The 576,716-nt window shown below is 33.6% G+C and overlaps 35 protein-coding genes, 6 long non-coding RNA genes and 1 other non-coding gene across 84 annotated transcripts; 20 read left to right on the top strand and 22 right to left on the bottom strand.

The window, feature by feature from the left end:
- The first annotated feature begins 4,751 nt into the window (after positions 1–4,751).
- On the top strand, positions 4,752–10,841 carry LOC117689200 (ceramide kinase). The gene is made up of 10 exons (XM_066089059.1): positions 4,752–4,902; positions 5,051–5,230; positions 5,366–5,491; positions 5,603–5,666; positions 5,827–5,972; positions 6,926–7,147; positions 7,247–7,465; positions 7,877–8,064; positions 8,174–8,307; positions 8,449–10,841. The coding sequence occupies exons 1-10, from the start codon at positions 4,827–4,829 to the stop codon at positions 8,489–8,491; spliced, it is 1,398 nt and encodes a 465-aa protein (XP_065945131.1). The 5' UTR covers positions 4,752–4,826; the 3' UTR covers positions 8,492–10,841.
- Positions 10,842–13,150: 2,309 nt separating this feature from the next.
- LOC105317544 (serine-rich adhesin for platelets) lies at positions 13,151–16,586 on the bottom strand. Its single transcript, XM_011414208.4, has 8 exons — positions 16,488–16,586; positions 16,234–16,288; positions 15,010–16,129; positions 14,725–14,870; positions 14,368–14,558; positions 14,123–14,280; positions 13,819–13,924; positions 13,151–13,428 (listed from the first exon to the last, which is right to left on the bottom strand). Exons 2-8 carry the CDS (start codon positions 16,279–16,281, stop codon positions 13,290–13,292), a joined length of 1,908 nt encoding a protein of 635 aa, XP_011412510.3. The 5' UTR covers positions 16,282–16,288; positions 16,488–16,586; the 3' UTR covers positions 13,151–13,289.
- Positions 16,587–17,072: 486 nt separating this feature from the next.
- Positions 17,073–38,375, bottom strand: LOC105317548 (fibropellin-1). 5 transcript variants are annotated; one of them, XM_034469328.2, is made up of 20 exons: positions 38,321–38,375; positions 25,282–25,526; positions 24,599–24,739; positions 23,975–24,110; positions 23,550–23,699; positions 23,249–23,391; positions 22,951–23,112; positions 22,826–22,866; positions 21,479–21,592; positions 21,129–21,242; positions 20,902–21,015; positions 20,537–20,650; positions 20,340–20,453; positions 20,002–20,112; positions 19,811–19,924; positions 19,408–19,521; positions 19,056–19,175; positions 17,903–18,095; positions 17,756–17,806; positions 17,073–17,662 (listed from the first exon to the last, which is right to left on the bottom strand). In XM_034469328.2, exons 2-20 carry the CDS (start codon positions 25,389–25,391, stop codon positions 17,626–17,628), a joined length of 2,193 nt encoding a protein of 730 aa, XP_034325219.2. In that variant the 5' UTR covers positions 25,392–25,526; positions 38,321–38,375; the 3' UTR covers positions 17,073–17,625. The 5 variants fall into 5 exon arrangements, with proteins under 5 accessions (XP_034325219.2, XP_065943584.1, XP_034325218.2 ...); XM_066087512.1 differs by lacking the exon at positions 38,321–38,375 and adding an exon at positions 33,885–34,309; XM_034469327.2 differs by lacking the exon at positions 38,321–38,375 and adding an exon at positions 31,617–31,750.
- LOC105317547 (arrestin domain-containing protein 17) lies at positions 28,139–35,022 on the top strand. Of its 2 annotated transcripts, XM_011414211.4 has the most exons (9): positions 28,142–28,538; positions 29,723–29,886; positions 30,315–30,434; positions 30,954–31,121; positions 31,650–31,873; positions 32,418–32,597; positions 32,991–33,293; positions 33,383–33,557; positions 34,669–35,022. In XM_011414211.4, the coding sequence occupies exons 3-9, from the start codon at positions 30,317–30,319 to the stop codon at positions 34,821–34,823; spliced, it is 1,323 nt and encodes a 440-aa protein (XP_011412513.3). In that variant the 5' UTR covers positions 28,142–28,538; positions 29,723–29,886; positions 30,315–30,316; the 3' UTR covers positions 34,824–35,022. The 2 variants fall into 2 exon arrangements, with proteins under 2 accessions (XP_065943587.1, XP_011412513.3); XM_066087515.1 differs by lacking the exon at positions 29,723–29,886 and having other exon boundaries at positions 28,139–28,538.
- Positions 38,376–38,569: 194 nt separating the features above from the next.
- LOC105317546 (cholecystokinin receptor) lies at positions 38,570–40,168 on the top strand. The gene has a single exon (XM_011414209.4). The coding sequence runs from the start codon at positions 38,851–38,853 to the stop codon at positions 40,048–40,050; it is 1,200 nt and encodes a 399-aa protein (XP_011412511.3). The 5' UTR covers positions 38,570–38,850; the 3' UTR covers positions 40,051–40,168.
- An 866-nt stretch (positions 40,169–41,034) lies between these two features.
- On the bottom strand, positions 41,035–50,246 carry LOC105317549 (cotranscriptional regulator ARB2A). 4 transcript variants are annotated; one of them, XM_066087326.1, is made up of 12 exons: positions 50,110–50,246; positions 48,166–48,257; positions 46,546–46,588; positions 46,338–46,391; positions 45,849–45,949; positions 45,678–45,740; positions 45,351–45,475; positions 44,991–45,129; positions 43,942–44,061; positions 43,481–43,597; positions 43,040–43,124; positions 41,035–42,147 (listed from the first exon to the last, which is right to left on the bottom strand). In XM_066087326.1, exons 2-12 carry the CDS (start codon positions 48,193–48,195, stop codon positions 41,909–41,911), a joined length of 1,116 nt encoding a protein of 371 aa, XP_065943398.1. In that variant the 5' UTR covers positions 48,196–48,257; positions 50,110–50,246; the 3' UTR covers positions 41,035–41,908. The 4 variants fall into 4 exon arrangements, with proteins under 4 accessions (XP_065943398.1, XP_065943399.1, XP_065943400.1 ...); XM_066087327.1 differs by having other exon boundaries at positions 50,153–50,200; XM_066087328.1 differs by lacking the exon at positions 48,166–48,257 and having other exon boundaries at positions 50,110–50,233.
- A 4,375-nt stretch (positions 50,247–54,621) lies between these two features.
- LOC105317550 (mitogen-activated protein kinase kinase kinase 11) lies at positions 54,622–79,030 on the bottom strand. Its single transcript, XM_066086747.1, has 8 exons — positions 77,989–79,030; positions 64,878–65,058; positions 62,567–62,715; positions 61,969–62,144; positions 58,844–59,090; positions 58,337–58,459; positions 56,717–56,890; positions 54,622–56,541 (listed from the first exon to the last, which is right to left on the bottom strand). The coding sequence occupies exons 1-8, from the start codon at positions 78,704–78,706 to the stop codon at positions 55,295–55,297; spliced, it is 3,015 nt and encodes a 1,004-aa protein (XP_065942819.1). The 5' UTR covers positions 78,707–79,030; the 3' UTR covers positions 54,622–55,294.
- A 123-nt stretch (positions 79,031–79,153) lies between these two features.
- On the top strand, positions 79,154–84,368 carry LOC105317551 (large ribosomal subunit protein mL49). The gene is made up of 4 exons (XM_034469334.2): positions 79,154–79,300; positions 82,300–82,468; positions 83,759–83,880; positions 84,150–84,368. Exons 1-4 carry the CDS (start codon positions 79,205–79,207, stop codon positions 84,297–84,299), a joined length of 537 nt encoding a protein of 178 aa, XP_034325225.1. The 5' UTR covers positions 79,154–79,204; the 3' UTR covers positions 84,300–84,368.
- Positions 84,369–86,099: 1,731 nt separating this feature from the next.
- Positions 86,100–100,161, bottom strand: LOC105318163 (L-asparaginase). 3 transcript variants are annotated; one of them, XM_066088459.1, is made up of 15 exons: positions 99,969–100,161; positions 98,946–99,063; positions 98,032–98,070; positions 93,471–93,579; positions 93,118–93,243; positions 92,374–92,457; positions 92,107–92,233; positions 91,707–91,819; positions 91,301–91,486; positions 90,791–90,904; positions 90,573–90,689; positions 89,953–90,048; positions 89,620–89,867; positions 89,170–89,269; positions 86,100–88,876 (listed from the first exon to the last, which is right to left on the bottom strand). In XM_066088459.1, the coding sequence occupies exons 1-15, from the start codon at positions 100,120–100,122 to the stop codon at positions 88,691–88,693; spliced, it is 1,917 nt and encodes a 638-aa protein (XP_065944531.1). In that variant the 5' UTR covers positions 100,123–100,161; the 3' UTR covers positions 86,100–88,690. The 3 variants fall into 3 exon arrangements, with proteins under 3 accessions (XP_065944531.1, XP_011413403.4, XP_065944532.1); XM_011415101.4 differs by lacking the exon at positions 98,032–98,070 and adding an exon at positions 95,261–95,290; XM_066088460.1 differs by lacking the exon at positions 98,032–98,070 and having other exon boundaries at positions 99,969–100,160.
- A 6,893-nt stretch (positions 100,162–107,054) lies between these two features.
- LOC105318161 (L-asparaginase) lies at positions 107,055–129,086 on the bottom strand. Its single transcript, XM_066088461.1, has 14 exons — positions 128,887–129,086; positions 122,094–122,211; positions 118,374–118,482; positions 117,644–117,769; positions 117,282–117,365; positions 116,611–116,737; positions 114,631–114,743; positions 114,231–114,416; positions 112,810–112,923; positions 111,896–112,012; positions 109,517–109,612; positions 109,181–109,428; positions 108,884–108,983; positions 107,055–107,558 (listed from the first exon to the last, which is right to left on the bottom strand). The coding sequence occupies exons 1-14, from the start codon at positions 129,023–129,025 to the stop codon at positions 107,385–107,387; spliced, it is 1,851 nt and encodes a 616-aa protein (XP_065944533.1). The 5' UTR covers positions 129,026–129,086; the 3' UTR covers positions 107,055–107,384.
- Positions 129,087–131,893: 2,807 nt separating this feature from the next.
- Positions 131,894–139,581, bottom strand: LOC105318160 (L-asparaginase). Its single transcript, XM_034469337.2, has 10 exons — positions 138,718–139,581; positions 137,454–137,571; positions 136,455–136,563; positions 136,077–136,202; positions 135,568–135,651; positions 134,866–134,992; positions 134,401–134,513; positions 134,113–134,298; positions 133,688–133,801; positions 131,894–133,316 (listed from the first exon to the last, which is right to left on the bottom strand). The coding sequence occupies exons 1-10, from the start codon at positions 138,878–138,880 to the stop codon at positions 133,233–133,235; spliced, it is 1,224 nt and encodes a 407-aa protein (XP_034325228.2). The 5' UTR covers positions 138,881–139,581; the 3' UTR covers positions 131,894–133,232.
- A 295-nt stretch (positions 139,582–139,876) lies between these two features.
- On the bottom strand, positions 139,877–153,965 carry LOC105318203 (L-asparaginase). The gene is made up of 14 exons (XM_034469335.2): positions 153,806–153,965; positions 150,076–150,193; positions 146,876–146,984; positions 146,075–146,200; positions 145,388–145,471; positions 144,728–144,854; positions 144,064–144,176; positions 143,239–143,424; positions 143,023–143,136; positions 142,525–142,641; positions 141,956–142,051; positions 141,625–141,872; positions 141,268–141,367; positions 139,877–140,563 (listed from the first exon to the last, which is right to left on the bottom strand). The coding sequence occupies exons 1-14, from the start codon at positions 153,963–153,965 to the stop codon at positions 140,390–140,392; spliced, it is 1,872 nt and encodes a 623-aa protein (XP_034325226.2). The 3' UTR covers positions 139,877–140,389.
- Positions 153,966–159,542: 5,577 nt separating this feature from the next.
- LOC105318164 (reticulon-1-A) lies at positions 159,543–170,621 on the bottom strand. Of its 9 annotated transcripts, none has more exons than XM_066088447.1 (10): positions 170,080–170,620; positions 168,831–168,857; positions 167,707–167,736; positions 166,558–166,632; positions 164,063–164,270; positions 163,371–163,509; positions 163,180–163,249; positions 162,988–163,034; positions 162,322–162,380; positions 159,543–161,860 (listed from the first exon to the last, which is right to left on the bottom strand). In XM_066088447.1, exons 1-10 carry the CDS (start codon positions 170,507–170,509, stop codon positions 161,812–161,814), a joined length of 1,134 nt encoding a protein of 377 aa, XP_065944519.1. In that variant the 5' UTR covers positions 170,510–170,620; the 3' UTR covers positions 159,543–161,811. The 9 variants fall into 9 exon arrangements, with proteins under 9 accessions (XP_065944519.1, XP_065944520.1, XP_065944525.1 ...); XM_066088448.1 differs by having other exon boundaries at positions 166,558–166,629; XM_066088453.1 differs by lacking the exon at positions 168,831–168,857 and having other exon boundaries at positions 170,401–170,621.
- A 93-nt stretch (positions 170,622–170,714) lies between these two features.
- Positions 170,715–186,727, top strand: LOC105318166 (serine palmitoyltransferase 2). The gene is made up of 13 exons (XM_011415112.4): positions 170,715–170,898; positions 174,494–174,670; positions 175,115–175,269; positions 177,173–177,318; positions 179,026–179,150; positions 179,454–179,547; positions 180,481–180,586; positions 181,071–181,290; positions 181,813–181,939; positions 183,159–183,294; positions 183,457–183,586; positions 183,782–183,903; positions 184,066–186,727. The coding sequence occupies exons 1-13, from the start codon at positions 170,773–170,775 to the stop codon at positions 184,070–184,072; spliced, it is 1,671 nt and encodes a 556-aa protein (XP_011413414.3). The 5' UTR covers positions 170,715–170,772; the 3' UTR covers positions 184,073–186,727.
- Positions 186,728–186,939: 212 nt separating this feature from the next.
- LOC105318204 (serine palmitoyltransferase 2) lies at positions 186,940–200,517 on the top strand. Its single transcript, XM_034469350.2, has 13 exons — positions 186,940–187,094; positions 188,388–188,735; positions 189,102–189,256; positions 189,899–190,044; positions 193,717–193,841; positions 194,580–194,673; positions 195,068–195,173; positions 195,463–195,682; positions 198,677–198,803; positions 199,105–199,240; positions 199,395–199,524; positions 199,809–199,907; positions 200,290–200,517. Exons 2-13 carry the CDS (start codon positions 188,427–188,429, stop codon positions 200,296–200,298), a joined length of 1,656 nt encoding a protein of 551 aa, XP_034325241.2. The 5' UTR covers positions 186,940–187,094; positions 188,388–188,426; the 3' UTR covers positions 200,299–200,517.
- Positions 200,518–204,721: 4,204 nt separating this feature from the next.
- On the bottom strand, positions 204,722–216,533 carry LOC105336850 (endoribonuclease Dicer). Its single transcript, XM_011441327.4, has 17 exons — positions 216,387–216,533; positions 216,043–216,138; positions 215,513–215,675; positions 213,962–215,403; positions 213,681–213,782; positions 213,391–213,539; positions 213,052–213,193; positions 212,720–212,795; positions 212,437–212,594; positions 212,031–212,207; positions 211,632–211,845; positions 209,395–211,442; positions 208,838–209,040; positions 208,317–208,575; positions 207,820–207,973; positions 207,450–207,525; positions 204,722–207,197 (listed from the first exon to the last, which is right to left on the bottom strand). The coding sequence occupies exons 2-17, from the start codon at positions 216,136–216,138 to the stop codon at positions 207,035–207,037; spliced, it is 5,622 nt and encodes a 1,873-aa protein (XP_011439629.3). The 5' UTR covers positions 216,387–216,533; the 3' UTR covers positions 204,722–207,034.
- A 27-nt stretch (positions 216,534–216,560) lies between these two features.
- Positions 216,561–220,280, top strand: LOC105336848 (alpha-ketoglutarate-dependent dioxygenase alkB homolog 6). Its single transcript, XM_011441326.4, has 6 exons — positions 216,561–216,701; positions 217,826–217,955; positions 219,145–219,191; positions 219,307–219,411; positions 219,526–219,642; positions 219,977–220,280. Exons 1-6 carry the CDS (start codon positions 216,678–216,680, stop codon positions 220,244–220,246), a joined length of 693 nt encoding a protein of 230 aa, XP_011439628.3. The 5' UTR covers positions 216,561–216,677; the 3' UTR covers positions 220,247–220,280.
- Positions 220,281–221,845: 1,565 nt separating this feature from the next.
- On the bottom strand, positions 221,846–226,017 carry LOC105336847 (uncharacterized). 2 transcript variants are annotated; one of them, XM_011441322.4, is made up of 11 exons: positions 225,923–226,017; positions 225,283–225,630; positions 224,774–224,958; positions 224,571–224,601; positions 224,313–224,399; positions 223,839–223,941; positions 223,711–223,741; positions 223,355–223,463; positions 222,915–223,034; positions 222,757–222,816; positions 221,846–222,543 (listed from the first exon to the last, which is right to left on the bottom strand). In XM_011441322.4, exons 2-11 carry the CDS (start codon positions 225,611–225,613, stop codon positions 222,341–222,343), a joined length of 1,260 nt encoding a protein of 419 aa, XP_011439624.3. In that variant the 5' UTR covers positions 225,614–225,630; positions 225,923–226,017; the 3' UTR covers positions 221,846–222,340. The 2 variants fall into 2 exon arrangements, with proteins under 2 accessions (XP_011439624.3, XP_011439625.3); XM_011441323.4 differs by having other exon boundaries at positions 225,886–226,015.
- A 167-nt stretch (positions 226,018–226,184) lies between these two features.
- LOC105336845 (5'-3' exonuclease PLD3) lies at positions 226,185–232,067 on the top strand. Of its 2 annotated transcripts, none has more exons than XM_034469351.2 (10): positions 226,185–226,249; positions 226,775–227,027; positions 227,467–227,650; positions 227,788–227,905; positions 228,009–228,142; positions 228,450–228,650; positions 228,753–228,901; positions 229,222–229,390; positions 230,037–230,139; positions 230,265–232,067. In XM_034469351.2, the coding sequence occupies exons 2-10, from the start codon at positions 226,801–226,803 to the stop codon at positions 230,462–230,464; spliced, it is 1,485 nt and encodes a 494-aa protein (XP_034325242.2). In that variant the 5' UTR covers positions 226,185–226,249; positions 226,775–226,800; the 3' UTR covers positions 230,465–232,067. The 2 variants fall into 2 exon arrangements, with proteins under 2 accessions (XP_034325242.2, XP_019926421.3); XM_020070862.3 differs by having other exon boundaries at positions 226,196–226,249; positions 226,786–227,027.
- Positions 232,068–234,650: 2,583 nt separating this feature from the next.
- On the top strand, positions 234,651–237,598 carry LOC105336844 (hypothetical protein). The gene is made up of 2 exons (XM_034469353.2): positions 234,651–235,728; positions 236,727–237,598. The coding sequence occupies exons 1-2, from the start codon at positions 235,148–235,150 to the stop codon at positions 237,199–237,201; spliced, it is 1,056 nt and encodes a 351-aa protein (XP_034325244.2). The 5' UTR covers positions 234,651–235,147; the 3' UTR covers positions 237,202–237,598.
- A 2,262-nt stretch (positions 237,599–239,860) lies between these two features.
- LOC105336843 (uncharacterized) lies at positions 239,861–242,023 on the top strand. Its single transcript, XM_011441318.4, has 2 exons — positions 239,861–240,500; positions 241,241–242,023. The coding sequence occupies exons 1-2, from the start codon at positions 239,920–239,922 to the stop codon at positions 241,713–241,715; spliced, it is 1,056 nt and encodes a 351-aa protein (XP_011439620.3). The 5' UTR covers positions 239,861–239,919; the 3' UTR covers positions 241,716–242,023.
- A 5,847-nt stretch (positions 242,024–247,870) lies between these two features.
- Positions 247,871–250,074, top strand: LOC136276453 (uncharacterized). The gene is made up of 2 exons (XM_066088458.1): positions 247,871–248,436; positions 249,418–250,074. The coding sequence occupies exons 1-2, from the start codon at positions 247,910–247,912 to the stop codon at positions 249,887–249,889; spliced, it is 999 nt and encodes a 332-aa protein (XP_065944530.1). The 5' UTR covers positions 247,871–247,909; the 3' UTR covers positions 249,890–250,074.
- A 3,688-nt stretch (positions 250,075–253,762) lies between these two features.
- LOC109619808 (uncharacterized) lies at positions 253,763–298,991 on the top strand. Its single transcript, XM_066088456.1, has 3 exons — positions 253,763–254,126; positions 256,265–256,906; positions 298,319–298,991. Exons 2-3 carry the CDS (start codon positions 256,311–256,313, stop codon positions 298,782–298,784), a joined length of 1,062 nt encoding a protein of 353 aa, XP_065944528.1. The 5' UTR covers positions 253,763–254,126; positions 256,265–256,310; the 3' UTR covers positions 298,785–298,991.
- Positions 298,992–300,918: 1,927 nt separating this feature from the next.
- LOC105336840 (hypothetical protein) lies at positions 300,919–303,499 on the bottom strand. The gene is made up of 2 exons (XM_011441314.4): positions 302,851–303,499; positions 300,919–302,327 (listed from the first exon to the last, which is right to left on the bottom strand). Exons 1-2 carry the CDS (start codon positions 303,417–303,419, stop codon positions 301,868–301,870), a joined length of 1,029 nt encoding a protein of 342 aa, XP_011439616.3. The 5' UTR covers positions 303,420–303,499; the 3' UTR covers positions 300,919–301,867.
- Positions 303,500–307,143: 3,644 nt separating this feature from the next.
- Positions 307,144–316,939, bottom strand: LOC105336841 (zinc finger protein Xfin). Of its 2 annotated transcripts, none has more exons than XM_034469354.2 (5): positions 316,817–316,939; positions 315,046–315,235; positions 314,630–314,768; positions 313,988–314,123; positions 307,144–313,701 (listed from the first exon to the last, which is right to left on the bottom strand). In XM_034469354.2, exons 2-5 carry the CDS (start codon positions 315,204–315,206, stop codon positions 308,522–308,524), a joined length of 5,616 nt encoding a protein of 1,871 aa, XP_034325245.2. In that variant the 5' UTR covers positions 315,207–315,235; positions 316,817–316,939; the 3' UTR covers positions 307,144–308,521. The 2 variants fall into 2 exon arrangements, with proteins under 2 accessions (XP_034325245.2, XP_011439618.3); XM_011441316.4 differs by having other exon boundaries at positions 316,813–316,935.
- On the top strand, positions 316,923–374,879 carry LOC105336842 (uncharacterized). Of its 2 annotated transcripts, XR_010715224.1 has the most exons (6): positions 316,923–317,034; positions 326,143–326,385; positions 342,641–342,720; positions 357,901–357,997; positions 364,733–368,961; positions 374,569–374,879. It is a non-coding gene; the product is annotated as an uncharacterized lncRNA (long non-coding RNA). The 2 variants fall into 2 exon arrangements; XR_901527.4 differs by lacking the exon at positions 364,733–368,961 and having other exon boundaries at positions 374,569–374,859.
- A 32,880-nt stretch (positions 374,880–407,759) lies between these two features.
- On the bottom strand, positions 407,760–409,845 carry LOC105336839 (mRNA decay activator protein ZFP36L1). Its single transcript, XM_011441313.4, has 2 exons — positions 409,687–409,845; positions 407,760–409,506 (listed from the first exon to the last, which is right to left on the bottom strand). Exons 1-2 carry the CDS (start codon positions 409,744–409,746, stop codon positions 408,376–408,378), a joined length of 1,191 nt encoding a protein of 396 aa, XP_011439615.3. The 5' UTR covers positions 409,747–409,845; the 3' UTR covers positions 407,760–408,375.
- A 23,767-nt stretch (positions 409,846–433,612) lies between these two features.
- LOC105336838 (tRNA (32-2'-O)-methyltransferase regulator THADA) lies at positions 433,613–454,522 on the bottom strand. Of its 3 annotated transcripts, none has more exons than XM_066087643.1 (40): positions 454,319–454,522; positions 453,593–453,690; positions 451,112–451,242; positions 448,763–448,917; positions 448,636–448,668; positions 448,376–448,424; positions 448,089–448,273; positions 447,740–447,828; positions 446,991–447,226; positions 446,665–446,730; positions 446,393–446,510; positions 445,927–445,999; positions 445,624–445,814; positions 445,352–445,501; positions 443,827–443,908; positions 443,332–443,486; positions 443,078–443,233; positions 442,845–442,943; positions 442,324–442,453; positions 441,726–441,862; positions 441,147–441,568; positions 440,868–441,010; positions 440,357–440,586; positions 440,090–440,199; positions 439,784–439,916; positions 439,436–439,555; positions 439,163–439,285; positions 438,709–438,806; positions 438,492–438,578; positions 438,226–438,357; positions 437,809–437,974; positions 437,600–437,700; positions 436,819–437,338; positions 436,489–436,569; positions 436,222–436,262; positions 435,964–436,030; positions 435,496–435,646; positions 435,229–435,342; positions 434,910–435,034; positions 433,613–434,264 (listed from the first exon to the last, which is right to left on the bottom strand). In XM_066087643.1, the coding sequence occupies exons 1-40, from the start codon at positions 454,392–454,394 to the stop codon at positions 433,704–433,706; spliced, it is 5,934 nt and encodes a 1,977-aa protein (XP_065943715.1). In that variant the 5' UTR covers positions 454,395–454,522; the 3' UTR covers positions 433,613–433,703. The 3 variants fall into 3 exon arrangements, with proteins under 3 accessions (XP_065943715.1, XP_065943717.1, XP_065943718.1); XM_066087645.1 differs by having other exon boundaries at positions 443,332–443,480; XM_066087646.1 differs by lacking the exon at positions 453,593–453,690 and having other exon boundaries at positions 454,319–454,485.
- A 190-nt stretch (positions 454,523–454,712) lies between these two features.
- LOC105336836 (pleckstrin homology domain-containing family H member 1) lies at positions 454,713–484,103 on the top strand. Of its 8 annotated transcripts, none has more exons than XM_011441304.4 (31): positions 454,713–454,863; positions 458,600–458,655; positions 460,496–460,715; positions 464,613–464,675; positions 468,912–469,070; positions 471,698–471,781; positions 472,456–472,584; positions 472,791–473,855; positions 473,977–474,028; positions 474,150–474,223; positions 474,814–474,991; positions 475,255–475,394; positions 475,542–475,652; positions 475,784–475,870; positions 475,974–476,043; positions 476,153–476,241; positions 476,326–476,406; positions 476,511–476,678; positions 477,007–477,115; positions 477,233–477,345; positions 477,641–477,811; positions 478,212–478,432; positions 478,746–478,923; positions 479,217–479,372; positions 479,572–479,669; positions 479,936–480,077; positions 481,161–481,315; positions 481,466–481,595; positions 481,842–481,922; positions 482,046–482,198; positions 482,316–484,103. In XM_011441304.4, exons 3-31 carry the CDS (start codon positions 460,572–460,574, stop codon positions 482,397–482,399), a joined length of 4,485 nt encoding a protein of 1,494 aa, XP_011439606.3. In that variant the 5' UTR covers positions 454,713–454,863; positions 458,600–458,655; positions 460,496–460,571; the 3' UTR covers positions 482,400–484,103. The 8 variants fall into 8 exon arrangements, with proteins under 8 accessions (XP_011439606.3, XP_011439603.3, XP_065944666.1 ...); XM_011441301.4 differs by having other exon boundaries at positions 477,641–477,817; XM_066088593.1 differs by lacking the exon at positions 454,713–454,863 and adding an exon at positions 457,271–457,482 and having other exon boundaries at positions 477,641–477,817.
- Positions 484,104–484,440: 337 nt separating this feature from the next.
- LOC105336852 (guanine nucleotide-binding protein subunit beta-like protein 1) lies at positions 484,441–485,502 on the bottom strand. Its single transcript, XM_011441329.4, has 2 exons — positions 485,208–485,502; positions 484,441–485,072 (listed from the first exon to the last, which is right to left on the bottom strand). Exons 1-2 carry the CDS (start codon positions 485,500–485,502, stop codon positions 484,441–484,443), a joined length of 927 nt encoding a protein of 308 aa, XP_011439631.3.
- Positions 485,503–486,468: 966 nt separating this feature from the next.
- Positions 486,469–490,774, bottom strand: LOC105336835 (probable methyltransferase-like protein 25). 2 transcript variants are annotated; one of them, XM_034469360.2, is made up of 7 exons: positions 490,650–490,774; positions 489,513–490,162; positions 488,215–489,157; positions 487,671–487,792; positions 487,205–487,372; positions 486,811–486,957; positions 486,469–486,681 (listed from the first exon to the last, which is right to left on the bottom strand). In XM_034469360.2, the coding sequence occupies exons 2-7, from the start codon at positions 490,095–490,097 to the stop codon at positions 486,595–486,597; spliced, it is 2,052 nt and encodes a 683-aa protein (XP_034325251.2). In that variant the 5' UTR covers positions 490,098–490,162; positions 490,650–490,774; the 3' UTR covers positions 486,469–486,594. The 2 variants fall into 2 exon arrangements, with proteins under 2 accessions (XP_034325251.2, XP_034325250.2); XM_034469359.2 differs by having other exon boundaries at positions 486,470–486,681; positions 487,671–487,795.
- Positions 490,775–491,443: 669 nt separating this feature from the next.
- Positions 491,444–493,475, top strand: LOC105336834 (hypothetical protein). The gene is made up of 2 exons (XM_011441297.4): positions 491,444–491,662; positions 492,923–493,475. The coding sequence occupies exons 1-2, from the start codon at positions 491,588–491,590 to the stop codon at positions 493,235–493,237; spliced, it is 390 nt and encodes a 129-aa protein (XP_011439599.1). The 5' UTR covers positions 491,444–491,587; the 3' UTR covers positions 493,238–493,475.
- Positions 493,476–495,590: 2,115 nt separating this feature from the next.
- LOC109619809 (uncharacterized) lies at positions 495,591–496,754 on the bottom strand. The gene is made up of 2 exons (XR_004601508.2): positions 496,472–496,754; positions 495,591–496,066 (listed from the first exon to the last, which is right to left on the bottom strand). It is a non-coding gene; the product is annotated as an uncharacterized lncRNA (long non-coding RNA).
- A 555-nt stretch (positions 496,755–497,309) lies between these two features.
- Positions 497,310–497,381, bottom strand: Trnad-guc (transfer RNA aspartic acid (anticodon GUC)). Its single transcript has one exon. It is a non-coding gene; the product is annotated as a tRNA-Asp (tRNA).
- A 1,276-nt stretch (positions 497,382–498,657) lies between these two features.
- Positions 498,658–499,601, top strand: LOC117689204 (uncharacterized). The gene is made up of 2 exons (XR_004601509.2): positions 498,658–498,700; positions 498,837–499,601. It is a non-coding gene; the product is annotated as an uncharacterized lncRNA (long non-coding RNA).
- Positions 499,602–505,783: 6,182 nt separating this feature from the next.
- Positions 505,784–510,595, bottom strand: LOC105336832 (transmembrane emp24 domain-containing protein 10). The gene is made up of 5 exons (XM_011441296.4): positions 510,320–510,595; positions 508,931–509,051; positions 507,313–507,383; positions 506,976–507,102; positions 505,784–506,617 (listed from the first exon to the last, which is right to left on the bottom strand). The coding sequence occupies exons 1-5, from the start codon at positions 510,497–510,499 to the stop codon at positions 506,496–506,498; spliced, it is 621 nt and encodes a 206-aa protein (XP_011439598.1). The 5' UTR covers positions 510,500–510,595; the 3' UTR covers positions 505,784–506,495.
- A 1,246-nt stretch (positions 510,596–511,841) lies between these two features.
- Positions 511,842–514,145, top strand: LOC105336831 (uncharacterized). Its single transcript, XR_901526.4, has 3 exons — positions 511,842–511,983; positions 513,537–513,643; positions 513,945–514,145. It is a non-coding gene; the product is annotated as an uncharacterized lncRNA (long non-coding RNA).
- Positions 514,146–516,286: 2,141 nt separating this feature from the next.
- Positions 516,287–516,962, top strand: LOC105336830 (uncharacterized). The gene is made up of 2 exons (XR_901525.4): positions 516,287–516,426; positions 516,516–516,962. It is a non-coding gene; the product is annotated as an uncharacterized lncRNA (long non-coding RNA).
- A 2,363-nt stretch (positions 516,963–519,325) lies between these two features.
- On the bottom strand, positions 519,326–525,094 carry LOC105336829 (nucleolar and spindle-associated protein 1). The gene is made up of 9 exons (XM_011441295.4): positions 524,935–525,094; positions 524,655–524,723; positions 523,469–523,711; positions 523,110–523,263; positions 522,731–522,841; positions 522,386–522,588; positions 521,727–521,952; positions 520,617–520,818; positions 519,326–520,177 (listed from the first exon to the last, which is right to left on the bottom strand). Exons 1-9 carry the CDS (start codon positions 525,016–525,018, stop codon positions 520,093–520,095), a joined length of 1,377 nt encoding a protein of 458 aa, XP_011439597.2. The 5' UTR covers positions 525,019–525,094; the 3' UTR covers positions 519,326–520,092.
- A 201-nt stretch (positions 525,095–525,295) lies between these two features.
- LOC105336828 (extended synaptotagmin-1) lies at positions 525,296–549,276 on the top strand. Of its 9 annotated transcripts, none has more exons than XM_011441292.4 (31): positions 525,296–525,727; positions 526,561–526,646; positions 528,598–528,838; positions 530,639–530,767; positions 531,043–531,149; positions 531,246–531,341; positions 531,440–531,490; positions 531,755–531,769; positions 532,242–532,369; positions 532,678–532,775; positions 532,909–533,030; positions 533,431–533,537; positions 533,801–533,884; positions 533,969–534,058; positions 536,500–536,635; positions 537,003–537,082; positions 537,381–537,395; positions 539,074–539,121; positions 540,100–540,166; positions 540,389–540,451; positions 540,572–540,711; positions 541,305–541,391; positions 542,227–542,310; positions 542,447–542,527; positions 542,799–543,112; positions 543,406–543,452; positions 545,033–545,144; positions 545,774–545,791; positions 547,063–547,159; positions 547,498–547,609; positions 547,761–549,276. In XM_011441292.4, the coding sequence occupies exons 1-31, from the start codon at positions 525,411–525,413 to the stop codon at positions 547,904–547,906; spliced, it is 3,318 nt and encodes a 1,105-aa protein (XP_011439594.2). In that variant the 5' UTR covers positions 525,296–525,410; the 3' UTR covers positions 547,907–549,276. The 9 variants fall into 9 exon arrangements, 7 of the variants coding, with proteins under 7 accessions (XP_011439594.2, XP_011439590.2, XP_011439593.2 ...); XM_011441288.4 differs by having other exon boundaries at positions 542,447–542,542; XR_002200492.3 differs by lacking the exons at positions 547,498–547,609; positions 547,761–549,276 and adding an exon at positions 544,173–544,192 and having other exon boundaries at positions 542,447–542,542.
- Positions 549,277–549,932: 656 nt separating this feature from the next.
- LOC117689205 (uncharacterized) lies at positions 549,933–554,723 on the bottom strand. Its single transcript, XR_004601511.2, has 2 exons — positions 554,339–554,723; positions 549,933–550,186 (listed from the first exon to the last, which is right to left on the bottom strand). It is a non-coding gene; the product is annotated as an uncharacterized lncRNA (long non-coding RNA).
- A 202-nt stretch (positions 554,724–554,925) lies between these two features.
- Positions 554,926–569,432, top strand: LOC105336827 (BTB/POZ domain-containing protein 7). Of its 3 annotated transcripts, none has more exons than XM_034469363.2 (8): positions 554,926–555,006; positions 561,118–562,307; positions 562,952–563,160; positions 564,524–564,599; positions 565,176–565,483; positions 565,935–566,112; positions 566,586–566,962; positions 567,284–569,432. In XM_034469363.2, exons 2-8 carry the CDS (start codon positions 561,194–561,196, stop codon positions 567,431–567,433), a joined length of 2,412 nt encoding a protein of 803 aa, XP_034325254.1. In that variant the 5' UTR covers positions 554,926–555,006; positions 561,118–561,193; the 3' UTR covers positions 567,434–569,432. The 3 variants fall into 3 exon arrangements, with proteins under 3 accessions (XP_034325254.1, XP_011439589.1, XP_011439588.1); XM_011441287.4 differs by lacking the exon at positions 554,926–555,006 and adding an exon at positions 558,826–558,981; XM_011441286.4 differs by lacking the exon at positions 554,926–555,006 and adding an exon at positions 559,372–559,456.
- Positions 569,433–576,716: the final 7,284 nt, after the last annotated feature.

The following is a 576,716-nucleotide window of genomic DNA, read 5'->3' as shown; positions in this document are numbered from 1 at the left end:
TAATTATTAAACTTCCATTGAAAAGATCATGTATGAATTGGGTGTTTTAAATATTCTGGAATACGTGGTATACAATCTGGGAAATTTCTGGTAATTTGAGAAAATTGAGTAGGATGGGTCTAAACAGCTTACAATGTAAGTTGTCGCCTAAAATTAAACGAGTTACTGTGATCCCTAATTAAAAAAAAATATCAAGAATTTCTCTATTTCGTATATCGTTTGTTTTTTAATTGAAAAGAAATCTACTGCTCTTTATAAACATTAATTCAGTAATATACTTGTAATAAACTATGAGAAACGAAATGAATGGAGAGTGCTTGTTTCCTATTAATAAGTTTATAAAGTGTAACATCCATGTGAAAAGTATGTGGAATCAGAACCGATCACACATACCTAAAAATAGTTGTTGCGTGAATTAGGAAGTTGGCTTATTCAACAAGGATTGTATTAAAATAAAAATCACAACTTTTTGCCACGAAAAAGCACGTAAAACACCAACTCCTCATCATTTTTATATAATGAAAAATTAAAAATTCAATGGGTGGAAAATATTGAATTAATTTACTCGGAGTACGAAGTTTGACCAGTTATCTGAAGTATTCAAAGTATGGTGACCGCTTAAAAAATGTGAAGAATGATTTTAAAAATCTAATCTTTATTAAGTTTTTGAAACATATATACAATGTAATAACCTACGTTTAAAATCCTGCAAATGTCAAAAACCAAATATAAAGGGATTTCAACATTGTTTTATGAGCAAGTCATTAGTATACAGTTTAAATTGTCTTTCGTAATGAAACATCAGCTGAAGTCAACTCTTTGGTTATTGCTAATCTTATTTGAAAAACTATTTACAAAACCCCGGGTTTGTGTGTTTTATAATTCAAAGAGAATATATTTGGATTGGAAAGTTTAACAATGATCTAAAAAGATCTAAACCACTATCTGCCTTTTTGACTTACAAATTTTTGTGTATAACAGTAAATTCGAGGTTTCCAGAATTTCAAAAATCAAATTTAAACAAAAGGTAAAAATCTGAATGAAAAAAGTGCTAGTAAAAATATGATCTTTTAGTTTCATAGAGCTAATCCATACTACAAAAATATGGTGATAAAGCAAAATAAATAAACACAGTCACTTAGTTTTCTTATATAAATTAGAAAAAAATGTTTCAAAAATAGTCTATATAATCTTTTTCAATTTACCTAAACAGGTTGTACGCTTAAGAATAACTCAAGATTAAATATGAATGTAAAATACGTTTGAATAACTTTAGAAATTATTAATCAAAGTGCAATCAAATTGATAAACGTCACACTTTCAGCCTGTGAGTCGTATTTGTTCAAACCGATAAAATAAAATGTCAGTTAAAAACTAGAGTTGAAAAACGTTTTGGTTATTTTTCACCGGTTAAATTGGCTTTATTTATATATGCATTATATTTGACGTATAATATCAGTTGGCTATTTAAGGTCTGATCTTTTTTTAATGATAAAATCATTACAATTTAAATTATGAATATAATGATACATTGCAGCTTTACTTCACTCCGGCTTCAGAATTTACAATGGCAATCTGAAACATATTGGTTGTTATAAGTATGGTTTAAATATTTTATTTCAATGAATTTATTTTCATTTTTATATAGTCATAACTGACTCTTAGGTTTTTTAAAATTCCGTTTTGTTGGTTTCATTTCGTTTCTCGGTTCAAGTTTGATTTGCACTTTAGAGATACCCAAGTAATTTAGATTAAGGTAGCTATCTATGCGTCACCAAACGTCTGACGTAGTTCACGCGTTATTACGTCTTGTCCGTGCCCGATATAATTGAAACCTAAATGATGTACATGTATTAAACATAGAAAAGAAGCTGACCTAAAATCATGACAACAGCAATCAATTATTAATCAGCGAAATGGAAACATGACTGAATTGTGCCGATTGCGTACTCTTTTTGAAGGTATAGAACGCTTACTTTTTTCCTGTTTAAACAGCATTGCCATGTAAGGTTGAAATAATCCGAATCTTTGAACATTAATACTTGAAGGTCCATAAACATCCAAACTAAAATCCTGACCAAGGTTGTTGTTTCCAGTACAATAAGGGAGATAAACACACAAAGTAGACTAATTTGACCTACCTGTTAAAGCTATATCATTTTTATTCTATACGCTTAGCAATGAATATAAAAATATTTTCCCCCATAATTGTTTTTTAGAATTAAAATTATATGTTGAAGAAAAGTTACATCATTTTTTGGACAGTCTTTAAAACCAGTAAAAATAGTTGAATAGAGGTTTTGTCTTGATGGCATATCAGGTAATTAGCTTCTTCCGTGTATGTGACTGCAATTTCTAAATACGGATCTCGATCCATAATACATAACGATATCCGAAAAATCATCTTATGCAATTTATATAAAACAGATTGATCGAGGGTTTGTTCAAATCACGTTTTCCATTTTTAACTAATTGCTAAACATACTTTTTAGAGAAATGAAAAAATAAAATAGGCAAAATAATTTTTTATGGAACTTTTTTCAAAATATATATTTTAATGAATTTTACCAAACATACGCTCATTGTGATCCTTAAAAGGACATTCCTTTGGTTAATTTTATTTTCTATTGATTAAGGACCTTATGAAGTGAAGTTTATTAATATTTTAGAGAATTCTGTTGGTAAATAAAATTATAACAGTTTAAATACTCTTCATTTGTTTCATTTTATCTCATTTGTAAGCCAATTTATCTATTTTTTAATAAATAGGCAAGTGTAACACGAAATTATTGTTTTGAAAAATGAAAACGTTCATTTTACCTAAAATATTAATGAAAAAATGATTTTTGAAAGTCACATTTCAGCCTTCGGCTAATATTCTTAATGTAAGAAAAAGGTACCATTTCCCGCAATTACGGCCCTAGCTTTTGGGTAGCAAGAGACAGTTTCGGATAAAGTACCCGGTCAATATTTTTGTAAAACTGAGAGTTACTGTACTTGAAGGCTTATGAGTGTTGCTTAAATTCATGAAATGATTTTTAATGATTATCATTAGTTTGAGGGGTGTCTCTTGTTGAAATTGATATGCAATATGTAGGCCCTATATGTTAGGTACATGAGAATCAGAAGAAAAAATGCGAAACCTGCGGCTATGACTGATTGTGTTGACTTTACACAGTGAAATTGCAAGTTACAGACGGGAGGCAAAATAACACGAAAAGTAGGTGGATGGGAAATTGTAAACTATACACCGGTAAGTATCTGACATGTGATGGTGCAACATGCACGTGGCACGGAAGGTCAACCCTCTACAAGGAATTAGCTGGGGGAGGTCTAAAAAGCTGAAAAATCATGAAAAATTAGCAAAATATGAGAGGGACAAAATCTCATAAAAACCAGTATGTAGAGAACTTTACAGGTTTTGACTAGTAATTTTCTTCAGAAATTGGTGATTGTCCTTATAAAGTGTGAATTAAAGGTATTTGTGCTGAATGGAAACTGAGGAATTCTAGTTACAGGGTTCCAAAGACATGGATCCCTTGGCCACAATGAATTGTATAAAAAAAACTGCCCCGTGCCACCTTAAGTACCGATGGACCAGCCAGCTGGGTAAATTTTATTAAGGATATATCCCAAATAACATTTCTAAAAAAAATTATGAATGTATTTTATTTATGCAGTGGGGTATGGCCCATTACCTTAAAGGGTAAAACACATTAAAAAAAAGTTTCTGGCAAGAACTCTAACAGCAAAAATCATTTCTGCATATGTAAAATAAATCATTGTGCTTATCAAGTACTTAACTTTAATTAATATACTGAGTGTTCCGATTTTGAAACTTTCAATCCATTTTGCTTTTTATTTCTGCTTCTTTCGTATTTAAACATTTAGAAATTGGATCATAAATGAAGCCAAAATGAGAGAACGTTTGTCAACTAATTTAGGGATGTTAAAACAAAATACAACACATGCATATATAAAGTTACTTTTTATTACAATTAAAAAATCTTGTTTAGAAAAAAAAAGAAATAGTTATGATATATATTTGTGACATATTTTAGTCTAACTTCAATTTTTTACTTTTAACTTCCTGGTGAATTTCATTCATAGAACATTGAAACTAACAAAGACGGAAGTGTAACACCAAATACTCCACTAATTTATCCAATGAGAGAGGTTTACGAATAACAAGCATTCATGTGTAGTTTTATGAATGAAATTTCTTTTATTGTATCCAATGTCATTACGCAGTCACTCAACTTCTCAGCTATGTTACAAGTATTTGTAACGTAGATGCTCATTCACTACTCTTTCTGTTAGACTAGATCATGGGGAATTATTTTCATGTGAATAATTGCAAATTCTCATTTTCAAAAAAATCCAAACTTTCCACAGATTTTGAAGATATTTGTTATTCAAATAGTTTGCAAATTGTTGGGCTTCGTAAGATATATATTTCACCATGTGTCAGCAAGAGAAAGCATTTGTATTCCTGGTAGTAAACGTAGAATATCTTTTTATCAAGCAGTAGGTGTTTCCGTCAATTTTATATTCTTATCATCAATAATAAACACAATTCTAAAGATGTGTATTTTTTTCTATTTGGTCCTGTCAACGTCGATTTTGCACAATGACTGTTGAAATTGTTTAGACTGCAAATCCAGAATTGTTGCTGGGTAATGAACAACCACAAAGTGCATTCGGCAAAGTACATTAATAATTGAGCAAATTGAAAAAGAACCAGTGAAGTGGTGTTCTAAATATGTGATAGGAAAATCCCGCTACATTCATAAAGAGTCGATGCATAAAATATTCTGATACATAACATGAAGCCTAATTCTGATGAAACAAAAACTGATATGGACTTTATAAACTCGCATTTAATATGCAAATCTTCTTCATGTGAGTGTAAGAAAATACAAAACTTTATCATATATACTCTTAGAATCATATAATATGAAAATAAATTTTAAAATTTATAAAAACAATTTTTAAATTCATATTATTTACAAATAATACATTTGTAAATTGTTCCGATTTTTTTTTACAGTTTCAGTTAACAAAAGTCAGATTCTGAAGAGTTGTGTACATGAAAGTAATGGTGGCGCATTTCTAGAAGTACATTATGTAGTGGAGAGAAATACAAAGTTGACAAGAAGACGTCATCAATACCCTGAAACGTTAGACAAGTGTTTGGAAATTCATAAGAAAATTCAAAATACTTTAGCAGGTTAGGAAATGAATTGCCATTAAAAAAAAGAAGGAATTATTTGTTAATAGTGTTTTCAAGAATAATTGTTTTTTAAACAAATGAAGGTATTTGTATGTAATATTTATTCAACCATTATTTTTATTCTGTTTACAGACAAAAGACCAAAACGTTTGTTGGTATTGATAAATCCAAGAAGCGGAAGTAGGAAGGCCGAACAAATTTATGCTAAACGAGTCCTGCCAGTGTTTGAACTCTGTGAAATTCAAACAAATGTGATTGGTATGTAGTTCATGAGGAAGATTTTGTTTATCTTCGATCTTTATTATAGATGGTAAAGTAACTAAACGTATCGGGTATTTAGACTACACTTTATTCTCCTTACATTTTTAGTTACCCACAGAGCAAACGAAGTTAAAGACTTGTTGATGAATATCGATTTGGAGGAATTCGATGGGTATGAATTAAAAACTGATTAAAACGAACAAATTTAAATGAATAATAAATTTCCAGTTTTATGAAATCCCTCACACTTTTATTGAACATGATATTGGAAACTAAAAATATTTTACCGGCATGTGACAGTGATTAAGCGACAAAAACTCTCTTTGTTTTAGAGTGGTTGCTGTGGGCGGAGACGGGATTTACAATGAAGTGGTATCTGGACTGACAGTAAGAGAGCTACGAGATCATGGCCAGGACCCGGATAATCCAGAATGTAAGCTCACACAGCTGAAGCTTCCAATAGGAATAATCCCAGCAGGTGGGGATATATTTATTCAAGATATACTTAGTGTTATTTGAGAGTCAAGCAATAAAATCAAACGTCCCTGGTAACATTACCTTATTTGTTAACACTGCCAATTATATCCAAGCACAGTCATATGAGGAAATATTAACAGAAATACTCGTATAACTAGACAGGAAATTAACCCGTTGAGTAAATATACTGACCTTTGTATCTAGGTCAATTGTTTCACAGTCATTCATGTCATTCACCCCAAGACTTTTGGAGCTAAAATTGAGCTTAAAAGGTTCTGTAACAATATGTATTATGACTTTATGATAAATAAGCTACCTGTGCATCAAAAAAACTTCATATGCTTATTAATAGTGTAAGATGATCTTTGTGACTCAGAAAATACTCTAAAAGGGTATGTTTTATAACATAAGTACGTCGATGAACAATGTATAGCTTCGAAACTGATGAACAAATTTGTGATAAGAAGTGAAAATCTATTGTAAGTCCTATAACACATCTCTCCTTTTTAATCAAACTACTTTTGACAACATTGGATCAGAATCGTAATAAGCCTTGAGCCTTATCCAGTAAAGCTGTCAGCTAATACGTGATTGACAGTTTTGTGTATGAACACCATCTTTGCTTTAAGATTGTTTGTTTTTTTACTTTCCATAAAATAGGAATCCTTTCATTACAACACATCATAGGGAAGTATTATATTCAAACATCATTTCAATAGGCCAAATCATTGAAATGTTATATGGTAGCGATAGTTAGAAAAGGATATCCACTCAAAGATATGCTGAGTGAGACATCAGAGATCATTAAGAGTAAACTAGATTAAAACTTTTCAAGGAAATAATACTCAATGCAATAACGCTTACGCACATCATGATAAACAAAACATGCCAATACGAGTGTTCCCTCCATATATGACTGAGTTGTTTTTAAAACATTCTTTGTATTTTGTTAAGGGTCCGGAAACTATACAGCATGGTATCTAAATGGCACCAAGTGTCCAGTGACGGCTGCGATAAGGATCGTGATGGGACATTGTGTTTCGACCAATATTGTCAGCCTACATCAAGGAAATAAATGCAGTGGATATTCGGGTCTCATTCTCGGGTTTGGGTTGTTTGGAGATGTGATGAGAGACTGTGAAAAGTACCGATGGATGGGGACCAGTAGATTTAAAGGTAAACCATTTAGGCTAATAGTGATTAAATTACCTTTTACCTTTTTGGGGTGTATTTCTCATTAAAGAAAGCTTACGAGTGAGACCTCTCTGTTTGTAGTTATACCTGTGGGCTCAGTGCTGAACAGAAGACCTGTCAACGTTTCGATTTCTTATATTCCAACCGAAAATAAAAGGATACAATATCAGGAGGATTTTACGATTCAAAAACCAGATTTTCTTCGTCTAACATCTGTTCCAGTAACCAACAGAAAGAGTGCTCGAGATGGCTATAAGAAGAGAACATTTTCTTTCTCGGACACTCTTGACACACCATCAGGTAAACATTGTATTAGTGTGGCTCGTTGCACCAAGAATTGCTTTTTTAAATTAGCAGAACATCAAGTACCATATATGGCATCTTGCATAAGAAGTATGTAAATCAAATTGCCCAAAAAATTGGATAATTTTGAAGCAAAAAGATAACTTTCAAAATTTAGTAAATAAGATCAAAGGCTCTGGCGAAAACAAAAGTGATATATGTCTATTGCTCTAACCCCTGTGCTATGATGATATTCAACCAAATCGATTGATACAAATACTTTATTAAAACGTGTAATAAATCTTCTGATCTAGTCTTATAGATTTTAAAGTCTTGACATGGTAAGATACCTTAAATCATCTCTATCTTTTTTCTCATTTTGCTTCGCTCTATGCGAAAATTATCAAGATTTTATTTTACAATTCGCAGAATGGAAGACCGCAGAAGACAGAGTGGTATACGCTGTGGATACTTATCCAATCACAATGAAGCCTGATGGAACAAGAATGACCCCAAACTTTGGCGGCAACACTTTAGAACTACTTATAACAACAAAATGTAAACTTGCTGACCATTTTAGGCAACTGAAAGAAGTGGACGATGGAAAGTCATCATGTGTGAGTATTATTACCGAAAAAAAATATTTCTTTGTCCTTTAACTTTCAGTCTTTAGCTAAAACTATATTTTCCTTAATAATGAATGCCTGTTTACATGTCTTTTTTTAGTACGACTTCGAATTTGTGAAAAAGATTGAAGTTCAGCGATATCGAGTTCGAGTGTTGAGAAACAAAACGGAGGATTTCTACTTAAATTGTGACGGGGAAGTTATCCGTCTTGAACATCCAGAGTTCGATGTCAGGTAATCAAAAAAATATGTTTCATGCGTATTGAATACTCAAAAATCTTAATATACTTTCAAAAGAATTAAAATATTCGTGTTTTTAAGCTTTTGTTCTTTAGATTGAACGATAAAAAAATTGGATGTTTTTACTTGTTACAGATTGCATAAACAGGTTGTGCAGCTTTATGGAAAAGCAAAATAAATGACACTGGATGCATAAATCAAATCATCCTTCGAGTATATATATTTAAATTATTATTAAAAACATATACCTCTGCTTTATCAACGTATTCATGGACAATGATGTATTCTTTTTTATACTTTAATGAACAAAACATCAACCTGATGATATTTCATCATTTGAACCTCGAATAGAAATGTATACCTCTGTTATAAAATTTGTACATCTATATGTTTTATGTCTTATTTTTTTTTTAATTTATACATTATTTTTTGTGAATTTTGATGTACAAAATATGTTTTACCTCTGTTTGAAACAAAACTTCTGCTATTATCAACGTATTATTTTTACATTTAAAAAAGATATACCTCAAATACTATGAAGTATTTATGCAGATTGTATTTTACTTTTCTAGAATATTATACGTTTTATGTGATGAAAATATAATCCCTATGATATTTTAAAACATTGTCGGTTTACGAATTTGTGAAAAGTATATTATAATTGCTATCAATATTGTATTTATTTTTTGTCTTTATTTATTTTTTAAACTTATACTTTGTTGTGTGAAAATAAAAGGGGATTTTTTAAAACTTAATATTGGTGAAATTTCATTTAAGGTTTGAAAACATGATAAAGCTACATTTTAGGGGGGGGGGGGGGGCTATATTGATTTTGGTTTTAATTCTAACGCAAATGAAAGACAAATTACATAGTTATATCATAAAAAAAATCAAAACATAAAGTTTAGGCGTGAAAAAGTAAGAAGGCTACAAACAACATATTAACACATGACTTCGTATGAGAAAAAAAAGACTAAATAAAATAAAAAATGTATTTCTGTAAAACCGTTAAATAAACTGCAATTACTCCATTCAGTAACTTTATATAAAATATTTTTAAAATAATTCCATTTGTGAAATGTTGTTTTAGAATCATGATATCAGAGTTTCATTAATTTTCTTTTACTGTGAATTCTTGATTTGTGATTGAAAATTGACAAAGTTTGATCCTATTTGAGTCTTACTAATCGAATTAAGGTCAAGATCTATTATATGATTTCAAAGTGTCTTTTCGGTGCTAGAACCATTAGGACGTCATAATTGATTGAGAGAATCTTTTTCCCGTACTTTACGGCTTTAAAGAAATCATAAAGAACATTAAACAATTTTTTGACATTCTACGTTAAATCATGGGAAAAGTAACCCCGATACCTTTAATTAATTTGACATCATTTTAAAGAGAAGGCCAAGAGCTTGTTTAATTCTGTTTTTGGAGAGACTGTAGGCAATTTAGATATATTTCATTGGTCAAAAATGGAGAAATCTCTTAAATTTGTTCATTATTTCCTTCATATTTCATTGAAAATTACAGTTTAAAACATGATTTTCAATTGTGTTCTCATAAAATTTAGCCCCAAACAAACCTATTGTTAAGAAGCATTATTGAAAGAATTTATATCTTAAATTTTATAAACCTGTAGGCACCTTTCATTTACTAGATCTTGACCTTAAGCTGTGTGTGTAGCTATATGAATCTTGAATATGATATTTGTATATGGTCAAAGCGCGCTTTTTGATCACCATTAACAACATTTGTGTAACGGTAAAATAATCTTACAAATAGAATAAAGCTGTGTGTGGTGATATAGATATTGTATATGATATTTTTATATTTTTGGTTAAAGCGCGCTTTTTGATCACCATGAATGTATAACAGTGCTTGGGCTGCGTAATAAAAACAAAATTTTCTTTAATCAATCAATAAAAATCAGGAAGAAAATATTGATTCATGTTTCAATAAACGTATTAATAAACATGAACAAAAAGTTTCCGGGAACAAAGCATCTCACGTAAAGATAAATTTTGCATTTTTGAATATCACGAGCATTGTGACGTGTACAAGTCATAAACTTACTAAAATAGAGAATATTTTATTAAGGATGATGTTTACTCTCTGTTTGACTCGTGAAAGTTTGACATATCAAGTTCAATGTCATTGAATTATTATTTACATAACAATCGATATTTTCACTATAATTTGGAATTAAGCTCAAACATAAAAGCACTTGTAGCATAATAGAGGAAATTCGGACTTAATTTTCCATTTGTTTTTTTTTCAAGAACATTTTTGGCAGTATTTCATTTGTTAGTCAATATAATTATGCATTATTTTTGTTGGTTATATCTTACTTATTCATTAAGAAAATATTTGGGCATGTACTAGTATTGCAAAAATATTGAAATATACTTAAAAGCTATTATATACACCATATCCCCAAATTTTGATCATTAACTTCATATAAGTGTGATGCCAACAGCATAAGGTCAATATAAGTAGTTAATACTAAAAAAGATATCATTATCATCACTCAGTTGGTTTTTTTTTTGGGGGGGGGGGGAGGTTGTATTTTGTTTGTTGGGTTCTTTTTTTGGTTGTTTTTTGTTTTTTTGTTTGTTTGTTTTTTTTGTTTTGGTTTTATTTTTTTTTTGGTTTTTTGTTTTGTTAAATTGCATAAAAATGGGTATGTATTTGAAAACTAATAAAGGCAATTCGGACTGGAAATTTGTTTAATAAATTTAAAATATGATGTTAAATTTTTCAGAAATATTCAATTCCTCTTGTTTTAAAACGATATGAGTTTGTAGAAGAAATATTTATACCTTAATCAATTTTTAAGAAAAAAAACATGAATTAATGAAGAAAAAATGTTCAAGATGGGCAAGGAGAATTCTGCTTTAAACTATGCAGATGTTGAGTTATTTGCTATTCGTGAAATTGTCCTACGGAAAATAAACGTTGATATGAGTTTCCAACTTTGAAATTTAGAATAATAAAGAGAATATTTTGTATTCTGAGTTTTTTAAAAAGATTCTTGGTACATTTAATTGAGTAATTATTTTCAAATTCCTTCTAACAGTCTAGACGGACTCCCAAAACGGAGTCAACGGAAGTGAATTTCTGCAAGTATTTTGGACTCCGTTTTGGGAGTCTACGCATGCGCACTTGTACAAAAAATGGCGATTTTTCGATGAAAACATGGGGTCCACGAGAAATCATCTTGCAAAGTGCTGCGTGTGTTGGCAGACTTCTAACATGTTTTAAAAGACCCAGGATATAATTTACTATCGATCGTATTTGCACGAAATAGGTGTTTATTTGCACTTAAGAAAGTTATTTATCTCCGAAGTTGGATGTTTGGACGATGCTTAAAAAGTGATATTTTTGTGTTTTTCATGGAATTTTATCGTTACTAAAAGGTAAATTGCATTAAATTGTACTTTCTTCGTATTGTGTTATAATTTAAAGTCACCAAACACACAAATTGATAAGTGCATAAACGAAAAGGGTCCCGACTACTAACAAAAACTGGCTGCTCTAGCGATGATTAAAAACGTCTTATTTGTTTTTAAAAAATAGAATTGGTAGTTTAAAAACCTAGAAAATTAAACCAATTGTCATTTGAGATACAATAACTCTTTAAATTAAACAGATAATTATCATCAAAACAATTATAATCGCTCGCGGCGTTTCCGATGTTAGTTAACCATATTAAATGCATAAATATTCGAGATAATTAAGTAATTAAGCCTGAAAATGATGTAAATGAGACTATATATCAACCAACAACGATTAATAATCATATTCAAGCATTTAATTTATTTCTAAAAAGTTATAGTTATACGCGATCGAAGATATGGGTGAATTTTTCATTTTAAAAATTAATCTTACGTAATACAAGTAAACAGTTATGAAAATTTGATATAAATATGACAAATAAACTTTTAGAAATGTTTTTGAAAGTTTAAAATTAATTTTTGTCGTGTTTTTGGCCAATTTTAGAGATTTTTTAGAACTAAGGGGCATAACTCATACGTTGTTTACATTAGAAACGCCATTTTACCGCAATGCATGATGGAGCCAAAGACTCCGTTTTGGGAGTTAACTCCGTTTTGGGAGTCCCGTCTAGACTGTCTAAGGGATTTATCAATGGAGTTACAAAAGTGTGAAGTAAGACTAGAGCGCTGTTTTTAAGCCATTAAAATATCGATGCACTTGATACTTAACTGAGAATAAGAATATATCCTCATTGGTAAATATCATAGCAGAAGTGCTGTATCAATTAATTTTAATGCCGTGAAAGAAACAATTTTATGTATACATACACGTACATGTACACAAGATGCAATATACATACATTTCATCTTCGCTGCATTGACGACTAAAGTAGATTTAAAGTATTGGAAGGTAAGGATGCATTAATATCAGGACAGTTTAATTTAATGGTAATTTTTCCAACCTCTTAACTTAAATTTTACAATCGAAACTATATATATATATATATATATATATATATATATATATATATATATATATATATATATATATATATATATCTTACACTTGCTTTTGTTATTCATACATTTTGTTAATAATGAATGAAATTATACTATATTTATATACTTAATTTACTATAGTCTAGAATGTGTTTCTCAATTTTTTTAGTAGTTATGGTCATTTTTTTTAACTAGTTTTGATCACGTAATTGTTTTGTTGAATATCCGTTAGAATGGTTTCCAATGCTACTATCCAGTTGTTTCCTATGATCTTTGATCCACAGAACAAAGCTATTCCCAAATCGTCACGCAAATTGTATCTATAAAATGCATTAATAAGGGATCCAGTGCAAAACATAATTTATTTTTTATCTTGATAGATTAAATAATTGCCACGTAAAGTTATTCTACTCTAAATACAAAACATTTAACTATAATATAAGAGCGTGAGGTACTTAGTATGCTTGAAAACGTATAAACAGTCAAGAGTTTATCGCCAAATAAACATTATTATCAAAAGTTGGAGGTTCTTCGATGTTGCTATCAAACTTCACTGAGGCCATCTTTAGAACAACTTCTTCATCCTCATCTTCTTTCATATTTATGGAGTTCTGCATAATCCTGATAAAAATGATAAATATGTAAATAAAAATATTCTTCGCCATTTCATTTTCGGCCCTTTTCCCCTCGTTGTCAGCGGGCAAATTTAAGAATGTGCGAATTCAAAACTATTTTTAAACTACTGAATTGATAAGAAAGAGGATTTATTATTATATATACTGTGTCTGGGTGAATTCAATATACTTTACAGGTGTAGACGGCGAAAAAACTGAGCGAAAATAACTCTGTATACAGTATATATTTACACTTCCTATTTACTCCTATTAATTCCTATTTACTGTAATAATAAAAATTAGCAACGATTTTGCACATTAAAAATTACTATATCTGACACTGTTCATTTTTACTTTTGAATTGTGAAAGATGATATCAATTGAATTGAAAAATTACTTGATTTGTCGCTGTTTTTGCTTCATGATCATTACAACAAAGAGAACGATCACAAAGAACAGGCCAAGGCACGACATCACCACTATTAAAGTCAGCTGTATATTATCTGTTGGTAAAAATTGAATAGCAATTGATATTAATTCAGAAAAGATCCATTAAGACTTGAAGTTCGAATAGACTCTTGTTAAAATCACCATAAAACAAAACCATAAACTTGTTCTTAGAAATTTTGTTTGAACTAACAAACGCATCACAAATAACACATGTACTTATTAGGGGCGGGTAATCAAAGGTTTTTTATTACCTATTGAGTTATCCGAGACAGTTGGAAGTCTGTTACTTGGACATTTGACATTCCTAAATCCTCTAGTTGCCTTTGGCTCTGACATTTCCATAAAATCTTGCGTGTCACGCACGTGGTTTTCGGCGCAACGACTGATGGTCCCTCCATTTGTCAATGCACTTTTAATAATAAAACGACTGCTAGTATCGACAAAAACCTTGTGTTTTCATAGAGTTGTTAAAACTAAATTGGATACTTTTCCCTACCTCGATGACACATGGAATGGAGAGGCGTTATCTTTCATCAGATTCTGCATCAGTTGATCTGACGGTCGTCCATCATACGCGGTGAGAACAATAGCATCCATCACCCCTTTGCTATGAAGCGTTATTACGTCGGAGGTACTCTCAGAGCGATGGTAAACTGCTACCGCTATGCTTTTCTTTTTCTGTAACTCCTACATTAAAAAAAAGTTTAGTTTAATACCCCCTTAACTTACATATAAAGAGTTGGTATTTCTATTTCTTTCGTCATATAATTGATGAGAAATCTTAGAGAAATCAATATAACAATATTACTGGCTTATTAACTATGGGTTTTTTGTTACATAAACAGAAGAATACCTTTCGAATATTGACATGGATATCTTCATTGGCCAAAATAGCATAGGGCTTGCCTGTGTCTCCATGTATACTCATAGTGGAAAGTACCTCGCCAATTCCACTGAATACCACTACCTCATACGATTGAAGATCATGTGTGTAATCACCTACAAGGTCAAGGGTTTTGATGATTTATAATCTATTTCAATGTCCAAGTATATGATGGTCCCAACCAAATGATTGGTAACAAAGTCATTAAAAATATCAGAATATATAATACAAGTATTTGCAATACATGTAACTTACTGGACACTTTAAGTTCAATAAATTGTTCTTCTGGTGTGTTCTGGGATATTGCAATTTCGTTGATGAGAATCTTTGTTTTTCCCTTTGGTTTTGATTTTTTATGTGTTGTTGATAAGTGAGGAATCGTCATCGTTTGAATGCTTGTTGTGTGCGATTTCGGTTTCTGGCTTTTTGAATGAAAGATATGCGAAGACATTTGCAATCTAGATGTCGTGTGCGCGGGGTGTGGCACCGTATTTGATTGACTGCTAATACTGTCTGTTGTTTGTTTTGAATAAACTGGAGAAGAAACATTTTTCTCTAGAGAAGTCATAGTTGTCGAACGTATTACATTATTCTTCGAATGATGCTTTGATTTCGTGAACAACGTAGTAAAGAAACTGGTCGGGTCCTTTTTGTTTGCTTTTGTGGTCCGCAGTTTATGTTTATTAGATATGGTTGATTTCTTCGGAAGAGACTTTGAAGCAGATGGACTAGTTTTATTTCTAGGGGTAGGAAAAGACGCAGCAGTAGAATCATTCGTTAGTAAATGGCGAGTTGCTGTTGTAGTCCTAGCTGTAAAAGTTCTATCTGACAAAGAGGTTGTTGACTGCCGAAAAGAAACTTGTTTCGTCGCTCCACGAGCTGTATAATCGGAGTGTTCATCTGTTTTTGAATCGTTTTGTCCATGAGTTGAATAATCTGCTGTCGTTCCATTGTAATCCTTTGTTCTTTGTGTTGGACGGTTGGCTATGTTCTCCTTGCTTCTTTTCAATGTTGTGCCTTTAGATGACACATGCTCTTTGCTGAATAATGCACTTTGAGGTTTATGTGTCCGAATTGAGTGTGTTGTTCTTGAAAACTGTTCTGAAGTAACTGAATGACTGTCAATTTTTGTCGAAAATTTCAATGAAGCTTGAGTGGTAGTACTGGTATTTACGTCTGACATTCCTTGTTTATTTTCATACGAAGTTTGGGATTGCGTTTGTTTCCCATTTTTCTGTGTAAATGTGGTGTCACTCTTTATACGGCGTAAAGTTGAATCGCGCACTGATGATGTGACAAGGTCAATTGTTTTTGCACCAGGTACTTGTGTTGTCTGATTGCCATCTATTCCGCCATCATTCGAGTATGAATGAACCTTTTAAAGAGTTCACCTCATTAAATAATTTTTTCAGACGTAAAAAAGATAAATCATTTAAATGATCATAAATGCATGCTTTTAATAAATATACTTGTTATTACCTCCAAAAGTGTTAAGAACAGAATAGTGAATATTGCTTTGTAAATCATCTTTAATCTGGAAATATAACACAAGGACTCATAAACGTAAGGATCATTCAACATATGCAATGTCATATTAGGCTAAAAATCTAACATTGAAATATTATCATACTTAGAAAAATTTATCAATTGAAAGATCGACGTTTATAAAAGTCAATAATATATTTTAGACAGAAATGACAAAAAAATATTATTATAATATTTTTAACTCTTACCTTCCATCACGATAAATCCGTTGAATGATATGTTGCAATGAAACTCATGATGATAACAAAAGTGTTATCAATTTGTAAACAATGAAACAGATACCATGAGAGGACGGTCATCTATTGATAGGTAACATGTGATCTCGAGTATTTATAAACAAGGTTAAACGGATATTTATTTTATTTATGTGCATTGATATCATCAACAAAACGTGTCTATCTGGCACTCTACGTTAAGGAGACTGGAGGTCAACAAAACAATCAGATCTGTCTTAAACTTTTAAATGTGATATTGTTGGCCATAAACAATTATTAAGGATTAAAATAAACTAATATTTTAGCTTTAAAATTTGAATGTTCTTCATACAGAGCTCTTTATTTGAAGGAGAAAAATTTAGCTTTAAACAGGCCACGACCATAGAGCCGTCTTAATTAAGCATGGATTGTATTGCCAGGTGTTATGGTCATCTATTTGTTTTGATAACCGTGTAAACTTTTGCTGTACGAAAATGACACAACACAATAATCATACTATCAACACAATGCCCTCATTCCTATTGTTGACGGGCAAAAAGAAATAAAACCCACAAAAACAAAAATATAGAGCTTTATTTCAAATGAATCAGATATAAGGGTCTATGGCTCCTATACAAAGTCCAACAAAAAGAACTACTGCAATTTTTAATTGGTTATTGTATGTATCGTTATTTCAACAGTTTATCATATCATAATACTCTGAATTAAATTTCCTTTTTTCATCTTAATTTCTAATGTACCTGCCACTTAAGGTCTCGGAAAACTTTATATCTGTCATATTTTATTTTTAATGTACGTGAGTTTTATGTGCATTTCTGTCCTCTGCATGTATGTGGTCATGCAACTGATGGGATTCTTAATCATTCAATGATATACTAGTACATGTAAACAATTTGGACGGAATAACGTTTTATTGGAGATTTTTTAACCACATTAATTGCGTAAACCTTCGGTTAACTTGTTGGTGTATGGTCTGGTTGTATACTGGTTGAATGATTTAAGATAATAAAGGAAATAGTTTTCATTACAGATTTATACAATCAATTCATAAAGCCTATAATTATACGCTAGAGCACAATAGAAAGTTTGAACATCACAGCAGTGTTGGTTTTCATGCAAATGAAGGTTTGTTGTTCTGTAACGTGAATCTGGAAAGAAAATTAAGGGTGATTTTACAATATGATACATATTTTAAAAATAGAAATAATGTTTTGTTGCCTTTACTAGGAACTGGAACATACACTTGTTTTGGTTGGCTATCCGGTTTACGTACATCTGTGTAACTTGATAACCTGTAAGCAGAACAGTGTTTCAAAATTCATTTTGAATTTTCATAATATTAAAAACATTGAAGGTTGAATACATGTATTTATAATCATATGACTGACCAAGAGTGGTCCACAACTTTATAGGACGGTCGCAGCAGTCTGAATACCACAAATGCCGCAATTCCTGCTGATGACGCTACTGCTGACGCGATCAAGGCGTACATGGCGGCACTTGGTTCACAAGAGTAAGAGAGTTGATCGGGTTTACAACTATACATCGCTGAACATGGATCAGTGGAACATACGTCCTGATCTGCAAAGTACAAACATTACTGGCATGCATAGAAAACATAAGTTATTTAGGGATGGATGGTTCTGGTCATTTTAAAATGTATATTTGCCACTAAATATCGTATATATAAGGTAAAGGCCAATCTGATGGATAATTTGTTGACAACCCGGCCTCCTTATTGGTCGCATAATTTAGAATGCAATAACATATACTCCGTTATCATTGATTTACGTTTCCATAAAATCCATTTTTGTCAACTCTTAACTCTGAATGTTTCTGCTTTGTTTGATTTTAAATTGATGAACTAAAACACATAGTTGAATCGAAATTGGTCATTTAATAACAAAATGACGATAAACTTTATCACATATATACAAATTATATCCATATATTTCACATGACGGACCATTACCGACTATATATACCCCATTCATACCCCTGACAGGTGAGATATCAACATTTTGAAAAAAATATCTAATGGAAATAATAATTACCAAAGGGGTTATAATTTTCGAAAAACCATACAGAAATCTTATTTCCTGTAGGATAAACATACTTCCTACAGGAATGTAGAATACAGAGCCAGTTTCCCTGAAGGAAATTTAGTTTCTAAACCGGACTTTAAAATCTTATTGCATATTTGTTCAAATCCTACCGGAATTTACATTCTTATAGGAAGTACCTAAAATCCGGTAGCAAATTCTTTACATCTTATATGAAAATTGCGGGGGGGGGGGGGGTCTATATGAATAATAAGTTTCCCATAGGATTTTTTTTAAAGATAAATATCGCACTTCACAAATGAGAAACATCTATGATAGTTATATTATGAACCTTTTTTTAGCAATGGTCCTCAAAATATATCTGATTTCTACGAAGACTGCACCCAAGTCGGTGCAAAAATGTCACCCTGGAACTGACATAATTATAATGCAGAGTTTTACTAATATATGTTTCTATGATAACTAAATTAGTTCTTACCTATCGTTACGTCACAGATTATTCCTCCAAATCCAATTGGACACCAGCACTGAAATCCATTGATGAGATCCAAACATGTACCGTTGTTTTGACAAGGTTTGCTTGCGCATTCATCGTAATCTATAATAGAAATGAATGATTTGTACGAAAAGGATGCTTTACATGGTCTGTGTCTTTTTAAGGAAATACACAAACCAATGAAAACAGAAATTAAAACATTATTAACCCCACAAAAATAGGTAGAATATGTTTATGAATCTTAAATTTACTTTGGTCGTCCAGTTAAGTGATGTGTCACGTGCGCTAAACAAATGCATCTAATATCATTGAAATTCATTATTGATCAACTTACTTATTTCGCACAACTGTCCTGATGTTCCCATCGGGCAAGTACACGTGAATCCATTCAATAAATTCGTGCACGTGCCACCATTTTGACATGGATAACTAGAGCACCAATTGTTGCCTAAAAGAAATCTTAATGCAATGCAAATATAAACCTTTCAACTAATATAATGTGTTAATGTAATATTTTTTTAACTATATTATAATAGATAATACCAATTATAACGTATTTGCAAATATTATAATTTAAACCATTAAAGTTGAATTTTCAAAAGTCCCATTTTACGGCATGATAATTAAAAAATAATTTTTAAATAGATAAAAAAAATTATCTTTGTTTTGATGTGACCTGATATTAATTTTATAAGATTGAACTATTTTTAAAGAAATCTGAGAAAAATTTAACTCACTGATTTCACACAACGGCCCCGATGTTCCCGGGGGACAAGAGCACGCAAATCCATTTACAAAGTCTCTGCACGTGCCTCCATTTTGACAGGGGAAACTTGCACATTCGTTGATGTCTTTAAGAAAAATGAACAACTTACAAAAACAATTTAAGCAAATATATACAAATAAGTAATATTAGTTTGAAACTTACTTGTTTCACACAATGTTCCAGACATTCCCGCGGGGCAAATGCACGTGAATCCATTTGATATATCAACGCATGTGCCACCATTTTGACATGGATAACTAGAACACCAAATACCTCGAAAAAGAGATATAATTATTTCATGTTGTGCAAGAGAAAAACTCTTTAACTGATATACATTAAATTTAACTCAAGATGCAGTAAATAAGTAAATCAAATTATAACGTATTGACTTATAGTGTAAATTCAAATGTTCCATTTTATGGTCCAAGTACCTGATTTTGGAAGTAGTATTTTTGTTTTTATTTTTATATCAAAAATCTATTTCCTTTCAAAAAACTCACCAATTTCACACAACGGGCCCGATAATCCATGGGGACAAGTGCACGTGAATCCATTTACAAGGTCTCTGCACGTGCCTCCATTTTTACATGGGAAACTTGCACATTCGTTGATTTCTGAGGAAAATTATAATATACATGTTTTGAAAGGTGTCCATCTAAATTAAAAAAAAAAAATATTGATACCGTCACGTACATACCTGTCTCGCATAGTGTCCCCGTAAATCCATTTACACAAGTACACGTAAACGAATTAATCCCATCACGACAATGTCCGCCATTTTCACAAGGAGAGCTTGCACATTCATTGATATCTTGCAGAAGTTTACAAAAGTTTATAAGCCACAAGTGATCATCAGACAATAATACTATTATATTATGACTTGTATTTTATTAATAGCATTCATGATTGCAATCTTTAATTAACGTAAAGAGTTAAAATTTGTAAAATTTACAACTTGTCATTTCAAAAAGAAGCAATATGGTAATATTACCTGTGACCACATTTTTACGATTTTTAATTCGAACAAATATACCACAAAAAAGGATCGGGATGGAATCTTACTAATTTCACAAAAAGGCCCGGATGTCCCTGTTGAACATGTGCAGTTATAGCCATTCAACTCATCGGTACAGAATCCTCCATTAAGGCAGGGAGAACTTGCACATTCGTCAATATCTAAAATAAAAAAAAAGATGTAACACGTTAAAACAATTCGCTGGTATCTACATTTTGAATAATTATTAAGATAATTAAGCATCGTTTTAGATGGAAGCAAATTACAACTATACCCGTTTCACAGCTTAGGCCAGTAAAGCCATTCACACAGGTACAATAATATCCATTGATGATGTCATTGCAGGTCCCGTCATTTTCACACGGATCACCGGCACATTCATTGATGTCTACAAAATCCATATATATTTATTCATTAACCTTTTTATTTATTTGATATTTATCTATTTACTTATTTATTTATCTATTTATTTATTTATTCATTTATTTATATCAATATTTATTCATTTACAACAATGCAATCATTAGGTCATAATGCTTGCAGGATTTAAGGGCATCATGCTTGAGAGCTTTGTAGTTTGTACATGCAGTGTAGTGTATTGACGTGTTCAATTTAGAACCTTACCATTTTCGCAGTTTAGTCCAGTGAATCCAACCATACATTGGCACGTGTAGTTAGCGCCATCTCGTACACAGGTCATGTTGTTAGGGCACGGGCTACTGTCACATGGACTCACCTCTTGGGATAACATGTTATAAATGTTTCAGATACTTAGATAGGTCAAAGGTTTTATAATAATTCATTTAAAACGTTATAAACAGTGTCAAACCCCATTAATGATATCTCGAAAGTAGTTACGTAAAAAGATGTCAGTCATAGTTGGTATCAATGCAGCATGACTTTAATTCACCTGATACAAGCTAAACATACATCGTACCGGGATCTGTGGTGATATATATCTGAAACATTCTCCTTTTTGATATTAAAAAAAATATATAACCTATGTCCCAGGGGTCAAGAATTTCACAATTTAGGTAGAGAACGTCATGAATATCATACCCACACATTTAGTTTATCTCCCACTTATGTTGAAGAAGAAAAGAAGATTTTCTAAGATTTAATTCTTAATAATTGGCCCGCCCTAGGGCGTTAACCCCTGTCCCAGGGGTCATGAGTTTCACAAATTAAGTAGAGGGCTTCATGAACATAATAACTATGCATTTAGTTTTTCTAAATTTAGATGGGAGTATGGAAGAAGATTTTCTAAAATTTAATCCATTTTCACTATATGGCCAAAATGGCCAAGCCTTAAGGCCGAAACTCCTTAGCTAGGGGACACGAATTTCACAATATTAGTTAAAATCCTCAATGACATTATAACTATGCTTTTAGTTTTTTCCCCACAAGTGTGAGAATAGAGAAGCAGATTTTTTTAAAATATGACTTAGTTTTTGCATATTTTGCACCGCCCAAGAGGCCCCGGGGACGGAAAAGGTCATATACTTCACAATTTAAATTCCTCTTATCCTAGAGATGTTTCACACCAAAAATGGTAACAATGGTAATGTAGTTTTCAAAAAGTTAAAAATGTGAAATTGTTCACGCAAGACGACGAAATAAGATCAAATGCAATAGGTCACCTGACAGACTGATGACCTAAATCTGAAAAAGTGAGACTAGTTATTATTGAATTGAATTTAATGGCACCGGGACCTGATATCCTTTTTATTGCGAGTCATGATTTTTGAAAAGCCACTGATAAATATATATGGCATTAATTTTTTAAAAGCTTCCGTTACTTAAAGAAAATTTCATTCTTTTTGAACGGCAAAAAAACAAAAATAAAATTGCAGTTTAGAGATCGGCGAACAAACAAATTAAGATTCAATAATGTGAAGAAATAAGTATCCCAATGATAAAATATTGATCTTTAGTAATGTCAGATGTTATAATTTTTTAGTGTCATCTTACCAGAAACACGTATCGACAGACAGTGGTAGTTGCTAGTTGACCTGTAATTCAAAAATAAATAGAAAACTTCTCAGACAGATTTCGAGTAAATCATACATCGATCTAATGATTTCAGTTTATCTTACCCCATTGAGTCCACTGCGGTAGCACACAGGATATGAGAACCAATCTGCTCCTCTGTCGGTGTCCATGAGGTCGTGATGAAGGATACATCCTGGCGGGAAAAGTCCTGCTGAAGGTCAGAGTAGGTCATTCCTGCTGGCGATGTAAGGTCAATTCGGGAAATTCTGTCAAATTGGTCAAAACGATTCACTTATTTTAAGTTAAAGCTTGACAGTTGTTCATAGAACACGTTTTGTTTTGGGGTTTTTTTCTTCAGAGAATTGGACTGTGTCGTTACAGAAATATACATGGCGTTCTTACGTCTGATTGCTGTAAGCATAGAATGGAATTGAAATAGTTTGTGGCAGTTTGACCTCCAGGGCGCTTCCTGCCGGGGGAGTGTCGTTCACAAACACTGGCGGGGCACCGGAGGACGCGTCCAAGTTAACGGTGTTTATTAAAAACTGTAAGGAAACTTTATAGGTCAAAAATCAATTTTTAAAACCTTTTTCAATGAAAAATACACAGTCTTAATTATTCGATTATTTTGTTTGTAAGATTCCAGCAGAAAAATGAAATGATTATAAAAATCATATTCTCGAAGGATTTCCATTCTGCTTGCCTGCAGTGGGACTATTGAGATCGGGTCGTTTGGAGTATATAGCTTGCTTCCTATGAGGATGTTCGTTTTGGGAAAGTCTTCGATGGATAAAGCCACGGCGTACATTCCATTCAGTGCGTGGGTGGCGTTGAACGTAATTGTACATGTATCCTAAAGTATTATAAATTGTGTTTCGGTCACGCTATCCGATAAAGCAATAACTTCTGTGCATTCAAGTGAAAAAAATAAAAGTTTTGTTGACAGAACTAACACCATACTTTGTGTCAGAAAATTGGTAAAAGAATATAATACATTCTTGAGATGCTTGGGTATAAGTTCTCAGCATGATGCATGTATTATAACAAATTTTCTTCTGAAATACATGTAAAACAGTTTCCGGAATAATCTAATGTCCTAATGGACAATAGTGTAACATGTATACATACAGAGTCAAGCGTTGCCAGTGGAAGACTGTTACACACAGACACACACTCATTGCCTGTCGCCCACCGGCATCGAATCGTATCCCCGTCACTGTCCACCATAGGTATCGTTAGCACCACCCGCGTTCCGTACCGCACGCTAGGAATGACAATAAGCTAGTTTTTTTTAGTCTTGCAGTCTTCACATGAATAACAATTACTTTTATTATACTTTCAAGTTTAATACTGAAATATGATTGGTTAAGACGCAATATAAAATCCGTTCTATTACCCTCAGCATTAGCAACACATTTGGCAACGGGTAACACAACGAATTGTTACATGCGCGTAAATTATGCGCGTGCGGTTCGCTATAGAATACACGTCATTCCTGTATAAAAAGCACTAAAGTTTTCTTTAAAATTAAGACATTCAGTATAATAGAATAAATAGTGCCTGTTTGGGAGGGAAAAAGTTGAAATTGACACCCATCGAAACCCATTGTCAACCAACACGAAGCGGAGGTTGACAATGATTTTCTCGGATTGTTAATTTCAACAGTTACCCTCCTAAACAGGCACTATTTATATAGTAACACATTTCGAAGAACCAAGAGTCAATGTTTGTGTATTTTACTTAGTTCCTTACATATACATTGGTTGTCCTGCAGTGATGGGGCTCGAGTTTGGTCGGTTTATGTCGCTCCTAGACGCCAAGTAAACAGTTGTTTCAATGTTCCAAGAGCTGGAGGAACCATAATTCAAGGAAATCCAACAGCAGCCACTGTATCTATTGATTGGTTGATTGAAAAGTCAAGTCAGATTATGATGCAAGACATGCAACCAGATACTTATCATAATACATTTGTCATTTGAGAAGACGGGGGGGGGGGTTCCATTAAATTTAGTACAATAAAATTAAGATGTTCGGGGGGGGGGGGGGTAGGTCCTTATCAAATATAGTTCCTTTCAAATATGATTTTTTTAAATAATTTTTTTTTGTTTAGAAACTAAGTAGGTAAACTAGTTACTAGTAAGGTAAAACAAATCCACAACTGTTACTTTTATAAACATTTTCAATGTATTTATACTTTTTCAAATTCATTAAAGATAAAACATTAATTATTTGAAATGTCTGTCGCTGCAATTGCTAAGCACTTAGTAATAAAGGCAGGTGATCTTGTCCCTCTACTTTTCTTAATTTAATGTGATTTTTTCTCATAACTACAACCATGGACAAACAAAGAGATAAAGTAAAAATCCATATCCATAGAATTGAATCCATCATCTCATTACAACAGAAATATTAAATTAATAAAAGACTAAACTTACGATACGGTGAAAGGTCCAACTCCGGTAAAATTGTAAATGAAGTCCCTCTCTCCCTGCTCCCATAGATCTTCAATGCTAGCTCCCGTACACACATAGTTGATGTCGTTCATATTGGGCGTACCTCCACACCCGCTGGTACACCTCCAGTAGTCGTAAGTCCCTCCCGTGGTCAAGTTACCGATGTTATTAGGGGTGCATCCTGGTCCTGTCCCATAGTACCACCCAAGTTTAAACGAAAATTTCACCTTGAATAGAATAAGCTGATCTTTTATAATAAAAAATTCATATTATTTTTGTCACTTGAGTATTGCTTCTAAGCACAATGGTTTTTAAAATTTAACAAGTTCAACAACTAGAAAAAGTTTAATAAAAATCTAAAGTATCAATTGGAGATTTTAACTGCGTTTTCTATGAAAGTTCTTTAACGAAAGTATTATCAAAGTAAATAGTAAAATCTGTCTTGAGGAAGAACCCGGCAAAAAAACTTTATTTGTTTAAAAATTAATAAGTTTACTTTTGAAAACAAAAGATTTACTACTTAATTAATTAAAATTAATCTATACATATGAACCTGGTTTTCAAAACCTGTTGGTTGCCAACTTATAGTACCACCTCGGAAATGACTGGCCAAGGATCCCGAAATCACCGAAAGAAATAGAATAAGTTTACCATCCATACTTCGTAAGAAAAAATTAATGTTACAACTATAATCAAGAAATTTCTAGTTTAATTTATACTGAAACCCTCATCCAATCATTTTTGAGAGATCAGGAAGTTTAGTTTCAAATCTGAAAGATGAATTTACGGTACCCTATTAGGTAATTTACTTAAAAATAAGTTGAAGAGGTAATAAAAAGATATTGACTTTGAATTTTGGTATATTGAATTATATTTCATGTGCACAAACGGCTTAATATTTCTTCATAAGTAACCTACATCAAAGTCTCAAGAACTTTTGTAATCAGCAAATGTCAAGCCCTTGTTTTCCAGTTTGCAGAGAGTAATTTTCTTCTATTTTCAGATATTTCATTCAAAATAAAAATCAATACATACAAGTCTTAAAGTGCTTATAAACAATATAGATTAATCAATTACTTTATCAAGCTACCATGCCTACTTTAGGGGACAAGTTTTTCGGTTCGAGTTTTCTATCAATTTTATTAAATATATTTTTTTTAATAAAGTATGAAGTTTATTTTTAAATTATTACAAAACTTTTATAAAAAATAAATATTGAACAATAGAAAACTAACTCATTAATCTCTCTCTCTCTCTCTCTCTCTCTCTCTCTCTCTCTCTCTCTCTCTCTCTCTCTCTCTCTCTCTCTCTTTTAGCTGTTAAAAAACCACGGGAAATTTTGAAAGCACTTCATCGATGTCTCGAATCTGGGTCAATGTGGTTGTTTATTAATTTAGCGTTTATTTATGAATATTGAAAGGGTGTAAACTGATATATAAAGTGTTTGTCTTGCACGTTAAGTGGTTATAAACCATATGTAAAATACTGTAGTAAAAGGAACGCGTCTATGGATAGAGAGTGATTTATTGTGCGACACTTTCAAATAGAGAGAACCTTTTTTGTGAAAGAGAGGGTTTATGTAGTAATGACTGACCGAAATATCGTATGATGATAGTGAATTGGAAATCGAAAATCTCTGAGCATAATTTTGTTTTCAAAATTTGTCTAAAACACCAATAATCTACTAGTGTGCTTTTTATTATCTTACCTAGTAAATATGTCAAAAAGGATAACGGAGTTGTTTCTATTCACATTTAGATCGCCCATCGTGAATTGATTTTAATACAACTGTATCACCTTTTGTAGTTTCGCATGGGCTTGTATGTACTATTCCTGTCGCTGAATTCAGAGAGTTTACTAGGTTCGAACTTGTTTTAAACTGTCGCCATTACTTGGAATAGTGAACTCATGAAAACAGAAGAAAATCAATGTGTCGCCCATCATTAAATCACGTGAACCTGTTTCAAATCTGATACCACTTAATAAATTGTCTGCAGCCTTTACTGTATTTACTTTATGTCTAAAGACAGAAAATAATAAACGTCGTAAACAAATCGTTAGAAACAACCTTCAGTCCTATATAAGAGTAATTCTCTAATGCAGTGTATTTATGTTTATGTCTGCATAGTAAAATGTTATTTTAAATCTTAAAAAAGTACCAAAAATAACATGAGTTTTTAATATCTACTAAGGAAATACCGGTATTCACAAAACATTACTTGCAACCGGATAGAACTATACTCGGGTATTGTGGCTGGCAAACACATTTTTTAAAGACTGGAACAACTGAATTCAAATCACATACTACGCAAATTCCACGTAATATGTGTTAACACCAGATATTGTTATCTAAATAAATCATTTTAAAGTTACACGTCGGTACATGTATCAAATAAGATTTCCATAAAACAGGAAACTTTTGATTTTCTATGTAGAATATTCGGATCCGCTTGTAACATATTTAGTTTTACATGTCCATCATCTGAATGAAAATGTGCTCTGTATATAAGAATTTTGGCAGACTTTCAGCAAGATTTTTAATTATACTCTCATGTTTCCAACTTGTAAGTCTCATATTGCAGATACCAATCCATGGTAACCCGCAGATGAGCTCACTTAGATTCAAAGTGATTAATTTTCAAGTCCTCTAAGCCCGATTGTGCAAAACATGAAATCAATGTAAACACACTCCAATCAAATTGTTCCCAGACGTCCTTAGTGCTCCAAGACTCTTTTGGGTTTATAGAAGATAACATTAGTTGATATGCACCCTATAGCCCTGAATCCTAATGAATCATTTCATCAGAATTCAACCTTAAAAGAACGGAATATTCGCCAAGAAAGCATAATCAATGGAGACACTCTGGAGAAATCTCATCAGCACTGTCTTAGTGAATGTGGGAGATTTCATTAAGACTCCCATTTGAAGAAGCAGATGACAAAAACCCTCTCTCGATATTCTCCTCTTTTCTCGTTACATCTTACATACGATAATACAGAAAATCTTTCAAGTCCGCCGCTATTTTACTCCGATTTTGATCACGGATCAATAGGTTGGGAAGACAGGGATGCTTTGGTAGAACTCGCCTGATGATTGTGTAGAAAGAAATTGATGGCTATATTAAGTATTCGGTATTGTTGCATATTACAATACTAACGACTTTTGTTGTGAAAGGAGTTTGTAAATTAAAAAAAAGCTTGGTGGACTGCCGTAAACATGATTTCTCAAAGAGCAAACAGTATGTATTCATTTGATAAATTGTATTTAAAGTAAACTTTCTTTTTCCATTTAACTGATTGATAAAATCAAGTTTTTCAGTATCAAATTATTCACTCATTCAAATGGTTGGATCTGTGTTAATCCAATTGACCTTGTGCTTAATTGAATTGAATGAACGTTTGTGATTCATCACTTACCAATTCAGGCTGATTAAAACTGGTGATTATTGCCTTTTTTTGTCCGTACGTACATTTACCCAATTTTCCGTCGGAATCTCTACTATTGCAAACGTTGAATATTATTTTTATGACAAAGTTGTGTCTTTCATCCTTGAATCCAATATAAGCAGATATAGTTAAGATGAATGTACGAAGAACTTACATATATGTATGAATAGCCAAAATTACCAATGTATGAAACCTAAATCTAACAGTATGTTTATGACAAAGCTGTGTTTTTCACCCTTAAATACAATATATGCAGATAAAATCAATATGACTGAACGAAAAATCTACATAATATTATGTATGAATAGTAAAAATGACCAGTGTATGAAATCTGTATTTGAAATGTTAATGCTATATAAACTAAGTACATGCTATTAGAAAACCAATAAGTAGTTCATGGACAAGATTTGCTGTTGAAGGTAATTTTGAAACTTTAGAAAATTTTCATGTTCTACATCTGATGAAAATTAAGTTGTGATACAAGATCTGTTAAATTGTGAAATTTTGAGTATATTCTACATGAAATATCGATCCAATTGCAAGATGTAAATTAATTATAAAATCACCCGCAATTTTATTTATTCATCGATTTATTTATCTTTATTCATATTTATATAACGTATACCTGACATCCCCATCCCTTTTTTCAATATAATGGTAGATTTTGCCAGAGGTAAAAATTAAATGGTATTAAAGTAAAAGTCTGTTTGTATCTTCATTAAATTCAATTAATAGTAGATTTATTCGCAAAGGTAAAAATCAGATAGTATTAATGTAAATGTCTATGTGTATCTTCCTTAAATCCTACATTGACGTTCATTGGGATGAATAAACAGATTTTTGCATCAATTTCAACGTGAGCAATGATTGCGTAGACGCGAGACGTCAAAAGCTTTGCATGCTATTCCTAAATACCATACCCGACTATAGTTGTTCGATGATTTAAAAGATATCTTCATTTGGTAAAATTCCGCAGGTTTCTGTCGGCCTTTGGTGGGATCTGAATATTGATTCGTTGTAATTGTTCCATTGACGACACTGAACATACCAGAAACTTGCATGGTCTGGGATTTCATTGTAAACTGGCTTGCCAATAAGCAGACGATCTCAGAAGTAAACATGTAAACACAATTCCTTGAGGTAAGATTGCTGTAACAAGTTTCTTGTCAAAATTGTGACTGGTTTTTTTCCTCTTGGGAATGCTTGTTCATCTTTAAGCATCGTCATTATTTAAATATTTCAATGTTCTAAATTAAAGAAATCGATTGCGTTTACTAGGCGACTGTCGTCTGCAGGTAAATCAAGGTGCAGCAAGAGAGGTTGTTGCGTAGATTGGTTTTTTCATGATGCAGAGATTCCGTTTAATACCACTCACTTTCATGATCCCCGACTCGTTAGGGGGAATAAATAAAAGATTGTTAACACAATACCATAAATAACTAATTGGCTATTTCCGGAGAAGCTAATTTTGGTAATTTGTGTATCGTGCCATGATGAGCATAAAAAGACATCCAAGACTTTTCATATTGGTATAATGATTCTGAGAAACTGTTGCTAATTCTGTGTAGGAATGGAGAAGATCAAGACGTTTATCATTGATCTGGAGAATCCCCTGGGAGTGTATTACCTGGGACAGGTAGTGAGAGGCGAAATAATACTAGAACTGGACACCCCTGTGAAGATTAGAGGTATGGATCGACTTCTATACTGCATTTCAACTTTTACAAGTGCCTTTCAAAATCCTTAAATAATTTCTCGTCGTTTGTTTCACTGTAAATTTTAATGCGAGATTTTTCTCCAATTTTGGTATTTCTCGCACTGTCGCTAAGAATTCTATATATGCGTACACTGTTCTGTTTTGTATCATTCATTGAATAGTGATGAATTCTTATCGCGCTACGACAAAAAACTCGTTTGTACAGAAGGGGTCGGTCTCCGTACCGCCCATCCACTATCACGGTCGTTTAATTTGTAGAAGTAAGGAATCTAATTTAATGCATTTCTTAACTACCATCTTCCTAGGATTGCATACTAATAATCTTTTATCACTTCGTTCTGTTTACTATATTTGGTACTTAACATCATAAATTTACACCCTTTCCAAAGTTCGGTACAATTGTATCATGGTCAGTAAAATAGGTTATCTTTTAAGTTTCAGCCAAAACCTTCAAGCTTCAAGTTTAAAAAAAATTCATTTATTATTTTAGAAATAAGAATTTCATTTCGCGGAGAGGCATATGTTGATTGGCCGAGTTCGTCAAATCCTAATGACAAAACTTCCGGTCCAAAGAAAGGTGGCTTCCGGTTGCCAACAGATGACCATTATTCAGCATCCGAAGAGTACTTTAACCGGACAATTCCACTGTTCGGAAAAGGTATTGAATATTAGCCTCTTAAAAGCCATTGTAACTTCACGTGGCAGAAAAAATAATTTAAAATATACTGTATAGCTTTGCAGTCGAGAATGCTTGACTACACATGACTACACATGAAACGTACCTTTTGTTACTATATGTATTTTTTATTCAAGAACAATCAGTGATTATTTATTTAAAAAAGAATATGCTGCATTGCTTTTATATATCATGTATAATTACTAGTAAAAGAGAAGGAACAATTAAGCTGTCGTGAACTCCGTTTTTATCAGTGTTGGTTCTATTTGCATCCTTAGAAGTAAACTCTTCATTGCAAGCGAATAGTCTTTATTCTTTTCCCAGTCTTTGATATTATATTATTTGCGTGTATATTTATACCATTATAAAAAAGTGGTATTTTGAAATGAAATGTCTCAAATTACTGGACAATACAAAGGTGTTCCTTCCTCGAGTGATTATTGCTTCCGACCTTATGTCATTATTTGATAATCCTACCGTACTAGATCTTTTCATTCTCTATTCCTGTAGGCAGAGGGGAAGGGGAACACAATATCCTCCCTGTGGGTCGTTACACCTTTCCATTTGATTTCGGCCTCCCGGATGCTCTACCCTCATCGTTTGAAGGCCCTTGGGGCTACGTCCGGTACTTCATTAATTCCACTCTGGACCGACCGAATAGTTTCAACATAAACTACAAGAGACCGTTCACCCTGATAGCTCCATTGGATCTGAATTCTCAAAGGAACGTGTTGGTATGCGAGACTTCTTTATTTGCAAGATAATTCTTGTTTATTGGTCGTCATTCACGCCTTGCACGGAGAAGGACCTGTTAACTCGAGTAAAACGGAAATTAGTTTTGCCAAAACATTCTATGGGAATTGCAAGGAAGCGCGAATTTACTAAATAAAACTTAAGAATGTGACAAAGTTAAGGATAAAAAAAGGACTTAAAACGCAGAATATTGGAAAGAAAAATACGTCATTTATGATTTTTTTTCTTTACTTTAATCATGCAGTTTTCCTCAGAGAGCACTGTTTATTGTTGCACAGCCTTATCATTCAGCCTTTATGACGTAGAAGAGTTCGTTTAGGCAAAATTCTTATACTTATTTCTGACAGCGAAATCGATAAAAGCAATAAAGCCTTCTTTATGATTTTCCAGTATTCATGGCGTTAAGATGTAATTTTCTTTGCCAGAATTACAGCTCTTTTCTCACATTATGCAGAGAGTAAATGAAATTAACTTCCACTCAAATAGTTCCGGATTTTTCTCTCTCCATGTTTTATCCTTTTACAGCATTCCACCACTAACAGAGGATCCAAACGAATGTGCTGTCTGTGTTGTAAATCGGGTCCCGTCTCGGGGACCATTCATCTGGACAGAATAGGATTTGTTCCTGGAGAAGAGATCAATATAAACGCCGAAATTCAAAATCTGTCTTCGTTTGATTGCGACGTTTGGGCTATTTTGGAGATGGTAAAGTTCCCTATCGTAAACGTAATCACTCTTTTATTGGTTTTCTGCAGACAGAGATTTGCGGAGGCAGCCGTCGAATGATTTTGGTTTATATTATGGAATAATACTTGACCGTTTCTTTTATGGTGCAATGTCATTCCGTATGTGTATGCTTTTAGAAAAGCTTTTCTGTAGTATCTGTTTTCTCTCTTTGGACAAATTATAGACTTGATAATAAAACTTAACGGACTTATTTATCCACAAAAATGAAAACTACCATAATCATGGGACAATAAAGTCATTTTTCAGTATTTTTGACGCTGACGTTTAATTGTTAGGGCATGATAGATGAATATTCCACGACTGAAGCCTGTATAATGTTTGTTTGGGTTTTTTGATGATTGTGTTTTCCAGAAAACAATATACTTTTCCACATCACGCAAAGTCCCGACCATTGCTAACGGAATCAAAAATCAACTCAAACGGAAGCCCTCTGAGGACAAGATATCGGAAGTATTGGTTTTCCCGCCGAAAAATGGCGCCAGAATGAAGACCGTAAAGACGCGTAAACTGAGAAAAGAAGTTGCCAAAATCACGCACCCAGGGGTTGATGGGGGTAAATCTGTCGTCTGGAAAGAGAGCGGCCTTGTCATCCCGCCGGTACCGCCCTCTTTTCTGGAGGGGTGCAACATCATAGACATTCGTTATTTTTTAAAGGTAATCCTGATTGTTTTATGGGAATTTGGTTAATGGAAATGTTGTAAAAAAAAATTCGTTTTTTGATAATTTTTATCATTTATTGACAGTTGGTTGTCAAAACCATTGGCCTCTCGTCCAACCTCGAAATCCCCATTGAGATTATTATTGGAACGGTGCCATTGCGACCGCAGAGTGTGGTACACGCTTGTCTCCCCGTCACTCCTTCCACCCCGCCCATTAGCGCCACCCTCTCCGTGCCTTCATTAGATAGTTACGATCAGCGTGAGTAATCCATCATTTCAATTATAACTTAGTCTTGCTAATGCGTTATTAAAGTAAATTATTTTTATTTGAATTACAAAAGTATGACTATACTATAAGTATGTATGTAAGTGTAAAATCGGAACTGTACAAAAAATGTAAATTTTGCCAAAACAAATTACTTTTACAAGTATAATGTATAGTGGAATATTTTGATGAAATCAATGCATGTACTAGTATTTGCAAAAATGAAATTGGTGATACGATTAACATCAAATCTACTGAGTAACTGATGCTATCGTGTATTCAATAGTATGAAAATAATTTATTTATCGATTCTATCCTTACTTGTAATATTACTTCTGCCTTCCATTTGAAAATGCATGTATCAATGACGTCAGGTTGGTCAAAGGACAAGACAATTATTTCCATAGGGTTTGTCCTTCTTTGTTGCTGGCAAGCCTAGAACATTGCTTTCTTGATAATATTTTCCTATCTGAGCTACATGCGTCGCGGGAATTCGTGATTTAACAATAAGAACACCCGCACAAGTTCGTTCCCAGAAAGCTAGAGTAAATTAATCATCATTTCAAATCGTGTATATCGTCAATTATTTGAGTAAAGTAATGTTGATTTGTTTTGCCTCGTTATTCTCAACAATAATAATCGCTTGATGTGGGACGTAAATCAATCAACTAATAAAGTAACACGAGGGTTAACTGTTATTTTCAAGAAACAATATAACGGATCATGCGCAGATCAAGACAAATTTTCCAGGGTGTGTGTGTGGGGGGGGGGGGGTCTGAGGGATATTTAAGTTTGCTGGGGGAGGGGGGAATCAAGACATATTTTTGGTTATTTTACTTTGTAAATTTATTAATAAGATTTTTAAATTTTCAAGGGGATGGGGTGTTCAGATTCCCCTCCCCTTCTAGCTCCGCGCATGTGGATGAACGTAGTGTCATGTTGTAAATTTTGAATGTACTGGTTGGGTGTAAATACAAAATTTACAACATGAAATTTACAACATGAAAACTTTGTCATGTTGTAAATTTTGTATTTACACCCACCCAGTACATTCAAAATCTACAACATGCGATAGTTTTACTGTAATTTTTACGCCTTTCTTTAGCTCCCAGTTACTCGGAAAGTGTGCTGGGGAAGAATGATATCACAGACGAAAGCGACGACGAGCACACAGATGGCCAGCTGAAATTCGCCCCTTTCTACACCTACTTCAGCAAAACGCAACCCACAGATACGGAAAACGCGCCCAAGGATTCCTAATAAAGGGTCCATGTTCCACAGTGGATGAGCTTAAACGTTGTATATAGATCAGCAATACACACCTAATTGGATTATAAAGTTTCAAAGGATATCTATATGAACGGCTAAATAATATGATATATATTAAGAATATAAAATATTTTTGTAAGAAGTATAGGCATGTATATTTATTATTGAATAAATGGTATTCATTTAAGAACGTTTTGGATACTTCTTGAATAAGTAGTGGACCAATTCCGCTTACTGATGCCTCTATGAAGTGGTTTTATTTTCTTTTGATTTTTTTTGTAGTAGTCTAAAAAACGCAATTTTCGTTTGTTGGGGAATTTATCAAGGGAATCGACTATTTACAAAGTAATGTACTAGATCTAGCGTTCTAAACCCTCGTTAAGGGTTGTTGGGATTAAAAATTTCTGTGACTACCCATCGTTTTCTTCATACAATATATGCCAGATCAATACAACAGAACTTACTTAAAGCTATCGTGCAAAGTTATAAATCTACCATGCTATAAAAGTAGAAAACGTTGCCATAGTTTTTGCCGAAAAAGAGGGATAGTGCACTTACATGTTGCACAAAATGTATACGATTTCGCCTAAAATAAACATTTTCAATATCATACAATAATTTTGTTAAAATATTTGGAAAGAAACGCAAATTTCCAATTGCCTAGTTAAACGGGTCTTCGTTATCTTACACGATATGATCATTATAATCCTTAGGTTTTGTGAGGGAAGTGAAAAAAAAAATCAGTATGCAATAAAAATTGGGTTATAAAAGTGTTTGAACCAAAATAAACCAAAGAAATTCGATTAAAACTATGTTATACAGGTATTGTTATACGCGTTTATTTAAGAAATAAACAGCAAGTTAAAAAGTCCATCGGGATATGAACTTGGTTGGTCACGTGATCAAATCCTGTGATTTGGGCTTTTAGAAGATTTGATCATGTAGCAACTAACTTCATATCCCGCTTAATATTTTAACATTGCTGTTTATTATTTATATTTACATCTGAAAAGGAAAATCTTTCAGAATTGTTAAAATTACTGATTTTTTTGTTTCTAATTATCCAACTGGCAAGCGACAAGTGCGTGTTATGATCATGGTGACGTCGTGAAAAAATTCATACAGAATTGAACGTTTTCGCTATTCTAAAGGTTTATATAAAGAACATACATGTATTGGCAAATGTAAATATATCAAACTAATTTTGGTTAAACGTGGGTTTTCGTACTGAAAATTAGACAAAGAGTCACTTTTCCAAAACATTAATGTATTTAGCCACATATTTAAAAAGAGATTCAAATATTATTGTGTTGTATACGTGGCCTGGTGGTTACGATTTTGCGATCGCTGGATCGATTCCATCAAGCAGTAACTATATTTTCCCCTTTTTACTTAAAGCATGATTAGAACTGAACGTTTAAAATACGTGTATCTGCTGGATGTTTTTTTTTCCCTTCAAATTCTCTTGTATAGTTTTGCGAATGAGCACATGCAGTATAAACATACATTTATCTCTTCATTAACACAGCATTCATTGCACTCTGGTGTAAGTATTAACGGCTCAGAATATATCAAGTGAAGAAGATGGGTGGATAATGCGTGTAAAATGCCCATAAACGGTTGGACAAGCTACTGAAAAATTAAGATATCAATAAATCTGATTTTTAAAAAAAACATTTAAAACAAAATATATTTAACATATCATTGATTTGTAACCTATAAATATGTTCAATACTTGGAATATGTTGACTCAAACAGGAGTATACGTATCATAACCTGCAAATAGTGTCATTTTTAGAAGTTCAAGGCATTTTCTTTAATGGGGTGGGTTTGTGCTCCATATTTTTCTCATAATTTAAATAAGGTCTAATGAAAAACAAACCGATTTCAGTCAACAAAAATGTGGAGAGATGACCAACTATACATTAAAAATATCATTTTGTGTCCCAACGATTGAACGTTTTGAAAAAATGATACAAGTGCGTAAATCCGTAACCAAAGTCACACATAGTATTTAAACAGAGTAATTTACTGTGTCTGAAATGGCTCAGTGGTTAGAGCACCTGACATAAATTAACCTTATATATCTAGGGTTTTTCTGTTATGGCTTCGATACCACCAAAATTTAAGGTAATTTTTTTCTTATCGTTTGTTAAATATTTTAAAAACTGAATATAGTTAGAAATTCAGCTTTTGCAAACTTGCATTATACATGTAATATATTTGAATGGATTTAATTGGGAAAAATAAATTCAAAATGTATTTCACGACTGATACGAATGAGCATTTGCGCTCTATCTTATCCCCCATCTTCTTTATACACCAAGTTCTAAGTATTGATTTTTCGATGCAGGCTTCCTGAACTTGTGACAAATCGGTAGTTACAGACACCATTATAAAATCATTACCTATGTTTCGAAAATGATATTGCGACAGGTACCTGTATCTATTTTTAATACTTTCCTTTCAAACACGGATGTACAAGTGAAATAATTTTTTTTCGAAATCGAAGGCAGATCACTCTTATATTTCCCGCAAAGTGACCTGAAATCAAAGTACAAAGTGGAGAGGGTCCTTAATACGTAAGGTCTCTCGAGGTCGAACTGGCTGATCATTTATAGAAACCGCCACTGTCAGGTGGGTGCAGTATAAACTCCACCAGCTTCGTATATTGCACAACAGGGGCCAAGCCCGTTTTAACATTAATTTCAATGTAACCATAAATAAATAAAGGGGTCGAACTCTGACCCAGTTAAAAAAACTACCAACTCGCTTCAAAAGCCTAATAAATCAATTAATTTTTTAAACACTCGCAATATGCGTGTATTTTTCGGAAGAGTAATGTCTGAGATACACCCATGGCGAATTTCAAGTTGATGGGTATTAAAATAGCGGAGATATACGTCATTATTCTCTTTCTTTATTTATGGTTACATTGAAATTAATGTTGAAATGGTTACATTGAAATTAATGTTAAAACGGGCTTGGCCCCTGTGTATTGCACTAGGTTTGAGTCTTCAATACAGAGGGGCTCTTTATATATGTTCTTGCAGTTCTAAAGTTGAAGTGATTTTACATTCTTTAAAGTATATAAGGTTTATTTGTTTACATGGATCGGCTTAGCCTAATGATTAATGTTAAGTGTATTATAGGAGTGTTTTGCCTCTTGTTTTAAACAGGAATGTTAAACATTAACTCACCCTATAATAACACATCCTTCCCGTAATGCATTACATTGAGTTTAGTAAATACATTTTTAGAAAGAAAATCTGCTTCGGACATAAAGGCCTTATGCATCGAATAACAGATTAAGTTCATGTAACAATCTCCTGAATACCAATGTCCATAAATGTCTTTCTTGTGTTTTTAACGCTTTTTATTAGTAATATAATTAAAATTGCTATTACATGTTTAAAAATTTTGATAATTTACTTATCAATTAAAAATAAACTGTTAGAGAAATAAAAAATATAGCACGCAATAAATACCTCGATCTGAAGTGATGTCAATAAACCATTCAGGATATAGATAAACTAGTGTTTGTGTGTATATATAAATATAAGTACCCCCCAGAGCTTTAGAAAAACAAAATTAACAATGCGAGGGATGCACATGCACATTTTAATGCATGGTCACCCTGAAATAATCTATAATTTTCAAAAATGAATGCAAGTCACGAGTTACAAGGTTTTTCCAAGTTGTGTCTTCTGAAGTTTTTGTCTCCCTATCTAAATGCAATCTAAAGAGGCAAAAAGACAATTGCACACTTCCTGAATCAATTGTTGGACCCCATTCAACAATCCCATTTTAAAATTATGACTACTTTCCTGATGCTTACTTAAAAGTGCGCAGATATATACGCCTCTTGAATATATTTCGGAAATTGCACTCGAGACTTCTTGCCCAGCCGGGACAAATCTGTGTCAAACCAGATATTCATATAAGCTGTTTTAGAGTTTAGAGGTTTGATTTTTGTGCGTCTTTCATTGAACAAAGAGAAAATAATTTCATAACCATCATGTCTACCGGTACCGTAATGTATGAGACTATTACAAGCTTCCAAGGAAATCTCACGACGGAACCAACTGAGATCCACCCGTCGGTACGGAATGAAACGATGATGCTCACGCTGGAGGAACTCAACCAAATCGAGGTACACAGGCGGCTTGCTCCCATGATCTATCTGGGAATCCTCATAGTCATTGGAGTTCCAGGAAACTTAACAGTCCTGTTCGTCTATCTCCTCAAATTCGACAGCAGTACCTACCGGACCTTCATTGTGGCTCTGGCACTCATCGATTTAGTTGGGTCCGCAGTCTGTATGCCGTTTGAGATTATTGAAATGAACTTTCAGTACACCTTCTATGCAGTTGGAGCTTGTAAGTTTTTCCGCTTTAACAATACTTTCGTTGCGCTAATGTCTATCTTTGTTCTATTGGCCCTGTCTGCTGACCGATACAGAAGAGTCTGTAGGCCGTTGAAGCCACAAATGAGCGTGTTCATGGCAAGAGTCCTTTGTGGAGTGGCAGCGCTTCTCGCCATTTTGTTCTCATGGCCGATATTGTTCTTGCTTGGAACTAGACATGTGAGTCTTCCCAATAATGTCACTGGGTACGACTGTTCAACAAGCGACAAGTACAGAAAGACGATCTATCCGCTTGTTCACGCGGCGATCCTTTTCATCACCTTTGTTGTTTCAATTGTTTCGTTGATTGTCATATACAGTCTCATTGGTCGGAAAATATTCAAGCACGTACAATTCCGGAACACATTCAGAACCACAAAGTCATCGTCCATCTCCTCGGGAAAAACGTCTTCAACGAAACTGTCCAGCGAGGGAAAGGAGACGGTTGTTCTTGTAAACGTCAACAAAGTGACGTCATCAACAGACGCAAGAAAACAGTCTAATGGTACCGAATCAAAGAAACCCATCGCAAAGCAAAACGAAAATAACGACGGGAAATCAAAGAACAAAATCACCAAAATTGCGTTCGCCATTTGTCTGGCCTTTATTCTGAGCTACCTTCCTCATTTGATCATCACGGTTTGGACTGCGGTAAAAGGTGGGTTCATTGCTCCACCGGGGCCCATTGTGTCTGCTGTGTTGCCAATAGTTACCAGGTCCATTTTCCTTAACAATATTGTGAATCCTTTCATTTACGGATTCCTTGACAGAAGATTCAAAAAGATTGTTTTAATCTGTGTTTGCAAGAAATAGACACATGATTTTAAGGCAAAACACCAGCTCAATGTTATATGTTTTTGTTATAAATTTTATATAAATTATAAAATGTACATTTGTTAACCTTCTTTGATATTATAAATAATCAACAATCTCTTCCTATTTATTCACTAACGTTTCACTTTGGTTTGAACTTTAAAGTAATAAACAGAATGTTCTATCATATAATCACGTGCTAATTTTAATTTTCACGCAGATAACCATTTGAATTTCCAAGCTTTATCCATGTGAATAACTTCTGTTAAGCACGTGAGTTGTGAAATGTGGCGATATCTACCGGATTTGTAATTCAAGGTGCAAATTTGAAATTACCGTAAAACTCGATTAGTGCAAGAACGGACATAGCGGAATCGTGTAAATATCCGAAGTTTGGCTTTGTCTGAGTAATCCCGAATTAATGAAGATTGCTAATTGATTTACATTTCCGATGAAATGTTTGATATATTTGATACTTCAATTTTAAATTAAAATGACATACTTAGTAATAAATAGAGGTTTTTTGAATATGTAACATCAAAAAACTCGTATCGGTCTCCAGGGCTGATACAGGTTCCGAATCACACCACTTGTGGAACTTCTCTACCTTTTTTCGTTTTGGCATTCGTGCATGTTTACAGACAAAAAATAAAACATTTGTTACAGTCAAAATTTTTAAGTGCAGTTGAAAAGTTCAAATGCTAGCAAATGTTTTGGAGCAGTTAATTTTACAACCTGCGGAAATTCCTTTCTGTAGCTACATGTACATTGTACATGTTTGGTAAAACAGTAAGATCTCATATTTTTATTTCATACGTATATACTAGACTACTTTCAAATAAATAGGAATGCTGCCTTGCATAAATAATTAAAATTGTTTAATTAATAAATTCTAATGAACAATTTCCCATATTTAACACAATGTTTTTAACATATTGTTTCATATGACCTTTAAATTCCATTGGAACCAAATAAAAACCTAAATTTCATTTTATTGTTTTATTTATTTGAAGAAAAAAATATCAACATACAGTAGAATGTTAATACATGTGTATATCAATAAAAACAATTTACATTCAAACCTATGACTTCGTAATACATGTACAAATGAATATTGTATAAACAACCTTTACATGATATTCTGACAATGCAAGCAACTTCAGGACAATGGTTTTCTTTAAGTTTAAAACATTTTTCTAATTCAATATATGAAGTTGTTTCAAAAATGTTCCAAAAATGATCTCATTATAATAACAAAAACCTAAATGAAAAATATGCTAAAGGTAGGAAAACTCACAAATTAAAAATTATAGATCTACAAAAAATAGATCAAATAATAAAAAATAACAACTCATTTAAGAACTATTGTTTAGAATCAGTCAATCATTGTTGATATTTTTAAAGTGTTTTAAATTAAATGCAAAATTATTTTCATTTTTTTTTGTTTTTAGAATTTAAAGTATTTCACCTTGAAAAATACTTTTCAGCATATACCTGTGGTTACCAGTAATACATTTATTAAAGTTATGAAATAAATCATGGTTATCTTCAAAAAAGATTCCATAGCTTAAATATCTGTTGATTTAAAAAAAATCAGTTGCTTTTAATAAAGGAAAGTTCACAATGAGAACTAAATTGACTAAGATGAATATAAAATTGATTTTAAGCCAATGTCGAAATCTGTAGACAGTTTTTATATCCATTACAGTGATAAAAAAAAGGAGGAAGGCTGGTAACAAAATTAGGCATCATCCTGTTTCCACAAAGCATATTCAACACTGCAGCAGTCAAAATAGGAAAACGATTTCCCTAAAAATATATAATTCTCTTAAATGTATACATAACATTTATTGACCAATTACAACTCCTCTTTCTGGCTTTCGTCGGGATTCTGTGAGTTCATTTCAACATCAATTTGACTGGCTGAAATGTCCTGTGACATTGCGGTCTCTTCTGCTTCTTTCTTCACCGAGCTCTCTTTTTCGGAACTTTCCGCTTTTTCTCCACCAGGTTCTGTCATTTCTCTGTATTTTTCGGACAAGAATTTGAATATGGAAAATCTGCTGCTGTAACTTGTGTATTCATGTTTGTCAGTACCTGGAAGAAGTGTTCATCATTAGTCTTTGTCCATCATTTAACACAATATAAGTCAACACACCATATTGCAAGTTTATCAAAGATATAACATACTGTGGAAGCAGGAATTTTCGATGAGGATTTAGTTTTGTAATTTTCGTTGGCAGTATTAATCAACAAAATTAAAATCATGATGAAGTTTAACCCAAGTATTCATAAATAGAGTTGATACTTGATACATTTTATAGGTTTTGATATCACAAAATTAAATCCCAACTAAGTTTAATTTTGTTTAAAAACAACGAAATTTGAAACCCAATGAATATATCTGCTTCTACAGATATTATTTTAATCAAATGCAGGCAATGTACCAGGTCCTGATGCTATTTATATCTATTCTTAAAAATTAAACACAGAGTACCAGTAATGGGACAAGGGAGATTACTTCAATAAGTAATCTGGATTTATCAATGGACTAGCATAAGACATCTGAAGCCCGTTCAGCAGAGCGAGTGCTCACAAGCACTCGCCAAAATTTGTGTTGCAGGTATAGAGGATTTTGGTGAGCACAAGCGGGCACTGCTCTACTGAACACACCTCTGATCATTATCATTACATGTTATTAATAATGAATTCAACTATAGCAAATTCAGTCTATCAGGAACTTTAGCATGAACCGACTTGTATTTTCAATTTGTACCAAGCAAAGTCTGATTGCAGTAATTGTATCCAAAAAGAAATACTAGTACCTTTTAACAATTTTTTATCAATTCAAAGAGAAAGACTGTTCTTCAGATTAGTGAAGTTATTCAATGACATATACATTCTCTAGCTGCTGAGTAAAATTTGTGGAAAATCTAATAAAATAACAACCCCTGATATACAGAGGTAAAACCATGACCTGAATCCTTACCCGCTGCTACTGTTGGACAGTAGTCGGAGTATGTCTCAATGGGGGTATCAAGTTCATCCAGACTCGACGCCCAGTTCTTTGCTCTCTGAAACAAGATTTAACACAGATATCAATATAACAATCTCCATGGACCAGAATTAGAGGATGCAGGAACCAGCGTAATCTTTCAAAATCTTATCAGCTGCATTAATATTACAAGAAACTGGCATTATTGGGTGCCAGTGTCAATGTGCACAGATATTTTTGGTAACAAATAGGATGCAAAAATTGGGACTCCAAGAATTAATTTGTCTTGAGGTCAATGATATTTGACAAACATTTCGAAAAATTCGTAACAACTTCAATGTTTATACATTTAGATATACAAGTACTAGTATGTACTCATAAATGTGTTTTGAGTCCATTGAGATAATTATTAATTATAAAATTAATTTTTTTAACCTCTGTATAGAAATGGATGACACTTTCGTCTCCATTCTGATGATGAAAGCTGTGGACCGAGTCTGTCAGAGCCACGGCAAACACTCGCCTCCAAAACTCATCAATGTGGTTTTTAGCCTACGTAAAAGAAAGTAATCAATCTAAGGCTCATCCACTTTCTTTGTTTACAGTACTTAAAGGCGGCTGGGGGGCAAGAAAAAATGTCTATTACACAAACTAACAAAAAGTTTTCAACAGAAGTGCAAAAAAAAGTCAAAATGCACATTAGCAAACATCAGAAATATAATTACACAATGTACTAAAAAATTTTGGTGACATTTCTGGGAAAAATCAAAGGAAAGGGGGGATGGCACTTTTGTCTATCTTGGTAATATTGCCAAAAAATAACATTTTTCATTTTAGAAATTCTGATTTAATATGAATAACAGAAGTTAATTACATAGCTATTTAACACTTATTACCAGTTCTAAGGTGACCACCCCTCCATAGCTGTGTGCCACTATTCCAATGGCACTAGCCTTGGATTTGTGTATAAAGTTTTTCCACACACACTCCATGTGGTCCTCTGGAGTCTCACTGTACTGTAATAGATGTGAAAAAGTCTAAGATTTTTTTTTATTCTTTCAACAAACTGATAAAAGCTATCTTTTGAAGTAGAGCCGTTTTAACAGGAGCTTGGACTTTGGGCAGTAAGTTACAAACTCCGATTTGATGAAGACTGGGTCTACTCATGGTTAATTGTCCAGTCATTGGCTAAGCAAGATTTAAATATATTGAACGCAAATGACACTTTTTTTAAGGAAAAAAAATCAAATTTAGACAGTCTATGAATATTAATGAAATTCTCTTCACGAATTAGAAAAAAGGAGGTCAATATTTGACAGCTTGATTTGATGAGCAAACTAGATCTGACATCCAACCGAAAGTCTAAGCTTTTGTTAATATGGCTCTATTTGCTTCCTCTTATTAATAATCTGCATACAAATCATAATTAAGTGTCAAAGCCCCCCCCCCTTTTTTTTTGCAAAGATAGAAAAAGTCATAATGAATGAATGAATCATTTAAATTTCACCACTAAATGTTTTAAACTGGAAAAAATCAACAAAAGCAGTAGCATTCTCAAACTACTTTTGAATCGTACAAACAATGCATTGCGAATACCCCCTTTTTGAAACTTATAAATATTGTTCAACATTTAACATTAGACAAATTTTAAAGAGCTTTCTGATAAGAACAAGAAAAAAGGAAAACATCTTATTGAAAAAAACAAAGATGATATATACTGTGGAATCATTTAATTTCATGGGGGCCAATTTTCGTGGATTGTGAGATTTTTGCTTATTTATGGGGATGTAATTTCGTGGATGCGTCGGTTTTCAGTTTCAGAAGTTAAACTAAATCTTTAATAATTAGTTTTCGTAGAGGATGTAAATTTGTGGGTGAGGGCTACCCACGAATACCACGAAAATTGAGCCACCTCGAATTCTAATGATTCCACAGTAATACATACCCTAATTTCTTGACCGTCCTTTTTGTCGTTGGCTTTGTTGTAGTTTGTGTTGGCCACAATCACCCCATACCCCTCCTTGATCGCCCACTCAATGAAAGGTAACTGTGTACCAGAGTCCAGACAATCATTGATAATTAATCTGAAATATGAAAAAAAATAAGATCTTCCTCAAAGTTTCCTTTACAGGTGACTTATTAAATGTGTAACATTGAAATTGTATAAATTCTTGACCTCTATAGATAAAATTATGAAAGTATGAACACATGTATGTCTCAAGCGGCATATTGAAAGGAGGGGGGATGGACTGATAGTAATGTGCATAAAAACAACAACATCTACATATTGGTTGACATTACAAACCTTCTGGCCCACTGCCCGGCCCTCACAACTCCATTTCCGTGGATCAGTATCAAGAGTTTGTCTTTCTCTAGCGCATCTTCGGACATATAGAAGAATGAAGTTGGTTCCTCAGGCTTAGGGTCAACCTAATTAAAACATACAGCATTCCAGTATGGATACAGATCTTTTTCAACCAAAGTTCTTAAAAAATTTGTTTTAGAACCTTCTCATCCTAATCTTTAAATCATAATCATTTTATATTTCATTTAGCATTAATTTAAATGTCAAAAGTGACTCTATTTCCTTTAAAGAGTTGATGGTTTCTCTTTCCTATATCTGCATACTCACAGGAATTTTAACTCTTCTGAGTTTATGGTCTTCTAATAATTTATATACATGATCTGTTATTATCTGTAAAACAAAAAAGAATCAAATTTAGGAATCAGTTCTACACATATTGTTCACAACAATAAAAATTACAAGTGATTTCATTCATACAACTTCTAGAAATTGTCTCACGTTTCCCAGAGCTTCGTATCTCTTCTGGTTGTACTTGTGGTTGTCGGGATCCACCACAAAGTTAAAGGGTTCATCGGTTTCTACATTTCGAAGCTGGCCTTCTGTTGAGAAATCACAATAATTAAAAGAAAAAACAGTTTGCCAGTAAAGTCACTGTTAATTGAAAATTAAAATATTCAATATTTGTGTCAGCTAGTGTATAGTACTGTAATATATTATATATATTAATATATTTGGCGTGTACGATATTTGGCGGCCGGAATATCTTTTTATAACAGGTTAGCATGGATTTGATTTAGCATAAGAGTTTTGTGGTTTTTTGGTCAAAGAATACCAGTATACTGAACTGGTCTTTTGTAAATAATCACATACAGTGAAAAGTATTGAATCAGAATTTGTTGGGATCAATGCTAAACTCAGTGAATAGTATCCTTTAGGCTTATATCTATTAAACATTTCTGAAAATATAAATACTGACTTAAACATTACCTTTATTAAAGTAAAATTTGAATTCCTCTAGAGTTTTGGGAAAGTCAAATACCTCTGTAAAAAATATAAAAAAATTAACCCATAAATACAAATATCATCATGCAGCTACTGGAAATGATTTATGCATCCAGCTCAGAAGAGAAAATATAGTTTAAATACCCGGTAGTCTATTTGACGGATAAATTATTGGAATTAGATTTTAACATACCTTCTTCCTCTCCCGTAGCCATTCGACATATGAAACTCCAAAGCTGAAGAAATAGCAATCAATAAATATTTTCAAGAATTACATTGGTTTTATAATATCTTTTTCACCTACATGAAAAAAAAAAACCCAGGAAAATTCAAAATCTAATCAAAAATCTAATATTAAAGTACAACAATGTCACAAACGACGATTTCCCATGTTAATTTATTTAAACATGCATTTTTGGCAAATACTTATAATTATATTACATGTATTGTTAGTTTGACACATCTGCACAATATGTTAATCAGGCATTCTTAATTAATATGACAGATAGTGCTGCAGGAGCAGTCTTTCACTGCAGAAGAAAAAGGAACTGGTGATTTATTGTACTGGTGCAATTTTGTTTAAATGATTTTGCATGAACGTGTAAGCACAGCATATAGATGAAACTTAATTAAGTAACTTAGTTTATAAATTAAATATTGCTTGATCAAAAGTTCAGATACCAGCTATCATATATATATATATATAAAACATAATCCAAACATTCCTCACCAACAAATTCTATCACATGAATCTAAAACTCCAGTTACACTGTATTAAATTGGTAAGATCGAGTGAATTAACTTTGAAAACAAAACACAACATAATAAATTAATTCACCAAAAAAATAAAACATACTGTATCCAGGATTATTTTCACCCAGTGTTTTTTTTTTTTTTTTGCTCCTCTACACATCTAAACCGTTTCACCTCATCTTGAATTCACCCTGACGTGTTAAAAATAAATACTCTCCCGCTTTCTAATCTACAGATCAGTTTTTCAAAAATTATTATGAATTCACCCAGTCTCAGATTTGCTCACTGACGAGGGCAAAAATAAACAAGGGTGAATACTTCTCTGTATACAATAGCTAGCATCCACACCTAAGCTTGTAATTTAAAGAGACCCCTCAGGGTTGTCTCTAAGACCCGGGAGGCGGGAAATTTCCCCACCTATAATGCCTTTATTACCCGGCTATTATTGCATTTCAACACAATGTAGCTATAAGCAAGACCCCCAGACCCCCCTTCTACTTTTTTGTTTCTTCCTTCATCTTCAATTTTTAGAGACAACCCTGGACCCCTCCATGTAAGATAAATTAGTTTCCCAATCTGTACATGCAACATTAATGACAACAAGGGCACAATATATTCCATGCTTCCTTTGTGTGCATGGTTAGATCATAGCCTTACTTAATTAGTTTATTAACCATTTTCACAACATATAATACATACAACTTTATATAGTTTCATATAGCTAAAAAAAAATCAATCTTGAGAAACTGACTTTACTCTTTATTTTTTTTTCCTTTATGAAAATAAGTTACAAAGGGAAAGATTGTTAAGTTATATTAATGTACCCTGTGCATGCATTTGCCAGTTTAACTCTATACATCATGATTGAAAAAAATTGTATATGCATATTTCTTGTCTGTCAATTAATGGATTGAAATATTAATTACTTATTGATAACACATACTCTCTCTTCTTGGTTTAAAAAAGAGAGTACAGCCTTAGATTTTTAAAAGATAGAATTGAATAAAACTTTGTACAGGAAAAATTATTGTACGTACGATATTTAGATTGAATTATGTACCTTTGATATCTTGCTGAAGATAAATCCCATTGCACCTAGTAAGTCTTAGGTACTCAGAGTATTCTCCTTTTATAGGTATATAAATCCAAAATCTAAAAGTTAAAACCTTTAATTTACCATTTTTAGCATGCAAGTTACAATTTATGTGCAATACATTCAATGAAAAATATGTAATTCTTCCACTTTTTTTCTCTTCAAGAATTGATCTTCCTCATTCATTCAATCACTTACATGTACAATTACATAACAACTGTGACCAATATCCTAGCTATCCAAAAATACATACTTTTAATCTAAAAGCTGCAATTACCATTATATTTAACTTTTTGCTCCACCTAGTGGTCAACAATTTTTTATAAATCTTCTGGGTATTGGGTTATATACTGCTCTAACATGAACAATTCGTAGCCCATTATGTAATTCTGATCCTTTAATCATTAATGAGTACGAAAACCATTTGTCACAATAGTCAATGATATAGCAATTAAATTTCAGCTTGATATCTTGACCATGGTATATTTTAATTTTTTTTTAAAGTTACTCCTAATAGAAGTGCATGGGGACTAAGGAAATGATCCAAACTGTAGCTGTGTGGAAAGTGAGGGACCATTGGCATACATTATAATTTATATCAGGATGACAAAAAATAGCTCTGACTCAGGGGAGATAACGATGGCAACATGACAAAGTCCTGTGGGAGTTGGCTGACATGCTGGAGGTGGAGAGGAGAAGGAAACGACCATTAGACATAAAGCAAAGATCGACAGCTGTACAGTTTGTGAGACAGGGTGAATCAACTGCTGACATAAAAATGCTGAAAGATGGACTTCAATATGCTGGATAGAGACCATGACTGAGGATATAAGAGTGGACCTGAAAGGGAACTTCAAGATATAGTTTTCCATTACATCGTGGAAACTAATCTACAACCAGACTGGAAGTTTTACTGCCCCAGCAGTCAAAGACGCTGATCACAATAGAGCTGAACGTGGGAAGAAAATTGTGCTGAGTCAATGAAAGTAAAAGCCCTGAACTACACAGACTTGATGGAAGACTGCAAGGATAGAGGATGGTGTGCTTGGCTGTTTCCTGTAGAGGTCTGTTCCTTAAAGTTTTAAGCAGAATCACTGTGGAAGCTGCTCATAAGATTAGGAATCTTGGGAAGAGCATGCAAAACAGCAATAAGAAGATGAAAAAGCGACAGCGCTAGAGGAGATGATCTGTGATGAAAGTCTGGATCCATAGAGTAGTGGATATGCCACCACTGCTGTCGAGCCACCAACTGGAGGGTGTCATGGTCCAAGGTTGAAACCTTGGAGGCTGGACGCCATCTGATGGATTGGAACTGACAGGCGAGCACAAGTGGTGGAACACACGGGCCCTGGAAGTTATTGTAAATATATTGCATGTGCATGTACTTTTTTATACATGCACATGCAATATATTTACAATAACTTCCAGGGCCCGTGGTGGAACATATACAGTGTCGGACATGATACGTAAGAGTGCCAAGCTGACAGTAGAAATCAATCTTCTTCAAGCGCATGCTAATACACCTAACAACAGTAGACAAACATTCAAATGTGATGCTTGTTTATTTCTCTTGGGAAAACACTCAAACAAAGTTCAAATGTCATTACAACTTTGCAAAGCCATATATGACTGCATGTAGGCCTACATAATTTTATCTTGCCCCAAGAGATTAAATTACGTTATACAAATTTCTATATAAAAATTCTCACTCAATCTTCCTATGAATTACGTTGTAAATATACATGTATAGCTACAGGTTTGTAGCTTTATACGGAATAATATCTAAATCACGGTAACCATTTAAATTCTATAAGAATCTAACAATATGATTTTTCCTTTTATATTAAAAAATAACGTTTGACAGCTTTGCATAACCGAAGATGGAGATTATATATCTAAGATTTAACTTACTATAAGTAAAGGTAGAACTGTAATGCCGTGAAAGAAAACTTACATTTAAAAATCTTCAACAATATAGGAAAAACACATTAACTTCTACTTTCGTTTTGGAAAAAAAAAACATAACAAAGGGTAGATAACTCTAATACTGGAAAATGTACATAGTAAATCGTACCAAGTATTATTCTACAGAGAAAGTGTCAATATATATTAAAATATTCACTGCATGTTCAGGATTGTGTTTATGAAATAAACGAAAATAATCCTTCAATAGTTCGTGATGATTTGCAAGAGGCATAGGATAAAAAGCCTGCCTGTACCAGCCAATGATTCTGTAAAACAAGAGACCCAAGGCAACATTGCTCGCATGAACAACATTTTTTTGTTTAAAAAATATAAAAGAGTATGAAGCTCTTCCAAAAATTGTAAAATCACATTCTCATATATTGCCAATGAGAAGAATTTTAAGCGTACTATTTGGGACATTATATATTCTATAAGATCAAAGATGCATTAATCAACTGCATGGCCAATTTTATTATCCTACATGTATGCATAAACGTATCAAAGATTTAAGAAATTGGAAAATGAACTATTATTACTAAAAACATTATAAAAAGTTAAAGATGGTATATGTGACCTTGATATGAGGATATGAAGATGTTTTAACGATATTATTGTAATAGATCGAGACACCTGATCTTGCCTCTGCTGAGGTTTGAGCCCAGATCCTCTGACATGTCAGTCCAGCACTCTACTGATCGAGCTAAAGGGTTAACCCACTAGCCAGAGGTAGTAGGAATGCCATATACCCGACTCTACCACATTGTCCCCCTCCAAGGAAAGATGTGTCCTCGACTCTTCCATAGTGCCAGTGCCTGTGGGGCGAAATACTAGAGACAATCTCTCTCACCCGCCAGAGAATACCCAAATCTCAACGTGGGCACCAAATGTAATAGAGACACTTTTAGCCTCTGCTGGGGTTTGAACCCAGGTCCTCTAACATGCCAGTCCACCACTTTACTGATCGAGCTAAAGGGTTAACCCACTAACCAGAGCTAGTAGGAATGCCATATACTCAACTCTACTACACTATAAAATCACTAAATGTAGCACTGTGTTATTTTAAACAATTTAATTCCCATATATTTCTATGCTGAATTTTTAACCCCTCTTGGGGACCTACATGTAGTATTGGCCTGGGGTCACAGTTTGTACAATTTACAATCTTAAGAATGCTTGTACAGTAATCTTACAAACTGTAGCATTGTATAGTTTTTGAGAAGAAGATTTTTAAACATTTTTCCTGTAAATATGATTCTATGTTGACAGATGGACAGTTAGATGACGAATAGGTGATCAGAAAAGCTCTGTTGGACCCTCTATTCAGGTGAGCTAAAAAGTTGAACATAATGTAGTATTAAAATAACCCTTGTAATTATCGTATATTTATTGAATATTATTGAAGAATCTAGCTAGTACCTGTAATCCTGCTTTATCATATGATTCTTAAACTTTTATAGTTGCACAATGGAGAAATTGATAATTAAATTATAATCATATATAGTAATTGATTATTGAACACTGTCTTTTCATTTGTTTTTCTAATTTTACATAATTGCATCAAAGTTAGAGTTCTACTACTGTAGATTCCTAAATAAACGCGAGGAATTAATATCCACTCAAAATTGCGAAAAGCACAATCTCGCAAATTTTAATAAATCTCGCTTAAATTTTTTTTATAAATGATAATTACAAGAGCTAAAAATATGATAAAAATTGGGCATTAGCGATTTTTTGTTTTCGTGATTTGATAGAAATCGGTTGAATCGCGGAATTAAGTACTTGAGTAAAATTATGGCACTAAGGAAATGGCTTTGACAACTCTCCTCAATTATTGTAGCTCAAAAGGTGAGCTAAGTTTTGTTTATATTTAATTGTAGAATGGTGATTAAGGTGAGTCAATCTCACAATGTCTAACTCAAAATTTACTCTCATGCTGTTCATAGATTTACTATCTTAAAATGATATTGTAAAAGAAATTCTGAATCAGTCAGTGTTCATTCATCCTCTCATTGCTACACTCATGGAATAAACTGGTGTGTTCAAGTTTTTGAGTGTAACCTCATGTTTTTGGAAACCCCAAACTGTCCAATATCTGACTTATAATGCCCTCTTTGATGCAGGACCTCACATCACAAGTTTTTTCTCTGATCATGATTCATCCTTAGTTTACTGCAATGTCCTGCAGACCAAGCCCCGGTATTGTTCCACAATAACTGGTAATCTGGTACCCTTCCCCCAACTCTGTTTGCCTCACTCTGTTTCTCAATATACAGAGTGGGTGAAAGAATTGTGGGGAAGATATCATACCAAAATCATAGGTACCTTACTCAGAGGTAAATAATGATCCATGCTACCTGCACTGTTAAGGCAGTGATAGTAAAAGCATAAATCGGATTCAATATTTGAAACTATTTTGCCTGCATCAGAAAAAGTCCTGCATTTTTTTTTTCAATTATACGCAATATTCATCTCCAAGGTACAGATATATGTAGATATACATGTATATCTGATTAACTAATCTATTCAAGATTCATACAATTAGCTAGCAAAAACAACAACAGCATGTTAAATTGTATCAATTTTTTTTACTTGTCAAATATATATATATATAGTGTATTTTATATATCATACAATACATTGTTCATGTTTTGAGACAAACTCTAGTCACAAATGCATACTGAATGGATTTGGTCTGATGTGAGGCTATTAATATAAGCTACCAGTCTGTTGATTGCAAGATACAGTTCCATTGAAATTCAATGTTTCTAGATTGATACATGTAACCCCTTTACTTAAAAAATTTCGTGCTAACAAATCTCAAATTAAAGCAGCCTAAATTTATTGACGAGGTAGTAATGAAAATGCCCTGTACATTCTCTGCAAACTAGTTCTATATATATATAGATATATATAGCTCTATCAATTCAGTAATCTTCAATTAATTTCATTGCGTAACAATTATTTGAAAATAAAAATTTCATCAAGAGGATGAATAAATGAAATGTTTCCAATGCTTTCATTTAAATGAGTGATTACTACATTCTGACTGATTTGAAAGAAATCAAAATGGAAATTGTGGAAAATGATGCATGTACAGAAAACATTGGAGCAGTAATACATGTATATATTAATAATCCGAAACTGGAACTTTCTTTGCATGCGTAAACAATTTAGGTAGAGAAGTTTGCTGTCAGTTACAAGTACATTTGTACACAGGACAGAAGGGTTTGGTACATGCAGAGGACAGTCTATTTTGAACATTCTTCTACACAAATATTGCAAACTGTAACAAGATTGCATTAATGTAACTAAAAAAAATGGGTTTAATGGGCTTTACATTTCATGATTCAGTTATAGCCCACATGATACCAGAGAAATCCATTAACAATGCATATTGTATATGTACTCTATCCTATCATTTAAAAAAAAATCCATCAGAATAAATTCAAAATTTTTTTCAACAATACCTCAACATATATGTCAAATATCATATCATCTACAAGTATCTTATTTTAAATCATTTTTTTTTTAAACAAAAATTACTGAAAATATTTGTGTTGCTTATGTTAGTCTCATGTTATTCTGTCTCTATATCTTAAAGCTTTACACAATTACATGTAAATCAAAGACATAGATTGTTAAATTTTTTTAAAAACTTGGGAATCATTTACTAGTTCATTATTTTATCCAATGCCAACTTAAATTGCCTAAATCCTATTATGTTAAAATGAAAAGTATCGACCCTAAATATATCCACAGCAGTACTTTCATGCAAAATCTTTAAAAAAGAATGCCTGAAAAACATGCAAACATATAAACATGTACATCTTCAAGTTTAGAACTAGGTTTTTATCTATCAAAAAAAGAAGTGAATGAAAGAGATTCTACTTCATGAAGGAAATTGAGTTATTATAAATTGGTATGTCACATAACCTACTCATCAATTATTTGCTAGGATATCTGGGACTTTTCAGTAAATCAAGCACCTTACTAATCAAAGATATCATAATGTTTAAAGGATAAGGATTTTTAAAATACCACCGGTAAATGTTACAACTAGATCCCACAAAGGAATCGCTAGATGTGTTTGCCTATTATTTATCTGTGATCATTTTTCCTACTTGAACAATACATGATGTTCTGAATTTTTAAATTTTTGTTTCCACAGTTTTTTCCTTCAGAATTTCCACTGATCAAATTGAAAAAAAATTAGCAAGTCCATATTCAAACTTAACTTTACCACAGTTAATTGTCACTCTCTTAAAGCGTTTTTCCTTTAAACTGAAAGTACTCATTTCTTTTAATATAATTTGCACTATGTAATAATAAAATCATGTTATATTGACACTTTAACAAAACCCCAATTCCAGGTTCTAATACAAAAATTTAAACGATGAACATATTTCAAATTTTTGGCATATCTGCGTATTTGTCACTTTGAAACTAAAAATGTTCGTTTTTAAAAAAATCTACTTATGTATAAAATGCCTGTATTCTATAAGTTACTGCATATAAAAAAATAAAATCATCATTTTCTGTTGAATTGTTGCTCATCAATTTACAACAAATTTAAAATTTATTAATTTTTTTTTCTTGTACTTGACGTTCTGGATTTACATTGTATTAAATATATATATATCACATTTTGAATTTCTAGAATTCTACATATAACATCTACATAACTTAATGGATAATGGGTATAAAAACTTTCAATAAACAAAACACAACGAAATGGAAGAGACACACTCAGGATGTGATAAATAAAAAGGTAAAAATATCATATTTTAAACTTTTCATATTTACAAATATTATAATACATGTATAACAGAGACAATTTTCTATAAAAAACTCATATACACAAGGCATCCTTCTGTACACTCTTTTGAGTGATAAATTTTAGAAATGCACTGTGATTTGTAAAGCACATTTTGTCAAAACCCATTTGCTCAACAAGAACTACATGATTAAAAATACTGAGTGAGGGGGTGAATAAAAAATCCTTACAAAACACACTTTGTTCCTCATCATAAGAACGCTTTAAACAGAATATTTTTTTTTGCTTTAACAAAATCAAAATCATATATAACCATCATAAATTTTTTGTGTCCTGATATAAGTTATGTACAAATTTTTAATACAGCATTTCCTGACCAAATTCAAAGATATGTTTTGCGTTCTGTCGTAGGAGGGGCCTGGTGCTGTCGTTACTCTGTCCGTCCACGTCGATGTCCAGCAGAGTCGTGTGGTGAGTGATATGCGGGGGAGTGTGCCCTGGGGATAAACTGGACCGGGTCGAATAATACGGCGTGTCTAGTTCACTCTTCTCAATCCATTGAGTCGGGTATTCATTCGTATTCGTGTCATTTCTTTGAGGGGTGGGGAGTGGGGGAGGGGGTGGAAGGCGAGGTCTGTTCCGGGGGCCCATATCCAGAGTTTTTGGTCTCTCAGCATGGGCGTCCCCATTTAGATTGTTGAACTTCCTCCTTGGGGGTATAGGTGGGGGTGGTTCTGAGTCCTCCTGCTGTCTCGAGTGGTAGTCTCTAGGCACAACTGGGGGTGGTACATCACTGACATAAGGGGGAGGCCTGGGTGGGGCTCCATTGCCCCAAGGGTTACTGGCCTCTTGCTGGGTATACTGACTCGTGGGGTTGTGATCGTAGTACAAATTTGAGGTATTTGGGGGAGACTGCTTGTTCTGCGAGTTGTATGATTTGTAGTTGCTGGTATATTCGTCTTCAAATGTGACAGAGTGTCTTTGCAGGTTTCTAGAGGTACGTGGGGTATCATAGTTACTGGTACTGCTATCCGAAGACTGTCTTTTCAGTGTGGTGTGACTTGGGGAGCTAGACACCAGCGTACTGGCATTACTATCGTACAGAGATCTTCGCTGAACTGTCACATCTGAATCTATTGTACTTGTAGATTGAAAAGTAGGAGTCTGAGAATAAAACTGTGGAATACTCTGCTCCTCAGTAAATCGAATTGGCACATCTAAATTTAAAGCAGGTCTTTGACGTGCTTGATAGCCGTGGTATGTATGGTGGGGATATCCTGACGGCGAAGTGAATCGACTCGAAATACTGTCCTCACTGTCAAGAAACGAATCACGCACAGCTGCATTGTAAGCATCTCTGCGATTCAGGATATACGAGTCCCGCTTCTTACGATTCTTGGTCTCATCCCTTGATGTGAGTGGACTAAGAGATGTAATATCACAACCGGTCACAATACCAACCACCATAGCTGTCATATTGAATAAAGCACTCTCAGTTTTACTTTCTGATTTTTTCACGAGTCTTGAAAAATCGGCACTGCAGTATGGAATGTTTTTATTCTTAATATCTGACAGATCTGTTGGCCAGTCGTTTTCATCTCCATCTGCAGAACAAGGAATCAAATGAATGAAATAATGTATACTGATAGCAGTAGACAGACTGATCACAAATATGTACCACAAATTGTCATGAAAACTTAGTTCTTTGCTTATGAAAAAGCCTACAAATCTTTTTACAAAAATAGCTGACTCTTTCTTAAGTATCTGAAAGTGACTTACACAGAGAATTAAGTGCCCCTGTATTGGAATGTCCTAAATTCTTTAGAGATCTTTCTAAGTTAGGAGCACTCTTTGACCAACGTCCATCTGCAAAAATGACTGATGTTCTTTGGTGCCGTTCATTTTTGACAGAGCTTGGTCCCCAGGTACGACCTTTGACCCCATCAGCTGGATCTACAAGAATATGTAAAATGTTCAGTATCTGTAGCAATTAAAAGTAGGTAGAGTTTTCAAACATAAGACTGAATTTTCCATGGTAATCTATGAGCAATAATATGATGAACTATTTTTTGATAATAAATGTTAAATTTTTTTCATTTATATTTTAATCTACCTTTTTAAAAAAGGTAAAAGCAATTTTTTCAAATAATTGTAACCCTGCAGAGAGGCTTGTGATAAAAAAAATCTTGCTTGAGTGAGGCATTTAATTACTAAGATGGATTAATTCTTATTTACCTTTAGTTTATATTTCAGTACATGTATACATGCATGTTCATACAATCTGATACTGTACATGTACATACAAACTGTACATAAACTTATCCACTGCACTTACTTTTTGATTTTTTTTTTACCACAAATAACACTCTGGAAAACCTTTAAAATCAATTTTAAACATCTTCTTGATCTATCGAGTAAGTTCAGCACTTTTTAACTTTCAGGAAGAGATTTAAAATTTTTGTACATATGCCAAAATTATGCAACTTGAAAATTTCTCCAAAAATCTCTTTTTATCATGTAATTATCATATCAAAACCATTTCAACAGTTGAGCACCTTTCATCAAATGGGATGATATATGATTCACTTTTATGAATCACCCAGCAGGAAAAAAAAACAAGCATTTAATTAAATTTCAAGGTGGCTTTGTTCTGCATCATTAATAGTGCCATATAATGCATTGATGGTGTGGTATATATATTGATAATGTCATGAGCTCATGAATATTCATTTCAATATCTACACTCATTCATGCTGTTATTGAACCAGACCATCCGACTTTCTCATTTGTGCGTTTTGATCTAGGATAGATAATGCTTCTTTACAAGCCTGCAGTAAACGTTCATCTGTTGATTCACTTTTTAATCATTCTTATAACAGGTATATCAGGAAAACTGAATGAATCTTTTCAGTGACTCCCTTTATCAAGAATCCAGGGGAAATTGTACAAGGTGATATAGATCTGATTTAAGAGTAAATAAATCTAGTTAACATTTGACCATGAAATAAACACACCCTCACTTTTTTTAAATGAGATGATAATGTCTTATAAAGCCAGATATTGCTGTGCAAAAAGGCCAAAAAATACAGAAACTGAGCTTTGATTGCATTGATGGTAGAATGGAATGCTTCTATATATATTTGATATGGGCTGCAATCATTAAATTATTGTCACTGTAGGATTTTCATAACATTCATGATACATGTAACTTCTTCACCATCAGCTAATCTTTTAATAGGAAACAATTGACCATTTTTTCATCTACTTATCAGGATGAGTACAAATTTTTAATTCAGATTATCTGGAATTTGCCCATGTGTTGAATATACCTTTACAAATCACTACTCCCTGCATCTGAAGATATGGCTTTCTATTTTCAGTCTATTGCCTAATACTTACAGGCTATGGCCCTCAGTCGTGAGGGTGTATACGATGTCGGTGACTGAGGCGGACTGTCAGGACTCGAGGGATTGTGATTCTGAATGGGAACTTCATGTTTTACTGTGATGTTGTGTCGAAAGTCTGTAATTAATTTCAACAAACACTCACATTACACTAAATCAAGAGAAACAAAGAGAATGCCTGACAGCTTCAAAACTAATATCATGTACTGTGGTTTCATTAATATTCGTTGGCATCAATTTTTGTGGTTTTACTGAAAATCACAATTTCAAGAATATGTAAATTTGTGGCCAATGATCCAATCAATACCATATGTTAATAGAAATTTCATTTTTATGAGCATTTCATTTTGAGGATAAACTCAACAAACAAATCCAAAAATTTGTATTCACAAATATTGATCAAATCAAAGTACATGTATCATTACAAATTAACAGAAGAATTTTAACTAGAAAAATTAATGCCATATCATTTAAATTTTGTTTTATTGTCCATGTAAATTACCAGAAGGTTCACTAATGGAAGAGCCACCAGACTTGAGCAACTTAAGGCGGCTCTTTTTAAATTTGCCCTTCCTGGTCCTGGGTTTGGGGTTGCCCATGATTTGCTGAAGGATCATGATGTTGAGCTCTCTCTCCACTAATTCAATCTCTCTCTCCTTCAGCTCCTGCTCTCGCTTGTACAGAAACTCCTCTACCTTCTTCTGTTTCAGTGCCTCCTTTGTTAGCTCCTCCTCACGACTCCTCAGCTCCTACAAAACAATTACAGAATTACAGATCACAATCTACTCCTCAGCTCCTACAAAACAATTACAGAATTACAGATCACAGTCTACTCCTCAGCTCCTACAAAACAATTACAGAATTACAGATCACAGTCTACTCCTCAGCTCCTACAAAACAATTACAGAATTACAGATCACAGTCTACTCCTCAGCTCCTACAAAACAATTACAGAATTACAGATCACAGTCTACTCCTCAGCTCCTACAAAACAATTACAGAATTACAGATCACAGTCTACTCCTCAGCTCCTACAAAACAATTACAGAATTACAGATCACAGTCTACTCCTCAGCTCCTACAAAACAATTACAGAATTACAGATCACAGTCTACTCCTCAACTTCTTCATAACAATCACATAATTACAGATCACAAAGTGTTCCTCAGATTCAAAACGGCATCATGAACATTTTACTTTATTGCCCTTCATCTACAGAGAAATAAATCAAAAGTGTTTTCTGTGTCCACATATTGAACAGCATAAAGTGTTTTTTAAGCTTCCATACAGCCTAATGAATTTATATATTGTCCATTTTTAACCCCCACCTAAAAAAGAAAATAAAAATCAATGTTTCTTTTGTCTCTATGTACATGTATGATGAAGCCTAAGGAAAAATAAAAAAAGATGACTCTTTTAATTTTGATATATTTTACTCTGCACGTGCAAAAGAAACACAAGCAATAAGTCACATGAAGCCCAAAGTGTGTTTCATGCAAACATCATAATTAAATTAAATATAAAAACATAAATATTGATAGTATCTGTAATGTCTGTTAAAATATTGTCAGCAATCCAAAGATATCGCATTAAAAAGATAGATGAGAAGGACAGGTGGATACATCTTAATCTAAGGAGTTCAAAAACTATCAAACAATCTTATATGGAACATCTTTGTAGAGTTTTACTTCCCTTTTAAATTAACATGTTTTACCCTTGTATACATAAATTTTATATGTAAACTATTGAGGTACAATGTAGCAGGTGCTATCTAATGCTCATCATTGTTCTCTCTAAAGGTCAAGGTAAAATAGAGGTATTATATTGCTGAATTTTAAGATCCCTAAAGAAAACAAATGTAGTCCAAAAATACATTGTGAAAAATAGTTTGGGGGTAAAAAAAAGAAAAAGAGCAAATATATTTCAACTCATGTGATAATGAAATGACTAAAGGACACAGGATTGATTGCATTACAATTTCAATTCTAAAAGATGGGTAATAATTTTCAAACGAATGAAAAAGTTCATTATGAAATGCATAAAATATATAGCTTTTAGAGCTAGTTTCAAGCAAAAATTGTCAAATTATCAAAAATCTGTCAAATGAATTATCAGAAAATCTCCTACAACATTGTGTTCATTCCAAGTAAACATCTGCAGGTACCTCATATTATACATATTTGATAAATCTGTCATTGCTCTTGATCTTTTTTCATGGAAAAAATTGAATATTTCAGAACTGTTTACTAGATAACCATTGATTCATGGTCAAAAACATGTCTTCCACAACACATTCAGAGGGCAATGAATTGCTCTCACTATCACTTGGTATTGGCAAGAGAAAGAAATAAAATATCAATTTACTATATTTGTTGCCTACCAGCATAAAGAGACCTCACAAATTCTGTCTTTTATCAAATGTTATATAAATATGTTGTGTATCAGAATTTTTTTTCAAGCCATTGGCCTATAATGTACTGACCCTTTTAAAAAACAAAGGTGGGTGAAAATACTTTAAATTGGAATATTTTCATAGCTCTTTAAAACCAACAAGACAGACATCACTTTGTGAAGGCTCTGCCAGATTCTCAGTGGTTTATCAATTAATGATCAACATTTTTATATCTAATCTCTCTTTGTGGAAAGCTGTGTATGTAATGCGTACATTATTTATACCCATCATTCTTGGCCGTGTTCTATTGACTGATGTGGTAAAGAAGTAGTTTATGTACTGTAGGCAACCGATGATCATCAATCACTCATATTTTTACCTACATTTCAATTATGTCTTCTATCAAATTTGGATTAGAGAATGTAGTACATACAGGTGTTTAACCCCCCCCCCCCCCAAACCTCCTATTCATTTATTAAAAAAAAAATAAAGAGAAGTAAAAAGATCATTGACCATATAAGTAATAGTTAAGTTTTAGTATATATACACCAGGATTTCCTAAGGTCAATAATGTATAAATGGAGAAAATGGGGAAATGCGGTTGATATCAGTGAACTATTTTTACAAAACTGTGGTAATGAGATACAGACTGATTTGATCTTCAACAGAGGGAAGCTCAGTGTATTGAGCAACACAATCACTTTGTGCATGTTTTATCTTTTGAAACAATCTCCCTCAGTACAAGTGTATTCAAATACACCCACTGAACTCTTCCTCCTTGAGCATGTTTACAAATCCACAGTCAAGTTTGGCTCTCGTGTAATTCGATAACGATAACTTGATTCAATTAAAGCAAGCTCTTGAATTAATTTTTATTACTAAAGTGCAAAACTACTGCATAGCATCTGAAAATAGTTATCTTATTTCCTTACATCCCTATCAAGGTGAAAAATTAGTGTTTACTTAGTTTCACATACCAGTCTTAACCAAAAAGAGTATGTGAAGATAAGACCACATTCTTTTCATAATTCTTTTTTTTTGTAACTTCCACACTCAATAAATATGCATGTTTGAATAATAGTTTCAACATACCTATACATACTAGGCAATGCACTAGATACACAAATACTTCATGCTGTGTGATTCAAATGGTCATTTTCTAGTTTAACATAGTTTAGAATCCTGTGGGATTCAATCCAATAATATTTATCTCCCCTGAACAGTGGAAGAGTTACCTTTTCCTTGCTCCTAAGTTCGTTGAACATTTCCTCAATTTCCTGCCTCCAGTCCTCTTGCATGGTGTGGAAGCTTTCCTGAGGGGTCGTCATAAAGGGCGAGGTGGATATTTCATCCAGCCGACGAAGGATTTCCGCAAAAGTAGGCCTCTGATGAGACTCTTGATGCCAGCAATCTGAAAAAGTCACCATTCAGAGAAAATGTTGTCTTGTATCTTGATTGTATTTCCAAAAATTGCTTGTTCAAATCGATACTGATGTCAAATCTACATAGCTAGCTGTCAATAAACATATTCTTTTAACAATATTTTTTACTGTGATTAAATACAAATCAACAATGCTTAGCTTTATAAATCCAATCTAATTAAGTTATATCAATGAACAACATTGATTAGTACTTGGTAATCACTGGGTAAATTCTGGAAACATTGACACCAACATTTAGAGTGTAAATATTACAATAGTAACTTAATTCAGTGAGTTAATAATAGTTTGGTTCCACACCATTGCATTATGATAATTTTTCAGGGCCTGGGTAAGTGTATGTACATGGTGTAAGAAGAATTGAATGCATATGGAAACAAATTTAAACTCTTACCAGACATGAGTTGTGCGAAGAGGTTTGGACAGGTGGAGGGTATGGGGAGGGTCAGTTTGTTGACGGCCACTCCGTACGCCACCCCCAGGGCATCGATCCCCTTGTACGGCGTTTCTCCTGTCAACAGCTCCCACAGGACAACACCATAGCTGAAAGTAGCGATGCAGAGTTAATATATCTATTGAATCATAATTTTTTTTAGATACATTGTAATAGTTACATGTATATCTTATCCATCTAAAATAGCAAGATAATCTTTATATCAAAGATGGCATCCTTAATTGTCTTTCTTTTCATTTTTTGTGTGTTGTCAAATGTTTGATTTAAAACTGCAAGAATATATTTACTGGTTTTTAATTGATCCATCATTGCAAATACAATATTTGGTCTACCAGTGGCACACATTGTAATTGATATACAGGTACTATTTGAGGGTTTGTCAATGTAATACTTAGTATTATTACCCAGGAAGCTTACATGCAAAATTTTTCAAGTTATTGCCTTGTGGAGAATTTATATCTCTGTTTGTTATTGAATCCCTATTCCATCGAAAAGGATTACCTAACAACTTTTACTTGGGTTTTATTTGAAATAAAGTACTATGTTATTTTTACTTTTATTGCAGTTCAATTCTCCTTTTAAAATTAAAGAAACAAACAAACCAATTTTATATTATAACTTAGTACACTCTCTTTTTAAGGGACAAAACAAGATCATTAAAACCACACAGGTAGGTAAATTACCCTTGGAAATCATTAATACAAAAGTCATAAAACATGGAGATAATGCACCGACTCAACACCTGTTGTGGGCTTTCCGTTCAAGGTTTTGAGATGCACAATGGAGACTTACACCACTACTCATGATTGGTGTCTTTTAGTGAAGTGTTTGTTACACAAGAGTGTCTCAGACCTCTGGCCTTCTGTACCTTCCTTTTAAAAGAGTCTTTGCTCCACCCCGACTCCAACAGGTGATATCGTGTGACGCGCAGGGTTTCTGTTGACGAGAGGTCCCTCCGGGATTAAAGCCCACGTACACAATCTCAAACACTGGTCTATTATACTGAGAGGGTTTCCAAACAGACAGAAGTATGATGTGACAAAAAGGATAAACCTATATGGCTTGTTATTGGGGTGTGACCTTAGTATAATGTTGTGTGATGAAAAAAAAGAATTCCTTTTTTTCTTCTTCCCTTAAATGCATAATATATTCAATTTTCTCTCAAACTGATGGAACTTGCAAGTTATTAAAAAGTTTTCACATAAATTTTAAGAGCATTATATATGTTTTTGGTGACAATCATGCATTATGAATCAGATGATGACGTCAAAAGCAAGATGAAAACTCACATGTAGCATGAAATGCTTTGTGGTTTTTTGACATGATAAGTTTAACTGACGAAAACACAACAGGGGCTCAATTGTCTTTCAAATAAGGTTATATTGCTAACCTGAATAGAGACAATTTATATTGGTCTGGTTTAGTTTCTAAAAATTTTACATTAGTTTCTAATTAATACAACTGGGTGTTCTAGGTTTTAAATTAAGATTAAAACTATGATAAAGATTAGCGAAGATGACAATAGTGGAATATAATTTTATTTTTAATACTACCTTTTTTTTTAGCAAGAACAAATGGTGGTTGAAAATGTTGAGTAAAGCATGAATCTTTACTTTGTTTACTAAATCCCAAGATACCTGGTACCCTTTATAAACTATGCTAAGGTACTTGTACATGTATACCAAGGACAAGGAATCATGAGTATAGAAAATCTTTCATTACTGGATACCTTATTTTAGGTTCAGGGCTACGTTTTACAAAAGAACTTACGACTTACAACCAAATCAATGAATGCTAATTAATCCCTAACTAATCAACATTTTATTCTAATGGCTGTAGAATATAATTATGGAAAATAAAATAGTTGTAAATAAATGATTTTATGTATTTATTTTTTTTTTATTAAAGACCATTCTATGAGACTGAAAATATTTACGACTTTGTCGTAAGTTCTTTTGTAAAACGCAGGCCGTGAGAGTTTTGGTACCTATAATCTACTGATCTACAGACCATATAGTACTACATGTGAGTACTATGCCAAACAATAGTAATAAACAACACTAATTATCAAAAACTGCACAAAGAATACTTTGCATCTAGACCATGAAAGCTCTAGACAGAGTAGAAATAGTCGCTAAGGATTGAACCTTTATGTACTATGGGAGAATTTAGCGTATGTTTGAGCAATTGAAATTGATGAATTGTCAGTTCTTTTCTAGATACTGAAAAAGCTGAGTGGACAGTCCCTTACCTCCAGACATCACTATTCTTGGAGTAGGTGGAGGTTTTGATTACTTCGGGGGCCATCCACGCGTACGTCCCAGCCGCACTCATCCTGGTTGTCTTGGAAACCTCCCTTGCCAAACCAAAATCAGTGATCTTAAGGGTTTTGTTTTGGAGGTTATCATTTTCTATCTTTTCCTTTAATAGAACTGAAAAAAGAAAAGACAATTATTTAAAAAAATATGTATAGGATAATTATTATAAATAAAATGATTATAATTACATGTAGGTAATTATAAATGTCTTTGCTGATAAAAACTACAGACATTGCCTCAATAAATCATGGTTACCAATCATATTGATGAACTTGAATTATATCCTCTGACCTTGACTTTAAAGGTCACCAAGTACCAAGTCTTTGTCTACTTTGGATTTAAAACTTAAACATGTACTAATTTCTGCAAAAAATCTTGAGAAATGAGTCTGAAAATATGATATGTATTTGATGGATCTGCAGTGTGTTCAGATTTTAACACAAGAATCATTGTTTATTCCTATGAACATATCAAACTGAAAGGTATATCAAATGTATATTCAATATTTGCTGAGCACAGAAAAATGTCAGAAATTCCAACATAGTGAAAATGGTAACAAACAAAATGATCGATTTCAAATTCTTGTCAAAGCCACAGAAACAATACCTATCATTCATAAGCAAAGAATAATTTCTATTTAGGTTTCTGAATGAAGTGCTTTTAACCACATTTCTGTCAAGCCTTAGAACATTATGTAAACTTACTATGTGCATTATGCTGGGAAATATCTATCATGTAGGTAAAATATTTGGATGACGTGTGACAAAGAATAATTATCAATAAGTTAAACATGTGTCTATTTCCGTTTATCTACCGGTAAGTTTGTAAAAAACAATCTGTGTTTGAACATCTGATTTATCTGTTCAAAATAGGGTGCTGATCTCCAGATAGAGATAGCGGATATTTCACGGCCAATTAGACAGCCACTTGAACCCATAGTTCAAATGCTTGAGATATCTTTGGGAATTCTTTCAAGGAACAATTATGCAATGTTAAAAATGTTCCTATGCACCTGCAGTAAAACCTGCCTTTTTTACTACGTACTATAAAATATTTAGGTTGACAAACATTTTCCCTAAAATTTTGGATGTGGGGATTACGTCAGTCGATTTTGGATTCTGACCTACATATGTGTCAAGTTGTGGCTAAATATATGCACAACTGTCTAATGACTCAGAATTGTCTCCAATAAATGAGACTTCATCTGCATTAGAATGCGAGAAGCGAGTATACTACTCTACCATATATGTGCAGTTACACACGGTGCCCAATCTGCAGCAGTTCATTTGTCATGTTCATTTGACAATCACGCTAAAGAGCCTGCTCTTTCTCCGCATTCCATGACACTTAACAACAAGGTATTGAAGGACCATAGGACTCATGACACCAGATAATTTATCACTGTCTTCAATTTTCTTTTAACATTCCTCGTTTTTTTCAACAAAATATTTTGAGGAAGAGGTACTTGACCCAAGCACTGCAGTATAAGGTATAAAGATATTGCAGGTTGTCATATCTAGAGAAAAGTATTCCAAATTACATAAGTATCCAATGACTGATTGCCTACAGTACTTGTACAAGAATATGTGATGGCCATGAATACACATAGAACTTTTTTTTATTCACATTAGCCTAATACACTGTAATATTTATGAGTAAAATAACATATATGGTAAAAAGTGATAAAATTCCTCCCAAAAATAATGGAATCAGAATATCCTTGTAATATGGGCATCTACCGGTATTCATTCTCCCCTAAAACAAATTATACCACTAAGTTTCTTAAAATTCTGTTCCTCCTTTTTGACAAGTTGCAGTGACAAAAAATCTGATGAACTCAGGCTGACAGACTTACTGACAGGTCAAAAACATTTTTCAATTATAATGTTTTTTTCTTTTTCTTTATTTTTTTTTTGGGGGGGGGGGGGGTGGGGTGGGGGGTGTTACAGACACATCTACGGTCTGTAACTAAGGGTTGAATATCAAAGTTTTATTATATTATTTAATAAAGGTTTATCTGCAGGCCAAGACTCAATGAAGGTTTATCTGCAGGCCAATTTAAGACTCAATGCAATTTGATATTCAAAAGCTATTCCTTCCACTGTTCCACATTTAATAACACGGGGAAAACCCCAAACCTTTGTAAAAAATATAATATATTTATTTATGAGCTTTTATCATTATTTACCCCTAAGCAGTGCACAGTCTGTGCCAAGCTCATTTGCATCATTTACATATGCAAGTCTTCTATACAATAAAGAAGCTCATTGTTTGACCTGTCAGAATGAGAGGAAAAGCTGAATGCCTGTTATCTATGGGAGATCTGGTCTTCTCTCTTTCTCTCAATGCAGAAATCCTGTGAATCTATTGGTATGTAAAATTGTGATGACCCTCTTATATCTTTTCCACTGACAAGGATCTTAATACATAGATATATAAAAACTGCACTATCAGCAAATTTCATCAGGGGTTTGCTGTTAATGGTATTAGTCTGATGTCAACGTACATGTATTTTACATAATTTGCCACCTACAACTCAAATACCCAAACCTTTCAACATTTCTTTTACTTTACATTGCATACTTCATAAATTTCTTACACCCCCCCCCCCCCCTTAATTTCTCTTCATTCAAAAACCTCATCAGCATTAACCATGGTTTCCTATCCCATCTTCGTTGACCTTGTGTTTTACACACATCTTTGAACTTACAGCCAGTCTAGACTAGTAGACTTAGCACTAGTACCAGGGCACAACTTGGGATTTGGACCATAATCACCAAATCAGATGATCAGACAATTAAGCATCAATAATTAATCTCTTCTCTTTACACTGAGACCATGCATCTGCAAACCTTACAGTAGTCTACTTATTGAAAAATATGGACATCCAAAAAATCAGTTCATCTATTATCCAACAAAACAAAACAGGTCACAAAGACACCAATTCTTTCATTTAATGTCAATACAGCCTTCGCTGTCATGTCCATTGTCGCTGTATACCTGGTAAGGCCTTGTAGAAGACATCAGGGGAAGTAATCAAGTACAAACCCCTTTAGCCTTATCAGTGGACATCAGAGAGACTATACCAGCAGAAAAAGGTTCCGTCCCTATCTTTACTTTTTAAACCCCAATCCTGACATGGTATTGACCCAGATTTGTCAAGGGGGATACAGATTTAAGCCTAATACACACAGACCGGAGCAGTTTGCTTGGGATTTTCTTACAAACACCACTTTGTCCCAGAGAAATATATTTTGCCAAAACTGTTGGCGTACAGGTATAATGAAAAGGCGTAGTCAAACAGGGCCATAGATATCAACATACATCCAGTGACCTTAAACTAGGGGATGAAACCTAAACAGATTTTCTCTCATATGTATGTAGATAGGTGGTCCTCTTGGGTTGCAAATATGTCACCACCAAGGTACAAAGAAAACAATGATCCAATTTCTCTGATTCAAACAAAGAACAAAAGATGCGCAGATGGACGAAAGGGAACCCAAAGTGCCTGCTGCAACACAGGTGACACACAAAAAAACACTTACCGTATCTTGCATGTCTTGAATTGTATATGCTTGTGTTAAATTCTGAGCAATAAAAATGTATACCCAGTTCTTCATGAGAGTCTAAATAGGGCACCATTAGCAGTGCTTGTAAACATTTAGAGGGGTGAAGGAAGTACAAAGTGGCAAAAATGGTCTCACAATTCAATTTATTGTTCATCATGTTACAGTTGTTTTGTAGGCAACTGTAAGACGCAATATGGGGCTCAACACCTACGCAAAATATCATAAAACCACAGGTATCAGGTGGAGCCTTTAACTATAGATAGAAGTCCTTGGACAATTAAAGATTTTGGATGTATGTTAATGCTGAATGAATCCGGCAGACTAGTCTAACATTCCTAAGAAGATCTGTACACATTTCATGGGACATCTTGTACAATATTATGCAGCTTGAGAGGTTTTAGGATTAAGAGCTAATGGGTTTAAACTAACAATTTTGACACCATCATTCAATTCTGTGTTTGCAGAGCACAAAGCTCCTAAAATCTGCTTATCCCAAAACATTGAATTGAGGATTTAGAATGAACCATTTGTCTTTATTTTTACAACTAATATCTATTCAGTTGGATAGTAAATTATGCATTCATGAATTAAATTGATCCAGTTGAAACCACACAAAATATAACTTCAAAATTCAATAACAAATCTGTAATTAAAAAGTATAATCTAATTCCGATTACCTTGAACATGTCAGATATAATAATCACGATTCTATCGCAATATCCAACAAATTTTTATTTCATCATGTACCGGTATAAAAAAAAAAAACGATAAGCAATGCAATGTAGTGTTAAGTCATACAAACAAAATATATAAAACTATAAACGCATGCACTTAAGCTTCCTAAAAAAGATCTTCTCGGTTTATGAAAGAAATGTTAGAAATTTCTTTATTCTCTCTCCTGTAAATTTTATTGGCATACCGTAAACAACACTAGGCTAAAAACCCCTCAGATATATGCCATCAAGTTACATCTCCTGATAGTTTTACATCAATATCTGGCAATAGAACCCAGATTTGCAGCCCTCTTTTCTCCCTTTTTTATTGTGTCTGGAACAAGATAAGTTGGGTGCCAATCTTTTAATTGTGTCAGAGTTGACATGTGAATCTAAAGCCCCCACATCACTTTCTTGTTTCTCTGGTGATTCTCTATCGCCTTTCTGTGTTCTAGCTATTTCATTATCTATTTTTTTTTTCCATAGATCTTTTTGACTTAATTTTGTGAAAGTTTAATCTTTTTTTAACTGCATATTCTTTCAGATCACTGAACTTTTGAGAATTAAAAGGCCTGTCTGTAAAAAACCATGCCGTAAATACCTTAAAACCACATTTTTCTAACAAGTGTTTAATATGACATGCAATTCATAATGCAAACATAGCTATCAGAACTTTGGTGTTTGAACACATGCATTTACAACTCTGCATGAACATAAACTCAGAAAAAAAATAAAGGTTCTCTTACAGTATGAATTTAACACTGTAATTACCTAACCTGAACATCAAGTGACGTAACTGTCTCTGGACACGCAATTCCATAAATCTTGTCTAATTAAGGTTTTAAATACATTTAGAAGTATATACTGGTATTTACTCCAAAAATTACATGTACATCTACTCATATCTGCAGGAAAAATTATTGAATTTTGACTAACTTTTAATATGAATACCAATTAAGATTTATGAATTATTCTAACAAAGAATACCTTGCACACCTCAGTACAGATTTACTGAATACAGGGTTGTTTTTGCCCCGCTTTATTTTCACCCCTCTACATTTACATATTTTCCCCTTCTGACATTGGCCCAGACACAATTGTGATGAAAGAGAGATGAATTTGAGACATTGGAGTTCGCCCAGTCCATAATTTGCCTGCTGAGGAGGGCAAAGGGGTCGAAAATAAAACAGGGGTAAATATTTCCCTACTTTCTTTGATACAGTATTCAATAAACCTGTTTAACCGAATGTAATGTATGGCAAACAATACTTTAATACTCAGCTGCATTTACCTTGGTTGATAATTTATAGTACATCTTAATGCACAAGTACTTGAAGAGACGTGGTCGAGCAAGTCGCAACTGCTACAGAAGTCAAATTGACTTGCTTTGCAGAGACGTAATTAGTACCAGTTTATACTTAGAGTGTGACAGAAATACATTTTCTCCTTTTCATCTAAGTTCAATGGAGTCGATAAAATGAGATTTTTGTAATGTGTGAAATGTTATGGGTATTAGAAATCAAGATAAAAATGCACAAACAATTCTACAAGTAGATTTACTATAACTCCTTACTTGAAAAAAAAATTATCAAAATCCCAGCCACTTTATAGCTATTTTGCTCTTGCTTTGACATTTATGATCACAATTTAAAATGCAAAATTCATAAAAAAAATCTCATCTCGGAAACACAAAAAAGATACAAATTTATCAAAATTTATTCATAATATATTAAATCCCAAATTTATTTGACAGCACACACATTACACATGTAATAGTAAAATGACAAACTATAGAGCCTTAAAACACATCACTGTCTTTGTTCAGTGCTCAAGGTTCAAATAAAACCGATTCAGACACACCCCTCTACTCCCAGAATGGGTCAGGTTTTTGGAAATAGCTTCATTGAAATTTGAATACATGTATTTTTTGGTCTATTTATATTGGGATCAAAAGGTTTTTATGTTCTATAAGCACATGAATATGTTTGCACAAATTAAGAGTAAAACAGCTGCCATGACCAACATTATAGTTAAAGTGCATACAAAATTTCCACTGCACTTTTAATATTTTCAGCCTATTTTATTGGCTATGAAAAAATCGGACAAATCGAGAATGAAACCTAGATTAGTGCTGAGGTGTTGGAGTGCACACATGGACTGTCCCTCAGGTTTTCCAAGTGAGATAAAAATACTAGCTGACTTGATTCACTAGTCCGTCTTTAAACTTGACCCACTTCATAAACACCCAGATTAGAATCAATGCGTGTCTCTTTAAAATTGATATACATTGTAGACCAACAATAGACCCGGAACTGCGACCAAACTTAATCTCTATAGAAATCCAGGGTCCAGTGCACTCGACACTGGAGACTAGATAATCACCGTAAAAAGCCCACACAATTTTAATCATTTTCTGCTTGTATACATTTATCATCGATGAAAAGCAGGACACCTGCAATTTTACCTCTCTGCTTCACAATTATGATATCAGACGAAAAATCGTATCTTTATTTTCAGGGGTCCCAGTGTGACGCCCCGTAATAATAATGCTTTAATTGTTTACAGATTTTGTATAGATGTGTAATGCAGAAATGATCTTAAAATACTAAGGCTGCGAGAGTCTTTTTGAGTCATGGATGCTGTCTGTAACAGCAAGAGCAAGCTTTGCGAAGTTGATGAGATAGAGATGGCCTGACATGTGATACTCCCCCTGAGTACAGCCGAGATCTACGCTGATAACCGATCTAATGTGATGTCTTACTATCTGAATTAAAGATATGGGAAAACAAACAACGCTGTAAAATAAGATGTTAAACTCGCTACATTTTTATGTTTACTGCATTCCATTAAACGCTTTAAAAAAATCAGTTGTGGGAGCTAAAGCATTTTTATTTCACAGCACTAAAGGAAAAATTTAAAGTCTTTTAAAATTAACTTTTGAAAAGGTCTGCACAGGCAATGTCCTTGACAGCATGTTTAGATTTTTCCATAGATTCACATCTTGATCGAATTTATTTACATAAACCAGTTTTATATGTGATACTCTGTTTATTGGACACACGATAAGAGGTCAGGCACAGTGAGAGTGGCTAGACCACTTCAGCTTATGACCACAAAATACTGGGTGCGGAACATGATTCGGAAGTGGTCTCACTTAAAGAAGGCCCACAATGAAAACCCTGGACACTAATGGACACGTCTGTAAGGATCTCAGCAGCAAAACTTATAATGCTATCATTTTCCAGTCATTTAATACAATGATTGTCCAGTGTGTATGTTTGTGCTTTAAAACATTCTTTTACAAATAGTCATTATCGTAATTACTTAGCATTGAAGAAAGAAAAAAAACTGCAATGCCTTCAAGGTGCAGGCCATTATGGTAATTTTATCTGAAGCTGTCTTCATAAAGATTGCTTGGTATTGCCACAGAACCTAAAATTACATCTGGCTAGCAAAATATCATTTGGATAATCAACTAGTTACAGTTAACTGAATGAATTGCTTGACAACCAAATGCATAGAAAGTTAACCAGAATTAAACCAATATATCAGGAAAATCTGAATAACTCAATGTAACATTAACAGTATTAAAAATAAAATTTTTCTCCCAGCCATGTAGGCACATAAGGTTTCCATGGTAATTGACTCCCCAGAACAGGACACCAGTCCATCGCAGGTTAACCCCCATGTATGCAGGGAACCAATATCAGTTGGATGGACTGAGACAATGTAGATAAAAAGTGCCTTGTCTAAGTGCACAAACACTACATCAAGTGACCAGAGCAGAGTTTGAACCAGCGACCGTTGGGTTACTGGCCGAATGCCTATGACCACTGAGCCATATTCTCCACTGAATATTACAGTATAGCTAAAACATATATTATATACTCACACACCCTCCATAATTTAATAATTCAAACAATAATTAATACAGACCACCTAAGCCTTAATAACAAACAGATTCTGGGTGGGTCATCACTAAATCATACATACAGAACAAAAAATACCTCCTTAGTGAAGAGAGGAAAAACCTGCAGTGTAATTATATCTGACAGAAAGAGGTCTCGTTTTCAGCAGAATTGACTAAGGGGAGTGAGAACAACACCAGTATCTGTTCTTTCACAATTTGTGCACTCTGTGTGGATGATACCTCCCCGCCTCTGGGCATCTCTTGGTTGTTGCCTCTTCTAGTTGCTATTTTTACTTCTTATCCTTCCTGCAATTGTTTAGCAACAAATTTCCTTGTTGTGAAGGGGATAAAACACAACTACTACTCTCATACTACCAAGGCCACAACAGATCAGTCAAAAAGCTAGGATTTTAAGTGTCTCAATTATATACCAAGTCAAAAATAATGAAAAACGAGCTCTCAAGTACGTGTTTCTGCCTTGATTTCCATAATGTATTATTTGTGTGTCCTTATTATTTCGAACAGCTCCCCTCCTCTCCAAAAACCCATCCAGTTACAGACTGCATAGAACTGTTTTAAAGAATCGCACATGTATACACATACACAAAACTTTCCGATCTAAATTTTAAATAAGCCATATCTTAATATTCCTCAGTTATTAATTATATCATAATTACAGCATTCTCAGGACTTACTTCATACCTGTAATGATTTAATGCAATGACCTGTATACCATAAATCAATGATGACAAGTTTCTATGCTAGTATGCTACTTTTAAATTTTTCCAAATTCGGTACATTTATTTACAAACTCATACTGTATGAGAAAAAAAAATCTCTCTCTCTCTCTCTCTTTCTTTCTCTCAAATAATTATTGATGTGCACTGATTTAGCCTCTTCAACTGTAATTAACCACCCCATGATCTGTTTCAGTGAAGAGTCAGACACCTGGACAATTCAAGTCATCTATCCATTGAGAATGTGCTTTGATTTCATTAAGAGAATTAAACATGAATAACTTCTTTAGATTCAGTAAATAAACACATCAACAGATGTTCTATGTGAGAAAAAGCTGAACGCCACATTAAGGATATACATTGCATTCAAGGATGAAAGAAAGAGAGTGGAAAAAACACTCTTATACATGTACTGTATATCACAATGTATTGAACATAGGTATATTTATCATATATATACCTGTATGGGTTTACAGTATAATCAGTAACCATTGAACTTCATGATAATAAATGACCTTTTGATTTATCACCATAACAATTTTTTGACAAGCTAATTGATTGAAGATTTCATTTTCAGCTAAACACTTGCCTAACTGAGTAACAAGTCGTTTACATTTTACTCATGCAGTACATATATATTAACTAGTCTGTACTTTAAGAGTACGCTTTTTCTGTTCTCGACAAGAGGGTAAATTATCCCTGCTCTAAGAAGCAGGTGCATTGTGGGTCAGTGAATATGACAGGGGGATCTGCAGAAACTGACAGTGGCCTAGATTTTTCTTTTTTGCTATTTAATTGAATGGAAAAGTGCTGCAAGTTCTGCAGTCAGTTACAATACATGCAGGTTTACAGCAAATGATTTTGGAAATGTAAAATCTTCACTGAGCAGCTGAATTAAAACCAGTTCTAAGATTAAACAATGCCAGGTTTGCAAATTACAGAGACATACATTTTCTGTATTAAGTTCCCTTTCTTCCTTATATTTATGCCAATTTTTCATTTGGATTTCAATTTGGGGAAGGGTGGTTAAAATCATATTTTTAAATTTTCTAACATTTTAATCATGACCATAACAAATTCATCTCATTTTAGAATTCTTATGTAAAGTTAATAGCCATGTACTGTACAGTTTTCAAGATTCAGTGTGAGTCTCAGATATCAAACTGAGGGATTAGATGAGGGTAAATTTCATGTATGTGAATAAAAATTATATTATTATGAGTATTATGCATAAACATGATAAATGAGAATGATTATTTAAAAAGTAAATTCTCAACTTTTTTGTTTGTAAATATATGTGACAAGTGCTACACTGGAGACAAGTACAAATGATTGAGTATTGGACTCTGTATGTTAGACCCAATAGTGAATCAATTCTGTTGTCACAGAAATCTATATATGGATTCATTCTGATGCAGAAACAGTCACAAAACACTAACTATGAAAACTACTGATCTGAAATACATAACACTTAAAAAAAATGAAATTAAGATTTTGTTCAGGGAGACAAGGTTTAGATTAAGTCTCAAGATTTTTCTGCGAGTGAAAATAATTTCATGAAGTACTGCATAAAAGTCTACATATTGCAAGCTGAACATGCATGGTTTTTTTTTCATTACTTAGCAACATGCATGTAAAGCATAATTGAGGAGATAAAGATGCACTTCAAAATACTCAATGTAAACTGAATACCAGTACAAAAAAAATTTTTTTATTACATCTTAATTCTGCCAGATTGGCATTTTTGTGGAGATCTGAAGGGGGAACTTTTAAAATCATTAAGCCCTGACTGTAAAAACAATGGAAAGTGATTTCTTGAACTCTTGGCAATCTCCTTAATATGCAATTGACTGAGTGATAAAAGAGAGATAGAGATCTGGTAACTCACATCCTATCTTCCTTCCGCAGTTTGATTTTTACTTGGCACTTTATCAACTTTCTAGTTTACATTAAAAAAAAGGAGGTTATAAAATCATTCTTGCTAGAGTAAGAGAGTATGCCTAAATATATGTACAGGCATGTATGTACCTGCATGTACAGTTCATCTGACATTATGGCCAAATTAACTACATGTATGCATAGTGCAGCAGTACCATTGAGCATGTAAAAAAAAAGTAGCTTACACAAATTTTCCTTTTTCATAACAATTTTTGCAACTGATTGATGCATATATATATGAATGTATTCTAGATGAAACTTTACAATCATCAATATTTGGTCCTTGGAAACAACTCTTTCGGAGTTTCCAAACCATAGTGTTTAGCATTTATATGGCAATTGGCAAAAAATTTAAAAGAAAAATTAAACCAACACACTTTTTTAAAATGTGTTACTTAGTAGCAGATGTTCAACATTATCAGGAGTATGCAATAATTGGAGTATCTTTAACAAAATGTTACTCTCTGGAAACATGTTGACAAGGTACATGGCTAAGCCCAATATATAGAGTTCCAGGTGCCAAAATAACACCCCATGAATGGTTCCACCTCTCTATGAGATGGTGAGGGGAAGAGAAGGTGTTTTATTGTCATTGTACCTGATAGTGTTATATACCAGGTACCTGCTGAATTGTGAGAAAGTGTACTATTGTCTGAAGAAAGAGGGTGGCTAAAATGGAACACAATTCAAAACTTAGTTTTAAATCCAAGTAATTGATTAACTACAAAAGCCTAGATTGTTCTTGTTCTTGTCATAAATTTATTTATTTCTGATTCTCAGTTTTATTTTCCAAATGGTCAAGAGGCATAGTAACTTATTTATCAATTACTTTATCAATGAACGCTGATTCTTCTAGAAGTTTTCTAGAGGAATAAATGGAAAGTTATGGGGTGGTAAAGTACCCATGATATTTTGGTGGGGAATACCCGGAATAGCTTGGTAATTAAATACAACCTCCTTTAAATTATAAATAAATACTTGTAGCTATCTATATACATGTACCTGCAGATTTCATGTACCAATGAACACAACTGCATCTCATTGCATGTGTTTTCCTTCTTTACATGATGGGTGATAACATTCTTAAACCTAGCTTGTTAAATGGTTGTTTGCCACTCTGAAATGCTCAGGGTTCAGTTAAAATGCACACCTGCTTTGTACAAAGCTAAAGAAAAATTGGAAAAATTCCCAAGAAATCCAGTTTTTAATTTCTAATTGCAACATTATGAGGATTCTGTGGCAAATGTGTGCAACTTTTTTTTCAACAGAATAAAACATTGCAGTTGAAGTGGGAAGAATAAAGGAAGTTTACTCTCACGTTGAATACTGCTACTCATAAAAAGGCTGCCATTCATAGGCATTTACCAACCAACAAGTTGATTTCTATAATTAACTAATGTTTTCTAGCTTCTGCAACATCGGCACCAATTTCAGAGTAAACATTCCACATTTCTCTTCAAATTTAAGACCTTTCTGAACTACTGTTTTAACTTCTTTGTCCATCACAATTTTATTTGATGCCAAAACAGTAATAAATTTTTAAGTGATATGCCAATATTTTACAATATTATAGATCTAATAAAATTTTAACATTCAATCTAAATTTCTAAAAACAATCTTCATTGATAAAAAAAAGAAATCTACACACTAAGAAATAATGGAGTATGTCACTCAAAGTAATACGGGTTCTATAATTTAATTCATGACAAAGTTCAATGTCATTAATCACATTATATATAAAATTATAGGTTGCCGACTTGCTGACCTCAAAGTACAGGTAAGCAACATTTCTGCACATGTTACATCTACTGTAATCTAGCTCGTAGCCACAGTCATTGTTTATCCAGTAATTATTGCAAAAGTTACCAAAAATAAATGTTACAAAATACGAGTACAGCATCTGCAATGCAAATTATTGAATTTCTGGGGAAATTCACTACAATCCTCATGATGTATACAAACAATACACAGTGACACCTTGTTTTCTTTTTCTAGTACAATACTAAAGTAATGCACATACAGTATTAAAATATAGTGCAACAGGTACAAACCAGTTTTCACATTTTGGCCCAGAGAGACCATATTAAATACCATATTTCAGTTTGTTTGGGTTTCAATTCTAGTGTTTCATCCATGAATTGAATACACTACAGGTTTGTATTAAACCAGATACTTACTATTGCTTGACTTCAGATCACGATGCACCAAAGGTATTGGAGATTCTTCATGAAGGTAGTGCATACCCCTTGCAATTTGAATGGCCCATTGCACCAAAATTTCTGGAGGAATTCTCCGACCACATAAAACACGATTTAACGATCCACCAGCAGCATATTCTATCACAAGACATAAATTAGGTTCTTTTAAACACACTCCTTTCAAAGAAGCAATATTTGAATGATTTAAGAGCCAAAACACCTTTGCCTCTTGTCTAACACTTTCAATTGTTGCACTAACAGGTTCATCGGGGTCATGTCTGGCTGCCTTCACAGCCACCTCTTCTCCTTTCCACAAACCCCGATACACTTTTCCGAAACCTCCGATTCCAATGACTTCCTCAAGCTGTAACTCATTGAAATCAATTTCAAATGGTCTGTCAGGGATAACTTTCTCCTCCGGAAAGCTGAAGTTTAGGTTATTGGTGACAAAGTTACTGGGGAATATCCCAACACTGTTGCCAACCCGCCCTGTCCACCACCCCTCATCTCCAGAGATGTGGGAGTCATAGGACAGGACCTCAACTTGGCAACCTTTCCGTAATGTCAACTCATCCTCCCTTTTTGCTTCATAATCAAAAATAGCTGTCCAATACTTCTCATTGCTACCTTTCGTATTGTAAACATTGGTTTTTCGCGATGCCATCGAAGATGAAAGTGACAAAAATGCACTAGGCATCAGCAGATGCTCTTATCTTAACGTGGTGTCCATTCAATACAAACACCAACACGGGAGGTGTTTTGGAAACTTTGGGGTACATTAATCCATCAAGTGTTAAGAAAGTCAAAAATACCCCAAATAAAGCCATTAACTTGCGCTAAGAATAAAATTCCAAATGAAATTAACACATTTTAAATAAGAATTCCTCACATATTGCTTCGATCACGGCGCCAATCGCCTGTTTTGTAGCAGCTTTAGCATTATCACACCATTGTCTTTCCGAGACCCAGAAAAGCCGCCATCTTATGATACTTTGACCTTGGGGGCCAAAAAAGGGTGCGGTGTTATTTATTTATATTTTAAATTCTTTTATTATAAATCCATCAAAATGAATTCAAGACCTTAACATTAATATTTTTCAGCATCACCATTTGCCTAAAATTTTATTAGGAATTTTGAATAAAAAAAAATATTTAGCCGACCTAACGAGAGTTGAGCGAGATTTTAAAATTAAAAATGGCTGCGCCCATGAAGAAGTTTGTCCCTGGTTTGTCATTTATCAAACAGAGTGTTATCTTACAAAATCTTAGGAAATTTGCAGTCTCATTGCCGGTAATTTTCTTAAAGAAAGATTTGTCGATTAAGTTAGACTACTGTTATTGTTCATTGTTCAAAGTGTGATTTAGATTATGATGAATATTTTCCTGTAAAACTTGTATAGGTTGCACACCACTATTAATTTTTACTATATATTCTTACCAAAATTACACAACTTTAGATACAGGTAGCGAGTTTAAAACAAACTTGTGGGAAAATTCCTCTTTACAACTTTTATAACAATTTAGTAGCAAAAAACACACAGCCATCCACAAAGGCACAAGAGTTTGTTTACATCAAAGTTACACATGTGCTTGAAAATCATGTCCGAGCCCTTTCACCCCCCCTGCCAAAACAATTGGCATCAAAAATTCAAGTGACCTCATATTTTTACAAAGGTGGGAAAATCAGGCATTTTACACGTTGTTTTTCATCTCATAAATCCCTGTCGCTGGCGGAAAACTCGTAAAAACAAAGGGGAATTCAGGAATTATTTCTCAGCCATGTGACGTGAACCTTCGGAAAAATAGTGTTGTGAGACCTGCATAACTCTTGCCGTATACCTTCTACAAAGACATCAAAATTACCAAAGTGTTTTCATTTTGCACAATTTTTCAATATGTCAGGGACATAGGTACCTTCTGTGGAATGGGCCTAAAGATCATGAACTAAATTCTGTTTAGTAAGGTTTGATGCCCTACCTTGCATGATTGTGTGCAAAAACACTTGCTTATTTTTATGTTCAAGTAAATGCTTTCTTTAGTGATTCATATGAGATATGTAGGTGGCGACATTGCAGAAAAAATACATAACCCGCATTAGCAAGTTATGTAAATTTTTTTGTGTGCAATGATTGCTACCTTCATAACCTGCATGAATCATCATTTGTTTTTATTTACATCTTTCTTTTAATAAATTGATTGTAAAAAGGACGTCAAATTTACAAAATTACTAATAATGCATAACAGTACATTAGCTAAAAGAAAAAACCAAATCGTCTCCAAATTGGAATTTGAGTCTGACATCATCATGATTATTTCATGCAGTCCACGATTTTTCTTAGGTAGCTGTAGGTTTCGATCAATCGATAAATAAGGCTTGTAGATTTCAGTACTGTTAGTATCTATAGAGCTATGAATAAACAACAAATTTCCGCAACAAATAGAGGGAATCTTACATGGTAGATGTTATTATTTAGTTTTATATGTTGGAATATACATACATATTTACAAAATATTGAAATTATTCATTGATACATTATTATACCTTTAAAATTTATAAGACATTAAACCTCTGAATTTTTAGCCGGGCTCTGCTGAAAGCAGAGTTTTGGCTGTAGGCAGGCAAATCGCCAATGTTAACTATAAATACCACAACTTCAAAAGTAAACAAAAAACCAAATAGAGTCAAAGTTAAAGCTTCCGCTATACCAAATAGTTAAACAAAGAGCCATGTTTGTCAAAAGTGTTGGCATTTTGCTTCTTTTTTTTTAATTTCGAGAGAATTGTCTATCTTTTTTAGTTATTAATAACATGTTTTAAAAACAAGACTATGCATTTTGGACACATACAATACGCATGAATTACCATGAACTACTTTGATGTGCGTTGAAGAAATGGTAGACGGACATCTCGGCCCAACGACACCTCGGCCAAGGGCGTTTGACACCTCGGCCCAGACGGGTCGGCCCAAATTTATTGACACGTCGGCCCATGTAAAAGACACCTCGGCCCAATGAAACTTTAGGTTCTACTAAAAATAAATATTAAAAAAATAGGGGCAGATAAGGAATTTATGACACACTTGAAATATATATTAGTGTTAAATCTAGGATTTAAAGATTGCAATATTTAGATATTTTAATAAATTTATTAAATCTACAAAGATTGACCAGAAAGTGGACACAAAAAAATATTTTGCGTAATAATGAAATGTCATGATGTGTTGTTTCTCTGACGATTTTGTAAATCTGATATGGGGTGGTAATCATTGAAAGGATATATATGGATGTCGGTGATTATCGTCTTATAATTAACTGCTCGTAATTAAATCGTCATTGTCACCCGTGACACGCGTTTGCGACTCCAAAGGAAAGTGCTGCATCCTCTTGTTTGTTTAACTATTAGTGTCACTGTCGTTGTCGAAATTGTCGTCATTTTCTTAATTTTACTTTCTTGTTTTTACTTAACAATTGGAACTTAATGGTCTCATTTTTTTATTAATTCAATTTCTTTTGTAAACACGTCTTTGATATGTAAAATTTTGATAAAATATATATGTTAATAAAATAAAAACATTTAAATCAAGTATTTTTGTTTTAATTTTGCTTGAACCGAGATGTCTTTTACGTGAGCCGAGGTGTCTCAAACTTTGGGCCGACCCGTCTGGGCCGAGGTGTCCTGGGGCCGAAGTGTCGTTGGGCCGAGGTGTCGTTGGGCCGACATGTCTGACATTCGAAGAAATTGGGGTTGAACAGATACAGATATAACGCTTGTTGCAAAATTCAAGGCAGCTACTGTTGAACTTTTTTCTACTAGACAGACATATTTTTGTTTATAGCCGCTTACAAAATTTGGTCGCTCTCTGACGCTTTGCCAACTTTAAAAGCATAAGAGAGAGAGAGATTTTCAGTCTTAATACTACACAATATGCAGAAAGACACACCAAAAGAGGCCGGCTTTCAGTACTTCAGTACTCTGATTTGTTTTACTTGCCTCAAGAAATTCTTTAAGAAATGTACTGAACTCATCAAACTGGAAAGTGTAGTGTGTGTCAAATTTACACTACGATTTGACAATCTATGAGTTTAGAATAAAAATAATTCATATAAAACCCACACACTTTTTTGTTGACCATTAACTGGCTTCCTGCATGAATGAAATTAACTCTAAATCTTCTGATCTCAACCTAAATTTTTGTTTACCAGTAAAGTGATGTAGCTTATAATCATACCATATATGTAATCCTGAGTTATATTATTCATAATTATGGAGCTTATCGGTGGAATTTTACAGGCAAGGTATTGCAGCTCCCAAAATGAAAACCCAACAGAGCAGCAACATGAATATGAAGAATCCACAGAGGAGTTTAAGTATGTGGAGAAACTCCTTAATAATAAGATGATTCCGACCCCTCCTCAGCATGCAGAGTACCCGACGCCATCAGGCTGGTATCCTCAGACTGGTTAGTATCAAAGAAAAGGACAATATATATTTGAAATGGTTAATTATCTGCTCCAATTTTTAACTAATTTTTAAATAGTATCATATCGAAATCAAATCTTCTTTATCTTAAAACATACAGAGAATGTCTATCACTTTAATCTTGATTTTATTCATCATTGTCCAATAGCAGTTGATCTATGATGTCGCTAAAAGTGGCTAATTCCATGCAATTTTGCAAATTATGCAAATTAATGTAAATATTGTCATTTTCCCTTCATATTAGAGCAAAGGTCTGCTCAAGTATGACTTTTACATATGTTTTTGTTCATATGGTTATACACATCATAGTTAAAAATGGTACTGTACTTGAGCAAGTACTGTAGAATCATTAAATTTCGTGGGGGCCAATTTTCGTGGATTTATTAAATTTTACAGGTTCGTGGGGACGTAATTTCGTGTATTCTCTAAAACCTACAAAGGAAATATGATTTATTACCCTAATTTATTAATTCGTGAAGGATGTTAATTCGTGGATGAGAGGTACCCACGAATTCCACGAAAATTGAGCCACCACGAAATCTAATGATTCCACAGTATGCGGTTGATGTTTCCCAGTCGAAAATCCATCGTAAAAATCCTTGTTTTGCTCCAGAACATTAATTTATCAAAATTAGACAATCTTCATGATTCCAATTCTATATTATGACGTCACTGTGGTGATGGCCTTTTACACTTGTACTTTTCAATATGATTTCAACTATCTTCAACCTTATTATTATACCTCTTCATAGACATTTAATTTTGGGGGCAAGAAATGCGTAGTGTAATACCACATGTTGTCCTTTACAGTAATATTTTTTTATCCAATATGGGGCTCTCCAGGGCATACAAGTATAGTTTTACAATAGAAGAAAGTAAAAAATATACGAAAGTATATAATAAAAGAAATTCAAAAGAAAATATAAACTTACTGCTGACTATGCCCATGCAGCAGTATTAGACTGATTTCCCCAGACTTAAAATTTCTCTCTTGTATAAGGAAGTTTCATTAGTACCAGGTACATGTGTATTTCACTGAATTAACAAAGTTAATAACACCATCAATCTGGTATCCAGGTTATAATGACTTTTAAAGTAACACAAAATGCTGTTATTTTAATCAAGATACCTAATTAAAAATACAAATACTTTTATGCCATAAATAGTTATCCAAATGACTTTGTATTTATCTTTTGCAGTAAAGTACCAAGGGAAACAAATTGAAACACTCTTATGAGGTTGAATTTTTAAAATATCCATTTCTTTACAGAGGAAGCCAGTAAACTGCCATATTTTGTTCATAGGAATAAGTTCCATAATATGCCAGTTTATCTTCTTAAGAAAGGACCACTGGAGCGCACAAAAATTCTTAAAGTAGATGGAGATATTCAGGTAACTTTAAAACCTATGCTAAGTTTTGAAAAAATAGCTTTATCTCCCTTTACTTGAAACAAAAAAGGGGGGCTGCTTGCACATGCTCTCTATTTATTAATTAAATTTAATTCACACATGACAAGATGTTAGACAATTATGAAGGTAAAAAAAATCCCCACAAAGTAATCGATTATTGGGTCAAAATACATACATAATTATGCATGTACCATAAATGTTATTCCATAAGAGTGTGTCTGATTTTGCCAATTTTTTTTTTTCAATTCCAGCTTTTTTGTGAGGATCTAAAGAATTACTTATCTATGAAATACCCTTCCAAGATACACTACACTCATATCAATGAAATCAACAACAAAGTACTTGTCCGGGGAGATCATGTTGGTGAAGTGGTGGAGTTCCTTAAGGAGAAGGGATTTTAATGCATAAAAATCTGTATATTTGTATGCGAGTGTGATATATGGACAGTAATAAAGGAATAGTTTACACAGTTTTGAGCCTTTATATTTGACTTAAAGTAAAACAGTTTATAGATGGGTTAATATTGACTTCATTAAAGCTGAACGCCACTCATAAATAGGCATTGATATATAGTCACACAGGTATATGAACCCTTTGATTTCTTTACACCTGATTGCACACCTGTAATTCGTGGTAGAAGTGTAGTACATGTATTCCTTCTGTGGTCTTGGATTTTGTGCATTTATTTCTTGTTTTATGCACGTTTTCTGTTTGTAAATAGTGCATTTACCTGTATATTTGATGTTAATATTGTCCTCGCTTGGGAAAAGTTTGTAAAAATTTGATAATTTCATTGCAACCATGTAAACATGGTGATGTTAGATGTATGGTCTACAGGTTAGAACTCTACAGTGAAATAACTTTGAACTGTTAAGAGGTCTGCAGCTTATAAAGGATTTGTAAGAATAGCAGCATTGAAAGAGAAATATGGCGGTCAATGCCTTTTATGAGATGTGTTTAGCTTTAAAAAGTCTTTTACACACCTTTAAATTTATACCAAGAGGTTAAGGACCAGAGGAAATCTCCAGACCTTGAGTCAAATTCTGATGGTGCAAAGAGTATAGGCATAGTCAAGATGCCTCACTATATTGAAGGTGTCATTCCAAAAGTTTAGAATCTAAGTGTACAAATCTTTGGCATTTCCAGTGCAGTAGTTCTGGAAAAGTTTTTTAATCCACCTACTCTTTTTAGCTCACCTGAACAGAAGGTAATGTAGATTCTAAATTGTTTAAACCGTGACCTCCAGACCAAAAGTGGGTCCCTAAGATGGGCATAAAGTTCTACATAGAAGTATATAGGGAAAATGTTTAAAAACCTCAAGAAATACAATGCTACCTTAATTTAGTTCTGGTATTTTACTATATATATATATGTATATTAGCACCCTCACATCTTCATATCCTAATATCAAGGTCACAATGACATTCTTTCACTTTTTATGATTAAGTAAAATTCATTTTACAATTTTGTAATCTTTAATACATTGAGGCCCAGAATCATAAGATTGGCCAATTGATGAATCTTAGATCTTAGGATATGATGTCCAAAAAATTAGGCTTCTTTTTATTTATGTTGTTTAATGTATTGTCAAATCTTGGAATGAGAGGTTTTAATAATTTTAAAACATTTCATATTTAAACATTTTATAAGAGAATTATACAAGAACTAATGTGCAGGTGAGCAACATGGCCTATGGGCCCCTTGTTGATTAATTTTTAAAAACTCTCTCCCTTTTAAAAAAGATGTAGATCACTACATGTATTAGATTCCCCATCACCTTAGGATAAATTGTTCTGGATAAATTGTTCTAAGTTTATTTAAAAGTAGACCAGTGGTTCTAACAAAAAATTTAAAACGTGAAAAGTTTATCAACAGATTGAAAGGCTATAAACTTTCAGCTCAGGTGAGCTTAAAAGTTAGAAAATGAACAATTTCATTGTTATATGACAGATGTGATGTTTTGTCAGTATCGAAAGTTGTGATTGGATTTCATGTTAGTATTTATAGACTTGCATGTACTATTTTTTCATCGATAATCATGAAACACCAATTTTAATTAGATTTATGATAAAATATTCTTTTGTCAAAACTATTGCCAACAAGTTTGTATCCTCAAAACTGACAATTTTACTAAATTCACAAATACTGATGTCCAAAAACATTAATGATACCACAGTACACATTTTAAAAAGCAAGGCACGTAAAATTTAACTTGATTTTATTTGGAACAGCACTCATAGTGATATAATCATTGCAAAAATAGATAACTGAAACAAACAGAAAATAAAATCACGGGTGTGAATGGATTTATAACAATAAATTATCACTGAATGGCTTAAAAAAACAAAAGCATGCTTACATCAACAATTTGATAAAGTCTGGTTCAACCATTAACAGGTATATAATGTATTGTTTGTTCCACATCAATAAAACAATACATACTGTAAATAAAAAAAAATACACACACACAAACAATTCCAAGAAATTATCACCTTAATTTTATAAGGGATAACCTCTGAATGGTGCAGATTTTGGAAGTTCACAAAATTTTCTTCCACAGATTTACCAGGTTAATATCTTAATTCACATTAATTATCACCTTAAAACTCTCATACATGACATGAACTGGGTTTATGATCCCTTTAATTGAACAAAATATCCACTGTTAAATACACATAAAATAGCATGGTGTAAACAAGTGTGCAAATATTGCAAGTACATTAAGGAGGATGTTTCACATTACTACAATACACATTTCATTCCATTATCAATTAAAAAAAAATTGTTTGTGTATTAATAAACACCGTGACAAGTGTTAGGCCTACCAATTCATGAATTGATGATTGCATGAGTTTCAACTTTGAATCATTTTGTTTCTAATTCTATACATGTATTGGAAAAAAAAATTCTTTTGAAGCCAAAATTGTATTGTACAATGATTGTAAATACAATTTCAACATATGTGCACTAGTATATACAAGTGTGCATTTAATCAAGTAAATTTTGATCAAAGTACACTCCACATGCGGAGCAAAATCTGTGCTGTAAAGCAAAAACTGGCAATTTCTTGGCTGAGAAGCAAGCATAAATAGAAATAAATGAAACCATACTCTCTCTTGGAATGATTATACTGACTGAGGAACTGTTTGGAATACATTAGTAGAAATTGTATCATTGTACATATTACTATCCCAATTACATGCATTAACAATTTGTTTCAAATGCACTACAGTATGGTATACTGTATCAAAAATATAATAAATGTTGTTTCAAATAAATCAAGCATTCAAAATTTTAAAAATCATTAAACATGTATAATTGGTACACAGTCTATAGATAAGTTTAAACCCTGAGAAATCTATTTTTATCAACTTTGAAGGTCTTATACACAGTACCCCTTTTTTGTAGCTGTGGTACATACTGCTCTATTGCAGGGCATATTGATTAAGTTTGGCAAAGTTCTAGTTGGTAGACCGTGTAAATAAACATTTGCCATTAAGCTATAGTTCACAAACTACATGTATCGGTACGTCAGTTTATCCTGCCGATAAGCAGTACTGTGACTACCATAAAAGGGTCTATTGCAAATGTGAGGAATTAATATCCGCTTAAAATCGCAAAAAATACTTCTCGCAAATTTTTAATCTTTACAGACACATGTAAACTGAATGGAACTATGATAAACAATTGGCGTTCACAATTTAAAATTTTTCGCGATTTGATGCAAAACGGTTGAATCAAGCATAAAACATTTTGATCAGAGCAGTCTAAAAGATACAAGATACGTGTATATACCCCGGTATATTTTTTAAATTCATAGTTAACTTCAAACAGATTTCTTATACACAGTTGGATAACTATCACAAAATATTCTAGACTTTTGGACCCATATGAGAAACAAAAAGTTACAAATGTGATGCATTCGTACTGGAAAATATTGTCATTCTCACATCATAAATGCACGTATTCTCAACTAAAAAAATTATTACAACATTTTTCACTGAAATTTTCCATCACTTTCAAACTTATGATATTAAGAACCCTTTAAAATCTTCACAAATTTAACAAACAATATTTCAAAATTGGTTTGGCACAAAAAATAGTGAGATTATGCCTCCATGATAAAAAATGTGATTATATTAAGTAAATAACAAAAAAAATTGTTACATTGTAAGTTAAATGAGGTATTGCGTTCCTTGTGACCATCTCTGACTTACCCCAAGAGGAGTTTGTATTTTACATAAACTCTAAATATAACAAGTACTTGTCTTGATAGGGATATGTTTGTGAAATAACTAATATTACTTATATTTCTTTTAAAATGAAAACCAAATGAATGTTTTATGTATTACAAAAATAAGTATACAATTTAAAATATACTAATCACTGCAACCAACATTGTCTGGTTCTAAGAATGAAGTAAAGCTATTGGGTAAACATTGTTATGAGGAAACTTTTAGACATAAGCAATGTTAGCACTTTATAATGAGCATCAATATAATTTAACTGATCTACAAAATGTTTATAGAAAGGCATGGACACAACAGTTAATATATAGTGTCCCATTTTCAAATTAAGAGACATTATTCCTTTTCTCTTTCCATCTCAGTCTACTGCAAATAATTTAATTAATACAGTGTATATTTAACTTCACACACATTCTATACTAGTATGTAACAACAATTTATATTGGTATATGTATCTACCTATTAAATAACAATGGTAAAAAAATCTTGTATAAAAACTAAAAGAAAATTCAGTCTAAACATAAAAAAACATTGAGTCTCCTCTTCTATGTTCCATTCTCACCATTAGCTGCCAGTTGTCTTTCCTTTTGTTCGATCATCTCAATTATCTCGGTCGCGTTTCTCTTCCTGGCACAGTCCAGTGCCGTGTTTCCGAACATGTCCTCAAACATCCAGCTGACACCACTGTCGAGCAGGAAGTGAACGGAGCGTTTGGATCCAGTATCAACTGCCTAGGGAGAAAATTCAATTCATTACAATCATTTACAAATGAAAAAAAAAAGTGGCCAATCTCAAATACCCACTACTCTCACATTACTTCACAATGTTACACAGAACAGCAAATAATTCAATAAAGGGGCAAAAACTTAAAGGAAAAATTCAGTCAAAATATATACTGCAAATATGTTCACCTAAATAGCACGTCCTAAACAGCGTAAGAAAAAAAATAAAAATCTCATGAACGGCAAAATAATTCAATGAAGATACAAAAAACTTTACTAGTGCTATTTAAACTATTACTCACAACATGCAGTGGTGTACGTTTGTCGTAGTCACATTCATTCATGTTGGCCCCGGCAGCCCTATAGGCCTGTAGAGTCTCTATCTCTTCAGTGGCTGCAGCACTGAAAGGAAAATATCACATTGCCACTGGATTCACCCAATTTTAACGCTACTTAATTATCCTTACACTCATATCTTTCATCATATACTTCCTAGCAATAGTCTAATGCTCAAAATTTCCAGTTTGAGTGGCCTCATGATGAACAGAAAAGCTAATTTCTTTCTTATAAAGGCTAATTTTATATGCTATTTAAAATTTGGCAAGAGTAGCAATTCAATGCTGGATTTCGACATAATCCGAAATGAAGAATATCTTTAACTTAAGAATATTTATTTTGCTCTTTCAAAAATGTAAAGTTATTAATTTCATGCATGACACATAATGAATTAAAGCTTATGTCAGTGTTCATACCAGCAGAGCTCCATGGCTAATACAATAGGTTTTATAGTTAGTAGTGCCCCAGTTTTCACGAGAAGTCTTATGATGCTGTGGTGTTTTCCCATCACGGCATCTTGTAGAGGTGTGATGCCGTTACTGTCCTTTAGATGTACTGAGGCTCCCTGGTGGAGCAAGTACTGTACTGTAGTCACATGACCCTCTCTACATGCCACGTGTAATGCCGTACGCCCATCATGATTGTGTGAGGACAAGTTACCTCCCTTCATTAAAAGAATTCGTTAACACATATAACTTTTTTTTTTCAAAATGACTTGAACAATGAAATCGCATAGCTTTTTAACTTACTAGGGTTCTAAGTTTCTCCAGGGCTTGGTTATCACCAGTCTGGGCTGCTGCACACATTAAACTGGGATACAGCGCATCTCTTAACTTCTTTATCTCCTACAACATAAGATTTTCACCCTGTTACAGTACATAGTTGTAGCTCTAGCGTTCATAATAATCATAGAATAGAGCATGCAGCAGTAGGTTGAAGACAAAATTTAATGGGTAAGTCTTTAGTTATGCTATATAGAGATAAGCTTTTTAGAATTTTGTCAATTTCACAAACACAAGTAAATTCTAAGCACATATATCTCTCCCCATAATACTGTGGAATAATCATTGTTCATGTTCATGGCTTTCTTGGGTAACCCTTGTCAACGAATTTACATGACAATGAATGTATATACAATCACTTGTTTAATATTCACTAAAATTATCCTGATTACACTGCCAACAAAAATACATCCCCAGGAACCAGGAAAATTTTGGCTACCGACAAACATTGACCCCCATGAATAAAAATGTTTCCCCAGTATGTAGTGAACTGGTGTGTATCGTTTCAACAGTACAGCTATACTTTAGTTTACATCTTATAGTGCTACTTGCTATATTTAACTAGATGTACCGGTAGTCTTCTTTACCTCAGTACTGCTAACACTCAATGCTCGAGCCACACTCTCAATCAACTCAAAGTCCAGAATAGTGATGTTCTCTTTAGCTACCACAGTCATTTCTCCTCGCAAGTTCCTCTTCATAAACTGCAATGTCAGAATAATTAGGAGATATTATTTGGGTAATGAAGTAATGTCTCTTCCTCTGAAACGTGTAAAGAAAAAATACAGTTATATCTAATGCTTACCTTGCGCTTTTTGTCCAGTGTCCACGTCTCCTTGCTAAGGACATAGCTCAGTTTGGTGAGGGCAGCCTCTGGGGTCATATCTCCTCCACAGATGACCCCGGCATCCTCCAAAGCCTAACAAATTCAGCAGAATAGTAATTTGAATACATGTATATTGTTCATCAAGTTAGCAGAGTTAATATTAGCAATGCAGAGAAATAACAATGTTTAACTGTCAACTTATTGCATGAATACATAATTGTGCTTGTAGATGTATTTTTGCACAAAGAAACAAGAAAAAAAATTTCATATACAAACATTGTGCTGGAAATATATCACTGTTGTTATAAACTAACACAACTCTTCAATTTGTGTATGACAATGAGTTTGACATGCATTTGATATTTATGGGTAGCTTCCAGAACATTCCCTGTGATATATAGGGCATATCATACCTTTCCTTTGGCATAAGGCCTATCACACCTTTTTCATGGCATTAGGCTTATCACACCTATTTAAGACCTATCATACCTTTCCTGTGGCATAAGATGTCATAACACAGCCTTTTGTACACTGAGTGATGTTGATGATAACCACTCCAATGTTGGAAGCCTCCTTCAGGACGTTAAGTAGGTCGGGTCGATTATCTGGGGCGTTCCCGGCTCCATAGGTCTGTAGAACAACTCCCTGCATTGGAGGCTGAAGGAATGCTCGTACCTAGAGAAGGTCAATGCAAGTTAAGGAGACTGTAATTTCTGTCCAATTTTATCACGCAATGTATGATGATTAAAAGTTAAAAGAGAAAACATTTGCCTGAATTTGTGACGGTAGGAAATATACAATTTTATCCTAAATGGTATGAAAATGCATTTTAAAAATCTTTATAATTTCACTTGTTTTCTTAGCCTGATGAATTCTAAATACATGAGCTACATACAGTTTGAGTTGTAATGCCGGGAAACATACGCAGCAGTCCCACGTTCTGACACATGTTGGTGTGGACCTGGAACTTCTCCGTACCTGTCGCCCTGAACACGGCAGACCAGTCCACTGGAAGATAAACAGTATTTTCTTTGTTTGATAAGTACTTGCCATAGTTTATCCTGTAGTCAATGACAGACAAATACTTTACTTAGATTATAGTTAAGTACCTTAGGTCAAATTTGGGTAGATGTATGAATTTTAGTTGCTCAACAAGAGGTGAAAATGGACATAATTCAACTATGGATAAATGAAGGCAATAGTTGGTATCCACAATTTAACATAAATTTACAGCAAATATGTAAAACTTGATTCTGAAAGGATCAACTCAGTCTGTTCCTAAAGATGCGCATTACCATGGATACGAATCTCTAAAGTAGCAATGGGTGGAAGATTTGGAGAAATAAAAGCAGAGAAGCTTCCAGCATCATTCTTTATTGTTCTGTTTCCCCGCAAAATTTTGTTGTCAAAACACACCAACACCTAGAGAAAATCAAAAGCCCCGAAAAAACTGAAAGATGGTACAAAATTGTAAAAAGCATTATTTTAAAATATGCAAGGGATGCTTCCTGCAATTCTAAAAGAATATCAATTTCTTGCTTTTATTTAAGAATTTACAATACCTCTGGTATATTGTACAATCCTGCCATGATGAGAGAGGATAGAAAGTTGTCTCTTCCATCACTCCGGACTTCAAATATTGGAATCTACAAAACAAACACATTCAACCTGCCAGTAATTGTTATAGTATCATAAAAGTCAAAAAATTCTTCCGCAATGATCAATGATTTTAGATTTATGCAAGAATCTCATTGGAATATGTTTTTTTCTTGAAAGCTGTTGGAGACATTTTGGGGAACAAAGAAATATAGATAAATATACAGTAATTTGAATCTTGTACACAAATCTCATTTTTGTACAATAAAGCAAAAATTTAGAAGCCAATAATATTTAGCTAGTACTCAGAGCACCACAACATAAGGTCAAATTGAGCTGCATAGATTACATTTTTTTTTTGCCATAAACCTTTTCTTATGACAAGTTAAAATTCAAATACAGTCAAACTTCATTATCTCAAACAAGATGGGACTGTTTAAAAACTTCGAGATATCGAGAGTAGAATACTTAAAAAATAAGTGGTTGGGACTTACAAATCACTTCGACATATCCATTGTATTCGAGATATATCAGTGTTCGAGATATCGAAGTTCAACTGTATTGAGTTATCCCCCCTTTTCATATCTTGCCATAAATATAAAAATAAAATACCTGCCTACATAATTTTTATTTTGCCTGATAAATGAAATATTATTTTGGCTTTGGTCTTATTAAAACTGTTTGTGTAGCTTCTCTCATCCTTTAATTACTTGTGATCCTGTCAGTATGATAGTCTTTCCGAGATTCTCGCACATGAAGGACAATGCGGACGCTGTGTAGGCCATGGTGTCTGTCCCATGGAGTACCACAAACCCGTCAAATTGGTCGTAACGCTCCTGAAATTATTGGGTGTATACTCCATCAACATGTGAATATTCTAATCCAGACAAGGTTTCATTATCCAATTGAAGTGAGTATGCAGACTATGTAAACTAATGTACAAATAAATTGCTTGTACACAAATTTTGCAGTGAAGAAACAATAGATTTGGGAGTGAACTTTATGATGTCAGATAAGGATGTCAGATGACAGTAATGATGATGATGATGAATTTCTGACTTACAAATAAGTCTGTGGCGATGTGTCCCCAGTCCGTCATCATCATGTTACTGGAGTCCAAAAGAGGTTTATATTCCATAATTTTGTACATCACTCTTCTGCCTTTTTGATGACTGCAATGAAATATTTGCAATAAATGTGTGTTCATCTTTTCTGTTTTTCTGAAGTAAAAAATGTATCAAGACAAAATTACATTTACTGTAATAACAATTTGGAATAACGGACAGATAAAAATTAATGAGGACATTACAGGTACCAGGCATATTACTGTTAATTTAAGTGGTTATTTACGCTGGTGGTTAAGTACGCGTTTTCTATAGTAAAAAAATATGCGTGGATATTAATTACGCAGATGCATGATTAACCACTCTAAAATTTTGATTTTTGTACCATACCATGGGGTATTTTACGTTGATTCAATTTACCGCGTAACTAGTGTAAATTTCCCCCATGCATAAATAAACACATTTACAGTAGATAAAACTGATAGAGAAAAAGTTGTTGAGGGGTTAAAATTGATAGCTTCAAATGATAATATTAAGGCAAATAGTATACAAACTCTCTCTCTCTCTCCACATACACTAGAGGTCCATGGACCTAAATGATAATATTATGGCAAATAGTATACAAACTCTCTCTCTCTGTCTCTCTCTGTCTCTGTCTCTGTCTCTCTCTCTCTCTCTCTCACCACATACACTTGAGGTCCATGGACCTAAATGATACCTGATGTTGATACCAATCTTACTTTATAGCTGCAATATGAAAACATTGGCAACTTTCATAAGATATTTAGAGAACACACTCTGTCTGGAGAGGCCAACAGATAAAAGGCAACCTTACTGTATCCAAAGTGGTAATCTATTTCCTGTGGCAAAACAAAGTATGTTTCGCACATTGTATGTTGTCAAACACAACTGTATGTCTATGACACATGTACAAGTATGTCTAGTTCACCTGTACCTGTATGTCTAACACACCTGAATGTCTACGACACTTGTATATAGATATAGCACACAGCATGTCCATCATACCTGTAAGTATGTCTATATAAATGTATGGCTGACTATCTGTTAGATTATAACATCTGTATGTCATCATACCTGAGTGTATGTCTAATACACATGTATGTCTAACATATGTATGCACCTATATCACATATAACATGCCTGTCATATTTGTACTACCAGTATTATACCTGTATAATTTAATTTTGGTTGTAACGCGCTTTCTGATTGGCTAAATAACTATTCTATATCGTATCAAGAATGTTGCCTACGTCATAATAAGACTAACGTCAAAAACGTATCAATACGCCTGACGTTACGTTTGAATTTTGTACAATTTTACATCATTTTAAAGGTCAAATGACTGTTTTTATCTACAATGAAGAGTAAAAAAAATTAAATTATAAGCAATGAATTCAATATTCATTTGTTTTATATGATATAAAATAGTTTGAAACAGTTTACGCTTTTTTATAAACTGCGACGCGGTTTATAAAGCTTAAACTGCCCCAAACCATTTTATATCGTATAAAACAAATAATAATGAAGTTGGAGGCTTACAGAAAAATTGAACTCAATTATAGTCAAATGAACACAAAATATTTTAGACTTTTCATAAAAAAGGACCAATACATGTACTTTAATGTCCAAATGTTAAATAAAAAAAATAAACTTTAAACATGCAGCTTAAATACTATTAGTGAAACAGTTTCAACAGTAATTATCATGTCATATAAACTGACAATTGTATAAGATATATATACAAGAGATAAAGCAACCATAAACTTACCTCGATCTCACTCCCATAAATTCTCTGGGTCTGTCATCGAACAAATTATTCTCAAATTAAGTTTTAGTATACCAGTATTTAATATATCAAACATAAACCATACATTGTTTAAGCCAAATATTCATGTATCACAAATACACATGATTAGAAACCAAAATTTAACACATTTTATGAGCATACAGCTAGTTTGATCATATTAAATTGAAAATGTAAGTTGAATTTGACAAACATGTTTGGTTTTTTTTTTATTTATTAAACTCCAACTGTTTGAAAATTGTTTTTAAAACTCTTTATTATCAAGTAAGGCATATGAATGATATTTCTCAGGTTTACTGGGTGTTTTGTAATGAGGGATCATCAGTGATTCTGTGTTTTATAAACATGTACTTTACATGAGATATAGAAAAATCAGGCTTACAGTAGTACCTTAAACACCTCTTATGCTAAATTTATAATTTTATAATTTCTAGTTTTAATTTTTCGAATGCGATCATGAAAAATGTTCTACTAAATGGAAATTGATTATTAACAAATGTTAACATTCAGGGAACATAAATCTCAGGGAGAAATTTGGGTTGATAAAGTTCTTGAAATAGACCTCACTAAAAACCAATTTACATCTTTTTTTAGATTTCCCCAAGAACTATATGTAGGCCTAGTGCAGCTAGGTCTGTAGCTCCCAGTATGAAAAAATTTAGATGGACGACCTGGTTATCCATCCGAATTTTTTCAGACCAGGAGATACAGACCTGCTGCTACCCAAGAACACAGCAGTATGGTACACAAGTACAATTTGTTTTAAGGTGTGGTACAATTGGAACAACATTAGGAAGGTTAGCTGGGCCACATTGCTCACCTTAGCAAACATGTCCTTATTTGTGCAAAAAGCTACTTAGCTTTATGGCATTAATTCAAATACAATCATACAATATAAAACCATGCCTAAATTCACATTTATTTCATGCATGCAAGCATTGATTTACATTTCCTATCTCTAATTGTGAACAATGAAAAAAATCATACTTTTTTATACTAGCTTGCTACCTATTGTACATGTAGTTAATTAATTTCACAATAAATAGCTTCACATTCTAAAATATGTTATATATAATTGCATGTTCTGGGATCACCTCTGTCAATACTGATTGAAAATACATGTATTACATGTATATATACCCATCTGTGTGTAAACCATTGCATCATACCTATATTTAGCACTTTGTACACGATACTTAAAATTTGCACCAGAAAAAGAGTTTTTGGTATCTGACATTTATGCAGTACAAGTGAGCAAAATAATTTATACCCCATCTTGATCATCTTAACTTTAATACTATGAAGCTTTTATTCATTTTTTAAATAGAAATTTGTAGAAACTATAAAACTGTACTTTAATTCTGACATATCCTTTGTTTTGACTATATATATCATTTATGGGACCCAATACTTTTTAAACAAATGATGACACAGCCATGAGGGTATAAATGCTTTAAAGGAAAATGCAGTGACTTCACAGCTTTGAATATTTTCCATACCCATTCTATCATACATTTGTTTTTTCTTTACTTGTGAATCATATGACAATCTGCAATCAAAGCAGACAAATTTTGCTTTTAGAAAAAAAAGGATTGCTTCACATCTTACTAATTAACATTTCCATATCATAACCTTATCACAATATCAATGCAGCTTATTCATCATATGATGAAATGTGTGCAATAATGTTCCTTGCATCATGGGAACAATATGTTTTAAATGAAATAGTTTGGGAAACAAATATGTTTCTGACCAAGCTTCCAGACATCATGCACTAAACATGTGCAGACTTCCTGAAGTTTACGGTAAAGGTACAACAGTTTCCTGTTCGATTAAACAAGATTTTTATACACAAGTTAATAATGAGGAAAAATAGAAAAGAGACAAAGGAAATAGATTAATGAATGATTAACATTTCGAACAGATCCCAGAATAAATAATAAAATTCTACAGATATTGGTAAATGTACCAGGTATATTCAGGATATCTTTATTGACCTATATAACTAAGAGCTGTGCCTTTTTTTTGGGGGGGGGGGGGGTGTGGGGATGTGGAGGAAGACAATTAGTTTTAGATCGTATTTGGATTCCCAGTATCTTAATAATGTACCTTAATATTCAGTCTGAACTAATAGTTTACAATAATTGATATGTTCAGGATAATTTTAAATGATGAAAATTACTTAAAAGAAATAAATGCTAGTATCTGACAGTGACACAAGTTAAATATAAATATATAATAATATAACAAAGGAAATTAATTCAGCTGTGAGGACTACATTACTTGATCCGCATCTGCATTAGCAGAACAGGGCTAGAAATAACAACCTTTTCAAAACTGTTGAATTTTTTAATTAAAATATATATATGTATTACTGGTCAATTCAGAATTTTTAGATGCACTAGATGGAAAATGTTCTTTTTAAAAAAATAATAAACAACACCAAGGACAAGCTAGTACACGCTTATCACAAAGCAAAGATCAAAATGATTCAGTCATGGTGCCATTAAATATTTCGAGCCCTGCAGAAACTGTTGTGCAAATAGAACCCAGATAGAAGCTGCCCAATATATTGTAATTATTCATTGTGAGCTGCTCACTTTATTTATAATACCAAGTACAACGTGAGTAAAGAAAACAGGATACAGCTAATGGATTTTGGAACCATAAAAGAAATATTAGCCATACCACAGAAACATGTGAGTGACAAACATGGCCTACAGATTGATACAAACCTGATCAGATCTTCTAGCTCCCCATATATCAGACCCTGACTGGTAGAAAGTTAATTCACTTACATACACTGCATGCATTGATCGTTTCCCAGAAATTGACGAACTATATAGCATTTTGATTGTGATTTCAGGTGTTATGTATCTAAAATTGTATCATATTTTGTTCTGGTACAAACCTAAGAAAATTTTGTTACAGTGAATTACATATGTTAATTTGTAATTAACTCAATGACCTGATACACTCATTGCAATTTTTTATAATACACTTGTAATTAACAAAAATTATACCTATTTAAGAATACTGGATAATTTTGTATTTAATTTGCAAAGAAAAGTCAAATGAAAATTTATTGTAATTCCTAAAAAATGTTGAAGCAATTATCGATTAATGTAAACTGCAAAGATTTACCAGAATTAAGTCTTCTATTTTTCTACGCTTTATCCCAGAAGACACTAAATGTATACTTTGACATATTTTGGAGGGAAATTTATCATAATCTATTTGCTTCTATGAATATAATCAAGGCAAGATCCGAGAATGTTTGGAATAACACATTAACTTTCAAGTTCCAAATATTTCAATCAAGTAAAATATTGCTGAGATTATCAGCATTGATTAGTAATGTTACATACCTGTGGATTTTCATTTAACTAACACACTAATATGTTACATTTACTCATGCACTGTAATTATTATACATGTATTTATAATCTACTGATATTCCTTCCAACTAGCTTATACTAATTGCTGAAAATATATACTTCAAAGTTTATGAATACTAAATGCACTGTCTTCAAATTACTGATTTTGTTTCTTCATAATACACTAAGGCTTGTACAATAGTTGAAATTCATTTATTGAAGTTCATCATTTCTTTTCTGATTTTTCTTCAGTTATTGGAATTGATACCTACGGCATGACAAGGAAATCTTCCTCATCCCCTGCAAAATGGGTGTTCGCATATTCTCTGTCATGGAACATGGGAAGGGTCCTTAGCTTATTCACAAGGAAGTCTTCCTTTGGCTCATAAACTGGAAAAAAGTAGTAATGCTCTTCAGTGACCTACTGTTATAAGTATACTGTTATGATGATCACCCACTGAAGGTGTGGAAATGGAAAAAAACAATCATTGTATGCTCTCTAATATAAAACACACAAAATTAAACAGTAACAAGAATAGCTCTAAGTAGTTGATAAGAAATGATCTTAGACCTGCTGCAGCATATCACCAGTAGATATAGATCCATAATGATATAATATTATGTTTTTTGTACACAAACATTTAAAATAAAATATTTATAATGTATGTGTGTTTGTGGGGTGGGGGGTCATTCAAACAATAAAATGCTTTTGTTGGTGATCGATTCATGCGGGATATGAAGGTGGCGACATTGCAAAAAATACTGGTATATAACCCGCATAAGCAGGTTCTGTAATTTTTTTCTGCAATGATGGACATACTTTCATAACCCGCATAAATCATCATATTAGAAAGCTTTTTATTGTTTATACTAGTATTTACATCTCTCTTTTAAAAAATAATGAATTTTTCTTAAAAGTAATTAACATTAACTGTACACAGGTACGTTAAAAAAAGAAATAACCAGTAGTCTTATATTGAAATTTGAGTCTGCAGACACCAGCATGATTATTTTGTGCAGTCCATTGCTTGGTAATTTCAATTAATATAATTGAAAACTCAACATAAACTTCACCACTGCTCCAGCTCTCTCCACCCCCCCCCCCCCCCCCACACACACACACACATACACACAATCAAATGGGGGTGATTGGGTTAAAGCCCCTACCGGTATTACTTATCAAGAAAAAACAAAAACATGTCCAAAGTTTACAATGTTGTGTATTGAAAAAAGCCCGAGGTTATGAAAAGATGAAGGAAACATTGAACGAACAAGGAGGAATTAATTTTGCAAACCTCCGTTGTCATTTGTTTTCATTCCAATCGTCCCGCCTGTATAGATAACTAAGACCCTTGAACTTGGTTCTGGTTCTGACGAATCCATCAAAGACTTCGCCAATACCGGGCGCTTTTGCGAAACATGATTCTTAATTTCAGTCGTGTCTGCCATCACGAACTTGAAGCCAATGTTTTGATCTGAAAACTTTACTGACTTCTTTTGCAGAAGAGTTTCATCTACTCCCGCAAAAATTTAAAATGCGAGATAATACAATAAAATAAAATATTGTGATAGCTAACGACATTGGATCATACACTTTAACAGTTCTTTTAGTTTTTTAGTGTTTGTATATCTACTTACACAGCTTAACTCAAAAATTTAAGCAGAAAGTTAGGGGGTGCCATAAAATGACCTTTCTGCACTAGGCTAAAATTGAAACTTTCAGATAAATTACAATCTGATTTTAATCGGATTGAGATAAAATGCATTTTCCTCAGTTATTTTTTATCCTTACGATTTACACCAAATACAAACCTTACCTGTTTGAAATAAATCCATTTTAGATGCACAGCTACATGTAAGAACGAAATCTATTTTTTTTATAACGTTAGATATCTAGGCCTATACGTACCTGCTATAAGGGAGTCTGAAGCTGCATGAGTACATGCATAGGCGTCGGAACCGGGGGGGCTAGGGGGGGCTTAGCCCCCCCACTTTTTTTGCAAAGTTATACCTAACCATTAGAAACATAGCATGATAGAGGGTTCAGCCCCCCCCCCTCCCCACTTTATGTCGCAGGAAAGATTATTGTTCCTAAATTTACCTTGAAAGATTGAAAAGTTAGATTCAGAGGCATACTATCCCCCCCCCCCCCCCCCCCCCCCCACGGATTAGGAATTTCATGATTTTGGGGAAATAAAATTTGGGTAATTAATTTTTTTTTTTTGAAGTATAGGTTAACCCCCCCCCCCCCCCCCACGGATTAGGATTTCCATGATTTTGGGAAATACTTTTTTCTCAATATTTCTGAGGATTAGTCTAGCCCCCCCACTTTCAATTTGCTTCCGACGCCTATGACATGTACATTCTTCAATTACGGTACGTAGCAGTAAATTTGCTATCTTGTGTATATCAGCCAAAACATTGTTATTGTAGTTATAGAAAAATCAAATACTTTGGTACAAAAAACCTGACTGCCTTTATTTTGTTTAATTTGAATAATTCGCGTTGCTCGTCGACCGAAAACCGAACACATGTAAGATGAGCATGATGTGGGGCTCGTCATTTTATGGAACGCCATAGCTGCCTTATGTGGCTATTTTATATGTAGATGGTGCCTTATTATATTATGCTGTGGTTATTTCATGTGAAGATGGTGCTTTATTATATGAAGGTGGTGCTTTATTATATGAAGATGGTGCTTCATTATATGAAGGTGTTGCTTTATTATATGAGGATGGTGCTTTTTTATGTGAAGATGGTGCTTTATTATATGAAGATGGTGCTTTATTATATGAAGGTGATGCCTTATTATATGAAGATGGTGCTTTTTTATGTGATGATGGTTCTTTGTTATATGAAGATGGTGCTTTATTAAATGAAGATGGTGCTTTTTTATGTGATGGTGCTTTTTAATGTGAAGATGGTCACTCGGAAATTTATGTTTGAAGACTTAGTTAAACATTTATTATCTCGACCTTTTGAAACTAGAACAAAATTGATACAATTAAAATCCATTTAATACACAATTGCTAGTTTCTCTCTTTTAGCATAATAAGTATTTATGTTACGAGATGAACTGTACGACTTAATCTCAACTGAATTGACAAATATGATTAATTGAATAATACAATATTTTGTCAGTATTTCTTGACATTTTACTTTTGCCTTTACCACTTATAAAAGGGCTTTCTTTGAGCTATATTATAGTATAGTTGACCTTTCCCTGGACTTTTTCGACAAGAATGTCGAGAAACCCCCATATGAATCATCTTAAATAATATTTAAAGATAAAATTAATTCAATCAAACTATGTATCAGTAATAGAAACATATCTCGAAAATTGTATGGATCCAAGCAATATTGAACTCTATAGTCTCGTTCAACCAAACGCTCGGCTGACACCGTAAATCTCCGACAAGCAAGGGAGACTCTCTGCTTGTCGGAGATTTACGGAGACAGACGAGCGTCGAGTTGAACGAGACTATATTGAACTCTGGCGTAGGAATACCGGGTACATACGACTACAAAAAATATCTAAATTGTTCGTACCATTTAAAATCTGACTATTTTCAAGGTATTTATAAATAAGTTTCCTTGAAAAACAATGCTGTAGCATACATTCGAATTTATCAATTATGTTAAAGAACTAAGTGTTGTCAGCAGCGATGATTTGTGATGAGGTCCAAACACTGTTTCACTTTCGGTTTGTCTGAGTAACTGCATAGGAGAGTTGATTAAAATCAACTCCCAATTAAGAGCGGATCTACGATCTTATTTTAATCAGATTGCTAGGGCATATCCTTCGCTTAAACGCAAATAATTAGTAAATTCAATTTTCTGCTTTTCAGGATAACGTTACTAGGCTTTAATTCTTGTAATATTCCGTCATTATATAGTTGTCACTTTAAAATAGATGTAAGTTCGGTTGGGGTAAAGTCGTACACAGCTAGATCTCCTCGATAGCTTATATACTAATTGTGCTAGAAAAAAGAGGAACTAGCAATAGTGTATCAAATGGATTTTGATCGCATCAATTTTTTGTTTTACTTTCAATATTTCGAGATAATACATAAATGGTTAACTCAGTATTCAAAAATAAGAGGAGTTCTGAGTGACCACATTCACATTAAAAAGCACCATCATATAAAAAACCATCTTCACATAAAAAAGCACTTTCACATAAAAAAGCATCATCACATAAAAAAGCACCATCTTCATATAATAAAGCTCCACCTTCATATAATAAAGCACCATCTTCATATAAAAAAGCACCACCTTTATATAATAAAGCACCACCTTCATATAATAAAGCACCATCTTCATATAAAAAAGCACCACCTTCATATAATAAAGCACCACCCTTATATAATAAAGCACCATCTTCATATAATAAAGCACCATCTTCATATAATAAAGCACCACCTTCATATAATAAAGCACCATCTTTATATAATAAAGCACCACCTTCATATAATAAAGCACCATCTTCACATGATATAACCACAGCATAATATAATAAAGCACCATCTTCACATGAAATAGGCACATAAAGCAGCTATGGCGTTCCATATCATTTGATGAGATTTCATATGTATGGGGTTTCAGGACAGCTAAAATATATATATATAATGTTACGATTTGTGAAACAAAGCTTCTAGCTTCTATCAGTTAAATAAGATGTAGCTTTCTGATTTCTTTAATAGCTGATGACCAATATGCTCAATTGCTGCAATGTTTTAAATCTGACTATATAATTTTTTTAGAACCGTTTGAAAAGAATGGAAGTAAGAATTTTACCACTGCATCTAAACTTAAGCAAAAATAATAGCTATTCACGGAAGGTGGTGAGAGGGGTTCTCAACTGAATTCAAAATGCAAAGTCAGATAATTACACTGTAGTGAACTGTAATTAACTATAAAACAGAAACAAGTATAAAACAGAAACAAGCGGCTGTGAAACAAGTTCGTTATGCTTCATGAAAAGTAACGACACAAACGCAGTTTGGGATTTGCAATTAAAAAAATATATTTTGTTAAAAATCAAGATTCAGAAGAAGAAAAATCGAAAGCACATTTTAAAGTGCTTCAATAAAAAAATTACATGAATCATGCAATCATGGGACATTTTTGCAGTATAAAAAAACTAAATAACGTTTGTAAACGGTTTATCTTTAACTTTTACTAAATATATGCCGAAATTTGTCAATGGATTTTATTAAAAAATTAATACAAAATATGTTTTCCTAATCGAGTCAAAATGAAGAAATTCTTTGAGATGTAAAATGCTTTCTTCAGTGATTCATGCGGGTGGTTTATAATTTACATCCAGTATGATTCCCTCTATTTCTTATACGAAATTGATTGTAATTCATCTCTATGCATGACTAGAAAGAATTCGACCCAATCTAAAGCCGTCGACGTAAGAGTATAGGCATAAATCTCTATAATTATTGATGCATTGTTTAATAGCTTTTAAAATATCACATTTCATTCAAGTTGCTAAAATAATAATTTTTTACTCGTTTACTGATGTCTTCTGTTTACTTTCGGGGCTTTAAATTTGCGTGGATTATTTGATTATTTATTGAAACTAAAGCTATACATTGTGAGCACGAACTCCATGGACTTGCACGAACTGACCTCAAACTCAAAGATTTCTCATTTGAAATGTCTCTTTAGCTTGTCAGATTTAAATACACAGTTATAAGAATAATAAGTCTATGAGGATTTTCCATTGTACCACACATATAAGTACCTAGATGGAAACGTTGGAAAAAAGTCTGTGATCAAGCTCACAAATTATTTCCATCGCAAAGATAATATAATAAATCAAGTATTTCTCCATTTGAAAGTAATGGTTGCAAATGACCTTGAACTTGCACAAATGGCCAAAGCTCAAGGTCCGGATATATTTAGATGTCACAAGCAATCTTTGTGTCAAATTTAATGGTTGTAAAATAACCTTGAACTTGCACAAATGGCCAAAGCTCAAGGTCCGGATATATTTAGATGTCACAAGCAATCTTTGTGTCAAATTTAATGGTTGTAAAATAACCTTGAACTTGCACAAATGGCCAAAGCTCAAGGGCCGGATGTATTTAAAGGTCACAAGCAATCTTTGTGTCAAATGTTAGCTTCTAATCATTTTCGATAACATGATATGACCTAGACAAAAGTTATACATTTTTTAAACAATGATCTTGAACTTGCACAACTGACGGGTCAAATTCATGAGACATCCTCAGGTCAAAAGCAATTTTTAAGTGAAGTAGGAACTTCTACTGTTTCTTTGTAAGAAAGGTATAAATCAGACACAAATTATCAACTTTTTTCTTTCAATGACCTTAACCTTGCCCAAATGACTGAGTCAAAATCGTGACATACTCTGAGGTCATAAGCAATCTTTGTGTGATGGAAGAACTTCATATGTTTCTCAAAAAGAAAAATATTGAACAGACATGAGTTATGCATTTTTCCTTTCAGTGATCTTGAACTTGTCTAAAGACCTTGGGTCATGACACACCCTCAGGTCATGGACTATCTTTGCGTAAAGTGAAAACTTCCAATATTCCTCCATGAGAAAGATAAAGAATGGGCACGATTACAAAGGCAGACGGACTGACGGACGGACGGGCCGGACAAACGGGTCACGTGCGGGACAAAATATGCATAATCAGAAAAGCTCATTTCAGGGATAAGTGAGTATACAGCAAATAACCCATCAGGTCCATCTTTAACTCTTTTTATTTTGATTTTGTTAGCCATAAAATGTAAAGAAAGAAAACCAACAACAACAAAATGATTTTGTTTACAAAGATTGCATTACTCTGGCCAATCAGCCCTTAGTATATCACATTTCACCATTTCACTCTGTTATTATTTTATCCCCTTTGAAAATAAACTGGCCCTTTATTTGAACCAGTTTAAAAGCCATATCCCCAAGGATGATGGTTTCCAAGTTAGATTAAAATTTGCCTGGTGATTTTAGAGAAGAAAATGTTAAAACACCTAATTTCTATTTCACTCTTTCCTTACAATCACCCCTTTGAAAATAAACTTGCCTTTAATTTGAACCAAACTTAAAGTTCTTTCCACAAAGATGTTTTTTCCAAGTTCGGTTGAAATTGGTTCTGGAGAAGAAAAATGTTAAAACACCAACATGTATTTCACTTCTTACTTATTCTCTCCAATTTGAAGATGATAAGCACTTTATTTGAACCTACTTAAAAGCATTTTTTCCCGAAAATACTTCTTTTCAAGTTTAGTTGAAGTTGGCTTAGTGGTTCAGGAGTATAAGATGAAAATATGGAAAGTTTACGACGATGAGTACAGACAAACGGACAAAGAATGATGTGAAATACGCCCGCAGTAAATTAACAAAAATGAAATTTCGAAATTTTTGTTTCATTTTGCATTTTGCATAAGCTTAATCTTCTATACATGTACCCTTCTATGTTCTTATCTTAGATAAAACAATCACATTCAAGATATACATCATTGTTTATGATAGGGGTTCACTGTTTTATTTAAATATGATTTTATTCGAATTAGTACAAGTAGTTGATAAATATATAAATCATACAAAATATATAATGCATGTATCTCACAACAATCTTATAACAACTGTGTTACATTTTCAATCACGTCAATTTTTAAATCACATACATTTACTAAATTTTAAAACGTTTATCCAGAAAATAGTACACTTTTTAACATTAGTTCTTAGATTATACTCTGTTTCATCGATACTTTCTAGCCTGCAAAACAATTTTAAAAGTAACAAAAAAAATTTGTTGAATAAGTGTGTATTTTTGTTACACAAACATAACATTTCCATTGAATTTTCACTATGATAACTAAATATAATATAACACAAATACAACTTGTTACATTACATTTTCATTTTAACTTGATTTTCTTACACAAAAAATAATAATATACCAGGTTGTAATTGAATTCAGCAATATTTTTATGTAAAACAAATTTAATGTTTTCAAGATTTTTAAAACTCCAATCTTTAGGAAATATTTTATACCGTTCCTTTTAAATAATACGATGATAATTTGATGGTTCAAATTTTCTATGCTATTATGGTGGTTCAAACTTTCGACATAAAAGTATATCAGGGGATAAAAATCACATTTCTTTTTTTTTCAACTGTACAGTACTTATTTGAAAAAAAACTAAAAAGTTCTCTTGGTTTTTTTTTATAATAATAAATTTTGCTTGAATGTCAAATATATATATATATATATATATATATAAATATATATATATATATATATATATATATATATATATATATATATATATATATATATATATATATATATATATATATATATATACATTTTTGTATATATTTAAACTTTTGGATAAAGAATGGATATTTTAACTGTTCTTGAAAATAAAATATACGTACACAATTATAACGACTCTGTCTTTACATATTCTAAAGTAAGGAACTAGCAGTTAGTAAAACACCAAGATTGAAAACTTAAAACATCTAAAACACAGAGTGATCAAAACGTTGCTGAATAGTCACGATTCAACACCTTATTCACTTTTTATCACAGTTTTCTTTAAATTTGTATTGTTCGTATGATAAAAATAAATATCAGTATACATTGTATTTCGATATAATTGAATTGATTTTAGGTAGATGTTACTCTTGCTAAGAAGCTTAAAAGATGAAAAATTCAAATCTCATTTTAGATAGAAGTTTTAAGTTGTCTTTCCTTTTGTTCGATCATCTCAATGATCTCAGTCACGTTTCTTTTCTTGGCACAGTCCAGTGCCGTATTACCAGAAATGTCCTCCATCTTCCAGCTGACACCGTTGTCCAAAAGAAAGTGAACGGAACGTTTACAACCAGAATCTACAGCCTATGGAGGAAATAACATGTAATGGTACATTCCATCAAACATTCAACAAATGATTTCAACAAACAACCCCCTCCAAAAAAACGAAAACAAAACTAGGGTATGATATGTAGTGACATATATCTACCTATACATGCAAGATATATTATGTGCATTCAAGACAATTATATCTACATTCATCTAAATTATTTCATTACGTAAGTTGCCAACATTTTTAGAGAGTATTACTTTAATCTGTATATCTGCACACCATCACCAATATCTGATATCATACATGCAATTTGCAACATAATTATTTCGATGTGCAACTTATTTATGTCAATATCCAACATTACTATGTTAACAATGACATGCGACTTATTAATCTCGACATGCGAGTTACTTATTTTAATATGTCAGATATCTAACTCAACATGCGAGATACTGATGTTAACATGCACCTTTTTTCAAAATAGAAGTAAATTGTGCTGGGACGCGACTTATTTTTTTTGCCATGCTGCAATAAAACATAGATACCTACCATGAAAATAAACATAATTCACAAGTAAACATAATCATTTTGCCTGCTGTTATTAATCACGCGTGTTATAGTAATTATCTCACGTGTTGATGAAAACATATATGACACCATATTGATGAATATTTTGTACTCTAAAATCAACTTTAATCAAAATTCAACAGCTTCTCTTGAAAATTAACAGTCTGATGTATCAGAGACATAAATAACAGAGATTGGCAACTCCGCCATTAGCGTGTTTTGTTGTTGAAAAATGGTACGGGACCAACCTTACTTTGAGAACTACATTTTAATAAACTGAGATAATGATCTAAAACCAAAAGTATATTGTTTTAATGAAAAGTGTGCATATGTTTTAGACATTTTTGATACATAAAATAGAAAAAAGGATTAATATATAGAAAATATATTGGCCAGCTATAAAACATTCTGCCTCCTAAAGCTCCTCTTTTAATATTGTTTATATGACATAAACTCATAAAAATATAATATTTTGAATGTTTTGGTAATAGGTTTTAGCTGTTTATATTTCGATATAATTGTTTATTAGAAAGATAAACTGATTTAAACTGGGAACACTTTACAATAGGGACCGCGAGATTTCGATCAGTTGCCAATCTCTGTTATTTATGTCTCTGGATATATACGACAAACCAATACGTACAGTCTCGGTCTTGTTTATGTGGATATCAAATCAAGAGATCAAGGTGACTGGAGACACATATAATATTTTATTCCTAGTACTTATCAATGCTCTTCAATGAAAAATCTATGCAGTTATTATTTTAAAGAACATTTAAAAGGAACTCACAACATGCAGTGCTGTGCGTTTGTCATAGTCACATACACTCAGATTGGCCCCAGCATCTCTGTAGGCTTGTAGAGTCTCTATATCCTCAGAGGCTGCAGCACTGATATAAAAAATCTTTCAGCAGATTTAAATTCATCAATCATCTTTTTTTCAAAGAATTCTTTAAGAATCAAACATTTCAACCAAACTTATATTTTTATATCATCTCTGTATATATACCAACACTCGTTACTATCATTTTTCAAAATAAATCATGTTTTGCATAAGAAAAGCGTAATCCAATTCTAGAGGGCATACCAGCAGAGTTCCACGGATAATACTATAGGCTTTATAGTGAGTTTTGCCCCTGTTTGAACCAACAGGGTTATGATATCTTGATGTTTTCCCATCACTGCATCATGTAGGGGTGTGATGCCGTTACAGTCTTTCAGATGCACCGAGACTCCCTGTTGGAGTAAGTACTTTGCTGTAGGCACGTGACCTTCTTTACTTGCCACGTGTAATGCTGTACGTCCATCGTAATTGTGTGAGGACAAGTTACCCCCCTTTGCAAAATGAATCCATAAATTTGTTAGTATACTTTTTTATTACTGATGTATTTATTTATTCAAACCATATAATTTTCACACTAACTGAGCGTCTAAGTATCTCCAGGGCATCATTATCACCAGTTTTGGCTGCTGCACACATTAAACTTGGATACAGCGCATCTTGCAGTTTCTTTTTCTCCTACAATATAATTTTTGAATCTTCTGAAAAATTCTGTTAAATAGATAGCAATATTTCAATTTTTGTGTGACATTATGGATTAAACATCGTCATTTTCAAAAATTTCAATACAAATCCAAGCAGGCAAGACAATTTAGCTAAGCCTCTGTCACAACTTGCCGTTAAAAATTCACGAAGACAAACGGACGTTTGACGTGCCAGTCGCAGTTTACTAGGGGACGGGTTGCCACTCGCAACGTGCGATGCACATAAGAACCGCTCTTCCGTTTTACGATTATCGTTAAACAGACATACGTTTGCTTTACGAGCAGCAGTAATAACATTTGCATCGTAGGTCACTTGCAAGTCAATTGTACCGACGTCTCTGTTGCCTCAAGAGTCATGACAGCTGCATGGACAATTATTATTTCTCATTTTTACTGAAATAAAGCTGCCGTAATAAGCAAATGAATATTGAAACGTCAAAAGAACTGAATAGAAAAAGAAAACTATTATTCATTAATTACTGCTTTGGCGAATAGACTAGCTAAACTGGAAAAGGTCAATAAAGAATATTCTGAAAACAAAATTTGTTTCGTATCTGTTGCCATATAAAAAAAAATTTAAAACATTCTCAAGAATCTAGAAGAAAGTTAGCTAATCAATTATCAAATAATATTTATTCTTGGCTAATGTTATATCATTGAATGTTGTTACATTTTTTATAATAATATATAATGTGATAAAGTGATACTTACTGTATGATACAATACAATATTGTATTATATGATATGGTATTGTATCAAATGATCTGATATTGTAAAAATATTATATAAAACAATATGATATGTTATCATATTTTTGTATCATAGCATATGATATTGTATGATAAGATCTAAGTGATATTGTATTATATTGAATTGCTGTGTATCATGTAATATTGAATTTTTATGATATTTAATCATATGATATTGTATTGTATGTATGTTATGATATGACACAGTGTTGTTTCATTCTAAATAGTATCATATGATATATTATTTTAAAATACAACATATAAAATACAATATCATATGATACAATATTTTATCAAATTACAACAATGTTGTACCTTGTCATATATAATACATTATCATATCAAACAATACAATATCATATAACATAATACAATATCATATAATATTGTACCATATTATATCATAATAGTATTCAGTATTATATTGTTTCATATAATACACCATATGACACAATTTTGTTTAGGAAAGTATTATACAATATTGTATTTTATTAAGTAATATAACTATTGAATCATAAAATACGATTTGAAATAAAGGTTCTAGCACCAAAAATACATTATGGAATCATATTTACTAGATCTTGACCATATAAGGGGGATGTGCGGCCATCTTGTACTTTTAAGAAAAAGAATGTAAACATTTCTTGGCCCGAACCGGCTTGTTTCTGGCCGAAACTGCCCAAAAATGTTACCAAAAGCAATAAATATGAAGTCCTATATGTCATTTTAATTTGAAAAGTATGCATACAAGAACAGGACAATGCCTTTTTAATCACTCAGAACAGCTGTCGAACTGCGCAGCTACAGACTTATTCTGAAGATTTAAAAATTTGAAAATATGAAGGGGGTTTATTGGTGTCCTCTCTGCCACCATTTGTTGAGAAAATATTTGAATTTTGCGCAAATAAGTGTAACTTTGCCTCAAAATAGGGTACCCTATTTTTATCAGTCGACATGGGATCTATCTTAGAAATATTTTAAAAATAAAAACAATATGTTACTTCATGCTAAATTTGAATCACAGGTAAACCATTTTTCGAAACGTATTCAAGGTGTTAACCATGACGTTGCAACTAATTATAAACTATTAAGAGCGCCGTAACACGTTTGGTGGCCTTAAAGGACCGGACTGGGATAGAATCATACGGTCACAATATTAATGCAGTAAGCAGTAACTACCAATTGCATTCAGATCCAAATGTACATGTACTTTTAAAAAGGAAGTGATCTCTTTTAAAATCCCCTGAAGAAAGTTCTATTTCACAATATTATTATTGTGGTAACAAAGAATGGGGTAATTAAAAATCAATTAATATAGGTAATTGTACTTTGCGCTGGTAAGTAAAAAGCTTTTAGACTTTAAAGTGAATTTTCGAATGTGTCAATACATTTTATACACTAGGAGCTGCGCTGTCTACTCATTGTTTCTACAATACGCGTGCGCTTTGGTTTAGATTTGTTAATAAGTATCACTTTGTCACGCTTTTATTGCATGCATTTACATGTACCTCTGTACTGCTAAGTCTCAGTTCTTGAGCTACGCTTTCAATCAATTCAAAGTCAAGAATGGAGATGTCTTCTTTCGCCACCACTGTCATTTCTCCTCTCAAGTTCCTTTTCATAAACTGCGATGTTAAAACAGGATAATTTGTAAATCATATAGCAATTATTTTTTTCTGTTCGAAAAATAAAAGTTTCAAATATGTTTCATACAACCAATCTGATCTGAGCAACAATATCCGACTTAAAACTAAGTGGCTTTGTACAGGATAGTTTCACATATAAAATACACTGCAACAAAAATACTTTCTAAATGCTCTCTTGCATGAAAATACTATGAAATTTACAAAAATATACAATTATTTTTTAAAATTAGAGTTTCTATATTTCAAAATGTTTGGTAAATTAGTCACCTCTACGCAGAAGGGTTATGACTTAACTGAAATTCAAACATTTTCATACTTACATGAAAAATCTGTTTTTATTTTCAATTTGTTTAAGCACTTCTCTATTTTCACAATTTGTAATTATCACCTTTTAGAATGTACACTTATTCTTCTTATTTTAACAGAGGTGAAATAGAAAGGTTAATAAATCAAAATTGCAAATGGATAGACAAACAATGGAAATCACGCATGTAAAAAAAACTTCTAGCTTTAAATCTGGATAAGCTTAAAAAAAATACAATTCTGAGTATAATTACATAATTATATACAAGTTATTTCAATTTTGCAAAAGTAGTTTTCATTTTTTTAAGATTATGTATCTCCAAGTCATGAAAGGAACCAAAAGAAATCACAAGAAATATCCTCTGACAGGAGAAAAAGGAGTTAATATGTCGCAATTCTTGTAAACCCTATGTCTTTGTTTAATGGATTCAAACTGTCAAAAATGTTTCATAATGCCGAAATAGAACGCTTACCTTGCGCTTTTCCTCCATTGACCAAGTTTCCTTGCTTAATACATAGCTCAGTTTGGTGAGGGCAGCCTCCGGAGTCATATCTCCACCACAGATGACCCCTGCATCCTTCAAAGCCTAGCATATCCAAAAAATGTATCTACGTAGATGAATGTGGCATATATTTTAATACATGAGACCCACGAGCCTCATCGGTCGCCTGAGTAACTGTAGTGTGTTGCTTTTGCAATGTATATTCAAGTGCATTATAATTACAGGACTAAGGAAAAAAATGTAGTTAAACATGCGGTGACATAATTTAACAAATTTTAAGTTAAAAAAAAATAATCGGTCAAATTACACCACCCTGTCCTATATAATTATTTAAGCCCTACCAGAACCTCTTACCCATGGGCCATGAACTTCATAATTTTGGAAAAGGCACTCTTCCTTATTATAACTATGAAGCCGTTTCATCGGGTTAAAACCCAGGAGACGAGATTTTCAAAGAATTACTGCATTCATATAGAGCCCTACCCTAACATTAGAACCCCTTACCCAGCGGCAATGAAATTCACAATTTTCAAAGAGACATTCTTCCTCATTTTAACTGTGTACTTAGTTCATAGGCTTAATATCCGGGAACAAAAGAAGAGTTTTTTGAAGAAGTATCGTTAGAGCCCCGTCCTAACTCTAGAACCCTTGACCCAGGGGCCATGAACTTCACACTTTTGAAAGAGGCTCTCTTCTTCATCTTAACTATATACTGAAAGTTTAACTGCCTTATATTCAGGTGCAAAGGAGAAAATTTTTGAAGCATTACTGCATTTTTAATCTTTAATCATTAGAGCCTTGCCTTAACATCACAACCCCTCTAAAGATGAGGAAGAATACCTTCTTTAAAATTGTGAATTTCATGGCCCCTGGATCAGGGGTTCTTGTGTTAGGGTTGGGCTCTAATGATTATATAGTGAAAACGTATTAATTCTTTAAAAATCGTCTCATTAGCCCATGAATATTAAGCAGATAGTTACATATTTATTATGAAAAAGAGTACCTCTTTCAAAATTATGAAGTTCATTGTCCCTGGGTAAAGGGTTCTGATGCTAGGGTGGGCTCTAAATGAATGCAGTAATTCTTTAAAAATCTTCTCCTCTGCGCCCGGGCATTAAACACATGAATTAGGTACATATTTATGATGAGAAAGAGGGCATCTTGCCCCTGGGTCAGGAGTTCTGGTGTTAGGACAGGGTTTGAAATATTATATATTACGCACTGAATTATTACACCATCATCTTTAAAGCATTATTTTCAAATGATAACATAAATCACTACTTAAAATTGTTGATGTTAGTTACTATTTCCGTTGTAGGCTACATGCAATCTTTTAACTACTTGGGATATGAGTCTGACATACACATGGTAATAAAGGAAGCCATGAGTACCTTCCCTGTGGCATAAGATGTCATGACACAACCTTTGGTACACTGTGTAATATTTATGATAACAAGTCCAATGTCGGAAGCCTCCTTGAGGACCTTAAGAAAGTCTGGCCGATCATCTGGTGCATTTCCTGCTCCATAGGTTTGTAGAACAACACCCTGCATAGGGGGTTGAAGGAAAGCTTTAACCTGGATTGCAAAACAAGAATTATCAATTACGGATACTGTTTGAAGTGATTAAACAGAACTTTTTGCTCTAAAAACTTTTTCAAAAGTTGTCTATCCTTCGTGAAAAAGGCATACTTAAAAAGCAAAGAGATAATTCAAAGTATATTTGTTACTGATAACATTTGTTGTAATCTCTTCAGAACAAACAAATTGATATTTAAGTCAAAGTACATACAGTCTGAAGAGTAATGCCTGGAAAAATACGCAGGAGACCCACATTCAGACACATATTTTTATGGACTCGAAATTTTTCCGTCTTTGTTGTCCTGAAGACTGCTGCCCAATCCACTGAAAGAATCAGTTTATTATCTATTTTCGGTGATTATTCAGACAAGCTAACGTGCCAATGCTGACAACGTACATGCTTATTTGGGTGTTCAATAAAAATGATATTGTCGTTTTAACTTATACCCAGGCAACAAAATTCTTTATCATGAATATGTCTAGAAAAGTTGTGAAGAAGTAACTAGACATCATTGAGATGGTGGCAATTTGAAATAATAGAATATAGGATGATAAACATTTCATAAAATTTTGCTTTGATCTTGATCTATAACTGAGAAATTTTCCAGTTGGCATTGACTTTTATTTCAATGTCATCATCTTTACTTACAAGTATTTTTTATTCAATCTAAGCAAGATAAAGGAAACAATTTTGGTCTAAGACCGGACTATGAAAAACAAATCTGCCATGACCTTTATATTTGACCTTCAACCAATTTAAGGTCATTGCAGACTCTTCGCCCAAAAGTGTTCGATATAACCTTGACCCTTAACATACATAATTTTTCAAAGTCAATGTACACTTTTTGACCAATGGCATGCTGTGAATGAAAATTGAGCCAAATTGGACCAAGGGGATAGAGGATCTGCTCCAAAAAGGATATTTCATTTAATTCTGATATGACTTTCACACTTGACCTTGAAACAACTCTGTTAATGTGAGGTATGAAAGGCACTTAATAGGGCTAAGTAGAGAGTTCGTTTGCTTATAAAGGAATTTATGCATGTCCAAGTATGACCTTGATACTTAACCTATAAACAGTGTTCATGGTCTCTGCACACCCTTTGACCAAAGGCACTCATTGGGTTAAGTATGAAATAGATTGGACAAAGGGGAGAGAAGTTATGCTTCAGACAAGAATTAATCATATGATTCTGCCATGACCTTAATCTTAGACATAGAAACATGGTTTAAGGTCACTGCACACATTTTATTCTTCTTTTTATTTTATTTTGTGTTCACTTTGTTGGTGAAGCATCGGGCTTATCGGGCCAGGAGGACAGAAAATATACAAGATATCTCGGACAGACGGAGTAATCACTATAGGTAGTCCACAAAAAGGGGTCCTAATAAAATTAATGTGTGATAAAAGTTCTAAGGAGCAGCATGTCATCTATATTCGTACCTGTTGAATGTCATCTATATTCGTACCTGTTGATTTTCAATCATTCAAATACTTTCAGGAATATTAACATTCACTTTCTTTCCTTTATTAAATTGCATTGATTGATTTGAGTGATATTTACGCATAATACAAAAGGCCATATCACCAAATATACATTTAGTCTTCCTTCAGTATTTCTCGAAAAACATGACTGACTCTCCTCATTATACTTACGCTAATTATTATTTTGTTGATGTTGAATTTTTTTAACAATAAAACGATTTCAATTGATTATTTTCTTGGTATACCAAAAGTAAATTCATCAAATTACAGAATGGAAAACGAAATTGAGCCATTATAGAATTTAAAACGCTGTACACTATTTTTTCAGCATAATTCGGCTGTTCCATTTACTCTTCTTGTAATTGTGCATTACTCGTTAAATAAGGCACATATTTTTAAAAGTAAATCATATTTGCGGAAAGGGAGAAGATATTAAAAAAAAAGTAGATATAAGCATTAAATCATTATTTTTTGAAAGATGTGGTCTTATAATTGCAACAATGTGTGCAAATAATTTTTCAATTTGAATGCAGACACCGTTGTAGTTATGAGACTACATCTTAAAAAAAAATAATGATTCAATGCTTATATGTATTTTTAGGTTTTTAAGTATTATTAATCAAAAGGTGGACAAAAAAACGAAAATGATGTGCATAGCTTGGTACATATAAAATATCAATTGCGATCTCTGACATGGGCATTACCATTGATACGAATCTCGAGAGTAGCAATTGGTGGAAGATTAGGAGAAATAAAAGCAGAGAAGCTCCCAGCATCATTCTTTATTGATCTGTTTCCTCGCAAAATTTTGTTGTCAAAACACACCAAAACCTAAAACAAAAGACTTGAGATTTAAAAAGCTGGTAGATCATAATAAAATGTTTTGCTCATAAATTTTAGTTGATCAAGCGTTGTACATTCACATTTAATCGAGTCGTTTCACAATTCATTTATTACGTTTGCCATTTCCAATCGTCCATTACTTAATTATTTGATTAGCCACCCCCTCTATTCTTCAATGTCCTTATTTCCTACTCTATCTATTTGTAATCCATTGCAGGCAAATAAAAAAAATGATGGATATTACAAAAAAGTACATCAGTCCATTTACCAAGAATTTTAACGTTAGAACTATGTTTGCTCTACCATACTAAACGTTTTGAAAAAAAGAATTATGTCCAAAAATGCAACATTAAAATTCTGTTATCATTTTATGGTACTTAGTATTCAGTAACATATGCGACTTTACATATAATTTATTCCATGGAATATAATGCTTATTGTGTTTCAATGATACAAAGAGACACATTGAATATTTGACTATTACATCTATTGGTGGATTTTTATAAACAATACATTTTAATCGACAAATTACCTCCGGTATGTTGTACAGCCCCGCCATGATAAGAGAAGATAAAAAGTTGTCTCTTCCATCACTTCGGACTTCAAAAATCGGAATCTAGGTGATCAAACAAAGTAATGTATTTTATTTATTTTGTAACTTTGTTTTTTCTGAACCCTTGTTGACCATTTTACTCAATATATATTTACTTTAAATACGGTTTTGTATGTTTTTAATTATTAAACCCAGGATCCTGCCCTTAGTGATGCTTTTGTGTCAAATTAAGGTATATTTTAGAAAAAAAATACTCTAAAAGTGGTGCTAACATGATAATTAACTTTTTGAAATCCTCTATGTTAACTTACAAGTATTTTAAAGAGAATACAATATATTACTTGTGATCCTGTCAGTATTATAGTCTTTCCAAGATTCTCACACATAAAAGACAAAGCGGAAGCTGTGTAGGCCATGGTGTCTGTCCCATGGAGTACCACAAACCCGTCATAGTGGTCGTAATGCTCCTGAAATTTAACTTTTAAACATAAGATAAATTTAAAAATAAGCAATAAAATACAATTGAATTATAGAAAGCCATTGGATACTTCATTATTATTCTTTTCAACTGTATATTATGTTGGCAGTTTGATAAAATGTTACTCTTTTATTGATTGGTATATCTTATATTGATTGAAATAAAGGGACTCACGGCTCACAGTAAGGTCAACACACCGAGGAACAGGTGTAGACCCCCCAAAAATTATTTTTTTTATTCTATCCACTTGAAGGTTGTTATTTATAAACCGGACTGGTCTACTGCTCTAAGTGGTCAGCATCTTTTAGATTTTGGTGGTCAGAAAGTGTTAGATGTGTTATATTTTGTCGATAATGTAGAAAGATTGCTCACTCCTCCATGACAGCTTATCCTACCTCTAATTGTTTTAGAGGTCCGTTTTTGCTAGGCTCCAATTTTGTATTTTTCATTTGGAGTTTTGATTTTGAACACTATCTATTATCGACTCTTTCATCCTTCTTGACGGGTGATTTCAATTTTAAAATAACTGTGTTAAGTAGAAAATATACATACATCGTTATCTATGTTTTTGATGACCATCTTCTATTACTCACGAATAAGTCAGAGGCAATTTTCCCCCAGTCGTTCTCCATCATGTTGCTTGAATCCAGCAGTGGTTTGTATTCCATTATTTTGTACATCACCCTTCGGCCATTTTGATGGCTGGAATTAAACATATAAAATAAAGATATGTATATATGATATCGTTTCTGTTCTATTTATGTCATTTTTAAAACCCGTACTGTACGAGCAAGACCATTTCTTACAACTTGATTTATGGAATATATTAATTAACAAAGGTTTTTAATAACTGGAGGAGATTGATGACAATAATGATTAGTAAATTATTACACAACATACTAGCATTAGTATTTTAGATCATAGTTTAAGCCCTACTAGTATTAACAAATGAGTCTTCAGATTTATGAAATACCAGAAATGATGCTTTATGACAATAGTTTTAGGTACACACAATGTAGAATCTTGTTTTACACATTCATTTTTTAATTAATTATAGAGAAAATAATGCAGTGATTGCAAGTCTCAATTTTAATTACCAGCAGAATGCCTATAGTCTCTCTGTACTATTTTTATAGTATATTGCATGACACTGTGGTTACACCTGCTAGAGTAGTGGTTAAGATATGCATGTTAGTATTCTAATTGCACAAATTGAACATAAATGACCTCAAGGTCTTTATTTGAACTTTGATCGAAACGATGAAACGTTGAGAGGTTACTAAATGTGGTATTAGTTTTGTTACAAGCAACGTGCATGACGATACTATGCATGAACTGCTTACATATCTGTGCAGGCATTAATTACAAAGGCTTTAAAATTAAGAATTTACAATTTGTGCACCAATTTGATCGTCTATAGATAGAATACATAAGTAACCGTTATATCATTTCAAGAAAAATAAGCTATTAAAGACGGTGCAAAGGTAGCAAAGCAACCATACACCGACTTAAGCGCTAAAATTTACTTATAATGACCTTAATTAGTTAGAAAATAACCCCCTTTTCACTGGCTGATCTAAACATTGGCACCAACATTTTTTTTTCAATTTTCTTTTATTTTTCAAAGCTGGCAATAGAAAATTTGACGTCAATGCAAAAGGGGAACATCTTCAATGATTCAAATGATTCAAAGTTTCACTTTTGTTTATTTTTGTTATGTTTCAAATAAATTTTGCAAGAGATAAGCCAGCTTCTGCAATTATAATAAACATTTTGAGATATTCGTTTCATAAATCTTGCAACATTTTAATTATTAGATAAATCATGTACAGATCTTTAAAAACTAGTTGGGGTTTTTTCTCCAAAGAAAAATGACTGGACTGTCTTGCCAAATTCTTATAAACAACTTCCTTAAATTAATGTAACTTGATTAACAAATTATCAAACAGACAACCAAAACACCGAGCAAATAGAAGAAGGCAAATATTCAGCAGCCTGTTCTGAGAGGATTGATTTCAGAGCTTGTCGTATAATCTAAAGTGTGTAGGTTATTGTTGTAAGTTCATGCTGCAGGATCATGAAAGATCTTGGGCTTAAGTCAAAAATTAGAATCATTCACAAACAACTTATTAACCATAGACTTTTACTTTTAAGTGTGTAGGTAGCAACAAGATAGGGACACAATCCTAAAACATGTTTCGAATTTTGTATATTATTATAAAACTTATAAAATGCATACAAATTCTGACTTGAATCCAAGATAGCTTCATAATCCTGGGGCTAGTTGTAGTATTTTCTGGACTGTTATTCCTTATTTGCCATTAAAATTTCATCTAATCAGATCTCAATTATTACAAAAGTGAGATCGAAAAGTTGGGAGAATCATAAAAGAAGATGCAACTCTAAAAAAAAAAGACGTTAAGTAATGACTTGTCTACTTTTTTGAGCTTTTGTTAAAGCATGAAATTATGTGCAACTAATCTGTATATTATAACTTCAAGTGCATATTAATGGGTTATTGGAAATAGTTGTTTTATACACATACAATATGTATCAGTGAAGAAAACAGGGTATAGGTGATTGATAATCAAATCTAAATAGAAAAGAATTAATATTCTACAGAATCGTGTAAGTTATAACATAGACTACTCTATGATACATTCAATTTTTCAAAATAAGACACCGACTAGGTAAACGTTTAGACAAAAAGAAGTGAATTCTCTAATGAATGCATGAATTTCCTTTAGTTGTCTGTATGCATATTTCAGCTACTAAAATTTTTTTATCAATTTACAATTTACTGATAAAATATTTCAAAATAAATAGATTTACGGAAATTTGTTATACATTGAAATCTACGATTTATACAAAATTTAACATAAATACTACACACAATTTGGTATACTTTTAGAATTATCATATAACAAATTCTCGAATCCGTGAATACGAATTCTATTTGTTCTTAAAAATTTCTTTATTCTGTATAATAGATAAAATCTCTTTTTGAATATTATTATAATCGATTTGAAAATTTGTTACATCAAATCAACTTTGATAAAGCAATTCATAGAAGTTAATTTATCGTAATATTCACTCCGTTTGTAGATGTTTGCAAACTTTGTTAATTAAAGTTGTCGTCCAATTTATAAGGAAACGTTTAAGCTACTTAACATATAATGATATCAAATCAGAAAGGTTTGCCCTTAGAAAAAAATATTTACCGCCCCCCCCCCCCACAACTACCACCACCACCAAAAAAAACTAACTGTCGTGATTTATTATAAACTATATTTTACTTGATAAACTATAATATACGTCATATTCTTTATTCATAATCATCAATGACCTTGGCACAGTGATAAAAACCTTTCCTTGTATAATCCCAGTTTTTCGTTTTAAATTACTAGTCAAATCTCCATTTTTATTTCATTACAATTATCAGTCACCTAAGGAATAGTGCAATAACATATAAACATAGGCGATAATTTCATTTCGTTTATATCTACTTGTGTGTGGTGTTGACTTAAAATCAATAATCTGATACAACAGTAAAAATAATCTCTTAATTTCGTCAAATACGTTGATCAAAGTTCGATTCTAAAATGATGACGAATGAAATAAGTATAGCTAACTATAATTTATCAAAATTACATTTAAATTTAAATATAACTACGTGTAGTCTAACTAAGTTAAAAAAAAAGCTAAGTTAATTGAATTGTTTTATTTTATAAGGCCAAGACCATACATAGTATTCATTGCTACAAGTTCGACACATTTGTTATAACAAATTATAAATTCACAAATGTTTTGATTTTCTATACTAATTCTAAAATTATTTGATTGATTCTATATATACCCTCGTTTACATAATTAACCAGTGTTGCTTAAACTTTCTTCTAAAATCAAAACCATCTAGTCAATGCCAAATAAAACCACCTGTTATATTGCACAAAAGCTATTATCATAATATACATTTTCAGTCATAAATGAAATCATATAGAATGTGTTTATGAAATATTCATCAAATTCCTTTTTATTTAAATAAAGTGGAATTGGATGAATAAACATCTAGTTTAGAGTGAAAATTCTTTTTCAGTTTTGTTAAAAAACATAACATGTCTTGTATTTTGTAATTTTGAATTGTAAAATGAACTAAAAATGTTGAACGGTGTATAATATCAATAATTTATTTTTTAAAATTTACTATCTTTAATCAGTTCGTATTTTCAGTTAACATGTATATAAGTTGTACTTTTTTCATATTCATATATTTCTGTTATTCCTTATTTGCTTCATTTTGAATTAATACTTACGGCAAAACAAGGAAATCCTTTTCATCCGCTGCAAAATGAGCGACAGCATATTCCTCGTCATGAAACAATGGAAGGGTTTTTAGCTTGCTCACAAGAAAGTTTTCCTTTGTTTCATATACTTAAACAAAAATATGAATACAAGAAATAAGATTAACTACTTATACATGTATTACGATACAACACCTAGGGTATGATATAAAAAACATTGCGGTAATGAATAAAAGTGATGTACAAAAATACAAAAATTGAAAAGACAATCAAATATATATTCTATCTAGACATATTTGCCATAAACGGTCAAATTAGATGAAATACGGGACAATATTTTCAGTTAAAGTTCGTCTGCTTACATTTAGCGGCATTTGTAAAAATAAAATGGACTTAAACAATATATAAAATTTCAAAATTGTAAAATATTTTAAAATCTGTTAATGAGGTGAATATGCCACCAAAGAAAAAAGCAAGAGGAATCGAGTGGGCTGGACATGGCCAACAGGAACCACGCGGTCCAAGAGAAACAGGACGTAGGCAGAGCCCGGATAATCCCAGGTTGCTCAGATTTGTGCGCAACAGCCAAGTTCCTCTCCCCAGATAGCAGATATCAAAATGTTTGGCCAGGCCCTCCAAGAACCTGGGCCATCCCAACGTCACTGTTTTCCGGGGACACTGGCAGGACAAGAAACAGGTACATGTATGAGTTCCTTTACAAAATTGTCCCTTGTCAATAGAGAGTTTTCATCGTATTCTATTAAGCAATGTTTAGCAAAGTCTGAAAACTGAGATAATCAGTTCTGCCTACACTGACTTGGCCTTGCTTCTCGACAATACACCCCTCCATGAGGATGCAGAAAAGAATAAAGGCGTTTCAATGAAAAGGGGGAATTGATTACAGGATATTCAAATGCTAATGCTCATAAAAATGATAAATTCAATTAGCAAGTATGCATGTACTTTTATAGTATATAACTGTATATACTTTACTGCCCACCCAAATTCATTTCAAGGGCTACTGATTAAATACAAGGTGGCCGTGTCAAAAATAGTTCGGATCAGAAGTATTTGATAAACCATCACCCGTTCAATGAAGCAAACGTTCATCACATGGGTTGTATACACTACATGTATGAGATAAAACAGGAATTTTGATGTATTAATCACATCTGCAGACACGGCAAGAAGTTTTAAAAAATGTAAATATAAGCTACTGCAGTTATAATACCGTAACACACACAGGGTACTAAAAGGTTAAATTACGAACTTTGATACCTGAAACAATTATCAAGATTCAAGTTTCATGCGAAATCAATATTTATTTTGAAACTGAATACCTCAAAATTACTGCTTGCAATTTAAATGAAATTACCAATGAATTATCAATGATTGTGTAATATTGCGAATTCTTTTTGCATAGTGTTGCCTAGGTTTTTTTAACTGCTCTCACTGGGTTTCACAATCTCAAGAGGCATCTTTTAGTAGCTTAGTGATAATATAACGCCGTATAAGCATATTAGGTTTGCAATTTATACGTGACTATATTTTCAGATACTATTTTTCAAAAATGCATGCAAGATAAACATCACTTTTAATCAAATAATCATTGACCATTAATTGATCACTAAAAATGAGAGTCAATGACCATTATTTTATTTTATCAAGCACTAATTTCCCAAAATTCTTAACTTGTTTTAAATATTAACAACACAAATAAAAGTAAATTGAGACATCGATTGTGCGTATTCTTCTGTAATGCAATTTATGTGCAAAACAGTTGAACCTTTACTTTATGTTCCCTGTCCTCATGATCTTTTAACCAATCTCACACATCTTATCACAGAGCCATCACCCTTGTCTTTCAATTACTTATTGTTTTCTTTAATTTACTTACAAAATTTTTATTTGTAGTTTCTCAGCTATATATTTTTGTATCCTAAATTGTTTTTTGCCATTCTGTTAATGGAAATAACAGCTTACAAAGATAATGTTTGTTCGTCTTTTAGATACGAACCCTAATTTTCAGTAAGATTGAACAGAGACATTATATTTTTTAATGAGCCTTGTTTTCCATTTTACAATGTATCCATGCATTTGGCTGTACATTTTTAGCATTAGTACCTGAAACATGTACAAAATCAAACCATTTCCTTGTTAGAGTTTTTGAATTTGGTGTACCTTAGTATCAAATCTTTCAACTGTGGAGAGGAACCTTTGGATTTTAGGGAATATCCTCAGACCATTTAGAAGACATTGAGATGAAAATATTTTTTTTGCAAACCTCCTTTGTCATTAGTTTTCATTCCAATAGTTCCGCCTGTATAGATAGCTAAACCTTTGATTTGTGTTTGAGTCCAGGCGAATCCATCAGATACTGTTTAGAGCGTTTTTTCGAATCATTGGTCTCAGTAACACTAGTATTGGATATGTTTGCCAGCACAAATCTTGTGAGATCTTTGCTTTGTGATTTAAAGCTTTTATTACCTCACATGACTACTCAATGTTATCACAATGGAAATCGTGTATACACATGTTTAAAACGCATTACGATTTAAATCAATTGATTTGTATCAAATGTTTCTCTTGTTTGAAGCAGAATTTATCCCAGATGTATTACGATAAGGAGAAATATGTTTATTGAATACCATTTCAATGTCGAATAAATAGAAATAATAGAGGATTAAATAATTAATTATTCGATCTCACAGAATGTTTAATATTTAAAGATTTGGGTTTTTTTATTTCTTGGTAATAAAGTTGCCTTCTCTCACAGACCCATTAGAATTTAGATCAATTTGACATGCATTATTAGATCCCGGAAATGTATGCCGGCTTTTTATTATTTTGGTTGTTAATGAAAACGAAAGTGGATTGAATGTTGTCATACACTAAAATGTTATACTCATTCTGTCTTACATAGTTTAAATGGAGTTTACTTTTTTATTTAGTGTTTTAATAAAAGGCGTTGCAGGATTACCTAAACATGTATTTATATAGGTACTATGTAAAACCCAAAATTTTATATTTAGGAATCGGCACCCATGGTCAACAATTTTATATATAATGCGTACATGTGTGTACATTGGTTTGAAAAAAAGGCAACAAAGCAAATATATTTTTATCCCATTCAACATCTTTAAATCAAACTTATCATGTCTGAAAATTATTTTCTCTTTTAGTTTTAGTTAATTTCGAAAGATTATCATTCTTTCCATGATGTTTCATAGAAATAGGTTAATATGATAGGGTGTATCAAGGCTTAAATACTTTTTTTGCACAATTAAAAATCATCTTTTAAACTGTCATTTATTATGAAATATGAAGGAAATAATAACATATCAAAGGGGTTTGTTTATTTTTGACGAATAAATTATATCTAGACTGCCTCTATGCTTTCCAAAAATGACATTTAACAAGCTCTTGGCCTCCTCTTAAAAATTATGTCTTACTTTTTCCATAATTTAATATAAAATTTCAAGATATTGTTTCATTGTTTCTACATATTTTTTAAGCCCTAAAATACGCAAAAAAGATTCAAAAAAAAAATCAATCATGACGTCATTATGGTTTTAGCACCAGATAAGTCAGGTAAAAATGACACATATCACACTTTAGATTTCTAGGACAAACAAATTATTCCCAAGACAATGAGACATTACACGAAAGAAAAATTAAAATGTAGAGAGGGGTGCTAAGATGCACTGCCTTAAGTTTAATCACTGCTAAAAATTTAATAAAAAAAAAAAAAAGATGCACTGCCTTTCCTTTTAATCTTACAATAAGAAAGTGTTGGTTATCAATTATTGAAAGAAACGCAGGTCTGAGGAGGGATATTGAGATCGGATTTAACAAAGTTGGAATGTACAAGGGATAAGAATAAAGTATTTTGCTTATCATACCTATAGACGAAACAATGTGCCGAACTATAAAACAGAACGGTTTCTAATACACTTTGTGAATTTTATGTAACTCAATTATGACTTGGAATCCTACAACTAATCATTAAAATTGTAGTATAAAAATTACTCATGCATTTAAAATTAAGCACTAAGAATATTTGAAAAAAGTAAAGTAAAAATGCTTCCTTTAATTACTACAGCAAAATCAAACACAAGCAAACTGATTATATTTGCTTTGCACTAGACTACATACACTTTAAATGGGATGGGTATAAAAACAACCTGGTTAAGCCAAAAATGCAACGTCGAATTTTCAATTCATTGATGGTTTACATTTTTTGCATCATCAAGAGCGTTATAATAGATGTGTCTCAAGGGAGTTTCCTCGAAACTTCCTCAAAGCGATGTTTCGTTAAATAAGGCAATAAAATGATTTTAAAAAATGATCTTTGTGTATAATCTATTGGCGAAAATCCGTGCACTACTGTAATAATGTCTTTCCTTGTCTGAAAAGGACAATTAGGGCTCTATTGCGCACCGGATTGTGTAAACACTTGCACACTGTATTGGTCCGTGAACCCCGTTTAATCACCTTTGTAGCTATTAAAAACTTTTGTTGCAAAATGCGTGCATAACTGGTTTTGATTTCGTTGCTTAAAAGGTTTGTTCAACTAAATCACCTTTAACATTTAACAAGTTCAAAATAACGCTTTTATTTTCTTATCAAAGAGACATACAATTAGGTTCAATCTGATTTTTGATATATTTATTACCTCAGTAATGCAGTACAAAATATCATTTAAGTATAATGTATTGTTTAGAGTAAAGCTTTTTCCATACACATGCATAGGATAGAATTGGCATTCAGGCAATAAATAGTTATTTTTTTTTTTTTAATTGGGAAATTCATAGCCCTTTTCAGTTTACAGAATCTACAGTTCAGTTTGTATTGCTTTTGTCACCAAATGATATATTGTATCCAAAGAGAGTTTCAATAGTTGTAAGTGATCTTAATGCATGTATCATATCAATGTAGATTAAACTAAAATAAGAGTTTACTTTGATGAAATTAACATATTATTTGGAGAGGCTTTTCATTTTTATTCTAATTTAGTTATCAATAGTTTAATCCTTTATACAAAACAGCGCACTTTGCAATGTCAGCGCACTTTGCAATGTCTGTAGAACAAAAATATAATCAATATTTGCATGGCTGTTATGTCATTTAAACCTCAAATATGAAATTGAAATTGCGTTGCTTTCAGAAACTTCTCTTATGATCAATACAGCAATACATGGTTTGAACGAATTTTTTTATCGACTAGAATAGTCTTTTGTTTCTGTTAGATCATTGCCTGTGTGGGTGGGTGGGTGGGTGTGTGTGTGTGTGTGTGTGTGTGTGTGTGTGAACGTGTTAAACATGTATTGTTAATTTAAAAAAAATAGTAAATAGAAAAATTTATGTTTTACAAGTGTTTGCCGTAAAAATGTTGTTCTTTTTATAAATGAATTTGTTGAAAGCAACATTAGTTTTCCCCTATGTATATACCAGCCTAAATGACGTGCTGAATGAAACTGATTCATTTATTAAATGTAGAGGCAAAATTCATGGGAACAGAAAATTTAAACTCAATGTTGATTCGTATGTTTTGCTGGATATATCGAAGCCAGTTGACTGTCATTATCAATATCATACGAGCAAATTTTACCAATATCTTAAACTTTGCTTTAAAGCGAATTAACTTTTTCTGCGTAAAAAACAAGTGAGGAGCCCCTTTAACAAAAATATTTCACTGTAAGAAATTCTGCATATTGCTATGATATTTTTTTTTTTTCAAAAGCCTATGCTATTTAACAAATCTAGTGAAAATTTAATTATAATGTTGGTTTTGGTTTTAAATTGCAGTCCGTTTTCAAAGGATACGGTTCTATTTGCACGTTTGTTGAAAGAGTCAAATAAAGAATATAGGTGAACAAATCTGTTCTTGACAATGGAAATGAAATGACAAATCAAATAGGCTGTATGTTAAAACTGACTCTAAATGGCTCCATCCCCTTAACCCACTGATTCATTTTGCATCGACATAATTTATCTTATTTACCATTTTTCAATACGTTAATATATACGGACACTTTCATCATATGAAGTTTTATCAAAAGAATTGTAAATATCAACCTCATTGTGTTCTGTACTTCGTTAAGTAAACAGACACCAATTGTCGATATAGCTTTTGGACAACAGTTTTAAACGTATTCAGTATATTTCAGTAAAATCATGCATAAAGTATGAGGATACTTTCCAATCTGTAGATTTCAAATTGAAAGTAATTCTTATACTTTAACAACTTGTTTTCTTAATCTCTAAAATGTTTTTTAAGCCACATTGATTATTCCAAAAAACAAAATCAATTTTAGTTACGAACCTGTATTTATTGATTCTACCTTTCATATTCGTTGTACCCTAACCTTATGTAAGCTTTGTTATGGAATCTTCAATTCGAGAGCATGTTTATTCATCATTCATGGTCCGTGTGTGTAAATATGTGTGCGAGTGATTCTTTTATTAACATATTTTTTTTGTTCGCTATTCGCCGATTTCTATTGTAACATTTAGATTATTGAAAATCAAAATTTATACATCCAAGTTTTGTAAAAGACACTACTTTCTTTTTACAAAAACTTACACAGCACGACAATCTTACTTGTAATGTTTTAATAATTGCTATCAAGGGAGCACAATTGTCAACTTTGGTTGTATATTCGGTTAAAATGAAAAAAAAATTGACACTCTTTTTAAAACCATTATTATAAGTCCATTAAATTTTTGTCAATTCAATTGTCTTAAAGTGAGCTTGTATGGAGTCAACTAGAGTACAGTAATTAAAAGAAGACATTTTGCAAACCTCCTTCGTCATTTGTTTCCATTCCAATTGTTCCTCCTGTATAGATAACTAAGACCGTTGACCTGGGTTCTGGTTCATATGTCATCAATTTCCGACGTTTTGGAGGAATTTGGTTCTCGCATATCCTAGTTTCTGTCATGTCTGCTGTTACGAGTCCTGTCAGATAAGCGTTTTAATTTAAAGTGTTAATTACCGGGTAGTTCGTTTTGCTTGATTTGAGATTCGACTCGTCTTACGGAATGTCAATATATATGGGCATTCCTTCTTATTTTATGTCTAGTAGATCGACCCTAGCTTTAGTTGCTCATCTTCATACTTTTCAACCCCTGCCCCCCATTTCTTTACCTGAACAAAATTCCCATATAGTAAAAATCAGTGATTTGTATTAATTTCGAATTTTGGTTTCGTAGAAATTCAGAATGAAATTGATTAATAACTCCCTATATCATTATAGAGAGTGTTCCTTTCGAAGACAGACCGCTTTATCAATTACAAAAAAGAAAACTGTGCATCAGATTAATCAAATATTGCTCAATTAAGGATACATTATTAATTTGAAATATGATTTTTCATTATTAGATCAGGAGAAAAATCTATAAAATACTACTACGGAGTATTCATCAATTGGATATTCTGTTTAAATAAAGGAATAACACTCTATTTTAAATTATTAATTTTTATACATGTAAAACTGTATGTCGCTATCTTACTTTAACAAAGTCTTAAATATAACCAGTGTGTGTTTAAACTAAACGCAAGAGGTCCATGGTCCACATCGCCACAATATCAATATCGAAAACTATTATACCAGCTTGCATTTTTTAGAATAAAGTATCAATATATTCCTCTCATTTGAGCCTGTCATATCATACCCTTACCCTCAACCCCCATTGCGGGTATGGTATAGTTCTACATGGAAATTCTTTTAAATGTGTTTTTTTTTAACACCAAACCTCTATTTTATATACATTGTACCAAATGCCTTATGCCAAATTTGGATAAAACTGACCTAGCAGTTTATAGAAGAGAAAGACACAAATGCTGGGTTCAAAGTCATATGATTTTTTTTGCTCACTTGAGTTAAATTTATCTAAAGAATGTTGAGTTGTCAGCAAGTGCTATGATCCATATTAAACTTTCAAATATAATTTTGCTAAACATAAACAATTAAGGAAGAAAAACGAAACAAAATCAGAATGGTTTAACTTCAGCCTTTAAATTTTATGGACAGCTCTTCTCTACTATGAGGTTGTAATAGTCTACAAATACACGGACATGGCCATTCAGCTGTTAAATTGTCACATTTCACAATTGTCAGTTGTCTTTCCTTACGTTCGATCATCGCAATGTTGTCGTTTACTTTTCTCTTCATGGCACAGTCTAGTGCTGTGTTTCCAAACAGGTCCTCAAACATCCAGCTGACACCACTGTGGAGCAGGAAGTGAACGGAGCGTTCAGATTCTGTATCAACCGCCTAGGGAGATCCCAAAAAGCAACTTTGACGATATTAAAATGAATAAAATATCCAGACCCACATCCTTAAAGATATCCTTTTTAGAGCAATTTTTTAAGAAAAAAAAGGGGGATAAGATAGCACAAATGGCCATTAGTCGTAAAAACACAATTTCAAAATTATAATTTTTCCACTTAAATCTACTTGATAATGTTATCAAACAAGTTTGCATAAGCACATTTTTAACTATATTTAGTTTTAAATATTTTAACAGAGGATGAGAAAAAATGGCTTTAAATTTTGGTTGTTTCAAACTTACGACCTAAAAAGCCTGATCATACAAGGTTTGCGATTGAATGGTGCGCTAACCAGTCACAATTAAATTTGTTGTTTAAATGTTACTTTGACATGAATTTATGGACGTTTTATTTTTCTCAACGTTCAAATGCTGGGATAAAAAAAAATTAGATATCTAATTTATATTGGATCATCTTTTTAAGTGTTTGTTAATTAATCGGGTTGTTCACAATTAGGCCTTATTTAGACAAAACAAAAATATTGAGCACAAACCCATATGCATTCTATAAAGAATGGGTATTTAAGTCCAAAACATTACATTATTTTGAGGTTTTGATCCGCATATTCCAAGTATTGAACGTATTTCATAGTTGCAAATCGAGTGTATGTTCAATAATATACATTGTTTTGAATGATTTTTTAAAAACATATTTCACATTTGTTGACATTTAGTTTTCAATATCTTATATGTTCTTTTATAGGCATTTTACAAACCTTTTTACCCATTGTCTTCCCCGTCTTTTCTAGATGTTTTAGATAATGAATAGAGAACTTGTTAATACATCAAGTATTGCATTTCTTTAAAGCATTCTTAAAACAGAACCCATAACATGCAGTGCTGTGCGTTTGTGGTAGTCGCATTCATCAAGTTGGCTCCTGCGGTCGTATAGGCCTGAAGAGTTTCTAGGTCTCCATACGCTGCAGCACTGAAAGAAAAAACCTACAAATCAACCGAAATTGCCTAAGTTAAAATAATCCTACATATTATCGTCTCTTCTTCCTGTTAAATATAACGCTCAAATTTAACATAATATATGTTTAGATAATGTGTAAACTAATTTTGTATGAGAAATGCTAAAGTATCCAAAAAAAACATTCAGGCGTTTAAAAAAAAATGTTATTTTACAAAAACTAATTTACAATATGGAAAAGATTTTCCGCAATATTAGAAGCAGAGCTCTATGCATGGTATATCTATAACTTTAATTTCACTATTCATTTATTTTCATTCCAATTTTTTACATAATCCCAAGAAAGTGGGGTGGGGGCAACTCAATGATAATTCAATTTTTAATATGTAAATTTTAAATAATTAGTTGCTGCCAGAAAAAGTGGGGCGGGGGGAAGGGGGCAGCCCCCCAGCCCCCCCCCCCCCCCCCGATGCTACTTGCCTGAGGTTTTATAATTAGGTTTGACTCTGTCTTCATCAACAATTTTATGATATCTTGGTGTCTACCTGTAACTGCATCCTGTAGAGCTGTGATGCCATTATACTCCCTCAGATGTACTAAGGCTCCCTGGTGGAGGAAGTACTGTACTGCAGTCACATGACCCTCTCTACATGCCACGTGTAATGCCGTACGCCCATTATGACTGTATGAGGACAGGTTACCTCCCTCAAAAACATTGAGGATCGCCTGAGCTCAACTATGAAAAAGCCTAATTGCAACAATAAACAACTAAACAAAATTGAATAAATCAACCATAGGCGTTCAAGCATATAACTGGTGGTTGCAACTAGTCGTTTAATCAAGAAAAGCTAGATCTCTGACACATTTTATTATGTTAGTTTATTTGAAAACTTTTAAGAAAAAATGTATTTAAAGAAGAAGATCGGTGTTAATTAAAGAGGTATAGGTCATTGCAACATTCAGTAAAGGATCCTCGACACCCCGTGACTTCTACTTTCTACGAGAGTACGTCACAATATGACAATTTAAACCCAATATGAAGCAGTTTATATCGCCAACATTTGGTGTATACATCTCTGTAAGGCAGTGGGTGAAGCTTCGATCTGCGGACCCTTAGGTAATTTTGAATACTATGTAATTTAAAACATTTTTTACTTTATATTACAATTTTGCACTATTTTGTAAACTCATTTTATAAAATAAATTTAACTTTAACTATAAGTTCAATGTGTTGGCAAATGCAAGAACTACTTTAGAAAATTTGTGAAGAGTTTAAACCTTTTTTAAAGTAAAAGGCGGATAAAAATAGATTGATCAACAATATTTTACGATCTCTACGGGCTACATACGAAGTTTGTTTTCTTAATACGAAAAGGGTTCGATGGTCGTGGCCCTTTTAGACTGTTTTGATCCCCTTTAGAAGAAGAGATCTATTTAAGAATATACGAAAATACCTTAATTTAAAAGGCAAAATGTAAGGATTATTCTACTAAATAATTTGATAGTTATTTTAAAGAATGGCAAGACTCATCTTTTCACAAAAAATAGCTGTATGTATTAAATTCGCATATTTCCCACTCAGTAAGCTTTTAAGTGTCTCCAAGGTTTGATTATCACCAGTCTTGGCTGGGGAGCACATCACACTAGGGCGCACATTACTCTAGGAAATAGAGCATCTCTTTATTTTTTTATCTCCTACAACATACACAGAACCATTCAGAGACCTTTACCTCCATCTTTGTTGGAAATCAGAGTAATTGGTCATCCTAACGTTATCTATAACTGATACTGTTATCATTTACGTTATCCAGTTGTTTTCAAATTATTGCTGGTCGTCAGGGAGGAGGTGGTAATAGTCTGTTTATAGTTCACATAGTTTCGTATGTACCCCAGTACTGCTAACACTAAGTGCTTGAGCCAAAGTCTAGATTAGTAATGTCCTCTTCTGCTACCACGGTCATTTCTCCGCGCAAGTTTCTTTTCAGAATCTGAAATAAAAAAAAACAATAACTGCAGATTAAAAAAGAAAATTATAAGATTTTCCCTTTAGCAACTTTTTGTATCAAACACGACACGCATCGGACACATTACATTTTTGCTCTCTGATACTTTGGCACACACTCTGCAAAAGTAAGCATGTAAAACAAAACCTAAGCTTAGTTATCTCATGTAGTTTACAACTTTACACATAAAATATCCAACAGAAATTGGTTAGTTTTCTTTTTTCAGATACACAAATATAGAAAGAGATAAAATCAAAGACACTGCAACATCCTTGTTTCCTTAAACTTGGTTCACTGGATATAAAATGACAATGTTCAAATATATGCTAAATATTTTCACAGTATTTAATGTTTACCATGCGTTTTTTGTCCAGTGCCCATGTCTCCTTGCTAAGGACATAACTCAGTTTGGTGAGGGCAGCCTCTGTGGTCATATCTCCTCCACAGATGACCCCAGCATCCTCCAAAGCCTTTAAAATCCAAAAGGGCAAGTTTTTAATCAAGAAAATATTATTTGACATAATAAAATACAGTTATATCTGATGCTTAATATTAGAAAGGACAGTAATTAAAATCTAAAAATGTAAAGAGAATTAATGCATGGAGCAGAGAAATTATGACAAATCTCTATATCTTAGGGTGATTTTTGTTAGCAGCTTGCTGAATTTATATATTAAAGGCTAATATTAAATATTAAAGGCTGCCAAAAACACTAAATTAGTGAGCGCCTGAGATTGTATGGTACGGAAATTTTAATAAAGACAAATAGCGACCCAGATACCTTTCCTGTCGCATTTGATGCCACGACACAGCCTTTTGCGCACTGTGTAATGTTAATTATAACCACTCCAAGTTCAAAAGCCTCCTTCAGGACACTAAATAGGTCAGGTCGATTTTCTGGGGCATTTCCTTGTCCAAAGATCTCTAAGACAACTCCCTGCATTGGGGGTTGAAGGAATGTTTTGACCTGGATATGAAATATGTGTGTAAATGATTATGCATAATCACTTTACCATCTATTTCGTCAATGTTTGACCTGACATAGGAGTTATAGACATAAGCTACATACAGTCTGAGTTGTAATGCCGGGGAACATCCGCAGCAGTCCCACGTTCTGACACATGTTGGTGTGGACCCGGAACTTCTCCGTACCTGTCGCCCTGAACACGGCAGACCAGTCCACTGGAAGATTAATGGTTTGTTATTTACTGACCAAGTCGGACTGCTATACCGATATACAGATACATACAATATATAAGTAAATACGACATTCAAATTAATTTTAACAATACAAAAAGATACATGGAAGGCAAGATTAGCATCTTCCTTTTGACTCACACATGTATTGTCAGTATTTCAGTACATTTTCCTTTTTTAAAAATTAAACATCACCTTGTTTGAATTGTGCAGTTTAAATAAATCAATCAGCTTAGATTCAACGCACGCATACACAACTGCATTCATACAGAACAGAAAGGAAATCATTTAGGGATCGAATTAGGAAATCATTATAAGTTCCTGAACGGAAAATTACCACCAATACGTGATTCTAACAAGGCAATAGGTGGTATATTTGGAGATATTAAAGCAGAAAAGCTTATAGCATCATTCTTTATTGTTCTGTTTCCTCGTAGAATCTTGTTGTTAAAACACACCAACACCTACAATAAATCATTGCTAAAACTAAAAAACTAAAAGAGAGAGGTATGTTTGTGTTCTTTTGCTATTCATTTTGTTTAATTTTTTTTCGCTTTATTCAAAGTTATTTGACTATCAAATTTTCGTTTTTATAGATATAGCAACCCTCCATGACATAACCAATTTGCTAATCTATTTATTCTTCAGACTCAAACGGAAGTTTTAGCAAGAGGGCAGATAACCATGTCTCATGTTAACCCACTTTTTAATCTTATTGAAACGGGGTTTTTTTTCTGTATAATGGGAACCGATCTCAAATTGTTAAACTTAGATTTGTTGGGTACAGTGATTCAAAAAGAAATATTGCAATCATGTCTTAGCTCAACAGTGAATATTAAAATCAAATAACTTTAAAATCATGTTCAATCGAAGATATAACTCTTACTTTGATGCATTTTAAATTCTTTTTTATACACTGTGTTTATCTATTTTCTCTGCATCGTGCTTAAAATTACAATGTTATCAATAATATTAATATATTAAAAGAAATTATTGCTTTAAATCGGCAGTATATTGCACATAATGCTTATACATTTACCTCTGGTATGGTGTACAATCCTGCAATGATAAGAGAGGATAAAAAGTTGTTTATCCCATCACTTCTGACTTCAAAGAATGGAATCTATAGATATCAAATGAAACGTACATGTTTATTAATACGTTATGCTGAATTTCATGGATGTCATAGTAAAAAAAAAAAAGCCGAAGGTTAGAATAATCCAAATCGTCTAGAAAACCAAATGTTCAATTAAGACAATGCAGATCGTCAAAACCGAGCACTAGATAGAAGATAGCTTATTTATTCTTTAAAAATGATATAAACCAGGTGAGCTTAACTATTTAGTTGCTCTTTCTGTGATAATGGAACTATATAAGCTTATAAGAATTCTAAGCATTTTCAGTTACCAATAAATTACATGCATAGTAAAATAATTTCTACAAAGCTTCTGCATGATTGTGTTTTTTACTCAGTTTCTTTGTATCAATATAACAAAAAAAGAAACAAAATACCAAAATCAAAATTATTTTGTTACTACATAAATTTACTTGCGATCCTGTCAGTATGATTGTCTTTCCAAGATTCTCGCACATGAAGGACAAAGCGGAAGCTGTGTAGGCCATGGTGTCTGTCCCATGGAGTACCACAAACCCATCATAGTGGTCGTAATGCTCCTGAAATTAAGTCTCAAAAATCATAATAATCTCTTTTCAGGGTATTTAACAGTCGGAACATTACTCAACTTTCCATGCAAACTCAGTCTTGAGACAATGACTATATCAGTGTAATGTTTTCGTAACACTTAAAAGAATTTAAGAAAAAAATATTTTAAAGTACGGAACGTTGACCCCATCTTTGATTTGGAAAAAAAACTGAAATGATTTTGTTCAGTTTGGATGTTGAATAATCATTTTTTTTAAACTTACAAAAAGTTCGGAGGCAATTTTTCCCCAGTCTGTCATCATTATATCACTCGAGTTAAGAAGAGGTTTGTATTCCAGAATTCTGTACATCACCCTTCTACCTTTTTGGTGACTGCAATGAGATACAATCTCAACGTTACAATACCTCTCTAGTATTTAATGTTTTGTGTTTTCTTTAGCAAAATTAAAGCAGGTTTTGTTATATATGAGAAAAATAGATAATATTGACAGAGTTGTACACAACAATGCAAAATCTTTGCGAGCTTAGTTAAGCTCTAACTCTTTATTTGTTTGAAGATTATTGTTTCAATTTGTTTAAATAAACCATATGTTTAAATTAGGCACGAAAAACCATATACATGCATGAAAAAATTACAATAACAAACTGTCAACCATCTTATAAATTCATAAAACGAAATAAAAATTCAAAACAGAGCAACATGGACCACTAAAAAGATAGAGGTAGGATCAGGTACCTAGGAGGAGTTTATCAAATCATAGTAAGCATAATGAAACAAAATCTGAGGTAAATATTTTTTAAGAAGACAGTTACAGCTTAAGTATTTAAAAAAACAAACTCAAACATGAACTTTCAGAAAAAAGTACGTATATTAATCATTTTATTTCTCTTGATAATGTAAGCAAAAATTAAATTGGTGTATTTAATTAAATCTGTATTTTTTAAGGTATAAAGACCGATTATAACCAAACCAAAATTTTATATGAAGATAGGTCTCTTTAATCTTAAATGTAAGTTACTAATTCCCTATTTCAGTATTTATTATTTACTATTTAACTTATTCTAAACGGAAAACAAAATTATGTTGTTTAAAAAAATATAATTAGATGAAGTAAAGTAAAGCATATATCTATATTCGTCGTACACTATTTCGATTCTTCTTGAATTGTTTAGTTTGCATATATATTTGTACAATATTAGTAAATCAAATAATTTTAAAAAAGTGTTTAGCTATATTTTTTTTTAGTTAAAAAGTTACATACGGCATTACAAGGAAATCGTCCTCATCCCCTGCAAAATGGGTTTCGGCATATTCTTTGTCGTGAAACATTGGAAGCGTCCTCAGCTTGTTCACCAAGACACCCTCCTTGTGCTCATATACTATTGAGTTAAAAGAGAGCTATTGTATAACTTTTTTTTAATATGCCCCGTGACTTAATTTAGAGAAATCGCAATTTATAGAAATCGGAATAGGAATATCAAAGAAGTCATTTTGTGGGTGTATTCTTTTTGGACAATGTTGTTTTCTATCTTTGTTAATCAGAATTACTCAATAATTTTGAAAAATTCCAGATCTCTGACAATTATGATATTTTTTCAGTTATAAACACGTGTGATGCAGTTGATAAAATTTTGCATAGTCGGGGGTATCGGAGGGGCCTGTGTCTTTGCCTATGATAACACAACGTATCGATTTTGTACTATAAACCCATAACTTCAAATGACGCCAAATTAAGGCGCCAGCGGGGTTTCCTTATTTATATTTAGATATTTAATCGTACTATGGTTTAAAATTATATAAATATCAGTCATAAGGAATCCTTCTTTGATTATTATGAGGTGATAATTTCGGTCGGGGCGTGATCAAATCAATCATAAAGCTTTTCGGGCTTTATTGGATTTGATCACGCCCCGACCGAAATTATCGCCTAATAATAGTCAAAGTTTGATTTCTTTTTCCTTAAATATTACTAGCCACGTTTTCCTAAAAAAAAAACCTCATTTACTACTTTTAAAACAAATTGCATTTACAAGTAAAGCATAAAGCACGATGTACCGAATAAAATATTGTTCACCCACCCAAAATGGCAGTATTTTTTAAGAGATAAGTTTGATACTGAAGTTTAATAAAGTGTATGATAGACGGACTGGCGAGAACGGATCACGACAAAATACGTGAAATTTATTCAATCATACTTAAGTCTCTCAATATGTATTAAATTACGCCAAAAATATGAAAAATTTACATATGCATTTATAGATTGATGCAGTTTATCAATGAAAAAAAAATCATGACTCATCCTGTGATACCAAATCAACCTTCCATTCAATATTATTTAAATAAAACAGGCAGATTTATTTTTAGACTTTGTAATTTCTAATTTTAGCCTACACCTTGTTACTGGTTACATAAGGTGTATAAAACCACCGAAACAAAAGTATAAAACTAAGCAATCGACATTATCCATATGACCATAACTTCTTTTATAATACGATAGAAACAGAGGACAATTTATTTTTGCAAACCTCCGCTGTCATTCATTTGCATTCCAATCGTTCCGCCCGTATTAATAACCAAGACCCTTGATCTGGGTTTTGGATTAGATGTATTCAGCAATGATGTTGGCAATGTCGGATACTTTTGCGAACCATGGTCCTGAGATGCCTTAGCTTCTTTCGTGTGTGCCATCCCTTAGATTTATTTGGTGAACTGGATAAACGAAAAAACTGACCACCTAGAGTTAAACAAACTTCTATTATCAATAGTCAGTAGACATTCTTATCTCTAGAGCTAGGTCTAGGACAAATGTTATTGGGGATACGTAATGATATTTATGATAAATATGTTTTACCTGCCCTTTTCATCTCCAAGTTCACATTGTTTTAAATAAAGTAACGAGCAGAAATATTGAATTTATATATTGTATCAAAGTAATCAATAAAAGAAATTGTGCTGTACTCTTTATTTGAATATCAAGCGTCCTAAATCAATAAATCATATACGTGTTTCAACTTTACAAAATAAACGCAATAAAAATTACAGCAATTTATACAACTTAAATTAACCATTTAAACATCAGATACACCCCTTATCTCAAAATTGTCCCAGTTTTCTAAATATACAGGGATAAATATTAAAATATTATTATTTCATATTATTTAATATTATTACAGATAAATGTAACCGTATGCTTATGAATTTTGAATGTTAAAAATAAATCATCCATTTTTTTTTTAATTATACAAAGATGTAAAAAATAAAAACTTTACTGAAAAAGGAAAAGGCGATAGTATAAACAGAGAAAACAGATAGATTAAACCAAAAAAAATCGTAAGATTCACAAACGATTAGGAAAAGTAACGCACAACAGAGTTATATACACGCACAAAACGAAATCAAAAATCAAAAACATGTAATTATTATCGTTTTAATAGATTCAAATTTATCCTAAACCATCGTTTATTCTTTCCTATTGATAATCAGTCATTATGCGTGCATCCAGTAATTCCGTTGTGTTAATCCTATAATATTGTGTGCGAATCATATCCCATCGTTTATCTTTAAAAAAATGTATATATATATATATATATATATATATATATATATATATATATATATATATATATATATATATATATATATATATATATAACACAAATATGTTCAAACTAATAAATAACCATATTCTGGAGGAATGTTTTTATTTTGGTAAAAATGAATAAATCAGTTGTCCCAATTTATACTGTTGGCACAGTAAAAAAATAGTTATTGTAGAACATTAAAGATAGCGCTATTGCACGTTGGTTGCGTGACCATTTGACTCAAAAGATAACAGTCCTCATGAGTTTGCCAGAAGATCTTCATTTGTACATTGCAAAGTTTAAGATGTATCACGTACGAATTAACACGTACAATCAATTTCTTTTATTTTCAACTTAAAGTACACATGTACGATGAACAAGTAAAAATTTGAAGTCCATTTTAAAGCAATGGTCAATATGAACTAATTATAATTAGCATCAATAATATTTTAACGAAATGATTAAATGTCTCATTTTCAACTTAATTTTTTCTTCATCTAATGATTCTGCAAATGATATACTAAAACATCTCATAAATTTTAATTGAAAGGTTCTTCTGTATTTACTTAAACAATAAAAATAATGTAAGTATGTCACATTAACTTTCAAATCTAAATTAACTAGTAGTTTCATGTTGTCTTTCCTTTTGTTCGATCATCTCAATGATCTCAGTCACGTTTCCTTTCTTGGCACAGTCCAGTGCCGTGTTACCAGAAATGTCCTCGATCTTCCAGCTGACACCGTTGTCCAAAAGAAAGTGAACGGAACGTTTACAACCAGAATCTACAGCCTAGGTGGGAAATCAAAAGAACAAGTCTATTATAAATGGCGTTACAAGTTGGGCGAATAATTGGTGCTCTCGAAATTAATTCGAGTACTATTAATGATCTTAAAGGGGCATGGTCACGATTTTCGTCAAAAATCAAAATTGAGTGTCATTTGATGAGTCATAAGTAAGTTACAGAGCTTACAATTCTTTACCATGTAAACAAAGCTTCTGTTAACATGGTGAAATACCGGTTTTGGACCTAAAATGAATGTGATGAACATTACGTTTAAGGTTAGGAACTGTATCTATTCATGCTTAAATAGAAAAAGAAGATAGACAAATCAGCTTGAAAAAGACTGGTATATTGAACCTATGTAAACAAAAGTCTTGTTTACGTGACGAAGAATTGTAAGACCCGTATCTTGCTAATAGCTCTACGATTGAATCTCAAATTTCATTTGATCTAAAGAAATCCATTCCTAAAGCAATAAATATAAAAAATAATAAAATCATAAAAATAGAATTTTTCCAAAATCGTGACCATGACCCTTTAAATAGTAATCTTTGAACGACAAGCCACGACAAACCATCATTTGAAGATTACGTCTTAAATTTTGTGGATATCAAATATAGAACAGATTTGAGACACATGAAGCATTCACATATATTTCCAATGCTTCATAAAGAAATCCACCCATGTTATGAAGCACTTAAATGAGACTTACAACATGCAGTGCCGTTCGTTTGTCATAATCACATTCACTCAAATTGGCCCCAGCATCTCTGTAGGCCTGAAGAGTCTCTATGTCCTCAGAGGCTGCAGCACTGAAAAATAAATTTCAGCAATTATAGAATTTGTCAAACACGACTTTTTAAAAAAAAAAAAAGAAAAGCCATATACCCTTGGGTACCTTATTTTTCTATCAAATCGATTTTTATGAAAGAAATCTTAGATATATTCAATACTTGCAATAAGCGGTACTTTTTATTAACAGTTGCTTTGCTTACATCAAAAGTGTGCTTTAACATAAGGAAAGAGTATGAGATAAGTAATGAATCAAATCTAATTATAGTGGACATACCAGCAGAGCTCCATGGCCAAAACTATGGGCTTTATAGTTAGTTTTGCACCTGTTTTCACCAAAAGTGTTATGATATCTTGGTGTTTTCCCATCACTGCATCTTGTAGAGGTGTGATGCCGTTACTGTCCTTTAGATGTACTGAAGCTCCCTGGTGGAGCAAGTACTGTACTGTAGTCACGTGACCCTCTCTACATGCCACGTGTAATGCTGTACGCCCATCATGGTTTTGTGAGGACAAGTTCCCTTCCTGAACAGATAACACGAATAAACGACAGGGGTTTGATATTTTTTAGGACTTTTTTCAAAAAATCAAAATGTTTTCCCACTCACTAGGTTTCTTAGTGTCTCCAATGCTTGATTATCACCAGCCTTAGCTGCTGCACACATTAAACTGGGATACAGGGCATCTCTTAATTTCTTAATCTCCTGTAAATATTATTTCTAGATTTATCCATATTCTGCTATATTTTCCGTTTACAATAATACATTGATAAATGAATCTAAGCATCATACAAATTCTTTGACTAAATTTTGAAAGCAGTGGAATTTTTTACAATGCATTCCATATGAAATTGAAGAAAAGATGGCCAATTTTCAAACCAATGTAAACACAGGCTCATCAAAGTTTATTATGATTTTAAAATTCTTGTAGATTATATAATTGTTTTTTTTTATTTGATGAACTTCAACTTCAAGAATATCTTGCTGTCTGATATATCATCATAATGCTCGTATAGACTTTAGTAAAAATCTGTATGTTTAAAATACTAAAAAAATGCTAGAAATTATTACAAACCGTAACAACATAAAATATGTTAAAAGTATATCAGTATTTTGTTAACAGTCATTATTGTTACTATTGCTATATTGATTTTTTGATTAGTCATGTGTACATGTACCTCAGTACTGCTAACACTCAATGCTCGAGCCACACTCTCAATCAACTCAAAGTCCAGAATAGTGATGTTCTCTTTAGCTACCACAGTCATTTCTCCTCGCAAGTTCCTCTTCATTGACTGTAATTGAAACATAACAAAAATGGTTTCTTCAATGATAAAAAGCTATTCCTTGCATAAAAACGTTAATCAATTACATTACATTTTATATATCATTTTGTGAATATAAGTTTGAAATTTCTCAAATTTAATTTTCTCTGTCATGAAATGAAACATGAGAAAGCTAGCCATCAGTTTTATCATTTTTATCAACTAGTGCAATGTCATGATTGTGGTGACGTTTTGGAATAAAAGATAAATTATTTAACAACATTTGGATTTCAAAGAAATCAATGCATGAAAAGAATTTCAAATTCTAAGTTTCTCTATAATATGTTTATGGATTGCACTTATTCTGAAAACTGATTCCATAAAATAAATGCAGCTATTTCTAACTTTCACCTTTCGTTTTTTGTCCAGTGTCCATGTCTCCTTGCTAAGGACATAGCTCAGTTTGGTGAGGGCAGCCTCGGGGGTCATATCTCCTCCACAGATGACCCCAGCATCCTCCAAAGCCTTTAAAATCCAAAAGGGCAAGTTTTTTTATCAAGAAAATATTTGACATAATAAGTTTTAATATACAAATGATGAGGAATGAGGATAAGTTGATCATTTTACCTTTCCTGTGGCATAAGAAGCATTAACACAGCCTTTGATACACTGTGTAATGTTAATAATAATCACTCCAATGTCGGAAGCTTCCTTTAGAATATTAATTAGGTCAGGTCGATTATCTGGGGCATTTCCTGATCCGTATGTCTGTAAGACAACTCCCTGCATCGGGGGTTGAAGAAATGCTTTGACCTTGAAAAATATATACCGGTACCTATCTTAGGCTGTAAAGAATCCAGTTAGTCAGTTTTATTCCAAATTTTTTTTCAAATTGTAAAAATTTGTGCGAGGAAATTTTTAAAGAAAAACCCCTTATAAAATAACACTTTTACGATACAGTATTGTAAAGTAAAAACAAACCTCTGAACGATTTTAAGCGACAAGGTCACGATTTGATCTGAATTGAATTTTTCAAGTTTAAATGATTAACAAAAATTTGAATTGTAGATGTCAATTTTGAAGCGAGATAGAGAGCTTTCAGTTTTTTGTTAAATGAATAAGACTCGGTCATGTTTTAAATTCATTTAGGTCGCTGGATAGAAAATAATCAATTTAAAACAAAATGAGATGTGAAAATGAATTTTAGCTCAAATAGCGACTTTGCCCCTTTAATCTAAAAAGATATGAAGATAATCTCTGCATAACATTTTTTGAGAAATGTACAAATTTATACGATTATTCAAACATGTGGTATTTTCAGAACGTAAAATATTAAGATCAGATCTAAAATTAATATATCTTCACATTAATTTGCCCCTTTTAACTTTCATAGATAGTTATGCATAAAATAAAGTATTTCAGATTGTGCAGTTCTAGAAGTAAAGAACATACGGTTTGCGTGGTAATGCCAGGAAATATACGCAACAGTCCCACATTTTGACACATGTTTGTGTGGACTCTGAACTTTTCTGTCCCCAGTGGCCTAAAAACTGCAGACCAGTCCACTAAAAAAATCATTAAACTAAAAAAACCATATGCCTTTATCGTTTAACTATAATTAGGTTCCATCACAAAAATATACTTTAATTCATGTTTTCAATCAAATTTCTAATTGTAAAGCAATTTCAGCTGCAATTTTCATTCTAAATCTTTTATTGTGAAAATGTAATTTACTTTAAAAATGACAACAACGATTATGAGTCATAAACTTATGTTACTAATTTTGCTGTTGTTTGGAAGGCTATTTAGGCGCTCTATGTGAAGCAAAATTACATTATCAACGTATTGACAAAAGTCGGTCTCTTATATATTCTTTTGCAGATAAATCTTTCATCTGATATGATTTAATGATGAATTTTAAGCTTAATTATCATTAAGGTTTAAGTAACATGAAGAATTACCAAAAAGTAGGGTTATGCGGCAATTTGTTTTAGCTCATATTGTTTAAATATTAACCTTACATTTGACTGATCGCAAACGTTTTTAGAGAAAAGGTTAAGGTCAAGGACGGAAAAAATAAGGACGACCAAACCAGATCCAAAAAGAGATATATTACCGTCAATACGAATCTCTAAAGTAGCAATGGGTGGAAGGTTTGGAGAAGTAAAAGCAAAGAAACTCCCAGCGTCATGCTTAATTGTTCTGTTTCCTCGCAAAATTTTGTTGTCAAAACACACCAACACCTTATAGAAACGAAAAATTTAGGTTTTTTGTGAAATTTTGAACTTAATGTAAATTGACATTAAACTAAACGTTTAAGATCTTAAGCAATGTATCTTTATATTGATAATGAACTTGGTGTAGATGTGCAATTCATACATCGACATTGTATCCTCTAGTTTATTACTTTCAAGCTATAAAACATGCTTTCAAAGAAAGACTAAAAGTAGATAATGTATGTGTATTCCCAATTATGTATAGTATCTGAGGCTTGGACGTGTTTCATACTGTATGTTCACGCCGATAGCTTATTAAATAAATATGAAATCTTAATACAGTTGCGGAGGTCATCTGTAATTGTATGGTAATGAATGTGCATCATAACAAGATTGTACCAAGAATAAAAACAATTGAAAAAAAACCCCAAAGAAAATGGTAATGACAAAATGTTGCTATATCTTGTGCAGCATGTGTAATTCCTAATGCCTACTCGATACTTGTATACGTTGGTTTAACAATAGTATCACAATATGATTAAAAATATATCTTAAGTGACCTCTGGCATGTTGTACAGCCCTGCCATGATAAGGGAGGATGAAAAGTTGTCTCTTCCATCTGTCCGGACCTCAAAAATTGGAATCTAAATAACAAAACAAAATGCAACATAAGTGCAAAATCATTGTATTAATAGATATCTCAAACTTAAAAATATAACTTAACTTGAAGCTGATCTTTGAACAAGAACATTATATATATATATATATAGAGAGAGAGAGAGAGAGAGAGAGAGAGAGAGAGAGAGAGAGAGAGAGAGAGAGAGAGAGAGAGAGAGAGAGAGATAAAAATTAAATAAGAAAACACGAAAAACGTTCAATATAGCTTAATTTAATTTTTATCTATAACTCGCCGACCACTGTGGATTTTATTGTGTTTCAATATATATATATATATATATATATATATATATATATATATATATATATATATATATATATATATATATAATCTTTTGTATAAGACTTCGTATTACTGGCTATTCACTAAAAATAGATTTTTAAATATTTGAATTTTAAAACACCACCACTTTATCTTTACAATTTCTTAACCCTTACCTCTTAAAACCTTAAAATGTCTTAATATTTGGGTGATTTTTGCCAAGTTTTATCTTTCATACAAAGCATTGTCTTTTTTGTTGTTGTTTTTTTATAAACAATCGTTTTAAAAAAAACACCGGGCCCTTTACCTGTGATCCTGTTAGTATGATGGTTTTGCCAAGATGCTCACACATGAAGGACAAAGCGGACGCTGTGTAGGCCATGGTGTCTGTCCCATGGAGTACCACAAACCCGTCATATTGGTCGTAATGTTTCTGAAATTAAACTTCAATTCTGATTTAACGTGCATTGAAATAATTACTTAAATTTGACATATAAATTGCATTAAATGGCTTTAATATACGTAAAATGGTGTAATGCTGACAAACACGTCTTAATTTTATCCAGGTATAAAAATATACATTCTTTGAACTTTCCAATATTGCTTTCTATGTAGAGCATATCATGACTTTGAAACTGTTTACACTGTAAAATGGTGCATTCTGTTAACTAGTAAGTACAACACTGATGTCGACCAAAACTTTAGTTACATTAAGAGCTCTGACTAACGTCAGACTACCAAATTTTTTTTATACATACTATCCATTTATGAAGAATTAACCTTCTTTAAAACGTTCAGTACGGTATTTTACGAAAGAATTTACGACCAAATTCTATTTGTTCATTTAGTACCTAACAAATAAGCTAAATTCTATCAAAAACATTTGGAGTGATGTAGTCGAGAAGAATTCGTTTTTGTTTTTACAAAATCCGCATTGATGACATCACTGAAGATTTAAAGGTTTTCGATTTCATCGAAAGTTCTTTTGTAGAAAGCGCTACTGTTTGACAGTAATTCCTTCATCAGCATGCTGGTTATGTTTTTTTCCTGCAATGCTCGCTACCTAAACATTCGCATAAAACACCAAAGAAAGTAGTATTATCCTTACGAATAAGTCAGACGCAATTTTCCCCCAATCTGTTTCCATCATGTTACTTGAGTCTAGTAGTGGTTTGTACTCCATTATTCGGTACATTACCCGTTTGCCTTTTTGATGACTGCAATAAGATATGATATATTTCCAAAAAAAATTGTGCGCACGTAATAGTTTCTGGGGGGAGGGGGGGGGGTCAGAAAAATTTATATAGAAAAAAAACTATGGTCAATTATACGTCAATTATCTTTTCATACTTACAAATGCCTCTTGATTTTACAGGGGGTTGAAATTAACCAGACTCTTATCTTTGCGAGCCATAGCAAGCAGTAAGAAATCAGAACAAACTGAATTAAACACTCTTTTTTTAACTTTAAAATCATTTTAGACATTGATGATAATCGGGATTAGGCAACTATTTACAAGTTTAGAAAGACAGATCATTCAATGGTATCTTTTTGAAGCCTGTATCCTAAATAAGAATTCGTTTCAGAGAAACTTTGGACCATCAAAGAGGAAAATTTTTCGATTCTTTTTTGAAATTATCTCATTATCTTTTTAAAGTGCAAGCGCAGAATATTTTAACAATGGTACAGAAACACCAAGAGCTTAACACCTCCACCAAATAATATACATAAACTTCTGGTTTATTTTTGCATGCTTTACTCTCAAATACTTTTACATTGCAACTAAATTGCTAGAAGGCTTGATTAATGTGGAGATCTAAGGAATAGTTAAATAATATCATAATGACAATGTGTGAAAGAGAAGGAAGATGGAGAATGTATTAGTTGTTTTAGACTAGTACTTTGTATAAAGATTTCATGTACAACAACCAAGTATTCTTTACAACGAAAACATTAAAACTGAACTGGGGGCGGACAGAATTCTTGTTAAAGCTGTCCCTTTCTCCAATCAAATTTTTGTGTAATAAAAACTGTACGAGTATTGGAGTCATACAATGCATTTTTCAATAGATATTCTCACATTCTCATACATTTACATCCACCAAGTATGATTAGAGAGCATTTAGCATTGTAGTAACCACTATTGATATAGTAATTACTGATGATATGAGTTGCATTTGTGGTCAGAACCCTGACAATTAATAATATAATTTTATTAAATTTTAGTAAAGGAACTACTTTGCCGTCCATTAATGACAGAGTTTCAAAATTATATCATGTATGATCAAAATTCACACCCATAAATGATAAAGAAGAAAAACGCATAACAGCTGCATTCAATTATATACATGTATTTTATTGTAATGATGGATGAACTTCATCCATTAATGATGCAATTAGGAATAAAATAATACTGTTTTGAATTTTGCTTTTTTGCATGTACAATGTACCTCTAATTGTATCTTAGATTTTTGAAATCCATCTATTAGGCAAGATCCACTGAGCCAAAACCAATATAAAGATACTTTCAATATTGATCAACGATGGACTTTTGTAATTTTTGATTTAATATTTTTGATATCATACATTCTTCTTAGCTAATAGACGCCAAAATGCATGACTTGTCCATCCACAAAGCAAGGCCATCCACTAGACCTTATGTAATAGAAAGATTATGCATTATTGGTCAAAGATGTGGGTTATTTAAATTGTCCTCTTTGTTAATAATCTACCAGTATATACATGTAATAAACTCTTCTTGGCCAAAATAGGAATAGACATGAACATGTAAAAAAGCATAATTTATTCAAGACTTGTTCAAAATAGTGCTCTTTTATCATAATAATTCTAGCATTAATGGTTTAAGTTCATCTATAATAAAACTTATACCAATAATAGTCAACGATGTACTTATTTTGCGTTTTTATATTATAAGTGGTTGAAAAGTTTGACCACTATTGATACACTTTTGAAATTACATTAATGAGGACGGCTAGGTAGTACGTTAATGATAAAAGTGTATGATTAATTATCAGGATTCTGTTTACTAATGTAACTTTGCATTATTATTTGATATTTTATCATTAAAGGTTACTAACACCAATAACGATTCAATTCTATAAGAAATAATACTGTTTTAAATTTGCATTTGCATCATTCCTAAACATGGAGTTTCTCAAAGTTGATTGCATATCTATCTATCATCCAATTATAATATGTCGAGAAAACAAAATAGATAGAATAGTAATAATAGAATACATTGGTACAAACAACATTAGTAGCCCAACCACAAACACTTGTAAGTGACATACAAGACGGACACCTTGACACATATATTCACTGTCGTACATACCTGATCGTAGTATGAAATTTCTTAAAAAATGTCTTTAACTGGTGACAAAATATCAAATAAAGAGTTATTCCATATTTATTATTGTATGCATTTTGAAAACAAGAATTGATAAAATTTTAGGAGAAATTATCAGCAAACATTTTTAATTTTAAGAAATACTGCTTTAAAAAAAATGGTAATAGAAAACGATAAACCCACATTAAAGAAAACATGTTTTTTCAATGCATGTCTAATGCTAGGACAAACATATTTATTTTATTTAAAGAACACAAATTTATGTAAAGTTAACATTTTGCATCATTGTTCAATTTACAACATTAAATGTTTAAAAAATCAGGCGATTCTCTCCAGTTAGAATTTCTTTAAAAAAAAAAAAGAATTTAACTTCTAAAATCATGTTGCATTAATTCGAAGCATTTCGAATTATTCAATGAATTTAGATCAATACCGAAATTATTCAATTGTCTGATGCCAATACCGAAATTTTTCAATTTTCAATTACTAGTAACGTAGACCAATTGGTTCATTATATATCTTATTTTAAGATAAAATTACATTAGAAGGTAATACTTAAAATTAATAATTCCTTTTTGTGAAATTATGAAACGGACATATTGTGGTATACATAGTTTCATAAAAAGCTTTTGCAACAATGATCTTTACAAAACTTTACATTTTAATGTTGCAGGTATAATAATTTTTAAACATCTAAGCAAAAAAGTGTTGAGACGCTAGTCGTTGGTATATTGCATAATATAGTAAATTTCGATTTTTAAAAAAAATATTAAGCAGATAGTGTTACATATAGATTTAAGTTATTCTTGAAAAATGCACTGTCTTTATATTACTGATATAGTTTACGCGTATGACACTTTTACAGTAATTGTAATTTTAATATATTATTTGATATTTTATCATTTCTTTATTTTTCTTCATTTATTGGGATTAATACATACGGCATGACAAGGAAGTCTTCTTCATCCCCTGCAAAATGATGGTCAGCATATTCCTTGTCATGGAACATTGGAAGAGTTCTTAGTTTGTTCACAAGAAAGTCTTCCTTCGGCTCATAAACTAAAGGTATAACAGAAAAAATGATTTATCATTATGAACCATTGCAAAATCGTTCGTCTTACTATTCTAAAAATGATTATAAAAAGAGCATTACATGCATAGCTATTAACTCTCTAAAAGAAAAAATATTGCTATATGAACTAATTAAAAAAACTATGAAGAAATTCAAAAGATTGAAATAAACAAAACATATACATGTATTGCAAAGAGCAACAACAAAATTACTATTTACATGAGGAACTTATCGGGTTTCTTTTCAATTAAGAAGAATTCTTCCTTTGAACAGGCACATTTATTTGCACTAACATTTATGCGGAGAATGATAATATTACATGTATTAGCTAGTTACATGCATATTTCTATTGTTGTAACGCCATGCCCTGTTGTGGACCTTTGCTTTAAAATTTTGTTTTACTTAGCGTAAAAAAATCAATATCAAAAACAATTTGTCAGTTTTGCTTTTTTTTTGGCTTTATTATGTTTTACTTCCTTAATTATAAATTTTGCATCTTTTTCCCTTCATTCATTCTAACTGTGGGGCTTCTTGTTAATCTTTCCTCAATAAATTTACATTTGGAGCTCTTTTTTTTATTAAATTCAAAATATTTCCTTCTCGATTATTCATGATATATGTATCTTTTTGCAAAACAGTCAAGAGAAGGTACGTGTATTTCAAATGTGTTGTAATTAAGACTTCAATATATATATATATTTAAAAAAAAAAAAAAAAAAAAAGTTTTTAAAAGTTTGCATGGTAGAATACGTGTTATTTATTTAAGATTGATCATAAGCTAAAGGTAGATAAGAAGAAAAAAATAGATTTATCGATATGAACCATTACAGAATTGTTAAATGATATCAATTAAAAGCCTATGAAAAAAATAAAAGATTAAAATAAACAATACATATATTGCAAACAGCAACAAAAAATTACTATTTACACCAATGAGGAACTTATTGTTACTCGATAAAAAGGAACATTTTTTGGCACAAACATTAATGCTAAGAAAAAAAAATTACATATATTAGCTAGTTACATTTTTGCATTGTAACTCAATCAGCTAGCTTTGGGGTATATTGTACAACTTTGTTAGGGGCTTTTGAATTGTATTTTTGTTTTGTATCATTTTTTGGGGGGGTAAACTATTCTATTTTCTGAAATATAAAAGTTTGCCTTTTCTCCCTTCGTTCAGAGTAGCTGTGAGATTTTTGGGCAATTTTTCTTCAATATCTACTGGTAACTGTTTTCCCAGAAAAAAAACAAACATAACAAGCTAACGCGGGTTATGTTTTATTTTCTGCAATGCTAGCTATCGTCATATCTCGCAGGAATCATATAAAAAACAATTTAATGTTTAAATGTTCACTCGACTACTGCCCTTTTCCAAACCTCAAAAATAAATAAATGTTTGTTCTGCTACTGAGAAACACAAAATTTGAATCTTCTTTGAAGCGTGAACATATTAGATCCACAAAACACATCTCCTAAGTAAAAAATTAAGCTATGTTTTGTGCACGTATTGACAACGTTTTGTGTTTTATTGCAGATATCTTTGGTCTGAGCTTATATAATCTGTGTTTGCTGTCCCTGATAAAGCACTCATAAATTTCTATCAATGTACAAAGCACACGTTTGAATGAGTATGTGACGTAATAAATGACTCATCGTTTACCAGAAACAATCTTCCATTTCTAGGCAATCAAACTCCATCATGAGACGGTAAAATCTTTAAAAAAGTAAAGCTGCATGCATTAAGGAAGGAGTCTTCTCGTTATCAAACATACTAAATTCATGAAATTTTGACACAGTCAAACGGATAATATTACCAAATGATTCTATCAGTTTAATTAAATTTGACCTTTTTGTTTTCTTATAAAGGTCAGGTCAAGGTCACTACCTTTTTCCTCAACGTAAAGGATGATAAAAATAAGTGTAGCTCTTTGTACTTCAGTAGACATTTGTTCAAGAGTTGAAGATTCTAATCTTCAATGAAATGATAGAATATCAGAATGTCTATCAGCTTATACTACTTAATTGGAATAAATATTTATGCTAAAATTGATATTGCTTAGCCCGCATTTCCTCTAATTTTCTTAAATTTTGAAGAAATTTTGATTATTTTTTTATGCTTCTAATAATATAATATTTCTGATTTTTATGTATTATGAAGACTTCATATAAAGATATAAATTGACAGAAAAGCTAATATATTGACCATTTATTCAGAGAGAAAAACTGACTTTAGTGATTTTTTTTCACAAATATCAATGTATAGAATGGGCGCCTTAAAAAGCTTATAAAAACGTAATTCGAAAGGCATATCATATTTTAAAAACATATTCTGAAACTCAAGTATCATATCATTAGTTCACATTAGTAAAAAAACACCAACATTATAATGTTATTGTTTTTAAAATGCTACAACAGACTCAATATTCTGCAGCAATTCTGAATTGCGAAACGTGATATTTTCCTACGCCAATATTACGCCAAAAATATAGTCCTTGTTAGATTCTAAAAATTGTTTACTTTTTCTATGCCAAGTTGTATGATAGTAAAAAAGAAAGAAAAACCTACTATTTTAATTTCTTTTCATCTTGATTTAATGAACATTTAATCAAATTTACGTTTGACAAGTCGAAAATTAGAAAAGACTCCTTCTTTAAGTATAAAGGTGTTCTAAAACTAACTCTATTACATCAAAGATTTAGATTTAGCTTTTAGGCAGCCCCAAATGTATGAAATTATGCTTGGCAAAAGCAGGTCAAATGCCAATTAAACATTAATTTATTATTTTTACAAAGTATTATTTTTACTGCAATTGTGTATGCTAACAAATTGATTAATGCAGGTTTGCATTATAAATTTATAATAAAGAAATAACGAATATTATTAACTGTACATCTATTTGTTGAACTGTGATCCTGATTGAATTGATAATTCACAAACATTCTGGTAGCTCATTTCTATCACTGGTACACACACATTATAATTTCTTCAATAGACAGATGAATTTGAATTGCCTTCAGAAAAATTTGTTCAAATAACTTCATGTTCATATCCGAAGAACTTGGTTTTTTTTAGTTTTGTTTAATTTTCAGGCATACTGTTTGTCAGAAGAAGTATTGTCAAACAAAAACATTAAGTAACTTATTGTGTTTACTGTACTTAGTTTTCTCCTGTTAAAATTACCCAACATTCTACCTTCATTAAAATCTACCTAGAACAATTAATCCATAGCAGCACTTATATTCTGACTCGCAGCCTTTTCATCAAGTCAGTGTACATTTAATTTTTTTGTTTAATTCTACAAGATTTATTTGTGTCCTTCATGTAGCAACAGGAAACACTACATATCCTTGATACGGCATAGAAAGCCTTTTTTCTATATTTCTGTTTGATAATTAATTTTTTTTTTCCTGTTTCGTTTTAGTAGAATTTAAGCAGTACTCTTTTGCAATTTTTCTCAAGTTTAAGCTTTGATGTTTTTAGCCGAGACAAAAAAAACTATTAACTTAATTAGCACGCAAATTCAATTTCTTGATAAATAATTTAACAATGTCATTAACATTACTTTGAGGAAAAAAATTAACAATTTTTTTTTTCCAAACCTCCTTTTTCATTTGTTTTCATTCCAATTGTTCCACCCGTATAAATAACTAAAACTTTTTTTGGTTCTATTTCAGATGAATCCATCAAAGACTTTGCCAATTTAGAGCGACTTTGTGAAACAAGGTTTGTTGATGCACTAGCTTCTGGTGTGTCTGCCATACCGAATCCTATGAGATTTGTGTGCAATATTCAGAAGGAAGACTTATTCGCCTGAATAACGAGGCAATAGTTTAACCACGTAGGAAAAAAAATCAAACAATCGGGAGTTCAAATTTAAAAAGATAGCGTTACATAATATGTATTGATCATTCATGTTTATCTAAGTCCATTTGAGAAAATGTTGTAAAGCTGATTGCTGAAATGGCAGTTAACGTGATATAAAGGGAAAATATTGGAAGCAGAAACTTAGGACAGAGTATAATTAAATTCATTTATGAAACCCTGGTCTGTGGTACTGGTTATTCTTTTTCTCTTCATTTTTTTAGGGGTAGCTATATCGGCATAAATTCTCTTCAAGTTCTCTTCAATTGTTTGCATCTTGTGGGCAAAGATCAACATGGATGCTTATTTTAAAAAAAAAAAAATTAATGATCCCTGTGTCATTCCGCTTATGATAAGGAAGACGAGTCATGTGATCCAATGGTTAAACAATTATATTCTATAGAATTAATTTCTTTTCTGGTAACGAGTATTTACCGGACAAACTAAGTGCATCATAGGGATGAGCAAAGACGCTTACACTGGAATGATTAAAACCAAGACTCCTGGCGGTGGTCTCGTAGGGTCATACAGTGAATTTGCCTCTGCAAACTAAAAATATGTTAAGGGGTGCTCTATTAAAAAGTGATGTTAATGACTTTTGGGTGAGATGTTCTGATTTTCAGTTGTGGCTTTATTGGTATGCAAAGAATTATAAATTACTTCTGTAAACTGGTAAATATTCGTCCTGTTTTATATTCGCCACTTTCGTAACCGTTGTCAATGGGAGAATTTAATTCTTCTTAACTATCTCTCTAAAAAAAATTCAAGATGAAGCAAACCCGTTTACGAGTGTAGAAGGGAGAGAAAAAAACCAGATGGCGAGTATATCCTTGTATATATTATCATTATTTTTTTTTCGACATTGGTCATTCAAGAAGGAGTTATATAAAGGATTTTAGTGTATGATATAAAAAGTTTTATAGCGATTGTTTAGACTTTTAATTAATAGGGAGATTAAGGACATACACAAACAAATACATGTATATAAAATACTTTCCAGGAAAGATTACCTTGGATATATTCTTGTTTCATATCATAGCTGATGTCACAGGTATTATATATTTTTAAAAAGTTTCTCTTCTCTACCTATTGCAAAAGGAAGTGAAATAACTTTAACCTACCGTTGGCTAGGTTATTTCATCATTTACAGACAAGTACGAGTCGTGTATTATTCTTCATCCTCTGGTCATTGAATGGAATAAGTTATTTTTGAGAGATTTAGAAAACCAGCTCCATTTATATTCTGTATCTTTCATTCCCCTTTGAATTAATTTTTGAGCAACATACTTTTTCTCTATCAATTTATCTTGCATTACCATTGAATTGTTAGATTTCAAGTCTGTGAATCCCAAACAGGATTGAGCCATACTAAGGTAATCGTTGGGGCTCTTTCGCATCTTGTATAAGCTGTCCCGGATAACGCACTGATAGAATCATTTTAAACAAGAGCTTGGACTTTGGGTAGTTGTGTCAAACAGCACTAGCTGTGACAAATGCCTGTCTATTTCATTGCTGGCCACTCGGATATGGGTCTTAGAAATCAACAAGATTTCTCTGGCATTTGAGCTAAAACTAAGCAATCCATGCATATTTCGCTTGAAACCAGCGACTTGTTTAACTTGTTTTGACGCAAGAAATATAGATAGTTACGTCCTACCAGAAGTCCAAGGTCTGGTTAAGATGCTTCTAATCTATATCGATCTAAAAAAAACCATATCATCGTATGACATTAGTGACGTAACATCACAAGGTTACGATTTACACAATCGATTATATTCCTTTAAAAATTTAAGGTATCCCCGCCTCAAAAGCACAGTGCAAAAAGCGTACCATTGACAAATTATGCATCCGTTAAGTAGACATTGAAGGATTTTTTTCAATCAACCGTTGTCATTTCTTTCTCTGATAGTTATTATTATGTCGTTGTCGTCCGTCCGATGCCGTCTGTCTGTATCATTTTTTTTTTTTACTTTTACATTTACTTTCTCTCGAGAACCACTAATTAAGCCAATTTCAACCAAACTCGTGTAAGAATGGGTATCCTAATTAAGATGAAGGACTTAATGCTTTTATAAAAGAATTCAATAATTTTTTAAAACGTGAAAATACGATAAGTGTCCCAAGAACCATTGCAGAATGAAAAATTTTACAACAAAGCGTCTGTCTATAGTGTAGATTCTGAATTGTTCAAACCATGATCCACCACCATCTCACACACCTAGAAAAAGATGCATTTTTGGGAGTTGATTTTAATCAACTCTCATATGCAGTTACTCAGACAAACCGAAAGTGAAACAGTGTTTGGACCTCAGCACAAATCATTGCTGCTGACAAGACTTAGTTCTTGAAAATAATTGATGAATTCGATGTAATGTATGCTAAAGCATTGTTTTTTAAGGAAACTTATTTATAAATACCTTCAAAATAGTCAGATTTTAAATGGTACGAACAATTTAGATATTTTTTGAAGTTGTATGTATTCCTACGCCAGAGTTCAAGATAGTCTCGTTCAACTCGACGCTCGGCTGTCTCCGTAAATCCTTGTCGGAGATTTACGGTGTCAGCCGAGCGTTTGGTTGAACGAGACTAGAGTTCAATATTGCTTGGACCCAAACAAATTTCGAGAAATATTTCTAATACTGATACATAGTTTGATTGAATTAATTTTATCTTTAAATATTATTTAACATGATTCATATGGGGGTCCAAAATTTCATATTATAAAGATGTGCGTAATTCAAATTAGAAACTACATGTATTTGTCATGCAAAATAACATATCAAATAAACATCGACAAAATCAACTCCCGTCAGTTCTTCAGTACTTTGATTTAGATTGGTATAAGATAGAGGCATGTTTCAGACAGTTGTGCGAATGACAATCATTATGAAGGTTAAAGAATTTTCATACTTAAGCAAGGTTATTTGATATTAAAAATGCTGGACAATTCTTGAAGTGGATAACTATCTGGTTGGCTGGGGAACTGATGGTCCATTATGTAATCTAACGCCTACTCTTAAATAGCCATTGCAATGGAGCTGATCATAGGCGACAACTCGCTGCATATTAGAACCATTTTAACAAGAGCTTGGACTTTGGGTAGTTGTGTAAAACAGCAATATGATGTACGCCTGTCTATTTCATTGTTGGCCATTCAGCATGACTCTCTGAAATCAACAAGATTTGTCTGGCTTGTAGTTTAAGACTATGCAATCTATGTATATCTCACTTGAAACCAGCGTCATATTCAAATTTTTTTGATACAAGAAATAGATAGTTACGTCCTACCGAAAGTCGTTATATAATGGTTCTACCTCGGTGACATGTCGATGATCAAATGTAGATTACCTAACATCCATCTACAGATGTGGATGTTATCTGGAGTGGCGGCGAGGGCGTGTTCTCACTGCATGGCAGTTTGTGACTTTCATTCTACAACAGCAGACTGTTACAAATTGCTATTGAATCTCTTTAATGATGTACATGAAGTCAGCTGTATATCTTTTACAATTAATCATAATTAACTTTCGACGAAATGACATGCCCGTTTTGTATGGGAAAAAAGAGTCTGGAGATTGCCCTTCTGGATGAATGGTTTTAAAAAGATTTTTAAAGATTTTTCTCTAAATATTTCTATGTGCATATGTAAATCCCCCATTGTGGCCCAACCCTATCCTTGGGGATCATGATTTAAACATTTAAATCTCTCTTACTCGAGGATGCTTCTACACAAGTTATGCATAGCATTTCTAGCCAATTGGTTTTTGCGACGATTTTAAAAGATTTTTCCTAAACATTATTATGTAAATATTCGACCCTGCTCCATTATATCTTCACCCTACCCCCGGAGGTCGGTATTTGAACAATATTGGATCTATACTGCCCAAGGATGCTTCTACTAAAATAAAGCTTTTCTGGCCAACTGGTTTTTCTCTAAATTGTTCTCTAAATATTCCTATGTAAAACTTTGACTTCCTTTGTGGGCCCAACCATTTCACCGAACGGCGTGATTTAAGGTAGTACAAAACAGATATTTAAGCTAAATTTTTCCTATAACTCAATTTTTCTGAAATTTTTATATTTTTTTCTTTGGAATGAAATCTTTAAATACGTAAAATTTGAAAAAAATCCTACCTCACAATTTTGGCCCACATCGCCCCAAACCTACCATTGGAATCTCCTTTCAGTGGAGTGTAAAATGAAATAGTCATTGTTATAATTTTTCTATGCCATTGAGTTTTTTTTCAAGATATTAATAATATTTGTGCTGCTATTTAAACAGGAGACCTTCTTGTTACTTAAAAATACTGAAATAATTAAATTCTAACTGGTAACTTAAGATAATTCCTCATGCAAGATAATGTAAAACTAGTGCTTGTGAATACTCTTTTAAGACGAAAATTTGGAGCACTTAACGGTATCTAAAAAAAATGTATCATTCAAATTTGAATAAAATTAAACAGTATGATTGGCATAACCCTGTAATTAAAATGTATCAAAATAGAGAAAATTTAACCATTGGTTTTAAATTAATTACGGTTTAAGTATGTTTGACGGAGGTATAAATTAATAAAAATCCTAGATGACGTCATCAGATTTGACTTTTGACCATCTGATATGACCTTTAATTTGCTTGACATAAAGCTTAAATACTGGCGGTGGTTGTGTCCAAATTTCAGGTCTTTACTTTGAAAAGAACACAAGTTACGCATTTTTAAATGATATAAGGCTAAATTGCACAAAAATCATATGAACACCATCCAAATGTATGTTTCAAAATTATCGAAATACGTTGTATCCTAATTTTATTTGGCCTTGAGAAATTGATGGGTATGATTTATATTTTTTTCTTAACATAATGGACTGAAATTAATTTTTACATCATATTTGTGTATTTCAGAAAATATTTCAAATAAATAATATCAGGGGTGTTTCGTACTACCTTAAACAATCTTCCGTTGAATATACACTACATGTAGATGCTTCCACCCGAGTTATGCTTTAAAGATTTGAAAGATGCCAACAAATTGTCAATAATTATCTCCCTTTGAAATAGGGCATGGACCTTCATTTTCCCTTTCACCTTAGAATTCTTTGTGCAAAGTATGGTTGAAATCGGTCCAGTGGGTTATGAAGGAGAAGTCGATTATGTCAAAAGTTTACAGACAGGCAGATGGAACGGCGGACAAAATGAGATAAAAAAAAGTCATGGACTGCAGAAAATCCATCATGTTGGTGCCAGACTCCATCAAAGAATTTGCCTTTTTTTTTTATCTAACGTACTGATGTAGACTAACAGTAATTTTATTACTTTAAATTACTCTGACTAATTTATCAATTTTTAAAAGAAAAAATTAAATATTCATATAACAAATAAAATGCTTTCCTTGATGATTCATGCAGGCTTTGAAGGTAGCGATCATTACAGAAAATATTAACATAACCTGCTGAGCATAGAATACAGAAATTCAGATGCGATATTGAACATTCAGTTTATTTTTGTAAGAACATCTAAAGTCACAAATTTCAAGCCAGACAGAAGACAAATTTATACAAGTTAAGCTTCAACTTAACAGGGCAAGAGAAAAAGGAATTTGTTGAACAAGGTGTATGACTGGACAAAAATAACATCAACACATCTGAGTATTCAGGAAAGGCTGGGTCAAAAATAATGTGCTCGTAGTGTCCATTACAAATGTTTATAATACTTGTTACACTTTAAAAAAAAAAATTCAATCATTTCGATTCCATGGATAAATCAAAGAAAGCTTTTTATTTCATATTTGTCTCGAATTTCAGAAAGAATTTGAATATGTAGAGGTGTCAGTTAATTAAAGACTTTTCACACAATCATGAATCTATAATACATAGTTCAGTTTTCTGCATTATAATGGTATGTACATTGAGATCAATTAACTTCTTTATCTACTACATGTTACTATCCCCTTGTTCAATGTTATATTAAGTACATGACAAACAACTCTGTACAGACACCTTACTCCTTACAATGTATTGCTGCTGAAGTTTAATATTTACACACAAAATTTTGAATTTTGCAAATTAATGACTTGGTCAAGGGAGACAATTGTAGTTTGTCTATAAGAAATTATTTGTCCATCACCAGCAAGCAATGACAAATCCTTGAAAGGTGTTACAAAAATGGGGGAAATGCTGTCAAATTTCCATCATCTAACTAACCGAAGTGTAGGACTAGAATGTACACTGAAATCATACTCATCCTATGAAATGCACATACATGTATTAGTTTTTCAGCACTGCTAAAAGAATACATTTTTTATCACCAACAAAAAAGCTTTAATAATGATGGAAAGTAGTTTCATAAACGTTAAGATAAATAAGCAAGGTATAGCATTGTTTACATAATCCAGCATCAGTAATAAATGTACAACAACCATTGTATTCACATAATAACCAAATATATGTGCCAGACATCATCTGTTGGTGAAAATACACCATCAATCCCTCATAACATCTTTGTTTAAACTGCACAGCCACAACAGTTGATGTACAGTTAAAAAAAAAAAGACTACACCACACCACAGGAGTATTGCTCCATTATATATGTTATACATTGAAAAATTTCATAGAAGCTATATGTAATACATCATTAAGTTACATGTACTATGGATACAAATACCGTAAGCCTCACAAGCATGGGCTGTGGAAAAAATAACTTGTCTTCAAGACAAACAAGGTAATACAAAGTTGCTGATGTTATTATAAAGAATAGTATTATGCAACTAATGTCATGTAAACATTCAGAGACTCTTCAGAGACACTAGGTGCACGAAGTTTCTTCCATTGTTTTCATCTCTTTCCTACTAATTATTACAATGTGCATCGAGATCAAAAGTCCTATCATACAAATTCTGGATTCATTTGGGACTTTTGGACATGTCCAATTTTGTTCTTCAAAAATCGACTATTCTGATACATAAAATAGCATAGGGTGTAAAATTACTGAAACTATCTTCCAAGTTGGGACATGCTAGGATTTGATTTGAGACATTCGGTTTTAGTCCACTCTAGGTAGTAAAAATCAATACTAGACATAGATACAAACAAGGCTGGCATAATGGCACAGGTGAGGAGCCATAATAACTGGCTAACTTTGGTTTTATAAATCTAAGTGATGTTGGAAGCGAAAATTTACAAAATAATAGCACTTCAAGAAGAAGGGGTAACTGGTGGACATAATTATAACATAAAAATAGCACGCTAAGGAGACATGTTGGCAAAATAAAGAAATAAAATTATCAAGAACAAACAAGACATTCAACATACTATAAACAAATCATACCCCGTCAACCATTCAACAAAGGAATAACAAAAATATTATGATTTCTGAATAACTACGGTAATGAATTAAATGTGTTGGACAAAGGACTTTAAACATTTGTACATATCAATAGCAAAATTTAGGTGGGGCATTACATGTATGTGGGGTTAAAGGACTTCAAGGCCAATCTCACTCACACATATACCGAATGGAAACTTTCCCTGTACACACTGTTCTCAAATCTCTACTCAATAACTATAAATACAAATGTTTTTTTCCAAAAAAATCAACAAATATAAATAGCTAGCCTGCTTAATACAGTCAATATTTTACACAAATATATTCACAAGTCTCTGGTGACAACACACAACTGATTAGACTACAGTCCACAAAAAGCTACATGTTTTGTTGATAATTCATTACTATTCATTTCTATCAGCCAGCTTATTGCTTCTTCTCCTTTTTCTTCAAAAAGGGAACCTTTTCCTGGACTCTGATAAAATAAAACAATACACTGAGAATGAATCAAAAACTCTGAGACTTCTACTCTATTCAGAGGAATTTCATTTCATAACTCTTCTTTGTGTCAGTTTTATTTCGTATATTTGTAAGGTATTTACAAGACATTATTAAGATTTTTTTCTGCAAAGCTTGGAATTTCCCAAATTTGTGCTTTTAAATTAACATCATATGAACATGTGTAAATGCTTTACAATCAATAGGACACCTGATACATTTTGCTTACTACAGTAATTGGCACATATATTCAGAAGAAGTTTTTTAAATGTAAAACAATGAATGAAAATTTAATTTTTGATCTTTGTTTCTTTTTAAACTTTATTCCTAGATAGCAAACTTACATTTTAAATTCATGTTTAATGAACATTTCCAAATGACTTCTTGCTGATAAACATTCAAGTATACATTGACAAAGTTAGATAATCCTTGACTTACTGTTTCCAAACATTGTCTTTTTGTGTGCGTGCCAGATCAACGTAGTTATCAATCTGAACCTAAAAATAAACAGACAGGAAAAATTATAATAAGAAAAACTATAGAGAAGTGTTATCATAGTGTATATATATATGGATTGTATAATGCAATCTTCTCTTATTTTTCTCTCCTCTCTCTCTCTCTCTGCCCATTTGAACAATAATTAGTTCAATATCCTGTCCAGAAGCTATCACCAAATGAAAGTTTGCAAAATTTATACTTTAGGTTTCAGGTGGCTCACTACACCTTTAAATATTTTCTCAAATTAGCAGAAAATTACTTGATTATGATAGATATCATATGGATAAGAAGTATTCAAGTCATAAAGGCAAAAAAAATGTGCAACTTTGGATGAAAAATTACATTTTCCAAAATTTTATTCAGTAAACATAAACAAAAGCTCCAGGTGGATTCGAACTCATGATCTGCGGTTCAGATGCCCAATACTTTAACCACTGAGCTAGGATGATATTCAACCCAAACAAACGATATAAACAGTTCAACAAAACATTTAAATCGCCATCTTGTGACGTAGTCTTAAAAAGTGTAAGTCTAGGTGTAGTGAGGTACCTTAAAAGCCTATGTGTAATCAGTCATTATGATAATTTGTATTTTTATTATATTTACCTTGTATGTTTCATACACTTTGGGCAAAGTGAAGATAGCAACTACAGCTGAAATGAAAAACAATAAAATAAAGACATAGTTTTAAACTTATGAAATAAATTTATATATATATATATATATACATGTCAAGTTTTTATCAACTGTCCTTAATTTTTTAGACAATTTCTTGCCCCCAGAGTATGGTTTACCTACCCAAGATGATTAAAGTCATGCCATTGAACCAGGATCCAACATAGGTCAACACCCACAGAAGAAGTCCAAACTGTAAAATTTCAAGGGACATGATGAATAGCACAATGATGTGGTTATAAAAGCAGCCTTGTTTGTATGCACTGACCATCAAGCTTTCATTCAAAACAATTCTATTCTTGTAAGTTTGTTACCTTGATAGAGTCTACTAAATCCTCCACCAAAAACAGGCGCCTAAGCTCCCGGAAGGTGCAGTTAAGGTGCTTCAGAATATCAACAACAGCATCTCGGGCTTTGTCTTCTGGTAAGTCAATGTTCATTTCCAGGAAGTGTCTAAAATAGAATAGACATATATTACCCTAATATTAAACCAAACCCAAGAATCAGGATTCTTTGTCCATCGTTTACTGTGCCAATGTAGAAATGTTTATGAATTAAAAAGGAGAATCTTGATTGTTTCAATAAAACTGTTAGATCATGTCTTTGTGGCATGTGTAATGTGTATAAACATATCATTGTTCTTTATTAAAATTTAAAATTTACACATGTAGATTCAAAAGTTTCTTAGAACCAACTGTTAAACAAGGCTTTCAAAAGATTTAAAAAAAATAGATCAATAAATTTCATAAGTCAGTATGATTTCTAATATTAGCAGTATAACTTCATTCTGGCCAACAACAAAACCTAATGCAGAAATAAGGTTTTTTCTTTGCAGTTCGTTGACCGAAATATTTCAAGACTAAAAATAACACTATCATGTTTCCTAATGTTCCTTTTCCAAGGCCAAACATCTAAACAAGATATTTAAAACTGCTCTCGTTCTTAGCGACCCTCTCTTACACTCTCATAACTAGGTCCACTTGAATGGGAGGGGTGGCCCACTTACTTGAAGGGGTGGCCCTCTCCGGACTTCTGTACAGCCTGCAGGACATTCTTGTAGATCCTGAAGCTGAGGGTGACAGTTAGGACGGCCAGGGAGAGATAGGCCAGCACGCTCAGGACAGAGAAACAGGAGAGTGACAGAAGGACAAACAACATGGAGCCAAAGACCACTCCTGTCTTCTTCACATCCCGCCAGTAGATCAGATCCAGCACTGTATCAAAATAGGAACCATTCATATAGAAAGAGCTTGTAACCAAAATCAAATAGAGGATCTTAAAAATATTTCACTGCTCTTCACTTGTGAATATCTGTATACAAGTACAATGGACTAACATTAAACGACAGATTCATAAATATTGCTGGTATATCAAAGTTTAATAACTAAAAAATCCTATATACCGGTAACTATCATATACATTTCCAATTTTAAAATCAATACTTCTGTTAGAAAAAAACACTCATCTTTAAATTGTTTACAGTTCTTATCAAACCAATAAAAAATACACTTTTGAATGTATTCTAGTTTTAGTACTGCCTTAGTATTCTACAAAGTTAATGTACATATTCAAATGCACTGTACAGATTTCCAATATTGTACGGTTTAGTATATAAATGTATATGTATTGACAGTCCTACATTGTACACTTTCCTGATCCCCTATCAGCATGCTGCAATCAAATATGTCATGTTCTGACTTAAGGCTTCAGGATAATATCTTTTGTGAAAGATATTTCTTGATAAGCAGTGGATTCACTTTTGGGTCACAGCATGCATGAATTACATATGCACAATTTATATGCATGTCCTTCAGATGAAACTAACAACACCTGAACTATAGAGCACCCATTCAGCCCCCTCTCACTATGTCAACATATTATGAAGCTAATAAAAGCATACAGTATCAAGAAATATTTGCATACATGTAGAAATTATACACTTTGACAAGCACACAGGGATGTGTTGACTCTTTGTCATGACAGACCAGACCGAGACAATGTCTAAAAATCAATCATATTTAGCTGGCCAGAGTTGAACTAACCCAATATTTGATAGAGACAGAATTCACAATCAAACTGACAAACCTCCATCAGATGCCTATATCTACAGATAAACAGAGATCAGTGGCAGAAGGTTGCCCTCAACTCTGTGTTTTATTTACCTGACAGCCTCATCATGGAATATTCCCTCCCTGAGTCATCCCCTTTTTTTCATGTTGCTCATTAATATTGGATTTGCAAGATGATGAGGTAACACAGAGTGAACTAATTAAAAGTATAGATCTTCCTATCTGTAGCCAATCGTAAGAGGGTGTCCCATTTAAAAATAAATCTGCACTGAATGATTCATTTTAGATCAAAGTTCTGGCTAAGAAATATGAAAATGGTATCATTTATTTCTTTAAAATGTCAGTATGATAAATTTCTTGAAATATTTTAGAATCAGTAATACATGTACTTTCTCTTATTCCACTAGCTTATAAATTCTTTAAAAAAAAAAACCAAAACAGCTGTAACAACTCAACTTCAATGTTTAACACACTTCAATGTTCTTAATCAAACATTTCCTTTTTTTTAACTTACAAAGGAAACCAGGAATGTGAAACAAGCTTTTGTCAAAGGCATAAACACAAGTGACTACAATTGTAATTCAATTTCTGCTCATCACATGCCTCTTACAATGCACTTGGCTCAGTGTGTTTTCCTGTATGGGTGGTTCACTCAAAGAAATGGCTGCTTTATTAATATACACAACGTCTCATTTTTCTCTGAATAAACACACACCTTACAACAGATAAAGTAAACACTACAATGATTATAAAACCTGAAGAATGTTTAGGAGAAATTGACCTATCGTTTTATATATTTATGCAGATGTTTGATACTGGTATACTTAGAACATGTTGAACACAGGAAGCGCCTGGGATCACATCCTTAAATACAATATATTATGGCTTGTAGTGTAGAAAAACATGCTCAACCGTAAACAATATAATTTTAGTGCTCAGGATACTGCAATTTATGTTGACATGCAATGCATATTCCCTGTTTTTAGAACTATTAAGGGCCCCCATCTTTGTTCATTTAATAAGCTGTAAAGTCAAGGACAAAATACTATCATGAAAGTTGCATGGTCATTCAGCATGCAAATTTATCCCTCCTCCATCTGAACCAAAATTGCTTTCTGCAATATTTCAAATAATTTTTTCATAAGGCCCCCCAAAAATAATTATAAATATGTACACCTCATTCATGATAAGTAAATTTTCCATGAAGCAAGACAAATTCAACATCAAGAAGCAGCCTACAATTTGCTGGATCTGTATTCTGGTCACATCTCACCAATCAAGGATGCATATCCATCAGAACATATATGTATCTATGTTCCCTAAATAGGTAATCTTTAGTATTTAGCACTACTAATAAGCAAATAGTGCATATAAACATATGGGGAAACAAACGAATCTTTCTATGGTACATTTCACCTCATGCCTGACTTACATGTATACACCCCAGCGCTACTTTCATTTTCCACTTTTGCTTCATCTTTCTTCTCGATTTTACTCTTTTGTCCTACTAGTAATATGTAATATATCTCAATGACAAAATCTTCTGTGAAAATATGACATATTTTTACTGATTTAGTTGTGAAATCTCCTGAAGCCTGTTGCCAGAGTGGCAAATAACTTGTGCCAACAGAGAGTACTGCTGTGACATTTTGAAATCATTCTGCTTGAGAGTGGTTTGTCAATCGGATCAATACTGCAGAAATCGGATGCTGTTCTAATAAAGGAGCTCTAGTTGCATAGCATTACACGCTCTGAATTGCTCTTCAAGAGCCACAATCAGCTATAGTCCTTCATTTACAAAAATAATCCAACAAGTAATTTTAAACTAAAACACCTATCAAAATGTGTTTAAATTGGCATACTCCTTTATTTGGAAAGAGAAACTGGGCAGACAGTATTTTCTACACTTTGAAATTCATGTACAGTTCAATTGGAGTGGATACCCATTAGTAGAAATCATTTCTTTCCCTCAAACAGATCAATACTTCCACTGTATGACTCAATACCTGAATCAGGATACCAGCCTACTACTAGAGTTATAATACTGCACCAAAAATTCTGTCAGTTTGTTATGTCTAACTCTAGTTTTAGGACGATAATAACTATGGAGGAATGGTTTCTCCATTTGTTAAGAATCCAATAGTCCTACCCTACCACTTACTTCTGTATCCCCTGGGTCATCCTTATTACTCTGTACTGTTGCTCAGATAACTTAATTATTCTGGTAGAGCATCAAACTCTGTGGTATTTACATGGGCTCAATTTAAAATATACATAACATATACTGATATACATGGTGTGCATCATGATTGATTTAGGTTTTTTTAAACTGCCAACCCATACGTCAATACAGTTTATTGTTATAGTCATTTTTGAAAAATACAGTTAATGTTGCAATGTTTTTGTCCATAATGTAGAGATACTGTGCATCTGTTCATAGATTTCCTCTACGATTTTAAATATTAATATGTGCAGTTAATCTGACATCCTCAACTCCCCAAAAATATGTTTCAAAAGATGAAAAATAGAGCTATTCATAACGACGACGTATGTAATACAAGAAAAGAACAAAATGCCTTACCTCTTGGGTCCACATTTTTCAACCAATCATCTGTAAGAACAAATGAATCAATGATAAAAAAAGATATATGGAAGTTTTTCAAATTAAAATTTATCAATTTAAGTATTTTTACATTATGTCATACTATTGCAATATTCTTTATTCAATTAATCATGATTAAACACTTAATACAAAAGAAATCAATAGACACAAAGAACTTTTTCTCAAGAAATTACAATACATATTAAAGCAATAGAAAATTTGTGAAAATTAATGCTTATTAAGCTTTAAAGCATGCTGTGGAAAAATCTTTTAAAATAAGAAGAACATTGTGTAGAAAGCCTACATCTTAGACTTTACAACACTGAAAAGGGAGGACTAATCTGGGTGGTGTGGAATGTACGTAGGTTGATTTGCTTTCTTTTCTCATCAAATATATCTTTTGTTTTTCCTGTAATTCTTGTTAAATTCAGCTGGAGATATATATATAAGAGGAAAATCTGAATACAAATGGTTTTTTTTATTTACAAAGATGTAAATCAACTGACTTATAATATTGGGTAATTGGGGAAAGGAATTCAATGCAGCGCTTTTGAAAAAATTTCTGGAGAGAGTCATATGCATTATAAATTATCTGATGTCCCTCTGCACACCATACCATTGATGTTAAGAATAATTATGAATCAATATGATTGGTAAATGGTGGTCAATTTGATGAGATAAACAGAATGATCAGTGAATATGAATAATGATTATTATAACTTCAGCAAAACATAACAATATATGAACTTGCCTCCCTTCCCTACTACCCTTCTAATTAACGACAGACTTATATGAATTTTTAAGTAATATACAGTTCAACACATTTTAAATTTAAATTATTGTCCATAACTAACAAAATTGTAAATCAATTAGTCTTTGTTACTGAACAAAATCATCACTCATCAGACGTACTCATCATCAAAGATCATGAATAACCGTGTTCATAACTTCAATTATTGACCATGCATTAATACTGAACTCAGTATTACATTAAATAACTGATGGAAGTGCCAGAAGCATCAGAAAAGAAACAAAGTAACAGAGTCAGGAACCAGACGAAGAATCATGCATGGTGGCTATACATAAATGAACCGAGTACATACCAATTTCTAAGGGCTTAGTCCTCTCAGCTAAAAGCATCCATGATACAAAAAGCAGAAATATTAGCTAAAGGCATATGTTGGCATCTAATTATTATCATTTCAGTCTACCAATTTAGTTTCTGAAAGTACTACAGCCTTTTCACAGTCATTATGTATAGTATAAATGGAGCCAGCGTTAGTTTTAACTTTAATATTCAGTGTAAAGGAAGTCACCGTTAATCATTCCATGCCTCTGTTTTTTCCAGTATATGTAAAGTGATTACTAGCTAGCACCTTATGTGCATGGGTATTTTAAACTGAATTAAATAATTCTACCTTGTTTTTCTAATTAATTCAAATTTAAATAAGATTAATTGTACATGTGTGACATCACAATGAATATCATTAAAATTAAGATAAAATGAAAATGTAGCATTTATCATGATGGCTTCTATTTTTGCTTTATACGGCCACTGCCTGTGCAGTCATAATTCTTTGAATTTCTATATTCACCTAGAATTTCATTTTTTACAAGTTCCCGGTATTGCTTGCATTATTATCACTTTGTGCATTGTACAGAAAAGTGACCATGCCTGTAGGTAAAATATGGAATAGTGTGCCAGTAATTTATTTTATGTAGGTTTTAAATTTCATATTTGTAGATAAATAAATTGATTTGCATGGTACTGTTGGTACATTTAATTACCAGAATACATTTAATACACTTCTGGCATTTACCAAAGTAGAAGTAGGTAGCAAGTTTTTTGTTTGCAATATGATAATCAGATATATTGTGGGTAATTTTAATACAATTCAAATTATTTGATAATCAGATCATCGTATTAATAAACATGTGTTATTAATACACCCATCATTAAAATAATCTCAATTGTTTAAGTAATTTAGCTTTTCTGATATGTTTATAGAGATCACAATAATATACATGTATATCTGCAAGTAAATCTAATATTCTAAGAGATTGTCTTTAACAATATAATCCTATATTGTTTAGACCTGTTATTTTCTCATCTGTTTTACCCTGATCAGCAAGGCTACTCTGGCTGCTGTGTTAATTTGTTAGTTGTTCTATAACAGTCTAAACTGATGCAACAAGGAAAAGGCTGCAGTAATTTCTTTCCAACCATTATATAAATATTCTTTTTTATAATTATTAACAAATATAAATTAAGTAAGCCATTAATATCAAAACTACAACTATACAATAATAAACCACGATGCAATATGGTGATGGATGCCGTTGGCCCATTACCTGCTGGTGCTGCAACTGCATCTTTTCTTTCGGGCAGTTTAACTGGTGTTTCTTTTTCTGAGGATGAAGTGATGGGACTGTTTTCGTAGGTATCGGATTCAGTTTCACCTAGTAAGTCAAAACCAGAAGCAGGGGGTGCAGAGGGTTTCAAGGGTTCAGTATCGGTATTGCTACTACTAAATTGATCGAAATTTGATGGGGCATTCTGACCATATTGTTCCCCATAGTCAAGATCTAAAAGATTTTCAGTGTTAACAGAACCAGACGTTTTCGCTTGTGATGTATAGTCTGGCTCATAACGGTCTGCCTCCACCGTCTCACCCGAAAATGACGTGGTGGTCACCTCCTCGTCCTGCTCCGGGATCTTATCCACCTTCTCAAACGCTTCAGCGCCTATATCCCTGTTCATGGAGTCGATTTCTGTATCCATTGTATAAGGTAAACTAAACTTGTTTGGCTGGATACTCCTTTTTCGTCGATTTCTCTGTCCACTCAGTCGGTTAGCAAGATGAACTTGACGTAATTTTCAGACATGCGCAATGGCGTTTCCGGTTTCGGGAGTTTTCGTTGATTTAACGTAAAGTTTTAAAGCACATTTGATTGGTCAATTAACTGAGGTATTTACAAATCAGAAATCGCGTTATTCAACAGTTCGTCAATGAGCAACTGGAATGATAGTGTAAACACGCGAAAATGGCAAGGGATGGATTTGAAGTGGCGGTGAACGGAATTAATAACAATTATAAACATTCAAACGGAAAATCCAATGGCATATCCGCATATTCGAACGGACACAAAGTAAATGGAGCCCAAAGTAAAGTAAGAATTTAATTGAAACGTTGATTTTCGTTTTATTTGTCAATTTCAAAATATTTTAAATACTAATAGCCTACCTGTAAAAAAGAAATCTGTTTTAATTTGGAAAATATATGTCAAAAGATAAAAATGAACCATGGTTTCAGGTTAAAGTGATTTAATAAAAAAGGTATTAACTTAGACGTTAGAACAAGTGTTAGACACACCCATGCATAGGTCTACAGCATCTTTGTTATTGCTGGAGTTGTTTCCCTTTTGGAAGACGCATGTCTTGTTGCCAAAACAAACTCATGTGTTTTCATAACCACTCTGACTCTGGTCAATATTTCTTCATTCTAGACATTGATATTGATTTATATTTACACCACATTACTGTTTAATACTTTCTCCTGTTTCTGTTATTTTTGCTATATAACGTTAAGTATGTAGCCTGTTACAGATCTACATGTAATATTGCACAATACTCTGTGCAGTGTACGGTATGCTATCAGCTTTTGTCAAATTTTAGATTTCATTTATTTTCAGAAACACTGTAAGTTTATGATTCCTTTAATATATGTAAAATCATTATATATCCATAGATCCTGCTTAATTTACAATGTAAACTTATTCTGGACTTTATTTTGTTTGATTGCAACACCCCCCACCCCCCACCCCCCCCCCCCTCCAAAAAAAAAATATATAAACTATGAGATAAGAACAGATATTAAATATATGATGGATTGGTAATACATGTAGTACAAATTTAAATGAGTAATAAAAAAAAAGATAAATGCAATTATAAAGAATATTGAAGGCAGAAGGGACGCTTTGAAATAAGATCATGATTCTACACGTACACTGTATCGCAATTTTTAATAAAGATTTCTTTAACGATGAAAGAATTCTAAATGATATTTGACAAAATACAATGCCTTTTTGAATTGATTTTATCGATAAAAGTTAAAATTATAAAACATACAGCAACTAAAGAGTCCAATGTACTAGATCAGCAACTTTTTTTTTTTAACCAACTAGGCTATAAAAGGGAATTTTAACACCATAAAGTATTTTAATTTTCTTTTAATTAGAACAAAGGGTACAACACTACATTTTGCCCCCCCCCCCTCTCCCTCCGGGTCCCCCACCCCTTTCAGTACTGAGTAAATTATGTTGAAATGTATTCAGACTTAATTGAATTAATAATGAATACAGAAAAAATCTGTATGCGCTAAAAAATGGTTAAACTTTAAATTAACAGACTTGTTAAAAAAGTCTCTTTTGTGATTGTCCCAATTGTTTCATGATAATACTGGATATTGTTTTTAAAAACATGCCAATCATTAGAATGCTGATTTTGCCAAACAAAACTTGACAGTGTATGCATTTATTTAAACACATCCATAGGAACAAAGATCTAGATCATTAAAGTAGATCAATGCATATTTTTATTGAACCCAGTCAGTTTAATATCTGGGACACATTTAAAATTATATTCCAGTAGATTGGAAAACATGCCATGGCCTTGTGATTGGAAGAATTTTATTTTAAGAATGGAGTTAGCTTTAAGGTTTTAAATGGAACTAAACAACCAAACAGTATTTAAAGGAAAACAACAAAGTCCCAATTTTGAATACAGGGTTCAACTATATAGTTTGCCAATCAAGAAGCCTGGCAAGGTCACTTTTAAGTATAACATGTACGTACTAGCACAGTAATTATTAATTTTTTTTTGCTCATGTCTACTTTACATTATTACTTATTTGGTTTTTGAAATATAAATGTCCTATAAATTAGACATGATATTTGTAATTAAGCACTTTTATTTTTATCTGGTCACCAAGATATTATATTTTTTAATAGCTAGCTGAGCTTCCTGCAGAAAAGGAAATTCACTTTGCAATTTCAACCCATTTAGGCCTTAGCTTTTATAAACACTCATTAAAATATCTTACACTTCAAAATTTACTGATTTGATTTTTCATTGTACAAATTTACAACTGCGATTGGGCAGAAGTTCAGAAACTTGGAACGCCCTCTCCAATTACTAGTATATTTCAATACACTTGACTTTACGAAGTGTAAATGTACATTGTACAAGGTATTACCCACTGAAGTGATCTGTTAGAATTATTGGTTTTTTAGAGTGTTCAGCAGAAATCTCTGTTACTCTTGACAGCAATGAAAAGGTTTTCAAGCTCTCTAAATTCGTGGATTTTTCTCTTGGATTACACGTCTTCTGAAAAATAGTTTATGAACAAAGTTTAATCAAGTCTCTTGGTGCATAGCTCAAAGAGTTTCCTAAATACAAATGTCAATGTTGTCTTTTTTACTAACAAATTTTAAAAAGCTAGAGTTGACTTGCAGGATAATTTTTTCTATATACCCCGGAAAGTAATATTTCAGAATGTACCATAATTTGTTTTCTTTACAAACTAGTTTAATAGCCACCAAAATGTTTTTAAAAAGTCAGTTGATTTGATTCTGACTTTGAACTATTAAATCTTTATGTGGATTTGATATTGACAAATTCAATGCTTGGTTAAAATGGCTGGTAATACAGCATGCATTCATGCATTTGTGATTTGGTTATTTAGCTGACAGCAGGAGAAAGTAATGGTACTCCAAACCACTAACATGTGGGTACATGTTTAGATGTACAATTATTTTTTAGTAATGGTGTTGTTTGGTTTGTTATTTATAAATATATGGCAAGATGAAAATATGTTTATCACTCAGGGTTGTCTCTAAAAATTGTAGTTGAAGGAGGAAATTAACAAAGTCGAAGGGGGGGTCTGGGGTCTTGCTTATAGCTACATTGTGTTTGAAATGCAATAATAGCCGGGTAATTACCTGGTAATGGCATTATAGGTGGGGGAATTCCCCGCCCTCTGGGTCTTAGAGACAACCCTGATCACTCATACATACAAATGCACTATAGAAACAAGACAAATCCAGACTGATGTTTTCGTTTAAAGCGCATTAGATTTTAAACAAAGTTGTTTATGAATTCCTCAATATGATTTGAACTGGGAAATATTTGGAATGAAGGTGTGAAGTATGTGGACAAGTGATGTAGTGGTCATGCCTGGGGCTGGGGAAAGCAGTCTGATGGCTTCATTGTTACTCCGTGATTTATGTCTGTTAGATTGTCATTAGATGTTCAATCAGTTCAGATTTAATGTGGTTGTGACACAATGAAAATGAAGTGTGTCTTAAAAAATGAAGTGGGAAATGATGTTATTTATTTGGATTAATAATTGTTAGTGTGTGAATTTGATTGATGAATATCATTCTTTGGCTGCACTGTACATACATGTATGTAAATGAGTATTCATTTTAAGATGAATTGAGGAACAAATAAACAACCTTTTGTCTAACAGAAAAACACAAATTTTAAACTGGTTCCTAGCACCTCATCTGGCTTTTACTATACTATGTCCCTGGTTTTTGGCAATAAAATATAAAATACATTTTCCTGGCTTTTCACTTTCCTCTTAGTTGTGCTCCTAATTTGTGCAATGGTCAAAAGCCTAGCTAACACAGACATGTATTATTTATTTAGCTAGGCTAACAGCTGAAGTATGAGAACTAAAAAAAAAATGATATCTTTTTACAGGTGCAGTCTACAAAAAGTACACCTACATTCAAAGAACATTTTGAACAGACCCCACTTGGTGTTGCAATATGGACATACTTAGGATATGCTATTTTAGTTGTGATCGGACAAATTAGAGATTTCCTTCGAAGTATTGGAATAGAAAAAATCAAGTCATGCACAGAACCCAAGTTACCAGTAAGAATGAATATTTGAATCACAATAACATCTCCATATCATGTTACAGTGTAAATATTTCAGCGTAAATAAGGCCACCGATCATATTAATAAAGTAGAACTTATCACAACAAATCCTTCTGTGATTAGAAATGAAGAGCAAACACTATCTGTTTGATTGTTTTTGGCAATATTTGACAGTTAAATCATTCAAGCACTAAATCTACTTTATTTATAGTTTGACTCATATTTCAGCCGATTTTGCTTAAAATATCCTAAATTATGACAAAGTCTGGAAATACTCCTGATGCATTTTATATAAATCTTTTCTTCCAGCCTATCTGGTCGCCTGATAAGCTTTGAGTTCACTGTTCAGCTGAATATATTTTTCTGAAAAAATATTTTGCTCTCTTATGTATGTATGTATTTAGACAAAAAGCATTTTGATTTTATGTCTTATTTTAGGGTTTTGTGCCTCTTTTCCAAAGTTGGGAAAGTTTCTACACCAGGAACTTATACAGAAGGGTCCGAGACTGTTGGAACCGTCCAATAGGAAGTGTGGCGGGGGCAGAGATGGACATTCTGGAGAGAGTTAGCTATGACCATGGTTGGAACTTTGAGTACGTGATTCACTGCATTCAACACATTGGCTCAGATATTGAATTTTAGGCAGCAGATTTGCAGAAAGTTTTAAATTCTCGTCCAGATTTTTAATCTTATCTTTCCGGTTTACCTTGAAACATGTCACATGGAGAATTTATATATACACATACGGGAATTAAGAAATTGCTTTTTGAGATTTATTTGGTTTAGCTCACAGATATGTTGCTGTTAAGAGGGAGGGTATCAAGTTTAAGTAGGTGACTATCTGGGTTACACTGAAAAGGTGAAATACCAATGCTGACCTGTTTACATATATTAGAACAGTTTACGTCAGAATCCTCTGGAAGTTTTAAGGTGTCATTGTATTACACCAGCTTAAAGAATACACTCCTGAGAGATTTAAAGCAGATAAGGTTTGTTTACAATTCATAAAACTAAATACCCACTAGTGTGAAGACATTTTAGGAAGTTCCTAGTGTTAAGGCATTTTAGGAAGTTCAAAAAAAAATATCAGAATGGAAGTTAGCCCCCCCCCCCCACCCCGGGGGGATACATGTAACTTTAGAAAAAGGGGGGTTGTTAAGGGGTGTTGTGTGTTTGCTGCTAGGAATGCAATACATAACTTTTAGATTTAAAAAAATTGAGATAAAAATAAAAGAATTTTGAACTTATTAGGGATGAATGGAACAAAATTTTGAGGGCTACAATTGATACAATACATGTACCAAGCTTTGTGTGTGCATCTGAGCTCCAGGCTACTTAGTGACAAACAAAGAAACAATGAACTTTGGTGGCGGTCATGCCTGACAATTAGATATGGGAAAAGTGATTAATTTGATTGGGATGAGCTAAAGGCCAATGGATCTGGTGTCATTGAATGATACAAATATGATCCTGCTGCTGCCTGTCGTTTCATTGACGTTTGCTAAGTACCAGGCTAGTTGTAGCATGAAAGGTTAACACATGGCAAAAGACATTTCCTGAAACGTCGTACACAAGTCATGTCTTGTATGTATCCTGAGTGTCATAAGGATGAGGTGATCAGGTCTCTGTGTGCCCACACCTCTCTGTACTTGCGTTACGTTATGCTGTAATGAAATCCAGGAATTAGCAGCATAACTTGTGTTTACTGATTACCCCCACACATACACAGGTTTTGGCCTATTCTTCTGTCTTCTCTTGGGTTTTTTTGTAAGAATATATATACTGTAGTATATGAAAGAGAATTGGCTTTATTTTGTATTTATTCTATCACATACAGGTTGTAAGATACAAAAACTTTCTTTAAATTTAAATATAAATATTCATGAACTACTTGACTTTTTAAAGAATGTTAAGTAAAAAGAAAAAAATTATATTCAGGATACATTAAAATATATAGTGTCAAACATTATAGATGAAAGTTTGCTGAATTTAACGTGATTTGTTTATGTCCCATTTCATTTGAGATTCAGGAGAGAACTCGAGAAATCAATGGCTTTTATTGTGATGAGCACGTACATGAAAGAACAATCAATATGTACCTAACCATTCTTGCTGGTGCTATGGGTAATGCATGAATTAGAATTAATGTGGAATAGGGAAATTTTTACTTGAATATTGTTATATAATGTACATGGTTCAGTGTTGTATTCTGGTAGTCATTTCAGTAAATGAACACGATGATAATAAAATTGCAAATTTAAATGCATACTTCTATTCTAAGTTGCTTGAATAATATTGAAAATCTCTCATTAAAAAATGCCACATTAAGGAAAAAAATGTTTTGACAGTTAAATTGTCCATTAATTATTTTGTTCCTGCTACCCTATTGCATCTTTTCAAAAGGGGACATGTTCATTGCAATAAGAACATTTCCTGCATTATTGATGGAGGAATGGATTGTAACAATACTCCTGACAGCTTTTGTTGTTTGTTTAGATTGACTGGCAAAAAACAGAGGGTGTTGAACCTTGGGTCATACAACTACCTGGGGTTTTCGCAGAATGAGGGTCCGTGTGCAGATGCGGTGGAGGACATCGTCAATAAATACGGGGTCGGAACGTGTGCCAGTCGGCAGGAAATGGGTACAGCTTGATTTTTTTTATTTAAAGATTCTCTTTGATCACCAATCAAAATCCAGGGTTAAATGTTCTTCTTTAATCCAAAGCAACAAAGTAAAAAATAAGATCAATAAGCATCAAATATTGAACTTTAGATCACTAACGAACTGTTAAGATAAGTCGGAAGCAAGTTTTTTATGGTGTGGTGAACATGGGTAATACTGTACATTTGGGGTTTTTTTTTGCGTGGTACAAAATTTGCTAAAATGGGGATAATGTGTAGCATTTTTAATTTGTGTCAGTTATTTTTTGCGATTTTAAAAGTTTCTTATAGAAAATAATACAGAATATAATTTCTGCATATTCAATAATTTGCGATGTGAAAGAGATCATGAAAAAAGCGAAAATTAGATCATCGCGAAATTTACAGGATATACGGTAATGTCACAATATAATTATGAAAAGTTTATCTTGATTTATACATATATGAATTCACATGTAGGGAAGAAAAGACAAAAAGTAATTTTTTATCACTTCTATCAAATTTGGCCATATATGTATAGTGTTTACAGTAGTTGGAAAGTATTTAATGGTGTCAATCTTTGTGATATGTATTCTGAAAAAAAGATTTTATAGAGGTTGAATACCTGCAGGTAAATTGAATTGTTTTTATAGCATTCCTAAGAGTGAAACTTATCATTATTTTTTATGTCACCTGGCTCCTTTAAATTGACCTCTATTCCATTAGTTTAAACTGCGATCCTGCCTGTGGGGGGGGGGGGGGGTCCAATCAAATGAAATTTCAAATATGCATTAACTATATAGATAAAAAAAAATTCTGAAATTTTATAATCATTGTCTGGTTAAAAAAATTGGCAACACTAAATAAATAAATATAGTCATATTATCTATTTTGTTTGATTGACATGTTTTTAGTAAATATACCACTAGTACATGAATATAATCATAGATTACATTTCTTGTGGATATTTTTACCCAATAAAAAGATAGAACCTTAATGAATACTTGATAAAAGTTCAAAAATTGTTTGAAACATGAATCAAATCAGCGTTGTATCTTGAGATAAACTATTTGTACCTATCCCATGCTGGCAAGTCTAATCTTTCAAAGAGATAGGGAAGTCAGAGTCCATTTATAATTAAGTGTCTCATAAGGGGTTTGAATCATATGCAGGGGGAAAGGGTGTGAAATTTTGACATATGACTTTGATTTTTTTCATCGCACATTTACATTGTAAATTCAGAGAGGTCGATACTACACACTTTAAGCTAAAACTGTATGATACAATAAGTCCTTATAAATCCAATTTACCCATAAGTACTAGGTTTTTCTCAAAATTCAAACAACTTGTATGCTTAGCTTTTAAATGGGAAAAACTCTTATCTTTAACTCTGACCTTTTATTTAACCCACAATGCAGTAATCTGCTTAGCTATTCTAAGGCCCAAATGAAACACACTTTTAAAAGGTAAATCCAGGTGTTTTTAAAGGAGCTCAAATTAAATCACAGAAAATTAGGGATTTCCTACGATATTATATGTCCAGTGCTGAAACAGTTCACTTCATCCTATTCTTATGAAATATGGATGTATCACAGTAATAAAATCAATATGGTATAATGATTACACATACTGCTGTTTGGTATGTGTTGTGTGTTTCACATATTGTCTTCTCCTTAAGATAAAGCATTGATGTGACTTTATTGTTACAGGTTACCTTGACCTTCACAGAAATCTAGACATCTTAGTTGCCGAGTACCTAGGAGTGGAGGACGCCATCACCGTTCCTATGGGATTTGCGACCAATTCAATGAACATGCCACTCCTTGTTGGCAAAGTATGCATATTTTGGGTCCAGATTTTGAACAAGAATGATTTATTTTTTGAAAGAGAAATCTTATAAACTGAAATGAAATCCATAGGAATTAGGAAGTCAGATAAAGAAATTGTGTCACCTGTAGCTTTTCATATTAAGATAAGTTAGAAATTAAGTCTAAATAACACGACTCCCTGATAAGTGTGACACAATTTGTACTAACTGATATCGGAGAGCTAGAATAAGCAACAGAAATTTCTCTATTTTTTTTTGTAATCTATAGTTTTTGATTGAAGACTTATTTTTGTGTGTGTGTTTTTTCAGGGTTGTTTAATTTTGAGTGATGAATTGAATCACGCTTCACTGATCTTGGGTTCGCGATTGTCAGGAGCCAGCATTAGAACATTCAAACATAATGGTTTGTTGATTCAGACTCTATTCCTCTCACATTCTCTGCAGTGATAGAATTCTCCATACTTCTACTTTAATACTGAAGAATCATGGCTAACACTACACTCCCTACATCAAGATAAGATCTTGAATAAATTTAGGAAGTTCTTTTATATTTTAATGATTATTTAGAATAAGAAAATGAATCGAAAGTAATTTTCGAGGCAGTTCCTAATTTCTTGATCTACATGTAGTAGATTGATTCACAGGCTTTCTATAAGAAATGTGGGCACTATCAGTTAACATATTTCAACACTCTTTTTTGAAATAACTGCACTGTATAGGTATCTACTTTAGTTCAAATCTTGTTTCATCTGAGGCTTAGAACAAATTATGGATTTCAAAACAACTGAGTGAATGTTAATCGGAATTCAAACAATTTAAAATTTTCTAAAAAAAAAAAAGAGTAACATATACAATTGAACTTTGATATCTCGAACACGGATATCTCAAATAATGGATATGTCGAAGTGATTTCTAAGTCCCAACCTCTTACTTTTTAAAGTTTTTTACCCTCAGAATATCAAATATTTGGATATTTTGAAGTTTTTAAAGTCCCATCTAGTTCGAGATAACGAAGTTTGACTGTACCTATGTTTACCTCTATAAGAGGTGGATGTATATATGCATGGTAATTAGTTTCCTTTGACTGTATCTTGTAAAACAAATTTTAAAGTTAGACCACACAGTAGTCGAGAAAAATCCTCTGATGAACTTAAATGCTAAGAACAAAACCGTAATTTGATTTACACCATATATTTTATTCATGATAATCAATTACAGTAAATACAGTGTACAAGATATATTCATTGGGTTGGTTTCAAATAGAAACGAAAAAAAAATTGCATAGAATTGAAATTATGTTCTTGTAGTTTTGAAAATAAAGCTTTTTTGATTGAAGATATGAAAGATTTAGAGGAAAAGCTACGTTTTGCTGTTGCTGAGGGAATGCCAAGGACACATAGGCCCTGGAAGAAGATCCTTATTGTAGTAGAGGGCATTTATAGGTAAGAATATTGTCTTGAAAGATTTCAGGGCTGTGTTTTACAAAGAACTTACTACTTAAAAACCAAATTAATGAATGCTAATTATTCACAAACTAAATAATTTTTTATTATATTGGCTGTAGAATATAATTATGATAATCAAAATAGTTGTAAATAAATGGTTTTATATTAATGTCGTTCATTAAAGACCATTCATTGAGACTAAAAATATTTACGACTTTGTTGTAAGTTCTTTTGTTAAACGTAGTCCAGGTGACTTGGTGGTCAACCACTTTCCATACAATTACCTGCTTACTTGAAGAATGAATATGATAGCCTCCAAATATCTTGGTTGGGACAGTTTACATATATAATATGTAAAGCTGTTTATATAAAGGGTAAACCATTCCAACCATGTTTCTGATGACATAAATTTTGTAGCTATCAATTGCAAATCAATTCAATTGATTTAGTAAATACAATTACCTTAATTTTTTAATTGTAGTATGGAGGGTTCCATTGTACGACTTCCAGACATCATTCAGCTCAAAAAGAAATACAAAGCATACATCTATCTGGATGAGGCACATAGCATAGGTGCTCTGGGACCTCATGGGAAGGGCGTGGTTGATTATTTTGGACTGAATCCAAAGGATATTGATGTCATGATGGGGACCTTCACTAAAAGTTTTGGTGCTGTTGGCGGATATTTGGGAGGCTCTAAGGTAAATGATTAGTTAACTACATGTATTGTAATACGCTGTTGTTAATCACAAGGATGCATGCAACAGTGAAAATAAGAAACCAAGCTATTTAAAACATGATCTTGGAGATACTATACTTGGACTCTTTATGTAAAAACAATATGACACTTCACATAATCAGGAAGAACCATTGAAATCTGCTAATCATTTCCTTAATCTGAAAGTGAAGTAGATCCAAAGCCATTTCAACCATAGCTGCAATTTATATCAAAACTTTATTTTGAATCAAACTTAAGTGATCATAAGGTTGTATATAAGATTCCTTTTCTAAACTATTTGATATCATACCTATTCGTGAAGCGTAAAATTCAACCACTATTTGCAGGAAATGTCTGGGCCTTATGAATTATAAAAAAACAATAATGGTTTTATGATTGCTGAGGGAAATAACTTGATTGTCTGAAAGAGAAAATACTGGTAATTCCATCACCATACACCAAAAGCAAAAAAAATCAATATATTTTCTTTTTTTTTTTTAAACAGAATTTGGTAAACCACCTACGAGTGTCCTCCCATTCAGCCATTTACTCCGGTTCCATGCCACCCTGTGTAATTCAGCAGGTGATCTCCTCCATGAAAATCATGCTGGGAAAAGATGGAACCAACGAAGGTACATACTGTTTATTTGGATAACAAAAATAGATCTACTGATTATTGTAAATATTTCATTGATCTCTGTTCAGGTGTCAGTTTGAAATGTGGAGAGAGAGAGAGAGAGAGAGAGAGAGAGAGAGAGAGAGAGAGAGAGAGAGAGAGAGAGAGAGAGAGAGAGAGAGAGAGAGAGAGAGAGAGGGGGTTTTGTTTTAAGTATTTCTTTTCCATTAATACATAAATTTAAAGCACCACAGGATTTTATTTTGGGGGGTACAATGTATTATTAAATATTACTAAAATTGAAGTTATTAACTTCCCTGTCCTTGAAGGAAAGACACTTGCAGATATGAGAAATTTTAGATTGAAGGAAATTCTGTTATCCTTTTATAATTTCAGGTTCTATCAGTGTTTCCTTTTAGATATAAAGATTATAACCTTTTTTTCAATCTTTTTTATGCAATATTTATAATTTTACAGTGTCTTTGATAATGCTATGAATCCAATTCGTAACACATAATTAAAGGCATTACATCAATGACACAAATGATATAATGTAGGGAGCAAGCAATGTTTGCATAATTGTACGGAAACCCCCCCCCCCCCCCCCCCCCCCCATAAAATGTCAATAATTTGATATTTAATTGTACAACTGCTGAAAATTATATTTATAAGGAATTATTCTTTTAATACTTATCATGAGGTGATCTTTACAGTCATGAAGTGATCAAATCTATCATAAAGCCCTTACATCCTGACCAATATGATTACCTCATAATACTCAAGAATGATTCCTTATTTCTTAATTCAATACTTTCTGATGTCACTGGATTGACAGATATGTGACTGAGGGTAACATATTGGGTGTCAGTTATTCTATGGTTAGAGTCAACCAGGACTCCAACCCAGGTCCTCAGCACACTAACTTAGAGTGCTGAAGTCTAACTTAGAGTGCTGAGGTCTAACTTAGAGTGCTGAGGTCTAACTTAGAGTGCTGAGGTCTAACTTGAGTGCTGAGGTCTAACTTCGAGTGCTGAGGACCTGGGTTGGAGTCCTGGTTGAGACTTGACTTTTCACTGCCTTTTACAACAAAATTGTTTGTGTGCAAGAGCATGGTTGATTTTTAATTACTGAAGCATTAAAATGATCACCAAAAAAATCAAACCTTAGATCAAGGACATCATTGAATCTCTATGTACAAAATTGTCATTGAATAATGATGTGATTGTTTTACACAGGAAAGCAGAGGATAGATACTCTGGCCTGGAATACAACCTACTTCAGACAGAGACTAGTGGAGATGGGCTTCATTGTGTATGGAAACGAACACTCCCCTGTTGTTCCAATATTGCTTTTTATGCCAGGGAAAATCAGGTAATAATTTCAACATTATTATTATTATAAATATGTGAGAAGTTATGAAAAGGCAGAGTATTGTTGTTAGTCATTGATTTGTGAAATTAGGTTTACATATTTGTTTTTATTAGATATTATAGCATTGGTTCTAAAGAGTACATGGAATTTGTTGTGTTTTAGTTGCCTTAGCAGAGAGTGTTTGAAGAGGGGACTGGGAATTGTTGTTGTGGGTTTTCCTGCTACCCCTATCATAGAGTCCCGTGCCAGGTTCTGTCTCTCAGCCGCTCACACAAAGGAAATGCTGGACAAAGTAAGAAAGTTCAATTTCATTTTTTCCTCTGATGCATTTATCAAATTTCAGAAAAGAATATTTGTTTTTATTTTTTAGAAAAAGTGAAAATTGAAATGAATATAAGAGTTATTAAAAATTTAATTGTTATTTGTGATGTGACAAGCAGGATAACTCTTGCTTTCCTCTTTAACTTTTTTTTATTGGGACTTTTAGGCTTTAGATATTCTGGATGAAGTTGGAGATTTGTTGAAATTAAAGTATTCGAGATTAAAAAGACAGCCAGCTTTAGCTGAAAGTGACAACAAAGAACTCAAAAATGGCACAAGAAACACAAGGTATAGCTTTCAACAAGAATTTTTTCTTGTATATGAAACAATCTTATTTTTATGATGCACATATCAAATTTCTGTTGTTAATTTTGAAATGAAATTTATTTTAATAACCAAGTAGTTGATATTTCATGCATAGTGTCTGAAAAATGTTAATTTTTTTTCCAGTGAGTAAATTTAAGGATGACCAATGGCTTCAGAAAAGAATTAAGGGTTGTTCCACTTGGACTTTAGTCACTTCGATCTCCCTTACCAATGTGTTGTCTTCACACTTCACAGTATTATGACATCTTTTCCTGCCAGCTAGTGCAAAAAATATATCAAGAGTGGCACAGGAAGAGAGAGAGATTACAACATTACCAAATTAAAAAAGGGTATCATTTAATGAGTTCACCAGATAATTCTTCATTTGGTGCAACTGTATTTAGACATTAGTGGAATTGATTATTTACAGGTCACTTTCCTCACAGAAACTACTGGACTGTCAATTCCTTACTGTAAAAATTCATAGTATATGGAGCTATCTTCGGCACTATACGACTGCTAGTATTTTTCCTAGATGCAAATATCAATTTTTGACATACATGTATTAGTCATAGTTTAGCACTGATGTTAATAATTTTAAGACATCCTATATTTACAAGAGGGTTTTGTTTCCACTAGGCATTTTACACTTGTTAGATTGTGTATCACAACAATTACATGCAGATTAACCATGTATATTGACTGTTATTTTATCCACGGTTGTGCTGTGTTAACTATATGCATGAAAACTATTACATACATGTATCATCAAATGCAGATCATTCCTTCATTATATGACATATTTTTTTATTTTTTGGATGTACGCTCACATATCAATGTATATTATCCTCATGGAACTGTGTTATTCATATACATATGAACTGCAGTTGCTTTGAGTGCTCTACTTATACCACACTGATGCCACAAGATTATTGCTGGGTTTATTGTCATTTTTTTTCATAAATCTTTCAAGTGATATTTTTGATAGGTAGAATTAAGTACAGTAGATATTATCAATGTCAAACTGTATACTGCATTTTTGCAGGCACATAATATATAAAAAAAATTTCGATGTAAACATAGTCAGGTATTGTCACATGATGGTGGTCATGTTTTTGTATTTTTTTATAGGTGTCAATGAATATCATATCTTTCATTTTATTTATTATCATTAACCATAGAAATTGCATTTGAATAGAGATAAAGATCAAGGATCTCTCTTTCCATTTGTTTTCATCCGACCATACATTAATACAACATTGCAGTTGTGTAACTGGTACTTTATTAATTTACTTCCAACTTTGATTAAGCTTTTAAAACATGACTTCTTTTGCTCAACTAAAAACATTGCCCCATTTATATGTTGTTTCAGTCGTATTTACTGCTACATGTGTGCTGAACAAATTTTTTTATGTTCTTTTTCTAGGTTTTTTTTTTTTGTGAAATGCATTTATTAATATGCTTAGTCTATATAAAAGCACTGAATTGTACAAGGTTTGAGGACTTTATGTAATAGACAAGCCTGTACTTTCTTTTGCCACTAGGAATACATATAAGACTTTGGTGTGCTCATCAGTTTCAAGGAATGTTCAAAATAGAACTTATTTCATATAGAATTAGGCTAATGCATTTATTACTTAGGTTTAGGGAATTTCTGACATTGGTTGAAATACAGAATTTTATTTCATAATATTCTAAGACTTTCTTATTGATATTCTATGTACAATTCTTTTGCTACCGTATTCCTATCTGCATTGCTATTTATCTACTATTCTCTCTTTAAGTAATTTTCAGTTTGGGTCATTTCTTCTGTTTGTGTTTTAATTTTATCTTTATTTTAATTTTATATGCAAGATTGTTAAGGTTATGCAAAAATTAACCCATTTGCAACAGTTTAAATTTCAGCTATGTTCTACAACTATATTCCTTATTGCTTTAAATATAATTAAACTGTTCAAGGCAATTTAATTTAAATTTGATACGTCGGAGAAACCTTATTTTTCGGTATTGTTCAAATTATCAATTGTTTTCCAAACAATTTGCATTCAAATTCACACATTCTTCTTACTCAGTTCTAAAGCAATACTGAATGATGCTCAGAATATTTCTTCTCTATCCCAGTTATGTGTTTTCCAATGTGAACCCTTGAAGACATCATCCCCCTAAGGCCCTAACACCATCATGTCATCTAAGAGACACCATTGGACCTGTATGAATTCCATATCCCTTCGTTTCAATAATATTTATTTTTTTGTTTAAGCATAGAATTATGTAAGGTTCCAAATAGGAAATTTTTTGTTTTGTTTATACCAATATATGTGCCATTTTGATACACATATTTTACTTACTGCTACATTTATTGGATGACATTAAGCAAATGTATTTATTTTTTACATTTATAAATTTGTGTGCATATGTGTGAGTGAATTTGCTTTCTTTTGTATATATATATTCTCTTTTGAGTATAATTTATTAAATTTCTTGTTAAAATGTAATGTACATGTATATCTTTCCCATATTCCATTTATAGTTTGTCACGAGTTTATTCAAAATTGCCTGAATGAAACTTTTATGGATTATGCAACTTGTCAATGAGTCTCACGCGTGTCAACAATAGATGTATGTCACAAGAGAAGAGACAGGTCAAGAGGGAAACTGTTTTTTGTTTATTTGACAATGCACAAACATGCAAATTATTCTTATAAAACTATGTGATCTACAATTTATTATGAGAGCCAAAAACGGCTGAAACATGTTGAAATCCTATTTTTGTTTTTTGACAGATGAATAAAAATTTATTAAATCAGCTGCGTGTTTTTGATATTTTTCATTACTTACACTCGTGTGGGGTTTGTAAAATTTTCAAGGTCGATAAATAGCTTGGTAATGTAATTGATCAGAGAGAGATAGGGAGGAGGGTTTGAATGAATTAAAATTGTAGCGATATGAAGGTCAGCTGTTACTACAGCGTAATTAAACCCAGCGCACAGTGAGGGCACAGTCGCGCGATAGCTCCCTCGCTCGTTGTCCTGATTGGTTGAATTTGAGTGGTAAGAGGGAGTTATCTCAAGTCAGTCACGGCTGAAACATGTGTGATATAGACGTGTGTGTGATTATACTATGATTTACTAGGATATAGTGTTTCTACATTTGCCGATTATTGCACACTGTCGGTAAGATTTTGGGGGGTTTATTTTGTATACTTTTTGTTTCTTTTACAGAAAATTTTCATTTCTTTTTGATAAATCGCAACGTACGCATCGTAAAATATAGCATCGATTTGAAATGTCTTTGACTGGTTTGATAATTTCGAGAACACTCTTTCTCGTTTAACTTCATTATTTTTAAGGAAGTTAATTGCATTGTCTTTAAATATTTTGTACCATATGTGATAATATAAAATCTAATCCAATTGGGTCGTATTTCATTGCCCGTTTGTTACCTTGAGGGCAGGTAAAACAATACGTGCGACTCTGCTGTCTGTGTTGTGACATTTTACATTTGTTTTGACGCGTGGACATACGTGCACAGCAGGTAGAAAAACGAGTTATACAGGGGAAAAAGAACATGCCATGCCGAGAATGCACACAGTGCAACACCCGTCAAATGCTGTGCCACCACAGTGGTGCCACTGAAATTTACTACGAAATTCCTCATCTGACAACGCCCCATTTTCAGTTGTGTGCCCATATCTTATTTATAACACGGGCAAATCTTGTCAGCTATAGCAACTTTGTTGCCAGCGATGAATAATCTTGTTCTCCTGTTAGGTAACCTTTATCTTCCGAACAGACCTTTTAAATGAAAACGGCAGACAGCTGACAGGCATGACACATATTACGAAGATCTGTTCTTTTTTTTGGGGGGGGGGGGGGTGTTAACAAATTCTAGCAGCTGTCTAGCGTGTGTTTGTGTGTGTGCTATAGATTAATACATTTGATAATTATGCCCGCTATAGATTAATACATTTGATAATTATGCCCCTCTCCAAAGAAGGGAGGGACATTTTGCTTTGCTGCTGTCTGTTTATTATCTGTCGATCCACGACAAGTTTCAGTTCACGTTCATTTTCTTCGCAGATATGTTGCACATTTGAAATTTTGTATACAGATTTATAATAATAATATCTAGGTTACTTTTGATTTTGGGCAAGATTACGCCATTTTCGGCAGAGTTATGCCCCTTGAACATAGACAATTTCCAATGATTTGCACCGTTAGTTTCCATTAATTTTCTTCGCAGAGGTTGCACATATTGAAATGGAATTTGGTAAACAGATTTATCATAACAATATCTAGGTCAAATACGATTTTGGTTAGGATGAAGCCATTTCCGACAAGGTATGCACCTTTGACGTAATTCATTTTCGTTGCAGAGGTTTCCAAGAGAGGGGGACAGAAGTGTTTCACGAACATCTCTTAATTGTTTCTATAGCATTCAATAGTTCATGTTTTATTTACTTTCAGATGAAAATTATTAAAACACCTTAAATCAACAAAACGATAATGAGTATGGTGGAAACCATATACATGCCAAGTGAAAATGATTTTCGTGGCAAAACCAAGAAATTGAACGGAGTTCAGAATGGAGGTAAAATTTCCAATGGATGCCACAAGCAAACCAAGCAGGTGGATGAAGAAACAGAAAAGGCGTGGGAGAAAGACTTCTGTGAAACATTTGAAGAGACTCCTATGTTAGCAGCAATATCTACGTACATTGGCTATCTCATTCTTGTGGCTGTAGGACATGTGAGAGAGTTTTTAAAGGGCATCGGCATTGGAGTTGTTAAATGTGTTGCGGAACCAAAAATTCCTGTAAGTATATAAATATGTAGATCCCCCTTCTCAACCCCACCCACCCTTGTCAAATTTCAAACCTATATCCCTCTGACCTATTAAGGTAATTAACACTCCTTTTAAAATACACCCTCCTTCCAAATAACAAAATCAAGCACTTAGAAGCATGCACGGACAGTAAACCTAAGCAATGAAACTTGTGGTAAGTACATACTTAATTTGAAGAAGTGGTACAATCATCATGTTCATATTAATACCGGACCCTATTAATACATGTACTAACAATGCAATGATACATAACTTGATAACAGTTGTGAAAGGATTACCGTAAGGTTTATTGGAAACAGTGCGCATGTTATATTTATTTTTTCCTGATCTTTTTAGGGATTTGTTCCATTGTATCAGACTTGGGAGAGTTTTTACTCCTGGTATGTGTACCGACGTATCCAAGATTGTTTTTGTCGGCCGGTAAGCGGTGTACCTGGAGCCAAAATGGTGGTGATAGACCGTGAGAGTAATGACCATAGATGGAGTTTTCAGTAAGCAAGAGCAATATTGATATTTACATGTTAATTCATACACATGCAGTTGTAAGCAGTATTTATCTACCAGATATTATAGTAAAGGTCGCCCTTTGGAAGAATTCATTTTTGTACATCTTTGGTGGCAAAATCATCATATAAACCTAAAAAGACACAGCAAAAGTCTTTGTATATCAGTATAAATAATAATTCGAGCTTTAGATAAAATATCTTGGGAGTAAGATAAGCGAGAGACAATAGGTAGCAGACTCTAACTCTCACTCCATACCCACCCCCTAGACACACATTACTGGCAAGTCCATATTCAAGTATACACCAAAGATATGTTGGCCCTATAAAGAGAATTGCATTATGTACTGTAACTCATTTGGCAGGAAGACAATTAATCTGGTATGTGGAAAAATCCTGTTCATTAACATCTCCAAAAAAATAAAGTAGGCTAATTAATGCATTTATACATATTACTTTTTGAAGAATGTGATAAACAGGTTTTTTCCTTCCAATGATATACATGTATTATGGATTATATCATTAGAAATGTATTTACCTATACAAATTAATTAAATACCAAATGATAATATCCATTAAAAATAAGAAATTTAAAGTTTGTGTTTTATTTGTTGGTTTTTTTTTTCTCAGATATACTGGTGGCCATTCAACAGTGTTAAACTTTGGTTCGTACAATTACCTAGGATTTTCTCAGAATTCTGGTCCGTGTGCAGAGGAAGTGGAGCAGACGATAAAAAACTACGGTGTGAGTGTTTGTGGGAGTCGCCAGGAGTTAGGTACGAGACTTCAGAGACCAACATTGTTGACTAATAGCTCGAAGAAACTTGTTACAATCACTTTGTAAACCGAGTGTTTGCCACCTTATCTTGAAAGGGCATGAATTTGTTTGCATGTTCTTAGATAAAAAAAAGAGATAAAGGCTACCCTTTCTGACAATTTAATTTGCACACATTAAAAGAAAATGTCTACTAAGTACTAACTCAAAATATGAAATGCTGACGGGTGAATTTATGATTAACTCGGTTTTCCAAAGGAAAAGTCCAGTAACTTAAATGGTGGCTGCCAAAATGGTACCCCTATTTTACGGATAACTCCTCTACAGTTTTAAAGATAGAGAGTTTTTGGTTTGCAGATCAATTGTACATACTGGTACCATATCAGAAATGTGCAATACATTGTTCTTGGATTTTGATTTTTGGTAGTTTTTGCACAAAAAACGAGCTGTTTAACTTTAAAAGTCATTATTTTTTTTTCATATTATTGCAAATCGGGTACCCCTATTGTACAAACAAACTCTCCTACAGTTTTCAAGATAGACAGTTGTTGGTTTGCGGATTAATTACTGGGTATATATATATCAAAGATCTACATACTACTTGAATTTTGATTTTTGCTAATTTTTGCCAAAAATACCAGCTGTTGAACTTGCATGGTCATTAAAAAACAAATATACCATTAGAATAACAGAGAACCGCATTTCTCAGGATAGGTAGTATGTTTCCATTCAGGGTTGACAAATTACCGTATATCTGGGTTTTTTTTGCATGTCACAAAATTTGCGAAAATGGGGAAAATGTGTGGCATTTTTAATTTGTGCCAGTCAGTTTTTGCCATTTAAGGTAAAGGTCCATACCCCACTTGATAAATAAAATGCGTACAGATTTTTTTCATATTTTTCAAACATGTATATGAGCATATGTTCTTATCAAATTTTACTCAGTTGGCTGGTCCATCGGTATCATTAAAGCTATGGCCGTGGCTAAAAATAGAACCGATTGCGGAAAACGGCGCTTTTTTCATACATAATGAATCTAAGCCTAAGCCTGAAATTTTACTTTCACAAAATCATTTTTTGACTTGTATCCTATGTAAAATGAAGGAATTATCATTTCAAAACAAATAATTTTTTGTTCACTTGCTTATTTATTAAAATATAGATAAATCTGCTAACAAATGAGATAAAATGATTTAAATTTTCAAAGCGAATTTAAGCTCTTGTAATTTTATTTACGTACAGAATTCTCTGAAATATTGATATTATTTACCCCCTAACGTCCTTAGGCAATTGGAAATAAAATTACCCAAAGGACCGGCCTTTTCAGGATCACAATGGGCGTATTTTTGGTAAAAAACATGAAAATATATATTTTGAAAAAAGATCCGTAAAAATAAAATTGTGCATAGGTTTATTATTTCATCACTCTAAAAAAATATGTTTAGTTTATTGTTAAATAGAAAACATGATTTAAACAAACTGTTGATTAATCTGTATTATTTAAATCGCAAAAGATGGTTTCTTTTGGAATCTTTAAGTATAATGGATCGAGATCGGTATTTAGAAATTGCAGTCACACGCGTGGATAATGCTAACTACCTGATATGCTTTTAAGACAAACCTCTATTCAACCTTTTTTTAACTGGTTTAAAGACTGTTCTTAAAATGAAATAACTTTTCTTCAGCGTATGGTTTTAATTCTAAAAACATTTTTTGTGTGGAAAATATATATATGCTCGTTGCTAAGCGAAAAGGATAAAGATGATATCTGTCAAATTATTTCCCCTTGTGTATTTATCTCCCTTATGCACTGGAATAGATCTCGGTCAGGATTTCATTTTGGGTGTTTATGGACTTTCGGGGATTAATGTTCAAATATTTGGATTAAATTCACCCTTATAATGCATTGATGTTTATGCAGGAAAACAGTAAGAGGTCTATATTTTCAAAACTAGTACGCAATCGACACAACCCAGTCAAGTTTTCATTTCGCTGATTAATAGGCCTAATTGATTGCAGTTGTCAGTATTTTGAATAGCTTTGTTTTGAATCAATTTCTAGGTCAGCTTGATATCAGAACAAATTAGACCCGGCCTCGTTAAATTACAGCTTTTAACGCTAGCTCTCAATTAGATCGGGCACGGACAAGACGTAATAACGCGTGAATTACGTCAGACGTTGTTTTGTGACGTATGGATAATTACCTTAAAAAGTTTCTTGTAGAAAATAATACAGAATGAAATTTCTGCTTATTCAATAATTTGCGATTTAAAAGACATCGCGAATAAAGCGAAAATTAGATCATCGCAATAAATTACCAGATATACGGTAAATATAGATGCTGTTCATACAAAAGAAAACCCGGTTTTCATTCACACTGACAGCTTATCTCTTGTTAAGAATTCATTTTGAATGATACTTTTGTATTCTATGTTGTGCAATACAGTGGAGTAATTCATCATCACAGGATGGGTGATCTAGCTTCATAGGCACGGACAAAATCTAAATCCAGTATCTAATTACTGATACCTGAAAAAACCTCACACAGCTCCATCTATATAAGAAATAATTCAATACAACTGCACAAATATACTTCCTTCACTATTGATTTATTCAGGTAACATATATATAGCTATTCATTGATTTAATCTTTTGTATAAAGGGGGAAATTGAATATAAGCTAGGTTTTACTCCATGGAAATATTGCAAGTTAATTTGAGAAAAATTTGAACAGATGAACAAACCAACAGTTAAAGCAGTTATTTCCAGATACTGTATAAATTTTTAATATTGTTTACAATCCTATGATTGAAGATCTACAGATGATTAATTCAATTTTAAAACAAATATAGGCGTAGTCCCATTAATAATTCCATATGGGAGTTTCTAGTTGGTAACAAATTAACACATACAAAAATCCATCAGTTGATAACTAAGCATTGGGCCTATAAAGGTTGATCAGAGGTATAGATGAAATTGTGTCACAGATTGATCAGATCTCTCTTGTGGTGAAGCTGCCTTAACATCATAACCCTGTAATGTTTGCTCTCCCTAGCATTAATTATCCTTGTCATGTAATTCACATTGCAGCATATCCTAGTCATGTAAACACTTTTCTGCATGAACAGTCACCACTATTAATACATGTATTTCCAATTTATAAGGTACTGTCAGAAATCATTGAAAAGTTTAAAACCTTTGCAGTGTTATTTTGTTTTTATACATTTGCACTTCCATTAAAGAAATGGTTTTTTTTTTCGAAGGGGGGGGGGGGGTACCTTCCCATGAATACCTCTTGGTTTTCATTCTTGTATACTAGTTCATTTTAGTTAGAAGAGCTAGGTATTTTGCAAATTCTGTAATGCTAGCCACTGCAATATTTTTAACAGTATTGCAATATATGAAATGTAATATTTTCAGTTGAGTCTAAGATGATCCTCTCTGGATTAATTAACTTTAAATTTCATGCAGAATTGGATTATAATAATTAAATTTTCAAAAAAGGTCTTTTTGATTTAATGATATTTGTGCAACAGTTATTAAAACTTCCTACTTTATGTTTTTTGAAGTTATAATTAAAAGTTTACTAAAAAAGGGGTGGATGGGGTTGAAATCTTAGCATATTTTTCTTCTTATTATGAAGTAAAATATACATTTAAATTTTTCATTGAAGGGTACCTGGACCTCCACAAACAAATGGACAGGCTAGTGGCAGATTATCTAGGAGTGGAGGACGCTTACACTGTTCCCATGGGTTTTGCCACAAATTCCATGAATATTCCCTCTCTTGTTGGAAAGGTAAATATATCACTTTTTAAAGAAAAGTACATAAAAATAATTACTTTAGTTTGAGATAAAAGTCAGAAGTCAACAAGTCTTACTAGGTAAGTGGAGACTGGAATTTTCCATTATTACACGTAGCAAGTGTTAGGGTAACTTAAATTAAATATTGGCAGTAAATACATGTATAATGCTTACAATTCAGTATGCTAAAAAGGTTTTTGAAATTGCCATACCATATTACATGTACATCCAGAGGGTAAATTTTTGTTGCAATAAAATTCCACATGATTGTAGAGTATTTGCTGAGAATTATATTGTTTGTACATTATCTTCTCCAATGAAAAATGAAAAAAAAAAAAACTGCAAGTAGTGTGAATTTCACCATCTCATCATCTAGACTGAAGTATAGGCATCCCAGCTGTCTATGAGTACAGAAAATGTAGTTTAAATGCTTAATAAGGGGAAGCTTGAAAGATCTTTTTATATTATAAAGCACATAATGTATCCAGAAAAGTAAGATTTTGTTTCTATGCATTAAATTTACACATCCAAGAATGTATTTGCATTCTAAATAAATGTATTTGCATTCTAAAAAAATGATCTAAACAATGACAGGGACAAATATCTTGATGGTTGTTTATGACATATTGATTTCTAATGGCTTTCCATCAATCCATAATTTAGTGATGTAAGATTAGCTATAACCTTCTCCTTTAGAACTCTTTCTGATCAGATGATTTTCTCTTGCTGCAGGGCTGTTTAATTCTGAGTGATGAACTGAACCATGCATCACTAATTCTGGGCTGTCGGCTCTCTGGAGCCAAAATCAAAACCTTCAAACACAATTGTGAGTCTGTTGTGCACATTATGATTTTATACTGTTAACCAACTTTTATTGGCATGCAAAACATTTTTTCAGCACATTTTAAGAAATATTTATTGCCATGAACTAGTTTTAATATGTGTGTGACATTTTAATCTAAAGATAATTTACATCTTGATACATTAATAGTCATTGCAAACCAGTTTATATCTGGTAATCTGAGAAATAAAATAATTGCGAATAAAAAGTTGGTATACAATAGTAACAATACAGTATTAATTTTGCATAATGAAAGCAATTTTTACATCCTGTATGGCTAAACTAATAAATAACAGTTGTATTATCTTGGAAATTTTGTTTTTATAAAACGGGTAGGAAAGATGTTTCTTGGAAAATGAATTTTTCAATTTTATTACAGGTATGAAAGATCTTGAAAAGAATTTACGAGAAGCCATTGTAGATAAACAGCCTAGGACTCACAGACCATGGAAGAAAATTCTGATTGTGGTGGAGGGTGTTTACAGGTAATGGACCGAAAATCTGGGGGAAGTCATGCTGATTTGGAGATTAATTGATTGAATGCAAATTATTTAGAGACGTAACCTCTTAAAACATTTGAATAATCTCATTTCATATGGGTAATGCAAATGAAATTTTATCACATAAATGTATTTTAGACCTGTGGAAAGAGTTAAAATTGGAATATGAAATAAAAAATTTGAAGTACTGTTCTGTTTTTTTTCTTACCCTTGCGTAATTAACAAATATTTCATATATATACCGGTATGTTTAAGATTGTGTGTCTTTTTGCAGCATGGAAGGTTCCATAGTGAAACTACCAGAGGTGCTCCGATTAAAAAAGAAATACAAGGCTTATTTATATTTAGATGAGGCCCATAGTATAGGTGCAATAGGGCCCCATGGGAAGGGTGTAGTGGACTACTTTGGTCTGAACCCCCGGGATGTGGACATCATGATGGGAACATTTACCAAGAGTTTTGGTGCTGTTGGAGGTTACATAGGTGGATCAAAGGTAATTTATATTGTTATACTTTCATGTTAAATACTGAAATCTGATTGGTTAAGACGCAGTTAATAATATTTACTATTACCCTCAGCGTTAGCAACGCACTTGGCAACGGGTAACATTAAAAAATGTTACATGCGCGAAAATTATGCGCGTACGGTTCGCTGTAGAATTCACGTTATTCCTATATAAAACCAGTAAAATTTTCTTAAAAATTTGAAAAAAGATATTCAGTATAACAAAATAAATAGTGCCTGTTTGGGAGGATAACAGTTGAAATTGACACCCCTCGAAAACCATTGTCAACCTACGCTTCGCGTCGGTTGACAATGGTTTTCTCGGGGTGTCAATTTCAACTGTTACCCTCCCAAACAAGCACTATTTATATATTGGTGCATCTTAAGTTGCTAGTGCAAGTCTTCCTCTGCATGCAACTTTAAGTAATTACAACTGACATCATCTGAACATCTTATAAGTTCCTAGATTCCCCCGTCTTCACGCAATGTCTAACATCACTTGTCCGGACCATATATCATTTCCCATTGGCCCAATTTGTCTCAGGTTTTACAACAGAGTTCCTTCAAGGAAAGGTTGTGCAGTGATCTTGATTCAAGTTTCCAAGTCAAAAGTGAAGGTCATAGGAGCTCTTTTAAAAATCCTTTTTGGGACTATATTCCCCCCCCCCTCTCCAAATCTGTCCTAGAATCAATCAACAGACTATCTGTTTCATCTATATAAAGATGATATATGTAGGGCATTTTGGATAAGGGATTTGCAATAACCTGAACTTGAATCAAAGCTAGCAATGAAGTCCTCTATATCAGTAATAGTTTTCATCCTTCTGTTTTATACTCTGTCCCAAGATATTTTGGATTCACATTTGGCTTAATTGCTTGATATTTATAAATACCTTAGGATTCAAATGATGTTCTTTCAAAAGTATGAAAAATTTCCAAGATTTCTCAGTCAAAACGCCCCTGTTAGCTTATCAGGTTTCAATACAATGCTAAAAAATGTGATGTCTACGGAGATTTTGTATTGCAGCAAGCCCGGATGATAACGTTGAAATATTGCGCGATGTATTCCGAGTGTATTCCGAAGGAGAAAAAATGTAAACATTCCCCATTATAAATCTCCGTAAGGAATCTGTTTTCGTTCCTGTGAATTTTTCCGAGTGAAAGATGATAATTTGTCAATAAAATTATCTTGGAAAATATCCCTTTCAACTATTTCAATTGCACTTCTTTCACAGGTAAGTGTATTTTTATAAAAAATCGTCCAAATGTGCTGCATAAATATCTTGGGACAGACTATAGTTAATGTGGTGCCCTTTAAGATGGTCTCATTCTCTGAATGATGTGTTGTTTATAGTTGTGAATAGCTTTCACATGTTACTGTAAGTAGGATTTTATTCACCATCCAGCAATTTTTACAGGGTAAAATTTTATTTTAAATAAAATAACATTAATTTTATGCAATTTGAATACAGATTTTAATCCCTTATTATGAATAATGGTAATCTTTCATAAACATGGTGGTGCTGGGATATTTATGCCACAGATCAGATTTGTTTACAGCACTGTACCTGTGTACACCTAATTAATATCATATACCTAGTAGTGTATCAGCCCTGATACACGTGTTTTGGACTAGGTGAGACAGCAACCGGAAGCTAGGGCTGTATCGCCCTCGGGGCTGATATTTCTCTGTCTCAGCCCGTCGTCAAGGGGGTGTATTGCCCTCAAATTTGAAATTGATAATTTCCAATATCTCTGCTTTAAATTAAGACTAGTTTGTGATAAAACGATAGAATAACGAATATATAATACAAATTATCACCTTACACGTCTGAATATTTTGATGTATTACCGAAAATTGAAAAATAATAATTCAAAAATAGTGCCAAAGAGTGATGTGTATCTAAGTAAGGGGAGGTAACCTACACAACGGTTGTGTATTTAGAACAATAGCACGATTTATTTAATATCAATCAACGTTTAAATTATGGAGGATATAGAGAAGGATGGAACGAGACTTAATCTTAGAAAATCAGAGATTAGACTGTAAAAATTAAGGGGTTAAAGTAATGGACGCGCTTATGAACGTTCTCCAATAACTTTCTATATAACAGTATGGATCTTTATGAATGGAATCTGACGGGAAACTTACGAAATCCCAGTGAAAGAATTTGACTCATAACGAAGCCGTGTAGGAGGGAAGTTTATCTCGCGATAATTTTGAATTCTAGAAGATAGTCCTTCTTTTCAGACGACAGACTCTCTTCTACTGTATTTTAAATGACGATGGTTTGTCAACAAAGTCCGACAACTCTTTACAGTTTTAACACGTATAAAAAGAAATAAAAACGAACAAGTTTTGTAAATCCGAAAAAAATCTATAGCTTCTTCATGATAAATTATATTCCTTATTTGGAATTTAAATTTGAATTAAAGTCTTTGATTTTAGATATATGATATAAACAACATCATACTTTTGTTTTGATCTCGTCCCTGGTATCACCTGATATACATTATTTTTGATTAGTTTGATATTTTTGCAAGGTGTATCAATACTGCATTTTTATTAACATATTCAAATATGGTTAACATTGATTTTAGACTTACACTTAGCATATTGATGTATTTGCAGCAATTTGTCCACATGACTACCGGTAGTTCATTTCAACTTATTGACTGTGAACTCAGTAGAATAACTGAATTTGATCTATATGTATTGATATATCAACATGTGCATCTTATTTTCAACATACATGGACATATACTATATTTGAAATAGTACGTCAATTAAATTAATCTTGTAAAAATAACTAATTTAAAAACAAAAGAGATTAATATGGTAAGATATCAGTTTTAGACATTCTCTGTTTCCTGGGTTTTTTTTTTGGGGGGGGGGGGGGTAAGGGGTTTTGTCAAACATAACATACTGTTGATTATTCTGGTTAAATGTCGGTATTATGCATTGCTGTGTTTTTCTTTTCAGGCCCTTGTCAACCATTTACGTCTGTACTCCCACTCAGCTATCTACTCCAGTAGTATGGCCCCGGGTGTTGCTCAACAAATCGTGTCCTCAATGAATATCATGCTGGGCAGGGATGGAACCAGAGAAGGTGAGGCCATTTCTTCTTTCTCAGTCTTTTGGAATAAGTAAGGAAGTATAGATTGGTATCATATTCTAGATTTGAGGTTAGGTTACCTACGGTATTTTATTTTGGTGTTTTGGAATGAGTATAACTAAAATCAGGTCTTGATTAATCTTGTATGAGCTCTGGGACCAAAATTGGAAATAAAACTATTGTTAGTATTATTATTATATACATAGCATAGTGTATGCAAGGGAAAATCAAAATATGTATTTGGTAATCAAGAAACACATTAATTTGAGGAAAAAAACGTTCTCTGCTTTTACAGGCGAAAAAAGAATCCAGCAGCTGAAATGGAACACTCGATACTTCAGGAGGCGACTTCAAGAGATGGGCTTTATTTTATATGGAAACAAAGATTCTCCTGTTGTGCCTTTGTTAATGTTTATGCCGTCCAAAATAGCGTAAGCATCTCGGGTTTTAAGTTTTCCAACTACTTAGTTTTTCGCTAGTATTTTGCCCATATTTTTGAGAATGCTTTTATTTATGATATAGATGCATTAAGTGATGGTTATCATCGTGAGTGAAAGTTTTTGATTTTATGATTTGAAATTTCAGAAAGTTCTCCAGAGAGAGTCTAAATAGAGGAATGGGTGTGGTTGTGGTTGGTTTTCCTGCAACCCCCATGACCAAGTGTAGAGCTCGCTTCTGTCTGTCAGCCTCGCACACGAAAGAAATGTTAGATGAGGTAGGTTGAATCATACTGTCTTTAGACAAATTTTTATTGGACCAAATAGGAGAGATTTTAATACTTAATATCTCAAGTGTGTTGCTTTATCTGGAAATGAGATTTAACTTTTATGTAAGATATACTTTTAACATTTCTTAAAACTATTAGCTTATTTATCTGAAATTTTACTTGCATATATTTTTATATCTGGAACATCAATACATTGTGTTGCATCTTATTTCATTGTCATGTAAAAATGACAGATATTTATGAGTTCATCATCAATAATTGTTCTTTTACAGGCACTGCAAATAACTAGTGATATTGGAGATCTGCTGGCAATCAAATACTCCAAAGCAGAACCACCCTCCTATTCTGAAAATGATGTGCCATTAGTGGAGGTAAGACGACCTTGACACTGGCGTGTCAAGGCTACTGCAACTAATGCATATCAGGGACATTTAATCAATATGCAAAATAATTGTAAGAGACAAGTCTGTAATTATTTTAGTGATACAGTATTACAAAATACTTTTAAACTGCTAGAATTTTTATCTTGTACAAACTTTTCTAAATGATATGCAAGACAGTAACCCATGTTAATTTTAATAAGGTCAAGGCCACATAAAATTACTCAATTTTAAGAAACATGGGAAACTCATCAAAGTATTAGTCATTAGGCTAGTTATGGCCTGAGTATTTCATAACCCATGCATTAGATAAATATTAGGGCCACTGTGTGGTTTGCATTGCTCAAATTTCTGAATTTTTTGTTATTCACAGGATTCATGAACAAGGAGACGGGGATCGAGGGAAGCTTCGCAGGGAAAGAGATTGTTGCATTTTAAAGTTTATCAATTCATTGAGAAAAGGAATACATTTAGTCCTCACAGCTATAAGCTTGTTTTGTGATCATGTATATGCACATATATTTTATAAAAATATTTTAAGGATATGCACCATACTACGGAACTAAATGAGTATTAATATTGTAAATATTGTTATTTTTTTCTGTTTTGGGCATTTTTTAAAAAAACATTTATTTTATCTCAAGATTTTGTATCAAATATTATGATGATGGACAGAAGAACTAGTCCTTTTAAAATATATGTACTTGCCAGATTAATAGTTTAGTCTCATTTCTAATCACCTACTGGTATTGCACATGTCAATGGAAATTGGTTGTGTTTAAACCTTGCTTTCTCAAAATGGAAATATTTCCAGCATATGATTTTTCAAATGGAAATTTTTGCAGCACATGAAGTTTTCAAACAACCAGTTGTAAAACTAGCAGTGCAAAATGGAAATTTCCTTACCTACATAGCTTATGTAAATATGACAACATTGTAACCGTAGATTTCATACCCCCCCCCCCCATTTTTTCATACACAATTGACCTCAGTTATCATTATGTTTTATGATGAATAATGTTATTTATTTTTGTACTTAACCGTCTAGCTTTATATAATATTTAGCTTTATGCAAGTCCAAAAGCGTAATAGTGATGCTTGATAATATGTTTATTAGTTATCAGTACTCATTTCTATTTTTAATTTTCCATATTTTTTTTACTGATATATTCTAACAGTGTACATTTTGCTGTCACTGACTAAAGGCGGGTGTTTGTTAGTGTTATTGTTGACTATTAGTTAATTGTGCCACTCTTTACGTCTGCCAAATAGCATAGAAAGCAATTCAACTTCTTTCTGAATAACGTGCCTATTAAATGTTTGAACAATACAATAGAACAAAATACTGTAAACCAACTCTTATTTGCGACAACTTTTTTTTTTTTGTGAAAGACCGGAGATAAACCGGTTCGCAGCAACTAATATTCACGTTCAAACCTTATCAACACCATGTTGTTATTTCACCCATAACGCAATTACGGACCGATTGCGGAAAGAAATATTCACAACAGGGAGGCTATCGCAAACATTGCGAAATTTTTTCACACACCAATAAAAGTTGGTTTACAGTTTAAGGTGGAGGTAAATTGAGGGCACAGTAACATAGTCTAAAGTGATATCATGCAGCACTGTTTTTGTTTTACTAATGGTAACTGTTATGCATTGGTTTTGCTTTGTTTTGGGTGGAATACATGTGTATGAATCTCCTTTGTTTAATTATGTTTTATCATGATCATAATGGAGAAGGGTGCTTCAGACACAGTACACAGTGTATTTTGGACATGTATATTCCAATGGAGAGAAATATAAAAACTGCCTTAAAACAAGTTTGACTTTTCTTTCTTTTTTGTGGATGGTTGCATTCATTCAAATTTCAATTTGAAGACTTTCAAGCTTGGTTATAATTTGTCTTTAATATTATGATTGATGAAAACATAACATATGACAAATTCCCTTTTATTTTTTTTTTACTTTACTATATTCTCTTGACTAGAGTGAAAATTAAAGTGCTGTATATGTGTATTCTTCTTTAATAATGACATTTTTTTCCTCCAGGGGAGAAATCAAGTTTGCAGGAATTCTCATTAATTCATTTCTCAATCTTTTTCCTAATAAAGAAAATGAACAACATTCAAACTGGTTTTAAATCTATTTATTTTAGACACAAAGTAAAAATGTTCAAAAATTTAATTTAGAGGAGCTACCATGACGATGTTTAGTATATTATTACCAAACATAATAAATTCTCAGCTGTTCAACACAGATTGAAGATGCAAATGTGGTATTGAGTAAATCTTTAAATGTACCGTAAGCACTTTTTAAAAAACATAGGTAATCACAGATAACAAAGCTCACCGAGACGAGACATCACCCTTATGAGACTTCACCTTTAAGAGACCACCTTTATCACATTAAATGAAAATCATACTTTATGATCTTGGATATTCATGGATTCTGTTTTGATACAATATCGTATATCATCTGTTAAAAAATTGTATGAAAATCATATGTTCATTTGTTAATCCATACAATAATATAACATTAAATATTGCATCCTATCATATTTACAACATATATCATATAATACAATAAAATACCATAATAACCAATAATGAGATATGATATTGTAACGTATGATATGACATTGTATTGTGTTATACGTTATTGTATTTGATCAAATATTACAATATCATTATATAATATATATAACAATATAGTATTATATTACAATATCATATTACATAATACATCATAACATTGAAACATATGATATTATATTGTAAAATATAGTATGATACTGTATCATTTTTAATACATAATATGATATTGTATCATATGATACAATATAATTTGATACAACATTGTATCATCAAATAATACAATATTATGTGATAAAGTAAAATATTATATAATACAATATTATATTATACATATTGTATCATATGATACAATAATATGTTAAACAATATCATACAATACAATTTCATGTGATGTGATGTAATAATCATATTATAAACCAATATCATATTATACAATATCGTATGATACAATATTATATAATATTACAGTATCATATTATACAATTTCATGTGATATAATTCTATATTACAGATACTAATATCATATTATACAATATCGTATGATACAATATTATAGAATATACAATATTGTATCATAGGATACAATATTATATTTTGCAATATCTTATGTAATAGTATCATGTGATAAAATAATAAATTAATAATACAATATAATATTATACAATATTGTACCATAATATACAATACTATACATAACGATATCATGATACAATATCATAACATAAAATATTTTAAAAAATTGATACAATATCATATCGTATCATACAACTTTTTATAATATTACATATGATATTATATTGTGTCATATTAAACAATATTGTTTCATACCAAACAATACTATATCATAGGAATCATGTTATATCATTTATCAACAAACACATCTATCTATCGAGCAGGTTTGAGTGAGGTAGGAGATTTCTTTAGCATCCTTGATAATGGAGATCAGGCTCTGCATCTGAAGCAACCTCTGCGTTTCATTTATAATATAGTTAAATCAACTACGCAAGCTATCATCTATAAAACATGTGACATGTTCCAAAAAAACTAAACCTCATCCAGCATCCGAAACCTATGGCTCAGATTCAGCATTCAAGCCTGTCAGGTGCATCAGTATACATAAGACGCATCTCCATGCAAGTTTGGTGAAATTCAGACCAGTAATAACTAAGATATCATCATCAGAGGGCACTAGCAATTAAAACCTTAACCTGCTCCAGCATCCACAACCTATGGCTCAGATTCAACATCCATGCCTGTCAGGTGCATCTGTATCATAAGACACACCATCCATTCAAGTTTGGTGAAGTTAGGACCTGTAATAACTAAGATATATTTTTTAGCATCCTTGATAATGGAGATCAAGCTCTGCATCTGAAGCTTCCTCTGTGATTCATTCATACTACAGTTTAATCAACTATGCAAGTTTGAAATAGTACTATTATCTATTAAACATGTGACCTGTTCCAAAAAACTTAACCATATCCAGGATCTGAAACCTATGGCTCAGACTCAGCATTCAAACCTGTCAGGTGCATCAGTATCATAAGACGCACCATCCATGGAAGTCTGGTGAAGTTAGGAAAAGTAGTAACTAAGATATAATCATTAGAGGGCACCTGCAACAAAAACTTTAACCAGCTCTAAAAACCTTAACCTCCTTCAGCATCTGAAACCTATAGCTCAGATTCAGAACCTAAGCCTGCCTGGTGCATCAGTATCGTAAGACACACCATCAATGCAAGTTTGGTGAAGTACGGACCAGCAGTAACTTAGATATTGCTATCAAAGGGCACCTGCAACAAAAACTTTAACCTGCTCCAAAAACATTAACCTCATCCAGCATCCGAAACCTATAGCTCAGATTCAGCACTCAAGCCTGTCTGGTGCATCAGTATCATAAGACACACCATCCATGCAAGTTTGGTGAAGTATGGACCTGCAGTAACTTAGATATTGCTATCAAAGGGCACCTGCAACAAAAACTTTAACCTGCTCCAAATACCTTATCCTCCTCCAGCATCCGAAACCTATAGCTCAGATTCAGCACTCAAGCCTGTCTGATGCATCAGTATCATAAGACACACCATCCATGCAAGTTTGGTGAAATACAGACCTGCAGTAACTTAGATATTGCTATCAAACGGCATCTGCAACAAAAACTTTAACCTGGTCCAACAACCTTAACCTCCTCCAGCATCTGAAATTTAGGACTCAGATTCAGCATTCAAGTCTTTCAAGTCCATAAGTAGGTCGAGATGCGTCATCCATGCAAGTTTGGTGAAGATAGGACAAGTAATAGCTTAGATACAGGACCTGCAACAAAAACTTTAACCAGGTCCGGACGCCGACGCCGAGGGTATAGCATAAGCTCCCCCTGACTTCGTCTCGGTGAGCTAAAAATGTTGTCCATGATACAACATTAATGTAATAATGTACAGTCACACCTAAAATAGCTAATGAAACATAATTCTGTTAGCCTACCTATCATCATACTGATGTTAACACACTGAGAACAAATTCATTGCACTTCTTAAGAACTGAGTACTTTCTATTTCAAGATTATCTGATCCTCAGCCCAGTAAATATCAATAAATCCAGGTACTGAGCATGCTGAGGATCAATCTGACTAACGCACAGACCTCCATTACACCATCACATAGAGGATAAAACACTTCTTCAAGGGAAATAACTGTTAGAACTTAACTTTAATTTTTCTTATTACATTACTAAGTACATGAATACCACAGCAGATTTATTTACAAATGATTTTAAACATTGTTTTCTCATGCAAAGTTATTATTTCTTGTTTGCTATAAGATTTTTATTTTTAAATTGGCATTTATTCAGTTTGTAAAATTGGCATTCAGTTTGTAAATTGTAATGTTGACAAACTATAACTTTGGTTCAAACTAAATGTACAGTACATGTAAACATTACTAAACAGGAATGTTGTGGTTATTTTGTTTATGAATACTAATTAAAAGTAGTAAACAACAGAAAATCTCTATGATTACAAACTGACTCCCACAAAAAATAAATAATTTACTCTATACTTATCATTTAATTTATTGAACATATGGTACTGTGGTTTCATTTATTTTCATGGGTATCAATTTTCGTGGATTTTCTGAAAACCAGTTTCAAGGATACCTAAATTCGTGGCCAATGATTCTATCAATACAAAATGTTTGTTGAAATTGAACTTCAATGAATATTTAATTTCGTGGATCAACTTAACAACAAAATCCACGAAAATTGGTATTCAACGAATATTGATGAAACCACAGTATGTCGTTTACTTAAAAATGATTGAGATGAATGTTTTATTTCCCTTGAGCTGTAAGATAAAAACACCTGAATTTAATTAGATTTTTATCAAAGATTTTTCTAGTAACAAACTTCACTATATTTCTAAAAAAAACCCATGTTTTAAGGTATTATAAAGTATAAATGCATGATGTCACATCACATAAGATTTACAATACAGTGTAATAAAAAATAATACATTAATTTATTCAAAGTGATACAATGCAAAATTACCTTTACACTGGGTAACAAATGAGCATCAGGACAAACAATAATGGTGTCATATTTGGAAGGACAATGAAAATATTGAATCTACTGGTAATTAGAAATTACAATCCAATGAACTTTTGAACCCAGGATGGTCGACAATAATTGCTCTTTCCCCATTCATAAAATGAAACAACATTTCTTGAATGCCATTAACTGATTCAACATTTTCTGGAGAAGCCTAATTAACATGCATATTCAATACTTGGTACATATGTATTCATTGACTTGATTATAAGTTTGTAAAGCTGTATATAATGCTACCTGATGAACACTGTTTTTATCAGATCAGATACATATTTATTAACCTTCACATCAGCAACTATGTGTCAAAATTCATATAAAACAAAACAGACTCCATTGATACAAGTTAATAAAACATCAAATGTACACATATAATACAGTTTGGCTTATTTGTTCAGCAAAAAAAGAAAAATACTTGTACATCAACAACAGCACAGCTTTTGAGCACTTATTTGTATATGTAATGCACCTTTTTTACTGCTCTTGTCAATTGCAGAGTAAATATTGCACATAACCAATCAGCTGACAATGCAGACCACATCCCTCCAACTTTTCAAACCCCCAACCCCTCCCCCCCCCCAAAAAAAAAAAACCCCACAAAACTTAACAATTCCTATAAGAAATCCTTAGCAACATGACTCCTATTCTGAACTAGCAATTTAAGCCTATAGTGAATGGCAGACCTGCTTTAGACTAAGCCAACTCCTAAGGTTTTTAAGCCTTTGATGAATAGCAGAGTTTTTAACCCACCAAATCAAGTCCTTTCGCTGCTTGTAAGGGTTGAATGAAGGCAGAGCTCTTATTTCACTTGGACATGTCCTTAAGTCCGTAAATCTTTGATGAAGGGCTGAGCTTTTATTCCACTTATTATAAACAAATCCTTCAGTCTGTTACCCTTTGATGAGAAAACTGATCTTTCAGTTATACAAGTCCGCCAGCTTGCAAGGCTTTGATGGAGCGGAGAGCTTTTTTGGCAGCGGCACTTTTGGCGATCCTATAGTTCCTTCCGACCCCGGTGAACACGCCTTTGGTCACCACATTTACAGTCACCCTGATCTTGCCTTCCAGGGTTCTCTCTGGTTTTCTACAAACAAAAGTCAAGAAAATTAGTACATTTACTTCAAGTTAAGCCAAAAAACATAATCAAATTAGGCAGCAGGTAATTCCTATATCAGCCTTCGAATCTCTATAAATATGAATATTCTTCATTTGCATGTTAAACAACAAATTTTTATTCTGGGCAATCATGGAATATTTTTGTTTGCATACATTTCATGAGGAAAATATTGTACTAAGCTATTACTACATTACCTGTATGCATACTTGTGGTACTTACTCAAACTTGGCTGTTTCTGGTTCCATTTCTAAAAGTTCACGTACTGGAGACTTTGGAATGCTCAGCAGGTATTTGTCTGAGAAACAGAGAGTATATGATTATGAAAAAATATCAAACACAATGTGTTGCAATCTCTTAACAACTGTGGGTCAATTAAAATTGGAAAAGCTTTATATTGATATCTCACTTTTCCATTAAACTTTGTGTCAGAGAGAACAAGATTAAAGACATTCAGCTTGCCTTTAACCTTGAAACTTGAGGCTTGTCTTTCTTTTATCATCCTCATTCAGAAACTAATTGATCTATTTATAAGAAGAAACTCCATTTTCCAAGTATTTGTTAAACACTACATCTTCCACAGGACACTCACCTATTTGCGGCTTCATAATACGATAGTACACTCTCCACACAGTATCCAGGGACATTTTACTATCCAGGTAAATGGCTCCTGCTAATGACTCAAATATATCTCCCAGAGCTTTGGGTACCTCCAGCTCAACATGTTCTTCTTCCTCCCCCTCTCCCTTGTACAGAACAAAAGCATACATGTACGTGTGTAAATCTCAGCTACAACAACTTGTGAGCGAAGTGTGATTACATGATCATGACTTGTAACACAACATACTTTTCAAATAGTTTGATAAGATTAATCCTTATAAAGTTACATAACAATATAGCCATAGTTTGTGTGCACATATGAAAAATAGTACCATATATACATGTAATAATTTTTGATGTGACTAAAAATTTGCAAAAATGGAATATAGAACTTTTTTTATTAGCAACAGTCATTTTTCACAAAAGGCAAAAATTATATAATCACAATAATTACCTGATATACATTATTAATCAAAGCTTAATACACACCTCATCATCACTCAGGTCAATTTCATCCTCCCGTTCTTTCTGTCTGGCTACAAACTTCTCTATAACTCCAAACAACGGTGGGGAGATAGCCTTGAAGTACTTGTGGAAGTCCCACTTAACAGCCAGGGCGGCAAAAATGTTGTTGTTGACCAGTGCTGACCTAAGGTCGGTGAGCACGCCCGGTGAGTACTTACATGAGTCTTCATACAGGTGGCGGGTGATGACATAATCCAAGATGGCATCTCCCAGAAACTCCAGCCTGATGAATATTAAGTTTATTAAACTCAAATACCTGGTATTATCCATTACCAGTCCATATATTTTTACTAAGGTTGTCAAATTGATCTATTTCTGAGGGTCAGGTTTTCAGGTATTCAAAATACATTGTAAAGTTCAAAATTAAATCATACATCTATTATCATATATAAGGTATGTGCATTTCTACAAGTAATGATTTCGGAAAAACAATTAGGTACTTCATACCCCAGCATTCAACATTTTATATGATGTTTTTTGCTTACCTTTGGTAACAGTCTGTGACAGTGTTGTAGTGGTATGAGGCGTGTGTGAAGGCTTGAAGGAGATAAGATTTGTCTCTGAATTCATACCCTATCTTCTGCTCCAAGGTATCGTATCCCTCCAGGAGACGATGGAGAATGGAGTTGTGGTCGGGAACATGGACCAATAATGGAGAGTCAGGGCACTGCAAGCTCAGCAGCTCAGTCTGAAATAATAGATAATACAACATGTAAAATACTGTGGAATCATTTTTCTTGGGGGCCATTATTTGTGAATTGTCAATATTTTAAAGGTTCATTTTGATGTGATTTCATGGATTTTGCTTCACTCAATAATAAAAAAAAATGTGTTTCATATATTTTTGAGTGATAATGTTAATTTATGGGTAAGGGATACCCACAGAATAAAATCTACAAATAAAAAGAGCCCAAACTAATGATTCATCAATAGTGGTGATAAGGTACTCGATGAACTTGTACATAAAATTTTCACAAATCACTGGTACATTGTAATATCATCATGCTAAATTTCTCATATTTCATTTTAAAATTAAACTCACATCTTGCACCATTCCTTTTTTCTTCTGAGGCAGAACCTTCAGCCCCAACCAATGCATGAATTTCAGAGCAGCCTTCTTCCCACAGGAAGTCAGATAGCAGCCAATCAGAGACTCCACACAGTCCGCGATGCTCTTGTCGGGGATGCTATGGAGGGTCTGTAGGTTGTACGGGATCACCACCTGGTCCTTTTCCTCTTGTCTCACCCTCTCAGGAAGAGTCTCTAACTCCTCTAATTCTTCCTCGAAGTTCTCATGGTTTTCATTGTTTGAGCACAACTCTTCACATTTTCTATTATTTTGAAGAGGAATTCCTCGGTTGTCATTTTCATTTTCAGAATCCTCTGTCAATTCCGAAATTTTTGGCACCCAATTTAAGGTGGCATTTTCAGGACAGAAGGAATCAATAATGCTGCCATCCCTTACTTTTTCAAGCTGGCCTAAATTGTTCCTTATAAGTAGGACTTTTGGTACCGGCCCTTTTCTTTTGTCATCATTGATAACATACCCTGGAGGCAACCAGTTTTCATATGGTTCAAATTTGGTGGAAATCATGCAATCTGCAAATCCTTTTCTTTTCCCTAACCGGTAAAGGTTACAATTGCTAACTTGTTTACTTCTCAAGTAACTAAGCTTCCCCTCGTGAATACCTGGATATGTACAGTATAAGTATACAGTAATGGCATATTTCAAGAAGGAATCACCTATTGTTTCCAACCTCTCTAAACTGAAGAAATCATTGGCATTGGACATGGTTAAAGCTTGCAATATGGTACATGGACTTGGGCCTACAAAAGTACTCAAGTCCACTTCTTGGTCTAATGATATGGTGAGCTCTGGAAAATCCACCTCCTCTTTGAGGATCTCAGCCTTTGGAATTGGTATGCTTGGTTTATCCTGAAGTTTGAAGACACCCACTTCAGGGAAATCAGACAAGATTGTATCACATGGAGTCTTCTTCAATGGAGAATTGGTGACATGAATATTCATCTCATTCAGTTCTGATGTTAAATCATTCATAGACTTTTCTGAAATGGGATGAGCTTTGTCCCAACACTTCTCAGTTTTTTCATTACTTTGATCCTGCAAAGTATTCCCCCATTCTTCATCATGATTCAGATATCCATTTTTGCCATGGTTACAGTTACTGGACACATTGCCCTGAATATCACAGATGTCACTAGCTGCCTTTTCATTTTGGAATGCTGCTTTGAGATTTTGCTTTGTATCACAGCTTTCTGCTTTCTTTGTATCACATTCATCTTCTTCAGAGATGACATTGTCACTATCACAACCGTTTTGACTAGCACTTGGTGAATCACAACCATTCACAAGTTTATCGTCCACACTTTCATCATTTACTGTACTATTGCACACATTGCTGCCATCATCATCTTCCTCTTTCAGATCAAATCCGAAATCCAATGGCTGAAAACGAAAACCTTCTTCCAATTTTATCAAACCTATTCCAGTGCCCTCAGCAATTCTCATGCGAATTTCGTCAGCTACAAGCAAGTAATTCAATCTGTACAATATTGTGGGCAAGCAGACGGCTTTACGCCATAGCGAAGCAGGAAAGACATGGATTTCACACAGTTCTGGGACAAGAATTTGTTTCTGCTGGAGATTTTCCCTCCTGGCTTTCTTAGTTTCTGCACTGCTTGTGGGCAATGCCACCCCCTTTTGGTTCATGTAACGAGGAGTGAGCAGATTTAACCTAGCAGACGTGTGGTCTACGTCTAATAATGGCTGCTCCAAATTGGTGATGGTCAAACCGTATTTGGTTGTGTAATAGGCACTGAAGGTCTTGTACAACTCTGGCGATGGGAAAGGTGAGGATGGATTCAGGTCGGATCGGATTTCTGCCACATAGAAATGCTGTGGTTGGTCTACATTTCGATAGGATGGCATCACAACCGCATCTTCATACTCTTCCTTGGAAAACACAAACTGTTCTCTTTTAGAGTCATGAATGTTTCTTCGGACATGTGATTTGGAATCTTCAACTTCTTTGATGAAGGTCCAATCAAGGACTACATTGCCATCATCATCTGGAATTAAAAGATTTACACAGTAAACTATCAAAAAGAATTAAAAAACATTTTTTCATACACTTTTTAGAGATTTTACTTCATCATATTCTCAGAAAATCTGCATCACTTAAAAATTGTACGTAAATAAAGGGAAAATAAATTGTTCATTCAAACCAATCTATTGATACACCAAAACACAACACTAACCTTTATTAAGTGGAACTATAAGATACCCCAGATCACTTTCATCTGGACAAAACTCCATGGGGTCCTTTTCTAAACGTAGGACATTAGTAAATGTAAATCTGTGGAAATCTCTCAGTCTCCTCAGCTCCTCAGAGGATACCGAAAAATTACTGCTAAGGACATCAATGGAGGCAGTTACCTCCCCTGACCTTGTGTATACTGGGAATGTTGGTACCTTGTAAAAAATATTTTGTCACACTTACTTTTACATTCAAATATCTAAAGCAAATATATATCATCTAAGGCAAAAATGTTTCATCGAAGCAAAAAAGAATTTATCTAATCTAATTCTAATAATCAATTTTAAATTTCGTAAATGTTTAATGACACAATTACATAAAAAAATGGCTACTACTATACCTGAGGAATATGTTTGGATGTGAGAACTCCGAACCCCCTCGGTGTGTCCTCCGGGGCACAGATCTTCCGACCTCTGGTGTTCTGCTCATCTGATATGGCTTTGCTCAGTTGAAGAGATATATTGTACAGCAGACATTCCTCTGTAGAGGGGTGACTTTGTACCAATGAGGCAGCCAACTGGAACATACAGAAATGACATGGGTCAAAATTTCATTGCATTTTATACTGGTTTGATTTTGCTGGTATGTGTATACATGTATTTGAATTTGCCAGTCAGCTTAATTTAAGATTTCAAATAGAAAATAATTGTCTGATTTTACATTTTAGTAAACATAAAGAGCTTAGGGTAAACACCTTCAACATACATGAAATATATCTGTACTGTGAACCACATGGACCCACTTACCCTCTTGAAATAGTACTGCTTCCTCTTGGTGGTACCCGGTCTCCCTTCTCCACTGTAATCCTCGCCCTCTTCGCCATCTGCTGCGTCTTCCTCCTCCTGCTCCTCTTCCATGGTGAAGACTTCCTTTCCAACAGGATTCAGTTGATCATCCAGTTCACCTGCAGAAGATTTGAAGATCATCAAAAACATTGATCAGAATACATGTAGTTTAATTCATTCTGATTTAAGCTCTAATTTTCACATTGAATATTTTCACTTTGATGATATATGTACAATATATTACCTGCTTCATGCAGACATTGGCAGAGTTTTAGAGCCACAGCTCTTTTGGCAAGGTTCTTTGTTGGCATCACTTCTCCCTGCACAATGAACAATTAAAACAGTGGTTCTGAAACTATGATAAATTTCTCAAATTATTTACACTAGCAAATCAACAACTGAGGAATTTTCCTGGTGTGTATACAGTATGTTATGATACAAAATATATCATATTCATCCTTTTTCACTAGTAAATAATTACGATCTTTTTTTCACCACCATTTAGGTACAGAAAATTTGTTTAAGGACATTTAATGCCCTTTAAAATGAATTTCCTTCTGTTCATTGATTAAGTACCTGTACAGAGCGTTTGTAAGGGGAGTTAATCGGTAGATTCAGTGTTGCTCTATACATAGTTCCCCCCTCACCAGATATCTCCTGCAGCGTACATTTTGGGGTCAGGTGAGTAAAGGCATCACTTGGTAACTTGGCACAGTACCTGAAATAGGAATATCATATACATAGTTTTAATTTTAAGTAATAGAGACACGTAAGAGTTTTTAAATATTGGCATAGGCCTTGAAGAGTAAAATAAAATCTACCCTTTTTGGAAAAAAATATGGATATAACATTTCATCATATTTGCCTCAATTTTGAGTGACATTTTTGTCATAATGATTCACTGTCAAATCAAACCTGTTGACGAAAGCAATAGCTGTCTCCACGGTGACACAAATATGGGGATTATCTGAGCTTGGCATGTATGGCAGTAGAACTTTAGATGTGTCCTCACAATGATTGTCCTCCTCCTCATCTTCCTCCTCATTCCTCCTGTCTACTAACACCTAGAAAGATATGTGCCTCTTTACATTACTGATTCACAGGGATAAAAAACAACATCTCAATTAAAACACTTGTGGCTTCAGTTGACTTATCAATTTAGTTGCCATTTTATTCATTACACTGCATTTCTTTAGGTCACTTACATCCTCTATTCCTTTGAACACATTGTAATCCTGCATGAACATCTCCTTCTTGTTTTCTTCTACCAGAATCACATACTCAGAGTCTCTGGCTCTAGCACGACCCTGGAAAGAAGCAAGCTTTGCACTGACTACACTTATAAATACAAATTCAGTCATCCCAGTAGCATCATTGAAAATGCATGTAATAGGATCAAATAAGAACTGTATGGTATGTATGTTAATTATTTAAGTGCATCAGGAGTTTTCATTGTACAAAAGCTAATTTGGGAGGGTTTCTTTACCTTTGATTGGCTGTAAGACTTGTAACTTCTGGGAGGATCAAACTTGACTATGAGGTTACATTTAGGGACATCTATACCATCCTCCAACACAGTTGTGGAGACTAACAAGTTAAGGTCCTGTAGTCTGAATTTCCTCAACACATCCTCTTGCTTCTTCCAATTCCCTTTCTTGGATTTCCCATCCTTCAGTCCTTGTCCAGTTAAATGCTGGCTCTTAACAAAGCACAGATTTTCATCCCATGAACACACTTCTTCGAGGAATTTATTAATGGCTAGAGCTACATATCTATGTTCCACAAACACTATCCCACACAGGTATTTTTCACTGTCTGAATTCAATGGGTCCAAGGTCTTTTGCAGGGTCCCATTGTCTGGCTCCCTTTTCACAGCTATGTGAAGAACATTGCCTTTGTATGCTCTGTCTGATGTCTCCTCATCTGACATGACCACAGAGTCATCCGACATTTCGGATTCGTCCCCATCACTATCCCCGTTCTGACTATCTCTATCCTCCTCCCCCATAAACCCGTCCATGTCTCCCCCACTACTCACAATCATAAAATCATACTCTGGCTTGTATTTACGCAGATGATTGATCAGTTCGTAAACTCTTGGTGTGGAATACTGCAGCAGTTCTTCTACATCATAATTAGGTGTAAAGTTTAGCTCAAACAGAGTGGTAACAATCCGTAACTGAGTTAAACAATATTTCAGGAACTTCTTATGCACTGGTATTGTTTCATGCTTATCCACTTTTTCTATTTGATTGATGAACATGTTTGCAATACAAGAGGCACACCATGGGCCTAAAATGTACAGAATATTAAGACATTCGGAGAAGACAAAGATTGGAATTTCCTTTGGATCTCGGTCATCATCCTCTTCATCTTCCATGTTGCATTCATTCAGAAATTCCAGAGCACTGCTCAATACATCATCCAGCAGTGTGAGAGTACCTGTTACATCTTCATAATTATCACAAAATTTAAGATATTCCTTTGGACGTATTCCATATCTCTCTGCAATGACAAGGGTAGCTGTCTCTGCTCTGGCACTAAGGTGATTCTCCAGTGACCTAATGATGTTTTCTAGTTCTCCTGGATCATGACATTTCTGACTTATAAAGGAGGATGTCAAGCCTAGAATCCTAGCAGCTGCTTCCCTAGGAACACTGTTGTGGATGATATTTATGATGCTTTGGTAAGGATGTTCTTCCTGAAGAATCAGGTGACAGTTTTCTAAGATGACTAGATTAATTTGGACTGGGAGTAAGAACTTTTTCAGCAGTATGTCATTGAACACTGATGGTTTGGTCACCAGTATTTGATGGTCATTGAGCATTGAATTTAATTTTGATTCATCCTCAGATAGTTCGTATATGGGCATAACATTAAGATCACTGTGATGTATAATGACTTGGGAAATCTCTTGAATGCTTTCATCTATTTAAAAAAAAATCTTTACATTAACACTCATATCCAAAAATTAAACATGAAGATATACAATACATTGGAAAGTTGAATAATTTTTCCTTCTAAAATTGAATCGTACCTGAATTTAAGCATACAACACTTCTCTTTCCCCCACATTGCAGCTGTTTTCTGAGCTCAGTGGAAAACTCCTTCAGAAGCATCACCGAAATGAAGGTATTTCCCCCACTGGTTCCCAGGCAGACTATGGTGTTCCTCTGCAGAGCAGCATCAAGAAGTTCCACCTGCAACACCAAAAGGAGTTATGCATTATCATGATAATTTTCTAGTAAAAAGTTAAGATGTCTTGTAAATATATTTTCCAATTTATTTTTCTAATTTGAAGTGGTTCTATTAACCAATCCCAAAAACTGAAGACAGGAAATCCCACCTACAACTTCAGCAGTCAATTTGATTACCTGCAGGTCTGTAGCTCCCAATCTGAAAAAAAAACTTGATGGATGTCCTGGGAGCTACAGTGCCTCTCATAGTTCAAAAACTGCAAATAACAGCACACAAAAATTGTGCTAGTTTTGGACTAACTTATCTAACAGTCATGTAACTTTTTGCTTTTAATTCCCCCCAATTAGTAAAAGTCTCTGGTATAGTCACCTGATAAGTCCTGGGAGTAAATGTGTGTGAAGGAATATCCTCATTTCTCAGATGCCTTGGCAACCTTTTAACAGGTCCAGTTTCTGTTCTAACCATCTAAAATGGAAGAATGTCATGAGAGCTACATGATAAACAACATGGTAAAATAATTGAAAAATGAGGAAATTATGCCTGAAAGCATAATCATAAGAAAAATTTACTTATTTATTTATCTTTTCTTATTAACCATGCATACAACTATATAATGATCCCATTCATAAATTCATTCATAAAACTGATAAAGGAAATTCGAGTTGAATATTTGAAAACTCGTCAGTCAGAGCCTCGGATGCATGCAAACTTACTTTGGTGTTTTGATTTATTTTTGGACCTCTGATCTTTTACCCTGAAGATAAAAAAAGATCTTTTTTGCTCTAAGAATGGAGATTTGCGAACAAGTTTCACATCACGATCGTCAAATGTGTTGTACGCTGCATTGTTCTCGACCAAAGCAAAAATAAGACCAACATGTTCATTGGCTAGAAGTGCAAAATTATCCAATGAAATATTCCGATATAAAATTGCTGAATTGGTTCTTGCAAACTTATAAACTGGTTCCTTGCTAAACACCTCACGGACAGATAAATCAGAAGTTGATGGAGAAATTCAAAGTAGAACAGGTAAATTACACAGGGGCTTGGTTGTTGGATAGTGAAGTTCTTAATTATTTGTTCCCGAAGAAAAAATTGATTAAAATTGGTAATCTTATGTGTATTTCTGTGTATTGCAATAAATAAATTCACTGAACCCCCCCCCCCCCCCCGTTTCAGTCATGTTAAAAAAGTGTATTCAATTTACATTGAAAAAAGTACATTGAATACACTTTTTTAACATGACTGAAACGGGGGGTTTCAGTGAATTTATTTATTGCAATACACAGAAATACACATAAGATTACCAATTTTAATCAATTTTTTCTTCGGGAACAAATAATTAGGAGATTCACTATCCAACAACCAAGCCCCTGTGGTAAATTACATGGAATATTTTATCCCTATACATGACCCCTGAATACTATGTCAGTATGTGCATGTCTACTTTATCAATTGACCTGTGAATAGATAAAATTACACATCAAAACGAGTTCATTTCCTAAAATTTCGTCTGCTCCATTCACCAGTTGATCAATGATCATCAGTTCACATGGACAAAGAAAACAGCAGAAATATTTTAATAGCCAGTGGAATCTTTATTTTGAAAAATTCTGAATCAGGTGGATGCTGATATAATAAAAGCCTTTCCACGAACTTGTGTGAAACATATTGTACTGTGGTAGTGAATCGAATTGTTCTTTTGCATGGAAAAAGATAATGAAATGACAATTATTTATAGCAATTGTTGTTGTGTCTCATTTCAGCAAACTATGATAGAAGTAAACATTACATTTTTTTTTAAATGATTAATATTATGAATTAATCACAGGTAGTGCAAATATCTTACCGCGGAATTGTTTTGTCTTTTACATATTGAATGAATGCCAAGGTCTATATTTACAAACACTTACCTGCAGGTATGACTTCATAGAGGCATGGTTGATATATAAATGAACTCCCCAAAAAGTCAACCTAAATGCTCCAAACTAATGCTATGATGTTGGGATCTTATGCAAACTACATCTTCCCATATGTTGCTACAGTTTAGCATATAGACTACAAGTTCACATATTTTGAAAAACAACATAAAGTGTACATGTACACATAATTAAAATTACCAAGTAAGTTACTTCTACTCATGTTTTTTTTAGGCTCCTCCAAGTATATATTACATTCCCAATTTCATAACCAAGGATGAAGAGCAATACCTTTTGCATCATGTGAACTCAGCACCAAAGCCAAAGTGGACTCAGTTGTCAAATCGAAGACTGCAAAACTGGGGTTAGTTGACAAAGATAAATGAATCAGGATCTACCTATGGATATTCATGTGATGGATAATATGCATAATGAAATGTACCATAATCAGGGTTGATAAATTTTGACAATGTGGGTGATTTTTGGCCTACCAAATTATGGACTGGTACTGGGTACTGATTTGTTCTGGAAATCAATTTATAGAATTTATAAATATGATGATGAAGCTATGATACGAAGTAATTTGCTTAATTTTAGCTTCCTTAAAGGGACATGCATGGTCACGATTTTGGTCTATTTTTCCGATTTTAATATTTACAATGCATCAGAAAGGCATTTTTAATAGGCAACCGAAATTTGAGTGTCATTTCATGATTTGTTGAGTTATAAGCGAGTTACAGAGCTTGTCGAAATTCTTCGCTATGTAAACAAAGAGTTGTTTACATTTTGAACGTTGAAGTAAACATTTCAGTTTTAAACCTAAAACGAATGTTTTAGAAGTTAGAAACTGTTTATCTATGCTTGAAATAAATAAAAAGATAGACAAATAAGCTAGTAAAAGATTTTTTACTAGTATATTGAACCTACGTAAACAAAAACAGGGCACGAGCATTGTTTACATAACACAGAACTGTGAGCCCTGTATCTTGCTAATAACTCAACGAATGACTCTGAAAATTTATTTGATCATTAGAAATGCATTTCTAAAGCATTGTAAATAATAATAAAAAAAAAAAATAAATAAACTGACCAAAATCGTGACCATGCCCCTTTAAAGTCTCAGTATTTGTGTCTCACAGGCCAGGTCAAGGAGATTAAAATCATGTCACTGGTGTACGTTTGCAAATCAACCACTAGCCACATAGCTAAGGATAAGTTAAAATTCAGGCCTGCATGCTACAAATGCTGGTACACGTACATGCAAATCATTCTACAGAGAAATATGATAATCATTATTTACCACATTTAAGCAACTTATCATATGGACAATAAAATGTAAACTGTTCTTATAGATGGATACAAATAGCATTAACCTATGATCATGATGATAGGTTTATGATGGTTGTGTTTTCCACTATGTCATCGAAAACCAACAATCTGTAAAGATGAAGGTGAAAATGACCAGGATAATTCATAGTGATATTCAAAAATGTATTTGCATTTTCATTCTATGTCATTACAATGTATTAATAGATAATATGTAAATTTTAAAGGTGGGTTACCTCATACAAAGGGAATGGTGGCTGAGGAAATCCCACAGGTTTGTAGATGTTATGCACACACTCAAATAATATCCTTTGCAATGTGTAGTTTTGTAAATATATACATATCCTGTATACCTTTGAAATGTTCTTGTACATTTACATATTTCACAGTGGCTAAAGGTGTACATGGAGAAAGTGGCAGCCCTGGGATTTTTTGGCGACAAATTGCCAAACCATGTTCTGGTTAATGAGTACCTAGCAGGACAAGGAATTATGGTAAATATCGAAATTGATATCATTTAAATCTTATGATAATAGATGAATGAAAATTAAATCTTGGCATCAGTCTGTAAGATGTTGAAATATGTATAGCTACATGTATATTCATAGCCCCATGAAGATGGCCCCCTTTATTACCCAGTTGTGTCTACAATTAGTTTGGGATCACACACTTTGCTAGAATTTTATCGACCCTTGGACTCAAGTGATCAATCCTATGATGACCAGGTCAGTGGCTGTCAATGAATATTGAAATATCATGTATATGTACATGTAAATATGCTCATATTATGACGATGTGTAAAGAATTCATGTTAATATGTGCTCAATAAAGTAAGGGTATGTACATTGTATACCAGTACCATAAATATTGTTTCTTTAAACTCATTATATTTTGTGAAATAGGTATACATGTATGTTAAATAGTTTGTTCTTCAAGCTCTTAACATCTTCTTTTCTATACAGCAAAAATGGATGTATGACAAATTTTGAAATTTATTTATGTAAAATTGTGCAGATTGATTCTGGGCAAAATATATATAGAACATTTTTTCTTTTACAGCAACAGCAAACTTCCTTTGAGGACCGATTCCTAACATCTATTCTTTTGGAACCTAGAAGCCTTGTGTTTGTTTGTGACGATATGTATAAAACTTACCTACATGGAATAAGTGAGCGTACAGTGGACAAAATCAGCAACTCTATAGCTAACATTGAGATGTGCGAGATGGCTCAGTCAGTAGAAGCTTTAACACGGACCACTAGAGTGTCTCTCACAATCAGACATGTACCAAAAGTCTTAAAAGCTAAATTCTTATTTGGAAAAAAGTGATTTTGTTGAATTTTTATTAAAACTGTTAAAATAATTTATTTGTACAAATTTATTTTTTTGCACCAAGAAAGAAATGCAGGTGGTCTATCCCTTTTATGAGCATGGTGAAGAGTTGAGGTTATATTTTTTTTTAGTTTTATCATAGATTTCAGTTTAATTTGTCTATTTCTTGTGTTAAAAAAGCTTACAGTTACTTTTTATGGTCAACCAAAATTTAAATGTCTTTAAGGCAAGATACAGCGCTCATGAATCTTTGTTATGCACACATAGACATTTTTGTTTTCATACAAATTGTTGAATAGAAAATTGAATTTAAAACAAAATAAAATGTAAAAAAAACAAACAAACAAAACACTAGAAACTTTTAAACCATGTTCATAATTGACATGCAAATAGAATAATTATATGATCTCATCTATACTTTAAAGATTGAGATTCTTCTGTGTTTACATTCCAACTATTCTCAATCGGTGTCTCCCACATTGTTTTAAGTTTTATGTACCTAACATGCAATATTCTGTGTATGCTGGAACCTTAAATTCATATGTTACCCTCATTACATCTAAAAACCCAGGATACTTTATATTACAAATCTAATAATGTCTAGATATTATCACTCATAAAATATAATTTGATATATTTATTAAAAAATCTAAATACAGGTCAATAATTAAATTTCTATAAAATATTAATCAAGATTTATCAATAATATACATACATGTACATACAAATTTAATTAAATTGAATGAAATTATGAGTACAAAATATCAAGTCATTTATTTTTCTACAGGTACAATTTTGAAAATTTTATCAAAAGAACAAGAAATATTTGGAGTTTTCTAATAATTCACATATTTATTGGTACATGTAAATTCACATCAGGTATTGTAGAAAGAAGAGGAAAACGTCTAGTATATAGATTTAAATATATGTACTAGTATACAACTTGGTCAAAATAGCAATTAACAGTATAATTAAGCTACTGTAACTTTGTAAATTTGAATTAAATCTACAGAACTTTATACAACATACCGGTATTTGAAAACTGTAATGTTAAAAGTTACATGCAAATAACATATCAATACATGTAAACCTATGACCACATAAACATACAATATGGAGAGACAATGAGATCGACTAGAAAAGAGCAAGAACATTGATTAAATAAATAATGGACATGTTAACAGTTATATTGCATAAAGTTCTTGTTCCCTGCCCTGGGAATGTGTAAATCACAGTTCCAATATCACAAAATGTCAGATTTACTACAAGCAATATCAGAGAGTATAATCGTATAAATTAAGCTCTACACACACAAAGTTGGGCAATACTCAAAAAGTCATACAATAACATATGCCTGCAAAGTTTCATAAAATAATGCGTATATATACCAAATGTTGTTGAAATTGATATTGTGGTACATCTTAAAGATGAAACAGGCAATATAAATATAATAATGATGTTGTAAATATCGAAGCATTGAGCAAAGATTGATTTTTAAATAACATCAATTATTGCTGACGAAATGATTTTTTTATTGATATGCATGTAAAACAATGCAAAATAATAGTTTAAGACTAGGTTGTTTCTTTTGATAAAGACAGAAAACTTTGAATAATATGGTCCCTACATTTAAATAGCTGATTTACAATGTGTCAACTTAAAACAGGAAAAGTTGACTACATCTGAAAGAATGGAAAATATCTTTAATTCCAAAAGCTTACTAATTTGAACTCAAAAAACATTATTTACAAAGTATACATGTACTGGCATTTTATTTTGCCAAAAACTTTAAGAAAAAGGAAACTTATTAGCAGTAACATGTAACACATCATGGTTTAGTTTAACAAAAATAAAGTGGTAAAGTTCATCAAGATTTCACTGTAAAATGAGGGACTTTGTTCCACCAGTTTGCCAATATTCACTTTCTCTTTACAAGGGGACGTGAATCAGTTTAGAAAAAGTCGGATGAATTGAGACAAAAAATCTGTATCAGCTTTGGAAATAGTCCCCATCGCATACGTTCAAATTCTCCTGTACATTTTCCAGAATTCAATGAATTTTGTTCTTTTTTTCGTTAAAGAGGATCTGGATTCAGACAAACTTCCTAAGTTTGGACTGTGTGTAGTGGTAGTAGTAGTACTTGATGCGGTCCCAGACATGCTTGATCTGATGTTTGTAGGACTGACAGGAGCTGCCGGACGAGATGTGACAGTACAGGTACACCCCCAGGATCAATAGAATCACCCCACAGATCGCGAACAGGATCCACAGAAATATCTTGGCACACTGCTCCTCTGAAAGCAACATAATTAATGTACAAACTTGCACAGTTTTTCTGCTACTTTTTACATGTTAAAGATATGACACAATAATTTAACTTTGTTTACAGATATACAGTAAGATTTCAAACATGTACTACCGTACTTTGCAATTACTGGAACATTTTCATTATAATGGTATATAAAATTTCTAAAACTCATTTGTATAATTTTGTGTAAAATTCATACCATCTTCACTCTTTTTCACAGAGTCATCAAATCGCACTCTCTTTTCTGCATCTCTTTCTCCTGAAAAAATCAAAATCAGTTACAATAATTCTTACCCAGACTCAGCAAATTTCCTTTCTGCAAACATCAAAAGAATGATTTGATTTACAGTACAATACCTGGTTTTCTCCGCCTGAGGATGGACTGTGGCTCCCTCTCTGAGGACTGAGGAATCATCGTCTCCACATCCTGATCACTGGGGTCCCCCGCTCCTTGATTCTCAAATCTCTTCATACTATCTAATGTAAAATAATAGACACTGATCAAGTTCTAATTTTAATAAAAGACCAATACAATACACTGTGGTTCTAAATGCATATAAAAGACCTTGCTTTTTATTCATTTGTTCAATCTCATTATCAAAAATTCTTTTCTTTCTATTCTTTGGTTTTATACATCTCATTATTATCATAACTTTCAAGCCTTTTATTGGCACTGGTGATATTTTAATTCACTAGTAAGTAGTAAGTCTAATATTATAAAAGGGACACAAAATAACATGAAGAAGTGAATGTAAATAAGCTGACATTTCATCATTTTGTCTGTCTGTCTGTGATACCTTGATACTGATCAGCCCCAGCCTCAGCATACACCTTGGTAAAGAAATCCAGACTGCTGATGGTCACTGGATGGTTGTCCCCCAGAATGCTCTGTCGGATCTTGGTGGCCTGATTGGTATCAAAAACAAACAGATGTACAAGTAACATCATACAATACCACCAGAGTTCAAAGCATCAGCTGAAGGACACATCTACAGAATCTTGAAGACAAGGTTATAAACCTAATTGACAATAATTCCAGAATACCATCTTCCAATGCTTTTAAATAAATGAATTATAATTCATTCACAGATATAGCTTTTCTTTGTTGTTACAGAGGACTCACAAAAAGAGTGTTATACATTAAAATCATTACCTTTCCTGCATATTCCAAGGCCAGCTGTGGTCTACAATATGAAAATAGATAGCATTGTAATTTCCAATAAATTCATAAATATCTCATACATATTTATTGTTGTACCAGTCAACTTGACCACCACTCACTGTTTTTTGTCAAGACATATTTTAGCCAGCTCCTCAAATTCGTCTGCTCTGATTGTGTCCTCGGTGACGTCTGAGGGCAGGGTTTGGTCCTTCTGGGCCTCCTCTGTAAAATAAGGACTATTGTGAACCAGAATATCTGATTATCTATTACTCTGACCATTTCTTAAGGATATCCTCATTGATGCAATAAAATGTGTATGATGTACTAGGATGAAATTCTCTTATTAAAAAAAATGTAAATATGTGTATTCAAAACATTATAACACTGACTAGTTTTTGTATTCTGTTGTATCCATGGAATATAAATATAAAAAAAATTCTTTACAATAACATTGGTTATGTAAAGGGATTTCTAAGTAAACATTCTAAATGTAAAGTTAACAATGGACAGTTTACACTGTAATTCAAAGGTTGAAAAAATATATACTCATCATAGATGCATCTACCCTTCTTCCAAATCTGAGGTGAACATACCTAACTTCATCTGTATGTCTGTTGTGTCTATCAAAGCTGACTCATAGTAAATCTTCTCTGCTTGAATAAAATGTATAGCCTTTTCATCTAAGACAAAGTTAAGGATATAATGGTGCTCTTCACAGGAGAAAAACACAAAATGTATACTAACTAATGACATATATAATATAAAAATACAGTCTTGTACCGGTATTAATTTTTAGAAACAGTCTGAGTCATGGGTTATCATAAATATGTCATCTGTTATTTTAAGGATACATTGTTCTTGTCTGTAAAATATATCTGCAACCTAGTTCAAAAGAAATAAAGCATAGTCATCAATCTAAATAAGACATTAGAAGAATATAATCATATTTAACTTGATATACCAATATATAGATTTATAAGAGAAAACTTTCATGCTCCTATATTTTTAAAATAGGAAAACAAATATCGATTCCATTATACTGTATTTAACTTACATTTCTGAGACACTGGGGCAGCAAAGGAAAGTTAGTGTGAGGTTTTAATCCTCGTAGACAAGCCATGTAACACTTCAATGCAGATTTTAATTTCCCTTTTTTCTCATTTTCAAGGCCTCTTTCAAAAAGTTTAATCCTCCCATCTCCATCTAGGTCTATGCCATCAGATACATCAATTCCTTCATCTAAAAAAATAGTCCATTACTTCAAGGCATTGCATTAATACTATAAAGTAGATATCTACTTGATCATAATTAAAGAAACTAAGCAAGTGTATGCTGCGCTCCAAGAAAATAGTCTGCAGTAATTTTACTGGTATATGTTAATACATGTACAAGTACACAAACTACATGTATCTATGATATCCAAATCAAACAAAATGCGTTCTGTGTGTACTTTTAAAACATGTATAGCACTGAGTTTTGATTTTACCGAGAGTCAAGTTATTACCAATAACAATATAAAAAATCCTCTCAATATAGAAGAATACAAAAAGCTCCTGCACCTACCATCATCTTCTTCTATAACTTCCTCTTCCTCTTGTGCAGTCTTCTGCGGCCCTTCTCCCAGCTGGTGTTCTCCATCACCTGGCAGTCTTTGAGGATTCAACAACTTTTTATTGTCTTCATTAGAGGAGTCTGACACTTCTGCACAGGGTTCTGACATAGGTGGCGTACCATCAATATTTACTTCTTGAGTTTTCGTGTCCAGGTTTGGGGCTGATTTGTTATCATTCTTTTTTGTGGGGTCTTCTGTGGTTTCATCTTTGTCTTCTTTATTTTGTGTCATCTCAGTGGCTTCAGATTTACTTTCACTACCTGTGGCTTTTCCCTTCTCCATGATTAATCACTAAATAGCTGAAAAAGCATTTAAGTATATCAATATTTACAACTGCATTTGAGGACTTATTTTACAGGAAAGAAACAAGAAATACGAAAATTTGGGTAAAACTTATAGAAAACTGTCTTAAATAGTTAATAGGAATATACCAACTCAATAAAACCATTTCATTGATTTATCAGTCATTCTGAACTCTTAACTGCACTTCAGCTATTATTGTGTAAATTGAATGAATCAAGGATGGTGTGATAGGAAATATTAACAAGTATTACCTAATGTATCAAAAATTTATCAATAAAAGCTTTTTACTTATATGTATCCTGGAATCTTGATAACAAAGTACATTCATTAGAAATGTTGAAATGTCAAACAACTTTCACAGGCATGGCAGGTATTTGTTAAATCAATGAAAAGTATTTCGGTTAAGTTTCAACTCATATATTGTCATATATACGTGTTACAGAGACCAAATCTAATAAAAGTTGTATTTTTATCATGTAATTTTCATTAACTTTGAATCTTCCTAAGACCGACTAAATTACAAAAATATATACATCTTCTTCAGTTGAACCACGTACGACTTAATATCTTAAGTGGTCACAAGGCTCGAAGTTTTGAACTGTCAAACTACTCAAAGTAAGAATTTTAGAAAATTGTATTGTATCTTCAATGTCACACGACTCTTTTTTCATGTTATATGACAGTCTTAAACATTAATGTCGATTTTTTAAATCTAATTGTAAGGCATCGCATATTTCCAAACTATTCAAGAAGATTATGATATGACTTCCGAATGGTGAAAACCCTATCATAAATCTCCGTAAGGAATATGTTTTCTTCCCTGTGAATTTTTACGAGTAAAAAATATAAATATGTCATTAATGAAGATATCTTGGAAATATCCCCTTTCGTGGATTTCAATTGCACTTCTTTCATATGTATGTGTATTTTGATTAAAAATCGGCATAGATACAATGTGCTGCATAAATATCTTGAGACAGACTATAACTAGTGGCAAGGGCGTCTGAACGGGTGGTAGGGGCTGCGGTCTTAATAATAAATTAATCTATATTTCAATATGAAATACCTTCCAAAGCGTTTACCATTGTACAAGTACAACTGTCTGTCTATAAAATATGCCATGTGAATTTTTTTATTTAGTGTTACTGTAGGAACAAGAAATCACCATGGATTCTAATATACAGTACGATATGCCACTGGATCCAGATTTAGTGTTCGGGAAGAAAAAAAAATCAGTGGGATTACGAAATGTGTTCTTTGGAATATTATTTGCCTCTACCATTGGAGTAGCAGTGGGACTGGTTGTATATTATTTCGTGGGTTATCAACACAGCAAAAGTGATGACACCCCAAAACCTGTACATGCGGCTCCAGTGTGTCAGGATCAGTGTGTGTAAGTTTATCTCGATATAAGTGACAATTATTGGTATCATGGTTACACGCATGAAAGAATTTGATGATACTTAACATAAATTAGGCAGCTTTAGGAGTGACACACGAGATAATAATGTGATCAGGTCTTAGATCAAACAAACATCATACCATTTTTTGTCAGGTTTACAACAATTAAAATAAAAGTATGCAGGGTTATTTTCACACTATGTTGATTTTACCCTTCTTCACTTGCAAACAGTCTCGCCTTTTCTTAAATTCGTCCAGACACAGCTGTGTTTAAAGAGAGATAATTTAAAACATTTGAATTTGCCCAGTCTTAAATTCGCCTGCTGAAAATGAGGGCAAAAGGGGCGAAAATAAAACAGGGACAAATAATTCCCTGTATACAGTACTTTTTATCATTATAATATTTTTAATAATAATTCACTATTTTACAGACTGTCATTGGTGGAGAGCATACCTGTTGGTTTAACATATAAAGCCGGCTCCCCATCACATCCATCAACTTTCTCAGGGTTAATGAACTTGATGGAAGCTGCAACAAAAAGCATAGAGATTGCTTCGTTTTACTGGACTCTGAATGGCTCAGACATAGCTTTCCATGACAATTCCTCTTGGGAGGTTTGACATCTTTGAACTTGACACTAAATCAGATAATTAACATTTTGTGTCATTTTGATTAAGGATACTAAGTATAAGTGTGCTATCAATTTAAGGAAAAAATGCTGAATTTTATTTACCTTACTTCTTTTTCAAAGGGAGAAACAGTGTTAAAGACTCTGGCTAAAGCAGGCCATGACAGAAAGATTCCAATTAAAATTGCTCAAAATGAACCTAATGGAGTTAATGCCAACACCGATTATCTTGCAAAATATGGTAAAAAAAATCATATCTTAATATTCCTGCTGCTCATGCATTATAAATGAATGTTAACAATACACAACACATTTAAGTATATATCTGCTATTTATTTCATTAGCTGGTGCACAAGTAAGAACTTTGAACTTCAAGAAGTGGTTTGGCTCTGGAATTTTGCACACCAAAATGTGGCTGATTGATAGACAGCATTTCTACGTAGGCAGTGCCAACCTCGATTGGAGATCACTTACCCAGGTAGGAAGCTTATTCAGTCCCTAGGTACTTATAAATCAAGATTACCCCAGTACCTTACAAGTTTGTCTACTGGTACAAGTATAGATTACTTGTGTCCGAACAGTATTTTTTCTATGTAAAGGTTATGAACAATCAGCATATAGACTGGTAGTTTATTGAACAACTGGATTGCAGTTCCTCCTTATAAGGGCTGACCATGTTCAAGATTGTAGGAACTAAGATAGTTGGTTAATACATGTAGATGTATAATTGTTGAATTGAACATTTGCTGTATAATGTTTAGGAGATTGTGAATTTATATTTTTAGGTCAAAGAGCTGGGAGCTGTTGTATACAACTGCAGCTGTCTGGCCAAAGACATGGGGAAGATTTTTGATGTGTACTTGATGTTAGGGGCTCCCAATGCTACCATTCCCCAAAACTGGCCACCCAATTTATCCACTGGAATCAATGACAATACCAGTATGGTGATAAAATTCAATGATTCCCAGGCAACCACTTATCTATCAGTAAGTCAACTTTACAAGGGCATGTACATCTATCTTTCTTCTCCATCTTCTTATTTTTGTTTGTTTATTTTTTGGACTGAGAGAGTTGTCAATCATTTGTAGAGCTCTCCTCCCGAGTTATGCCCAGAAGGGAGAACCATTGATGTAGATGCCATTGTCAATGTTATCGACAGTGCAGAGAAGTTTGTCTATGTGGCAGTCATGGATTATTTTCCAACAACTCAGTTTCCAAAGAGTGGGGAACATAGAAGGTAACATTTGATGGTACATTCATTAAAATTAAACAGAGACTAAGCTTTATCTGAATGGATGATGTATACTGCCTCTCAATCATCAAAAAACCAGTTAAACCATTGCCACCCCCGTGTTATTCGCTACATTTAAAAATTATTAAATTCTTGTTAGATTTTTTATTATTCAGCATATAAAATAGGGTTACATGTTATAAGATCTCATAAGTTGTTTTAAAAAAAATCCTTTGAGATTATAAGATACATGTACTTCCATAAATATATTGGTAAAAAAATAAAGACACCCAGAAGACAGAATAATTTTTTTTTTCTTTAAAAAGATATTGGCCAGTAATTGACGATGCATTGAGAAGAGCGGCCTTTGATAGAAGAGTCAACGTGTCATTGCTGATCAGTTACTGGAATCATACCTGGGAGGATATGCCAAAGTACCTCAAGTCCCTGGCTGAGATGAGGTTTAACGGTTACCCTAAGATAAATATAAATGTGGTAAGCTTTGACTGTTGATGATACTCAGTCAGGTTTTTCAATTGTTACACTGTTTTAGCTGTTGCTTACTTTTAACAAATTCTGATGATATATGCCAGATACTGAAGACATTGGTATTTTTATCCAATGGAATTTTATGAATTAAGAGGAGTTATACAAATAATGAAAGCTGTTTCTTGCAGGAAATAAAACTGCATATAATGATTTTTTTATAAAAAATATAGAATGAAGCAATTTATGATATTTTCCTTGAGCAAACAATATCTATTTGATGTTTCACATCAGCCACTCCATTGTTTGCTAAACTTGGCCTATTTTGCCAGCATTACTGCCTGTTTAAAATTAATGTGTTTAACAATTAATACCTTCCATTAGTTATCAAGTATTTTATTTACTCAAGGATTGGTTGAAACCTTGAAAATGATTGCTAAAACCTGGGGCAGTTAATGCTAAATTGTTTTATATTTACATGTTAAAAGTGCATTTATTTTTTGCATAGGTAAAGTACATGCCATATAATTCATGAAACACTATTGCCACAACTACTTAAAAACCCAATTAAAAAATGATTTTTTAACTTGTAAATAGTTCATGAACACACCATCAAGATAAACCCATGTAAAGGAGATTTCTTTGAAAATTTCAGAAAATATTTGAGGTTCCAGCCTTCACTGAAGATCAGAAGAAGATCCCTTTTGCTCGCGTCAATCATAATAAGTACATGGTGACTGATAAAACTGCTTTTATAGGTACGTTTTCTTGCAAAGTTAGTGCCTTCTATCTGTATTTTGTAGATAAGACCCTTCTATCTGTATTTCATAGTTTTTATCTTTCACATTATGTTGAAAATACTGATTGCCTGAATTAATTGCAGGTACGTCGAACTGGTCGGCAGATTACTTCATCGACACGGGTGGAATAGGGTTGATCGTCAATCAGAATAAAACTCAAGCAGATGTCAGGCAGCAGGTGGAGGACATTTTCCTGAGAGACTGGAACTCAAACTATTCCACCAATATCTGGGACTTCCCCTTTAAACGTCACTATAAGAATGATTATCATAGTGAACTGTAGACGATTTATTTTTGGGCAATTAAGGATGACAGATGGCTTTGTGCATACTTTTGCTCAGGTAGTTTAACCTGAAATTCAGGGTCATTATCATTTTAAGTTGAACTTCGATATTTTGAACACCAATATCTTAGATACCATCAATAGAAAATGATGTAAAAAATAATTATTTATGTAATGGCCTATGCAAAATATTTAATCCAAGTTATAATTTTCCTAATATTAATTCTGAATTATCATTAATAACACTTAAGATCAGATGTGACCTACCTGTATCTTCCATTTTTTTCTAATTTTTTTTTATAATCACTAGGTAAATCCATAATTATATTTTCATGTTATATGACATTTACTAGTAGATATAATGGGTTCGATAAAGAATATATACTATGACTTAATTTATAAGCATTCAACTGCATTTTGCATGCTGTTTAAGGGAAAATTCTAAATATTCTATCTCCAAAAATAGCTGGTAATGTACCCTGAATTTTAGGGAATTAACAGGTTTAAATGTTGATAGATAATTAATAATATATCAAGGAAAATTATATAAAATTTAGGAAAGTTTTGTGTGTCCTTAATACAAGTTTTGTACGATTTTTATAAAAATCCAATGTTGAAATAGATCCAGTCTTTCGTCCTAGGTTTGATTACTGTTGATTTTCCAGTTTGAGAAAGCTGCTATCTGAAAGAAAATAAACTGATGTCTGTCAAACTTTTCCTGTATAAAAATTGAAAATATTCATTATGCAAAATGACCCCCCCCCCCCCCCCCAAAATGACCTTAAAAAATTGGGATATAGTGCAATACAGCTTTGAGGCATTTTGAAGGATTAAGATGAAAGTGCCTTTTTTTCCATTCAGTAATACACCAATTCTTGGAAAACTTAGATTCTCTTATTCTTCCCTTGTTTACATTCCTTTATTAATGTCTCATTAATGTATATATACATATATAAATGTAAAGGTTCATTAATATGTATTAAGCAAAATTAAATGGGCATTGTCACAATTTGGTAAAATTTTATTTTCTATTCATATTGTTTACAATGCTTTAGTAATGCATTTCTAAAGATCAACCAAAATTGAGTGTCAATTGTAGATATATAAGCAAGATACAGAGTTCAATTCTTTGTTATGAAAATATTTAAAACAGAGAAATAAATTGTGATTGACCAAAATCGTGACCATGCCTCTTAATTTGAAAGATGATCCACAAAATGTAAACTAGTCACTTATTAATTTCATTAAGTATTACTTATACATGTATATTTCACTTACACTGTTAAAGACATGTAAAGCTGTATGTATTAACCTTATCATTATTGGACTTAGAAACCATGTGTGCCAACTATGTCAAACAAACAATCTGTATGCTTTCTGACCTGTATACATTTTTTTTATCACATTAGAAAAAAGCATATTTTTTTATCATATTTATAGCGACTGCATACTGTAAATGCTTGAACGTGTTTGTAAAGATGTGGAAATCGATTTGTATAAAGATTGATAGAGTCTATGTTATTCACTCCAGAACAATTACTTTTACTGAGTGATCCATCAAAGAACTATACCACTATTCCCAATACACACAATCAATCAAATATTTATTTTCTCTCCTCTGTTTCTTGTCTGTGATTGATTTGGATGTGATTGTAAATGTTACATGTTTCAAAACAGAAAAGTACAGTTTCATTAAGGTGGAATAACACATCATCACTAAATGGCTGGCCTCTGATCAAAGCGACATTTCGTTTTATTAAAAGGATTTTATCGACAAGAACATTTGATTTACTCCATAGCGGAGTTGATAAAGTGCCGGGCTTGTGATCTGTACATCCCGAGTTCAAATACTGCAGGGGCTTTTGTTTTTAGTTACTGAAGTGAATTTTTTAGATATTCATTTTTTATCCCCAAAATGTAATTTTTCGCTAAATTGACGTGTACAGTTTATTTATCATTATATATTTCATAATCAAATAATTTACTGTTGATTTAAGTAATTTCCAGATGTGTCATTCCACACCAAAGATTCACGCTATAACCTGTTTCAGTCGGGGTTTTTTCCAGTATCATTTCACTGTTTGATCCCACAGGTACCGTTAAGCAGTGCTCATCTCATTGGATGACAACGTTTTGTAATTAACACAAACCAAAACAAACTAATAAAAACAAGAATTTTCAAGTACACAGTATTTCCCAAGCATTCATTTGGATAAAAAATGTGTGAAAAATCCAATCTTATTTTAATTTCTATGACGGAACATGATGTCTTTGATTTTGCAACGTACATGCTGCAGCGTACACTGTCAGTCTATTCGCTCTGTTGACTGCAGAACTAAGGCTTCGAGTGATATTCTTTGCGCTGTGATGATTTTCAAAGTTCACAAGGAGCTTCATTTACACTTTAAACAATGTGTACAGTCTAGTACGTCAATACAATGCTTTTAAACTTCATAATAGCAAACTGAAACAGAAATGGATACTTAGTTTAAAAAGTTCGGCTAAATTAGATAACTTGCACAAGCTGTATAATTTTTTTTAATGAAAGTACAAAAATTTTAAAAAAAATGCATTTATTGATTCAAAATTATCACTTTAATTTGGTTTTTCTATGGTTAAAGAAAAGACGTGACATTTTATGATTCATGAGTGCATGGCGACAGATGATTTTGTTTTCGCACGAGTTGTAGCACAGAAGGTGTCAACCATGCATATTGGGTGAGTATTTTGTTCACATGATTTTGATTACAACCAGTATACCTAAGAACTCCTTAGTATGCCGTGAAAACGTTTTGCGACACAACCCTCATTTTGTGATACATCCTTCTCTGCATGATTTCAATAATTGTTTTTAATGGCTATTCTAAGGGCTTTAACCCTTTAAATTGTTGTCTCCACCTACCAGTATCTCTTATTAATCTGCTTGCACCACTTATTGAGGTTTTTGAATTTATTTGCTTCTACATGTAATTTTTTAGCGTTAATAAGAAAATCTTTCTCTTACTAAAATCCTTTGAATAAAACGTAATAAGAATTTAATCTTCAAATACGCGTCTCCCTTGTTTCATTGATTGGGATATTTTGTTGTAAGGTACATCGAGCGTTTTACATGATGAATACACATGGTTCTTCAATAATAGCATAGCTAGCAGGCACACAACGTCTTGTTGATATTTGTGGTGACGTCAGTTATCGATAAGTGGCGTAAAAGCCGATCAACGTTTGTATTTGTATATTTATTTATTTCACATACGTCAAGGGTCCTCCACACCCCGTGACATTTTTTTCTTACAGTACGTCATTACGTTAGGGATTTATTCTATGATAATTGCATTTGGAAATGTCTGTATCACACAAGAAATCTAACTCTTACCGAAGTGGATATGGCACCAGAAATCTGACCCGTAGATCCCACATTCGCATAAGTCAGGAATATTTAACTTACTCAGTAGTATATGTTATGAATATATTGAAAATTATGGGGTGTTTTATATAGAAAATTGCTATTTTTATGTAAGAAATAATCAGCAATTTTAAAAGTTAACCGGGATCTGAACTAATTGGTTGGTCACGTGATCAAATCCTGTGAAGCCCGAAGGGCTTCTCAGAAGATTTGATCACGTACCAACCAAGTTGATATCCCACTGAACTTTTTAACATTGCTTTTTTAAACTTATATTTACGTTTGAAAAAGACAAATCGTTCAGAATCATTAATGTAACGGTGTTTTTACGTTTACAATATTGTAACCCTCAAGCGATAAGCGCATGCGGTTATGATCATTATGATCGTCTCGGAAACGTTTACACAGAATCGAACATTTTCACTCTTCTATTGTTTCATATAAGGAAGCATATTTGCAAATGTAAATCTATTTTAAACTGTGCAGATGCTAGAATAGCATACCTTTAAATATATTGCAGGGTTGTTTTTTTTGTTTGACAAGCTTTTGCCACTGAAAAGTGTTGAGGACCGTAACGAAATTTAAAAAAAACCCTCAATATACAGTACTAGCCAACAAACGACACCAAACTATGCTACCATGTGTTATGTAGAGCAGGGGAATGAGATTACCCGATTAGATGGTCCGTAGACAATTTCCACCGTGGGACGGATATATCTCGGTCAGGAGACCACCAATAAGCATAGATAATATATATAGATAATAAGAGCCTTTCACTTCTCTGAAATCAAATTAAATAAAAAGCGATAGCAAATAGCTTCTCTTCCCTGCTGTGTTGTAATGTTTAAAACTAAATTATAACTTTATTTTAGGTTCAAGAATCAAAACTTTTATTCAAAGAGTGAAGTTTTAATTTTTTCATTAAAGGTTTTGTAAAAGTTAAACGAAGCTACATTCAGACAAATGTCTGTGATTATTACATCGATACACGATACCAATGCAAGGATGAACCTTGTGGCGATGTTAGAGTGAGTAATAATTTCCAAATTGTGCATGGTTCATAGTCCAAAGTCCCAGGGGTTGAGATCTAAATAGCCTTGGTTTATAAGAACCCTCTCAGGATTCTTATCAAAGACACAATTAGGTGCTAATAATCCGGCAGCAATTAGCTAATGGCGAAAGATAGTGAAGTGAAAGTATTTATTCTTCTTTGATAATCATTCATTTTCAGACTAATTGAAAGGACGGAGAAATAGACATCGTGCTTGCCCTGACGCAGCATGGAGGCGGTGAATTCGACACGCATGTCGATGGACAACTCTACACAAAAGTTGATGGGCAACGCCACAGAAAGGACCCAGTCCGTTTTACAGGACGGGTACGACCTGCCTGTGTACGGCCTGGACACGGGCTGGTTCCTTTATATCCACGTCCCTGCCCTTTGCTGTATCTTTTTGAGCCTGTTCTGCGCCTCTGCTGTTATCATAGCGTCCTTTCGGAGCCAAACAAGACCTTTTTTCAGCTGGATGAGAAGCGAACGTTTTGTAGTTTATTTGTCGATGTGTGACGCACTGTTTAATGTGACACATAGCATGGACCATCTTCAGATGGTCATCACCAAAGATCACGTGTATCCGGAAGAGTTGTGCGAATTCTACTCCTTCTTTATCGGGGAATTTGTCTCTGCTCAACTCCTGATGACGAATGTAGCGGCCATAAACGCATTTGGACTTATCTACCTACAAAAGCAGTTTAAACTTGGCAAATATGACTGGAAGCTTCTTTTGTATACCTTTGGCGTACCTTTCGTGTTGTCAGTATGTGCCGTGAATTTCGGATATTACGGACCATCTGGATCTTAGTAAGGCATTGGTTAGCCAAATGTTGTAAGCTATTGCATGTCTGATACACAAGGATAAACATAAACGGATTTTCATTCCACAGCGTACGCAATGTCCACATCGCTATCACTTCTGTAAAAAAAAAAATAAACACGGTATAGAAAACCAAGTAAAAACAACATGTCTTTTAATTCTAATAGATAGGCGAAATCACCACTGTATTCACAAACCGATGGAATTCTTGCACTGCTCAAATGCATGCCTAAAACAGTACGAGTTTCATTTAATGTTTTCGTGTAAATGAAAAACAGTGTTAGGTTCGTTGAAGACTTACCCTTTGTAGGCGTTACAAATTATGACCAGTGCAAAACCCCACAATTTGTAGTTTCAAATAAAGTTCATCAAAATATAATAACTTGTACAAAACCTTTTCAATTCAGGAATTTGATGAAAAATGTCCAGTCACAGGAGAAAACAAAAAAAAGGCTATTGCATGCGTTTAAAAAAACGAAACCAAAAAAATATATAAATCTATAACAATTGCTTACTAGCATGTGTATATAGACATTGGATTAACAATTTGTGTTCACAAACCAAACACATATCCAGAATTCAACTTTAATTATAAATGAACGATTATTGTGTTTGAAACAAGGCAGTGCATCAAAAAAATAGGAGTGGCATTAAATTATTAGTAAATTATCAAATGCAATACACTGTTTTTTGGCTGAAATATCAGCACTCTACAGTTGAATGAAAAAGATTACAAAATAATCTTAGCGTTGGTTGCGATACCTTTAAAGGCTAAATATATCTTAAAACAAATATAATAACGTAACAACAGGTGCTCTTGATTCATTTGTATACCGTAAAACTCATTGTGTATTACCAAAAAATTTCCGGTGATATCCACTTTATTCAGTTGTCATGTTGTAAATTTTGTATTTACTGCCACCCGGTAAATTCAAAATTTACAACATGACACAATACTAAGTCTCATATATAATTTATTTAACAGTTGCTATTTCGACGGAGTCAAAGGAGCCTTTGCCAACATTTTCTTCACGACTGTTCCAATGACAGTGGTTCTGGTTATAAACGTGGTACTATACGTGATGACATGGTGGAAAATCCACACAGAGTCGAAGCGAATCAAAACCATGCTTGGAAACGAGGCTCAAACTATCCGCGCGTCCCACAAAGCGGCAAAACTGATGAGTCTGTTTGTGACAGCTTTTTTCGTTCAGTGGTGGGCCCTGGGCATCATCAGTGTTTGGCAAAACTTTGCAGTGGTCCCTCAGCAGTTCTTTACCGTTGTGGTCATGTTCACCAACCTTGGTGGTGTATTGAATGGGATTGTGTATATCATCATCAAAAGAAGGAGAGACCGCAATTATAGCTCTAAGCCCCTCAAAAGTTCCAGTCAGATGTCTGCGGATTCTGGAATCAGTAACAGTACCACCAATGTGTCCGTCATAGACACACAGGTCTAAGGTCTGCCTTTATCAATGAATGACAATGATATGTATCTAAATTTAATTCTTGCATCAACTTTAACATAGGTTGAATAGATATTTCTTTAACTAGATTTTTGTCAAATTAACACACATAAAAAAAAATAGAATTGGACAGCACACAATGTCCACGTTCTGTCCCCTCACTGACCACAGGGTCACAATACACTTACAATGATATGGCAATCTGGGATTGTGAGGTACAAAGTCTTCTCTTTTTAAATAAACCATAATGTTTAAGTATAAATTGTATATCTTGTATATTAGCTTTTACAATATTGATGTCTTATAGCAATAGAATAGGCATTTTACAACTATCATTGTATATGTGCAGTAAAAACAATAGAAATGTTTTTTAATAAACGTTTTTGACGTAAAATCTGAAGGAATAATATTGTTCATATTTTAATGATTTAATCAAATGTGTTATGAATTGACATGTAGATAGGAATTGTGATATACAATTTGATGACTGTGTAATTTAAATGTTGATAATTAAAGTTAATAAAGAGTGCGTCAGGGGTTGGAAACCCACTGTGCTTTTTTCCAGCTTTCTTGTATTTTATGGCCAAACATTGAACAATTCAAAACTTTTTTAACATTGAAAATATTTTCTAAAATGATGCTCTTTCTTTTTAAAGTTGTTTCATGCCACCGAAACAATAAGATTCTTTAGTAAAATTCATATAGATGTTCTGATAGGTTAAGGTTAATATTATTTGGTGAATAGTAAATTCCAAAAACATAACATGATACATTATTTTTGCTGCATGTTATGGTCATTAAGGTATACAATTCATCAATGTTGTTATATCAAGAATTTCTTGAGATGTATATCATTGAAATCTGTAGACAAAACATACGAAGATAATGGGTGGTCAGTATTCATTCCTCTATGTTATAGCCCATTTAATTTGACCTTTTTGCCCCTAAAATGCAGTTTCAACCTGGTTAGATAGGATTTGTTGTCAGTATTTTTGAATAAGCAAACTTATTTCTTCAAATATTGTTTTCAATTATGCACAATGGTCACACTGAATAGAGGGATTACGAAAAATTGTACGAAGCTGCATAATTGTTTTGTGACCTTTTTGCACTTAAAATAGACAATTCCTATAATAGTTACAATTTGATAAGAAATGAACGCTTTTTGAATATCGAGAATTTTATAAGATTAATCCAGTTTGCCTAGATATGTATTCCCTATCATTTTGACAAAATGAAACACGGGGTCGGTGATGTCAAATTTTAGATATAGGGCTTCAAAGGTAAAATTCTCGCAAAATTTAGCTTTAGGAAATTCAGACATTTTCTGTATATTTGCATGATTTAATGCTAAAGTTTTATCACTCTCTCAAGATTTAATTTTGTACTTGTCATACAGAACTTATAGAATATGTTACGAACCTATCAAGCGTTAAAAATGTGAATAATGAATAAAGTATAATAAAAAGAAATGTATACTGAAAATTTTTAAAATTGCGCGTTTCTGTCTTTTTCGTCTTAAAAGCTTTCCACTCAAAAAATAGTTCCCCACAAAACTTGTTTGTTTCTTGTACTCAAATGAATTTTCTTTATGAATGTTGTGTAATTATGAAATAATAATCTTTCTGTGATGATTAATAAATAAAACCATGTTTATTTAAAATATTATGATCATCTGCGCATTGAAATCAAAACGTGAGTAGTGAGGTACCTTGTTTTAATGATACCATGACGTTGGTAACGATTCTCTTGTGGGAAACATAACCATGTTTGTAAAAATAAACCATTACATATGAATGAAGGATATATATTTACAAAAAATTTCGAAGAAATCAGAATTTTTAAAGTTCTCAATTATCTGATGAATTGCATATTTTTTTTAAAATGATATTCAGCTAAAAAATGAGTGTGTTGATGTGCAAAATCCAAACATATTAGCCTGCTTTTAGAATATCTTAAATCATTTGGATGCATTTTCTCAGGAACTTGTAAAATTAATTAACATGGAAAGAGATATCTTGGTCCATAATTATATACAAATTAAAAAAGTGTATGCTATGATTAAGAGAGTCGAATGGTTGTGGTTATTTTACGCTGTAGCTATATTAATCTTCTAGAACAGAAGAACTTTGTATAAATATAAAGCTATATGTTCGAACCTCAATGTTAAAATATATGGATTTTTCCTTTATTAAATGATAGTTTTTTTAGTTAATGACATGACGTCGTATCTAAAATTCCAGGGAAGATCTGACGGTTTATTTGTTGACAACGCTGCCTCCTTAAACTTTTTATTTTACATTTCACTGGAATAGAAATTAAATACTTATTAAATCATACTTAAAATTCTAGTTCATACAAACATAAAAAAATGACAGATTTCAAAATGCAACTCAAATTGCTAAAGATATAACTTTTAATCTTAAATTTTTGAGTTTTTTAAATGTCAAATCAAATCTTTTATTTCATTTTGAATAAGATGTAGTTGTGATTGGCTAAATTTAATTTCTTTTATCGAAAAAGAAGAACAAATTGCAACGTATACCATGTCATATTGTGCATATAAATTCGTGAAAATTTCATTAATATTTTATTACAACAAATTGAATTTTCTTGAATTATTCATTCTCAGTTTACCATAAATTCATCTTTCAGAGAATACCGGGTATCTATATAACATACAACTACAAATCGTGTTCACTCCGACTAGAGATGGAGGCAATGAATTCGACAGATAGGTTGATGGACAATGCTACACAAAAGTCGATGGACAACGCCACACAAAGGACCCAGTCCGTTCTACAGGACGGGTACGACCTGCCTGTATACGGCCTGGACACGGGCTGGTTCCTTTATATCCACGTTCCTGCCCTATGCTGTATCTTTGTGAGCCTGCTCTGCGCCTCTGCTGTTCTCGTAGTTTCTTTTCGGAGCCAAACAAGACCTTTTTTCAGCTGGATGAGAAGCGAACGTTTCGTTGTTTATTTGTCGATGTGCGACGTACTATTCAATATAACCCAGAGCCTAGGCCATCTCCAGATGGTCATCACCAAAGATCACGTGTATCCGGTACAGTTGTGCGAGTTCTACTCCTTCTTCCTCGAGTTTATTGCACCCGCCCAATTTTTGATGACTCATGTAGCAGCTTTCAATGCATTTGGACTCGTTTTCCTACAGAAGAAGTTGGAATTTGGAAAATATGACTGGAAACTTCTCGTGATAAACTTTGGCGTGCCTTTTGTGTTGTCAGCCAGTGCTGCATTATCAGGATATTATGGACCAATGGGATATGGGTAAGATATCATTAATCCAAAATGATGCGAGCTCTTGGAAGATCCACAGAGATTGATGTATATATGTATGACAGTTATTTATTCAACGTTTAGGTTTAACAAAAAATCGCCTTCACAGAAGAACAACACTAGCAGTATATATAATGTTATATTTTTTTTAATTACTTAATCACATGTTAACTTCTGAATATATTACTAGTAAATATCTATTTTGTTTGTAGTAAAATGGCAAGCTTGCATCTATATAGCAGAGAAAGTCAATTATTGTTTTATGATGTCACAATAGTTCATATCAACCCTACAAAAAAATTATATGTGGCATGATGTATGTGCTTGCCGACTGTACAAATCATTTACAAACTTCTTTCTACTAAAAAAAATAGCGATCACCTTAAAGTGCTCGTTGATCAACAAACTAACCGCCAGATCTTCCTTAAAGTTTTCCGATATGTTTTGATTAACTGTATACTATCATTAGTATACTACTATAAAGAATCCTTTCATTTTTGCCTTTAAATCTTGATCATTTAGTAAAAATAAAACCATTTAAATTTGAATACTAGTATTTTACCGTATCTTTATGGCGGGCTCTTCTTTTTTAATGATTAATATTGACTTAAAATAGTAACGACCAATAATTCCTCTTAAAAAACGAGTTTTGACAGAAACAATGTGGTTAATTATAATATAATTGTAAAACAAAATTGTCTATAAATGTATAACAATATATATATTAACAGCTGTCAATTCGACCCCATCAAGGGAGACGTTGCCCAGATTTTCTTTTCAACTGTTCCAATGACTATGGTTCTAGTCATAAACGTGGTACTATACGTGCTGACATGGTGGAAAATCCACACGGAGTCGAAGCGAATTAAAACCATACACGAGAACGAGGCACAAACTCTCCTAGCATCACACAAGGCATCAAAACTGATGAGTCTGTTTGTGACCGCTTTTTTCGTTCAGTGGTGGGCCCTGGGCATCGTCAGCGTGTGGCACAACTTTGCAGTGGTCCCTCAGCAGTTCATCACCGTTTTGGTAATGTTCACCAACCTTGGAGGAGTGCTGAGAGGGGTTGTTTATATCATCATCAAAAGAAGGACGGATCGCAATTATATCAATAAGCCCCTCAAAAGTTCCAGTCAAATGTCCGCGGATTCTGGAATCAGTAACAGTACCACCAATGTGTCCGTCATAGACACCCATATCTAGTGTCCTCTGCGGTCACCGATATACATATTTTATCTGCAAGAAAGCTGACTAATTTTGAAGATTTTTTAATCTCCTTGAGAAGACGAGCTATGTATAAGGTTATTGGAAATTAATCAAATTCAAATCTCAACAATTCATTAAAATGTTAAGGTAGATCTGATGGATAATTTGTTAATCATCCTGCCTCTTTATTTATTGCAAGTTTTTGCCGAAAGTTTTAACATACATGTATAGTTTAAATAAATATTCCTAATTTATCTTTCGTCAAATAAACTGAATTCATGTCAAACCGAAAGTGATTAGTTAAAACTTAAAGGACATATCGCATGTTTCTAAAGTATACGACATTTTACATTTTTTGGCTTCCTTGTGTATCTAATATTTACTCCTAACAGTTTGTTAACGGTATAAAAGCGGTAATTAGCCATAATATCAATTTAAATTATAGCCCCGATCGTTTAAAAACTCGTTAATTAGATAGCGTGTCACGTGGTACAGTGACGTCACATGCGACCTTCTTCGAACAGCTGATTGTAAACAAATTGTAGGATTAGCATTATCTTCTTTAAATTTTGACATTCATTCACCATGTAAGTTGTTTTTTTACATGCTGACTAAATTAAAAGAATCTTATTATTCAGTCGTACATGTTTGAGCCACTAGTACGGATAAAAAACGATGATATTGCCGAAAAAGCGACGATGAAATCGGCAATGACGATCAAATTGATCGACGTGTAAACATTGTAAACAAAACTTAGTGGAGATTGTAGCTCAAATAAATCTGTTTTAGGTGTTTATTTATTAAAATCTACAACAGTCTTGGTTTTTGGCGTTCCTAACGACTCAGAATGTTCATTATTGTAAAACTGTGGTGCACAAGAAGTTTGTTTCTTCGGCAGTAACTGATCACAACTTTCTAAGGTTGTTTACTCTATATTACACTGGATTATAAAAGCAGGCAAGAACGTTTTCCTTAATTATTGTTTATTTCTGTAAGATCCCATCTCCGTATTTTTTTTATCCATTTACGTATAAATGTATATCAACAAACTTTGTCTATTTCTCGCGTAAACAATCAATATCGACAACTCGATCCATGACTTCTCCCACAAAAAATAAAACTCACAGAAATCTCACCAACCGTACTAAAATTATGATTTCTGCAGAGGTGAGCTACATGTATGAATGAAAAAATCATGTATACAATACCGATGCATACATGAACGTATAGTTTAACAATAAGAAAAAGAAAACAGCTAATGAAGCGAGGCGGTATCCAAAATGGCGTCCCCTGTCATTATTTTTCTCCGATGAGCTTGCGTTTTGTACACAGGCCCCTGTGCATAAATTTCTATTTTTTTCTTTTTGAGAAATGAATACGATTTATTTATGGAACTATAATTACAAAAATGTACCATATAATTAATAATATATGATTTGAATGTTTATTTATAAATCCTCTCGTCGACATATAGACCCCTATTTGTCACAAGATTTCCGCATACTTTCGTAAGGGAAACTTAAAAAAAAAACAACAGTCCAAATCCCCATTTTCGGTGGCTAAATCACCCGCAGGAGGCACAGAACACCATCATGTCCCGTTATCGGCAATTTAATAGGTGATAATTAGTTTAATTGTCGTTTAAATCTAATCCAATTACAAAGATGGCTAACAGCACCTTCTCGCTCGAGGTCGCATATGACGTCACACATCATGGCGGGTAGATCGAGAGAGAAAATATGCATATCGCGACATTTGAATTTCATCGCTTTCAAACTCACGAATTAGGCAGAATATTTTATGAAAACGTTAATAAACTTCATTTTTAATGAGTATAGAATGATTTTATTTAAAAAATTCCGAAAATTGAAAAACATGCCATATTTATTTAAATATTGAAATGTGAAAATTAAAATATAAAAGTTTTAACGATAGTTTATTACTGTTATGTAATTATTATTGTATAGAAATAGAATTTGACAGCACACAATGTCATATGTTCTGTCCCCTCACTGACCAGAGGGTCACAACCTACAATGATACGACAGTATGAGATATATTCATGTTGTAACCTACTTTCTTTTTGAAATTAAAAAAATATTTTACTTCGATCTTTTACATTGTTAATTATCTTTCATTTTATCTTTGATGTCTAACAACGAATTGCAATAGAATGTGAAGTGGTGGGATGTCTTTTACTATTTTACTTTCAAAAAGAAATAATGCGACAACGTTAAAAAAAAGTATGATGTGTTTAAAAGATACATAAATTCTTACGCTCAGCAACACATACAGGTCTACTCAGTCACTAAATATGTTCTAATCTTTCTTTAGTTCACAATAATGAATGTATAGGTAAATCCATTGTCAAGTTCATCTTTGGTGGAATAACGTCACATGCGGTCAAGCAGAAGTACCTCTAATTAAAAATCAAATTTAGTGGCTTAGTCTCACTGAAACAAAAACGCTGAAACGCAGGGAATGTGCGATTCTTTTAAGCAGTTATGTTTTACCATGTTAAGATGATTTTTCTACTTTTCAAAGTTCCGTAATGTGTAATGAATTAAACTTTTGAAATTTGTTTTTAGAACTCACATTTTATATCTATATTAGGAAGAATCTTTAAACGAATCTTAAAACCGATCACGTCACCTAATGACTTTAATTTTCAATATTGAAAATCAATGATCTCTTAAACTTTATTAATGAATGCATAATTATTATAGCATTGAATGATTTACTTTTGACGTCGTCGTGTCGATAACTGCCGTCAGGTGAGCAGACAAATTGAATAACAAGCGTATTTACATTCCCTTACTGATGAAATTAATTATTTACTTAAATAATTCGATATAAATTGCAGATAACGGAGGAAGTAAATTAGTAACAGCAAGAACCGCTGTGTTATAAAACCGGTTTAAACTGGTTATATAATAGACTGTTGAGATGAGATCGACGAGCAGGAAAATATAATCCATGAAAAATAACTCTTAAAATTTTGCTTTTAATAATAAAGTCATATACATGTAATATGTTCAGTAACTGTAAAACATGGTATTTTGACATTTATAAAATATATTGTTCACCGATAACATAGAAATCACTGTTTGAGAACTACTTATGTAAATTACTTGTAAATTCATACGCAGTGAATAGGTGTTGCATTTAGAGGCATTTAAACATCACTGAATTTAATGGAAAAACATAGTAGAGAATGTAAATATTTTGATTTAAACTACAAACAAGACAAGATTGATTTTATGTGTCTTGTTTCTACATGTATGTGTGTTATATAGGTCTGATACCTACATGCATGTGCATTAAAAGTTCCAAATCTTTTATCGAGTGAACTGGCAATTTGTCACATTAAAGATGACGTTTACTCAGAATTAAAGAAAAACACTGATTATAATGAAAAACCAGTCATTGTATGTTATAGACTTTTGATTGTAGTGATATATTTCACTTTCGAGAAAGAAGGTCAATGGCTTACTTTTTAAGTTGATATCCATTGATTATTTTTTGAAAAATTTAGAAAAATCCCTTAAAATTTTACACAATGATTGAGCTTTTCTTTATTCTAAAAATATTACATATTATTTAATTTAAAAAAAAATGAAATACAGTTTATGAATGGCAGTGGCACTAAGTAGATACAAATCATTAAGTTTTCATTAACAATTTTTAAAAACAAAATTTCCAGTCTGATTTTCCTCTATCAATTTATAAGATTTACAGTCAAGTCGTACACAGACCAACTCGTATACAGGTCAACTCGTATACAAACAACCAAAAGTCAGCTCGTAAACAAGGTATTTTTGAGTCATTAACGTTAGCCTATACTAATCACCGTTCTAGACAATGAAAGTCATCTTTTGCTGTAACATATTATATAGTATTTTCTTAAATACATCATCTGTTGTAAGAATATTTGACTCATGACTGGTGTGCAGCATTTGTTTAGTTATATTTATTATCATATTTAATATCTGACATAAATTATATAGATATATAAAATTTTTGTATACGAGTTGACTTTCGGTTAAACACACCGGGAATTTTTGTATACGAGCTGATTTTTGTTTGTTTATACGAAAATTTTTGTATACGAGTTGACCTGTATTCGAGTTGGTCTGTGTACGACTTGACCGGACTCCATTTAGAAATCCCCAGCCATTTTTCATTCAATTTAACAAAAAATTGAATGATGATAATATGAACAAATTCAAAGTTCTAAACTATTTAAATTGACCTTAATCTGCTGGCATAACATTTATGTTATGTCAATGATCGAAATTTTGAGATATGGTGTGTTTTATTGTTTTTAAGCATTTTTCAATATGTTTGTTTTGCGTGTCATACGATTATCTTAAAGTGGCACGGTGACTCAAAATATATGTTTTACTTTTTGATTATGACAACAGAAATAAAAAGAGCTACTCCAAATTTCACCATACGGAAGGTTTCATGCATCACAAGTCATCACATCACCTATCAATCTACTGGTCATTAAAACTCATCCGGAAATTGCGCATGTAAACATACCGAGTGGTATTGGACATTGGTTTAGTGTCACGTGATTGCGATTTCTGTCTAAAAATAGTTACAATGGGATTGACACACTGATAAAAGAATTTAAAATTGAAGCGATTCGATGTGTATGGTAAGAAATATGCATCGAATGCATCTTAATAAATATATATTTCTTAAAGACACCATGTTTCAATGGGGTTTTTGGCTCATGACGTATGCCACGTGGCAATATTTACATTCCACTGCGCTTGCTTGGCTATGAAGCGGAAGGGAAACTCAATATTTTTGTGTTGGCCCAACGCGTAATTCTTTTTTTCTCTTTCCAATTTGATTTATTTACTTTGGAACACCGCATTTTTTCAAAATCTTTTCAAATGATATATAAACCATGTGGACATCGTGTAAAAATTTGATACTTGCTAAATCATGGATTTGTGCGTCACCAAGTCCCTTTAATGAATAAATGGAGAATAAACCAACAATACGCTAAATTAAATTGACTAGCAAATAGAATCTTTTAACTTTTAATATTATAGTTTTGCCAACTATGGTTTAGGCGTAAACAAAATATAAAAGTCCGAATTTGTTATGCCCTAAGTCCATTATTTTGTTTGAGCCTTATTCCATCATATAGTAAAAATGTCGAATGTAATTTCAATAATAATTCATTTTATAAATACTTTTTCACTTTTTTAAGCATTGCTTTTTTATCGCAATTTTACAGGTCCGATAATTAGATGTACAGGGTAACATGAAAAGAGGTAAGATTCATGATTGCAAAAAAAAAAATCGGATTCTATACTTTAACCTTTTTAGTTTAGTTTGAACATATTTTATTGTATATTTACGCAATGGGATTGGGCAAAAGTTCCATTAATTATTCAGCCCCCTCCCTACAAAATTATTAACAAACATAATTTAAAGCATAGTAAAAGGTCACATATTTAAAACAGATGCAATATATATCACATACATTACTAAAGTTGCTAATGGCACTAGAAAATAGACATAAATATATAAAGTGTAAAAATAAAGCTTCATTGTTTAATCATAATTTTTAAATTTTACAATATTTAACCACTAAATACTTTAAATAATGTTTAGAAAGGTAACAATTTTTAAAATCCCCAGTGGGATTCGAACTCACGACTTACAGATTCGTAGTGGCTCCTTTAACCCACTTTCATTATTTAGATTATTGAGAACAAATTTTGTACAAGACAACTAGTTGTCATGTACAAATTTTGTTCTCAATGATCTGAATTTTTGTAAAGGACAGCACTGAACTACATTGTTAGGTGACAACTTTGGGGGAAAACTATTTATAAAATTACACATAATTTTATTGTTCACAACATGGAAGTGTCCCATACCACCTTAAAGAGCATTGGTTTACATTGTATAAAGTGAACCTGGCAGGATAATTATCTCAGATGCGACAGGATATCAATAATTTCGCAGCAATTAGCAAATGGTAGTGAAATAGTGCATCTCTTGTATTAATTCTCTATTTAATGAAATCACTGAATTTTAGGAGTATTTATATATCGAGTATGTCGTTATGACAGAGCAATACACATCGTAATCAGTCGGACACGAGATGGCCATGTACGGTGAATTCGACAGGTAGGTCGAAGGACAATTTTACAAAAAAGTCGATGGACAACGCCACACAAAGGACCCAGTCCGTTCTACAGGACGGGTACGACCTGCCTGTGTACGGCCTGGACACGGGCTGGTTCCTTTATATCCACGTTCCTGCTCTTTGCTGTATCTTTGTGAGCCTGTTCTGCGCCTCTGCTGTTCTCATAGCATCTTTCCGGAGCCAATCACGTTCTTTTTTCAGCTGGATGAGAAGCGAACGTTTCGTAGTTTATTTGTCGATGTGTGACGCACTTTTCAATTTGACTCATAGCATGGACCATCTTCAAATGGTTATAACCAAAGACCACGTGTATCCGGTAGAGCTGTGCGAGTTCTACTCTTTCTTTCTCGAGGTATTCTCATCCGCACAATTTTTAATGACTAACGTAGCAGCTTTTAACGCGTTCGGGCTTATTTTTTTAAAGAAGCAGTTCGAACTTGGCAAATATGACTGGAAGCTTCTCTTGTTTACTTTTGGGGTACCTTTCGTGTTGTCAATATGTGCTTTGAATTTAGGATATTACGGACCTACAGGATCTTAGTAAGAATTTCATTCAACATTTAGATACATGTGCAATTGTATTTTGGGGTTGGAAGTATGCTATTTAACGACATTACCACTAACCAGTAGAAATAATACACATTGCAAACTTCTTCTTATGTAGGGTGATTACAATACATGTATTTGATTTAAGCAGAGGCAGCCAATAGTTTGTTATGTCGTAGGCGTTTTATAACGGCACCCAGGCTATCAAAAAACCAAGACGTATGATTTAGCATTGAATGCTTATTTTTGAATATCTGCGGTCTTTTAACACACCAGACCGTGCAGACAAATTAAATGCACAGCCTGGTGTGTTGTGGGACAGACGACATCCAATAATAAGCATTCAATGCTTTTATTGATATTTATATTGATGTTATTTGTATGAAATATCTATGTATCATCGCTTTAAGGACATTATATACGCTCATAGTCAGAGATATGAAACATACATAGAACAGCCATTAATAAGATATTATTCAGTTTGCTTTCGCGACTAAAATATAGTGCCAAAAACTGTCGATGAATTTAAAAAAAAAAATTCACGAATAATATGATTTACCGATTATTTTTCATTACAACTTATATTATGTAAGTTTGAATGTTTCATTGATTTGTATCTTATAATAAAGATATTCAAAACGCGTGATGACGTTTATACTTGTGCTTATGCACAGAGACAAGGCTTTGTGTGTTTGAAATTGAACGTTGCAGATTTTCAATGCAAACGTAAGAGAAATGTACACTGAATGAAAATATAAAGTTATAACTATAATTTAATATTTGCTAAAACTATCAAATGTTACTCATAATGAATATTAATCATACTTTTCAAAAGTCAATTTTATGTTCGAAGACAAAGCGGAATATATGTTTCATGTTTCATAAAATTTTGCTTACAAATCATTTAAAAAGCTGGTCCTTTCAATACCAAATAGTTAAATGGTTTATCATAATATATTATATATATTTTTACAGCTGCTATTTCGATGCCGTAAAGGGAGCTGTTGCCAACATTTTCTTTACAACTGTTCCAATGACAACGGTTCTAGTCGCAAATGTGGTTCTTTATGTACTAACTTGGTGGAAAATCCACACGGAATCGAAGCGAATCAAAACCATGCTCGGAAACGAGGCACAGACAGTTCGCGCGTCTCACAAGGCGGCAAAACTGATGAGTCTGTTTGTGGCCGCTTTTTTCGTACAGTGGTGGGCCCTTGGCATTGCTATCGTCTGGTATAAGTTTGCAGTGGTTCCAAAGGAATTTCACACCATCACAGTCATATTTGCTAACATTGGGGGAGTGGTGAACGGGTTCGTGTATATCATCATCCAGAGAAGAAAGGCTCACCATGGAAATAAGTCCTCCAAAAATTCAGGATATTCCTTGAAGGACTCTGAAAACAGTCAGAGGAACGTCAATGTGTCGGTTATAGACACAAAGGTTTAGTTGTCTGATATGATTATCAATACAGACGATAAATCAATTGATTGATTGCTCGAGAATCTATTAAAGAAGAGTTGTAGAGCACTCGTTTTTTAAAAAAAAATTGTTAATAAGACAAAGCATATTCCAAGCAGTGTTTATCAATTAAAAAGATTACTGTAAAACAAGAATATTTTGATAAATCTTAGATGTCTAACCTAAATAAACGTCATATTTTTGCTGCTTTTTTCATTTGAAATCCCTTTGATCAAATATAAAACTCAATAAAGTTTGGAAAGCGTTTTGTATTGTTTAATCAAATTAACAAACAACATTTTGACATAATTGATAGTTTTGAGTCCATTTTTTACGTTATTATATTTAACAAGAGATACGACCACTGCTAATGATGAGTCTTTCTGAATAGTATCATGAAATATTCATTACTATTGTGTAAGTAAAAGGAAGGAGTCGTGGATCGTTTTCACTTTTTACACACTTTCTTTAATGTTAAGTTACAGTATATTGTGATTTGTTTCTATCTACCCTGTAGTGATACATGGTTTTGAAATTGTAAACAATTCATACTCCAAGGATCCTTATAAAACTAAATACTATTCGACAGAAATAACTGCCCGTTTTACAGGACGGGTGCGAACTACCTGTGTACGGCTTGGACACGGGCTGGTTCCTTTCTATCCACCTCCCTGTCCTTTGCTGTATCCTTGTGAGTCTGTTCTGCGCTCTGCTGTTATCATAACGTCTTTTTGGAGTCAATCACAACCTTCAGCTGGATGAAAATCGGACGCTTGGTAGATTTTTAGTCGATGTGTGACGTACTGTTCAATGGACCATCTTAAAATTGCTATCTTCCTTCCTCTCGTTTTCTGCTTCCGTCCAATTTCTTTTGACTAACGTAGCAGCTTTCAACGCATTTGGACTAATTTACATACAAAAGAAGTTTGAATTTGGCAAATATGGCTGGAAGCTTCTCTTCATAAACTTTGGTGTGCCTTTCGTGTTGTCAGCCACTGCGAAGTTATTGGGATAATACGGGCCAAGGAAGTATAGGTAAGAAAATTGTCATCCAAAATGATGCGGGATCCACGAAGATTGATGTACAAGATTGTATATACTACCAATATATAGATATATATATATATATATATATATATATATATATATATATATATATATATATATATATATATATATATATATATATATATATATATAGTTAAATCCAAAAAATATCGCAGTGTCCGGTTTTATATATAATTGAATGAAAGCGCTAACGTTTTACTCTGTGTTGTCTTTCGTTTTTCAAATTTTATATATATATATATATATATATATATATATATATATATATATATATATATATATATATATATATATATATAATTGATATGTAGACTTTAAATTTATCACTAGTAAATATTTATATATTTATTTCATCTGTAGGAATTTAGCAACATTTGAATCTAGCGGAGATTATTAGTCGATATGTTTGACCTGTTGTACACGTTTTATAATGTCAAATAGGTGGTCGAGTTCAAATCAACCGAAGAAAAAGTTTCAAATGTTGTATGTTGTGTGTGCAAGCCTACTGTACCAATCATTCACAGGCTTTACAAAAATGTGTTCTACTATAAAATAGCGATCACCTTAAGGTGATTAGTGGTCAGCAGATCTTTCTAACATTTTCAGATGTGTATTGTTTAGCTATATATTATCATTTAGTAAAGAAGACGTTGATTTTTTTGGCTTTAAATTTACATAGTTTGATACATGTTTATACAGGACTCATCATAATAGATTAATATAATCTAAAATGGTAACGCCCATCCAGTCCTATTAAAACGATTTGTCAGGGTAAAATATGGTTAATTATCAATGTTTCCCACGACAAAAACCCAAGAAATTAAGTTACAAATTATTCTTATGGTATTATATATTTTAACAACTGCCATGTCGACCCCAACAAGGGAGACGTTACAATAATTTTCTTTTCAACTGTTCCATAATGATCCCGGTTTTAGTAACAAATGTGTACTTTGCGCGCTAACCTGCTAAAAAATCCACACCGAGTCGAAGCGAATCAAAACCATGCACGAAGCCGAAACTTCCCACTCATCCCACTAGGCAGCAAAACTAGTGAGTGTGTTTCGTTCAGTGTTGGGTCTTGGGCATCATCAGCATGGGGCACAATTTTGCAGTGATTCCTCAGTAGTGCTTACCCTTGTGGTCATGTTTACCAACCTTGGGGGAGTGCTGAAAGGGGTTTATACATGTATTATCATCAAGAGAAGGACAGATCGAAATTATATCAATATGCCCCTCAAAAGTTCCATCAGGTGTCCCAGGATTCTGGAATTAGTAATAGTACCACCAATGTGTCCGTCATAGACAGACATGTCCAGGGTATTCTGCAGTCACCGATATAAATTAGTATTCTTAATTTGTCTTTCGTCAAATTAACTAACTTCAGGTCAAATAAGAAATTATTAGTTAAAACTAAATAATAGTTTTTATATAGATATCGAGATGTGAAAATAAAATATAAAAGTTTTTACGATAATTTTTACAGTAAAGAAATAGAATTGGACAGTATCCAGTGTCTTTGTTCTGTCCTTCTGTGTCCTCACTGACCACAGGGTCACAATACACTAACAATAATATGACGGTCCGGGAGACCTACATGTTATGACGTACTTTTTTTCGAAAAAAATTAATGATATTTACTTTAGTCTATCACATTCTTTCATATTATTTTTGATGTCCAACAACATATTGCAATAAGATATAAGGTGATGGAGTGTCTTTAGATATAAAAGAAATAAATTACACTTCTCTAAAAGAAATAAGACATAATAAAAAGAGGTTTAATCAATGTGCTTGATTATTTTGTTTTTTGTTCCCAATGAAACCGGGGGTTTATCAATAACCCGTAACATAGCTGTTTTTCTGAAAGTACTTCTGACCAAAATGTATCTCAATTCAAGATAAAAGAAAGTCTTACGCTCAACATCAAACTTTGATGACATATGCAGATCTACCCAGCTACTAAATATGTTCTTCTCTCTCTTAAGTGCACAATATCGCATTGATAGGTTAATCCATGCTCAAGTTCATCTCCGGTCGAATAACACCGGATGCAATCAAGCAAAAGGTTCCTTTAAAAAGTTAAAATGAACTTGCAAAGAAGACGTTTCCTATTAAAATTGTTAATGTTACATTGATATGTATTGAAGTTTATGAAAGAATGCCATTCATATAGCGTTTTTTAAAGTCTGTAACTTGTGCAATTCAGATATTCATAAACGGTCTATAGTAAGCAAATTTGATATGATAAAGAAGACCTTTTCTTTGTTCATATTCCTTTAAAATTGTTGCTTTTGCTAAATATTTTTATTAAAATAATAATAATCTTATTCCAAATATCATGTAAACCCAGATGAAGTCGCTTATATTATGTCCGAGCCGGTGTAATGAAGAATAATGATCTCCGTAGAATAATGACCGGGGGTCATTTTTCGATGTAGAATAAATGTGAATCTTACATCGTCACGTTTTAGTTCCTCGGACGTGACGGATCACCTACTTGTTGCTTTATAACGAGCTTTGCTCTAGTTGTACCTTTGACCCTCCCACTACGTAAAACTATATAAAATATCATTAAATGAACGATCAGTGTGTTTCATAAAAGAAATAGTTTAATGTTCGTATGTATGGGAGTAACTCAGACTATCTTATATATGACGTCATTCCGTGAAACTAGTCCACGAAAAGAATCTTCCCAAGTCAAGGGTTTCTGATCCGCTCTGCTCTACATAAACCCTTGACCGAAAAGCAGAGCGGATCAGAAACCCTTGACTTGGGAAGATGACGAAAAGTGAAAACATCGACAGTATCAGACAAACCATCCTTTAAATATCCGACGTAGAATTTATTTCATCTAAAACGGTTTTTTAAAATAAAAGATGACCGTCATAAAGAAAGGTTTGATCGCATTTGTATATAATTGCATAAAACTATACATGTAGTAACTGCTTCAATTTTCTCGATCAAACCGGTTAGTCTTAAGAATCATCAATCCTAAGACAAAAAACGGAAAATTTATGGATATTGTCTCTTTTGGATAAGGTTATCACCCGAGAATCAACTTCAAGATTACCAAGTGAACTTTTAAAGCAGATGCATGGCTGCATCCCAGTCAGGAGAGCAATCGAAAGAAAAACTACCAGAACCAGTGAATAAGGTGAGAATATTTTACGTAGACTGTTTTAATAAGTTTACGAAAAATATTATATTAAAGGTAATAAAAAATTCTGTTTTTATGGGACCTACACAATATTTGAAAAACTTCAAGGCAGATTTCATTTTCTGATTGTAAACTGTATTTGGAAAAAATAAACTGGATATAAGCAAATTAAAAGACTGTCAAGTACTCCAATATTTTTTAAAAAAATATTCCTAATGTTTCCAAAGCAAAATAAAACTTCATTCTCTATATTAAATTTAACCGAATTAATAGAGTATTACTATATCATTCAAGCTATTACACTGTCATCATTTTTTTAAAATTTACTTCAGCGGTATTTTATCTACATTATTGTGTTTCGATATGACATAACAACATCGTAGATCATGTTTTCGCATCATGTCGTTGCCTTTCAAAAGAACCGATACTAAAGGCACAGTTAAAGTCGAACAAATGTGGGTCAAATGGCCTTCGACTCGTATACGTCAAAAAACTGATTTAGCACAAACTACCCAAACCATATGGTCTTGTCAAAAAGATATCAAAAGAATTGAACATTTGGATGATGTACATTTGGCATCGAAAGAGAATATATAGGAAGTAGCTTCAATGTCCTTCCATATGCACTTGAGTTAAAACTTCGCCATCAACATGATTAAAATGTTAAAATTGTTACTTTGGCGATGATTCTCTTGTGGGTAACACAGCCATGGTGAGTGTAAACATACTAAAAAAATATGGATGAAGTCGATAAAGCAATCATAAATTCGAAGAAATCGGCTTTTTTATTACCTTTAAATCATTCAAAGCAATCAAATAGTTTTTTAATGAATAAGATCACAAAGCAAATGTAAGTGTTCAAATTACAGGTAATTAAAAATTAATTACTAATGCAGTTATGATTTTTTTTAAAGAAGGGGTAGAAGTGGGGGGTCATACCTTTCAACGCAATTCCTAAGGGGGGGGGGGGGGGGGGGGGGAGATGATAATAAGTAACAAGTAACATGGGGGAAAAGGTAAGGTTCATCATTGGGGAACAAATCGGATACTGTAATATAAACTTTTTATATGACATGTCACTGGAGTAGAAAATGGTTATGAATAATGCTAAATGGCAACCCCATTTCATTCGATCTGAATCAGGAAATTTACATCGATAATTTTATGACTTATGTAAGCTGCAAACTTTCTAGCATTTTTCATTAATAATTTCATCTCATTTACACCTAGGACATTGAAATTTCAATAGGCATCCCATCCAGTACCTTACTCAAAAATCAAGCTGTGTGTTAATTAATTCAAGATACAAATTACCATAACGGTTCTCAGTATGTGTCATATTGATTTGTATACGTATATAACCCGTGCTTATACTATTACCAAATGCAGATTCAGCGTCTGAAATGTGACCTAATTTGAATACAAAAACGTATTACTGCATTGAAAATATATACTTATGTTCTGGCGAATTTAATATCTACCAATGGTTAGTATATGTAATATAACTATTAGTGACCATTATTAACAGTATTTAATTCAGAATACTTAAAAACCATACATAGTTTTTAATAATATAGCCCACGCCTCACGCACACATTCAAGGGGATGATTGGTTGAAAGTGAAATAAAAATTAGATTTTCAGACACTATTTCTTAGCTTGAAAATAAAAAGTTTTCGTTTAAAAAAACCATCAACGTGATTAGTTTGGGACTAAAATCATTAATGAAAATGGATACATATGGATATGGAAGGATGGAAAATGGATACTTCTATTTATTTGATCACAAAAGATGTTACAATTGCACCGTATTCTAAGAATGAATGACACGTGGATAGTTGGTGAAGTTTATATTTTTGCTAAAAGATAAAACACTTTGAGGTGATAAACGGTTTTTTTAATAATGAACGGTACGTACGCATTCAAGCGTTAAAAATCTCTGGAGTAAACGTTTTTAAGCATCGGTCTATAGATTAAACCTCGCAGGATTTTTATCGAAGACACGATAAGATACCAATCTAATCCGACAGCAATATGCAAATGACAATAAAATAGTGTATTTCTTAAATTAGTTTTTCCGTTTCATGACTATATATTCATTTAATTTATAGAAAACCGGGTATTTCGTCATTACAGAGCAACACACAACCCTATCACTCTGACACGGGCCGGGGTGAGGGAAATGGAGTTGGTAGATAAGTCGATGAGCAATGCTACACAAAGGTTGATGGACAACGCCACACAAAGGGGTATGGACAACGCCACAGAAAGGACCCAGTCCGTTCTACAGGACGGGTACGACCTGCCTGTGTACGGCCTGGACACGGGCTGGTTCCTTTATATCCACGTCCCTGCCCTTTGCTGTATCTTTGTGAGTCTGTTCTGCGCCTCTGCTGTCATCATAGCGTCCTTTCGGAGCCAAACACGACCATTTTTTAGCTGGATGAGAAGCGAACGTTTTGTAGTTTATTTGTCAATGTGTGACGCACTTTTCAATTTGACTCATAGCATGGACCATCTTCAAATGGTTATAACCAAGGACCACGTGTATCCGGTAGAGCTGTGCGAGTTTTACTCTTACTTCCTAGCGTTATTCTCCTCCGCACAATTTCTAGTGACTAACGTAGCAGCTTTCAAGGCATTTGGACTTATTTACTTGCAGAAAGAGTTTGGACTTGGCAAATATGACTGGAAGCTTCTCTTGTATACGTTTGGCATACCTTTCATGTTGTCAGCATGTGCTGCATTGTTAGGATATTACGGACCAACGGGATCTTAGTAAGAAAATACTAGTAGTCATCTTAAACTTGTAAAACCTGTTAAGAAAAATATGATTTGAGTTTTTATTTAACATTTCTTTTACTAAGAAGATGAGTAATAATAGGAGAGATATGATGCTGAAAAATAAGAACATCAACATATTTGATATTTCTTTCATCAAATCGGCCCAAACAATGTATATTTAACATAACACCGGTCGGTAACTCTTAAGATTTGAAGATTTTGATACGCATAGACTAATCAATGCTTGGAATATATTGATTAGTCTATGCGTATCAAAATCTTCAAATCAAATACTTTAAATAACTTTTCATGACTTAAAATTATCTATTTTTAATAGAGTAGCTCTATATCTTTGTCATTTTCTAGTTAAGGTCGTGAGGAAAACGAACCAATCAACAAACACTTGGAGAGATGACCCATTATACATTACTCGTAGAAATATAATGTTGTATCCCAACAGTTGAAAGTTTGAATTTCAGAAGTCCTTAATCTCGAGGCCAAATTTATATAAAGCATTTAAATTATTCGCTTTTTGTGACTGAAATGGTTCAGTGGTCTGAGCACTAGACATCAGTCAAGCTGAAAGGTATTTTTTTAGGTTGAGGGTTCGATACTATCTAGACTTGAGGCAATTATTTTCCCCCGTCGTATTTGTTATAATATTCAAACTTATTTTAGTTGGAAATGTGATTTTCAAAATATACCGTGATTTAAAAATATATATTATTAGAAAAAATTTAAATTTGAAATTGTATTTTACGATTGGTCATATGTACACACGCGCCATCTTATTCCCCCGTCCTCTTTGGGGTGCAAAACACAGTTTTATATGTAACGTTATAAGGACGTTTTCAGATGAGGGGCAAGCAAAACTGACCCCTATAAAAATAAATTGTTAAAATATGTTACATATATATTTATATATCAATAGAAAGATAAAATCGTGAATTTTGTAAATATTTAAAAATAATGCACATGTAACCTAATGCTAGAATTTATTTGGCACTCAAAACATGCCGAAAATAGACAAAAGGATGCCTCTAAATGCAGTACACCCATGCATTTTAGGCTCCCCCTAAAAGCAGAATGCAACCAAATCAGCCATTTTTATTTCTGTACATTTTCAAGAACAAGTCCTTAGGCATCATTTCATAGTATTTTCAGGGTACATTCGCCAGCTTTTTAAAGAGCTATGTTACCCGCTAAAAAATTCATGAAATTCTGCATGTGTAAAATCGGGATGTTTTTGGAGTTACCGCCCTTTATTTTAGAGTCTCACAAAATTAATTTTTAAAATTTTTCTACATACCTTTTTCATGTATTCGAAAGATAATTCACTTTATTATGCAACTGAGAGTTTAAAAATTCGATTTTCATGTATACCGCATAAAAATAGCAGGAAAATCCCTACCCATCATGCTTTTCCCCAGAGAAAAACCCCCTGGATTTTATACGAAACTGTGTTTAGCTACCTTAAAGGAAATAAAATATTTATGTATGCCACTTTTTAATGCTTTGATGCAAAGAGGAGAATATTACAAACATTTTGGTGTACACAAAGTTGAATTTAGTGAAATAATGGCCGAGATATTGTCATTTAGGTAGGATGTGTCAAATACAAAGATAGACCTTTCGAACACGACTGTGCAGTTCAAAATTCAAAACTGACTTTCCACTTACTAATTCTACTTTATTTAATGAATTGAACATAACCAATGGTACTGCGCATTTGATACTGATGACAAACAAGTTTTAAAAAAATAATTACACCCCCCCCCCCCCCCCCCGTCTAATACAATTTCTGATACTCTACACAATTGTCTATTTGAATTATGCACACATGTGTAATCATTTCATATGAAATTTTGTTGAATTAATAGAGCGGCTCAAAAGTCCATAACCGGATACTCATTTTAACACATAATTAAATACACATACACATAAAATAAGTGTATCATATTCTCTCTATTCTATTATTGGAACTAAAAGTTGTGAACTCATGATCGGAGCGGCTTTGTTGACATGACGTCACACTTAAAAATGTCACAATGCTAATGCATCACAATGTAAAACAACACGTCACAATACACAATCATATACACAACGTCATAAAGTGAGAAATGAAACATGCACAAAGCATGTTATACCTTTATTTAATACTTGAGGGTCAAACTAAAACTCTACTGACTGAACAAAAATGCTAACGCAGCAATTTTGTAAGATAAAGACAGATCAACGTTATATTATGTGTTCCCTTAAAGGAAATAAAATATTTATGTATGCCACTTTTTAATGCTTTGATGCAAAGAGGAGAATATTACAAACATTTTGGTGTACACAAAGTTGAATTTAGTGAAATAATGGCCGAGATATTGTCATTTAGGTAGGATGTGTCAAATACAAAGATAGACCTTTCGAACACGACTGTGCAGTTCAAAATTCAAAACTGACTTTCCACTTACTAATTCTACTTTATTTAATGAATTGAACATAACCAATGGTACTGCGCATTTGATACTGATGACAAACAAGTTTTAAAAAAATAATTACACCCCCCCCCCCCCCGTCTAATACAATTTCTGATACTCTACACAATTGTCTATTTGAATTATGCACACATGTGTAATCATTTCATATGAAATTTTGTTGAATTAATAGAGCGGCTCAAAAGTCCATAACCGGATACTCATTTTAACACATAATTAAATACACATACACATAAAATAAGTGTATCATATTCTCTCTATTCTATTATTGGAACTAAAAGTTGTGAACTCATGATCGGAGCGGCTTTGTTGACATGACGTCACACTTAAAAATGTCACAATGCTAATGCATCACAATGTAAAACAACACGTCACAATACACAATCATATACACAACGTCATAAAGTGAGAAATGAAACATGCACAAAGCATGTTATACCTTTATTTAATACTTGAGGGTCAAACTAAAACTCTACTGACTGAACAAAAATGCTAACGCAGCAATTTTGTAAGATAAAGACAGATCAACGTTATATTATGTGTTCCCTTAAGGGTGCAAAACACAGTTTTATATGTAACGTTATAAGGACGTTTTCAGATGAGGGGCAAGCAAAACTGACCCCTATAAAAATAAATTGTTAAAATATGTTACATATATATTTATATATCAATAGAAAGATAAAATCGTGAATTTTGTAAATATTTAAAAATAATGCACATGTAACCTAATGCTAGAATTTATTTGGCACTCAAAACATGCCGAAAATAGACAAAAGGATGCCTCTAAATGCAGTACACCCATGCATTTTAGGCTCCCCCTAAAAGCAGAATGCAACCAAATCAGCCATTTTTATTTCTGTACATTTTCAAGAACAAGTCCTTAGGCATCATTTCATAGTATTTTCAGGGTACATTCGCCAGCTTTTTAAAGAGCTATGTTACCCGCTAAAAAATTCATGAAATTCTGCATGTGTAAAATCGGGATGTTTTTGGAGTTACCGCCCTTTATTTTAGAGTCTCACAAAATTAATTTTTAAAATTTTTCTACATACCTTTTTCATGTATTCGAAAGATAATTCACTTTATTATGCAACTGAGAGTTTAAAAATTCGATTTTCATGTATACCGCATAAAAATAGCAGGAAAATCCCTACCCATCATGCTTTTCCCCAGAGAAAAACCCCCTGGATTTTATACGAAACTGTGTTTAGCTACCTTAAAGGAAATAAAATATTTATGTATGCCACTTTTTAATGCTTTGATGCAAAGAGGAGAATATTACAAACATTTTGGTGTACACAAAGTTGAATTTAGTGAAATAATGGCCGAGATATTGTCATTTAGGTAGGATGTGTCAAATACAAAGATAGACCTTTCGAACACGACTGTGCAGTTCAAAATTCAAAACTGACTTTCCACTTACTAATTCTACTTTATTTAATGAATTGAACATAACCAATGGTACTGCGCATTTGATACTGATGACAAACAAGTTTTAAAAAAATAATTACACCCCCCCCCCCCCCCCCCCCGTCTAATACAATTTCTGATACTCTACACAATTGTCTATTTGAATTATGCACACATGTGTAATCATTTCATATGAAATTTTGTTGAATTAATAGAGCGGCTCAAAAGTCCATAACCGGATACTCATTTTAACACATAATTAAATACACATACACATAAAATAAGTGTATCATATTCTCTCTATTCTATTATTGGAACTAAAAGTTGTGAACTCATGATCGGAGCGGCTTTGTTGACATGACGTCACACTTAAAAATGTCACAATGCTAATGCATCACAATGTAAAACAACACGTCACAATACACAATCATATACACAACGTCATAAAGTGAGAAATGAAACATGCACAAAGCATGTTATACCTTTATTTAATACTTGAGGGTCAAACTAAAACTCTACTGACTGAACAAAAATGCTAACGCAGCAATTTTGTAAGATAAAGACAGATCAACGTTATATTATGTGTTCCCTTAAGGGTGCAAAACACAGTTTTATATGTAACGTTATAAGGACGTTTTCAGATGAGGGGCAAGCAAAACTGACCCCTATAAAAATAAATTGTTAAAATATGTTACATATATATTTATATATCAATAGAAAGATAAAATCGTGAATTTTGTAAATATTTAAAAATAATGCACATGTAACCTAATGCTAGAATTTATTTGGCACTCAAAACATGCCGAAAATAGACAAAAGGATGCCTCTAAATGCAGTACACCCATGCATTTTAGGCTCCCCCTAAAAGCAGAATGCAACCAAATCAGCCATTTTTATTTCTGTACATTTTCAAGAACAAGTCCTTAGGCATCATTTCATAGTATTTTCAGGGTACATTCGCCAGCTTTTTAAAGAGCTATGTTACCCGCTAAAAAATTCATGAAATTCTGCATGTGTAAAATCGGGATGTTTTTGGAGTTACCGCCCTTTATTTTAGAGTCTCACAAAATTAATTTTTAAAATTTTTCTACATACCTTTTTCATGTATTCGAAAGATAATTCACTTTATTATGCAACTGAGAGTTTAAAAATTCGATTTTCATGTATACCGCATAAAAATAGCAGGAAAATCCCTACCCATCATGCTTTTCCCCAGAGAAAAACCCCCTGGATTTTATACGAAACTGTGTTTAGCTACCTTAAAGGAAATAAAATATTTATGTATGCCACTTTTTAATGCTTTGATGCAAAGAGGAGAATATTACAAACATTTTGGTGTACACAAAGTTGAATTTAGTGAAATAATGGCCGAGATATTGTCATTTAGGTAGGATGTGTCAAATACAAAGATAGACCTTTCGAACACGACTGTGCAGTTCAAAATTCAAAACTGACTTTCCACTTACTAATTCTACTTTATTTAATGAATTGAACATAACCAATGGTACTGCGCATTTGATACTGATGACAAACAAGTTTTAAAAAAATAATTACACCCCCCCCCCCCCCCCCGTCTAATACAATTTCTGATACTCTACACAATTGTCTATTTGAATTATGCACACATGTGTAATCATTTCATATGAAATTTTGTTGAATTAATAGAGCGGCTCAAAAGTCCATAACCGGATACTCATTTTAACACATAATTAAATACACATACACATAAAATAAGTGTATCATATTCTCTCTATTCTATTATTGGAACTAAAAGTTGTGAACTCATGATCGGAGCGGCTTTGTTGACATGACGTCACACTTAAAAATGTCACAATGCTAATGCATCACAATGTAAAACAACACGTCACAATACACAATCATATACACAACGTCATAAAGTGAGAAATGAAACATGCACAAAGCATGTTATACCTTTATTTAATACTTGAGGGTCAAACTAAAACTCTACTGACTGAACAAAAATGCTAACGCAGCAATTTTGTAAGAAAAGACAGATCAACGTTATATTATGTGTTCCCTTAAGGGTGCAAAACACAGTTTTATATGTAACGTTATAAGGACGTTTTCAGATGAGGGGCAAGCAAAACTGACCCCTATAAAAATAAATTGTTAAAATATGTTACATATATATTTATATATCAATAGAAAGATAAAATCGTGAATTTTGTAAATATTTAAAAATAATGCACATGTAACCTAATGCTAGAATTTATTTGGCACTCAAAACATGCCGAAAATAGACAAAAGGATGCCTCTAAATGCAGTACACCCATGCATTTTAGGCTCCCCCTAAAAGCAGAATGCAACCAAATCAGCCATTTTTATTTCTGTACATTTTCAAGAACAAGTCCTTAGGCATCATTTCATAGTATTTTCAGGGTACATTCGCCAGCTTTTTAAAGAGCTATGTTACCCGCTAAAAAATTCATGAAATTCTGCATGTGTAAAATCGGGATGTTTTTGGAGTTACCGCCCTTTATTTTAGAGTCTCACAAAATTAATTTTTAAAATTTTTCTACATACCTTTTTCATGTATTCGAAAGATAATTCACTTTATTATGCAACTGAGAGTTTAAAAATTCGATTTTCATGTATACCGCATAAAAATAGCAGGAAAATCCCTACCCATCATGCTTTTCCCCAGAGAAAAACCCCCTGGATTTTATACGAAACTGTGTTTAGCTACCTTAAAGGAAATAAAATATTTATGTATGCCACTTTTTAATGCTTTGATGCAAAGAGGAGAATATTACAAACATTTTGGTGTACACAAAGTTGAATTTAGTGAAATAATGGCCGAGATATTGTCATTTAGGTAGGATGTGTCAAATACAAAGATAGACCTTTCGAACACGACTGTGCAGTTCAAAATTCAAAACTGACTTTCCACTTACTAATTCTACTTTATTTAATGAATTGAACATAACCAATGGTACTGCGCATTTGATACTGATGACAAACAAGTTTTAAAAAAATAATTACACCCCCCCCCCCCCCGTCTAATACAATTTCTGATACTCTACACAATTGTCTATTTGAATTATGCACACATGTGTAATCATTTCATATGAAATTTTGTTGAATTAATAGAGCGGCTCAAAAGTCCATAACCGGATACTCATTTTAACACATAATTAAATACACATACACATAAAATAAGTGTATCATATTCTCTCTATTCTATTATTGGAACTAAAAGTTGTGAACTCATGATCGGAGCGGCTTTGTTGACATGACGTCACACTTAAAAATGTCACAATGCTAATGCATCACAATGTAAAACAACACGTCACAATACACAATCATATACACAACGTCATAAAGTGAGAAATGAAACATGCACAAAGCATGTTATACCTTTATTTAATACTTGAGGGTCAAACTAAAACTCTACTGACTGAACAAAAATGCTAACGCAGCAATTTTGTAAGATAAAGACAGATCAACGTTATATTATGTGTTCCCTTAAAGGAAATAAAATATTTATGTATGCCACTTTTTAATGCTTTGATGCAAAGAGGAGAATATTACAAACATTTTGGTGTACACAAAGTTGAATTTAGTGAAATAATGGCCGAGATATTGTCATTTAGGTAGGATGTGTCAAATACAAAGATAGACCTTTCGAACACGACTGTGCAGTTCAAAATTCAAAACTGACTTTCCACTTACTAATTCTACTTTATTTAATGAATTGAACATAACCAATGGTACTGCGCATTTGATACTGATGACAAACAAGTTTTAAAAAAATAATTACACCCCCCCCCCCCCCCCGTCTAATACAATTTCTGATACTCTACACAATTGTCTATTTGAATTATGCACACATGTGTAATCATTTCATATGAAATTTTGTTGAATTAATAGAGCGGCTCAAAAGTCCATAACCGGATACTCATTTTAACACATAATTAAATACACATACACATAAAATAAGTGTATCATATTCTCTCTATTCTATTATTGGAACTAAAAGTTGTGAACTCATGATCGGAGCGGCTTTGTTGACATGACGTCACACTTAAAAATGTCACAATGCTAATGCATCACAATGTAAAACAACACGTCACAATACACAATCATATACACAACGTCATAAAGTGAGAAATGAAACATGCACAAAGCATGTTATACCTTTATTTAATACTTGAGGGTCAAACTAAAACTCTACTGACTGAACAAAAATGCTAACGCAGCAATTTTGTAAGATAAAGACAGATCAACGTTATATTATGTGTTCCCTTAAGGGTGCAAAACACAGTTTTATATGTAACGTTATAAGGACGTTTTCAGATGAGGGGCAAGCAAAACTGACCCCTATAAAAATAAATTGTTAAAATATGTTACATATATATTTATATATCAATAGAAAGATAAAATCGTGAATTTTGTAAATATTTAAAAATAATGCACATGTAACCTAATGCTAGAATTTATTTGGCACTCAAAACATGCCGAAAATAGACAAAAGGATGCCTCTAAATGCAGTACACCCATGCATTTTAGGCTCCCCCTAAAAGCAGAATGCAACCAAATCAGCCATTTTTATTTCTGTACATTTTCAAGAACAAGTCCTTAGGCATCATTTCATAGTATTTTCAGGGTACATTCGCCAGCTTTTTAAAGAGCTATGTTACCCGCTAAAAAATTCATGAAATTCTGCATGTGTAAAATCGGGATGTTTTTGGAGTTACCGCCCTTTATTTTAGAGTCTCACAAAATTAATTTTTAAAATTTTTCTACATACCTTTTTCATGTATTCGAAAGATAATTCACTTTATTATGCAACTGAGAGTTTAAAAATTCGATTTTCATGTATACCGCATAAAAATAGCAGGAAAATCCCTACCCATCATGCTTTTCCCCAGAGAAAAACCCCCTGGATTTTATACGAAACTGTGTTTAGCTACCTTAAAGGAAATAAAATATTTATGTATGCCACTTTTTAATGCTTTGATGCAAAGAGGAGAATATTACAAACATTTTGGTGTACACAAAGTTGAATTTAGTGAAATAATGGCCGAGATATTGTCATTTAGGTAGGATGTGTCAAATACAAAGATAGACCTTTCGAACACGACTGTGCAGTTCAAAATTCAAAACTGACTTTCCACTTACTAATTCTACTTTATTTAATGAATTGAACATAACCAATGGTACTGCGCATTTGATACTGATGACAAACAAGTTTTAAAAAAATAATTACACCCCCCCCCCCCCCCCCCCCCGTCTAATACAATTTCTGATACTCTACACAATTGTCTATTTGAATTATGCACACATGTGTAATCATTTCATATGAAATTTTGTTGAATTAATAGAGCGGCTCAAAAGTCCATAACCGGATACTCATTTTAACACATAATTAAATACACATACACATAAAATAAGTGTATCATATTCTCTCTATTCTATTATTGGAACTAAAAGTTGTGAACTCATGATCGGAGCGGCTTTGTTGACATGACGTCACACTTAAAAATGTCACAATGCTAATGCATCACAATGTAAAACAACACGTCACAATACACAATCATATACACAACGTCATAAAGTGAGAAATGAAACATGCACAAAGCATGTTATACCTTTATTTAATACTTGAGGGTCAAACTAAAACTCTACTGACTGAACAAAAATGCTAACGCAGCAATTTTGTAAGATAAAGACAGATCAACGTTATATTATGTGTTCCCTTAAAGGAAATAAAATATTTATGTATGCCACTTTTTAATGCTTTGATGCAAAGAGGAGAATATTACAAACATTTTGGTGTACACAAAGTTGAATTTAGTGAAATAATGGCCGAGATATTGTCATTTAGGTAGGATGTGTCAAATACAAAGATAGACCTTTCGAACACGACTGTGCAGTTCAAAATTCAAAACTGACTTTCCACTTACTAATTCTACTTTATTTAATGAATTGAACATAACCAATGGTACTGCGCATTTGATACTGATGACAAACAAGTTTTAAAAAAATAATTACACCCCCCCCCCCCCCCGTCTAATACAATTTCTGATACTCTACACAATTGTCTATTTGAATTATGCACACATGTGTAATCATTTCATATGAAATTTTGTTGAATTAATAGAGCGGCTCAAAAGTCCATAACCGGATACTCATTTTAACACATAATTAAATACACATACACATAAAATAAGTGTATCATATTCTCTCTATTCTATTATTGGAACTAAAAGTTGTGAACTCATGATCGGAGCGGCTTTGTTGACATGACGTCACACTTAAAAATGTCACAATGCTAATGCATCACAATGTAAAACAACACGTCACAATACACAATCATATACACAACGTCATAAAGTGAGAAATGAAACATGCACAAAGCATGTTATACCTTTATTTAATACTTGAGGGTCAAACTAAAACTCTACTGACTGAACAAAAATGCTAACGCAGCAATTTTGTAAGATAAAGACAGATCAACGTTATATTATGTGTTCCCTTAAGGGTGCAAAACACAGTTTTATATGTAACGTTATAAGGACGTTTTCAGATGAGGGGCAAGCAAAACTGACCCCTATAAAAATAAATTGTTAAAATATGTTACATATATATTTATATATCAATAGAAAGATAAAATCGTGAATTTTGTAAATATTTAAAAATAATGCACATGTAACCTAATGCTAGAATTTATTTGGCACTCAAAACATGCCGAAAATAGACAAAAGGATGCCTCTAAATGCAGTACACCCATGCATTTTAGGCTCCCCCTAAAAGCAGAATGCAACCAAATCAGCCATTTTTATTTCTGTACATTTTCAAGAACAAGTCCTTAGGCATCATTTCATAGTATTTTCAGGGTACATTCGCCAGCTTTTTAAAGAGCTATGTTACCCGCTAAAAAATTCATGAAATTCTGCATGTGTAAAATCGGGATGTTTTTGGAGTTACCGCCCTTTATTTTAGAGTCTCACAAAATTAATTTTTAAAATTTTTCTACATACCTTTTTCATGTATTCGAAAGATAATTCACTTTATTATGCAACTGAGAGTTTAAAAATTCGATTTTCATGTATACCGCATAAAAATAGCAGGAAAATCCCTACCCATCATGCTTTTCCCCAGAGAAAAACCCCCTGGATTTTATACGAAACTGTGTTTAGCTACCTTAAAGGAAATAAAATATTTATGTATGCCACTTTTTAATGCTTTGATGCAAAGAGGAGAATATTACAAACATTTTGGTGTACACAAAGTTGAATTTAGTGAAATAATGGCCGAGATATTGTCATTTAGGTAGGATGTGTCAAATACAAAGATAGACCTTTCGAACACGACTGTGCAGTTCAAAATTCAAAACTGACTTTCCACTTACTAATTCTACTTTATTTAATGAATTGAACATAACCAATGGTACTGCGCATTTGATACTGATGACAAACAAGTTTTAAAAAAATAATTACACCCCCCCCCCCCCCCCGTCTAATACAATTTCTGATACTCTACACAATTGTCTATTTGAATTATGCACACATGTGTAATCATTTCATATGAAATTTTGTTGAATTAATAGAGCGGCTCAAAAGTCCATAACCGGATACTCATTTTAACACATAATTAAATACACATACACATAAAATAAGTGTATCATATTCTCTCTATTCTATTATTGGAACTAAAAGTTGTGAACTCATGATCGGAGCGGCTTTGTTGACATGACGACACACTTAAAAATGTCACAATGCTAATGCATCACAATGTAAAACAACACGTCACAATACACAATCATATACACAACGTCATAAAGTGAGAAATGAAACATGCACAAAGCATGTTATACCTTTATTTAATACTTGAGGGTCAAACTAAAACTCTACTGACTGAACAAAAATGCTAACGCAGCAATTTTGTAAGATAAAGACAGATCAACGTTATATTATGTGTTCCCTTAAGGGTGCAAAACACAGTTTTATATGTAACGTTATAAGGACGTTTTCAGATGAGGGGCAAGCAAAACTGACCCCTATAAAAATAAATTGTTAAAATATGTTACATATATATTTATATATCAATAGAAAGATAAAATCGTGAATTTTGTAAATATTTAAAAATAATGCACATGTAACCTAATGCTAGAATTTATTTGGCACTCAAAACATGCCGAAAATAGACAAAAGGATGCCTCTAAATGCAGTACACCCATGCATTTTAGGCTCCCCCTAAAAGCAGAATGCAACCAAATCAGCCATTTTTATTTCTGTACATTTTCAAGAACAAGTCCTTAGGCATCATTTCATAGTATTTTCAGGGTACATTCGCCAGCTTTTTAAAGAGCTATGTTACCCGCTAAAAAATTCATGAAATTCTGCATGTGTAAAATCGGGATGTTTTTGGAGTTACCGCCCTTTATTTTAGAGTCTCACAAAATTAATTTTTAAAATTTTTCTACATACCTTTTTCATGTATTCGAAAGATAATTCACTTTATTATGCAACTGAGAGTTTAAAAATTCGATTTTCATGTATACCGCATAAAAATAGCAGGAAAATCCCTACCCATCATGCTTTTCCCCAGAGAAAAACCCCCTGGATTTTATACGAAACTGTGTTTAGCTACCTTAAAGGAAATAAAATATTTATGTATGCCACTTTTTAATGCTTTGATGCAAAGAGGAGAATATTACAAACATTTTGGTGTACACAAAGTTGAATTTAGTGAAATAATGGCCGAGATATTGTCATTTAGGTAGGATGTGTCAAATACAAAGATAGACCTTTCGAACACGACTGTGCAGTTCAAAATTCAAAACTGACTTTCCACTTACTAATTCTACTTTATTTAATGAATTGAACATAACCAATGGTACTGCGCATTTGATACTGATGACAAACAAGTTTTAAAAAAATAATTACACCCCCCCCCCCCCGTCTAATACAATTTCTGATACTCTACACAATTGTCTATTTGAATTATGCACACATGTGTAATCATTTCATATGAAATTTTGTTGAATTAATAGAGCGGCTCAAAAGTCCATAACCGGATACTCATTTTAACACATAATTAAATACACATACACATAAAATAAGTGTATCATATTCTCTCTATTCTATTATTGGAACTAAAAGTTGTGAACTCATGATCGGAGCGGCTTTGTTGACATGACGTCACACTTAAAAATGTCACAATGCTAATGCATCACAATGTAAAACAACACGTCACAATACACAATCATATACACAACGTCATAAAGTGAGAAATGAAACATGCACAAAGCATGTTATACCTTTATTTAATACTTGAGGGTCAAACTAAAACTCTACTGACTGAACAAAAATGCTAACGCAGCAATTTTGTAAGATAAAGACAGATCAACGTTATATTATGTGTTCCCTTAAGGGTGCAAAACACAGTTTTATATGTAACGTTATAAGGACGTTTTCAGATGAGGGGCAAGCAAAACTGACCCCTATAAAAATAAATTGTTAAAATATGTTACATATATATTTATATATCAATAGAAAGATAAAATCGTGAATTTTGTAAATATTTAAAAATAATGCACATGTAACCTAATGCTAGAATTTATTTGGCACTCAAAACATGCCGAAAATAGACAAAAGGATGCCTCTAAATGCAGTACACCCATGCATTTTAGGCTCCCCCTAAAAGCAGAATGCAACCAAATCAGCCATTTTTATTTCTGTACATTTTCAAGAACAAGTCCTTAGGCATCATTTCATAGTATTTTCAGGGTACATTCGCCAGCTTTTTAAAGAGCTATGTTACCCGCTAAAAAATTCATGAAATTCTGCATGTGTAAAATCGGGATGTTTTTGGAGTTACCGCCCTTTATTTTAGAGTCTCACAAAATTAATTTTTAAAATTTTTCTACATACCTTTTTCATGTATTCGAAAGATAATTCACTTTATTATGCAACTGAGAGTTTAAAAATTCGATTTTCATGTATACCGCATAAAAATAGCAGGAAAATCCCTACCCATCATGCTTTTCCCCAGAGAAAAACCCCCTGGATTTTATACGAAACTGTGTTTAGCTACCTTAAAGGAAATAAAATATTTATGTATGCCACTTTTTAATGCTTTGATGCAAAGAGGAGAATATTACAAACATTTTGGTGTACACAAAGTTGAATTTAGTGAAATAATGGCCGAGATATTGTCATTTAGGTAGGATGTGTCAAATACAAAGATAGACCTTTCGAACACGACTGTGCAGTTCAAAATTCAAAACTGACTTTCCACTTACTAATTCTACTTTATTTAATGAATTGAACATAACCAATGGTACTGCGCATTTGATACTGATGACAAACAAGTTTTAAAAAAATAATTACACCCCCCCCCCCCCCCCGTCTAATACAATTTCTGATACTCTACACAATTGTCTATTTGAATTATGCACACATGTGTAATCATTTCATATGAAATTTTGTTGAATTAATAGAGCGGCTCAAAAGTCCATAACCGGATACTCATTTTAACACATAATTAAATACACATACACATAAAATAAGTGTATCATATTCTCTCTATTCTATTATTGGAACTAAAAGTTGTGAACTCATGATCGGAGCGGCTTTGTTGACATGACGTCACACTTAAAAATGTCACAATGCTAATGCATCACAATGTAAAACAACACGTCACAATACACAATCATATACACAACGTCATAAAGTGAGAAATGAAACATGCACAAAGCATGTTATACCTTTATTTAATACTTGAGGGTCAAACTAAAACTCTACTGACTGAACAAAAATGCTAACGCAGCAATTTTGTAAGATAAAGACAGATCAACGTTATATTATGTGTTCCCTTAAGGGTGCAAAACACAGTTTTATATGTAACGTTATAAGGACGTTTTCAGATGAGGGGCAAGCAAAACTGACCCCTATAAAAATAAATTGTTAAAATATGTTACATATATATTTATATATCAATAGAAAGATAAAATCGTGAATTTTGTAAATATTTAAAAATAATGCACATGTAACCTAATGCTAGAATTTATTTGGCACTCAAAACATGCCGAAAATAGACAAAAGGATGCCTCTAAATGCAGTACACCCATGCATTTTAGGCTCCCCCTAAAAGCAGAATGCAACCAAATCAGCCATTTTTATTTCTGTACATTTTCAAGAACAAGTCCTTAGGCATCATTTCATAGTATTTTCAGGGTACATTCGCCAGCTTTTTAAAGAGCTATGTTACCCGCTAAAAAATTCATGAAATTCTGCATGTGTAAAATCGGGATGTTTTTGGAGTTACCGCCCTTTATTTTAGAGTCTCACAAAATTAATTTTTAAAATTTTTCTACATACCTTTTTCATGTATTCGAAAGATAATTCACTTTATTATGCAACTGAGAGTTTAAAAATTCGATTTTCATGTATACCGCATAAAAATAGCAGGAAAATCCCTACCCATCATGCTTTTCCCCAGAGAAAAACCCCCTGGATTTTATACGAAACTGTGTTTAGCTACCTTAAAGGAAATAAAATATTTATGTATGCCACTTTTTAATGCTTTGATGCAAAGAGGAGAATATTACAAACATTTTGGTGTACACAAAGTTGAATTTAGTGAAATAATGGCCGAGATATTGTCATTTAGGTAGGATGTGTCAAATACAAAGATAGACCTTTCGAACACGACTGTGCAGTTCAAAATTCAAAACTGACTTTCCACTTACTAATTCTACTTTATTTAATGAATTGAACATAACCAATGGTACTGCGCATTTGATACTGATGACAAACAAGTTTTAAAAAAATAATTACACCCCCCCCCCCCCCCCCCCCGTCTAATACAATTTCTGATACTCTACACAATTGTCTATTTGAATTATGCACACATGTGTAATCATTTCATATGAAATTTTGTTGAATTAATAGAGCGGCTCAAAAGTCCATAACCGGATACTCATTTTAACACATAATTAAATACACATACACATAAAATAAGTGTATCATATTCTCTCTATTCTATTATTGGAACTAAAAGTTGTGAACTCATGATCGGAGCGGCTTTGTTGACATGACGTCACACTTAAAAATGTCACAATGCTAATGCATCACAATGTAAAACAACACGTCACAATACACAATCATATACACAACGTCATAAAGTGAGAAATGAAACATGCACAAAGCATGTTATACCTTTATTTAATACTTGAGGGTCAAACTAAAACTCTACTGACTGAACAAAAATGCTAACGCAGCAATTTTGTAAGATAAAGACAGATCAACGTTATATTATGTGTTCCCTTAAAGGAAATAAAATATTTATGTATGCCACTTTTTAATGCTTTGATGCAAAGAGGAGAATATTACAAACATTTTGGTGTACACAAAGTTGAATTTAGTGAAATAATGGCCGAGATATTGTCATTTAGGTAGGATGTGTCAAATACAAAGATAGACCTTTCGAACACGACTGTGCAGTTCAAAATTCAAAACTGACTTTCCACTTACTAATTCTACTTTATTTAATGAATTGAACATAACCAATGGTACTGCGCATTTGATACTGATGACAAACAAGTTTTAAAAAAATAATTACACCCCCCCCCCCCGTCTAATACAATTTCTGATACTCTACACAATTGTCTATTTGAATTATGCACACATGTGTAATCATTTCATATGAAATTTTGTTGAATTAATAGAGCGGCTCAAAAGTCCATAACCGGATACTCATTTTAACACATAATTAAATACACATACACATAAAATAAGTGTATCATATTCTCTCTATTCTATTATTGGAACTAAAAGTTGTGAACTCATGATCGGAGCGGCTTTGTTGACATGACGTCACACTTAAAAATGTCACAATGCTAATGCATCACAATGTAAAACAACACGTCACAATACACAATCATATACACAACGTCATAAAGTGAGAAATGAAACATGCACAAAGCATGTTATACCTTTATTTAATACTTGAGGGTCAAACTAAAACTCTACTGACTGAACAAAAATGCTAACGCAGCAATTTTGTAAGATAAAGACAGATCAACGTTATATTATGTGTTCCCTTAAGGGTGCAAAACACAGTTTTATATGTAACGTTATAAGGACGTTTTCAGATGAGGGGCAAGCAAAACTGACCCCTATAAAAATAAATTGTTAAAATATGTTACATATATATTTATATATCAATAGAAAGATAAAATCGTGAATTTTGTAAATATTTAAAAATAATGCACATGTAACCTAATGCTAGAATTTATTTGGCACTCAAAACATGCCGAAAATAGACAAAAGGATGCCTCTAAATGCAGTACACCCATGCATTTTAGGCTCCCCCTAAAAGCAGAATGCAACCAAATCAGCCATTTTTATTTCTGTACATTTTCAAGAACAAGTCCTTAGGCATCATTTCATAGTATTTTCAGGGTACATTCGCCAGCTTTTTAAAGAGCTATGTTACCCGCTAAAAAATTCATGAAATTCTGCATGTGTAAAATCGGGATGTTTTTGGAGTTACCGCCCTTTATTTTAGAGTCTCACAAAATTAATTTTTAAAATTTTTCTACATACCTTTTTCATGTATTCGAAAGATAATTCACTTTATTATGCAACTGAGAGTTTAAAAATTCGATTTTCATGTATACCGCATAAAAATAGCAGGAAAATCCCTACCCATCATGCTTTTCCCCAGAGAAAAACCCCCTGGATTTTATACGAAACTGTGTTTAGCTACCTTAAAGGAAATAAAATATTTATGTATGCCACTTTTTAATGCTTTGATGCAAAGAGGAGAATATTACAAACATTTTGGTGTACACAAAGTTGAATTTAGTGAAATAATGGCCGAGATATTGTCATTTAGGTAGGATGTGTCAAATACAAAGATAGACCTTTCGAACACGACTGTGCAGTTCAAAATTCAAAACTGACTTTCCACTTACTAATTCTACTTTATTTAATGAATTGAACATAACCAATGGTACTGCGCATTTGATACTGATGACAAACAAGTTTTAAAAAAATAATTACACCCCCCCCCCCCCCCCCCCCGTCTAATACAATTTCTGATACTCTACACAATTGTCTATTTGAATTATGCACACATGTGTAATCATTTCATATGAAATTTTGTTGAATTAATAGAGCGGCTCAAAAGTCCATAACCGGATACTCATTTTAACACATAATTAAATACACATACACATAAAATAAGTGTATCATATTCTCTCTATTCTATTATTGGAACTAAAAGTTGTGAACTCATGATCGGAGCGGCTTTGTTGACATGACGTCACACTTAAAAATGTCACAATGCTAATGCATCACAATGTAAAACAACACGTCACAATACACAATCATATACACAACGTCATAAAGTGAGAAATGAAACATGCACAAAGCATGTTATACCTTTATTTAATACTTGAGGGTCAAACTAAAACTCTACTGACTGAACAAAAATGCTAACGCAGCAATTTTGTAAGATAAAGACAGATCAACGTTATATTATGTGTTCCCTTAAGGGTGCAAAACACAGTTTTATATGTAACGTTATAAGGACGTTTTCAGATGAGGGGCAAGCAAAACTGACCCCTATAAAAATAAATTGTTAAAATATGTTACATATATATTTATATATCAATAGAAAGATAAAATCGTGAATTTTGTAAATATTTAAAAATAATGCACATGTAACCTAATGCTAGAATTTATTTGGCACTCAAAACATGCCGAAAATAGACAAAAGGATGCCTCTAAATGCAGTACACCCATGCATTTTAGGCTCCCCCTAAAAGCAGAATGCAACCAAATCAGCCATTTTTATTTCTGTACATTTTCAAGAACAAGTCCTTAGGCATCATTTCATAGTATTTTCAGGGTACATTCGCCAGCTTTTTAAAGAGCTATGTTACCCGCTAAAAAATTCATGAAATTCTGCATGTGTAAAATCGGGATGTTTTTGGAGTTACCGCCCTTTATTTTAGAGTCTCACAAAATTAATTTTTAAAATTTTTCTACATACCTTTTTCATGTATTCGAAAGATAATTCACTTTATTATGCAACTGAGAGTTTAAAAATTCGATTTTCATGTATACCGCATAAAAATAGCAGGAAAATCCCTACCCATCATGCTTTTCCCCAGAGAAAAACCCCCTGGATTTTATACGAAACTGTGTTTAGCTACCTTAAAGGAAATAAAATATTTATGTATGCCACTTTTTAATGCTTTGATGCAAAGAGGAGAATATTACAAACATTTTGGTGTACACAAAGTTGAATTTAGTGAAATAATGGCCGAGATATTGTCATTTAGGTAGGATGTGTCAAATACAAAGATAGACCTTTCGAACACGACTGTGCAGTTCAAAATTCAAAACTGACTTTCCACTTACTAATTCTACTTTATTTAATGAATTGAACATAACCAATGGTACTGCGCATTTGATACTGATGACAAACAAGTTTTAAAAAAATAATTACACCCCCCCCCCCCCCCCCCCCGTCTAATACAATTTCTGATACTCTACACAATTGTCTATTTGAATTATGCACACATGTGTAATCATTTCATATGAAATTTTGTTGAATTAATAGAGCGGCTCAAAAGTCCATAACCGGATACTCATTTTAACACATAATTAAATACACATACACATAAAATAAGTGTATCATATTCTCTCTATTCTATTATTGGAACTAAAAGTTGTGAACTCATGATCGGAGCGGCTTTGTTGACATGACGTCACACTTAAAAATGTCACAATGCTAATGCATCACAATGTAAAACAACACGTCACAATACACAATCATATACACAACGTCATAAAGTGAGAAATGAAACATGCACAAAGCATGTTATACCTTTATTTAATACTTGAGGGTCAAACTAAAACTCTACTGACTGAACAAAAATGCTAACGCAGCAATTTTGTAAGATAAAGACAGATCAACGTTATATTATGTGTTCCCTTAAGGGTGCAAAACACAGTTTTATATGTAACGTTATAAGGACGTTTTCAGATGAGGGGCAAGCAAAACTGACCCCTATAAAAATAAATTGTTAAAATATGTTACATATATATTTATATATCAATAGAAAGATAAAATCGTGAATTTTGTAAATATTTAAAAATAATGCACATGTAACCTAATGCTAGAATTTATTTGGCACTCAAAACATGCCGAAAATAGACAAAAGGATGCCTCTAAATGCAGTACACCCATGCATTTTAGGCTCCCCCTAAAAGCAGAATGCAACCAAATCAGCCATTTTTATTTCTGTACATTTTCAAGAACAAGTCCTTAGGCATCATTTCATAGTATTTTCAGGGTACATTCGCCAGCTTTTTAAAGAGCTATGTTACCCGCTAAAAAATTCATGAAATTCTGCATGTGTAAAATCGGGATGTTTTTGGAGTTACCGCCCTTTATTTTAGAGTCTCACAAAATTAATTTTTAAAATTTTTCTACATACCTTTTTCATGTATTCGAAAGATAATTCACTTTATTATGCAACTGAGAGTTTAAAAATTCGATTTTCATGTATACCGCATAAAAATAGCAGGAAAATCCCTACCCATCATGCTTTTCCCCAGAGAAAAACCCCCTGGATTTTATACGAAACTGTGTTTAGCTACCTTAAAGGAAATAAAATATTTATGTATGCCACTTTTTAATGCTTTGATGCAAAGAGGAGAATATTACAAACATTTTGGTGTACACAAAGTTGAATTTAGTGAAATAATGGCCGAGATATTGTCATTTAGGTAGGATGTGTCAAATACAAAGATAGACCTTTCGAACACGACTGTGCAGTTCAAAATTCAAAACTGACTTTCCACTTACTAATTCTACTTTATTTAATGAATTGAACATAACCAATGGTACTGCGCATTTGATACTGATGACAAACAAGTTTTAAAAAAATAATTACACCCCCCCCCCCCCCCCCCCGTCTAATACAATTTCTGATACTCTACACAATTGTCTATTTGAATTATGCACACATGTGTAATCATTTCATATGAAATTTTGTTGAATTAATAGAGCGGCTCAAAAGTCCATAACCGGATACTCATTTTAACACATAATTAAATACACATACACATAAAATAAGTGTATCATATTCTCTCTATTCTATTATTGGAACTAAAAGTTGTGAACTCATGATCGGAGCGGCTTTGTTGACATGACGTCACACTTAAAAATGTCACAATGCTAATGCATCACAATGTAAAACAACACGTCACAATACACAATCATATACACAACGTCATAAAGTGAGAAATGAAACATGCACAAAGCATGTTATACCTTTATTTAATACTTGAGGGTCAAACTAAAACTCTACTGACTGAACAAAAATGCTAACGCAGCAATTTTGTAAGATAAAGACAGATCAACGTTATATTATGTGTTCCCTTAAGGGTGCAAAACACAGTTTTATATGTAACGTTATAAGGACGTTTTCAGATGAGGGGCAAGCAAAACTGACCCCTATAAAAATAAATTGTTAAAATATGTTACATATATATTTATATATCAATAGAAAGATAAAATCGTGAATTTTGTAAATATTTAAAAATAATGCACATGTAACCTAATGCTAGAATTTATTTGGCACTCAAAACATGCCGAAAATAGACAAAAGGATGCCTCTAAATGCAGTACACCCATGCATTTTAGGCTCCCCCTAAAAGCAGAATGCAACCAAATCAGCCATTTTTATTTCTGTACATTTTCAAGAACAAGTCCTTAGGCATCATTTCATAGTATTTTCAGGGTACATTCGCCAGCTTTTTAAAGAGCTATGTTACCCGCTAAAAAATTCATGAAATTCTGCATGTGTAAAATCGGGATGTTTTTGGAGTTACCGCCCTTTATTTTAGAGTCTCACAAAATTAATTTTTAAAATTTTTCTACATACCTTTTTCATGTATTCGAAAGATAATTCACTTTATTATGCAACTGAGAGTTTAAAAATTCGATTTTCATGTATACCGCATAAAAATAGCAGGAAAATCCCTACCCATCATGCTTTTCCCCAGAGAAAAACCCCCTGGATTTTATACGAAACTGTGTTTAGCTACCTTAAAGGAAATAAAATATTTATGTATGCCACTTTTTAATGCTTTGATGCAAAGAGGAGAATATTACAAACATTTTGGTGTACACAAAGTTGAATTTAGTGAAATAATGGCCGAGATATTGTCATTTAGATGTGTCAAATACAAAGATAGACCTTTCGAACACGACTGTGCAGTTCAAAATTCAAAACTGACTTTCCACTTACTAATTCTACTTTATTTAATGAATTGAACATAACCAATGGTACTGCGCATTTGATACTGATGACAAACAAGTTTTAAAAAAATAATTACACCCCCCCCCCCCCCCCCCCGTCTAATACAATTTCTGATACTCTACACAATTGTCTATTTGAATTATGCACACATGTGTAATCATTTCATATGAAATTTTGTTGAATTAATAGAGCGGCTCAAAAGTCCATAACCGGATACTCATTTTAACACATAATTAAATACACATACACATAAAATAAGTGTATCATATTCTCTCTATTCTATTATTGGAACTAAAAGTTGTGAACTCATGATCGGAGCGGCTTTGTTGACATGACGTCACACTTAAAAATGTCACAATGCTAATGCATCACAATGTAAAACAACACGTCACAATACACAATCATATACACAACGTCATAAAGTGAGAAATGAAACATGCACAAAGCATGTTATACCTTTATTTAATACTTGAGGGTCAAACTAAAACTCTACTGACTGAACAAAAATGCTAACGCAGCAATTTTGTAAGATAAAGACAGATCAACGTTATATTATGTGTTCCCTTAAAGGAAATAAAATATTTATGTATGCCACTTTTTAATGCTTTGATGCAAAGAGGAGAATATTACAAACATTTTGGTGTACACAAAGTTGAATTTAGTGAAATAATGGCCGAGATATTGTCATTTAGGTAGGATGTGTCAAATACAAAGATAGACCTTTCGAACACGACTGTGCAGTTCAAAATTCAAAACTGACTTTCCACTTACTAATTCTACTTTATTTAATGAATTGAACATAACCAATGGTACTGCGCATTTGATACTGATGACAAACAAGTTTTAAAAAAATAATTACACCCCCCCCCCCCCCCCCCCCGTCTAATACAATTTCTGATACTCTACACAATTGTCTATTTGAATTATGCACACATGTGTAATCATTTCATATGAAATTTTGTTGAATTAATAGAGCGGCTCAAAAGTCCATAACCGGATACTCATTTTAACACATAATTAAATACACATACACATAAAATAAGTGTATCATATTCTCTCTATTCTATTATTGGAACTAAAAGTTGTGAACTCATGATCGGAGCGGCTTTGTTGACATGACGTCACACTTAAAAATGTCACAATGCTAATGCATCACAATGTAAAACAACACGTCACAATACACAATCATATACACAACGTCATAAAGTGAGAAATGAAACATGCACAAAGCATGTTATACCTTTATTTAATACTTGAGGGTCAAACTAAAACTCTACTGACTGAACAAAAATGCTAACGCAGCAATTTTGTAAGATAAAGACAGATCAACGTTATATTATGTGTTCCCTTAAGGGTGCAAAACACAGTTTTATATGTAACGTTATAAGGACGTTTTCAGATGAGGGGCAAGCAAAACTGACCCCTATAAAAATAAATTGTTAAAATATGTTACATATATATTTATATATCAATAGAAAGATAAAATCGTGAATTTTGTAAATATTTAAAAATAATGCACATGTAACCTAATGCTAGAATTTATTTGGCACTCAAAACATGCCGAAAATAGACAAAAGGATGCCTCTAAATGCAGTACACCCATGCATTTTAGGCTCCCCCTAAAAGCAGAATGCAACCAAATCAGCCATTTTTATTTCTGTACATTTTCAAGAACAAGTCCTTAGGCATCATTTCATAGTATTTTCAGGGTACATTCGCCAGCTTTTTAAAGAGCTATGTTACCCGCTAAAAAATTCATGAAATTCTGCATGTGTAAAATCGGGATGTTTTTGGAGTTACCGCCCTTTATTTTAGAGTCTCACAAAATTAATTTTTAAAATTTTTCTACATACCTTTTTCATGTATTCGAAAGATAATTCACTTTATTATGCAACTGAGAGTTTAAAAATTCGATTTTCATGTATACCGCATAAAAATAGCAGGAAAATCCCTACCCATCATGCTTTTCCCCAGAGAAAAACCCCCTGGATTTTATACGAAACTGTGTTTAGCTACCTTAAAGGAAATAAAATATTTATGTATGCCACTTTTTAATGCTTTGATGCAAAGAGGAGAATATTACAAACATTTTGGTGTACACAAAGTTGAATTTAGTGAAATAATGGCCGAGATATTGTCATTTAGGTAGGATGTGTCAAATACAAAGATAGACCTTTCGAACACGACTGTGCAGTTCAAAATTCAAAACTGACTTTCCACTTACTAATTCTACTTTATTTAATGAATTGAACATAACCAATGGTACTGCGCATTTGATACTGATGACAAACAAGTTTTAAAAAAATAATTACACCCCCCCCCCCCCCCCCCCCGTCTAATACAATTTCTGATACTCTACACAATTGTCTATTTGAATTATGCACACATGTGTAATCATTTCATATGAAATTTTGTTGAATTAATAGAGCGGCTCAAAAGTCCATAACCGGATACTCATTTTAACACATAATTAAATACACATACACATAAAATAAGTGTATCATATTCTCTCTATTCTATTATTGGAACTAAAAGTTGTGAACTCATGATCGGAGCGGCTTTGTTGACATGACGTCACACTTAAAAATGTCACAATGCTAATGCATCACAATGTAAAACAACACGTCACAATACACAATCATATACACAACGTCATAAAGTGAGAAATGAAACATGCACAAAGCATGTTATACCTTTATTTAATACTTGAGGGTCAAACTAAAACTCTACTGACTGAACAAAAATGCTAACGCAGCAATTTTGTAAGATAAAGACAGATCAACGTTATATTATGTGTTCCCTTAAGGGTGCAAAACACAGTTTTATATGTAACGTTATAAGGACGTTTTCAGATGAGGGGCAAGCAAAACTGACCCCTATAAAAATAAATTGTTAAAATATGTTACATATATATTTATATATCAATAGAAAGATAAAATCGTGAATTTTGTAAATATTTAAAAATAATGCACATGTAACCTAATGCTAGAATTTATTTGGCACTCAAAACATGCCGAAAATAGACAAAAGGATGCCTCTAAATGCAGTACACCCATGCATTTTAGGCTCCCCCTAAAAGCAGAATGCAACCAAATCAGCCATTTTTATTTCTGTACATTTTCAAGAACAAGTCCTTAGGCATCATTTCATAGTATTTTCAGGGTACATTCGCCAGCTTTTTAAAGAGCTATGTTACCCGCTAAAAAATTCATGAAATTCTGCATGTGTAAAATCGGGATGTTTTTGGAGTTACCGCCCTTTATTTTAGAGTCTCACAAAATTAATTTTTAAAATTTTTCTACATACCTTTTTCATGTATTCGAAAGATAATTCACTTTATTATGCAACTGAGAGTTTAAAAATTCGATTTTCATGTATACCGCATAAAAATAGCAGGAAAATCCCTACCCATCATGCTTTTCCCCAGAGAAAAACCCCCTGGATTTTATACGAAACTGTGTTTAGCTACCTTAAAGGAAATAAAATATTTATGTATGCCACTTTTTAATGCTTTGATGCAAAGAGGAGAATATTACAAACATTTTGGTGTACACAAAGTTGAATTTAGTGAAATAATGGCCGAGATATTGTCATTTAGGTAGGATGTGTCAAATACAAAGATAGACCTTTCGAACACGACTGTGCAGTTCAAAATTCAAAACTGACTTTCCACTTACTAATTCTACTTTATTTAATGAATTGAACATAACCAATGGTACTGCGCATTTGATACTGATGACAAACAAGTTTTAAAAAAATAATTACACCCCCCCCCCCCCCCCCCCCGTCTAATACAATTTCTGATACTCTACACAATTGTCTATTTGAATTATGCACACATGTGTAATCATTTCATATGAAATTTTGTTGAATTAATAGAGCGGCTCAAAAGTCCATAACCGGATACTCATTTTAACACATAATTAAATACACATACACATAAAATAAGTGTATCATATTCTCTCTATTCTATTATTGGAACTAAAAGTTGTGAACTCATGATCGGAGCGGCTTTGTTGACATGACGTCACACTTAAAAATGTCACAATGCTAATGCATCACAATGTAAAACAACACGTCACAATACACAATCATATACACAACGTCATAAAGTGAGAAATGAAACATGCACAAAGCATGTTATACCTTTATTTAATACTTGAGGGTCAAACTAAAACTCTACTGACTGAACAAAAATGCTAACGCAGCAATTTTGTAAGATAAAGACAGATCAACGTTATATTATGTGTTCCCTTAAGGGTGCAAAACACAGTTTTATATGTAACGTTATAAGGACGTTTTCAGATGAGGGGCAAGCAAAACTGACCCCTATAAAAATAAATTGTTAAAATATGTTACATATATATTTATATATCAATAGAAAGATAAAATCGTGAATTTTGTAAATATTTAAAAATAATGCACATGTAACCTAATGCTAGAATTTATTTGGCACTCAAAACATGCCGAAAATAGACAAAAGGATGCCTCTAAATGCAGTACACCCATGCATTTTAGGCTCCCCCTAAAAGCAGAATGCAACCAAATCAGCCATTTTTATTTCTGTACATTTTCAAGAACAAGTCCTTAGGCATCATTTCATAGTATTTTCAGGGTACATTCGCCAGCTTTTTAAAGAGCTATGTTACCCGCTAAAAAATTCATGAAATTCTGCATGTGTAAAATCGGGATGTTTTTGGAGTTACCGCCCTTTATTTTAGAGTCTCACAAAATTAATTTTTAAAATTTTTCTACATACCTTTTTCATGTATTCGAAAGATAATTCACTTTATTATGCAACTGAGAGTTTAAAAATTCGATTTTCATGTATACCGCATAAAAATAGCAGGAAAATCCCTACCCATCATGCTTTTCCCCAGAGAAAAACCCCCTGGATTTTATACGAAACTGTGTTTAGCTACCTTAAAGGAAATAAAATATTTATGTATGCCACTTTTTAATGCTTTGATGCAAAGAGGAGAATATTACAAACATTTTGGTGTACACAAAGTTGAATTTAGTGAAATAATGGCCGAGATATTGTCATTTAGGTAGGATGTGTCAAATACAAAGATAGACCTTTCGAACACGACTGTGCAGTTCAAAATTCAAAACTGACTTTCCACTTACTAATTCTACTTTATTTAATGAATTGAACATAACCAATGGTACTGCGCATTTGATACTGATGACAAACAAGTTTTAAAAAAATAATTACACCCCCCCCCCCCCCCGTCTAATACAATTTCTGATACTCTACACAATTGTCTATTTGAATTATGCACACATGTGTAATCATTTCATATGAAATTTTGTTGAATTAATAGAGCGGCTCAAAAGTCCATAACCGGATACTCATTTTAACACATAATTAAATACACATACACATAAAATAAGTGTATCATATTCTCTCTATTCTATTATTGGAACTAAAAGTTGTGAACTCATGATCGGAGCGGCTTTGTTGACATGACGTCACACTTAAAAATGTCACAATGCTAATGCATCACAATGTAAAACAACACGTCACAATACACAATCATATACACAACGTCATAAAGTGAGAAATGAAACATGCACAAAGCATGTTATACCTTTATTTAATACTTGAGGGTCAAACTAAAACTCTACTGACTGAACAAAAATGCTAACGCAGCAATTTTGTAAGATAAAGACAGATCAACGTTATATTATGTGTTCCCTTAAGGGTGCAAAACACAGTTTTATATGTAACGTTATAAGGACGTTTTCAGATGAGGGGCAAGCAAAACTGACCCCTATAAAAATAAATTGTTAAAATATGTTACATATATATTTATATATCAATAGAAAGATAAAATCGTGAATTTTGTAAATATTTAAAAATAATGCACATGTAACCTAATGCTAGAATTTATTTGGCACTCAAAACATGCCGAAAATAGACAAAAGGATGCCTCTAAATGCAGTACACCCATGCATTTTAGGCTCCCCCTAAAAGCAGAATGCAACCAAATCAGCCATTTTTATTTCTGTACATTTTCAAGAACAAGTCCTTAGGCATCATTTCATAGTATTTTCAGGGTACATTCGCCAGCTTTTTAAAGAGCTATGTTACCCGCTAAAAAATTCATGAAATTCTGCATGTGTAAAATCGGGATGTTTTTGGAGTTACCGCCCTTTATTTTAGAGTCTCACAAAATTAATTTTTAAAATTTTTCTACATACCTTTTTCATGTATTCGAAAGATAATTCACTTTATTATGCAACTGAGAGTTTAAAAATTCGATTTTCATGTATACCGCATAAAAATAGCAGGAAAATCCCTACCCATCATGCTTTTCCCCAGAGAAAAACCCCCTGGATTTTATACGAAACTGTGTTTAGCTACCTTAAAGGAAATAAAATATTTATGTATGCCACTTTTTAATGCTTTGATGCAAAGAGGAGAATATTACAAACATTTTGGTGTACACAAAGTTGAATTTAGTGAAATAATGGCCGAGATATTGTCATTTAGGTAGGATGTGTCAAATACAAAGATAGACCTTTCGAACACGACTGTGCAGTTCAAAATTCAAAACTGACTTTCCACTTACTAATTCTACTTTATTTAATGAATTGAACATAACCAATGGTACTGCGCATTTGATACTGATGACAAACAAGTTTTAAAAAAATAATTACACCCCCCCCCCCCCCCCCCCGTCTAATACAATTTCTGATACTCTACACAATTGTCTATTTGAATTATGCACACATGTGTAATCATTTCATATGAAATTTTGTTGAATTAATAGAGCGGCTCAAAAGTCCATAACCGGATACTCATTTTAACACATAATTAAATACACATACACATAAAATAAGTGTATCATATTCTCTCTATTCTATTATTGGAACTAAAAGTTGTGAACTCATGATCGGAGCGGCTTTGTTGACATGACGTCACACTTAAAAATGTCACAATGCTAATGCATCACAATGTAAAACAACACGTCACAATACACAATCATATACACAACGTCATAAAGTGAGAAATGAAACATGCACAAAGCATGTTATACCTTTATTTAATACTTGAGGGTCAAACTAAAACTCTACTGACTGAACAAAAATGCTAACGCAGCAATTTTGTAAGATAAAGACAGATCAACGTTATATTATGTGTTCCCTTAAAGGAAATAAAATATTTATGTATGCCACTTTTTAATGCTTTGATGCAAAGAGGAGAATATTACAAACATTTTGGTGTACACAAAGTTGAATTTAGTGAAATAATGGCCGAGATATTGTCATTTAGGTAGGATGTGTCAAATACAAAGATAGACCTTTCGAACACGACTGTGCAGTTCAAAATTCAAAACTGACTTTCCACTTACTAATTCTACTTTATTTAATGAATTGAACATAACCAATGGTACTGCGCATTTGATACTGATGACAAACAAGTTTTAAAAAAATAATTACACCCCCCCCCCCCCCCGTCTAATACAATTTCTGATACTCTACACAATTGTCTATTTGAATTATGCACACATGTGTAATCATTTCATATGAAATTTTGTTGAATTAATAGAGCGGCTCAAAAGTCCATAACCGGATACTCATTTTAACACATAATTAAATACACATACACATAAAATAAGTGTATCATATTCTCTCTATTCTATTATTGGAACTAAAAGTTGTGAACTCATGATCGGAGCGGCTTTGTTGACATGACGTCACACTTAAAAATGTCACAATGCTAATGCATCACAATGTAAAACAACACGTCACAATACACAATCATATACACAACGTCATAAAGTGAGAAATGAAACATGCACAAAGCATGTTATACCTTTATTTAATACTTGAGGGTCAAACTAAAACTCTACTGACTGAACAAAAATGCTAACGCAGCAATTTTGTAAGATAAAGACAGATCAACGTTATATTATGTGTTCCCTTAAGGGTGCAAAACACAGTTTTATATGTAACGTTATAAGGACGTTTTCAGATGAGGGGCAAGCAAAACTGACCCCTATAAAAATAAATTGTTAAAATATGTTACATATATATTTATATATCAATAGAAAGATAAAATCGTGAATTTTGTAAATATTTAAAAATAATGCACATGTAACCTAATGCTAGAATTTATTTGGCACTCAAATCAAAACATGCCGAAAATAGACAAAAGGATGCCTCTAAATGCAGTACACCCATGCATTTTAGGCTCCCCCTAAAAGCAGAATGCAACCAAATCAGCCATTTTTATTTCTGTACATTTTCAAGAACAAGTCCTTAGGCATCATTTCATAGTATTTTCAGGGTACATTCGCCAGCTTTTTAAAGAGCTATGTTACCCGCTAAAAAATTCATGAAATTCTGCATGTGTAAAATCGGGATGTTTTTGGAGTTACCGCCCTTTATTTTAGAGTCTCACAAAATTAATTTTTAAAATTTTTCTACATACCTTTTTCATGTATTCGAAAGATAATTCACTTTATTATGCAACTGAGAGTTTAAAAATTCGATTTTCATGTATACCGCATAAAAATAGCAGGAAAATCCCTACCCATCATGCTTTTCCCCAGAGAAAAACCCCCTGGATTTTATACGAAACTGTGTTTAGCTACCTTAAAGGAAATAAAATATTTATGTATGCCACTTTTTAATGCTTTGATGCAAAGAGGAGAATATTACAAACATTTTGGTGTACACAAAGTTGAATTTAGTGAAATAATGGCCGAGATATTGTCATTTAGGTAGGATGTGTCAAATACAAAGATAGACCTTTCGAACACGACTGTGCAGTTCAAAATTCAAAACTGACTTTCCACTTACTAATTCTACTTTATTTAATGAATTGAACATAACCAATGGTACTGCGCATTTGATACTGATGACAAACAAGTTTTAAAAAAATAATTACACCCCCCCCCCCCCCCCCCCCCCGTCTAATACAATTTCTGATACTCTACACAATTGTCTATTTGAATTATGCACACATGTGTAATCATTTCATATGAAATTTTGTTGAATTAATAGAGCGGCTCAAAAGTCCATAACCGGATACTCATTTTAACACATAATTAAATACACATACACATAAAATAAGTGTATCATATTCTCTCTATTCTATTATTGGAACTAAAAGTTGTGAACTCATGATCGGAGCGGCTTTGTTGACATGACGTCACACTTAAAAATGTCACAATGCTAATGCATCACAATGTAAAACAACACGTCACAATACACAATCATATACACAACGTCATAAAGTGAGAAATGAAACATGCACAAAGCATGTTATACCTTTATTTAATACTTGAGGGTCAAACTAAAACTCTACTGACTGAACAAAAATGCTAACGCAGCAATTTTGTAAGATAAAGACAGATCAACGTTATATTATGTGTTCCCTTAAGGGTGCAAAACACAGTTTTATATGTAACGTTATAAGGACGTTTTCAGATGAGGGGCAAGCAAAACTGACCCCTATAAAAATAAATTGTTAAAATATGTTACATATATATTTATATATCAATAGAAAGATAAAATCGTGAATTTTGTAAATATTTAAAAATAATGCACATGTAACCTAATGCTAGAATTTATTTGGCACTCAAAACATGCCGAAAATAGACAAAAGGATGCCTCTAAATGCAGTACACCCATGCATTTTAGGCTCCCCCTAAAAGCAGAATGCAACCAAATCAGCCATTTTTATTTCTGTACATTTTCAAGAACAAGTCCTTAGGCATCATTTCATAGTATTTTCAGGGTACATTCGCCAGCTTTTTAAAGAGCTATGTTACCCGCTAAAAAATTCATGAAATTCTGCATGTGTAAAATCGGGATGTTTTTGGAGTTACCGCCCTTTATTTTAGAGTCTCACAAAATTAATTTTTAAAATTTTTCTACATACCTTTTTCATGTATTCGAAAGATAATTCACTTTATTATGCAACTGAGAGTTTAAAAATTCGATTTTCATGTATACCGCATAAAAATAGCAGGAAAATCCCTACCCATCATGCTTTTCCCCAGAGAAAAACCCCCTGGATTTTATACGAAACTGTGTTTAGCTACCTTAAAGGAAATAAAATATTTATGTATGCCACTTTTTAATGCTTTGATGCAAAGAGGAGAATATTACAAACATTTTGGTGTACACAAAGTTGAATTTAGTGAAATAATGGCCGAGATATTGTCATTTAGGTAGGATGTGTCAAATACAAAGATAGACCTTTCGAACACGACTGTGCAGTTCAAAATTCAAAACTGACTTTCCACTTACTAATTCTACTTTATTTAATGAATTGAACATAACCAATGGTACTGCGCATTTGATACTGATGACAAACAAGTTTTAAAAAAATAATTACACCCCCCCCCCCCCCCCCCCCGTCTAATACAATTTCTGATACTCTACACAATTGTCTATTTGAATTATGCACACATGTGTAATCATTTCATATGAAATTTTGTTGAATTAATAGAGCGGCTCAAAAGTCCATAACCGGATACTCATTTTAACACATAATTAAATACACATACACATAAAATAAGTGTATCATATTCTCTCTATTCTATTATTGGAACTAAAAGTTGTGAACTCATGATCGGAGCGGCTTTGTTGACATGACGTCACACTTAAAAATGTCACAATGCTAATGCATCACAATGTAAAACAACACGTCACAATACACAATCATATACACAACGTCATAAAGTGAGAAATGAAACATGCACAAAGCATGTTATACCTTTATTTAATACTTGAGGGTCAAACTAAAACTCTACTGACTGAACAAAAATGCTAACGCAGCAATTTTGTAAGATAAAGACAGATCAACGTTATATTATGTGTTCCCTTAAGGGTGCAAAACACAGTTTTATATGTAACGTTATAAGGACGTTTTCAGATGAGGGGCAAGCAAAACTGACCCCTATAAAAATAAATTGTTAAAATATGTTACATATATATTTATATATCAATAGAAAGATAAAATCGTGAATTTTGTAAATATTTAAAAATAATGCACATGTAACCTAATGCTAGAATTTATTTGGCACTCAAAACATGCCGAAAATAGACAAAAGGATGCCTCTAAATGCAGTACACCCATGCATTTTAGGCTCCCCCTAAAAGCAGAATGCAACCAAATCAGCCATTTTTATTTCTGTACATTTTCAAGAACAAGTCCTTAGGCATCATTTCATAGTATTTTCAGGGTACATTCGCCAGCTTTTTAAAGAGCTATGTTACCCGCTAAAAAATTCATGAAATTCTGCATGTGTAAAATCGGGATGTTTTTGGAGTTACCGCCCTTTATTTTAGAGTCTCACAAAATTAATTTTTAAAATTTTTCTACATACCTTTTTCATGTATTCGAAAGATAATTCACTTTATTATGCAACTGAGAGTTTAAAAATTCGATTTTCATGTATACCGCATAAAAATAGCAGGAAAATCCCTACCCATCATGCTTTTCCCCAGAGAAAAACCCCCTGGATTTTATACGAAACTGTGTTTAGCTACCTTAAAGGAAATAAAATATTTATGTATGCCACTTTTTAATGCTTTGATGCAAAGAGGAGAATATTACAAACATTTTGGTGTACACAAAGTTGAATTTAGTGAAATAATGGCCGAGATATTGTCATTTAGGTAGGATGTGTCAAATACAAAGATAGACCTTTCGAACACGACTGTGCAGTTCAAAATTCAAAACTGACTTTCCACTTACTAATTCTACTTTATTTAATGAATTGAACATAACCAATGGTACTGCGCATTTGATACTGATGACAAACAAGTTTTAAAAAAATAATTACACCCCCCCCCCCCCCGTCTAATACAATTTCTGATACTCTACACAATTGTCTATTTGAATTATGCACACATGTGTAATCATTTCATATGAAATTTTGTTGAATTAATAGAGCGGCTCAAAAGTCCATAACCGGATACTCATTTTAACACATAATTAAATACACATACACATAAAATAAGTGTATCATATTCTCTCTATTCTATTATTGGAACTAAAAGTTGTGAACTCATGATCGGAGCGGCTTTGTTGACATGACGTCACACTTAAAAATGTCACAATGCTAATGCATCACAATGTAAAACAACACGTCACAATACACAATCATATACACAACGTCATAAAGTGAGAAATGAAACATGCACAAAGCATGTTATACCTTTATTTAATACTTGAGGGTCAAACTAAAACTCTACTGACTGAACAAAAATGCTAACGCAGCAATTTTGTAAGTAAAGACAGATCAACGTTATATTATGTGTTCCCTTAAGGGTGCAAAACACAGTTTTATATGTAACGTTATAAGGACGTTTTCAGATGAGGGGCAAGCAAAACTGACCCCTATAAAAATAAATTGTTAAAATATGTTACATATATATTTATATATCAATAGAAAGATAAAATCGTGAATTTTGTAAATATTTAAAAATAATGCACATGTAACCTAATGCTAGAATTTATTTGGCACTCAAAACATGCCGAAAATAGACAAAAGGATGCCTCTAAATGCAGTACACCCATGCATTTTAGGCTCCCCCTAAAAGCAGAATGCAACCAAATCAGCCATTTTTATTTCTGTACATTTTCAAGAACAAGTCCTTAGGCATCATTTCATAGTATTTTCAGGGTACATTCGCCAGCTTTTTAAAGAGCTATGTTACCCGCTAAAAAATTCATGAAATTCTGCATGTGTAAAATCGGGATGTTTTTGGAGTTACCGCCCTTTATTTTAGAGTCTCACAAAATTAATTTTTAAAATTTTTCTACATACCTTTTTCATGTATTCGAAAGATAATTCACTTTATTATGCAACTGAGAGTTTAAAAATTCGATTTTCATGTATACCGCATAAAAATAGCAGGAAAATCCCTACCCATCATGCTTTTCCCCAGAGAAAAACCCCCTGGATTTTATACGAAACTGTGTTTAGCTACCTTAAAGGAAATAAAATATTTATGTATGCCACTTTTTAATGCTTTGATGCAAAGAGGAGAATATTACAAACATTTTGGTGTACACAAAGTTGAATTTAGTGAAATAATGGCCGAGATATTGTCATTTAGGTAGGATGTGTCAAATACAAAGATAGACCTTTCGAACACGACTGTGCAGTTCAAAATTCAAAACTGACTTTCCACTTACTAATTCTACTTTATTTAATGAATTGAACATAACCAATGGTACTGCGCATTTGATACTGATGACAAACAAGTTTTAAAAAAATAATTACACCCCCCCCCCCCCCCCCCCCGTCTAATACAATTTCTGATACTCTACACAATTGTCTATTTGAATTATGCACACATGTGTAATCATTTCATATGAAATTTTGTTGAATTAATAGAGCGGCTCAAAAGTCCATAACCGGATACTCATTTTAACACATAATTAAATACACATACACATAAAATAAGTGTATCATATTCTCTCTATTCTATTATTGGAACTAAAAGTTGTGAACTCATGATCGGAGCGGCTTTGTTGACATGACGTCACACTTAAAAATGTCACAATGCTAATGCATCACAATGTAAAACAACACGTCACAATACACAATCATATACACAACGTCATAAAGTGAGAAATGAAACATGCACAAAGCATGTTATACCTTTATTTAATACTTGAGGGTCAAACTAAAACTCTACTGACTGAACAAAAATGCTAACGCAGCAATTTTGTAAGATAAAGACAGATCAACGTTATATTATGTGTTCCCTTAAGGGTGCAAAACACAGTTTTATATGTAACGTTATAAGGACGTTTTCAGATGAGGGGCAAGCAAAACTGACCCCTATAAAAATAAATTGTTAAAATATGTTACATATATATTTATATATCAATAGAAAGATAAAATCGTGAATTTTGTAAATATTTAAAAATAATGCACATGTAACCTAATGCTAGAATTTATTTGGCACTCAAAACATGCCGAAAATAGACAAAAGGATGCCTCTAAATGCAGTACACCCATGCATTTTAGGCTCCCCCTAAAAGCAGAATGCAACCAAATCAGCCATTTTTATTTCTGTACATTTTCAAGAACAAGTCCTTAGGCATCATTTCATAGTATTTTCAGGGTACATTCGCCAGCTTTTTAAAGAGCTATGTTACCCGCTAAAAAATTCATGAAATTCTGCATGTGTAAAATCGGGATGTTTTTGGAGTTACCGCCCTTTATTTTAGAGTCTCACAAAATTAATTTTTAAAATTTTTCTACATACCTTTTTCATGTATTCGAAAGATAATTCACTTTATTATGCAACTGAGAGTTTAAAAATTCGATTTTCATGTATACCGCATAAAAATAGCAGGAAAATCCCTACCCATCATGCTTTTCCCCAGAGAAAAACCCCCTGGATTTTATACGAAACTGTGTTTAGCTACCTTAAAGGAAATAAAATATTTATGTATGCCACTTTTTAATGCTTTGATGCAAAGAGGAGAATATTACAAACATTTTGGTGTACACAAAGTTGAATTTAGTGAAATAATGGCCGAGATATTGTCATTTAGGTAGGATGTGTCAAATACAAAGATAGACCTTTCGAACACGACTGTGCAGTTCAAAATTCAAAACTGACTTTCCACTTACTAATTCTACTTTATTTAATGAATTGAACATAACCAATGGTACTGCGCATTTGATACTGATGACAAACAAGTTTTAAAAAAATAATTACACCCCCCCCCCCCCGTCTAATACAATTTCTGATACTCTACACAATTGTCTATTTGAATTATGCACACATGTGTAATCATTTCATATGAAATTTTGTTGAATTAATAGAGCGGCTCAAAAGTCCATAACCGGATACTCATTTTAACACATAATTAAATACACATACACATAAAATAAGTGTATCATATTCTCTCTATTCTATTATTGGAACTAAAAGTTGTGAACTCATGATCGGAGCGGCTTTGTTGACATGACGTCACACTTAAAAATGTCACAATGCTAATGCATCACAATGTAAAACAACACGTCACAATACACAATCATATACACAACGTCATAAAGTGAGAAATGAAACATGCACAAAGCATGTTATACCTTTATTTAATACTTGAGGGTCAAACTAAAACTCTACTGACTGAACAAAAATGCTAACGCAGCAATTTTGTAAGATAAAGACAGATCAACGTTATATTATGTGTTCCCTTAAGGGTGCAAAACACAGTTTTATATGTAACGTTATAAGGACGTTTTCAGATGAGGGGCAAGCAAAACTGACCCCTATAAAAATAAATTGTTAAAATATGTTACATATATATTTATATATCAATAGAAAGATAAAATCGTGAATTTTGTAAATATTTAAAAATAATGCACATGTAACCTAATGCTAGAATTTATTTGGCACTCAAAACATGCCGAAAATAGACAAAAGGATGCCTCTAAATGCAGTACACCCATGCATTTTAGGCTCCCCCTAAAAGCAGAATGCAACCAAATCAGCCATTTTTATTTCTGTACATTTTCAAGAACAAGTCCTTAGGCATCATTTCATAGTATTTTCAGGGTACATTCGCCAGCTTTTTAAAGAGCTATGTTACCCGCTAAAAAATTCATGAAATTCTGCATGTGTAAAATCGGGATGTTTTTGGAGTTACCGCCCTTTATTTTAGAGTCTCACAAAATTAATTTTTAAAATTTTTCTACATACCTTTTTCATGTATTCGAAAGATAATTCACTTTATTATGCAACTGAGAGTTTAAAAATTCGATTTTCATGTATACCGCATAAAAATAGCAGGAAAATCCCTACCCATCATGCTTTTCCCCAGAGAAAAACCCCCTGGATTTTATACGAAACTGTGTTTAGCTACCTTAAAGGAAATAAAATATTTATGTATGCCACTTTTTAATGCTTTGATGCAAAGAGGAGAATATTACAAACATTTTGGTGTACACAAAGTTGAATTTAGTGAAATAATGGCCGAGATATTGTCATTTAGGTAGGATGTGTCAAATACAAAGATAGACCTTTCGAACACGACTGTGCAGTTCAAAATTCAAAACTGACTTTCCACTTACTAATTCTACTTTATTTAATGAATTGAACATAACCAATGGTACTGCGCATTTGATACTGATGACAAACAAGTTTTAAAAAAATAATTACACCCCCCCCCCCCCCGTCTAATACAATTTCTGATACTCTACACAATTGTCTATTTGAATTATGCACACATGTGTAATCATTTCATATGAAATTTTGTTGAATTAATAGAGCGGCTCAAAAGTCCATAACCGGATACTCATTTTAACACATAATTAAATACACATACACATAAAATAAGTGTATCATATTCTCTCTATTCTATTATTGGAACTAAAAGTTGTGAACTCATGATCGGAGCGGCTTTGTTGACATGACGTCACACTTAAAAATGTCACAATGCTAATGCATCACAATGTAAAACAACACGTCACAATACACAATCATATACACAACGTCATAAAGTGAGAAATGAAACATGCACAAAGCATGTTATACCTTTATTTAATACTTGAGGGTCAAACTAAAACTCTACTGACTGAACAAAAATGCTAACGCAGCAATTTTGTAAGATAAAGACAGATCAACGTTATATTATGTGTTCCCTTAAAGGAAATAAAATATTTATGTATGCCACTTTTTAATGCTTTGATGCAAAGAGGAGAATATTACAAACATTTTGGTGTACACAAAGTTGAATTTAGTGAAATAATGGCCGAGATATTGTCATTTAGGTAGGATGTGTCAAATACAAAGATAGACCTTTCGAACACGACTGTGCAGTTCAAAATTCAAAACTGACTTTCCACTTACTAATTCTACTTTATTTAATGAATTGAACATAACCAATGGTACTGCGCATTTGATACTGATGACAAACAAGTTTTAAAAAAATAATTACACCCCCCCCCCCCCCGTCTAATACAATTTCTGATACTCTACACAATTGTCTATTTGAATTATGCACACATGTGTAATCATTTCATATGAAATTTTGTTGAATTAATAGAGCGGCTCAAAAGTCCATAACCGGATACTCATTTTAACACATAATTAAATACACATACACATAAAATAAGTGTATCATATTCTCTCTATTCTATTATTGGAACTAAAAGTTGTGAACTCATGATCGGAGCGGCTTTGTTGACATGACGTCACACTTAAAAATGTCACAATGCTAATGCATCACAATGTAAAACAACACGTCACAATACACAATCATATACACAACGTCATAAAGTGAGAAATGAAACATGCACAAAGCATGTTATACCTTTATTTAATACTTGAGGGTCAAACTAAAACTCTACTGACTGAACAAAAATGCTAACGCAGCAATTTTGTAAGATAAAGACAGATCAACGTTATATTATGTGTTCCCTTAAAGGAAATAAAATATTTATGTATGCCACTTTTTAATGCTTTGATGCAAAGAGGAGAATATTACAAACATTTTGGTGTACACAAAGTTGAATTTAGTGAAATAATGGCCGAGATATTGTCATTTAGGTAGGATGTGTCAAATACAAAGATAGACCTTTCGAACACGACTGTGCAGTTCAAAATTCAAAACTGACTTTCCACTTACTAATTCTACTTTATTTAATGAATTGAACATAACCAATGGTACTGCGCATTTGATACTGATGACAAACAAGTTTTAAAAAAATAATTACACCCCCCCCCCCCCCGTCTAATACAATTTCTGATACTCTACACAATTGTCTATTTGAATTATGCACACATGTGTAATCATTTCATATGAAATTTTGTTGAATTAATAGAGCGGCTCAAAAGTCCATAACCGGATACTCATTTTAACACATAATTAAATACACATACACATAAAATAAGTGTATCATATTCTCTCTATTCTATTATTGGAACTAAAAGTTGTGAACTCATGATCGGAGCGGCTTTGTTGACATGACGTCACACTTAAAAATGTCACAATGCTAATGCATCACAATGTAAAACAACACGTCACAATACACAATCATATACACAACGTCATAAAGTGAGAAATGAAACATGCACAAAGCATGTTATACCTTTATTTAATACTTGAGGGTCAAACTAAAACTCTACTGACTGAACAAAAATGCTAACGCAGCAATTTTGTAAGATAAAGACAGATCAACGTTATATTATGTGTTCCCTTAAGGGTGCAAAACACAGTTTTATATGTAACGTTATAAGGACGTTTTCAGATGAGGGGCAAGCAAAACTGACCCCTATAAAAATAAATTGTTAAAATATGTTACATATATATTTATATATCAATAGAAAGATAAAATCGTGAATTTTGTAAATATTTAAAAATAATGCACATGTAACCTAATGCTAGAATTTATTTGGCACTCAAAACATGCCGAAAATAGACAAAAGGATGCCTCTAAATGCAGTACACCCATGCATTTTAGGCTCCCCCTAAAAGCAGAATGCAACCAAATCAGCCATTTTTATTTCTGTACATTTTCAAGAACAAGTCCTTAGGCATCATTTCATAGTATTTTCAGGGTACATTCGCCAGCTTTTTAAAGAGCTATGTTACCCGCTAAAAAATTCATGAAATTCTGCATGTGTAAAATCGGGATGTTTTTGGAGTTACCGCCCTTTATTTTAGAGTCTCACAAAATTAATTTTTAAAATTTTTCTACATACCTTTTTCATGTATTCGAAAGATAATTCACTTTATTATGCAACTGAGAGTTTAAAAATTCGATTTTCATGTATACCGCATAAAAATAGCAGGAAAATCCCTACCCATCATGCTTTTCCCCAGAGAAAAACCCCCTGGATTTTATACGAAACTGTGTTTAGTAGTTGTATGAGACATAATCTCCCCTTAGCAGTAGAAAAGCTAGAATATTATGGATACACACTAGAATATTATATATACACACTTTGTAAAATATATATATCTTATACAGAAACATGACAACATATGAATTCATCGAAGATAGTCAACGGGATTGACCTAACGCAGGCGTTTCATAATGTTAACTAGGTTGTTGAGTTCAAACCACCGCGCGAAAAGTCTCAAATGCGGCATGCTGTAGAAGTTTGCCAATAAATCATTAAAAAGCTGGAGCAAAGTTCTTTCAATTCCAAATAGTTATATGGTTTATCATAAAATATCATAATTATATATTTTGACAGCTGCCATTTCGACGCCGTCAAAGGAGCTGTTGCCAACATTTTCTTTACAACTGTTCCAATGACAACGGTTCTAGTCGCAAACATTGTTCTCTATGTGCTTACATGGTGGAAAATCCACACAGAGTCAAAGCGGATCAAAACCATGCTCGGAAACGAGGTTCAAACAGTCCGCGCGTCCCACAGGGCGGCAAAAATGATGAGTCTGTTTGTGACCGCTTTTTTCGTTCAGTGGTGGGCCCTTGGTATTGCTATCGTCTGGTACAAGTTTGCAGTGATTCCAAAGGAGTATTTAACAATAACGGTCATAATCACCAACCTTGGGGGAGTTGTGAATGGTGTCGTGTACATTATCATCAAGAGAAGGAGGGATCGCCATGGTAACAAGTCCTTCAAATGTCCCAGACAGAAGGATTTTGGAAACAATCATAGGAAGGTCGATGTATCGGTTATAGACACGAAGATGTAGTTACCTGCTGTGACCATCTCTACAGATGAAGGATCCAGGATTAAGAGGGATGCATGGAAACGGCCATTTTAGACTGTTTTAATCTTCTTTAAGCGAGAGCTATATGAAAATGTTCAAATTTTAAAGCTGAAATATTAGGATTTTTCTTTACTAGATAATATACAGTGTATGATAAACAATATCCTCTTTATGATTTTAAGATAAATATGATTAATAATTTGTTGACCATCCAGCCTTCTCAATAACATGATATATAGCATTAAAAGTGTTACGACTCTGTTGTAACCGTAAACTTATCACAACTTATAGGGGGGTGTGCGGCCATCTTGTACTTTTGAAAATGAAAATGTAAACATTTCTTGAACTGGCTTGTTTCTGTCCAAAACTGCTGTTAAAAGCTAAAAATGCAATAAATATGAGGTTCTACACGTTATGTATGCAAGTTACATACATGTTCGCATACAAAATTTTAATCGCTTAGAACAGCTGTAGAACTGCACAGCTGCAGACTTATTTTGAAGGTTTAAAAATATGAAAAAATTAGAAAGTGATTCATTGACGTCCCCTCTACGACCATTTGTTGAGATTTGCACATTAATGTTGTAACTTTGCCCTGAAATAGGGTACCCTTTGGTTATCAGTCAGCATGGGTTTCATTTTTAGATCAAGAAAATCCAGTCTACACTTTGTCAGTTTGTGGCAGAAACAAGGCAGTTCAATTTAAGAAAGGTTTACATTTTATCCCCAAATACTAGTATACAAGATGGCTGTACACCCCCTTACATTTTGGTTAAAGATATATTTCTTTTCGTTAATGAAGAGCCCAATTTTAGCTTATGTCTTCATTATAACAAAGCCTTTCATGGATTTATTTAATAGCATTGTATATGCGTGGAAATGTCATGACAGATTAAATAACGGAAACAATTTACATTTAAGTTTCAATCTATTTGTTTGGAGTTTACTGTAGGTGGACAATTGGACCTGTGGTTTAAGCAGCATCAAAATCAAAGGACAACGAGGATCGACTGCCGACATTCTGCGATTCACAAAAGAACTCACGACCACCAAATCGATAGTTAATCTTTTCTGTCTAGTGGAATGATCCTTAAAGTGCACATTGTAATCCAACCCATTTTTAATACCAATTAAATCCATTGCTATGAATATATTTTACTTGTACTAAATTTAAACATTCGGTGGCTAATGAAAAATCAGATTTTATAATCATAGCAAAATCAAATTAATCTAACAAGAAACGAAGCAGACAATCATCTAATTGATGTAATATCGGGGCACAAAGACACCACCCCCTCCCCTTGCACACACAAACACGTACACCCATCAGAAAAGATTTCTTGGGAGTGAGCAAGTGCAAGTGCCTCGCTGCTCCTCAAAATGCAATGAGCAAAGACGAATGAAATTGGATCTTAACACTACATACAAGTGTCCATTATTAGTGTTTGTGGGGGCAGGAAACCGGTAACGGCTAGCAATGACTTTCCCGGGAAATTATTTTTCTCTTTGTCCCAACGGTATGCCATAGATGCACGCGTTGCAGTATGTAGCAGAAAAAAACGAAAATTTAAGTTGTTGTTTAATCAGAGCATGAACAATTAACGAGTTATAGAAATTGAATGTAAACGAAGAAAAGGAATACGGTTCTTGAATATAAAATAACCAAAAGATCTATCTTAAATTATTACATATGATTTTCAAAGCTTATTGCTATATGCTATTATTAAGTGAAACAAAATTCATACATGTTAGCTTGAACATTCAAACTTTTCTTATATTTTCATAAATAGCTTTTTTAAGATAAATTTTTCTACAAATGGCCACAGCCATCCAGCCATTTATCTTATTTACCTCATTCGTTGATTTCCTATTTTTACGTGAAATACTACTACATACATGTATTCCTAGTTTTACCAAATACTGTGGTTTCATCAATATTCGTTGAATAACAATTTTCGTGGATTTCGTTTTTAAGTCGATCCATGAAATTTAATGTTCATTGAAATGAAATTTCTATTAACATTTTGTATTGATGGGGTCATTGGCCACGAATTTACATATCCTTAAAACTGTGATTTTCACTTTATCCATGAAAATTAATATTGATACCCTTGAATATTAATGAAACCACAGTACACTATAAATGTACTTATGCCTTTGAAATAAATGTTGACATTTATACATTAGAACATGTATATACATGTTCTTCTCTTTGTGTTCGTATATGATGATATTGTTTATATGCTTCCTCTGCCCTAACCTTTGAACCGTCTTCAAAGAGAATTTTTTTGTGACAAAGAATCGTTTCCTGACACAATCTTTCAGCTGATACCAAACAACTAATTATAAACATGCGTTTTACATATTAAGCAGCCAAGTTGTAAAAAGTGAATACCTCAAATGATTGTGGCCGCCCCCTACCCAACACCGAAAGGCAGATAACCACATTTTTCACCTGCATTACCAAGATCTTACTTTATTACACAAGTCGGAAGCCTAAACATTCTTATCATTGAACACTTTCTAAATGAATATTATATATAAGAGGTAAACCGTTACCATGATGCTGATTTCGAGAGATCGAGAATGGAACATTGAGTGTTTTAAAATTGACAGACATACAGACAATGATCGAATCTTGTTTCAATCAGATATTAAGCAAATAACTCGGTACCTTTGAGTTGTATTTGTACAGCTTGTTTCTCCTTCATTGTAAAATCAATTTCAAAACCGATTATTTGCAGTGCATTTGAGCTGACAAAAATCATGAAAAATAAATAATGCAAAACATATCAAAGTCTTAATACACTTGATGTTACAGTAAATGATCAAGCTACAAAACCATAGCTTCAGATTGCTCAAGTATTACGTGTTTAAGGATGCTAAATTATTGAGAAAAACCTCTCGGATTTGTTCAACGTGGACACGACTGTCTTCGATGTGTTTATTCAGGAGCTGCATACTGTTGATCATATCCTGGAACGGTCGAAAAACGTCACATAAATATAGTTTGCCTTTAATTAAAGCTTGTCTAAATTACACAACACACAACACGAACGCAATTTCTAAACACTCGAATTCTCTACTTTTTCAGAGACTGATTTAATATCTTGAAACTGTTTTTCCTTTGTCGCCATCTTTTTGGCTTTGGCGGTCGCCCGCCGCCGCCTGATAATGATGTAAACTACGCCGTTTAGTATACCACCGATGTTGGAAAAAGTGGTCACAAACTGAAACAAACTCTGGGGGACGGGGGCGATCATTTGCCAGATTCCATAGAGCGCCATTGCCCACCACTGCGCGAAGAAAGCCGTGACGAACAAGGACATAGTTTTGGCGGCCTGTAAAGATGCCCGGATGGTCGCCGCCTCTTGGCCCAGGGTGTGCTGTAGTCGCCTGGACTCGGTACTTATCTTCCTCCACGTCATTGCATAAAAGACGATGTTCATCAGAAGGACAGCTAGTAACGGGACGGTCGTGAAGAAAACATTGACCAGTTCCCCCTTTACCCCGTCAAAATAACAGCTGAAAGTAAAAAACGCAGCAGGAATTGGTTTTATTTCATTCGCCCGACGAATCATTCTGTAAGAATGTATCATTAATGTCAGATTTATTCAAATGAATTACATTTATTCTCTGAACACATTATAAACAAATTAATCAACCTTGTGGGCCGTTTGGTTACATTCAGATTTAATGGATGGGGGGGGGGGGGGGGGCATGATAATTTCTAATAATTTCTAATTATGAAGTTACTTAGTATGCCGTAGACTCATAGAATATCTAAATTGGCGTGGGAGCCAGCTTTTTTATGGTCTTATTAAAGAGACCATTGTTCTAGTATTGTATACCAGAATAGTATTTTAGCCTGTTAATATAAGAATGAATGGACCATTGATCTAATAATCTAAGCAGCTGATGAATTCATGAATTGAAACAAAAAAAAGTATATTAGCATGAATTTAAAACATGAATTTGTGAATAATACATAGCTGTATAATAAACATAGCCTGTTTTAGAAACTGTCATTGCTCAGAACTATACTTACAAAGTTCCATTAGGACCGAGGGTTCCGAAGTAAGCGGCCACAGACCCTCCAACGCAGGGCAGTCCAAACGTATAGAGAAGCAGACGATAATCGTAGGCGCCAAAGTTCAAGTCCTTCTTGAAGTAGATCAAAACGAATACATTCAGCGCAACGACGTTGACCATCAGGTTTTGTGCTGTAATGAATTCCGCCAACATGAATCCATAGAACTCGCACAGTTCCTTGGGGTACACATGGTTCCTTGTGAGTACGATGTGAGTATGGTCCATACTGTGAGCGACGTTGAAGAGACCATCACAGAGAGCGAGGTAAACCACAAACCGTTCACTCTTTGTCCAGGAGAAGAACGTCTTGATACTCTGCAGTCTGAACGATGCAACCAAGATAGCAACAACTGATATAAAACTTAAAATGATACAGGTGATTGCAGGTATGTGAATGGAATAAAATTGTCCATTCTCTAAACCGTACACAGGTAAATCGTATCCACTTTTAGCTCCATCGGATGGTGGTAAAGATTTTGCAGACGACACTTCGAGTCCCGTTACATTTTTGGTGATATTTTCCATATCAATATAAATGGCCAGACGCAGAAATGCTAGGTTATCTGAACAAGTTTATATAAGGGGAGCAAAACAATTTTGACATTTTTCTCGACATTAAAGCAAACAAAGTGATAAATGTCTTGCTACAGCATCGATGATTTAGATTCATTTAAAAGGGTTTAAAAACCAGTATATGCAGGATTAATTGAGTGTTGCATGAGTGACACCGCCGCCGGAATTTTATCGTCCCCAAAGATATTAATCCACGGACCCGCTGATATCCAGGACGTGGAATTGCCTCAGCACAGCAGAATCAGACCTCTCCTTCGATGTCACCCTTTGGTCTGTGCTGGAAATTAACATTATATAGAGGCTTTAACACTGTTTAATGGATTCAGCCTTTTGCGAGTTGCTTGTATTTTGATTTCAAAGCTGTCGTTATCATTAAGATTAAGTCGACACCTTGTGAAGTAAAACAGATATCTCTATAATCTTCGATTAATAGGATATGGACACGAAAGAGGACAGCAAAAAAAAAGTCTAAAATAAAAAACGAATATGTATGCGTCTTTTGTTTTAGTTCATACGCGGATCCAGAAAATTTCTCCATGGATAGTTGACAAGTCTCCAAAAAGGAGCAACATAATAATCAACTTATTCATTTGTACCGACCCTGTTGCCATAGTGACACCGTGTCGTTGATTCAACGAAAACACAGGCCTCTGACGTTAAAATATTTCTTTTTATCTTAGCAAGATAATTTCTTCAACCATACAAATAATAAGAGTTTTGGGAGGTGCTATATTTTTCTATCACCATTTAGACGAAGATTATATTCATGTCTTAAAATTTGCATTCTCTTGTACGAGGTCGGAGGTCAGAGGTTAACCTGGAATGAATGAGGGACCGTGTTAAGGTTTTGTGTTTTTTTTGGGGCTGCTTTCATCATGTGTGTTCTCTACCGCTTTCATCATGTGTGTTATCTACCATGTTGCCGGGTGGGGTTTTACACTTTGTCATTGTGGGTGCAAGTAAAAGATTTTGTTGTTGACGGAAAACGATTGCTGACGACAGAGACTGTTCAATGCCAACAATACCAATAAGTCAGACCGTGTAATAATAATGATTTAAATCTGATCATGATAATCTGTTTTAAGATTGCATAAAACTGAAGATATGTTTTTATATTAAAAAAATTAACTGAAGCCATAACATAACTGGGATGACACCCACTAATTTTCTCAGTTATTAATTTAAATAAATTGTTAAAATCCTCCTATTTTTAAAACTACATTTCTAGTGAGACAGATGTGATAAAACACACGTTTCAATAATTTGCCATGCCTATTCTAAAACTGGGAAAAAAAGAAGAGAAAGAATTAGTGTAAATTATGGAATCCGGATAGGGCCATGCAGTTCACTATCGCATCATCGCACCATCGCCGTTTGAGTAGATAGTGCGATCGTGCGATAGTGCGATGACGATGATGCGATAGTGCGATGACGATGATGCGATGGTGCGATGGCGCGATGACGATGATGCGATGGCACGACAATGCGATGACGATGGTGCGATGGCACGATAAAGCGATAGCGCAATGACGCGATGATACGATAGCGATAACGCGATGGTGCGATAGCGATGACACGATGGTGCGATAGCGATGATGCGATGCTCTATCGCGTCATCGTTAGTTCTTTATCGCGTCATCGTCATCGTGTCATCGCAACATCGCGCCATCGACTTTTTGCGCATGGAAGGAGAAAAAGCGACAGGCAGTGAATATGTGAACGGATTTTATATGAGAGGTTGATAAACTTGACTCTCTAATAATAATTAGGTATTACAAATTAGCTTTACCCTTTTGCTAACGATATAAATATTTAAATCATAGGTAAATAAATAAAGAAAACAATGCAATTAATGAAAACCACATGATTAAGGCATGGATTCAAATGGGGGGATGATAATTCTCATTCAAATTAATTAACAAACACATAATTATGCTTTATATCTTGAGCGAAATAAGATTTAATGTCAGTATGTGAGCTGTTAGATTGATAAAGAGTGTGTCTTTAATATTTTTAACCAGTACTTTTTTGTATGACTAACAAGGGAAAAATGCGTACTCTATATTCGTTGTAATTGTAAGAGTTACCTCCCTTTAAATATTTAATGACTTGTGAACATAATATGAATTATGATGTTGCAAAAGTATTATACTTTCATTTAGATTTAGATGGGAATTATGTACAAGTTAATTACTTAATAGTTTTTTTTCTGATGATATATTTGCAGGATTTATATTTATACATCAACAAATACAAACATCTGCATGTTACTTCGTCTGTAATAAATTTATTTCATCTCAAGTCCTACCCATTGATAATATTTACTAGCATCTCTTCCTCATCAAACGCCATGTTGTGCAATGGCTGCTGGGAATATAATCCTTCTTATGGAAAGTCGATAGAGCGATGCTACGATAATACGATGACGATGACGCGATAAAGAACTAATAATAACGCGATAGAGCATCGCACCATCGCTATCGCAACATCGTGTCATCGCTATCGCACCATCGCGTTATCGCTATCGTATCATCGCATCATTGCGCTATCGCTTTATCGTGCCATCGCACCATCGTCATCGCATTGTCGCACCATCGCATCATCGTCATCGCACTATCGCACCATCGCATTATCGTCATCGCACTATCGCATCATCGTCATCGCACTATCGCACCATCTCACTATCGACTCAAACGTCGATGGTGCGATGATGCGATAGTGAACTACATGGCCCTATCCGGATTCCATAGTAAATTGACTTTAAAATCAGAACTTTTTGTAACTTTGAGTCGAAAAGAGGTCAACCCAGTCTTAGAAAATCCCGATTTCTTTTTCATTCTGTCGAACCTTAAAAACGATTCAAAATTGAAATCACGCATATTTTAGCTTTACTTTGGCATAGACTGGGACTGTGACTTGAAAGGACCATGCGTTACATCGCTAGCATACGAATATGACGAAAGTAAACTTTTGCTGGAAGCAATTTTCTTTTTTTTTAATTCTTTATATTTATTTCGTGTTAATTTCATATTTTATCTCCAAATTTTTCAAAGTTCATCACTTATTATATTTTTTCTTATTTGGGACTCGTAATTAATGCTAATTCTTTGCACAAAGGTTGTCTTAACTAAGTGTATGTCATTATCCTGATCTGAAGTTGGTGATCAGTGTCAAGGTCGAATCTTTAAATCTTGCATTTTTCAAAAAAAAAAAAAGACCTTGTAAGGGTTAACAGTTTTAGATTTAACTCTCTCTCTGACAACTGAAGGTAATGGTATCATTTTTAATAATCTTCATTCTAGCTTAGTACCACATTAATTTTACAAAACATAACCTCCATTACCATCAGCTTACAAAATTATACTATTGAAAAATGTGTGGGCGTTGTTGGGAAGGGAATGGGTTAAAGTTATAGGGATTTCAACGGATATGAAAAAATACATGCTCAAAAATGTAACATGTATAAAAAGTTTTATTTTCAAATATATATTTTTTTCATTTTATGAATAAATTTTCATGAAAAATTTAACTTGAAAAATAAATATTTTTTTGTGAAAATTAGATAATAAAAAAATTTAAGAACATCACTTGTTCATGAATTTAAACTCGTTCAGATTAAAATTACCTTATCAATGATTAAATCATATCTCAAAAAGACAAAACAAAAGAAAAAAAACATTCAATCATTTATTAGAAAGGATTTCTTCTTCATAAATGTGTAGTATATACCCTGCATAAATTTGTACGTGTAAGGTAATCAGGAAAAAAAAAACCTAAGAAAAAAATACATCAAGGTAAAATTTGAAATGTCCTCAAGGACATTATCTCAACCCGCTATTGATTCCAACTTACAAAACTTAAGTACAGACATGATTATTTCATTTAATATCTACATCTGTAGTCCGAGCTCTAGCTAATTGACTTAATTGATGAGACAATGTCACAGTAAAACCATGTTCAGTGACTGAGTTTGATGTCCATAAATCAACAATACTTGTAGATTTTCAGATTAACAAACTCATAAAGAGGTGAAGAGCCTGTAGATGTTATCTGTTTACATTATCAGCCAGGCCATTTTCACCAATGACTTCTCTACATGCAAAATGCTATTATTCTTACTACATGTACCCGTTTATCTGTTCTTCTTCACAGGAAAGTTTTGATTCCAAAATGATTTTTCTCTAATTTTATTTTTAGCGATTTTTGAAATGAGGAATTTTATATTAATACTCTATAAATCTGTTGGTTAATTTTTGTTTTGTATTTGAGACGATAACACAAAATCTAACATAATATAGCCTCCCTTAGAAAATTCAAGAAGAAAGGTACTGGTAGATGATAAAAAGATAAAGACCACTTTTTACAATGATTGAAATTCCAATTTACAAAAGAATAATGCCAAAAATATGTACAAAATATAGTGTACAACATACATGTAAAAAAATGATGAGTATTAAAGCATTGACAAGTAAAAGAACATGTAATAACACACATTTAGTGTAAACATGTTGCTTTCCGTTAATCATTGGGTTCAGTCCTTATATATACACTATCTAGTGGAAATGACTAATTTGTGTAGCAGGTATACAGAATAAAATGCCAATTTGCCACTTTCATTCAAAACAAAAACAAAACATAATCATTAAGATTTTGTTTTAGAATCTGAAGATTAAGAAAAATCTGAAGTGCTTTTTACAATGTATTCATGAAAAAATTGCACCAAAAGTTTTAAAAATTTTCCCCTTATTTACAACTTCAATACACTTTATAATTGTAATTAAAAAAATAGGAAAATATGATGATTCACACATTTTAAATATTCACGAAAGGATATGACATCTTATAACACGAAAAGAGGTTTTCATTAGAATTTATATAAAAAGGGACAAAATTTCTCTCCTCTCACAATGACAATTAATTGTTCATTTTTTGTATAAAGAGCAACTTGTAAAAATCTTCACATTGTGAGTGTCTACAGCTGTTGTTTGTTCAATGATAACCATAAACAAAATCAGCTAATGAAAGAATGATTATTTTGATTGTTCCACAGACATTCAACTTCCTTCCGACACAATGATCTGGTACCCATTATCTGTCTCCACCAACATCCCTTCGGGTACCTCAAGGATCAGTTCCTCCTGGTCACTGCAGGAGAAGGACAGGACCTCGGAGCCAATGTTGATGGTGTGGACCTGTACAGACTGAGGTCCCCCTGGGTCTTCTGACCTCCTTCCAGAGGTCTCCAGGGCCACCGTCTCCTCAGCCACAACCTCTAAACCTGTGCTCTCATTCTCCACCATCACACTGCTTCCCACTCCGCCTGAATGTTCAGTGAGGACTGGCTCACAAAACATGGCATGTCTCAGTAATTGTTGTCCATTGGTGAACTCTTTGTTGCATTTCTCACATCTAAAGCCAATCAGGGACTCATTAAAATGTTTGAGTCTTTCGTGGCGTTGCAGGCTCATTTTGTGCTTGAATCGGCCAGGACAGAAGGAGCATTTGAATGGTCGAATCGGATCCCTGTAGTCTTTGTGCTCTCGCATGTGAAGAAACCTCTGATGATACGTGGAAAATGTCTTTCCACAAACCACGCATTTATAGGGCTTGTGTTCTGGATGGTTTGTGCGGAAGTGAAGTTTCAGGGAGCCAAGGTAGGAGTACTTCTTCCCACAGTATTGACAACAATGGAGTCTGTCTCCTTTATGAATAGCTTGATGCTTCTGATACATCTCATAGCTGCTGAAGTTTCTGTTGCAGATTTGACAATATTTTTCTGACTTCTGAATTGATGTCAAGGCCTTTTTCTCCTTGTGAGCTTTTAAGTGGCCACTCAAGGCGTTCTGATTAGGGAGATTTCTCCCACAAATATGGCAAATCCAGTACTTTACATGGATTCTCTTATGAATGGCAAGTTCAATCTTATTATCAAATTGCTTGTTACACAAGGTACATTTCACTTTGCTCCTATGCACAGCCTCATGTTGCTTTAGAGTGTACATACAGTTAAAGGTTTTGCCACACTTCTCACATATGGAGATCTGATGTTCTCCTTTAAGGTGTTCTTTTAAATTTCTTCTAAGGTTAAAGTCTTTTTCACACACAAGGCATTTCCATGGTCCATATTTCCTATCATAGTGAACAATAAGATGTCCGAGATAAGACTCTCCAGGCACAGATAAGTTACAAATGATACAGTTCATTGGTTTTCTTGGAAATTTCTCTGAATGGATTTTTAAATGTGTTGCCATTTTTGAATAGCTTTCAAACCTCTTGGTACAGTGTTTGCAAGTGAACCTATTTCCATGTGTCCTGACATGCTTAGCCAGCTGCACATTGTCACTGAACTTTTCCTCACAAAGGACGCACACATGGCTTTTCTCATACAGCTTTGGACACTTAATGCCATGGACACTATGAAGATGATCCATGATGTCCATGCGTGACTTGAAATAAGTCATGCACTTTATGCATTCTGTGAACCTGTTGTTATGACCTGTAATGGAGTGGGCCTCTTCACAATGTTTAAACAAAGCTTTTCGGTCACTACATTTATATCCACAAACAAAGCACTGTTTTCTTGTATCTCCCTCATCTGTAGACTGATTGGATTCTTCATTTTCATCATCATTTTCCACATTCTCCTCTGATTTTTTGATGTTGAACAAAGACTTTATATCTTGTTCACTTCTGCCATCAACAAGTATCTCAACTCCATTCTCTGGTGCAATGACAATTTCTCTTGAACGCATAAAATTCAACACATCTGTACCTTGAAGGTTGTACTGCTTCTGAATATGATTTACCAAAGATCCAACAGATTTGAAACTTTTCCTGCAATTCAGGCATTCCCAGGTATTTTGTTTTGGGACACAACAGGAGAGCAGGTGTTTATGAAGAGCTTTTTGATCAATGAACTGTCTTGGGCAGTTTGGACAAGAAATGTGGCTAACAATACTAAATGGTACATTTTTCTGTGATTTTGCAGGTATAGAGAAGATGTAGTAAAATTCATTGTAAGAAAACTTCTGAAAACTCTCAGGATTACTCATGTTCATCAAAAGGATCGCCAATGAATCTTCTACATTCTCATAATCCATGACAACATCTTTACCATCTTCTTTTTCCATCTTCATTGCTTTCTTTTTCTCCTCCTCGTCCTCTGATCCTTCTTCTTCTCTGATGGTGCTGATCTCGGAAAATTTAACATCATTTAAGATGTCCTCAGTCATAACACTGAAGACCCTAACCACTCCATTGGACTTGTTGAACTTTACCACACAGGTTTTCATCTTGTCTTCCTTGGTGAATAAGAACTCAGAGATCTCATCTTGAGGAACTTGAGTGTGCTCCTTTGCTATGTGCTTGAAACCATCAATTCTGCTTCTAAATGTCACACAGCAGAGCACACAAACAAAGTTCATTTTGTCCTCATTTCCTAACTTGAATACATCCACATTCTGAGACCTACAGATCTTCTTGCAGACATTTTCTTTCTTCTCCTTGTGGTAATTGGTTATGTGTTGTTGACTGGACTGAAAATGAATGGCTGCTTTCATACAAAGTGTACAATAAAATAGATGTCCCCCTTCTTCTCTGATTTTTCTTCGTTTTGGAGTCCTCTCACTGGGCCCTTCAGCATCTTGATTGAACACCACAGCTTTGTTCTCATTTATGTAATTAACAGCTTCGATGTAGGAAATCTTGTGCTTCAAAAACATATGCCTCTGAGCCTCTTTCATCTTGTAGTACCTAAGATTACAGAGCATGCAGATAAACCTTTTGTTTTCTATGTCTTTCTTTGGTCGGTATGAGGTAGACTTGTTGCTGGCACTCTCATAGCTAGTTCCTATTATCTTTGCCCAGGTTTCTTCAGTGTATGATCCATCTCCTTTCAATATTTTCACTTCTACATCATCTAAATTAAATGAATCCTCTATTCTGGCCTCTGTATCTTCTTCCACCATATACGAACTAAGAAGTGACAATGGTACATGATTTTTATTGTCAGCAGCCTCTGGGGATATGCAATCCCAGTTTCTGGAATGGACTTTACGAAAACTTAAAACATGCTTTGCAATATTATCAGCATCAATCTTGGCTTTGTGAAATTTCTGCAAATGGATCATCAATTGCTTCTTTGCACAGAAGAGTTTTCTACAAATTAAACACACATATGGTTTGGATTCATCTTTGTCTTGAGCTTCCAGGAAGCTTGAATCACAGTCATCAATGAACTGAACAAAATCCTTTGCTTTTTCCCACACAATGTCATGTGTTAAATTAATGTGCCTAGAGGTGTCAAAACGATGATAAAATCTTTGCCCACATTTACTACACATCCATTTTCTGATAAAGTCTTTATTCCTTTCAATGAAAAACTCATGATCTTGGTCAGCAATAAAGTGTATATCTGTCAAATGACGTTGAATATCAGGTTTGCTATGAAACTGCTGGCTGCACTTCAAACATTTCCAAGGTTGTTGTTTTTCATTCTCTTCATTCCCTTCACTCTGGTTGGTGGCTTTTTCCTCAGCTTTGCTTGACCTGCTTTCAGGTAGTTCAGATATATGTACAACCAAAAGTTTGCCCTCATCATAAGAAACATCATGGGTAGTTCTACAATGTCTCGCACCATCGGACCGACGAAAGTAACTCTTATTACAAAGCTTGCAGAACCATTCTTTCTGGGGTTTATTCTCAGCAGTTTCAACATCAACAAACACTTCTTCCTCCACATCAGTCCTCCATTGAATATCCTTACCATTTTGACTTTGAATCAAAATGTCTTTCCCAGCTTCTCCTGCCTCTATGAGGGATAAGTTATGATACATCCTCATGTGATCAGTGACCTTGGACTTCTTGATGAAGGTCTTCTTACACCTCTGACAACCCCATATTGCTCCCTCCTTAGCATACACTGTAACATTATTCTCTGCTATGTTAGTCTCTTCTTCATCATTTGACTCTATTGTTATGACCTCATCTTGACTGTTTCCCTGAGTGAATGATGACTTTGCAGATTTGACCTGTTCTCCTCTGTTAAATGCTGTTTTATGACAAGTTTCAATGTGCCTATTCATCTCTGACTTGTTGCTATAGTTTTCCCCACTTAAAGAGCTTTGCCAATTTTTGCTACTTTTAGGTAAGTCTGATGTTTCTCTCTCTAACTCAGGCATATTTTTATCAAGCTTTTTCAAAAACTCATATCGATCATTCTCAGACAATTCATGACGAACTCGAAGATGTCTAAGAGCATCTTTCTTGTGACAAAATTGAGTACCACATTTTCTGCATCCCCACTGTCGGATTTTTGTAAAATTAGATCCAGTCTCACCTTGATATTCTTCATCATTATTTTGGGTAATGTTAGGAGGTTCAGAGGCATCGCTTTCATCTGTATAGTCCTGAATTTCATCTTCATTGTCTGATACTGGGACCTCCATATAAGCTCTTGACTTGCTGATCCTCATTGCATGAACACTAGACATGTGGTCCTCAATGGACTTTTGATCTTTAAATGAAACTTGACATACCTTACATTTCCAAGTTTTCTCTGCAGGTTTTCTCTTGATCATGGATCTCTTGTCAAGAGCGGGTGCATCATTATTTAATTTGCCTGCTTGAGGAGATGGGTAATCTATGAAATTGTGAACGTTTAACCGTGAGACATGATGGTCTGCTTTTAAGTGTCTGACAACAGATGACTTCAGTAAGTAGTCTTTCCAACATTTCTTACACTTGTAAAGACCTCCATTTTCCTCTGTATTGACAACATGACCCAGTTCCTCCCTAGTTACCTCAATAAGGTGACCTAAAGACTCTGCCAAGCTTATATTGTGGTCTTTCTTTAAATGTATTTTAGCACTGTTTTTGTGCACATAAATGTTCCCACAGTCTAAACATTTCCAATGCATCTGATCATCTTTTCTCACATTCCCCACAGTATCTTTCTCCTCATCAATTCTCTTTTTCTTTGTGCTGGGTAAATCATCAACATCAGGGATGAATTTCCTCTTCGCCACAATCTCTGCATCTTCTCCCTTCAGCCTGTGTGTTGTTCGAATATGATGTAGCAACACTCTTTTGCTTGCAAATGAAGCATTACAAACACAGCAATTCCATAATAAACCATCACTTTCCTCTATATCATTAGACTCACATGAGTCATCCATATTTGATCTATTGTCCTGGTCAATGTTTCTTTTACCGGGAGTGCCAACTTTATTGGTTTCTATAAAAGAAAAGATTTGTATAGAATACAAGCTGTATTTGAGATAAAAGTTTTAACAAGTATTTATATTTATGAACAATTTAATGATTAAACTAAAGTCATTTTACCTGCATTTGTGTTATATTTTAAAACTGCCATTCAAATATATCAATCACAAAAATATAATAATTCTTTCCTTAATTATTTTTCCTCACACTAAAGTACAAAAAGTACAAAATCTAGCAAAAAGTTCTTTTCAGCCAGGATATGTAATAAAGTAGAAAATTTCCTTTAGTAACAAGACTACCTGAGCAGTATTGGAAGAAGGAGCGTGCAATGGAGTCGTGACTATTGATGAAGGTCTTCCCTGTCCGAGAGCCTTGCCAAAGAAGAGAGCCCTCTTTCTGGTTAAAGCTCACCAAAAACCATTCCTGTTCAGCATCCTGTATATAATATCATGCAAAGTAGAATGCTGCATCAAACTAAGCCAAAATTACATTGTATCTAAACTTGTAATTAATTCATTCAATCAACAATGTAACCTACAAAATTCCTCAGAATTTCTTTTTTGTTTTTATGAGATCTATTTCACTAAGCTAACAGGTGCCTACTTTCATAAGAATGTGGTAACTGAGAGTTAGAATGCTTGCATTTTTATTTTAATGCAAATCCCATTTATCCAAGAAATAAAAAAGACTCGGTAATTAAGTATTAAAATGTGCAGGTCATTAAAATAAAAAATGTAAGCATGAAATCTAACTTTCCAATACGATATAGCTTTAATGTTTAAAGTCTTTGTTAATGGCATTTGAATATAGGTATTTAAACATGTTTTGAAGGTGCACTTGAGCAGAATATAACTTCGTACCAATCAAGTTTGTGCAGACCATGTTAATTCTAAAAAATTGTGAATATTATTGTAGGAGAAAAATTGAACGTAGATTTATACCTTCAGTGTTGATGAAAGGACATTTTGAGACAGAAGATTGGATGCCACGTCATGCGTTTTAGCTAATGCTGCTAAATCACTGATAGACTTCACAGATGCCTCCTGTCGTTTAAAGGCTTCAAGAATGGCTGTCCTGCACCTGCATTTCAATAATATCTTAAATAAAAATGCTAAATTTTATCTGCAATGCAAAATTCAAATGTTAAATTTGTTACCCATAAATAAAACACTCCTTCTGTTCATGACATTATATGCATGATTTATGGTAGATTAATGTATAGCACTAAAGAGCACATGACAGTTACAACACAAAACTGCTAAATTAATGCACAAAGCCCCATTTAGTGCCGAGTATATATAGGACTATAATAGTACCGGTAATCTTTGATATACAAGATTGTCAGAAATGGGTATACCTATTACAGAAGAATTCTTTATCAGCATTGTGGTAGGCACTGTCCCTGGAAAACAGAGCGGAGAGTGCATTGTTCCACACTATGTCTGTAGGCTGGGATCTAGAATGGCCAGCTGTCAGGGTGGCGCTGCAGTGAAGACATGTGGTCCTCACAATGGACATGGTCTCCAACTACTGTGATACACACATTCCTGGAGTAGTAAATAGAATATTCAATAAGGTATATATTGTTGACTTAAAGATATATTACTCAGTATATATATTTTCAAAAACAATTGTTTATCATATAAATGTGTGAAATCGAATTTTTGATTGCAATGGTATTCAAAATGAGTAGCAACCTAAGAAGAAGGTACAGTTTCTTTAAATATTTGCCCTAAAATTCAAAAGTGTTTAAATACCATGAAAGTATGCATGTACCATCTTCTTGAACACGTTTGTATATAAAATACCAAGTTATAAACTTTATTCCTGTTTTCAAAAAATAATAATTATGACTCTAACATTTTGTCATATATTTCTAAGATGTAGTCAAATAAGATGGAAAATTGCACATTTTCTCATAGTTTTTTGAAGAGGAAAATGTGTCCGCAGCAATGCCCACAACAAAATCAATATATTTTAAGTAATATCACTTAAAGTCACAATGTGAATTTCATCGCGAGCAACGGAAAAACTACTGAAAAGTAAGCATCCTCTGCTCAGTTTTTAGAAAATTACGGGAAAAGTCACTGTTCATAACGTCACAATTACCCTTGTGAAAGTTTAGTCAGGCTACTATTTATAGATTCTTAACTTTTAGGTATTCTTTTGTAAATAAATGTAACATTAAATTTTCTTGTGAGGATTTTAAAAAATCACTTCATAACAGGCCAAAATATGACTGAAAGTGTACCTATAGTTCTTTACAGGAAAGTTTATCTGATTTTATTTTAAAGATAACTGCAATTAAGTAATAGATATGGTCAACTATGTTTGATATTGCTGTTCAATATGTTATATTTGTTAGATTCAGGGAACCTATGCTTTCGAATCCTGTCTGCTCCATCATATGCTCCCACATGCAAGAAATACGTAAACTTTAATCAGTTAAATTTGTACTTAATATTTCAAGCCTGACAAGGTATATGAAGGACAAAAACAATTGCCATGAAGTTGATTCATCGCATTATATATGCGATTATCATGATCATGCTGATGATAAAGAACTGGACATGTTTTGTAAACATAGGGCCTAAAGAAAAAATATGTGTGTTTAGGGTAACACTGATGAAAAAATTAGGTTAGGTAGGTACAGATTTTTTTTATTTTATCATATTTTTTTTGCATGAATCCTAAGAGTGTTTGTTTGTTTCATATTTAAAAACGTATTTTTTATTGGAAATAAGATAAAATTCACAATCAGATAAAATCAGACATCTAAAAATGGTAGGGTCGGGCCATTTTTGTAGGTTAGGTTGGGTTACCCGAAACACAAATTTTTTTTTTTTAGGCCTAGCATGGTCCAGACACCATTATACTAAATACAGCGATAATAAAATTGAAATATCTATGCATACAGATATTTTGATCAAGCAGTTTAAGCGTTACACATGCAGTTGCAGTTCGTACCTTGCCTGGGTAATCAGGTCTGCAGTAATGGGGTTATCATCATGCAAACACCCGACCCAGAATATATTTCATTCTTACTATAAACAAACAATAAACGGCTATGCCTATGTCACCTTTTAATTTAAAGCTTACTGCTTTTCATAAGACACATACATACCTACTTTTGCTTTTCTTTCGATGAAAGAAATCCACATGTATTTTTTACAAATGCGTTCGCATCTTGCACAGGCAGTGTCCTTGCGCAAGCGTGTGACGCGTCTGACTCTTCAATTTGGAAGGAAGAAAATGTCGTTTGGAGGAAGAGGGAAAGAAGAAATCTGTCAAGTGTCGAAGTGAAGAAAATCAAGAACAAGAATCAATTGCTATACTCACGATAAATGTAGGAATGTAGTTATGCTTTAATCATTGCATTATTTTTTTTCATTTTTTCCAAACCTTGTCTGATTTTCGTTAGAACCCTTCAGGACCATGACTATTGCACTTTTTGCCAAAACTGGCAAAAGTTCTTGCTAAAGGAACATTTCTAGGAGAGGGTTTATCTACAGCTTGGACCAGGAGTTGAATGGGTCATAATATTCTGTTAGGGATCAACTACTCCTCATGGGTTGAATTAGCAGTGCCAAAAGAAATATGAAAAACTGTCATTGCAATACCATAAACAGGTTGGGACCAATCGCCCAAAAGAGATATAAATGTAATAGCCCGTTTGGATAAAATAGCCCAAATGAGATAAAAATTTGAAGTGCAAAAAATAGAAATTTTTAATTTTTTGCTAAAAATATAGCAAATCTGCATAAGAATAGATGAAATGTAACAAATTTTGGTAAGCAACTTTTTCTGTAACCATACCAGTACGAAGATTTATCCCTCAGAATGTCCAAAACTTTTTCGGGGATCAATCGTACAAACTTTAGGCTTATAGGAAAACTTGCCAACAAAAAGTTGTTGCATTTGAAATACATTACTGCGGATTTATAAAAAATTGCTAAATAAATTTTTAAAAATTTTCTTGCACTTAGATTTATATTCTATTTGGGCTATATTATAACCCAAACTGGCTATTACATGTATATCCCTTTTGGGCGATCGGTCACAACCTAATGAACATGTACATTACATGCAACAATTTGGTAATTTCTTTAAGCTAACAATTTTTGAAATCTTTAATGTGATGGCCAGACAAGTTTGATTGCCAGCACCGGGTAGTTTAACTGGTAGAGCACCTGGCTACAAAGAACTATATATGATATTAGTCAAATTTGGCCCCTAAAATTCGCTATTTTTAAAATGATTCAGGTACATTAATTTGTTGTGTTGTTTTATAAAAGAGATGACATGAAATATGTGTTTCACCTATTTATTTGATTTATATGCACTCACTGGCTGTATATGACGTCAGAAGTGACGCTATTTTTATAATTCAATCAAAATCAATCAAAAATTTACATTTTTCTTATCTTTTTTCGAATTGGAAATATAGAGCGACTCTTTGAACAAAAACGAACTTTTTGTCACTTATAAGTATTGGGGAGATACATCTTTGGTGAAAATATTTTGTTTGTTCAAGCAGTCGCTCAATGTTTCCTTAAAGCCGTTTTATGCTAAAAATGAGAAAATGGCGGGAAAAGGTAAACTTTATAATGTCATATTTTTAAATTGTGGGCTTTAAAATCAAAATAAAAATTATGAAAAAACTCCAAATGTATATTTGTACAAATAAAACAAAGAATTACAGTAAAATGACAATGTTCATTTTAGGGGGCCATTTTAGGCTCAAACCATATATAGTCCTTAGGGGGCCAGGTTGGAATCCAGGTGTGTTGTGTCATAATTTTTTCCATCCCGTTATATCTTTGGTGCCTTGACCAACCCCTGGAACTGAAAAATTAACTTCTACCAAGGGAAAGAACCTGGGATATCAATCTTTGAGGGTCATATTAACTAAGGAGGGAAAATGTGATGGTCACAGTGGTTTGATCACTGGTGCCACTACAGGGCCAGGGAGCTCATTTCAGTGGTAGCTAGAGCACTTGCAAATTTTACTAGAGATTAAGTAGAGGCCAGTATTTCAATCCAGGTTTGGTCCTGCACTGCAAGTCCATTACAACAACATGTAATATTTTCATGTGGAGTTAATTTTTTCCCCCCAAATATATGTATAAATCTTGTATACTAGTATCTGAAAATACTGTAAAATAATATCCCATTTTGGAGATTATATTTTAAATGAACTATTAATTTGTTGGCAATTAATAGCTTCAAACTGTTCAATTTTGACATTGTAATTTGCAAGGTAACTTAAAGTTGTATAAATTGTAGAGAAGGGGGGGGGGGAACAATGGTGGAACCCAAAAGTACAATTCTGTTTATGCACATGTTAGTTGTCCCTTAAAAGATTGGGGGTGGGGGAGGGGGATCTGTGGTGCTGCAAAGATGTACAGTATTAATACTAAGGATGTAAATACAGCTTCTGTCACAAAAACAGGATTTAAGTACCGTAATTGCTTATTAATAAATCAAGAGGTGTCCAATTTTATACATTTATACATGAAAAGTAATATTGACATGGATAATTGATATTGGTTTAATGAATGCACCAACACCTGTTTAGAAAATAATGGTTTAAAATAAAATAATTTTTCTTTAAAAATAGTTATTTTATAAGAGTTATTCCTCTTTAAGCAGATATTCTTATAAAATGCAGACCCATTGAAAAAATGAGATTGTTATCATTTGGAATTGAATTTTAGTTCTTCATCATTTTTTTTTGTATCTGTCTATCTGTTGTGTCTACCATTTGTCACTCTTTTCATTCTCTTTTTCATTCGCTATTAAAATGTTCATTTTCAAAGTTTGTTTAAGGTTGTTTTCATCAAACTTCTAAAATATGTATGAATAAGCTTATCATAGTTTTCTGACCTTAATTAACTGTACCAATGATCCTGACCTCACTCTTCCTTATTTATACAATTAATTTATTTTCAAAGAAGGTGTCATTGTATTGGATTTCTTCATCAAACTCCTAACTAAGGGATGTGCCATATTGGGTTAAAGCAATATGAGCTATATTTTTCAGAATTTTATTTTGCTGTAAAAACCTGCTAGTATAATGAGTGTACATGTACCTTCAACTTTTATAATAAATAAGATTTGAAAAAAATCATTAATTTTCGTCAGAGGAAAGATTTTTCATCTAAGGGATATAGCAGATCAATTTTTAAAAAGAGGACAAAAATTCAATTTTGCTCCAACTAAGGCTTCTTAAAGGCCTTTTTCACAAATATATGGCTAACAGAAACTTAAAAACCATGATATTTTTTGTTATTTTAGTATAGACAAACATTTGCGTAAAAAAATTTTCAACTTGAAAATTGCAGCTCATATTACTTTAAAGCCATTTCATTGTGCGTTAATTTCTTTTCTGACCGTTGCTTTTTCTCATGTTGCATGTCCTTAGTCTCAAATAGAGAGTTCAAAATATTTTATCAAACTTCTTTCTTGATATTGTTTATAAACTTTCATCTGCCATTGCATATTACTATTAACACAGACATGGTTGTAATGTTTTAATGTAGCAAAACAAATGTTCCATTTATAATATTAAGACTGCTATGGTTTTTCGTGTCCTGTGGATTTTTCTAAACTTTGAAAATATGTAAATTTACAAATTCTACTTATATTTTAGTTAGTATAATTCTTCGCGATGCATCTATAGTTTTTATTTAAAATGCATAGTTATTTGTCCATTGTATCTTTCACAGCAGAGGCATGTATCAAAATTTTATGAGCCATGATTAAATCTGCTCACATGATTTGATCATATAGTTTATCAGTATACATATACCAAAACGCAGTTTATGAAGGTATAAGTTGAAGTAGTACTGATGACTACTTCTGCTGCTTGGTACTTCTGTTGTAAGAGAGTTGGTTTGTTAGTACACAATCCAATTGTTTAAGTATAAACCACAGTAGGTCATTCAGATCAGGATCAAAGTTCACATACACTTAGACTCGAAATCCAATGATGTGAATGCTCATGCAAATTAAGATAATAACAGTATGAAATTTGTTTTTGTTTTTCCCAAGTTTTATCTAGTACTGATCTACTCAACAGAGCAATTTTTGCTTGCAGGTCAATTATGTGAAAATTATTAACAAATTAAGACATGTGACAGAAATTGAATCTATACTTTTAGGGGTAATTTGATAGATATAATGAGAGTATTTTTATAAAATTTGAATTCCCATGTATTTGGTGAAAATTTTGGTTTATTAAAAACAAAAACAAAACCGACATTGTTGCAGTTTAAGCATCACGATCACAGGACTGTGAGTTGTAGCATGCATGCATGGCAATTACAGTCATAAACATGGACGGGTAGTCACCAAGTACAGGGGAAGAACTTAACGGGATCCAAACTGACATCTCTGTGATTTGACCGACCATAATAGGTCAATTACTCATTAAAATCCCTAGAAATACTCCCATGAACTCTGGGAGGAAAGTTAAAATATACAATTACTGTCATGAAGTTCTTCTTCCAGAACCAGGGATCCACTAAATGTGGATTGGGAGGGAGTAGGGCCTAGTGCAGGAATGACAGGGACAGATTGTCCATTGTGTAACAGGTTTTCTATATGAGCAGTGTATAGGGCTGTGTATGTAGTGCATTTAAATATCACAACAATGAAATGGAATAAGTTGAAAGTAAATTAAAAGCAATGCCAGCACTGTGGGGGTCCAAAGAGACCTGAACTGTGTGCTTAAAAGCCACATTTCTGTTTATCTTATCACATGCCGAATGTTGACAATTGAATTCCAATAATAATGCAGCACAAGCTCTACTTGCTTCCTACATTTATAACCATATTAAAACTGATATCATCTAATGCCCTTCGATTGATTTGCTTTGTGAAGGTGATTGTTGACCGATTATCTGCGAGTTTAGAGTCTTTTGTTAAATTTATTCCCAGTTAATTGAATCAAGTTGTGAGTATATTGGTCCCCTCCCTCCCCTGATGGTTGACCGAGTGCAGTTTACTGCTCGAAGGTTTTTCAAAGTCGTGCAGCCTTTGTCACTTTCAGGCACCCCCACATAGAAATAACTCCCATTTGGGTGTGGCCAGTACTGTTTCATGTAATCCCGGAATTGGTTATTGAGTCCTAAATCACACACTGGGGGAGAGTTAGAATTTTACGAGGAAAGGTAATAGTACCCATGCAACTCAGGAAGAGTAATATTACCACGGACATTCTTGAATAGATACGAGAGCTTTGAAACTCTTGTCGTAAAAAAAACTTGATGCCACCTTGAATGTCTTTGATGTTGTTAATGTGTTAACAAGCTCAACACAACCTCTAATCGTTTATTGAGGGTATTCCACCATCTCAATGTATTCAATTAGGTACCATCCAATGCACTGCAATTTTTAAAATGGGGTTTAAAAGATTTTTTATTGTTTGAGTTAAAGACTTCAGAGAGTATTGGAATTTGATACGGTAATTTTTTTAATTATTATTAATTAAATCAAGAGTAACTTGTACTTTTGTGTCTTAGAATCAAATCTATAAATGACAGAAAGATATACATTTGTTTTAGCCAGATTTGTTGTTTTTTTGTTCTGTCAGGTTCATGTATTAATTAAAGTCTCAGTTGGCATAAAAACCAGTCACTTGTGTGACAGTTCTACATGGAAATGAAGTACAACATATGGGCCTTAATTCGCACACGTCTTCTGTTGTTTCAATCTACGTGACAAGGTTTAAGAAAGAAGTGTGGGGATGAATAATTCTCGACACTCAAGAGTCTGGAAACTTCATGTGGCCAAGTGCTCTAGCTAGCTCAAGGTTGTTAGTACGTGTAGTACATTCAAGTACATGTACATTGCTAGTACTTGGCAGGTTTTTTTCATGTGTAGGCCTACTTTAGAAACAATGCATTGAATTTAAACAGAGATTTCACACATCTCCACAAAATGTGCATAATTGTTGTTGTACCATGGAGTTCCAACCCCCACCATTTTGTGGCCAGTTAAAAATAATTCATTATTAATTCATGGGATCAAATTGAATTGAATAACCTCATTAACTTGACACAGCAATCTAATTTGGTATTAACTTTTTTTACAAAATTTTCATGGCTTTAAAAGAGGTCATAAAAAAGTCAAAGGTAAAAATTTGTCTCATGAAATAATTTCTTATGCTAGATCAATTAATAAAAATTAAGCTTATGTTATCACAATTTCAACCATAGATTTATGAGTACTGTAATTGATATGACATTGCAGGTATAAAAAGCCAAAATTATAAAGAAGTTTTGAAAATTAAGCGTTGTTTAATACCTCTTAAACCTCTCAAGATGTCATAAAAATTGAGAGTTAGTTTCAAAGGAACGCCCACCTTTATTAAGTAAACTTGATAAAAACTACATGTGTTAAACATGTTGAATGAATGTAGATATGCTAACATTATCCTCAAGTTCTCCTTGGACGTAATAGACAACACTTAAGAATTTCGGAGCAATTAAGCAAATGTCTAAACACAACTGTTATTGTACTTCTCCATACAGTTTGTCATTAGGATCATAAATATGTGAAGTACATGCAACACTTTACAAACCAAGCAATTAAATGACTTATTAAGAATTCAAATTCATTATAATATTTGATTGGAGTCTTTCACCAGCACTGACCCTTCGAGGGAATGGATGAAAGGATTTCATTTCCGCATGGCAAATCTGCTCTATTTTCGGCAAGGATATTTACATATTTTGTATATTTGATTAGCTGTTCACTTAAGAAGTACCACTGAAATGAACATAAATTATTTAAAACTGAACAAGGGTCACCATTTTCTTGAGCCTCTTTCACAACCTAGATTTGTGAATTCATTATTAACCAACGTCTTCAGGACAATTTATGTAGAAAGTCTACTATCATAAACACCTTTATGGGCACATTTCCATTTTATGGCTTACCGTTTGTAGTTCTCAAGGTTAATGGTTTTATCTAAATGACATGCACAATGCCTTTTTAAAAAGCAAGCAAATGGTTTAAGAAAGAAAAAGGAGACTTTCATTTTAATTTGGATCATTAATGTCTGAATAAGTCATAGGAAGGCTTTGCCGAATTTTTAAAGGAGCTCGAGAATCTTCATTGTCTTTTCTGTTAGTTTAGTGCATGTCTCCCACACAGATAATTTGTTGACAAAATGGCTTGATGACATATTGCATAATATTGTGTTGAATTTTGTTCCAATCTGCATTTCAGAAATGTTTTGAACTCATTTCCCTCGTCATATTTTAAGCTAAATTTTAGTATTAGTGCATGCAGCACTCAAACCCATGCAGTGCACTTAATATTGAATAGTGTTCAAACAGATTACAATGATTGGCACAAATTATTAACTAGGTTTATGTTGTAATTTTATTATTTTATGAAGAGCTGCAAGTTCTTATATGTACACATTTTCTTTTTGATGGCTGGATTATGACTGATATTTGTGAAAAGATGCCTAAGTCGCGATTTATAGGTTTTATTAATTCAGCATATGGGGATTTAGACAAATTTGATGTGGCTTCTTGTTACGCAAGAGTAAAACGAAATTCTGGTGTTTTACATGTGTTTCTTTTGAACAGTAGAATACATCTACTATCAAACCACATTTCTCATAAAAAATTTCCTGTATTTAAAGGTATAAAATTACTTCATTCCCCCTCCCTCCTGGTTAATATTGTTAATCGTCTCTTCAAGAATATTTGAATAGAGGTGTCACCTTTCCCCCAGGTTTAGTATTACATGTACATATATTGTACCCACAGTTCTTAATGACGTATTGAAGCCTTTTGTTTTATAGACTGATTGTCTGTAGAACATGTCGCCATGTTCCGCAACCCACGTTGCAATGACGAGCACTTTGGATCTCCGCGGACTCTTAAGATGGATTTCTGTTCAATCACAGTTCTATTTCTGTCGCATCCTATATTGTTGAAAACATTTTTTGAGATTTTTTACGACGCTGTAACATGTGGCAGTGAAAGGATTCTTGAAAAACAACTGTAATTTATGAATCGGGAATTGAAGTTCCTATAAATGGTACATAAAAAATTGGTTCCGTGAAATTAATGCTCATCAAATATACCTTTTACATATTTAGAAGAATCATTAACAAAAGTGATAAAAGTCCAAAAATAAAACAAGTCTCAAATTTTTACATATAAAAGAACAAGGCAGTTCACTGTCTAGTCAAGTTGCACTATAGATATATTTTATGATATTGTTTATAAGGACATGGAAACACTAATTACAATAAGAGTTGACCTTTATACAATGTTATGCCTCTCAATTACATTGCTAATTGCAGAGGAGGTGCAGTGTTTGGTAGTAGGTGTATCAGTCTCTCATTAAGAGGTGAATCGAGGTAACAAGAGGTGAATTGAGGTGCCTTGTGTTCAGGAACATCCCCTTAATGGTGTCAGAGGTGACTTCAGATAATGATGCTTCCTTTTCTGTTACCAGTCGCACTGCCAAAAATACATCTTTGGTGTAGATTTATTAGGTGCAGGGTAATGGATCAATTCACAATGAAAGATGTTTTTTGGAAGAGAGATGAAGCAAAGGCTGTCATTATAATGTATTGACAAAGGTTTTAACCCTTGATATTACATTAGCAAGGCATCATCACAATGCGAGTTTTCTGAATACTTGTGGAACGCTGACATTCATGGCAAGAATATTAAAATTTCAATTTGTATAATGAATTTGCATCGGTATGTTGTAAGTTAATTCAGGTATTTTGTCTGCCTCATCTCATTGACCTGCGTGTATGGATGAATTGTTTTCAAGCTTCAATCCACTCTCTGCAAAATAAAAAAAAAGAAGAGTAATTTTTGAGCAAGTAGGCGATAGACCTGCTCTCTGCAAATGAAAAAAGAAGAGAATTCTTTGAAATAAAGAAGGAGAAATATAACTTCTGTAACTGCCTGCTGGGTACTTTGAGAATGATTTATTGAAAAATGATTGATAAAGATTTCTGGTCCATGTTTACTAATGAATCCTTGAAGTGTTGGGAGGATGCTTGCAGAGATTGTTTCTGATGTGTATTGGCTGTCTTGACTGGTGGTCAATGTTAGTCGTGACAGAGAGCAGTATTTGAGGTATCCCAGGCACTAAGCATCACACTCCACTCAGTTTGTTTAAAAATATTTGACAGCAAGATTTAAGATTAATCTTTCTCCTGTTCCCTGTCTATTTTCAAGCATAACAAGAAAACATCTTATAGGTATGGCTGTGTAATGACAGACGCATAACAGGTGTTTTAAGTGAACTTGGACATTTACTTATTCTCACACACCAAACCTCTCTACCTCTCTCTCTCTCTCTCTCTCTCTCTCTCTCATCATAAGCCATAAGCAGGAAATGGCATACAAAAAAAAAAGACAAACATTCAATGTCAATTTATTTGCTGATATTTTATTGTGTATTGTAGGTGAACTCATTAGCGATGAAAGAAATAAATGGCTTGCTGACAAGGGAAATCATGGACAGCTGTTTTATAAGTACTCTGTGTGACTCTGCCTACAAATTCATCACCATTCATCATTTGACCCCAATTTCATCACCTTTTTAATGGAAATGACCTCAGCATTATTGTTCTGAAGGGAAAAGAATGACTGCCTTAATGTTGGTGGAGATCATGGAGACTGGGTCATGTTGTACTCCGCGACCATAGGTATGTAGATATATCCCTCATAGCACACACAACAGAAAGAAGTTCTCCCTTTCTAGACATAAATCATTGGCCACTGAATTAAAGTCATGCTTCTTATCAGTATGAATTTCTTGTGAGATGATCCAGTAATGAAAAATTCAAATTGGTGTGTTTAAAATTCACACCAGCAAATATGGATGTGACATGATATATTGCTGTGGTTTCTTTTTAATTAGACAAGTGGGAAGTGAAAAGTTTAAGATGAAGATGCATGATTAATTATGATACTGCAATCAGGCGAGTACTTTATCAGTATTCATATAACACAATTTAATGGCCAAGGGAAAGAAAATATATTCTCATCTTAATGATGCAGGAATTTCATTCCACGAACACACAGAGAGATAAAAATCTCTCGGGGTATAACAATACGTCAGGTGTCTTAAATTTCATCAATTTACATTCAGTTAATAATTTTTTGTGCAGCTATTGAGTCTTGATAGATTACTTGGGGAGAAAGGTATAGAAAAGCCCCACAATAGGGATGACTCTTAAATCGACCTGGCATAGGGGAACAATAGCATTGCCATGTTTTTTCGTTTCGTTGCGGGTATCATCTTTACTGAAAGAGATAGAATCAAAATCCAACCATTATGCAGAATAGACCAATTCGCTTTCTTATTGAGCTCCCATAATGAAAGCCAAATTTGGTCAATTATTTCCTTTCCTCCTGTTTAATTGTTAAATTTTGGCGTTTGAGTAAATGGGCCCTTGTGTTAGATTGAGAAGTGAACATTTTTGGTTTGACATGTGTTGTCAAATCTTTTTATCAGGTACTCATTATAATACAGTTTTATTTCATTTCTCTTGTTAAGATGAAGGGAAACTCAAGTATTTAAATACACTAACCAAATTAGTCATCCCCCATCTACAAGAGCTTTGACTCCCGCATTGAACAATACTTTCAAGTAGGGGCCTTAATTTCAGTTTACCATATTTTCAAATACAATTATAGATAATGACATGGTTCCCTGGTTAAAAATCTTAATTTAATTACTCTGAAACTGTGAAATTTAGAATAACATGAGACCACACATGTCAAACACCTTACGCAGTTACACTTCAATCTCCTCTGCCGCTAATTTAGGTCATTTTCGTGAAACAGAGAGACAAACGTGATGACAGAGCTAGTGCAGCAATTAATGTACTATATAACCCCTATTGCTTCTCTCCCACCCAGGATATGTTTATATATAAACTTGACACATAGATACTAACCTTAACATTTATAATAAACAGTTATCAACAAAGGTTGCTAAAGTTTGGTTTTTTGTTTTCTTTTTTAAGGGAGGGGGTGTCAAATACTGACTAACGTGTCTTAAAAATACCAGTAATATATTAGACCAGTACATTATGAATATTATTTATGGCGTTAAAAAGTTTTCATCAAGTGAATTAGATAAAAGTGTTCTTCCATCTAGCTCTGGCAGTCACTAAATGCCTTAATGTCCTAGCAGTTAGTAATTAAGTCTCGGTTGTGGCAGATTCCTTGTGATCATTTCTTGGATGATGTGGCCATCTCTGAGTGTCATTTGTACAACACATCTCATGATTACTGTAGATACTATCTTTTAACTTAAATTGCTTTAATGTCAGTAAAAAAGAACTTCTGAGGTTGTGCTTTCAATTGTCAATGTCACTAAGTTGTCATTTACTTTACACATTTTTTTTTCTTTTCATTTTCAGTAGTAATCTGTAGTTTTTGATGTTTTTAAGTAGTTTGGTGAAACTATCATATACAATTACTCATGAGGGTTTAACGTTCAGTAGCAAGAAAAAAAATTTTGTGCAACTTCAATTTCAGTAAGAGTTGCCTCCCTTAGACCACACACAGCCGACCCCAGCTTCTTTAGATTTAAAGCAGACAGTGCTCAAGTGGATAAAAGTTGTTGGAGAGTGTAAGGCTACTTTTATCAGTAAATCTTAATTCCACTTGACTTATTTAGAACCACTCGGTCATAAGTTACTTTCTAACAATGTGTTGCATCTTAATTGTGACATACTCTTGCTGCCTCTAGAAGGCCTCCTTAATTGGAAGACTTCTAATCTACTTGTCACATGTTAGTAGCTCACAAGAGATAGAAAGATTGTGAAAAGAGAGAGAGAGTGTATAATTTTACACACCCAGAAGAAAAAATCCTTACTTTGTGAAATGTTATATTGTGATTACATCAATTTTTGGTTTTCTTGATATAGTTTTTGTATAATAAAAAGAATCCTCGGATGTACTGGCAGATCTCAAGGTTATCTAAAACAATGTTAACCCACTTCCTAGCCTATCAACATAAAAGTATTTTCCTTCTTCTGCTCAAATTGTTATTGTGTGCAAAAAGCGCTGTTACGTAACATGCACTTTCACGCAATGAAAACAAACATCAGTGTAGGAAAGATACAGTGTAATAAATTGCAAGCTTCTTGATCCATGAGGAATCTTGCTATTGTGTGCGAGATCCAATTCTCCTTCCTGTGAGCAGGGTTGAGACAGCCTGCTGTGAAGGTGTACGAAATATGGAATCTGAGAAACTGAATATAATGTCAACAAATTAATTGTCAAGTAAAACAAGATAACAGGGTGTCCCCCATTGTGTAAGCTGATTGATGGGCCGCTAGCAATTCTTTTCATTCGGCACCCATTGTGGGAAATGCAAATGATGACCCTATAAGCATTCCAAATAGCTGTACACAAGAGGGAGGGGTGGGGGTTGACTGATGGTAGAATTTATAGACATGAAATGTGAATGTCAGCTGAAGAATTTAAGATTTAATCCGAGGGGTAACATTTTAATTGAAGTGATTTTTCTCTCACTGAACGAATTTTTCAAGTACATGTAGGGCAAATGAATCTAAAAATTGAAGGCGACAGAAAACACCGGTTTCTGCGGTCGAGGGAGATTTTTCTTGTGAATGAACTTTGTTTTTTTCTCAAGGCTGATTTATACATCATCAAACTCGGGCTGATGTATAAGTGTAGAAATTATCACCAAAGGTCTCGCAGTGTTTTACTGCCGACATTTAAATTTCCCGTAGACTTGGCAGGGTGTGGGATACAACACTGTAATAGGGTGAGATAAGTTATGTGGAGGATACATTTTTTCTCTCCACACATTGCGGTTTTAAACCTCATAAAAGGACCATTTGAAAATGATAAAATCTTCCAAGTAAAAGTGTCTATAGCCTTAATAGTGTGTCATAAAATATCTATCTTTAAGTTTAAATTAAACAAAATTAAAGACTTTTTCCCCTCCTGTATTTAAAGAACTATGAGATTTGTACTTAATTATTACATTTTTTTTACCAAATGCGATTCTCTGGTTTCCTTCATGCATTACTCACCATCCGATGTACATTATCATTAGAAAGCTATTTGTATATCATTCGTATTTCAAGTAGACACATTTATCCTATCAGAAATTGAGTGAATATACTGGTGAATTCCGTGTTGCAGAGTGATTTGAGCCAATTTTGAGGTTCCTGGGAATAATCCCCAATTATCTGCACATAAAGGACCATAATCTCCTCTAAGCCTCTCTGTCATTTAGAGGAAATCTTTTATTTGTAATGTATACTGTTTATAAATTATTTCAGGCTATGGAATTGTGTATTATCAGTCTCCTTTTGGCATTGTTGTACACTAAAGAGGATATGTATCCGTTGTATTGAATTATTTTATACGTGGGCTTGTTAATCTGTCAGATGTGCATCAGGTTACAAAAAATAGAAAGAAAGCTTTTCCACTAAAAGGAAAGATTATTCTTGTTATATAGCTTTTTAGCTGTGAATACCGCAGAGATTTTTGAATTGAGGAATGGTTGTTACACAGGGATGCAGCAACTTAGTTATGTTGTTGTCTCTCCACGTCCTCAATGTTTACTGAGCTACAACAAAACCCAAACATCTTCACTTCAAGGCCTGTGATGTATGCCGTGTATCAGGGTCACACTGGAAGATATCATCACACAAATTTATCTGTTTCCTCGATATCTATCCTCCAAAAATACCGGGTTAATTTTTTATTTTTATTTTATATACCGGTACACAGGTTCTATAAAGATCGGATTATCTCCAAGTGTATTTGTTCTTCGTCCCCACATCTCTAGTTTTTTATATTCAGTAACATAAAGAGGTATTTCGTAATCTGCCTCGTATCAAATGCTGTATTTAGTATCAGCCATGATTACGAAATGGACATCTGACTAATTTTCATCCCATGTAAAAGAATATTTATGGCCATTTTCTCCTTCTAGAATTTCACCATTTTAGACACCAATTGTAATCTATTCAGTCCAACTATGTTTATAGTCATTTTTTGAGAGCGTTATACTTTGTACCAAATTGACCAGGTAGGATATTTGAGAAATGCTATTAAGGAAATTCATTTTGTTTAAATTATAGTTTTTAAAAATCAATTAGCATTCTCTCACAGAAAGTAAAATCTCTAAAGATACGAGGAAGCATTCTGTAAGGTTCGTTCGAGAGCTGCCATGTATTTGATGATTTTTTTTAATTAAATGTCCTTCCTAAAAAATTACAGGCATATATGGCTTCATGTGTACTTTTATTAGTATTCTTTCACAACACTAATATCAATTTTGGACAAATTATGGAAGTTAAATACCGTCTGTATTGAAAATTTAGTGTCTTTAAACTCTCCTGAACTTTTTATGAGCATTGCTAATGTCATTTTCCTTCTATTTTCTTGCTCACTTCTCAATGGCAGCGAAGGAAATTGTTAATTTGACTGCAGTTAATTCTGACAGGCAGTAATCGGAAAATGGGTTGACATCATTTTTGTTGTCATCAAATATAGCACAGTTTGGATGGAAAAAAAGAATTTCATTACAGAGATTATATGACATTAGATAATAGTAAGAACGATTAACTTTTCATCAACAGGTCATGCAATCAAAATATGGATCTTGTTAAGAGGGAGGGAGTCTATCTTCCTAGCCTAATGGAAGCAATTGCTATTTTATTGAACCCAAATATTGATAGATGGGGAAAATTAAGAAAGCCTGTTGATTTGCTTAGCTGGTGCTTGAAGTTCATTGAGAACTGCATCTCCCCTGCTGAGAATGTCAGAAAGATATTTTAATTTCTGTCAATTTTCTGAATGACTTCCCTCCTACTGCTACATTAGTGTACAATTAATACAAAAGAAAGTTTTTCTTAATCTTCACATTTCTCACAATGCATTATACCTATGTAAATTGTGGAAATCAAGGTTAAATTTGGTTCTCAGTGTGAACGATTTAAATAATTTTTTTTTTTTTAGATTTTTTTTGTAAGAGAAAACTTTTTCCCCAGAGGTGTAAAAGCTGTCATAAAGTGAGTTGATTTATGATAACAGTATTTGTTTTGCTAGTTGTTTTTTCTGGTTTCGGTGGAATTTTTTCATTTACTACGGGAGGGAGCTAGAACCCAAATTATGTGCACACTTCCAACTGGTCTATGTAGTCCAACTTGCTGACTATGTCAACAGTCTGGCCAACCAAAATGGTCTTAACAAACATGAAGAGTCAACAAAAATAAAAATCACACAGAGTTTCTTCATCTAGAAAACTGATAAATAAGGCTTTAATCAGGCCATTATCACCAATGGCACATGTCTCTCTATAGGGATAGTTCTGACAAAACACAAGTACAAGCAATAAGGTGGGGGATTTAGATCCCCCCTGTATTAAAAGTTCTTTGAGGTTAGAGGCGATTTTTGCAATCTTGTCAATCGAAGACAGAAATTGGACTGAATTGTTAACACACCTGTGAGGCAATTGGATTTATCAATTGGATATCTTTGGGGGAGATTTTTATCATTTCCCCCCTTTTTAAATGACCAATTTAAATGAAATCCTTGTCGAGTAAAACTGAAAAGAAATTAGTTGTACAAGTACACTGTAATTGTAAATGCTCAGTAAACTAATTATTCCACAAACAATTAAACTACTTTATCCGAAAGGTAGATTACTTCCTTCAGAATTAAAGTTCAGAGATTTTGTGATTTGAAAAGAACCTGTTTTGAAAGGTTTTGACCAATTTTTTTGAAAAGAAGCTTAAGTGTTAAAACAAATTGATTGTTTTATGAATGCATCATTGATTCTGTACATGATGTAGATAAACAGTCCTTTATTTTTAATGGATAATAATACTGTAACAGAGAGATTTGAAAAAACAACAGATCCTAATATGGCAACTTGACAACCTTGTTTTGAAGGTCTTCAAAGTTCATACGTACACAGTATCTCCTTTATGCCAAACAAGCCAGCTGCCAGGGTATCCAAAACAGAAGTTAATTAATTTTTCAATATTATCGTGTTGAATTAGATACATGGGAAAAGATGTGATATTTATTTACATGTTGGTTAACCATTCTCTAATCCAATATTTACCGTTGGGATCAACATGACTAAATAAAGCACACTATATCTAACATTACAAAGCCCCGACTTCTTCCTTGTGGTTGGGAGAGGCCACTTGATGATATCTGTGATAGAGCAAACATTGACCACCAGTGCAAGATTTCCATTTCCTTTTATGTTCTCCTGTATGGGGCCTCCATATGACTAATGCTTTAAGGTCAAAGGTCAGACAGGATGTGATTTTTTACCTGCTGATCCCCAGAGCTAGCTTCTTTATTCATAGAGCCACTTGTGCATTATTCTTAATCTCATTTCACTGCAAACCAAATGATAAAGGTCAAGGTCATTAGTTAGCATAAAATACATCCTGTGACCTTGGTAATGCATTCAGGTTTGAGATGTTGGTTAATGGAAATTCATGCCTTTTACGTAGTTACCGAGATAAAAAATATAAAAAATCTGGAGATAAACATTTTTTGTGAATTCTGAACAGAATGAAAAGTAGTTCAGCCAAATAATACTTTAACAGCTAGTAAATTAGAAGGAGGTATTCATATTTTGGACAGAAGATATGATTTTTAAGCTGCAGAGAGAAACTTATACAAAAATGGTTATGTAATCTATTGCATTTTAAATAGGGTGCATTACTTGGTCTCAGTTTGTATCGTACACCTGTGGTTTTACCCTGTTTGGCGACCACTTGTACATGGTCGAGTAGAAACTGTATTATCTGCTAATGTCTTCCAATTTGAAAATTTTAAGCAAACAAGAGTGTAGATGTTAAATCTTTGAGTTCCTCACTTCACATTATTATCTGGGTGGTTTTGGCGTTGGATAAATGATGGCATTGATGACAATGTTTCATAATCTCTTAGGTTCAGAGAGCATGCAGCTAAAAATAGTGAACCTTCTAAGTGACAGAGAATTGCTGTCAGGTAGTCATCTTCTCATTTCAATATCTTGAGCTAAACAGGATATCGGGGGTGCAATTTCTATGCACTTCACCTTTGAAGAGGAAATTTAAGAGGGATTTGTTCAGGCGCTTGTGAATATCTCGATGAATCATTCATTCTTCATTTTAAGCATTTCACCTAATGTTTTTTGGGGTGCTTTTGGCATTTTTTTAATTAATTGCATGCACTTATGTATGTGCAAAGTATGCTCATCTTTAAGTAAAGGGGATATGGGTGTCGGTTATCTCTTTTTATTCAAGACCCCTTGAGGACTGTCTTTCTAAAGGATATACCTTGATTAAAAGTGACATAGAATGAAATTAAAAAATCTCTAACTAAATCCTTGCCTTTGACAATGACCATTGTGTGTACCCCCTCAGGGCTGTCTCTCGGTTCTTCCACGCCGGATGTTTGCTTAACGTTAGTAAATTAATTACAAAGATTTAAGTCACAGACAGTGAAATCTTTTTCCCAAATTTGAAAAGCAAACGAGATCCCGAGTAAGCCTATTGACTGAGCCGATATTGATTACGATATTGATTTTTGGCACTGTATTTATGAATGATGTGTCAATATTGTTCTAGGCTGGCTGACAGTTCTACTAGCAGGGATCATATCCTTATTTGTGCTTGATCCGCAAAAACCACAATGTTTGATTTAGTTAGAACAGTTACCTTGCTTTTAAGAAGATCATTGTCTTCTTCTATTGTAAACTTAAGATCTTTCCACCAAAGTAAACGGACTTATTATTGGTGCTTCCTCACTTTAACATGGGCTCACTTCTCAAAAGTACAATATTCTTATTCTGCTTATCAAAAAGAAGAGCTTGTTTTCAGTAATGCAGAAATCCCGTCGTGTAACTTTTGAATATAAACTTTAAATTACTGAAAATTGAACTGTGTCTTTTTTCTACTTTCATAAAAGCCAGTAAATCGGGTATCTTGAAAATTGTCATCTTTGTAAACATATCATGAATGCACTTTTTGCAAAGTATGTCTGCCTTTGGATTCTATAGGCTTTTGTGATTTTCATACAGGGTCCAATTTTGCGTTTGAAATACGATCTGAATTTAAGTGTTTTGAAACCTGATTTATTTCTGATACTGAAATGAAGATTGGGTCTGATTGTTGATATTAGGCCTTCAATTTAGTGCTCAGTAAATCAGAAAGATGATTTTAAGTGCATTTTATGTAAATATATGTAATGTTATTGAAAATGTCGTCAAATTTCATCAAAGTATTTTTGAATATGAATTTTAATCACAAATTTAAATATTCAGAAAATGGTCGCACAATTGTGTGCAGTAAAAGGGATGAGAAAATAAAATCCTAAATGTAAAGAAGGCTTTTAAGTTCCTAAAACTTCTAAATCCAAAGAATTCATTCTTTGGACAATAAAATTTAGACTGTTAGACGGGTTATTGTAATGTATTTTATTGAAATAATTGCCCAGAAATTCTACATGCAATTATTGTCATTAAAAAACTTTTCTTTTTTAAGGTGTGTTGTTATATTTGGGAGCGCTTACAGAAATGAAATGCTCAAGAACTGCAAGATTGAAAAGTCATTCTTTAGATGTACATGATTTGAAATGTTGTTTGTCAAAGGAGTTTAATAGCTGTAAATTTGTTTTTTTATGATTTAGCTGTATAGGTATTAGTTAACATGATATAGCTCTGATAGGCTATGTTAGATTAAGATCATGTTGTAAATAAAAGCTGTTGCATTTTCCATGATTGAATCTTACTATAGCTGCAGTTGTCATAATTAATTTAATTGTTTTTAAAATTTATGTCATATATCGGTATACTGGTAAAAATATTTTTATCCATTCTGTTAGCAAGATTAAGCTCATAAAAACTATTATTTTTGTATTTTAGTGTGCAATACATATAAAAAATGTTGCACTAGTTGTTGTCATAATGTTATTTTTGTAGTTGTCGTCATTTAGCAGTTTTCATAATAGTCATACATATAAGCTATTGTCATGATTATCTTATTTGTTGTGGTAATTTGAATTTCAAATTACATAATCAAGAAGTTGTACATACCTTGGTATAATTTTGCCAATGTTGTTTACCGATATCGGTAGTTGGTTTAGGCTTTAATTAAGGGTTATAAGGCTTTCAGAGTATCTTTTGTCATGGTTTTAAAGTTTTCAGCTGTCACTGTGTGTCAATATGCATCTGTTTCACTTGATGTATTTTGTAATAGAAGGCACTAATTAATGCTTTATTATCTGTGTTTTTCTATGTTTTTATACAACGAAGCCGATTTACATCCCAGCTAATTATCACCATTTACACCAACAACAAAAAAAAGACCTTAGTTCTATACATTTGTTTTTAAGAGCCCATGGGAAGGAAAGTGGACCAATTCGATGATTTTAAATCAATGCCTCCCATACTAGTCTTAGTCCATACAGTATGGTACAAAAAAAAATCAAAGAGAATTGATCACTCATATACATTGTTACACAAGGCTTCACATTTTAGCTTTGATTTTCAGAACATTGTTTGATATATAACAATTAGGGCCACAGTTTGAGAGGACATCACCAATTTCTGTTCCTATTCTTTAATTTGCAAGTTGTACATTATTGTTACACTCAGCTTTGGTTCGACTTCAAAGAATATGTGAAAGATGGGTGAAGTGGAAAGTAAATTTGTCAAACTTTTACTAATGCTTGCTAATTCAGTTTTAAAAGTCTTAATCTGATAGAACCTGTCCCTTTTACATTTCCGCAAGTAGCCGATAACTGGAGAAAGGCTGATACTCAATGGTCACTTTAAATTGGCCAGAGGACCCCCCTAATTATATGTGATCTCAGGGATTAAGGGTTCTTTGAGGGTATGTGTATCGCCTATGTACAACATGGGTCGGTCATTGAGTTAGAGTGCTACATCCTGTTTCCAGCCTGACCAACACTTGACTTGTATAAGGTTACCAGTGAGGCAATTACCCAATTACATTCAAGCATTTTGATGGCCATCAGAACACCTAGGTTACTGTGGTTTTCCAACAGCTTCTCATCGAATAGAAAAAGTATGCGCTTTGTCATAAAATAGAAAAGTTTGTATGTCACTTATAAGATAGCAAAGCGTACTCAGATGCCATAAAATAGTAAAGTATACTGAGTGGAAGCAATGCCTTGTTTCTTCTAAACATTTGCATTTTTAATATGGTGCTGGAGGAGAGAGTAAGAATGTCTTTAATGAGAGCACTAATGTTTTAGCAAATAGATAATTTCCTGTTATCACTGAATTAAACGATTAAATTGTCAATGCCATCATCCAGTATTGACAGAGAATAATCACCTTTAGGTCACCGCGAAGAATCGATACAAAACTCCAGCTTTGGTTTTAGTTTACTCTTCCCTAAATTCCTTTAATCTTCCAAACTTCACACCATTTCAAGATTTATGAAGTCAACAAAGTTCTCGAATTCCCCCCACAAGCCACTCTTGGCAAAAAGCTGTAGAAACAAAAGGAGAACTGGAATATAAATGACAAACTGAATTTTTTGTAGAAGAATGTTGGGAGTACCTGATCATACAGGTGTTTGTGTTAATCCTTCAGTTTATTAACGCAAAACTTGATATTTGTCAGGCATTGTTTGTGAGCGGAGATCTCGGGCCCGCTGTAGGTTTCCAAGGTACGCTAATGGCCATGCCAAGGGTCCCCATCGAGTTATAAGAATAGAAAGTGGATTACATTCGAGATGACTATTTGTGCAATAGTTTCAATTTATCACAATTTTCCCTCTCCAGAAATTCTAATCACTGGCTCCTATAAGAGGTGACTAATTCAGAAATTCCTTTGATTTCATTCTTTCTCTCCGGAATGAATGCATTACTGAGAAACACGAATCGCTTTTTTCTCTGAAAGAAACGCAAGGACCATGGAGTCAATGGGAGACAAAAATAAGACTGGGAGGGGAAGTCAGGGAAGATATAATACAACATTGCCATTCAGATATCAAAGCCATCATTATCAAAACATAAAAATAAATACCCATTTTTAGCCATGCGGCCAATTGAGTTTTTTTAAATTTTGAAATCTTCAATGGAAAAAGTACATCTTTCGGGGGGTCTGAGTAAAAAGCACCATTAAAGACACAGAGAGTTAGTGTATTATTCTTGTCAGAGTTTATTGTTTATTCTTTTGATTTTTGTCATCTTGTAGTTCTAGAGTGTGTGTGCTAAGTGATACCCAGTGTATCTTGCCTGAAATAAACGCTGTTTAACTGTGCGACTGATCATTAACGCGGTTATGAAATCATTTTAAAGACATCCGTAAACTTTGCTATAACAGGTTAATCAAATAATGAAATCAGAGGGAAAAACTGAACCAATGTGATGGAAATCACACAAACTAAGGTTTTATTATGCTGGTATACATCTTTTATCTACCAGACATTTATCATTGCCTTGTTAATGTATAATGTTATGGTAAAAAAAAACTTACTTATATTGATCTTCGTGTTCTTAATATCAACGAGGGATCTTAACAAATTTATGTCTGAATTTGATGTGTTAAAATTCATTGTTGATGTTATGGAGCACATGCAGTTTATTAATACATTTAATATGACCAAGGATGTTAATGTCTTTGTCTACATTCTTTGTTCAATAGTTCATAGCTTTGTAGCATTTATCAAAATACAGACGTTGCTTTAAAAAGGAGGCTGGGTGCATGAAGGTCAACAAATTAAACATCAGATCCTCATAAAATTTAAAGATATGATTTGTTTAATAGCTATAAACTATTATTTAGTAAAGAAATAATCCAAATATTTTATCTTTTAAATTTGGTTATTCAATTTCTATGTCTTAAAATAGAGCTCTTCTTATAAAGGAGATCTATAAAGTCTAAAAATGGCTACGGCCAATCGAGCCCTCTTAAATGGCGCAATTCTGATTTGGCCAATAGCTGCAGGGAGTCTTTCTGAATAAATCTAAGTTTTAAAACAACTACTTAAACAACTTATTAGCGAGAAGGTAGTAAATAGAGTAAAAATGACTGAACTCGAAACTTTAAAAAAAATGATTCATGTAGATCAAATTGTTTCAGCCTTTAATAAAGTCACATTAACGATTAACAACACAACTTTTTTTTGGACCAATGAGTATCTCTTAAAACAACAAAAAACCCTAACTAATAAAATATAGTGAGTTACAATTAAACTTTGACAATGTTTGACCTAAGTTTATTAAGGCTTAACAGCTAATTGCCATAAACAAGAGAACAGGGCTAAGCACTTCATCAGTACTTAAATCTATTTTTGAAGATGGGAGGAAGAAAAAATATATCATTCAATCCGGCTTGTGTCAGCCAGGACTTGAAGAGACAATTAACTTGCATTAGTCAAACTAGTATATGTATATTATCAGCACACAAAAACAAGTTTCAACAACATATTTGTGATGATTATTATCGGAGTTTTAGGAATGCAGTTAAGAAATGATGAACTCAGATAGATGTACTGTTCCGGATGTCCTCTGCAGATATGAATTACAAATACTGAAAAACACCATGTTTTCAGATTTGAAATCTGGATATAGTACATGTATTTTATAAGTTTAGTAAAAATTGCAAAAATATGTTGACTTAATTGATATTGATTTTGATGTTATTTTAGAATAATGAAAGAAATATTTTATTTTTGTATTTTTAAATAGTTTTTGTTGACTGGGTGATATTTTTTTAAGCTTTCTACTTTAAAGTAGCCATGCAGAGAGAGAATGTTTTATTTGAATACTAATTAAGATACAATTTATATTATTTTTACTTTAACAGTTATATACAAGTTGTATTATAAAGAGTGCTATTTGATATTTTTCAAACTGGTTAAAAATAAAGTAAGTTAGAACTGTTAGATTGAAATTCTAACCCAATTAAGGTAGAGGAAGCACAGATAGACCAACCAAACTTGTTATGAGTACCAGTTAATTAACATTTACCAGCATATATAGGAATTGAAAGAGAATAATGAAAAGTGGATCAGGTACATGCATGTAAATAAAGGCTATGCCATCCATTATTCAAAAAAGAATATAAAGAATTTTAGTTAAATGTAAATTTAGTTAAATCATAAAAATCGTTAAAATGGATTTCAAAGTTTGTGTCTTCATTTATAATCATAATTATAATTGTGTTACTGAAAACCATTATTGGTATTTTATTTTGAATTCCACAAATTATTCAATGTTATATGAACACCCTGCAAAAGAAACCTAACATATATAACTATTATATTTGTAATCCCATGTTGATATCTCAAAGCCTATTCATTAGGTCCTGGGAGTCTCATAGTTGTAAAATTTCCTGATGGTTTGGGAGATGTGATGCCTTCTCTCCACACCCTAAGTTCTGACACCTGCTGTTTATTGGCTGTCAGGCAGATTCATTGTCCAATCAAATTCCACAACTCATATTCACTCAATCAAAGATCTCTGTGAGAATTCTCCAAAGTAGTAACACTTCTTTGTAGATGAATGACATTTCTCATTAATTCTGATGCAGGTTACAGCTATGGCCCAGATAACGGTTTAGGGGATTCCCCAGGTGGTGCTGACAGTGATGAGGGTACAGACCTAAATGACCATTAGGAAACAACTTAGCGCCCGTAAATATGCATTGATTGCCCTTTCAGGGTTCCCTGACCTTCTTACAGATAAAAAGATGATTTAGTATTGACCTTGCCTTATGTAAGGGGAGGGTGAGTGGTTTTTCTGGCATCTGGAGGGTTCTGTTGTTTGTTTCCAGGCTCACAATTAATTGTCTTATAATTGATTAGCACTGCCACCTTGCCATTGAACTGTAAACATAATTCTTTTACATTGATTTTATTGCAAGGAATTTCTCAGTTTCCTCCACTATGTAAAGTACACAGAGAACTTGATATTGAACAGTGCCAGCTTGTAATTTGTTTGTTATTAAACAGTCTTGTAAATAGCTACATCGATAGGGGAATAACTGGGGAAGCAAATGGGTTTTTCTAATAACGTTTCCATTATATAGTATCATGATCACAGAATGTGAACATCTTTTAAATGATCGGGGATTCAGTGAGCTGTGGAACCTTTCAGCTGTGGGTAGTTCTATTTTACACTCTGATAAATCTTAATTGATATTATTGTACATGTATCCATCCTTAGGTTTCAACAAAGTGTATGAACTTGAAAAGAAAATTCCAGGGTGTTTTGGTGAAGACTTTAAACATGATGACCTGTTTCGACTATCTCATCACAAGCTTTGGGTGCTGCGTAATTGTCAGAGTGACACAGCCCCTTGCTGACACACCTGTATTTAAATTTTTAAATTGTTATGAAAAATTGCAGGTATCAGGTAGATTCTATTTTTAGCACCGGTTGTTAATGCGTCGATAAAAGAACAGAATGGGGTTGTAAGCAATAAGATGTAAACAACTGCAGGTGTCAAGTCGCAATTGATTTTCGTCACATGAATGTAGTATCAAATTCAGTTTTAAAATCATTATCATTTAAATTTTTCTGTCCGAAAATACTTTCTGATTATGGTGATTATTCAGAGCTGTATGTCTTTGATTAAAAAGAATTAAATATGAAAAGAAACTTTATTGAATAATAAATCAGTTACATAAAAAAGTTAACTTTTAAATAATCTTAACCGAATTCAGGTCATATGAGGAAGGTAAAAAGGTTACATAATTGCAAACCAATCAAAATGGTAAATCAGCTCTCTGACATTTTGCAGTTGATAAAGAACAGTTTTGTTTGGGTGTTACATAATATTTCCTCTCTTTGCATGTCAACAAAAGTTTTGTTTATTGTAAATGTAAAGAAATGAGAAATCTTGTCTATTTTGGATATGGTAATTGAATGAACGATTCTGTTTGTGACATTGAAAGCTTGGCACCAGAATGAACGAAATGGTTTTTGTGTCTTTTTGTGTCCCATGTCTACAGGCCATATATTGAATGACTGTTATTCCAGGGGGGTTGTCTGATTGACAATACATTGAATGGACCCTAGAACAACTCGGTTGTGTATCCTAACTACTGTGGCCATGGTCCTTTTCAGTTTACAAATGCTGACTGGAAGTCAGAGTCGTTAAAATACCATTTACCAGATTGGATGGCCTTACTACATGGTCATTTAACAGTATGTGGTACACACACCCCTGGTCAATAGTTTATGTCATTCAGGGTCTAGTAATGTGAACAGATATTATGTGGCTCTGGTCTTCATTTACACCTACAGTATGCTTGGGAGTTATTTAGAAGAACTAATGGAACGAAAATGAATGTTACCAGAGCATTTTGTTCATTAAATCTTATTTGCTGCCGATTTGGTGTAATGGGCACAATTTCCTAGCATGGGAATTTTTTTTTTCTTAATTTATTTTTAGGTTGATAGCTAAATGGGTTGAAGTGGTCATTTATGGTCTGGAGTAACATAGTGTAAATATAATTATATAAATATAAAACATGAATGAAAAATAGTTTTTTAATGCCAGTAATAAAGTTTTAGTGTTGATCAAGTAAACTGGATTTTGGACAGTCATGAAAATACCGGTACATATGGTGAAGATACCAGATCAATTTTTTTATTAAACAACACAATATTCTATAATTATACATATTATATATTATGCAGAGCGCAAAGGAGTCAGAAGCTAGCTAGTACATGGCTTGGTTTGACTCTAATTACAGTCACTCTTTAAAGGGATGGGTTTCAAATACATTGTATGCAGTGCCTATTTAGCTGTATATAATCGTACTGACAAATACTTCGAGCTCCTCTTGTTATTCTCTATAGCAATGATGAAGATTTTAAAGACCAGCCATATTTCTGACCCTGACAAAAGGACCATAAAAAGTTTTACATAGATCTTTTGTAATTTACGGTGCCCTTTGTTTCTCTTTTCAGTGAACCTGCCCTGAGAAAGTTTGTCCACTGATCATCCTTGCCTCTCTGAAGAGAAGAGGGGGGCTGGAGAGTCCTTGAGGGTGAGTTATTGCATCATTGTGGGGGTATAGGGCCCCTCCTCATGCTGACATGTGGCTGTATTTATTGTCCTTCCACTGCTCTCTGGTGTCAAGTGCCAGACAGGGATTAGATGTATTTAAAGCTTAATTCTGCCACAACCCAAACAACACTGACTTACACTTAAAGGCAGATATCTGCTCTGCTCTCCAATATATCTGAATTGTTTTTAATGTGTCATTTGATTCTTAATTGCAAACAGATATTCGAGTGTAAAGTTTGTAATTTGAAGTAATACGGCGTGATTCCTATTGACACTCTAGTGTTTACAAATGACATTGCTAGGGTCAATAATGAGCCCTTTGTTTTCTTCTTCCTTGCTGAGAAAAAAGAAGTCATCAATTTCTGCCTGTTCTTTTTTTCAATTCTTGAAAATCTTATTTTCAAAAAAACAAATCTCTATGCATTTCACATATGGGTCACATGTATAGTGCAAAGTTTCCTTGTCCCTGAATCATAATGTCCACCAGTCTCTATCACTGTTAATATCTTATTCATTGTGTTTTTGAGGAGACAGAGCAAGGTTGTTATCTGGGAAGGATGATAATAGATGTTAGTGTTGGTTCCTTCCAATTATTGTGGTCATTTTCTCCTACTGGGACCACTGATTAAATCAGATAGGAATCAAATCAAAAGCACTGAAAGTTACTGTCTTTAATTTGGTGTAATATAAAGGGACCGAATGCCATTGTTTTGTGAGAGTTGATATTAAGATAGCAGGTGCTCTTATCCTGGCAGTCCTCTTGCTCTGGTCACTTTGTTTGTTGGGAGTATATTTTCCTGACTCACATCCAGGATCCAGATGCCCAAGACTGATAAAGAAGTACAGTACTACTAATCAGCTACAACTGCAATTAAACATGTCATTTCAAATTAACAATTACGAATGTTCCTAATAAGAGGCTCCAAGCAGAAAAGCTTTGGAGTTGAAGTGGACAAACCTTATCTCTTTCCGCAGGCTGATGTCTCACTTTTCCTGTGCACTCACATTGTATTGGGGCTTCTTTGTTTGGTTTCTCCATTGCAAGTTCATATCCTGCCATTTTGACTAATGGAAAAAGTATTCTTTTTGTTCTGTCCGAGGGACAATTTTGTATTCTTGTGACTATGGTTAGAACCTTGACATTGGCCTCTATTGGCCATTAACGAACACAAAAAAACCCCACTTGTCTCCCCTTTATTTGTTGCCTGGTGAACCAAGGAGCCATAGGTGAAATTTATGTAAAGACATGTAAAATGTGCAAATGTGCTGCAGGTGGCCAAAACTCATTAGCCTTTGAAGCCCAGTCATGCAGCTCCACCCCGAAAAGATCTCCTTCCAATCTGGCTTTTGTGCCTTAGACCCTCCATTGTCTTGTTTTCTGAAGGTAACAACACGTTTCTCTGCGTGCTGGTTGGAAAGCGGAGCACTCTCCCACACCAGGAAGAGCCTGGGAAAGTCAGAGATTGACTTATAGAGGGATCAGATAATGAGGGGTCACCCTGAAGATTCATTGATGGAGAGAAAGAGAAAAAAAACACCATTGTATGGAGTCTTATTGATTTCTGACAGTTTGCTTGCCATATGTTGTTTCTGGTAGAGACCAGTAGATACTTCATTGTGCAAAGGGGAAAGGGTTAGCGAATAGCTCTACTTCTTTCCATGGGTTTAGTAATAGCTTTGTATCAAATTTTTTTCATCGGCATTAGGTTTTAAGGGACACTGCATTAAAGAATGCATAATCTGCACTTTTTGACAACGAAGTGACATTTGTGCATCATACAATAATGAATTATAGGAACACTGTTCAATGTTATTTTGACCTGTGTTGTGCCCTTCGAATTCAGTGACACATGTATTTTAAAACACTGAGTGTAACTTTCATTGCCAACATTTGAAGGCAACATTGCATCAAGATATCACGAAACGTGCCACATTGTTTTGGAGGATGAATGATATCGCTAGGTAATTTGGACATGAAGGAATTGTTTCTGTCAGGGAGAGAGTATGTATGGGTGCAGATTGCATCGAAGATTTACATGTGCAAGGTGGATGGGAGCGTGGGATTTGGAGCCGAGACAAATCTTAGATATCTACCAACTGTCATGATATGATGCGATCACATAAAAACGAGATAATCTTTTCCCCGTTTTTCATTGCTTGTTTCATCATAGTTTCTGTCCTTTTCTTGCCTTAATAAATGAAAACAATTTTTTTTTTCAAAGTTGTTATCTTCTAAAAAAAGCAAATGTATTGTGAAAGAAAACTTGAAATGAAAGAAGTGAATGCAGAAAGATCAAATCTTGTATACCTATAATTGCTGCTTGCGTACAGTTTTAACTCGCATGATAGGCAGTGATAGGTGGTTGTGCAGGCAAGCATGGAACGATTTTTCAAATATCTACATACGATTGCAATCTTAAAAAAATAAAAACAGCTTGTTTCTTTGTGAACATACAGTAAGGTAATCCTTGTATCAGGATGTAATTACGTGAAGTCGTTTTTCTTTTTATTTAAGAGTGAGGGCTGATGCAGGTGGCATATCGCCGATCAGCGATTGCTGTAAACACGCGAACGGTGATGGGGATTGTGCAGGGTACACTAGTATCGGTATGGTGTGACGTCGTTCTATAATTGTAATTATTTGATCAAAATCAGGCATTACAAAGAACCAAAACAATAGCGCAAGCGGAACTAGAAATTTACTGATTTGAAAAACATATTAACCTCTTTTCTCTGTTAACCAGTGAAGATACAAATCTAAACTGAGGGAGCTTTCGATTATCCAGTTTAATCCCCATGGAGTGATCGTAACCTTAATTAGTGATCACTTTGTTCTGGGTTAAAGTGATGTAAAAATTGACTTGTTATGGTTAAGTTTTTGCGTACGCACGCGTCTGATTTGTGGTTTGTGGTATGAGGGTGTGATCAGCCAAAAAAAAAAGGGAGGGGGAGGAGGAGGTTTGGGGGGACAAATTCCAGTGAGTTGTCAACCATTATGACAGAATCAACCAGTGGACTGGTTCACCCAGCCAGACTGACGACTAGCCATTTCAAAGCGTCAATCTCCCCCCCGTCATATACTATCAATATTTAGAAAATGACGCGCACTGAGAGAGCCCCGTGTCGTGTGGTTGTGTTTTAAGCCTAACCTCCGCCCATCAGTGCTGACCCCGTCATTGTTTTGTGTTTGTTTTCTGATGATAGGGGGGTCGTATTGATTACCAATGTCCACTTTTTAAAAGCGGTTATTTTCTCAAAAGACTGATGAAAGATGAGGAGTTTTCTATCGGATGGAGATCTATGGTGTTGACTGGTGACCTTTGTGATTTAAAAGGCTACAGTACAGTAACATTTGCATGTGTCAATTAACAGCAAAAGACTTCAAAAACACAGTACTACAATGTCCTGATCTCATTGTTAGGTGCAACTCTTTATCTCGGTCGGTTGTTGATGTATTTTGGGGTGTATAATCTTTCAGGACTGTTTTTATTGAAACCCGGGTTCATTGAAATGTATAGGATTGGGATGAGTCTCTGATCTGTGAGGTATGACAAAGTATAGACTAATGAGCTCCTACAACAAGTGCAATGTCCAAACGCTTCACCTAACACACATTAAACATTCTGAAAAATATTTCAAATTGACACAAAATGTGTATTTTTTATGTCAAAAATTTTTGGTATTCGTCATGCATTTACACTTTTGACTACATTGACTTCTTTTAAATCTAACAGAATAATTTTTTTTTTAAAACTGGAGTGTCATATTGGTCAGTATAGGAGTTATGCCCCTTTCCCTGCTTGACCCAACTAGACGTCAAGAAAATTCTCATTGATAAATGGACTCAAGTGTGTTTTCCTGTGTATGAGAAATCACGCCAGTACATCTGAAGCCACTATATTTAGAAATCCTGTATTGGTGACATGAATTCATATATTGTATCCAACTCTTGTTGGTTTCCTGTAACAATTTTACTTTAAATTAAATGATTTAACCATGTATTTCTATAGATTGTTCACATCAGTAAATGTTGAAGTGTAATTTAATGCAATTTAAATCGTTATAATAAATATTTCTATAGATGCTTGCTCTTCAATAATGAAGTGATATAAATTTTTTCAAATTAGTGATAAAACATTTCTGTGGTTACATAGATCACATTTCGTTGACATTTTGTTCAATACCAAAAAAAAATCTTAAATTGCTTTTATAGGCCTATCATGTAAATTATATCAAAATTTCATTAAGTGCATGTGTTATTTGACACATTTAACTGCTATGAAATTAGATATTAAAAAAATGATGCAATAAACGGCAAATACAGGATAGTAGATTGCCTATAATGGCCTTTTTGGTATCAAACTGACACCCCGCTACCTTCCCAAGATACACTCTATTTATTACATTGTGATGTAAAAATTTTAATGTGAAGCAATATCAAGTAAATCTAGCACTAGTGCCTTTATTAAGTAAAAGTCACAAAGTACAGGCGAAGGTTTGCATTACGTAACAAATAGAGCAGAACTATATAAAAAAAAATGTATAAATTACAAAAGACAATGCAAAGAAGATCAAAAGTAATTAAGGTTCTATTAAGCAGGATTTTGTGTCTTAATTAAGAAAGTTTAGGTGAATTAAGTGCCGGTCAATACGCAGCGTGAGTGTATTGTGGTGACAATGGACGGTTTATTTAGTACTTAGTCTATAGCTCCAGCCAGTCTGCAGTTGCAGGAAACCGTCTTACAACACAAGTATTGTGGCAGTCAACAGGCTTCTCAAGATGCTGACGATGATTCAAGAAAACCCAACTCCATTCAACGTAATTGGTCATTTTCAATGACATTTTTGGTCTTTAAGTATATAGATAACTGCTGTATGAGTTGCGCTACTTGGTTGAATTAGGCTGTTTGGCGTCCTCATGTGAGAGAGGGAAACATAATTGTTTTAATGAATGACGTCGGTTAGGTATTTTCTCATGAGTTTTATGTACATGGAATGATTGCCTTGGTTCTTAGGGCTGTCTAATTGGAGGACTTTGTTTTCAATGTGTCCGACCGAAACAATTAAGATTGCAATATTGAAACCATAAATTTTAATTGTTCTTTGTCATTGTTATTGTTCAACTTTTAATACATAAAAAGTTCAGAACGTATAAATGAATGAAGCTTCTATTTCCATTGATATTTTGGAATTTATGATGAATGGCATGTTAAAAAAAAATGCAAGCATTAGTTTTTCATTTAAAAAAATCTTGAATCTTAGAGTTTCATTGTTAAACAATCACAAATTATGAAAATATTTCAATTAAAGAAAAAACATTTCAAGCATTTAATGAGCTACCAGAAGATTTATATACATGTATTTGAATTAGTGTCAAATCATTGCATGGTATTAATAACCATGAAGTAAAATACCTGATCTTTTATATTAAATTCAACCTTTTACAAATAATATTTACACTGATACAATATATGTAAGGAAAATAATTTTCTTTTTTTATTTATTTTGTAAATGGTTTTCTGTGTAACTATAAATAAATCTTTGGAGCATATGCTCTCAATATGATATCTCTTATTTTATTACAGGTATTCATGAAAGATTTATTCAACAATGATACATGTATGCTGGTAATTCTTCTATATCAGTTTTATATATTACGCAGTTGATAAACTACAAGAGTTGATCCGAAAGTGATGTCACACAATGCACCCTGCTTCTTATTCATATGATATATCAACCTAAAAATGAGTGCAAATGAACAGGGTATACTTAATGTGGTTCCAACATTTTGTAAAAGCACATGTCATGTAAATAAATTAGATAGTCAGAACTCTGAAGGAAAGATCTAGGTTCATAAGTCATCAGCAATATAATATAACGCTACGTCCATGACTTTTTGAAGAGGCATTGATAAAATTGTTAGCACATTAAATAATCCAATATAGTACTCCATCGATCACAAAAAGGGTAGTTATGTACCAAATGAAAACAAAAATGTTACAAAATGTAAATAGAGCATCATGGCCAATTTTTTTATTGAGGACAATATTAGAAAGTTCTACCAGAATGCCAAGGATCCAGAAATGACGTCACTAGCGTGCAGCGACTATCTTTGCCTCACATATAGTCTAATTGAAATATATTATCTTCAGAAATAATTATCATAATGCATTAACATTATCAGATCTGAATTGAAGTAGGTAGATAACTCAAAGGACAAATTTTTGTTACTTAACGCCAATTTTTCACAATTTTATGGCATCTGTGACTTTACTTTCGCATCAACCCTTGTATATTTATTTTATAATAGCTGCATGTGTTATTAAGTGACTATCCCTTTCTTCCTAATTAAAATTTTTGATTAATAGAAGACGGGGATAGTCAGACCCTCTACATGTAAGTGTTATTGGATGAAAAACTTGATGAATAGTTCATTTAAGTCAGCATATATAAGTTATGTAAGTAATGTACGTCATTAGCTGTGTGAAAAATATATGTTACATTGATGAACTAGACGTCAGCCTTGCCTGAGTCATAGTCCATTCCTGGAGTACAGTATGCCTGAATTGCACATTTCAAGAATTATTTTTATACAGATGTTAACTGTATACATATGAAAGCTATGCTTGTCCATTCCAAAATCATAATTAAACTGTATTATTTTGCATTCATAAATTTAATCATTTTTATTATAAAAGCATACGGTATGTTTTGGCATTACACCTTATTGGTATTTGTTTGGACTCTAAACATTGTCATTACACATACATGAATTTGTTTATAAACATCAAAATGTTGAAATCAGAATTGTCATGATGTTGCAGAAATAGAATTTTACCTGTTCAGCATATTTGGAGAGCGACCCAATAGAATCATAAAATTAATATACTATTCCATAAAATATCTTTTCACCTTGACCCGCTTAAAAGAACTGGTTCAATGGGTCACAAAATTTTATGCTGGTCCTTGCTTCCTTACAAATGGGTTACATTTCTGTTATTGGCAATATTTCAAATCACAAGCAAGATTTTAAAATTTTCAGAAGGAGACGTGTCTATTTGGTAAGGTTTCATACATTAACCTACTAAATTTCCCATCCATGATAATAAAATAAAAGCTTCTCTAGACTTATAGCCCTACAGTGCAATAAGGCAATGACTTTTTCTATTTTTGCATGAATTAAAAAAGATAGATAGTACATAATTAATAAGGAAGTATGGATCATTTTATACAAATGAAACTGATGTAATTGAGGAAATAAAGTCTGTCATATACGTTATTGAATAAAGATTTTATATTTGATATATGTGTATTGAAATGGACAATTGAGTTCAATTGAAAAAAAAAAATGGGCGTAGGCAGATTTTTTACATACTCTGAAAAGCCTTCCTTACTTTCAAGTGACAATTTGTATTTGTCTAAAAGAACTAAGGTGGGTTATAAATATTTTCCAGCATAAAAGTATCAGGTTTTGGTCGTATCAATCAATCATTCTCCTAATTTGCTTCTCAAAATAATAAACTAAAAATCATTTTTCATGTAGTTAATAATGATCGGGATGATAGGTAATTACGAGGGATTTTTCTGTGAACAGTGCGTGTCTATATGTATAGACATAACGTGAAACGCGGAGTTTTGTCGGAGTAATTAATAGCGATTAGGATATTTTATTGTCAAGTCATAATTTGACACTAAGTGAAGCCAACATCTAGTACACAGTGTTTCTTTGTGTTAATTGATAATTGAGATGATCATATATACTTTTAAATGAATGCATTTCAATTCACACACTACGTCAAGTCACCATTATGAATTGTATGAATTTGTAGACATTTTTAATGCAAATTTACAATCCTTGGTGAATTGTCATTCTTGTAACAAATTTAGATGAAATTTGATACTGAAGTGAGCAAATCTTGCTTAAAGGTTTGTCCTTTTAAAATAGCCATGCCATTCAGAACTATTTACTATATGTTTAAATTTGGACACAACGAAGCACTACTAAATGTCACTTAGTATCCTTCATCTAGCTAAGGGGTATTGGCAGAGCTTCAGAAAATGTATATTGTTGTGAGGAAAGAAAACGTCCATATATAGATAAAATATTAAAATAGGAAAATTTGTGATTGTTTGGTTTAAATATCATCTTGATTTTCATGGATTGCTGTTAAGTGTCTCTGTAAGACTATTTCGCAGCCATCTAAAACAAAGATGGATTAAGTGTTCATGTAAACTTTGTTATGAATTATGATATGCAGCGTGTTAAGATTTTATAGCTTGTGTTTAGGGGGTAATATGTATTTTATTATCAAATTTCCTTTGAAATTTGAGTTTACAAAGTTTTGATGGTATAAATACACACCACACAAAAGATAGATGGATTACCCTTCATTGTGAGATTTATAAAGAGGCTCTTAATTATTGATAAGTTTTTAAATGTGTTTGATAATCTCAAGAAAGATCAACACTAGAGAGTGCAAAAAATTTGTCATGGAAGAAAAATCTGGCTTGTTGAGCTAGTCCTTCTGTTTACCTGCCAATACTCTCGAGTCTGCATTAGAGCGAGTTCTGCTGGGGCCTCTGTGTGTATCTGCTGAGTACAAGTTTTGTTCAAGAAGTTTAAACTTTGTCAAACAACTTGGTTCTTTTGAAGATAAAGGGGACAAGTGAAATGCTTTTCTACTCATTTATTGTCATTTGCAGATAACTGAAGGATTAAGAACTAAATGGTGTGTTAGGTGTAAACCACTGCCTATAAACTGCAATGTCTTACCAAACCAAAGGAGTGGTCAGCTCCAATATCAATGATTTCGTGTGCAATTTCTTCCTGTTGTGTAATGGTTGCAGTTCTGTTGATTTATTTGATGAACAGTTCTGAGTTGTTTGTACCCAAGCAGATATCAAACCATATTATCGTTTTTGCTTCAAATGGTTTTGAGAAGTCAATGCAATATTGACAAAGGATATTAATTAAGGGATATATCGAGTCCCATCAATGTTATATGAAATATTCAAAATCTGGCTTTTTTTAGAAGACTGATGTAGTAGTTGTAAATAATTAGATATTGTATTATGATACTAATTGATTTACACGGAATGATCAGCTGTTCCCCCAGTATCAGCTGCTGTGTTTAGTGCAGTCTCTCCAGCCTCATTTAGTTTTTGTGCCTTTGGTTGACATGGTGCATTCTCCCCACTGTACCTTGCAACAGTATATTAACATTATTTTTAACTTTCGCCAACATCTAACAAAGGCATCAGGTGCAACGGATACTGTTCTCATTCTGCGTTTTTGTAATTAAACTTAAGCAGAGCCAATTACTGCTATTTGTTCATAGTTGCCCATTCTAGAGCTCTTGGTGACTTGAAGGCTGGTCACAGCTGGCTTTTGCATGTTTGACAACAATAATGGTTGACCAACCCCATACAGAGGTGTGTAAGTTGACCTGGTGCAATGGCAGGTCATTTGGCAGGTTGTCATGATCGCAGGTAGAAAAACTTCAAGTTTTTGTTTTTTAGGGGGGTAATTTTTTAAGCCTGTGCTTTGTGTAATTGGAATATAAGACATTCATACTTGACCATTAATGTCCTGTAGTGGTCAAAGTGAACAAAAGAATCGGCAAGGCGATCGACAATCATTCCTTTTGTGAAAATCAATTCTTTTGTTGTTTTTAGTGCAGCGCCTATGATATTCTCCCCAAAAACACAATAGAATCGTTGTTTGAGTAAAGCAATGAATATGTCATGGAGAGCAAGGTTGTTCATGTTTATGATTTTGGACATTCTCCAATCCTTCCCCTCTATCTTTTTTTTAAACAATCTTTTGGATCTGATGGTGAAAAATGAAGTTAATGTCTTTGATAAAGCCCAGCTAATTAGTGGTCATCTGCCTCCTGCTCTAGTCATTGCCATTGAATCTAATGTTTGGTTCACTGCCTCTGGTCAAGGAGACTGCATTCATATCAGAGCTGTTCGAATTTGAATTCGTAATCGGAAGGAAAGCTGCCTGGACGCAGTGACCTGTTGAATGGGAGACCTGTTGCAGAGGTTTAGCAGATGGAATGCAGGGGATTAGGAGATACAGACTATCAATGAAAAGCCAGCCGCTGCAGTTATTTCTGACTCTTCGTTTTTGCTCTTCCTTAGCGTTGCTATCCTGTAATCAGGATTTGTTTCTTATTGTTGGATAAAGAGTAGTATCCTGCTTTGTGTCAGGAAAAAGATTACTTATATAAAGCAAGAAATGAAGCTTTTTAACTTACTCATGTAACCTAATGGAAAATAAAAGCAGAACAATTATATGATAACTTTAAAGATAAGTGAAATTCTTAAAGATAATTAAGTGAAATTCACATCTTGCTCAATTTCATTAATGAAGCCATTTCAAATTTTTGATGTAACATTTAAAAAACAAATCGTTATATAAAAATGCATATATATGAAGCAAATCTTTTTTAAATTTTTTTATTTGCTTTTTATGAAATATGTATGAAAACATGAAAACTAATACCGATTCAACTCCCAGCAGTTTACTGTTATATTGATACATTTTCAAATTACACTATATTTAACTTTATCAGAGGCACAATCTGTCTCCCCATGTTGATTATCCAGTTTCCTTAAAACCCACATTTGCTATTAAGTGCATCTGCTTGGCGACATGTTTTACCCATTTAGTATAAGGTTGATTTTTTTTTATATGAAGTGATTTCTGGAGGTCGTGACCCCTCTGAGTATTGACAATCTCATCAAGGTCCTGGGTCAGGCATAGGTCACGGGGAGCCTTGCTGCTGTGAAAGAGGTCAGGCATACACTCCCCCCAAAAAAACATTATAGGCCATGCTTCAGTGACTCCATTAGAAAACACAAGGTATGAAGCTGAGAAATTGATTTGATGTGAGCTTCAGTGTATCTGCATGTATGGTTAATGCTGAGACTTCCATGTTTGATTAATGTGATTTTGATCCTTAGACTGGCTTTTCAAAAATTACTCATTCAAATCCAGAAATTTTTCTTCCAGATGACAAGCATCTTAGAATTCCCGATTGCATTCCAAGTTCATATTGACTTATATTTGAGATGTTGAAAAAAGTATCCTGCCCAATATCGCAGCTAAACATAAAGTTCCCATATTGAACATTGTGGGGAGATTAAATACTTCATTGTGCTGTAAAGTACAAGCTATCATGTCATTATGGATAATATGGTATCCCAATTTGTTCTAATAATAGTTGTAACGTTATTAGAGGTGGTATTGATTCTCCTTGTGAGCCGTGTTCCTTTTTTGTGTGTTTTCTCTGTTTCCTGTCATAGTACAGTCCATTCCCATACCTAACTATTCTACTCACTACCTTAGTCTGCCCTTGATTCATTCAATTTGTTTGGAAGAACATGTTCTTTAATTGCAGACTGTAATTATGCATAAATTACTGTCATCATATGAATTACAATTCAGACAAATTTGGCTTTGTAAAGTGCATTTTCGTTAATAAGTCTGGGACAATTTTTCCTTTTTCCTGAGGATGTCTGATTATAGTAACAACACAATCACGCATGTTCTTTTGTAATGAACTACAAGATTGATTGTGCATTAGCAGTAATTTCAATTTTCAAATTTTTAGTCTTGTCTTGTAGTCAATTGATTGGGGTTAAAAGACTTAACCCATAGAAGATGATTTGATATATCAGGAGATATTAAACTGCTATGTCTCACCAGATTGTTTATTATGCTCAACTTAAACTGTTCAATAATCATTTAATTTGGAATTTGAAATTTTAGATAAACCAATAGTTCAAGTTTGGAGAAGGTTGGAGGTCATTTGCTTATTAGTACAGTCAAAATAGAAGCATTACCAATGCCAAATTTCTATCAGTAGAACTAAGCCTCCAAATTTCAATTTTCAACATTTATTTGCTTAAATTGAGCTATGATCAGCTTAAAGTGATTATTTAATAGCAGCTTTGAATTAGTATATGTTCTCATAAATCATTTTATAAGCAGGATTTAAGTAAAAAGATGACCCTAAATGATTACATTTTTTTTATCATGAACCTAAAGAGAAATTTGGTTTCTATTCTAAAATATACCGGTAATGGTTTAGCATCAAGTACATGGAAGGTCTTAAAAGATATTGATTTCCAGAAACCTTGTGAAGGAATACTTGTACTTTTAGATTCACGTAGTAAACTTTGGTAAAAGTAAAAAAAAAAATAGATAGTGCGTTTCATTGTCTTGTCAGAGTCACTGAAGGAAAATAGTTTGATGTCATAAACTAGAGACAAATCTTAATGAGAATAGATATGTATTCAAATCTTGTAGCAGGCTTTGACACATAAGAACTGTCATTGGATCAGAAAATCAGTTGATAAAACTTGGACTTAATTCTCAGAAAATTAAAAAATATATGGGCGTTAATGTTGAAAATGTTAATTACATTTGTAATTACGGAAAATGTTCACTGTATGAGTTTGGTTGTAAATTACTACCGGGTTATGCAAATGAACTGTATTGACAGCCATTTCATCAAAAAATTGTAATATCAAATTAGAAAAATAAATGTAAGTGAAATGATGGATCTTGCTTTGTGAATGCATGGTTCAGGCCCTTCATGGCAAGCCTACGTACAGAACGATTGATGATGGAGACAAAGAGATTGAGAAATCGCACGTCAAATTATAAACATCGTAAATGCAAAATAAGGGTGGGGGGATTTTTAAAAAAATGTTAAAAATAGTTTTCAAGAATTCTTTAAATATTCTTGTGACATGTTAATGCTTTTGAATGTCAAGGTTATGCATGCGATTCTTTGCCTCTTTAAAATATTGTTGTGACTATCTATTGAAGTACTCATAGTCTGTTTCAATTACCAATTCAACTGTGATTGGTTCAAAGCAGCGCGCAGATGACATGGCATGAAATCTGAGTTAAATAGTCTTATTTTATTCACGTCTGTTTGATATATGTACAGTATCGTATGCACTTGTATAAATTAAAAGATCTCACATTTTTATGCATCTTCGTCATATTACAACGATCCCATGATTTGTTTGGATATATACATTGCATTGTAAAAAAGCCATGTCGCAATGGTTGTACTATATTCAAATAGGTGTTGATCTGTTATGGGTTTTCTCAAAATAGATAGTAAACACTTGGAATTCATCATATTCCATAGTGAATTCATTAGTGATTAGTTGAATTAACATGTGGTTAATTAGATTAAAATGTGTATTTAAAGTCTTTACATTGGTCTGTTGTTTTTCAATTCCACAAATTAATAATGAATATGTTTAGCATTTATAAATTCGAAACTGACTCCACAAGCAAGCAAGGTTATTGGTTGTATGGACAGTTACGTGTTTTATATTTTGATAACATTCCAGTCGTCCAATAGATATTGGACAGACACTTTCTGGTCTTTTTTACTTTGTCATGGCCACACATAACCTGCCTCTATTCCACCGCAATAAATCTTTCAGTTGTTCGAGATGTGACTCCTTTTATCAGATTCCACTAATTGCCCAAGTACCTGGTGAAGAATAGATTGTTGCCATCCTCTTGAAATTTATGATAGGTGTAATGGACAGGTTTTCTAAAGATCCTCTGCTGTAAATTAATTAGCGAATTACCAAGAGAACACTTGCAGCATCCAGATTCCAAGTTTATGATACTATTATCTGACTATAACAACACAGGGCTTAGGATTGATAAGAAATTAAGAATGGGAGTCTGGTGCCAATGTAGAAGATGTTAAAACTGCCTCACTGTTTAATCTATCAACTAAGATTTTATTGGTGCTCAACACATAACTTTATAATACTGTAAGTCTTACAATAAGCCTTTAACGCCATAGAGAGGGGAGAAATAGTTTCAAATAAAAAAGAAGATTTAATTATGAAGCAATGAGCAGATGTTATTTGTACGATTTCCTTGTCCATGCATATTTTGTCAATTAATTATGATGCATCTTGGAGTTTGCTTGACGAGTTCTGGACAAAAGAAATACTTTGAATTTCAAATTTTATTTTTCTATTTAAATATATAATCTTATGTTAAAAGATCACTAAAGATAGATCCTGAAATGACAAATTTGTGTTTTTAAATTGATAGATGTTTATGCATGGCTACTGATAACAGACTTTTTTATGGAAATGAGGATGGCAAAAAATTAGAGACTGCCAAATTCTGAAAGGAACAGGCCAAAGAGTCAAGAACGGTGTTCTTAGCATCGCAGAATTAGATGAATAAACATACATTGCTTGAGAAAGAGAGTTTGTACTCTTTCTGAAATTTTTGCATCATATGACTGATTTTCATTGTCAAACCACTTTTCAAGGAAACTTATCATCATATGTAAAACTCAGCTTCTTGACTGTTTTTTGCAATTTTTCTGGTTAAAAAATTTGCATTATTGCAAGGGTAAATTTATTAAAAAAAAAACAAAAAAAAACCACTTTTAAATTGAATTTCTTAATTAAGAATATTATTAGTGTTAAATCGGCTTTAAGAGCACCTGCCTATGATGGATCCTTATTTTACTACAATTTACGCAGTTTGTTAAAGTTTTTATTTTTAAAAAGTGGTTATTGATGTATTAGAACAATGACAATGCTCTCTAAATTTTGTAGTTGTGAAATTCATTTATATCATAATTTTTTTAAGTAGTATTGTGTAAGTTATACAGCAAGGAGTGAGTGATATTGAGTAATACAATACATTGTGTATGTGGTTATCAAATGACAAATCTCCCATTATCAGTCCTATCACTATATAACATCTAAGAACTGTCAGCTGTTGGCATAATGAAGGGCAACACTTAACATAGGGAGTGAAAATATAGTATTAAAGTTAATAAATGCAATGAAATTCAAATGATCTGATCAGCATATTGAATTAGAACCAGCCAATCCTTCAAGTGGAATTCTTAGAACCAATAGAGAGTACAACAGCAGAGGTGTGTGAAGTGAGACAATGTTGATTAATGAAGCCTGTTTGTCAACACTCTATCACACATTGACATTTATTAGATGCAATATCAAAAAATAAGTCACCAAAATATAGCCACAGCCACTCTTGTTTACAAGGGAAGCCATGATCGCTGTGACGTCAGCCAATGTGGCTCAGTATTATGTAATCTTAGACCATATTGGTATTTTGCAGATATTCAATATCCATCAAAGAAATGTCAAAAGTATAGAACTCCTTCTGTAGTTTGGTGGAAGTAAGATGGGCAGACAGTGGTGCCATGGAAGTGAAGGTAAGTTATAGGAAGGGATCGATCTCGCATTTACTTGCGTTAATGTATGTACAAACCTTGACGTCAAGCTGCAATTAATTTGCTAATAAAGAGCCTGTTTTGTCATCAAGGTTTTGTCATTCATAAACAAAGATGCAAACGTTTTTAAGCTGAAGAGTTTCATGTACTGAATATTAATGAATTTGGTATTTGGCTTTTTGGGGGAAGGGCCGACAAGTTTCATAAGTGTATTTCTATATAAACAAATTATGATTCAAAACTTTAGATTTTATGATTTATATGTTAATATGAATTTCCAATTACCCATAAATTTTGAGTTTGAATTGTTTTGATAAATGTATATACCAGGTAATTGTTTTTAGTCCCTTTATATGTTCGTTGATTGACCAATTGTACAATACACATTCCTGGAAAGTTTTTTTAAGGAAGACTCCTCACGGAAGAATTTTATGAACACTGCCCTTTCTTGTAAATCAAAAGTGCTTGTGACACTAATAGAATGTCCAGAATAAAGGCATCAGAGGGGTCCGATAAAGTCAAGGAGTCAATTCATTAGGGAAGAAATGTGGAAGTTTCCAAAATGATAAAGTGTAAAATAAAAAATCCTTACTTATCAGCGTTAATCTGTCACAGGGGACCCTACCACAACAGAGGGTCAGATCAGCCCCCTGTGTTTATTGGCTAGATTTCTACAGATCCTCATGTTTGGGCCTAATTGCTGATAATTCCACAAAAACACTCGATAAGGGAGACACAGCTCCCTCTATCTAATCTGTGCAAGGGAGAAATAATATTAAACAATGTCGAAACATATTGGAGCTGACTCACACATCCTCTGGATTTCAGCAACAGAACGCTGGTGGACACGACCATAGTACGGGCTGATTACCTGTACAATGAATCTCGGAAAATTAAAATTCCTCATTGATTAATTTATGTGAAGTTTCTTGTAATGGGAGAAATAGAATTACAAATATTGAAGGGGAGGGGTTTTTGGTGGGGTTATGAGTAATTGGTTTGTCAGCTTTGAAGAATTCTGTGAGGAGTTTGTTTTTGGGGGGGGTTGTCAACAAGTGGACAAAACATAGGCACAGATTTGCTCTGAAGGAATTCTGCTGCAAACCTGAATATTAACTTGAGTACCTATTGGGTACATGCATTCATTCAGTGGTAGGCTTGCGTTTGAACAGGTGAATAAGGTCAACAGATGATTTTTGTTTTATGTGCGTGCTCAACTCGTATATCCCAGGTTGGCATGAAAAGCAGTTTTCAGTATGAAGTGGGAATATTGTGTAAAATGTTTAAATCATCTAAATTACTTCTCTCTCTCCATATAAGTAGGGATTCATTTCATACATTGAGGCATTGGCAAGAATTAATCCAATGTAATTAGCTTTCTGTTTATAAATCACTTGTGTATGATATTGATGCTTCTCAAGTCAAGGCCTCTTAGAAAAGAACCTGTCTTTTCATTGCGAAGGCATTCTAGCATGATGTCAGGACGTTTTTAAATAAACACCATCAAATAATATCTTGTTGCTTATAAATGTTCAAATTATAAAACATTTAAGTCTCGTATATCATAACACGACATAATTCATTTATTGTGCGGAAAAAGAGTTTATTTCCTTATCTCCGTAATTTAAGTTTGACAAGGTACCGCGCTGTCTGCGACTGGAATTTAGTTATAAACTGTAGCAGTGTAGGAGCAACATATCAGAGAAGGTGATACTTTTGCACTTGTCAAAAGCATTGAAGCTGAAGTGACATATACATAGTTATGATATTATATTCTTTATATTTGTGTGCTTTTTTTGTTCCTTTGCTCACGTAAGACAATTCCATTCTATTATTTTTTTAAGTTGTGAAAAACGATTCCAGTGACCTTGAGAAAGTTGAAGGTCAGATGTAACATCCAATCAAATACAGAGTTATACACACTAATTTAATCTGAAAGCAATCTACTACTTTGCAGTACATTAGTACTGTTAAAAAATGTAGGGACTAAAAAGATTAATTTCTCCATCATGCATCTCAAATACGTATGTGTGACTCAGAGATCAATGGGTGATAAAATGTTTTCGCAGTGGCAAAGATATTTTTTATTCCTTTCATTAAGATATTTTTTGGAATGAAATGTTGATAGTATCTTTCCTTTTAATTTGATCACTACAAAAAAATTTCTGGCTCTGTCAGCTATTGTGATGAATTGTTAGCTAGGGGAAAAAATAAGTGGCCAATTAGCATGTACAGTCATTTGAGTGATAATATCAGAGAACAGCAGAAATTAGACAAAACTATTAAAATTGTCTCTGATGTATATCTGCCATGGCTGCTTAGACCAATGAGAGTCAATAGATTTTTTTCTCATACTTGCAATAGTTTGTGGCAAACTGAAATGAAGAAAATGTGCAAGTTTTTTTTTAATAATTCCACAATCCACAGTTTAGAGTTAATTAATCTAATTTGATATTAAATGGAGTGAATACAAAATTAGTGTCTGCATATTTAGTATCACTGAATAAACATTCATCACCAGTTTGGATTTGTATTTTGGTACATTTAAATATACATGTTCCGTTATATATCTCAATTAAAGGAAAGAAAAAATATATATTTAGGCCAAGTGTTAGCAGGAAACAGCTCTGAAATAATAAATGCACAAAAATGTAACTGATAATCTATCCTTTTATGCATTTATCATAAAATCTGCTTTATAGTAGGTTTAACTTATCATTGAAATTACACTGAAACAATATGTCAGTGACATTACCAAAAATAAGATAAAATACATTATTGCTACAAAACTACACAGCAATTTGTTTTCTGTCCTTGCATGTGTTTCATTGAAATCTTGCTGCTATGAACTTTTTGAATTTACCACTTTAGTTTTTTGGTTAGTAATTTTGGATTTATTTACCAGCCAGGTTAGATAAATTAAATTAGATTTTGTAATAAAAACTACATTAAGAGCAAAAATCCTGAAGCGTTTTATAGGGTGTTTTTCTTTTCCCTAGTCCTAGCCCCTTCTATGGAAACGTTACAAGACAAAGTGTTGCGCACATGCAGGGTCAATCTTACAGACGAGGACTGTGAGAAATTTACACAAACTTAATTGTGGAATCCTAAACCATTTTCCTGGTCTATTTAGACCGGTTGATAAATTTCTGATATTAGTAAAAAGATGATCAGCAGTGATCCCCTGGTTTTTTGAACCTAAGACAGAGAATCGCTTGTGTTGAATGCTTATCAATTTCCTTGGTTGACAGATCAGCTTTTGCAGGCAGAAATTGAGGTAAAATTTACAACTAGAGATAAAGCAATTATTTGCCTTCATACATGCCATAATTTGTGACTGAAAATAAAGGCAATAAATAGCCAATTTCAGGGGCTAGTCAGAGTGATTGATTATAGATTTGGCTTTCTATATCTTATACCGAGTCTATGAATAAATACTTCGTGGGGGTAAAGAGTTTGTGCCATTTTGTGAAGTAGAAGACCCTGTTGAACAAGGGGAAGTTGTCCAACTGATACAACTCTAGTATCAGTGCTCATTGTTTGCAATGCAATTGGAGCTTGGAGTGCGGCCCCTTTGTAGTTCTATAGTTGTTTACTGTCTTGCACTGTTTCTTTATATATCTGCCAACTCCTCAATTGCATCACTGGCTATTAAAATATGGTGTAGGTGGAGGAGTCGATATATACATTTAAAGTAATAAAGCTGATTTAATTTAATGTTGAATATTCTGGTTTTTTTATTTAACGACATAATACCCACGCAATGACTAATCGGCCATAAACATTTGAACAGTTTTGGGCAATTATACATATGATATTAAATTTCACTAAAAAAAGACAATAAAATTCTACTTCGTAATCTTGGGATATCTGAAATTGAATAATTTTTTAGGGTTGTTCTTGAACAGAGCATGAGAGTTACCTGCACGTTTTTCTGTTTAGCAATGTCCACCCACTCTCGGTGCACATTGCTACCCCGGAGATAGGATTATCTGAGTCTGTAAGTGCCAATAGGTGTGTATTTCTATATTATCAATCTGTGCTCAGGTGTGGAAATCTTCCTACCTCACTCAGTGTTTTTAACAGAATTACAAATATCAATCTAAATGGTTTTATCCCACCATTAGAAAGATTAATTTTTTTAATATGAAATTTGACTTTTACTTTTAAATTTTTAATATACTTTTGAAAAGTATGAATATGATGAAGTTCTAACTTATTAAGATGATCAACGCGATGTTTGTTTCGACTCAAATATCTTAGATAATAAACCTCATCTGTTTCGAATATCAAATTTGGTTCTTGGCTTCTAGAATAAATCTATGATAGCTTGTTGTTTTTTATATGTTAAGGTGTTTTTTAAATGTACTTTTGTGAAGTACCCTAAATTGTCCGATTGTTGTGCTAACCAAAAATGCCAGAGCCGACCAGGTCTCAATATTGATTTGTCGTCAGGTGAGGGATAGCCGTGTGTCCGCGCTGAGTATATTCCCTGACAAGGCGGTCTTTGTTCTAGCGTTGTGTGCAAACTTCTGTTTTATTTTGGACTGAAGTTTGACTAGTGTCCAAAATCCACAAGAAACCATCTTCCAAGTTAATAGTTCAAATTTCGAGCAGTGCAAATATCGCTCCCCTACAGAACAATTGGCAGGTTCTAAATAAAGCTTTTTATTGGATTTTTATAGAGATACATATGCATTGTCCCTATATATATCAATTTGTAAATACAACCACCCCCACCTGTGTATGGACAATTATTGTCTTTTACGGTTGTAAAATGAATACTATTCTGAATGTGTAGAAACGTCAGCTGTTAAATTTACTTTGGAAGCTAAAAACAATTTCTTTTTTTATAAACTTCGCACTTCAAGGATCCACTGAAGGGTTGTTTGTTTGCTCAGAAACGTACGGTAGATGTTCTATGGAATATAATCACCCCCTACTACAGCTTTGATCACCAATAATCAAATCCGCCATTGTTATGTGTTTTAATATATATTCCCTATGTCAAACAAAAAGATAGCACTTGCAAAGTTCAAAAGGAATAAACTGATTATTTGTAAAGCATATCTTATCATTATGACTGCAAATTTGTAAAAAAGTGTGGAAGTTGCTATGTTATGTCAATTGGTGTTGGCACTTGCTCTGAACAGGAGGGTTATGTGTCAATACGGGGATAGAATACAGTGAAATACCAAGAAGAGCCCTCTTTGATCTTCTGCCATAAGAGAGCAGAAAAGGTCAGCTTGGGATTAATTTGTCTTGGAAGTGTTTTCTCTGATGATGACATCATGGAATCAGCGAGATGACCCCCTTAATCCCCACTTTTGAGGCCCAGTCACCTGTTTGCTGCACTAATGACGAGGAATTACAGAGTTAGGTGGCATGAAATTCAGACCTTGCAACTGAATCTGACAATGATGGTAATTTGAGGGCTATTATCGGCGCGATGATTATATGATGGGATGATTTATTTATCATAAAACAGGTCAAAATATAGCAGAATCAAAGTTTGAACAGATACATTGTACAAAACAACCGGCTTTAATTCTGGTTAAATGTGCATTTCTGTTTTCCATGTAAAATTCCTAGCATAGATTGTCATGAAATTTTAATTTGCTAATGGTAGAGTGTAGAAACGTCAAACATGAGACAGTGTAATAATACTGTACCAACAGGAATGAAATTTCAGTGCAATGTTGTTTTTTATTTAGTGTGATGAAAGACTCCCAGACGACAGACTCTTCTGTCTAGATAGTGTGGAACCTTTCATTCGGTCAAATTCTAATCCCTCCATATTATTATTTTTGTTGTGAACAATAAACTGTCATTAACCGAGCTGTTTCTCAACCCTGCAATTTCACCTGAGGAAAATTTGGTAATTTCATTAAATACACTCCCACCCTTACTTTGTGTCAACATCAGGTACACTTCCTTTTCATAATGGAGCAAAATATTTTGCTTTCCATGTATGAAAGTCCCCCCTCAAAGGAAGAAATACTGGTGTTTACGCGAGACTGTGTTTACCGAACTCTGTGTCAAAATCTCCGCTTAACAAGACAATCTCTGAATGGCTAGGTAAATATTGTTTCATATTGGTGCAACCAATATACGCATTACTGCCTACATAGCAGATAAAGGAAGTGGCCCTGAACTAGAGTTGTCCCCCTTGACATTTCCAATCTTTACACAGATCCAAATATCAAAGAAATTAAAATCGGTCTTTGCCATGAAGAGCAGCAGCTCATGAAACGATTTTATTAAAGAAAATAAATTACTGCCTGTGGTCTCTATAATGAGTTTCAAAGTGGTTTCAAAGTTGTATCTTACATAGCTTTGGGTATGTACTTTGGTAATGTAATTGCAGCTAAGCTATTTATTGTGATTAAATGAAGGTAATTTCAGATTTTTATGTGGTGATGAAAAGCAGATCTGTTCCGTTGGAAATAAATGCAGTTCATGACAATAGCATGAAAACCTCTGGACAATAGAAGAGAATAAACTTAAACCCCAACCAATGAACGGGGAATTGTGTGAAATTTCACAGCTCTATAGAAATAGTAGGAGACCCAAAGTCAATAGAAATTGATTCATTGGATTGAATGCTATGTAGCCAAATTTACCAGTTAAATAAGTCTTTAACTTCTGAATGATTACTTGGTAAATAAGATTTACAATAGCTGGGCAAATTAGCATGTCTATTCTGTCTTTTTGCAGTTCCAGAAATTGGAGTCAACAGAAACCAGATTTGTTCAGACTTTGTGACTATAGTCGCTGGTCTTGTATGCACGGACTACAAGTTAATTTGGTGTCAGGGATGGCACAAGCCAACGACACAAAAGGGGGACAAATGAATCCTTTGTTGGAGGGGAGACAGTCGTTTTACTTGGTACATTTTCTAATCTGCCAGAAAAGACCAATTTAGAATGAAACCCAAGGACTGTGTATTGCTGGGTGTTTGCTGCTTGGAATGAATTCATTGTATGTCGACAAACAGGAGATGGTTTTCTCCTTGTAAGGGGTTTCTGTCTCAAATTGCATCATGGCTGTTGTGTACAATTTGTCTTTTCCATTATCACAGTGGTATACCCTCCTGGAAGAAAACAAAATGACCCTGATTTAAAAAATGTCATGGTTTTCATGGTTTTATGTTTCCTGTGATAAAAATCTGGAGATGTTTTTAGTCTTCGTTTGTGTTAAAGTTTTTGTTACATTATTTGTAATATGACTAGTTGAATTGGTTAAAAAACATTGTGGTATAAATGAAGAAATTTCAGATTATTTATGTTAAAAAAGGGCCTTGGCTAGCTTTTATTAAAAAAAAATCTTGCATTAGGTTTTACAACTCGCTCTCAAAGATGATCCCCATGACATAAGCAATACTAACATTTCAGGGGATATGAATGTTTTTTATTACACACAATTGACTGATTTAATGAAAATAAAATTTGAAAAGAAGTCAAATGTCATTTATACTATGGCTTTATATTGTTCTTTTTTATGGGACCAGTAAAACATTTGTTGATACTTTCAGTGACGAGCATTTTAGTTAAAGCTTCCTAGTTTGATAGAACCTAGGTGACACTAGCAGCTAGAATAGATTACTATTCAAATGATTGTAATTGTTTTTACTTCTACAAGTGATTTGAAAATAGTTTTTGTGTTGGTGGGTCCTCACTTTTAATAAATGATCAAAAACACAACAAAATGTAGCTGATGCCATAGATTTCAATTCCTTTTGTATATTTGTATTATCTACAAACTATATTGGCCAAAGAATGAATTATTGCTTGTATGCTGTTGATGAGAGCTTTAAGTAATGCTTTGTCTGTTAATAAGACTGTGTTTATGGGGATTCCGGGTGGCATGACATTCACCATAATGACTATGTTATGTATTATTGTTCAATATCATTACTTCTGCTGGTCTAAGTCCCTGGAATCCAGTGTCATCAAGTTCTTCCAACTCTGAATTAGTCTTTCAGGGGGCAATCTGAATGTCTTTTACGAAAGGCCAGGGAATTAGAAATCACAATACAGAGGAGTTTATTAACTGAAAAATGAGATCAGAGCTTGGATCAATGCTTTGTTCATTCAGCTTTTTATTCCATTGTATTGGTCTGACAGTAAGTCTATATGGTGGGGTGTTTGGTATCTTATTTTTAATTTGTTTTTTGATGTTTTTATGTTGTTATCCATAATTGTTTGATGTATGAGAACTAATAAAATTTTAATATATTTTTGATAGAGTGTATATAGAATTATTATTTCATAGATGCAGTGATAGTCTCTCTCTCTCTCTCTCTCTCTCTCTCCTATATCTCTCATTCTCAACTTTATATAATGTTTACCTTTTGGATGGCAACTCTTTGTACTTAAGAGTATGTCCTTTTGCAATCTCTTTGAGTAAATGAAAATGGGTTCTTTATTTGGAAGGAAATGGACAAAAATAGAAGAGGTGTGTTTGTCTTGATGCACTCAATTTGATTTTTTTTCTCAGTGTTGTAAATCAGAGGTGCGCCCCTACTAAAGCAATTGCACCTTAAAAGGTAGATTGAATGCAATGAGAAGTTAGACTTCTCCAAATCACACATCAAGGTATCCTGCTTTGATAAGCCATCAGATTTGTGCTCATCAGGCCATGTTTTATCACCAAATACACACAAGCCTTATCCACAAACATATTTATGGCATCACCAAATTTTACCAAACGTTTATGCTATCTCTTATTGTATTTGTTCTACCCACCAGTTTTATTTGGGCAAGAATGGAACTGTACCAACAAGCCCTGTAATTAGTTTAAATTATGTAAATAAAAATGGGACATTATCTATCCAGAAGTCATCATTGCTACAGAGAGCCAGTTAGAAGTGTTTGGTTAGCAGATAAATTAAGTAACACCCTCAGATTTCAGCTACTCTGTGTCTTCCGTCATATGTTCATAACATTGTCAAATGTGCTGGTGAATTTAACAAGTGGAGTAAGTTTGTTACATCTGAGAGATACTTATGTGTCAATATCAAAGTGAATTTTCACACTTTTATGTCCCTTCTTCACAACATAAAAGTCTTGTCTTATCAGGACGGTGATAAAACAGGTCCTCTCCAGCTCCTGTCTCCTCAGATAGAAACTTCCATCTTGCAATGGATATCTTAGATATCCCGAATGTCCAGCGGTGCTGGAGGAATGCCTTTGTAATTATGTCACTCAGATTATAACAGACTCCCGGCATTCTCAGCACAGACTTGGAATCTGAACCATGGAATTTCATTGTTCCGAATCACCAATACAAATGAGCCGAATGCAAAGTGTAGATGGCTGCACACTATTTTATCAAAGCTTTAGCGTACAATTTATTACCCATCATTCAGCAGCAGTATCATGAGAAACAGCTGTGTCACATAATGCAATTTTGAATCTGCTTGATAGTAAAAAATTGATAGCTGTTGGCCATTTACATTGCCATTTTGATGAATACCTACTAGTGACATTGCTGTTTTGTTTAAGCTAAATTTCTCATTTAAATTAACAGGTGCTCTTTATAATGCAGTGTTTCGGTAGAGAATGCTCATAAATAGCAATCACATTTTAATACCAGATGAGAGCATTATATATTGTTATTAGAAGCATATATGTGCATTTTAAATGAATACATTATATTCAGAACTAGCAAATAATTGAAAATTTTAAAGCTTTCAAAAAGTTTCTTCTGCTTTGATTGAATAAATATTGCCCCCTACCATGACTTCAACAAAATTGCCAAATTATAAGTTCCTAAGTGTTATGAAAACTACATATAGAGGTATTAATCTTAGAATTAAAATCTAATGGTCTGTGTAAGTGCAAATAATAAATGAATAAATACTTGAATGCAAACCAATTTAAAGAAACATTTTTAGAGCTATCTTTCAAATTAGTGATAATTTACTAGGGGTCTAAACAGTTATTCAAAATATTTTTCCAAAGAAACCCTTTGGTGTGCATGTTGATATCAAAAGACCTTTTGTGAATGGTTTGGCCAATCGCTTTGTGCCTACCTCCTAAGAGTTTTTCTCTTTATATTTGAAAACGGGGGAAATACCTGGTACATGTATATGCAGAGAGAAAAATCTATTGAAAAAGTGATGCATTTGCATTTACTGGTATATTGATTAATTGCTCAGTGAATTTTAGTCATATATATTATATATCTAGTACAATGAAAAAGATGAACAAAACATTTGGAAGCAATATCATGTGTGGATCGATCAAGCATCAGCTTTTTGACCTGATTCTGATTCAGATCTCAGTCCTATTTTAAGCCAAACTTTATTAGTATTTTTTGGCACCATTCTCTCGGGTCCTAAAGCTGTTTATGTCATTGTTTTGCCTGAGAGGGATGATGCCGTTTGCTGTTCGGTCAGGTCACCTAGTTTGAATGTAATCAGCCAAGTTATTGTCATATCGACCATCCAAAAATTGCAGAGGTTGTTTCACTGCTTGAGTAAAGGGGATTAATAATATTGTAATAGAGAATTGAGTCATAAGATTAAAAAACTTTCAGGTGAATGACTTTAAGAGCAGATTTTCCAGAAAAGGGGGAAAACTGGGTGAATGTACTACCAAACAACCCATGGACCATTAGCAACTTTTGTTGGCGATTGACGGATTGGGAAACCAGGAATTAGATTAAAATGAAACAATATTCGGTGACGATAACTGAGTAATGAAAGTAAATTGTTTTCTTCTGGGCAGAATTAGCTGAGTGTTTAAATCTTGACTTCAATATTTGGTCAGATATCAATTAATGCTACTGGGTAGTTTTCACTGTGAAACCCAGCAGATTATTTGCTCTCCTGTTTTAACGAAGGTTCGACAAATAAGGAACCACCAGCAACCTGTGCTGGATATGGAATTATGATGCTATAGTCATTTAAGCTTTTCAGTGCCTTAGGAAATTGAACACTGGTTTGTAATTATTTGAGGTCTTTAATCAACAAATAAACAGGTATTTACTAACTTTCCTCTTCAGGTTGAACTGTCTATGGATCTGCGTAACCACAGGATCCATTATGGGCTTTGCAGAAAACCTGTAATATCATGAACAAATAATTATTTTTCTTTCATAAAGTTTCCTGTGTTGATTCTCCATATTACGGAGCCTTCTTTTCAGGAGAGCGGAACTTTGCATTAACTTTCCTGCTCACGGAAAACAAATATGAATCAATGGTCAATGTATTTAACTATAAAGTTGACATTTTCACTTATTTTTTTTCAATATCCTGTCTATGCCACATTAAGCAAATCAAATAAAGCTGACCAGCCAATGCCAAATCTATAGTATTTGTAATGAGCAGTAACTACATAATTAACACTTCTCTATTATTTAAGAAAAGCACAATTGGGAAGTTACCGAGCCTCCTTTCTTACCGGGTGATTATAATTAATGAACTCCAGTGTGATTGAGTGCAGGCCCTCAAAATGTAAGCAGAAGGGACAATAGCCTTACCTAAACATTTACCTATCAGTTTTGTGAGGTTTGACAAATAATGTTACCAATGGGCCGGGGAGTACAATGAAAAATACTACGACCTTTGATTCTACTTCAGATGATTATCTCATTATTACCAGTCCTTTTAAAAAAGAAAAATGGATAAATTTCCTTTCCTGGGTATTGACGATACTTGTTATTGTTATCTTTGGCGTATTTCAAGCATAATTAGGGCAAAGGACGCGCCCACTTGCTGCACCTATACTAGGCAGGTATAGAGGGATTCAACCTTGAAATCTGCACCAAGGGGGGTAGTGTTGATTCAGGCCTACGTCAGCTATTCATTTGACCATGTTTATTTATATTCCTGATTTTGGACAAATTATTCATACAAAGCAGACACATACAAGCAATTATTTGTAGTCAAAGAAAGGATGTTTTGATTACAGCTGCCTTGTCATGAGACCAATTCCTGATTACTCTGAACTTGGTTAAGTTGTTTTAAGTGCAAAAGTTTTATTCTAGTCTTAGACTATTACGACTTGGTCTTCTTCTCTAACCTTAGTATGAATATAATTCATTGGTCATTCCTGATTATTCATTTTATTGTTTCACATTTCTTCCTTGGTAGTGACTCAGTTAAAATGGTGTCATAAAAAATAAACATTTTAAACATAATCAGATTTGTATCACTATTGTCATGTGCTCTCGAGACTTAATTTGAAGTAGAATTACGTAATGTTTTCTTTGAAAATAGGAAAATGTGGTACTTATGTGTAAGTGTTCTTTTTCAATGGGTTAAGGATCTTTTTTGTCAGTAAAAAAAAAAAATAAACAAGTGTTTGTTATCTTCAGGACATAATCAGATTTTGTGCATGATGTTTCAAATGGAAAAAGTGTTCAAATTTTAATACATGTATCTGTATTACTCAATTCAGTCTTACGACAAAGTGTAACAATCATTACATAGGAATTCCGATAAATGTGTTTTTAATGCTAACAATCTCCATTTAGTGTCATATTTATTGTACATCTAGTTCAAAAATTGTGTCAAAAATATCAACAAGATCAAATAGCTTACAGGTAAATTAGAAAGCTTTACATGCTAAGCATAGAACGTCCTTGACACAGAGATGACGTCTGACTAAGATGTTTTTCGTGTTTGAGAGCACCTGTCCTATACCTGCGTCAGACCATTTATAACTCATCTTGATCACTGAGGTGTTTGGAGAACCTCTCTGTATTTATGCATCAGATTTGGGTCTCTATCATGACGGATCTCCCCAGTGATTTCACCTAAGAGGACCATCCTGTATTGGCGGCGATTTTTGATCTATCGTCACTTTACTACCTGAAGGGGACTGGCTCACCGATTGTATCAGTCTTTTTTATCATTTCCAAATTTGGCCTCTTTTACTAATATTTGTTCCTACTCAATACACTAGGAGTTGGTGATGAATTAAGGGGGACACTTAGTACAGTTCATGTACCATCCGAATCATATTGAGAGCTTACAGTATTATAATGACCACTGTGTATTAAAAAGATGAAATCCAGGAAGAAGACTTACTTGTTACAGATACTTTTAGACTGTGGACAAAAAACGTGAGCCAGACATGTGTTTCCAAGTTATATTACATGAAGAAGTGGAATTAAACACGCCACAGGAAATCTTCTTCTGTGATTAATATCTCTTGCATACACTCTCTCAGTAAATCTCAATGACATTACCCAACCCAAAACTAAAAAAAAATATAATCTTATTATTATTGACATGATATAATATTAGTATAGACCTGAGCCTATTGTATTAATTAGTTACACAGATTATTTAGTCATTCGGCCAAAAGATCTTATTAATAGCATATTATTACTGTGACACTATATAGTATATGATACCTTTAAGCCTATTCTGTGTTAATGAGTACTCCTATAGTACCTATTGTATTATCCTGTTTTAGTCCACACTGAGTGAACCATCATAATTTATTTATATACCCATGTAATATAAAAATACACTAAAAATACACTACATCCCTTCAGTGGTATGACTTCTGAACCACAATTGGCATCAATAGAAGATTGTAGTCTACACCCATGGAAAGAAATGTGTGTTTTAACCGGGTTGACGTCTCTTCTAGAATTGGCAAGGGTAGGAGATTTTTGAAGACAGCCATGGGAAGAGATATGTAAAGGAAAACTCACAACTTTAAAAAAAAAATGTTTAAAGTTTAATAAATGGGTCTTAATTCTGTCTTCTTTGTTTGTACTTTCATAAACACTCCAGTATTAGGTCAAAATGATTCATTGATTCCTCCTAATCACCATAAGCTCCTCAAAAGCGATCCTCGCTCTGCCCTCTATCTCAATCACCCCGTTTTTTGTTGACATAAATTTCTACAATGATTTTGAAGTGCTTTTTTGGTGGCTTTTGATGTATTTACCAATATTTCTAAAGTACACTTGCTTAGACAATGGGTTTACAGATATTGGGTTATTTTCTGTACATGTATGGTTGGGAGTTTTTTAGTCGGTAGGCAAAGCTCCATGATCATTTGACCACCAGCTAATGTGAAGATTTGGTATGGGATAGTGACATTAAGCTGCAAGTTTTTCAATATTCCCTCACACACCTCATTACTGACAAGTCTGATTTGGACCAAAACCTCTGCTAATACCCCTTAAATCTGTTTTGAAGTATATTTTTCAGTCCTGTATTAAGTAAGAGAAGCTCAGTGGGTCTTCACTGCAAGACAATGGGCTTACTGTCAAGATGGGTCCATCTTATCTCCAAGATTTGAACGTTTAAGCCGGTGGGATTAGCCAGTTTGATATGCACCCCACCTTTTGTTTTAAGTTGGCTTTGCCTTGATTGGGTATTGGTCACCTGAGAAGGATACATTATCTACTTTTCTGTTATAATGTCTAAGAGATATAAAAATTCATAAATCCTCTGCCGAGGGCGCATCAAAACGTGATAATTATTGCCCATGTAAATATGTTATAACTAATGGTTTTCCGATGATTTACTAAGTGACAAAACTAGGGAATGACTGGGAAAGGTGTAACCAGGTAGCATGAGCTGCAATTCTCAACTTACTTCAAAGGCTCGGAGTAATTAGCTCCTCAAGATTTGAACAGGAAATGAAAAACAGCATGTTTACCTATTTACGTAATTGTCTCCTACCAAAGATAATACAGGGGTAGGGATTTAGGGATAAGTTCTTTGTTATATAAGTATCGATATAAATCATATACTTAGTGAGATTTAACAGGTTCATCAAGAGACGAGAGAGTTCATCTCCTGGACATCACTTTGCCATACTTGGCCTTCCTTCCTCTCAGTATTCTGGGGGGTTTGGCATGATGCCACTTTAAAAAAAAAAAAATTGCATTTTTAATTTTTCAACATCCTAATCTGTCATGTTCCACAACTAAATTTCGTTTGGCAAAAAGCCATACTGTCAAGAGCTAACAACTAAGGGATGTAAAATCCGTGACATGCATTAGTATGTTGTGCGACTGGAAAGGACATCCATGCTTGTACAATAGTGTTGTGTTTAAATTGAATAAAACTTCAATAGGAATCAAGCTGTCTCATTTCATGAATAAATAAATAATGTATCTTTTGGAGTGAGTATGTGAGTAGGTAATACTTAAAGGATAAACAAATCCACAGAATCAAATGACTATATATAAAGAGCTTAGTTTTTTTTTACAATGTGTAATAATGAAACGACAAAAATTTATCAGGTCATGGACAAGAGTATGAGGAGAATCAAATTTTTATTTTCCCAAGTCGTATTTTTAATCTGTTTTGAAGGAAACAAGAGCCGCTAAGGCAATAAAGTGCCATCTAGAAAAGGCTTTGGTGTCTCATGACATTCCGAAATTTCAGAAGCAATTTGTGCTTTTCAAAGTACAGATACCTACTTTTGATTTAATGTAAATGTATGGGAAAAATTTTCAATAAATTTCTAGTTCTTTTCTTGATATTTTCACCGGTAATCACATTATATATTAAACCAGAAAAAACCTTTTGTGGCCTCCGACTCCATTATTAACGTTAAGGTAATTGCCTGTCTCGAGAAAAGACTTAACATTTGTATATTTTGCTATACAGTCACTTTAAAATATACAGATGGATTACAGTGTCTGAAAATAAATGTATTTTCTTGTCAAATGGATTCAAGCATGAATTTTTCCACCGCACTGCACCACCGAATTCTTGATTCTTCATTTGTCTTGTATAGAGAGTGTCTAGGTGCCCTACCTGTATAGGACTTGGGGAGTTATAACTTGGTGTTAGGTGTTCGGGCTGCACAGGTGTGGATGCCAATTCATTCCACAACACTCAGTATCTCTAATTGTGTGCAGATTTAGGCAATAGATACCGAATATCTGCAAGCAAACCAACAATGCCCGTTAACTGCAGATAACATCGTATCTTTGAAAGAAAAGAAATGTTGGAGTTTCCTAGTGTTAGTTCTCAGAACAGTTATTGTTCAGCCGTAATTTTTTTTTTCTTTTCTTCTAAATTTAATTTCTTAATTTGTTTTCAGCATTGATATCAGGCGGTACTTCCTGTTGCTCTTTGATAGATACAAGCACTCTCCTTTTTATTGAGTAAATACTTTCAAGAAGTGCTATATTGACTTAGTTTTTTCAGAGATGAAATCACTAGTTTGGGGGCAGAATTTCACAGGAAATGAGCTATTGAAATGGATTTGTCAAATTTACCTGCATATCAGGTGTATAGTGGAAAATCGATAGAGGTTTTTAGATCTTTATACCATTGTCAAGTAGGTTGGCAGCCAGTATGGTCAACAAGTGTCACATTCAAAGTACGTAATTGTATTTGTGGCTATTATTTAAACAATCTCATTCTGTATGCTTTGGCAACTTCATTCATTTACATATGCAAATCCCGCCACTTTTGGGAATGAACATAAATCAACCATATTTTCAGTGGAAAGTGACAAGATTTGGGCATAATTTATGAAATATCCCAAACCTTAATTAACACAGTTACTTAAGATATACCTGCACAAACATAAAACTTTCTGTTCATTTCCATTTTTCAGAAAACAGGAAAAACCATGTGACAGTGAAGGAATGTTGGAGATCAACCGTTTGATTTAGTCCTCCCAAACAAAGAGCTACAATTATTATTCTTGTCATCAAATGCACATAGCTTAATGCAAAGAGGTCAGAGAGAGAGAGAGAGAGAGAGAGAGAGAGAGAGAGAGAGAGAGAGAGATTAATAATTTGTTTTACCATACAGGAAGTGATTTACCAGCAGGTGTGACAATGTATTACTTCTCTAGAGCTAAGGCTTTGATTGATATGAACCTTTTTATTAAATTGAATATTAACATATTGGAAACAATAAATGCATCCAACAAATAGAACTCGGTGTGGTTTTTTTAAAACATTTTTATTCAATTGAGCAGAAATGGAAGTGATATATATATTTTAAAAAGTTTATTTGCAGCTCTTGGATATTTCCAAATAATGAGATGGGCTTCATTGTGAAATATGAATGCATATTAATATGTGGCATCTGATAATAAATGTTTTGTGGTGTTCCCAAACCCATTATCCGCCCCAACTTCTTTCTTTTTCTGTATGATAATGTCCTTGTAAACAATTTAATAAAATAAGTGTAATATGACTCATTTTCTCCCCACTGCATAATGCCAAGCCTTCAACAGATTTTTATTGTTTGCACAGAGTAATTTATTTTCTCAGTCTCATATATTTTTACTCAATTATGTTTACAAATACCGTTTTCATTTTGATGCGAATAACAAGTGACGTTTTCAATTTCATTAATAAGGCTTGTTTTTTAATTCCCATATAGGAGGAATAATAGAAAAGAAATAGAAAGTTTCACATGTGTTGGAATTTCCCAGGTAAAAATTTCATCCTTCAAAATGGTCGCATTGTATTTATAATGTAATGCGTTTCTCATGCATGAATATGGAACGTCGCGGGGCATGAAATAGTAGACTCATCATTATTCAGGATGTTACACCAAAATCACTGCCCTCTAGTTATTTTCCTTTTCCATGGACCATGGAGAAAATGTGAGCTTAATGTTTTGTCAAGATCTACTGAGAATGAATTAGCTCGCCTAGCGTCATTAAATTGGATACCTTTAGAGGACGAAAAAAAATTATATTAGTAAAGGAAGAAGATTAGATGTGGTCGCCAAATAAACCTCCTCAGGTGCTCTCTCCTCAAGAGTTTGGACCGTAATGGGTGATAAAATATGACAGGATTCTACAATAAAATCAGTTTTAGTAACCAACCATCTTCAGCCATCTAACTGCTCTATATACGACGTCTATAGCCGTTTGCCGAGTTTCTTCATTGGCGTTGTGGCTTAATTTGGACCATGAAAATGATAGAGTCCTCGTGACATTTTTGTCCTAACTTTACTTCTCTAGATCTTTGACATTGTAGACATAATTTCATAACACTAACAAAAAAATGGAATATTGGTGACGCAACAACTATTCTTGCATAAAATTTTTACCTCTATCAACACAAACATTGATAATTACGACTCATTGCGAGTTCACTACAAACATGAGAAAAGCACCTATTTCACCTTGTTTATTTTAAATTATAGTTTCATTTATGATATAAAAGCGAAGAGCATTAATTGAATTACGACCAGTCCTTTGATTTTTACCCATTAGATCTACTTTAGCCTTGAGGACAGATTTCGGTGTAATAGCAAGAAAGGATTAGGTTGACAATACGAACAAATCACCCAGATAGTCTATCGCTGCCCACCTATGTTCCAAGTTTTATTAGAATTTTAATGAAAGTTGGACTTGTAAAATGTTACCCTCTTCCATTCCAACAAATCTTGAATAAACAGTCTCATATAAAAGGATGTAATACTAGAGCACAATGGTCTCAAGATAGGGGTAAAAGTAGACCCCGTAAGAGCCGGGTCATGTAATCAGGCCGGACATTACCATTCAATATCAGACAACTTGTTTGTTTGATCCAGTTTTTAAATTTTAAAGTAAGATTGACAAGGTTGGGTATCAGTAGAACTGCGTATTAAGTTGCCGTTTCCGGTCTTCAATAGGACAATCGTCGAGGACCATTGATAAAATTGAAGAACTTTTTTGGTCCTTACACGTGGGTATCAATGAAAGAATGGGTTTCATAATGGTCATAAAAGAATATTACATTTTCAAGGCTTTAAAACAGAAATGTATACGTTACTAAAACTCGATATGACTTCTAAAAATTCTCTCCAGTTTATCAGATTCTGAACCTTTATTGGTTTTATAGTCTTTTTTATTTCAATAGGATGTAAAGGGACTGAAATTTTCTTCCTTGTACTTCTTTGCAACAAAAAAGTTTCTGGCTGTGGCCTGTAGAACTATAATGTAGGAGTCAAGGTCTCGCCCTTGTGAAATGCAATATTCAAGGTACGCTGTAAGAGAAAATCGGCCAAAAAGGGATTTAAACTTTTTTTTCCGTTGAAGATGTCGAAGATCGTCTCTGTTTGCTTTTTAAAAAATCGGTGATTGTGAGTTGTATGGAACAAATAAAAACCTCCAAAGTTATTGATTTTTACAACGACACGACTTTAATTCACAGATAACATCGCTCAAAGATACTTCATTCACCTGGGGGATAAATTTTCTTTCAAAATCTGGTTGGGATCCAATATTTGTCAAATGGGACCTCGAAGAAGCTAATAGAAAACTTTGCAATGGACTACTTTATTACACTGGCAATATTGTGAGATTGAAACGATTTCCCTTCTGTAATAAAACCACAAATCAAAAAGGTCAACCTTTTGTACCGATATATTCGATTTTTATTTCTGTAAAATTAGGTTGATATGTATAGAGGCAATATACACCGGATAAAATCAGTGAATTTTGTCGAATGTAATGGTTATTGCGGAATTAAATTTTCTGGCTGCTTACTTCAACAATCGAAGTTTGGTTTTGTTAGGTTAGTTTACAAAGCGGATCTGTTGACTAATTTTGAGTAAGGCAATTCAAAGAATGATAAAGATTTTGTATTTTTTTTTTATGGTTTTGTCATTTGATTTGATTATCTTTATACCGGTAATACATGTTTGCGCAAAACGTTGGTGTTTTGATGAATTGGTTTTTAAAGACAAGTATTTAAGTGCATAGAATTGAAATTTCTTAAATTATTGTTGAAACTACCTCTTCTCTCCTTTTCGTTTTTTTTTCTCTATTTCTAACACACATTGAATAAAAACATGGCATGAAAGCAAGGATTGTTAAAATTGGGGAATGATATCTATTCTATATTCAAATTTATTCAAAACGGCACATAGCATCCTAACCTAGCTCAACCGGAAATATTAAGCCTTTCGATGTCACACGCTCTCTCTATCTGTGAAATTAAAGTACTTCTAGAATGCTCCTTGGAATAGCAGCCCCTTTAAGTGAGCAGTAAAAGTCGGGTATCTGACTTGAACCAGTGCCGTATTTGGACAGAGAAGGTGCTGCAATGTGGTCTCTTTATCGACGATAACACTTTTTCTCACGTAGATGTTTATTAGTCTATTCAAATACAGACGAGCATAATCTAAATATACACAATCAAAGTGATAAAATACAACTCAAAAAGGAGATATATTTTAGTCATTTCTCTGGTCTTGCTCAATTGTTGCGGAGAGAACTTTTCTATATGTTCTATCATCTCATTTTGAAGATCATACCATTCTCACTGCCGAGATCATTGCGAGTAGAGCGTGCTCAGTCTCCTTTAATAAACATCCTGGAGAAAATGGCCATTATTACATAACGATACTGTATCGTCTCAAAATTTAATGGCCTTATTGAAGACTCTTGCTTTTGTGGTGAGAGAGAGAGAGAGAAGGAGAAAAAAAAATGAGAAATTGAAAATCACGATGGGTTACTGTTTCAATTTAATGTGACAGGGCATTTCCTGTTTTGGTGTTATCTCCGTTTTTTATCGGGTGACCTATTACGTCGATGGTGCTCAGGCAATTTCTGATCCTGACCGAAGTCATTATAATTCCATTATCTGGGTCACTGCTAAACTGCAAAAAGAGTAATTACATTCATATGAATTGATTACAGTTCATTCATGAGAAATACCACGACCTTGTCCAAATCTATATTTAGATGTCGGGTATGGGAACAATATTACGCAATTGGCACTAAGAGTGCTATGGGACGAAAGGTGCGCCGGTGATAAATTAACTTAAGTTTTTCATAACCAGTCACTTTTAAAAGAAATAATGCGTGCATGTGCATCCACTCAGTTACGACCCAATTTATAGGATAGAAATAATGGTTTCTAAACATTCTTTGGAGTATTTGAAAGGTTTTTGGGGGGCTACACAATGCCGTGAAAGGCTAGGGGGTCATAGTGTATCTGTCCGTTCAATAGATAAAGATTTCTTTTTAAATGAAAGAGATTTGAAAAATACGGTTGCAATTGAATTTTTAGCCGATTTAGAATAAATGGATGCCTAATCCGCTCTGAGGGGCTCGTTGGTAGACCGGTGTATGGTTTAAAGATTTATTTCTTTACTGATGAATCGGATTAGCATCTTCTTGCTTTTCGTCAGTATATTACCTCGCAGAATTGTATACAAAGATGATGCATTCACTTTGACAAAGAGACAAGCATTATCCATATCTACACCTCCTCTAATAGTGACACTCGTTATTACATGCGGAATGTGGTGTCCCCTGTGTTGGGATTTGCCATCAGTTTAGCTTTATTGTCAGTCAGTCCATGGCCACCTCGGCTCTTGTGATGGAAATATAATGCAAATAATAATCAGTTTCTTCAATTTGTTATTCAGTTTCTCAACGTTATCGAAACCTTGTTCAGCGTAAAATGCAAGGTTTCTTTACACCCTTTCCTCACAACTCCTTACCATACAAAAGTATGGAAACAACAAGGGTGATAATTGACTGGCTTATTAAGAAGTCAATATTTGCCATCTATTTCCAGACTTTGGTTAGCGTTGAAGACGCTCGGGCCCTCGATGGCGTCATTGCTATTTGTTTGAGACAACTCTACACAAACGTCTGAGAGCCATTGAGGTGTCGGCTTTGTGGTCAGTTGCTGACCTCGTTAAGGTGTCTTTCAGGACAATATGCATTGATCTTATACAAATAATGGGTAAATGTCAAAAAGATCTAAAAACACACAACACCAGCCACGTATGAATGCCCTTCGTTGATGTGTACATGCTAAACGTAAATATTGAAGCCCCTATTTTCAGTACTTATTTTTTTTAGTAGAATTGAACCCTGGAGCCTAAAACACGCCACCTTGTCATTATATACCCATCAAGAGGCCGTGATAAAACTGTTCTGCCGATACTATCAGTATTTACTGCTCATTATTGCCGCTATCCAAAAGTCATACCCATCGATGTATATATAAAGCGGCTACCCGGCGCTCCCTTTCATTAACGATTTTTATTGTGTTGAAATTGGCTGTCTGTTCGGATTCTTTCGGCATTTTCGCTTGATTTCCAAAAAATGTGTAATATGTGTTAATGTTGTCACTGTAATTTGGTCTTGGTATGTAATGATAACGTTCTTGAGATATTAACACCGAGCCCTTTGTCCCGGGCCCTGTGACTGTCGTGCTGTTGAGAAGCTCAACCCCACGGGATACCTGCCTCTCCACCCCCAGGTGTACCATTCAGGTGTATCACTAAGCTCTCTCAAACCTACAGAATGTCTGCAGCTATTGGTGCCACTGTCAGTAGAAATGATAGCCCGTATTTCAAAGTTTGCTGCTTTAACCAATCTGCACTCACATTCGTCAAAGAAGTAACATATATATGTATCCGATTTGTTTTTTTAACCAATTTGGAGTTGTGTCTGGTACGGTCTAATGGTCTGGAATTTGGCCGTATATTGCCATCTGTATGCCACTACGTTGCGCTTTTAACATCTCCCTGACTTACCTTTTGTCAGAATTTCTACTGAGAAGAATTTAAAGTAGAATGTTATATAATTGTTTAATCAGTGCGGTTTAAAAGTCTGATTATACCTTTTTTTTATTTTGACTTCTTGTGTCAGTCTTATTTCTTGACATAATCAAGATCCATTCTTTAAGAATTGACACCACGGGATCAGGTGTATGATTAACTGAAGTGTCGTAACAGTTATCTTAGTCCAAATCAAAAATAAAAGCCGTAGCCTTGTAATTTATTTCAAGACAAAAGTATTTTTGAATTACATCACTATGAGATATTTCACTAGTCAGTACCTGACTTTTAGTTGTTTTAGACAGTCGGTCAAATTATACAAGAAGCACGTGTATAATTATTTTTCAAATAAATATAAGTTGGCTGATAGCATTTAATGTGCAAACAACACTGACGTTTTTGTTTTTCGCAGTCAATGTAGAAAAACATCATACCCCACGGGCACGTGTACATGTGTGTTTGTACCCTTGTGTCAGTGGTACCATTGCGGCCAATCGCTGCCCAGTAGTTCGTTACTTCTCGGTTTCTTACATAAGGACAAGGACTTACGAAGCACTGTCAGCGCTGATATGTACACTCATACGTCACGAGGCCCAAGTGTTTGCCTAATCCGTTGAGCAACCGTGTCTTTCGTATGATTTTCCGGGTACTTCTCTGTTTTTGGTGTATACCCCCTTTTTCTTTCTTTGAATGTTCGAGTGTTTATGAGTAGTTTGTCCATGTTGGATATTATCCTCGCGCACGTCATGAAATTAATTTATAATTCCCGAATCGTCCGCGGTGCCTATTTACTTGTACTCTCAATTCAAAGAGCACGGTTCATGAAGAAGGGACCTGGCTTATTAATCATGTACTTTGGGTGCCTTCAATAAGTGCCCCGTACAACGTGTGGACACAGTGTTTACTTTCCATTTCTTGTTCTAATGACGTCCAAATTCATTTTAATTCCTTTCATTTGATGAGATCCGGCATATCACATAGATCTTGGTCGTTATAAAGTATCGGGTATCTTGCCGACACTAACTTGTTAAATTAGCGAAATCTGTCGCTCGGCAAACATTCTAATTCTCATCAGCCCTGTACACCAAGAATGCTCGTGTTCTAAAACGTGTACTCTTGTCTTGTTTTTCTAGACTTATATCGGTGTAAACTGATACAGTATTATATTTTCGTGCATTTTAACCATATTTCTATTTGATTAAAACAAGACCAGCGCTTTCTATTTGCGATTACGAAAATTGCTGTATAAAAGGCAAAACCACCATCGGCAACCACATGTAAAAACAAGGCCGGTTGTGGTATGTAATAAAGATCGATAAGTAATTTTATATTTTGTTGTTGTTCAGGGTAGAGTGATAAGAAATCGAATGGCTTGTTTTCCCCACATCTCTGACGCAATCCCTGTTAATTTGACATAAAGGCTGTCAACGCAAGGTTCGTCAGAGAGAGGACCCAGACACCATCAACGTTAGAGAACAAGCAACCCGTAAACATTGGTCATCTAAGCGCAAATCTAACCCATATTCTCTCTATAGTTCGAGACTAGATTGAATTTCTGTTTAGAAAACCCACACGAACTTAGGATATTTATTTAGACGACAACTTTTATCTTTATTTCAAAGATTGTACAGATCGGCTGATTTCACTGTACGATTTGATTGTCCAGCATGTAGACGATTCAATGCAATAACATTCCAGCAACTGCACGCATTGTAGTTCGAGAAAGCCAATATCAACGGATGACAGGGTAACCGAATATGATGGTTTCTTTTTGGGGACTCAAACGTTAATGCAAACGACGACGAACCCTCTTTCACTTTTGTGAGGAGTTAGAGAGATGTTGTTTCGATATAACGTCTAGCACGCGGCTTTCGTTTTGTATCCATTGTTTCTGGGTTGTTTGCTTTTATTTTTTTACAATCAGGGAATGTCAATCTCATACCTATAAGAAAGCTCAAACAAATCCAGCGGAAATTCGAGAGCAAGAAACTCGATCTGGATTTCAGGCAGCGTATTTCTAGTTTAATAGTAGTTTCCTTTGGAGTGCCATCTCAGACTTTGTTGTTGTCGGAGATGCTATCTCCTACCCCCCGTACAACGCCGTTTGTCATGTTTAGTACAAACTTTGCTCATACCGTCTGAATGATGGTACTTATTAAAATCTGTGTCTTAGAAACGCCAATTCTCTCGACCGATCGTTACGTATCGTATAAGCTGTTTTCACTGTCACATGAAAGACAATTTCATCAATAATTCATACTGGTGTATTCAAAAGATAATGTTAATTTATTCAGTACCTTCGTAAGGGGGGTATATATAAAACACGTTGTCCGGCTTGTGAAACTCTGGATACATATGACATCGCAGTTATATATACTTGAAATCTCCAGGAATCTTGGAAAAGTCTTAAATATTCAGCGAATTAATCATACATCATTACCAAATTATGTTTAGCTCGGTGTGATGTTAATTTTCAGGTGGTTTCCCGATATTTATTCTAAGGTACATTAATCTTATTCGACATGCACTATATTTCCCTTTGTTCTTTGACAGTAATGAAATCAATTGGAATATATATCATAAAAGTACACCTACAGAGCCGTTTAGTGAATGACATTAACCATACTTACTTGGCGCGCTACAATTTTTTGAAGTTTAATTCGGATCAAGATGATATTTGCTCTCCAAACTTCGTTTTTGAACCCGTCGCCCCAGTTAAAATTGACTATTAACGACACTGATACTCCGTAAATAGACAAACTGTCCGTCGGTCTCAATGTTCAATTGATGAACGATGCGACCTCTATCTAATCCCCGTGCCTAATCCGCTGATGAAATCAACATTAATTCCAGCGCATTTAAACTGCATTTGGAATCTTGTTTTCCCTAAATTCAAATTTAATTTAAGCAAATTTGAAGGTTATTTAGATAAGCTGATGGAAAACGCTATAGCCGTTTTCTCCGCTTTTATCGGCAGATGATCTCTCTTTTGAAAAACTGAAATTTTAATTCTTTCCGGTTCAGGAGAATTCGCGGCGATGCCTTCACAAATAAGGAATGATGGTCTTCTATCTGATCACTTGTCATCAGTTTGTTTTATTTTTTTCTCACTAAGATTTGACTCACGCTCGTTCGATTTAGCAAGAATTATAAGAGATAATGAAACACTATTTCGCAAGACACGAGATATCCTATGTTTACTAATATTAGAAATATGTGAATCAAAAAATATCATACGATGACTCGATGACGAAATGCTTACGTCATTGGTAATCATCAGGTGACTCTTTATCACTTTGTTTCGTTAAGGTTTACTTTTACAGAATTTAAAACCTTTTATATCCTTCGCTTCAGATCATGCTTTCTGCGTGCTACGTGAAGCGTGTCCTGCACCTTGTTACAAATGATGAAGAATTACAATAATCTTTTCCAGCAGACAACCATTACACACACAAAAAAAACTTCCATTGCTAGAATTTACATAAAAAATGTCTCACGATTCTAGTTAACCCGGGAGAAAAACTTATTGCGCAAGAAAGATTTATTAGAATAAGAAAGCCCTTCTTTATCCTATTTTGCAAAAAAAGATGTAAACCCAGATACCCTAGGGTCTGAAATATTAGCTTGCATTCAACATCGTGCAAGTTTTTCTTCTCTTTATCTTTATACACACTTCTTGCGTGACACAAAGCATGTATTTGTGGGTTATTGGTTTCTACATATATACTTACATATACTTATCCATACACCGCGCGTTCACAAAAAAACTCGGACGAAATCTCGGGTTGCTGTTTATATAATACTCCGATAAAACGTCCACACAGTACATAGGTATGTTAAGGCTGCAAGAAGGATGAAATATGAAACATTTCTTATCTTAACTGCATAACCGAGTGATTAATTTGCATGAAAATGATATTTCTGAGAACTTTTTTTTCAGATGGTGAATATAACCGCCTGTAAATATTTGAATATTTAAAGTCTGTTATCTTCTGGCTGAAACCACTGAAACCAAAAGTAATTATATATAATTATGTTTTATATATACCTAACACACTATTCATTTTTACTACATGTAGTTTCAGAATTTGACTCAAGGGATCGCAGACTGCTTAAAGTCAAAAGATTGATTACTTTCCTCTTAATTCTAAGGCTGAAACTATTTTTTTTTACATTTGTACAAGTAGTATATGATAGGTTTGGTGTCAAATTTGCTTTTGTCTGCAATGTTTTTTCATCATCCAGCGGACCCTATTGTTAATAACATGTTGATAAACATGTTTTTTGACTTCTTTCAATTAATTATTCATTGTAATTTTTTAAAGGATCTCGGTTAAGAGTGGCCCTCAAATGCCATAATGGAAAATGTCAATGACACGACATGGAGGCTAAAAAATGAATGCCATCTTAACTCTATTCCGAGAATGCATGTGTGTAGGAGATTTGTAGAATAGATAGATCTCGAGATTGAACGTTTTGTACCGAGATAGGCCGATAAAAAGAGTTAATTTTAGGATCTAGTCCTATGACAGAGAGCCAAGGCACGCAAAGCGTCATACAGTGGACTCCAAGAAGAAACAAAGACCATAGGCAAGCTACTGGTTACTCCGTACAGGCGGACAAACGACGAATGGAAATCGTGCGCGAAGTATCTGCTCGCCGATCTGCGCGATACACATAAGGCAGAGCATAGTCCCCTTCGTTTGATTCCCGTACAAAAAGAAACAATTACGACTTCTTTTATGTTCTGTTTTGGAGGCATTGGTTATTGCAGATCTACCCGATTACCATCAGGCCCGCCCCCAGCGTGACGTAGCAGCAATTCTCAAGATGAACTACGATTTAGCATGTATATATCGAATCTGAAAATCTTTCAAATGGAGTAGTTTCAAAGACTATTGCCAAATGCGAAAACAATTGGACGATGTCATATTAATCGAGGTCCTTGATTGCACTTGATAACACCGGGTATTACCTGGACGACGTAGCTCGCCGTGAATCCTCTATCGGCAGGTATCACAAGGTTCGCACCTGATGCGCTCTTACGGAATCGATGCGATGATCGTTTGATCAGCTCGCCGTGGAACCAGATTTTATTTCTGAAACAGGTGGTTTATTTTTAAATCGATCTCGTTGAATATAATGACGAGATTTAATTGTGTCGTATTCTTAGCACAACAACGTTCGCGTCAGAGGAAGTGACGTCATATTTAGGTCTGTCCAAAGGATGTCGGCTTTGAGACATGCTCTTTGTTAATAAAGGAGTTTACTGTCATATATTTGCAATAATATCATTTATGTTTTGACCCTGACGTTGCACCCACAGGTTTAGTAAACTACACGTAGTACCCAACGTTAAGTGTAGTTTGTAACTAAGTCGATATCTAATATGCCTGAGCCTTGCGCTTAACCTTATTCTGAATTTGGCCCGGCTTATTCTGTGCTATTTGTAAATAGCTCCAACGCGTTTTCCTCAACTGCACCGTATCAACGCCATTGTTTCATATTTTCCGCGAATGTGCACTATTTCTATTCCCACCCGGATGACAGACTGAAGTTATCATTTTTACCCACACTGTATCTGGGTCACTGATTTTGGTTCTTCCAGATGTTGATGGAGTACAGCATGCAAGGTTTTTTTTACAAGAATATACATTATAGATATAAGCACATCGTAGTAACACCTGTGTCAAAGTTGATGGAGTGCTTTCTGTCTATTACAACATATTTACCCATTTTATCACCAGCTTTTTACATAATTAACATCCACTGCTTTCAGAAACAGCGATCTGACACTTCTTTGTTTGCTTTTGCAATAGACAACCTATTGGAAATGATCTGGTCTAGCTTAAACCGGGAATGGTGCCCGGTTATCCACCGAAGATAGTCCAAACATAGTCAAGTTCATAGTCAATAAGTTGGATAGAAATGGACTAGTGCATGGGAAAATGTCAATATTCAATGGGTTTAATAGTTTACACGAGTCTGACGATTATGAAATGTGACGGAGACACTAGTATACCCGGTTCTATAGTGGAGATCCCTGGGCCTGTATTTTATATCATTCGATCGCTCTGCAGCTTCTCCAGCGTCAGGAAGAGTGCTCCTGTTTCAAGACAACCCTATGACGTCAGATAAACCTAATGCTTGGTTTCGTTTTTTTTCGTATTCGTATGACATGTATTGCGCAATGAAGGGTGTTTTCGAGATGATTCCTTTTCCCAACCTACTCAAATAAAATTATCTAATTAATATAAAGAAAAGGTTTCCTGTAAACATGGAAAAAGATTCCATATATTCTCGTATATATAGTGTGCGAGTACAGTATGCATTAGTTCAGGGGATAGGAGACTATATGACCCATACCTAGTAACGATTGAGGGGTGCTGTGAATGATGTATCGGGGCCACTCTTTGATAGACTGGTTCTCTGTCCATATCAGACAGGCAAGGCCAGTCTAAGTCTTTGATAGATAGATTGTTAAGCGGTGTCATGGCTACTTCACTCCTCCCTTTGTTGTATTCTTTATCGTATTTCGCTGTCAGAAAGTTGTACAGGGATGTAAGATTTATAAAGTCAAAATATTATGATGGCTGAGCTCGTGTAGTCAGGCAGACCACTTGACCATGCGACTCCTTGGCATGTTTATTGTTCTTTATGGCGGGCTTTCTGGCTTTCTACGAAACAAAACACAAAAAAATCCACCAAAACAAATATATGTTTTTTCCCGCTTGTTGTTTTCAACTTTAATACGACGATGATAAAAATGGAACGACCTATCTTTAAGTTTATTTGATGATTCTTAACCAAAAGTATAAAATATGGCGTTTGTTAGATCGTAAGATAATTTATGATCAAAAAGTCTTATTTATGCTATTTGTATATATACGTGTGTATGCAAGTAGTATAGTTATAATGGCAATCACCGAATTTGAACTTTAATTGATACGTCGTTCAATACCATTTAAAGCTAGCCTAACTTTAACCATTTTTATATTTTGGTTCACGTTTTATTACTTTCAATTAAAAATTAAACTTGAAAAGGAACTGATATGAATCAAATCTTTGTAATTTAACGCTGGATTTTATTCTTTTTGCCATGATAAAAGATAATCACTTCGGCTGCCCAGCCCAGCGGAATAACTTTGATTGAATACAAATTTTAAGAAAAGTTGGTTTTATTGGAACAGGTTCAGTAACTGCAAACATTAACCCCTCAGTACGCTATATCTCGAGCTTCTCCTCTCATTGTTTGTATGCTCTGTAGAATTGATTAGATAATGATTGGCAAACAGGGAACCACAAAACAGTGCTTAAACACACTTTTATGCTTCTTTAAACCCCTCAGCAGAAATTCAACACTTATTTGGGAGTCAAGGCACGGTCAAAAGCTCGTCTGCATTGTTATAAAACCGCGATTTCTAGGCGGATTTAAACTTGGATTGACCAAATATACATTCTGAAGGTCTTTGCTGAAACGCAATACCTATCTGATCTGAAACACATTACGGGAGAAAAACCCACTGTGGAAGAAGCTAATGTTTCTGTGGGCCATTAAATTTGTCGTCCACATTTCATTAACGGACCATTTACCTGACCGCGTGAAAATGATAGCGGCTTTTCCCAACTGTCCACCCAGGGGCATCAAAAGGAATCTAGTATTTAAAACTCCGTTATAAAGCGAGACGGAGACCCCCGGACGGCTTTTAGTGAGATCCTGAAGACAACAATGCCGATTTTTAAGGTGACTAAATACATGCAATTGGGGGTGCGTTTGATGTCCTGTAATGGTGAAGTAGGCGTGTACATTGCCCGCTGACCATCCTAATTGACCAAGCTTCTTTTACCAATACGCCGTAGATCTTATGTAACGGCAAGATTTTTTATCGAGAAATTATGTCTACAATTACTTTTGATAAATTTCCACCTAGCATGAAGAATCATTAGACACGTTTTAAGCCATCTATTCATCTTTGAAACCAATTAGCGTCTTGGGATGCGTGAACTTTTCGCCTTATTCCACTTCCATTGTGGGGATCTGGACAATGCCGACCTTTAATGGTGACAAGAGTTTTTACTAATTTCAACTTTTGTATCAGATGATATAAAGAACAATCAGTTAAGTCCGCCCTGCTCCCCAATTAATTGGTTTCCAACCTCTAACCTGTTGCTTTTATCGCTCTAGGGGGACTTTTTAAATGAAGAAGAGAAATGTGTAAACATTTAGAAACGCGCGAAAACTATGGGCAAAATCGGGTATCCGTTATTATCACTTCGCGTATATATCCTCCATCACAATTAATTAAATCTCTCTCTCACTCTTTCTTTCTCCCACTCCCACACATACAATAACGCTTTAATGTGTTAAATATAAAAACAAAGATGACTGTTAGGAAGAAGCTATTTCTATTAATTTACTTCCTGAATCTGATCTGACACACACTCAAGAATAGAATCGGTGACTGTTTCAGCACCTAGAGGTGAAGATCCTGGGACCTTAACTGGACCTGCACCGGAAGTGACGATAGTGGTAGTCTGTAGAATTGCCATTTACGCGACTTCCTAACGCATTCAGGGTGATTTCTTAGTACTTATCAGTAACGTTAGTGTAAATTCTTATCAAAACGATAAAAATAAGATATGAATGTGTTCAGCTCGTCATTTCAATGCAATTAATCAACGAGTGATAGACAAGTCTCTGTAGGGTGTTTCTGTGATAGCGATGATCGGGTGGACCCTAAAGACACATAATTGTGACACTGTGCCACTAATACTGGTCTACTACAATGTACTTACTCCAACTTATTAGGGGGAATAAGGTGTTATATTCTTAATTTATAGACAAACAAACAAAAAATGAAATGGACTGATTCGTGAAAAGGTTGTATTGAGCTAATTTTTTTATTAAATGGCCATAAAATACGGATATATTTTAAACAGGTGCTTGTTTGATGGAAGGTGGCGTACCATTTAACTCTCTCACTTTTTTATATTATTACTTTATTAATTATTTCACTTACCTACACAGTTAGTTAAGGGCTCGTGTAATATACTGGATTTCAAGGACCATTTAACAGGCAGATGAGATCCAGGTGCGGGGGGGGGGGGGGGGGGGGATACGATACCCCGTACACGATTCTTTATATGCTAATCTGTCTATTATTTTTCTGTGCATAATGAAGGTATATTCTTTCACACATGCAGATACCTACAATTATCCTTGATGCTAAAAAAAGTACATGTATATTCTGTAAATATTCAAAATTCAATTCATCTGTTGACATTAATATATTTAATTACTAAAATTACAAAGTTATAACATTGTAGGGTTTTTTTACTGGCACGCGGTACATTCAAAATATTTCAGTATATTTGCACTAGATTAAAAACATTTTTTTTTGTTCTTTTTGTTTTGGAAGAAAACATGGTGTTGCATATCGGATCCTCTCTTCATTTTTGAACATTTTAAAGCATTTTGTGATTGTGTACACAGAACTCATTTCAAATAAAAGTGATAAATCATAGATATGTTTAAAAGTCATAAATTTGATGATGTGAACTTAACTGAACTAAACGACTCTTTCCGAATTTATTCAGCAATTTGTTCCGACATCATTTTTTTTCTCTTGTAACGAATGCATTACGTCTGTTTTTACAATTATATTCTAGCACTGGTTTCTAAGTTATGTATATTCGTGTTAATTTTTTGGACTCGTCATTTCAGATTCCAAGTAGGTACTGGACAATAATAAAGTGGTACGCAAACAGCAACGCTCTAATTTATCTCTGACGTAACTTCGACAAATCTGTTTTCCAAACAATTTCACGTCAGAGCGTAGAAAACAAATGACTTCGTGAGTTATTATTCGTTCATGGAATGCGTCTTTCGGTTTTTAGCTCATATTCTTAATATTCCGTAGACAAAGTAATAAATATAGAAAGTGATGTATAAGGTGCCTTGAGCAAGTCATTTGCATAAAACATGCCTCAAAGTTCTCCGCTAGATTTTGAATATAAGTTAATTATTAATTCATCCATAAAAACGATAGTTCGCCTTGTTTTTACGATATTTGAATGTGTTCAACAGAATGTTTTAAACATGAGCAGTTTCTGATTTGTTGAACGTTGAACGAGCCGTTGTTGGCATATATTCACCACGAACCAATCAAATTCCGCAGCATCCCATGTTCCAAGACTGTTTGGAATTATAAGGCTGTTTTTGAGTGATTTATGGTCTTTAGGTCACAGATATTGCTTTAAATACAATTATGACAGTCAAAAGAAAGGACCTCGCAGTACCGGACGTGAATACTGAATGGATTCTTGCTATCTCGTTACTATGTTGTACTATGGTTGTTACATAACGTGAATTATATGGTCGTGGATGAATATTGGCGGAAGGTTTTATTTATAGAGCTGTAATCGGACGTTACACACACTTTGGTGGCCGACATTGTTAAACAGTTTCCGATTTATAACATGCTCTCTGCGTCATTAACTTAGAAACAGACCACAGTTATGAGTGACCGGAACTTGGCGTCTTGACCGTGTTTGTTTACTCATTAGTCCGTCTGTCGTTCTTTGTTTAAGATTTTAAATTAAGTAAAATCTAATGCACTTGTATACATGTACAATGCATATTGATCAGTCATTGTCAATTCAATGTCTTTAAGGTGAATGAATCACTTCCCAACGGAATAAAAAATAAAACTAAATACAAACGTGTTTTGTGGGCAAAAACGTCATAACAACGTAAAATATGTTCCAACAGGCCTTCTTTTGCCAAATTAGACTCATTGTTCTGACAACCCCGAAATAAACAGGTTGTTGACAGAAGAGACAGAGATAAAGTCAGGGTGCATCGAGCCACAAGTAAAAAGTGTGCGATATAATGCCCGAGTTTTTAGAATGCCCGGGTTGACCTCACAGAGCAAATCAAGACACAGAGAACAGCCTTGAATTACGGTTAAAAAGACAAATATTACGCATGTACGAGTTTACAAAATGAGTGCCATGAAAAAAATTATCCCCTTCAATGAGACTCAAAGGAGGCATTTTATTTCCGGATGCGCGGTTTCTTTCTGTTTTTTGATTGGGGTATACGTATATACCCACGGCTAGCTACGTGTTTACGAGAGAGGGTTGCATTAAGATAGGGCGGGGTGACGGGCTTGGTCCGGAACAATAAGATGTACTAACTGACTCACAGAACCGTCACTGCGAGGACCGAATTCCGGGGTCAACACACCGTAATGACAGTACACTGGATGGGAGCCCCTTCTCTGCATATTTAACTCGTGACCATGAGCAGTATTGATGAGTTTTGTTGATTATGTTTTATTTTAGATTTCAAACGTGATCGAAGGTCGATATGTGATAGGCATATTTTTAAACTACATTGAATGTATTTCCGGCAGGTTTGATGAACTGAGAGGTTTTGTCCTTATTGGATTTCTATATTGGAGATCCTTTCGTCCAGAATGCCAGCTGTCAGCGTCAGATTTTCAGGAATGCCCCCAGACTTTCCCGGGAGCTTATTCCCGAACCTTTCTTTTATTGACTAATTAATTTTGCTGATATAAAAGTTTGTCTGATTTAAACCTAATTTGCTTCAAATCATTTAATGATATTCGAACTCGATTTTCAAATATCCCCCTTTCGTATTCGAAAATACTATACTCTAAACGTATAGTTGAACTTCCTTTTTTAAACAAATAGTGAAGTGTTTCGAATTAGAGCGGCTTAAATATATCTTTTGTTTTAGATATTTATTGTGGGCAATTTGTCATGTGCTTTTTATAGCCTTATTATGATTTAAGAGGGTGTTATATTTTCAATTTACTTGAAAGAATGTTAGGGCCTTTTTTTGACTACCCATATCTTATACTGTGGGGGAGGGGAAATTTGCCCTACATCAAATCAATACAACTTATCGAACCTTGTACTTTCTCATGTATATTCTATGCAGGTGTGATATGTATGTAAAAATCTCTGAAAAGGGGGTCACTGACTTTCAAGTTTACATAATAAGGTGAGAAGCGGCTTGAAGTAGAAGAGCACTGAAGAAAAACCTGGAAGGTGGGCTGTGGATCTCGAGTCTGTGAGAGATCGTGGGGGACCGATTGCACAGGTTATTTACTTGGTACCATAACTAAACAATAAAATGCCCTGGATTTCCACAACCTGATGCATTTGGCATAGACAATTGGAGATGAGTGTTGACACACTAATAAATACCGTGCTGGGGTAAAGCAAACTTTTTAAATATCCTCCCTATGTATACATGTATGTACTAAATGTATAAGGGATATTAGCGCTACAAAAAACGACAAGACATTATGCATGTACTCTCGCCTATTACACCAAGCAGCAAGAATCTCTCTGTGTCCATTGTGAAGAGCTTACAAGTGTGTACAATTGTACCACCACAAGGACAGCCACATCAGATTTGGCTTCCCTCCAGTTTTAATCATATTTGTAGGACCGTGATAAGATGTCGCTTTCCCTTTCTAATTAAGTTCTCATTAAAACTTGCTCTATGTGTCGGGTCGGAGAAAACAAGCATTGTTTGATGAAGAGTCGTTCCGCACAAATTCAAAGTTCTTGAGTGCCTTTAGTCACAGGAAATTCCCGCTCTGTGCTGCGGAACAAGCTGAAGTGCTTTCCTCATGTGTACATTCATAAACAGTGATATCATTTACATGTAGAAAAGTGAGTCGAAATCACCGGAGGGCAGAGTGCATTCTTGCGTGTTCATTCACGTGATAGCTAAAAATTTGCGTTGCCTTGCAACTACTTATCTCCATTCGATTTTTTTTCTTTTAAAAGATTATTTTTTTTGAAATGCGTAAACAACGACCATGAACATATGATTGTTTCACACAATTCACACTTTGTTTTTAGATCAATTACAACGCCTTAAATATATCGATCGAACAATGTTTATTTTTAAAAATCTATTCTGTTTTATCGACGAAAAATATATTTTTTTGTGTGTGTTTTTTTTTTTACAATTTAAAATAAGTTAATGAGTTTTTCTACCGATTTTGTAAAATCGCTTTGATATACGTAAAACAATAACCCAGTTTTCTAGCACTTAAATGCAAAAACACGTGTTCTTTGCCTTGTCGCCTGCGTCCAAGTTCCGTGTTGTCCGGAAAGAAACAAGAATGTCACCTGAAATTACATGACGGAATGGTGTAGGTAGAACTCTTATCGTCACACATTATTTTTTTTTCAGGGAGACTTTTACAAGGAGATTTAGCGGAGATGGATTGCAACTACTGTTTTGCTTAAATATTAGAAGAGAAAAAATATCCTTATTTTTCATATTTCTTTGTATTTTGGGGCTAAATAAAAAAGCACTGCGATTTTATCTGATTGTTTTTTAATAATACGATACATAACGTCGTGGCGCTTCATATGAAATAAAGTTCAAAAGTCTATCTTGAGGAAGTTTTTAAAAGATTTACAATAGTTGGTAAATAAGACTAAGACCGAGCAGTTCAAAATTCTTAGTTGACCGTTCCATGTTCCGGATATTTTTTTTTTACTTCGCGAAATATGAAAGTAGGTGAAAAGTTTAATAACTTTTGATGACGTTAAGATTAACTCGACTCTGTAAGGTCCCAAAGTCTCGGTGTGTTTGGGGGCGATTTCTCGACAATCAAATCCCGATTATTAGTTGTTTACCATTTTTTTCTCCCTCAAAATAACAAACGAGGTCTCTGCTCTAATCCCAAAAAATCTTAAAATACCACAAGAGGAACAAAAAAGCTGCATAACACAAACCGCAGGACCTACAGTGTATCGGGAGAACAGATAATCCCTTTGTAAGGAGGCAGTTGTTAGTCTTTCAGTAGTAAATTGGACTTGGTTCAGAGTAGGCTAACTACCCGTGGGGAAGCATTTGGATGACGATGCATTATCATTGAATACTTATATACCAATTATCCGTGGAACCTGTACAATAGAGTGACCAGACCGATTTTTAAATGTGATACAATTGCTACAATAAGAGATTTTGTAGTTACCCACTTAAAAACCTACTCCTTTCAGAAGCTGATTCTGTGGGGGTTTTTAATACCCATCTTTGTAAGGTTGTATATAGATATGCAATGGCGTGTTCAGAGCGCTATTGTAATACACATTGATACAGTGTTCGAGACCAACACGTGAATTCATTCGTACGGCAACCAAACACCTGGCCTCTACATTATTGCATGATTTTGACTAATTAAAATTCTTAATGGCTGCCTTCAGTGTTTGATATCATATTCTGTGATGAGTTTTTAAAAGAGAATGCTAAGATCGGGTTCACAAAGTTAAGTTTACATGGCAAACCGACAGTGATGATCTGGTTTCACGGATCGCCGTACTTGCCAAGTTCAATTTTGCTTGAATCCGGAACGAACCTCGTTTGACAATTTATACCATCTATTTCATTCTAATTACAACGATTGTGTAATTTAAGGTAAAGAGAATTATCATCAGACCACCGCTCCATTTACCAATTAGGCATTAAAAAAATGATATATTACTGTCGAGGACCGAAACGTTACACGAAAAAAAAAAGTAAATTTTCGGCAGATGTGTAAAAATGCACTTGAAAATAATTTTTAACTGACGTGACAAGGGCTTTATACTAACGTCTGTACTAGCATACACTTCGTACTTGTAGACTTGTGATGCACAAATACATTATTGTGCGAGTGTTCAGTCACAAAACGAAGGAAATGACGCTCTCTCCTATGACGGAAACCAAATCTCCGAATAGCGCATTGGAATGTTTCCCAAAATTTTCACAAAAGTGTAGAGCATGCGTAAAAATCTTCCTGGTGGGATGAGAATTTATTTCTCCTAAATATATGATACTTTATGTCAATATCGTTGTTTTGTTTACAGGGTGCGATTTTATCGATGAACTTCCACTGAAAAAAGGGAACATGTTATGTAAAATACAGCCGGGGAGTGGGTTGTTTACCAACCTGAGCATTTTACACTGTATTGACTTTCTTCCTCAATGGAAAAAAAACAAACAAACAAAACATTATGAAAGAAAAAAATTCGTATGACAAGGTCGCATGAACTCTTCGACCTGTTCCCGCCATTTCTCGCCTCAAAGTCGTCTGTTTCTTGTTCCAGCCAAAATGTACCCTTATGTAGATCCTTTAATTGATTTGTAATCCAGTTTCTTGTCTATGTTTCCTTTCTTATATTTGAGAAGCACAGAAAGGTTTATTGACATGATAATAATGAAGTGGGGTGAAGGTCTCTTGTAGTAGTGGAGCAGGTTAATATCTCCCTTTGGATAAATCGGAGAGTCAATATTGAACCAAAGACAATCTCCATGCTCTTGGAAAATGTGTATGCTATTAGTGTGTATTAATATATATATACGTAATCCTAGAGTCCATTTGAACTGTACAAGTGTTTTCCTAGTCAATCTGAAATCCAGCAGTACTTCTAATTGTCCGGAGCTTAGAATTTGACAGAGGTGTGGTTAAGTTAAACGTGGCTACCAACTGAGGGGACAATGATAAAGCCCGAGATACATTAACTCAGACATATTCTTATTTAAACTTCTGTGAGTTTTGATTAAACTGTACGGGGGGAAGCTGGTGTTTGATTTCAATTAGTTTGTTCTGGAGTGTTTGCTATTTAATGTGTCCACACTACCCGCTTCAGTTTCACAAAAGTTTCTACTAGAATCCGATGAAGAGAATAAATATTACCATTTGAAGAAAGTCAAAAGAACCCAGTATGCGCTCCCTACGGCCTTTGTTAGTATCTAGACACGCGTAATTATAACTAACAGAAGAAAAAGTGTAAAAGAAAGAAACAAAATACAGACAATTTCTGTAAAGTGCTGAAATCCCCCGTAAATAATATCCTTGTGCTGCTTGTTGTTTACACTGTTAAAACCACAGCCAAACACCGGATTGCGAAGAAGAAAGAAACAAAATAAGCCTATGTTTTTTCAGGCAAATGTGATTAACAAGATATCAATACAAAATCAAATATTCCTTGAAAGAGTACCTATAATAAACACCTTTAATTGACTTCGAAATGAGCATGGTTATAGATGGGCATTAACACTAATTCTTTATTAGTTAATCCTCACCAATCCGCATTAACTTATAACACTTCAACTTTTTCAAGTGCTAGCGGTCCCTATGAAGATTATAACCATATGTTGATGCAATAATATTTATGTTGTATTAATAAATTAATCAGAAAATTCGATGTATGGTTTTAATTGTATTCGCAGTTCTTTTTGTGCAAGGTGTAAAAGGGACACCATCCTTGTATTTAGCTACAAAAACAAAGAGCATTAAACAATACAGACGTGTATAGCCCCCAAGTGTAAATGGTGACATACGCAACTTAACATAAGTACTAAAATAATCTGTAGATAAGGCTTCTATGATGTTGGTCCTATGAAACCCTTGAACTTTGAAGTGACTCAAAGGTTTGAGGACTATCAGGGCCTGGACTTGAGTTTTACCTGATTCTCCGTACCGATGGAAAGATAACATCAGGAACTCCGAGAGTCTCCAAAACTTATAATCAAAATCAGTTAAAACCGACACCAAATTGCCAAATTCGAAATCCGTTTGATGTATGTGTAATTGGCGTCTAAACAAAAAAAAATGTACACGCTTTGTTTCAAAACCTCTCATATATTCGTCCTTTGAAGTGGATTAAAAGGCCTATACAGTCATAAAACAAACCTTAAACCGTGGTTCTATGCTAAAGTTAGATAATTGCATAAAGTCTGTTTGGTAGCTGTCGTTTATTGGCCCCCCGATAATGTCGATCAACTTGGGTAGTAATCACATAAAGATGTCAAAATACATGTTCAGTCGCTGAAAACGCAGTCTTTTTATCTCCCCGTTTCCAAGTTAAATCTTAACAAGAGATTATAAAAATTGAGGAGATCATAAAACTCTTTAAAATACATATGGAGAGCATGTCTAACTCTGAGGGGAAAATAGGTAATTGTAGAGAAAGAAATGGATTTACAGTGTTTGACTTTTTCGGAGAACTGTTAACCCAAACACTAGTTGTCTATCAAAAATAGAAAGGTCCGCAAAAAAGGCAAGTGCCCGCTGCAGGGGGTGCTGAAGACTGGGTCCCATATAGTACTGTGTGACTGGAATGAGTGAGACTAGGGAACAGTTTGTGTCGCCAAAGAACTGTTAATTGCAGTTGTCAACGACTAAACTTGACAACGTTTGGGGGGTTTTGGGGATGGCTAATTTCACCAAATGTCACCGTATGTACGCCAGACTTCTGATCTACATTGATAAAAGATCTTTCACAAAACGTTTGTACGTTGTACACCAAATGCAAACATCACGTATGCTGTCGTCACCCCCGTGTCACTGAGACCCCGAACTGTTCTGGGGGAAGCTGACCCCCGTACTACAGCGAGTCGATATGGCGTGTTGTGATTGAAGAAGTCGCCAGACATAACGTGACTGCCCCACTCCGATTCAGATTATAAATATTCCATTAAAATAGAATCCAAACAACGACACATAAAAATTTCTCCATGGGTCGGTGAACCGCAAAATTATCCTAGTTACTTTTATGGGGTGACAGCTAGGCTCTCTGCAACAAGTGCGAAAATCTTCTCATGCACGGGAAAAAAGGTAGCGAATGGAAAATTTAATATCTGAGTCTCAGGTGCATGTAAAAGAAAACATAAAAGATGAAATCACGCATCGTGTTATTATTATCAAAGAAAATAGGAAATACGATAGAACTGTCACGTGATTCGGGTCGTCGCAGCGCTCTGCAATGAATGAAAGATGAGGTCGTGGCACCCGGATTCAGTCTATTGTAATACGGGCGTTATTTGCGCGAGAGATGGTGAAACTGAATACAGGGTATTGCTATTTTGTATTCCAGACACGACGATGAATAGAAAGGAAAAGAATTCAAGCGAAAATACATCTAGCTGAGTGAGGGTCGATTTTATCTGTACTGCAAGTCACGATAAAATCAAGTAATGCCACCATTTATCGTCCATTTTGTTTAGGTAATTGTCTCTTTGAATGGCGATGAAACTAGAAGGAAATTCTGGATGCGCTTCGATAATGAAATGGATCTTGCTCATTTACATATTTCTATACATTCTTTTGAAAAGGTTTTTTGGTTGTTGTTTTTTATATTGAGATAGATGGCTAAGTTTGAAAAATTCCCCTTCAGAGTACAAGAAGGACTGGTGTTTGCCAGACTGAATATTCTTTGTTAATGCATAGGAAATGCATGTTTGTGTAAAAAGAAGACCTTTACTGTTGATACACCCGGGCAGAGTTTAGGGTTTCTCTAATTCTTCACTTTCTTATCTTGAGATTTAAAAACCTCTGAGGAGATTACACACAGTATCCGTTTAGGACAATGCCTCCGCGCTCAGTTTGATAGTTGTGACGAGATGACTGTCACCAGACTTTATCGGTTGGATCAGCGCCTGGGGCACCTCACTTATCCTTTAACTCGTCAGTTTCTTCCACGTCTTGGCCAAGAGCCCGTGAAGAGGTTTTATCATAAGCGACATCTCTAACTGCATGTATAGTAACTATTTCAACATCTCTTGAAATGCACACTTCTGAAAGTCTCCGATTCTATCGGAACGTATCGGATGAAACTGAAATCTCTGAAGAACACCCGGTTAGCGATCTTAATCCTTAGAACGCTTTGATTGCGCTACCTGTGTGCAATAATGCTTGTGTTTTTGTTATGTCTTTTTGACATGACAATGTGGTTATAATCTTCTTCAATTAAAGTGGGGGTTTATAAGAGTGACAGTGGCACTTTTTTTATCGTTGTGGTGACTTATATTTGTCTAAATCTTTACATTTTGAAAAGATTTCTCTTTCCCCCTCTTGACACTTTGGACAATGGAAAAAAGTAAACGACAAAAACGTTTTGTGAAAGATGTTTTATCTGTTTAAGATGTATATTAAATTGAAGACATATACTAACGGTGTTTGAATGGCAGTGGGTGTACCATGAATATTGATTACAAATCCCTTTACAGTGGATATTAATTATCACTTATGTGCAGTGCCTGCATATGAATCTTGCTTTTGTTAGCTTGCTGTGAGGGTACCAAAGCCAGGTTGTATCGGACTTACACCAAATATCTTGTAACATTCTAAGTAAATACTCGTGGGTCCTAGCTATAGAAATCTTCATAAATAATCTTAAAGGACTTCTTTGTCGATCTTTGGTTAACTCGGTCCCAAATCGCCTCTGTTCTAACCACCAATCTCATTGCAGTTGGCAAGACTTCAATGGCACCCAGACCTAACCCGTCATAAATTATATTTTTGAGAAAATTAATTTAAGTCCTTTATTTTGAGACCCTTGATGAAAATACTTCTGTAACTGCGTGCACGACCATGGTCCCATTTCCCCCCAAACGCCATTATCAAACTTATTAATACAAACATATCCGTTTTCAAAGTATTGAAATTCGATAAGTTTAAGAGAACATCAATATTTCTTAAAATAATATTAAATGTACTTTCTAGACTATCTTATCTAAGTCTTCGCTCGGGATCAATATCCTAGCGAGGTGGAATTGTATAGGGGACTGGCTCAAAGAGGGCTAGGCAATACCCGTGTAGCTAGAAAGAACTAGCGCCAATCGAAAACGCAAGATCGATGTCGGAGACTCCATAAGCGGTGATAATACACCCTCGTCCCTAGCTACCAATCCATGTATTTCCTCCCTGAAAAAAAACTATAATAAAAAAAATTAGAAAAGGCCTTTTCCCAGTCTGCAGTTCTCCGACCGCGGCCATTTGGAGACCACTTTGCCTCAATTGGCTTTGATGCGGGCTTATCGGGGTTTATCGTCCAAATGTATCAAGCAATTTGCATTATCGCAATCACAATGAACAAAATGATGACTATAGAATGAAGAGATTTAGGAATCAGGGCTTAAAAACGTTTGTAGTGATATAGGAATAATATTGTGTTTGACGATGACCAAATTGGCAGACTGTAGGGTGTAAAAAGAATTTTACTTGTTATTCATTGTAGAAATACTTTGACATAATTAACATAATTTTTGTGTTGTAGACTGAAACGAATTAAATATAGGTCATTTCTTGTGTCGCTTCTCCCTGGCAAACGACAAATGTGTACAAGGTCCTACTGCTAGCTCGTGGCGCTGAGATATATTCATTTATATAAAGTTGGAAACCTCATTTCTGTCCGAAAAATTAATCCAGGTGACCAAAGTTTTATGCATTTTTAATTCTGAGGTCAAGGGCCTGGAGGGGGTAACATTCCTTTTAATCTAGCGCCAGTTTCCGTCACCAGGGGCGGTAATCGGTTTCCGTCGGACCCACTAATCGAAGTATCGACTATTTTGTTGGAGATAAGATTAAAGAAGCTGATACAGACCAAATGATGTTCATGTTTATTTTTTTAAGTAACCTTTGTTGGTGGTAATAAGACCGTTATGTGTAAGCCCTCCGGATATAGAGTAAACTATCACATTTTAATTACAAAGCCCAGGGGTCTCAATTTTTCACAAAACATGCATTTAACAAATTCATTCATTTGTCATATTACTTGATGAAAAAAATTCCCCGTTATGAAGATATTTGGCGAGATAGTCGGTTCGTTCAAAGGCATATTTCTGGATCATTAAACTGTGTTTGATTACGCATCTAATTCTCATTCCACTTCTCTAATAAAGTTAACTCTTTAATTTACTTCCTTAATCAAATTCATGACTTTCGTTTCCAGAAAAAGACATTGATTTGAAAACTTGTGAACACGGTGACCTTCTACATTCCGCGTTGTTCTAATCAACGGATAACTTAATGATTAATTAATTAATTAAGATTTTATTGACGAACTGCACTAAATAATGTCATATATAGATATATATACTTCTGTGCTTGTCAGCTGAATGATAAATCCATTAATAGAAACTTTCAATTTTGCCAAAGTTGATATATATATAGAAATGGACTAATATACATTTGCATTGAATTTGTCCGCCAGATTTACAATAAATGACTATTAATAAGGTTCCAATTCACTTTTGGAAATCTTATTAAATTTGTCTTTATGTGTTTGATAATGATTTCTAAAAGAAAGAGTGAAAATTATAAATTTGTGTTTATGTGTCTGATAATGATTTCTAAAAGAACTAGTAGACTAATTGTTCTCGAACAATTAGAGGTCTTTCCACCTCATTGTTTTTTATGTTTGAAATAAGATTGCTTCAATAGAATAAACTATTTTTTCTGCGTTACTTCATTAAAAAAAGTGTCAAACGATTAAGTTTGCAATTTTTTTATTGCTTGACGACCTTGACCTTTGACCTTTATGTCATTTTCATCTGACAAGGTAGACGCTTCAATACCAAGTGGTCCGTTGTATCTATGATTATTGATTCAAAAGTTATTTGTGTTTTTATTGAATGTTCGAAACTTTCAGGGGCAATAACTGCTAGAAAGGACTTTGGACCCTATTGGTATGAATATATTGAAGAAGCGCCAAAGTATACTGAATACATTAGTAAAAGTTTCAAATCTCTATCTCTAACGGTTAATGAGGAGTAGCGATAACAAGCATTTTGTACAATAGGGGCAATAACTCTATAATTGTTACAAGGTAAGGGTTAAAGGGTTATATTTTTAAATGTCTTAAGATGTCCTACTACATCCATGAAAAACTTTTTCTCTACCATCCTAAACAAGAGATACAAAATTTCATTAATTAAGAGATTTCAAAATGACCTTGACCTTTGACCTTTATGTTATTTTGTTCGGCCAAGGTAGACACTTTTATCCCAAGTGGTCCGAAGTCTCTATGACAAATAATAAAAAAGTTGGAAGTGATTTTATAGAAATGTAAATACTTTCAGGGGCAATAACTACTAGAAGGGGGCCTCAGATCCTTTCGGTATGAATAAATTGGAGAATCCTCTAAGTGTACAGAAGACATTGGTAAAAGTTCCAAGTTTCTATCTCTTATGGTTTCAGAGGAGTAGCGATAACAAGCTATTCGTAAATAGGGGTAATAACTCTGTAACTATTTAAAGGAAGGAGCCAAGGGGCTATATTTTAAAAAGTCTTAAGATGTCCTATTACATCATTGAAAAAGTTTTTCTTTACCACTCTAAACAAAAGAGATCTAATAACTCATTAATTAATGGATTTCCAGACGACCTTGACCTTTGACCTGTAAGTTATTTTGTTCGGCCAAGGTAGACGCTTCCATCCCAAGTGCTCCGAAGTCTCTATGACAAATAATAAAAGAGTTGGAAGTGATTTTATAGAAATGTTAATACTTTCAGGGGCAATAACTACTAGAAAGGGGCCTCAAATCCTTTCGGTATGTATAGATTGGAGAACCCTCTAAGTGTACTGAAGACATTGGTAAAAGTTCCAAGTTTCTATCTCTTATGGTTTCAGAGGAGTTGCGATAACAAGCTTTTCGTACACAAGGGCAATAACTTTGTAAGTTTTGGGAGTTATCAAGCAAAGGGTCGTTTGGTACCATAACTTTTAATGGCCAATAACATAAAGAAAAAATTGTTTCAATATCTCTTGAAATAAAAAAGCTGTCCCTGGAAAAAAAGAGAAGAAAAAAAATAATAATAAAAAACATAAGAAATACAAAAGGTCTTTCACCTGAAAGGTGGAAAGACCTAAAAAGTGAGAAATTCCACAGAGAGAGAGAGAGAGAGAGAGAGAGAGAGAGAGAGAGAGAGAGAGAGAGAGAGATTACGACATTCTATGTGTACTTGGTACATCAAACAATGTCTATGTGTACAGTCCGTCTCGAGCAAAGATAAACAGCGTGGCGCGGTTGATGATCTCTACAGCCCATATATAAGTCTTAGTTGACTTTAGCTGACCAGTGAGCCAGTACAGTGCTGGCCATGGGTCGAGGTCCCTGTCAGCTTAATGAATATTCGGACGCCAGTGCCTGTTGACGTTCATACACCGATGTACTACAAATGCATTATGCGTCTTCATGCATATAGAAACCATCTCATGGCCTGACTTTCCTTGTCTTGACTTTTCCTATTTCACGAGGGAGAGCGGCCAGGTTAAATGTTCATAATTGTCACAACCGGGCAGTAATTTTTACGAGTAAAAGAATGTTATGTCAGTCTCGCCGAGAAAAAATTTGCATATCTTAGGTTTAATATTTCTTTCAGGATGTGGATTAATTCGCTACCATGTGACACTGTTCACCTGAATATTTTGAAGTCTGGAGAGAAAACGTGTATTTGTGGACAGAAATGAGAGACTGTGACGGGAATAAATGAATTGGAAAGTTACATCCGCCTCGGTCGGTGATGATAAATGTGAGGGTCGTCTGATATGGCCGCAAAATTTCGAGATATTAAAAAACTGATTTATTAGACATGACTTTTAGAGTTATTTAAATATTGAATCATCCCTCCAAAGATTTGACATACATAATTCAGAAACGTGTATACATATATAGGAATTATATGTTTGTTAGTATATAAAGTAGTCCGCTGCACTTTAATAATTAACACCGTTAATTGATGAGGAGACAGGTAGACAGGTGTTGATGATAAAGTCATAGGAATGTGATTCACTACAACAGGTGTGAAAAACGGGGTATTAGATGAGTAAGCCACGGGTTAAAGTTTTGTCTGGCAGTTCATGTCTAACAGTATCAACAAATTGAAGTAGATAAATGAATATTTAAAACAAATACACATTGATAGGTTGCCTCTTTATGGATATTTGTGATATTTCGTTTTATTGCGCATGTAACAACCTTTGTCAATTAACACCTGTTAACTATAGGTCTATAGGTGTGTTTGTGCAATTTTCATTCCTTTACTCCTACATGCAGATTATTCCTATACACTAGAATAAATGTTTCCAAACACGCACTTTTATTCAAAACAACAAAGTAATTCAATTTTTTTTAAATAAAATCTTATTAAGTCACAGGCGTTTATTTAAATTATTACGAGAAACAGGGAGTTTAGTGGCGGGGGTAGTGGAAAGAAAGAGGTGGGGTGGGGATGACTTGGTTCGGGGTCCGCATACTGCCTCCGTTCGTTAGTTTACGACGCTCAGAATGAGCGACTATCAATATCTTGTTTGCTGTGCCAATCGGTCATCAGGTGCATCACATCACATAACGCACGGACGACACCTAGGTATACACACACATACATATATATCTACATAAGTAATACATAAGTATACGCGTGGTCACCGCTGGCTGTGGCAGAATTTACGAGCGCCGGTGACGGTCCCAATCTCTGACTAAACCGTGCTCCCCTGAACAGAGCAGGCGCTTTAGTGGGTATTTTATTGAAATCTCTGACATGCATAGGTTTGCATAAGTATCAATAAACAACTGATATAAAATTCTGTATATATAGATATAAATGATACATATAAATTCCGTGTCATTTACAGATTTGTACTTATCCAAGATAATAAGCTTTAATCGCCGAAAAAATATAAAACACGAAGGCTGTTTTTATATACACGAAAGCCTGTACGCTTTATCAGTGCAGATTCTATGCTGAATTTGAATTTTTTTAAAGGTTTTCTGTTGTTGGTAAATTTCATACTTTATCTGCCGTTTGAAATGCCTACAATTTGACTTATTTCTGTTTATAACAGCGCGCTTCAGGATGTAGATAATGTACTTATTTAATGATTATATACATATTATTTCAGAACAGGGTTATAAATATATTATATATATACAGACAGCCAAACTAATGTTTGTTTGTTAGATAAATTGTTGGTGTTCTCTAAAATGGCGCATGGTGTACAGTCGCTCCGAAAGTGATATGATTTATAGAAAGTTGGGTCATTTATTGGAATTTCATGGATCATAACAAAGGTTATACTAGGGGGATATAGGCGAATGTGGACGACGTGCGAGAAAACGTACACAAAACGACTTGTCAATCACAAGGCTCACCAAAAGAGACAAGTTTAGCTGCTGCTTTGTCATGGTGTATTCCATTCACCCACGAGACATCGGTGGGGGGCGGGCAAGAGAACACTTTTTATTGCTATAAGGAAGTAGTGGGAAAACGATATATCCCTTGACAAGGGACTTGTGTGTGTGTGTGTGGGGGGGGGGGGTTAAGGGGGGGGGGGGTGAGAATATACGATGGCTAAACCACCACATATTGTTAAATGCGGAGTCTTGTAGATTTGCTGTTGGGAGGGGGAGGGTTGGTGGTTTATAATACTATTGGGGAGGCGGGGATGTCATACTTTACGACGAAAAGCGGTGAAGGCCGCGCAGTTGAAGCTAAAAACTCCGGGCTCACAAATGTCATAACTGGCCCGCAGATCGCAATCTGCATAACATACAGATATACTTTTACACATCGCACGGCAGTGCTCGTAGGAAAACAGTAATTTATTGTTATACCAATCAAGTGAAGCATGCTATATCAAACTTGTATGTGTATATATATATATATATATATATACACTGTTACATACGCATAATATAAGTTTATGTAACGACAATTTCGGGCGGTGCTCTTCTGCTCTTTGTAAGCAGTATTTCTAATATCCATCGAGTGGGGCACAATATTTTTGTTCTTTGTTCAGATACTCGGTAGCGAATGCAACCCAAAGTCTCAAGAGGCTAGATCACTAGAAAATCCCAAACTATACCTTATTAACACGTGTGTATGTGTGTGGGCTTCGAGAACTAAACTGCAGAGTATCTGTCCTGCTTATCGTAGGACATTTAAACTTTGTTTTAATCTTGCCGTCAGATAATCATGGGAAACAAATAGATATTTGTGTTTCAGTTTGTATGTATATGTTTATATCTATAAAGCACTAAACTTCACCGTCAAAAAGTCCGCACTGTTATTTTAAAGTCAGCTGGATTGTTCGGTTTGAGGGGGGGGGGGGGTATATTTCACGTTTACACGGTACGGGTGTATTGTGTCTTTTGTATCCGAGTCGTTATTCATTTTTTTCATGTCACAGCGACTAATCGTTTGAAGTTTTTTCCCCCCATTATATTCAGGTTGGTTAACTCCGCAGTGATCGTGCGTCTATTTTAAGTCCGTGTAGCAGTTGGCCGAGCAGTCATTTAAATATGACAATATTTAATAATTTGATAGGTAACTTATATCTATAGTATGCCGTTTCTTTGTTCTAGCTTTGTTCATCAGAACATGCACACTGCATACATGGGAATCTTTCTTGAGTTGTCAACTTGAGGAAGATCATCGAGGTCATGTGCTCCCTAAAATACACAGACGAATTGTGAAATTTACACGTGCTCTTTACTTTACAGCACATTCGACCATACGGCTACAATTCACCTTTTTCTCAAATACCCAATCAGTTAAACAGAAATGAGAACGTACATTTTGCAATTTTATTGCTGAATTTTAACCATGTGTTACAGATAACAACGCATTTATCGAGTTGTCCGGAGTTCCACAGATAAGCAAATATTTCATCTTCAGTCTAAAACACTGTTGGCTATAATATCGAGATGCAATCTGCCCAGCAGTTTTTACCATCTCTACAAGGTTAAAATCGTTATCGTTTTCCCCTCAATATGTATCTCAAGGCCATTTCATTCATGACGTCAAAACGTCAACAAGACACAAACACTTGAATGAAATTTGACGTCACAAACTTCAGCAGGAGTAGCTTTTTTCTAAACTTTCCCACGATCGTAATTTTTATCAAAAATACAAGCTGTATCATTAATTAGTATAATTTTCAAAAGTAAGCCATTTAGGTTTCTTCTCAGTCATTCTTTGTTTTTAACACCCATTCATTACATAACGTTTTTCTTCGGTCTAACAATGAGACACGAAATTCCCATGCAGTGTCAGGACCGGATAGAATTCAATCGATTCCGAGTCACTAGACCGTGAAAGTGAGGATCTAGCTGCGACCCCATTTGATTACTTCAATTTACTCAATAAACGACTCCACAGGTGGTTGTACACCCGTTATAAAGTAAAACTAAAAGATAATTAAAGCTTTCATTAATTTAATTGGCATTCAAATGAAAAATAGACCTGCTTGGGCCATAAATACACAATGAAATATACACAATATGGATTTTATGAACATTTGAATGAAAAGTTACATATAACCATATCTTTGGCGACTTTCTTTTCATAATTTAACGAAATAAAAAACAATATATATATAATGTAGATATAAAACTTTCCTCTCTCAGTCCACATACCTCCTCACACACACGACGTGAACTTAAATAACTTGTGAAAATGTTTCAATAAATAATTTAATGTCTGAAATACAGGGTTGAATTAAATAAATTGATAAGTTAAACGGAGAGTGATGATTCGATAAATGCAAAATGCCGTAGTATGTAGCACAATTGAAGAAGTGTGCAGAAAATAAATTAGACATGCAAACGTCACAATGGATTCCTGTGTAAAATCACAAAATAAAGTTTGTAATGAATTTTGTCTAAAATATGTCGAGTACATGAAAAATGTTTGGATCCCATTTACATAAATCAATAGATCAGAGATTGATCGAGTTTATCAATATTACATTCGGACAAACAAGAATTTGCATAGTTTACAACGATTTTAACTACTTTGTCAAAAAGTTAAACCAACATACACAAACTTTCCGTACAAATCTTGGTAAAATACAAGATTCGTCTATCGTAGGTCAAACAAAAACCATTCAACAGAAAAATGTTTAACAAGGTTTCTTCCCTTGATTCTCTCAACAGAAAAAAAGACGATAAATAAAAATTCTGCAATTACTTAAGTCAAGCATTCGAGTCGGCAAACGTCTATTTGGCAATTTGATTTCTGAAGTTAAACTTGTGCGCAAATTTTAGTTGTTGTAAGCGTCTCCAACAGTTTTTAATCATCAAGAGAAAGTTTGTTAAAAATGGGAAGACGCAGGGATTTGCTCACGTCCAATGGAGACTCACAAGTGTTAATACTTCCACAACTTCCACTAGAGGCACTGCCAAGACTGTCCCCCGAAATGCTGTCGGGAGGGGAGTGAGGCGCTGGGGCCGCGAGATCCCACGTGGGTGCTGCTGAATCGAACACATTAGGGTTAGGGTTATTATTGCATTGATTTGAAAGATTCATTATAACGTTGATCTGCTGCTGAAGAATGTTAATTTCCGAAGCGAGATTTTGATTGGCGGTGGCAGCGGTTTGAACATTTAAAGGAGTAAGGAAACTAGCCGCCAACGACGAAGCAGGATCCGCCGAATAATCGAACACCGGGCTGCTAGATCCACTACTGGAATACTGCGAGGAGGAGGAAAAATCCCTGAAAATGTCATCGTTGCCCCAGAAAATGGGACTAAGGCTCGGAGAGTCACTTGCACTGGATGAAAGCGATTCGGAACTTGAACCAAGAGATCCATTGAAACTAGAACTGAAATTCGTTGGGCGTTTAACCTGAGATAATTGGTCCATGTGAGACGGGAAAGTTTGCTGAACTGTGGTGGATGTGGTCATCATTGCGGGGTGATTCTTGTTGACACTCTGGTTCCTCTCTTCGTCGTTGTGAATGAAATGACATCTGGGTCCATACGGACAGAATCCGATGGTGTGGAATGTACGACAGAGTTCTGTTTTGTACTTGGGATGGCGATTCAAGTTTCGGAGTTCGTGAGCACCATGGGCAAACTGACATTTGTCACCGTACTTGCAGTGGCCACTTTCCTCAAATGGACGGCATAGTTCCGTTTTGTAACGACTCGAGTTCACATTTTGATTTTGTCTTGCAGCGGTAGAACTTAAAGTAGCACCCGGTTCACTCATACTTCTGTCCAACTTGCGATGAAGGGACTCCTGGTTGTTCACGAGACACGACTCACTGCCTTGGGAGGAGACAGACAGAGGAGGCTGACCCCCGATCGGAATGAAGGAGTTTGTCGACATGGTCCTAGCTTTGACGACAGTGGCTGGCAGAGTGGCTGCAGTAACTGTCGCACGTCGCTCGTTCATCTGATTCTTCATCAAATTCTTTCTCTATAAATTTAAATAAACAAAACTTTACAAATTGTTGAAATCACTAAGATACAAAGATTAACGAAATATTCGCGTATTGAATATCAGGTCTATATATACTCAATATCATCTATATAATTATTTAAAAAAAAATATAAATACTGACAATATTAGATTTAGAATGAAAAATAACAATCTTACCTGTTTGTAAATAAAATCCCCAACATCATAGAATGCTGAAGGGTACAGCTCTGTAGACATGCTGTAATCGTTTAAACTTTCAAGCTATAACAATCCAAAGTGTGTACGTTTCTTCTTGTGTCTTTATTGCTGTTTGTTACCCACAACGCGCAAACCGCTGTTATATATATTCTCCGCTTAGTGGGCGGAGCTTGATTACACGAGGCGACGTCACTCAACAGGTTAAGTCAGTCAGTGACGCGTTAATCGTCGCTGATTGGCTGATCAACAACAATTAATGATTGAGGATTCTTCCTCCCATTCCCGTGCTATTCTGTAGTAAATAAACTACTTTAAAAAATATTGGTTTTTGGATGGTTATTCTAAAATTAGAACATGACGATTAAAGTAATTTTTAATTTATCAGTTATGATATGGTGTGTTGTTTGTGAGATTTGTAAAATTGTTTTTGATATATTTCAAAGGGTTGAGTGTACATCAATGTAATGTGTAATGTTAATTTTTGGGGGGACTATATACTTCCCGCCAAATTGTCATGCTTATAACGTTTGCTGTGCGTTTAACAATGGACAACCCCGTACGATATTTCCTTCCAGACGTTCAAAGGTTCATATAGACTGATTACTGTTATTATCAATATGAGGTGATAAAATGCAGTACAAATAAACACCAGTTTATTCATAAACATATAGACTATTGACTATGTAATATATTATAAATATATAATTCATATTTTACATTCAATATCCATTTTGTTTGAACAAGTAAATTGTAATATGTATTGTTTTATTTTCCAACATGTATTGTGTAATGTTACTCAGCATAACTTATTTACTCAATGGTCTCTATTACTCAAACACACCTGTCGATAGCTTGGGTATACCGTAAGTTTCAGATATATCGTACAAAGAAGACTCAAAAATATCCCTGTCTGTGTTAAGAGCAATTATCTACTTAAGTCCGACTATAATTAAAGAAAATACACCTTAATTGAGAAAACAGATACCCAGAGAAATAGCGAAATCCCTCAAGCCCCATTATGCAATTACAATAACCTTCGAAAATTACTCACTTATAATTGAATTAAATTATTAAATAATTACACACTTGCAGTTATGTATATCTCCATAGGGTTGACCTTGTGTCTTTTTGACGCTTCCATTTTCACGTTCAGAAGCATCAGAACTATATTAATAACTCTACCCCCCCCCCCCCCCTTCAAGGCATGTTCCCTACGATATTGTGAGGGTGCGAGAATTGATGTTGTGACATTCAACTTAGTCCGTTAGTCTTCGGGTAGGATGACACCTAGGTATATTTTTCAGGTACAAAATCTGTCAATTCATTATCAATATCCAGGTAAGTGTCACGGCTTTGGGTGATTATGAATTATCACTGAATCCCATTGTCGTTTGATCCACCACTGGGATTCACCGGTGTATGATAATAAACAGGTAAACCCCTTTTCACGTGTCAACATCAAGATTCCCCCTCCCCACTGTCCGCTATTATCCAGAGCGAAGCCCCGAGTATTTATGAAGTGATTCCATTTATTTATCTCTACGTGAAAACAGGGACATTGTGCGAATCCGCTGAAGGCTTCTTGTGAAAAGTGTAACTAACTGTTTAAAAGCTGAAATTAGCGGTCGTAGAGACACAATTAAAGCTCGAATGATTAATACAACATTGTGTCATGGTTTGAAACTAAAAATGTAATAGATTTCAGTTGTCAAAAAGTGGTGTTTTCACTAAAGAAAATGAATGCATAGAACTCAGTGGGTTGTAAATTATTTCCCAAGTTTCTCGCGCTAACTTGATTAATTATAAATATTCATGAAATTATCCTTTTTTGAATGCCATGCACATGACACGCATAAAATCTCATTAAAAGTGTTCCCAATCTGTAGTCGGGATTTATTAGCAGTTATGCAGCGTTTATGAGTAACCTGAAATCTTTTTTAAAACTTGTCAATAGTAATGAAGATTAATAGCCTTCATTTAGTCACCTCTACATGTATATAATTAATTTCTTCGACCCTACGGGTGTGGTGGCCCCACAGTGCTGGAAAGTATGCACTGACCATGTTAACTACTCATTTCATTTGATTCATCGTGTAAGTGACATTTTGAGTTGGAATGCTGCGTTTTAAACGGCGACACAAAATTTCATATGTTGGACAAAGGGTGATAACTCCAAACAAACGCCGTCACCCAACAATGTATAGAGATTTCTACGATCGATATACTTTTATTAGTTTACGACACCTGCAAACAAAAGACGAAGGAAAACTGTTACGAATGCATTTTACAGAATGGCTTCAAAGATTTAGTTGAAAGTTCCCGCCGCATCTTTCCATTAACACTTTTTCTATGGCTTCCGCGGCTATGCTTTATGTTCATGCTCTTAGAACAAAAATGGAAATACAAAAAGAAATATTTTCATCTTTGTGAGAATAGGCTTTTATGATAATTAACAAAAAGGACCGAATTACATGTTAATTTATCAGACTATTATCTAATTCCTACTGGACTGTTTCCAACAATTATTTTCATTTTCCATGATTGTAGTTAAATGTGATTTGAGCTAATCAAATCTAATTTTGTTCATTATACAACTTGTGTTAATTACTCGTAATTTGGAGTATTATTTGGGAAGAAAAAAATGAAGCAAACAAAATCTGGAAGTCGAATATTGAACATTTATTCCCACGTCGGGTTGCAACTGACGACCAGGAACTTGTTCATTTCTTTGCATTTAACAAGCACATGTTAAAGGATTTACACGAAGGAAACGCGATAAATCGGGATAACCTAATCCCGGCCAAATGAGCCCCGTGAGTTTCCCGCAGTTGTCGGCAACTGTAGTAATTGACACAATCTTCAGTTAATTGATAGATAATTGGACATGCTTGGCAGTGGCGTAATTACATAGGTGTAATGAAATTGACACCGGTATATGTATACACGCTACAAGTACTTGTTGTCAAAAATTGAATAAAGTAAACAGGAAAAGTAAATTTAATTTCCTTAGGTTTATACCCGTCAAATTTCAAACCTTTATCGCGTACAATTTTAATTCATTAAAAAGGAAATTGGATATATAACACTGGTATTAATTTAAAAACTTGTAGGCGAAAAATTTCACATCGCTAAAAGCGATATTTCTTAGCAAATGTTCCTTGAAGTGTACAAATGCATAGATGAGCTGTCAAGTTATAAAATATTTGTTTTTCTGTGAAAGCAAATGCGAGAATGATGACACCTATGTCTTAATATCTACATATCTGGAAGCCATTTTTTGGTTGTTGTTTTTACAATAAAAAGCCTTCCAATATTATGCTAAAAGCTAGATAAGAACGGACGATTAGTGCCATCCTCGCCACTGTAAAACATAACAATTACAAGAAGATGTTAGGGGGTAGATTGAAAATTTGATCCGCAGGTGTGAAAACATGAAGAAAAGTATTTATTGGCCATCAGTCATCTCTAAGTACACTAATATTACCATCCCCCTTAAGTTGACAGGTGTTGCACAATCGGTAATTTTCCAGTGAATTATGACTTAGCAACCACCGTAAAATAATTTAGATAAAAATTCTCATAAAATGATGGTTATCTATCCCATTAATTAATTTATAAAGAATATACGATAATGAACATTGTCATAATAGAAAAATAAAATCTCCCGCTTTCTGTGTGAATTTGAACATATTTTATTGAAACTAATAAAAAAAAAACTGGACAAAAAAAGAAGAATTTTTAAAATTTACAAGAACTATATAATCACATTAATCTCTCTCTCTCTCTCTCTCTCTCTCTCTCTCTCTCTCTCTCTCTCTGTTCAGTTCTTATAGGCACCGTCCCTTGGTACTCTCTGTTTTCAGGCCACTTTGTTTCTGTATAGCTGTTGTATTCACTGATGTGTAAATCCCATACATATATTTCATTGTATTAATGAAACATTTTGCATATTGTTGCCTGGACATTGTGAGCAGTATTTCATTCATTATTTGTTATAATCATGATATTATTATTATTATTTTTTTTTTAAATGAATATGCCCCCTGAGGGCCCTTGATTGGTGAATAAATAAATAAGTAAATAACTATAGATAAATTTAATAATATAATGAAAATGGTAGTGGTTTGATTTCACGCTTTCACTTATAAAATATCTTATCGCTATATCTTACACAAAACGACACCGCACACATAATTCGGTATAATAACCCGGCCCCCGAACAATGCCAATAGACATGCAGATCGGACACCATGTCAGTCATGGCATGCGGCCATGTGGTCCCCGTGACATGCGCGCTGAGCATTGTCCCTCTGATGGAAAGGGGAGATAATGTTGTCGAGATAATCGCGTCATAATCACAAGATAATCATTGATTTTAGCATACCACAAGTATCGGTATTTAAACATAGAAATAAATAAAAAATATTTGAAGATCTATTTGTGGTTTAGAATGTCTAAAATTAGTATTTTAGAAAGTCCTTATTTCTCTACAGCCGTAAAACTTCATGTTACCAATTAATGAAAAATATTTTTTCAATTCAAAAGTTCATGTAATTAACCTTTTTTTCTCTCAGAAGAAAAAAAATGCAGAAGAACATTTGAATGCCATTAAGAAAATATATCGAAATGCGAATCATATAAACATAATAGTTTGTTAGCTGTCTGCGCACAAGCTGCATGGAGTTTGTTTTTACGAAGAAAAGTCTGCAGAATTGCGTCTCGGCAGTCTGATTGGTTAGCAAGCGTGGGAAAACGAGCGCGGACTCTCGTACACACAAAACACGATATGAGGATAGGGTCGCGATTCCTGATTGTTTCCAGATTGTCTTGTTTAACGCGATCCTCCCTGCAGCATGGTCGATGTGGCGTAATTTGTTTGTACTCCCATTATTGCCGATCTTCTTGGAAGAAAGTCTTTGGGGTTATCGCGACAAAAGAGGGGGGCAATGTCGCATCGTTGGAAATCAAAAGATTTTCGCACTTAAAAAGCGTGATCTAAACTATATATATAAATTTTAGATCTCTCTAAAAGTACACCACACCAATACACAACGACCTGTAACTTAACTTACTATCAGGCGCTGCAACTATTGATTGAATAATTCAGTTTTTCCCATAAACCCCATTTTGACAGGAAAAATAGGTAAATTAAATAATGAATTTTGAATAAGTGTTTTCTTCGTCGCTTAGAAACATACAGAGGAGTATAGAGAAGTACAGGGAATCTAGAAATGGTCAACAGGTCGCTCCAATCCCAAATCATGGAAACTCTTTAAGATATGTTGACATTCTGTTGCGGTAACAACCAAAAAACTTAACAAACATCGTAGTGTGGTTTTTCCGTGAAAAAGAAGACAACAAACTTTAAAATTATCTTGTATACAACTTATATTCCGTCGTTAATGTCTTTAATCGGATGACGACTTATGAGTGACATGTGCGAAAACGATGGAGCTTTAGAAGGAATAAAAGACCTTTGGCATTCACTATAATACAGTTGTTATTTGAAAAATTCACAATTATCATACACTAACACGTGTACAGAAAACCCCCAGCTTTTCATGATCTATATTGTGCGCGTTATAGAATAACATATACAATATAATATAACAGACTTATGCATGTAAAGATTACAATCATTATTTCAAAGGAACCCAGATATAAGAGTCACGACACAGATTACAGTGCTATTACAGCACCCCGATTCTACCCTCTTAGCATTAAGGGATTTTTTCCCCCAATCATGTTTTGGAGCAAATTGGGATACTTGCTACTACTGCGGATTCTACTATTGTAAACAACAGAGAAGGAATGGGGTCATTCCAAGTAATGGACTATTACTGACAAAGCCTGGGCAGAGTGACGACCGAAACAAGCGAGAGCGGCACATGGCGCACAATCTGTAGTAATGGCCAGATTCGTCATCTTCCGTCACAAGCAAACGCTGCCATGGGAATTTAGTGTAATGGAAAAATATTTATTTAACAGCAAACATATGAACATTTAAAGCAGCCATATGGACAGCTTATCACGTATGACATAATTTGAAGTGAGCAGTGTGTTTTTACGTAGTTGCGTGCGACTCGTTCCCGCCAACATTTCGACAAATAGTAGGAGTCGTAGTAAAAACGTATTGGAGTGACTCGTGAGAAAGTCTTGGTAGAGCATACGTTTTTCATTTTCGACATGCTCCTGATGCTAATCTCGCCGCTGCTAGCTGTTTCTGGCGCTCACAAAAACACATATATTTCATTGTTTTGGTGTGCTTTTCCAACTAACGACATTTCTCTGACAATTATTCTCCACAAGAGGGCGTGTTGGTCTCACCGAGACCTCGCGGGCTTTGAAGTAACGTATGAGAAATAGGAAGCAAGTTAACCCAGCATCGGAATCTGAGGCACTTGACACATAATACTACAGAAAGACAATAGTATAGGAAGGCCCTTTGATGTGAAATATTTCGTCGAGTGGTTGCTTATTGTCTTAGCTCCATACAGGATTGTGGGTCCTCTTAAAATTACATCACATCCGTCTTTAGATAGATAATTATGGAAGACAGTGTGTTTACACCTCTCTACGTACATTCCTTCTGAACAATACTTTCTTGTCATTCTAAACTTAAATTATCGCTATTTTTAGCGCAAGATGAGGTACTTAATCATAATAACACTTCTTGTTTAAAATATTTCACTCAAATGTCGCATATTTGATATATACTCTCTATACGGGTAATAATTAATTTCTTTGATAAAAACAATTTCGTCTCTGGCAGCGTTACAGTTTTTTGAGCAGCTGCCTTGCTGGTGTTACAACACAATGGTCATTTCGTGACTAAAAGAAGTATTTAATCATCGTTTTCTACAGATACAAGCTAAATCTGTATGTTCATACTTTACTGATGAGTATATAAACATAAGAATTAGTCAGCCTGTATCTACCTCGTCGCTGTAAGCTTTTGGATAACTCGGATATTAAATTATACAATTCTAGATAAGAGAAGGATTCAATGCCTGGAAATATAAATTTTATTTATAGGTACCACATGCACGGGTGATAGGGCGAGAGAAGATCTGCTAAGAGCATATGTAACATTTCAGAAAGTCGTGAGAAAATACTACCTCGCGTAATGTTTTACGAATGGACCTCATTATATCGCTCGACAGCAATTCGACGTTCATTTCTTTTCACTTTTATTGTTGTGTAAACAAAACACTCTCGTTAGTACACTTTACGAGGAAATTCGAACTGCGTGAGCAACGTTTAGTTTATCCTTCAGCAGTCATTTTTTTTTTGTTCTCAGCAAGCAATATATCAATACATAACTTTTTCTTCCACATAACAGAAAAAGTTCTCACGCATTTATCTCGCAACATGATATTCAATTTAAATTGCAGAAGAAAACAGCCATATGTCACATCGACTCTGTTTGATGCAAAGCTTACGATGTATATACTTAACGTTTTTGTATTGAATGTTAGAATAATCTGGTGAATTAAGGTTCAATTAAATATCTTCGAGAAGCTTATATTTTAGATTTACACTGCATAGACTACGTTCAGATAAACACGTGATTGTCATTCATTCTTTGTTCTGTACAACAAAATCTATCTTTCCTAATGAAAGAACATTAGCGACAGAAATCAAAGAAAACCGAAATCCCGCATCTAGCAGAGGTGTTAATCAAATCATAAACCCGGGTTAAAGAACACAACAGTTTGACCACCTTTGGTGTGAATCCCGTTATTTCTCGTGTGCGCGAGAATTAGTAAATAATCGATTTACACATTCCCCACAATACTTCCGCTCTTTGATGAGGGCCGGTAGATATCTCGCCCAGCCACTCCGGAGAAGTTTCCTTTTGTGCGAACTGTTTGTTTTGTCTACACCTTAAGTGACAAATACTGCAAACAGCCGTATCTCCGCTTCACGGAATCTTTTGATCGTCCACAATGACCGATTATAATTATTTGTTTTGCTGCGGGAATCTGAAGATAAAACCGGAAGTTAGAAACCTACCATTAATAAATAAATCGGGGGGAAATATGATTATGCTCGTTAGTGTCACGTGTTCGAGTGGTCACTTGGCTAAAATACATAACGACAGGGATAATCTCGGATGGAAGGAAGAGAATAAACAGATATACTTCTTTTTGAGTCACATTTGCAATATGAATCTGTTCGTTGATATCAAATACATGTACCTATACATATTGTCATTGATTAATCTTTTAAATCGTCAACAAAATTAAACGCTTTACAAAACGGACACATTGCAAGTAATTTATATCAAATTCTGTTTGATTTCGACCCTACCCCTGCCCCATGTTTACAGTTATAATTGATTAGTGTTAGTATATTTTGGTTTCTTTGAAGATTTTCTCACTTGATATCGGTTTTTGTTTACCCTCCCGCTTCCCGTTCCCATGCACCGTTCTGGATCGCCCATCACTTTTCGCGCTGCATGTTTAATTGTCAAACAACGGTAAATTCTTTATCTTTGATCTGAATCCCATTTTTCCTGGATATGGTACACCAGGGAATTCTCGGGGGTTGCCTCCTGGAGGCGTGACGAATCCCGCTAAATGGTTGCACGTGGACCCACAGGTCCCGTGGAGCGGTTGCATGTCGTGCCCAAATTTACAACCACTTATAACGCAATCAAATGCGGAAGTCGAGTCCATAAAACCATTTGGTCTTTTGATCATTTTCAATATCAAAGTTTCTTATTACGAAAACGGACGATTAGAAAATTTTTTGCCAGTATCATCGTACAAACACACTGAAATTAAGCTACATTATTGTTGTTATCTCATCGTCATGAGAAAATACGAATTTGATAAGAAGCTATCGTTTATGAGAATGGACATGATGACAAATTTGTAAAATAATTTTAGGAAATAATCCGTCTTTTATATAAAAGTTTAACATGAATGTCTTTAGTAATCTAGTTAATGATTTTCTTCCATATGGTTTGCATATACCAGAATAGCACTTGAAACCTACTATCAGAAGGGAATTGGTTCACCTAGGATGTTTGGCTTCGAGTTTCGTTTTCTTTCATTTTCTTTTGAATGAAAAGCTAAATCATACTACTAGAGAGTTAAAGACGCCTAAAATTAATGTCAAAATAAAGTGATAGAACTTATGAGATCAGAAAACTATCTAAGAGATAACGAAATCTCTCAAAGTTTCAAATTCTAACGTTACGTACGCCAACTCAAAACACCTTAAGATAGTGCTATAGAAAGAAAACTATCAATATTTTTTACGGAAAGTTGAAACATTTCAAGAGGCATGTCGGGGTCATCAGGGGTCAGGTGGGGAGCCATAGGTCAGGCGCTTCTGTGCGTCTTTTATCGGTAAGAAACGAGGAGTTTTGATTCAATTACCGTGGCTCCCAACGCACCGAGCTTTTTGTACGCAGTGGTGCCAAAGATAGACTTGCCAGGTGTGCACATGTACTGTATATTGAAAGTGGATGTGGAATTGGACTCATGGACCCTGCATTGTATTATTTATTAGCATGGCCCACACGGTTCCTAGGCTTACATTGTACGCATATTTCAATTTCTAACATTTGTAAAGATATTTCATCACATATTCCCTAAGTACAAAACTCTTTGTCATTTTTCGTTGACAACAATTTAATGGAATAAGTCAATTTTAAGCAGACGGGTTTTCAAAATGATCTAATTCAATTACATCTTTGTAACTTCTTCGTAAAATGAACAGCTTAAAAAATATGAAACTTATTTACAATCAGTGATAATGAACATGATTCACTAAATCTCTTATGAAGAAGACTGTTTGTAGACATTTGCAGTGAAGAAAGAAAGGTCTTTTTCTAAGTTTTGGAAAATTGAAATTGATCCAAAACGTCACTTCCGAGAGAACAAACATCGAACTGTAAAGACCCACATCCTGATAGTAAAAGTTTACATAAATAGATATTAATGTTTATCAAACTTGATAAATGTTTATTCCATCAATCTCAAATATACATTTTTCATTTCAGTTTTTCAAGTCTATTTGTGTTCATAAATCAAACTTTTTGATTTAAAATTCGTCAACTTTTTTATTTTCAAAATGCTATTTCAATAAATTAGCTATGCATTATAACTTCCGTTCCTTGGTATAAAAAAGTAGAAGAAAAAAATAGGAAGAAGAGACGGCATTCTATCGCACGGAATTACGTCATATCAATCCGGATAAATTTGGAAACTGAACAGAACAACAAGTGTGTTTCAATCTTTCCGGTACATTGGTTTTTTGATAAAACTGTCATTTGGAGCTAAGATTGAAAATTGGCACCTCTTCCAGTTAGCCATTAGTGAAGAATACAAACTTTCTTCTCTGACGTCGCGGCAAAGGAACCGTGCAGCACGCACGGTGTTGGCATGTGAATCAAAGACCGAGATATACGCGAGTGCAAAGGGATGAGGGGAAAACAGACAGCCTTTTCTAAGTGAACCGAAAAAATGAACGTTTTTATCAATCAAGGTTTTGGTGATCTCCAAGAATGCTGAACCGTTAATGGGAGGTCACACTATACGTGCAAATGAGATTCACGGAAATCAACTCGCGACCTTGACCCGCAACTGCACCGCCATTCTTCCCGTTTCTGGAAATGACATCGTTTGTTTTTATTTTATTTTTGTTAACTTCCATATAAATTTAAAAAAACGTGGACTTTAACAACATTCTGTTGTTCTGATGTAGACATGTAGATAAAAATAAGATACAGATTAATTTCCCTTGTGTCACTTTCTACATCCTGTTGCGATGTTCCTTAGCACAACGCATCTCTTTGCGGAAGTTGCTATAATAAAACAGATCAATCATGCTTTCGTGGGGTTTTTTCTGCAGTGTTTGAAGCACTACAGTTCTATTTATGGGTTGATTAATAATCAATTGATCAGATACAATAGAGCTTTATTATTTCTTGTTTATTCCACAGATCATCGATATGCCTACATTAGTAATGAATTATTTAAAAGTGGTTCACCGCAGCTAAGCAATGGACCGAGTTTTTATAAACAATTTTGTTTCATAAGAACTCGGTAATAGTTCTTTTTTATTTAAGCAAGTACTTAATAATTAATTGAATGCGGTGAAACTATAACTTTTGTGTGTTTAAACTGTAATAAAATGATAAATATTGTTAATGAAAATTGAAAATATACAACCTAAAACTACAGCCTGCAGAAATTAGTAAAAGAGCGGAATGAATAAACGCGCAAGATTTTCTTCACACCATAGCAAAACGAACCAAAGTGCAAACAAGGAAACTAAATGTTGAACCCAAAGGTGTATCGTATTAATTAAAGAAAATGCGTGTGGTTTCATTTAAATGTCTTTTAACAAACGAATCCATTGTTTTCCACCCTTCAAGTTAATAGCCGGTAGTTTGAATAGACCAAAAGACAACGGTTGTCAGATCTGACAATGAAGACGGGTAAACTGTTCGTCATGATACCCCTCCTGCCAGGTGACACCCACACACTCTACCCCCAGAAACCTCCAGTCGCTGACCAATGAGACCATTCTCTGGCAGGGAGACAAGCCTCAGCAAATGGCGCTTTGTATATGTCTACCAACCGAACACTCTCTGAATAATCCGTGTAATACAATAGTCCACAGGATAGTCTTTGTGTATGTATTTATTTTAGTGTATTTATTAGGTGGTGGGCGGAAGGGGGGGGGGTGGTGGCAAATTTTCACATCACTAATTCGCTCAGTTAGCATTTTGCAAATCAACAATGTAACATTTTAGATGACCGGGGATCGCAAGATTTAAGGCCGTAGAAACTGTAGTAGGCTTAGATAAAAGTTCTAAAGTAATAAGCTGAAAATACTTGAGTACGTATTTGTTGACTGTGATATATGAAAAAGTTAGTTATAGTTTGCAGTTACACCATTATACCACGTGGGCTTTGTCCTTGGAACAGTTGAAATAAAGTTGTCTTACAATTTCAAACGAACAAAAAGTAATCGGAAATAAATTTGAATCAGCAGAAAATGAAAATGAGCTATTATTTGAAACAAGCTTTCTCGATTTTATTTTGACAGCCATTACATCGTGAGAAACGAAATATATATAGATCGACAACAGTAAGGACCATCTTTTCATGCAACCAACATTGAATGATGAAAATTGATATTGTGTTAAATCTAAAGCGTTTTAATTTTCTACTTCTTTAATTTTTATATCATTATATCGTATTGCGAATTTTGAAACCACTAGATATTGTTTTCAACAACAATCCATTTATAATACCAAAAAGCTGTTTGACAAGTAGGTGAAGTAAACAAGTTCTAGTTTCCTAATGTTATAATTTTTTTAATTTAATTTGTAAAGACTGTCAACTGGAAGGTGCCGTGACTGCGGCTTGTTGTAATTTTAACATGGACTTCTTTTCATAGAGTAGGCTTGGCACTTTTGTTTCCGAGTCAAATCGTATTCTTTTGACAGTTCGGGTATGTTACAAAATTGGACGCAACGCACCTGTTGAACGAAGATATTGCAAATGACAAGACAAAATCAGATTGTTATTATTAGCGATATATATCGACATATCTAAGCAATCGCTGACCCATCGCGCCGTGCGTCGAAACTCAACAACTATATGTGTGTGAATGCACCCTTGGAGGGGTATTGTTCTTGGCTGACAAGTATTACAAAACACAGTTAATTGTGAGATTTTCTGCACTGATAACGATTTTTATATACTCTACATGAAAGACAGAGAACTGGGCCCAGAATGTGTTGGGATTTTCACAGAGTTATATCTAATTATTAATTACTCCAAAAGTGCTTGAAGAATCTGGTTTATTGAAATGTTCATTGCACGCATTTGTCGCATTATAAAACTGTCGGTTGCAGGTTGAGATGATATTAATTTGCAATGTCTTTGTCAACAAATGTGCTTGCACATCCGATACGGGACATTTTTCACTCTAAAACCATAAATATTTGATCGATCGATCATTGCTATTAAACGAAATCAGCATACTAAAACCCGTTTTATTTTGGTCAGAATTCGATACAGCTAAACATATTGATATAGACAGTTGTTACTCTGTTAAATGCCAGGAAACCTTGGCACCACTTCTGTGGCGTGTGTACTCTTGACAATATGTTTGTTTGAGCGCGATTTCAAGGACAATAGTTTTTATTACATGATCATTAATTCATAAATGTGAAAAGTATACAGTTTCGCCGCATATATGATTAATTAGTACACTGATGAAGGCGATCGTCTGAATCACGTATAACCGAGAAATTACCCAGTATCCCACAGGATTTCTGGATGAATTTTATCAAAGAACCTCAGATTTCTTTTTTATTTATAGGCAATAAAAATGTATCGTCTTTTTATTTAATTTCCTCCTAGTTTTCCAAAATAAGCTGGGTTTTTTTTTCAATTCCGTCATTATGACGTCAAACATTCCAAGACTTTCCCTCAACGCAAGGACTGAAAAACCAAACGAAAATGGCCAAGAAAATGCCAATCTTAACCAAAAATGAAATGATTTAGAGCAATCATCTTGATCGCATTATCCATTTGTTTCACCACACACACAAACTATCCTGCAATACTAACCCAGTCTCATGAACCGTGAAAACCAGATAACACGGTTGCACATGGATGAGTAGAAGCTAATTTTTCCTTTGTTGTATTTAGGCATGGAGAAACGCTCGTTGCAGATCCTTGGGTCGGTGTTATGAGATAGAGAGACAGATTGGGGCCCGACAATTTGACTTATCAGTAAGTCGCGGCTCCATGTATTTTAAAAGTTTCAGAGCAACATGCCATTGGCACTCATACTTTCAAATTATCATGTCACGAAATGGTGTATGCATGAAGCACATGGAATTCAATAAAATAATGCATATATAATTCGTGCCGTCAGTTTGTAGTTGTCTTTCCCATATCTACATTGTATTTTATTCTAAAGAAGTTATAAGTTCGCACGTAATATGAAAGGGTCTAGTTTGAAGGGAAAAACACCTCATTGTCATGTTGTTTTACATTTGTTTTGTGGTATGTTAAAAAGAGAATAAAAAATCATTTTGTCATATACCGTGAGAAATATCCTCAATTACCACCACAAATTAGATAATGATGTAAACAAAAAATGTGATTTTTCGATCAAAATAATTCGTGCAGCAATCTTAATTGTGGTTAAAAGAAAATGCCGGACGTGCCATCAAGGTGGGAGAATAAGTTGATACGTATTCGTGATGTTGCAAGTCTCAGAGGTCATCGTACAGGTCGCGTGGGTCTGGGAACACCGATCTACCTCTATGGCCCCTCCCCCCTGCATGGACGATGATAAGAACCGGTAACCTATGTGGACAACGCTTTCCTGATACTAGTATCTCCACAACGCGGACCGATTTATATCCTGGTAGACATGGCGTCACACGATATAGTACAACAGCGCGCCGCTTCCGATATACCTGCTGTATCGGTGACCACAATACAGGTGCGCGTGTATTTAGTAACAGTGTAAGATTGTCCAGAGACTGAATCATCGCTGCTGACACGACTAGTGCTGTATAGTACAATGTACTTCTATGGGCGTGACGGGTGCGCGTTGTGGGTAGCTGCATGCCTTTCTTATTGCTCTTGTTCCATCCTCTAAGGTTTTATGATCTCGGTCATAGTATCCCAGACTAGTTTTAAATCGTGTTACAGTAGATTAAGATATGTACTATTAATGAACGAAATTTTTTTTATTATATATACAAGGGATAGTTTTTAGATAGATAATCAGCACTTAACATATAATTGATATAAATTTATTTAATATTTACAAAAAGATTGTTTTCTATAAGCTTTGATTCGTTTTCATGAAATAAAAAACTTGATTAAAAAGAAAGAAAATATTTCACGGAAAGTGCAGTTGTATATGTTTGCTTAAAACTTGGAATTTGAAAAAGCTATAAATCGTAAAACTACCCTGAATAAAATATTAAAGAGGACACATCTGTATTTTTAGGTTTTTGCAAACTCCTATTTACTTACTGTTTTAATTTGGGCAGAAGCTAGCGCGCGGTTCAGCGCTGTATCGTACTTGGCAACAGCTGAAGCCGAGCGGTGAAGCGTGAAGAAAAAGAAGATATTTTTTATAACAAAAATATGGTCAAGTCAACACGACCACGGCGTGTGTTTTGTGCTTATGCAGTAGACTTTGTAATTACGATTTGAGTGAACTTTCTTCGACCCCTTTCTCACGAAAAATTGAATAATGCAGAAGAAGTCACATACAATTACAGGCGCTGGCTTGAGTGACCCTTCTATTAGAAACCAACCAATAGAAATACAAAAGAAAAAGATACTGGTGTTATTTTTATTTTGAAATTGAAGCCGTTTTCACAAATTCTTGACGCCATGTGATCAAAAATAGATAAGATTTCTATCGACTCTGGTCCGTGCTTGTCAATAGAGGGTCCCGGGTATAAGCGCCGGGCGACCTTGCACCAGTAACCCCCATCTTACTTGCCCATCTTTATGTACTGTGCCGTGAATTCTCTCTAATTTTACCTTGAAAATGACGCCATGAAGCGTTAACCATAAAGTATTGTTTCACATATTGTCATGTTGTAAATTTTTAAGTTACCGGATGACAGTAAATACATTTACAACATGACAATGCAAATTTTCATATTTACTGCCACCCGATGAATTCAAAATTTACAACATGACAATTTTATACTGCAAAAAGAAGAATAAGACGAAACAATAATATTAATGAAACAATCATCTTTTTAATGGGGGGGTGGGGGGGGGGGGGGGTGGTGGTGGTGGTTATCTCCAATCACCCAATAAAACAAATACGGTATATGTATATATTTAATATCTGTTTATTTCATTTTATTCAATTCTAGCCAATCGAACACTTGGCGGTTTTATTTTTCATAAACCATATTGCAGTCCAAACCTATGCACATCATGAATAACATGCAAGGAGTATGTATAAAGGAACTGTGGTATCCTATAATAAAGATATCGGTGTTGCGTGGTGTAGTGATAGACTACTTTACTAGACTCAGTACAGTCTAACTATATGGATGTCGCTGGATGTACTTGCATGGTCTAGAGGAAATTGCAACAATACTACTGGTATAGGAGCGTGATTTCAAATCAAGCTTCGTAGTTCCCTTTACCTTACAAACAAGCAATACGTGTCGTAGTTTTATTAAAAAGAGGAAAGAAAGTATGAAGAGAAATGTCGGAAAAGCAATTAATATCATTAATGCATGTTCTTTTCATCCATTTACAGGTAAAAAGGCTCTCCGCGTAAAAAGATCAAACCGTCTGTATTGATCTCACCGTGTTGCTGTAGGATCAGGCTTAGCCCTGAGCTCGATACCATCAGTTCCCCCACACAAAAAAGTGCAAATCTATATCCGCTCTCCATTCATATACATTTTTAAAAGAAATATTAAATTTGCCCGGGTTCAAGGGGAGGTCATTTGAGCGTTCTGTTTCACACTTTGGCCCGTCACCGCGGAAGTCAATGGATTTTTAGGTTTATATGTCAACTTTTATGGTCGATTTCTGACTTTTTTTGATTGATGGCTTATGATTTATTTACATGTCGTCAGATTTTGTTTTTTCAGAGATAATCTGAACATGAAAGGGAATACAGGCATATTTAACTATTTTAGGAAATAATTAAAAATCAGCTTTGAATATTGTTCCTCAAGGCAACTTCATTTTTTTTTCTTCCAATATTTAAATTAAGGACTGATGCGACGTTCCTCAGTTTTAGATAATTTTCCTCGACATATATTTTCTTCTTTATTTGCATTTAAAACTGTTCATATCCAAAATTTCAGAATGCATTACCAAGCTAGAGCATGTAAAATGCAATTGAACGCTTATAAATAAAGTCATAGTATATATTTTCAATTGAAATGATATATTTAAATTGAAAAATGTCATATAATATGAAACTATAATTTTGGAATTGCGTGTCGGAAATTGCGGAGATAGAAAAAAAAACAATATAACAGAAAACAATGGAAGATAGGCCGCGTCTGAAGTGAGGCTGTTAAAAGAACAAACAAACCCCCCCCCCCCCCCCCCCCCCAAAAAAAAGAACAAAAAAACCCCACACAACAAAAAACAGCAACAACAGCAAAAAACAACGCCAAAACAAACAAAAACTATGATATATGATAAATGGTAAAATTTTGCAACCATCATAATAATCTAAATTGTTATAATTTTAAGCATGACTTTTTTAATTACAGACACAGCTTTGAACAACGTTTTTTCTAAGCTGACAGAAATAATCGAAAAATATACTACCTTCATCACAATGAAGAATTAATAGGAACTGAAAGATATCAAACGGAATTAAAAAGATAAATCAGAAAGAAGTTCTGAGGGAAAAAACCCGAATGAAATAATTATAATCAGCAGTCGAAAGTTCAAGGTTGACATTGATTTCTCTTTATTTTTTTTAACAAATCGAAAAGAAATTTTATACAAAGACCAGCGGGAGGCAACAGGCTTGTCAGAGGAAATTGTCAATACTTCAATAATATAGAATTGTGTTTTTCATAGATTTCCAAAAGTAACTTGAGATTCTACAAGGTCGTGGTATATACTTTGCTTTTCAACCGACCGATAAAAATCTCTGTATAAATATGATATTGTCTCTATATAATACTGCTCAACGCTCGGGTTCATAAGTTCAAGTGAATCGCGCTCGAACCTGCTTTGTAATTAACGCGTACACCACTTGAACTGACACTGTATGCCCGCCAATTTTATATGATTACCTTAATTATAACTACTGAAATTCGGTTTTGTGGCTCTGTAAAAAAATATTGCCGGAAAAAATTCATCAAACTCCCTTTTTATGTTTAAAAGAAACGAAAGAAAATCGATGTGGTCAAACGTTATCTATGGTACGAATTACTATCGCAAACGATCCATTTGCATACAAAGGTGTTCTGTTTCCTCTCATAAAATGATTTATTTTTCATTTTAGAAACCACTGATAAATATCTTTGCTTCTAAGATGAGGTTTCTTAATTCCAATTATACTAGAATTGTAAAAAAAAAAAAATCCGAAAGATAATAAAGTTACGCCAAGTCTGCTTTTCATGTTTTAGAAATAAATACGATTAACGCGAAAAGGGGAAAAAGGACACTAAATGTAAGAGCTGATTTAAAAAAATGTTTATTGTTTTAGGAACATCAGAATCGCTCTGGATGTTGAAGAATAGCGATAAGATTTTTGTGTAGTTATCGCGCGGAGAAACATCAAGAAATTCTGAAGAAATATACAAAAAGCCTCAGTTACAATGCTACGGTCTTGGGGGAGCAATTTTCCCCTTTGTTAAAAAAAGATTTATTTTGCAATCAAGCGATTATACCCATCTTTATGTGTTTGTTTTTGATCGCAGACTCACATTCTTCATCAGATTTAATTGTCGGTATGGACGCGCTATTGCCTCCATAAATCGTGAACTTGTAAATAAACATTGTTAGATTTGATGTCCGAGGATTTCGATGGTGTCTAATATTTGTGATAAATATTTATATGAATAAAAGATACCTGAAATACAGGATGAAATATTGCTATCATCGATTAAACGGGTGGTTGACAATAAAACCAGCCAGACTAAATACTGTCCATCTCGCAGTGATAAAGCTGATAACATTCGGAATTCTAAACGATTCCAATTTATCTCTAACGGGCATAAGCCCCCAGTTACGGGAACAAAGTACAATGAGGGGAGGGGGTGTTACAATGTAATGCATGAGACTGTGTGACAGCAATAGAGAATCTTCATGTTTGTGAATAAGTTTTTTTTGGTGCGCAATTTCCACTAAAATTGTATCTTATTGAAATTCTTAAGTTTTATTGGTAAAAAAAGTCTAACGGCCCACAGAGAGATGGTGAGAGATAAGATAAATGCTGGAGATATGCAGTACTGAGCAACAGGGTATTAGTCATGAAAAACGCACGCATATGCTTATGTTTAAGAGCCATTGCTTTGCTTTCCCATTTGTTTCTTTAAAAAAAAAAAAAACTTTTGGAATGTAAATGTAATGGATTATTTTTTTTATCTAATATATATACTAAAAATGAGCAGAAACGTCAAATTGTTTTGACGTAGAATCAAAGCGTTCTCCTCTGTGTGAGAAACAACCTGTTTTAGTTCTCGGCGTTCTTTGTTTGAATGAGCAGGCCCATCTATGTATACTATACTCATCATCAAGGCCCTACAAACTTCAATTGAACGGCGATGAAACTAATCAAATAGATCGCAACCCTTTTTTCCTCAAGGGTTTCTCCTCCCCAAAATGTTGCCGTTCTCAGCCACTGCCGTGTATTGAACGGTTATTGACCAATGTATTGTTTATTGATGGGAAGATAATTTTCATCCTGAGAAAATTAACAAGGTTTAGCCTGCTTAGAATCACCCTGAGTCTGGAACTTGTCTTTTCTGACTTTCAAAGCCCGTTAGGGGTGTCAGCTCTGTAAAGTTGGCCATGAAAGCTGGCAGGGTTTTTCGCTCGTTACTGAAAGAAGTCGTTCCATGTGTTTCGGTGTAATAAAATGTTGGTTTCACGAGGTAGGGATTTTTGATAAATTCGTCGATTCGAGGAGGAATTCGACACTGCTCTTGGAAACAAGTTTCTCCGGCAAATTGATACATAATTAAGATTTACAATGATGATAAAATGTTTTCAGTTATTCTAAAAATCATAAATGTGAAAGTAAAAAAGCGCGGTTCATGTCCGAGGTATTATAGACCGTTCATTTTCTCATGTGAATTCGCTCGTAAATTGGCCGTGTCCATTATTCCCAGACAAGATGTAGACATTTTATAGAGTCTAAAATATCCAAATATTGGTCATTAAGCTCTGGGTTAGATTTATTACAGTCCATAATTCGAAGGTTAAAGATGGTAGTTTGGTTCTCAGTGGAACACCACGGAATGTCTTCGCATTGAAGCTATTGGGGGAAAATGGCCACCAGATTGGCACTCTCTTGGGATTTGATTCTTCAATCTTCTAATTTTCTCCCCCGTCAATGATGTTTTTCATTGTAGGACTAAAGAGAAAACCAGATTTTTTCCCCGCACGTGACTTAATTAAAGACCTGACAATTCTAATGGCCTCAGTATATGTCGTATGTTGGTCGGCCCAGCTCTTCGTTATACACTGTAAAATGTCGTCTCGTGATAAGTAGATGTTATAACAAGTAGATGAATTAAAATGTCGTAAAGATTTTATTCCTCATATTCTATTCAAACCTTTTTACAATGATTAATGCCATCTGCAAGGGAGGAAAAATGAGATAATTAAAATGTTTATGTTTGCTTATAATCACAAAAAGACACGTACTGGGGCAGTTTATGTCATCATGAAAATAAGTCCTCTCATTGTCTCTCCATATTACAATTTTTCTAATGACGTGAATTTCAGAATATCGCGGTCGTATTTTGTTGTAATGAAATTCGAAGTCTATTGTTATTGCTCGCATATTAAACTCTCGGCATAATTCGAATCTTAAAATAGGTATTACTCAAAACATGATTATAATTAGACTAAGTCAAATTAAAGAAGGAAAAAAACGACCTGATTACTTGATCCTTATCGTTAGCTGTATACGCTATGTAATCCAGTTTGTCGATATGATATAAAATATCAATTAGTCATGTACACAAGTTTTATTTTTTTTAAATTCGTAGACAAGACAATGGCAAAACCTATATGACTAACAGGTGTGTTGTTGTCAAATTTCATCAGACCTGCGCTTTTAAAAAATACACTTTGTCGTTATGTAATTAAGAACGCCAACCTAGCTGTCAATAATTTACGAGAGTATATTTTGTTATGGAGTGTATACTATTCAAAAGTACAAGGTTACATAATTTAAAAGCCTCCGAAAAATGATATACCACACGCATCCATCGCTTAATTTCTTATGTTTAGAGTAGGAAAGCAAAAAAAAGTGTAAAGATTTTATTCCTCATATTCAATTCAAGTCTTCCAATGATTTATACTATCTGCAAGAGAGAAAAAAGGAGATAATTAAAACAATTCAATGATTTCAAACAGTTTTAGAAACATGCATATCATCAATTCCAATAAGCTAATATTGAAAAGGGTCAATAATTTAACAAGCTGATGAGCGGAGTAGATGAATTTTCATGCAACCGTCCAGAGTATTTTAACCCTTGACCATCGACATTGTGACCCTTAACATTCATCAGGGTCATTTATTTATTAAAGGATACTATAGTACTAAGTTTGATGTCAGTCAAGTGAATGGTCCGCACGACATTTAGTAGACAACACTTACTTGTAGATTACCGGTATATGTTAAAAAAATGTTTGACCTTTGTGACCTCCAAATCAATCAATTCACTTACACCTTTCGTAGTATGTGAAAAATGTTCGATGTCTGGCCAGAAAAGCTTATTTAGGCACTTTGTTCTGTGGTTTCATCAATATTCCTCAAATACCAATTTTCGTGGATTTTGTTGTTGAGTGGATAAACGAAATTTAATGTCTATTGGAGTGTAATATCGAAAACATAATTATTGCATTGATAAAATGATTGGCAACGAATTTACGTATCCGTAAAAACGTGAACCTGCATTAAGACAGAGAGCATTCGTTCGTCACTTAACTATTTTATTCGTTGTATTTTCTTCAATTGTTGCATTTAAAAATGAGGTGGTTGAGACGTCCAATTCACTTAACAAATAATATAAATCCAAATATCTACCGATTTCTCAGACAAAGGGGGTGTAAACAACAATTATTATTTCGTATGAAATTCGCACAATTTGCTTTGAGAAGGTTAGTGTCGCTAATTGGAATCATAGCAAGGACGCGACAGTTCGGTCAGTTACTTCAGAAAGAGAGCGAAACCTGACGAAACATGCCTCTACAGAGAGACAGAGGAGCTTTGTTCTGGGACGGTCAACAACTTTTACCAATGCCATTCCTAGCGTTCTTTTATGCTCCCATTCCCTGACAACATTACATGGCAATTTATTTCTGAAGGCTACGTTTAACTGAAATGTTGTCAACAAACACCCAATCCCAAATTATTATTAACATTCGTTGGTATATGATGTCCTTTCTTAAAATAAACAAAATATTTTAAACCCCATACAGTGTGTTGTAAAATATTAAATATCACCAATTAAAAAAATGCACGAATTACTTTCTTCCAACTTCTTAATGAAACGATCTCAAAAAGTCCACGGAAAATAAAATTAGAGCGTGTTTTGTAATATTATTCAGGCTTTAAGAATTCCTGAACATGTAACATTAGCTGAAGTGTTTTTGTCATTAATGTTGAGTCGTCAGCTAGAAGCTTGTAGAAACAATAAACACACCAGATGTTTTAAATACTGTGAAATCTCCGTCGTTTATCACTGCTTGCTTGTTTAATAATCACTTTCGTCTGCAATGCAGTTAATTCAAGTGTTTAAAAAAAAACTTGCGATTTTCGAACGTTCTCATAAATGTAAAATATCAAATTTCTGTAAAAAGGAAAATATTACCCCCAAAAACTATTATACCTGATTTTAATCGAAGGCAACCAGATGTTAAGCTTATTAAAGACGTATAAACATCATTTGAATATTATATTGTCAGGACAAAGCTGGGTGCGATTCTACAAACCGTCAAAGAAAATAAACGCCGAACGCGAAATGCGCTAGGTCTCCGCAAACATACTCAGAATCTGTCAAAAAAAGCATAATTACTGGTGATTAGAGAAAGGGGTTTTCCAAAATCAACTTCAGTGGGGTTCTATCTTTTTAAGCATGTTTTTGATTGTCTTTATTACTAGATGGAAATCATAACGGCATGATTCACCACGATTCAGTGTGAACCATGAAGCAAAAGAGTTCACACAGAGAAAACCTACAACTGAAATATACGACCATAAAAATGTATATTTCTACAACAAAAACACTAAGAAAATCTGTGATAAATAAACACCGATATTGATTTCTTCTCCATGTGGAAATTTGCCTCGGTAGCGCTGTATATTAATGCATTTTTTAACAACATCGTGATTTTTGATGAGAAATAACAGAGCGTGGTATTATTGATCTACACATGTTAACTTATTTCAAATAATTCTTAATGCGCATTGAATCTTTTTTGTTTTAAAGGAAAATCAAAATCTCTTAAAATGCTTCAGATACATGTAACTTTTGGCGTAAGCCGCTTAAAAAAAAATTAAACATGATTTATATCACTGTAAAAGACGATGTGTGTTTCAGCGAGATAAAACAAAATTACCTATATGCAACATTTACCGAGTTATAAAAGAAAAATATTTTTACGAATCAAGCTGTTATACATCGTATATCGGTCGGGCGGACACAAAGTTACGAACGGATTTCTCTTTGAACCAACACTTAGCGATGAAAGATAGCTCGACTACGATCGCGTAATTCTGCTCCTTTTATATAAAAAAGAACAAATGTCACTGAGCGCAAGTTTTTGTTTATTCCGGTAATCTATTTATGCTTCATATTTCTCCTCTCGGGGGGAATAATCTCCCCTATCTCTGGTTTCAGAAACATGTGGGGACAGAGCGGACCTGTTTGTGTTTATAGAGGGGGAACCTCGCCTTGAACCTTCCCAAGCAAATGCTGTTATGAAATTCGATCAACGGAAAATCTGCCTGGCAATACGAAATATGATAACTAATTTAAAAGGTTTGCTAATCCGCAGAAAACGAACGTCGTTCATTAACACCTGTGACATGCAAGTACGCCAAAAGAGAGATAACTCTAGGAAGAACACCGAACTCTCTCTCTCTCTCTCTCTCTCTCTCTCTCTTATCAGAATCAAAAAAAGAATTATAAGTAATTTATTTTTAATAGAAACTTCCGAAGACATAAATTACTAGTATGTAATATTGCACCAATGATACTAAAATTGACTCTTTTGCACAATATGTAAGTATATTCCTTTGACAATTCATCAACTTGCAACAAAACAGTTCGGATATGTAGAATTTTCTGTTTCCTTACTTAAGTTATTTAAACATGTTAGTAGCTGATCATCATTCTTTGAAAGCCCAGTTAAATCAGAGAGAAGTTTGTAGATGAACCCCAGTACTTGGCACTTATATCGGTCCAACAAACTCTCCTGAAATGCCCCAGTCTTCATAAACGGTCTCCCCTTGTCACTAGTCAATGATCTTGGGGACTTTGTTTCCATAAATGTTCGGATCAGGTCAAGGACCTCCCTCACATCTGATTCTAATAGTGACAGCGTCGTAATGGACATTTCCATATCGTTCTCCTCCTGATTCACCACTAGGTGGAGCTGTGACAGAACTTGGTCGATGCTTGACGCCACACTCTCCTTGGGAGAGTCTGGTTCTGGATGCTGTGAGTTGTTTGTATGCTTGGTTTGTGATGCTATGAAGTGTCCATGCTGAATTAGGGCTAGGCAATACTTCAATATGATCTGATAAAACAAAACGTCCTCTCTGAACACGTTCATTTCACTTTTGTCAAAAAGCCGCTCAGAACCCTCCTAAAAAGTGCAATAAAAATACGGAAATACAAAGTTGCTCTGTATTCAATAAGCATAACATTTTGTAAACCTACTGGGATTATAACATGACTGTAACATATACATATGAGTACAAAAAACCCAAAAGTAACCTGGTTTACAAAGAAAATGATTCATTTGAATTATCTCCCTTTCAAAGAGATACATAGATATGCATTTATTATCGGTGGGTTAGCAAGTACATGTAAATTGATATGTTGCTACTCTACAAAAGAAATCCAGGGATTGTACTATGGAAGATCAATTTTTCGTCGATTAGAAACTGTTTGAGCAGCCATCCTCCCCATATCTACACTATTATTATCAGTGACTCATACATCAACTCAACAATGTCATAATAATAATAAATCAAGGTAGGAATAGATGCAAATTGCGAGCAAGTACAAAAAGAAATTTTATAGGTTGCCAGCCAAAAGGAAACATCAATAAGACTGTGCTTTAAACGATGCATGCCTTCATCTTTAAAAAGCAGCTACATGTAGCATTGAGGACAGCAATCCTCCCAAGTCCTCATGGGTAATGTAGATATGCAGCTTCAGTGCAAATAGTATAAACAACCAACAGCAGTGTTTTACATAAACAACAGATGACATGGCCAGGACTTACATTAGAGGATTCATTGCTGACGATCCATGAAATGAGGGTCAGCAGGCAGTTAGCTCCCTTTGTAGCAGCATGTACGTCAATGAATGACCTTGCCAGGTAGTCCAAGGTCAAGGACGGCTGTACAGCTGGAGAGACAAATACAACAGATGATGAACATTGTACAACACAAAGCATAAATTCCCTTAGACTTTCAAGTTAAGGTCATACACTTACATGCATATTTTTCTTAAATTATTTAATGTACTGCATTAAATTTAAGAAATTCTGCAGTATTATCCTTTTGAAATGAAAAAAAAATGATAAAAGATTTTAAGAGAACCTCTGGCATTCCCCAGCAGTTGAAGCGTCATGGTGATGACCTCTCTGACCTCAGGGTCATCTTCTTGCTGAAGGTTGGTCAGCATTTCCCAGAACTCAAACATTTTCTTGGTGCCTGTAGAAAATCAAGTTCTCTTCAATTTGAAAGGACTGAGTTAGCATTCCTCTGATATCAATCATGAATGCATGTATGAGGGCAAACTAAATATATGTTGCATCTATCAATAATTAAAGTCATTAATCAAATGAATGAAGACATTAAACAAACCTAATGTCTTCTGACAGTTCCTGAGGAGGTCAAGGGCATTGTGCTGAATCACCATGGCAACACTAAGCTGAAGGTCTGTGATCTTTTCTGTCCCCACACTGTCTCTCAAAATGGCCATCCAGGAATCGACAGTCTCCATGCAATCATCCGTCTGAAACCCCAAGTAAAAATTTAAAGTGCATAAGTCTGCTGGATGGTTTACAAATGGTCCACATAATCATCTTTGAACTTGCTGAATTTACTTCACAAATCATAATTGACACCTTAACCTACTGAGAATAACTTGTCTCTTGTTTAATTCTTCATTTGTTTTCACATCTTATATACCCAGTAGTTCAATTCAATCATAACATTTTTGTCCAGAGGTTAAAAATATTCTGTAATATGGCCACTGCAAAGGTTACTTTAGTACATGTTGCTGTTGCTAATGTACATGTACATGTATATATAAATTCCATTCATAGTTACCCAGTGTTGTAATACATCCCGTATCAACCACCGACTGAATCTAATTATGGCAGCATTCACTTCCTCCCTGCAACCACGGAAATTGGATGGTTAACAAGAAACCATCAAATGTCTCATGTAATTTATTTTCTATGTTATATCTTAAAATAATACCGACATTTACTGCATCACTTGTCTATCCAACTACATAGCTTACTAAATGCACTTGCATATGTCTTTGCAAAAATGTATACTGGTATATATATAAAATTTATTTACCTCCTTGATGATTCTATCAGACACAAGCATTGCTTAAGAACCTGAAAAATTAAATGAAAGCTATTTAATACATACAAATGCATGTGAAAAGGGTTTTCCTCAATAAAATTGATAGTGCAGGTTCCTCCCTCTACTAAATATCTTTGTGAGATACTAAACAAAGAAATTATTGTATGAGTGGCTTATTTATTTATTCATTTTTTGGGGGAGAGGTGGGTGGAGACATCTGATACATGTACTAAAGAAGCAGAAGACTGTGACTTGTACCTGTAGAGAACTTTCTCTGACACACAAGTCCTTCCAGTCTTTGGACTCTAACAAGGGATGAAGATCTAAAACTTTAAAAACCTGAAAATTAAACAAAATTATAGTTCATTATAATGGATATTTTGAGTACATGTATGACAATACTGGTATATTCATATGGTAATTAAGGGTCATGTTTTAAAACTGATAACTTACATTAGTTTAGTTTATGTACGTGTATTGAGATCAGAGGATGTTGCATCTACCGTACATCTATTTAAACTCGATGTGTACAAACTCTACACATAATTATCTGTGCTAATTTCAAATCATTCTGAAAAAAATTCTGACCTTTATTTGACATTCAAAATGTTGTTCTTGATGAAGGGCCCTCTCCAGAAGATATGGAAGCAATGACATCACACCATCTATGGCAGCAGACGACATGGTTGTCATGGTGACAGGACAAGTCGCTTGTGGATCTGAATGCTCCTTGCATTGTTTATGCGCAGTGAAGATTGATGCTAGCACATCAAGCACGACAAGTCGCACCTCGTACAGCTCTGACCCTAGCAGGGATTGTACCTTTGTTGCTATGTCCGCAGCGGAGGAGGACTTGCCGTCTCTTAAAGTGATCTGTAGATCAAGCTTTGTGATGACGGTCAGATACTCCACAAATCCAGGGACACAACATAACGTCTGCTTGTTGTGGATTCCCGCCTGGAACTCTTCATTTAAAGCCTCTGTCATACTGTTGGTTATTTCTTTGGTGGCATGATTGGTCTGGGCAGATAACAACTGTTCCATGACCAACAGTACTTTCTCTGTCACTTCAAAGGCTGCTTGTTTTGTCATGTAGCATGGATTTTTCCTAAAAATTGATTTCCAAATGTTACAGCTAGATTTTATATTAAAGATATTATGAAGAAACAACTGCAAGGTCTTCATCATTTGTAAGTTTTTCTCAACCTTCAAGAATAAGCAAGTTCTTTCTTATCTGTGAATTTGTTTCATTATGTTTAAGATTTTCTTGGATTAGCAGCCAGTAATCAATATCGAAGGTGAAAAAATATGACAAACTTGAAATTACCAATATGTGTATTTGCATTTATTTAAAAACTGTGAAACTTACTTGGTAATAAGCCACATTTTATCTTTCCACTTTGACACTGAACTCTCCATAGATTGAATCTCATCTGCCATGGTAAGTATCACTTCAAGCATATTTAAAATCTGTAAATAAACCAAAAATTCTCTACAAAACCACAAAAACTTTTACCCCATTGCCTCTTTCATAACGTTTTAAACCAATTTTTTAATTGGATAATTTTTTTCACTTACCTGTATTAGAGCACCATGTACATGGCTGTGTTTAGCATGCTTTGGTTCGACAGGGATCATGCCCAATAACTGAATCATAACAGAGTTCAGTTGACCTTTCTGTACTAGAGGTTGCAATGCCCTGGCAGCCATGATTCTCGTTTTTAAAACAGGACTGGAACTGCATCTACAAAACCAGTGTTATCTGCCATCAAAGTGAAATGTCTTCTACAACTCAGAGATACAGCCTAATAATACCTTAAATAGGATGAAACAAAATTATGGTTTGAAATTTTACATTATTTCATTAATTATCACAGGTGAAGTTTGACCTTTGTGATTATAATAAAAACATTAAGTTTTGTCATAATTACAATAAGGCTTTCTGAAAATAATACGACACATTGCTAATCAAACATTTTGGAGATCATCACCAACCTGATGACATATGGAATAAAAGCTGCCAAGTTAAGTGAGGTATCAGCGCCTTCTAGTGGAGACTGGAATAGGCGTCCCAGGATCATCAGTACCGGGTACAAACCAGGGTGTAAATGCAGCTGATCCGTGTCACTAAAACAGTAAGGTCAGGGACAAAATGAATCAGAAACACACACTCCATCTACAGTTACCTCAGTCCATTCAAAACTTTCACACACTACATATACAGAAATCTCTATGTATTCATGAAGTTGAATGCAATCTACCTGATGTTTCTAGTTGCCACTTCCAGCTGGCCTAAGAGGAAAGGATAAAGCGACGGATACTGGTGGAAGAACTGTCTTCCTGTCTGGCTGTAAAGAAATTCAGGTCAAGTTATTAATACACCCTACATCTTTATCTACCTGCACTTAAATAAACATTTAAAGTTTTCTCTTCACTGAAGTTGCTTTGACATTTCTGGAGTTGTGTTGAAACACTTACCAGTTCTTCTTGGACATAGTGGATTCGTCCTTACTTCTCTTGACTCCAAATATTCTGGTGATCATGGTGCTGAGTAGAAGGGTGGAGGAGTTCCTTACCTGTACATACAATTTATAATTTGCTATAGAGCTTGGCGAAAACCAATGCACTTTAAATAACCAGAGCAATGTTCATGAATTAAAGTACTGTATACAGGGTTATTTTTTTGTTGTTGCCCATCAACACTTGCAAATAGTTTCGCCCATCTCGACTTTGTCAAGACACAGTAAGAAATAGATATTCTTTCCAATTAACACAGTTAATTGAAAATTCCATTGAATTTATCAAATCTTAAATTCACCCCCTGACAACAAGAGTGAAAGGGGCGAATACAAAACAGGGGTGAATATTTCCATAGAGAAATCTTAATTATTACTTATAATGAAATAGTTATAAGAATACAAAACAAACTTACTGCCCAGAAAGGGGACTGAAATCCTAATATGGCCGCCATCAAACCATCAGCTACAAAGGGAGTCACCACTTCTCCCAGCCTGGAATCCTTGTACAGGGCTCGCAGTATGTTCAAGGCATGAACCTAAAAATCAAACATCATCAAAGTATCAATTGTATTATCCACTTATTACTATATTAATACATGTATTTTCAATGTGATATAAGAATATCCTTTGACTTGGGAAGTGGTAAGAACAACATTTGACTGAATAGATGAATATATATACCATACCTTTGAGTTGGAGGGGGTCCCTGACACATTGTCTTCCATCAGAGCTAGCTTTAACAGCTCTTTCACGGTCCACTTAAAACATGGCCGACCTGTGCTGTGAGGTTCAGAACTGACCAACGTCTGCAGAAAATAAAAGAAAAATTTAAACTTTTCCCTCATCCTATCTTCTAAATACCAATTTAGTGGAAATAAGGTAATTCTGATCCACTTATTTTATATGGATCCTTAAAACTCTGAGTTTCACAAAATCCATGAAAATTGATGCCAACAAATATTAACGAAACCACAACATTCAACATCTGAATTACTACGGAGATAGTGAATTTCTACGTTGCCTGACATCCCTACCTGTACAAAGAACGGAATGCCGGCACTTCTTCTGGTGGCACACAGCTTGTTGTTTTCATCATCATTTTTTACATCAGCCATGACTTGGTCTAACCATAACTTTGGGAGCTGATGGAGGGTTTTAATGTTACACCTGTTAACAAGTTAGTGATGTTATTGACAGAAGCACAATTCTAATGTCCCACACCAAACTTCATTTTAAATGCAAATTTAAAATATTAAAGTTATTAATAATAACTAATTAACATTCAAAATTTTAGATCATGTCAAATCGCACCTCTCTTACATTTCATTTCTTAGTCATACCTCCACAACATTTCACACTGCTTGACAAAACCAGCACAGGCCAGCTCAAATGCTCCCCTATGTATGGATTCCATCAACTGCTTCTTGAAGTATTCTCCTATTACTTCATTCTTGAATGCAGAAAAAAAGGGGGAAAAGCTTTAATTATCAAAATGCTTGCTTGCATATTCAAGATATAGTGCAGAAAAAGTACACAGTCTATTCAAAATATGTAGGAATTATTTTGTGAAACTATCAGTGTTCAACCTTCAGTAAATCAAACAGTACCTGCTGGACAGTGAGGAGTCCTACGTCTGATGTATGAGGTGTTGTGATTGGTGCTTCAAATGTCAGTTGTCCTAGTAACAGTGAAACTTCCTTGACATTTCTCCAGCAGCAGACGATGAGGTACTCAGGCATCAGTGTGACAGTCTCCACACAGCGCTCCGCCTCAGAGGCGCTTACCTTATCCTCTGAGGTGCCTGTCTTACCCTCCGAGGCAAAAATAGACTCCACACCTAAATAACATAGAGCAATCAAAATGCACATACAGTTAAAGATGGTTACAATGAAATGCATTTGCAATGAAATTTACATTTACAGTCAGTTTTATTCCCCTTAGCGATGAAACTTATTTCTAAACTAAACATTCCTAACTAATTATGTTATACAATGTAACAGATTAAAATTGGCGCTTTGCTGTGTGTTTTACTACACAGGTAAAAAGGCACATATATCTCCAAACATCTTACTGGGGTTTCTAGCATGAGAGCTGCACCTTGCCAATATGCATGTTTACCTTTGATGGCCTCCTCTGGAACGTTTCCCTCGGGAGAGCTGTTTTGTACCACTGGAGAGACGATGTCAGATATTTCCAGGCAACAGAACAAAAGATCCTCCATTAATGGCTGCCATAGCAACATTTCACTTTTAGAAAGCTTCCTAAAATACAATAGCTCATTCCATTACATAAGCATTTTAAGAACAAAGTTTTACAACCAAAACAAATTCAAAAGATATGATTCACTACATGATATACATCATCTGAATACCGGTAGACTTTATATGAAAGACTTACTTTAGATTAACATCAAACAGGATGTATCTGATGCAGTGCAATGTGGGATACATGGGTTTGGTTGCTGCTGCAATAAACAATCCAGTCCTTGCCACTTGCAACTGGTCCTTGAGGTAAAACAACAAAATCCACAGCAACAAGACTGTTCCTCCCGATGACTCAGTAGGTTGGAGGGGGAGTTTCTGGAGAGCCTCCCTCAAACCCTGTTCCCCATTCAATAAGTCTCCCCACTGTGTGAGAGCAGAAGGACTGAGGTGTTTAGTGAGGATCTCCTGAGCACTGAAGAAAAAATCCTGAATGCTAGGCTGAAGGAGCAGGATTCTCAGAAGGAAGGCTCCTGTGGTGCAGTCCTGGGGACGATTACTGCCTGCCAATGTCAGTCCTATGTCCAGCAGTTCTGACTCACTCATATTGATCATTCTCTAAAATAAAATAATAGACTCTCTATTACTATCTACTTTTCAAACTATGTAACTGTATTATGCTGCATTTTTAGCTCGATAGTTATGACTTTTTTCAAAAGAAGAAGAAAGTAACTACATGTATTTCCTATGTGTATACTGTTTGTCTGAATTATACCTTAAGGTAAAACCCCTGGCTGAAGCAGCTTCTCAGTACTTTGTAGGCCTCTGTTTTGTTGTCTTCAAATGTGTCTGTCAGGCATTCCATCAGTGTCTGTATATGACATCCCTTCCACTCTTCCCATATAACATAACCTATGAATGCACAAGACATTTCACACCAATAAACCAAGGCAAATGATTATATATATCACAATCAAATATATGAAATAAAATCTTCTAAAATGAGTTCAAATTATCAAATTCTAAACACTAAGAGACTCTTTTGGTCTTAAGATATTCATGAAATGAAAAGGTAAGCCATTATTTAAATTGTATATCTTTTTAAGTGAGTGTGTTCTTTTTAAAATGCGTGGATTGGACATTCATCTGGCTAATATGCTGTGGAATCATTTTTCTTCGTGGGGGTCAATGTTAGTGGGTAGCCAAATTTTCCGGGCTCATGGGGACGTAATTTCATTGGTAGCAAGTTCTATTTCCTAAATAAATAATGAACATAAGCTGGCATATACCTTCGGGGGATGTAAATTCGTGGGCAAAGGTTACCAACGAAAGCCACAAACATTGGTCCCCCACGAAAAACGATGCTAACTTACCCCCAGAATTAGCAGGACTCAACAGATCCACCATCAGAGAGAGAACTGACAGTGCTGTCGTCCGTCGTGCAAAGGCTGAGCCTGGGTACAGGGAGTGAAGCAGAAACTGGAACAGCCATGATCCAAAGGCCTGCAATGGAACAGGTCCCAGTAATATAATGGTTATACATTCATTTATAAAGATTAAAATACTGGCCAAAGACCAATTCTTGTTATGAATCTATACTCACAACCACTTAATTTTGTGTGTTAAATTACTATAAAAAGTTTCATTGCAATGGTGAGAACTTGTCCTGGCAAGAATTAGCCCATCTTCGCTAGCCAAGTGTTTCCGATACACTACACTTCTCATGAGAAGCGTAGTGTATCGGAAACCCTTGGCTAGCGAAGATGGAATTAGCCTTGGCCAGTAAGGCTTAAAAAAACCCATTTGGAAAACCTTCATTTGGCATATAGAATCTTCATATGATACACAGTTTACACATTTTACACCAGAAAAATAATTAAATTCAATGTATTACCTTGTAGAATGACAGTGTTGTGTCTAGCCCTGGGGGTCTATTTTCAGAATTAAGTTTTCTACAAAGAGCTCCCTCGCTTTCTTTATATCTCAGAAAAAGCTACAAACACAACAATAACATCCATGGTCATTAAAAGTGTGTGGGGTTTTTTTAATTTTGTTTATAGCAATAAATATCTGCTTAATCAAGTTCTGCAAAAAATGCAAAATAAGTGGAGATGGGAGTACAGTTACCTTTTTGATATGAGCTACCATGTGTTGTCTGAAAGATGGTGATTGGTTCTTCATATTCCACTGAATGAAGTATTTAAGTAATCTAAATTCTGATTGGTTGATTGGTTCCGATGTCTTGTGGTTTTCACATAGTAAGGCAAATGCATCAAGTCTAGCCTAGGAAAACAAAATATCATGTTATCAAAGAATAGTTATCATTTACATCCTGTATATTGTAAATGAAGTTTTGGTAACAGCAACAAGAAAATCCTGACCTGATCATCAGTGTGACTCAGGGCTTGTTTAACTAGCTCTGTCTTCACCATTCCATACAAAAACTCTGGCGACTTTGACACAGCATGGTCCAACAGACCCATGACTCGCGCTCTCCTCAAACACATGACCAGGGCACCCAGCTGCTCATCTGTAACTGTTCATTTCATATTATGTATCATCAGAGTGTTTGATGCATACTAGCCAAGTACTAACAATGAAATACGTAGAGAATACAAAATACATACCTATACATTTCAATATCACACCCTGTATCAGTACAAGACACACCATATCAGGTATCGAGGGCTGATACAGGGTTATGATATAGAAAAGGGTATGTATTGTTATATCCATTACACATAGTAATAAAATATAAAAAACTTCTAGTTTAATAATCACTGGTTAGCTTGCTATTTGAACATCACATATATTGCACTAGAAAAATCCCTATGTTTATTACCAAGTATGTAAATCCTATAAACAATCAATGTTACCAGACTGGCTGCTGTTACAGAGAGATGATATCATGCAGCTTAGTGTGTCTTTCCCAGTTTTCAGAAGTTTTGGAAGGATATACTGAAAAAAAAGAACTTAAATATTAATAAGGATATTGGTAAGAACTCAGAAGTACACCATCGTAAGTGCTATAATAGTACTCCTTTTAAGAAACACAAAACATTTACAGATTATCATAAAATTAGACAAGTCCCCAAATGATCTTATCAAGTAGTCCAAAATCTTTCACAAGTTGTCATTACAGTGTATTTTTCATGGACCTTCTGAAGAAATATCATACCCTAGTTGAGTTATAACTGAGTTTTGCATTACATGTACAATAAACAATTGGTAATCACTATGTGACTGTATATACCAAATACATATAAGTATTAGGGTGATTTCACCATGCATCGGACACCTTTGGATTTTTCTCTTTGTTCACACATCAAATATCGTCCAAATATAAATAAAACTTGTTTTAAAAGTTACAGGTTTTCCCCTTGCTTAATTATTGGAGAAAAAATTGTGAAATTGTTAAAAATGTAGAAAATAAAGCAAATTATTGAAGTGTTGAATTATTTCACCATTGATTCGACAATATTTACCAAGCATCGGACAGCTATAGCAGTACAGTAGAGATTAAAAATAACAACATTTTCTGGTTTTAATGCAAAAATACAAAGGTTCGGAAAAATTAATTTATTCAAATGCTTATCAGATTTCTTTTAATCTAAATCCTCAAATCTACATATAGGAATTTAGACTAGTGCTTCTGTTTAAAGGAATATTTATCATAAGGTTTTTTTTATCGTGCCAGCTCCTACAGGAATTTTGGACTAAACAGGCCGTGTCCGTAAAACTCGATTTTTAAGTGGTCTGAGGAAAATGTTTGTATCAATTATTTTTTAAATTTTTATTTTACTTCACATTTAAATTATATCACAAGGAATGGGCACATAATCTCCGTCTTATTAGAAGAAATCATGCAGTGAAAACTGTCCGATGCATGGTTAATTTGTGTCCGATCCATGGTGAAATAAACATACGGTGCAAAAATGACCTTGACATTAATTGTTCAAATTTCTTGGACTTATTTTAATCAAATTTTGTTTCAAAATTTACTTCTTTCTAATTATTTTACGCAAGAGTGCATTTTCACTAAATAATTCACAATCAAACGCACAACATTCAAATAATGCTCAAGTGTAAAATTTTTGTAACTAAATTTTCAATAATGGCGTATTTGACGTCATTTTACGATGCGTATATTGCTATTTCTTTGACAATGTGACTGTCAAATTCTTAATAATGATAAAGTTCATTTGTTCTAATTCAGGAATATACGAAACAACACATGAGCGCATGCACATTTATTTGTATATTTTGTAAACAAAGCTGTCCCATCCAAGGTATGTGTCCGATGCATGGTTAATTCACCCTACATGTATACAAATAAGGAAACTTCCACTTATTTTTATACAAATATTGTATTGTGAAAAACACCCATGATACTGTATGTACCTCAATAACATAGGTGCGCTGATGTGTGCTGTTTCCCATCATGCACTGCAGTACAGGCCACACCCATATCTTCTGCCACTGCTTCCTGTCATCTGGTTGGGAGAGCTCCTTTAGGTGTTCTGTTGACAGCTTGTCATACAGGTCACTAGCCTAGATACAGAAATCAAAAAGCCTTAACATCATTGCAAAGACTTTATCATTTTTTAGTGGTGAAATTTGGTTCATTCTTAAGAGTCAAAACAATAAATTTTGAAATCAACGAAAACACTGACATAGCAGGCAACTGTCTGCTCCTTGAGGTTGTTGAGGATGTCCTGAGCTAGGTCAGGATTATATTGGAGAAGAGCGGACACTTTCAGACTCTCAGCAAGTATCCTTAGGGTTCCATATTTCCCCTTGCTTGACCAGCTGACTTCAGACAACAAAGATCTGGATAGATCCAGTAGGAACTGGTCCTCTGGTGCTGGAGATAAAACGATACAACGTACATGTGTCCAACTTCCAGTTCTTTAAACTTCATGTGAATGAAATATGGTGTCAAACATTTTAGATATACATACATATAATATTCCTACCTTCAACATCAGTTGTTGCTTTGTGTACCTTGATTAGAGATTCAAAGATGTCCTTAGCAGTAAACCTTATTACCTACAAACAATATCAACTATTTATAAGTGACATATATAAGCAAATTCTGCATCAATGCAAACATAAAATCTCCTCACAAAAAAAAAAAATGAGCCCAATCCAAACACCCCTTCTCTCTTCTACTTGGAATGCACACATAATACTGTTGATTCCTTATTTTACATGAGTACTTAATTCCATGATCTAACAGTTTTTCAACAAATAGCGATAAAATATTAAATCGCAAACACCAAATTTTTTATCTTTATTTATTATAGTTTATATGTGTTCAAAAAATAGAAGTGAGATTTCAAAATCTGCAAGATGTGCTTCTCGCGATTTTACACGGATATTAATTCCTCGCTTTTAATTACAAATTTACAGTAATTTAATTCTCAACCAGCTTCCTCTTACATCTGTTGAGTCCTCCCAGATTGTCCACACAAACTTGAGTACTTTTTGTAACAGATGCCCTGGGCCAGACAGTCTGCTGGTCACAACTCGATCACAGCAGTCAGATCGCACACAGGCTCTGAAAAGAGTGTGCAAATAACATTCACTGAATCAGAACAAGGAGGGTATGTTAGAGTTAACATTAACACATACAGTTCATCAATTATAATTTGTAATTAATTTTGTGCTTCAATGTGTTCTTCATGAACAAACCAAAACAAAATTTGCCCTACAGAGCTCTGGTTGTCCACATGTGAATTGTTCTAGCCATCTGTAGCTTTCCTGTTGTGTCACAGCTTCTGAAATACAAATACAAATACAATGCATAGCAAATTGTTATTCTTAAGTACTCACTGACATCCCTAATAACAATGGAGTATTTATTGATGTTTGCCCTTTATGAAACATATACATATATACATGTAAAGTGTTATATCTATGGCAGATATGTGCATGTATGAACATTTTCTGTGCATTGCTTGTGAATCAAGTTAAGAATTACAATACATAGTACCGGTAAACTCCTCTATACATGTATTTCACTTTCTGATTTACTAACCTTGATCCCATATCTAATATTCTGTCCAACATGATATCTAGTAGCAAACTTTTGTTGTCTTCATTGTGTAATAGCAAATCTGAAACATCTAGCTGAGCAAGAATTCCAAACCACAGACACAAACAGGAAGTGGGGGAGAGCTGGGATAGCTCATCTCTGGAAAGTGATGTCTGTAACATCCAGCCAGGTGGTTCAGCTTTATTCTTCACATTTTCATGAAAAATGACATCTAAAATCTGAAAAAATATCCAAAGTAACAATTACTACATTTCTTGTCATAATAGCAAATGGCACAGTGGTCATGAGCATTAGGCCAGTAACCGAAAGGTTGCTAGTTCAAACCCGGCTGTGGTCACTTGATGTAATGTGTTGTGCATTTAGACAAGGCACTCTATCTGCATTGTCTCAGTCCACTAAGGTGATATTGGGTACCGCCTTACACTGGGGGGTAACCTGTGATGAACTGGTGTCCTAATGACTCTCATCCTCTTAGCACAACGGAAACCGGGGATAAGCACTGGCCTAATGCACCTTCATGGCACGGAGAAGAATTTAACTTAACTAACTTTCATAATAGAAGTTTTAGTGTACACAAAGAACTGTAACTCTTTGGTCTCTCATCCAATTTTCCCCCTAAAGAACTATAGATCTCCTGCTTTATATAGAGTTGCCTAAGTGTTTTAAATAACTATGCCTTCCATGGTTAACAATAATGATTACCACCAATAAAACCCTGCTAATAGCATTACCAGTTCTGTTGCTTTTGATCCCAGGTTCAGCTTCAGCAGTAGAGTCAGACACATGCTGCCACTGGTCTTACAGTCCAGCAGGAAGTTTTCTGAAACAATTATGGTAGACCTAATCAAAACCTTACATAAGTGCACAAATCTTTGCCGTAAAAGCTATTTCTCCAAGCTTAAATCTTAGTGTTTATAATCTCTGAAGAAAAAAATTCAGCTCAAAAATAGGAATACATACTCTTCTGATTAGTTCAATAAATTAAATACTGTGTGACTAAATGGATAAGATTTTCATTTTCAAACGTTTGCACATACATTTGAGTATCTGCTGGTATTGTGGAGAGCAAACAAAACATACCTGATTTAAGAATCACAATTATGTTGTTGAGGAAGGCAATTAAAACAGATTGAATGGCTCTTTGTGCATCAGATTCCCTGCCCTCCAGACTCCCCGCACATTTCTGTAGCAGCTTACTGGAGGCTTGGATACAGGCCAGGCAATGGTGCATCATCTCATTATCCTCCACAGGGGACAACTCACACCTGACCAAAATTATTGTGTACCAATATCATTATCAACAATTAATATATGATACATATTGATATCAAAATGACAACTCTCTGGTAAAACCAAGGAAGTTATACCTTTTTGCAGCCAGGAACTCCTCAAGAGCTTGGGATAAGTATTTGAGACCTGAAAAAGAAATTCATATGATACAATACCTTAAACAACTACCGGTAAATTACATGTACAAGTATTACCCATATGTTGGAATATATCATACATGTAACACCCCAATGCTTGATCGGATCTTAATGGTTTTAAACCATGAAGAATTTGACATGCATAATCATAACTCAATTATGATCTTATGCTATGAAGAGTTTCACTTGTATAATCATACCTGGCAGAAAGACTTGAGAGAGACAATGTTCACCTGAAATTCAAAACATACTCTGAAATCACTCTCTTCACAACACAAAAATAAAGACCAGCTAATTGCAATGTACATTGATATAAAAATTGCACACCCAAAGGAAAGTTTTCCATCAGACAGTAGATCATGTTGACAGTCTTCCTGCCATCTCGGATGTCCTTGACCCCAGCTGTGACCTTCACTGTGACCTCATGCACCATTCGTGTGCTCACTAATGTTTTCAGGTCATCCCTGAAATTCTGGAAGGTGCTGCAATTAAAAACCTCAAACTAGTGTAATATGAAGTGGTGAGACATATATCTTATACATATACTATACATATTCTATGAATTTGTAAGTCCTTAAATGTTGCAGCTATCTGTACTGAAAGGCTCAATACCAACCGAGCAATGGATGTTAACATGGTTGTGAGCATTTCAAATGAAAGTTAATATTTAAAATAATAATTCATGGAATTAGATTTGTATTCTAAACTAACTAGAAAACTGACCACTCAGGAAGGGCCCCGCTATGACAATTAATATAGAGAAGGGGATAAAACTTTGAATTCCATCCTCTTTATATTAACAATGATGAAAAATAAATGCCCAGCAGAAGATGTAAAGAACTGGAATATATAGAATCTCGTGATTTGTAGTTGGATATGATTTTCATCCAACAATTAAAGTGTTTTTTTCTTGAGCCTTAGTGAGGGGATAAAACACACAAGTTGGATAAAAATCATATTATACATGTACTACAAATCATATGAGATTCTATTTATCCCATGTTTTATACACCACAATCAATGTTTACACTGTTTATAAAACTCCATATTATTTTACTTCATTATGCCTACGCAAATCCCATTGTAAAGTCACAACTGTGGGATATCAAAAAAATATCCAGTGAGTCATATCCATGGGATAAAGGGGGTTATCATGGGATGAAATAAAATTTGTTAAAAAAACAAAGAATTGATACCAATGCAATGATACCTAGGCTTTGCCTCAACTTCAAACAAACATCACTTGCTGACACATGTGTACAGTAATACATATAACAGATAAAGACAGACTTTAGATTTTGTGAAACAGGCAATAATCTCAGGGGATTAATTATCCTGCTCTCATCCATTTATTGAATTTAATCAGGGCTTACAGAAGGAACATTTTTAGGTACTATTCTTAAGTTTCCTTTAATATAAACATAGCAACCAAAAACAACAACAACACCAAAACATCCATTTATAAAAAATAAAATAAAAAAGAATCAAAAAACTGATATCTAATTTTTTTTTTTTTTATTTATTGTAATTCATATATTTTTTTTACTTTACAGAATATATTAAGTATTTGGACTAGAATGAAATATATTCTTTATCAAATACCATCCTTTGAACTGAGGGGTAAAAATATTAGGGTGCAGCTCATGGAATGAGAGTTAATTTGCTTCAAAGCAAACATCAGTGCAGACAAAGGTGTTCATGATTAATCTTGATATGACAGATAGAGATAAGCCTCTAAATTTTCTGCAGCAGGCAAGATAATTAATCCCAGGGGATTAATTGTTCTGCTCTCTTATCCTTTTCTTCTAAATTTACAATAAGATTTTTTTTTTTCAGAAATGACTGAATGGGGTTATCATCTGATTACCTGTTAAAATTAACAGCATTAAGGCAGAAAAAAATAAAATAAATAATTAAAAAATAAAATGGTGAAAAAGGATATCTTAATATATATCTTGATTTTAGAATTCAATAAAATTATCATAAATCATTGTGTATGGTATTTTAACCAAAATAAAATTTGAATATTATATTTTAAATCCATATTTCAAAGAATGTACACAATACTACACATCATTCAAAATTGACCTTAACTTCAAAACAAAGTTCATTTGCAGACACAGGCAGTGCAGTATTTAATCTCAATGTGACAGATAAAGATAAAGTTTAGGATTTTCTTCCTGTGGAAGGTTAATTAATCCTAAAGGACAAATATTGCACAGCCTTCCATGTATACAATGGTAACATTCTCAGCAGTTATCTCTCTTTGCCCATTCATTCTTATGCATAGTTAGGAATCTACCCCACCACCCCAGCTCCAAACCAGAAGACATAGAGAATCAAACTTAGCATCAAAATATGTATTTCTGCCTACTGAACTACCATACCAAATTTGAACTTGATTGGGCAACCATAAAAAAAGTTATTAGAAAAAAACAGGAAATTTGTGGACGGAAGAGTGACAGACAGACGGACAGAAGGACGGACGGACAGAGTGATTACTATAGGGCACCCGCAAATCCTTGCGGGGCCCTAATAAAGTAATGTGAATAAACTTATGAAGAAAAAAATTTGGTAGGCAGTTATCACAATACATCAACATCAACAGCAAACACACCTGTAAGTATTTGACAGTGAATTCCTTTAGTTAATTTTGACTTTTTGAGCTTAGTTTACCTTGCCAGTAATCTTTTGACTGTGTGTTTTGGGGAGCAGTTAAGGTAAATATCCACCAGAATCTCCAGAGATAATTTTAATTCAGAGTCAGGTTCATTTCTTCTGCTAACCTCCTGGACTTTAGTGCAAATCTGTGCAAAACATTCATTATTTCCATGTAAGATAATTGTTAATTAAACATGCTAAAATTGTTAATTTATACCGAACAAAACAAGAGGCGGGAAAATCCTGCCTTGCAAAGTGAGGCTTTATGGTAACACATATATAAGACAAGAGGCCCAGGGGCCACATCGCTCACCTGAGCAACAATTGCCTTAATTCTGATCAAATTAGCATTACAGTATCAAAATATCTTGACAACTAAGTACAGTAGATCTTGCTTAAAAAAATTGAAAATCTGCCAATTTTTATCCACCTCTTATTTTTTGGTAAATACCAAGCCCCTTTTGTTGTTGTACCTGTAAGAAGATTTTTCTCTATTCCTATATACCACCCCCCCCCCCATTTTGTGGCCCCACTTTTCTCTAGGGTATCATGGTTTCATCAAACTTATATCTGCATAACCTGTGCTTTCACACTAAGTACTGAGTTTTGGACCGAAAACTTTCCCAGAATATTTTTTAAGATTTTCTCTATATATTCCTATGTAAAAATTCAAACCGCCATCACGACCCCGCCCTACCACTAGAGAATGTGATTTTGAAAACTTGAATTTACACTACCCGAGGATGCCTCTACACAAGTTTAAGCTTTTCTGGCCAAATGGTCTTTAAAAAGAAGATTTTTAAAGATTTTCTCTATATATTCCTATGTAAAAATTCATCCCCCACTGTGGCCTCACCATACCACTGGACTATTATTTTAACAAACTTGAATCTATACGATTTGGAAATGCTTCCACTCAGAATTGGGCTTTCCTGGCCTCATAGTTTTGAGAAAAAGATTTTTAGAGATTTTCTCTATATATAAAATGTATCCCCCATTGTGGCCCCACCCTACCCGCAGGGACCATGATTTGAACAAACTTGAATCTACATTATCTGAGGATGGTTACCCGCCAATTTGAGCATTCTTGGTCAAATAGTTTTTGAGAAGAAGATTTTTAAAGATTTTCTCAAAATATTCCTATGTAAAACTTGATCCCCCAATTGTGGCCCCACCCTACCCCCGGGGACCATGATTTGAACAAACTTGAATCTACACTACCTGAGGATGCTTCCATTTTAATTGAGTTGTTCTGGCCTAATAGTTTTTGAGAAGAAGATTTTTAAAGATTTTCTCTATATAACTTGATCCCCCTCCTGTGGCCCCTCCCTACCCCCGGGGACCATGATTTGAACAAACTTGAATCTACACTACCTGAGGATGCCTCCACACAAGTTTAAGCTTTACAGGCCGAATAGTTTTTGAGAAGAAGATTTTTGAAAAATACCAACAAATTTTCAATAATTCTCAATTATTTCCCCTTTAAAGAGGACGTGGCCCTTCATTTGAACAAACTTGAATCCCCTTCACCTAGTGGTGCTTTGTGCCAAATTTGGTTGAAATCTGCCCAGTGGTTCTTGAGAAGAAGATGAAAATGTGAAAAGTTAACGACGACGACGCCGACAACGACAGACAACGGACAAATTGTGATCAGAAAAGCTCACTTGAGCCTTTGGCTCAGGTGAGCTAAAAAGCAGTGATAATGAAATTTGAATCTGGGGTACTAAGAGCTAAAAAAATTCTTCCAGCTCCATGGCCCTGCCATATTGGGTGCCTTTTTGTTTGAAAAAGTTAACTCGATCATCTAATGACTGGCGCTTATTGGTGTTTATTGTCCCTAAACTTTCCAAGGTTTCAATCAAAAGGTAAATAAATAAATGAAAATAACTGACTATGCAAACCAGATTAGTTATAACTGTGCTTTAATCTGGAGGTAGAATTTGTTTCCTGTATATCTTATCAAATTTTTACAGAAAAAAAACCTCATTAACATTTAAAAACTTATCTTTTTCATACTGCATAAAGTTGCAAATTTTGATTAATTAACATATAAATTTTTTTAAATATTGAAGAAAGAAAGCAAGAATTCTTTGGATTGTCTTTCTTTCAAATTGGCTCTGATATTTGAAGAAAAAAGTTGTTTTACGTATAAAATACCTGGTACATGACGTCATAATTTAACAGTAACATAAAACAAAACATAAATAAAACTGAGCTTAAATTTAGATCTATTAAGATTTGAAAGGATCAAAATGGGTCTGTTTCAAGTGAATTTTGTTCTCTCTTTTACAAAATTCAAACTGTACTGTCTATTTCTAAAAAAAAATCTGCTCAACAGTCTCACCGTTTACATATTACAGGTATAACAGTTGCTGGCATTGCAGAAAACACATAACACTTAGGATTGATGAGCTGTTTAAATAATATGTTTGGGACAAGAACTGCACTGACAAATGAAAAAACAACACACAATTTATATGAGAAATGTAACTCAACCTCTTTAAGACAAAATATCTGTTGCTTGACATCTTTAATCCTAAAGAGCTTTCGGAAGTTTTTAAGTATTTGAGACTCTTCCTTTGGATCAGATTCATCTGAAAGTACATGTATTAAATATAAAAGTTAAAGGTGCTTTGCAAACAACTCTGATCATACAGTCTGTATAAATGTAAGCTGCAGATCTGTAAAGAAAAAAAGGCACCAGTTTTTTAAACCTTACAATCAAGATATTAGCGAGCGAAGCTACGTCCCATAATGCTCTCTAATGTTTTCACCCGTGGTGCTATGCCAAAAATGGCCGACATTTACAGTGTCTTAAGGGTTGAAGACACGTTTTGAGTACCACAAAAGCTTTGGCGAGACACGAGAGATTTGTTACATACTTTCATTACTTTCCAATAAGTCGAGATCTGTAAACAAAGACGAAAAAGGTCATGGATGACGTCACAGTGCTCTCGCACTATATTTCCCGTGATCAGTTTAGAGGTGGATCAACCATCTGTAATGCATGTATTAGCTATTTCAGTATAGAATGTGATACATGCCTCATTAACATGTAATTTGTTTTTTAATTTTTTTTAATTTCTTGCTACGCTCGCCACAACGGTAGCACCGTAAAACATATTCTAATTTTGTTAATAGCAGTTTCTGCATCAAAAGTAAGTATATCATTATTCATTTTACTCTCTCTCTCTCTCTCTCTCATTTAATCATTAGGCCTACCAATGAGAACCAATTTTGCAAGTCTATCTTTAAGATGCTCGTGGCATGATAGATATTCCTTTTTCTGTAAAGACATTTTTTGAAATCGTAATTCGCTAATGTATGAGTTTTTTCTTCCACATGACGAACAAAACAGCGAGAATCTCAAATATCACGAGCGGTCTGTCAATTTCCAAGTTCACATGTGTGTTCCGCCATTTTAACAGGCCCGCATTTGTTTTTCTTCCAGTTCGGTCAAATATTTTCAATCGATCTTAAATAATGGAAACATACCATCATATGGTTGATTATCATAATGATAAACCTGTTTATTGTGAGTTCTTTTGTTTATGGAAATAATTAAAATCAAAACCTTACATTTTCTTGCTGCTGAATACTACAACAAATGTACTTCCGGTTGAAAAGTTTCAGGAGTTCGTCTGCCTTTTGTTTCATTCATTTGGAGGCTCTGACATACACTATATAGCAGACCTCCAGAAAGTATATTTCGATGGCAACTTTTTGAATACATCGCAATGGTTTTCTCAAACGTTTCTTGGACTTGTGTAAGTTGACAAACTTTCTTTAGGACATGATATCCATATGAGAAGTTTCATGAATCAAGTACAGAACAAAAGAATCTTTAAAAAAACCAAACGATTAATGATACGCTATTTTTTATTTTCTCAGAGTATATTCTTATTGCATTTCATAAATTTTGAGGTAGGCTAAATATTTCATATAAATTAAACCTAATTTGATCTAACAGATATTTTAACAGGTTGGGACCAATCTCCCAAATGGGATATAATAGCCCGTTTGGGATATAATAGCCCGTTTGGGATATAATGGCCCAAATGGGATATAAATTTAAAGTGCAAAAAATAATTTAAGTTTAAAGTTTTGATATAAATCCGCATTAATGTGAATCAAATGCAACAACTTTTGGTTAAGAAGTTTTTCTATATGTCTAGTTTGTAAGATTGATCCCCAAGAAGTTTTGGATATACTGAGGGATCAATCTCCGTAATAGCACAGCTACAGATAAAGTTGTTGTATTTCATCTGTTCTAATGCAGATTTTTATCAAAAATTTCAAAATCAAAAATTTTTATTTTTTGCTTTTTGCGGATTTTTATCAAAAATTTTATTTTGTGCACTTTAAATTTATATCCAATTTGGACTATTATATCCCATTTGGGAGATTGGTCCCAACCTGTTTAATATGAAAAAAGTAAATTTATAAAAGAAAGGGTATAGGCCTACATGTAGCTAGTAGTATTTAATTTTACTGGAATTCGACCAGTTTTTGCTGAAAACCATTTCTTGGCAGTGCATTGGTTCATTATTTTATCAACACATAAAATTGTATAAGAAAAATGACCTAACAATGCACTGGCGAGAACTGGTCGCTCGACATGAGTCAAGAAAGATAGACAATCCAAAGTTAAGTAATGCTTAAATTTGATATGTTTACTATTGCAATTAATGTGAATAGTGTTGTCATAGTTAAAATGTTGCTGATTAATTTATCCAGAGACTACAGTAATTTACAATATATTACAAGTGAATTCCCTCAGTTATGCATTTTGTATCTGACTTGGTCAAACTTACTGATAGTTTAAATTAAGAATATTCAAATGCTTCCTTTTTAATCATTCATCATTTTCAAGAGTTCAAGAATAATTTAAAATCCTACTGAATTTTTAATGTGTGAGACACTGAGACAATTGGTTTATTGTAGATACCAATTATTGATAAGCATGCCAGACTCCAAAATATCCAGCTTGCTAGTATGATATTAATTTTTTATTGCAAAATGTGACTGAAGTTTGATACCTTTCTCTTCCAATCCAATTTCCATTGAAACTACCAACCAGTTATTCAATACTGTGCCTGAAAATTGATATTTGGATAATTTTTAAAATACATTAGGATCACACATTAGGACTCATGAAGGGTGCATGTCAGACTAATTTACATCGAAATGAAATTTGTATCAAATTGTATATGCTTTTACTGTATCTCTGATTTTGTAAAAAATTATTAAGCCATCAACATTAGAAAATTAATTAAGTTAGTACTTGTGCGACCATACTATCTATAATCTCCTGTTGTTAAATGCACAACACAGATTCAGAGGAAAAATAACTTGAGGAGTTAGTCTTTGCTAAACATTATACAAACAATTATGATACATGTACGTACTATTTAGACACTGTGAAAGTGTTTTTCTATGTATGTGTAACGCATGCTTATTAATTGATAAGTAATATTTTAAAATAGTATTTTACTTACATTGTATTGATAATATATTATCAGTATACTAGTAACCCTAAATACTCTGTGCTCAATAGTGATGTACATCTAACTTTATTTCTGTTGTAGAATACCTTTTTTCTCTAATAACTTTGTCTACTGTTTTTTTTAACATTTTTTTTATTGATGGGGTCGTTGAGGGCAAAAGATATAACAATTTTTTATAAAATAAAAACAAAAAAGTTCCATTAACAGCAAAAGCAAAAACTATTACCGGTAATTAAAAACTTTAAGATATGAAAGTAGATGGCACAGAATTAAATACTGATATAGACAAACAAAAAGTTCTGTTATGATGCCTAAAATTAATGCTTGATCCAAGAATATTAGAAGTCTGCAATGATTTGTGTGCATTGCAACAACTAAGAAGCATTTCATTTATAAGTTTTACAAAAAAATTCTCTAAAATAAATTTGTTTACATGTTTGCAATTCAACAGTTTTGTTTAGTTACATGTACAATCAAAATTTTTTTTGGCATCTTATGTTTGGGGGTTGGATGTGGCCAATTTATCAGCTCTTATTAACCCTAGCGAGGAGTCCCTTTGAACATAATATATGTTATAAAGAGGGTCTATTGATCTTGGTAAGGATATACAGGAACTGCTGATCAGACTACCACCTACATTTCTCTGTGTACCAGTGTAGTGGTGGAAGCAGTGCATTTGTGATTTTTGTTAATTGTCTGAAATTCCTCTCAACCCCAAAATAGTCACTGGCCAATATTAATGTGAACCGTACGCAGTGTTTTGTGCATGTGAAGAGGCCATATGATTAATGTATGTGCTTTTATTTATGCTGGAGCATACTGAATTCATGTAATTGATTGGTGGCATCGGGTATATCAAAGATACTAATGAGCAGCAAGGTAATGATGCTGAAATATGAAATATTTAGTCCCCATTATCCATTTCAATGCTCTTGATGAATGGTTAACTTATTTTGGTCTATTAGAATCATTACATGTTTTCCTGTGTTCTTTTTTGTAATTTGATATGTTTTGAGAAGTGTCTATTTCAATGAAGTTATGAAAATGTATACTGTACTTAATTGACATACGTTTTGCAGTCTTTAATATCTCCATGTATTGTTGCATGCTTTACTTATGATTTATCAGTCAAAAATTTCATAGTTATGCTGCTTCCTTTTATCTATTTATCAGTCATTGAAAATTTTAAAGTAAGCAGGATATATCCATATTTATTCTAAATATTCCCTTTAATTAAGGTCATTGATAAACCCAAATCAAATCTAGTAGCATGCACCTAAATATATGTTTATGAGAAGGAAGTTTTAGGTTTTGGTTATTGATGCATTGAGTAGGATTGACAGCAATAAAAAAAGAGGACATAAAAACCTATTGACTTTTCAACAACTCTATCATGATTAATTTCAAATTTCTTTGTCCCATATATTTCATGTCAAATATGAGAATACATGGTAGTTCTTAGACTCTGATTGATATCAACCTATGTACAGCTTGGTTCATATTTTTTAGTAATACTTTTTTCAAGCCTGACAAAAAACTATAAATTTAAGAACGAAGAGTATTTCAAAGCTTTCCATGGCATGATAATTTTAATAACAGTTTTAACGATGGTCTGGAGGATTGACACGAATCTTCTCTTTTGTCGGCTAATTCCTCTTGGTGAAAGTGACCAACCGTAATGCATCCTTTCCGCCTTTATGTAGCAAAAACATTGAGATGATTTAAAGTGTCACTGAAAAGATTGACCTGCCTGTAACTCTCTGGAATATAATGGAAATATGACAATAGCAGGTTTAAAGATTATCTTAGATTTTTAAAATTCCTCCTCAAGTTTATTCTTTGGCTCATATCCTAGACTAAATTTGAAAGTTTTATTATACCACCTAGGATATTCATTTATATGATTAAGATAACAAACAGGTATAAGTAGTTTGTTATTGAAATAATAGTAGTGCGATGTTTAGTAATGCAGAACTTCAATACCAAGTTTTTTTAGTTTCAGATACTGTAGTTTAACAGCCCAGAGACAGATGAAGACCAGGCCAGCATAGGGTAAGACTTCAACTTTTGGCCTTGCCAGTTAATCTCAGTGAACAGGGAATTTAATAACAATAATACACTATCATGTTTTGCAGTTGGTTTTTGAACATTGCTGAAATGTTTGATATCGGATGTGAATCTTGATTGTGATGAATTTCTTCCAGCGTTTTATATGATTAGGGTTCAGGCACTAATATCATTACTGCAAACTGCAGCTTGAGCAGTTCTTAGATGACCTGCCTGTTTAATTGCTTTATTGTGGTGAGCTCTATGAAGTCTTCTTATTGTCTGTGCAAGGTTTCTCTCCGGCTCCAGTGTTCTAGAGATGGCCAGCTAATTGTTTGTTTGGTATCTTTGCCTGTGAAGGCTTGGAACTGCTTCTCCAACTTAATGATGATATTATATGGTTGGATGGCTTGCTGTTAGAAATCGGCTGAAGGCTGTGGGCTCATCACTTGATTGGAGATCCTGAGATAGCTCACATTAGGATTGTGAGATAACTCGCACACTGTGATATGCTGTCCCTCTTCTGATTTAAAAAGCATTAATTAGATAGTTCTTGGACAGTTTATCATCATGGCCATCCTAATGAATGTGCCAGACTTGACTTTTATGATTCTTTTATTTCCCCCCTTTGGTTTAGGCATCACTTTGGCACCAGTGCTTTACCAATACAGTTGAAAATACTATATTTGTTCATTTTTTAGGAGATTGGAGATTTTCTTTGAAAATCGTTTTAGAATTCAGGCATTTTTTTTTCCAATGAAAAAAAAAGTTTAAATAGTTCTATAAAGGAACTAAATAAATTATATATAAGTTAGATATATCACAAGGATCAATATATTTGTGGGCCAAGTATGCTGCAAATAAAAAATTAATATTATTTGCACGTAACAATACCAGTAATTTGATTCCCCCTGAAACAATATTGTTACATAATATCAGAATTTGCTTTGGAAGCTGGTAGAGAAAGAAACAATACCAAATTGGCTAAATCAAAAAACTGTGATCAATACTGACCCATACTAACAGCTGATTAGGGCTCAGACTTTCAGCACCCCATAGATTTAATGCTGTGGTTCATAACATTTAGGCCAAGATATCAAAAATACATGAGCCACATGGTCTTCAGATATTAATTACACAGCAAGTGCTGGTTCATCATTTCTCAGTAACAGCTCGGGGTTGTACCTTTGGATTATGATACCTACCACTCAATTGATGGTAAGAAGTTCTCAAGATGAAAATAGAAAGCAGAAAAGATTACTAAGATAAGAGAAGAACAGAAATATGACATTGGTTTTGTAGTTGTTTTGAGGGAGAGCTGGAGAGCTTGGATTATGACTGGGTTTTTATGATGAGTTTCGGTCAGTGCCCCCCCTAAACAGAAAACACCAAGGGATTCCTGTGTATTGACGAATTATATGAAATCTAGACATGTGTATGGTATGTGTAAGAAGTGGAATTAATAGGCTTGGGCTGGTGTACAGACCAGCGGACATTGATTTTGCCTTATACAAGAAGTGGTGATCTATTGCAGATGACTATTTTGGTGTATCAATAAGACAGTTTGATAGTTCCTGTGATAACACAGTCAAGAAAGATCAGTGAGGAAGATTCGTCAATCATTATTTTTCAATGCATGTATTTATTTCCCAAAGGGGACTATCTATACTTAAAGATGTGAACAGCCAGTAGTTAATGCATCAGAGTATGGTAATTTTTCAAAAAAGTTTTTTTGGATTATATTCAATATAAGCATCACTGCCAGCGAGATTCTGGCATATTGTGTAAGAGTTTTGGCTGGAATATTTGACTTTGTATATATACTGTAAAGAAAAAAATTCTGCAGCTTCCCTGGAGTTATGGATCAAAGGAGGCTGTGTGGGAAGGGGAATTCCAGCAGAAGCTGAGAGTGTAGGGGCACCATGTCACAGGACAAGCCAGATAAAGGGGCCCCACCCTCTGCAGTGGAGGGGGTGGACTGGAGGGAGCGGTGCCTGTCCCTGGAGGCCTCACTACAACAGTTCAAATCCCAGGTGGTACGGATCAGAGAAACACTAGGAGAAAAGGTAGGCCACACTGACAGAAACTGTACAGGTTTTATTTATTGGAAGAGAATTTTCAACCTGATACAATAGGATAAATAGTTACATAATTTGGCCACAAGTCAAAGATTCATTATCATTATGAAAAGTTGATTTTGACTTCTGCATCATGCATTAAAATTCTTGATTTAAACTATTGAATAAAGCATTTTAAAAAATTAAGTACTGGTATGCATGTATGATTAATTGTGATTATACATGTACTATTATTTTTGATAAAATAAATACAATGTTCTGGTTCATGTATAGGAATTTTGCTGAAAATCTCTCTCTCTCTCTCTCTCTCTCTCTCTCTCTCTCTCTCTCTCTCTCTCTCTCTCTCTCATTGTTTTGCTGATTAGCAGTATGGATAACTCCCCTGGGATCCTTGGTTATTTTCTCTGGCCATATGGCATAATGGAGTATTTTGAAAACCATAACTCCACAATCTTACTGTTGTCATAGCAGTGCCTTATGAATTGAACTAGACAGGGGCTTTTTCTCTTTACATGCATAGAATGCATAGAAACTGGAAATGTAATGACAATGCTAAAGAAGGTTGTACTCTGATATCTGCTGAAGGGATTAATCACTTTGATCATGTTTACACATGGAAGAATTTCAATCAACATATTTCCTTTTATTTCATGACTCAGTGCAAAAAGGTTAAGCTGACCTTTAGTAGCTGCCGGGCATTCTTTCCTAGCCTGCGGCTTGATAATGGGAGATATCCTTTAATATTTCTATCAATATTTCTTTATTAGTTTCATAGCAGACCTTCCGAGTTGATATTGTGGAATATTTTTCAGGCCTTTCATCTTTTGTTTCTATCATCTGTGTCTGTCAAACTCAAAGATTGATTTTTTTTTGTAGTGGTTTTGTCTGGTCATGTGCTAACTGTTTATATTTCTAATTATGATCATCACAGGGGTAGATAATGAAGAAAAATTCCCCATAAATCATGTTGATGGGAGCCGATATAAAGGCCTGACACTGGGATGTTGTTGTATATGATTTCAGTTTGTAGATCTGTGTCTTTCATCTGCTAAAATGATGAGAAAATTTACTCCACAGATTGGACTCAGCAGGAATCTTAACAAAATAAGATAACATTTCGTAAGAAATTTTTCCAAATTTTCCCACGAGTGAAAGATTAAAATAAAAACGATCTGTGAACTAATACATCAAGTGATAAAACTCCAATCCAGATACAATACATTTCTGTTATCTTACTTTATTGGGGAAATCAAATCAAGTTTGATATATATCTATTGGCATGGAGATACAAATTTGTATGGAGAGAATGATCTACTAAGGTAGAGGGAGAGAGAGAGAGAGAGAGAGAGAGAGAGAGGAGAGAGAGAGAGAGAGAGAGAGAGAGAGAGAGAGAGCACAACATTATTAAGTTGAATAGTGATTTGATCTGTGACAATAGTAGGGGTATTTTATGACAAAGTTGACATTATCTATTTGTTGTATCTTGTTTTGGGTGTGCATTAATAGTCATTTGTTACAAGACCAATAACAATAAAAGGGAGGAAGTACAAACAACTGTCACCCCCAATTATGTATCCTCCAGTTTGTCAGGGTGTTTGATGTGTGCATAGAATGTTCATACATTGGCTCTTACATTGCAGGAAGATGTTTTTAGTTTATGCTAAAAATTCGTTTTAAAAATATAAAAGGGCTTTACAGGCCATTTCATACTTGTATGTGTAAGTATTGACTTGGAATTGCCTAGTTCTATTGCAAAGATCAAAGATAAATGAAATGAAATTTATAGCAGCAAAATAAGCAATCCTGTGTATTTCTATCAATAAGCAATTCATAAAAATCAAAAAGAAAATATTGATGTAGTAAGTTTTATCTAGTCGACTAGATATCAGGACAATCTTTTTTACATATCGGTCATGGGAAAAGCTACATCATGTACACAAAACTTGATGTATCATGACTGAGCAATAACAAAAAACAAATTCATTATTGTCTACTGGGGCAAAAAAAGTAAACAATGCTGAGGAAGGCTCTGATAGAAGATTTTGTATGCTGTGGTGACTGGCCCTCAGCCAGATAGAGAGAGAGAGCAGCACAAAGCCTGCCTGTCTTGGAGCAGCACTCGGAAAGGTTGGTCTGCCTTGGGATGCTGCAGCCATTTCGATTTCGGTAACCTTAGTAATTTCGACACCAAATGATGGCTCGGGCACCCAGAATTCCTTGGGGCCACTATGTACTGGTATGTTACTTGTGAAGTCCGAAGGACAAAATTCTGTTCTAATTATTCTTGATGACTATGGCGTATTGAATGCTAATTATTGTAATTGCGTGATCCTTTTGTGAAAATGTGTCTTTGATGATAAGTGTCCTCTGGGGGTAGGAAATTTTTTGGATGATGAAAATGAGGTCTCGATGACATACTGTACCATACTTGTTAGTAAATTTTATGTAACCTGATTATACACACATTTGTGTGTATAGGTACATTTTTTTTCTTATTATGATTATGAGACTTGCATGACAATATTGTGTAGACGTATTTTAGCAAGTAACTGTTGCTTGGAGCGAGAAGATTTTGAGATTGGTTATGTTATTGGGTATGAAGATTTAGTATTGTCAGTTGTTTATGATATGACACAGATGGCCAATACAAGCCTTGAAATGATTGCGGAAACTTATTTCTTGCTGCAACAGAATCTACCAAACTATTGCATTTTTCAGCTAATGGTATTCAACAAGCATATAATAGGATTGTATTTTGGTATGCTTCATTTGAACGATATATTTTTTATTCAGGGTATTAGGGTTTTGAGTGTGAGAAACAAGTTAGCATTTTTCTTGTTGAAGATTTTGCAGTGGTTATTACACTTAAAAAAAAATACTCTGTGTCCCTAATTTGGATCGAATGTAACCTTGGTGAAACTTTTATCCATTCTTGTGAATCTTTATTCAAACGTTCATCCTTTGATTAATGAATTACAGTACATTCTTTTTTAATACGGTTTTTGTTGTTGTCGAGTACTGATGTGCTAGAAATAGCACCAAGTTCTCATTCCTCTTCTTAAAACAAGTCTTCTTTAAACAAACCTGAAGCCTCCTAATTAAAGTATTACGGAACAGACAAATTCAATAGAGCTGGAAACAACAACTTGTGAAATGAACTGTCTTCTGAGAACTTTGCGATAATCACCCTAATTCTGATGTCTGACAAAAAAAGTCTGGGCTTAATCTTTTTAAAACTAATTTCTAACAGAAGTGCATTGTTTAAGGCAAGTGGGTAATTCTTTTTAAAAACTCTCCTGATGATGCTAGTTGGTACATGCCGTGATAATGTTGAGTTTGAATGCAACAGGTGGCATCAGGTGTCTACAGGAACTTTGCTCTCGGAGAAGATTAATGATGATTTCATTAATAATGACTCCATTTATTAAATGAACTGTATGTACCTGATTTAAAATTTTATTTGGAGGCACAAAGTAAAAAAAGGCATATTTTCTAAACATCATCAGACAGAAATAAAATATATTCAAATATGTAAACCTACAGTCAAAAAAGAATTTGAGTTTATCAAATGATGACTTTTGTCATGTTGATTGACAATAGACATTCTTTCCACATTGCTTGGATATTTGTACATGTAGTATTCAATCCAACCATTTGCCTGTTTCACATTGCAGATACTGTTCAGACTAAAGGAGGGGTGGGGTGGGACTGAATTGGTTTTAATTCAATCTGTAACTCTCTCTCTTTTCTTTTAATCTATCTGTTTTCAGAGTGAAGATCTCTCATCTGTTTAAAAAACTTATGGGAATATAGAAATTTTATGACGGAAATATATGATATTGATTTTAAGTGGATATGATTTATTTCTCTCTATTTTGGTTTTAGATGAAAGAGCTAGAGATGAAGAAAAGGGAAGCAGAGAGTCGCGCTGACTCGGCAGAACTAAAGGTACGCATTTTGGAATTCCAACAATTTTCACTGTTTACATCAATATACGTGAAATTCAAGAGGGTTAGACAATCATAATGGCTTAGATAATCTCCCTAACCCAGTGGATCTTCCAGAAGTCAATCCATTTCACTGTCATACCATGGGATTGTAAGAGAAATAGATTGATGCCTCATTAGCACTTCCAAAGAAATTGCACTTTTTTCCCAGCAATATCAAATACCTGTGTGGTCTCCTAATGCACACGTCTTAGAAGGTTTTTCTTTTCTGGCAGAGAAAGTGAAAGGCATTGCATATACATACACAGTAAAAATGTGACCATAGGCTTTGCTGATGGCTTCCATGGAAACTAAACTATTTCAAATATTCAAAGTGTGCCGAGTTTTTTCAGGTGTTTCACACATGTTCTGTGTAACATCAGTTTTTATCTGGCAGTTTTTAGAGTTTACCTAAATTAAACAAAAAACATATTTATGTACTTATTCAAAATAAAAGCATTGTTTCATTATCACCTCATCAAAAACTTAATGTACTGGATCCTTATAAAAAAGGAGACAACTAGTTATATTAACCCAGCTTTAGCTCTGATGCCAATACGAATTGGCAATTCCAATGCCAATACCCCTGTTGCAAATATTGACACCATTAGAATAAAAAAGCACTTTTCCTGAAAAAAATTAATGATACTTGACAAGTAAAATATCAGATGATGTGTAATTTATTCAAAAACTGTCAGAGTGCCTCTAGATTCTGATGGTTTTTGATGAAAGCGCTGGATATTAGCTGAAGGCTAGTATGACACCAAGGACTATCACTGATCAATCTAGGAACCGTTGACTTATATGTAGCACTGAGTCCCATTGATCTGATTATTGCTGATTTACATTTGTATCACACAGAACCCTGTAATCATCACACATCTGTAGAATACTAAAAACCCGGTCAGAAAAATTGATTGGGCGGATCAGTGGAGGTGCCCAATATCTCGCCTCAATTGATTGGCTTATTTTCGTCCGTTTCTTCTCATGTGACAATTTTATTCTTATCAGGGGACTTTATTATCTTATTTCCAATGAAGCTTCTATTTCAAAAGAGGCATCCAGATTTTTATTTACTGGGCTTGTGTATTGGACATGGCACTGAATAAATCTGTATTATCTTTTACGGAGAGCCTCCTGCAAATGTGAAAGAAAAGGGAATTTTGACTTCACTGGTAGTTAACCTACAATATTGGTTATCCTTAGTTTACCCTTTAACCTTTGCAAATATACCAGTATTTTTAATAGCATACCAGAACTAAGGCTCAAGGTATATTGTATATAAATTATTTAGTGTTTGCCTGTGGAATGGCAACATTTTAATTAAAGCATAACATTTGGTTTGAAATTTTCCCAAAGGAATTTTGGAATGTTATGTCTCTTAAAGAAATTTAAGATTCAATATCTAATTATATAACACTCAATCTTTACATGTAGTTTTTTTGAAATCTGTAGTGGTTCTCTGATTTTCTTCTGTCCATTCATCACACACTGCACTTAACTCTCATCAGAAATGCAATGTACTTTCATCAAACTTCATAGAAAGATACGTATTGCTGATAATAGTTAGATTGTATCATCGTTTTCTGTCCTTGACCTTTCAATTGACCTTGACATCACTTATTTCTGTTTAGTTGGACAGCTGTAAAAGATATTTTCTCAGGATCATTTACTGATAAAAATGTCCTTTATTCATCATATTTTACCACTAACTCAGCATGGTGCAAAGATACAGAGTACTGATATGCATTTTTTCATGTTGCAAAAATTAAAATTAGGTAGGGATATTCATGTCTTATGAACAAAAATTCTAGTGTCTAAAAATTTCCTTTTTCACTTTGTAGGTTTGTTGAACCTAAAGATACATGAAATAGTGTATATATGAAAAAACCCCACAAAGATTATACTCAATCATTTATATAAAAAAAAAAAACAACTCTTTAAAATGGTGTACACTTCCATCCCCAGATGTTGAGCACAATTATAACTGGCTGTAATAGGAAGCTAGTAGAGTTAGATCTCATTTGTCACTTTTCAGTACTCCCTGAAAATGGTTTTACCACCACAATAATCCGGCCATTAACACTGTTATGTAGAAAACATTATTCGCCATTTCTATTTATCCATTTACTGAAAGCCAGCACTCAGAATTTGCATAAAAGGGATTTTTTTTTGGAAGGCTTCCACACTAAATACATGTATATAAATCTGTATATAGAACACATATCTTGATATGCGAGCTGTATTTAGATCTGTCTGACTCGGATTTTTTTTTACCTATTTATTACCTGGTCACATTACATTTCTTGTATCACATTGTCCCTGTACTGTCAGCTATAAGGAAAAAATGGAATAGTGAAGGACTTTACACTAGACTCTGTTCCATAGAGGTGTTAAAAATGAAGAATAATAGCAATGTTCTAGGGGTCACAAATTAAAAGAAAAACCACGTAAGCTGGTGCATATCTTTGTAAGGGTTTATAAAAGTCCAGAAAAATGTGGTTAATGTGGCATAGGTATCTCGATTGAGATCTCCAATATCTCGACAGCCTATGTCATAATGTTTATATTTCATATATATAGGGCTATTATATTCCCAAGTCAAATGAACCGAAAGAGACACATAAAAAATGTGTGTGTGCATTTATTTGCATTCTCCCTGTGCAGTGGTAGTGTGATTATATTACAGCCACATTAAGGGAGCAGTGGGCTTATTAATTCAACTTCGTTAATTAGGATTTCAAGTCTACTGTACAACATGTTCTGTAATAATGCGCAAGAGGCTTACATTGCTAGAATTCAGAAGGTAATTTTTGTCACTTAATAATTCATAATGAATTTTCAATTTTTTATTTCATTTCTAGAGTTCTAATGAAAGGTTTTTTCCCCGTATAAGGCAATGATAGTTAAAAATTCAGAAACATCTGAGGGGTAATTTGGTTTAAGTTTAAAAAGTTGATTTGGATGTATGCAAGTATATTGTAAATAAGCATACTTATCACTTATCAAGTATATTGTTGATCAATTCTCTTTATTACCTGGTAATGACTATTTTTAAATTTATGTCATCAGTTTTCAGAGAATGATCAAAGTGGACATTCCTTAATTAGTAGAAAGATAAGATCTGGCTATTAATGTAGTTTGAATTGACAATGAGATCTAGTAATTAAATAGCACACATGCCAGGTCCAATGTATATTGTAAACTAAAAGGATGACTTTGTTAGTGTTGAAAGGTAACATTGTCAGTAGTGGAACACCTAAGAAGTTTTTACGATAGATACCAACTGTAGTATATTGTAAACTTAAGATACAACCTTACTAGTGTTGAAGGTAATATTATCAATTACAAAGTACATGAGACATTTTTTTACATTAGATGTATTAAGGATGTTCGTACATACAGTACATGTACCTGCTTTTCTATGATATAAATGGATGTTTCACTTCACTCTTACTATTAATGGAATCTAAGTTCAGTGTACATTAGCAGACATCTTATATGTCAAGGAATAGGAACTTTAATGGAAGTAATTTATTGCCCTGTTGTATGCAGTACAGCTTGAGTGTATGAAAATTTTCCTTGTTCTTGACCTGACTTTGTTTTCTTGGGGAAATCCTCTGAAGGGAATACTGATACATTCAATATGATTTTATCTTCGAGTTAAGATACTCTTAAAACTGGAGAAGTTTTAAATTGATTGAATGTTGATCACAAGTATCTTTTTCATAATACATTGAATATGCATTTAGAAACACCTATCTACAATCATATGTTAAGAATCTTATTTGTGTATGTGGCATTTTATCAAACATTTGGTTGGTCAGTATATAACGAGACACCACTCCTCATTACAACAAACATAGCGATGTCCCAATGTCAAATGTATGCTATTTTGATAAAAAGATTGAATTTTTCACATATCTATAAAAAAATCATTTCTCAATTTAATATACATTGTACATTATACAGTTCATATAATCTTGAAATTCATAGCGCTTGAATTTCATGATATACTTCAACTAAACACAAACAAAAACTTGAACACACTGTCAAGAATACATTTTAAAGTTTTGGATTTTTTTATATCATGAACCTAAGTTATTCAGGATAGGAAAAAAATATTTAGGCATTAAAGAGTCTTTGTATTTGATTCAGAGAAGCCTATAGCTGTGCTAATTTTCTGTGTGTGTTACAGCTTCATGCGATGGAGCAGCAGCTAGCAGCTATAAACTGGCAGCCAGAGCATGCAGAGAACCGAGACACAGTGGTGGAGGAGTTAGAAAGGAAGTGTCAGGCCCAGGCCACCACCATCCGGTCACTGCAGAGACAGCTGGACGACCAGCAGAAAGAGCACGTAAGTAAAAATTTTTTTAACAGTACATATAAGTCAATGGTACATTATTGTCATACAAGTTATGTTACATGTAAGTCAATGGTACATTTCGGTCAATGCTACACGTAAGTCGATGTTACATGTAATGTAAGTTGATAGTTAATCTAAATCAGTGGTACATATAAGTCATCAGTACATGTAAGTCATTAGCACATGTAAGTCATTGGTACATGAAAGTCATCATACTTGTGAGTCATTGATACTTGTAAGTCAATGGTACATGTAAGTCTTCAGTACATGTTAGTCATTGATACTTGCAAGTCATTAGCATCAGTAAGCCATAGTTATTCTAAGTCATCTGTACATGTATGTCACATGATACATATAAGTTATTAAACATGTTAGACATTGGAACTTGGAAGTCCTCTATACATGTAAGTCATCACTACATGTTATAATAGTCATTGGTACATGTTAGTCATATGTACATAAAAGTCATTAGTACATGTTTATTTAACTCATTGGTATGTGCAAGTCATTGGTACATGTAAGTCATTGGTACATGTAAGTCATTGGTACATGTAAGTCAATTGTACATGTAAGTCAATGGTACAGGTAAGTCATTGGTACATTTCGGTCAATGGTACACATAAGTCGATGTTACATGTAATGTAAGTTGATAGTTAATCTAAATCAGTGGTACATATAAGTCATCAGTACATGAAAGTCATTAGCACATGTAAGTCATTGGTACATGAAAGTCATCATACTTGTGAGTCATTGATACTTGTAAGTCAATGGTACATGTAAGTTTTCAGTACATGTTAGTCATTGATACTTGCAAGTCATTAGCATCAGTAAGCCATAGTTATTCTAAGTCATCTGTACATGTATGTCACATGATACATATAAGTTATTAAACATGTTAGACATTGGTACTTGGAAGTCCTCTATACATGTAAGTCATCACTACATGTTATAATAGTCATTGGTACATGTTAGTCATATGTACATAAAAGTCATTAGTACATGTTTATTTAACTCATTGGTATGTGCAAGTCATTGGTACATGTAAGTCAATTGTACATGTAAGTCAATTGTACAGGTAAGTCATTGGTACATGTAAGTCAATTGTACATGTAAGTCATTGGTACATGTAAGTCATTGGTACATGTAAGTCAATTGTACATGTAAGTCAATGGTACAGGTAAGTCATTGGTACATGTAAGTCAATTGTACATGTAAGTCATTGGTACATGTAAGTCGATTGTACATGTAAGTATTAGTAGATCAAACCATTGATACATGAGAGTCAGGTTCTTGTAAGTCAATTGTACATGTAAGTCATTGGTAAATAAAAGTTATATAATATGTATACATGTCATTTGTACATGCAAGTCAGTGGTAAATTTTAGTCAATAGTACATGTAAGTCAATGGTACATAGTCATAACAGTGTGTTAATGGTTTTATTATTACGATTGAATATAAATGCCTTCATGGGAAATTTTTTTATATGTTCAAACTATAATGGTTTCTAAAAATAGGACAAAATAGGTGATGATTGTGTTTGTTTTTTTACCGGGTATTTGTTTTTTGTTTTTTTTTGGGGGGGGGGGGGTGAGGGGGGGGGGGTGGATGGAGGGAGGATTGTGTATTGTACAAACAGTTACATGGTTTTCAAGAATCGGTCTAAATAGAAGAATATGTAAGTCATGAAAAAAAAGATTTTTATTTTTAAATATTACGAAGTTAAATCTGTACATGAACCATGTTCATGTGTAGTGTACTTGTTGTGAAGGAAAGGTAATGATGAGATGTTTGCTCAACAGTCAGGTGCACTACCTGAAGGGACTCATAAGTTACAGCAATTCAGGTCAAGGTCATAGAGGTGTAAACCAGCTTTATACGAAGTTAATGTCAAAAGTATGCTTCTGAACACTTAATGTGGTAAAAGTTTATGTTGAGTATTGACAATTTTGATTACATCAGATTCAGTATTATCCTGGGAGGTGGAAAGAAGGAGTGTACACCAGCTATTTAATTGGTGGGAGCTACTAAAATTTAAACAAAGCATTATTGTTCAGGTTCTGAATAATTGATGCACCAAAGTATGAAACTTTCATGGATATAACACAGACTTTCACCAGCAATAAATGTAACTCTATGCACATTCAGCACCTTTAGAACTGGGAAGCCAAAAATACTACCTCTGTAATCAGTACATGGTGATTCTCCATAGGGCTCCTTTTTCAGGAAATAGATGTTTGATTTCTAAAGAATTACTAATTCTAAATGATTATGAATATGCAAATAGAATTATCTGGCAGATAATTGTCTGTAGAACTTAAATTTCACGTACTTGAGTTTGAGTATCGCAGATAGCAATATGGTGACAATTTTAGCCCCGTAGGACTTTGACACATTTTCGCACATTGAGCAGTAATTGTTTACAATGGGTAATCAAAGAAAGAAGAACTCTTTCTAAAAAGCCTATAAAGATCCATTAAGAATGCAAGGAGAAGCCTTTTCTTACATTTGAGTTCTTTGCATGTGGGCGACCCCCAAATTAAGAACTTTTGAAAGTATTACACTTACGGCTTGGTCTATTTTCATTGTATTTTTTAATCAATAAACCTTTCGTTGTAGATTTTACAAAGACAACAAGATGCTCGGGCTGTGGAGGAAAAAGCTGGCAGGATCAAGGACTGGGTGACCTCTAAGATACAACAGGTAAACAAGCCTACACACAAAACTATTGATGCTATCGGCTGTAGTATCAGTACATTCCCTCAATGGAACACATCATTGCTTGATGATGCTGTGTTGCTGAGCTAGTTTCTTTGGACAATTTTCATCACCTGTTTTTATTATAAAGTTTTTGTCAGTTGTCAAAGTATTTGATCTGGGTTTCCTGCAGAGGACAGAATAGATCTACAGTTAATGCTCTTCGTGATAACACTGCAAGGTGTGTTTTTTTATGACAGCCAATTAGTGCTAACTGAAATGTCCAATAGAAACAAGTTAATGAGCCCAGTGTGATAATTATGATTTCAAAAAATCTATATAATTTGCTATAAATCACCAGTTTTCCTGTGTTCATTCAATAATCTTTGTGTAATGGCTGGATCATTTTTGTATGTTCTTGATGCATTAATATTTTTTTCTGATATTGTCAAACCGTTTTTCTCTTATTCACCAGAAAAAAGAACAATTTGGCTTCATAATCAAATTATTGTGAAAGAGTTGTTGAAGGATAATGAATACCGTTTTCTGTACCAATGTATATCCTTGCTTTGTCAACATAGATAACTATTCTTTTAGCAATTTTGAAGGTTTGATATATGGAAAATTGTTACAAAAAGGAAATTTTACATCAGTTTAGTAACATTCCTTATTTTCTACAGATGGACAGTCAGAACAAAGAACTGGTGCATGAGAATGAACTTCTACAGGAACAAGTTGATATTCTCAGAGAGAGGCTGCAGGCACTTCCTGCTCTGGCATCCAAGGAAATCTTCCGACTAAGCCAACAGGTCAGAAACTTTATCACATCATGTAGGTGGAATACATTAATTGCCTGTAAATGATTTGTCAATGACTGTTATCAAGGGCATCAATGTAATTTTTACTCTTTTGGTGCCATTCGGTTGGTACAGGTAATAAATGCTCATTGTAGCTGATTGCCTCAACATCTTTTCTCTGTTAATTGGCTTTTGAAAAATTCTATTGTGTTTTACAGGAAATGTATGCTGGCCATACCTCAGAGGCAGAATCTTCTTGTGTATCACCAGAGTCTCAGCCTCCTTCTGAATTTGCCAGCATTTCTCATCTCCTTGGCTCGCGACCTGTGTCGGAGTCAAGTTCAAGGCCATATTCCCGTCCAGTGTCAGAGGTCAGTCCTATCCAGAGACATTCAGATTCCTCATGGACCGAGTCAGTCAAAAAAGTCCTCAGAGCCCAAAGTCTGTCATTGCCTCCTACAACAGCTGAGCAGGATCAGGAAGCAGCAGACTATGCCGAGTCAGACTCAGTGTCAATGTCCAGTTCAAGGTCAGCGTCCATGGCATCAGATGAACCTCCGGAGATTCCAAAGAGACCCTCAAAGTCCTTAGTGGAAACTCTGAAGATGGAAGACATATCTGATGATGACAATAACAATGATACATTTAGCATTACTCCACCCTCTGACGATGGTGTACAAGAAATCACGGCCAATGTCTCGGACAGTGATGACAGTATGGTGGATATTGAAAACGTACCAATCTACCAGGAAGTGGACCAGAATCATGAGAGTACATATGAACCTAAGAAAACTGCCCCGCCCCAAATCAAAATAGAGAGAAAGGTGTTCCATGATTCTCGTTTGATGGATTCTTTAATTAGTTCCAGTAACGGTAGTGAGGAACTAATAAGTCATGCTAAACTAAAAATCTCAGAAGATATCATATCATTAGAAGTAGATAAAAACGGGGTAGAAATTGAAGAAGAAATAATATCAGTAACCGTGGAACCCGAGTATGCAGAGGTCTGTAAGAGTAGTAGAACAACAAAGATCTCCCCAGGATTACCTCAAGTTAAAAAAAGCCCTCAGCACAGCGCCTACAAAAGTAGTCCAAATGCTGTTAGTGCCATAGCCACCCTACCTCGAGTACGATCCAAGGACCGCAGCAAGCCCGAGATCTTGTACAGCAGTGGACACATGTCAAATCTTTCTCAGGAACACCAACCTCTTCCAGTGTTAAGGCCATCCATCATAAGCCCAACCAGAAATGGAGCCATGAAAACTACAAGAGCAGAAAATTGGGTGAGTGGACACTATTCTGGGAACTCAATTAGAACATTTGTAATAGCTTTTCATATAAGTATTCTTTGTAGTGGTGAGACTTTACACCTGATTTATGGGTTTTTTTCTTCTCTGTTAACAGGACAGAAGAGCGCACACAGTGCCAAGAAAATTGAAATCTTCAGATGGTACAGGTACATATAGAAAGAAAAAAATATTCTGCATATTGCTAAATTTACAACAAACACTAAAAAAAACATCAATTATACAAGTGATTTGAAAACCAAGACATTAACTAAATCATCTATTTTCTAGATGCAGCAGAATTCTCTGAAGTTGCCAAGCTTTACAAGGAGCTAGATGTCCCAGTGTATGCAACGTTAAAAGGAGTAAGTTTATGTTTTGTTGAGGTCATAAATTAATACTGCACACTTGAACTTTTCACATCATTTTAGCCAACCAATAAATCATCAGGATAATTTCAGCTGATTGAAGGACACTGGTTAAAATCAATAGTCATTCTCTAAGTCAAGGTATTATGGGGTTGATCTAGCTTTCTTGAAAAGAATTTGCTACTCATTGCATCATAAGGTGATTAGGAACACTATGTAATTTATTGGGCATGTGGTTAATGGGCAGTCAAAGATTGCTGTAAAAAAAAATGTACTTTTTGACTCACCAAGAAAGATAACTTGTGTATATAAATGCATGTACATGAAATCCAGGAATGAAATTCATATACCTTGAACAAACATTGAACTGGAAGCACCTGTCATGCAAATTGATTTCAAAGTCATCTTTCATTTTCAAAATGTTTGAATGATGATTTATATGTTTAAGTTAGTCTCATGTACATGTACCCTTTCAAAAATAATATATAAATTTTTAATTTGATTTGAAAATGTAAGGGTTTTGTGAATTTCAGTCATTTCACCAACTAAAAGATTGTTTCATATGAACTCATCTTCTGATTATATAGAAGGCAGCACAAATCCGTAGTACCCCATTTACTGACGATGACTCTGAGTCATCAGACAACGAGGATGGAGGTATTACTGACCAATCAGATCTCAGGAACTCAGAATCCCAGCCTTCCACACTGAAACTATCCGACTCCAAGAAACTACAGCAAAGCAGCTCAGGGGCCATCAAGAGAGGTAACTGTGTTTACTATATATTGGAACTGTAACCAGTATACCTAAATGTTTCTGAGAAAAAAGTCAGATGCAAGAAGTATTCATAACAAATGGAAAAACAAAAAGGATTTTATTATACTGCAATATGATACAAGAACTTACCCTAGTGTTAATCTTGAATATAGTAAATATTTATGTAAAAATTAAGAATAAAACTCGATTTAACTGATTAGGAAAACAAATGTGTTATTACAACTTAAATTAATATTGTCACCTGTCAACAGGTGTGTCTTGTCCCTCAGTATCCTCGGAGGTTTCCTGTGATTACGCTGACCCTCCAGATGAAACATCAGACAAAAGTGATCTGGAGAGTTTGGAACCAGAGAAGAAGTTGCTCCGTTACGCCACAGATAACCATAAACTGGTAATTAATTAAAGGAGATCACTTATATTATAATATCTATCTAATTAATTAAGAATAGCATATCAAGAAAAGGGTTGAATTCTCTTTATTATGGCAATTATATGAAAGAAGTTGGATATGGAAGTGTATTGTTATATTCTTCTGTAGGACACTTTAGAAAAGTTTGGCTACCTATCAAAATTAGGTGGAAAAGTCAAGATGTGGAAGAGAAGGTGGTTTGTTCTTAGAAATGGTGAACTATTCTACTACAAATCACAGGTTAGCAAAGGAATCTACAAAAAATGCAGTTACCTTACTTAAAAGCAGGAAAGTCATATTTTTATTGTTTTATTAGAAAAGATAATGGATATAAAATGTGTATCATTAAGATCTTTTTGTAAATTTTGCAGCATGATGTATTACGCAAACCTCAGGGAACAATTTCTTTGGATGACCAGACTAGGATAGACAATACAAAAGGAGAAACTACTTTCCAGGTAAACAACATACCATACAGGTTAATGAAGGACTGAAAAAGTCCTCTTCCTCTAAATCGTGCAGTGTCACTAGTATTTTTCAGTCTCTCATCTTTATCTGCAGGTCAGCAATTCCAAGAAGACATACTACTTTAATGCAGATTCTTTAGCTGACACAGAAAAATGGATAAAAAGTAAACATTTAGTTCTATTTATATCCATCTACAGTGAGTGAGATTGCCTTGTGTTGTTTAATTGATTTCATATTGAATTAAGCTATGAACTAACCATTTGTGTTTGTAGTGTTACAAAAAGTCTTGAAGCGACATGCAACTGGGTTTATCCTGGACCAGCTTGACACTAAAGCAGTGTTCAGAGGGTGGCTGATCAAGGTGAGAAGGCTAAGCTTTTATTCGAAGATTTAGTTGTTGTAGTACCCAGTAATCGTGCAAAGAGTAATGGTATTTGCCTTGTAGGTGAGGCATGGTATAACAAGACGGTGCTGGTGTGTTCTCCTGGGGAGATATTTCCTGTATTATAAAAACAAAACGGACAAGGTAAGAGACTATGTATCTTAACACATGTACATGATATCTCAAAAAAAAGAACTAGATTAGTGTCATAAAGGTCCTAGGTCTGAGTTTTCATGTGTCTGTTCCAGACCCCTTTCGGTCAGATCCACTTGCGGGATGCAAGGATAGAGGACGTAGACAGTAGCGACGATTCTGACGACGAGGCGGACGGCGAGGTCCTCGGTCAGTTCACCATTGCCATCTGGCCACCATTCCATGGACCCACCTACCTCAGGCTGCCCAGCAAACACGAAAAGGTAAAGTTAGATGGACAATGTTTTGATATACATTGTATTATTGTAGTTTCATTAAAATTCATGGCCATTCATTTTTTGTGGACTTAATGAAAATTGCAGTTTTAAGGATATGTAAATTTGTTGATGATGATCATATCAATACAATATGTTATCAGCTTTTGCATTTCAATGGACATTTGATTTCTTGGATCAACTTATCAACAAATCAACAAAAATTATTATTCAGCAAGTTTTGATGAAACCAAAGTATAATAAGTTTGAGAACTGTGTCGACTAATTTTGGCTTGGAGGTGAAAATCAATTTTACTTCTGATGCTTGTTTTGTAAGGATTCCTGGCTCTATCATCTGACTGTGGCTGCAGGTGGAGGGACAGGCAATGTTGGGACAGAGTATGAACAGCTCATTGCAAAGGTCATGGAGGCCAATGGTGATCCCAGTAAGTCAGCTCTGATCCATGCTTTACTTCAAACAAAAATTAATTGGAAAATTTTAGGTTGAGTGGTGAGTAAATTGGGCATGTTTTCTAAGTATTCTTCCTTCTTTTCTTTTCTAGACTCTTTATACTGGAAGCATCCCATGATGCTCCACACCAAAGAACCTCTAACGAAACCTCTCACAACACTTCCCTCGGAAGATCTGCAAGAAAGAGCTCTTGATCTATCAAGGGTAAGTTCATTACAACACACATACAGTTTAATTAAAATATCTGGAACATCAACATCTCGAACACCATGCATATATTGAAGGGAGCTGGAAGTCCAAACACTGTTTTAAGATGCATTTTACCCTTCTAATCATTGATAATTAAAACAGTACTGAAAATTAAGCAGTATGTTCTACTTCAGCACTTCAACACTTAAGTCTGAATATATGTTTTTCTAAGAAATTTAGGTCTGAACATTATTTTTGAATGATGCATTTTGGAGTCAATGAGACAAACATTCTATTGATATTTTGACAGGACATCAATGACTTTATGTACACCCAGATTGATTCCTCTCGACTGGAGATCCACGTGGAGCTGGCTCAGGCCTTGTTTCACACCTGTCTACAGTTCCCAGAACTACAGAATGAGTTTTATTGTCAGATGATCAAACAACTGTCTCCTCATCCTGTCACCCACAAAACAGCGGTACAAGTGAGATATATCTACAGATAAATCAATGTTTGCTAAAGATTAATGTCATTGACCCAATATTTTCACCTACCAGTAATACACAAAGAAATTTATAATGGGATAATTGTTGGTTAACTATACAGTGAAACACAGATCCTTGGAACGTACTCATAACAATTTCAGGCTTACAATGAATGAATGAAACTTCCAATAGATTTAATAGTGTATAAAAATGTATCAAACTTAACATGTAACCTACCAGTATATAGCAAATCAAAATTGTTCAGTCATATCACTTCACTGTAACCTTGTATTACAGAATTCCAACTTATTTAATACAGACATAAATTTTCAGGAACATTTTCATCTTGAAGTGCTTTGCAGCATTCATAAATTCTGTGCTTATTTTATACAGAACCTGCTGCTGTGTGGTAAACATTCCTGGTACCTGTGCCACACCACCCCTACCTCCCCCACAAACTCGGTGTCGGACCTGACCGAGGGTAAGCTGAACCCCATCACCACCGTGTTCCTCCAGGGCTGGCAGCTCCTGTCCCTCGCCTCCTCACTGTTCCTCCCCAAGCAGTCCATCATGTGGCACCTCAAGGTTCACCTCCAGAGAAATGCAGACCCAAGGTATCCCAGGAGCTCTGTCTTCTGTCCCTTACAGTTTTGATAAACTCAATATTCATTACAATTATCTGGGCACATTATTAAAAGGAATTGTCTTAAATTTAGCTGCAGACCTCCCAAAACTTGCTATATCAGTGATTTTGCTGTATTTGTGTTTATAAGCGAGTTTAATTATACAAACAAGGTTTAATGATTCTTCTGATTTAGGACAGAATTATGACAATAATCTATTTTTAAATGAGGTCTACCCCCATTTAAACAATGAACTGCAAAGTAAATTACTGTACATATCAAATACACTAACAAAAATTTGCAGGCATGACATGGGGAAGTATGCCATTTTCTGCCAAAGAGCATTAGAGAGAACAATCCTGAAAGGAAATCGAGATGCCAGACCGTCTCGTATGGAAATAATGTCCATCTTGTTACGCCATCCCTATCACCACTCCCAGCCAATCAGCATCCCTGTCCACCTCATGAACAACACCTATCAGGTATGCATAGTTCCACTACAACCAATTCTAAATTTGTTTATATTTTACTCTGATTTTAGAGTTGTGATACCAGTACTTGTTTTTAAAAAGACAGATGATTGATAGCTGTGTGATAAAAAGTGTTTACTTGTTGTATGTGATAAGTTTTGAATGTATATGTATTTGTTGTATATGATAAGTTTTGACTGTTTTTGTTGTATATGATAAGTTTTAACTGTTTTTGTTGTACTAGTATATGATCAGTTTTGACTGTATATGTTGTAGGTGATAAGTTTTGATTGTATTTGCTGTAGGTGATAAGTTTTGATGGGTCTACCACTGTGGAGGAGTTCACACAGTGCATCAATAAAACCATCAACATGCGTGATTCCAAGTACTCAGGATTTTCTCTCTTTTCTGATCATCCAGTCAACACAGATGTAGAGCAGTGCCTACAGTTACATGTCAAGGTCAGAGTCAAAGGTCAAGGTTATTACAAGCACAATGAATAATGTATACAGCTTCACTATAAACTTTAAACAGACAAATCTTACAAAAGAATTTTTTTTTCTAATGATGTTTCAAATAAGTTTATATTCTTCATCAGAAAAAAGTGAATTTAAGTACTTAATGTTTAATAAGCAGAATAAATTATCTTTTAAATTACAGATTTGTGATGTTATTTCGAGATGGGAAAAATCTTATCAAGATTTTCACTCAGGGAAACTAGATAGCAACAAAACAATACGCTTTCTGTACAAAAACAGGTTCGTATTTTGAATCAAGTTCTACTTCTGTTTAATTGGGTCAGAATCATTTTCATCTTCATATACATGTATATTGATATGCATCTTTCCTTTCACCAGTGATAATAAGTAACTCGAAGACATTGTGCTTTTTTAAAACCTATTTTCAGTAAGCATATTCTTAGATGTCTTAACAGAGGAAGGAAAATTTTTGATATTTATAGATTTATTAGATTCATTAAACATTTCTAGTAATGGTACCAATAATTTTTGTTTTGTATACCCAGGTTGTACTTCAAAAGCCTAAGTGCATCAGAGACAGAGAAGGAAAAATTACTCTTAGCATATCAAATCAATGAGGAAATTATTTATGGAAGATTTCCACTGAACAAGGACTTGGCTCTTGAACTAGCATCTCTCCTAGCTCAGGTATTGATTGGCTCAAATTGGATAGTATGCTTAATGAAATAAAAGAATTTTGAAGTTTTCATTACTCCAGTTATATAAATTCATATTTTATGTTGGAGTGGCAAAAATATACATTGTACTACATGCTGAAAACCAACTTTTAATTTTAGATGAGAAATTTGAAACATTCACAGAAACATTATTGTTTGTAAAATTTATCAATAAGACCAGTGTTTTCATGATCTAATATTTGTTCAAGCTTATCTACAATGCTAAGTCATAAGAAATAGTCCTAATTGTAACTAATGAAAAAGTCAGCTCTAATGAAGTTGTTTTACATGTACACCGGTACATCAATATAGAAATCGAGATTTGACATGAAATGCATTAACTGTGTGTTGTAGGTAGAGTTTGGGACCTTCATTAATTGTGTATGTTGTAGGTAGAGTTTGAGGACCTTCATTAATCGTGTATGTTGTAGGTAAAGTTTGGGGACCTTCATTAATTGTGTATGTTGTAGGTAGAGTTTGGGGACCTTCATTAATCATGTATGTTGTAGGTAGAGTTTGGGGACCTTCATTAATTGTGTATGTTGTAGGTAGAGTTTGGGGATCTTCATTAATTGTGTATGTTGTATGTAGAGTTTTGGGATCTTCATTAATCGTGTATGTTGTAGGTAGAGTTTGGGGACCTCCAGGCTCCCAGTGAATTAATTATGTGTGTTTGTAGGTAGAGTTTGGGGACCTCCGTGCCCCCAGTGAATTAATTGCGTGTGTTGTAGGTAGAGTTTGGGGACTTTCATTAAATGTGTGTGTTGTAGGTAGAGTTTGGGGACCTCCGTGCCCCTCAGTGAATTGTGTGTGTTTGTAGGTAGAGTTTGAGGACCTCCGTGCCCCCAGTGAATTAATTGTGTGTGTTGTAGGCTGAGTTTGGGGACCTTCATTTATTGTATGTGTTTGTAGGTAGAGTTTGGGGACCTCCGTGCCCCCACTGAATTAATTGTGTGTGTTGTAGGCTGAGTTTGGGGACCTTCATTTATTGTATGTGTTTGTAGGTAGAGTTTGGGGACCTCCGTGCCCCTCAGTGAATTGTGTGTGTTTGTAGGTAGAGTTTGGGGACCTCCGTGCCCCCAGCGAGTCCAGTCAGGCCAGCAGCAGCAGCTCCTCTCCATTCCACAGTAACATCACCAACCAGCTCTCCTCAGTCATTGATAAGTTCTATCCCAGGAAGTACACAGATGCTGAGGAGACTGAGCAGAGGTCTGTGTCCTTGTTTATATACATGTTTAAATGAATAGTTCAAATTTTATAACGAACAACTCTAAGAAAATTAACAGTATTTAACTTTCCTTCATCTGATTTTTCCATGATAGTAAAGCATGTGTTTGATGCTGTGGACTTCTCTTACAGAGCTGTGGTGATGAAACTGTTGGAGAGGTGGACCTCCCTCCGAGGTCGTACTATACAGGACTGTGTCCGCGTGTACCTAGCTGTGGTCAGGAAGTGGCCATTCTGTGGAGCCAAGCTGTACATGGCAAAGGTAATTGGCCAATGGTACCTTTTGTCATTAATTTGATTACATGCTCAAGTTCTAAAATGTACCAGGTAAACAGTGTACCTGGTATTTGCCCTGTGATTATTATGAATTTGAGTTTTAAGTGTAGATGCTGTTGACTTGTACATGTATATCTATGTTGAGCGTAGATGCTGTTGACTTGTACATGTATATCTATGTTGAATGAAGATGCTGTTGACTTTTACATGTATATCTACACTCTATCAACAGAGTCGGGGCTCCATCAGTCCAGAAGATGTGTGGATCGCTGTACAGGAGGACGGAATCTCTGTACTGGAGCATGCAACCATGGTAAGTCATCTATTCTGCTGACAATACATATAATGTACTCTGTTTACCGATGGTAAGTTATTGCAAGTTTATATACATTTTACTGTTTAGTTCTGCCATGCATTCTCTAATATGTTATTCTAGCAACCCCTGAACACCTACGATTACCGCTCAGTGATCACATTCGGCGGATGGAAGGAGGATTTCATGCTGGTGGTCAGCCAGCTGTTTGAGTCGGCTCCACATCACTACGAACACAGAACAGAGAAACTTCTGTTTGTCATGTCAAAGTTCAAGGTCAGTGCTGCATTCAAATTTTTTGGAATTCAAATTTTGTAGTTTGAAATCAGTGTAGGGTAAATGAAACTAATTCTGGTAATTATTGTCAAACTTATTATGATGTGTTTGATTCAGATCTTGGATTTGACATTATTGATTGCAAGCTACATCAATGCCCGTGTTCAGAGACCTTCACAGGATACCAGTCCAGACATCTGAGGTCAAAGTTCAAGGTCATTAAGACCTATCGTATAACTTAAGTACTTTAATAACTTTCTGTCATGAATAGATTTTTTAAATTGATACATTGTTCACTTATTCACAGTGCAATGAAATGTGTTCATGTAGTTTTGAAGTTAACTATCCAAGCTAATACTGTTATCAAATACTCAGGTATATTTACAACCACAATGTTCATTTTTTTTTTTTACTTTATTGATGCAATAATTTGTGAACTTATGAAAATGGAGTGGATTTTAGTTTGTTATTAGATTTTTTTTTTGAAAGAGGAAACCTTTCCTTCTTTACAAGATCATTGTCACAGTAAATGTTATATTTTATATAGGACATAAACAATACTCTTGTGTAACCTACCAGTTCATTTGAAGTCAAGTATCCACAGCTGTCATACTGTATTGAATTCATGTTGTACATTCCAGCAGAACACTGTTCCTTTAAAAGATTCTTGATTTTAAAATCAGATAAACTTCTTGTATTTTAGATGTAGAACATTTAAAAACATTGTGCACCATATAAATCATTAATGAACAATATGATGCTAATTAGAATAGAAAATTTATACATTGAATAGATTATTTTGTGTGTTTTTGTGTAACTCTTTAGCTTAGGTACAGTTTTATAAGTGGTACATTTTGATACCTTTATTTTCGATTTTTTCCCCCTGTAGTTTTAACATAGTTCTGCAGAACCAACAAAACAGGCATAATGAAATTTCTTGCTTTACTATATACTTACACTTGTACATGTACTGAATTTGATGCACATGCTTTAATTCAAAAACTAATTAATCTTGTATGTCAATTTAATAAGCATTTAATTATAACTTGTTTTAGATTTAATAATTGCTGTCCAAATATTGTAAAAATTTATATTTTATCTGGTTTCCTACAAATCTTTATCATAGTTTAAGTTTTTCTCCAAATGTATAGCTTTTAATGCATTGTTCAAGGTTGTTCTGTACATTGTTGAAGGTTTGATAGTCTAGATTACGGTAGGTTATACTACAGTCAGCATTACACTCCCAGAGATTACAGAATCTAGTCTTACCCTCTTTGTTATTGTTGTACTGCATTTGTTATTCTTGTTAGATCTACCAATCAGGTACTGATTATGTGTATGTATAGGGCAGGGTGTCTGTTTTTACTGACTGTTAAAGGATTAAACCCAGTTGCAATTTAACCTATATGTAGAATAGTCATTCTGTACTTGTTACTTTCTCACATACATAGTTTTAAAGCTTGTTAATTTTTAAAACTAAATTGTTTTGCAATAGAACAGCAATAATGATGTAATTGAAGGTGGATTTATATACTTTATTGTATTTATTGGGCAGTTCATTGTGCCCTTTCATTCGTAACAAACTTTTTACCCTTTATGTTGTATTTTCAAAGGTTGTCAGTCAGATAGAATTAAAATCGATACACCTTAATTAGTTTAAGACAACAAAAATATTGTACATTTGACAATATTATCTTTCAATGAATGTTTAAAATTAGGATTAATATATCTCTGTCTCATTGTTGAATGTTTTTTTAATTTAATTATTTTGAGATGTTCTGGAATGGAAACTTCTGTGAAGCTGAAGAGGATGTATTTAATCTGTGAACTGTCTGAAACTGACCAATTTGTTGAACAACACTTGTTTTAATAGAAAAATGAAAATAAAAAAATAGCAAATAATAATGATGTTTCTTATTTCACATTTTATTGAACTCAAGTATTTATTAAAAAAGGGAGGAAACAAAAAACTTAAAAATTAGAGGAGAAATGTGTCAATGTTTGAGGATACAGATCCATGTAACCTACATGATATATCCATCATCAGTAAATCTTCAAACTAATTATCCATATATAGGGAGTTCAACTGCATGTTACATCTGTGACTAAATTTTCCAGTAAATATCCATGGATTATAACGTGTTGATGCACATTCACTAAATGTTGCTTTCACTTCAGTATATATTCCTTTAACTATTGTGTTGATCTTTGGATCAACAGTGCTGCACCTGTTGCATTCACTTCAGTATATCTTCCACAAACTGATGTGTTGATCCTTAGACCCACATGCCAGCGTATTATCCCGGGAGAAGTCCAGACACTGCACGCTCTCCTTGTGGTAAGTTAACACAGCTAGTGGCCTCAGTTTCTTCACACCAAAGATTCGCACCGTATGATCCCAGCCAGCAGTTGCAAATATTTTATGATCGCCACGGATTCGGATATCATTGAATCCAGGGTTTTTTATTTCTAGGCTGCTGCCTTTCATAATCTTGTTCTCTGTCCTGCTCCAGGTAGATAACATATTGCTTGGAGATCCGCAAACTCCAAGGTTAGCTCCGGAACTGTAATCCTGACACATTACACACTCCTCAAAGAATTTTGTCCTGTCCAAGATTTCTGAATGTTTGCTATCCCACAATCCAATGCTACCGTCTTCATATCCCACAAAGAATTGAGAAGAGTCAGCGATAGACTTGATGGACATAGTCATTCCAAGCTTAGAACTAGAGTCAAAGAGGGATCTCACTTTCTGAAGAGTTTTTAAGTCATACAAATCAATTGCAGATGTTTTGTTACTTGGAAGGGCAAGTAGATTGTCTTGTCTTAGTATAATACCCCCACAAAAACCCATGGCTGATGTACGAATCTCGCCTACAATATTAAATAACTATTAGTTAAACTATCCTATAATAGTAAAAACAAATTCTTGGAGTTAAAAGCAATAATCTACATATATTTTAGTCAAAGAATTAAAAAAATTCATTGTTGTAAGGCAATTAAAATTACCAGTATGTTCCCAACTTGCATCTGCAGCCTTATATGTATGAGCCACACCATCTTTCCCAAAAGTCACTAATTGATCACTGCTGATGAACTCAATCCACAGCACAGACTGCCCAGGGCTGGTCTTTAGGGTCCCCTTAGACCGGTGGGTCTTCAGGTCCCAGATGTGGACAGTTCCATCCTCTGACCCCGAGAACAGCTGTTGTGTAGAGGGGTCGGAAAACTTGAGGTAAGTGATGGGACTGCCACTCCCCCTCAGGGTAAAAACTGGGTCCGGGGGGCCAGGCACTGACACCATTTTTTTCAAGTCCCTACAGCAGTATCAGGTGTGAAGGTTACTGGTAAAATAGAATCAGGTGTAAAGTATAACTTTAAAGTACATGTACTGATAGTGTCAATTAACTTCACTAGCCAACTAGTGACAATCCACAGTGTTACTCTATTCACTGTGGTTCGTCCCACTTGGTTGTCAAAAATGCAAGAGTCAGCTGTATCAAGTAAACATTTTATTTTGGTTATGGCACTAGTACAATATCACTATTTGAAAAAATGTTATTGCACAAACTGTTTTAACATCTTATAAGTTCATGAAACAAAATTGATATGTCAAGTTGGTTCTTCACATTGATATGAATGCTAGATAAATCTCTTAATTTTAGCCACAGAACAAAGAAAAACAAAAATAAGAGGTTCATACAAAGTAATATATATAAAGTTCTATACATTGTATCTACCGTCTACCGGTATCATGATTTGCTATGGGAGATGACTTTTCATTTAAAGAGCAGCCAGATTTTTCTATGTTTTTATCAAAGTCCATTTTTTGGTAGTTTTTTTATGGCATAAAGTTCTATGGGATGTCTTCACAGTAATATCAAAAGTCCATAACCAGGTTGATATCTTCTTTATATTCAGACAAGTATGGGAATGTTAACGTGTATTCTTGATTATTGGCAAACCAGAGTTGATGTACATATACAGTTACAGAGTTTTATATACAGGTTCCATCTTAAGCAGTGCAAAGATCTAGTGCACATATAGTCATGTGCCAGGACATTTTTATTCATCGACCATAATATGAACTGGTTTGTTTACCCATCACCTGTTTGTTAGAAGTTACTTTACAATGAAATGGGTTTTTCATATTTTGTTGTAATACATGTCATTAAATAACTTGATATATGACATCATATAGTGCATCTAGTTGCTTTCAGAAAATGTTATATCTGTCATCAATAACTTAAGAGAAAAAAACGAGTAAGACAAATTTGCAGAATACAGCATATTTTATTATCACAAGCATTTTTTCAACAAGTACATGTATCTGTGACTAGAGACTGAAGAATTCAGATTTTTAAATTCACTGAAGTCCACAATGATTTCTATTTTTCTATTTTTTCACAGAAACAATTCCATAGCACCTTGGGGAAGTCACAGGATCAAAGAGCTGTATCAGTTTGACATCTTGTACACATTCCTACAAATTAAAAAGGTGTTCATTTAAAAAAACAATCTTTTAGAAGACTACTATTTTCATCTGCACGTATAACAAAAATAATAGTGTGCCACAAAGGGAGATAACTTTGTTATGCAATAGTTGAAATACCTGCTCCAATAGGAAACAAAGCCGGTCCAGAACAACTACAGCTTCAATGCATGGGGCCAGGACAGTTTTCAACTGAAAGAATGCAGCAAATTTCTTCTTCTGGTCCTCATACTTCTGACAGTAGGAATCAACTAGCTCCTCAGTGATCTGTTCAAAATATAATACATGTACTCTTTTGATGAAAGTATGCATCTACAGGGTACAATTTTTTTTATTATCTACTCCCAAAAGAAATATAATAAAAGTAAATGCAATAACATGTACAAAATCTTCTGCAAGAAAAGTGAAAAGATACATTGCATTTCAATACATATTCATGTACACATGTACTACAAGTAGTTATTTTTCTACTCAGTTTTTACTTAATTGATAGCAACAGGTCAGTTAAACTTACTCCATCAGTTGGCAATTCCAATTTTCTGAAAGCCCTTATCACATAGTCGAACATTCCCTGAGACTTTTGATCCAGTTTACGCAGTCCTTTCCAGTCACTCCTCACATAACCCAACTGATCCCGCAGTATCACCTGGAGTAACATCCTAGGGAACTGTTTAGCAAGCACCTGCACAATGAGAAAGTGATACAAAATGGCTACAGTTACTTAATACAATGCACATGTACAGTGTACATGTATATGAGTGGGATGAATATCCACAATTTGACCACAAACTTCATGAACAACTTCTTCTCGCTGATATTTATCATCACACATCACTCTTCGATTTCCATATAATGAATTAAATAATAACTTACTCTTTGAATTAATTGTGTAAGTTCTGGAATGGCTGTTTGCAAATAAATATTGCAGTGTGAAATACTGTATATTTTTAACAATAACTTGGACTTGTTCTGTACTGTACCTCAGTGTCTTGTGCACGCCTGTTGACAGATTGGGAAGCAAGGTTTCTGGCCTGTCTCCCTATTCCTACTTTATTCCTCTTTAAGAATTCACTCAGAGGAAAACCTGCCTCTTCAACAGCATCTTCTGAAACATGATGTAAAAAGTTTATTTCTTCTAGCAATTTGTGTTCTCAGAATATTTACATGACAGTTGAACTTCGATATCTCAAACACTGATATATATCTCAAATACAATGGATATGTCAAAGTGATATGTAAGTCCCAACCACTTATTTTTAAAGTAGTTTACCCTTGATATTTCAAATACTCAGATATCTTGAAGTTTTTCTACAGTCCCATCTAGTTCAAGATAAGGAAGTTTGACTGTAAATGCAAACATCTCTATGAAGTTGCCATTTTCAAGTGATATACTATTGTTTACTTGATTACTACTGTATATGGATTTAATACAGATATCTTAATGGCATAATAAACATTTACCAGAAGACTGTTATCTATAGAAAACATGACTCTTTTGAAATGAATTTTAATTAAGTGTGGTACCTTTTTCTTCAAATGGGCTGGCAACAAACTTCTCGCTCATGAGGTGGTAACAGCATGCCACGTTACATAAAACTTTGACATTGGGAGAGTTTACAAATAATCTCAAGATGTTTGATCCCAAAGCACCACAAGTATGAAGTCCTGTCAGCATTAGTCTGGACTTCTCCTTTATTGCTGAGCTCTCTGTAGAACTTGAATCAATAGGTAGACCTGTTGTAACTGTGGGTTCTGTAGACATTTCACCTGTATTTTCTACAGATGTTGATCCAGTTTCTGGTTGTGAGGACTTCAATGTCAGGGCCTCTCTCACTATTTCACTGAGATCAGAGTCGATGTTGATGTAGGTGGTAATAGGGAAATGATTAGCTTTCAGGGCTGAAGATTTTGTGTTCTTTTTTACAGGTCTCTCTACTGATGCTCTGTCGCTGTAACCAAATTTTGATTCTTCCTTGACTTTCACAACATCTGAATCATTTGCCTCCACTTGACCACTCAATATTTTCTTTGTTGGAATACATAAAATTTCTTGAATTTGAGAAGACAGATTTAAATCTAATCTTTCATCTTTTTCAGAATTTGTATTGCCATTTTCTGATTTCTTCTGCTCTTCAAAGAAATTTGAAAAGTCATTGAAAAGGTCATCAGGTATATCTGAGATTACATCACTTGATTTTTCATTGTCCTCTTTCTGTATAAAACCTCCAGCACACTCTATTTTCTTTAATTCCTTTTTCTTTTTTTTACCTAACTTTCCAGGTATTGTATTTTGAGCTCGCAAAATTTCATTTCGAGTAAGTCCCTCCCACTGTCGAGATAAGATATCCGCTCTCTTTGAGGCCCCCTTTGTGTTGATGGTCTGAGCATCTACCCCAATCACAGAGAGTTTGTGCTGAAAAGCCAGGTGTGTACTGAGGTAACCCTTGCCACTCCCTAGATCCACCACCTGAGCAGGTAAAAAAGAGGAAGAAGTCATTCCTCAATTTCAGAAATAAATTTACATATTTTTAAAAAAATGACTGTGGAATCATCAGAATTCATGGCGGCCAAATTTTTGTTGACTTTGTAGGTATCCCTCACCCAAAACTAAACATTCCAACAAATTATGAAACAAATTATTTTTCATGATATGTACAAAAGAACTCGCAGTATTTTGTCCCTATCGTCTTTAAAAAATAAACCATCTACAAAATTAGGTCCTTCTCCATGAATTTTAACAATTCCAAAGTAATGAAAATTCAAGGCTGAATATATTTTAAACCTCAAGTTTTACACACATGTAGGATCTTAAAGCTACTCACCACATCAATGTCATGTTTCCGAGACAATTTGTAACACAGTTCTCCCATCACCTCTACTTCATGAGTTTTCTTATGATTCATAAATGTGGAGATAAAGACGCGATCTTGGGGAAGAGTTTTCATGTCACTATTCAAATCCTCTAAACTTGAAAGAATGTCTGAATTTTGAAGAGAGCACCTCTGTGCATCTTGTAACAAGGATTGTAGGTTTTCATGAACCCAATTAGGAGGAATTGTCTGCATCTCAGATGAATAAATATCACCCCTTCTGTCAGTACTGTTTGAAGCTTTCTCGAGATAGTCACATTCAAATTTCCACAGGCTTGGATCAAACTCTTTTGTTAATTTCTTGTCTGGTCTCTTATCCTCAATAGTCTTGGTTTGATTTAAGAGTGACACTAGGTCGCATGCACTTAATGAATCAAGTTCCTTTCTGATGGGTTCCGTAAGAATTTTATCCCAGTGATTATTGAGAATAAAATCATTTGAATGACAATTCACAAGTGGAAGATAATTAGATAAAAAGTCCAAAATCTCCATTAATTTTATTTGAACTGATCTAAGTCTGTCCACTTTGTCATCCATTATACCCAAATTGATTTGATAATAGGAAGAAAATAATGGAGAATGGTTATTCAACCAATATTGATCTGAAAAAGAAATATTTACTACCAGTAACAACACAAGAGACAATAATTGCTAATTTACTCTAATAGGAAAGGAGGAACGAGCATATTGATCCATTGAAAATATATGGATGGATGGGGAATCAATCCCAGGACCCCTGCAACACTAGTCAGGAGCTCCACTACTGAGCTACCCAAGCTGATATCCACGGTACATTACAATAAAAAATGTTAACATCAAATCATCAATTTGAACTTGAGATAAAATACTCATCTTAGTTCACAAATTATTGCTGCAAGACATCATTTACATAAATTCTCTCTACCAGGGCTATTAAATACCGAAAAATTTTCTTTGGCTATAATTTATGTTTTAAACTTATCTTACCAGTTGTCGAATTCGCATTATCATGTTTACAACTGAGCTGTGTTAATATTATTCAGACTTTATTCAAAATGTATGTAACACAAATACATAAATAATATGTCTATTATTTTGTCTATTATTTACCTTTTAACGAAGAAGAACTAAAATATATCCGTAATCACGTCAAAAAAGAAGAATCATTTTTGTCTATAAATTTCACATGGGCGCAGCCATATTGTTTTATAGCGCATTATCGAGCCCGATGTGAAATGTAAGATCGAAGTTGTTCCCAAAAGATGTTCCGAAATTCAGATCACTAAAACACCTCATATACCTATGAACACGAACTTATATTTCACACATTAATTAAGGTATATATTTTAAGGAATCAAATTAAAAGTAATTGTGAGATTAATTTATAAATTTTCAAAGTAATTTTTCAATTTCTTATGATAACACGATTCTTCTACGCTCTACCGCATATGATGGGTTGTTATATCAACTGGAAGTGTTTATGATGACTTTTCTTTTAAATAAGAATAAATTAGAATTTAAATTATTACAGAATAAGTGATACATCATTACCCCCCCCCCTCTCTCTCTCTCTCTAAATCATATTTATTTTTTCAAAATTAAATTTATACCACAATATACAACAAAATTCAGGGAAATATAATATATTCATAGTAACTATGAGTATACATGTATATATGTTCCTAGTTAAGTTGTGCTCCTCTTTAGCTTTACCTATATTTTAATTTTGTAAATAGCTCGCGGTGCACATCAAAGAGCGAAAAAGCCTAGCTTAACAATACACTCATAATTAAAATGCAAATATATAACACTTAGACATTGCCGTGTTCTCCGCAGCTCGAGATAAGCGGAATTGTTTTGATAAAAAGTGCGAATATATTTCGAGTATAAATAGCACACATTCGTATATGCTAGATGCAGCTGTGAATATGTTGTTGTCAGATCGGCTTATATGTTAGGAGAGAGCAAGTTCATGTATCAAAGCCATAGTACGGTTACACGGAGATGAGAAGAGGGGGTCTGTCGGTGGGGTGAACGCTGAATAACGGATGGATCCACCAAAAATCGTCATCACTACAGAGAGACTCAACGGGGGCTCCCTCATACGCAAAACCTCCATCCGAGTGAGTAGTGTTTTTTTCTTCTTCTTTTAATTAATTGTGGAGAGTTTCTCATAAGAGTGTAAATGGACACAAAGCTGTAACCGTGCATCATCTCATCCCTCAGCGTTTCTGTTCTCGTAAAACACAAAGGAATGTAACTATTTTTATTCCAGGTGTTTTGTAAATTTATGCTGTCGCAATTAGACTGTTATTATTGCCTGTAAAACACAGACGGATCTAAAAACCTTTAATTAATTTAGTAATAACTTTATCCAACTTCTAAGTAAGATGTCAAATCTGTAAGAAAACTATTCTAATCAATTCTTTGTATGTGTAACGACGCCAAAAATATTGCACGTTCATTACAGCTCCTCAAGAAATACTAGTAAGCGGCACTCATTACATGGCTTTCAAAGCATCCCTTTTATTCATTATATTAGATATCACTTTAAAGGTTGTTTTGTTTAATCATAAAGTGGGGAAAATGATTGACTTAGCTTTTAAAAAATTTGATATATTAGTTTAATCTGTTAATAATAATTTATATACGCTGTTATACTACAAGGCTAGGTACCGAGTAAGTGTTGAATGATCTTCTGTAGTTTTATTTCATGTATAAATCTACCAATCCAACCAAAGGGGTGAATTGCACGTGTGTTCGTGCATTTACTCAACTGTTTCGTGGCTGCACTTACTATTGTATGTTTAGACTTATTAATGAAAATATAATCTTTAACATGCATAATCCAACACATTCTTTTAAAGGCTGTAATAAGATATATCTTACTCCGGGGTATTCACCGAGCAGTCAAAAGATCAAAAGTACAATTGATTAATACGAGAGAAAGAAATCTTCACTGAATCTGAAATTTATAAGCAAAATAGTTTTCTTGGTGTTTCATTTATATTACAAATGAGAAACGGCTAAATATGTTAAGTTTATTGCAACTACATGTTCATGTGCATATACTTAGAAGTCTGACGTCATGCAGCCCGTGCAGTGCGTGGAGTTTGTGCTAAATATTTTTATAAGGCCGACATAATAAAATTTTAAAATAAGAGACAAAAAACCACCAATTATTAATATTTTAGGCTTTGAAATCATCGTTTACGTTCAATAAGCTTTATTTCAGCAATATTTTGATAAAAACAATGCATGTATATGAAAGTACCATATGAATGTTCAGAACGCTCAATTTGTTACTCAGAGGCACATATTTTACACCCACAAAAAAGAGGTAACTTTTTATATGGTGATATTACTCTTAATTTCCATTCCAGAGAAGAGTGTCATTAAAAGAGGACAGGCGCCAGGATAAATATGGCAATCTGACAGGATCCTATGCCCGCATCAAAAACACCATGCTGCTGGACCGCGGGGTCCAAAATAATTTGGAATCCCTGCAGGAGCGATGGAGAATGATTATGTTCATGTACGATGACTGCGTGGAGATGGTCAAAACCAGACAGCAAAACCGACTCTGCAGAAGACAGCTGAAACAGAAGTGTGAACTTATCGCGCTGGCCATCGTTTACTCTACTCTGGCCATACCAGTGTTCATGGCGGTACTTTTGGCCTATGTTATTTTCCTTTGACCATGCAGTTTCACTCTCGAGGATTATATAGCCATTCCAGGAGGTTTTAAAATCAGTGCAACCAGAACATATGCATCAAACCTTATTTGGTGATTTGATTCGTATGTTATACACGTGAATGTACATGTACAAAACATTTTGGAGCATCATTTGTCCGTAGTATAATTATGTTTAAGAATATATATACTGTCACCAAAACACACCTGTTGTTATGAAATATATATTTGTTTTTTATGAACTCCGTTGTTTCAATTTTTTAGAACCATTTTATAATATACGATGCAGCAAACAACGTAAAACTTCTCACATACAGAATCTAACTATTGGTGTACAAATATAAATACATACAAGTTTATCGCCCACGGCAGAAATCTGGGTATACATGGTTACTTTTTTCTGGCGGAAGCTGACCATGTTTACATGTATAAGGCAGCTTCTCTATAACGCCTCATTCTAATTCTAATGTAATATACAGTTTTATTGCTGTACAGCTAGGTTCAATCTGAATTAATGAACGTGCAGCTGAAAATCAACGTTTTTGTTGCTATTATCATAAAAATTTCATATGCCGGTATTTTGCAAATTCTTATTTGAAGCTCATAAAATTGATCTATTTAACCATTAAAATAAATGATAAATAAGATGTAAAAGGTTGATCTAAAGCGACACACACCAAAATAACAGGTTTTAAAATAAGGCAAATGGTTTAGGCAATGCCTGTTCATTTTACACTCTAATTTAAAAGATGTTATAAGATACATTTTTAATCTCTATATGTATATTTTAAGGGGAATGTTCGGCAACTTTCTACATATGTGGACCAAATATGTAAACTTTACTTAAACCGACTTCTTTATTTTAAAATCTGACCAAAACTCCTGTCAAGAGATATGCAGCATCTGGTCGTATAACTGGAAATATTCTCACATTTTATTTAGTTATTCATTTATTTTTTTTGCATTATAGAGTATGATAAAGTTAAAAAGTTCTAAATCAGGGATAATGAAACAACACACGAGTGCATGTTTATTTGAATATTGATTTGTATATTTTAAACCAAATTATCCGATCCAATGCATGATGGATTCGCCCTACACTTTCCGCCCTCATGTGCTCTGTTATCTCGATCTAAGCATCTTGTAAAAAGTTCTTTCCATAAAAACTACAATTACGTATTCAAGAAAAAAATTTGCGCATTAAATTTGTTCAAAATTTGTGACATCCTAATTCTGATGTATAGTTAAAATCTTTTTCGGATAAATATGTTAACTTTTTACGTAATTATTTAATTTCATATCATCGCAACCTGTTATATTGATACAAAATCCCAGTGACACATCGATCGAAGCGCGTCGACACGGGGGGAGGGGGGGCTGGGAATTGATGGTAGATCGACAAGAAGTTTGTCTTTCCAGACATTGTAGAAACAACTTTGCGACCAATATGATACAGTAGTTGCCATGGAACTGGCAGTAACATTGGAAGAAAACTGCGACGAGACAAACCAGAGGAAGAGTCTGAATACACAGTCCTAATTGCAGACTTCAGGAGAATGGCTTGAACACGTTATTGTTTCCTGGCTAGGCTTTCCGGCTCAGTCAGTGTGGAAAATCTTCCAGTGTCGACAGCACATAGGGTTGGACAGCAAAACGTAGGGATGCACGCAGCAGAGAGCTCATCCAGCTTGGTATGGCACAGACGAGACGAGTAGAGCTGGATGCCTGGTGCCAACGAGTAGTGGCTGACCACCACTGCTGACCCCCTTAACTGGAGATTGTCATGTTCCAGGGTCGAAACATCCGGAGAAAGTTGGCGACCATTTGAGACGCTGGTACCAGGAAGAGAAAGTGGCAGAATCAAGTCAGGCATATATATTGAATGCCAGGAGAAAGCAGAAAAACTTTAAACTTCATTGGTCATAGGGACAACTATTAACAGACAGGATAGACTGGATGGCTACCAGGGAAGATTGGTAACACTGGAGAGACAGTTGGCTGCCAGGAAAAGACAAGTGACGGACCGTATAAGGTGTAGCATCCCTTGCCACAGCCTTCATGAGGGGACACCGAACCAGCTATAGAACGCCATAGAGAACAACGCCCCCTGGGGAGGAGAGGCTCAACAGGATGGACGAAGTGGAGACAAACCAGAACCAATCAACAACTATGAGGAGAGTTCAAACAACACTGGATGATGGAAACAAGATGCAAGTGTCGTTGAAGAAGCAAGACGTCTGGGGCCTATGCGCATATGACTTTAAAACAATGTGTCATATTCTAACATCATACGTTTGAAAATATCCAATGAAAATTCTAGAAAAAACACATAATCATAATGATTCATTATGATGATCAATGTTTTGTAGAAATAAGTTTATTAACAATAATTATTAACAATAATAATTATTTACAATAACTATATCTACTGTATATTTGTCATTTGTTTAATATTATGTCATAAACATATAAAAAAAAAGATTTGGCACAGCAAATGGTACAGTTACATGCAAGAGATGAGTATACATGTTCAGGTATAACAAAAGATGGAACTATCATTTACACAAGGATTCCACAACAAATTAAAGCATACGTGAATAGTATTAAGTACATGTATTTCTAATTCAAATGTTATTCATTGTATAATGAATATCTTCTGTCGTCTTATTCAGTTTATTCATAAGACGGTCCCTTTTATTTTGCAGATATCGCAACCGAAGTGCTTTCGCCTTGTATCCCAGATAAAATCCTAGAACAAATGTAACTCCCGCCAAAACCAGGGCCGTGGAACCGGACACTTCACGCAGTCGCCCCATTTAAACCTCCGCGGAAACTACAATAAAATCAAAACAGAATATTCACTTTTGCTGACAATATTCCATAAGGAAGAGGACTGGATGGTATTGGTCATTTCTACATTATACATGTATTAATTTCCTTAAAAAGAGCTTTGTATAATTTTCATGGCTAAATATATGGAGTTTTCCTTTATTAAATGACAGTTTAGTTAATGAGATCGCACATTAATATAAAACTAGGTCATATCTGATAGATAATTTGTAGACCACCCTGACCCAGCCTCCTTTAATGAAAGTAGAGCTTATATTTCTGAACTCTCACAGTCAAAGGTACAACTACGTACTTCCCTCTTACTATGCCTGTCCACTTCACAGAATCAATCCCTAGAGAGAAAAAAGAACACCGTTACCAAGTCTATGTAGATCAAAAAACATCATACCTAACAGTAACCAACAGTCGTCCAACAGAATATCCACGTCTTAGTTACTGCCTTGCGACTTGCATTCACCTTCCATGCCGAGCGGAAGTTTATACTTTCATTTTGATAAAACTGACACCGATGGCGGATCCAGCGCTATCGTAAACACCCCCTCCCGATCCCCTTTGAGGGTTGAATGTCTTTTATTTTCTCTTAAGGCTTTATTAATTGGGTTGACATAATGTGGGAAGAAATTACACAAGCACTTGCAAATAGTCCGACAATAAACATTACAAATAAAACATAAGGCTATATAGTGCCTGTGATTTCAACAAATAGATGACCAACGTTGTGCAACTTTGTGAACGCAGTCACATGTACATGAAACTTGTTTTGTAAGTTAGCTTTGATGTTTTCTGAAAGCACAACTTTATTTACTAAGACATCCCATATTGCTATTGAATTTATTATAAACGTATTTTCCCAAAATACACATCTACAAGTAAAATAAAACTTGAATTATATGCATATACTACTTGGATGGACACCGATATCTAACGTTAGGCTAAAGTAATATAATTCTAGTATATTAGTTAAATTTAACCCCTTAAATCGCAGAATGTTCATCGAATACAGTAATGAGAAATGAAAATCGCGATTTTGTTCATCATGGTAAATGTTATTAAACATGTATAATCATACTGAAATTAATATAATTAAACGGATCACGTAAACTCGGTAGTACTGAAAATAGTAATACTTTATTTTAACAGAGACATAAATAACATTTTTGTCTCTGGTTTTAAACGGCAGTACATTTTTGTGTAATCGTTAGGTTTATTAGAAATAAAAACATTGCCTCCCCGGCGGGGAATCGAACCCCGGTCTCCCGCGTGACAGGCGGGGATACTTACCACTATACTACCGAGGATTGCATAGATGAGCGAGGACTAATACTATATTTAAAGACATATATTCTACATTCCCGAGGGTATCCGAATAATTTTGCATTCGTATACTTTCGGATAAGTTTAGTCTCGTTCGACCAGACGCTCGGCTGTCTCCGTATATCTCCGACGAGCAGATTTACGGAGACAGCCGAGCGTCTGGTCGAAGGAGTGTGGGGTGTTGACTGAAATATATACGAAAATGTCATATTTTGAAATAGAGTTTGGAAAGCGAGGTCTCGACATTGAAATGAAAGGAAAAGCCTTATTTTGGATTGTAGCAATTTCATTTCTGTCCGGTGTAACGGTTGGAGTATATCTTGAAGCAAAAAAAGACGTGTTGAAGAAAAGATTCAGAAAGAACTAATTACTTTTTACTATTTAGGGACATCGATATCAACAAGAACATGACGTGAAATTATGTGATTTTTATAAAATGATTCAATACATTACAGGAATTAATACGAACTATTTACAGACGATCGAAAAACGTTGCGTCAGTGAACTTTTGAACAAAAAACTATTTTATAGTTGGAATAATATTCTAATAGTGTATGTCTGATGAGTAAATTTAAAAAAATTTATAAACACAAAAAATTTACAATCATTGTAATTCCATGTGGGGAATGAGTGTGACAAATTCCGTATTCGTTCATAATAGTCTGAAGTTCTTTTCTTGGGACCTTTGAACTTTGAAAGGAGGATTATTGTTGTACTATAGGAGACAGGATTTAACTTGATATTTTTAAAAAGTCAAGATGTTATGATAAAATAAATGTTATCACACAAAGGTATACATTCCGTATCGGGTTTTTTTTGTTTACCTACATGTATATACAGTACACATGTTCTATGCAGTCGCATGAATGTCGATTTCGCAATAATTACCAACATGAAGTTGACCTGTACTGGAAGAAATTATCAACTGGTATCATGAATATTTAATAAACATACATGTATACTGTCGGAATAACTCAATTTAATTAAGTATTTACTAGTGTTGATCATGTATCAGGAATTTATAATACAATCTTATCATATATTTTGCGTAATACATGTGCATGTATGTACATGAATAATTTGATTGTCAGATCAACTACTATACTTATTATGAATATCAAGATACCGGTGTACGCTAGCTGTGTACTGTAATCATTTCATACCTGGATCTATGCAATAAAAAATATTTTTGGTAACTTTTCACTAAGTTAATTTAGGAAGTCTGAGTATTCCCGCCGTGGGGGGGGGGGGGGGGGGGGGGGGGGGGATGGGTCCGGACCCAAGGGGCCCGTGAAATATACAGGTACATGTATATTCTTTTAAAAACATTTCCCTGTCTCGCATTGAGTAAAAGTGTGTTTAACACTCTGAACAGGTTTCCGATCATGATTAACGATTTTCCGCCTTGCCGATGTTGTGCTTGGCGATTTCTTTTCAAGGTTACAGTACGTCATGAGGGGTGCCGAGTGAGCCAGATCAGGGCGCTGTCAACAGTAGTGGACGGTCGGAAGCGTTTAGACCAGGAATAAACAACGAGTGCTTGATTGGAGAATGTCAGACTTTGAGATAGAGATCGGGAAACATGGACTGGAAGTGGAAGCGAAAGGAAAGGCTTTGTTTTGGATTGTGACGGCCACGTTTCTGACTGGATTAGCAGTGGGGGTGTATGTAGGATACAAAGGCGGACATAAGATCGACAAATTCAAGAAACGGTGATGCCATGGCCTGTATACATGTGTACATATGAACATTTGCATCGCTTACTCGTTTCTCCGACTCCTGGCTTTGTGAAGGCACTAAACTGTTCCACTTTTATACATGTATTGTACATGTGTATACAAGCACACACATGTGTCTATCAAATGTAGTTCGTTAATGTAGTGCTTTGATCAGTTGTGAAGAATGAATCCTTGTTAACAAAGGGTCCTTTCCTTCCTTGATCATATTTCCTTCATCTAAACGTGAAAGAGTAAATTCATCATCGTTTTTCCGCAGAGGAAGAAAGACAGGTACACATTCATCTTGTGCTGTATGAGAATGCGTGTACAAGCGTGCTTGTGGTGTCTTGTACGTGCGACTGTTTCATGTGCCCGGATTTTTTAGTTCATATTCAATTGAAATTTCCTTTTATGTGATATGTTGCGAGTAACTTTATATTCTGTACAATAATCTTATTTTTCCTATGAATAAATATTTTCAATGTTTTCATTTTTGTTATAGGTGATGTACATGTATATGAATCATAGTAAAATGAAAATTTGATACGTGTTAGTGTTCTAAAGAAATGATAAATAAATCGCTAGGAGGTTTTAGAGGTAATCCCTAGCACACCTCAGTTGAGCTGAGAATTCTATAAAGTACCGTAAAATAATTTTTCACACCAAAAGGTCACTAGTAAAAATTATGTAATCGCTTCTGAGACGGACTGCATTTGGCAAAGTATTTCTTCATGAAGATGAATAAAATTAATATCGTTTTTTTTATTTACAAATACCTCAAATTCGCCGATCAATATGTAGAAAATATTATTAGACGTGTCAAAAAATACCGACAATACGACTCTACACAAAGTATTGAAGGAAGTCGTATACCATTTATAAGGAGATCTAGATATATCAAACACCCCCCCCCCCCTTTAAAAAGAGATGAGGGGAGATGGGAGGAGAAGAAAAAAGAGCTAGAGCCTGAGGGACGGTCTTTAATGAACTATTACAATATTTAAAAAAGGCCCAGGGGCTTCACCAGAACAAGCACAAACAGACCTAATATCAAACACTATCTAGGAAAAGGCATGCGGTATTCATTTTTGGAAAATGACCATGCATTTACGAGGGTGTATCCTAATTAATTTTTAACATGCCTGTGGAATGTGGAATGACATTTTGGCAAATTGTGACCTTTTATTTATTTTGTGTATCTTTATTGCGCACTCCATAAACCATGGTGGTATATCTTTTAATACTTGGCGATTCAAAAGGGACGTAACCCCTCTATAGCTGTATCCACACGTGTATTTTTCGCGAATATCGTTAAAAATGATGGGCAATATCAAATATTATTTTGAAGCAGATTTGCTTCTTGAACATATTGTTTTAAATTGCACTAGCAAGCTGATCAAAATATACTTATATTACCTAATCCACTGCGCCCCTTTCAATCTTCCTCTGTCTTATTCGACCGGATTTACCTCTCTCCAGGTTTTGTCAGTTTTCTTGCAGCCCCATACTAAGACTTTTCGTTGCCTTCCTGTTTCGTTGTCCTTGTGGGTTCCATTTTAAGACTTGCATAGTGATGTTTATGTTTTCTTCCCTTAGAGCATGCCCTATCCCGTCCCCGTACAGCCTGTGTGTTCTAATGCTTACTTCCACAGGATGGTGTTTGGATATCTTCTACAAGTCTACATTGTTGATTGTATTAGGCCATCTTTTCTTTAGGGTGTTTCTCAGGCACTTCCTCACAAACACCTGGACTAGTTTCATGGACGTTGATGTTTCTATCCAAGTTTCAGACCCATAAAGGAGTACTGACTTCACGTTGGTGTTAAATATTCTGAGCTTGGTGCGGATGCCCTGCTTAATGCCCTAGCTGCTCCTCAACACTGGTCTTTACATCGCAAAAACTGTTGACTCTTCTTTTTCCTTGTCTTGGTGTCTTCATTTGTGCATCAAATGTACTGACAAAACTTTCTACTTAGATTTGTTAGTGGATACCGAGTGTTTCTGATTTTGATGCTGTCAGTTTGCTTTGAGTTGATTCTTATCATTTTCGCCCTCTGTGCATTGATGTAGATACCATGCAGGTCACTTGGATGTCACCGTGTTGTTTCTAGGTTGATTGACTATTGTTGAGAGTCCTGGAGGCGATGAGGAAGGAAGCAGGTGTCATTGGCGATATCTTAAAAACGTGATGCCAGTGTCCATTGTTTTCCAGTTGAGCTGCTGTAGGCTGTTCTGCTGACCCAGTCTATCACGATAATAAAAAGAAGGAGAGAAAGTGAGCATCCTTGCCTCACCCCAGTTTTTGCTGGAAATAGAATTCTTCCAAGGCTCCTCCGTGAATGACTTGGTATAAGTGAATCCGCCATAAAGTTTCTGTATGATATGGTTACAATTGTGTATAGAAATTTGTAGTGTTCAAGGATTCCCTGGGAACTTGATGGTCTACACTACCGGCATTTGGAAGTCAAAATAATATTTACACACTGTACGTGATGTACGCTACTCAATACATTTAGCAGCCCGTAGTTGGGATTAAACTTCAATTGCGCTTGCGACAATTGGAAGGAATTAGACAGTCGGTGTCAGAGAAATTCGAAGATGTTATAAAACTGTTCAGTTTCTAGGTCAAACTGCGACTTGTCGTCTTGAAATACTGTCCATGGGTATATCGTCTGCAGACACGTGCTGGAGTCTGCATATATATATTTTCCTGATTCTCTTAATGAGATTGGAGAGGTCTGCGACAGGACCAGGAAATTCAGAGCAAAGTTACAATTTTGAGTAATAAGTTGGTTTGCAGTCATACATAGTATGTTCAATGCGCTACAAACTTGTCTCCGCACATATGCATTAAGTCATAAAAATAAGCGTGGAAACTGAATATACACTTGTATATTTATAATTGTTATGGAAACTATATAACTCGTATTTCAATAGATTGTGTATTCACGTTTAACCTAATTTTAATATTCCGCTGGCTGACTTTCTTAGCTTTTTAAAAAGCTTACTTAGTTTATAGTTCTTACGGGGCCTATCTAGTTAACACACGAACGCTATTGTTCTTCTCAAATCGTTTAGTCTACTTCTCTCTTAATCTTCTACAGTGAGATGCGACATAGCACTTTTCATCTCCAGGTGTCACACAGAGAGGTTTCTCCTTTTTCTTGGTAACTTTACGAGGGGCCTTTTATGTCAGTTTTCATACATTCCTTATTCCATATCCTTTTTAGTAGATGGTTGAGATAGGATATTGAGACGTTGTCCGTGAACTTTAAGGCTTCTGGAGGTATGTTGGCAATTCCGCCAGCCTTCACATTTTTGAGATGTCTTAATGGTAGGGGGTGGTGGTGGTGACTTCTGTTTCTGTAATATCTTCGACATTGATGTTCAAAGATGGACCAGACTCTAGATTTGGTTTGTCTGTTGGTGGGCCCCGATTAAGCACCTCCTGAAAATGTTCTCGCCATCTTGGCTATATTGGCTACATCTAACTATACTGTCCCGAGTTTTTGCTTTCACCACTTTTCGCTTGATATTTCGATAATAATAATTACCTCTGTGCTCAAACTACGCTCATCCACTTCTATGAAAAATGTCCAGATTATCTGTTTTGAAACGCCACCTCTACCGCTTCAGGTTTCAATACACATCCCAAAATAGAAAGTCTACGGGGATTTGCATTACATCAGCCATTAATAAGCCCGGATGATAACGTTTAAAAATTGCACGAGGTGTCCCGAGTACTTCCGAATGGAGAAAAGATGTAAACTTTTCCCATTATAAATCTCCGTAATAAATTTGTTTTCGTTCCTGTAAACTTTTATGAGTGGAAAGGGATAATTTTTTCAATGAAGATATCTTGGATATTTTCCATTTCATCGATTTCAACTGTACTTCTTTCCCAGGTATGTGTATTTTTATTAAAAATTATCAAAAAGTGATGGAAGTAATAACTTGGGACAGACTATAGGTAAGTGTCCCGCAGTTCATATCTTTAACAGTAGTGTTGTTGTTTGATGTTCTACCTCCTAATAGTCTTGTGATGTATAAAGAGATTTGATGTCATCTTTAGTATCTGCGTTTGCTGCTTGATAAGCAAGATGTTCTACAAATTCTCTTATGTCTTGTTTTCATTTAATTCCTTTTCACATCTTTGTCTCTTTTCGCATACTGTTCTGTTGCATGTCTCTTTTTGTCTATTCTTTTTTGCACAGCAAAGATATTTCTTAAATTTACATACAAAAAATTGAATTAACATAAAGTTGCCACCCCCCCCCCCCCCCCACACACACACACTTTTCTGTCACCTTGTAAAATGGAATTGGAAATAAGGAAATAAGGAAATAAACAGTGGAATTGAAGTGAAAAGTATACCTGCCCCCCCCCCCCGGATTTTGGAAAGTAAGTAAACAATTTTTTTTGATTTTCAATATATTTTTGGATGAGTCTGCCCCCCTCCCCCACCACTTTCGAAAACGATGCTGCGTGCCTGCATGATGCTATATTACGACATCTTTAGGTGTTCCCATGTATTGTTTATGTCCTCTTTAATTCCATCAAGGTGTTGTAACACGCCGAATCTGTTTTGGACTGACAATTGAAAATCTTTCACTGCGTTTGAGTCTTTCAACTTTTCAGTATTGGATTTTTTTGTCTTTGCTTCAGTTATTTTCTGTGCCAAATAACCCTTATCTTTGTAACTGGAAGATGATGGTCAAAGGATGTATCTGCTCCTCTCTTTGCTCTTACATCTTCAAAGGACGATCTTTATCTTTGAGCACTTTATAGCAATGTGATCTAATTAATTTTCTTATCTCCAGTTGATGACACCAAGGTTGGCAAGACTTGTGCAGAAAGAAAGATCCTCCGATAACCATTCATTACACACAAGTCAGAAAAAAATCTCTCCATTTTCATTCATAACTACAATTTCATGAGGTCCGATTACACGTATTTCTCTTCCACTTCTTTCTCACCCAACTTTAGTTTTCATGTTACCAGTAGTGTTTTAAACAGCTTCCTGCAAGGAGAGATAGAAATCGTCTTTCTCATCCTCATCTCGGTTGTTCGTTGGGGTTTATAGCATTAAAGAAGGGTGTTTTCTGAAGCTCGGTCTCAAACCTTGCTAAGATTATTCTTGGTGGGTGACACAACATTCCATTCCAGCACTACTCTTTGTTACTTAGTAAGCATAAATCCCGCTCCTTCATCGTGAAAATTATCTTTGCTGGGGTTGTTTGAGTGGATGATGGCGTGTCCAGAATGAGATGACTATGTGTTCATTCCTTATGTATTAATTCTATCGAACTTCACCGAGTGCTAGGTTTCAGTGTTATACTGATCCATCTCCTTGGCCAGTTGTTGACATTTTCCGCTTTGTTATAACGTTCTATCCTGAAGGAATGTTTGGCTGAGAACTTGGTCGACTCTCGCGTCATCTTCGTTAATTGTTTTCCCATTAGACGAGGGTTTGCAACTGTAGTCGTTCCTGTAACCGTATTTAACCACTGGTGTGTGTTTGGTCCTCAAGCTTCACCATGGCCCCGTTAACCGACTTGCAACCTTTCCAGGCTGAAGGGGGTGGAGGGGGGCTTGGAGATAATTTTTAGCAGGTGTCTTTACGTAACTGTTGTTTTAAAACAAAGAGAACAATTAGTCAAATATTATTACCTCGCAGTGCAAATTACAGGAGTTTTCATAGATCCGCTCCTCTCTCCAACATCTCCGTTAGCGGAATGGAGTGTAATCAACTGCGTTTCCTACCATTGGCTTTCCCGTATTCCTTACTACTAAATCTTAGCGAGGATGAAAAGTATGGGCATTTATTTCTTAAATTTTCTTACAGTTTGAATAACGCGATTGATAAATGATTGTAATTTATTATTGTGCGAGTTGTGTTTCTAGTAACGATAACCGGACGTGATCGAGTGAGAGATTTCCATCAGTATATGCCATGCACACGGTGATTTTCAGAACTGTTTTAATAGGATTTGTGCCCAGGTACTCTCTTCATTTCTCTGATACATGTTTTCTTATATCAAATCAATAATTGGTTTCTTTACAAGTTGAGGTATAAAAATAGGGTAAGTTTGGAAACTGAAACCACATATTCAATTTATTTCCCTTGCCTTTAAAATTTCAAAGAAGAGCAAATCAAATTTTCCATAAAACTTTTATCATTCAATGATAAACATTGACAGACATCTCTTTTATACATTACAAAGAAAAGTCAATTTCCCCCACTATACATTCAACTTTCATCCATTCTTAAGTTAGCAAATAAAAGATAACAAAACAATTATGAAATAGGTATGTATAAACCCTGCATTTGAACTGGGTTTGCACGCAACGAACACTGGGATATAACACAGCGTTACAGGTGAAATATACACAAGTGAGGAATTGGGGAATGTCAACGCTACAGAGTGAACATAATTGAGAGTGTGTGTATTTAAAATCATTACTCTCCTTAAACTAAAGCTGGAGTTATAATAAAGAAAAGGGATAAATTATACCGTAACAACCAAATTCAATTTATATAAGAAGCACCCAACTCCCATACTGCTACATATATAACAAAGAACACATCCTTTCACATATAACATCCACAGTAGAAGACTTGTACAATTGTTCATGAATGCATGTACATGTGTTTTTAAGTGACATGATCTCCTCTCTTTTTCTTTTGATGAAATTTCCCATTCTATTGATTAAATCTGAACATTTCTCTAGTAACGCAATTCAGTAACACTGTAAGAGAATAACTGTTGCATGACATTTGGGAATTTTTGTTGCTTATGATGTTGCACATTTATCATGAAGCACTATTAAGTCAATTCATGTTCAACACCCACCCCTTTAAAGTTAAAAAGCATATACAGAATTCCCAATCATCATACACACATGAATTATGGTTATGAATTTGTACTGGCATGGAACTTTTTGCGATTGACATGCAGCATTCAAATTCCAAGATTATAAAAATTCTAAATTTCAAATGGGAACACCTTTGGTTAACATAGGACTTGCCAACATTGAAAAAAAAATTCACAAATACTGTACATAAAAATAACACCATCTTTACAATGTTGCATCAAATATCAGTGATATATGTACAAAAAACTTAAATGTCTTTTTAACTCCATTGTTAGTATGAAATAATTCAGAATTTTTAAAAACTGGTACTGAAATGAGATCACAAATGACATATTCATTTAGCTTGATATTTTTATGTTACAAAAATAAAACCCCAAACAAACAAATTTGAAATCGTCCAAAATGCATTTGAAAAACCAAAACCAATTCCACAATATGATCTTAAGTTTGGAAACAAATTGGAATTTAATAAATATTTTTCTAATAGTCCTATATTGGCCGTGTTCATTCAATGAGCTTCTTGGCCTTGAAGAATCGCCTGAGGTAGAGCACCTGCCAGGTAGCCAGTCCCAGAAGGCAGCACATCGAGAAGATACTGAAGTACATCACTCGGGAATGGGTGGACTCTGAAAACAAGACAACAAGGTTGATACATATGCTTCACATTTTTTAAATAAATTATGAGCTGTCTTGCCACAAAGGTGCAGGCACTATTTTTCATTTTAGCAAAACATTTCTTTTTTCAAAAAGTTTCGAAGCATATTGACTGACAAATGTGATAAATTGCTTAAACTGAATTTCTAATGCTAGACTCTGGTTGTGTGTTACAGATTCTTATCTCCACACTTGATATTTGCTTTTCTTCTCCAAATCAGTAGTATCATAAACATAAAAATTTTCTAGATTTTATTTCATTTCACATTGATTATACAAAATGGGTTTCATTTATTGAACTAATATTCTTGTTTTGATAAAAATATTCACCATTGGTATCTCTCATCATCTTTTCCCTAGATTTCATATACTCAAAATCATCTACAATTGATTTGGATAGATCTTCCAATCTTCTTAATTCCACTTCTAATGGTTTGAGCTTCTCTGCTTTAGCCAACTGTAATGTAAAAATGTGCACTATTTTTATAGCAAAATCTTCAATAATGAAGTAAAAAAAAAATAATATCTAAAATATTTAAATATGGCAAATTATACCTCTAAGTTCTAATATATTAAGTCTTCATAATTTTTATACAACAGACCTGCATTTCACAATTTCACACAACTCTAATATAGCTTGATTAAAAAGTTCAAAGGGTTAACAGACCTCGTCATAACTCTTGGCTTCTACTCCATGTTTCATATCTAAAGACACTTCTCTGTCTGGACTCTGGCCACCTTTAAAAAATAAGTAGAATTTCATTGATATGTTATTAACTACCATGTACAATTCACTGATATGGTTTCTACAGTGAATAATCATCTATCTATTACATGTTTGTTGAGAGTTGTACATTTCAGCAAAAAGAGCAGCAGCTTGTATTTACTTTTCAGCTTTATTTAACAACCCAGAAGTATGAAAAAAGTCATGGTAGATTGTTATGGATATGAAATTATTATCAATATTATATGGATTTATCCAGTACATGCATGGAACTAGAGGGAGATCAGGAGGGTCTGGACCTCCCTGAAAATTTCAAACTTTTTACATTCTCATCACCCCCCCCCCCCCCCCCCCCCATTTTTTTTTATATATAGATTCGTACATGCAGTTATAACAAGAATAGAATTCCAGAGTCCCCCGCCGGTCAAGCAGTATAATAGTATCGAGTCTATCGACCAAGGCTGATTTTCGAACTTGACCAAGGTAATAGTAGTATAAACATTTGGTATAAATTTAATGAAAATCCGTCAAAATTTGTAGGCATGAGAGCGCTTACAAGGTCAATTTTTGGAAAAAAACGGAGTCATGATTGTGGCCAAGTCCCATAACACCAACAAAAAGTATCGAACAATGCTGATTTTTGAACTTGACCAAAGTATTAGTGGTATAAACATTTGGTATAAATTTAATGAAAATCTGTCAAAATTTGTAGGCATGAGAGCGCTTACAAGGTCAATTTTTGGATAAAACGGAGTCATTATTGCGGTCAAAGTCCTAAAACGCCAACAAAAAGTATCGACTAACGCTGATTTTCAAACTTGACCAAGGTAATAGTAGTATAAACATTTGGTATAAATTTAATGAAAATCCGTCAAAATTTGTAGGCATGAGAGCGCTTACAAGGTCAATTTTTGGATAAAACGGAGTCATGATTGTGGCCAAGTCCCATAACACCAACAAAAAGTATCGAACAATGCTGATTTTTGAACTTGACCAAAGTATTAGTGGTATAAACATTTGGTATAAATTTAATGAAAATCTGTCAAAATTTGTAGGCATGAGAGCGCTTACAAGAACAATTTTTGGATAAAACGGAGTCATTATTGCAGTCAAATTCCCATAACGCCAACAAAAAGTATCAACCAATGCTGATTTTCGAACTTGACCAAGGTAGTAGTGGTATAAACATTTGGTATAAATTTAATGAAAATCCGTCAAAATTTGTAGGCATGAGAGCGCTTACAAGGTCAATTTTTGGATAAAACAGAGTCATTATTGCAGTCAAAGTCCCATAACTCCAACAAAAAGTATCGACCAATGCTGATTTTCGAAATTGACCAAGGTAATAGTGGTATAAACATTTGGTATAAATTTAATGAAAATCCGTCAAAATTTGTAGGCATGAGAGCGCTTACAAAAAGTGTGACGGACGGACGCACGGACCCACGGACCCACGGACGGACGGACGCCCGGCATTTCTATGTCCCCGCTCCGCGTTGCGGCGGGGGACAAAAAAGAGACCTGATGACCATTATTCCTTTGTGAGATGCATGGTACATACCCCCTGGCATTCTGTTGTTGAAGCAGACTTCAAACATGTCATACTCCTCAGTCGTGAAGGCAAACTTCCCTTTCTTGGCATCATCCTTCTGATACAGAATATGACCCTTGGAATCTGTCACCTGTTAGAAATACCGGTATATAAAGAGAGACTTATTGGAGAACTTACCAATACTAACCAACATGAAGGAAAACATTGTGCACTAAAGATCATGCATTTTGTAATGCTCATATCAATGAATTATAAAGCACCTAATCATAACCAGGGAACACTCAAATTGATGTTGATAAAACAGAGTAAATATCTCTTCCATATTGAATTATTCAAAAAAAAAATTTACTTCATGTATCAATTCATGTGTATGAACCCAAAATTCAACAGAATATAAGAATTTATAATTTCTAAAATTTTAAGTGATTAGTCTGGTGCATAAGGGACTTTCCACTGATATATTCAAATGAATTTACCATATAAAGGTAAATATTTGCCCACGTTTTATTTTTGCCCCTTTCACCTTCGTTGACAATGGGCAAATTTAAGACTGAGTGAATTATTCACTAAAAGATCATGCATTTTGTAATGCTCATATCAATGAATTATATTCACTCAGTCTTAAATTTGCCCATTGTCAACGAAGGTGAAAGGGGCAAAAATAAAACGTGGGCAAATATTTACCTTTATATGGTAAAAAACAATAAGTTTCTCTGTAACACTTATGTTTTGGATATAGATCAGGCAGTACTAAGTAGATTCAAACTTCTTGCAGACTATAATCTAATTATTACACTGATTACAAAAAAGTTGTTGCATTTGTGATGGTCAGATTAATTTGATTGCTCATGCCAGATAGCTCAGTTGGTAGAGCACCTGACTAGAGATTCAGAAGTACCATGTTCAAATCACAGTCTGGCTGTCAACAATTCTATCACCCCATTACACATTTAATATATAATTTCTAAATATGAATATTTTTCATTTTAACATACTGAATAATCATTCATATTCCAATTGGGATATATTCCAAATCGTTATTTATAATAGGCCTATAACAGTACCCACTGATCTGTGCAATTTGGTGTACAAATGACTACAATTGTTTACATAATTTGTATATATATTGGACATATTATAAAGTGAGCATAGATCAGTATACACGTTTTTGTCTTATAATGGATTTTTATAACTGATGTCCCGGTACAAAATGTACAAATGCAGTATTTCAGTTTACAATATGCCACAAACCCAACCAGAAAACAATCACATCATGGATGGTATAGTATACAAACAGGCGTTGAGCGAGGTTGTACAGCATGAAACACACTGAATGAACCTCGATGATATAAAGATTCACACAGATGATTCCATAAACAAACACAAAGTTGTTAGTACCAGAAGCTGGGTTTTATGACCCGGTACATCCGAGAGTTGGTATTCGCCGGTAACCAAAACATCTTTGTGGATTTCCTCCTTTAGACATTTCTTCTGATTTGCTGCCAAATGAAACATAAGAGAGTCAACTGAAACAACTGTTAATAACACCAACACAGACAAAATATGCAAAACGTCCATATTTGCGATGTAAATCCCCTTGCAACGCTGAATATGGTTACTCGTAGATGCACGTTTGCTTGCTAACGTGGCATTCGTGATATTCCGTAAAATTCCGGAATTATATTTCCGGTTGCGTTCAAACAACAAAGATCGTCCACATAGGACTCGCTTACACCTCTGTCGAACACGATCACGATGTACAAGATTCTTGTTCAAACTGAGGTGATGGGCAAAGTATATTTCAAAGTATAAGCGAGGCTAGCAAAGCACAACTCTTTGAGGTTTTTTTTTTCCAGATATCTATCTTAAAGCTATAGAGCGTTCAATGCATATTTCAAGACTGAGATATTTTTTTAATAATTGTAGTGGCCATCCATTAGTCTTCAATGCACTGATGATACCTCACCTATAAATGTTTGTTTTTACGCAATAACTTTATTTATTCTAAAAAAAATTTCATTTGTGTCTAGTGATTTATTTATTATTGATTATGTTATGTTTTTGTTTTATGTATTCCTGTTTTTTGAATAACTACTGTTAAGTAATTTGTTTTATAAATATGGTGCCCTAATTTTAGTGCCCTGATAGTGCAGTAGGCCCTAATACTGGAGCCTGCTGCCTTAACAGGTGCCCTAATTGTGTAGCAGGCCCTAATACTGGAGCCTGCTGCCCTAATAGTGTAGCAGGCCTCGGTACCGGAGCCTGCTGCCCTAATGCCCTAACATCATTAGGTCTCTGGGCAGAGTATAAAAGGGGAGAGAGAGAATGTGAGCCAGGGCCAGAAGGAAGAGAGCTAGGAGAGAGAGAGAGAGAGAGAGAGAGAGAGAGAGAGAGAGAGAGAGAGAGAGCCATTTGGATGTACAATTACAACTTGTTCGTATAATACACTTGATTCAACAGAAACTTGTGTTCGTTTTCAATAGATTTATTAAGATCTACTGTTTTTAAAGTAAAACACAGAACCCTCAAAAGTTTGTGACGCTGGAGCAAGGAGATCCCTTAGCGTTGACTTAAGAGAAAAACGTCGCAATTACATAAATTTTTCTAGGCTTTTCTTATCATAATGTTTTTTCTATATATACTGGAGAGTACCTATCTGAAGTTTGGATATTTTTCGTTGGTTTAATCTTATCTAATCGATAGTTTGGCACAAAATGCAAACATGATGAAAATATGCTTTAAAACAATGAAGGAGTCAGCATATTCGATCAGGTGCGTATCCAGGAAGTATATATTTTTTTTTCAATTGGCCTTTAACGTTTTCAGTTATAGATACATTTTTTAAATACTGCGCCAATTTGATGCTGGTTCAATTCCTATAGGATGTTGGGAATTTTACTCTTTGTTGTTGGTATTTTTTTCTCTCTTTTTGATAACTGTGGAATAAATCGTGCACACCCTTCTGTTGTTGTCGTGGTCGCATAAACACTTGTGTATTGTAAAGTTATAAGAGGTCATTTCAAGACTATAAGTAACGTTGATGAGATGGCTACCAAAGGAAGGTAAGGGTTTTTAAGCTTTCATTTTTTCACATTCTCAGTGTATTAAAAAGTGCATTAAAATTAAAGGATTTATTACGAATGATTTTTCACAATTTACACTGTCCGTTTTAGTTCAATTCACAAAGTTTGTTAAGATTATATGGTAAACATAGGTTCTTGGGAAGAGAAAATTCGAACTGGCACAGGTATGCATAATTAAAGACCGTAGTAAATACTGGACTGACAATTATCCGACCAATCGCCCCAATGACACGATATCTTACAGGATATATAATATATAATATACTAGACTAAGTATATTGAAAGTAAAAGCCTGAAAATGTATTATTTCATTGTACCTGCCACCTGGTAAATATGGTCCAGGCCTCTGAATTTCTATCAATATAAAGCTGTTAAATGTAATGTGAAGAGAGAGAGATATATATACACTATCTATATATAAATACACCAGGTGTATTTATATATAGATAGGGTATGTATCTCTCTCTTCCCATACATTTAACAGCTTATTGAAAGAGATTCAAAGGCCTCTGATATGGTTAACAATGAAATTATAGAATTTTATGAAATGTACAGTTTATCAGATGCACCATACATAAAAATAATATGTAAACGGTGTGACCGTTGGACCGAGCGCAGATTTAACACAGTGCAGTTTGATTTTGTAGAATAAAATTTATTTGAAACACACACAGTAGGATCCGCCTGGTTGCCTTCTCAAATCATTAGCCAAAGTTTAACTAAACGTCGCGTGCTCAGTCTACATTGTGACGTCATATTTCAGACGTAAAACGTTCAAGTGTTGTCTTCGGAAATAGCCGAAGAGAGTAACGTTATTCCGAACTATTGTTTATTTCTTCTTTCATTGTTTATCAATTTGATGCATATGAATGCCGCTGTAATAAAATTAAATACTTTATTCGTTATCTAAAAAATCAGTTCTTTGACCTTAATGTTTTTATTTTCCATCTGATAATTTGATAAGACATACATAGAACATGTCGTGTTTCTTGATTGAAGCACTATTGAAAATTATCTGGTTTCCTTTTTAATTTCTTTTAATTCGAATTTCCTTCTATTGAAACACTGGAACTTATTTAATCGAGTTTAGGGGCAACAATCATCGATAAGTACTGATCAATCAATGATCGAACTAACTTTTTAAAAACAAAATGGCTGCCAAGATGGCGGCGCCCAGGGCTGGAAGAATTTTTTTTTGGCCTTAGTACCCCTGATTCAACTTTCATTTTTCACTGATTTTCTTATATATATGTGTTACCATTAATCCTCGCTTCGCTCGGTATAAAGGCTCTGAGTGACAAAGATTTCTTATGGATCTAATCAGTTTTTAATTTCGAGGGATCAATCTTTTAAACAGAAGGGTTACAGAAAAACATTTAAATTAATTAAAAGTTCAGCACTACATCATGTACATTTTATTGTTTCAAAAACCATTCACTAATAACCTGTGCATTTTACATACTACCAGGTCTAATATCTTTCATTGGAAACATCTTATAATGTTTTTTATAAATTAATATCTATATTTGCAGGAATGTATTAGTCTTATTTGAGAGTTTGGCAGGAACAAAGCATAAATATGTTCGTATAAGACCAAAAATAGATGGTCCTGGAGAAGCTGTGATGTTTGATCCATTAGGTGAGTCATTATAAAAAGACTATATTTGTCATTTGCATATTTTTATTATTTTAGGTTAAGACTTGTAATATAAATTAACCCAAAGATTATGTTTAATCTAAACAAATAGTCAATATTTATTCAGTGATTTGTATACATCATACACAATCTAATTGACATGTACATTACAGCAACAATGATGAAAGATATGTTAATTAATTTAGTTCTTTAGCATAACACCACATATTTTACAGTCAAATTAGATTTTGTCTATATTGTTTAATTTCTATTTAATTGTTATATTCTATTCTCTGTTTTTCAGTACAAGAAAAAGTCCTGTACAGAGAAATAAAGAAACTTAAGACAATGAAAGACAAAAAGCCTTCAAAGTCAAAATCAAAATGAAAAAAATACATTAGTGACAAATCTGAAGTGTGTGAGAATAAACAGTAAGACACTGTGTGGTGTTGATGGAAGTGAATAACATGTTATTAAAATTATGAATAAACATGTAAAATTTAAATGTTTAATATTTCATTTTTTCCTACATTTTTAAAGGTCATTGAAATGAACAAGAGAGCATGGCATGTATTACTAGAAGTAACGTAGGAAGCAGGTCTAGATCTATTAAAAAGTTTAACTTATAGGCCAGAAAAATAGGATGCAGTTATCTTAAGGTTTACTAAGTCATGAAACATAAAATTCATGAACAATACTCTCTCTCTCTCTCTCTCTTTCTCTCCATATTTGGCGGCGAAGGACGTTTAATGTAAAAAAAATAAATAAAATCAAAATCACACATTAAGAATGTGAAGCAATGTATTTCCTAAATAAATGAATTAAATATAAATCCGTAATATGGGATCAATATTTAAATAAAACCCATTTGAATTGATAATGCTAGCATTTGAACAATTTGAGATCTCGTAGTGCAGAAATAATTATCTCGTAATAACATGTATATGATAATTTTTCTCAGAAATGTGAGGCAATTATCTTATAATAACAAGATATTTTCTTGTAATTACGAGATGATTTTAACGTACATGTAATTGCGAGATCTTTTCCCATAATAACAAGATTTCCTATGTTGTATTTACGAGATTTCTTATTGTTATTAGGAAACAAACGACAACTCCATACACCCAAAAACACGTCGCGCAACAGGCACGTAGTATCGTTTTTCAAAGTGGGGGGGGGGGGGGGGGGCAGACTCATCCGAAAAATCTTGACAAAAAAGGAATTTAGGACTTTCCCAAAATCTTCAAAATCCTAATCCGTGGATCCGGGGAGGGGGGGGGGAATAGAATATAACTTCAATATCAATCCTAGTTTCCTTATTTTCAGATCATTTTTTACAATCTCCCGAAAAAGTGGGGGGGGGGGGGGGGCAACTCCATGATATTTCAATTTTTTATATGTAAATTTAAAAAATTTACTTGCTGCGAGAAAAAGTGCCCCCCCCCCCCCCCCCCCCGATTTGCTACGTGCTTGCGCAAAAAAGTGCGGAAAACTTAATTTTATTTAATCAAATTGAACTGAAGTTAGTACAATTCGGTAACATACTTCTATGCACCATGATAATCTCGTTATTATAGGCCTATATGGTACCATTCGTCCCTCTTACAAATGTCCAAGTACTGTTGGTGTAAAAAATTGACGGGCTTCGTTGGTCCAAAGGAGAAAAGTTTCCCTAGCTGCAGAAAGCTCTGAAGCAGGAAGAGTTATAACAAGTAGCCAGTTTTCTCCAAAAAGATACCAGTTTTCCGGGTGGAAAAGTTGTAACAGATTTATGGGCTTAAAATATCTTCGCGGTATATTTGTTTTGATCTTATAAAAGCACTTAAAACTAACTCCTGGGAACAGAATTTTGAGAGTACAAGGAAAAGGGCTAAGACAAAGAAACAGAAAAGAAATATAAATTTTGGCTTTGAGCGCGATGTTTGAATTTTTATATTATCTTGCTGCAGGTCTGTATACAGAGCTCCCGGTCTGAAAAAAATCGGATGGACTCCCATTTTTTTCACACTGGGAGCTACAGACCTGCATGCGCAGCTATATATTATGAGATTTTGCTTAAATAAATCATTCGGGTTTCTGAACGTATTTCTTTTCATAATAAATATTTCCCTGTAATATATAAATGATAACTATAAGGAAATAGAAATAATTCTATCGGCAGACGCCTGTGGTGAAAAGTACATGTACTATCATTACTTTGTAATAATCATTACAAAAAAGGAAAAAGTTACTTTTCCCGATTTACCGAGCTAGATAACGAATAGTTCTAAGTTTTAACATTCTGTTAGTCATTAATTAATACACTTCATCAATAATAATTAAATAATGTAGAAATTAAAAAAAAACAAAACGCAAATATTTTAAAGTAAGAAGACGAAAGAGATCCCGATGCCCCCTGTACACATTAAGATGGGGGAGTCCTCGAGATAATTCAGATGCAGCTTTCAAAATAATCATACACAACTCATTATCATATGACTCCCATTCCCTAGCATTTTTTTAGTAGGCGACTGATCCTCATCGAAATCAGTTAAAAAAAACTTTCTTTATTGATTTTGTCAATACATGTGTACAGAAGGGGAGCGCTTTACATCGTGAATAAAATAAATAATTTCAAAATGATAGGCCTAGCTATTCCCACGTGTCATTTTAGCTATTTTTCGAGTTACCTCCCGTAGTATAAACAAAGAAATAGGTCGTACTCTGCAACCATGACATGATAATAGAGAGACTAATTTTGTTTGGAGCGAAAGCAGTGTGTACGGTTGTGTGTATTGAATGAGGTAAGTTAGTCGTATTTTTCACCATCAACAATCGACATCTGGTAGGATTTTTGTGTACGGATCGATTTAACGACTATTTCCTTTTACAGAGCAAGATGGGCGACTGTGCCTTGTTGTGGAGTGTGATGTGGGCAGTGATTCTGATCGTGTTTGGCTGGCCGATTGGACTGATCTGCGCGTTATTTTACTGTCTGCTCAGCCCGTGTGCCGCGTGTTGCCACGGCTGTACCGAGCTTATCAATCTGTTGGACCGTGGCGTCAAGCTACCTCTGACTTGTTCACAGAATATGGTGTCGGGGAAGTCGATGTGTTAAACACGTTGGGTGTATAAATCCCAAGTACTTAACTCTTCTCATATTATGACGCTTCTCATATAACGATGTACCCGAAACCTTGCATGCATTTTGTAATATAGATGTATTTATAAAGGGAAATGTATTACGTGTCACTTTTAAAAGAATTTTTTTTGAGGATGTAATTCTCAATGTATTTATATTTAATATGTATTTGTTAAAAATAAAAACACTCCTTTTTAATATTAAGTTCAGAACTTGTATGATATGTACGAAAGACGAATAGGGCCACTTAAAAAATATTTTTATCTCGTAATTACGAGAAAAGATCTCGTTATTACGAGTTAATTATCTCGTTATTACGAGAAAAGATCTCGTAATTACGAGAAAAGATTTCGTTATTACGAGTTAATTATCTCGTTATTACGAGAAAAGATCTCGTAATTACGAGAAAAGATCTCGTTATTACGAGTTAGTTATCTCGTTATTACGAGTTAATTATCTCGTAATTACGAGAAAAGATCTAGTTTTGAAATGGCGCGTTTCATTATTCTATTCTTTTTATATAAAGTGTATGAACTACTGCAATGTCTATTAATATACACTTACTTAGCATGATCATCGTTTAAAACGCATAATTTGATATAAAATCGGACCAAGCAGTTTTAAAGAAATTTCAGAAGAATTAGCAAAGCAAATTGATTAAAAAATTCATTGAACTGTATGTCAATAATTAAGAAGGATACGTGTTATTTTTTTTCAGACTCCAAAATGTTTATATAAAATCAATTATTTTCAATATACATGTAGGTTGTGTATGAACATATAAAACACAAATTCGGGTAAATCCTGTGTATCCATATCCATGACTGAAACTATTAGTCATTAAAGTAATCTGTAACTAATAAAACTGTGTTTTTACGACTAAAGGACTACCTGGTATTTACTTCGGAGTGGGATTATAATATATATAAGTTGAATAGAAAAATTACATAAAGTTCTTTCCTTTTATTATTACCAGATAAAATGTCGAAACCAATCATTTTGATATGTAGAAATTAATGAATAATGATCGTTGTTATTTTTAAATATTGATCAAAATTGAATCAACGTTTCTGGAATGAAAAAGATAGACTTAAAGTGTGATTCAGTCGAATTCTTTTTCAGAAACGCACCATTTTATATAGATCTTTTCTCGTAATAACGAGAAAATTAACTCGAAATAACGAGAAAATTATCTCGTAATAACGAGAAAATTATCTCGTAATAACGAGATCTTTTCTCGTAATTACGAGATCTTTTCTCGTAATAACGAGATAACTAACTCGTAATAACGAGATCTTTTCTCGTAATAACGAGATCTTTTCTCGTAATAACGAGATAATTTACTCGTAATAACGAGATCTTTTCTCGTAATTACGAGATAAAAATATTTTTTTATGTGGCCCTATTCGGCTTTCGTAGATATGTGATGTTTACATTAGACTAATTTGACGAGAGGCCCATGGGCCACATCGCTGAATTGAACAACAGTATTTAAATATAGGAGGATGCTTGCATATTATTGTCACAAATTGTAGCTTTGTAGTTCTTGAGAAGATTTTTAAACATTTTCCCAACTCATTTTTAAGTTAAACTTTGAACCCTTCTTTGGGTCCCAATTTTAGGGTGACAATTTTAACACAATTTGATCTATATGTATATGCAATCATCGATATAAATGTTGGCATTTTTGGTAAAGTGGTTCTTCAGAAAAAGATTTTTATAAATATGCACCCTATTTTCAGTGTTGCTATTATCCTTAAGGATGCTTTGTACCAAGTTTGGTTAAATTTGGCCAAGTGGTTTTAGAAGTCAAAAATGTAAAAAGTTTACAGAGGGACAATGGACAATAGAAGATTATAAAAGTTCACTTTAACCTTGGTTCAGGTGAGCTAAAAGGTTGATTGAGATATGAACTTGGTTGGTCACATGATCATATCCTGGGAAGCCCAAAGGGCTTCTCAGAAGATATGATCACATGCCGACCAAGTTCATATCCTGCTGAACTTTTAATGCTGCTGTTAATTACTTATATTTACATTTGAAAAAGGCAATTCATTGAGAATTATTAAAATAACCACGTTTTTATGTTTATAATAATCCAACCATTGTTTGACAAGTGTGTGCAAAAGTCATTGTGATGTCAAAAAGTTTTCACTATTCTATAGGTTCATATAAGGAAACATATTTGCAAATGTAAATATATAACAAGGAGTTGTGTGCTGTGTTTAATATGAATTATAACTTGGCAACTTGCTCTCAAAATTTGGTAAATTATTAGAAATACTTCAATTAATCACTTAAAATCTAAAATGAAATTTGAAAATTTTCAGCTCAATTCAAGACCAAGTCCTTTAAATAATATGATACTAATTGATAATAGCATTCAGAATCAATACCATCAATTGATAAAAGAATAGAAGAAGCCCAGTCTTAACCAAATAATAGACAATTTATTGCAGATTTAAAAGAAAATTTAAAAATATCTAACAATGAATGAATAAAATCAAAATTATTGGATTTGTTTTAATAATATCCCATTTCTTCCCTTTTTGGAAAATAAAAGTTTCAATAAAACCATCTTTATAAACATGTTTTAAAAATCCCTTAATTTATCGTTAAGTTTTTCAATATCAACATATGTTTTATAGCATGCATTTATAACATAGCTGTCAAAGTGAAACACGTAGTACAATAGTACATGGTAGAACAGAAGTACCAGGGTACCTGCTCTGTATAATAAACACTTCTGCATTTGATTAATACAAAACAAGACAATGAAACAGTATTGTGAGCATTGACTTGCAGCAAGATTTCAATGTACTGAAAGATACACAAAATGACATTACACAATAAACATTTGTGAATGCCAAGTTCAAAGTTAGTGTACACACAGAACAGATACATTAGGGTTGTTTATCAAACACAGATATTTACATACATACATCTAATTTTCTACATACATGGTATATTATATACAATTTTGAATAAATGTGGTATTTATTCAATTGATACAAAAGTGGCCTTTTATTGTGATGAAACTAAAAAAAATGAAAAATTATGAAAAAGGTAGAAAGACAGAAAGACAAGAGGAGAAAATGCATAGGACAGGTTTCACACCATATTATCCTCTAAGTAAGCCTGATCAAATCTTAAGTAAGACTAATAAATATATACTATTTCTTCCTACAGGTTTCTTTTGAAAATATTCCTTTGCATCGATTTTCCATGGAGATAGAGGCAAATGATGCAAATGATACGATGAACAAGGGCTGATGAATTTAACACAAATAAGGAGACTAGGGTCACTTGGATTTTTTTCATTTGAAATTTAAACTTTGAGTCCTCTTCTTTCTAAAGTGGAGTTGAACTTAGCACTAGATCTTTTTGCTGCCATCAGTTTTCTTCTGTCATCACTGAAACACAGAAATATTATCAGACAAATATAAGTCAGTTACAAAATAAAAGTTTACATGTTTATTTTGTGTAGGTAACTCATTTTTGATCAATGATATGCAGTTGTAAAGAGTAGACGGTCAATATTAAAAAATAATCTTTTTAAATTTTGCACGAAAGAATTTTCCAGTTTGAATAATTTCTTTTAATAAAACTAAAATCTACTGCAATATTTATAGTATATTAATATTCACTATTCAGTATTAATATTTATCAAAATTTATTAGTTTTATACAATATAAAATAGTTTGGGACAGTTCACACTTTTTTTTTTTTTAATATAAAACCATTATAAAATTGTTAACCATTTTATATTATATAAAACTAATAAATATTGAATTCATTACTAAAATAAAGGTTGGTTTACAGATGTTCATCAATTTTGAGAAAAAAATTTACCGTGTCTGTGTTGAAGGGGTCTTGACACTGGTATGGCTACCGTTGCTGAATGCTGTCTGACTGTTTAATGGCTTCAGCTTTCCTTTGTGTGCCTTCCATGTAATTGGTCGAGCCAAACTGGCCTGAAGATCAAAGGATTTTTTGGCTGACATAGATCCATTGAGGGTGTTGTTTAGTGAGGCATTAAATTTAAATGGTGTGGCTGAAACACAAAAACAGGATGAGTACTGAAGGTGGAAACATAAAATTAATCAAATAATTCTAAACTAATATTTAACTGGGTCATGGAGAAAGGAAGAGATCCAATGATACACAGGTCTTACCATATTTATTATATTAAATCGGATAAATCCATGTTTATAATTGGTTGAATTGATATAAAATAATAAACTGTCATGTTCATCTAATTCAGTGATTGTCCTTCCATTTTTGTTATTTATATCATTCACTAAGATATGTACAGCCTATTGAGCCTAAATACTGTTGATTTAAAATAGAGCTGTTACATTTCCAAAAAATTAAACTTAATGATTTGAACTTGAAAAAAACCCAACTTTTTATGAATTTGAAAAAAACCATTATTACTATAATTCAGTCTTGACAGAAGTGTATATCAGGGTTGTCTCTAAGACCCGGGAGGCGGGGAATTCCCCCGCCTATAATGCCTTAATTACCCGGCTATTTTTGCATTTCAAACACAATGTAGCTATAAGCAAGACCCCCAGACCCCCTTCTACTTTTTCATTACCTCCTTCTACTTCAATTTTTAGAGACAACCCTGGTATATATATAAATAGACCTATTATTGGCACTTTGCTTGTTTCAGTTATCACCCTCTGCTTTTGTGACAAGCATTTTATCAGGGATGACGCTACCTGGTAAGGGGTAATCTAAATGAAAATTTCACCTTTGTCAGAATTTTTAAGTCTACACATCTGAATTTCACTGCCATTTTGGTTTGCATGTAGTAAATATGTTTCTTAAATGAAAAACGGACCAAAACTGAAAAAAAGGAACTTGCATCAAAAAACGAACAACCTGGACTATGGTTTTTATAATTTTGGGGAACAGTGACAGCCCTATCTTATAATGTACTATTGGAAGGCTTACTCTTGGACTTGCTGACAGCTGAACCTGCAGACTTTCTTGTGGGAGCAGGAGAGGTAAAGTTCAGGTCCATGGTTTTGGTGGAGAACACCGTTGGTTTGAACGGCTTGGCAGCAGAACTGGTTCTTGGGGACTTCCTGTTTTCTGAGAAGTTTAGTTTCATGTCTTTTGTTGACAGAACACTGGGTTTAAATGGTGCAGTATTTGGTGTTTTAGTGATGAAAGTTTTCTAAAAAAGAAATTATTTATTGCATGAATGTACATGTACAAGGATTTCTTTACTAATGCTAAAGAAAATAAATTTCATTTTAAAAAGTGCAAAAACAATAATAAATTAACTGTTGAATGATGCACAGTTACATAGTAAATGCTTGTAGATTTGACATTTCATTTAAATTTCATAATTGTTTTTAGCAAGAAATGGTTGGTCTTTTAATATATAGCTGCATAGCAGAATATTAGAAATACCAGTAACAAACTTCATACTAACACGTTTTGGTAGAACCTTTTTATATTAACAAAATAACTTTGGCCAGTGAAAATATGTGAATGAGAGAAATAAAAGTTTGAGACCTATACATGAAATTATCTTCTAATAATTGATTGACAGGATTGCAACATTATTACACAGTGTGTCATAGACATGTACATGTATGTGGTACCTTTTGGTCTCCTGTCCCTGTTGGTGTCTTGTAGCTCTTTAACTTGTCAACCATAGCCAGGGTGTCGGACAGAATCTTTTTAGTTTTCTTCACAGACTCTGTGTAGTCATCATTCCGCTTTCTTTTTTTGACAAGGTATTCATCAATGGACTCCATCTTCTCAAAATTCTTCTCATGGATTTTCTTCCAGTCTTTGTTTTTTCCTGCAAGCAACCACTCTAGTTAAATCCATGCATCTTGAATATACTACCAATCTCATTTATAATAGAATTATTCATCACAAGCAACATATCAATATAATTTGATAAATGGACCTTTGGTGAAGGAGAAATAACAATGCAGTACCTGGTGTTAAAACCTTGGACTCTGATTCTGTCTCTTGTTTCCTCTTGGCAAGAAAGGCAGCAAATCGGGGAATTTGAGTCTTGTTTTCATTCTCCTTTGGTGTCTTAGATTCTTTAAAATACAGTTGGATAATTTCATACCAAACTTTCTTTGCATTTCTTAGTTTCTTAGAAACTTCTGTGAACTATTCAGTACAATTACATACAACTGAAATTGGTTTAAGTTTTAATCACAGATCTTTGGAAGATACAGTAGACTCACAATAAAGCTTCACTGTATGTAAATCATTACATGCATTTATTTTTCTGAGACCTAAGATAATACTTATCCCATTAATAATTATGCTAATTTTTAAGAATTTTAAAAGGCAGCTATATACCTGTTTTTTTGTTATTTGCTGGCTTCTTCCCAGACTGTGGAGTCTTGACAACAAATGTACTTCTCCTAGTATGCTCCACTTCTGGTGCCTTGTCTGTATGAAGCTCTGGAGTAGGAACCTTCTCAAATGTGGACCTCCGTCTTTTCGTCTGTGGCTGGGTTGAAGAGAATTAGGTTATTTACTGTATCATACAAACAGAGAATAAGCCAAAAAGCATAATCAATTCATTCAATTGCTTATCAATTGTTTTCAAGTTATTTTCAAAATATTCTGGCAACCACAGATGGTAACAATTTTTAAAATAATAAGAGGTGAGCACGCAGGACAAGACTGAATTCTATCTACAATTTTACATGTACCTCTGGAGTGGGTTCGTCTGGAATTCTTGTGTGTTCATTGACAAACGAATTCACAGCAGCTGTGTCTTTAGAAACAGGTTTAGCAGGAGTCTTGGAGATTGGTTTTGGTGAGTTGATACTTTTAGGGGTACTAATGCCCTTCAACGCAGTAGGTGTTTTGGTGGTACTTGGTGTTTTGACAGTCTTAGGCGACTTTGTGGCTTTTGATGTTGTAGACTTTGGTTCCAAGGCATGTATTGCTAACTAAACAATGAAGTGGAAAATTGTATGTTTATTGAAAAACTTCAGGAGTTTGCAGTTTTATCAGACATAGCCTATGAAATACCTTCTGTGAGGTTGTGAAGCTGTTGTTACTGCTCTGTAGATCATTGTAAATAAAACTGCAGACTCCAACAAATAAAGCATACAGACAAAAATATAGTTTCCTGTTATGTAAAATTTATTGGTCAGGATGACATTTTGTATTGATTTCATCATTCATTGAGTGTAATGCAGAATAATATGATGATCTGTGCTAATGAAAAAATATTGAATAATGAATTATCATGTCAAATATTACATTGAAACATAAATTGTAACATATTTTCAAAACAATTTTTTAAAAGCTTGTGACAGTCCTTCATAATTCATTTAAGGAAATTCAGTCTAAACATCTAATATTAGTGTGTCTTGCCCACTTCAATTTTGCAGTTTATTCATCATTCTTCAGTACTATTTCCAACAATCTATACAACTGGTATATCAGTTTTATTATTTTTGCTCATCAGTCATCATATTTAGGAAGCTTGAATGATGCAGGGCACAGTTGAACATATTGATTTAAACCTTTAAAAGGACTCTAAGGGAACTCTTTGTTTTTAAAGTTACAAAAAATTGCAGTTTTGACACAAAAACACCAACTGGATTAATTATTGGAATAATCTTTATTAAAAGAGAAATGCATACATTAATTTGAATGATGTTAGCCATTATTGATTAGAAGGATAATTGAGCTGCAAAATAGACATGGTAAGCCTCCTGTATTATGCAACAATTTTTGCAACAAGCAACCAGGGCTTAATTTCCAGGAATAAATAAAAACTCTCCTGAGATGCAGTTAAGACGTCAGTATAAATACCAAGCTGAGCTTAATGTGTAACAAAATTAACAAAATTAACACCAGTTGACAACATGCACAAAATTATACCTGCTGTTCTTTCTGGTTCACTGCTGCAGACTTGAAATGGTCCATTAAGGCCTCTCTTAGTTTGTTAAGCTATAAAAAGAAATAACATTAATAGAATGCTTCTGTAATGAATCAAATGCAAAATGATATTGTATGTTTTTCTTAAATTTATGCAACTCTTTCTCTCTTACGTGTTTTTTTTAACATGTCAAATGTTGAAAATTGATCATTCAAGATCACGATTATGACGATCATAATATATATACAGTGAATCTGACTGGTCCACTGTATTGAAACTTACTTTCATGTTAGCTTTAATGCCATTCTGCTTAGCTAATTTCTGCAGCTCATTATACTTCATACTTTCCAATTTTTTGGCATCCATCGTTGATTTTTTTTGTTTTTGCTATTTTCCTGTAAGTTGAAATGGCCGCCTTGTTTTGAAAATGAATCTACGCGATTTCATTGGTCGATGGGGTTAATTTGTTCAAGACGTACGTATTTCTATTCGTATTTTACTCGTTCAGCTTACATTAAATATTTGATTGCATTTCAAGAATTAGTCGCCAAGTTTATATAAAAAAATATTTGAATTGGCAAAATACATATTCATTGATTAAATTTTATTTGAAATTGATTCTTCCGAATAAATTAAAGAACGCTTTACTACTTACTTTCAATTTCGCAACCAACAACAGATCACAGTAACAGTTGACCTGCAGACAATGAGACGATTATACGGTTACTGAGTGATATACTGTCGTGTGCTTTGTAAAAATGGCAACAACGCCACAGATCCAAAAAGATTTTTTTAAAGAAGCTGAGAAAAGTGGCTATGCAAATACAATTTCTCAGTTATTAGGGATATATTTCCTGGTGGTGTTAGCAATTTCAACAGCATGGGTTTTGGGAACTTTTCAAATGGCATTTTATTGGACATTTCTTCTCTCTGGGATTATCTTTGTTATATGGAGGACAAAGTTAAGACAAATACTGAGAAATAAAATTTTTGCAGTCGAATGTCTTATCCATAGGAAACGAGCACTGCGACAGAATGAATCAAGTGAATGGTTAAATTTCATTTTGAATAGATGGTAAGTTTTGGTATCTTAAAAAACATGTACTAGCTTTCTTAATATGCTGTAATTTCATACATGATTATTTTCTCTGCCAAGAGAATTTTTTACAGAAAATTAATTAAGAGACATGGGAGAATGACAGATTTATTTGTCTTTGTAATTTTTAGCAGCTTTTATTGATATTGAGGAATTATGAGATACGTGTAACTATTGGAATGGAGAGAAATATTTGATGATCATGGTTTTGACAGGAATCAGAATTTTTTAAAAAAGAATCTGCAACACAAGCTATTTGATGGGTGTAAAAAAAACTCAAGTCAACTTTGCTATTCAATTCTTCCGAAATCAAGTGGTTTTTCTTTTCAAAAGACACTTGAGTTTTTTATTTCCAAGCAATCATAATACAAAGACGTAAAAAACCCAAATGATAGATTAGACTGGCTTTTGAGCATAAACCATTAAAATATTTAGGAAGGTACTCATCTTGCATAATTAAACAGATTCATTTTCTTCTGTAAAGTATTTTTTTGTTTCATGCATTCCATAATAAAAGAAAAATGAAATGCAAAAATAATGTTTCTTGTAAGTGTTTTAGTAAGTGTTGAGATTATTGATGTATTTATCAATATTAAATATTAAATAAGAAAGGGCAATTTGAACTAAAGGTTACAATAATTCCCCCTTACTCCCTGTATTAACAAAGAAACATAATCATAGGCGACTTCATCCTTAATAAAAAATTTAAACAATCAACTATGACAACAAATCTTTAATAACTCTACAGATCATATTGCAAGAAAGTATGGAAAGTTCAACCAAAACTAAGTTCAATAAATTTTCTTTTGCAGGTGGGTGTTTGCATCCAATAGTATCCAAGATATTGTGAAGAAGCACATTGATGAACGTTTGGTTTCTGTCAAACCAGGATTTATTTGTAAGCAATGACTTGGCCATTCTTTTTGTTCCTCAAATCTTTGATATAATCTAATAAAGGTGGTTTCAGATAAGTAAACTTAATTGCATTGTTCACTAGAATGTGAATTCCTCATGCATTTTATTACATGTATGCATGTAGAATGAGTGAATTTCATCTGTATGATAAAATCTAAATTTCTAATGCATTAATTTGTATGCATTTCCCTGCAGCATATTGTTCACTGCACTAAGGTCATACCGAGTCTCTTCTTTCATTTCATTGATCACTCACCTGAAACAGGAGTAATCACCCAGCCAGAGCCATGCAGGCTAGCTCTCAACAAAATTTTAATATCAATACACAGCCATTATAATATTGAAGTCCAGGTAAAACCAGGTAGATTAATTCTATTTACTTAGTCAGGTGATGAAGGTTTCAAAAAGAGAGCACAGCCAACGGTGTGTCAAGTATTCTGAATGTGAAATATTTATCAAATTTAGACCAATATATTGATTAATGCCTGGAGGCAAAACGTGAAATATCAATAAATTAAAACATGCATATCAGTCACAGTGTTGGAGCCTGAATAGGGTGCTGGGGATTTATTTGATATGAGAGGAATGGCTGCCGACCTGGTATCATATGACTACTTGTGAATCATGTCAAGCTTGATATTCTCTGTATGAAATGGATTGCAAACTTTGTTGACTTATTTTTTTCTTTTTGACAAGAGTAGTAAAAAAATCCTGTTTGCAGACCACTTTAAAATCTGATTTTCTGCATCAATAAACAGCTTCATAGGAAAGTGTTTTCAATGGTATAAACCACAGAGAAGTTGAAAAAATGTTTGGTCTCTCTTTAAATGAGGTTAAAACGCAGATAAGATAATGCCACAGAGCCTAGTAAGGAGAAGATATTGGCCTGATTTATTAGCCTTGACAGATGGATTTGAGTATTTACGCATTTTAGCCAAAGTGATAAAAAGTAATAAACTAGGGATACAATTGTCAAAATAATGTAATAAATTGACTTATGAATAATTGTCATAGTTCGTCTTTATACATGTATCTATCTTTATTGGTAGCTAAATATAAGCAAACTATTGGTAAACAGAAACCTCTTAATCATTGCTGAACAATAGAAAAGAATTATTGTTGTAAGAATGAACAATAATTTTGGGATGTGAGAGAGAGAGAGAGAGAGAGAGGAGAGAGAGATTATAAACAAACCAAAAAGAGAAAAGTTGAAAACTAAGTTTTTTATGTATTTGATATTCATAGCAGTGTATATTCATTTCTAATCTTAATTTATTATAAGTTAATCTGGGGTGGAATCTTGGCTCTAAATAATGTACGTTGCTAAAAATGTCTAAATTGTATACATCCAAAATGAACTTGATCTCAACAAATTTGGAAGATAGAGATAAAGATGAATATAAAGCATTTGACTCATATATATTTTTGGTATTTAGCATCTGTAAGTAAAAATCAGGGTGTACCAATATGAACAGGCCTTACTTAAAGAATTATTTATTATTTATAACATTTAAGTATGGTATAATGGTAGGGAGCAGAAATTAAAATTTCTGAAACACAGTCAAAATTGCAAGAAATATAAAAACATTAGAAAATGTACAGCATAGAGATTTGAGCAAGTCTTAGACTAGAAGAGTGACGGGATGTTTAAGAATTGAATTGAATTACCGGCACTCAAATTGTGTATATAAACATACATTTGGTGTCATTTATGAATATGCTGGTAATGGATGATTCATGCAATTTACTGGTACTCAAATTGTGGATGCAGAGAATCTTTAATAGCTTTTTATGAAATTTTGTTTAGCAGCTGTATTTGCAGAGTCATATCATGTTATATGTCATATATTTTCTTGCATTTATTTTTTCAGTAAATACCAGTAAATATAATTATTCAAAGCTAACATTTAATTCTGCGCTTTTTGAAAATTTAGCCCAGTTGCAGCTGTCTACTTTCACTTTTGGAGAGACCACTCCCACCATCCAGCACATCAAGGCCTTTGAGTTGACAGATGGCCCTCCCTTTGGTCGACGCCCCATTGCCTGGAGCTCCATCTGGAGCCCACCCCAGGGGCTGGAGAACATGTCCTCCTATCAGGTGGTTCTGGAGCTGGATATGCAGTCTAACTTGGAGGATTTCCTCATGGTCTTTCTGGCCAAAGTTGGCAGTGGAAGGTAATTGTGAATGGGCTCTAAAAAGGAATTGTATATTGTGATGAATGTGCATAAGTACTGCAAGGTTGAAATACAATATTGATAAGGTCATTCAAAAATTTGATAGCAATAGAATTTATTGATAATACAGGTCAATACAAGACAGTGTAAAATTAATAGTCATTGAAAGCAAACACTATGGCAGGCAAAAATTAAAAAAATGAAAAATTCAATGAGAATACATCGGTACTGCCTTTTGATCATTTACCGTACTTTTCATTAAATGGAACACAATATGCCTTTTGAATGTTTAATCTTATTTTAATGAAAATCATATAAATAAAAACTTAATGTTAGTTACAAATGCAGCAGATTATTTTTTTTTCTTGGGAATTAAAACTTACTTCTCACAACAGATGTATTTAAAAACGGTTAGATTAATTATTGCCATTTGGCTAACTAAAGGTATAGTCTGCCAGAGAATAGCAGAAATTGGTAGTTTGTTGAAGTCATACAATTCCTTTTGTTTTTCATTATACATGTTGGAAAATTCTGACATACTTTGGATTTGTATTTTTAAAAAAATGTATTTGGTGTTAAAAAATATTATCAAATTCTGCTGATCCAGCATTTATAGTCATAGCCTATACAGTTAAATTTGGCTAAGCAGACACCTGTTTTATCTGATTTACATTCCATTATGATTGCTATTAAGTAACACAGTCCTAAAATTCACAGTCCTTTCCATTCTGACACAAATTGTTTTTGCAAAATACATATAGATATCTTTTCTTATTCACCAATCAAGGGTCCTCTGGGGGCATATACATTAAAAAAAATAATATCATGATTATAACATATAATGAATGAAATAATAGCCCAGATTGTCCAGGTTCATATTACAGGCAACAATATGCAATATGATTCATTAATACAATGAAATATTTGTATGGGATTTACGCATTAAACAGTGTGAAATAATGCGTGAACACAACAGCTATACAGAAACAAAGTGGCCTGAAAACAGAGAGTACCAAGGGACTGTGCCTGCACAGTCGATTAGACTGGTCTACTTGTACTCAAAGTGTTCAAGCCAGTATTCTTATACATAACAACCCCCCCCCCCCCCCCAAAGTAAATACATTGCATATTTTATATGTATTTATAACTATAACCATTATATTCCACCTTTTAGAATCATTTCACTGAGTTGTATAAATACTTGTAAATCTTCATTTGTCATAAGCCAGTATAATTTTTGGTCATTGTCCATGTATTGAAAATTTTTACAAGAGTCATTAGCTAAATTGTACAATGTATCTCTTAATGCCTTATTATGATCACATGAGAATAAAAAATGTTTTTCATCATCCACTGATTTGACATTAAATCTATTACAGTATCTTTTTTGTCGAGGAATGCCTTGATATCGTCCTCTTTCAATTTTAGTCTATGAGCGGAAATGCGAAAAAGAGTTAAACTTCTCCTCTGCTCAAAATTTTTAAGTAGTCTTAGGTAGTTCTCTTGGCCAAAATTTTGCTTAAAAGTGCTGTAGCAACTTATTTTTTTGTCAGTGTGTACAGTGAATTTAGAATTCCATTCTTTAATATAGTATTTGAATAGACAGTCTCTAAGTGCTCTTTTGAATTTTTCTATTGTTACTGACAGTAAATTTTTTTGTGCCATCAATGCTGTTAGTTAAAAATTGAATTGAGCCATACCATATATGTTTAGACATATTTCAGTACAAAAAAACGCAGGCAGCATATTATGCTTTGATCTTAGTAAGTATTGTTAATGGTACCTTGTGTACTTGTGTAGGGCTGGGCTGAATTTTGACATTGCCGTGGAAGGCTTGTCCGTCACCGGGAATCTGCAGCTGATTTGTCACATGTCCATGGATGTCCCATTCCCTCATGTGTCCAAAGTCACGGTCTCATTCACAGAAAAGTAGGTCCCTTTGAATTTTGTAGTTGTCGTTGAATTATTTTGCATTGAATTATATTTCAATGATTTAACATTTTTGTCTTTGATTAATACAACTTGAATTTCAATTACTGGTTTGTTTTGAAGAAAAAAAAAATGAATTTCAATTCAATACTAGTGCAGATATTGTGAAAGCAGAGTATTTATTGTTCAACTTGTCAGTGAAAAGGTGTACCATTTCAATTCCTTTTTATTGTACAACCTTACAAGAGTACATATATATGTTGATCTTTTTGTAGGCCAGATGTTTGGTTTAATGTCAAAGTTTTGAAATCATTACAAATTATGGAGGTTCCATTACTAAAATCATGGATTCAAGCAAACATTGATGATGGCATCACTAAAGGTTTGTATCTGGGTGTAAATTCAAGGAAAGTCTTTGATATACGGGAACATCTGTCAAATATACTTTTTATTTATCTTTTAAAATCTTACTTTGTAGCATTGGTGGACCCAGGAAAAATTGATATTCCAATTGTAAGATATGCTGGACCTTTGAAACAGAGGGTAGCATCAAAGTCCAAACAAAATAAGCTTGGTGAGAGCATTTATATGATATTACTGTATCTTTTTTTTTGCAACAGATATCTCCATATTTTCAGTTAGTACATAAAAAGCATGTCTAATTATTTTCAGCACAAGGGGTTTTGACCATTACTATAAAAGGCAAGGCTTTCCAAAGTGAAGGTAGGTTGATATACTGCATTCTCAGTTTCCTTTGTGTATTATTTAAAAAAAAAAATAAGCATGTAAATGATAAAAAAAAATATGCCAATACCTACCATGGCTACTGTAAAGATAGATTTTCACTGTATCTAATCATGGCCAGTCTTGCATCCTCTGACTGACCACAGGAGAAAATGTTCATGAGTTGGCCCATGGTCAGTAAGTAAGACTAGTCATGGGTTTCCCACAAAGACTGTATCTGTAATATATGTGTATTATGAACAGGAGACAAAATCCTTGGTAAGTAGTGAAGCATAGTATACTGCTAGAAGTTGAACAGAAATGTTTGACTGTGTGGCTTCATAGTAATTTACACACACTATCAAGTGCTGCTTTTCATTTTATGTAATCACAAAAATCTTCCACAGAGTTCCTTTATCAATGTACCCCAGTATACATGAAATTTCTATATTGTACACAATAAATTTTGTTTCCAGAGTTTTCGTTTATCAATGAAGTGAATAAATGTTATCGATAAGAACTTCAAACATTTTTAATCTATAAAATTTACCCCATATAGTTTTGTTTCTTTTTTTCAACATAGATTATGCTAGTAAAACAATAGTTGTATAGAAAATAAAATTTTGTTTTACTTGTCATGAATGTCTTTGCAGTAAATTTTGAAAACTTTCACTTTTAAATAATTGGCTTTTCTGACCTCAGTGCTGTAAGTATGCAGTATTCATAGCATTCTTAACTTTTTTGCCTGTAGATAAGAGTGCCGTGCTGTACACCATGCTGCGGGTCGGGGACAGGAAGAGACAGACCCCTGATCATCTGTGTACAGAGGACTGGGCCGACACCAGCTCTTTCTTTGTCTACAACATCACCAAGGACAAAGTAAGAAACCTGATTATAATGTAGAGAGCTGTGAACACAAAGCTTAAAGTTGTTTGCTTCTAGCTACTACAATGATACATTTGAAATAATAAATATTATTTGATGCAGTCTTACAGGATTATTAAAACTACCTGGTATAGAGGTATATTTTATCAATAACTCTATTTTGTGTCCAAAATTGGAAAAACTTAGTAACCATAAATACATACCTGTTTACAGGTGTAAAATATTTGCTTGTGCATATTCAGTTTCAGTGTTATTATCTTAAAGTAAAATTTTGCAACAAAAATTACTTCTTTGACTTGTAGTTAGTGATCAAACATAAGTGCAGACGCCTGCTCTCCAATGTCACTCAGGACCAACATAACCTTGAACTGTCCTCTTTCCCTCTTGAAGTCAAACCAGTGTAAGTTATGTGTACAGATATTTTATACATGTGTCTATCAGTAAGAGCAGTGCAAAACATGCGCTTTCATAATTCTTGTTCTCTTTTGTATTTCCCCAGTATGTTTCATTTTGATCTGTTTAATTTCACACAGAGCCACCACGACCTTAGAGAATAAGGATGGGAGTCAGATAGAGGTCAAGATGAGGTACACTAAGTTACCCCCTGTCTGTCTGGACCCAGGGGCAGATACAGAGGCCGTGGACAACCCAGAAGGTATTGTCCTAATGAGAGGGGGGTGTGGGGAGGGAGGGCACAGTTCTTGTTCTGGAGTTGGAGAATTTATTTACGGTGGATGGGTTAATTAATAATTTTGTTTAAATCTGTACTTTTAACAAGGGGTGTATTCGTTTACTAGAACTTGTCCAGGATATCTCCAGTGTCTACCTGCTATTTGGGAAGTAGACAATGGAGATCTACCGGAGATCTAGATCTACCGGAGATCTCCGTACTGCAAGTGAGCAATTTAGGATTACTTTTGCAGTTTTCCAATCGACCCAAAAAATACACCCCTGTAGTATGCAGTGTTCAGGAAAGAAAATGTTTGATTTTATGTTTTGGATGTGGATATGATTATGTTGTAAGAGAATTAATACATTGATGTGTGTATTTGCAGTGGCTGGTGTGATCTATGTGTGTGTACATAGTGCTACTAAAGTGATTGCCTCTGACTATGGAGGCCTCTCTGATCCCTATTGTGTGGTCTTCTCAGACAGAAGAAGGGTAGGGGTTATTTCCTTTTTTCATCAATACAATCCAACATCAATGAAACTTTTTAGTGGCTGCGAAATTTGGTTTAACACCACTTTTATATTGAAGTTTAAAGTTTATTATACCGGTTAGTGTCAGAGAGATTTCTTATGGATCAATTTGCTCTAAGTTTTTTTTGGTGGCTTGTGGTTGATGCACATACATGAGACATTATATTTATGCTTTAATAAATACATTTGTAATCAAAGTATTTATTAAAAAATAATCTTTTACAGGTTTTGACAACACCCTACATTATGAAAACTTTGAATCCAGTATGGGAGTCCTCTGTTGAATTCTTTGTACAAGATTATACCAAGGTAAACAAAGTTAATCTGTATCATACACAAAGTAGCTTTTGAAAAGAATGCATGTCTATGACTAATGACTTAATTGAATTTCAGTCGCCATTATCCTTCTATGTGTATGACTGGGATGGGTCCAATGTCATTGATGATGACTTTCTGGGAGCAGCTCATTTTTGTTTCAAAGAGGTAAGAAATTTACATACTGGTAATGTACCAGTTATCGGCTAAGACCAGTTATCGGCTAAATTGAGAGTTCGGGTTTATAGCACGCGACTATCTGAGATTTTTTAATTTAGTCGTCTGTTTCAAATAAAGAAAAGTAAGTTTGCTTGAAAACATTCTTGAATATGTTTTAAACATGAGCTTAAAAGATCAATATTTACATTCTACTGTGTTTTTCCATTAAATTCCGTGACGTTTAAATGCCTCTAAATGCAACACCTATTCACTGCGTATGAATTTACGAGTAATTTACATAAGTAGTTCTCATACAGTGATTTCTATGTTATTTGTTAAAAAATGTATTTCATGAATGTTGTAAAAACAGCATGTTTTATAATTATTCAACAAAAAAGTTGACTTTATTGTTTAAAGCACCATTTCAAGAGTTATTTATCATGGATTATATTTTCATGCTCGTCGATCTCATTTCAACAGTCTATGTGAAAACCAGTTTAAACCGGTTTTACAAAACAGCTGTGCCTGCTGTTACTTATTCACTCCTTCCGTGATCTGCACTTTATATCGATTTATTTAAGTAAACAATTGATTTCTTCAGTAAGGGAATGTAAATATAAGCATTAAGGAAGGAGTCTTCTCGTTATCAAACATACTTCTTATAATAAGAAATTCATAAAATTTTGACAGAGTCAAACGGATCATATTACAAAATGATTCTATCAGTTTTATCAAATTTGACCTTTTTGTTTTCGCATAAGAGCAGGTCAAGGTCACTACCTTTTTCCTCAACGTAAAGGATGATAAAAACAAGTGTAGCTCTTTGTAGTTCTGTAGTCATTTATTTAAGATATGAAGATTCTATTCTTCAATGAAGTGATAGAACATTAGAATGTCTATCAGCTGATACTACTAAATTGGAATAACTATTTATACTAAAACTGATATTGCTTAGCCCGCATTTCCTCTAATTTTCTTAAATTTTGAGGGAATTTTTATTATTTTTTCATGCTTCCAATAATAAAATATTTATGATTTTTATGTATAATAAAGACTTTATAAAAAGATATAAATTGACAGAAAAGCTAATATATTGACCATTTAATAAGAGAGAAAAACTGATTTTAGTGATTTTTTCACAAAAATCAGTGTATAGAAGGGCACTTTAAAAAGCCTACAAAAATGTAGTTTGATAGGCAAATCATATTTTAAACACATAATCTGAAACCCAAGTATCATATCATTAGTTTACATTAGTGAAAAAATCCAACATTAATGTTATTGTTTTTAAAATGCTAAACCAGACTCATTAATCTGCAGCAATTCTGAATTGCGCAATATGTGATATTTTCCTACGCCAATATTACGCCAAAAATATAGTCCTTGTTAGATTCTAAACTTTGATTACTTTTTCTATGCCAAGTTGTACGACAATAAAAAAGAAAGAAAAATATTCTATTATAATTTCCTTTCATCTTGATTTCATGAACAATTAATCAATTTTACGTTTGACAAGTCGAAAACCATAAAAGACTCCTTCCTTAAATGATTCATTTTTGACGTCGTCGTGTCAATAACTGCCGTCAGGTGAGCAGACAAATTATCATAACGCGCTAACGCGCGTTATTCAATTTGTCTGCTCACCTGACGGCAGTTATTGACACGACGACGTCAAAAATGAATCATTCAATGCTATATTGTTTACCGCTGATTTACATCTTTGCACTTTCAGCAGTGGGGGATGTGACGTAATAAGTTAAAAATAGAATATTACCTCTTTGTGATACGTTATTATATCCCGTCTTTGATTTGACATATTATATCAATACAAATAATATGCATAAACAAAGGGAGTTCACTAAATTCCGAGAGATTCATAGCGCTGTTGAACGCCTGATTGCACAAATATGTATTGAATAGTTTACGAATTTTTGTATTACCGTATGATAACAAACGAATAATTTTAAGAGGTATGTTTATGTATCATAACCCCTACGACCTTTAGTCTGACCCCACAAGGGGCATAATTCAAATTACCTTTTGCAATGTATAAAATCAACATACACAGGAATTTTACTATGTTATTATCACGAAGCCGATAACTAGTACATGTACACTAAATCGTGAAAACTCGGCAAATTCGGGGCGTGCTAAAAATCACAAAACAATATGTTTTTGGGTTCTAAAAAATGATATTATCTAAAAGATGGATAAATAAGGAGTTCACCATTTAAAGTATGTCAAGTGTTATCAAAAAATATCAAGAAATCAGGAAATACGAAAAGAAATCGTTAAATTTTAGCCGATAACTGGTACAGTGCCAGTAATATGTTCATGTAAAGGCATAAATGATAATTACCCTTATACATGAACCTGTGTTTTTGGAAAGCTTTTCATACCTTTATATAATGAAGTGTTTTCTACTGTCCATGCTTTGTTTGCCATTACAGGACCAGCATCTGATGATTAAGGAGAACTTGTTGCTTGGTCACCATGATGCCTCCAAGGGCTTCGTTCAGAGTGCAGACTACGGCTACCTGACTGTGTCTGTCACATTTAGACCCGTGTCATCTGTCCGAAAGTCAGGTCAGCTAGGGACAACATGCAATAACATTAATTTCATCATAACAACTTTTTGTTCAATGAGATATTCGTTTGTTTCATTTTAAAACTATTGATAAACGGTATATAATGTCTTCAGAATATATGCAATTTCTCAAAGCTTTTCACATCATGACAAAATAAGTTTTAGCTCTACCTAACAAATACATGTAGAACAAAGAATTTTCCTTTAAAAAAATTGATCATTTTTGAAAATAAAAAATAATGTGTCCCAACTATAATAGTAATACAAATTGTATAATAAGGAAAAGACCCTATGCATTTATTTCCTATCACAAATGAATTAAAAAAACAATATTGGAATGATATCTCTTTCCTTTGTTTTTTACAGAGAAGTTGCGCATTGCTAGTATTGGGGGTGGACCATCAGAGTATCTGTACCAAGAAGATCTTGTATCACCCTCAACAAAGGTAAAGAAATATTTTAAATTTTGTTTCATAAATCCAGTTTCAATTTTACCTCTCCATGTTTGATATAACATTGTTCTGATTTAGTTCGTAACTCATTTTTTCTTCTCTTGATTGAAAAAAAAAAATCACATTTCATGTTTTATGGCTTTATTGGTATGATTTACATGTAAATCAGATGATGTCAGAATTGTAAAAATTACCAAGACTTAATTATTCTTTTTGATACAAGTAGTTTTTTGCCAAAGTCTGTGAATCTTTTCCATTTGTAATTTGAGATGACATTTGAATGAATTATTAGATGAATCCTCCAAAGGTAATCATTTCAAGATTAACCCTAACCATGTAGCTTTGTAGAAGAACATATTAAACATATAACATATTAATGAATGTCAATAACACGTGTCAATATATTATTCCAGAAAATAAAATTGAATATTCAGATCTGAACACATAAGTTTGATATTTATGACTGCATGTACAGTATACATTTAAACAATATAAATATCAAAATATGTATGCGTTATTGAAATATTCAATCTTTATTTATCAGTTTAAAATGAAGGACTGTGCATTTTGGTTGAATATTCATATCTTTTACAATATCAGTTGAATATTCAACTCTGCGCATATAAGAGTGTGTCATCATGCATCCTCATACACATATGTATCATGCTTATTCTCTCAAGCCTCTCTCTTTCTTTCTTCTGTGTGGGATCATACTAAAAGAGGTAAAAGCAATATCGACAGCATGGTCAGAATGTAACGTTTATTGATAGCACGCAGTATAAAACTAAAAGAAATGTCATGATGTCTTTGAAGGGTGAAGTTGTTCGTTGTTTTTCTTTGCAATGTCATATTTGTTGTCATTTTCCTTATATCAGTTTATCAAAGAATAGTCTGGAATACCATTGTATCATTTAATTATCAGTGGTAATTCTTCTGAAGTCAGATCATTTTAAAGTTTAAAAATTGTGTAACAAAACGTGGTAGTACAAGATGTGGCAAGTTATTTATAACACTTGTACTGATGTAAACAGTTTTGCAAAGTTTTGTATATTAATGTGAATTAAAGCTTAGTACTAAAATTACAATATGTTGTCAAATAAGGTGTTGATAACAATTTGAAAACCACGATTGAAAACTTACCTAGCTGTTGTTTCTTTGATGTTTGTACCTGGTTGTGGGCATTTCTGTATCTAACTTATTACATTACCTTATTGTGCAATCAACCCTTAATTATCAACATTAATTGATGACAATATTGAATTTTCGTTTGATTTCATTAAATTTTTTCATGAAGATCAGAAATACAGTACAGTAGAGCCACAGTAATACAGACACTGTAATACAGACACTGTAATACAGACACTGTCATTCTCAACCACAGTAGAGCCACAGTAATACAGACACTGTCATTCTCAACCACAGTAGAGCCACAGTAATACAGACACTGTCATTCTCAACCACAGTAGAGCCACAGTAATACAGACACTGTCATTCTCAACCACAGTAGAGCCACAGTAATACAGACACTGTCATTCTCAACCACAGTAGAGCCACAGTAATACAGACACTGTCATTCTCAACCACAGTAGAACCACAGTAATACAGACACTGTCATTCTCAACCACAGTAGAGCCACAGTAATACAGACACTGTCATTCTCAACCAAAATGCCTCATTATTGAGGCATATGAATATGTAAGAGTAATTTAAAATTCAGTTCTCGGTAGAAATTGTTTGAAACATGAAGCATCTGGATAAATGCTAACTGTATTACTGAAGCTTTGCTGTATACCTATTATTAATCACTACTTGAAAAAGAAATGTCATTTTAAATGTTGCATTTACATTTTTGTTTCATCAAGTTTTTTATCATAACCATAAATTATCATTTTTAAAAATTTCATTAAAATTGTGTTGTGGTTTAAACTCTTTCTTCTTTTCATGACCTTTGTTAACCATCGTTTGACCTCATTTTAACATTTCAGTCACCAACTCGCCTCTCTGTGAGTGAACTCACTAGTGATCTCGAGCAGGTAAAAACTCACTCAAACTCGCACTGATCATCATCTCTTTCAGCTTTGTGTTTGTTCTATTGAATCTATAGAATAGACATTCTGGATGATTTTTTTCTGCAGAAACTTACATCTGGGTACAGTTAAAGAAGTGCCATTTCTTGCTTTTTAATTTGTTTCAGGATTAAAAATTCATTTGCTATTAACTAGTACTTAGAGTTAAAAAAAAGAAAATAGTGCATGATAAACAAAGGCAATTGTATAGTGTTTTACACTTTTATCATATAATAAAGTAAATATTTTACAGTACTGGTAGTGATTACTAAATATAAATAAAGATTATTTAATGAGACAGAATCAGAATAAAATGAAATGGAGATTTTCATACCAGATTTTTTACTGCCCTTGGCAATTTACTTTTTGTGGAAAGGGAAATTTAAGAACCTTTATTCTTGTAAACTATAAAGCCTGCAGTTTTACAAAATAATGCAGTGCTAACACTAAACAGATTGCTTGAAATATGATTGGATAAACATTATTAAGCTTCATTTCTATGTCTCTATGATGTGTTTCTGTAAAACATACACTTTCTTATAAAATGCTTGAACATTAATCAGAATATTCAGGCTGCATGCATTTTAGCCAGTTGCTGATCATTTGGTATAGAACTGTGTTTTCATAAAATTACTGTAATATTGTCATTCATACACAGGTATTTAGGAAAACTTTTGTTTTATCAGTTTAATTATTGTAATGAAATGGAAATAAAATCTTTCACCATTTAAAATAGATAAAGAACATGCATTATGATGATCCAGTCTTTGTTTAGAAGCTTCTAAAAAAGAGTTTACTATTCATACTGGTTTATATAAAAGAAAAGATTAACATTTTTAAAAGTAGTTTATCAATCATGTTAAAAATGATGGCGACTATTTTTATCATCTATGTTTCACCTAACCAAAGGCTCTGCTCTCAGATTACATGTGGTTCTACTTGCAGAGTGGTAGTGGTTCCCGCGGTGACTCCGCCTTGAATTCAGCATCTGTGAATGGCGGAATTATTGAAGGTAAAAACTTAACCTTATGGATGACCACTGTTTGGACATAGAAGTATAACATTATGTGTCTATGTTTTAAATATATGAAATCATTCTAATCAATACATTGTATTAAGATACATGTAACACATGTATTTTCATAGTAAGATTGTTTCTTTAATTTTGAAATAATGCATTTAAGGTACATTTTTTTTTATAACTGTTAGATTTGAAGTCAAAATGAATTTTCAGATAAGACATTAGTGGACCTGACCATTCTACAAGCAAAAGACCTGATGTCTGCAGATCGCAACGGTATGGATACAAATGTTATGATTCAGTTTGGTTTGTTATTTTAATTTAAATTTTTTTAGTAATCATCATTATGAAGAACTAGGTAGACTTACTTATCATTGAAATTTATTTCAATCTTAGGACTGAGCGACCCTTATTGTGTTGTTCTGATGGGAAGTAAAAAGGTTTTTAAAACTGCTGTCAAGAAAAACACTTTGTTTCCAAAGTGGAACGAAAGTACATCCTTCTTAGTTCAGGAGGACAGTCATCTAATGGAAATTGTGAGTCTTTCTTTTACTTTCTCTCCGAGTCTCATTACCAGATCGTTCTCATTATGCACTAATTATCAGTAATACCTGTATATAATTTAAAATTTGTGTTTTCTAATACCTATAGGTTAAAACAGTTAAATTAATGTTGAATTAAATTTTTTTGCAATCACCTTCACATCCCTGAAAGTACAACATACAGAAATAATATGTGTTATTATACTTTCATGTTTTAAAAATACTGAAATCTGATTGGTTAAAACGCAGTTGATTATTCGTTCCATTACCCTCAGCTTTAGCAACACACTTGGCAACGGGTAACACAACGAATTGTTACATGCGCGTAAATTATGCGCGTACGGTTCGCCATAGAATTAACGTCATTCCAATATAAAAGCAGTAAAGTTTTCTTTACGACGGTTGACAATGGTTTTCTCGGGGTGTCAATTTCAACTCTTACCCTCCCAAACAGGCACTATGTATATAATATTGTATGCATTTAACATTTTTAAAGACCCAACCTTGCAACATTTGTAACAAACAGAAAAAAGGATATACAGTACATGATTTGTTTCTTTTACAAACATTTCTTTTTACATTTACAGTTTGTGTATGACAAAGACATGATTTCCAAAGACTTCCTGGGCAAAGTTATCTTAACTCTGGATAAATTAAAAGAAATTTCTCATAAGGTAGGGAAATAAACTTCCAGTTATGCATATCATAAGTTGACACATGTTTAGTAAATGTATGTATATACATGCATGTTGTATAATAGTTAAGCAATTATAAATGCATATGAGTGTGTGTATTATACCCCTAGCAATTATTTGTGATGGATTAAAATTACAGGATGTTTTTGACATGTTAGTCAATCATTCTTGACTGCTATTTGTCAGCACAACTCTCATGAAACCACTGAATAGAATTTCAGGAATCTGTTTTGTATTCAGGAAAAATAAAAAGGTGCAGGTGTGCATATTCAAAGGAAATTCTGATTTGATAACTATTCTTGAAGTTATGCCCATTTTTAACTTTTTAGTTTGGCCAAAATTGAATAGGGTATCAAAATTGAGTATATATGCCCCCTTTGAACTTACAAGTTTGGCTTAAATTGATAAATATACTGTTTTTAATGAAGAACAGTTTGTCCTCACACAACACCTAACAGCTAAACAGAGTGCACAGAATTTGTATTAAATAAGGACATACTTTGTAGATGTTGATATTACAGAATATGTAATTCCACCTTTTTCATTTGGAGTTATGCCCCTTTTATATAATTTTCAAAATGTAAACATTGTATTTCATTGCATTACTAGGCATTATCAAGCAGTGTGTGAGCTTTGGATATTTGATCTTGCTTTCTGGGGACATTTCCTTTCATTTATGATATTTGTGATAAATAGATATCAGATATGCATATGCAACTGCTTTTTCTCTTATATGTTTATGTTGAATTCTCTGTGTAAGGATAAATGAAGAAACATTGTTGATTTCTTAAATGTTATATTTTTTTCCCATCAGGGCACAGCAGAATGGATTCCTCTACAGAGGGCAAAATCTGGACAGATCCAAATCAAATGCACCGTCACTTGTACCAGCTCTGAAGTAAGGCAATCAATTCATGTTCTGCTTCTAAATTAATGAAGTTTAGTTTGTACATGTATTTATGTTTCAGCATAGCTAGCCATAGTATAATGTGCATAATGTTTTCCTTGAATTTGAAATATTTCTACTCCAACAGGAACAAGGAAAGAAATCTCGCTCTATAAGACGGAATAGTCATCGGAGTTCTGTAAAGAACAGCGACGTCTTTTTGCCCGTGGTAGATGCTGTTCATGTATGAATGTTTGAAATGTGTATCAATTACTTTAAAACCATTAAAAATACAAGGAATATGTTCGACCACTTAGCAGTGTTTTACAAATGAGAACTTAAATCTCATTATAAGCACATTGTATTTTTTTTTCACTATCTTTTATCAAATATTTGATGTATACCAAAAATTTTATTGAGGATTTTAAATGTCATGTTGTACATGTACGAAGTTGCCTTCTAAAAAACAAAGAGTTGATAATATGTAGACATTGTTACAGGAATCTGAGGAAGGTGAACGGGAGCCCAACCCGCTACCTCCGGACAGTGTGAACGGAAACTCACCCAAATCTTCAGAGGATGGACAGATCTCCCCCATAAAGGAGGAAACGCCTCTCAATACCTCCAACAAAGAAATAATACCAGAAAAGATTCAGCCAGTGACCTTGACCCCTCCAATAAGCCAGCTTCCTCTGGTGTCTGAGGTCAGGTTAAGAAGGTCTGTCTCTGATGTCAATGTCAATAGAAAGCCAGACAAACAGACCAAAAGCTATGCAGGCCTGCCCCCAGCTGGAACTTTAAAACACACAAACTCGTAGGTTTTCACTACAGTGTATTTCAGATATACCGGTATTTGTCTGTAGTATGTCACATACAAATGCATGTTTTAACTTTTTCAGATATTTTTGTCTCTAGTATGACATGTACAAGCTCATGTGTTTTCACAATTTCAGAATATTTTTCTCTGAAGTATATCTGATTTGTATTGTTTATTATAAATGGTACATATATCAATAAATCAAAAATTAAAAAGAAATGATATACACCATAAGATATTTGTATGATTGATTTTGAAATTTATAATGGCTTTATTTATATTCCTTTCAGAAGCAACTCCATATCAGCTCTTAACCAGGGAGACACAGATTCAATTGGTAAACGAGTAATCTTTCATTTCAAACCACAATTATTTTTCATTACATATGTTTCATAATTTTAGTACAACAACCAAGATAAATACCGTTACTTAATGATAAAAACCTATGGCGATACATAATGTCTGTGCATACATGATGATAAACTTTCTTAACTTTGTGTGAAATTTTTAATGAGTAAAAGATGAATTTGAATTAATAAATCTAAAAGGCCTATATGATGATACAAGTTATTTTGAGGTAATTAGGTCATAAAACTAAAAAAAAATAACAAATGTGTGAAAGTCAAAGGATCAAGTTTCTTTTCCTCTATTTTTTTAGTTATACATATATATTCATTTTTTCTTTTATGCCGAAAACTTCCCTTTATTTAGAATTATATCATATCAGAGAGAGAGAGAGAGAGAGAGAGAGAGAGAGAGAGAGATGTATAACAGTTATTCAAAAGAAGTCATTTGTGAAAATGGAAAAGAGAAAAAAAGACTAAAATTTACATGTATTCTAACAGTTTTAAGTGAAAGTTCACCAGAAATGGATGAGAAGAGTAAGATACACATTGGGTGGCTTTATGTACTGTCTGCACATGTCTTGTGTCCAAAAAATCATTTAAGTCAATTATGTTTTATACAAGTAAATATATTTTTTTTTGGTTTTGTCCATGGTTTCTTTCTTTTTATTTTAAATATATATAATTATCTAACATGTTTACTACTGTGACAGAACCTGATGCCCAAAGCAAGGTATAAAATTAATGGCATGATTGAATACTTCTAATTTGACATGTATAAATTTGCAATGATTTCAAAATTATGACTCCTTTAGCATGATAGACATTGAATATGTATACTGGTATATGCAAGAAATGTTTCCTTCTGTATGAGTTTAAACTTTTGGAATTGGTTTTCAAACCTTGAACTCCTCTCCCTAACTAATACCTGTCATCATTTCACAACTTTCAAGTGCATGAATAGCTACAGTATTTGACATGTGTATTCATACATAAGTATAAATTAGATTTTTAACCAAAACAACTTAAACAATTGTACAACTTTAATACATTCATAAAACTTTGCAGTTTATAACAGTGATTTGATTTGTTCACCATTGTATAAGGAATTTTACACATGAATCAATGTAATTGAATAATTACGGTAGATATTGAATTATATACAATATAAATATTCTTTTGACTGAAACTTTTGTCCTTCAGGAATTGGAAATATTTGGTTGAAATTTTGTTTATGGGTGATCTGAATGTGATTACAATATGTTCTCTTCAGGTCACATTGAGGCCTTGGTGTGTTTCTAGCTGTCTTTAGCTTTTTGCTTAATACTTTACTCAACTGAGTCTTAAGTTTTATTTGCTTGTTGAGTCTCTCAGTATTTTAGAAGCAAAAAATCAAAATTATTGAACCCTTCATTCTTCAATTCTAGCCTAGAGATTACTATACATGTAGAATCAGCCAACCCTTGAATGTAAAACAAATATGAAAAACTGGCAAGGATTCTTGAGAATGAATTCCTGATTGTACCGGTACTTAAACTTGATCTGACATTTTGTTACCTGTCCTGTTCAACAGGCTCGAGCATCCTGGGTCATGAGAAGCTGTACAGTGTCTCTGGTAAGATCCTGGAAGTGAGCGGACTCAAGCAGAGCTCAGGAAACATCTACATCAAAGTCCGCCTAGAAAGGTGAGCATCTAGTCTTGCACTATATACACTCTGTATTGAGGGGAATTAATTTCACTGTTCATTTTTTTTTGGGGGGGGGGGGTTAAGGTGTACAAATTTTTTTTTACATTTAATTAGATAATTAATGCACTTGAAGTAAAATTTTTAGGTGTATACCAAAGTTTTATATAAAATTGAGGCCAGACTAGATTAAAGCAATGTAAAGGGATAAAATATGTTTTTACTGTCTATATTTCACAAGTGGGCAAATAGTATATTGTTTGCTGTTTCAACTTCTGTAAACTTTAACAACCAAACATCTTTCTGTAGAAAGTTAGTAACAAACCCAATAAGGATAAAATGCCTTTATACGGTCAGCCCTGAAGGTGAACCGTTATATTTTGTACTTGTAAATGAATAACCAGGTAACAACAAAGCAGAGTTGCAAAAGTTAAATATTGACTTGTATAATGATGTCAACACATGTAATATTAATAATATTCATGTCATATAACAGTATTTCATTGCTTGATTTTATACCCGAAATAACCTGGTAAATTGTGCATCACATGATTTAACTTTTACCTCCCCAGTTTTTGTATAATATATAACATTGAGAACCGAGTTTTTTGTTTTCATGTTTGATACAGCCACAGTGAAAGACACAGGTAGTTTTGAACCTCAATGACAGTAACTGTCTGTAGATCTCACTAATGAATAGCATGGTTACTGGTATCAATATTAAGGAGGAATGGGACATCTTCATTTTGTAATTTACTCTTTTTAGAAAGTATATACCATGTAACATATTTTCCAAATTCAAAATGGTAGCCTATATCAGTCAAAACATCAAATATTTATGTAAGTTATGAGTTCAATTCTGAATGTGTATTTTAACGATCTCTGATCCTCAGCAATATGGTCAATAGCTCTGAATTAATTTATCGAGAATTTTTTTATTCGTACCATAAATCCGCCTTTTATAGAGAAAAATTTAATTAGTCTTGAATTGTTAAACAAATCAACAAACTGCTGAACAAAAGTAAAGACCTAGCGCTACTACCCAGAGGTAAAGGGATTCGAGCCACCGATGCACTGGTACAAATTTTTTTCTGATTTGATCTCAACTTGTATGCGTTACTTATTCCATTATATTCATTGTGACCAAAACTGCAACAACTTTGTAAAATGCATTGATACCATAAAAAAATTTCTTTTTATTTTATTTCGTTCAGAAAGTTTGAAGGATAGATAACATTTTTATGATGAAAAATTACTTTGAGGCTGAGGAATGGAGAACTTTAAAGTTTTTTTTTTTACCCTTAGACTACTTTTTTTAATATTGGCAATTTGAAAATATGACTATATTTATAATATGATGTACATACATTTATGAAAGTGTCCTATACCACCTTTAAGAAGTGTTCTGTTAGTTCAGTCAACATTGTAGATAACCATGTCTTTTTTCATTGTTTTGTGTATTAATGGTTCATGTGTATCATCCTCAACCAAGTTCACAGACCCATTCATGTGTAATTGTTATATTCACTAGTGTGTAACACAAGTTTTGAGTTTTGTGTCATTTCAGAGCACAGATATTAATATTTCTATTGTATGGTTGTGCATATTAAACTGAAATAACATTCCATACTAGATTTTCACTGTTTAATGGTTTGACCATAAATCTTAAAGTATTCAATTATTTCTAACACTATTTGAATGTGTCGAAAAATCAAGCACAGCACTAATAATGATTGAGAGCAATTTCATCACTTATTAAAAAGTCCTTCAAACTTAATATGCAGACATGATAACTTAAAAGTCAAGCTAACTTGAATGTCTTCATGTGACATCAATGTACCGTAATAACAAGTATTTAAATATACTCATACTATACATATTATGCATTTTATATTCCATTTATTGTCATTTCTTATAGCTCTGGACCTAGGCTGAGATTTCTTTTCCATGGCCGTGTGATCGCCAAGTCCTATTTGTTTCCCATCAGTGCCTCTGCACTCAATCAGCCATTTGAGGTAATTTTCTCTCTCTTTTTCCCTCTCTCTCTGTACTTGTTTGTATGCAGTTGTTATTTATCCAGATGGTGCTGAGTAAGAACTAGCTTAGAGGCAGCAGGCAGGGACATTTTGCTCTTTTAATTGAGTGTTAATCTTGCTATAAATGATAATAATTATTATGATGATATTTATATATTGTCTTTGTATAAAAAAATAAAATAATGGTTTTCTTTAAACAGTTACTGACTTTTGATAAGGTCTAATTGTGATTATATAAACCTCTATTGTCAGATACAGTAATTTACAATATTGCTATGATTACCTGCATGATTTTCAGTTTTCTGTGATTTCTACAGGTTGATCGCGGAGCTGGAGTCAGCATAAATACACACATTGCCTTCGATATCAAGAGTGAAAACAAGGATCACCTGGCCCACAAATCGTTTAGCTTAAAGGAATTATTCTCAGGTGACGCAAAAAAATTGATCAGGACAGATTTTCTAGGAATTTACACATGTTCATGCATGTTCACTGTTGCAGCTAGTGCAAGGAAAACGTACAATACAGTGTGTAATTTTTTTGGATAAAATTCTAATATAGATTCTCTGTATGTTTGTAGATTATGTGGAGGGAGGTGTGGAGAAATGGCTGCAACTTTCAGATAATGCCGAGATTAAAGTTCTCCTGACACAGGGAAAACCAAACCCACAACTGCTGAAGAAGAAACATAGGGGGATCGGGAAATCAAGCCCCTTTGGGAAATAAGAATTTATTTCATTAAGAATATGTACATGTAGAAAATTTATGGTGTGCCTGCAATAGATACCCACTGTCATATGATGTCTGCACTTTACTAATTACCCATAGTGCAATTCGTAAATTTTGTTTTCCTTTGTGTGTTCATGGCCAACACAGCCTTTTAAACCTCCTTTGTTGCTAGTTCAAAAAAGTTCTAAATGAATGTAAAATGATAGGATTTAATTTAAATGTTGTCATTGCACTGGTTTTTCTTTTTATTGGGGAAGCACGCATTTTCAAAATTTATATATTTATATTCATAGATTTATATATTGCATAATAATGTTTAGTCATATTATCTTATGGTAATGAAGTCTGATTTAGTGTTCATAATTTAAAGTTTTACAAGGATTACCTTTGATAACAAGTTTTGTTTCAATTTGTTGTTGTTGCATTTTACCATATCGTAATAAGTATTGATCATTGTGCTCTTTACAAATATATAAAAACTAATTTAATTTCAAATGTTCTATGGTTACAGAAATAGTTCTTGTGGATGAAAAGTTAACTCCCTTTACTAGGTAGCTTCCTCAGACATCAAGTTGCCACTTGTCAGTAGTGCTTTAAGTTTTGCATAATGCAGCTATATAGATGTGGCTTAAAGACGGAAGCCTTGTTCTTAAGATCTTTCATAGGATAATTTCATCTGATGCATTGTTATCTGTGATATATTTGAGAGTCTATTTTTCTGATATGAATTTTTCATGTACATGTATTTACTTGATGCAAATATTTTTGCACATGTACTTAATTTTTTTTCCACTGGAGAGACAGGTTTTGCAATTATACTGTTAAAAATGCAATGTGCACATCTGCTGTTCATTAAACTGCATGACCAGAAAATGCTCTTTTTTGGGGGGGGGGGGGGGATTTTATGTTCACCATGATTCTGTGGTCACACTCATCATTTGAGATATGACAGTTATAAGATAATTCTATTTCTTATTTTGAAATAAAAATGTATATTTCACAAATATTGATAAATATAGTTTTCTTAACCATTTGTTATACATGTATTGGGTTTTTATCAGAAGATATGGTAACCAAGATCATGCATTTAACCTCATGATAAGCATGACAACCAATGTATATCTATACATGCAATTAGTTTTTGACAGGTACTTATTTTTGTTACCTACAATATACTTTTTGGTATGTTTAGTCTTAAAGTTTGTATGTTTAAATAGGTGGTGTTTGTCTTAATGAATAAATGTAGATTTTCAACATGAATTATATGCAATTTACGAAGAATATATGTTACAGGTTTTGATTATGTTTATTTAAAACTTTTCCCTAAGAGTGTTAAATGAATTAAAGTTTTACATAACAGTTGAAAATTGTTTGTCTTATATTGAAATATGTATGTAATACTATGATCATTTACAAAGATCAGGGTCAAGAAGATTAAATGAGGGAATTGAATTAAACAATCTGAATTTTCAATATTTTTTCAATACACTTTAACAATTAAGTGGAGGAGCCTTCTGAATTTATTTTTTTATAGGTATATCGAGGTGAAAACCTTAATGTCAAAATGATGCTTTTCAACTTCTCCACGGAAACTTCAATGTCATTTTAACTCGACCACTCCTAAATAACATCATTATTTTATTCAAAATTCAAATTATTCAATACAATTCAGGAAATAAACCGGGCAAACTCCTGGTAGTTGTATTTTCTGCACCCAAAGGCAGAGAAATGAATTAAAAATTTTATATGTAATATACCTTCTATGTAACTTGAGAAAAAACTGAGTTTTATAAACAAAGACTGCTTTTTGGACCAAAATGGTGATAAAAATAACTGACAAATATACACTAGCTATTGAACTCATTCCTTGGATAATAGATTCATACACCATGCAGGAAATATTCTACATGTATTCATCTTTGCAGAATTCAGATCTTCTGCAGTCATGGTATTGGTTACCAGGTAAGTGGTCATGGTTGAACTGCATCAGAAGATGAAGGTACTGAGAGAACCAACAGATAAACAAGTTTTGACAAATTTATTTTAATCTATGAATAATGTACACCACATTTTTAATCAGTCACAGATGTTTTTTCCACTGATCTTGTTGTAGAAATGTTTTCCAGTATAAACTAGTGTCTTTGAAATTGTGCAGAGGCTGTTTCTTTAGGAGTCTCCTGCTTCTTTAGCTAATTTGTGTTTCCTCAGGTTTTTGGTCACATACCAGGATGGGTACCAGATAATAAAAAGAAATGGTGCAAAGACAAGTCCTTTTTTCTGAAAAGGAAAACAGAACAATGTTACCTACATGTCATTGAAACTCAATGGCAAGACTTTGTTTTAGGGCAAACCCCTTATATTTAATAATAATTTGATGTAACAGGGTTAAACCAGAGTATATGCCATAATGAAAAGAGGTAATGCTAAAAGTAGCAGCTATATATATACACCCATGTCTATACTTAACCAGAAGCAAGTATTTAGCAGTGGTCATTAGTTTGTACCAGATGATAATTTAATGATTTTAGTACTGATTATGCTGATGGTTGAAATTATTATTGATTGTTTTCGCTTAATATACAGCATATACCCCGGTACACATAAATGTCAGAGTTGACATTTTGAGATCAAGTATACTAAATAATGTTTAAGAGGGTAAATAAAATATGTACACTACACAGTAAAGTAGTGCTATATTGACTGCAATAACTGAGATCTCTATGCAAATAATCATTTCACAAGAAATGAAAATTTGACCTTAATGCAATAATTAAACAAGAGGCCCACAGGCCTTGAGCCAATGAGGGTCACCTGAGTACCAAAGCTCTTGGATGGACCTCAGGGAGTGCTATGTTTGTATTTTAATTCTTCATTTTGGTCTCAATTCATTAAAAAAGGGGGGGGGGGGGAGAGTAAGAGGATTCTCAGATTATTTATTTATACCCTAGCTTCAGGGGCCAAAAAGTTTCAAATTCTGTTTGAAAGAAACCTGCAGGTCTTTAATGGTTAATCTTTTATAATATTCACGGTTTCATTTAAATGCACACATCATGCATACAGTTTTTTGCTACAAACATATACAATGAACAGAAAAATTAAAAAATGTAAAATTGTTAATGGACAACACATGACCAAAGGCAATAGGTTACCCATAGTCTCAAGTGACCTAAAAAATACATGTTTACTAAATGACCATGTTTGTCACCCTCCTCCATATAAAAAGGCTCAATCCCTGATAGGGTTGGATACCGGTACATGGTACCAATACCGTACCGAATACTTGCTTTAAAAATACCGGTAAAATACCGTTTCATTTAATACCGGTACTAATAACGGTATTTCTGTATCTTTGAAACCTTTTTATACAATTAAAATGATTTTAAAAAACGATTACAGACTCGCTAAAATCGAATTCTCCGCGCATTAAAAGGATAGGCTAATTAACGAAATATGAGCTTTCCCGTTCTTAATTAGTACGATCATTGATTCGACTGCCAATACTATAATAAGTCAATACATAAATTTAAAAAAAAACTAATATACATTTACAATGATAGTTTTTAATTTTATTCTGACAATAAATTTAAATTAAAAAGACAAAATAGCGCAAATTTTTTTTTTAAAATTCCGTTCTATTTTCTGATGTTTCGTCAATTAGTGCGACCAAACAATGGCTGACAACCGGGTAAACGTGCTCGGCTGTTTAGTCTCATTTCAGTAGGAAATCAGATGGTGGTGTTTGCAACAATTGCCAGTTATTTTGCCTGGGAAAAGGGGAAAACACAAGGAACTTTACTAAACATTTGAGAATCAGATTCAATTTATTTGTCTGTTAATCTTTTATTAAAAGATTGGAGCATAAACATAGTTTGTAAACTCATGTTATTGTAAATATATTATAAACTATCTTTATAAATTATAACACTGAAAGATCAAAAACACCTTTAAAAAAAATAATTATCATTCTCATTTATTGAGGTCTAGTACCGTATCGTTAAAAATACCATATCATTTCAAAAATACCGGTATGGTATCGTACCGTTTCATCCTTAACGGTATCCAACCCTAAGATTCCCTGACACAATTTCATTCAATATTATGAAAAAATCCAAAGGTTTCTCATTGAAATGCCCCCTCTAGCTCCCTCTTGCTTGTCAGGTTTAATTGCACAATTAACAAGAGGCCCACAGGGCCACATCACTCACCTGAGCAACAATGGCTTTATATTTTACATTTATTTTTGCATATACCTAATCTTTGACATATTTACCTTTATGGAATACCATTTTTACCGAAAATAAGATTATATGCAATATAAATAGCTAAATTTTCAGTTGGTGTTCACAGTTAACTTCCAGATCCCTTTAATTTAGCCCTCCTATCACTTTATTAAATAATTGAAGTACATGAGAGCATGCCATAAAAGTACATTTTCTCCGTCCACTACTTAATATTTACTACTAGTTACTGTAGTTTATTTTAAAGAATCTTATATGTAAAAGAAGAAAAGTGTACCTCAAGGCACCAGAATGAATGCGCTCAATTCCTCAAATTAAAAACATTGAAAAATTTAATTGGCTTTCTCCATGACCATTATAAACGATTGTCATTTACCAGTCATGAATTCATCTCGTATGACGTTTCATATCCTTACTCACTTGATTGAAGAATAAACTTAAATGAAAAATGTTGTCACTTATGTTAAAGACCTATAATTCAAATTAATGTATTGGCAGGCATGTCGCTCTATTGTACCAAATGAATTATTTTCATCTTTATTAAAAAACAACAAATGTCCACAAACAAAGATGATTTTCTGTTGCAATAATTTTTTAGGCACACCAATACTGCTTTTATCCTCATAATAATAACATCAGGACTATGGAAACTGTTAAAAAATTTGTGTAAATTTTATGCAATTCATCATAATTCATTGAAGAAAGGGCACCAGAAAGTAGTTACAGCATATCATCCTTTTAGCAAGACATTTTTATTGATCAACCAAAATTTCAGCATCAATCGTAGAATTATAAGCAAGATACATAGCTCGGTTTGAGTCATGTTTTTGTTCACATCAGTTTATTACATTCAACTTAAGAATTTTAAACTTGGTATTTCCTATTTAGCATAGCTGCATTTAAAATATAAACGAACTAAAGCATGACCTCAGCTTTATAACTCGAAGCTTGACTCTCAGGTAAGTTAATGGAAATTTGTAAACAATTAAAACAAGAAAAAATGCATTAAACCAAAGAAAAAACTCATTTTATTTTTCAATATATATATACTTATCTATTTCTAGCAGCGAGAATAATCTCCGTTTAGATTGAAATTGCTGAGCATCTTAATAAAACATGTTGCATTAATCAACCATTACGTAGAGATCGTACCGAATTACATGTACCAACATAATGAATAGTATTTTATCATATGTTGTTAGTGCATCAAATTTTGCGCAGGTACATGTAAACAATCAGCTGTCTTATTTACCAGTCTAACATTAAACGTTAAAATTTTAAATTCTAAAATAAAAATAATGGTTCCTCTTAAGTTAAAATAAAAAGAAACTTAACATGTTAAACAGAAATTAAAACAACCTAAAACCACCGTCGCAAATGAAAATATCAACGCATTGAAATATTTAACCTCAATTTACTTCACATAAATGGCACAAATATATTTTGGATGTTTCAAATATTCCCTTTGCACGTAAACTGTTGCACGACAACCAAATTAAATTCATCTTCGTTCAACTTCAAGATGGCTGCCTCTAACATAAGACTGGTCCTCTAAACTGGTTTTCAATCTATGAAATATCGAGCCCGAAGTTAAACTTATTTACCCCCATTATCCTGTCTTATTATTATTTTCGTAAATTACTCAAATTTGAAACAGAATTAGCCCTTAATTTTTGCAATTTATATTTCCCTTCCCATAAGGATGATTTATGCTAAATTACGTTGAATTTGACAAAGTAGTTCTTGAGTAGAAGAGTTTTAAAAATGCACCCCCCTTTTTCTACAGTTTCAAGGTTTTCTCCGCTTTGAATAAAGATCAGTCTTTCATTTCTGCTATTTATAAATTATATTCGCCTTCCCATAAGGATTTGTGCCAAATGTGTTTGAAATTGGCCAAGCAGTTTTAGAGAAGAAGTTCAATATGTAAAAAGTTTACAGACAGACGGACAGACTGACGGACGACGGACAAAGTGTGATCAGAATAGCACACTTGAGCTTTCAGCTCAGGTGAGGTAACAAGAAGACAAAACCCCTGCATGATGCTACTCTTTTTGACTAGTTAAGAGTTCAAAGCAGACAAAAAATTCGTAGTCCAAAATACGTTCTTGATATGTAAAATATCAAAATCTTTAACAAGCTAGGAAAACGTCAGATTCATTCGTTGAGGAAATTCTAGCGGTACTGTACATACCCACATAGCTTGAGGTCCCCACGCATTGATGGGTCTGCCGACTTGAACATCATCGCCAAAGTTTCTTGTAATCTGTCGGCTCACTGAATTTTTAACAACAGATTGCGTTCTCCACGCAGAACCTCTAAGTGCACCAAACATTTTGCTTTTAAATTTACGGTTCACCCTTGTGTGGTGTCTTTCAAGGATAAGTTTGTTAGGTCCCTTGACAGGAAGTGAAAATTTTGCCGAACTAAACACGAATAAAACAATCCTGACATATACGGAAAACTATTTTGCTTTATTATATGTGTGTTACTATTTTACATTGTTTTATGACTAATTGACCGTATACAGTTTTACATATTTAAGTATAATCAAATTCACTTCATTAAAATACGATACAAATAAGAAATTCTTCTATGATCACGATGAAAGTGGCTGATATTGTATCAGATCAGAAAATTATATTCTTGATCTAAAATTACTTTTCTATATATTTCCACTAAATTTTGAATTAGTTGTTTTGTTTTATTCGCAATTTTCAAACTAAAGACAAATAATAAAAAGTATATTTATTTTTTATTGTTTTCTTATATTACAATTTTCTGCGGGATAGCTACTCGAAAATGTCAAAGTTGTGAGTTATGTGGTTAGGGTCATGAGAACGAAATTTTACTCATACAGGTGTGAGTATTCATTTTTGTATATTCTGATTTTATATTTGAACAGATAAAGATATGTTTGCTGTGATAGTAATACAATTAATCTTGATCTTATTTTAATTCCAATAAGAAATTGTCTTGATCTACAAACCAAATTTGAAGATTCCACTATTTATAAATGAAAGTGTTCAAAGTTTTCGTAATTTAAGTTATCAAAGAAATATCAATGAATGTTGATTCTATATCAGAGTATTAGATTTTGAAATCGTGAATAGTCGGTGAATGTGGTTATCTTGGTCCATTACTACTGATTAAGTATTTTGTATTAGGGGAATGATCAACAGTCACAACAGTGTCTCATGCTAGAGTGGATACAGTAAATATTTATGTTATGACAATACAAATAAGTCAATATCATATCCAATTCATATATAGTCTCCCAATTCGCAGAAAATTCTGGTGTTATGAGTCTTTTTTCTGAGTAATATGTTTAGGTTATCTTAATCGAGATTTGGATTGGCTTGATAAATGTATTTGGAATGATGCCTTCATTGATTCTCAGGACATTCCTATATAAATTATGGTGTGGTTAACATCCAACATTAACATTGAACATCCTTCTAAATAATTATCTATAGTAAATCTGCTTCTTTTTTTATCCTTGTGTAGGAATTCTACTACATTTTGAATAGCTATAGTCTGTCCCAAGATATTTATGAAGCACATTTGACTATTTTTAATAAAAATGCATGTACCTGTGAAAGAATTGAAATCGATGAAAGGGAAAATATCCAAGATATCTTCATTTACACAATTTTGATTTTCACAATCCAAAAAAAAAATCACAAGAACGAAAACAGATTTGTTATTGAGATTTACAGTGGGAAATGTTGACATTTTTTTTCCCAATGGAAGTCACTCATAATACCTTGCACAATTTTTCATCGTTATCATCTGGGTACTTTCATCTCATTTGCAATGCACATTTCCCATAGACTTTTTGATTTTAATGGTGTGTTCAAACCGAACAAGCTAGAGAAGGTGTTTCAAAAGGAAAATCTTGGGATTTTTTCGTACTATTGAATGAACATCGTTTGAACCCTGGGGTATTTATAAATATATCATTATATGTTAGGCATAAATATCTTGGGACAGACCTCAGTATATTTATTTTGATTTTGTTTCAATTTTGGCTCATCATTCTCTGGAAGCTTGCAGAGAAGTTGAAAGTTGCAAGTTGATATAAGGCTTTCAAATTACTCTTCTGGAGTTCTTTTGTTTTAAAAGGTAAAATAAAAAAAAATGGAGTTTAAAGTTGAAGCAAACACGTCAGCAAGATACATTGCTGGAATAACCATATCTAATGGTGAGAAATACAAATTAAATGATTACGATTTATTGATTATATGTTCAAGCTGCTCAATTAAAGTGGGTGAGATGAAGGAATTTTTTATAAATGTTAACTAGCACCTGAAGTTGGGTCAGAATTTCAGAGTTGAATTATGAAGGACTGTCCTGAGAGTTGATGAAGGCATCAATCAGTTCAAATACCGACCAAGCTGAATTTCTACGGAGATTATGTGTGTAGTGAGTTGTTGGTATCTGGGTATGTTACTTGTAATGGCAAGTATCTGATGTGACAGAATCTGTGAAAAAAATAATTATTAGATTTGACATTCCAGTTTATTTTTACTGAGATCCAATCAGTACCGGTAAATTCATTTTATGATGCAAACTCCTTTTTTTAGTCGTTGCTGTGATGTTTCATTCAACCATATTTTTTCGAATTAAGTTTAACAAGGTTAAAGTTTGTAAACATTGTTTAATTTTTCTCTAATAAACCTAACAATGATATTCAGATAATATGACTTATCTTAGATTTTTAATAATTTCATTAGTTAGACGGACTCTTCTCCTGCTGTGTAGAGTTCGTTTTATTCATATTATAGGTTTTTTGTGATCAGTATACTAAAATAAGCTTCAACATGTTCAAGTCTAATCATATTGTTACACAATAATGTACCAATTTGCGTCATTATGTGTCAACAGCTGGAACATGTATATGTATAAAAAGACATGTTTATTTGCATCAGAACTTTGAATTTATTTATAATTAGATGATTGTTGATCAGATTGGGTGGCGTTAAAAATCACTCCTTTCATTTCCTAAATGTAAATTGTTTGTTGAAAATTAATGTTTGACCTGGCAGGAAATGGGTGGTAAATAAAGTTCTTTTCTATCTAAAGATGAAGGAGAGGATTATTAATATTCTGAGTAATTTTTGAATTGTATGAATCTAAGGTTTCTCTTAAAATGTAAATTATTAAATCTTTTTTTTTTCTAATACATGTTACAGTAGTAGTTTTTGGATGTGATTCATTGAAAATAAATGAGCTATTGATTCATACATTACTAATACATTACTACCGGTTATCAAACTAAGTATATATTTATGTATTGGTTAATGAACACAATCAAATTTTTAAAACGTCATAGCTTTGAATTAGCTTGATGTGATGGTCAGTTGAATTTATAAACGCATGTGCAGACATTTTATTAAATCTTTCAATAAGCAAGATATTTTTGTGATACAAGGAACTTCCTTGTCTTCACTTCTTTATCAACCTTCTAAAGTAGGAAAAGGAATGCTTTAGGTGTCTATTGAAAAATTCGGAAAATCTAAAAAATTTTGCCTTACAGCATTTTTACTTCCTCAGATTTTGACAGTTAGTGCACAAATCTCTGAAATATCTTAGAACTGGAAATCATTTTCTAACCCTGTAACCATCTGTTGAAACCTTGCATTTAGAAGCTTAAAATGCAAGTTCTGTTCTTCTCAAGTCAGTGATGCTTTTGTGTTGTGTGAATGTGAAGAAAGAAAAGACTTTATGTTCATTTTGCAGTAGTTCAGATCATGTTAGATACCCAAGTACTGGTTAGAAATAGTTTGTCATTAAATTTAAAATACCAGCAAAATCTGTATTGCTATAACATATTATAGGAAAAAAGCAAAATTTAATTGAAATGCTGTATAAGATAGTAACTGTAGATAAATAAGTCAACTAATAAGATAAAAGTAAATAAAATATTTGATTTTATAAAATACCCTGGTTATTTGCTTTTTTTTAGGCAATGGCATACTGGTATTCTATATTCAGACTATTCCTCATCATAAGTTATCAAACCTCCAATTTATAATGATGCAACAAACAAGAATCAATTACTCGGCTATTATACATGTACCCACCGTTATTTTTGACATCTCTCTTTTTCAACAGTTTTTATTCAGAATAACTGTGTGAGTGCAAAGTTTTTACATGAGATAAGACCCTTGAGAATTTTGATGTAGGTTTTCATTCAAATGAAATATTTCATTATGTCTTTTATGTTCCCCTATTCAATTCACCAACACAAAATCAAGGTTCATATTTACAAAATCATTGAATGTTGTAGTATATATATGTACATCCCAGTGTTTAAATGTTCTGAGAGTTTAACTTCTTTTGAGACAGAGATTATAAATTCAACAACGCTTCTGCATATAAACATTTGTTATAGATTTGTAGTAATGCATTGTCTGACGTTTTAAATGACATGAATTTCTTATTATTTACACTGGTAAGTAAACAGCCTCAATATGCAGACATATTTTTCTCACTTTGTTGCTCATGAAAAGGATTTGAGTATCAATATGCTGGCTCCATACTTGGTGAAATAAAAGCCTTTGAAATGAGGCCAAGTTATGAATTTGATATCACATGTTTCTAAACCTTTACAGTTTATGTAGAGACATTGAATTTCAGTACACTTGTTTAGTATTTATACCTTTTAATTCATATGTGAAGGTGAAATGTTGAAGACAGGCAATGTAAAGTGAAACATTTGTGATATCGGATACAGGGAGATTTTAACTGTAGTGTATTGTATTATCTTTGGTGAACTTCAGTAGATACACTGGGTTTTTATCACTGAGTGGCGATTCTGATCATTATAATATGGTAAGCTCTGATACATTCAACAATTACAAATTTCGATTGAATTATTTAGAATTTTATTTTAAGTATAAACTTAATTTTTAAGGGTAATTGAAAAAGAAAATGAAAAAATACATGTTTTTTGGGTAATTTTCTGGTGAAGAAATTACTGAAGGGAAGCAGGTTTCTTAAATGTCAGAATTTTTTTGAGTGTAAAAAGATGGTGCGGGCACTTAAAAGAACAATTCAACAAGTGCAAACTTAAATTCATGCATTGTTGAACCCCGATGTAATAGAATCGTTTGATATGATTTAATTAAGAGGCATTTCCCAGACCTTCCCTTCCTGTGGGCCATTATTATAAAGTTCCTGTCTCATATATCCCAAGTTTAATAAAAAGTTCTCGTATGTAAATTAGAAAATTTCTTCAGTCTAAAGATGAGATAAAACTAGTCTGAGCTGTTACGTACACTGTAGAAATGATTGCTTGTGTAATGTTGTAAGTATTATTGGATTATAGTGGAGATATTAATTCAATGTTTTGTCTGGGGATTAAGTTCTGAGCTTGTGACAGCTTGGAGTTTATTGTTTCCGTCCAGGAATAGTGATGTTTAAAACAAACAGGTGCTTTTAGTGGCGACCAGAAGGTGCTCATGTTTTCGACATATTGAGTTAATATATAATTTTACTGATGACTAATGGATTTAGATCTCTGGACATATAGTGGAAGGTTATAAGGAGAGAGAGAGAGAAGAGTGGCACAGGACAGTAGGATAATTCTTTGAATTGTCAATCTCTTTTTAATTATATATGGAGGTGGTACAAGGTAACTGACTGGTTATTGATTATTGAATTGTCATAATGCTAATCTCTGACAGGCTTTCTTGTTTTTTGGAACAATGAGTACATAGGTAATTAATGCATGTGGAAGTTCATCTGTAATGAATTGCATGTGATCGGCCCTTTCATTCCAGAAATTTGAAGAAGAGTTTTCTTTACTAGGCATACATATGCTACAGAATCTTCATATGTTCTACATATATTGATTTAGCATTATACACATACTTACACAGCTTCTAGCACTGACCCTCTATGCTACGAACATTGACTCAGTCAAGTTAGAGCAGACCTTTAAAATACTTATCTCTATAGATGTATTAACCTCATGTACTCTGTATAAATCCCCCAAATGCAGACCATATGTTACAGATACTTCATATTGAGCCATAAGCCTCAACTGGTTTAGCATTTGAATTCTGTTATCTAAGTTTATTTATATGATTTTGCATGTGTTTTTATCTTTTTTCCTTAAATCCTGTTTATTTATTGAATACTGGTCATGTTAATGAGAACAGATTGTATCAAGAGTGTCTGCAGTCCAACTCCTGACTTGATTTAAGCATGTGATCTGATGAGAGAGGTTTACTCTACCTGAAAAGATTCATATACAAAATTTAATGTTCTCCTAACAGAAATGATGTTATCTTTTTGATACTTGCATGTAGACATGTTGAAGTCGCAAGGCATTAGATATGCTCCACATTCACTTCTTAGACAGGCTACCTGGTCTGACCTTTTATTGGGATACCCTGGTATCTGAAACAGCACAGCTTGTCGTATCAATGTCTAATATCTCGTTTCCAGTTTTTCTCATGCTCGATTTTGCTCTCAAGGAAAGAGATTTGCATTTTGCATAAATTTCCTGCATTGTCATAGCATTTTTATCCACAAAGAAATGATTGATGTGTTGTGATCAATTTTGCATACAGCATTTGATGACAGGCTTGATTGTGGTACATTGTGGAGTAATACTGAACATGCACTGTGTACAATTCACATCCTCATTCAATTCAATCAATGAATCCTTATTTAGTTCTGTGTGTAAATGTCAAAGTATTTCTCAATGTACAAGAATTCCACATTAAAAAGTTTAAATACTGTCGTTAATGTGTTTCTCTCATTGAGTGGGCGTTGTGTTAGTGTGTGAGACTCGGGGATTGCTTTCCATCAGGATCTAATATATAGACATGGAGAAACATTTCGGTTGTGTCAAGTTTCTTTTAACTCTATAAAAATAGGATTGTTGATTGATATCAAATAGACAAATAATGGTATGTTTCAATTTCATGGATTGTTAAATATTTATTTATACATTTTCAGAGGACTAAATTAGAAGAAAAAAATGTGTAGAATGACACAAAAGAGTTCCCCATCTTTGTGAGAGCTACCAATAGAAATGGGGACAAACTCCTCATTTCCCGAGGGGTCTCCCCCAGGGGGCAGAATTCCTGCCTTCAACAGACAGACGCACGCCTACAACTTGTCTGACTCGGACCTGAGCGCCCGGGAGAAGAAGAAAAAGGCATCCAAATTAACAACATTAAGAAAGAGACTCATCCGATCCAGGAGACATAGCCGGTCAATGGACTATGGAAAGGCTTTACGGGAAATGATTTCTACATGGTCCATTCGGGAACTCAAGTCACTCATTCAGGAATACGAAGTGTTGGTCTCGCTTAAAGAGTTGGCTGTGGCTGCCAATATTGCTCGACCACCAGCAAATACTTTGAAGCAGGATTTAGCTGTGTTGTTTGATTCCAAATGTTGTACAGACATAAATTTAGTGTATAAGGGAGCTTGTTTCCCGGCTCATCGTGCTATATTATCAGTTAGAAGTCCCTTTTTTAGGGATTTGTTAAATCGATACCCAGGAATTGGTTGTCAGATCCCTGTTAAATTGAGAACAATTGGTGTAGATGTTGCATTATTTGCAATGTTGCTGCGATATCTCTATACAGATGAAATAAGTTCTCATGACCTTCGTCCCGATCATCAAGAGACTTTAGCCAAGCTCGCAGATGAATTTGGTGTTCCGAATCCCCTGGAGCATGACCTTCGGGTGTTACTGGACTCTGGAAATTACAGTGATGCAGTATTAGTGTTCACTTGTGATGGAAATTGCACGGACTCCTCAGCGGAAAATGATGCTCCATGTAAATCTGTGCTACATGAACTGAGGTGCCACAAAGCTATTTTGGCAGCAAGGTCCCCATTTTTCAAAAATCTTCTGATCCGCAGGGCACGATCGGGGGAGGATCAAGGTTTTCATACACAATCAAAAATAGTGCTAGATGAGACTATAATCCCACGGCGTTATGCCAGAGTATTACTAAACACTATATATCAAGACACAGTGGACTTGTCATTAATATTACGGGGTAGTGCAAGCATGTGTAGCCTGAGTGAGGCACAGGCCATTGTGGCTGGACGGGGACACATGACCCTTATAGAAGAGGCTATGGAAGTCTACCAAATAGGGCAGTTCTTGGACTTCCCTGTTTTATCTCAAGGTTAGTAGCTTGAGTTTTAAAGTTTTATAATTTTATAAAAGTTGGAATGGTCTAGTTAAAATGTTTAGTGATTGAGTTTATTGCACATATATATGCTTCGCTGAAGGACGTTTGTAAATAGTATTATGATGGTCCAGTCTAAATTTTACGTAAATTTTACCTACTAAATTTTGAGAGATTTGCATGGGTAGAAATACATTGTCTGCTCATATTACATACACCCATCTGTCTTGCAGTCTATACTTTATTTCAGTATTTAGAAAATTTGTTTTCAGAAAAGGTTTGATACTGTTATACATTAGTTAGTTAACAGATGTCCTAAAAAGTCTACTGAGCACATGTTTGTGAAATTCAACTGAATAGAACCAGCAGATGGGTAATGAAAACAATGACAGCCATTCTGTATGTAACTTTGCTAAATTTGGTGTTTATATACATGTATCCTTTACCTTTAAACAGTACAAGATCAGTGTATTCATTGACTTATAAATACAAATCTCTGTATGTTGTGAGGACATCATAGCAGAGGGTCTGTCCCTGGGTAAAAAGGGCCGCTTACTTGTACTCTGGGATCACATCCTACATTACTCTACATTTAAACATTTCATGACCAGCATATTTAACATATAATCACTTCTATGTAGGTTGTGAAGACATCATAGCAGAAGGACTGTCCCTAGATAACTTGGTCAGTATCCTGTCCTGGAGCTCTGAGCCCCACGGCTCACAATGGGTCCATAACCAGGCACTCCACTTCATCCGAGAGGAGTTCCTACAGATCCTTCACTCCTCAGTCCTCATGGAGCTGTCCAGGGAGTACCTCAAGGAGGCACTGTCCTCGGACTTCCTTCAGGTAAGGAGCACTCTGTCTTCATATGCATGTAATGTAAAGATATAGGCTCATATTTTTCTTGTGTTACTTACACGTATACTACATGTAGGGCCTTAGATTTACTGGTTTAATATGTTTTTTAAATGACATTATGAAGATATGGGTGAATGTAGTAAAACTTAAATGAAAACAAATACTGGTGTATAAAATTGGGAAAAAGGACACTATTTTTTACTCTTGCCTAAAGCTTTGTGGTAGTTTTGAAAAGTCAACACCATTTGAAAGTGTTTAGATGATGAATGTGAATAAAAGTGTAGTAACATAAATTGATTTGATGAAAGTTTTAATTGTTATTTTGTTGTAAAATGTAATATCACTCAGAAATAGGTGTCAGTCCATGACATGCTTAAAATAGAGTTTAATGAAATGAGCAAAAAATTTTGCAAAGTGAAATTTAGGACGGGACAGGCCAAATGCACAATTGTTTTTCAGAGTCATATTGTAATGAGCAATCAAAATATGAATGAGAACCTATGGAGTACATGCATTTATATTAATAAATACTTTGAATTACAAGTTCTAAAGGAGCACAACACTCAATAAAAATTTGGTGCAGTCTTTCTATTTATTGTAAATCCTTTGATTAAAAATTATATTTACATGTAAGTGGATGGTGATTTTTATGCATTTTTCTAAAATCCTTTTTGGGGTTATATTTAATGAGGCTGTCATTAAATAGAATGAATTCATGAGCTGATGAACAGGAAATACATTGCAGTGCAATAGTTCACACTGTTTGTGATGCTGCTCTGTTTTATTGTTGCAAGTTGGAGAAGAAATCTGTTTGTAAATGGCTTCTCTCTTTCCCTTGCCAAGATCTTTTCTTTTCCCTTGGCATGCAATGAAGAGGTGGCTGACTGAGAGGTATAATCACCTCTTTTTATTACAGAGATTCCTATTGGCTCTGTAACCTTATAGCAACTCTTATTATTAAGCAGTTACATGATGGAAACCGCTCATTATCACTGTCATTAAATCTCTAATGTAGGGGGTATTTCCATGAATTTGTGAAGGTTTATTGATTGGTTGGAAACTTCATTCCATGTGAATTGTTCCTCTTGTGTTTTTAATAACTAGCATGAGATTATATTATTGCATAGCAACATTATAAGGAAATATTATTTGTGAGGATTTTGTTCTCCGCTTGTATACACTGCATTATGTATCAGAAATATTAAATATTCAGCTCATCATCATGAGATATCAGACATACAACTCATATTCAGCATATAATGTTACAATAAAAAAAAAGTATCATTAAATTTATCCCGATGTAATTGCGATTATATAAAATTGAAACCTTTTGTTTATGACAATGTTTTAGGCTGGAGAGTTGGACATTTTATCTGCCATTATCAAGTGGGGAGAGACTCAGCTAGTGAAAAGACTGGAGGAAAGAGGTAATCCTGCACAAACCACAGGATTCAATCACTTTGGAACATACACTGATCAAACTTCTATTATACATTGATACCTAGCAGCATATTGTAATCCAACTTGTATTCACATCTTCTTTATTCCCCATTTTACTAGCTTAGAACGTATCTGCGACTGGGCCTTTGCAGATTATCTATTACAAATGTAGAAATGTTATGAGAATTTTTCAAGAAATATTACTGACTAGAAAGTTCTTGTGAACCTTGCAAATTTTGCTTGTGTGTAAATAAAAAAGTTGTTTTACAATCATTCATTTGTGAACTACCTGGTGGTAGATTTGGAATATGAAAATTTCCCTTAACATGTCATCACTATATGTGCAACATTAGAACCCTAAAACTTCTCTTTCATTTTATATCAATGATAATTTTTTTCTTAATGAAAGAGCTTTTAAAATATTCACTCTGTTTTGAATCAAATCATAGTGATATGATGCATGGTTACCATTAAAGAAAACTTCATTCAAATTCCTTCATGGTTTTGTATTTTGTAAATTTAAAATAACTTTCCTAATTGCTCAATTCTCTTGTGTTTTGTAGAGCCCAACTTACTAAGTCATACAGCACACAGTATCAGTAAGAAGGGAGTCAAAAAACGTGATCTCAATGACGAGGAGTTAAAAGACATTCTGGCTGATTTGTTACCCTTAATTAGGACTGATCATATCATACCGTACAACAGTGACGTTCTTAATAGTGCAATAAAACGAGGCCTGATTAGTCGACCACCCAGTCACATGATTGGGGATGAGGGGTTTGTGGTGCAATCATCGTCTTGGATACGCGGCAAAAACAATGGCTTGTTTGTCAGACCCAGACTCTTTGGCCCTTATTATGAGGATGCTAAGGTAGGAAATGTTGATTGTACATGTAATCTTTATCAAAGTCAGTGACAATTTTATTCATATGCTGTGGATTTATCATCATCATGACTGATAAAGCACCAATTTTTGTGGAGATTCTTGTCAAATGTCAGAATAAGAAACATAAAAACAATTCGTATTGGATTAGTTATTGTCCTAAAATTTATGTGATTTAAAAATCCACAAAAATTAATGCCATAGATTATTTATAAACCATAGTATTGATTTGTTTTATACACTGTACTAAGATCTTGTCTAACGAAAAATGTGAGATCAGAGATTGTCCTATGGTACTGAATTTAGATTCAAAACTGACTAGAATCCACTTAGATTGAATGATTTTAATTAAGTAAATTTTCTATCTTGGTTTCACTGATAATTGCTTTGATATCAGAATTTCTATCTTGGTTTCACTGATATATTGTTTCTATATCAGACTGTTCTGGAAGAGAGGCTCTCTCAGGGTCAGGAGCTGGAGTGTGGGCGTGTCCGGACCATCCAGATGTCTGCCATCCCAGACACCCTGTACATGGTAGAGAGCAGCCACTACCCCAGCAGTTATGTCAACCCCCCAAGTTGTAACACTGTCGACATTATAGCAGGGACCATACCAGGTACATCATAGTTAACAAAAACCTCTGGCCACAAGGCTTTCTTCCCAGAATGGAGATTGGTAGGCAGAAACCCTTAAAAAAGAAATTTAATGTTATAATGTGGAATTATTAAATTTTGTGGTGGCACAATTTTCGTGCAATTCATGGTACCTCTTAACCACGCATTAGTGTTCTCCACCAATTAATAAATTGGGGTTATAAGGTCATATTTACTTTTATAGGTATAAAAGAATACACAAAATTACGTCCCCACTAACCTGTAAAATTTAAGCAATCCATTAAAATGGGCCCCACGAGTTTTAATGATTCCACGTACATTTTACTGTCAAAAATGATTTTAAATAGTGAAGTTTTTTTTTGTAGCATTGTAAAAAATACCAAGATCACAAACATTCCCAAACAATTCAATATTATTATTTTAGAAATATGGTATAATGTGCTTAATTCACTCTATGTTTTGTCTCACCATACAGTGCCTGATAATGCCACACTTCACAGAATGCTATATCGAGAGAGAGAACTACAGAGTAGTAACACTGCCCAGAAAGCCCTGACTCTGCCACTGAGTGACCGCCGCTCTGTCCACCACCAGCTCCGACTGAGGACCGTGCGGGAGTTTGGTCTGCCCGACTCGACGGTTGAGGTGCTTCAGAACACAAACTCCTACTACCCTCCGGACCCCCCTCCCCCAGCTTTACCAACAAAAACCCATTCTTTGAAAAAGTATTTGATTTCACCGAGGAAGAGAAAGCAGAGCCCTCCCTTGAGCAAAAGAAATCCTGTGGGAAGCCCCACCAAACCTGTCCAGTGTGTGCCACCCACGCGATTGTCTCAGGGAGCTTCTAGAGAGGTATGTCAAGTCTCTCTGTTTATGTGTTTATGACTATTTATATTTATTAGTGCCCTCATTTTAAGTGATGTTGTATTTTTAGAAACTAAAATACAACCTTGAGGGCATCTGTATATAAATATTAACTAGTACTCTTATGTCATGTAATGTTGTTATTTTAGAAACTAACTTGAGGGGTTGTTGTATATACTCCACATCTTATTTTTAAGTAATAATGTATTATTGTAATATGTGAGACCAAAATACAAACTTGAGGGTTTTGAACTTTAAATACCGGATGCCTTGAAAGAAGAGGAATAACTCTGCTAACTTGCTTTTCAGACTGACTTGAGTCCATGTAGTGACAGTGCCTTAAGTGACACCATGCCAGATATCGCCATGGCATCCGCATCGCTCAGTCAGATTCACCTCCAGGATGAGTTTGACCTTGATATTGGGGATCGAGGCAGTCATGGCACCATGTACATTTGATGTATCAGTGTGACCCTTGGATTTTATTGAGGGATTGTTTTGTTTTATTTATTACAAAGTACTGTCAGAAATCACAACCTTCGTGTTATTTATTGTCCAAAGCAGATTTCTATTTTTATTCTTTGTTGTCACATATCAAATCTTTTTTTCAATCTCATTTACATGTTTATTACCAAGTTATTATCTTATGGATGATTTTTTCAATTTTTTATCAAAAAGTGATTAGTATTACTTTTGAAGTGTTGAAAAGGTTTATAATATGATGATTTTGTTGACTTATTTTAATATTTTGAATCAAAAGTTTTTTTTTTAGAAAAACTTTAAAGTACCGTAGTTCCCAGACCCAAACTTAAGATGCAGCTACTAAAATTTTCAGTTAGATATATTTTCTGTTTTTCTTGTTGTCAGAAACTTAACTTATTACCAAACAATTAAATGCTTGGAGGAGCATAACAAATCTTTAAATTTAATATAATATTTTTTTTAGATTTCTCATTTATGTTCTCAAAGCATTTACCTTTTTCCACTGTGATATCTTCATTCATTTTTTGATGACTGCACATGATGATGTTGTAGTGCTAGATTAGGCTCATAGATTTCTTGTTGTTGACACTGTTACCTCCCTTAGATAAAACCCAATGCTTGTATTCCATGATGAGCTCAGAGTATCATCGGTATTATTTAGTGATTGTACAGAATTTGTATGTCCCATGTAAAAAATTTTATATCATATTTGGAAGTTTCTAAATCAGGGTAAAACAATGTAAATGAAGTACAATGTATACGTATATTAGTACACATGTATTGCCAAAGCTTTGCAAATTCAAATTATTTGAGGGGTGGGGGTTTTTTCGGGGGGAGGGGGGGGGGGGGGGGTTGTTGTTTAGGAGAAAGTAAGATAAGAATAGCTGTGTATTTTCATCCTTTGTTGAATTTTTTTTCTTTCTTTTAGAATACTTTGACTTAAAAAATAATCATTCAGATGTAAAAGACACAATCAAATCTAAAAATTTGACCAGAAAATACATTTTGTGATACAACATGTAATAGATTTAATATATTTATATAACATTTGATAAATCATTTGAATTTATTGAAAAAATCAAATTTAAAAAGTGAAGAGGATAAAAAAAAACCAGTCATAATTTCCTTGCTGTTGTATTCTTTTCATTTGTAAATCAGTTGGGTTAACCTTGATACTCAGGACATACTTAAAAGCCGTTAGGTAAAACATTTTTTGCACCTCAAAGCTACTTTGAAAAGAACCAATTTGATAATGCCCAAATTTTAAAATTAAGGGGGGGGGGGTGTTTTGTTGTTGTTGTTGTTGTACTTAAGAGTGACATTATAATGTTCTCAAGGACTGGAATTTTAAAATAAGGGAACTAGGTCTCTGAGCTTTTATAAAGAATTACTTCTGAATTTAAAAAAGATAGAGTTACAGAGAGTCTGTGATACTGTTAAATCTGATATAAACTCAGTGTGATATGGTAGATTGTGTGTAACGACCAGACCTTTGTTATCTCCTTGCACTGGGTCCCAATCTCTTGACACAGCTTTATGCATTGAACATGTCCCCTCAAGGACAAGGTTGGCAGGAGAGGTTCTTGGGTTCAGTTTGCATACACATGTATTTTCATCGCGAATTCACATGCAAATTTTGATTTCTATTATTAAAAGAAGTGCATGTATTTCATTGATAAAGATAAAAAATCAGGTTTTACAACAGTCATGGTTTGAAAATTCATTTTACATTTACCATTTGAAAAGTTGTGTTCACAGAATTTGCAAGGAACCTTTGATACAGATTTTAAGTTTATCATTAATAATCATTGCCCAGTTTGATGATTGTCGTTGTGTACTCTCCCTTTGTTTGTGTGTTATCTATGTGTGTTTTACCTATGCCATGCTAAAGACACTCAAAATCTTTATCTTTGAAAATTTGTAAATATACTTGACAAATGTTAAACTATTATTAAAATAGAGAGAAAAAACAGAATATCTTGTTTTGGTCTTTTTATCATTCAAAACGATTGTTGAGTGTTACACCCCTTTCATTACAGATGAGAGGGGTTACAAAGTTATAGTTATACAGAACTTTGTCTCATGGCCTCGAAACAGAAATGGCTGCTTGTTTTGCGAATTTCAAGAAAATCTTTCTAAACTCCAAGGGATAGATCCATAACTCTCGCCTTTCGCTTCAATGTTTGGAAAAAGAGAACTAGAAGCTTTCGCAACCGGGAATCGAACCAAAACCACCCGTTTACTTCTTTTTGACAATGATCTGTAAAGCAGAGAAGAAGAGATTTCCATCATATTTTGAAGAGGGGGGGGGGGCTATTATTTTTTAGATTCATGTAATTGTAACCGAGTTATCAGCATCGTTAGACCAATGATAAGGTGCCGTTTGTATCCTGTATCACATCATTCTCTTTAACCCAATTCATTGTTCTCAAAATTATTCTTTGATTTTTCCAATATTTTAAAAGAACCGATTACAATAAAAATGGCAAAACGTGTATTGATATTTCAGGGGGGTTTTCCGAAGAATTACTGGTCGGTACTCTACTAAGTTTTCTGTTTTTCTTGGTTGCGGACTCCGTTAAGTGGTATAATTGCTTCAGCTATTCAATAAGTAACTCGTGTTTGGATGTGAAAATTACCTGGTTTGTCAACAACGCGAACTGTGTCGCCAAAAGTAGATTAGTAAACTTAACAATGTCAGAGAAAAGAGATAACGCTCGCCTGGGAATGAAAGGGAAATCCATTACTTTGATTCAAAAGCGAGTATGCAAAAAAACCAGAGACACACAAATATACACACTCCATTTAATGTTAATGTGATTTAAAAAAAATAATACTCAAAACTATGCGCTTTCAATTTTTGGGTAATGTATTGGATTATCACATCTCTTTATCGAACCCATATCCGGAAGACCGAAATTTCAATTTCGAACTCTCTGATAAAAAAGAGATTTAAATCCATTTGTGTTTGTTGTAGTCCCAGACCTGCATGCAGCCAGTCGCAACCGTCATTTTTAACTGTCGTATGAAAAACTTTCAAGTTGGATGCAACATTTGTAAGCGATTTGCACAGTGGTAGTGAAAAACAGGCTTATCTTGTACGATATATTTGGCGTGGTGTATTAACCCTATCACTTGGGATTATTTTCTTCACCTTCCATCTCGAGCTCTTTCATTGAATCGTCTATTAATCCCCGTTATGAGAGGTTCCATGATACCAGCCAAGGAACTGCAAAAGAAATTGATGAATTAATATTAATGCCTGTGCGACTATTCATATCTTGGCGACGGGGAAAGTGTTCTTTGTTTGCTTCAGAAATGACAGAATGAACGGGGGACCCAGTAGATTAAAGCTTACCCGTGTTGTTTTGGTCTTTTCTGATAACATTGAGAGGTACAACTAATGCATTTCAGGGAATTGGGTTGGACAAATATGGCATTACTGCTATAACCGTGTAGGTTTAATTTTCTCTATCTGTTTATTGCCATAAATTCAGCAGATGACACTTTCAAGTTGATAGGAGAGTCTAAAGCTGTAAAAATTGTGTTGGGCTATATTCAACAGACGAAAATGCATATATATATAGGTGGACCGAAATCTTTGAAGACTTTGATATAGTCTGTGTATAGCGTACGTAGATACGGGAAACAAGGAACGGTGCTTGACAGCCAGTATCCGATTCTTGGCAGTACTTCTCCAATCCCTTGGTAATTCAGACCAGAGGGGGTCGGTGTGCACTGCAAGTGCTTAACAAAGAAAAAAGAAAAGGAGAAAAGTACACAATTCGTGCGCATCTGGATATTTAAAGACGTCTTCTGTGCATTTTGCGTATAATTGTGAGAACTCTACTGCTCGCTCAATCTGTCGACTATTGGGAAAGTATTTAAACGACAGAAAAAGTGGATTGTTTAGAAAGCAATGGACAAATATTTGAAGAGAATGGACATTTAACGTATTCTTATGTCAATGTGTTACGGAAATCGACAGCTTCGACGTTAAGTGTTGTTCAAGATTTGTTTGCATTTGACTCAATTTGACTAAATTGACAACCATTATTGACAAAGGGGAGTTTTTGTACGTTAATAATTAACAAGTCTAAGACGATAATCGATCTAGAAGCCGTTCGCTTCTTTCACCTCCGACTTACCCCCAACATGTCGGACGATTTGGACTATGAGGAATCCATCTCGCCGGAACCGTGCGAGGAACCAACGGAGGAAATCATTCGAGGATTCATTTACCCCAACATTTTTGACATTAATTACAAAAACATTGTGTCTCAGGCAGTGCAATCCAACGTAGTCAAATCCATGAAATACGGGGACTCATTCGGCATCATGATGTACCTTCATGATCTGAAGAAGAAACAGAGGGCGGCGGAGGACATTCTGCGCCGGAAGTTGATGCTGGAAGAGAAGAGTGACGGCAAAGGGTCTCAGTCTCTTGCCCACAAAATCAACCACAAGTACTACGAACCTCCACAGCAGGCGTGAGGGTGTGTGCAGTGAAACGTGTAACTGTAGTGTGCCTGTTCTTATTTAATGAGGAGTAATTGCGTGATTGGATGATGTTTTACTTGCCTTCAGATCTTGGTCTCTTAATTTTGCATGACAGAAAAAGGATGCTTGGACTCTTTTACTGATTTTCATTTAGCTGTTGATATGTAACGAATATAGATTGCAATAGTGTCTTGCTGGCTTCCAAATCTTTGTGCCAAAGAGCTACCCATAGTTATGTACGACAGAAAAATTGTGCTCGAGCTGTTTTACTTGTTTCGTTTTAACTGAATCAAAATACGTACACGTGTGAGTTTCATTGAAATTAGTTAATGATACGTGAGTTTCATTGAAATTAGTTAATGATACGTAGTCATGTGACTCTAAAACTAATAAGCGATGTAATGCAGTCAGCAACAGCTGTGCCGTGCCTCACAGAGAATTGTAATTAGGGTACTAGTATTATCTATGTAAGGTAATTGACACATACATGTATGAGAAAAAGAGCTGAAAAATTGTTTTATTTTTTTTTCGCTTTAGTAGACTATTTTACAAGCATGCATCTACAGGATGGCTACATTTTTAGTACTGACTTTTTTTTTCGTTCAACTTAATATTATTCATTGTGAATTGTCTTCTTATAAGCCAACTCCACTGGCATTTAAATAAATAAACCGTATCTTCTCTCTTTCTCTTGAGTTTCAAATGGATGAATAAAAAGATAATCTATTTATAAAATTTAAAGATATTTAAGTCATTCTCATTGTGTAATACCTGTTGTTGAACAACCATTTAGCCTGTAGAATATGTACATAAGTGATCAAAGCTGGGACAACGGAAAGAACAAATACACGACGATCCAATCTTTTTATCGCCAAATAAAATCCCATCAAAGTCCTTATCTATCTGCTTTTGTAAATTCATGTTTATCAACGGTTGGTTGATAAATATTGAAACGTTTATTCAAGGAATGTTTCTAGCTTGAAGGTGAAAAGAACATTTTTGTTTGTTTTATTTTACGATCAACAACGTCTTGTAAACATTTGATATTATACATTTATAGATGATTTAAACTAAAACAAGTAACCAATTTAAAATTATCTTTAAAATTGTATGTTCTGAATAAACAACATTATCCAATTATCTAGAATACATCATTAAAGAAATAAAACTGTTGTTTTCGGATTGCCTTACGGTCGAAAAGCGTATGTAAGAATTGCTGTGGGTCTCCGTTGACTGTTTCGTATTTTGAAATGATTTGATGCAATATTATATAAACAGTGCCTGTTTGGGAGGGTAACAGTTGAAATTGACACCCCGAGAAAACCATTGTCAACCGACGCGTTGACAGAGATGTACATATGTTTAAGCGAAGCTTGTGTAGCACGACCTCTGGTGAGAGAATGTTATTGTTAATGTACATCAGTACGTAAGCTAAAAGAAACAACCAAATCGTCTCCTATGCGAATTTGAGGCTGACATCATCACGATTTTTTCGTGCAATCCATGATATTTCTTAGGTCGAAGGTTTTGACCAATCGATAAACGGGACGTGTAGATTTCAGCCATATCATTTTCCGGTCAGTTTCAGTCGCCGCTGTAGGTTTGGACCGAACGATAAACGGGCCTTATATATTTTCGTCCTGTTAGTTTCTATAGAGCTATGAATTAAATATAAGTTTCCGTTAGAAATGCTCGGTTGATGTAAATATCAGCAATTAATTGAACCATAAGACATGGCCTATTGCATCACTTACATAAAGTTTAATGCGTCTTTCAAATATACTTCAAAAGTGGGATCTTTGCTAAAGGAGGCTTGATGGGCAACAAATTGCCCATCAGATCTATCCTAAATTTTTAGACATAGAGTAAAGAAAAATTCAATATATTTGAGCTTTGAAATTTGAATAATTTCATTAATACTTGAATAATACCTTATTTTCACTATTACAAACTACGACCCATACAGCCTAAAAATGATCACGATCACCCAGCCGTCTTAAGCAAAATCATGACTATATAGACTACGAGTCAAACAATCTGCACTCTCTGTAATTTGATTGAGTCCACACTAGGTTTGTTCCAGAGCCAATGCATGGAAAAAGAGAAGAGAAACGTCTTACTTACTGACTTTTGTATCACATTGATACACATAAGTGTGTTTTAGATTTTAAAAAATTTGTTAATATTTTTTATCATTTAATGGCATGAGTAATTTCACACAGTAAATCAAGATAAATTCATGTACTGGTATATACATTTTCTTTACCTTGGTTTAGTATAATATTAAGAATTCTAAAATGATATAAAGTCATTTCATATACTCAATGATCATAAAATATTCACAGAATCAAGTGAAAAAACCCACACTGATTTTCATAGCGTGATCAGGTGAAGTTCAATCGACTTTTTTCATAGACACAAGAGTACTACGCTCGGCCGATATTGGAAGCGACCACTATCTCGTTCGTACCATCATAACACTTTAACAAAAGAAAGCACCAAAACAAGCACAAGAATGCCAAAGCAAGATTTTTGACACCGAAAAACAGAAAATACCAGCATATAGAGAAAAATTTAATGCCCCAGGCACCAACAAGTATAATTTATTATGAAATCTATTGGAACGCGATGAAAATAGCAGCTCGTGTGAACAAATGTGTAATAATGTAGAGTAGGTATATATTGAAGCTGCAGAAGAAGTACTTGGAGAAAGAAACAGAAGGAAAGACCCTGGATGAGTGAAATGTCATGTAAACTTATAGATGAGAGAGCTTGTATACACAGAAAAGTGATAGAAACAAGATCAGAGAAAAGGAGAACAGTACAAAGCAAAAGATAGAAAAGGAAAGAAGCAGCCTTAACAAGACAAAAGACAATGCATTAATACATGTAACATCTTAGATTAGGCTGAAAATGCTGCAAACATGCAAAATATGAAAACATTATGTAACCACACCGAAATGCTGAGCAATGATAAACCAAAACAAAATGCAGATATTTTCGATGAAAAGGGACGACTTATTACTAAGAACTATGGAAACAGCTCTTCTGTGAGGTATTGAACAGAGAAGGACCAGTCAATCCTGTTGGTGTTGAAGAGAGATGATATATGTGAGATCAACTGCGAGTAACCATCTACATGTATACTAGAGATCATAAATGCCACTAGAAAATTAAAAAATGGAAAAATAGAAATATTTCTGCAGAATTTTTAAACGCAGATGTCAAAATAAATTGACCAGACTGAAGCTAGCAGCTACTTACAGCAGCCACTAAGCTCGTAGAAGCTAGCATCCAATAAGGAAATTCATCAAAGTACTGAGAGTAAATTATATTTTACTTAATTATCGACATAATTTAATATATATCAAAATGACTAATGCTCAATAATTTGTACGAGCATTGACGACTTCCGAAGCAGTAAAGCTCGCCTGGATAAGAGTTGTAAATGCGTCTTTGTTGATAGAAATGAAATACCTCTATACGGGTCATTAGTAATGAAAATAATGTTATCCTAAGTGTAGACTTATTGATACAAATTAAAAAACTATATGCATCGTATAAAGTGATATGCAAGCGTATTATGATATAAAAGAGATGATAAATTAAAGTAAATTAAAAGGCAAAAAAAAAACAACTAAAAAACGATACAAATACAATAAAAACCCCAAGCCAATCCAGTGTGGCAAGATAATTTGTTTACATCGAAGTTGAACATGTGCGTGTTAAAAAATATTATTATCGGGCCTATTTACTCCCACGGAAACAACATAAATCGAAAATTAAAAAGACATACATGTAGTATTTTTACGAATATGAAACAACAGAACACCCATCACTGTGATTTTATTAAGAATTTAAGAAAATTGTCATATCTCGCAGTCAAAAACATCATCAGGTGAAATTGGGATTATTTTGTCTCAGCCATGTTTTGACGTGAACCTTCAAATACAACAATGACAATGAAAAGGATCGGTTTAGCTCACCCGAACTTTTTTTTATATTTTAGCATTTCACAATGATATAGGGGTTAAAAGTGGTCCATCATCTCTTTTATCTTTGAAGTGTGCATCAAACGAATAACAGGGGTAGTGTAGGGGGCATATTGGGCTATTATTTCCCGGTTCAGATTTGAGCTGTAGGGGTAGCACCAAGTGGTTCCCAGGGGTTCTGGCTCATTTCAGGGGATTATATCTCACTTGAGATTGACCACAAGAACTTGAAAACACTAGGATTAGGTAGAGGACCCTCAAGAGGTATTCATAATAAGCGTTAGAGGGCACCTATGATCCCTTTTTGGGTTCGGTTAGCTCACCCGAACCTTGTCATATCTTAGCATTTCACAATGATATAGGGGTTAAAAGGGGTCTATTATCTTCCTTATCTTTGAAGTGTGCATCAAACGAGTAACAGGGTAGTGTAGGGGGCATATGGGGCTATTAACTCCCGGTCTCAGATTTGGGCTGTAGGGGTACGTCAACCAAGTGGCTCCCAGGTGTTCTGGCTTTTTTCAGGGAATTATATCCCTGGAAGCCACTTGGTGGTACCTCACAGCCCAAATTTGAGACCGGGAAATAGTAACCTAATAGGTCCTCTACACTTCCCTGGTATTCGTTTGATGCACACTTCAAAGATAGGGTAGATAATTGACCACTTTTCACCCCTATATCATCGTGAATTGCTAAAAAATGCAAAGTTCGGGTGAGCTAACTGGACCCTTACAGGGGTCATAGGTGGCCTCTAACGCTTATTATGAATG

The sequence above is a fragment of the Magallana gigas genome, chromosome 6 (assembly GCF_963853765.1).
Source record: "Magallana gigas chromosome 6, xbMagGiga1.1, whole genome shotgun sequence".
NCBI classification, from domain to species: domain Eukaryota; kingdom Metazoa; phylum Mollusca; class Bivalvia; order Ostreida; family Ostreidae; genus Magallana; species Magallana gigas.
This window is presented reverse-complemented; position numbering and strand designations above follow the sequence as displayed.

Coding starts and splice junctions, on each gene's coding strand:
- LOC105317544 (XM_011414208.4), bottom strand. CDS start 16,281: ATGATTTACAAAGCAATATTCACTATTCTGTTCTTAACACTTTTGGAG. Junction 14,871..15,009: donor TATTGAACTTAAAGTGTCCA/GTAAGTTACATG, acceptor TTGACCTTGTAG/GTGATTACACACATGATCTT. Junction 14,559..14,724: donor TCCATGTCAATATTCGAAAG/GTATTCTTCTGT, acceptor TTTTTAATGTAG/GAGTTACAGAAAAAGAAAAG.
- LOC105317548 (XM_020062903.3), bottom strand. CDS start 25,957: ATGGATGGTAAACTTATTCTATTTCTTTCGGTGATTTCGGGATCCTTG. Junction 19,925..20,001: donor TGGAACATTGTGTGAAACAA/GTAAGTTTCAAA, acceptor TTTTTCTTAAAG/ACATCAACGAATGTGCAAGT. Junction 19,522..19,810: donor GGGGCCGTTGTGTGAAATCA/GTGAGTTAAATT, acceptor GATTTCTTTTAG/GCAACAATTGGTGCTCTAGT.
- LOC105336848 (XM_011441326.4), top strand. CDS start 216,678: ATGGAGAAATTCAAAGTAGAACAG. Junction 219,192..219,306: donor TGGCTGAGGAAATCCCACAG/GTTTGTAGATGT, acceptor CATATTTCACAG/TGGCTAAAGGTGTACATGGA. Junction 219,643..219,976: donor ATCAATCCTATGATGACCAG/GTCAGTGGCTGT, acceptor TTTCTTTTACAG/CAACAGCAAACTTCCTTTGA.
- LOC105336832 (XM_011441296.4), bottom strand. CDS start 510,499: ATGGACGTTTTGCATATTTTGTCTGTGTTGGTGTTATTAACAGTTGTT. Junction 509,052..510,319: donor GTCATAAAACCCAGCTTCTG/GTACTAACAACT, acceptor TATTTCTAACAG/GTGACAGATTCCAAGGGTCA. Junction 507,103..507,312: donor AAGCCAAGAGTTATGACGAG/GTCTGTTAACCC, acceptor TTTACATTACAG/TTGGCTAAAGCAGAGAAGCT.
- LOC105336834 (XM_011441297.4), top strand. CDS start 491,588: ATGGATCCACCAAAAATCGTCATCACTACAGAGAGACTCAACGGGGGC. Junction 491,663..492,922: donor TACGCAAAACCTCCATCCGA/GTGAGTAGTGTT, acceptor TTTCCATTCCAG/AGAAGAGTGTCATTAAAAGA.
- LOC105336852 (XM_011441329.4), bottom strand. CDS start 485,502: ATGGTGTCAGTGCCTGGCCCCCCGGACCCAGTTTTTACCCTGAGGGGG. Junction 485,073..485,207: donor TGCAAGTTGGGAACATACTG/GTAATTTTAATT, acceptor TTAATATTGTAG/GCGAGATTCGTACATCAGCC.
- LOC105336839 (XM_011441313.4), bottom strand. CDS start 409,746: ATGTCTACAGAGCTGTACCCTTCAGCATTCTATGATGTTGGGGATTTT. Junction 409,507..409,686: donor GGGATTTTATTTACAAACAG/GTAAGATTGTTA, acceptor TTAAATTTATAG/AGAAAGAATTTGATGAAGAA.
- LOC105318163 (XM_066088459.1), bottom strand. CDS start 100,122: ATGGCAGACACGACTGAAATTAAGAATCATGTTTCGCAAAAGCGCCCG. Junction 91,820..92,106: donor TTTAGAGATTCGTATCCATG/GTAATGCGCATC, acceptor TTTATCTTCCAG/TGGACTGGTCTGCCGTGTTC. Junction 88,877..89,169: donor AACGTACACCACTGCATGTT/GTGAGTAATAGT, acceptor TTTTCTCCCTAG/GCAGTTGATACTGGATCCAA.
- LOC105336847 (XM_011441322.4), bottom strand. CDS start 225,613: ATGGAGAAGGGAAAAGCCACAGGTAGTGAAAGTAAATCTGAAGCCACT. Junction 224,400..224,570: donor ATTTTACAGACAAGAACAAT/GTATCCTTAAAA, acceptor ACTTTGTCTTAG/ATGAAAAGGCTATACATTTT. Junction 222,544..222,756: donor TGTGAAAAAGAGTGAAGATG/GTATGAATTTTA, acceptor TGTTGCTTTCAG/AGGAGCAGTGTGCCAAGATA.
- LOC105317551 (XM_034469334.2), top strand. CDS start 79,205: ATGGCTGCGCCCATGAAGAAGTTTGTCCCTGGTTTGTCATTTATCAAA. Junction 82,469..83,758: donor AGGCTGGTATCCTCAGACTG/GTTAGTATCAAA, acceptor ATTTCTTTACAG/AGGAAGCCAGTAAACTGCCA. Junction 83,881..84,149: donor AAGTAGATGGAGATATTCAG/GTAACTTTAAAA, acceptor TTTCAATTCCAG/CTTTTTTGTGAGGATCTAAA.
- LOC105336828 (XM_011441288.4), top strand. CDS start 525,411: ATGGCAACAACGCCACAGATCCAAAAAGATTTTTTTAAAGAAGCTGAG. Junction 530,768..531,042: donor ACGGTCTCATTCACAGAAAA/GTAGGTCCCTTT, acceptor ATCTTTTTGTAG/GCCAGATGTTTGGTTTAATG. Junction 532,370..532,677: donor ACAACATCACCAAGGACAAA/GTAAGAAACCTG, acceptor TTTGACTTGTAG/TTAGTGATCAAACATAAGTG.
- LOC105336840 (XM_011441314.4), bottom strand. CDS start 303,419: ATGGAAAATATCACCAAAAATGTAACGGGACTCGAAGTGTCGTCTGCA. Junction 302,328..302,850: donor CTCGGTCCTAATGGAACTTT/GTAAGTATAGTT, acceptor TTTTACTTTCAG/CTGTTATTTTGACGGGGTAA.
- LOC105336843 (XM_011441318.4), top strand. CDS start 239,920: ATGGAGGCAATGAATTCGACAGATAGGTTGATGGACAATGCTACACAA. Junction 240,501..241,240: donor TATGGACCAATGGGATATGG/GTAAGATATCAT, acceptor ATATATTAACAG/CTGTCAATTCGACCCCATCA.
- LOC105317550 (XM_066086747.1), bottom strand. CDS start 78,706: ATGCCTAGTGCATTTTTGTCACTTTCATCTTCGATGGCATCGCGAAAA. Junction 62,716..64,877: donor AAGAATAGTGATGTCTGGAG/GTAAGGGACTGT, acceptor CGCTACTTTCAG/CTATGGTGTTGTCCTGTGGG. Junction 58,460..58,843: donor TTCCATTAGTGAACCTTCTG/GTAATTTACATG, acceptor AATTAATTACAG/ACTTTCGACACAACATCACA.
- LOC136276453 (XM_066088458.1), top strand. CDS start 247,910: ATGGACAACGCCACACAAAGGACCCAGTCCGTTCTACAGGACGGGTAC. Junction 248,437..249,417: donor TACGGACCTACAGGATCTTA/GTAAGAATTTCA, acceptor ATATTTTTACAG/CTGCTATTTCGATGCCGTAA.
- LOC105336836 (XM_011441301.4), top strand. CDS start 460,572: ATGTCACAGGACAAGCCAGATAAAGGGGCCCCACCCTCTGCAGTGGAG. Junction 476,242..476,325: donor TCAGAGGGTGGCTGATCAAG/GTGAGAAGGCTA, acceptor TTTGCCTTGTAG/GTGAGGCATGGTATAACAAG. Junction 480,078..481,160: donor TAGCATCTCTCCTAGCTCAG/GTATTGATTGGC, acceptor GTGTGTTTGTAG/GTAGAGTTTGGGGACCTCCG.
- LOC105336829 (XM_011441295.4), bottom strand. CDS start 525,018: ATGGATGCCAAAAAATTGGAAAGTATGAAGTATAATGAGCTGCAGAAA. Junction 522,589..522,730: donor GTCCAAGGTTTTAACACCAG/GTACTGCATTGT, acceptor GGTTGCTTGCAG/GAAAAAACAAAGACTGGAAG. Junction 520,178..520,616: donor ACCCCTTCAACACAGACACG/GTAAATTTTTTT, acceptor TCTGTGTTTCAG/TGATGACAGAAGAAAACTGA.
- LOC109619808 (XM_066088456.1), top strand. CDS start 256,311: ATGGAGTTGGTAGATAAGTCGATGAGCAATGCTACACAAAGGTTGATG. Junction 256,907..298,318: donor TACGGACCAACGGGATCTTA/GTAAGAAAATAC, acceptor ATATTTTGACAG/CTGCCATTTCGACGCCGTCA.
- LOC105317546 (XM_011414209.4), top strand. CDS start 38,851: ATGTCTACCGGTACCGTAATGTATGAGACTATTACAAGCTTCCAAGGA.
- LOC105317549 (XM_066087326.1), bottom strand. CDS start 48,195: ATGGGATTTATCTTCAGCAAGATATCAAAG. Junction 46,589..48,165: donor TCTTCAGCAAGATATCAAAG/GTACATAATTCA, acceptor CTATTTCTTCAG/CTTTGGAGTTTCATATGTCG. Junction 43,125..43,480: donor TCATCCATTTCTATACAGAG/GTTAAAAAAATT, acceptor ATCTTGTTTCAG/AGAGCAAAGAACTGGGCGTC.
- LOC105318204 (XM_034469350.2), top strand. CDS start 188,427: ATGAGTATGGTGGAAACCATATACATGCCAAGTGAAAATGATTTTCGT. Junction 194,674..195,067: donor CAAAACCTTCAAACACAATT/GTGAGTCTGTTG, acceptor ATTTTATTACAG/GTATGAAAGATCTTGAAAAG. Junction 199,241..199,394: donor TTTATGCCGTCCAAAATAGC/GTAAGCATCTCG, acceptor TTGAAATTTCAG/AAAGTTCTCCAGAGAGAGTC.
- LOC105336841 (XM_034469354.2), bottom strand. CDS start 315,206: ATGTCCATTGTGAGGACCACATGTCTTCACTGCAGCGCCACCCTGACA. Junction 314,124..314,629: donor TCCTTTCATCAACACTGAAG/GTATAAATCTAC, acceptor TATTATATACAG/GATGCTGAACAGGAATGGTT. Junction 313,702..313,987: donor CTTCTTCCAATACTGCTCAG/GTAGTCTTGTTA, acceptor TTTCTTTTATAG/AAACCAATAAAGTTGGCACT.
- LOC105318203 (XM_034469335.2), bottom strand. CDS start 153,965: ATGGCAGACACACCAGAAGCTAGTGCATCAACAAACCTTGTTTCACAA. Junction 144,855..145,387: donor GGCTGTACAACATGCCAGAG/GTCACTTAAGAT, acceptor CGTTTCTATAAG/GTGTTGGTGTGTTTTGACAA. Junction 143,425..144,063: donor CTGGCATTACCACGCAAACC/GTATGTTCTTTA, acceptor ATATTTTTCAAG/GTCAAAGCATTTCTTCAACC.
- LOC105318160 (XM_034469337.2), bottom strand. CDS start 138,880: ATGGCACACACGAAAGAAGCTAAGGCATCTCAGGACCATGGTTCGCAA. Junction 136,564..137,453: donor GACGATTTCCTTGTAATGCC/GTATGTAACTTT, acceptor ATCTCATTGCAG/TCACCAAAAAGGTAGAAGGG. Junction 134,514..134,865: donor GTTAGAATCACGTATTGGTG/GTAATTTTCCGT, acceptor TTAATCTTCCAG/TGGACTGGTCTGCCGTGTTC.
- LOC105336838 (XM_066087643.1), bottom strand. CDS start 454,394: ATGTCTTTACAGAAAAAGGAATATCTATCATGCCACGAGCATCTTAAA. Junction 439,286..439,435: donor GGACCCCCTCCAACTCAAAG/GTATGGTATATA, acceptor TTTGATTTTTAG/GTTCATGCCTTGAACATACT. Junction 436,570..436,818: donor ATTTTGAATGTCAAATAAAG/GTCAGAATTTTT, acceptor TTTAATTTTCAG/GTTTTTAAAGTTTTAGATCT.
- LOC105336827 (XM_034469363.2), top strand. CDS start 561,194: ATGGGGACAAACTCCTCATTTCCCGAGGGGTCTCCCCCAGGGGGCAGA. Junction 563,161..564,523: donor TGTCCTCGGACTTCCTTCAG/GTAAGGAGCACT, acceptor ACAATGTTTTAG/GCTGGAGAGTTGGACATTTT. Junction 564,600..565,175: donor GAAAAGACTGGAGGAAAGAG/GTAATCCTGCAC, acceptor TGTGTTTTGTAG/AGCCCAACTTACTAAGTCAT.
- LOC105336845 (XM_034469351.2), top strand. CDS start 226,801: ATGGATTCTAATATACAGTACGATATGCCACTGGATCCAGATTTAGTG. Junction 227,651..227,787: donor ATGACAATTCCTCTTGGGAG/GTTTGACATCTT, acceptor TCTTTTTCAAAG/GGAGAAACAGTGTTAAAGAC. Junction 227,906..228,008: donor CGATTATCTTGCAAAATATG/GTAAAAAAAATC, acceptor TTATTTCATTAG/CTGGTGCACAAGTAAGAACT.
- LOC105318164 (XM_066088447.1), bottom strand. CDS start 170,509: ATGGATACAGAAATCGACTCCATGAACAGGGATATAGGCGCTGAAGCG. Junction 166,633..167,706: donor GAAAAATGTGGACCCAAGAG/GTAAGGCATTTT, acceptor ACATATTACTAG/TAGGACAAAAGAGTAAAATC. Junction 161,861..162,321: donor AAAGACAATGTTTGGAAACA/GTAAGTCAAGGA, acceptor TTATTTTATCAG/AGTCCAGGAAAAGGTTCCCT.
- LOC105336844 (XM_034469353.2), top strand. CDS start 235,148: ATGGAGGCGGTGAATTCGACACGCATGTCGATGGACAACTCTACACAA. Junction 235,729..236,726: donor TACGGACCATCTGGATCTTA/GTAAGGCATTGG, acceptor TTTATTTAACAG/TTGCTATTTCGACGGAGTCA.
- LOC105336850 (XM_011441327.4), bottom strand. CDS start 216,138: ATGGTTAGAACAGAAACTGGACCTGTTAAAAGGTTGCCAAGGCATCTG. Junction 213,540..213,680: donor TGTTCAAAGGAATAGAGGAT/GTAAGTGACCTA, acceptor ATATCTTTCTAG/GTGTTAGTAGACAGGAGGAA. Junction 207,974..208,316: donor TTGACCTGAGTGATGATGAG/GTGTGTATTAAG, acceptor GTTCTGTACAAG/GGAGAGGGGGAGGAAGAAGA.
- LOC105336835 (XM_034469359.2), bottom strand. CDS start 490,097: ATGGATGACAAAGTGGACAGACTTAGATCAGTTCAAATAAAATTAATG. Junction 489,158..489,512: donor GGAAACATGACATTGATGTG/GTGAGTAGCTTT, acceptor TTACCTGCTCAG/GTGGTGGATCTAGGGAGTGG. Junction 487,373..487,670: donor GGCGTGCACAAGACACTGAG/GTACAGTACAGA, acceptor CTCATTGTGCAG/GTGCTTGCTAAACAGTTCCC.
- LOC105318161 (XM_066088461.1), bottom strand. CDS start 129,025: ATGACAGAAACTAGGATATGCGAGAACCAAATTCCTCCAAAACGTCGG. Junction 117,770..118,373: donor AAATTGCCTCTGACTTATTC/GTGAGTAATAGA, acceptor GTTAAATTTCAG/GAGCATTACGACCACTATGA. Junction 109,429..109,516: donor TGGAGATACTTAGACGCTCA/GTTAGTGTGAAA, acceptor CATTTTGCAAAG/GGGGGTAACTTGTCCTCACA.
- LOC105318166 (XM_011415112.4), top strand. CDS start 170,773: ATGGCAAGGGATGGATTTGAAGTGGCGGTGAACGGAATTAATAACAAT. Junction 170,899..174,493: donor TAAATGGAGCCCAAAGTAAA/GTAAGAATTTAA, acceptor ATCTTTTTACAG/GTGCAGTCTACAAAAAGTAC. Junction 174,671..175,114: donor GCACAGAACCCAAGTTACCA/GTAAGAATGAAT, acceptor GTCTTATTTTAG/GGTTTTGTGCCTCTTTTCCA.
- LOC105317547 (XM_066087515.1), top strand. CDS start 28,517: ATGATTTCTCAAAGAGCAAACA. Junction 31,122..31,649: donor AATTCCACTGTTCGGAAAAG/GTATTGAATATT, acceptor CTATTCCTGTAG/GCAGAGGGGAAGGGGAACAC. Junction 32,598..32,990: donor TTTGGGCTATTTTGGAGATG/GTAAAGTTCCCT, acceptor TGTGTTTTCCAG/AAAACAATATACTTTTCCAC.
- LOC117689200 (XM_066089059.1), top strand. CDS start 4,827: ATGAAGCCTAATTCTGATGAAACAAAAACTGATATGGACTTTATAAAC. Junction 5,231..5,365: donor AATTCAAAATACTTTAGCAG/GTTAGGAAATGA, acceptor TTCTGTTTACAG/ACAAAAGACCAAAACGTTTG. Junction 7,148..7,246: donor GGGGACCAGTAGATTTAAAG/GTAAACCATTTA, acceptor CTCTGTTTGTAG/TTATACCTGTGGGCTCAGTG.